The 496,239-nt window shown below is 38.1% G+C and overlaps 4 protein-coding genes across 7 annotated transcripts; 1 reads left to right on the forward strand and 3 right to left on the reverse strand.

The window, feature by feature from the left end:
* Positions 1-6,016: 6,016 nt before the first annotated feature.
* On the reverse strand, positions 6,017-175,976 carry FRMPD4 (FERM and PDZ domain containing 4). Its single transcript, XM_053455038.1, has 17 exons — positions 175,597-175,976; positions 86,666-86,782; positions 56,086-56,246; positions 47,062-47,164; positions 25,714-25,759; positions 23,398-23,502; positions 21,377-21,484; positions 18,722-18,853; positions 18,200-18,319; positions 16,759-16,895; positions 14,488-14,614; positions 13,834-13,923; positions 13,213-13,395; positions 12,480-12,618; positions 11,279-12,334; positions 9,754-11,001; positions 6,017-7,838 (listed from the first exon to the last, which is right to left on the reverse strand). The coding sequence occupies exons 1-17, from the start codon at positions 175,635-175,637 to the stop codon at positions 6,523-6,525; spliced, it is 5,229 nt and encodes a 1,742-aa protein (XP_053311013.1). The 5' UTR covers positions 175,638-175,976; the 3' UTR covers positions 6,017-6,522.
* A 59,062-nt stretch (positions 175,977-235,038) lies between these two features.
* MSL3 (MSL complex subunit 3) lies at positions 235,039-243,113 on the reverse strand. Of its 2 annotated transcripts, XM_053455053.1 has the most exons (13): positions 242,901-243,113; positions 241,789-241,871; positions 240,934-241,029; positions 240,106-240,194; positions 239,402-239,490; positions 238,743-238,865; positions 238,480-238,640; positions 238,165-238,323; positions 237,814-238,073; positions 237,248-237,357; positions 236,304-236,403; positions 235,618-235,702; positions 235,039-235,406 (listed from the first exon to the last, which is right to left on the reverse strand). In XM_053455053.1, the coding sequence occupies exons 1-13, from the start codon at positions 243,105-243,107 to the stop codon at positions 235,307-235,309; spliced, it is 1,662 nt and encodes a 553-aa protein (XP_053311028.1). In that variant the 5' UTR covers positions 243,108-243,113; the 3' UTR covers positions 235,039-235,306. The 2 variants fall into 2 exon arrangements, with proteins under 2 accessions (XP_053311028.1, XP_053311029.1); XM_053455054.1 differs by lacking the exons at positions 240,934-241,029; positions 242,901-243,113 and adding an exon at positions 241,091-241,223.
* A 5,278-nt stretch (positions 243,114-248,391) lies between these two features.
* On the forward strand, positions 248,392-478,492 carry ARHGAP6 (Rho GTPase activating protein 6). 3 transcript variants are annotated; one of them, XM_053455055.1, is made up of 13 exons: positions 248,392-248,931; positions 423,163-423,322; positions 437,940-438,011; positions 444,133-444,389; positions 450,617-450,812; positions 453,995-454,050; positions 454,597-454,747; positions 455,680-455,828; positions 456,977-457,156; positions 463,269-463,366; positions 474,377-474,636; positions 475,790-475,870; positions 477,072-478,492. In XM_053455055.1, exons 1-13 carry the CDS (start codon positions 248,392-248,394, stop codon positions 477,731-477,733), a joined length of 2,862 nt encoding a protein of 953 aa, XP_053311030.1. In that variant the 3' UTR covers positions 477,734-478,492. The 3 variants fall into 3 exon arrangements, with proteins under 3 accessions (XP_053311030.1, XP_053311031.1, XP_053311032.1); XM_053455056.1 differs by lacking the exon at positions 248,392-248,931 and adding an exon at positions 356,179-356,332; XM_053455057.1 differs by lacking the exon at positions 248,392-248,931 and adding an exon at positions 411,029-411,448.
* AMELX (amelogenin X-linked) lies at positions 397,852-402,757 on the reverse strand. Its single transcript, XM_053455058.1, has 5 exons — positions 402,704-402,757; positions 400,112-400,159; positions 399,952-399,996; positions 398,625-398,993; positions 397,852-398,083 (listed from the first exon to the last, which is right to left on the reverse strand). Exons 1-5 carry the CDS (start codon positions 402,755-402,757, stop codon positions 398,078-398,080), a joined length of 522 nt encoding a protein of 173 aa, XP_053311033.1. The 3' UTR covers positions 397,852-398,077.
* Positions 478,493-496,239: the final 17,747 nt, after the last annotated feature.

Below are 496,239 nucleotides of genomic sequence, written 5' to 3' on the forward strand. Positions count from 1 at the left end.
CATCTCTCCAGTTACCATCTTCTTGTCTTAGTCAACTCCTTGTTCCACTTCTTCTTTGCCCCTCTTTAAACTTAAGTACCAAAGTCTTTCCAACCCCAAAGACATGAAACAAAAATGCTTTATGAAGATGATAAATCAATGATATTTAATTCCATTAGAACCATGAAAACCATTTTATTACTGTTTAATGTTATTTTGGACTATTTATGACATCCATTAGAACATTATGATTGCAGTTATGTTTGCCAGATCAGTGAACATTGTGCAGGCTTGTAACTGTTAATTGTAGGTTAATTGGTATAGCTACTAATATTATTATCACTAGGTGCCACACACATTTTTCCTATGTGATATAATTAACAGCTGCATTCCCCTTTCTTTTACAGGTTTTTTACCTTAAGATCATTTATGTTTTCACCAGTGATTTCCCCTATTTATGTACTTGTTCGTTGATTTCCAAATGATATTCTCTTTTATTCCTATATTATCATATTTTGTAGATCCAAACATCAGTTGAACATCCCTGATAGAGAAAAGATGGCGTTACGTTATTTGCCTGCCCTCTTAGTCTATATCAGGCAATTTAAACGTGATAAGACACCAATCAACCATTGTAATTGTTGTTCAGTTTTCGATGAATACGCAAATCAAAACCAAGGATAAAATAACCCTCAAATAAAATAAGCTTGGCTACCAAATATAACAGGATTAGATTGCTTTCTATTTTGATGTGTGTAGATGGAAAGCAAAAAATAAGTACTCTTGGAAAACATTCATCATAATTTAGACAGTACCAATTGTGCTAGTTTATTCAGTTGTAACAAAGATAAATATAGTCTAATATGTCTATACGTGTGATTTTGACAGTGAGGTGCAGCACTGTGCACTCTAAGCTGATGGAAATAATGCATTCTACATGGAAACCAACATAAATGTTTCTTATATCCAGGTCAAGGCTGGCCATAAGGCAAATCCATAGCGTGAACATACATACATACATACATACACTAATCCTCCTCCCTCCCACTCTGAAGCTCCTCTGCCTGTCCTCTACTTAGGGACCCTGATGAGAGCCTTGCAGCACCGGCTTCTACATGGCCCTGCAGCAGAGGGGGGTGGAAACTCTGATTCCCGATGCCAGCCTTTGCCAGTGCTACCCCCTTGTCCAGCAAAACTGGGTGCCAGAAAGTGATTTCTAGTCGGCATGGCATCCTGGGTTTGTGTACATAACAGTTTTTATTGTCATAGTTTTCATTGTGACACAGAGACACATTTTGTGCAAAAGCCTGAATATAAGACTACCCTATAGGAAAATAGTCTTACTAGAAAACATTAATTCACATGTAAACTATTTTTCATTTTTAATAAATACTATGATTGGGAAAAATTTATTTTTGTTTTTATTCCCTTTTATTTGCCAATTTGCCTCTGTTATGCACATCTGCCCCTAGTTATGCACATCTGCCCCTGGATATGCCTTATACCACCTTATATGCCACTCTGCCTCCCTGATATGCCACTATGCCCTCTGAAATGCCTTATAACCCCTATATGCCACTCTGCCTCCCAGATATGCCTTATACCCCCCTATATGCCACTCTGCCCCCAGATATGCTTTATACCCCCTATATGCCACTCTGCCGCTTCTCCCCGGCTATTCCACCTGGGCTTCTATGACTGAGCACCGGAAGGTCATGTCACACTGGTGATCCATCATAGAAGTCCCAGCGGAAGTGCTGGGCACACAGACATTCACTGGCTGCCCCCACTAGAGGGAAGGAGAAAACAGGTCCCCTGCAGCACTGCGGGGGATCCTCCTATCTGGCAGCTAGAGACCATCTGCGCAGGCAACCTCCACTTTTGCCCGTCACTTCCACTGGGGCTTTTATGATGGAGCACTGGAAGGTCATGTCACGCCAGCGCTCCATCATAGAAGTCCCAGTGGAAGTGCCAGCAGCAGCGGAGGTTGACTTTAGTCTTATAGTCAGACATCTATTTGAGGTCCAATTATAAGATGACCTTGAATATAATATGTTTCAGAGTATATGCTCTGAAAAAACCTTGTCTTATACTCAAGCAAATACAGTATTTATTCTTGACCCATCAGAGTGTTCTTGCCTGAGTTACCAGCATAAGTTTTACATATGGTTGTATTACACATGCTCTAGACCATTACTATCAAGGAACTAGGGTTGCAGAGGACTGTCTACTCTGTTTACAGTTGGGTTTTTCCCTGTTTCCCCATTCCCACAAAAGTATAATCATACCCTTCTGTTTACAATCCATCGGATCACCATTTGCCTTGCCCTGCACCAAACCGAGACCTAGCTACAAACCCATGGAACTGTGCGGTAGCTATTAACCGCGGCAGTGCCCGCCGACATTTGGAACGGAGTCGCTACAGACACCTCTTGTCCCACCACGTCGCTCTATTGGGGTTATGCTGTGCTCGTGGTCGGCAACACTCTGAGGTGTTACAGAGAGGGAGCACATTTGGGTTTTATTACCCATTTTTGGGACCCACGTTTACCCAGCGCTGCTATGGAACTCTGGCCCGGTACCACGCGGACTATTCCCAGGGACGTTCCCGACGCTGTCGCTAAGGGTCCTTCTTCTCCTGTACCCCAACTTAGTTTCCATGTCCCAGCAGTCACTGTGTCTCCAATCTGGGGAAAAAGAAGCAGTTTTTTGGGGTTAAAAGCCAGGTCTTAGTTTGTAATGCTTTTGCCCACTAACTTTTGTATAAAAGAGATATTCTTGTTACTGCACCACAGTGTATTTAAGTAGATGTTGCTTGTATTTGCCAAGTGTCTAAATGATTTGAATAGTGGATGGCAGTACACAGGGCCATCCTAGATCAAGTGGCACCCCAGGCAAGAATTTTCTCCTGCACTCCCATTATTTTACATAGATGGCACTATTTTCAGTGAAGAAGCAGTACGAGTAGGGTGCAGAATAATTATTTCTTATGCAGAGGCAGCTGAGCCAGGTACACAGGGGGCATCACAACCAAAAAGTGCTCTGACCCCTACTCTGTATAGCTTCTTTACTGCTCAGAGAATTGCTCCCTGCATGTCATTCTGCGCACCATCTCCCTGACTTATACACACACTATATGCGAACACATACGCACAGCGAAATTAGGCAAATGAAATTGCCAACTAGCATAGTAATGCTAATTGGTATAAAATTGATTCACTGAAACCATTGCCATGATTCCCTTAAACTATTAGATACTTGTAGCTAATATAGGGTTGAGCAGATTGTAACGTTTCCTACTAGCTACTAACCTGTTCTTGGAAACTGCTGTACATGACCTTTGTCCTTTTCCCGTGTATTCTAGTTTTTCTTTTCTCTCTCTCTCTGTACTTCTAAGAAAATCATGGCTAAATCTATGGTTCTGAACCACTTTTCCATGGTAATGTAGGGGGCTGATCTTGCTCTACGTAGATTAGTAGAACAGCAAAAGAAGAATTTGAGAAGCAAAAAATATGAGTAAAGTTTGTAACCACCTTCTATGCTTTAGTTCTGCTGGCATAATGTTTGCTTCCATCTGGAGAATAGTCCTTTATGGTCCCAAATGGTCATCAGTCAGCATTGTAAGACAATTGAGTTTAAGGCAAGGAAGGTCCTGTCTTAAAGGATTCAGCTGTCTGTTTTGTAAGAGATTTATCAGCAAATGCCATTACAAGATACGTTGAAATGCCCCATAAAATATATATAAATGAGGTTTGATTGTAGTGAAGTACTTCATTACTATATTTAAATAATTATTATAGCTGAACCTTTACTTTATGCTAAGGACCTTTGTTCTTTATTTAGTCTAGAACATTATTGTAATATTTACATAGTTTTGTTAACTTTGCATTTGTTAGAATGACCTATGATCTCTCTAGCTGTGAAAATTCTTACAAATGTATCAATGGTTCTTATCATGCCAGCCTTCAATCTAATAGTTTGGTTAACTCTTCAAGTGTCAAGTCAAAATGAAAATAAATTATACAATTATTATTATTATTATTTTTACTCTTTTAACTAATAAAGCTGTAGGCAGATACATAAGCATGATGTACAATATATGTGAATGAAATAGCATTAGTACAATCAGGCTAGCCATAGGTTGACCTTGCTACAAAAAAGGTGAGTAATACCCAGCTGGAAAAAAAAAATAACACCATTAAATCCTGCTTGATTACCTAGAACATTTATTCCAAAATGAATAATTCTTTATTTTAATATGATAGCATAAAAGTTTTCAGGAAGGACCGGGGGGAGGGCCGTCACTTAAACAACCTTATATTTTAGAAATAAGTTTGTGATTAAATCCTTAATGGTTACAAATGATCTGCTTTTATTTTGGAATAAATGCTGTCCAGCATGATTTTTCTGATTCCTAAATCTATTCTATATATATTAATTTACCTATATATTTTTTATATAGAATTTGTAAATCCTGATTCTTTCACTTTGGAAGGTGGTCCCCAGTAATGTATAGTGGTAGGGTTGTAGTGGAAATGTAAAGTTACCACTCCTGTGAGTAGCATTGCATTCTTGATGGATGCAGCAAGGCTTTTTGCATTTGGTATATGTGCCACCTAGTGGCTACATTGCGGTTCTACAATAAAAAAGACTGAAGCAAAAATTGTCTGACTGCGCAAACAGCATGGTAAAAATATCATATAGTTTACGGGATACAGAATAAAATCTATTGTATAATTAAAGACGACGATAAGAACCATTCGGCCCATCTAGTCCCTCATTTTTTTGATTTAGTCCTTGCTCTCATCTAAGATTCAGGATAGCCATATGCCTATCCCATGCATGTTTAAATTCCCTCACTATATTAGCCTCTACCCTTTCTGTTGGGAGGCTGTTCCATTTATCTAACACCCTCTCAGTAAAGTAAAACTTTTTTACATTACATATAAGCATTTGACTCTCTAGTGTCTTTGGCTTCTAGTTAGAAACCAAACGTAAATCAAGGTACCTCTGTCCATGGAGGAAAACATATTATTAGAGCATAGAAAAACATGTTAGTTTAGCAGTTGTTAAGGTGTTTGTAATATTACATTTGCCCTTATATCTCTTCTGTTCACTCTCAGTATCTCCTTTTCCTGATTAGCTGTCGCATCTCCTGTCGGCATCTAGTTCTACCTTTATGTACTGTTTTGATTTGACTGACTTGGAGTATATGGTGGTTTTAGTGTCAAGGGCAGTATTACCAGAAATTATGGCATAGCAGCAGCTGGCAAGTAGTTAAGAAAAATGGCCAATTTAAGAACAAATTTTCTCCTTATATTTGAGAGAGTGATACTCCAGTTACAGAAAACAGATGCTGTGTTTATAGTAGTCACAAAAAAAAAAAAAAATTCAACATGAACATAAAAACCTTTTTTCAGCAAGCTGGTAATAAAAATGCATTATATTTCACTCACCGATCTTTACATATTAGCACAAAGCCAAAGAAGGTTATTGGCATAATTAAGGAAATTAACAGCGAGACCAGGGCTGTAGCTTCCATGGGGCAACAGGGGCAGTTGCCCCAGGCACCGCAAGGTGAATGGCAAACTTAAGCTACCTGGTGGCAACCCCCTTGCACCTCCATATGCTTTCACAAGTGAAAATGCTGGACGGGACCTCTGACCTTGCCCCAGGCACCAAAAGCCCCAGTTATGACCCCTGAACAAGACAACCAGTGAGCCACAAATGAGCCAGTCTGAACTACTGGAAAGTTCTTGTGCTTGTCTGTACAGACCAAAACACGAGCCAAGTGTTGTGTGCTTAATTAGTATGGATCACAATTAATGATAGGGTTAGCCAGAATGTAACTTCTGAGGGAACACCAACAAGAACTTCAATTTCTGCATTTTTCATTTAGTATTATTAAAAACATCACACACAGAAAATGCTATTCTCTTTATAATTTCCTGGATTTTGTTTTCTTGCATGTTTTCTCACCTTAATATAAGGGATTGATGTCAACAATTCTGAGTAAGTAAAGGACAACAATACGACATGAACAAAAAGTCAATTTATTATATATATATATATTCTCTAGTAAATCATAATACCTTCTTGGAATTTAAACATTTCTTTATTTTCAGTGCTTAAAAATTATAATTTAAAATATTAAATACTGTCTATATACATAATCTTAACTCTTACATGACTGGACAGGGAGGAAAGGAGGAAGATGCAGCTGGGTTGAAATGTTTACATTATGTGCCTGCGAGTATTATCTGAGAAGTAACCTGGGCAAAGTAGGCCTTAGGATGCTTCTCTCTTATAGAAGGATGTGCAAGTTTAACATTTACTAATGAACAAGATTCCTTAAACTCTTTAGCATTAGAACAATAGCCAATGTATTTTGTTAGCCAACCTCAGAACTCTTAAGGGCTAAACAATGCCTGTGTATAAGGGTAGGAAGTGGAAGGATGCAATTTACATTATATTATATACAGGTAAAATAAGAGTTAATGTATGGCTTTATAAAGGTAGTTTATGAAGTGACTTCCCATAAGTTTATTTGTTTAAAAGCATTTTAAGAGAACCGGTTAGTGTGCTTACAACTGCAGCCATAGAACTTGAATGTCGAGCCAAAAGTTTAACATTAGGATCATTGAACACCTTGATGGAGGTTGTTTCGGCTGCCCTCAGCAAACAGAGGTAGTTTAACACCACCTCATCTATTTTAGCTACAATTTCTTGTTGCTGTGCTTCAGATTTCATCGCATTTACTAATCGCATGCAAGCTTCTGTTAAACAGCAGAGAATCTGAAAGCTTGAAGTCATCGCTGAGAGCATTTCCTCTGGGCCTTTGTCAGCCGTGGCCATTTTCTTGCAGGCACTTCCTAGCTGTCTGGATTCCACGGAGAGACGTTGCTTGTACTGAGACAGCTCGTGATCATAGAGATCTACCCTGACACCTTCCTCCTTTCCTGTGACATTTGATCTTATTAGGCAGAGTAACTCGTTAGCATCCTTTTGAGCAGCATAAAATCCCTCAGGTATTGCATAAACATGTTCTTTAAGTGCATTTATTCTTGCAATCTTTTCATCAAGGTTCATGTTGTGGAAATGACATTCAGTTTGCCCAGCTGTGGGAGATTCTGTTTCTTTGTTCCCACAGTCTGTGGGTAGAACATCACTTTCCTTTTGTATTTCAGTTGGTGCCTGTGGTAAATACACACAAGAGAGTTCCTTTTTTTCATTGTTGTTTCCACTGTCAACCACATTACATTCGGCATCGCCATCATCATCATCTGCGTTATCTCCTCTGTTTTGGAAGCAGTAACTAAAGGGACCTCGACATCTCCAGTTGCTTGCATCTAGTTTTAACAAAGGCAATGATCGTGACTGTTTCTGTACCTTTTGCATAGGACCAATAGCAGATGACCTCTTATCATCTTTGCTTTCACAGACAGCATTCACAGAACTGTGGGAACGGCTTTTGGATATTTTTTTCCCCAACGGCAGTTCGACTCTTTTTTCTGTTTTGAAAGGTCCAGCCTCAGTTCTATCCAAACACAAGCTTATTGAAGATATTTTCTTGTCTGTTAGGTCCACAACAGAGGACCTTGATATAACACTACTGCTACGTCTTAACACTCTCTGGTTTTGTGGCATTTTTAAGCTGCCTCCTGTTATGTCGTAGGGATGTAATGCCACTTCTGCTACACATGCCTGTTGCCCTTGGTGAAAGTAAAGAGAGTCTTGATTTTCAATTGGCACATTTGACTCTGAGCAAATGTTGGGTGATGCTAAAGGGTCTCCTTTAGGGTGTTTAAAAGTTGCAGGAGTGCCACCTCCTCTTCTTCCTTTTGCAGGATCTGTGAAAGCTACACTAGGGGTAGTAGAAAAACAGAGATATTTGTTAAGCATTTCTATAATCAATATCTGATATTATATTAAAACAATATTTTAAAAATAATTTATCCTGAGTAAAGTAGTATGTGTAGATGATAAAATGGATATTTGTGGGGGTTAGGGTTGGTCCTGGGTGTCTTTATATTGGTAATGACAATGGGAAGTAACTTTGTACAGCCTCATGCTGTTATATTTTATTATACTGCAAAATAATAAAATGTGTTTTAAAAAATGGATATTTGTATTATATGCAGCACAATTGTCTAGGAGTACATACAGTTATGTGCACAATGAAATCTAACAGCCTAGTGCCTGCAACGCAACATTCTACTGACTTCCCCAAACAGGCTAAAATACTTGAATACATTAAGCATCATGAAATCAAAACTGGTGTAGGCATAAAACAGCAAATATTCTAAAAATGTTCTAAACCAAAATCTAAAAACAGTGAGTGTGAAATGTATATTCTTCATGTAGCCAAGAGACAGGGAATATTAGACTGAAACAATAAAACAGCACACTGTGCCATAAGTAGTTAATTTGTAATACAAAGAGGTATTTTAACTTCAACTTTACTGTGTATTATGAAGGACCAATTTCACTGAATTCATCCTTCTGGCCCTATATAATTATTCAAAAGTCATAGCAATGCTTTAACTGTACATTATGCAGTGTCCCCTCCAAATATCATTTAACAGCACATTTAAATGTATTTTTGGGGAACTTATTGGAACAGTTACTTAATGCCAAAGATTAGCTAGTTTGAAAGATCAGTGTATAAAGAACTTACATTTGCCTGTCAATATGTGATATGATCAAGATAAAAACTGTACTCCATAGCTATAGCATATAACATGTTATTTAAATATACTGTATTTGCTCGAATATAAGATTAGTTTTTTCACAGCAAATGCTCTGAAAAATACCTCTCATCTTATATTCAAGGCTGTCTTATAATCCCACCTCAAATAGAGGCCTGACTATAAGACTAAGATCCGGTTCCCCGCAGCGCTGCAGGGGACCTGGATCCTCCTCTCTGGCAGCCAGTGAACGTCTGCGTGATGCGTGCAGACAACCTCTGCTGCTGCCCGGCACTTCCGCTGGGGCTTCTATGAGTGCCGGCGAGACATGACCTTCCGGTGCTGCATCATGGAAGCCTCCACGAAAGTGCCGGGTAGCAGCAGAGGCTGCCCCGCTAGACACCAGGGAGTCTGGAGCATGGGGGTCAAATCTAGGGATGCATTGGTTAGTCTGGGGGGGGCAGAGTGGCATATCCAGGGGGCATACTTAAAAATAGTTTACATGTGAATTAATATTTACTAGTAAAACTTTTTTTTTCTATAGGGTAATCTTACATTCAGGCTTTTTCTTTTTTACTAAATTAATATTCAAATTTTGGGGGTCTTATAATCAGGGTCATCTTATAATCGAGCTTTCCTTTTGTGTTGGAATACATATGAATACATCCTCCAAAGTATCTGCAGTTTTACCCAGATTATACACTCTGATACACGTTTGAGAACATCAAAATGTAAGAAAAATCATTGATTTTCGGCTTGGCCTATAGAAAGACAGATTTCCATAAATCACACTAGTAATTTGCTTAGTGGGTTTGTCAAAATCTTATCCTACTTTAATCATTTTGCCAAGACCTGAATTTACTTTTGGTAGTGATACAGCAAAAAAGACAGGTGAGTGTTAACAAGTACATTTGTGGTTTAGAAGTAGGCTAATGAATTTGTTACATGTTATGTAGTTAAAATTGTAACTAATGCTCTAATTTTAGCAGTTATTGAAATAGATATTTGCTTAATATTTACAGCTTTGCCATATAGTTTCCTAAAAAGGAGGGTTAACATGTATAAACAAACAGAATTGGTGATGTACCTGTGGTTTCTTTAATCTTTGAAATCCTATGGCACCCATCTCTCAAAGTGCCAAACAGTGGTTCTGTATTTATTGGTGTACTCATGTTAGGAACACTCATCCTGTGACAAGCACTTTCTGTTTGTTGGTGTAGTTCTGTATAAGATGTCTCATGATTGGGAAGGATGGATTGTCTTTCATCTGGAGTAATGTGGCCAATACTCTTCACTGATGCATCAGAGAGAATAAGCTTCGTATCTGAGGTACAAAGAGGAGATTCGATTGGAGTAGCACATGAGCTGCTACCTGTACTGCAACCTGCATCCACTGATGAACACTGGGAACTCTGAAGTGAAAAATGGCCCTCGCTGTGAAATGGAGACATGTTCTTGGCCATGTGGAACTCACAAACTCTTGTCATACTCTGATCAGTATCTACAAGTTTAGATATGTTGTCTGCAGAAGCATCAACATCTTCAGAGTCCCCAAGTTCTTTGAAAGAAGAAATACATTTCACATTCGCGATGAACATATCATCTGGTTTATTTTCTGTATTTATGTCTTCTTTGGAACCTGCTTCTATTTTCCCAACACCAGAAAGTCTTGGAAGTGTCTTAACATACGCTGCGTCTGCTTGCAATTTATCAACTGATGCTTTGTCAGTCGTGTTGTACCACCTTTGATTGTCTTTCCGAAATGCAGTTCTTTCCAAGTTAAAATTGCTTAGATGCTGGCAGTCCTTAGAAGGAAGTGTTTCAAATTTAGTCTTGATCTCACCATTGTTCTCTGGACGTTTATTTCCCAGCTTTTTGACTGTCACATTGACATCAAAATGTGTTTTTATTTCCCCATCTAACAATTTATTTTTTCTCTTACATGAATACACCAATGAGCCCATCTGCATCTTATTGAAATAATCTGTAACAGATTTTGTTTCCATTGTCTCTGGTTCCATTTCAACATTATCCGAATGGAGGATCTGTTTTGAAGGCACTGCTTTTGATTGCAGCTCCCCAGTTTGTCGATTTACTAAGGAAGGTGTAGAGTTCATTGGTATATTTACATTTGGATTCTTGGCCACAGAAAGCTCAGTTTGTTCTTCCATCAGAGATTGATATCCTTCACTGCTAGGTAAAATTACACGAACTGGGTTTTCTGTATGTTTCTGTGCGGCTGCTAAATCAGAACTTTCAGTCATTTCTGAAGAGTTTGTTTCATTACCAGAATCAGAGGATGACTCAGGACTATATGCTCTTAGAATTGTTACACCTGTATGCCATAAAAAAAGAGGAGCGTATTAGTGTTGCATTTGAATACATTTAGGATTTTTTTTTTATTTACATCCCTTTCGCATGCTTTCTTGTAGTATGGTTAAAATAAAATGTTTTTGAAAAAACTAAAAACAAACATTAGGTCCCAAAAATAAAAAAAAATAGGGATTGTACGTGAAATATGGCAAAACACAACAAAAAATGTGATGGTTCAAATGGATGGAATGGTGGATTGTTTCTATGCTAATGAATAAAAGTTACAATAGTGAAAGAACCTGAAGGATCATCTGTATGGCTTTCCTCTGAAACAGCCAAAGTTTCCAAGGTCTGAAGGTTTGAAACAAGAGCACCTTCTAAGATTGTCTCATTTTTTTCATCTGCGTTTGTTGGAACAGCATCAATAAGGGACACAGGAATATCCTCATTAGATATACTGACTGCTGATCCAGTACTTTCTTTAAATGATGTAGACTGATTCTGACAGTCCTCTTCATCGGAACTGTCTCTGAATCCAGGAGGAGGAGCAGCGATAGCCATGTTCAAGGAATGCAGCAAGAAGTCATCTTCGGTATCATCCCCTTCAGGAGGTGGAAGTGAAGTTAGATCAATAATGTCATCACTGGATCCTGACATGCTGAGAATATCTGTTCTGTTATCCTCTGGAACCAAGACATCTTCTTCACAGCTGGCTTCATCTTCATCCTCGACATCATCAGTATTTTCAGAATAACATATATCATGTAACAAAGGTTCTTCTATTCCTTCAGCAGCTCCAAATATTTTACCATCACTAGAAATATTTGCATAAACTGCATCTGCAGCAAAATTGATACTTTCTGTATCTGAGGACAGATCCAAGACTTTAACATCATTGGCATTATTTAAGTAAATCACACTTTGCTTATCTATCATTTCAGGGCTTTCATCCAGCAATCTTTCATAGCCAAGTGTCTGTGGATTTATTGCATCCAAGTTATGATCCCCGAAAATAAAAGATACTTTTGCACTCCTGGGAGAGTCTTGTGCTGTATTTGTGTGATCCAGGCCTGAGATGGATAATATTGATGGTTGGTTTCCTCTGAGGCTGTTCTCTAGGTCAATATGGTCACACTGTTTGGTTAGTTGCTGATCAAGTTGTCCTGAATTAAATGTAGTCTCTATATACAAGTGTCTGTGGTCTTTGTGACACAGTGGACTATCTGTGTTTCTCTGTTTCAAGTCTGTAAATATGGTTGGAGCTTCTTGATTCTCCTCATAGGCAAATATTGTTGATTTTGGTAAATAATTCCAATCACATTCATGATAATTATGCTTGGTTCGGATTTCATTTGCTAGAAAAAAACCCAATAAATTATGTATTAATGACAAATACTCTAAATGCATTTATAATGAACGATATATTTAGATGTGATTTTAAACAAAAACTGCAAAGTTTAATAAATGTTTTGATGTAAAAATAAAATTTAAATAATGTACCTGGTTCACGATTTGTTGCATTTTTATTGTTAGCCACATTAAATATTGAACGCCTAGAATCAACCAGCAATCGGTAATAACCTGCTGTTAAACAAGCTAAATTCATGGCGTCGGACGATTCCATAAGCAAAATGATGGGCTGTAAAAATAAAAACAAAAACAATCACACATGTATAATAAAGATATGTTTTAAAAAGCATTTGACCACGTTCATCAACTTTTGCCTAGCGCTACCGGTAAGTACAAACAAACTAAGGCATTCTCACGCTATGTTTCCACACTAATTCCCATTTAAAGTAGGTGTAAAACAGTAATTTCTGCTTTATCCTCCCATGAAATATTGTCCTTACTACATTTGAAACAGTCAATAAAACCAGTCAATGGAAATCAGTTGTTTCTGCTGATTTTGCTTAGATATAGATATCTTGATACTGATCATGTTGGTACACGCAGACTGAATTCAGCGAAATAAGAGTTTAGAAGGTCCTAGCCCACCTAGCAGGTCATAACATGAAACATACTCTTCTAGTCTAACTAGTAAGGGGCCATACTGTACAGGTACTTGGATGCATCTGTTTAAAATAAACTTTGACTTACAGCTTTATTGGAAACTTGCGAAAAAGACGTTAGAGGACACCTCAAATTACTAGATTTAGACAACAATTAAAAAGCAATAAAATGGAAAACACAGTAAAATGGAGGCATATATTTTGCATATACACAGCGTACATACTTTGACATCCAATACATGAAGCTCAACTCTAACAGTAATGTCGTCTTCTGTAAACATCTCAATGCGATTTACATGGCTGAAGTCTGCAAGCAGGGCAACAAGATTGGTTTTTGTGTTGATCACGTGGCTGATGCCGTATCGTGGCCCAACTAGCAAGGTTACATCTGAATGTTTTTCTCCCTGCTATAAATGTTGAAAATTAAAGGGTTAATAGATATTTACAGTGTGTGTGTTTGTTTGTTTAATTAGCCTGCGGAATCCAGAGTTCAAGTACAGACTTTAATAGCAAACATAAAAAATGCAACTACTGATTAAATGAATATGGATAGGGAGATTTATTTAAATGTAAATCAAATCAGACTTGTGATTAGTATTCACATCTCTTCTGAATATCATTTGCTTTAGAATTTATATATAAGACACCAACAACTATTATGCAAAAAGCCAACGTCCAGTTAAGTGTGACATTGAAAAAATAGCCATGTTATTGCTGGCTATTGACAAATATAAATCAGTTGAATATTTTTTGATGTGCCAATTGCTATAAAGTTAAAGTTTCAAACATTTGGTGGGTAAAAGCTTAAAAAGCATGGGTGACCGTTAAATGAAAATAATACTTACAATTAATTTAGCTTTAAATACACGTCCTCCATATAAGCGCAAGTCACTGAGAAACTTCAGATAGTGCACCTTGGCTTGTAGAGCAGATAGCTAGAACATAAAAAAATTTAATGGAAGAGGTAAATGTGTTACACAACAAAATGAATGATTTATGCCAGCTTTCCTGGTGATAATTCCTCCCTAAACACCTCGCTCTCAATCTGGAAGGTAGGAAAGGGGTGGAATCAAGACTATTGGCCATACACATCTCCTGTCTCCTGTACGGAAATGAGATATACTCTATGCCAGCCAGCTCGAGCACCGGCTCAAGTTCCAGGAGAGCCACCAGACATGCTCAAGAAAGCTTTCCTACCAGTGATTAGTTAAATATGCCAAAACTGTTGCCAAAATACTTTAATATTCATACTTCCTACATCCTGCACTGGAGTATCCCTTTAAATACATATATAATATATTAATCAATACAAAAGCATCAACACATTGAAGGATATTTATGTTTCAGTCTATCATAACTGACATTGCAATGGTGATTTATCTTATAGCCTGGATTAATGTTGAAAATTAATGTTTTCAAATTTTTCTATGTTGTGTTCATAGTATAAATGATTGTTTCTTTTCTTGACATTCAACATTCAATAGCTGTAAATGTTTTACCTTTTTGCCTGGGGGAACCAGGTTTTGATTCGCTTTGACAAGGTGCGAAAGTGCTTTTTTAATGTTCTTTTCTTTCATGCTTTGCAACACGGCAGATGGCAGAAATGTCTGCAAACCCCATTCTTTTCTGTAAGAAAACGAACATTCACAACAGTCCAAAAATATCCAGGAAAACAACTTTGTTTTTGTTTAATCAATAAACTTAAATATATAAAAACACACCACAAAAACAGAAAATAGTTTTATAACATAATTAAATACAGTGTATGAGGAGACTAAATTGATATTGGATGGGGATGCTAACATGCTCAGATTTATTGTCCAGGCAACCCTGCTAACTGCACGCTATCCAGTCCTATTCAACACAAATTCGGTAAAAGGGGCTACATAGAAATGTATAAGTGCTGCCTGAAGTCCTTGTTAGGCTAGACAGGTATGAAATCACATGTGAAATAGCACGTAAAACACATAAACAAGAAGTGGATCAAAATGGTTATACTATGCAGAACTTTGACAAGTGTAGGTTGGAGTGATGACACTGGGAGATGCAAAGGGCTTAAAACTCCTGTTTGCCAGTGATTAAAGCTAACACATTATTTCTCCATAATGCCAGTTTCAAAACATTTTAATAATGGTATTGTGAATTCTGTATAGGAAGAAAAAAAATAGAGTCCGACACCTCCACCCCTTATACAGAACACCTAACAGGTTTCCCGCACAATGGCCAACCCTGCGCAGTACCTAACTCTCTTACATGCATTTGACAGAGAAGACAGGGAGAAGATGCACAAGAGGCAGTAAACACTGGCCTGTAACTAAATAAGCTTTTTTTCACTTAATGTGTGCTTTTATTTTAACACTTTACAACCACTCCAAGGGGTAAGGTAAAATTAAGTCACATATTTTTATCATTTTGATTACTACTACTACTATAATAATAATAATAATAATAATAAATAAATACATTTCTGGTTTCATTTAAAAAATCTTTTACTCAAATAAAAAAGCCAATGAAAAACCATGCTAAGTAGTTTTTCATATTTGTTCCAAGTGTAGAAAAACCCAATGTTATAGGGCAATAAGTACAAGTAGCATATTGAAATCCAAAATTTATTTTTTTTGTAGCGATAGTACCAATGGAACAATGATATATGCCATGAATCCTTGAATCACCTCCCACGTGTACATATTTTTCAAAAATAGACAACCTAAACTTTGCCAAAGAGGTTTTGGCAAACATTTTTGATAATTTTTTAACAAAGATTTTAATTCAGGTATACATGTACTAATAATTTAGGGGGTTACCAATACCCATAATGTAACAAATATATGTTCAGCAACATATTCTGAGTGATATACAGTGATACCACCCATGCATCGGGTGCTAAAGGCCACATTTGGGACATACGCATTTCAGTTTTTCAAGTTAGACTTTTGACATCTTGTCATCTTATGGCCATGTCCTATTTTGGGACATCTTTGAAGCCGGCCAATTCAATTTAGACCCTTAAAGCCATGTATTTTTGAAAACTAGACAACCCAGTGTATTTCAAATGCTGGTATTTTAATATTTTCACAATATAAATCACATAACAAAAAAACTCAAACTGCACATATTATAAAAAAACTGCTTCTGTGCAAGATTGCTGCTTATGCCAAAGAATATGCCAAGGAACATCATGGGATGTTCCTGATTGGATGTTGCCGATGGTGGCGCCTTGCCGCTGGAAAGAGTGTTTCAAAAGTGATCAAAAAAGTGATTAGGAAGCTGTTAAGGCATTTCAGAAACACCAGCTGAGAGCTTCCTAAGAGCACTGCCATATTTAAATACATAGTGTCTTTCAATAGAGCGAATGTGATTGCTCTACGGGGCCCACACATTTTTTGTGCTCCTGAATGCCTCAATGTCGAGGCATTGCAGCAACACTGTTTGAGCGAAGAAAGTGATTGTTGATTGCTTTCTAAGCTTGTTTAACTCCATGATGTGCCTGGCATGCCATTACTCTTTTGACTGTATATTTTCCCATGATGTGTCTGGCACATCATTGGTCATTAAAGGGTTAAGAGAAATACAGTTATTAGTAATTCATTTACAAATGGATGTTTTATGTTTGTTCTTGCAAAAATCTAAAGAATAAACCAGTTTATCACAGACTGTCAATGTCAACTATGTCTAGTCTAATACATGGTTCAGTGAAATACAGCACACTAATACCTTGAACCAAAAACCAAACTTAATTTAGTGAATGAATAACCCTCTCGGTAACATACTCTATGTACTTCAAAGAGATTTTCTGTGTTTGTTTTGTGGTAACTGTTGCAATGTACATCTGCAGTGCCGCCAGTCTCAGTGCAATGTCATATTTCAGCTCTGGTCCAAATCTCTCGTGAACAACATCATTGCAACTCTGCAAAATACCATTAGATGGAGCATTAGTTTCACATAATAGCTTCTCTTTTCATATTATTGCATCTAGATTTAGCAGCACATGCTACAGATGAAAACATAGATTAAAACCAAACACTTCCAAAAACACATAGACATTAAAAGAACAGATGTCCACTCTTAAAGTCCACAATCCTCTTTTTATTGCAGTACATCATATACTAAGGGAAGTTGTTCTGACATGCTGTTGATATCTAACTTTGAGGAATGAATGTGAAATAAAAATAATGCCCGGATGGTGCAGGAGTGAACTGTACCTTCTCACCAATGCTAACTCCAGGAGATGCTCATGTTATGACATTGGAAGGAGGGTGCCCTATGGAGCTCTAGTATGTTACATTTGAATTGATTTTCTATTCACATATAATGGTTTAGAGTGCATTTTAAAGATAAACCACTATGCAATGATGCACAGCTCAGTTAAGGACAGCATGTGTGACATCATTGGTCATTTATCAAACACTCCAATTAATTTAAAATTACCAATACTGTCAACTGTTGGAAGGCTAAGTAACCACATGGTGCACTATTATTTTATGTAATTTTTGGCAGAAATAATGCTGTTAAGATGACAGAAAAAAGGTGAGAAAAAAAAATCAGAAAAAGGAATTCTAATATCTGATATAAGCTATAGCCTTGTTACCTTCAAAATCGTTAGTCACACAGGGAGGGGCTTAAAGTAAGGACCAATTAAAGCACACATGCTGTAATCTGCCTCTTCCAGCCCCCTCTACTCCTCCCTGCTCTCGCTGCTCTGACCCACCACCTCCTGCTCCCCTCTGATCCTCTAAGCTCTGTTCTGTCCTCTCCACCCCCATCTGTTCCTTCCTTCCCCTTCTGGCAAGGGAAGGTGAAGTACAGAAGAAGGGAGGAGATGATAGTTGAGGGGAGTGTAGGAGAGGAGAAGGTAGGTTAGTACAGATGATTTGAGGTAGGGAAGGAGAGAAAAAAAGAATTGCCATTTCATTTCTATGATGGGCACATATGCTAATATGTACATATTGCAGCAAATCTCCACCATCGATCAATCACATTTTTTTTTTTTTTTATGATAAGAGACAATTTATAAGATAGTACAACTGCAAATAGTTTTATATGTTAGAAATACAGACATGTAGATAAGATTCTTTATTATAGCTGAAACTGTGAGCAGTCTTGGTAATTTTTGTTAATTCTGTAATTATGGGAAATTATTACCGCTATATAATATGCTTTCTGTGTCTTGTTTTGCATCTTTCAAATCTTGTATCATATGCATGCTCTTACCTGCACATACAAATATTCAAAGGCAACTGGGTCCCTCCGGAGTAAGTCAATTGGATCCTTTGGAACAAAGCTAATTCTGAACAAACACCTCATTGTGTGTGAGCTGGGTCTCTGAGTCACCTAGATACAATTGACAGAAACGTTTATAATGGTGGCAAGGCAGTCAAATGCTATTTGTTAGCAAGAGCACTTTCAAACTAGAAAAATGGTCTTTATCACAGTATGATAGAGCTAGCACTTTGTTATCTTTTGTACAATGATCATTGCTATTGTTAATATTACAGTTCAATAGCCAGTGAAGATATAGATAATGGTTGCCTTTAATGTGTAGGAGTGTCCAATTTATGAATCGATACAAATCGTAGAAATACTATCTTGGAATTCTACATGTGTTTCATATATAGAGAGGTATTTTATACGATTGCACGAAACAAAACTCACCATTTGGAAAAATGTATATTTAAAAAGAAAACAGACTGAGATTTGTATCCAAGAAAATAAGGATTTGTAGCAGAAACAAACCTGAGTTAGTGTCTCCTGTTCATGTAACAAAACAAGTTTGGTACCAGCTGCTTCTGTCCTTTGTTCCAGCATCAAAGAAAAGTGTTCGATGCACTTGATGGAAAGCTTCTCTTGGAGTGTTAATATAACATCCTGCAAAGCAGTATTCTTTTAATAAAACTATATTAAAACATTCTAATGAATCAACATTTCTGCATTATTACATAATTGTAGGCTTTTTATTGGACTATCTCAAATACATTTTTGAATATCTATAAATATATATCTATCTATCTATCTATATATATATATATATATATATATATATAATGCAAAATATGATTTTACGTTATAAAATAGCATTTTGTAAAAAAATAAATATTCCCATAGTCAAGTAGAAGATGTCTGACATATCCTGCCTTTAAAGGGGCACATCTGAGATAAAACCATTGTAAAGCACAACAATTCTATCACTTACATTATTATATCTATGATACGTAGTTTAGAAACCCAGTAACCTTTGACCAGATTTGGACATCGTCTCTTTTTCTGGGTATGAACGTAAGCCCTCCGAGGTAAATAATTGTCCAATATAAGGGACAACACAGTCTGAAGTTTATTTTGTTTTTGCTTTTAGAGTAATCTTTGTTGCTCGCTCTAAAAGTCCAATCAGATTGTGGCTATAGTTTTGACACATATCTATAATTGCCTGCAAGGTGACCTCTAATTCTCTGAGCATTCAGTGCAGTCATGAATTAATTCATTGTGTAAAGGCCCAAATGTTGGTCTTTGTTCTCTACTTCATGCTCAACTCCTTCAGGTGATTCTCAATCTACAGTCTCATCCACACTGGGAGTAACCATTGCATTTTCCTCATGTGTAGGGCATGGTCCTCCTCTTTCTCTAGTAGTCTGTTGTACTAAATCTGTATCTTTCATATATAATGTTGAATGCTGGTTTAAAGTGTGCTTCTAATGCATCTAGTGTTTCCCCAACATCCTGCTTATCTTCCCCAGACATAGAAAAGTGCTGACAAATGGCAATCTGTCCCCATTACAGAGTATAAGAACGCAACATTTGGATCGTTCCTATCTTGCTCAGTTGTTGTTTCATAATCCCCCCCCCCATTGGACCATGAAAAAGGTCCAGTTTTCAGCCAATTGGTAGTCATAAAACATCAACATTCACAATCTGCAATAGCCAAACTCTCCTTAGGTGGCAGTAGTACTTACATGTAGTGGTTTACATCTGTGCAATTCCTCTCATTGTATGAGGTGGGAGGGGACAGAGGGCAGTTTTAGGAGGAACCAGCCATGCGAGGAGGACAAATCATTGGGAAAGTAGCCAGCAGGATGGGTATAGAATGGGAAAAACTACTGACATGCTGTCCAATGCATGCAAGCTTCCACTATGCACATACATTTAATGACTATTGTGTGACCACTGGCCATCTGTCTAAGAAATAACACTGCACTGAACAGAATTAAAGGATAGCGTGCCCGACTAACCTTGAACTTATTCTAGTAAGCATGATTTTTCAACAGTTAGAAATAATTAAAATATGCAGAACGTGAGCAGAAAATAGGCAGGTGTGCACAGTGTTTGGATTAAAGGAGTGGAAGTTATTCGGAGGAGCCAATGAGCTATTATTATAATTAAAAATAGTTAGAATGATTGCAATTTCCAGAAAATATCAGCCATGCCTCAAAGAGTAAATACATTCCCTGTTTGTATTTACATCTCTCCCGCATAGTTTCTGTGGCAGAGACAGTTGGCTCGGATTGTTAGAAGGGATTTTTCAAATACAATGAAACAAGTACTGGAAAAGCAGATAGACACATTAGGTAGATTAGTATGTCAATTAAACTCTGCCGGTTGCAATACTGCAGCTTAGTCTTCTAGCTTTCATTAATGAAGGACAGGGAATCTGCCGAAGACCAAAATACTTTTCATGTCTTATTATGCATGTCCAAATCCAAGTGTTGAAAGTTGATCAGAAATGTGATTCCTCCTGATAGAAGGATATTAAGGCATAATCTTCTTATGCTGGCAATTATAATTATCGCCTTGCACAAAAGACAAAAAGAGAGTGACTGATTTCCAGATGCAAACATGTTATGCCTATTGACCCATATACTGTGCATCATAATAAATAAGACATTATTTCCTTAAACTATTTTTCCTGCTATGCAATTCTTCTCGCTCAATATTTTTCCATGAAGTATAGTAGCAAAAATAAATGCATTTTCATTTGGTTTTGTTCTTTGATTGCAATTTGTCTTTATGCTGACAGATTTTCTTTTGTACATTTTTAGTAACTCCGGTAATGTATTCTGGAACAAACCAAACTGTGTGAAAACAAATGAACATGACTGAGAGCCTCAGGCAGTGGTATGTGCATAAAACCTTTCTGTTCCTGAGCTACAAACAAATATACAAACATCTGTAGGTATATGTTAATATATTATATAAAAAAACTAAGAGTGAGCAAAAGTAAGTGTCCTAAGGGGACTCAGGAGCCCATCTCAAAAGAAAATTCTGGTCCCAGGTACCAGTGATCTGAAATTATGTATAACCCAAATATGAATTCCATGAATTATACCAGGTTGGACCCACAATGGGGAGCAATGCATACCTAGGGTTGTATTTGTGTTCATAGAAAAACATTGATCTTACCTTTATAGAAGTACCACTGTCGAAACGAAATGATTTGGTTTGCCCATTTTCTAAATATACCTTCAGGACATTTGGCATGAAAAGGAGGGAATTGTCTTTCATGGTTTCCTACGTAGACATGAAATATGTGTAGAGACATTTAACACAAATCACATAAAAATATCAATTAATAACAAAGATTTAATTAAACACAGGAGTCTTTTCCATCATTACTATTTTGCAGGGTTTCTGTATAACTGAGCAGGCTTGTACTGGCTGGGGTTAGACTCAGAATGGACATAGGAATGCGGCATTGGCCATGCTGCAACCCACTATAACATGATCTCCTACAGTCGGTCAACAAGGCTTCCTTATACTGTAGATGGGGCTCATTTAATGGCTCCACAAGATGGGTCTGGGTCTCGCTTGTCACTGGTGGAGCTCAAGCTATGTGTGCCCAACTCTAGTTTTGTGTGCAATTGTTAAAGAACTGTCAACAACACAGCTTTTGGCATAATTAAATAGCTGATGTCTTTGCCTTCCAAACAGTGTTCCAGAGATGTTTGGTTCTTTTAAAAACATTTAAAAAGCTTCTATGTTTCTATGGCAACAACCTGTTGGTTCCTGCTTTTGTGCCACGTGACAATTTAGCATTCCCTGGTAAAAAAACAAAAACATGTATTTTTATAATACCAGGATTAAGGGTGCATGACTATTTCTTTCTTGACTGCCAAAAACTGGACAAATTGAATAACTAAATAGTGGCTTACATGCCATTTGTAAAGAAATTAAAGGGGTTATTCCGAGTAATGGGGCAGAGGTTAAAATGTTGCTTACTATATATAAATGTGCTGGGCGTTTTGGGTATTTTAAGGTTGTTTAATTTCTTTTAGGCATTTCTATTAGGATGTCACTTTGCTTAATATGTTAACACCCTTTGACGTCGGTGATTCATTCATTAACAGAAGACCTACTTTTCACTATGACTCAGATAAGCAAAAGGAAAACCTTCAACAACCAAACTTCTGTTTCAGTCGCAATAATTTTTCTTTTCACTTGATAAGTCCTCTAAACAACAATTCTTTTGTTGTACTTTATCATCTTGTGACTGTTACGCACAAAGTTATAAAAATATTTGTATAAGATGATCCGAAGAGAAGTAGATATAATTTAATCGGATCAAGTGTGTGCTGTTCCATGGTTTCTTAAAAATGCTAAGCTTTTGTGATAGAATTTCAATAAGAGATGGCCTTACCATTTTTGCAGTAAAAATACCAAAAAAATAGAAACTACACCGAACCAGATAATGCTATTTACTTGCACATTGGCTGCAGCCAGTGAAATTATTTCACTGATTTTGTTCAGTTGATTGCAATTACACTCATCAAAAAGCCTGGTAGCAGAAAAAAGAAGGTATTTTATCTAGATCTAGCTTATTTTGGCTCCGAGTTTATAGTTAAATTAGCATCTGCTAGCTCTGCAACCTAGTGGTGATGACTTTTGAATTATAATTGTAAAGGAACTATTTTAACTACATAGCATAATCCATTGTTGGCTGTTCCTCTGTTTTCCTCATTGACATTATTATTTTTTGTTCTATATAGAGCCATGATATTCCGCAGCTCTGTACAATGGTTAAACAGGACATAACAAGTAGTATATAACATAACAATTTGACTTACAGAGACAACAGGTAAAGAGGGCCCTACTCAAGCGAGTTTACAATCTAGACATGCCACTGGAATATCAATTGGGGGTGGTCTAGATGGGGAAGATTATTAATTTAGATTGTTTTGTGACCAGTACAAAGTGACCAAAGTACATTGGTAATTGGTACTCTCCAAAAACCCTCAGTAACACTTTTATGAGATTCCATACCAGTAATTTGGAAGCTGAGACAAGAAATTAACTGTGTTGGTGTTATAGACCTGTACTTAATCTACCCCCCTTCTACAATGAATTCTGTACACGAGGATGGTGACAACCAAATCTGCATTTAAATTTGAAATATATCTAGTGCATATAATCCACATTGTACTTACAGTGACCTGACCATTGATTATCACTTCCTCTGAGAATCGAACTTTGACAGGATTGGACTTCAATCTTGCTTTTTTTGCAGCACTGATAAATGCTGACTTTGGAGACTTTAAAGAAAAAGAAAAAAAAAACACTACTATGATGAAAGAAGACGACAACATGCAAGTCAGCCATTTTATGTTTAATTGACTAATGCCCTAAATTGAGTCACTGACTACTTTGGAACAATTTACAGCTTGTTCATTTTATCCCTGCAATAATCTATAAACTAGATTGAATCAGGCCCGTGGATGCTGTTTACTGCTATTACTTATGATGCTTTCATATAAGCACCCATTCTGAAATGAAACATTTTGTAAAACTGGAACAAGAAGCTGCTGTTCTGCTAAATCCAATTTTGAGGCAATGGTTGACCATAGTGTTAAATCAGCTTAGTTAGCACATAAAGTTTAATTAAGTAACTAAAAATCACAGAAAAACTCTACTAATTGCAATCACATCTTCAGTTCGGCTGTTTACAGTGTCTGCTGTCAAAACCAATCTTTGTTAGGTTCATTGACCAAACCTTAACCTTTAAATGGGACACATACACAAATTCAACGTAATTAATGATGCTTTCATTTACAGAAAAAAGCCCTTAAGCACTCACACAAATGCTGTTAAAGTAAAATAATTGGCCGTTGAATCATCACAAGTGAACAGTTCTGTTTTTTTTAAACTTCTAAAATGCAAAAAAGTACACTTTAAACCAAATATAGTTTTTAGTATATTGCAAAATAAAAAGGACAGGACACTTTCCAAGTATAGTAAGATTACAAGCAGCTCCACAACTGCTATTTTACTTTTTAATATCAAAATTTAAATTACATGTTTTCACTTCTTTTCCATTGTATGAGTGCCCCTTTACAGGGTTAAGGTTGTGATTAAGACATTGGAGAGTGTCCTTCTTGGGTTGCAGCTGTACATTTTTGGAAACTATTCCCCTCTTACTTTATATTTTTGGGTTATCGCGTTTGCACTGATACCACTTTATTGCTTTTGAGTTAAACGTGCGTTCGTATAAATCTCTGAAACCGATGGAGACCCCAGAGAAAAAGAATTGCAAAACCACCAAAATTTTGTTAAATTATTTTCGTTTGCCTGCTATAAATAGAGTGATCTCACCCTCTCACACATTTTCTGTGACTGTTGCCAGTAATTACAAGATGTTGCTTTATCTGGGGTCATACAGGCTTAAACGAGCTATGATTAGCATTTTTGGCAGCATTCCCAGAAAACGTGGTTAGGGTTCAGAGTGGGTACATGTTGTGAGCATTCAGAGCCCAATAAACCTAACAGGCTGCTTATAAAGTATTAGCAAATGCAAACTCCACAGGAAACAATCAAGGAGAAGGTGTAAAAGGGAAAAAAACAGTGCAATGCCAAATATATCTTTACTGAAAAAACTATCTGAGATCACTCTAAAATTAAACTTTTAACAATATCTGTAAAAATCGTAACCAAAATGCCATGTAATATTATAAAGGTACAACGATTAGGAAAAATAAAGATCTCAGGGGTTCTTTTGACCTTAAGTTACTTCTACTGGGAGGCTGTTCAACATATCCAGCCCCCCACAGTAAAGTAAATCTTCTATACATTAAGTAAGACTTTGTTACATTAAATAAAACGTAAAAACATCAGGGGTCCTGTGGACCTCAAGGTTCTTCTGCTGGGAGGCTGTTCTACATATTCACCAGCCTCTCATTAAGTAAAGCGTTAGTAATATGGAAATTACAATTAACAATTTCAGTGTCTGTAAGGAAAGCTGTGCATTAATTCACTTCTACAGACAAGCAAGGATTATATTATAACTTAGAGCAGCTTGTATTGCAGGGAATGTGTGTGTTTACTACACACCCCTCCCCATTCGCCAGTGGACACTGTCTCACATACTGACACCCCCCACCCGCTTCCTGTCAGCATGGTCTCTGCATCTTCCAGGAAATCAGAGGAGATAAGAAAATGGTTGGAAAAGGTAAGTGCAGAGGTGGGACACAGACAGTACTGGGGGACAGAGAGAGGAGGGAGAGATTTTTGGGCACCAGTTTTTGTTTGCAAATGAAAAGATTCCCCAGATTTCCTCCAAAACAAAAGGACAGAAAAATAAATTTGTCTGAAAATGAATGAGCAAAAAAAACAAATATTTGTCCAGAATGACAAAGTCTAATATTCAACTTTATCATGACTATATGCAATGTGGATATATGTTTATGTAATCATGAAAAAACAATTAAACAAAATGTAAATGGTAATTACTGTTATAATATAGTACTTACCGGGTATGGTTGCACAACTGTAAGGAGGATGGATTCTTTGCAGCTTCTGTCAATAGAAAAAGACAATAACATATTTTGTAACTAATGCCACTTTTAATACGTTCGACAAATAGTCAGGGTTTACTTTTTTTTTTTTTTTTTTTTTTATATATATTTTTATTCTTTTATAACATCACAGAGAAATGCCTATATAACATAGCTATACATAAGCATTACTAAGACATACACAAAAATACAAGAAGAGAAGACATATATACCGGTCCAGAAATGTAATACATCTCTCTAGAGTATAGTAAATATTCGCCGAACAACATTAAACAATACAAAAAAAAAACAAGAGAAGAGAAAAAAAAAAAAAAAAAAAAACATTTTGAGATGCATCAAAGGAAGGAAAACCCAGAGCCAATTAGACTCCAATTTCCAATAGATTTAAATTTTTTTCCCATTTCCTAATTTTGATTACGTTAAATCCGTTTAATTTAATGATGCCCAGTTCCATTTTACAATGGTAGATTGTACTAGATTTTATCTCCTCCCAATTAGGCAGTTTTTTACTTTTCCAATTCTTTGCTATCAATAGCTTAGTAGAAGCAAAAATATGGGTTATCAAGCTTCTATGAAAGTTAGGCATTTTTGGCCAATCTAGATGTAATAAGAAACAATCTGGTGTATAAGGTAAGGAAACATTTGTAATTTGCTTTATCTGTTGGGATACCTTTCTCCAAAGGTTAGATAAATATTGGCAGGTCCACCAGATATGTAGGAAACTTCCAATTTCGTTTCCACATCTCCAACAATTTACCTCACTGTGTGCATACATTTTTACCAACCTTGTGGGAACAAGGTACCATCTATAACACATCTTGAAAAAATTCTCTCTCAAATTTAAGCAATGGATCTCATTATTGACTGCTTGTATTGTAGATATCCAAATATCCCAAGAGATAGATCGATTCAATTCCCTCTCCCACGTCTTGATTGCTTTTACAGGCATATGTTTACATCTCGATTTAATGAGAGTTAGGCATTTAGTAATCATTCCCTTAGTCTGTGTCATATTATGCAGAGAGTTAAGGAGGGACCATTTTTCTCCCGTATTTAATATATCATATTTCGAAAGGAATCCTTTAATTCTAAGATAGGAAAATACTTCCTTAGAAGGAAGTAGAAATTCCTCCTGAATCTGAGAAAAGGATTTAATTCCCTTTTCAGAGCAAATATCCTGAATAGTCAAAATTCCTACCCGTTTCCATGTTTGTAGTCGGATATCCTCTATACTGATCTCAAGTACTTCCAATGGGAGGAAATCTACCACACAATTTGACAGGGCTAATTTCTTCATAGTGTTTTTCCATGAATCTAAAATATCTTTCACAACCAAAGATCCCAATTTCCCCTGGCCAACTCTATCTAGGGCTATTGTCATCCACGGGAGAACAGATAAGCCTTCCAAACCTGTTGCTATTGCCTCAATTTGAAACCATACTTCCATTTTCGCTTCATTAATCTGAGTTAGCATCAGATGTGCAGCCATACAGGCCTCATAATAGTCTATGATGTTTGGTAATCCAAGGCCCCCATTGTTTACCTTCCTCGATAACAATGTCAGACCCAATCTAGGCTTTTTGCCCTGCCATATAAACTTATTAAACGCCATCTGTATCAATCCTAACCAAGCTTTAGGGGCCTTTAGCGGTAGCATTTGAAACAGATAGGTCCATTTAGGCAGTATATATGATCTTATAGTGTTGATCCTACCAGTCCAAGAAATTTCTTTTTTTTCCCAATCGTTTAATAATTTATTTGTAGCTTTCAAAAGGGGCAAAAAGTTTTTCTCCATTACTTTTTTCGGGTCCTTCGTAATCTTGATACCCAGATATTCCATACTATCCTCAGCCCAAATGAAATCAAAATTAGCCTTCAAAGAACTTATATCCTTCTGGTTCATATTACACGCAAGCAGAGTGGTTTTATTAACATTCAATTTATAATCTGAATATTTTGAATAAGCGTCAATTACTCTCATTAATTCCGGTAATGATTTTCTAGGTTCTTCTAAAATCACCAAGATGTCATCAGCATAAAGGCTAATTTTAGTTTCCAGTGTTTTTATTCTGAAGCCATGTATATCCTGATTTTCTCTGATGTCATACGCGAGAGGCTCAACCGTCAATATATAAAGCAATGGGGAAAGGGGACATCCCTGTCTCGTGCCATTCTTAATTTCGAACCATTCCGCATCTATTCCTGGGCCAATTGTCCTAGCTAAAGGGCAAGTATATAGGGCCATAATTGCTCGATATATATTGCCTGTAATTCCAAATGCCTGCAGTGTATGCCCTAGAAAATCCCATCTGACCCTGTCAAAAGCCTTCTCGGCGTCTAATGACAGGGTCAGAAGGGGGGTATTCAACCGCTGAGAAATATCTATAACATCAATAACTCTCCTAATATTATATTTAGATGATCTACCAGGGATAAAGCCTGTTTGATCTCTCTCAATTAGGTCTCCTATTACTGCTTTTAGCCTTCTTGCTATTATAGCCGCATATATTTTAATATCCCCGTTTAGTAACGAAATTGGCCTATAGTTGGATAGGATCTCCGGATCTTTATTAGGTTTAAGAATTGGAATTATATTAGTCCTCAACATATCCGAAGGAAAACTCCCCTTATCAATTGCTTCATTAAAAGTTTTAGCGAGTTTATCTGCCAAGAGATCTTTATAGATTTTATAAAATTTGTTGCTGAACCCATCTGGTCCGGGCGCCTTATTAGATTGTAATTCCGATATCACCTTTTTAACCTCTACTATATCAATAGATCTATTAATAATTTTTAATTGTTTTTCTGAGATTTTAGGAAATCTTTTATTGAGAAAATAGTCCTGAGGTTGATCTAGTTCTATGCTTGTTAAATTATATAAAGATTTGTAGTAATTATTAAAGGCAGCCCCTATCTTCTCGGGGGTGAGACATAGCTCCCCATTTTGTCTTATCCTATTTATTCTTTTAGATTGTTTTTTACCTTTTAATTTGTTTGTCAGCAACGTATCAGCTCTATTACTTTTATAATACCATTTCGTTCTTAAATAATATAAGTTTTTGTTCTTTTCTTCAATAAGAAGTTCATTTATATTATTCTGAATCTTACTCAGTTGTTTAGTTTTAGATTCGGATGGTAAAAACTTATTTTCTTGTGAGAGTCTATAATACTTCAGATAGAGGTCTGCTAACGATTCCCCTTTAGTTTTCTTTAATATAGTACCTAATTTAATTAAATGGCCTCTAATTAGTCAGGGTTTACTTTTAGATATGCAAGAGAGTATAGGGAACAATAATATTTTTTCCATTGCGGATGAAAATGCATCTGCGAAAATCTTGTGAAATAAAAACTCACAAATTGCTTTGTAAATGCTAACAATACGATACTTATTCCTCCCATTTGACTTGGGATAGTCAAGGAAAGTGTTCAGTAGTAAGAAGTTGTAGAAGTATGTCCAGTTAAAGGTTCTATTCCACTTTGACAAACAATAATTGAACTCTCTATTAACACTTTAACAAATCTGTTATTTTTTTTTCCATTTGATGTTTAACAGAGCTGTAATTTTTTTGTATTCTTTGTGACTGTTTTAACATTTTTGCAGTGTTACATTTTAGCTGTAGTCTTGTTTTCTTATTTAGTGTACCCACATAAACTATATATTGTTTTGTTCGGGGCAAGAAGGACTTTCTATTAGGACTATCATTATTTTGATCATATCTAATTTACTATAAAAATAATAATAAAATATGCACTTGATCTTAGCCAAAAGGCCGAGAAGCGAAAAAGCACCTTTTATTACTTTTATTTGAAAAATCTTTTACTCATCTACAACAGCTAATGAAAAAAACTGCGTAACAGATTGTAATATTTGTCCTGAGTTTATAAATACCCACTGTTTTTTTTTCTTCTTTTTTGCAAGTTATAGTGCAATAAGTAAAAATAGCATATTGCTGCACACATTGTATTTTTAGGTATGAATTTACAGCTCCTGGAGTGTGTCACTGCCAAGCAATACAGTATGTGTTAAGCAACATATCCTCAGTACAGTGATACCACCCATGCATAGGTTTGGCGGGTTGTTTGGAGGATAAAAAGCTACATTTAGAACATGCACATCTCATTTTTTCAACTTGGAATTTTGGCATCTGGTCATCCTGCCCCCATATCTTATCTGAAGTTGGCAAATACAGTTTACCCCATCAAAACATATATTTTTTAAAACAAGACACCCAGGGTATTTCAAATGCTAATATTTAAATTATTTCCATGCACTATTACTACCACCAGCCTTTGTCAAAGTTTGTGGTAGTGTTTTTTGTGTGTTTTTTCCACATACATTATACTTGTAAAGGGGTAGTAGAAGTATTATTAAACACTCATCTACAGACCCCAGACAAGCCAGAAGGCTTGTTTTTCCCTCAGAAATCTCATGATGCTGCAACAACCACAAGGAATTCTGGGTAGGTACATGCAAATAAGGTTACCAATTATCACCTTTGCCTCTATGTACATGGATCCCTGTAATTTAAGTGGAAGGGTTTTCCATCACCTTTACCCACCATAACTTATGTACTGAAATCCAGATACGCAATGTCTACTGCACCACCTTGATCAATTACTTTAGTCACCCAATCAAAAAAATCAATAAGATTCGTTTCGCAGATACCCTTGAGTATATTTGGTTCAAAACCAGCTTTCAAAATCTGATAAAAGATAAATAGTATTATAGTAAATGTTTGTTTAGATTGCATAAAACCTTTTACTGACATTGTCAATGAAATTTACAAACCTTTTATTCTTGTCTTTTGGACCAAATAATCAGTATTCATAAGTTACTCTAATATTGTTCAGAACATTATATTGGAATACTCTGCTGGTTTAAGTCAACTAAGCTAAGTAAATCTTCTTTCACACTTTAATGTATTTCATTAATATGAAAATTATAGAACATAGACCTTTAAGCAGGGATTTGTGTTTCAGATGTCTTTTTAAACACAAAGGCAAAACATTTTGGTTTGAAATGACTTCTGATGTCACATAATCTGCTAAAAACAGCCCATGCCAAATGGATATTTGGTACAAAAATGAGTTTGCTCATTTGAAATACATTCGGTAAAATGGTTTGCATTTAATGTTATATAACCTGCATGCTCACGCTTACATGAAAATAATGTTTGTCTTCCTTAGTTTTATAAGGTATAGGTATTTTGTAAAAAGACACAAAGGGATTTAACATAGTACATTACATACCCTACTGGCCTTCTGTAATAAAAAAGGCTGCTAGCCTATGGTCTATTAGTGTACAAACCATTTAGGTTTATTAATCCTTGGCTGGCTATCATATATCTCATGCTTTAGCCAAGAGAATATACCGTATTTGCTCGATTATAAGACGAGGTGTTTTTCAGAGCAAATGCTCTGAAAAATACCCCTCGTCTTCTAATCGGGGTCGTCTTCTAATCAGACCTCAAATAGAGGTCTGATTAGGAGACTAAGATCCAGATCCCCCGCACCGCTGCAGGGGACCTGGATCCTCCTGTCTCACCCCCGACCCCCCCCCATCATACACACACTTACCGGTGCTTCCTGCTGTGTTGCCGGGGCAGCGGGTTGACGTCTACGCGATCCTCGTAGACAACGTCCGCTGCAGCCGGAAGGAGGCGTGGCTAGCAGCGGGGGTTGTCTGCGTCCGTCGCGTAAACCTTCCCCGACTGTCCGAGATCAGAGAACTCTGATCTCGGACAGCCGGGGAAAGTATACGCGACGGACGCATACAAACCCCCGCTGCCAACTCCACCTCCTTTCGGCTGCAGCGGAAGGCGACGTCAACCCGCTGTCCCGGCTGGAAGCACCGGTAAGAGAGGGGAGAGAGGGGTGAGAGAGGGGGAAGGGGGGTGAGAGAAGGGGGGTGAGAGAGGGGGGGAGGGAGAGAGTGTGTGTGTTAGTTAAATGGGGGTATAGGGTGTGTGTGTGTGTGTGTTAAATGGGGGCATAGGGCATTTCTGGAGTGGCGTTAAGGGGGCATTTAAGAGAGCACTCTGCCTCCTGAAATGCCTTATACCTCCCTATATGCCACTCTGCCCCATAATATGCCTTTTAACCCCCTAAATGCCAGAGTGGCATATAGGGGTATAAGGCATTTCTGGAGGCAGAGTGCTCAATACAATGCCTTTTAACTCCCTTAATGCCACTCTGCCTCCTGAAATGCCTTATACCTCCCTATATGCCACTCTGCCCCATAATATGCATTTTAACCCCCTAAATGCCAGAATGGGATATAGGGGTATAAGGCATTTCTGGAGGCAGAGTGGCACATAGGGGGTCAAAAGGCATACCATGGGGCACAGTGGCATATAGAGGGTTAAAAGGCATATCATGGGCCACAGTGCCATATTGGAGTGGCAAGCTTGGGGGCAGATGTGCGTAACTGGGGGACAGGTTGGAAAATACAAGAAATAAAAACAAAATATTTTTCTCAATCATAGCTTTTATTAAAAAAAAATAGTTTACATGAATTAACATTTACTGGTAAAACTTTTTTCCTTTAGGGTCGTCTTATATTCAGGTTTTTTCTTTTTTTCCTAAGTTAATATTCAGATTTTGGGGGGTCGTCTTATAATCGAGCAAATACGGTATATATAGGGGATGTTGCTAGCAGTGAGGAGTAAAAGCAGAAATGCCATGTCTTGCCTAGATGGATACCAGTGGTGGTACCTCAACGAAGGTCATACAGAAGCCAAATACACATACTGGGTTGCTATCTGTTTTGTGCAGTGGACTTTTGCCTGCCATTTTGCATCTGGACTACCCTTATGGACATCACATATAATAGTCTGTCTTCATTTCATATATCTTTCTCCTGAAGAAGCCGATATCGTTTTGGCGAAACGCGTTAAGATACCGATACTGCATTGATGGACTTTCTTTTTATCGTTCCGGTCTCAGTTGAGATTTTTAACCACACACTTTTATGCATAACTCTGTTGTTATGCCAACGATCTTGTGAGTTGTTCTGCTCTACTTTATTAAATTATTTGCATCAGTGACTAGGTTTGTTTACCTACATTACAGACACCAAGAAGAGCAAAGGGTTTTGTTGATGAACTTCTTTTCAAGTCTTTTTTAGAGTGCATTCTACACATTTATATTTTATTTGTACTTTAATTTATTACACTATTATTTGTGTTTTGATTTTTTCCACATGTTCATGCTCCCCTTTTTCTGACATACTGATTCTCTTAACACGTATGAGGAGTGTTGTACGGGAGCAGCAGAACGTGTAGGGTATATATATATATATATATATATATATATATATATATATATATATACATTTATCACATTTCTCACGTGAAGGTGCTTTTGTTTGTTCTTTTTCAAAAGTTCCCAGGTATGATCGTTATGATTCCACTTTGTGATCAATGGCTCCTATACTAAATTGTCAGGATTTAGCTTATACCGGTAATTGAGTCATTGCCATTCAGGTACGAATTTTTGCAAGTGCATACTCGTAAACAGTTGAAAGAGTCAATTGCACATTGATGGTGAGAACCCATCTTTTTTCCTTAAAAAAGTGTAAAAAATAAGTCAGAATACAAATTCCATAGGTTGAACAGGGGTTTAAGATGATGAATGCCTTAAGTAGAGAAGAATTGAAACTAGGCATGAATTGGCTCCTTAGTAGATACGGATAAGTATGACAGACTGTATTTGAATCAAACTGAAATTATTTTACCCAATAAAAGAATATTTTTCTTTTGTATGAGTATTGCTATTAATTTAACAGCACAGCTGGCATCATTAACTCTACAAATGCCAGATTATTATGTTACATAGTTACAAATGCTGAAAAAATACATGCGTCCATCAAGTTCAGCCTTTCCTATATCTGTTTATTTCTTGCTGTTGATCCAAAAGAAGGAGTTGTGGCTCAATTTTGCACAAACTAGGGGGGGGGGAAATGGCAGTCAGATCTCTCCTTGGATCAATTCATAACCTTTTCCCCAGCAAACAATCTTATTTTTTGTATTAAATTAATACCTAAGTATAATCACAGGAAATATTTTGCGATTTTGTTGCTAAGAAACTACTATAATTATGACTATTTCTGAGATGCTAGACATAGTATGGGTTTACTTCTTCTATATACCAGTCGTAAGACCTTGTCATTTGGTCTATCAGAAGATCTTGTCTTATGATATGCCATAAAGACAGGAGTCTTAATATTTTAAGGGAGTTGAGAGCCTTTTGAAGGGAAGATGAAGTGGAATAGAAGAAAAAGAAGAAACTTGAAGTCAAGTGTATGGGAAGACAGCATGAGATGGTATATTATAAATACACACACATTTAGATTATAGATAGATACATACATTTATATACATTTCTAGCTGTCTAACATAATTGCATAACAATGTCTACACAGTATTTCTGATCCATATGATGTTATTTTAATGGACAAAATTTGCTTTTCTTATTAAATATAAAAAAGAAAATTTCCCCAAACCTATATGTATATGTGTGTGTGTGTGTGTATATATATATATATATATATATATATATATATATATATATATATATATATATATATATATATATGTTAAATATATGGGTTAACTGATATTTTTAAAAACCACGCCTTGAGACAGGTCTACAAGAACTAAGCAGCATCGAATATGTTTTAATTAAAGTGGCAGATAAAAAACTGCATGTCCTGAGCAGTAAAACATAAAACCACCAAATGATAATGAAATGCAGCAATTTGAGATTTCTTTCCTGGAATAGTAAGACACATTTGCGATACTGGCTTAGGACCATGCATTATGACTAATATATGCATGACAGGCCTGTGCTTTGCGCAGCTGAAAGAACACTTCACAGTACCCTGTGTATTGTGTGAACAGATGGTAAATATCTTCCCTCCTGCCTATCAACCTGCTGATTTTCTCATTGTTAATCTACGTAGAGTACATGAGTTGAACAGAGCACAGTGACAATACTAGACTGCCTACATGACACTTTATGAAACACATGTCTGTTGTCTTTGTTAGTGTTTTTTCATTACAATAAAGTTTATTTAATGTTTACATTACATATGTAAATGGAAACAGGTGGATTTGTGTTTGGTTAATGTATTTACATACCATTTTATGTGGCATTGAGACATGCCTATGGTTTTCTACTGTGTCAAACCTCTTTTAAGTGGTAGAAATTAAAGGTAGACTGGGGTTTTATATAAAGAGTAATTACGATACAACTTCTAATCACAATAGCAACCAGTGCAATATACTGTTGACTGAAGCCCACAAGGGCCAGAATGGACTAAACTGGGCCCTGACAGAGTGCTGAGCAGGGCTAGGCTAAGGCCGGAATTGTGGATTTTAGGGGAGGAGTTTTGGTAGGAGGCTACTTAAGGTTGGTGGTCACAAGGGTAAGGATCCATTTTGTTTAACCTTACCTGGTGTTGTTTGTCCCACCCTCCCTACCCTTATTTGGTTGAGTTTGTGGAGTGGTGTTGGTGCATTAGTCACAGTCCTGGGCGGTAGTTTGCCAGGTATCCAAGGGGTTAATGTGGTGGTATGATCATTGGTGGTCATAGCTGGTTGGAAGTTCTTTGCAGGGAGTGGTGCTCAGAACCTCAGGTCTGGGTTGGGGAATGCGGGTATATCCCTTCCCTAAATTGGTGTGTGGTATGGTACCTGGATAACTTGGCAAGCTAGGTTGGTTTTTAGTGAAGTCATTGTCTCTGTTAACGCATCTATGTTTATTATTTCAGGTTTTGCAGGACAATGACTGTTAAATAAAATGGCTGTGGCCTTTTCAAACCCATATTGGTGTCTTTATTTAATTGGATAACAGAGCTGAGCTTGGCCCATGGGGCGAAGCTACATCTATCATGGACTCTCACTGGTTGCTATGGTGATGGTTATGCAGTAAAACACACTTTATAAATAACTCTCAATGTCTTTCGTTTCCAATGGTTTGTCATTCCATATGTGCTCCCTATGATCTTTATCTCCAGACAGGAATACAGCAAGTGGAGCTGCGCAGATACATAACAGGAACATTTTGTTTATAACAGGAACATTGGCAAGAGTCGTGCTACTAAATAAACTCAACTGACATGACTTAAGTCTTATGCACTTGCATGCCACAACATGTAAAGCTAACCACCAGGGCTTGACTAGGGATAATGAGGAAGCCCTGGCACCTCTCCTGGTTGCTGGATTTTGCAGGCTGCATGATACATTTTTATGCTCATGTACTGTGTGGTCGGTGGCCGTACACTACTTCATCCAATCTGAAGCAGCAGATCAGGCATGTATGGGGAGATGTCAAGCAATAGAAAAGAAAGAGTTCCACTAACTTAGAGCTTTATATGATATAGAATCCACAAGATAAGATAAATTAAAAATACTTAAATTTCTGGGGAGATGTTGAGCAGTAGCCAACCAGGCATTTGCCCGGTCTGTCAATCAGTCAGTCTAGGTCTGGTAATCATATAATTATTAAAATGCAACAGTCTATAATTTCAACTGTCTGCAAAGCTGCCTGTGTCTTACAACTTGCATACACAGCTGAAGATCAATTTGCAAAATAAATGAAAAAAATAAAAAAAAAAAACAGACCCCTAAGACATATTAATCAAGTTGGGGTGTAAACAACTGTTTCCCTTCTCTACCAAATTCAGAAGGCAAGGATGCATCTCCAATTACAGAGCCAAGTGTCATGTATTATGAACTATATTAAAAAAGCATCCAATGTAGACATTGTAAATGACTATTGTAGCTGGGAACAGCTGATTTTTAATTGAATATCTTTATAGACGTACAGAGGCCCTTTATCAGCAACCGTCACTTCTTGGTTTCAATGGCACGTTGTGTTAACTAATCCAAGTTTAAGCTTAAATGGCTAGGTGATAATGCAAAAACCCTTTTGCATTATGTTAACACAGCTAGAATTTTTCTTTTTTGTTCATGAAAACAGCTAAGTGCACTGCATATAAGGAGGATAAGGTTCATTCAATGCATCCATTAAGTGCCAGGAGGGTGGACAGTAATTTTGCAACCTGTAAAACATTTAATTTTAAACCTGCCATTCAGTACCATGAAACGGTCAAAAAAGCCTTACACTGAAAAGGCTATTCCATGCCCCAGTCAGCTTTAAGTGGTTGGAAGATGCATTGAATTCTCCGTTGACTGTAATGATATTAGTGCAGAGTAAATCATGACATTCCTCAATGCCGAGTCTAATACTGGAGGAGAACTGCCGCAGATTTTACTACACGGAATTCATATTTCTGACTGTTTTGAGCAATCATATGACAATGCTAACAATATGTCAGAAAAATATAGAGGGATCAAAACTGTGATCAAACACACAAATATGCAGTTTTCATCCCATGTTTTGCTCCCTCATTAATGTTGTAAGACAATGAGCAGTTGATTGCTGTTTTTAAGAAACTTCATTCTTTGGCTTTCTTCGGAAATGATATGTGTTTTTGCAATCAGTGATAAAAAGCTGGAGAGTGCTTGCACTTATTTCACCAAGTAAAATGCAAATCAATGTATAACGTATTTGAAATGCGTTATTCTCGATTGTTTTGTTGTTATTCTGTCTCTCATTGTTCAAATTTAAAATTATAGACTGATCATGTCTGTCAGTGGACAAACATACAAAATCAGCCTGGGATCAAATAATTTTTCCTTCACCGAATGCACTTTATTCATTTTTGCAGTTAAGTTTAAAGCTTAATGTTTTAATGTTAATTGTGATTTGCCAATGATGTTGGCCTGGTGTTTTATTATATAAGTATACAGATCTAATTAGTAGATATAAAATGGGCTAATGTTGTTGGCTAATGAATCTCTGGCACTAGAACCTTATATGATCTTAACCATCGCTGCTGCAGAGCCTTCCGGATGCAAGTCAAATTCCTCTTAAATCCTTTGTAGTTGTATTCAGCTTTTTTCTCATCTCCCACAAGTTCACACCAATACAGGTCAGCAGCTTACTTTACCGTAACTAAATTTGCCACGTTCAATGAACCTGTCCAGGAGAGTTTCCCCTAGCGATTACTAGATGAAACTATTACCAGTTAGGGAGTGAGGAAGACTATATTTAATTGTGAACAGAATAGATGAATTTGAGAATGATTGGAATGGTCTTTAAGAAAGGTAAATAAAAAAGGTAAAAAAAAAATAATATAAATGCAGCTATAGTATCAATCTAAGATGAAATATGATTTTGGAGTCAAGAATGACTTGTTTTTTTCATTTGAGGGATGTTACTATATACTAACTTGACTGTTTAACCCTTTCCTTACCATATGTTTTTTGAGATTTTTATAATATGTTGGTTTAATCAAGATTCCCCTTTTCCGTGTTAGATGTACCAGCATACATTATATATTTATTTGTTAAAGAGAAATAGGGCTTCCATTTGAAACCATAGAAACACGCAGAAAAGAATAATTGTGAGTGCTAGTCTGTAAAAAAAAAACCCTATACTAAAATATTTTTTTTTTGCAATTTTGCTTTGAATTTCTTGTACATAGTAGGTGCTACTGATGAACAATGATCCAGTTTATGTTCGGCATCATCCCCTGATTACAGACCTACCCCAAACAGATATTTCTTTAATGATCTGAAAGACCACATCAATCCTTTACATAGTACCCAATTCTTGCTTAAGGGATTTAGGGGTAGGGAATGGGGGGTTTATAATTTTTAGCTGTAGCTAGGGCAATGGGATATCAGGGTTTTTTTATGTTTTCTTAATTTTTTTTTCACATTTTTATTTATTTGTTTTGCACTGTTATCAGTGCAATATGAATCTTATGTATCCCAGTGACATCACTGAGCTCACTGTATTGTTTATTTTTATATATATATATTTCATTAATAAATAACACTTTTTTCATTTTTCTTTACTTTTTCCTATTGTGGGAAGAGGGAGAAATGTTGTTTCTTACCCTCTTCCATCAGATCTTCCCTGTACTGATCACACTGTGATCAGCAAGCAGGACTTCACTATGTGCGATCAGCCATCTGGGGGGGGGGCAATTGGAGATCTCTCCTGCCCTCTAAAGAGCTTCTGGTGGCCGTCAGCACCAGACTGGAATGCATAGTCCTTGTGTAACATTGTAGCAGCACTTACGCCGAGTGCCATTAAAAAACCTATTAGTAAAAACTTATGAAATTGCATTTGATAGTAAAGTTTTCTTTTTCTATGCTATACAAAGGCATTCAAGTCAAACAATGACACTGATTTGTGTGAATATGTGTGAACAAGCTGGAAACAAAGCTAATTGAAACGAACAAGAGCTCACACCATATAATTAAAGTGGCTGTTTCAAAGCTTTGCAAATGACAGAAACTTTATGTGATGTAAAAAGCAAGGAGAACATGATGATCTCTGTATATCAATGTGCCAATCTTGGCCATAATATATTTATTTAATCTATGATTAATAGTACAATGGTTAGGTATCTAAAACGAAAAAATATATCAGGATCATGTAAGAAGATTTTATTCTGCATCCAAATGTATTTCCAGATAAGATCAGGATTACTTATATTCCCTTAAATTGAAAACATAAACCACCAGCTGCGATTTTAACCCCTTTAAGGACAATGGGTGGTCCCAAAACCTTTGGGCTTTGTCATTAAGGGGTTAATAAAAGCCAATACTCATAGTACCGAACACAAACATATTGGGATTCGTTGGGCTAGGTGCCTATTACCCTTCAGTGGCACTGGATACTTGGTAGCAGATATTTATGTTATAGTAAAACCAAACACTGAAGTTGTTTAGGACTTCTGAGATTAAAAAAATGAAAACTGACACGTTTGTGATATTTTGTCCAATTCCTACACCTGGATGGTTGATATTTCACAACCCAATTCATTAGTTAGGTTAAATATTTATATACCTACATCACTGAAATTGTGTCTGTCACTAGGGTTGGGGGTATTCGGTTAGGGTTTATTTTACCACAGAGAAGCTGAGATCCCTGACAGATAATGCCAAAATTAACATGTCAATTAATTTCTCATGTGCTCTTTCATTCTCCTCATCCCACTATTACAAAGCTGTCAAAGCCAGTCAGGTATATTCAGATTGTATTTCAACAAAACATCAACTGAACTCTGGTATTCTAGGTAAATACATTCAGTAATTTTAGTAATTTTCATCTGAAGGTTCAAGCAAATAAAAAAGACAGAAACATTTTAAAAAGCTTTTTAGTATCTATGGCAACAACTCTTTCCACTTCTTTTCCCTCATGTTCGTGGCCTCTGCATTGCTGAAAGAAATGGAGGGCTGAGATACAATGTCATATCCCAGCGTTCTGCTCCTCTCAGAGATGCATGACCAAAAGTGTAGAAGTCCTACAACTAGAACACAAAAGTACAACAAAGAACTGGCATAGTATAGTATTTGTTAAAAATGCCTTAAATATGCAGAATAATACAAAACTTTTTAACAAAAATGAGGTTTGCAAGGGGTATAAGCGCAATTTTTGATGAACTGTGAGTAAAAGCCATCCATGGCCTAAACTATACACCCTATGAGAAGGCCTTACTGCTATAGGGATCTCACAGGCTAAAAGAATCCTACACGTTTCATAGGCCGCTGCCTACTTCATCAGGGAATAACAATTACCACAAAGCTGACTGCCTATATATCACAATAACAAATGTTTAAATAAATAGTTTGACTCAAAAACACCAACAATTATGGCACATAACACAGTAACGAAAAATATATAAAATAAATAATAATTCATCATAATCACAGATGCTTGACTCATTCTTACTATAACATAACTAATACAAATTACAAAAGAAAAAGAGAAAATAAATGTATATTAATTATATCAGGAATAATAAGAACCTAAAATTAAAAACCTTAAAGTTTCTGAGAATCTGCACAACATACAGTCATATAGCTCCCAATGACGAAATCTAGCTGAGAGACTACAATTCTTTTATACGGACCTACCCTTGAATTTTATGTGGCAGGACTTTGGCTTAAGAAAACCAGGAGGTCTCATTTGAATTGATTATTTGTAGCTCCACGTTCTATTTGGACCCTGCTTTGTGAGTGGAACCATTAGGCTAGGTTTCCACTTGGGTTTTTGTCCTGCGTTTTTTTCTTGATGAAAAACGCCAGGAAAAATGCCAAGAAAACTGCCACTGCATTTACCTGCGTTTTGGCGTTTTTTCTGGCGTTTTAGCCTTTCTGTGGAAATTGCTTTTTTTGACCATAGGCAGTTTTTCCAGCCTTTACAAGTTAGAAGTTTCACCCAGCTAAAAGGGATTAGGATAAATGGCAAGTATCTGCCCTCTCCTGATGTCATTTCCTTGGTAGCGTTCTACTTAAACACGCCCCGGCAGACCCTTTTGTCTCTTTTCTGTGGTTTGTAAGGCATGCTTTATTCCGAATGTCTGCTCCTCTAGGAAGATTGGCCCCAAATTAGAAAATGTTAACTAATAATCACCTGAGATGTACATATATAAGTAATCTAACCAGTAACAAGTAATTAACGTTCTATGGATATATAACTAGCTTTTTAAAAAAAATCTTTTAACAGCCTTGAAATCTCACAAACACTTTGAGATAAACAGAAATCAACTGCTTACTGTAAGCCATGTCCTACAGGAGAGGGAAAGCAATTTAGGTCAGGAAGCACTGGAATATGCCTGAATATCTCTAGTTCATTAGGAGGCATTTTCCATTCAAACCCTAGCACAATTAACCTTTAATGGAAGAAAGTCTCTAAGGAGAAATATATACCCCAGCATCTACTATAACTTCAATTACTTAACCAATATTTGAGCTGTGTTAGATGTCCCTGTGCACTAGTCAGTCCTCTGGAGGATAACCATCATTTTTTGTTCTTTTGTAAATTGCTAAAATGAGTTAAATTAAAAAAAAATGATACATAAGTATCTCCACTACATGCCCCCCTCATGTATATTTTTATTCTCTGACAGTTATTTTTCTCTTTTTTAATTTGCAGATTCCAGTGCAGCAAAGTGAGCTAAAATTGTCAAAATACAAAGTGAATTTTAGAGCACCTTTCTATTTTAATCCAGGTATCACAAGGGAACCTCATCCAGATGCATAGGTGGAGGCAAAAATGGTATTGCAATCTATCCACTTACCCATATTCTGTCTAGACATCACATATAACTTGTCTCCGGATTTTGCTCAACAAATAGAATCAGATTATTAAATCTTGATTAACATTTACATGTGAATAATACATGTTGTTGATGTATTGTATATTTATTCTTGGTTGCCCCTGAAACAGCCTGCCTGTGCCTCCTCTGCCCCTGAAACAGACTGTCTGTGCCAACCCTGCCCCTTTAGCAACCTGCCTGTGTCACATTTGCCTCCCCAAATCAGCCTGCCCGTGCCACCTCTGCCCCACTAATCAGCCTGCTTTTCACAAAATCTAAGGATGAAGGGGAGAGGAGTCAAGGCAGGGAAATGTGCTTTGGTAAAACAAAACTGAAAACTAAAATTGTGCTAAATAATTGTAACACCAGAAGGTTAACTAACCCCTTTTGTCCTCAGATATTTTGGAAATGATAGAAGGAAGTGTTACTGGAGTCTAACAGGTTAATTTTCATTTTTCACAAAAAGGCGAAACAGGTTAAAGGGTTAATTGAATAAAAGTGAAACAGTTACAAACAGGTTAAAGGGTTAATTGAATTTAATCTGTCCTTCCTTCTAATTGAAGCATTCATCAGTGCCATTACATTGATTGTAGCTCTTTGGCACTCCAGGGGTTACCTGTAAAGAATGACATCTTCACAGCCTGACAGGGAAAATGACTAGAGCCAGGGCCGTAATTAGAAACCACAGGGCCCAGATGTGAATTATCCCCTTCCACCCTTCCCCCAAACTTCTTGTGAGTACCTCCCTTGCCCCAAACAGCTTGTGAGTGCCATTTTTGCCTTCAGGCAGCTTATCAGTGCCCCCAAACAGCTTATCTGTGCCATCTTTGCCCCTAAACAGATTGTCTGTGCCATAATTGCCCCTTGCCCCCTCCACCATATACCGTATTGGCTTGGATATAGGCCGCACCCAAATATAGGCCGCACCCTAAAAGTTAGGTGCTTTTTTAAAGAAAAAAGTTTCTGCGCCCCCGAGATATGCTGCCACTCTGTCCCGTAGATGTACCCCCCCACCCCTGAGATATGCTGCCACTCTGTCCCCAAGATGTCCCCCCCCCCCACCAGACTTACCGGTGCAGACTCCACGGGGTCTTGCGGGGCCGGCGGGGGACATCCATGCATAACGCGTATTCAACTTCTGGTGGCGGCACTTCCGCCGTGGGAAGTACCGGCAAGGAAGACTGTTAGCGCAGACGTTCACCGGCAGCGGCGATGCGAGCATAAACAACCTCAGCTGCCGGCACGTCTGCAAGATGTGCTTTAAAAATATCCCTTGCCGGGACTCCCCCGTGGGAATTCCCGGTAAGGGAGATTGTTAAAGCACATCGTGCAGACGTGCCGGAAGCGGAGGCTGTTTACGCACGCATCGCCGCTGCCGGTGAACGTCCGCACGTTGCGCTTAGACAATCTCCCGTGCCGGCACTCCCCCCGTTGGAAGTGCTGGCAGGGGAGGCTGTCTGAGCGTATCCGAGAGTAGGATGCAGGACCCCTGCACCGCTGCGGGGGATCTGTACCCTAACCCCGCTGCCTGCCCGGCATGCAGTCCCGGGCGTCGGGCACTAGACCCCGAATATAGGCCGCACCTCCACTTTAAAGACTTAAAGTGGGGGAAAAAAGTGCGGCCTATATTCGAGCCAATACGGTACTTTGGCACACATATGTTAACACACAAATTTCCACATACTAACACACACACCATACTCACCAACCACACACCACTTCTAACACACACACTCCATCTCACACCCCTTACATATACATTCTCATACACACTTACACATCCACACACAGACATCCATGCTCACATACACTTTTACACAGACATTCATGCTTACATACATACAAACATATATCCCCCTTACCACTATGTATACCTGTAAGTGACAAAAATGTAGGTGCTTGAATAGAAGGCTCTCAACCAGAACAAAATGTATCTGTACAAAGTTTTCTACTGTGAGAATTAATGAGGAGTTGGATGATAACTTTCTGACCAATACTGCTAACCACTTGATCACCAGGTATGCTGGACCCCTAAGTTAGTTTAAAGATGCATTTAATGAGAAAACTTTAAAATATAGAAGCATTATATATTTTAAGTATTAGGTATAAGGTAATTGTAAAGTGAATTTCCAGCATTTCTCTGAGAAATGAGAGCCTTCCCAATTCCTATTTTAATACTATAGTGTATTAAATGAATTGCCATAACCCTAAATAACCTTTAACGCATAAACAAGTTTCTTAACTTTTCTAAACAATACACCTTCCTTGTTAAAGAGTTTTACATAACACCCCTTAAGTAAATTATTTGGTATGCTGAAGTTAAAATCTCTTTTCCTTTAGCTGTTACTTTGACTTTGTAGATAGGCATTTTAATGGTGTTAATTTACTATTTAACTACACAACCTCACTGACCACTGAGTCATGGCCATGCAAGATTTAAATGTTGTTATTTTTGAATTTTGTAATTGGACTGCTTAACAAACAAATCTATAATTGTGTGTGCATGTGTGTATGTATATACAGGTATATGTACATTTGCTTAATACATCTTTTTTCTTTTAATATTCCTCAGGATTTTATTATCATTCCTGGTCCTATTATTTATGAAAAAAACTGTCCATCCATTATGTTTTATTATACACCCACTGCTATTTGGCACTAGACATGTTGCACCAAAGACCTGGACATGTAGTCACAGATTTGTATACAAAAATGTCAACAAGGCACTGTGCTTTTCTTATGTTCTTATGGACTTATATGAGGTACCCAAGAGTAAATATAAGAGAAAAAATGGATCAAGTCCTCCTATAAAAATGTTTTTGTCCCTTCATTTACCCAATGAAGCCGGCTGGTGAAATGCACTTTGAATTGGATGGGTGTTAGAGGCGCATTAGGTGGGTTATGATACTGAATTCTATACACAAGCCTTGCCATATACACTGAAGAGGGATTTGCCCTTATGACTTAAGTGAAGTCTGAGCTATGTCATTTGTTTGCCCTAAGATAATTCTATTAAGTAGAGAGAGTAGAATTCCCTACCTTGTTATCTGTCACCTATCAAGGATGATAGTGTGGAGCAGTGGGAAAATAAGAACACCACATGTGGTGCCCTCCATCCCCTGGTAATTTCATTTATTTTGTTTGCGTGCATATCACTCAGCATAATAATTTTAATAGCTTAATTAAAAGATAAGTTGTAATTTGTTTACACAAAATATTTTTCACAGGAGGACTTCATACTTGACTTGATACAAAATAATGGAATCGTGGTATGTTTCCTATTTCATAAAATATGTCCTGTCCCTTATAATGTATTAATGATTATAGAAACTTTGGCCTTGAATACTCAACTCAAATCACATGACAGAGGCAAGTTAAACATTACCAGACACAAAGTCCCAGTATCATTTCCATCTAAAATCAGTTTACTGGTGCTTCACATTTACATTGTCCACAGTGTGGCTCTATCGTGTAATGTCAAACAAGTTGATAAAAACAGCCAGCATGTTGAAATGTGTACGTCACACTTTTTACACTATGCTCATTTTCTTTTTGCATTTTAACTAAATGTTTATTTAAAAATAGATTCAGAATTTGAAATGTGGCATTAAAAAAGATTATTTTTTCACCATGTGCAGTGGTGAGGCCAATTTAAAAATTTAATTCTGTTCTATCTTAAATAACAGCAAAAAATGCCATCATATCAATACAAAGAGGTATCCTCAAAATGTTGTCTTATTTCAGCAATTGGGAATTTTAATGTGTTTTTATAGGTCAAACAGATGAGTTTTTTTAGATTTTAAAAAAAAAGCAAGGCTATGATAGTCTGAGTGACTAATGGCAATCACAGTTGCTAGGAAGAAATAAAATTAACTTCACACAGTTACTGCCAAAGGGTGTTCTATATTAAAGATGGATACATTTGTGTAATTCAATATTCCAGGATAATTTGCATTTAATAACCAGGCTACATTTCAGAGTAATCATTTTTTTGAAGTCTGCAGGATCATTGAAATGATTATTTTGATTCCTAGAAGAATAATATTTGCATGAAGGCAGTGCCATATTCGCGAGGCTCTTATGATATAAATATTGCTCTGTTTTGGGATCTTATATGTTAGTTCATAATTTGACTTGATGGTGCTAATACCAGCTGAAAATATTGCAAAGAGGAGATAAAGAAGACAAAAGCTCCTAAAGCAATCCTGTGCTCTCTCTATCAAGATTCTGCTGCTCCATACATGGGGCCACATTTTGTTAGGTGGCACTGTCATCAGCCATAGATCTCTGTTGCAGCTGACCATGTGGTTTCAGTAGGCATCACACAGTGAAATCGCCTTAAAACTTACTTAAGATTCCTCACTTGTTTGTCTGCTATTCCATCTGAAGAAGGGACTTCTGAGACCCCAAAAGTTTTTTGTGTTTTACCCCAATACGAGGTATACACTTCTACTTAAGACTACATACTTTATACAGGAACTCCTTACAATGTGTTTGCCAACGTGTCTGAGCAGAGTTCAAGAAGCACTAGTGGTATCATCTCCAGGCAAATACGGTACTTCCAAAAGAGAACAATTTCTGACAGAAATAAAACAAAAGTTGAGGGAATTGTTTTCCCAGTCCTTTTAGGCATAAGTTCTATCCCAGATGCTGATCATTTTATTAAATGTTTAAAATGTAGTCTTTAGTTAATATGAATAACATGCTCTTGAAAAATAGCTTCAAATTGCTGCTAATTGAATTACATGCTTTATTGCCTTCAATTTTGCTCAGTCATGTGGTGAACAGGATGCGAGTTGAAATTAGCGACCACTGATAATTTAAAACTTAAACTATTTAAATTAGTAATGACAAGATATATATCATCACTTCCCATTAGTCTTCTATTAACTTGACTAAAATGTTAATTTTAACACTGTTATTTATTGAGTCTATAATGTTATGCTTATTTGATGGATGATCCTTTTTCCAGGTTTTATCTAAATTCTTATCAAGCCACATATGTTCAGAATGAATATTAAACAAACATAGATACTGCTCCTTCTTCATGTTTTATCGCTGACAGAGACTCAAGGCTTTTTAGTGCCTCAGTAAACTAAAGGGGAAAACATATCAAGTACCTGACAAGGTCGATCACTCTCTCCCTTGGAGCATTGCTCACTGGTTCATTATTTATCATAATGATTTGATCTCCAGGAACTAATTTTCCTTCAGATGGTCCTCCTGAAACCAGAGAAAGTTAAGCAAAGGTTACTTGGCTGACCATTATCTAAAAAAAAAACAATAACACAACTGTTTATATCATTTTAGTTACAAAAAACACTATTTGACTCACCATTGTTTAGTAGTAAATGGTTAGTAACATATAAAAAGCAGAGTGGAGAATATGAAAGTATAATCATGTAAAAAACACTATTCTCCCATCTGTTCGTAGACAATAAATCATACCGATCAATAAAATACTCTAAATAAATACTTTATTTGAGAATATATCTAAATTTAAATGGAGCACAGCAATGCAGGACTATTTACAATGTTGAACATAGGACTTAATTGTTCATTTTTAAACAAATAAACATTAGCTCTCTCCTTTCCATGGTGTGAAAGTGCTAATAGTGATTCAATTGATGTAAAAGTGGATGATTAAACCTTGCTGTCATACCGAGGTCCATTAAATTCCAAGGCACTTCAACGTAACAATATAAAATACACAAAATAACTAAATGCTATGTTTTAAATTAGTTTATATTAAAAATAGGTATTGTTTTTTTTTAATAGTTTATAAAAAGAGTTTTGTTTTATAAAGTGGTGAAAGACAGAGCAAATATTTAATGGTACACATTTGTGAAAGCAATATTTGTTTTAGAGTAACATTGAACAAAACTTTAGCCTGTTTCCACAGGGAATATTATGCGAGCATTTCTCAGAGTATTTTCTGTATTTCTTTTGCCTCTGGCTAAATCAGCCTTAGTTATAAAGCGCTTCTTGTAGTTGTCAAAACATAGATCAACAGTACAATTACCTAAGGACAGCATGCTAACTTTTTTGGACTTGGAAGTTATTTTTTTTGACACAATTCAATGCTTATGTAACAAACCAGAAGTGAATGGTGGTTGCAAATAAATGTTCCTAAATGCTGATCATTAAATTAATTTGTGCCACTTAAGCTTAAAGTAACTGATCCCTTTGTCATGAATCAATACCATAAAAGATTATGAATCCAAGCACCATATTTGCATCAGGTTGAGCTTTAATGTGAATATACACATATTTCCCCAATATGTACCGTATACTATATTTTACATATAGTATAGTGGATGTTATACGATTTAGAATGTTTTATTTTAAGAGAAGCTATATTAACATACTAACAGACAATCACTCAGGCATGTTGATCCAGTTGGGCTTGATGAATCACTTGGAGACATGCTGTTGTGTCATGAATAATTGAAAACTGACATGGTGCAAAATGTAGAGCAATAAACAGAATTTTGTTGATTCCTAAAACATTTGTGTTTGACAATTAAGGTGCAAATAGCTACAGTTTTAGCTTGATAGATGTAAGAAAGACACAACCATAGTTAGGTGTTACATTTATAGATTTTACATACATAGTTGCAATCAAGAGCACACAAAAATATATATGTAGTGCCTTGCTCAACATTGCTCAAACAAAAATAGTCAGTGTATGAAAATCACATCAGATTTTGACACGACAAACAAGTAATTTCCTTCTACATAGTTTGTGGGTTGAATTGGTCAGCTATCCGCTGACAAAGGTCTCCTTGCACATCTGGTGACTGAATTGCTATGTATATAATGAAGCTTAACATGACCTGGTTCAATCATTTATAATGTACACACCTCTATCTTAGCATGCACCATATTCCGTTCTTTCTAATATATGTTTCACCATTTGGGAAGCAACATTCAGCCTCCCCAAAATATTCTATTGTTCACAGTTCTCAACTGTTTCTATAACTGTTAATCCTTCTGTAATTAACATACAAAATGACACATTGGTGACACTTCAGAAACAAAAGCAGATAAATTATCATTAACTCAAACCAGAAATCCAGCATAGTCTAAGTGACTAATAGTCTTGAAGAATAATTAGAACAATTAGAATATCCTAACACCGATTCTTGATGATCTACCCCTTGAGATGACAACGTTCCCCTAAAGATAAACAACAGATTTCCATTCATTTAGTAAAGCAGAATACCTAATTGACTTGTTGTCTAACCTAAAACACTGGAGGGCACATTCCTGTTTTTTTTTATATATATTTTTTTCAATCGTTTTTCTCCTACTCCTTTCTTGGGCTTTTTTCACTGCAATGAACACAACTTCTAGCATTACAAACATCTTGTTCACCAAATACATATTTTAGAGCATAACAGCTGGAAAAGTTGCCGTACAAGAGATAGAATAATTCATCAAATGAAGTTTTAAGGAAGTTTGCTTTTTCGGAATTGAGACTGTACATATGTCACTTAGTTACATGGTTAAATAGGTTTAAAAAAGTCATGTAGTCCATCAATTTAACCATTCCATGAACCCTTATTAGTTGACCCAGACGAAGGCAAAAACCCCACTGAGACACTAATGTGAAAAAAAAATCTTCTTGTCTTCAAGGCAGACTCAACTTGAATCAACATTACCTTATCTACTTTTACTCATGATAACCCCATATTCATTTTATATTGGATTGGCCAAAATGACTTCATGTGATAGACTGTGTCCTAACAGTAAAGAAACCTTCTCTATGTTTAAGACAAAAGCTCCTTCCTTCCAATATTAAGAGATGCCCACTTGTCTGGAAGGTGGGATTTATAAAGAGATCTCCAAATAGATCTCTGTATTGACCTTGAACATACTTGTAAAGTTCTATCATATCCCCATAAGTATGTCTTACCTCCAGAGGAAACAATATCATTTTGGGCAGCCTTTCCTTATACCTGAAATGTTCCATTCCTTTAAAGCCCTAGCACAGAACCCCTACGGCATTTCCCGCTAGAAAACATCCCATCTGTAATCTGCCTTTCAACCACCTTCCTATCCAAGCACAAATATGTTTTTCCAATCTGATATGCCTTAGTTCACTCAGTAACCTAGTGTGTGGCACGGTATCAAAAGCCTTTGCAAAATCTAGGTATATTATGATAAATCTAGGAATATTATTTTGAATCAAGTTAAGACAATTGACCTTATAATGATGGTCCCTTATTCCCCTTATAAATATATATAAGTGAATTACAAATCACGCCTAGTTGCATCGCCTTTAGATTAACTCTGATAAACCCATTACCTATCTGGTTTCCCCATCTCTTCAAATCATACAGCCAACCTGAATTGTATAACTCTACGGCAAAAGGATATCAACCAGAAGATAGAATAGGAGGTTTGGACTTTGACTCATACACACATATTTCTCCTTTCTAGAACAAGTTACATTTTATAACATTAGTAAAACAAACCTTTCCCAAACAGTTTTATCAGCAAGGAACAACTAGACAACCTATTATTTACATCTCTCTTTTCCTTTCCTCTCTCATGTTCTTTTGCCTTCCTTCTCCCACAGAAAACTATAGAACACAATTGTTGTGTTCTGTTTTATTCTTTGTGATCAGTAAAATTGTAACTGTTAATTTGTTTTTGTTTTTAAATCATATAGCAGTTATACACACAGGACTTACACCATAATGGTTCACCAAGCATGTGAAATGTATATTAAGTTTTTGCTATGGACTGTATGGACATTGTATTCTACCGTGCTGTACAATGGCTGAATAAGACATGACAAGTAGTACATTACATAACAATTTGGACTTACAGAAATAAAAGGTAAGGAGGGCCCTGCTGAAATGAGCCTACAATATAAAAGGAGTTAGGGAAAGTGCAGTGGACCAGCCACAAAAGTTGATCTCATTGTAAACTGTGATTACATAATTAATATTGCTGTACAGAAGTACAGTCCGAGAGGAGATAAGGGACTAGGAAAGGTAAATTAGTAGTAGGAAGGCATCCCTAAAGTAATGAGCCTTGAGGGATTTTTTGTTAAGGGCTGAAGGCAAGGAGAGAGTTGGGAAAGCCAGGGAAGGGCTTTCCAGAGGAAGGGAGCCCTTGAGAAGTCTTGTAAGCATGCATACAAAGTAGAAATCAGAGCAGAGGACAGATGAAGATCATCAGATGAGCGTAGGGACCAGGTAGCTGTGTATTTGGAGATAAGTTAGGAGATGTAAATAGGGGAACTGCTATGAAGAGCTTTCAAAGTGAGTCAGGAATTGAATCATGAAACATACAGGCAACACAGAGATTCACGGAGGGCAGAGGTGTAAGCAGTTATGGGTAACGAATATAAGTCTGGCAGGAGAGTTCATGATGGATTGTAAGGAGGTAAGATGGCTAAGACAGGATATAATGAAAACAGGCTGGTCCTTAACCCCTTTGTGACAATGGCTGATTTTATTTTTTGTATCCTTTGTGACAATGGCTGTTTTAACATTTCTGCGGTACTCGTGCTGCAGGAGCATTTTCTTCTTTTTTTCAAGGACAAGAATGGATTTCTTTAGATGTCATTGTTGTGGTTGTATCATATCACTTACTGTAAAAAAGTATAAAATATGGTGAAAAATGTAGAAAAAATTACCTTTTCTGACTTTTACTTGAAAAATATTTTATTTATGAAAGGTAATGAAAAAACCTTCTTAATAGATTCTACTATTTGTCCTGAGTTTAGAAATACCCAATGTTTTTATTTGTGTTTTTTCCACGCACATTTTACTTCATGCATGAATTAAAAGGTCCTGGTATATGTCACTTTCACACAACACCCCAATATGTGTTCAATAACATCTCCTGAGTACATGCATGGGTTTGCCTGGCTATTTTGGGCAAAATGGCCACATTTGGGGCATGCGCATTTCTCAATGTTGAACTTTGACATTTGGTGATCCAAACATTACCAGACATTACACACAGTCACACAGACAAACACAGTGACAAACAAACACAGTGACAAATAGACAAACACAGTGACAAACAGACAAACACAGTCACACAAAGAAACACTGTGACAAACTGACAAACACAGTGACACACACAGAGTCAAACTCTGAGTTGCTGTGAAGGAGGGACTCAGCCTATCAGGAGAGGCTTCTGAACTCTCAGGCAATCAGGAGGGTTGAGGAGTCTCTCCTGATTGGCTGAGACCTCCTTCACTCAGTCTCCGCATTCCGGGACAAGTCATTGTCCTGGATTGAGGCTGCCTGGGACCCGGGACTTAAAGTCCAATTGCGGGCCTGTCCCGGGCAATCCGGGACATGTGGTCACCCTAGACGTGTAACTTTTTCAAATTGGAAATTGGACTTGTGGTCATCCTTTCCCGGTCCTGGCACGTCAATTGTCGCTAACTGGATGGCGTGCTTAGACTGTCAATTGTCATCAAGGGGTTAAGAGATAAATATTCATTAAACATAACAAACTGACAAAACTGCCATAATGGCAAACATGTTGATGTTTTATTGTATAGTAATTTATGGTTATTAATTTGTGGTTATGCATAAAAAAGTGATTCTGGCTGTGTATAAAAAGTGATCCACTGTTTGCTATGTTGATAAGATCACTTTTCAATCTTTGTACCAGAATCACTATACATAACCCTCAATGTTTCATTCAATGGGCAGTTATCATCTCTTAAGAATTGTTAAGAAATGCGAACAAGACTTCATACCTCTGAATTATTAAACCGATAAGCTGCCTGTTAATGAATTTTTTACTACCAACACTGACTTCTCTTTGTCTCAATGTCAAAACACTCTTGTACTACCAAGACTAAAACCATTAAAGCATTTTGAGTACTAAGTTAAAGATCTTTATGAATATGAATTCATGTATTATCTGAGCTACAGGAGAATAAATCTCAATAAATTCAGAAATGTTGTAAGTTTATTATACGTTAAGGGGAAAAATGCGAAATGGTAAACCTAGTAGTCAGCTTGATACAGCATAACAATTAACTCTTTGGAAGTTAATGTAAAATGAACACTGTGTTTTGACCTTCGTATCTGTTTTGTGTTGTGACCAACACAGCGACATGCTTCTTTTGTTTTCCTATTACTAATGGAGTTCCAAACCACATAATGCGTGTAGCATCTAGCCAAGGCATGATGGAATGTATGATTCTAAGCAAACAACATAAAGCTAGTTAGAAAAATAAGTGCATATGTTGCATTAACCCAAGGAAAATATCTCTTTATAGCAATACGAATGTATTTGATATCATCTGAAGTTACCAATTTGGAGGCCAATGCGTTGGATATGACACTCAAAGGTCTTTGTATAAGAGCATAGTAATCGATAGAATGGTCAATTCTGCAGGAGCATTAGGTTCTTTGACTTGGTGGCACTAGATTTACATTTTTTGTACCTAACCTAATATTTACCCCCAGTCACCCTCTCCTCATTGGTGTCTGCAAAAACAAGCCTTGCCTTTAAGACATTAGCAGTTATTCCATAGGAAAAGTGCTGTTAATATACTTAAATGCATTTCCTTACTGTCAATTGTCAAGTTTTTGACACTTGAGAGCAATGAAGCAAAATGGATCATAGTTCATGTACCTCCCTACACCCAACAACTTTCAAAAGTAATTTCAAAATTTCCCATTCTTAGATATAATAATTACATGGTACCTCATTGCTTTGCATGCTGTATTCCCACCAATACATGAAATCATATAACATGTATAATTAAGATCTTTAAGATATTTACGGTGAAAAGGGTATTTTAGATGTTTTTACATCTCCGAAATTGACTGAAATACAGCCATTGTAACCACAGGCTAACAACTTCTATGGAAGTAACTCTCAGCAAACTTCTGACAAGGCGACGCAAAAACGAACTAGGTTTTGGTTCCCTGTTCCTCTTAGCACATTGCATCTCTGAGAGTCTTGGACGGAAAAGGGCTGATGCAATAGTGACCGATGGCTTAGTCTGTAAACAAAATGAGAGCAATGGTGTGCCTCCTAGAGCCTCCTACCTGTTCTCGGCTACATTAATAGTGACTGGACATCAGACTTTAGACATCTTCTTGGTGGTCTGTTGATATGTCCTGAGCAGATGAAGAGGCTGTCTTCTCTATTTCAGTCTGCTGCTGGGTCCAAATATGATTCTCCTTGTATTGAATAGCTCTTAGAATTTGCCATTAGAACAGCTTTACAGTCATCGTACCACCCCTGAAGAGGTTTCAAAATGCTGCCTTCTTCCTAATGTAATGCAGAAGTCCACTTCCAGCATATGTTTGCGGTGATTTAGTTTGCCCTGAATGATGTCTGTGTAAACAGATCTTTAAGGTTCCTTATCCCCTAGTTCAAAGGGATGTGCACACTACACAGGTAGCTATAAGTGCGTGTTCATCCAATCTGAACCATGAATCATTTGTAATTCACAATACCAATGCTATCTACAACTTTTTATTTACCAAGCAAACTAAAACACATCTCATCTAAATATATAACTTCATATCACCTAATCTGCTGGTATCTGATTTCCCATTTGATAACAAACATCTTACGCATAGTAAAACATTCCCTTTCCTTACATAGTTTAGCGGTTTTTAATTTGATATCATAGAAATGCATATATAAAGCATGATTGACTTATTTCCCTTATTTTCTTTCTACCTTCTAATCAATCCCTGAAAATACATTGCTGCTCAGTGCCGCAAGGAGGCTGTTTTGTAACCATTACAAATATGCATTTAACTAGAACTAATTATGTTTGTATTCCAAACTCACTTGACTAAGTATTTGATTTGAAGCTAAATTGCAATCTCACTGAAACCCCTTGCATCTATTTTGAACTCTACATTTATAATGAGGCACTTAAAGATCTTTGATCAATAAAATTATATTTAATTAACCTAGAGGTATGCAGGCACGTAGGATGTCAGTTCTAAAGGTATTTAATTTGCTCCATTTCATGCAACGTTAGAGAGAAATATAATTTATTTACTGCAGTGAGAAGCGACTGTCAAGAGCCTAGCAGCTTATGTAATGCTACATCTTTTTTATGTTGATCCAACAAAAGGTATACTCTTAACTACAGGCTCCATGTTGTCTTGGACGAACGCGGATATATAGAAACATTGACCTCTAGTCTGTCTGGTTTTCTGGTGGAAAGCCCCAAACCTTAATTATTATTATTTATTGTTTTATATAGCGCCATCAAATTCCATAGCGCCGTGCAATGGGTAAGTTGTTGGTTTCATCTAAGATTGGAGACATATACCAATGCCATACATGCTTAGTCTGTTAACCAGTCCTCTACTGCTTTTGTGGAGGGTGGTCTACGTATTTGCTATCATCTTGGTAAAGTAAAACTTCCTTAAATTGCACCTAAACCTCTGACTAGTTTTAGATTATGACCTCTTGTTCTAACATTTTACACCCTTTATGTAAAACAGAGTCAAACATAGAATGAAAACTCTATGTAAAATATATAATAAAGGGCAATTGGGGATAACCCACTGTGTCTTTAGCTGTTTAGGACTGCCAACATTTTACTAAATGTAAGAAATTCTAAATTAAACCACATACTATTCACACTGATTCCATCTTTCTAATATGCATTCGTGTAGATCATCATTGGTATTTTGCTGATAATGAGCTATTACAGATTCTGTTCTAGTCAATGAGTATTCTCAACAATTCAGATGGTAATAGGTAGTAGAACTGGGTAAATAGTAGATTTTATTGGTTATTAAAATGATTTAAGTTATCAAGGTGGCCTCAGAATATGACAGAACTTTTAAATATTAGATTTTACATTTTGGGGGGCACGAGTACATAGAGTAGATAGCTCAGTTTTAAAGGGTTCTTCCATAAATAACCTGACTTTGCATTTTCTATGTACAGACAGAAGGTATAATTCAGGTTGCACACTGTGCTGGAGGTCAGGGCAACCCACATAGTGAGTAAATTGATCATTCCTTTATTTTCTGAAACTTACAACAAAAGCTTCTTTTTTTGGAAATAATTTACAATGGTTAATCACATAATCTTAATAACTTTAAAATGTAGCTCAATGCAACATTAAAGACATCTGATAAGACATCATTGTTTCCTAAACCTTTGAAGCTCACCTGGGGTTACAGAACGTACAACAACAGGTTTTTCACTTCCAGCTACAAAACCAAAACCAAGCACCGGATCTCTTCTCATTTCCACGTTCCGAGGAGCTGGAGGGTTGACTTGGCAGTTTTCAATTCTTGGGTCTTCAAATGTGGCCGCTTGTGTCAAGTGACTAAAAGAGAAGAAATTCCATCAAATACATGTTATGGTTCAGCTGTTTAGTATATGACTTTAGTATAGAGCTTAATAGCTTGGTGAGCGACTAAGTGGAAAAAGAAGCATTCAGCAAGTTGTTGTAATGTGCCATTGATGGTCGACCCATTTCCTGCTTGAGAATTCCAATCTTAATGTTACTGCTATTATCTGCATTATCTCTTATATACAGCAAAGATGTTAACATTCTCCATGAAACAAATAGCGAATGACTCAAATGTTTGCGGGTTTTTTGGCAAAAAGTATTATGAATCTAAGAAATGTGTTTAATATAAAAATGATGAACAGGAATATTAAAATGTATTAACTCAATTCTTAAACTTGCATATTCCTATGGATTCCCAAATACATGTATTATGTATTATTACTATTAGATAAAAAAAAACATAACATCAGATTTGTTGTTTTTCTAAACAGATTTGGAATTTAACATGTGTACTTGAACAGTATGGGACTGTTCTTATGCAAGCTATTTATTATACTTGATGGAAAAGTTCAACTGTTCAGCTTAAATGTTACCAAACTGAAGATTTTAAATAATGGATGTATGCAAACATTTTCCTTCTAGCTTATAGCGTTCCAAGCTTCTCTGAGAACTGCAGCTGCTTTAATGCATTGTCAAGAGGTTCATATGGCGCTACGAAAGGCACAATGACTATAAAATAGCATGTGTTTTAGTACCAAAACCTCACAATACACTACAGCATAATTATAGTCAATTAACTCACGATTTACATCCCTGTCTAGATGGAATGTGGACGTGGCATTACTAATATGTACTATAAAGACTTAAAGCTATTATCTTGTCATATGCAAGTGCAAGGTTTATCGTATGATTTGATTGAACAGGGTTTTTCTTGAATTTAATAGAGTAGAGAAACAATAGTTACTATTTCAATTACTTACATTTATGAGATGTTCCTTAAAATTCTGTTTACTTAAGAATATGGAGAAATGTAGGGAACCACAGCTAAGACAATATATTGTAGCGACGGTATATTACTTTAATGTAGTCTTTCTCAGCATGTGGTTTGTGTATACATTGGAGTTTTTTACATGACCCAGGTATCGGGTAAAATTCCACCTCCTCCTCACCATGTCTTACTCCCTTCATCTTATTTTAACCCCTTACAGCAATAAAGACAGTAGACTGTGATTGATTTTGGAATGTGTACAGCACAGCGCTTTATTAACAGAAATACGCACTGTAACACAACCTGTATATTTGCCCAACCATGAGCATTGTGTCCTGTAGCTGCCCCCACCATGCTCGTCACACCCCCACGGTGACCAACAAGAGGTGATTCCCAACATTAACCCTTAGGTTACCAATAACATAAAACTAAACTTAGACCCACTCAAAGGACGCAACCACAGTACCAGATTTTTTAACAAGGCGCAGGACTACACCAGCAGGTTGACCGGTAATTTCACCTTCCCTCGAGACCCAGCCTGCAGGAAGTAATCTAAACGCAGACTCAACTGTGCTGGTTACCAAATCTCCGGGACAACCAAGCCAACTAATTGCGCACAAAATTTGAAGACGATCGCCACGCTAAGACACTGTTATACCTGTCCACAGAAACAAAGAGAGGGTTCCACGTCATTAGAGTGAGAATCCAGTCAGGGCTCATGTAAAAATTATGCCTTCTTCCTATTCATTTAACCTTTTTGTAGTGAAATAGACACAAAAGCAGGCATTGATACGTCATAGAAGGTGAAAAAGGATTGTATTTCTTTTATGGAGCTAAAATGCTTAGCACGATAAGAGTTAAATTAATGTTTAGTCTTAGTGAAATATCACCTAAAATGCCCATATAATTTCAGATATTATTGATAATAGGTAGGAAACTGTTGCAATGTGGGGTATTTGATAAATAAAGTATTAATGTGGTAAAGATAAATAAAGGGTATGTGGATAGAGAGATCACTACTGGGTTTACGTGAATGGAAAATGTTGAGAAACACTACTGAAAGACTATGATAGAGCCATCTTTAATTCCAATAGGGCTGTGAGTAAGCCTGTATGCCATATATACTTTACATTTTTTGTATTTTGGCAGACAATACATACCCTTACCTGCAAGCTTCCCAGGTTATTCTACCCAGAGCTCTCCCTCTCCTGGGGGAGTGACTTTGTAAAGGGCATGACCAGCCATGCATAGGAGTGGCGCTAATTCCAGACAGCTTTTGGTTGGTGGGGGAGGCCAAACACTACTCCCCTACCCAGAGACAGAAGAAACTGCTTTGGAGACTTTGGGTCAACCCAAGAGAGTTTCCAGGTATGTAGATACCTTCATTCTTCCTAAACAGATACTATGGGCAAAATTTTAAGTTCATTTGCTAATTAACCCAAAGAAGCATTTCACTTCACGGTAACTATCCCCATGCAGCATAGGCATTAAAGGGGCAGTCTAATGTTGCTTTTAGCCCCACCAGCACAGCAATGGAAACCAACATGCATTAATAATAAAAAAACACTAGACTAGACTTTTGTGGACTAGACTGTTCCTTTAATGGAATAAAGTTTACTGCCCTCACACTCTTAAATACATTAGAACACCAAAGTCAGGAAATGTCTCATGCCTCTGACACACAAACCCTGCCGCAGGAAGCACAACCTGCTCACACTCCAGACAGAGACTTGTAGGCTACGTTTAATGCATTGTTAAATCAGTAAGACTTAAAAGCCTTGAAACGTGTTGACAGTCACAGATTCTACAGGGCAAACTTAGTCTGTAAAATGTTGAAAGAGTTCACCCTTCAGAATGCATAGTGAATTTCATAAGTTGAAACTATAACTCCTAAAACATCCTACTTTAGTTAAAAGGTTAATACACACCAGATTTTAATGATCACCGGACCATTGTTACTATATTTTTGATAACTCTTCTTTACGGTTGTGTCTCCATTGCACAAAAATTCTTTAATTTGTTTTTTGTTTTTTTTTAGATAATAATTGACACTGGTTTAACTTAACCTCAGCAGTGAATGGTTCACATGTTGGCAATATTCCGTCAGAGTAATAACATTTACACAGTGTAATAACAGTGCGGTTAACATTTAGAAATGTCTTAAATTCACTTTGTGTCACTATAATAATTGGTTGTTTAAATTTAAATATCACTTTACAAATCTAGCATTTTGCTTTTACTTGTACCATTAAGGTCAGAAGATCAAGCTTTCAAAAGATGTTGTAAAGTTGAACCAAAATGAAGAATAGAAATATTTGGTCTTTGCATAGTTCCTTATTAAACTTTGTTTTGTTGTAATTTTATGAACTTTTTAAGTGGGTAAATATTCACCTCATGGAAGCTGATTTCAGTGGCTCAAATTGGCGGAGCCAGCGTTATGTTTCAAAGACTACTTCAACCAACAAGCAACAGTTATACTCTGTTCCCCATAGTATACATATAAGGTAAGTTTTCAATATACAGTATATATATAAATCGATGAGCCATTACATGACCACCTGCCTAATATTGTGTAGGTCCCTCTTTTGCCACCAAAACAGCCCTGACCCATCAAGGCATGAACACCACTAGACCTCTGATGGTGTGCTGTGGTATCTGGCACCACGACGTTAGCAGCAAGTCCTTTAAGTCCTGTAAGTTGCGAGGTGGGGCCTCCATTGATACAATCTAGTGGCTCATATTCTCCAGGTAAGCAACACCTCCACACCCAGCCATCCATGTGATGTCAAAGAAAATGTAATTCATCAGACCAAGCCACCTTCTTCCACTGCCCCATGGTCCAGTTCTTATGCTCATGTGCCCATTGTAGGCACTTTTGGCATCGGACAGGGTTTAGCATGGGTATCCTGACTGGTCGGTGGCTACGCAGCCCCATAAATAAAAAACTGTGATACACTGTGTGTTCTGACACCATTCTATCAGACCTATATTAACTTTTTCAGCAATTTGAGCTACAGTAGGTTATCTGTTCGATTTGACCACACGGGCCACCATTCATCCCCCCATGTGCATCAGTGAGCCTTGGCCACCCATGACCCAGTCATCAGTTTCTTGGACCCATTCATTTCTTGGACCACTTTTGATAGGAACTGTCCACTGCAGACCGGGAACATCCCACAAGAGCTGCAGTTTTGGACATACTCTGACCCAGTCGTCTAGCATCACAATTTGGCCCTTGTCAAAGCTACTCAGATCGTTACGCTTGGCCATTTTTCCTGATAATAACACGTCCAGTTTGAGGACGAAATGTTAATTTGCTGCCTAATATATCCCACCCACTGACAGGTGCCATGATAACAAAATTACCAGTGTTATTCACTTCACCTTTCAGTGATCATGTCTAGATAGATAGATAGATAGATAGATAGATAGATAGATAGATAGATAGATAGATAGATAGATAGATAGATAGAAATATTTATATCATACTGTTTTCATGATCTTATCTAGTATATGAATTTATTAGTTTATGGTATTTGCATGTGTGTGCATGACCATATGGTATTAGCATGTGTGTGTTAAAATGAGGTGTTATTGTCTGTGAGCATATGAAGATGGCATGTTGTGCCTGTTACTGTATGGTGTTAGAGTATATAAGTGTATGTTAGTGTATGATGTTAATGTGAGTGTGTGCATCCTTTTATAGTGTTGGAGTGTCAGGGGTGAGCATAGGGTTAGTGGTGCCTGTAGATGGGGAGAAGGAGAAATAATTTGTGTAAGTTCATGGTGTTAGAGTGAGTAGAGTGTTATGGTGATTATGGCATTAGCTTTAGGAGTCAGAAAAGGTTATTGTTTATTAAAACATAATGGTAAAAACCTTTAGATTAGAATTTGACTGGTGGCAATTCTGTGCAATGTCAGGCTAAATGAACCTATATAACAAATACGAAGATGCAAAATCAACAGTACTTAAATCTTAGAATGAAAAGGCTAAACTATATGCCATGCCATTTTGAACCTGCTAAGTGGCATGCCATTATAATACATGTTAGAGAAATTGAATCCTTGTACTAATAAATAAGGCCCTCCATAATACTGCTCCTCCATACATTTCAAAACTTTCATACTTGATCTTTATGTTTTTCCCACAGACTAAGGCTTTCCTTCACAGTTATAATATAATCATTTTCCCATCTACAAGACTTCACTGATGCTGCCCATACCTCTACCTAAATTATTTCACAGAACCTCCAGCTTGCACTCTCCCTCCCAACGTTCAAGAAAAACCTCTTCTTGAAGGCATACCATCTCAGTAGATATAATTTACCTACCACTAATACAACCCCACACTACCTCTCCCAAATGTAGCACAAATGGAAAATAGATTAATACAATCTCTGGGGTTTTTTTGTTCTTAAAATGATATAATGCATTTGAGGAACACCTGCGGATGGTTTTAAATCATACATGGTAGTATGAAGGTCACATTAAACTCATGTTTAACTTGGTATTGCCAATTCAACTCACAGATTCTTATAAATTATTTCTGTGAGATTACCAGTCAATTTCTGCCTTCAGTGAACATATGCATGGGTCATGAATCCTGGTAACATCACAGTGCTGGTAGAACACCAAGCTTCAATTACACTACCTGCAAGAACGTGACTTTATACACTGCTATATATTTATGTACTTCTGTGGTGAGGTAAAAAAAAACAATATCAAAATGTATTCTGAAAATAAAATATTTATGAGCTTTTAGATTAAAAGCATTCCATTTGCAAGGAAATTTGAGCAATCAATGGCTTTCTTTTGTAAATGTATATTCTGGTTACATATTTTTATCATAATTATTTAGACTCTTACTTTTATGGCAATAAAACAATGCATATGAGTATGTAAATATAATATGAAATATATTTATCTTCACATTTTCACAAAGGGAATGAAATATTGGTTTATGATATATACTTGTCAGGTTGCTAGAACGTTTCTTACATCCTCTGGTGAGACTTCCATAGGTCACTGGGGATGGTCAGCAGCTACCTAACTTTCATGTACGCTTTACTTGTACAAGACTTTCTCTTACACACATTGATTGTTTGATGGTTTACTCATGTGTTTAATTGCTTCGAAAAAATACAGTAAGAGGTAAAGCGCACAATAGCTTCTGTGTGAAAAAAGTATCTAAACTTAGAATCCACCAAGAGAAAACTGTCAACAATGGTAGCACAATGCTAAGAATAGAAAGGAAGAAGAGTGCAGCTAAAGCTAGTTGTAATGTATATGGAACACAATTCTGTGACTTGTTTAAAACTTAATTGGTGTTAATGGTGGTGGAAACTGCCTGATTTTCAATTTAACTCCCTGACTAATCCATAAATAGTGATTATGAGGCTTAATATAATGCGCTACCTAAAAAACCACAGCATGTCCAATCAGATCAAATCATATACACTAAACACAACATCCATATTTTATTAAACACAGCAACCCATTCTATATTTTTTGGCACGAGAGATGTGTTACATTTTGTAAACTGTTTGGTATAGCACTTGTAAGTGATTGTTGATTTTTTTGTAGTACATTTGTAGCATAGTAATATTTTTAGGATTAAATCAGCCCTGTTATACTGTGCTTCAACCTGTCTTTCAATGGTGTGTCAAATTTCTTTAGATGCACCTTAATATTTCTGGAGACATTTTATTTTTCTTTTACTAAATTTGTATAAAAGCCTATCTATGTAAAGGCGCACGGACAAGATGGAAACACAAACGTTTCAGGGTACACACATCCCTTTATCAATGTCCACCTACAACCAATGGCACATAGATAAAGGGGTGGGTTGCCCGAAACATTCACGTTTCCATCTTGTCCTTCATCACACTTATTAAACATGTGGATTCACTTGCAACATCCCTGGAGCGCGCTGTGTTTTCTTTACTTGGATTAATGTATCACAATGCATTGAATAGGATTAGCTTCACCAAGCTTTAAAGAAATGGAAAAGCGAGGGAGACCAAGAACCGCAAACAGGAGCAGAGCACCTCCACGTGACATTGTGGGGAGAAGGCACATAAGGTACCCACAGACAGGGTAATATTCTGGACACTCTGTATTTTCTGCCAACCAGCAGGCTACTTCTCTGACCAAATCATGGCAGCTAGACATACCCAGCACAACTACAATACAATGACACTTGCACTACACTTATGACAGCTTTTCGGTAGGGATGGAGCATGGATAACCTACTGTACTTATATTGCCTTTCCTTAGGCAGCGTTGCCAAAGCCAGCACAACATTATTCCAGCATTTGAACTTGCTGAACAAAGTTGGTGAAAAGAGATGTGTGGCTGTGTTGGCATGTGGGGTCTTGATAATTGACACCTGAGAGAACTGTGCCAAATTTCAATCACTGTGGGCCCCTGCCATACTGAAACCTTGGGAGTAATTGCTCCATAGGTCCCACGATTAATAGAGCCCTGTTATCAAATTATTGATATAATTTAAATCAGTTAACTTTTATTCTCATTTTCGGGAGTTGTAGTTTGAGCTCACCAAATTCAAATACTCATTTTAACATTTTACAACCAACTGAGCTTGCCATGTAGAATCTGTGAGTGGCTGTGAAAGTATTTCAGTACTTCTAAATCTCATTGATTTAAGAATGTATTTTGATATCTGGAGTGTGAGCATGTTTTCCTTAATGCAAACTGGAGCTTTTGTGCTATAGTTATTTGAGTTAGAAAATGAAACCTTCCCCCCTGGCTGCCACTACTGAAACCAGGAAGCATGAATATGCAGACTTCTCGCACAGTGTTGGTAGCACTTCCATTAAACCCATTGGAATGACATCTATGCTAGCAAAACATCACTGCTCATATAGCATACACATAACTGGGTTCTGTTACTCCCATTGATTGAAAATCATCCTCTGAGCATATGCAAGAAGTGTACCAATGAACGCTCTCTGCTCTTTGTAAAGCCATTCAAATAAGGCGAAAGTTGTATTTATTTAACTCAATTAAAAAAAAGAATTCCTGCACCAATTTGCTTGTAGTAAAATGCATTGGAGCCCATGCGTTTAACAGCAAAATAGGATTGTAGAGTTCCTTTAAGACAAGCGAATATGCTGTTTATTGAACTGCTTGGTATGGGTTGTTACTTTGAATGTAACTTTTTACAGTACAGATTCCACGTATGCAAAATTGTTTTTATTTTAACTCAACATGTAGTTGAGTTGCAATCCATTCATTTGCAATCACCAGTGGCACCTATTAATAATTAGGTGACTCATAGAATCAAGCCCATGTATTGCCGCTACACAACCCTGACATGGTGGAGTGAGCGTACTACTCCTAAATTACTTCCACAGGAGTGCGTTCTAAATATAACATCACATGTAATCACATCACTAACAGTGAATATTCCTTAATAAGGCATTCACAAACCTAATAACATTAAGCCCATAATACTAAGTCCAAATCAAGTTCAGATTCACTTTCCACAGCATATCAATAATTAAATAGAAAGCAAAAGGAATTGTCACATAAAAAAGTCATAAATATTTATTACCATGAGCGATATGACTCGCATAAAAAAAAAAAAATCTTTCAGAAGTATTGCGGCTTCACATTGCAATATTTGACCAATGCATGTTGTACATAAACGTATCCATTGGATCTTATTATTTGTTGCAAACAGAAAAGTTAATTAAAAAAATAGTGGTAAAGAAACACCAAAAAACATCAGCAAACATAAAATTACTTGCTATATCACAACAGCTGTAATGAGCTTCCGCTGTGGCAACAAAACATCATCAAACATGTCCTATCTTCAATTATATGATACCTTTTGATCTTATTAAATGCATATTGTTTTAGAAATGGTATCAGCTTACACTGTGCTTTTTTATGAGGCATCCTTGCAAACGAATACAGGCATTTTTACTGATTTGGATTTGTGTCCTGAGAGTTGAATTGGCTACTTGTGACACATATTATTAGTAAATATACAACCTTAATTTTCAACACAGGTCTACGGATTTTAGTAGATATCTATAAAAATGGTATGCTAAGTTTGAGCTAACACAGTGTTTTAACAAGATCGCATGCTAAGTTACTTTTTGAAGACAATTTACTGTACTCCTGTTTCTTTTTAGGTACAATGCTACAATCTATTGATTAATTGTGCTATACTCTCAATTTGTTAATGAGGCTGCCAGCGTTGATGGTTTTGAGATGTGAGCAATTACCAAAACCCCTGAAGAAAATAAATCCACCGAGACCTGGAATATAGATTGAGTTCATTAATATATTTCAGCTAGTGAGCTTGCAGGCTGATGTACTTTTGTTATTGATGGTTTGTGCGCTAAAGTCTGCATGTAATACAAATGTGCTTGATTCAGAATAATAGCTTTTTTTGCACCTGGAACAAAACATTATTACATAATGTTTGGCAGACATAAAGTATTTTTCGGTGAAGGCAGAAAATATTGTAAGCTTGAAAGCAGTTTGTCAATTTGATTTTGTCATATCCTATACCACCAGCATATACTTTTAGCAATGTATCGGGGGACTGGCAATGTTCAGCATGGATCATCTGGTAATATTGCATTCCAAAACATATTTGATCAGGGGACTGGCAACTTCTGGCCCTGTGGCCGGAAAGTGTTTTCCACCCCAGACCCTTGAACCCCTCGCCCATTTAACATATGCACTAGCACACATATGTAAACCACCAGAAAAAAAAAAGGAACCACCAGAGAAAAAGCCAGACAACAGGCTGACCTTCAAAGCATTGTTCGCGCTCGCTGAATTGGAAGCAAAGTATGAAAAAATGAAGGAGCTAATTCTTTCTGGAGATACTTTGAATCCTCTGTCAATGCAATTTACAGAGATCAATAACCTGGCTGTCCCTTTGCATACTTTTCCTCAAGGAAGCAGTGGACTAGAATCTCCAAGTAGCCTCATGGACAGTCCACATCACATAAACCAAAAAGAGTCACGGGACATCCGTGTAGATCACATCAAGGATCCAACTTACTCCTGCCTTCACAGACCAAAGATGAGTCAGTAGAGAGAGAACCTGAACGGTCTGAGTTTCTTCCAGGAAAATCCACTGACTACTATGTCTGTGTGCGTAACATAGCCAACTCCATCACAGAGGCAGAATTCATTTTCCATTTCCAGAAATCCTAAAATTCGGTACCTTGGAACATGCCCAGGCTGCAGTGTTGGAAATTAATGGGAAGGAGTTATGTGGGTGAGCGTTAAAAGTCAATTACATCAAGGATTCAAAACAAAGCGCATATGAAAAGCTGGATCATCTTTCAGGATCTCAGCCTCACAACCTACCCAGTCTGCAAGCGTTGAGTGTATAGACACCGCTTTTCCACTATCTTAGAAAAAATGTGGCAGCGTACCAACAGAACGTGCTGCCTCTCTTCATGTATCTCGCTTTAACAAAACCGAGTTTCTTTCATCTAACACACAGATGATGGGAACTTTTGGAGCTCCCATGTATCCGGCGCACATGCCTCCGCCTGTACCTTCTTGGGGTTCCCCTAGTTATGTTCCTTTAATGCTACCATGGATGGTGTGTAACAGCATGCGTAACCAGGGAACCATACCATACCCTGGCCCTCCGTATTTATTGCCAACCACTTCACAGGCCCCGTGGTGTGCCCCATCCTTTCCGCAAAGTTCCAGTGTCATAGCAAAACCTGGAACGAATCGCTATAAGAGCTAGGGATGGAAGTGTGCCGTCTTGCACAACAAAACCAAATTTTGTTGGTGACACCAACAGCTTGGTCTTTCATCAGCTGGCTTATTTGGCTCTGAACAAGCCAATACTATGTTGCCATATACAAAAAGCAAGATGCACCATGAGACAAATGCGACAGCTGTCAGAGATACCAGTAAAGTGGCAATAGTGTCAATTGCAGCAACACCTGTGGCATCTTCCTCTGCTCCATCCAACATACAGATCTCACAAAGTGCAATGATTACAGCTGCTACAGACACACTCAAATCCTCCACTTCTCCTGTTATTCGGGCTACAACCGCTAAGATCCAAAATCCAAAAACTGGTGAAGTTGGTGAAGGTGAGCCTTGTACTGCTACTGTACCATCAAAACATTTGAGAGCTCCAACATCTTTCCCACCCACTGTAACCATTCCACAACAAACTGGAAACAAGTCTTCTGGTAATGTGACTTCTGTGTTCCCTGCCACCAATACAGCAGCATCTTCAGCTAAGACCTCTGTAGTGATTCCCAGTTCAAGCCCTTCTAGTAAGGCACAGCCAAAATGTCCTGCTTCCTATACTGGTGAGTCTGAAAGAGGGGGTTGGGGTATATGTCCTCAGTTGGATCCGTTCACAGAATGTCCCATGTTCATCATACCAAACAGATTCAATCTTTCAGTATGCAACAGAGTTATGAATGAACTGATAAGTCGGTATCCTGATCTTCCATGTGACCAGATTGCAAAAGCTCTTAAGGATATTCAAAAAGAGAGAGGTGGTTACCTCAGTGGTTTGTCCATCGAGGCGATTGTTTCAATAGCCTCTTCCATCCTAGCGGCTGAAACCCTTCCTTCAAAGAAGACTAAATGATGTTTAACAGAAGACCTGCATAGCGTCCTGTTTGAAGCCTGTAAATGATCTAGCAAGCTGTTCGTAGTTTGAAAGCATTTCTTTAGTTTAGTTCTGTAGATACTTGAGTTGGCACTGTTTATATTTTGGGATAGTTTTTGTTTATTAAAAGGGAGCTGACAGGCCTCTAATTTGTTTTCTACATTTACGTTAAATACGTATTGCATCTTTGCATATGGTGAATCTTATTCATGGCCAAAGATGAATATGTGCAACCAATAGCTAACTTCCAGCAAAGATTAGTGTTTTGTTAACGATCCTGCAATAAAGCTATCTTATTATTATTATTAGGATACACACTAACACACATTCATGATAAAATATATTTACACATACATACTAACACACACATATAGATAGACAGCCAAACATATTTAACAATAATTTAATAATAACATGTATATAATTGTATTTTTGAGCTCCCGAGCCCTGTTTGACATTAGTTGTGTAATGATATGACAAAATTATTTTAATGGGTAAAACTTCTGACTTACCTCACAGGAGTCAGTAAGGATATATATGATAATGGAACCTTGAGGACCTAAAAGTCGGGTTTAACCCAATGACGCCCTGAGAATGTAATGTCATTTATAAAAAAGGGAAACAAAGATACCTGCTTGATACCGTGTTAACATAAGCAGAAACAAAACAGTAAAAGAGATAGGATGCATTTCTCATAAAAAGTGTGAATCTGAAAGGAAACTTTTTTTATACAGATATCTATTAAATACACTGCTAATGTTTTATATGTTAATTTTGGAACTTTTAGCCTTTTATTTTACCATCATTTTAGATAAGCACTGTGACTGTTTACTTATCAGTTCAGCTGTAACTGATTGGGAGGGAGGAAAGTAGAGGAAAGGTGCTTGACTTCACTTGTGTGCCTCGCTGAATTTGCACAGGTAGTGCTCTCACTAACAGTATATTATAGTTGGCACCTTGCTAAATAGAATCTCCTCTATGGGATACTTAAGGGTTAAAATTTAATGAGTCCTATGGTCAGCTCATTAAGAAAGTTCTCAATTACGGTAAAGTGCAGTTCCCAGAGGAGTGAGTAACTCACATTACCAGCATAATTGTAGTTTTAAATTAATATTGGTAGACAGCCCCAAACAAACTTAAACTCTTCAGTGTACTTCTGTTACCGGAGCACCCAGTAAAGATACATCAAAGCATTTATCATCAAACATCATCAAAAATATTAGTATTCACACAATGGCTATTCCACATTGGCTGTAACGTGCATCAGCTGTGGCAATGAACTGTGCTAACACCAATTTCCCTTCATGTGGTTTAGATGTGGAATTAGCACATGCTGTGCTGTGGTTATGAAATAGTTCAATGTGTACGTTGCTTTGAACAGTAAGAGATTGTGTCAATTTAACAAGCATGGACATGATTCAATTGCACCCAAAATTGTAAAATGTGAAAATGTGAAACAGGATAGACAGTTAGAATAGAAGAGGAAAATGACTACATGGAGAAAGAGAAAAGGATCACAATGAAGAAAGTAGAAGGGCTAAAGTTAAAGAGGGTTAAAAGAACAGGGGACATTTGTAATGTTAAATAGTTTAGATTTAAAACAGGATGCTTACAAAGACAAGAGAGATAGGTGACTTTAAGTAGAGAGGAGGGCGAAGGTTAAAAGGTATAAAAGAGACATAATGGAGAGCTAAAAGAGAGGAGGAGATAAGAGGATGCGCATAAACAACCTCTGGAGACTCTGGAGACTCTACACTTTTTCCTGTGAACGAGCAACAAGCAACAGTCTTTGTGGCAGACATTTACGTATATGCCCTACAGGCACCAATGATTTTCGCATGATCTCCCATGGACACTTTGCCAATCCCTTTCTATAAATATGTTAGCACACTAAATAAGCATCATTAACATTGGCAGGCTTTATCTTGTTTTGTACTAATAAAGGATTCCATTATTGGGAATATATACCGTATTGGCTCAAATATAGGCCGCGCTTCCCCCCCCCACTTTAAGTCTTTAAAGTGGGGGTGTGGCCTATATTCGGGTCTAGCGCCCGACGCCCAGGACATGCAGTTCCGAGCGCCGGGCAGGCAGCAGGGTTAGGATACAGATCCCCCACAGCGGTGCAGGGGACCTGCATCCTACTCTCTGATGCGCTCAGACAGCCTCCCCTGCCTGCACTTTCCACGGGGGGAGGGTGCCGGCACGGGAGGTTGTCTAAGCGCATCGCGCAGACGTTCGCCAGCAGAGGCGATGAGCGTAAACAGCCTCCGCTGCCGGCACGTCTGCTCGATGTGCTTTAACAATCTCCCTTGCCCAGAATTCCCACGGGGGGAGTCCCGGCAAGGGAGATTGTTAAAGCACATCGTGTAGACGTGCCGGCAGCGAGAGGTTTTTAACACTCGCATCGCCGCAGCTGGTGAACGTCCACACGATGTACGCTAACAATCTTCCTTACCGGCACTTCCCACGGCGGAAGTGCCAGCACCGGAAGTTGAATACGCGTACTGCGTAGCTGTCCCCCGCCGGCCCTGCAAGACCCCGGGGAGTCTGCACCGGTAAGTCTAGGGGGGGCCTCTTGGGGGCAGAGTGGCAGCATATCTCAGGGGGGGATAGAGTGGCAGTATATCTCGGGGGGGCACATCTCGGGGGCAGAGTGCATATCTCAGGGGGGGGATAGAGTGGCAACATATCTCGGGGGGGCAGAGTGGCAGCATATCTGGGGGGGGGCAGAGTGGCAGCATATCTGGGGAGGGCAGAGTGGTCCTCCCCAGACATTAAATCGCTACATATATTCAAGTAATTAGGTATCGTCTTAACCAATTAATAATATTTATTGATGCCATCATTCTACACCACTGTACGATAGGATTTTCCGGATCTTCATTTCAGCAGTCTTATTTCAAAGCAGAATAGGACAATGGTAAACATTATATTGTACAATCTACGCTTATAAAAGATACCAGATGTAGGTGCAGATGTGTCAGCTGTCAGACGGAGAGGCTGGGTGAGTGTCTCTGCATTTGAAGGAAGGCTGAGCAGACTGACAGCCATCAAAAAGGCAGTGGATCAGCTGCAGGTCATGAACAGTCAGTTTTCAGTTATGTGAATTGGAGCCTGCTAGCATAAATGTGACTGTCACTTATAAAGCAGATTATAAGATCGCCTACAGGCAATGCAAAAAGAAAGTATTAACCCTGACACATTGCAAAATGCCTACTAGAATGGACTTGGTATGTGCTAATCAACTGTATGGCAGAACAGCTGGCACTTAAGGCAATATGTATATACTTGTATATATGTACTAACTGCAGCTCCCATAACACACAGTCACCCTTTACTAGCTGAACAACATGATAATTGTTCTCATATTGCGCAGGTTCATGATAGTATATTAGCTACTACTAACATGGTCATATCATTTTTCCTATTAATGGGTTACTAATATTTGCCTCCCACCAGGAAACTGCTCTCATGAGCCAACAAAGGTATGCAATGGTGATCAGGTAAGGGGGTATTGGGGAGGGAGAGGGGAAGACATGCCTGCTGCCTATAGATGATTTTCCACCAAGAATGAAGCTCAAATTTAAACTTCAACTCAATTAAAGGTACTTTTTAGAAATAGAGATTACTCATCTATTTGCTCATGCTTTGAATAAAATATATTCAGGCTATAAAGAGATGCATTTTTCAGATCAAAGGAAAATGTCAATTTTTCAAAAGCGAGTTTGATTTAACTTTGAGGTGCAACATTTTACCTGTGTCAGTGTCAGTGGAAGTAAAATTACAATGCTTACTCTACTAAACTTTGTTTACATTCTGTGACTATTAATGCATGCTATGCCCTGCAAATAAACTTAAGGGTAAACATTTTAAAATACATCAGATACCAAGGGCCAATCCCATACTACTTTCAACCTCTAACAATATATTAATATTAATAATTGTGAGAATTAGAATACATATTTAATAATCACTTTAAGCCTAAACCTATAGTAAAGACTGTAATGTAATGCATTTTTTTAGGATCCGTAGCTCTTTTTCAAGCTTCTTGAACTATAATATAGAACACTTTAATGTGTTCTAGGAAACACAGCTTTAAAACCATTGCTCTGAAACGTGTGGTTATTGCTTATCTGTTCACACTGATTGATATTATGAGTAGTAAATTGGCCTCCAACAGGAGCTGTAGCTTTTTTAATGAGTTTATTAATGTTGGAATAATAGGGATATTCGATGTTTGGACCCACAGTGAAAGATGAATGAAGGGGGCATGGAGATATTGTCTTGTAGAAAATAAAACAAAGAATCTGCTATAATTATCCACCCAACCCTGAACTATATTAAATCATTAATTTGTACACCCTATGTAGGGATGCCTTCTTTTTATTTCATGTATGTATTTATATATAGGATATAAATATCCTAAAAGCTAATCAGAAAAGGTTCTATGGGAAACATATGTACTAGGAAAATAAATTGCAAGTTCCAAGCATGAAAAAATGTATTATATGTGGCATTTCTATTCAAACACGTTTTAGTTAATCACGAGTTAAGTAATTAATACAAGCAAAATATTCCAGTCAAGCACCTCACAGCATGCTTGGGTCTTTCATCCATTTAATGTCTCGATAAAGCTGTGTTCTTCAAATCAACTGTGATAATTACCACTGAAATTACAACAATTAGCTTTTTTTCCCTAAAATGCAAAACACACAATATTTTAATGCACCTAAACAAAGAACTAAATAATGACTGCATTTAAAGCAAACTCAGGTAGAACAATTTCCGCTTACCTTGTTATTGTAAGAGAAAAAAGCACAGCTTCCCAAAAGCTGTTTGGCAATCTTTTCTGAGCATTCTACCACAATAGCAATTTATGTCACCATAAGGATATCCAGCATTAAGCTACAGCGCAGAATGAGTTCACACCCCCTTTCTACCAATGACAGGGAAATCATATGTTTTAACTATAGCTTTTTTTATCGTCCAAGCGACTAATTTTCCTTGAACTCCAATGCCACGTAACTAAGAGCCCTCGCTTTTGTCTACAGCAAATGAATATATATGGAAAGCTACAGTATTAACGATGATCATATGATGTGTCGATGAATGAGATCAGCATGCATTGCCCACCGTGGTGATACAATGCTGCCTCTCATGCCTTGTGCTGCAGTCTGTGAACTATGCACAGAGTTGTCATGTAAGTCTCCCTAAAATACAGATTAAACGTTTTTGTTTTTTCTGAAATATGTATAATTATTTACTCTTGAGAAACAGATGCAATAAAAATGTCAATAAAATATCACTATAATTCTGTTGTGTGTAAACTGAAGAATTCATTTTAAAAAGTTGGGTTTATGATTAGGTGTGTGTGTGTGGGGGGGGGGGGTAAACAGTGGAAATCCACTGGAAATCTGCCACCTAAATTAGAGTTTATTTGTGAAAGGAGGTTAGCCCCTGGCAAAGCCATTTTGGCGAAAAACACACGCCGGGTGAGTCCACAGAGGTTTCCTATTTGGTAGTTAATACTTAGGAACAATCGGGTCACAAAGCATTCCAGTTTACAATCCTGTTCACAACCAGGCACGAATGTGCAGGCTGACGTCCGGTATAGGGACAGACATTGCTATACTTGGGGCAAATATTATATATTGAGTGATTTCAATCCTCATTTCATTAATAATGACATTGGGATATTAATCTTAGGAGTACCATATTGGAAGTGAAATGTGTATTAACTATAGGAGTACTGTGTGGGATGTGAAGTGTGTTTTTTCTTATGTTTTATATGGTATAATAAGTTTTTTGATATTTGTTAGATTGGGGGATTTATTACTAATTATTTAAGCTTTTTAACTTAAATTAATAAAAGTACATTTTTAATAATAATTTTTATATATATAGTTTTTTCCTTCTTTTCACTGTGTTATTTGTGTTTATATAGATGGGGGTATTCACGATGTTCTTAAGACTCTGAGATCAGTCTTTTTGCATATACGGCACAGTCTTTCATATTATTTATTTGCACAATTGTACAATTTTAGTACAACTATATGTAAACCTCCCACCAGGGCGTCTAAGTGCAGTATTTCTTTGCCCTCTCCCCACCCCGTGTAACTAAATCACATACAAACACTCTCTAACACCATGCACATAAAATAAATTACTATTACCAACATACTTTGAAATATTGGTCTACTATATAGACTAGACATGTAGATTAGTTTGCAGAATGTTCTACTTGTACATTACAATGGTTGGTTCTGAATCAACAAGCTGATAATATATTCTTTATCTATAGTTTACTTCTATCTATAGAACACTACAAGCTGCTTTTGATGAATTTCACAAGTTGTTATAAAGCCACCATGATATGATGGTTGTTTCAGGGCTCCCTAGCGAGGAGTATGGCTTCGGTGTAGAGCATGTAGAATATCATATATTGGTGCTCAATATGAACAGCCATCGAGCACCAAGAGGACGCCCTGAATCAGAGGTCTGTAAGAACAGACCCTGTGCGCCCACCACGGGACTGCTAGGGTAGGGGAAAGGGGAGAGGGAGGGAAAAAAGGAAGAGATAATGAGAAAGGGGAAGGAGAGGGAGACAGGGAGAGAGGCTATGCTTGTGTTTTGAATCAAAGTATGTATGTCAGGGCAAGTGTAAGGGCAAGTAAGGTGTGATGGGACGCCCTGTACCCCAACTGGGTACTTCCGCCAAACGTTGGTGGCAGTGGCGGGATTGCTTTCCGTGTCCAAGGGACATTCTAAACGCACCACTGGGATCTATCTCCAGGAAAGAGAATGGGAGTAAGCTATGCAGAGCTGCTGGGCCCATTGGCAGCATATCGCTAGGCTCAACGGCGCTTGTCCTGGTACGGGACCAACCCTCTGGTGGATGTGATCCTTGCAGTGATTGCAGAGGTCGATCAGCTCTGTGATTACAGTATATGAATGGCGTGCACAGGGACTGTTTGATCTCAAAAAACAGCCTATTCCAGAGACTGTGGTAGTGGATGGGACTGCGGTCTCCACTGGTACCACCCCACCAGGGAGGGGATACAGGTGGCATCACTCCATGGCGGCTGTCAGAGGGCCCGGAAGATGGCACAGTCGGCCTATCTCCCCAGCGGCAGTGGGAGAACCAGGGAGGGGATGCAGGCAGCATCATTCCCCAGCAGTTGAATGAGTACCCAGGAGATGGTGCAGCCAGCCAGTCTCCCCAGCGGCAGCTCACAGTTCTGGAAGCGGAGGAACCTGTCCTCACTGCCCAGAGGCAGATCCCAATTCAGGGAGCTAAGGAAATTGTCCTCCCTCCCAGCAGTAGGCCGACTGAACAGATCCCTTAACCCCAGCTGAAGCACTGGCAACAGGACAGAGCATTTTGGGAGGGGGTTTATGTGTGGTGTTACGCTCCATCGGGTCAGGACTTGCAGGACAGTGACCTCTATGGCCAGTATTTGCACCTGGATCTGATATCCAGCAGGTTTCAGCCAGAAGTCAGGAAACACATCCTCCTCGCAGACTACAATAGCGCCCCCATACTGGGCTGAGTGCAAATACTGAGCGGTGTGCAAAGGAGGACCTGATGAAGAACTTTGTGTGGTTTGTTGTGTCTATTGTATGTACATTACCCCCTTGTACTGTTTAAATACCTCCTGTGTTTCCTGTTTTACCTCAATACGAGTTCTGTCTTGTTATTGGGGTAAGCCTGAGAGGCTGTATTTCCTGCTGTCGTCTGTGTTATCTCAGCATGATGATCCAAGTCTTGTATTCCTGGTGACTATGGGCAGAAGGGAGCAACATCTGGCTGGTGTGCCCAGTCGGGGTACAGGTCATTCCCTTCGCATTTAAGGGTTTCAGTGTGGGCAAGCGTTTCTAAGGGTGTTTCCTACGATGTCAGCAGGAACTCCTCCGACGTCACTGGTACCGCCCCTGACAGCGTGACCGTTCTTTGTGCGGTGAGTGGGCAGTCCTAGCCGCGTCCCGCGAGGCTAATATCTGGGTAGCTGGAGCCCAGAAGTTCCCAGGTATGTCAATTCCAACCCATTTTAACCTAGGTAAACATTTAGCAATGGTTTAACTAAAGAGAAAAATTATAGTGTCTTTCATTGTCTGCTAACTTAAAAAATGTTCACCATGAACTATGTATGTGCCTATCATTGGTCTTTAGAATGTTTAGTTTCTCTTTACACTATTATCACAAATATCTTAGTGCAAGGCAGAAATAGGATAACAGCTCTCATATACATCATAAAACAAACTATAGCTTTTTCAGATTGATAACATATTGTACAAAGGTATATGAAGACCGGGGATAATATGGAATGTGAAACTAAGGTTAAACTAAGGTTTTTTTTACCAAAAAATGTTGGCATTCTTATAGCAGGAACATATTGATGATCTGAATGATTTCCTGTCATATGTTTATAAATTATATTTATTCCAATTCTGAATTAAGGCAAAAATTCTGAATTAGTCAAAAATATACTGTTAATGAATCTAATCCATGTTCCCATTTAGATACATGCTTGTCTGGCAAATTTCACACATAATGTTTGTAGTACGATACTGTAGAATTACTGTAGAATACTGTAGAATACAGACATTTATAATAATCTTACTCAAAGCCAAGAAATAATCACTTGAAAAGCTCTCAATCTCTACTTAACTAGCCCACCCTTTTTCTAACACTTAAACACATCATCGGTCTTGTATAAACAATTATTATAAGATTAGCCATTATCCACTGAGAAATGTTTCAGATTTTGCTAAAAAGCAATACCCCTGAAATTATATGACTGCTGGCAGACAGACATGCATAAAAAATATACAAAAGGGAGTAACATTGAAAACAAAAACAGATTAAAGGCATACAAAGATTATCTCGCAAACATGTAATAAAAATGTATATTATTATTATTTGATTACAGTCTATTGATTAAACAAAACATCAGGTAGTCTACCTATATCTGACAGTTTTACTAGAAGGTTTTTCATAAGATTACATGGAAGGAGATAAATAAAAGTGAGATTAAACTTTATTTTTTACCCTTAAGAAAAAAACCTAACTTTTAGGGAAAAAAACAGTATTACTTAACTATTCACCTGCCTGCTTTCTCTTTCCGTCAGTACAGGCACAAGCAGTGTGCATATGCACTGTTGGGTCCTCGCTTCTCACAATGTGAACTCAACAGCACATATCTACATGACCTATCAGAATACAAGGATTGCTTCCTGGAAAGGCCCTCTTATGTAGGCAAACTAGGGGTCCGTCTAGAGATCCAATCCGGTAGAGGGTCTGTCATAAGATTTACTCTAGCAAAAAGGTGAATGCAGGGAGCACAGAAGACTTTCTCACAATCAACAGCCTATTTACACATAAGCTCACAACAGTACAGCACTCCACTATTCAGGATCACAGAAAAGCCAACATGTAAAGATGTATATATCTTTATTACAGTCTCTTTACAATGTAATATATGCTGCAAAATGCCCTTCCCTATCTTTTAGGGAATATTTTGGTTATAGTTTGAAAGGGGATAGACGTATGTCCCCAAAAATCGGAACTGTCACAAGTCAAATGTAACCTAACCCACTGAAATACCTAAAATTATATTAAACTTGTGAACTAATTTAATGTCGGTGAAGCGTTAATGACAAGAACTTTGAAAGACTGCACAGTAAACCAAACTGTGATTTGTATCATGGATTCCTATTCCTATTCCTTTAAAACAAGGCTTCTGTTTCCCCACCTGGGATTCAGCTCCCTATACACTTCCCTTTACCTTTACATATTGTACGCAGTCCCTAAAAAAAAAAAGCTTTTTTGCCGTCAGTCACTTTTTTTTCCTTATCTGACTGCGAATAAATTACCTACTTAATTGCATGAACTGGAAGGATAAAAACGACTTCAAGAATAGTTTTGCTCGTCTCCTAAATTTTTACATAGTGACAATGTTTTTTGTCTCCATTGTCAGAGCCACAAAGTATTTTACCCTCTCTGTGATGATATGAACTGCGATTTTTATTCAACTGAAAAAGGATTTTGAGCCACACATTATAATAAAAACCATATATCTACAGGAATATTAATTCATAACAATAAATTCATAAAGAGCTATTAAAATGTGCACATCCTGCATGATGAAGGGTATCAGAGATTTGTAAAAAGCCTTTAATGTGTGATGCGTGAGGGGGGGATGAAATCAGAGAGGAAATTCTCTTTCTTTATTTTTTCAACCAATCTATTATCAAGCGATCTTTTCTCAAGAATATCTAACAATAGTCTACGTCTTGAGAGCAGTATGTGAGTTGCAGTGACTGCAAGCATTTCATTTCTCCAAGGTACGCATTCTAAAGTATTTTCCTGCAGGAATGGCCATATTGGGATAATTCAGTAATAAATCTATGAAATTATCTCATGGCATAGGTGCTGCATCATTTGGTAATTTATTATTTTGTGACAAACCCTATAGCAGGAGTGCCATACATGTCACTTTTAGGGGTCTTAAGCACAGTCCTCTAGGGCAATCAGAGTCAGGAACACCAGTTTGTAACAAAACAGGGCTTTATTTTTAATCGCTCACACCCAAAAACCAAATCATAAAAACAAAACCTAGCTCCCCATTGGAGCCCTCTCTAACTGAACTATGCTGGTCCACACTGACCAGCCTAATCACCCACTATCTCAACCTCCCAACCAGACCCAGCCAGGCTCTGGAAAACCTCCCCCAGACAGCACACAAAATGTACAGGCAGGTATTGCCTCACTTGGCTCAGGGATGATCTTGTTCAGCGCCTCTCCTTGCCCTGGGAGCGCAGGGAACTTCCTCTTCCCCCAACAGTCTCTCTGAGTATCAGGCTCCAGGGGTTTTTAATGTCCAGCACCTGTGCCTGATGCCGGCCCCATAGGAATCCCGGACCGGATCCTGTGGACTTCTTGCCTCCTGGAAAACCCGGCATGGAATTTCCACAAAATGGGGAAATGGAGCATTGGCCCACCCTGCTCTCCAATTGCTCCACCCCAGGGACCCATATTTACGATCTGGATAGCACCTGTACCCAAATGCCACACTAAGCATCTCCCTGGGGTTTACACTGTCACAATTTATTAAATATTCTTAAAGGATGCCTCTTTAACACTCGTTGAAATTAGCAACACATGTTAATGTGGCACAGTAATTAGAAGGTAGAATTAGGCGCGTGCCTGTTTTGAAGCCCTGAAGTAATGAAAACAGAGTTACAAACGCTTGAGCAGGCTAATTAATCTCTTTACTGATGCTATTATGCAGAACAAAAAGTACCACAAGATTTGCATACCAATCAAACAAAATAATAAAAAAAAATGTTAAAAATAATGTATTAGTAAAGTGCACTTAGTCATCAAATTTAGTTAATATATATAATATATATATATATATAATATGTATATTATATATATATAATATGTATATTATATATAATATGTATATTATACATACACACATACTCTGTGGCTTTCTTTGTTGCTGAACATTATATATACATTTAACTGGAATACTGTTGAACACAAACATTTGAAGTTTGTAGGACAGTTTGATTTACCGGAAAATAGGTCTGATATTTGCATAATAGTTTTGTTCTTACGATTAAAAGAAAATATGTCATCTTACAGTGCATGTCAAGTAGTAAGTAAAATGTCAACCACGGTGATCAGATGGCTAATGCATTAAATCTGAGATAGAATTAATGGATGTCATCCACAGAATGTCAGCATAAGAAGAAATTAGCTGTGTCTTTATAAAATGTAGCTTTTAACTGTACTAATTTCATAATATTTTAGATCTAGTCTTATAATATACAAATCAACCACCTTTTTTCCCTATCATCTGTAAATAAGACAATATTATTGCCCTTCTCAACAGGTAAATCAACAGCAACAAATTAACCGATATAGGAAAGGCTGAACTTGATGGACGCATGTCTTTTTTCAGCCTATATAACTATGTAACTATGTAACAATAGAGCTAATTAATGTGCCACTATACATTTAAAGCATTCTGTTATAAGAGAGATGTCTCATAATGTGGACGTTGACAGCTTATCCTTGGTTCAGAAACTCTAGGCACAAAGAGTCCATGGAACGCTCAATGGAGAACCCTGAATAACCCAGACAAAAGTCTGATACAAAAAAGTCTGATACAAAGGTGTTCACGTTTTTACTTCTCCTCTTGCCTTTTTAGAGTTACAACTCCCATTATGATTTATAAAGACTAAGCATAGTGGAGGTTGAAGTGTGCTCAGCAATTGACTGTGATAAAGGTCGAGCCCCATTGTAGCTAAAATGCTTTGTTTTTTTGTTATAGAAATGCCACTAGGTTAGTTTCTACCATGCAAAGCCAGATAAAATACAAGCATTAGAAACATTTCCTGACTAATAACACATTTCACGAGACTAAACTTGAAAGGTGGATGTATACTGTATAGCAAGAATTAAAGCTGGACGCATAGAGATATCATATACTGGATGTGTGCCACACCTTAAAAAAGAGTCCATGATAATTTAGATTACTTAGTTGCTAGAAAGCAAAAACGTTTTAAAGACAGGCATGAGCCTTTTTAAGAAAATGTATTAATTATGTCCAAGGTATTTGTACTTTATATAATTATAATATTTTAGGTATTTTCTTCCCATTCGTATAAATTATGTCCAAATCTGAGTCTCCAGGTCACTTTCATCCTTCAACGGGCAATGGAGCGGTGTTTGGCCATGCCCACTCTTACTCACAACTCCTCTTACTCGCGCCCACTTAAGGCTGTCTGCCTGCCTCCATAGGATGCCACTCACCGAGGTAGTCTTACCTGGAGATTTCCCAGGTATGATTTTTGAAATTTGTTGGAATTTGTAGCATTAAAAGCATTATATTATTCAACAATTAAAGAGTTAAAAAAGAAGTAAAAATTAAATACGTACCATGATGTTTACTTTGGGTCGTATCTGGCGCTTACCAAAAATGTAAAGGAACTATTTCATATCTTCTTTAGTTACTTATTTGCTACTTCATTAAGCACACTTAGCCTGTACTTGCATGCAAATGCAATGGTGTGTTTTACAGTTGGAACATTTTCCACGCATTAAACTGAGGTGTTTAAGAAAACGTAAAGGAATAGTAGTCTATAGAAGACTTCCTCAAAAATGCATTTGTTTTGCTCGAATTATTGGGGCTTATTCATTGTAATGAATTTGCTAAAACCTATCATGTCCTTACGTTCCCAACTACACAAGAAGAGTTATGGTTGCCAAAACATAATGCATATATAATATGGTGAGATTCATCATCTGATGGGAGTTCACCTATGATCTCACAGGGAAAAAAAACCTTTATCTCTAAAACTCTTTTATTAATCATAAACTTCCACTGGCCACTAATACATTTAAAAAAGAGAAACTTATGCTACTTCTACTTCTCTATAGGAGAAACCATCCATAGAGTAGGAAAATTGGCACTGCCCTGCACAAAGGGGAGGCAGTTGGGAGACATATAGATGGTTCTAATAATTTAATTTCATGATAGTGTTAGCTGTGTGGTTGACTGCCAAAGCCATTAAAAATGGTAATTGTGAAAGGCAACTTTCATTATACTGGGTGCCATACCCGCACTGGCTGTAAACAATTTTAGAATTGGTTGTATTTACCATTCTACCCAGAAAACATGATTATTGAGTTAACTGTAAGTATAAAACACCATTTACAGCAATATTTCTCAGAGACTGCCCAAATACAAAACTGGTTATTCTCTGAACCTCTTATAAATAAAGAAATAATTTCCAGCATGGTCCTGTGGATTTAACGTGCTCATGTTTAAACTCCAGTCATTATTCTGTTCCATCATGAACAAATAATATTCATTTCCTGAAGCACGAAAGCAGTTGTTTCTGTCCAGTGATTATTATGAGTCACATAAATAAGCTGGCTAAGGATGGCATACACAGTGAACCCTATGATCTGAACTAATTTTGTCTGAAATATTATCAAGCATAGCAACAAAATAGACTATCCTTTTTCTTCATACAAACTACAGTACTTCATATAAATCAATCGATATAAAACACATAATCAAAATTCTAATAATTTAATGGATAATTGTTAATGGTTAATGGATAATTGTGGCAATACTGATACTTCAGACCACTCTTCCCAGTGGTGGTACTTAGGGGGAGAGTCTGCTACGGGTAACACTTATCAGGGGGATACCCCTTGGCTGGTCCAAAATGGTGTACCTTTCAGTACAGCCCTGCAGCTGTAAGCACAGAATCCCAGGAGCGAAGATTGAACAGGGCAAATTGTAATAGTAGACAAGCCAGGTCAGGAAATCAGAAATCAGGAGGATCAAACTGAATCAGGAACAAATAGCAGAGTAACATGGGAAGCCGAGTTGATACCTTCAAAGCATAATACAGTAAAGCATAAACGCATACACCAACCAAGGGCAATGATTTGTCAGAAGCCAAGCACTTTATAGACCTCTTCTGGTTTCATCCAAGGTCAACCAGGTGCTGGCGTCACATCATAGGCTTCAAATCTGTCATACAACCTCTTATGATCACATGCAATTAAGGCCTACCTTGTGGTTATGGAAGTAAGTCTTGACATGTAGCAAGCTCCTACATAGCTAGTACTCTAAGGGTTAAGGGGGCAAGGACTAGTCATAGCAGTGGTGGTTACTGATGGCACTCAGAGTCAAATGCCAATCCCCAAATTAAAGCTTAAAAACTGCCTTGGAGCCTAATAATCAGATGTGATTAATGGAGACTTGGGAGAGACCCAACGGTATGATTATCCTGGTTATGCTAATTCTGCTGGAACACAATAAATCTAATATCACACTGTGAAACCATTGCACATATTTAATTTGCACTTTCTCTTTCCCATCAGGTAAAATTTCATAGGTGCTAATGTTTGCAACAAATTTTATTATCATTTGTTGAACTATCTGTCTGATGAATATCTTCCTCTTGTTGAACAAACCTTAACAGTCATTGATGGATGGATTTAATGCATTACTTTACTTTACTGTGACATACGGGACTACCATATAATATAATGCATTAAAAAAAAACATTGTAACTCTTAATCGCACTATTAATAGAGGGTTGATATTGCTCTTTAATGCATTTCTGACTTTTCAGCTAGAAATAACTTTATAATTACCATAGTATTTACTATACCATGCATATATTTATCTAGCTACTAAAGATTCCATAGATCATGGTCTAGCACTTCACACATACTATTTTAAAACAAGTATTGCTCATGGTCTACTTGTAGTGTACTTGAGGTTTGTGTCTTAGTTGGATATCTCCGATTTCCCTAAATGGCACTGCCTCTTCCACTGTAGTGGTGCCTGGTCTCACCCCAGAGTGCCCACCCCAGAGTGCCCCCAGTGCTTGGGCCATATTTGCCTTAGTGTGAAACAGGATTGCTTGTGCTATTATAAGGTTGAAATTGATAAAGTGGCTGTGTCAATGAAAGATAGGAAAAACAATCTAGCAAAGTAGTAGCGCAGGCAGCAGGATGTAGCCTTGAGAGGAATTAGAAGCCGGAAGACAAAGATAATAATATAACCCAGAAAATTAAGTTTCATTCTGGAGACATTATTTCCAGACTACATAAATCAATCAATTAAAGATGTTAGAAAGAATAGACACTAAATGTTGCATGACCCACATAAGAACAAGTATTGACTGTGTGACTTACTTTCTTTCTATATGATCATTTTTTTTTCTCATGTTTCTGTGATTGTTTACTTTTTAGACATACACATGTGGTTACATATTTGTGGAGAAGTCTTCTAAAAAAAGAAGGCCTTACTTGTTATGAAAAAAACAATGTATAATTTGTGTTGGAATGCTAAATGGGAAAAATGACAATTATAGTTTAATAAAATTATAGTACAAATAGGGAAAAAAACACAAGGCTTTAGGGTAGTAAAGGAGTTAAAGCGATTATTAGGGTCAGGTGATAAAGATTTTGTTAATGAGTCCTGCCCAAATGAAATAAACAGCCCATGCCACACAACTACTTTCAAAAATGTGCTCCACAAATAGAGTTTTAGGAAGTAGTGAATCTCTCCAGGACTTTAACATTCTTTCAGGAAAGGACAAACTGTAATATCATCCAAGTCACAAATTGCCCCGGCTCTCTATCAAGTTCTTCATCTAGAGTTTGTCAAAAGGGCTAAGATACTACTCATGAGTCCTTGCACAAGTTCTGGGTGACACAGGCCTCGTTATGTCTGCCACCCTACTACCACAGTTACACGACCCTACTCGGCGCCTTGATCACCAGCCGCCTGGGTGCAGTGCTCTCATGGCACCCACCTTAATGCACCCCTTTCTTCCCCTATAACTCTCTCTCTCTATTAGACTTGTGCCAAAGGACCATGAACTACCTTCTCCGCCGCCGTTTTCCTCAGCTCCGCTTCTTTTCTTGCCTCTTCTTGTTCTTCTGTCTTCGTCTGATTCTACCCAGATGGATTCATGAAGAAAGAGAGGTGCAGATTTCTTTTTCTTAGGAAGCATGAGTTTAGCAAGTTATGTGTCTCAGAAAGCAAGTAAAGTAATTGCTATACAGGCGCACATAAATCTCCTGTATATTTATATATACATGCATGCATCTCTGTAACATAACTTTGTTAAGTATTGTCAGAAAGTCTGCTTAGGATCACTTAGAGGGAGCATCAAAATAACAGCATTTTTGTGTTGTCTGTCCAAATGTACAAGGCCCAACAACAGAAAATTACCCAGGGCCCCATTAAAATTGAAGATTACCCTACCTATATCCTGCATGAGTGAAAACCTCTGAATCACAAAGAGAAGGTCTGAAAAACGCTAGAATTGTATTGCATTATTGTGTGATAATGAGCAAAGTACACATATGAAGCACACTGTTACTTGTAGAAAAACATTACTTCAGGGGAAGACATGGTTGGATGAGTTTAGTGTGGAAGAACTTGACTGGCCCACATAGAGCCCTGATCTCAACCCCATCGAACACCTTTGGGGTGCACTGGAACCGAGATTGAAAGCCTGTCAAGTGACAGCCCCCAACCCCTCCCCAACATGCCCGGCATCCTACTAGGAGTGTGAGCACGGGATATGATAATTTCCCGACGCTCAGACCTAAGGCAGCATCTGAGGACCAAAGAGAACAGAGAGAGCTGTCATGGGCTGTTCGTCTGCCCCTTCCTGAGCCAACAAAGGTAGGGGTGTGTAATTGTGTTAGTTTGTGTAAGTTTGAAAGTGTGTGTTAGTGTGTGTAGAAGTTTGTGTGCGTGGGGGGTATTATAGTGTATGTGTGTATGGAATATGTTGGTGTGTAAAATAGGATAAGCAAGTATTAGAAAAAAATTGAAATCATGTACATAAATAGATTCAAATTTCCATATGAACTCGACTAAATATTTGTTTATATACATGTCTATAGATGTGTATGTAAATGTAGATTTCTGTGTGCATGTATACATTATCTTAGTGCATAAAATAATGTAAGCAAATGTAAGTGAAAATAGATCACAATACAGGGGCTGTAGGGGACAATACAGTGGCTGGTGGGCAGGGACGGACTGGCGATTTGAAGGCTGGTGGCTGGCTGATGACGTCAGTGCAGCCAACAGCTGGATATGTGCAGCAGCACTCTACTTTTTGTGGTCATTTAGCATAAGGCTGGGCATATGCTGGAGTGGCAGATCAGGTGAGTATGTGGTGATGTCGCCAGATGGCCAGTCCGGGGCCTGATGGTGGGATAATACAGAGGCCGTGGGTCAATATCACTATGGACTTGGGGTTATGACACAGGCCCAGGGAAAAAGCATATAGCTGAGGGTACGGGATTTGCCATTCGATTTCACAGGGGCAGGGGATCAGAGAGCTGGCCGACGACATTACATGGGGAATGTGTGTATTAAAGGGCCAGGGGATTTGACATGAGGCTGCGGCAAAGCATATGATAGGGGCCATTAAATCTAACAGAGTGGGAATATGACATGAGAAAATATAATCGCGAGGTGTAAAATATTTCCAAAATATACTTCTGTGTCTTTTAGTACCCTGATGCTAAAATAAGCCATTTGGGACAAAAACAAGTTATACAATGTAGACATCCCATGAATATGTAATATTGACATATTTGGGACCTTGCCAGGTTAGGCTACACAGATATCTCTCTCTTTTGGGGAATTGGCTTTTTAAGGCGATGGGCTAGTCACACACATGAGGGGTTTACTATCTGAGGGATGAGTTTAGCTGGATGATTGTCAGGGCTAGATAGCTTCAAATTGAGTGGAAGGACAATTGGGCAGGAAGTGGGCATAAACACCGCTCCACCTGCTCCGGAGAAAGTGAAGAGTGACCCAGAAATCCAGGAAAGGAGTCATTCACTTGAAGACTTTAGATGAAACCCATAGCATTCCCAGGTATGGATATCAACAAAAAGTAAAACCAAGGTATGCATTTGACCCATAAGGGGTTGATACATTGTCTGCTTCGATAGTACAATAACAGTATCTTAGAGACAGTTTGGCGTTACAGAGTATGTTTTATCAATAGACCAGCACTAGAATGTAAAGAAAAAATGATTTAATAAGCAACAATACCCTTTAACTAAAAATAGGTAATTTTCTTTTTTTTTCCATACTTAAATAAAGATTTGTTCTTGACCTGTTAAGGCAGATGTATGGATATCATGTACTATTTCTCACTATTAATCACTGAAAAATGTCATTTATTTGAGTAATGGGCATGGAGTACTCAATACAATGCACATTCATTCAATTAATTAGTTACCTGAGGAAGAAATCTCTCCCATCTCTGTTTGTCGCCATCTCCCATCCATAGGGTGGTCCCTGAGGCAAACTCCAGGTTCCTGTGGGTGGAGGCCACCCTGATGATTTTGCCCTGTGACTGTAAAAAATATATTAAGAGCATGCATTAGAGATGCACAGCACGTGAATGCTCATTAAGGAAAAGATAGCTTAAAGAGTTAGCACTATATGTTTTTAACACTAGGGTGCAGTCCACTAATTAACCGTTCCAGCATTTAAAATGCCCCAGGAGCAGGGCCGGCCGAAGACTTAACGCCGCCTGGGGCGAAGTTTAAAATGAAACCCCCCCCGCCGACGCCGGGGGGGGCGGCATTTTAAACTTCGCCGACGCCATTATCTATACCCCCCCCCCGGTCCTTACCTTTAAACAGTCCTGCGGCGAGTCTCCCTGCTCTGCCACGGTGCCGGCTTGTAATGCTGAGCGCCGGAAATTCACGTCACTTCCGGCGCTCTGCGTTACAAGCCGGCACTGAGACCGAACAGGGAGACTCGCCGCAGAGGAGAGAGAGAGAGGGGCGCCGAGCGGGTAAGCGAAAACCACTCGGCGCCCCTCTCTCTCTCTCCTCCGCTTCAAAAAAACCAAAAAAAAAATGCTTGGGGCTGCAAAGTGCCGCCCCTTCTAAAGTGCCGCCTGGGGCAATTGCCCCAGTCGGCTCCATTGTAGGGCCGGCCCTGCCCAGGAGTGATACTTTTGTTTAGGTATGGCTAGGGAGTGGGCCTGCACCAACTCTTTTTATGTGACATCATGACCTTTTCATAGATGTTTAGGTAGCTCGGGTACATCATGTAGAAATCTAAGCTTTGTATATGAAATGCATTTTCTAAACACATATTCTGCTATATTTCTATACATGCTATTGTGACTTTTGGGGCTTATAAAGCATTGATACCTAACATATGGAAACCATATGGTTGGTTGGATATATTTTAAACCTTTGTCCACAGAAGCCAAAATACTATTCGAAGAGTTCACTGGCATAGTCCTCTTATGAAAAACAACCAGGGACATAACAAATGAATACAACAAATTCAGGATTCATGCTCATATTTTAAAAATATATCATTATGTCTCATAAACTGCCAACTAAAGTAAACTGCTCCTACAATAATGGCTCAGCTGGCAATGCATAGTTCACGTGGAAAGGTTTTATGGTGGTCATCACACTGAACTACGCACAGTGTAGGGCCATCTCAGACCTTCTTGCTAGAGATCACTGGTATTGATTCTTCAAAATGCATAAAAGCAAACTCAAAGTGTGATGATATATCATTTTACTTATTGTGACTGCTCAGCAGGCCCTTCAAATTGACTGTTTTAGGTCTACTTTTGTAGGAATAAATCACACAGGAGTGAGAATTCATATAAAATGCATTTAGCGAGGGCATTCAAGAGCTGTAAGTTTCTGGAGGAAAAAGTCATAGCCATGACCTACAATAAAGTGGTTTCTCTTAGTTTACTGTGGTGATATTTTGTAGCATATATTTGAGGTAGCTTATAGTAAAGCTGTTGCTCATACTATAGTGCTGAAAAATGTACAAAACAGCAAATATAGACTAAATCAATTAAACATATAATACTGTTAAAGATTAAGAGACATTAATCATTCAACTCAATTTCAGTTTATAGAAAGTATCAAATCTTCAAATAATTGAAGTATTTAGTAAATGGAGACCAGCACTCTGTTAAATGGTATGGCTATTTTTTTTACATTCGGAACATGAAAGCATTCTTTATGAAATATTTTCCCTTGTATTTCTTTTGGAAAATTCAATGACCATTGTTTTTAATGAGCAAGTTGGATAAAGATGATTTTGAAGGTCTTTTCTATTATACCTGATGTTTATTTGGCAAGTAGCTTCAAAAACTTGCAATCCAATGTGAATAATTGAACCAATAATGGTATATCATCTTTACAAATTTCTTTCCACCACTAACACATTACAATTCTATACCTCTGTAATACCTCTGTTATTTATATTATGTTTTCAAGGATTACATTTTTTATTAACCATCCTAACAATTTGAAAAACTTTGTATGTGTGTAAGTGTATGACGTTGGAGTGGCGGTGTATAAGTATGTGTAAAGTGTTAGATTGTGGGCGTGTGTGGAATTGCTCCTGACCATCATCACACACCCACATCATAATTAATATGTCATGTCCCTCAACCACCATTCCATCCTCTATCATTATTGACCCCCCCCATCTCTATACCCAGCAATATTTCCCCTTCATACCCTCCACAAGCATGGCCCATATTTTTTGTGTTAATCACCTTACTTTCCTAACCCCAGTCAAGTCTCTGCTTGCCTGTAGGTTTGCGGTACAGCCTTGCTCTGCGTGTCTGCCCTTCAATGCTGTGCCGGATATGATGTCAGTAAATGAGAGATCTGTGCCTCAATTTGTATGGCTGGGCTCAAGACTGACCCCAGGTAAGGCAGCCTACCGGGAAATCATCAGATGTGGCCCATGTATTTGGAGATCCCTGGTCTGAATGCTGAATTATTCTCTTTTGGCATCTCCTCTCCTTTTTGAAACTGTTTTACACATTTTTGCACTTAAAATGTATGTAATAAACAGGTCTTAAATCCTCAATTTCTCATGGATCTTCCTGGAAAGGCAGCATGAGTGACCAATTTCACCAGCAGGGCTCAGTGTCCTTAAGTGGGTCACCTCATTCTTAAGAAGTCATTACATATTGATGCATTGCTGCAGCATATGGCAAGGTTTACTGCGAGTTGAAAATTCTGTCTTTTGGCTTATGTTCAGGAGGACGGAGTTGCTTTTGAAGCTTGTTGTTGTACTTTAAAGTCTTGGCTGAAATATTCACAGATTTTGTAAAATAGAACTAAGATAAATTGCAATGTGAACAATGATTTTAGAGTTTCTCTTACACCCTTCTTTATTAGTGGTATTATTAATTTACCAAGACAATTCATGGTTTGTAACATGTAACAAATGCCAAATATATTATGTTTTTAGCATGCTTTTCCCCTTTAATAATGATTATCAGCTCCAAATATTTTGCTGCACAAATGTTCCAGATTCTCCACTGATCAATCGGTATTTTTCTAAGCCTCCTGGAGCACTTCTGCATCAGGGCTCAACCTTGGAGTGTACCACCGGGACAACCTCTACTCATGCCACCGATTGGGGGAGAGGTTGTCCCTGTGGTGCGTGCCAAGGCTCCTCCCTGATGTGGAGGGGCTCCAGGTGCTCTAGGCAGACAAGACAGGGCCGAATGGTTCTCATCTGCTATCAAGCTTTCTTTCTACAAGGTCGGTGTCTGTCAGATCACTCATATATATATATTCACACTCACAGGTATTCTTAATAAAAGCTTTTTTTTAAAGATGTGCTGTTACTCCTGTAAACTTATCTTTTACCCAATAAGATGACTGATCAATGAGAAAGGATATGGCCTAAAATATCACTTGTCCAATTTTACTTAGAAGACGAGGCAGAGTAGTTTTTTTTAAGAAGTTCACTCTGCTATAACCAGAAAACTGCATTGTGTTTGAAAGCTTTGAAAAATGTAGCAATCTCTAACCTCCTAGCCTTTCTCTTCCATGTATTTGTTTGAAATACAGCATGCAGAGAACAGTGCAAGGTCAATCCTTTTTTTTTTTGCCCAAAAAAGTTTTACTTTTTTAATTCTAAATAACAAGGCACCAAAGCATACATCTGAATTATCACTGCTATTCAGAGGGTATCAAAGGGCATTGAACATATAATTAAAAAAAGCTTGAACATTATAAAAAAAAACAAAAAAAAAACGCAGACACTAATGCCAGCATAGTGAAGGAACTTAATCACACAGCATAGAAAGATAAAGAGATACAGTGAATTTCGGTTTAAAGAAGCCAGAGAGAATTTTTAATGGGAATGTTTGCCATTTAAATGTTCTGTTTTTAAGTGTCTACAAAATTTACAGAAAAAATAAAATAAAAACATGCTACTCTGGTTGCTAGTATCTATATTTATATAGATAGACAGATATACTTAATTCTATCTATCCGCAGGAAAAATGGGCAGAATAGATGGGCCAAATGGTTCTTACGCATCTTCAAATGTGGTGTTTCTATATATCCATCTATTCAGAATTCCTTTTTTTTCATCTTGTTTTCACATGCATGAATGTTGTAACGTTTTGGAACATAAGAATGTTCTAATGACAATGAGACAAGTTAACAAATTTACACAAATATATTCACTTTGTTCAGTGTGAAAAGACCATTTTCATACGATCAGATGAAAGTAGGGGATTAAAAATAATTAAGCTTTCAGAACTATGTAAATTCAAATATTAAGTATCAGAATGTGGGATACTGTTGGCTTTGCATTAACGTTTGCTTCCAGATGGGACTGCTGCCTTAATTAGCCATAACTTTAATATTACATTTCAAGAAATGCAATTTTATAATCTTATAATTTTATAATTTTTTTTCCAGGGCAGTTAACGCATGTACTCTTTGTTTCTAATTAGAGTAGGTTCTATTGTTAATTCTAAGCAAAAGCATAGATTGATTACAGCTCTACAGAGTATGATGGCGCTATATTAAACAATAAATAATATTAATTGATTCCTTGTAAAAGGAATTTACCATCGGAATACAATTTTACAAAAACATTTTACAACAGTGGTTTTCTACCTATCCAGATTTGCATCCAAAACCCCATTACTTTCACAATCACTTCCAACAAGCGTTACTATTATTTCATCATACAGCAAAGCTGAAGAAGGGCCCTTGTTAAGTCTTGGAAGCTTATGTGGCTATATCCTAATCTTCGATCATTGGTCCACTGAAAGTTTATCACCAAATTTTCTGTACAACACAGCTGCCAACAGTCTGGCATTTCCTGAACTTGAACTGCCCCATGTCACATATTGTGGGCCTTCCCATGCCTTCTAAGATGCTGCACCGGAATATGATACCATGCTTCAGACCTATGCACAAAATATGCAAAGCACGAAGATGAGGAGCTCCATGAGAAAGAGTTAGGTTGTGGGGTTGACTGGGCAAGTCACCCTGTGAACCCCGTATAAATATGTCTTTGTCAGTGCATGATATTCTGTGGCCTATGAGATCTGTGACAATGGACATCCAAAAGTTGATAAATATACAGTGGCAACAATTTTCACCCCAAAAAAAACTTGTATGTAACACTGAAGGATCATACAATCTAAACAAAATCTCTGCATATCTGAGACTAGCATGATCAGGGTATCGTCGTCAGTGCTGAAAACTGAATGTTGCTTAGAGCAAAGATGGGACTTTTGCTCATATTTAGTGTTTCTTGTCTGTCAAACCTCAGAATGAAATAGACATTATAAATATGATTAAAAAAAAAACAAAACAAAAACCTATAAACATATTCTTTTTATTACACTATGGGAAGGAAAGAGCACATTGTGGGTTTTGTGATAGACGCTTTTAACATAAATCTTTACGTGTCTCCTAATGCTTTTGATTTATGTGGTATTTAGCTAATATTGATTATATTTTATGTATTCACATAATATAGTAATTAGAGTAATATAATAATTTATTGTATTTTATGCCTCTGTATTTTATGTGTAATTTGTAGAACTGGCTCCCTTTGTCAGGAACACACTGTACTCCTCATTACAAACCAAGGTTTTAGATGAGTATTGGGAATAAAAATATCTCACAAGCAAATTATTTGCTGCAAGTCATACAATAAAACTTGGCTCCAATACACAAATATCTGGGACAGTAAGGAAATAATATTGTCTAACATAATTATAGATCAATAAGGAAGGGAAATGTGAGCTTTCAAATGATTAAAAAGAGAATCTATTTCTTCTATGTCTTAGTTTCGCAGAACAATTATACCTGCTTGTGTAACGGGAAAACTGAATAACGATGCTGTCCTGATTACACTTATTCTAACCATTAGGCTGGATCTTCATTAGTTGGTTCACTTTGGAACTTCCCGTGTATACTGGCCTAGAGAGGAGGTAGATTATGGAAGGAGTGACTGTTAGTGGAAGGGAAAATGGGCAGAATTAACTAGAAATAGGATGCCTTATGCTATCAGTTTATATTCCAATGTGTTTCATCCGTGCTTTGTGATATCACTCTGTACAAGCTCAATGTGTAGTATAATCAATTATTTACATAACAACATAGTCTGCTTTTTATATTTATTTTTTGTTGGTAGTAGTCAAAATATATGAGATGTTTCTTAGACTGTTTTAGACATTTTATCAATTTTTGTCATATTGCTTCAAATTCTGGCTTGGTGTATTTATTACATTTTCATTTATGTTTGTGCATGTATAAGAATGCATCTCAAGTTTATTTTACCCAGCAATCACCCATAGTGGTATGCATGCAGCTTCACTCAAGTCTTTAGGGCTCTAGATGTTCTGCATCCTTTACAGCCCCTACTCCTGGTGGTCTAGAAGGTTCTAGATGGATTGTGAAGGTCAGGTTGATCTGCTATCATTTAATACACAATATCAAGTCTATTTAGTATCTTTCATCTCTTGACATTTGCAAGCTCAATTGTACACATAATGGGGTGAACAAGTCTGTTCCATTGAATATGCTTTCACATAATGAGGCATAAACTTGTTGCATAGTTAAGCACATGAACCAATGGCTCAAACATTTAGACGCATCCATAATGCTCATGAGCACCAGCCTAAATAACGACACGACTAAGGTACCGTCAATGTCGGCGCCCTACCCGTCCCAAAAAATACACATGAACAAGATAATACTTTAAATATATTTCAGCTTCGCCTTCCACACTGTGACATGAACAGTAAGCAATTTTATTTATTCAAATAACATAACACTTAATAACACTTGATAAACACGTAGTACAAACATGTCAGAACACGTGACAATATTTTAAGCCAACCTCTTGTTGACCAACCCGATTGTTCATAAACATCACCAAAGCTTTACTTAACACCTTTTTAAATGTTCCAAACAACACCACCAGCTGGCACAGGCGTAAAACCGCCTTCATCACCACCGGATTCACAAGGGCACAAGTCCAAGGAGTGTCCTGCACCTAACCTTAGGGCTTGTGCATCACGAGTTCAACCACACCCCTAGGTGGTTAACCCTTGCACCAAGCCAGCCCACTAAACAACCGCAACCACCATGGGAGGATGGGTCACCTTTATATGACCCTACTCCTCTCCCAAATGTTGACCCTGACCATTTCCCACCAATCCAGAGAGGAGACCCCACAGTCAATCAAACTTCTGATTGACTGCCATCAAAAGGGACAGAAAGGGGGATGGCTGCCTGACGTCCCCAATCATGGTGCTCCTTGGTCCATACTGCCCCCCCCGGGGCTGTTCTGTTTAATGGTAAGGTTGTGATTTCACAAGAAACTAGCTTACAAACTATTACCCTGGTGTGATGAGTGCCTATTTACCCAAGCAGGAAGAGATGCTGATTTTTTAGATCATATCTAACAACATCAATTCTTAGTTTTATGAAACACTGATCATTGCATTATGCTTTTTTAACTTCTAATGGATGGAACTGTCAATAATTATGACTTTGCATGTTACATTAAGAAGCCTACAGCACTGAAAAACAATGTCCCAGCTGGGTACATTCTTCAGCCTTGTAATTTTATTACTTGTTTTTGTTGTGATGAAGCAACCATTTTTTAAAAATTTTATTATAATTTCTTTTTCTGATTGATAAACTATGTTAATTTCCTACAAAAATGTTTCTAAAAGCGGCAAAGCAAATATATTTAATTCTTGTGCATTTCCTTTGCTCTTTGCTTTTTTGTATGTGGTTGCGGTGAAAACAGCTTAGTTCAGAACATCTCAAGCTGGATCTCTTATCCTCATGGCTTCACACTAAAGACACAAGCCGTGATGGACAACAGCAGCCCGGGAAAAAATCTATTTTAGTAAAGTCCATATGTCAAATACTACTCAATTTGATTGGTAAAACGGCTCCTTTCTGCTTATTTTGTTTGGTTGTTTTTTTTATCTGTTCTAAATGTTTTTTGTCAGTATTTTAATACATTAAGATTTAAATCCATTTGTTCTGTTTAAAAACAGTTGGAAAGCTACTGAGTGACTCCATTTAGTTAATGCGTAAAATGAAGCAGGACTTGTTTTCATTAAAACACATTAATTCATATAAAGCATTCTATTATGGTTTTCATCCATTTTACTGTAATGAGATATAGTTAAAAAGGCTTTAAGAGGCATATAAAATAATAATGAACTGTAAAAGAATATTTTTTTTTCAATTAGATTTTTTTTTTGCTGAACAGGAAGCAACTAAGCAAACCATGTCTATATTGAATATTAGGATTTTTTTTAAAATAATATAGTTTATGTATATGTATATATATATATATATATATATATATATATATATATATATATATATATATATATATACCATATTTGCTCGATTATAAGACGACCCTGATTATAAGACGACCCCCAAAATCTGCCTTAACCCTCTTGGGCTTGGAGTTCACCAGAGCATCACAGGTTGCCACTGGAGTCCTCTTCTACTCCTCCATGACGACATCACGGAGCTGTTCGATGTTAGAGGATGTCCCACAGATGCTCAATAGGGTTTAGGTCTGGAGACATGTTGGCCAGTCCATCACCTTTACCCTCAGCTTCTTTAGCAAGGCAGCGGATGTCTTTGAGGTGTGTTTGGGGTTATCATGTTTGAATACTGCCCTGGGGCTCAGTCTCCGAAGGGAGGGGATCCTGCTGTGCTTTAGTATGTCAACGTACATGTTGCCATTCATGGTTCCCTCAATGAACTGTAGCTCCCCAGTGCCGGCCACACTTATGCAGGCCCAGACCATGACACTCCCACCACCACACTTGACAGTAGGCAAGACACACTTGTCTTTGTACTCCTCACCTGGTTGCCGCCACACACACTTGACACCATCTGAACCAGATAAGTTTATCTTGCTCTAGGACCACAGGACATGGTTCCAGTAATCCATGTCCTAAGTCTGCTTGTCTTCAGTGAACTGTTTGCCGGCTTTCTTGTGCATCATCTTTAGAAGAGGCGCCCTTCTGGGATGATAGCCATGCAGACCAATTTGATGCGGTGTGCGGCATATGGTCTGAGCACTGGCAGGCTGACCCCCTACCCCTTCAACCTTTGCAGCAATGCGGGCAGAACTCATACGTCTATTTCCCAAAGACAACCTCTGCACATGATGCTGAACACGTGCACTCAACTTCTTTGGTCGACCATGGCAAGGCCTGTTCTGAGTGGAACCTGTCCTGTGAAACCGCTGTATGGTCTTGCCCACCGTGCTGCAGCTCAGTTTCAGGGTCTTGGCAATCTTCTTATAGCCTAGGCCATCTTTATGTAGAGCAACAATTCTTTTTTCAGATCCTCAGAGAGTTCTTTGCCATGAGGTACCATGTTGAACGTCCAGTGACCAGTATGAGAGAGTGTGAGAGCGATAACACCAACTTTAACACACCTGCTCCCCATTCACACCTGAGACCTGGTAACACTAACGAGTCACATGACACCTGGGAGGGGAAATGGCTAATTGGGCCCAATTTGGACATTTCCACTTAGGGGTGTACTCACTTTTGTTGCCAAGGTTTAGGCATTAATGGCTGTGTGTTGAGTTATTTTGAGGGGACAGCAAATTTACACCGTTATACAGGCTGTACACTCACTACTTTACATAGCAGCAGAGTGTCATTTCAGTGTCAAAAGATATAATAAACTATTTATAAAAATGTGAGGGGTGTACTAACTTTTGTGAGATATTGTACTTGTGTCTGTCTTTGAGGCAGAACATTCACATTAGATTTTTAATACAGAGCTTTGTATGTTTTAACACGATTAAAAAAAACCTTGATAATATACCTTCCTTATCATTGCAGTTTTCCGGCTCTAATGATAATTACATTTTTGATTATTCCAAATATAATTTGAACAAAAGTGGATGTTTAAACTATTTTTCTTGGTGTGTAATTAGATCATTATAAGGCTAAAGTCCCATAGCTAAATCCTTATTTTAATTATAATCTGCAAAATGAAATAATTGAATATGAACTAATCATATCTATTTTTACCTTGAGTTAATCAGCATGTTATTTACTTATTATAGATATAGATTTCAATATAAATGTATACATTTATATATATATATATATATATATGTATATATATATATATGTGTGTGTATATATATATATATATAAATTTATATTGATTATATGTATATATGTATATATATATATATATATACACACACACCATACCCGGGAAGTTCTGGGCTCCGGCTACCCGGAGCCTCACCTTGTGGGATGTGGCCAGGACTGCCCACCGACATCAGTGGGCGTTCCAGCGGGCGTTCACGCTGATGTCAGTGGGAGTTTGTTCCCGCTGACAGCAGCGGGAAACACTCCCGTTTAAAGGGAAAATTGAAGGGGGCGGGGCATGTCAAGACCCCGCTCCCACGACCTGGAGGATTCGGGTCTTGACCCGGAGAACCAGAGAAGCGGTACTACACCCGGCAATCTCCGGGTCAAACCTGGAGAGTTCCCAGGTATGATACACACACTATATGGACAAAATATTGGGACACACCTCTTAATTATTGAATATAGGCATTTCAATCAGACCCATTGCCACAAGCACCTTGCCATGCAGTCTGCATTTACAAACATTTGTGAAAAAATAGGTCATAATGTTATAGCTGATCAGTGTATATAGTAGAAGATGCAAGATTGATAACTTAAATTTATGGCATATTAGAGATGATAACATATGATGTAGTAATTGATGTCCTTATTGCTTGCTTTTCCTGAATGTACTTATCATTATATTTATATATTCTTATCTATTTCCCACATATATCCAAAAATGGGAAAAATACAGTATATAATGACATACTCATCTGTTACTGCTAAACCTTGACAATAAATACCGTATTGGCTCGGATATAGGCCGCCCCCGTATATAGGCCGCACCCTAAAAGTTTGGTGCTTTTTTAAAGAAAAAGTTTTTTTTCTTTAAAAAAGCACCAAAAAACATGCTGCCACTCTGTCCTCCCTCCCCGAGATCCGCTGCCGCTGTCCTCCCTCCCCGAGATCCGCTGCCGCTGTCCTCCCTCCCCGAGATCCGCTGCCGCTGTCCTCCCTCCCCGCGATCCGCTGCCGCTGTCCTCCCTCCCCGCGATCCGCTGCCCTCCTCTGCCCCCCCCTCCTCGACTTACCGGAGCAGACTCCCGGGTGTCTTGCGGGGCCGGCGAGGGACATGTACGCAATACGCGTATGCAACTTCCGGTACCGGAAGTTGCATGCGCGTATTGCGTAAATGTCTCCCGCCGGCCCCGCAAGACACCCGGGAGTCTGCTCCGGTAAGTCGAGGAGGGGGGGGCAGAGGTAAAACGCTTAGATAACCTCCCGTGCCGGCACCCCCCCCCGTGGGAAGTGCTGGCAGGGGAGGCTGTCTGAGCGTATCGGGGAGAAGGATGCAGGTCCCCTGCACCGCTGCGGGGGATCTGTATCTTAACCCCGCTGCCTGCCCGGCGCCCGGGACTGCATGTCCCGGGCGTCGGGCGCTAGAGCCCGAATATAGGCCGCACCCCCACTTTAAAAACTTAAAGTGGGGGAAAAAAGTGCGGCCTATATTCGAGCCAATACGGTATATGTTAATACTTGCAGTAGAAATTACCCTTTCTTCAATAGAATTGTAAAATAATAAGTGGTTTCACGGAATATGAATATAAATGAGTCAAATGCTAAAGAAATGTAATATTTAAATACTGCAAATAAATTTCCCTAGGAAAATTTTGCTATAACATCTCACCCTTTTCAATGGAATAGTAGAAATCCATTTCTATGAGTTAAATATTTTATTGAGTTATTATGCCTTCTGCAAGATCAAGGTTTATTTTCAGTGTAAACATTTTCCTATGGGACTGATCTTGCTTATAATGGCAACCAAAAGTTGTCATGATCATCATTTCTTGTTAGGTAAGTAAAGGTAAGTAAATAGATTATGAATAAAGTTACCCTTATTAGAGAGGGGACCAGTTAACTACCAGTGAGAAAAGTGCCGACAAGGATGCTCAAATATAGTTAAATCAAAATACAAAAGATGCGGTTTACTAGTGTCACCAAACTTTTACTTATCAAACATATGCGCAAACATTTTATGGTAAAGGGGCATTGAAAAGGGCCTCTGCCCGAAACCTTTACTTGTCAACGGATATCTGATGATACCATCACACCTAATAGCAATTGGTTTACAGAGTATATGTGTTTTTTATTTGCATTGGATGTTATTAAATTAGGGTCGATGAAGGCGTTGTCTTGAGACTAAGAAAATGTTCACTAAGAACATGTTTAACACAGAAATCACTACTGAACTGAAGAATGATTGTGTACCTTTCTTATGATTTAAAATCAATTTATAAAATGTTTTTTTTTAAAAAAAAATGTTTTTAATCATGTATTGGTCTATTATAGATTAAGATATTAATCTATCAAATTCTCTTTATAACATAATCTATCAACATGTTGGACAATGTAGAAGAGGTTGGTCGACCAAAACCTCAATCGATAATGTTTGTGCTGTAGGGAACAAACTCGCAACACAGTTACTTTTTATTATGCTTATGTTCCCCATTTTCTACTGTATATAGCAATAGCTTATGAAAAGCAACCATTCTTGAAAGTCGTACAATAACCAAAAACTTTATACAATCAACAAAGGAGACTTATTTTTATTGCCTTATAAATAACAAAACACAAGCACTGCTTATTTAGTGGAACTAACTAGAGCCGGATCAGGGCTCTAGCTACTACCTGGCGTTATACACATACACATAGTATGAATTGTTTGCGTCTGGTTCACTAATGAGACCCTAACATTATATCAAACAAAATAACTCTTAGGAACCAGGTTGACACCTCCGATATAGAGTCACAATCAATACAGTATATTATACGGCCAATGTTCGATGGAGGGCTTTTTCGCCCCTGTTAAAACCCAACCTGATTTATATGTGAAAGGCAAGCTATATAATCCCACTGACATTTTTATTTCTAGATTTGACCTCTATTATCCATAGACAGAAGGCAGTTGATTAAGTGTAGCAAATTGAATCTTCCATCCCTTGGCACTAATACCATACGATTCTCATGTATGTATTCGAGGATTGTAGGGTCATTAGGTATATTAGGTTAAAGAGATATAGGCGTAGAGATGACCTGCACTTTGTTCGCAAATTCTGATATTGGCTTGTGGAATTAACTCTTGATCATTACAAGCAGTCATGGTGGAGCAGGTATTTGGTTGTATACTAAATGTCAGATTGATCACTTTTCACGATCATCTGCACATTGACCAAAAGTGTAGCACATGATTGCTGATAAGATGCCACCGCATAGTGCTTCATCTATCTTTTAAATGAGCAAAGATTTGGTATAACTGACAAAACAACAGTAACATTTAAAGTTTCTAGGCTTTCAAAGATCTTTTGTGTTGGATGGTCCACCTGGGCTTTAGCAACACATTAAATAGCATACTTTTAATAAAACAACATAGACAGAACTAAAAACTCTTAGAAATGTTTCCTATTTACTGTGCATGATTATATATATATATATATATATATATATATATATATATATATATAATATACACACTATATATATATATAATTTGTCAGACAGACAAAATCATGCAACAGATATTTTCTTACGATAGTTTCTGGCAATATTCAATATTCATATTGCCTGCATATTGCTGAGGACTATGAGTTTATGGATTGCAGTGGTACATTGATTTAAATTTAGAGCTTGCATATGAGTATAAACATCAATAAACCCCTTATTCTCTGCCAAAATCGGAATGCAGCTTGATTTAAAAATATATGCTTTGTTCAGGTTCACAAAACATCAGAGACTAAGCAATGTGTAGTCAAACATTACAAATCTTGAAACACTGGAAAATTCACAAGACATAAAATAGGAAATACATTTGCATATACAGATCCCTAGATTTTCTTATAAGCTGGCAAGTGCGGAAATAATAAAATCAGCCATATAAACCATTCTAGAGTAAATACAACTATGGCACATTTATCAAAGTCTCAAATGTAATCATTCTTGCAAAACATGAACAAAAATTTAAATATGCGCCTGTATTTCTCTACAAGAACGGGTATTTGTTTTACAATTTCCATTTCTAGAAACTGTATAATATATTAGTACATTCATTTGTAGTGAATTTTGTATTCTTTAGTGCTTACTACAAAGTAGGTAGCAAAAGATCAACCTTTTTGCTGATTGCAACAGATAACCCTTTGTGAAACCTGTCATTTGTTATGTGAATGTATTATATCTTCATACAATACAGTCCCCGTTTTAGGGCATTTTTTAAAGGAAAACATGCACCATTGGACCTTGGTTTTAATTCTTTTAATGAAATGTAATTTTGATGTACTGGCAGCTATATGTATACAAATTACAATTGGTGAGGAAAGGCTTACTCTTCCTCTCTTTTTTTATTTTTCTCTTTCTTAAGCTCAGAATTAAGATGCCATCTAGGGACTGTTTGGGGTAGCCTCACTGTTTAAAGTGATAATTATCCCTTTACGCCCCATATTTCCTTGAAAACGCTTTAACTACAGGAATATGCATCTCCTAGGCTTGTTCTCTTGTTATGCTGTATTGAGCCAATTCCATCTGGTGGTATGTAAGGTGAGGGATTTATTTTTTATATATTTATCGTGTGTTTCTTTGAGTTACAGCATAAGAGACACTTATTTTAGGGGCACGTGGTATATTTAATGGGTGGCTGCCATAGGCCAGCAGCCTCTCAGGTCCTATGCCATACATCCTCTATCCTGGGCTACAGGATATGCGCCACCTCTTATGGACGCGAGGTATAGGGAAAGAGTGCTAGAAAGAGAGCCATTTACATCTCCCCAGCCAGACCGTTCAGTAAGTGGCACTCCAGGGAGCCTGATCAACCCTCATAATGTCACCCACTCCAGTCTGCTACCCTAGGCATAATAAGCAACTACTAGGCACTGTGCTTAGAGATGTACTCATATCTAAAATACATGTTAAGTACAGGGAGCATGTTACAACTTCCTTTATGGACTGCTAGTACAATGCAATTACTTAACCAATGTCCTTGGTTTTCCATGGGCAGACCAGACATCAGTTGATCCATATGTATTGATGATGTGCCATGTGTCTCCAGCTTTAAAAGCTATCTGCTTAAAGATCTACTTGGTTGCAAAAAAAAAAAACGTTTGAGGAGAAGAAAAACTGGAGCCAGTCCAGAAATAAATGACAGAAAAAATTCAATTCTGCAAGAAGAATTCCCAAATTATAGTCTACTGTTCAGGATCAATTAATACCAGCAGTGTACAACACTAGGACCGTGCAGAAGCTAGGAATTCTGTGTATGCCTGCCTAGTGCGAGAATCTGTTTTTTACTAGACTTGGGCGCCAGCCAACTCTTCGTGTTCCTGTCTTCTGTTTTTTCTTTTTTCCGTTTTTTAGGGAGTTAATATGGGGTTAACGCGGTATGTACAGACTACACAGCCGCTTTGGCACCAGGAGTTTAAATGTCTGTACGAGCAACATGCACCTGTACTTCATTGGTTGATGCCAGACGAGCCCCTGCTGGCGACCAATAGGGACACTCGTACAGACTTTTTAAATCCTGGCCCAGCAACTTGGCCAGCAGAGACCCCTGGTCTCCCTGCTACAACAGTTAAAAGTCCGCACGAACGACCACTAAAGTCGCTTGTACAGACTGTTATAGCAAGGGGACCAGTGATCTCTGCCGGCCAAGTTAACCCCTGACGGCATTGCAGGGGTTAACGGGAGGAGAAATCCGTAGGTTTGCCATCAGAAGTTAAAAAAGCAGTGCGAGTGAGCCTATTGGTCGTCTGCAGGGTCCTCTTCTGGCATCAACCAATTGCAGTCTATGAAACACAACATGAAAATGTATGGGGGGTACATATGGTAAGAATGCAATACTGTATAAAAGCCTAATATGTATTATATAATTAGAGATCTGACATTAAAGGTACATGGAGTAGTATTTCAGTGCATGTTGTTATAGTTATCGTTTCCAGTTACCAGGAAGTAATTACACAATAGAAGGAAGAGTAAAATGTATTTTAAATAGGCACTATTAGTTTATAGGGATCTGGAATGGACATGCCAATAAGAAATTACACAATGGTTAGTCATAAAATTTGCAGGTAATAATACCTAGGATTGAATTCGAATACTGTGGTCTATAACAGGGCTACACACCTACCTCGAGGCCTTGAAGGCCACAAACAGGCCAGGAATTCTGTGTACCCTTTGAAAACAAGTAACTTAATAGATTTTTCATTAAGGTGCTTTTTTCAAGCTGGGATATCCACAAATTGTGGTTTGTTTGTGTTGCATTGTAGTTGTGTAGCCTTGATGTATGGAATTTCAGATCTACTTTTGGTGTAAAACTGTTGATTAAGGTTGTGTAAGGTATTTTTAAGGCCATTCTGGCAAGAGTTGCAGTTGCAGGACTTAGGTGTCTTCCAAGGCAGCCCATCTAGAGAGGGTGTGCTGGACTCACCAGGAGGCCATGTCCATGGAGAAGAGAAGCAAATGAAGAAAGAATACATGAGAAGAACTGGACAAAGAAGGAAGACAGAAGAACAAGAATTTGCAGGAGAAAAGCAGGGCTGTGAGGAGAGGAGACATGGACAAGAAAGCTGCCAGCAGAGAAAGTAGGGAGACATTCAGAGAGAGTGTGAGAGACAGTTAAAGAGAGTGGGTGAGCGTGTGAGAGAGCATAAGTAAGAGTGAAAAATTCGGAGCTCTTTTGAAGATTTGTAAAAATTGATACTCGTACAGATCTAAAGATTAACTGCTTGATTCGCATTGGAAAATATTTTATAGACACCACTCTAGCACAGGGAACGGAATTTTACAAGAACACAAATTCTGTTATATCCATAAAATCAAACATTATGTATATGAAATGGCATCTTATGTCATAAATGATTACGTTTTTCTCTAAATTATAATCAGTATAACCTGTTCTAAACAACCATCTATAACTGTTCTATAACAAATATATCAAGCTGTTTCAATTGAGTTTAAAATTGTTTTCAAACATTTGTTCCAAACAACCAAAGTCTAAAACTAACATACTGTACAGAGATCGAAAGAACCCGGTAATCAAAATGACATTGAAATCACAGCACTTAGTCGGTATTACGTTTTTTCCACTGAATGTAAATAACACAGCTGTGAAAAGGACAGATTTCTGCTTGTACGACATTCAAATGAGGACATACAATATATTGTTGGAATGTATTTTTAAAATATTAAGTAGTAGAATGCTAATATCCTATTTTAACCTGAAGCCACGAGCGCACATAGTGTTATAATAATGAATAGCTGGATTCTATAAATCAGATTAATTTGAATATGAATTCAATAGGTATTTAGACGATAAGGTTACACATTCATCAGGAACATTTACTTGCTGGTACAGTATTAACCCAATAAAAATAAAAAAAAACTGAAGCTTAACTGTGAATATTTTGGGTATAGCATAATGGCTTTGCACCTCCTGCCTCCTCCTATATCACAGCTGTATCTTTATCAACATGGCCTTTGTTATGGTAGTGTTAATACAATATTGAAACAGGATGCATCTCAATATGAAGAGGAAAATCAAATCTAGAGCGCATTACATGGAGTACTTGTTGGATGGGAATTGGGCAGGGAGTGGACAATGTCCTGCCCTCAAGAAAGAGACTCTGGTTCAGACTTGTAGAGTTCCCAGCTAAGCAGATTCTGGAGTTCAATAGCACACACGTGGCATCACTGCAACCACAACTGGAATGCTGTTTACATTTTTTTTATATATACCTGCCGTGCTCTCTCTTTGTCATGCTCTTTCACTCTCTAACACTCTCTCTCAATATGTCCCTAACTTCTCTGATGACCGCTTCCATGTCCCTGCCTCTTTTTCTGCTTCTTTTCTTGCCTCATCTTGATCTTCTGTCTTCTCTATTCATCCGCTTCCTCCCGGTATCAGCTCTATGGATTTGCGGAGAAAGAAAGATGCAGTACAGTACTCTTTCCATGTAAATCCGTCTGCAATATTCCCACTTCTTGGAGTACTCCGGCAAAAGAGCAGAGCCACGGCGCACGCCAGAGAGACAGCCTCTGCCCCGTTCCTCCAATCAGGGGAGAGGGTGTGTGCGGAGGCTTCATCCTTTTGCCGAAGTACGGGGATAGCGGAGCTGATACCTGGGAGAAGCGGACGAAGAAAAAGACGAACAAGGAAAGAAAAGAAGCAGAGCTGCGGAAAACAAGACAGTGACACACCAGCGGTTGCCGGAAAAGATAGGGAGACATTGAGTGAGAGAGTGTGAATGAGAGTGAGTGAGAGTGTGAGAGCAATGAAATGCAAATGAAAGTTCTGAGCTCTCTGCTTAATTTTTGTTTGTTTCTATAGTTTTGGACATTCGTACAAATTAACGAAATTGATAAAGTTCCTAAAAATAAAAATCAATCACAGTGATCCCATGCAATAAATGTATTCTGTGAACACTGAGTATTTCAATTCCTCTCTCTTACTGACACACTTTGATCTTGTGTGAGAGAGAGCGTGGAGAGAGAGACATTTTCACATCCTTTATTTCATCTTAAAGATTAAGTCTTAAGCATTGTCTCAAAAGAGAGCCCTAACTCCCCACTTTATTACCTTCACTCCTGCCCATTCTTTACTTACATAAATGTGTATATGAGTGTAAGTGTACATACAGTCTCAGTGCATGGAAGAGTGTAAGTGTTCACTCATATGAGTATGTGGAAGAGTGTAAGTATGAATATGGGTGAATGGCAAAGACAGTGGTTGTAATTTTATTTTCAATTGGATCTTTTCTTTTTTTCTTTCATTAAGATACACAGTTTAGGGGGTTGTCTTATAATGGAGCAAATACAGTAACCTAACAAGCTCTTTCCTCGCAGTCCCTATGAACTTTAGCTGGTAATGGAGCTAAAGTTAGGAGCTGCATGGTATTTACAGGAGAAAAGAAAATAATGTGGTGATTGTGTGTGTGTATGTATGCGTTTTCTCCCTTTCCCATGTGCCGCCCTAAATATGATTGCAGGAAGTGGAAGTGTCTAAACTAAATTTGGAATAACATTTTTTTAAGACCAAGCCTGTCTAGGTTGTATTAACTTACATATAACACATCGAGTAAACTACTCACATGGTTTAGGATTAGAGATTGCTTCATAGCACATGCTTGCTTGGGTTATATAATATTTTTATCCAGCACTAGAAGTATGCTTACTTTTTTGTCTGAATATGTCAATTTTAGAACACTGGAATAAGATACAATAAATGAATACGATTGAAATGCATTTAATAACACCCAGGGGTAGACAAGGTGTCATATACAAGCCCTATAGGCCTTTGGTAAAAAATTAACCTCTGCCAATACATAGTTCACAAGTTATCTCTGTCTTAAACCTTCTAATCTTCAATTGTGGCATAACCTTGTCTGATCTCTCTCTACATCATCTAAATACCCTCTATCCCACCTATCTGGAATCCATACCTTCATTATTTTTTTGTTAAGGGTGAACGTCCTGTCTAGAATGTTTACGGCTCCTTTTATTATTCCGTAAAGCTCTTGAAAACATCTGTTTCACAGCATTGTTTTAAACCTTGACATTCAATCACCTCTATCATAAAATCCACTAGTCTCTTGAAAAGGTGTTGCAGGCAACTTTCGCCACTACTCAACCAATGGAGCCAAGTATTTGAAAATTGACTAATAATATCTTTGAATAAGTCAACCCTCTCCGTATATCTTGGGTGGTCAGTAATTAAATTCAGAGAATGAATCAAGGAAAATGGCACATAATTCACTGTCTAAGTACGTTGTTTATATGCTCACTGCAGACATCGAATATCACTATGAAACAAAGGATTGCTCTCCATGGGCCACTTAATGTGTGAAATTAGATTTGTATTTTGCAAATATAGGACCGATAATAATGTATTATGTTTCATCTAAAAAACGTATAAAAATGTATAGAGCCTTCCTATTTACGTTTTACTTTTTTCATTCACTGTAACATAATATTTCAATATTGAAATATAAAAATATATTTTTTTTCAACAATTTCTTTAAATACTTGCACAACATTTGTTAGATTAACAGGTCCTAACGGGCGAATTGAATTATTATTTACCGAAAGGAATTACATTCGAAGTTATAACAAGAAACACAGCATTTTTCTTTCAGCGTACAGTAAAAATGATGGTGAAAGTCGAGAACTTGGCGAAAGATGACAACTCAAAATGTAGAGTCTAAAATCTATTTTCAACATTTTTGTTTCAAAGATAATGGTAGTAATTTTCAGCGCAGGGCTATCTTCGGTCATAAGTCTTGTGCAATTTATATTTGAGCAAAAAAGCATTTTTGTTTTTTTAACCTGAATAAACCAATAAATCACTACGTGTCTAAAATATCAGTACAAGTTTATCAACAGTTTTCATATATTATTTGAAAACTGTGTACAAACTTTTTCGCCTTTAGTAACCATTGCCTATATTATAGGAAATATAATCAAAGGTATGGCCTTCTTTGTCTGTTATTAATCCACAGAAAACTGAAATAGCTGATGGAATAATTAAATGAAACCGTAGAATAGGAGCTAACATTTATGATGCTCACAGATGGTAAATTGTGTAGCCGGTGCCTAATACACATGCCAGCCAATTTGCATTTGGAGTCATTTACAACATCCCTATCCAAAGTATTTTCTTAAAAATATACACTGATTCCATACAATGAAGGATATACAGTGTCATCTTCAATAATTGATTAAAATTGATTAAAATATAACCTATGGCTTCTAAGGGGCCTAGGTTTTTGACAACAATACAGTAATTCCTTTATTAAATAGTATTTTTTGCCAGGATATTTTTGCATATATTATATATGTGATACATCACTTTAACAGTATGACTGCCATAGGAACAGGGAATGCTTAGTTTAATGCATTGTGACCCAGTAATGAATAATCCAAAATATCTGGCAGATTACGCACACATTGTGCATAGTATATACCCCCCCCCCAAAGTCATCTGCAGAGAGGGATCAATGTCATACTAATAAAAGGAGCACCAACAGGATCCAGGCATCAAGTTAATGCCACCTAAAGTCCATAATATTCTAAGCATCCATATGGCTATATGTGGAATTACAGATAAAACAGAGGAAAAAACTTATAATACTGCCCCAACGTTAATAAATCAGAAAACTCTAGGCAGCAATTGCCCCCTTACCACCCCTTCCATGCATTGGAGGTTTTAACATTACAAAGAATACAAATCAAAGCATTCTCTGTGCACCTTTCGCAATACACAGTATCTTAAAATGATTTGGTCATATATTTGTTTATTGTCGAAACGGAGACAGACTTGTAGAGGCAGTTCATTTCTTTTATGCAAACTGGAGCAAAACATATAAAACACTAAAAGATTATTATATTGAAATTACTACTGTAATACAAATGACTGAAATGCAGCAGGGTAAGAAACTTGCCGTTGTCCCTGGGATGTAATTAAAGGTTAGTCTTGATGTAGCGCCAGGCCGTTCATTGCAGAAATCACATTTTGTACTGCAGCAGACATGGCTGCAGCCTCAGCTTCCTTACGTTCTGCTCTGAATGAACAACACCTACACAGCAGTCATCCACCTATATGGCACATTGGCTTTGCCCAAAAATAATGCCATATATATCTACATTTTGGGGTTCTTACAGTTTAGCTCTTAGGTTGCAGGGTTCTTATTCTCAAAATGAATGGGCAGATTATCAGAATTACACTCTTTGACATTGCTGTCTTAATATTCTACACCGGTTTGGAGGAGGCTACCCTTCGGCTGATTTCTTTCTATGTCTTGTTTAGAATACTCACTTTAATGCAGTCAACTACAGGCAAGTTAGGGTTTCCATGTTTACAGTGAGTATAGTTAATAGGTTATTAACCTTTTGAGTGCTGGGGATTGGACACAATGATCTATTCCTTGGATAGGTGTTAGCTATAAACATTTTACTCTTTATCCAGGGAAACCCGACAAGCTAAGCTGTTCATATATCCTTTGTTTAACCCCTTAATGACAAAGCCCGTACATGTACGGGCTCAAAATGCATTGTTTTCAATGGGTTTAGGGACTGCCCATTGTCCTTAAGTGGTGGAAATAAATAAAAACAAAACGTGCATCCGATCACGATATAATGGTAAAAATACGGAAAAAAACCCATAAATTTCAAAAAGAAAAGTAATGCAAACAAATTCTTAAAAGCTCTCACCCATATTAGTACATACATGTAAATTGCACACGCAACCAATGTAGGTGACAATACATAAAAAATTGTAGGGTAGGCACACACCTTTTGAACCTCTGGTGCACCAGCTTTTGATGGCAACATCACCTCATCATCATTCTTACTGAGTTTACTGCTAATTTTAATATGGTAGCAACCCACCATAAAATAACAAGTTTTATATAAGATCAATTTGCATGCCTATCTCCTTTCTCATTGCTTCGCCCTTTCAAACTATCCCAAACACATTAACAAAAATCAAAAAATGAATGAGGGGGATGTTATGTTATGGAAACCCCATAAGAGGGTTTCATGATACATAAATATTAATCTCTAAACCACTAAATGGGTTTATTTAATGAATAGAATTGTAAAAGTAGGATTCGGGGAAAGAGACATATCTGCTTTTAGTCTAATTAACAAATAATTAACCAATCAATTGGGGAACTGTGAGCAGTAAGTTTGATACTGCATCGAAATGTAATTTATTCTTAAATCCTGGATATGGTTAGCCCACGGTTAGTTGAAAATCTTCTGATATATCTGGCAGACCGTAATAACTGCTATAGGCTATATAGCAATTTTCTTTTTTGTTTCAGTTACACCAGTGTTCCTTTATTGCTATAGGGACAGAGGAATTAACATTTAAATTACCATTCTATCCCACCATATTGATCACGTATGAGTGTTTTAGACCAGTATCATTAGCACATCAAGTAAAATTCAATCTCTTACATCAAATGTTCAATTGATTTTTTTTTTACAATTTTCTTTTAATACTAACTTTTGGAAAAAAAATAGACATTCAATAAATAGATCACTTACTGTAACAGAACAGGTAAACATATGTTTTTCACTTCATACTAAGCAATAGTTTCTTCTAGTGCATGAATCATGTAGTATAGATAAAAAATTGTATCTATCGTGAACATATATACATTTTTTTTACTGCAAATAAGGTTAAAAAAGGAAAAGCCAATATTATCTTTTGAAGCCTGCAGTAAAAAAATATACTTACTGATCACACCAATGATTTACAGGGTTCCAGGAATTATAATGTGTGTTGCATATTGGCTATTACTGCACCAATTGGACGACTTCATCAAAAAATAATTAATTCTGCTTGTAGGCGGAAGAGAGATAAAATGAAAAGCCCAATCTGACACCTTACAGCTTTGAGCTACTATCTTCTGCTGACCGTGCAATCTAGCTGAATGCTATTTTTTTGATTATTTGCAATCACATCACTGCATACAGCCACAGTCTACCTGCCATAAAAATTCTCAGACGAAGACGGGAAAGCGCAGTCCGTGCCCAAAGGCAACTACCTTCTGAATTATTACCATACAACTTTATTTGATGCCAAATAGCACGTCACAGAACAAAATGTAAAATCTAATATAAATTCAGGAATAGAATGTGCAGCTAACATTACATATTTAATGAGAGGGGCTTAAATCGGATAAATGATGACTTCAAAGCGAGGGGGAAAAAATAATAGAACTGCAGTATAAAGAATCAGAAAAATGATTAACCAGTATACTGTGGCTATTGATTGAGATTGCGAATGCGGCCTTAAGTTGCATATTGCTTTTACGAGGCCATCCTAGTGATTGATTGCTCTAATGTGTGCCTCCCATGAGGTGTTCTTTCCTGTGCAATAAAGATGATGGGGCAGGAATAAGAAATGAGAGAAGACATCTAGTGTTAGAATGTCCTTGTGTCTCAAAACCATATGAGAAGCACAAAGGCAAGTTTGCTTAGCACCTTCTTCAAATTCAGCGGTGGAAACGCCAAAAAACGCACTTCACCTTCTTATAGGAAAAGTAAATCTAGACAGTGGGTGCGATTACTTGTTGCTGAGTAGGTTTATATTTATTAAGATTAACCCACTTGTGAGTCACTTGACATTGTTACATGCTGTGGCAGATGAGAGGGCATTAAATGGGTTAGTGGTGGGAGGGCTGTAAGGGTGGCTAAATGAAGCTTCCCTGTACCAGAGAAAGAGGGAAGCTGCTCTGAGTTTCCATGTATACTAGTACAACATGGGTTAAAATTTACACTACATGGGTTAAAATTTACACTGCAGCACAGGCAGCAGCTCCATTACACTGACAGTGTTTCACTATGTGGTCAGTCTTAGATTCTGCATAGACATATGCCTAGTCCAAGCATGTTTAAACTTCATTGCTGCGTTATCCTCTTCCACTTCTGCTAGAAGACTGGTCCACTTAACTACACAATGGGTTCTCCAGTCACGTTGCACTGCTTCCTGCTTAAGGGCTGTATAAAAAAAATGAAAAACTTAAAAGAAAGACCCCTTATAGTAGATACATTTTAATTATTTTGCAGTATTTTAATAAATAAAAATAGCATAGTGGGTACGGGAATGCTTTGACCCTCCAAAACCTAATACAACTAGTGGGATATTGCTGTTCATGGGCCACAAATTCGCAATACATATACTGTACTTAACTAAATATGTAAGGTAAATAAGATTTAGGTACCATTCCTGAATGGTAGAATGTGTATTATATAGCGAATAAACATTATTAACAAGTTCTGTGAGTGCTCATTATGTAGTGCTTTATATATAGTGCCATCATATTTTGCAGCACTGTATATATGAGCTCTGCACTGCTCTTTGTCATGTAATTCTGGATCTTTACAATACTTTGATTACCACACAAAAAAAGTCACCTACGAAACGGCATATGATTTATTTTTTACTGTCTGCTTATTAAAAGCTGAATTTTACATTAAATTCTGAAATCTCCTAAAATTTGAAATTTTAGAGGCCTTGTCACCATGCAAAATGTAAGCGTTCATATAAATAGCAATACAAATGGTGTTGTGAGATACAATGGCTACAAATTGCGTTTGTTACATGATTATATGTGTAAGTATACTTACCAGCATTTATACGTTCTTCTGCTTCAGACGGAGAGTTGATTTTCTCTCCGATTTTTGGATGCACTAACCCAACATGTATTTACAGCATAAATCAGTAGCTCCACGTCAGAAGGAACCTTGATTTTGCACCTTCTCATTCATACAACATGACTTCCTATTTCCTGACTTAACAGCAGTCATCAATTAGTCATCAATCTTATAAGCTGTTGCTGAAAGAGACGCACCAACCACCATCCGCACTTCAATGCATAGGATGGCTTAGTGTCACCTTTAACATATTTTGTCCCTAGTGCCAATGGATGAATGAATTCACCCCCCCCACGCTCTTTGACTTGCTCATTATCTTCTAACATTGTAAATTCCTTTTAACTTATTTCATTGTTTAAGATTAAACAATGGTTTAAGATTGTGCATTAAAGTACTTACAAAGTACTCTAATATGCATTCTCTGTTGACAGGGCTGTATGTGACATTAAACTGTCCCTAAAATAGAAACCTGTATCTTTTTCAATTGGTCTGGAGAATTCGACTGATTAAATTGTCAAAGTAACAAACACATAAAATTATACAATGAATACATGTCCGGTGATGTCCTAATACAGTAATGTAAATATCATAACTGATTGTAGATCTACTATTAGTAGGGTAACAGCATTTTATTTTGGCAAGTTAGCCACAGTCTTCCTGTGACCACCATTTCCCCTCATCATTTCTGTTTAGCCCTTAATTTAATCATTTAGCTAGTATACCTCTCTGTCTGTATGGCATATATATATATATATATATATATATATATATATATATATATATATATATATCTGAATCTGACATAAGAGATATATATATATACCTGAAGTCATTTGCTATTTTCTTGTGGCCTTATTCACAGGTGAAACACATGCACACATAACATCAGCTATCTTCAAACACTTGCAGGCTGTCCTAGAATAGTATTGTCTGGGACAAGGGACAGATCTTCCCATTCAAGGACCGTCTCCAACAATCTGGTACACATGGTTAACCTAGTAAGCAGGCTTCATACATAAGTTAAAAAAGTACTGAAGTCTATACCAGTCTTAAACTCTAGTTCTCAAGGCTCACAGACAATTGTCCCTGATGAACAATATTAAGTGATTCTGACTTAACTAGAGGACAAGGTTTGGCCTCAGCTGGTTTAAGCCTCCATTGACAGCATGAGGTTTGGTAGCTTAGACAGCAATATTTCTTGCCATGGAAACATTTTGATGAAATGTGTTTGGTTAACTAAACATCCTAGTATAGCACAAACACCAGTTTTCCTTGTCAAAATACTGTAAAGTCTTTTATTTAGCCGGGCTTTATTGGCAATCTGATATATTGTGTAAGGTATGTAAAAAGGTAGGTCTATATTTTGACATGTTCTATTTATTGTGATATTTTAAGGGCCCCATTCAATATTATTGAATATCTGAGGTCCATATATAACTGATCATTTGTATGCTTATCTTTGAATGCCAAAGACCTACCATAAAAATATAATCAGAATACAAGATTATGAAGACCCTGCTAGTGGGACCCTCCACAATGTATGCCTCTGCTGAAATGTATCAGAACCTAGTGGAGCTATATGAATACAAAATAGTAATTATAATATCACTTTACCTATGTTATAATCTTGCCAGTTCTTGGATACCTTAACCCACTGATTCCTAGAAGAAAGATCAGGAAATTGCTTCCCACAATGCTTTTTCATGCCTCGGAAAACTCATTTTCAAAAGTGGCAATACTCCAATGAACTGCAGATACTTAGGGTACTTGTATACCACGTATTAGATAATGATATTTAGATTATTAATGATAAGATTTTGTGTGCAAGATGCTTTCCTACATTTAACATAAAATTGATTCCATTATGCTGGTTGTACTTAAAATATAAACTACAACAAAAGGACAAAATAAAAAGTCTTAACATAATGGAGTTGGGGAAAAAAATCACTATCATTTAGTTGACGTCAATCTAATGTCTTGGGCCATCAATAATTGAATTCAAAACACACTGTAATTAATGGCTCCACTTAACTCTTAGCCCTTTCCCAGCAATGGTAGAAAATATAACCCTTAAAATGCCTTTTTCTTCTGTTAATAGAGATAAATGAAAACCATGTAGCCTGCCTGAGAATATTGAAGAAAAATGAGTCTACCATTTGGGATGTAGCTTGACAAGTGTGAAGATGATAAAAAAAATTCTGCTGGATTTTGCTTAGTAAGCAAATGTACCAATGTATGACTTTGTCTGTATTTACTAAGTAGAGACGCCTTCTCCAATCCAAATATTGAACCGTTAATATTTTGAAGGAAGGTTATGAGAAATTTTACTTGCAAATTCGCAATTTTTTTAAATTTTTATCCAAGTTCAGATGCCAAAACCCTAAACCAAATACCATTTCGTTCTGGAAATATGTTCAGAATAGGCATGCCTACAACCGTAATCAGTATCAATGCAATGCATAGACAAAAAGTGAGATGAATAATGAAAGAATTCCCAAAGCCTTGTAAACATGTTGTATCTACAAACAAATATTATTGGTTGTGAAATCCCATTGTGGTGTCAGAGTATTGCGCCACTTTTGATTCGAGTGGAAAGATGCTAGCACATTTGCTGTTATACACCATCCTCATCAATATGAAATGCAATACGTGCCAGAAACGCGAACACTGTAAGTGATCACACTGAAACAGAGCAATGACCTTAAAGACTTATGCCGCTACTACCATTCCTGTTAAGTCAAGCAAAATACATTCTCCTAAGAACAGTACACCATAATTCCTCAAATACAATGCCTTTCGATCATCTCTTCTCAAAAACTTTTGTCTCAGGAGGTGCGTATACCCGGTTCTCAAGAATGCAGAATAGCATCAGAATATTTGGTAAAAATAAATAAAAATTGGTAATCCAAGTGTTCCTGGATATATGGCCTCATGGCATTCTACCTTCTGTTTTTGTTTACGGTTGTATTAATTGATAATGCTATTATTTAATATACCTAGCAGATTTTAACCGTTAAAACAACAACTGAAACTGCTACAATATATGTGAGTTAACTAACAGAAACTTAAACAGTCGTGCATCATAAATTTACAGTTATGCATCATACGCAAAACGCAATTGTATATTTATAGTTTTTCTTACGTATTAATGCCATTTGCTTTAACCTATTCATTGCACAGACGCTTGTGCTGCTATGCCTTGGCCACTCGTCATACGGTATATTCTAGATACACAATCCTAGTAGAATGAAAGGAATATTAACCCTTTGCCTTACCTTTCCACTTACTATTTGCAGTTCTTGCGTCCAGAGTATGATGACAAAATGACGTTGTTGTCTTACCCTGAAAGAAGCAGCTGTATCGCTGTTCTTCAGTGGAATGTGCATAAACATGTCAGATTCAAGAATTTTCTCTCTCCCCCCATGACTCTGCTATTGTTTATCATATTTGGTGCAATTTCCACAGTGACAGCTTTCGCCTTTAAGAATCTTTATAAGGCAGGACAGTGCAAAATATTGAACCGCGCTGCATTCATTTTGCATTAGAGGAAAATAAAACAGACTTGAAACATCCTGGTGAAAATACGGCAGTGTGAACTCCTTGCAAGCCAGAGCAAAAAATACAACAGGTGCAGGGATCCGATGCTTTGATGTAAACTCCAGTTTGGCGACTTATCCTTGAATTATCATTCCTGTCTCCAGTAGGTACCGCACGCAGTACTGCAGTCCACAGCAAAACTATACCAAGTACTGTGTGAGCTCGCACCATCCAATGAAAAAAAGGAGCTACAAATCACATAACCTTTTTTGTCACGGCTTCATAATATCCCAGAACGCTGTGTGTTTGCTGAATATTCTTCTTTTGCTAACATTCACTTTGAATGAAGCAGAGCAAAAGAGCTGCCCATCCCCTCATGAGGGACAGGATGCATTTATGTGAAACATGAGAGGAATACCTAATGCTGTCACAAGCCTGGACTGCATTCCCAATGAGCTCTCATTACAAGCCTACCGGTCTATTACATTGACTGGTGTTTTCTGCCACAATTAATGTGCGTTCAGTGCTTTGCTACAAACAACCTTTCCTTTTTTTCCTTTAAAAAAATATAAATGAAAAGACTTATTACACGTGGACATCAAAATAAATAATCTATGAAATTCTAATTTGATAAGTTTCGGAAATATTCTCCCTATTCTATGTCTGTAGTTACTTATGTTATATATATTTATTTTTAAATGTATATACAAATAATCACTATTTTGAGCGTTTGTATTAATTGTGTAACTAAACTGGGCCTGAATTTCACACCTAGTTAGCCAGAGGCTAATTGGCCACAGTAAACATAAAATTAAATTATTTGTATATAGAATTCGGAATTGTATTACAATTATCTTTTATTTCTATAGCACCGCCGCCAATTTATGCAGCGCTTAGCCGCATTTTGGAAAGATTGTAGAGTAGAGAGTCGAGAAAGCTAAAAATAGAATGAAATTGGGTTTTTGTGGCGTCTTGGGTAAGGAAAGGACGAATGAAATTTTTTTTCACGTGTGAGAAGCAGGATCTGGTGTGAGATTAAATGTGAGGGATGAAGAGGAGGACTGAGTCAAAAATGGCACCAAAGCGTCAGGCCTGGTTAGTATGGGGGATAGTCTTGTTGACAGAGATTTAGAATTCAGGTACTGTGGTGGAGATGGAGAGAAGTAGCATAATGCGTTCAGCTTTCAAGAGATTCAATTCAGATAGCGTTGTGATTTACAATCAGAAATCACAGACAAGCAGTTGGTAATAAGGGACACAAGAGAAGGAGAGATATGAGTAGTAGGGGAAGACAGGTAGATTTAAGTATCATCTTCATATAGGTTAGATGCAGGTAAATCTTGATGGAATGTTAGTACTACAAGCTTACTGTGTAATACTTCTTTCTGGATTATCATTCTGGATGATCTCTCTCTTATCTGTTATGAGACATGTTAACCGGACAAAAGCTCCAACACAGGGCCACTCACTTATTTTAGTATACTGATTATTTATTACACTGATTATTTTAATAGTACACCAGATATCAAAGAACCTCTTAACTGATCCAATCAACTTTAGGCTACTATAACAGAAATAATTCAATAAAATGTTAATTATTGCAACTATTTTCAACATAACTGCAACTTGCCAACACCTTGCCAGCAGTTTATTGTTGTTTATTGTAACACTTGAGTCAAGTGGCTAAAGAATAGATTTGTAAATGTGCAAGGTGGACATATCGAAACAAATATAACCAACAACTTAGCCTTAAGTAAACAGCAGGCGTATCAACCTCAAAGGGACAGAGCAACAATTTACATTTACACACCATGAGAGCTTTGGATGTGTCATGAAAATGGAAATAAGGAAAGTATTAACGATACTGGACATCATTAGCATAAAGATCAGAGTAGATCCAAGACAAACAAAATATGGATAAAATATTAATAGTCCTCTTCATCCTTTTATTCTAAGGCCAATTTTCTTTTTCCACTTTTTTTCTCATTACTCCTAATATACACAGACACACACATAAACTCATCTTTAGATTCCTTTTACTGGTGCAAAACGTGAACCTTTATCAACATGAAGTGTACCATATTCTTACATAACTAAAATGGTATGGAAATCATCCTATTCTCAATGGGGTATATTTGCATGCTAATTTATGTATGCAAAATATTTTGATATATAACCTTCACATAATCTCATGACATGGCATCAGGGCTGGTACTAGACCAAATGGCCCCAGGCAGTAATACTATAAATACATTAGATGAAGTCATGTTTTACACAATTATTGTGTCTTTACACAATTTTATGTATTAACACATCTTCCACTTTGCCTTGTAAAGATCACTGCATTTTTGGGGGGAATAGAACAGCATACACATTTGGGTCCCATAAGCGCTATAGAAAAGAACTGCTACCACTCCAGTCTCCTAAGGAAGAATACACCACTGCTTGGTGCCCCTGATTCAGGCACTACAGGGAGCTGCCGGAGACCCCCGGTGCTGCATTGCAACTATTACCAAATGCTATGGAAGGTCTGTGATAATCCACAATTTATCAAGAGAAGAAGAAAATAGCAATATACAGTATATACTGTTATAACTAATGACACAAGAGGAGAAAAAACACCAGTTTTCACATTTCATAGTTCTAACTTTCGTATCCTTCTAAGAATTGGTGGGATATGTACATTGCTTCTTAAATGTTACAGAGCCGTCAGACCCTCAAATCGTTTAAAGAAGAAATACAAGGGTTTAATCTCAGCACGAAAGATCTTACTTAAAAGAAATTCTGCGAGTTGTCAGTTTAGAAAGTCTCTCGTTTGTCACATGTCAAAAAACTCTCCTAAAGTGCACACTCCACCAGTTTATGATGAACTGATGTATTATGTAAAACTGTTAAAATGCATTGCTTTTCTATTTCTCTTTAAAGCCACTTGCACGGTACTTCATCAATGTAAAACTATTTGTAAACTCTCTACATTGCTCAAGCAGATGACAAATTGGACATTTACATTTCCTCCCAGTTGGAAATGTAAATATGTAGCAAACATACCATGAAATTGAAAATGTGAAGATACCAGGTAGAATAGATTTGCAAAAAACAATGCAACAGTATCTATCTATCTATCTATCTATCTATCTATCTATCTATCTATCTATCTATCTATCTATGTTTCCCACCTTCCAACAATTTGACCCATTCTTTTCAATTCACCGTTTATTGTAAAAAGAGGAAACATCATAGCACAAAATCACAGTAACAGCATTATACAGTCAGAGTATACATGAAATAGGGTAAACGACAAGGCACAGAGCAACCCATGCCCGAACGTGCATGAGAGTGCGAGACTTCCGACATATGCATAATGTGGCGTAAGGAACCATCAAACATAAGTGCTACAAAGACGGTCGCAGTCGGTAAACAGTGAGTAAGAGCGGTCACCAAGAACAATAACATTAACCAGAATAACAGAAGTACCTGGTAAATTTACACAAATGGAGGGTAGGAATGAGCCCGGCCACAAAAACCAGGCAATTCTAAGATCCAGGTATAACAGGAGCAGATACAAAATGCGTGGTCACGCGTTTAGCTCGAATATGATGAACATAAAAAGGAAAACAAAACAAAAGAAGAAGAGGAAAGTCCGGGCTGGCAATGGAAACCTCACACTCGCGAGAGAGGCAGACGAAAGCTCAAGGCCCCACGGAATCAGGTCTGGCAGATAGGGAGGAGACATATGCACGCCAGGGATACCATATGAGCCCAACCGAGTGTTCTTGGCCCCTTGCAGCCCCGGTAAGGGCCTCCATTTGATATAGGAATTCAACCCGGCGAAACCAGGCAAACATAGAGGGAGGGCTGGCAGACTTCCAGAATCTGGGAAGGGTAGTGAGAGCCGCATTAATTAAGTGAAATTTAAGGGAACCCCTGTAAGATTTGTACGGGACAGTGGTATGGTGCAACAGCACCGAGGCCGGGGTGGCTACAAAGGACGGGTCCGACACATCGCGGATGACCGAGGATACCTTATCCCAGAAAGGCTGTAACACTGAGCATGACCACCAGATGTGGTAGAGGGAGCCTAGGGAGTTGTGGCATCGCCAGCACGTGGGGGGAATTTGGGGAAGAAACCTATGAAGGTCAACGGGAACTTTATACCATCGGGTCACAAGTTTAAAGAGAGTTTCCTGCACTCTGCTAGAGACGGTTCCCTTGTAAGCAATCAAAAGCATCCGCTCCCATTCCTCAAGGGAAAGGGAGATCCCGAGGTCCCCCTCCCAAAGACTGAAATAATAGGGCTTAGTGTGGATCGCCGGCGCAATCTGGATGGCATAGAGGGCAGAAAGAAGGTGCGGAGGTACCCTGTCCGCCAGACACAATTTCTCAAACGCAGTAAGGGCACGCGATCCACCAGCAAGCGCGCCGGAGGACATCAGGAAGTGCTTGATCTGGTGGTACAGGAAGACAACCTGAAAAGGGTTGGACGCAAGGCCCGTTAAGTCCTCCAACGGCCGAAAGGCGGAGCCCTGAGTCAGATGGCACACTCTAAGAACGGAGACAGAGGGGGGGTGGAGGGGCGACACTCTGCCAGCCTCCCCACCAGGCGGAAAGTCCGGATGGCCCGAAATGGGAAACAGAGGGGAGGGAGCCGGCGAGATGCCGCCAAGCCGCACAGCATTCTTGAATACTTTCAAGGTAGGCGTAATTAATGGATGAGGCACCAGAGAGACAGAGCGTTGTGGGTCTGCGATCCAGGGGAGAACCGCAAGGGGACACGAAAGCGCCGCAGCCTCAATCTGAAGCCAGGGCCGACTGGAGCCGACAGTCCACTCGACCACCCGACGGAGATGGACAGCCCTCCAATATAGTTCCAGGTCGGGAAGACCCAACCCCCCAGACGTCTTGGGCCGCGTCAAATAAGAGAAGGAAAGCCGTGCAGGCTTACCCCTCCATATATAGCGGATGAAGGCACTGTGGCATTTGCGAAAATAAGAGCGGGGAAGGAAAATGGGTAACGTTTGAAAAAGATAGAGGAAACGCGGAAGAACATTCATTTTCAGGACACTCACCCTGCCAAACCACGACACATGGGGGATTTAGTCAGGTCGGCATGGAGAGTCGCCAAAAGAGGATCAAAATTCAGGGCCTTAATTTTACGCAGATCCGAAGGAATAAGGACGCCAAGATATTTTATGAAGTCCTCCTTCCAACGAAAGGGCATCGTAGAGCGAATATGATGGGAGACATCTGGCGGAAGATGGAACCCCATTATCTCGGACTTGGACAGGTTGATTTTGTAATTGGAAAGGCGCTGGAACTGATCAAGCAAGGACAACAGCGCAGGGAGTGAACGATTCGGATCAGATAGCGTCACGAGGACGTCATCCGCAAACAACGAGATCACCTGGGAGTGACCCGCAATGTCAATGCCCGTAATCTCCGGATGGGAGCGCACCGCCTCAGCAAAAGGTTCAACTGCCAGGAGAAACAGGAGCGGAGAAAGCGGACAACCCTGACGCGTACCGTTGGACAGGGTAAATCCCTCGGACTGAATACCATTGACAGTAATGCGGGCCATGGGGGACGCGTACAGGGCTCTGATGCAGGTTAGAAAATGCATACCTAAACCGATCCCCTCCAGGACCCGAAAAAGGAAGGACCAAGAGACTCGGTCAAATGCCTTCTCGGCATCCATGGAATTTGACCCATTCTTGTAATTAGAGGAAAACTATGCACGATGCATTTTAACCCCCCCTCCGACTTACCAGAGCAGACTCCCGGGTGTCTTGCAGGGCCGGCGGAAGACATCTACGCAATACGCGTATACAACTTCCGGTTCCGGCACTTCCGCTGAGTGCCGGCACCGGGAGTTGTATACACGATGTGCATAGATGTCCCCCTCTGGCCCCGTAAGAGTCTACTCTGGTAAATCGGGGGGGGGGCAGAGTGGCAGCATATCGAGGGGGAGGACAGAGTGGCAGCATATCGAGGGGGGGGAGAGGACAGAGTGGCAGCATATCTCAGGGGGGGGAGAGGACAGAGTGGCAGCATATCTCGGGGGGGAGGACAGAGTGGCAGCATATCTCGGGGGGAGGACAGAGTGGCAGCATATCTCGAGGGGGGAGAGGACAGAGTGGCAGCATGTTTTTTGGTGCTTTTTTAAAGAAAAAAACTTTTTCTTTAAAAAAGCACCAAACTTTTAGGGTGCGGCCTATATACGGGGGCGGCCTATATCCGAGCCAATACGGTATATATATAGATGAAAGCAAGATACGCGTATACAACTTCCGGTTCCGGCACTTCCGCTGAGTGCCGGCACCGGGAGTTGTATACACGATGTGCATAGATGTCCCCCTCTGGCCCCGTAAGACACCCGGGAGTCTACTCTGGTAAATCGGGGGGGGGGCAGAGTGGCAGCATATCGAGGGGGAGGACAGAGTGGCAGCATATCGAGGGGGGGGGAGAGGACAGAGTGGCAGCATATCTCAGGGGGGGGAGAGGACAGAGTGGCAGCATATCTCGGGGGGGAGGACAGAGTGGCAGCATATCTCGGGGGAGGACAGAGTGGCAGCATATCTCGAGGGGGGAGAGGACAGAGTGGCAGCATGTTTCTTGGTGCTTTTTTAAAGAAAAAAACTTTTTCTTTAAAAAAGCACCAAACTTTTAGGGTGCGGCCTATATACGGGGGCGGCCTATATCCGAGCCAATACGGTATATATATAGATGAAAGCAAGATAGGTGGTAAATTACAGAGCTCTCCATGGTACCACAATAAAGTTCAAACAAAATTCAACAAACTTTTTACAAACTTCAATAAAACATAAGTTTAGCATTATGTATATATACTTCATTGAAATGGAATTCTGTTTCCCGTATGACAGAACTGTCCAAGGACACAGTGTATTTCCAATTATAATGAAAACCCCAATTAATTCATCTAATGCATATCAACCGCCTTCAACAGCTTGACCAAGGGTGAACAGGGAATACACAAGCTGACACTTTGAAGTAGTTTTCAAGTCTGTATAATGATCCAACCAGTTTCTGGAAAGTGCTTATTGTTTCGTCAATAATATCTACCTGTGGATTTCTCATTTCCTCTAAATGGAACATGACTGATAGAAATCTGAATTTAGTACATACTGTAAACCAAACTGATTTGTTTGATAGGCATGCTAAATGATTTTGTAAAGATGAGTAAGCATTTACAAAATGATTTTTTGAGTACGTTATAAATATGATTTTGTTGCATATAGTGTTTATTTTGTAGCATTTATTTTATTTAATTTTTTTATAATATTTTAGAGAGTTTTTTAATAGTTTTTTTTTTTAAATAAACACAAACAGATTAGAAGAAAAAAATATATGGACTATAAGATTTCTACTTATAATTTAGTAATTGTTATTTCTTTTATTTTGCATAGTCTAATTTGTAATGGTTAACAATATCAGCCATTTGTGATTTGGTTGTCATTTCATTTGCCAAGCAGAGCCTGAGTTAGTGGTTTTTAATAAAAATAGTTTCCCAAATACATTTATACATGTGGCTGGATAAAGACTATATATTAATGACATCATAAACTAAATCACTTATACGTATATATTTTATAGCTGACAATTAAAGTAAGCAAAGATAGCACACATATGTCAGCGTATGATATACTGTTTCTGTCTATTAATGCACTCATTTTCTTTCCTAAGCATTCTAACTTAATTTATTGCTATGGCATTAGTGACTAAATAGAGGAAGCCAGCACATCGTTTCCGAGCTGACATTGAGACGCAACTCCAATGTGTACCATATTTACAATTGAAGAGCGTTTAATATTGTTAACAGTTTGGCGAAAAAACACCACATATTGTTAAACCCTTTTGTGAATTACCAAAATGCAACAAAATATAGGTATATTTAATGTGCGTAATTTTCAGTTTACTAATGTGTAAGATGCGTCTAATTAAATGTCGTTATTTACTGATGTAACATCTTGTTGATACAGTATGTGTACTTCAAGTATTTCACTAGGCTGCCATTTTGTCCCTTTTAGGAAGTGCAGTCCCTATTTAGGATACAGGGAAAAGAAAAAATGTTGGTGCGCTAAGCTTGTCTCAGGCTCAAATAATACAAATGTGTAATACGAGGCCTACCAAACAGGTGTAAGCATGCTGCAAGAAACAGTGTATTGGCTGTACAATGTATATGACCCTCTTTCCTCCCCTGAAATACATCTTTGCTAGGGCATTAATACAGTCACAAGAAACATTAATAATAGATATGTTGTTTTGGTATACAACCAAGAGTATGATAATATTGTAATTTTGCTTCTGTGTCAACCATTATACATGTTACCTATGGAAAATATATGATTTATTTTTGACAATTTATTCCATTCATAGATTTCTAGTTTAAGGAAAGCCATACATCCGATCATACTATATAGAAAACCAAAAAAAAAAAACCCTAAAGACCCTGAAGATTTGCTGTCCTGAACTTTCTTTGCTGCTTTCTGCTGAGACTCCTATATCTTTATTGATTGTTGTATTTCTGTTTTGATATATACTATTTAATTCATTGTCATTAGTTGTTCAGTTTCTGTTTTGCATTTGTACATTGACTGGTATAATTGTTAATGATGCACGTTGAGGAGTTCCTCCGTTGTGGTTGGTACCATTAGATACTACTCCCTGCAAACAGGAATACGATATCTGATTCACAGGGGTGATTTGTTGAGTGGCCATCTTACTTGTGGCCTCCTAAGACCCACTGCATATGTGCAAACACCAATTATTGTCATCTGTAACTTTCCACAGCTGTTTTAGTAGGGAATTCTGCTGACTCAGATTTTCAGTATAGTGTAATTAATATATTTCAGTATAGTGTCATTTCTTTTATTGATTGTTTGAACTTTCCTTTATTAATGTGGACAACATTCCCAGGAATTCAAGGTATTTTTCTTCTGAATAAATAGAGATTTCATTATATCCCAATCTCATACTCAATCCGTTATGGAGGATATGTTAATAAATTGGGTTTAAAAGCCATCCAACAACCATGTGGGCAATCACTTCCTTACCCATTGCTTTAACTTATGCTCCCAGTAACAATGCCATAGATGGAAAAGCTGAATGACTGCCAGAGGGGGGCATCATGGGGAATAAAATGTGCAGAAATCACAAGAAAAAACAATTTTTTGATCATGATACCCTCTTAATTCCCAATTATGTGTAGTTGATTGTTTACAAAATTATAAGACTTTTTCCCCATTATCCCTTTCTACTTTAAGGAGATTTACTTGATTATGCAACTAGACAACAAGTTAGCCAACATTAGCGCTAAATGTATTAAAGCACATTTGGTTTGCAGGGCCATAGCTTCTTTCAGCCAACAAAAGGAAAGGTCTCCATAATAAATCCATATTTGTTCAATCATGGGGAGTTCACAGCAAACAACCTTCTTTTGAAAACGTTTCACACCCCTTGGCCAAAAGGTGCCAGCCCTCCCCTGGGAGAGTATGTATAAAGCAAACCTACATCTCGGTCAGGGCCGGACTGGCCCACTGGGATACCGGGAAATTTCCCGGTGGGCCGGAAGGTCCGGGGGCTGGGCGGCCATGAAGACAGCCGCTGAGCTGCCCCCCAGGCTGCCCGAAATCTAATCAAAGCAGCCGCTGGGTGCTGATGCGGCCGGCCGGCATCAGCACCCAGCAGCCGTGTGCGATGGCCGTCTAGTGATGGGAGCAGTGTGAGGGGTGAAAGCTCCGCCCCCTCGCACTGACCTTTCACCCCTCACGCTGCTCCCATCACTATGCGGCCATCAGATTGCTGGGAATGTAATCTGAACGGCCGGTGCGTGCTGATGCCGCCGGCCGCCTCTGCTTTAATACTTTTTTTTTTACTTTATATGGCAAGCCGATCCAGCTTACCATATAAATAATAAAAAAAAAGTGTTAAAGTAGCTCCGGCCGGCGGCATCAGCACGCACCGGCCGTTTAGATTACATTCCCAGCAGCCTGATGGCTGCATAGTGATGGGAGCAGCGTGAGGTGGAGGCTCCGCCCCCTCGCGCTCAGACTGCTGCAGCACCGGATGTCAGGTCAGTGGCATCCTGTCAGCATAGAGGAGAACAGTGTGCAGCTGCCAAGAAGTCAAGAGAAGTAGAAGGTGAGTAAAATAATGTATTTTTTTGTACTGTATGTTTTTTGTATTTGTTAAGAACAAAAAAAATCGGCATGTGTGTGTATGTAAGTGTGTCCCCCTATATGCCACTCTGCCTCAGAAATGCCTTATACCCCCCTATATGCCACTCTGTCCCATGATATGCCTTTTAACCCCCTATATGCCAGAGTTGCATATAGGGGTATAAGGCATTTCTGGATGCAGAGTGACATAGGGGGTCAAAAGGCATATCTGGAGGCAGAGTGGCATAAAGGGGGTTAAAAGGTATATCATGGGGCAGAGGAGCATATAGGAGAGTATAAAGCATATCGGGGAGGCAGAGTGGCATATAGGGGGCATAAGGCTTTTCTGGAGGCGGAGTGCCCCATGATATGCCTTTTAACCCCCTTCATGCCACTCTGCCTCCAGAAATGCCTTATACCCCCTATATGCCACTCTGTCCCATGATATGCCTTTTAACCCCCTATATGGCAGAGTGGCATATAGGGGGTTAGAAGGCATATCATGGGACAGAGTGGCATATATTATTTTTTATTTAATATGGCAAGCTGGATCGGCTTGCCATATAAAGTAAACAAAAATGTCCCATGATATGCCTTTTAACCTCCTATATGGCAGAGTGGCATATAGGGGGTTAGAAGGCATATCATGGGACAGAGTGGCATATAGGAGGGTTGAGGCATATCAGGGAGGCAGAGTGGCATATAGGGGGGGGTATAAGGCTTTTCTGGAGGCAGAGTGCCCCATGATGTGCCTTTTCACCCCCTTTATGCCACTCTGCCTCCAGAAATGCCTTATACCCCCCTATATGCCACTCTGTCCCATGATATGCCTTTTAACCCCCTATATGCCAGAGTGGCATATAGGGGTATAAGGCATTTCTGGATGCAGAGTGACATATAGGGGGTCAACGGCATATCTGGAGGCAGAGTGGCATAAAGGGAGTTAAAAGGGATGTCATGGGGCAGAGGGGCATATAGGAGGGTATAAAGCATATTGGGGAGGCAGAGGGGCATATAGGGGGCATAAGGCTTTTCTGTAGGCAGAGTGCCCCATGATATACCTTTTAACCCCCTTTATGCCACTCTGCCTCCAAAATGCCTTATACCCCCCTATATGCCACTCTGTCCCATGATATGCCTTTTAACCCCCTATATGGCAGAGTGGCATATAGGAGGTTAGAAGGCATATCATGGGACAGAGTGGCATATAGGGTATAAGGCATTTCTGGATGCAGAGTGACATATAGGGGGTCAAAAGGCATATCTGGAGGTGGAGTGGCAAAAAGGGGGTTAAAAGGCATATCACGGGGTAGAGGGGCATATAGGAGGGTTGAGGCATATCAGGGAGGCAGAGTGGCATTTAGTGGTATAAGGCATTTCTGGAGGCAGAGTGACATATCGGGGATTAAAAGGCATATTATGGGGCAGAGTGGCATATAGGAGGGTATAAAGCATATCAGGGAGGCAGAGTGGCATATAGGGGGCATAAGGCTTTTCTGGAGGCAGAGTGCCCCATGATATGCCTTTTAACCCCCTTCATGCCACTCTGCCTCCATGAATGCCTTATACCCACTATATGCCACTCTGTCCCATGATATGCCTTTTAACCCCCTACATGTCTCAATCATAGCTTTTATTAAATATGGAAAAAAATAGTCTACATGAATTAATAAAGAAATAAAAGTTTCTTACCAGAATATCGTGAAGAATAATGTGATCAGTGTTTTGTTCCACTGAATAAAATGGAACTCTTTCATCTAAAAATGTTCGCAGTAGTAAATGTTTTGATCCCATTCTGTGTAATGTATTTCATTTATTAGGGCCTTTTAACACTTTTGCTTTCTGGCATTTTAATACAAATAATGAGATAAAAAGAATGGCACATAGTGTGACTCGGGTGTGTATAAGGGGTGCGTGTCGGTATAAGAGCTTCACCGTGAGATAAACTATATGGGGCTGGTCTCCAAATTTTTCCAGGGCTGCTTTTCAGTCCCAGTCCGGCCCTGATCTCGGTGTTCTACTATTCACCCACTGCATTCATTTGTTTGAAATAGAATGCATACAATATACATTTTATGATGCTATGTGTGCTATGTGGTAGGTAATGGATGGAATTTTAAGTACTTTATTGTAGAGTAGCAAACGTATATACATCACAATTAGCATAAATGTAGGGATCCAAGATAATGCAGAGTGGTGTACAACTGAGATTCTGATTGTGCTGCGGATCCAGTATGTGTGCTTGTGAAAAATGTTAATAACAGGCACACTCCATAAGTCAGTGTGCACTGAATTTTAGAATTTTCATGAAAGGAGAATACATTACACTTTCTGGTTTTCACTTCAGAAGCCCAGTGAAGAATAAGATTGACATTGGAGTAATGTTGACATTTCACCTCAAGAGAGTTCACAGCCCAGTGTAGGAATAGAAATTGAAGCATCTGCCAGTTAATTAAATATAGCTATTTTGTGGAGTGTACTGTGGAACACTGCACAAGGAACACAATCTTACACTCTCTATAGACCTGGGGCAAAATGGCGTTAACCATTACCTGGCTGACAAAAGATGAATTGCCAATGTCTCCACTGACCTGGAGGGGTTTCAGAACAGGTGAAAATCATGTTTACCATCAGTGCTCATTACTCACAAATATGGCTATTGGCTCGGATATAGGCCGCCCCCGTATATAGGCCGCACCCTAAAAGTTTGGTGCTTTTTTAAAGAAAAAGTTTTTTTCTTTAAAAAAGCACCAAAAAAAAAAAAAAAAAACATGCTGCCACTCTGTCTCCCCCCCCGAGCTATGCTGCCACTGTCCTCTCCCCCCGAGATAAGCTCCCACTGTCCTCCCCCCCGAGATATGCTCCCACTGTCCCCCCCCCGAGATATGCTGCCACTGTCCCCCCCCCCAAGATATGCTGCCACTCTGCCCACCCCGATTTACCGGAGCAGACTCCCGGGTGTCTTGCGGGACCAGCGGGGGGCATCTACGCAATACGCGTATACAACCGGAAGTTGTATACGCGTATTGCGTAGATGTCCCCCGCCGGCCCCGCAAGACACCCGAGAGTCTGCTCCGGTAAGTCTTGGGGGCAGAGGTAAAACGCATCGCGCGGACGGTCATCGGCTGCGGCGATGCGGGTAAACAACCCGGAGGCTGTTTACCCGCATCGCCGCAGCCGGTGACCGTCCGGACGATGCGCTTAGACAACCTCCCGTGCTGGCACCCCCCCCCGTGGAAAGTGCTGGCAGGGGAGGCTGTCTGAGTGTATCGGATAGTAGGATACGGGTCCCCTGCACCGCTGCGGGGGATCTGTATCCTAACCCCACTGCCTGTCCCGGGCGTCGGGGGCTAGACCCCGAATATAGGCCGCACCCCCACTTTAAAGACTTAAAGTGGGGGAAAAAAGTGCGGCCTATATTCGAGCCAATACGGTAATACCTTTGGGAATATACAGCCTACCTATTAGACTTGTGCATTCTGATTTGTACGAATCGCAAATCTACCAAATTTTGATAAATCCGGCTAAGAAATCAAGGCCATACCCCCACAAATTGGATGAAACGGAAACAAAACCTCTGAATTTTTATCTGAAATATGTCCATGTTCACTCATTCACTCTCTCACACTCTCATTCTCCTTTACTCTGTCTTTCACGTTCTTGAAATGTTTCCCTACCTTCCCTGCCGAGCACTTTTTCGCATCTTTTTCTTCAGGGTCTAGCTTCTATCTTTATTCTTCTCCCTCCTTTTATCTCTTCTCTTTAATCTTTAATCTGCTATCTTCTATCTTCATGCACATCTCCACAGACAACCCAGCTGGAACTTTCGCCAACATGGTGGCCACCTGTTTGGCAGAAATTCCTCCTAGGTTATGTCTGAGATGTGGATGAAGGTAGAAGATTGAAGACATTCAGAGAATGTGGAATGGGCATTGTGGAATGGGCATTGTGGAATGGGCATTGTGTGGGCATTGTGAGTGGATGAATTAAAAATGCAGAATGGGCAAGGAACAAAATATGTTGCTTTACTCCTCTCACAACCCATCCTATTCTGGATGAGGGGTTGAAAGAGCATAGAATGCGTCAATGCCCTTCTGCCCATTGGTATTGGAGAAACCCATAAACCATGCCAGTACCGCCCCCTTTTTCTGTGGAATGGAGGAGTTAAGTTCCGTAAGAAAAAAAAAAAAAAAAAAACCCTCCTACGTACCGCTCCCTTTCAACACCCGAATTCTCTGGGTCGCAGGAGCGAGGTCTTGACACGCCCGCTCCCCGCCCATTTGCCCTTTAATGGGGATGTTCCCGCTGATGTCAGCGGGAACACCCACTGACAACAGCGGGAACACCCCCAACATCAGTGTTTTTGTGGGAATTTGTGCCCCTTCTTCCAGTAAAAACATATTCTGTACAAAGGTGCTGTATGGCAATTTCCTTTCCTCTAAAGCATTTTGTCAGGGTTCACTTTTTCATACCTGTGGTATATAAATCTGCTACCACTAGTGGCCACCCTTGTTACCTGGATTACCCTGCCTTTATGAACCTGCCCTTCAGTCAGGGCCTTTGTATTGAAGTCTGTGGACCTTTCTGCTGTGGCTCTGCACCTGCACCTGCACCTGCACCAGTCCTGGTTACTTGCTTTGTGTCCTTCCAAGTGGGCTCTCTGCCTTTTGTAACCTTCCAAGTAGACTCTCTGCCTTTCGTGCCCTTCCAAGTGGGCTCTCTGCCTTTCGTGCCCTTCCAAGCGGGCTCTCTGCCTTTCGTGCCCTTCCAAGCGGGCTCTCTGCCTTTCGTGCCCTTCCAAGCGGGCTCTCTGCCTTTCGTGCCCTTCCAAGCAGGCTCTCTGCCTTTTGTGCCCTTCCAAGTGGGCTCCCTGCCTTTCGTGCCCTTCCAAGCGGGATCCCTGCCAAAAGACTTATTACTGGTATTTATTTATCCTGCCATACATCCGGTTTCTTGCTTACAGACTGTATTACCCTTATTTGCTTGTCCTGTCATATACATACAATACATTGCATTACCTAGATTTCTGCTTGTGGTGTCTTTGTTTGTATAATAATGCATCGTGGGTTACAGACCGAACCCCAAGTATCCCCTGCACATGGGCTCCTACCCGAGTCCTGACACATTTTCTCTAATATTTCTTTATTCCAGCTGCTACAATGGAAATAATCTACACTGCATCGTAGCCAATTGTGATGGCATTTTTAACCAAAAAAATTGATTGTTTGCCCGTTAATTTTGTAATTGTTCTGAAATAGATAAGAGCTCATAAATGCAACATAATCCTGGCTAAATAAGGTCTGGTTATTGGTATATTATACAAAAACGCATCTCAAGCAAAATTATAAATGATCTCTGCTTGAGAGTTGGTTAAGTATAGCCCTCCAGTTTTTTTTAGTTTTTTTGTTAATGAAACAAAATGTAACAAAAAACTAATACAATGTGTGATGTACAAACCGCTGAGTAAATTCTATTACGTATATGTAAGACACATTTCTGAAATAGGTCAGCAGAAGTTATAAATATAATTAATAATGCTGTTGTTGGGTAACAACCTTTAGAAAGGTTACTGAAAGAACGTGCATACAAGAACATGTTTCTGGTATTACATTTACTCAAGAAACCTTTGCTTATAAGTTAATACTATGCCCATTGTTGCCGTGAACTTCTTGCCTTGCGTACTGTGATGGCCTGTGTTGGAACTAGGAGGACATTGCTTTCATTCTTGGTGTGGAGAAGAACCCCAGCTTCTGTGAAACAGCCTAGTTACTGTATTTGCAGAGATTTTTAATCAAACCCTTAAACTTGATGCTTGTGGTCTAACTTTAACCTTGACAGCTTTATTGATTCGTATGCAAAGCAATACACACAAGCTTAACATTGCTAAAATATAAAAAGCATTTCCCTCTCTAGAGGTAGAACATATCCTTCAAAGTTAGTATGTGAACCGCTTATTTTGGTTATAATGTCTGACTTCTCAGAACTCCAGTTTATGAAAAATATTTTAGTTAGGCAAACACTGAGCATTCTGAGAGTTGTAGTTGCCTTCCGTTGCAGCAACATAGGTTACTTACAACTGCTGACAAGGCTGGTATATCAATACCACATGAGTGATCTCTTTATTTTTGCTAGTGGACTTTCATGTAAAAGCAAAAGCCATCTTGGTAGATAGTGAAATATATCAGATTACCATCCTGTAGCTTCCATTAGTAAAATGATACAAATGCCTACAGGGACAATTCTGAAAGAAGCTTTAGTACTCCTCGCCACCAGAATAATGTAAGACGTGTATTTCCCTCTCCAGAAGTAAAATGTTAGCATTGGTATATGTAGGTCACCGGGGAGGCATTTACTGTAGTTAGAATAGGAAAGGGCAGAAATAATTAACAGAAGGGTTTTAATCAGTGATAAAATGAGTATGTGTACTTTTAATCATTATTACAAGATATATATGGTAATTACATGTCCTGACGTATGATAACATGGTTTTGTTGTCTGTCAAACTGGACAATTCTCCATATTGCTTGCTTTGAGAAATAAAAATCAAGATAGTAATTTTGTATGCAAATCAAACTAAATAGCAACAATAATAATATAATGTAGCCATTGGTTATTTTACTGGGTTAAAGGATTGGCTAGCTGAAAATATGGATAAATGTTTCTGTATCAACACATAGCCTTCTGTGACGTTGTAAATCAATTCTGTAGACAGAATGCATATGCTCACTTGACGCTTTGCAAAGTAAATTGTGTGCTTCAATGACATTGTGTCAAATCTGTTCTCTCCTTAAGATGGATGCATGCCACACGACATTCAGGCTTCATTTTAGTATCGTGTTTGCTATAACAAGCCACCACCGAAAATAACTTTTCTACAGAGCTAGAAAACAGTTATGTTGTTTGTTTTTTTTATTTAAAAGAATGCAAAATAATAGTGATTGGTAAAGAAAAATCTAAATCAGTAATCCTGAAGGTCTGCAGCCACCAAAAAACCTAGCCTTCATCGTCCAAAATGAAAAATACAATAAAAAAAAAAAGGATGCATAATTCTTAAATTATCAACACTCGCTATTATAGCTATGGAAACGTAGAATCTTCAGATCCAATCTTAGCCTTAGGATGGTGAATAAGAACTTATATTTTCTTATTTTTGGTGGTTTATTTGATGTAATACACTATATACTGGGTCTTTCTGATAATATTGACAAACTGAGATTTCAACATTGCTTGTAAGTTCATTTATGTAGTTATTAAGGTTTCATTTTTGAAATACTGCCTTATTATAGTTATGTTGTTGCCTTTCCCCCTGTTGTTTTGTGCATCTTTTTATATTATATTCTACATTATTTAAAATTTAAATTTCAGATTTTTTCCATAGCGAACATCTATTGACTGTAAATGATAAATACTATAAAGAGAGGTTAATTTCTTGAAATTGAAGTAGCATTACTTACATATAGGTTCAACAGGAAACTAAGAGCTGTGTGTATCCATGCATGAAACATGTGGACAGTGATATCGGGGAGATGATATCTGAAATGGGTGTCAAAAGGGCATGTAGAGGAGCTAAGACAGCATTCATTGTCATTTCTCCTCCATGCAAATATTTTTTTAAATATAGCATTATCTTGATGGGAGGCTGCCCAGAAACTGCATTTCAGTAACTACTGGTGTGCGTGCCATCAATAAACTAGATCATACTCCGGTGCCAGACCTCAGTGAACGATTGCACATTCTGTTCGTTTTACAATAATTCAATATGGAAATGATTGTGGAAAATGTGTTTGCCAAATTTATCATGAAGCTTATTTATATTTGGCAAACAGTGGGGAAAAATGTGAGCGTTATCAACAATATGTGCCTGTAATTTGTAATTCGGTGTTCTAGTGTACTGTCCTTTTCTTTTCAGTCAAGTGGTTGCTTTATTTGAATATTATGCATGTTAAAAATGTTCAGATAAAAAATGATTTCACCTTGTATAATTTCAGTTCTCTGCAAAATATTGTTCAAGACAGCGAGGCAACCATGTAGAGAATTCTGCCTAAGAAGAGGAAGGACTCTAGTCTTTTATATTATTTTTTTTCAACGGACGTCAGAATCCCGAAGCATTTTAGGTATACGTAACATATACAACTGAAACATTATCAAAATTTGAAAAAGCTAATCAACTTTATTTCCACCATTTCAATAAACATATTATTTTGGGGCCATCATTATATGATCAAAAGTATGTGGACACTGGAGCATCACACATATATGAGCTTGTTGGAAATCCCATTCCAAAGCAATACACATCAATATGTAGATGGCCCTTACCAAAGCCTCCACTCTCCTGGGAAGACTTTGGAGAGTGTCTGTGGGAATGTGTGCCCATTCAGCCAAAAAAGCATTTGTGAGGTCAGACACTGATGTTGGATGAGATGGCTCCCTCACTATCAGAGTACCACTAGATCTGGACAGAGGCAAAAGGGTACTGGTCAAAATATTTATTTAAGAATAAAATAAAAAATAACAACAAGAAGCCAAAGAGAAGCGGGTGGTCGTGGATCAAGCCAAGGTCGGGAGCTGGAATGGGTAGTCACACAAGCCGAGGCCAGGAGTCGAGAAATCCGTGTAGTCAAAAATCAAGGCAGGAGTTTAGAACCAGAATGGGAGTCAGGCAGGCCAGGTCAATGACAGGAATCAAACACAGGAAGAACTCACTCACAGGTCTGGAACCACAAAAGGGCAACCAGAAACTGAACTAGCTAGTTAATTATAGTCACAGGAAGAGGAGGAGTTAGCTAGGATTAAGAAGTTACAAGAGGAACTGGGTGCAGCCTAACAAACAGAAAGCCATGATGGTTAAAAAAAACAGTATAGGTAGGCCAAAACCCTGACATCCACATAGAGCATTATTGCCAAGACAAGACTCTCTAGAGGACCAGGTTGATGTTCTGGTCGTTGATTCTTCAGGTTCTTAATGGCCCTATTGTCAATTTTTGCTTACACCGTCTGGGAATGTGGGCATATGTACAGATTGTGGGACAAAAGAATAATAAGACTTGGAACGGTATCAATTTCCCTTAAAGAATAACAATAGTAATATTGTTACCATGCATGCAACACTAACTGGTGATTTTCCCTTGCTTGATTATTCACATGTATAATGAGCTTTTGCTTTATATCTTTCATGTATTTTTAGTAAAACTCACAAAATCAATAAAGGACATGGTTTTCTTTGAAACAGAGAAATCAAACCCTTTTTCAACCCTTACAAACAGTGAGAGGGTAATATAGTATCTGATAAGTCTAGTTCTGAAAAAGATTAAAAAAAGCTTTGAGTCATGCTATTTCAATATAGCAGAAGAACAAAGCTCAGACAATTAAAAGAGCACTCTTATTCATGAATGTAAAACCCAAACGGTGTCTGCTCAGATATCATACTGATTTGTGCATGTAACATTCACTTTGTTGTAGTCATTGAAACAGAGAATGCATTATCCCACCTATGTACAGATCACCCATTTAAAAGATGAAAAACAAAACACTTACCATACACAAACACGCATTATAGAAAGTGTACAGCAACATATTCACAATAATATCCAAAAGGGAAATGATACAGGACAATATACCAATGGCACTATAGCAGCTATAGTGCCATTGTGCGATAACTCCAGCACCTGGTTAGGGCAGTACATCTAAACTGTCTACGATGATATCAACATGCATTGCTGTAATAAAAGCCTTTTTGGACCACAAGTCAACCTTTATACATTACACTTTTAGATGGGAACTTGTTCCCACAACCTCTGAACACATCTTTACACTGGCGAAACTACAGGGGTTGCAGCGGTCCACTGAGACCTCTTCTTCTTGTCTCCTCGTACCGGTTCAAAATTGTTTAGAAACGGCCCTTAGAAAGACCCCACAGATCCAGGTCAGAAGGGCCCTTTTTAAACTATTTTGAACCAGCATGGGGAAACAGGAGCATATTGGGAGGGTCACATGATCAGGGAAAGATAAGCACAATAACTAACTAAAATATAGGTATGAGACTTATAAATTGTGTAATGGGCCCCTGGGGTGGAGGGTAGGCTGGTGCTCCAACTATTTTTAAAATCCAGACCAGGATTTACAGGTGACTAACTACAGCTCACCTGGTCTAATTAGGAGGGGTTAAAAGGACCAGCTTGGTGCAATTCACTCTCCTTCTTATCCAGCCAAGAAAGCTTCTGGACAAAAACCTTGCTGGATCTATTTTGTTTGGTTGAAAAGTTTTGTTGGGGCGTGGGGAACCCACCCCAACCAAGAGAGGAAACAAAACCCTGTGTTTAGTTAGTGCTCAGAGGAGCAGGGATTCATTTTGTTTATATTGTATTTTGGTTTTGCTGCTGATTTGAAGAAAGTAAATATTTGAATTTTATCTAGATCTGGAATTGGCTTTTATATTGCCCTAGATGACAAGTGGTTCTGAAAGATCTCTGACTAACTCCTTGTGCTTTAAAGCATGTTCAGTCACAACATGAATGTGTACTTGTGTGTGTGGGTGAACATGGATGTGTACTTTGTATGTGTGTGTGAGGATGCGTGTGCACTTTTGTGTGTGTGAGCATGGATGTGCACTTTTGTGTGTGTGAGCATGGATGTGTACTTTTGTGTGTGAACATGGATGTGTAATTGTGTGTGCGTGTGAGCATGGATATGTAATTGTGTGCATGTGAGCATGGATATGTAATTGTGTGTGTGTGAGCATGGATGCGTACTTTTGTGTATGTGAGCATGGATGTGTACTTTTGTGTGTGAGCGTGGATTTATGTGTGCGCATGGATGGGTACTTGTATTTGTGGGCATGGATTTGTGTGTGTGTGTGTGTGTGTATGTGAACATGGATGTGTAAGTGGGGTGAGATGAAGTGTGTTAGTGATTGTGAGTAAGTGTGTGTAATTTGTGCGTTTACATATTTTTTATGTTGGAAGGAGGGGGCATAAGGTGCTGTTGAAGTTGGTGGGCCCCGGGGGAATTTTCCACTTTAAATTGGTTTCAGACCTTTTTATACCTTTTTGTGTACTTGAAAAAACGATATAAAGATATAGCCTCAAAACAAAATGTAAATTAACAATGTTCTAATTTACATTAAAGGGAACCAGCTAGGTGCATCCAAAAGGAAGAGAAAAAAAAGAATGATACAAAAAATGAAAATACATAGCTAAAAGGCAAATAAAGTACTGTTCACAAATTCTAAGCTGCAAAATAAAGCTAAGCATAGAACAACTACTTATTAATCTTGCACACTGGTACGTCTAAACTTTTTATTTCCATTCCCACAGCTGAAACTACCTGTCATACTGCTCAACAGGTGCTTTACCCTAAGGATAGCCTTATGCTTCATGGTAAAAATTCTGCATTGCATTAAGCTCTGACACATTGTAAGCAAACATGTACAACATCAATTTAAATGGATAGAAAATGACATTATAAAAAGTATTTTTGGTGTGGTTAATGTAATGTGTTTTTTACAGTTATGAATCATCCTTGTGCATAAAATCAAGAATGGTTTAAAATTCCGTATTTGCTCCATTATAAGATGACCCTGATTATAAGACGTGAATGTGTGTGTCTGGGTATGTACCTGTGTGTTATACATGTCACTTCATAATGGGTTTAATTCTAGTTATATTAATCATGCTATGACATAATAGATGTGGGTTTGGTTTTGGTGTGAGGAGGCACAATTTCATCCCTGGACCCAGGCAGGACATTTTTCTTGGCCTCCATTCACCCATTCATTACAGGGGCATCCACTGCATCCCTGGTAAGCACCAGACTTATTCTAACCATCAGTGATGTATTTTGGGGTGATTGGCTCCCCCATCCACGTACCCGAGGTAGCTTCCTATGTTGACCAGTATCATGATACCTGGATGTAGATTATAAGTAATTTGTGGCTCCCAAATATCACATGACCACAAATAATGGTGACATCCACATATGATGAAATAAGAAGATTTATCTCTTTACAGAACCAATTACAGAAGTCTTGACCTTTCTATAACAGAAAATATGTATAAATCTAATTAACCAAAACAATTCATACATTTCCTTCTCTGAGCAACTTTTCAATAATTCACTCACTGAATTATGGATTTAAACAATCTTGAAATAAATATCTGAAAACTACAGCTTTTCTTTACAATATCTTGAGCAACGACTAGTGCTAAGAAGCTGAATTATTTAAAGCTTGGTTTGTCTAATGAAAAAGCATATTGTTTTTGTTTTTTTTACACACAATATTTCATTTATTATGGCCATGTCCTCATAGTTAGAGCTTACACGGATAAATGGAAGCAAAGGCAAGAAATAGATGAACTCATGCAATATGAATGAGTGTTATCTAAAGCTCACGGTGTTCATTTTGAAATGTGTATAGTGTTTAACTAAAACATATATTTTAAGTGCAGTTAAATGAACATATAGGACTGACTGGGGAATAATCAAGAGATCCAACATTTACAGTGTTTTAAATTATACTGTAAAACAAATATTGGAGGCTATCTGAGGGACAGTCATGCTTGTTTGATGTCAGGCTGCTTGAGTTATATCAGTCAGTATACCTTCCAACATCTCAAATAGTGTGGTAAGAGACATGGCTCAGGGCAGGTATTTTATGACTTCAAATCCCAATACCTTTATGTAACTAAAATAGGGACAGTGGCATTAGAGTCTTCAAGACAAGCAGTCTTGGATTAGTGGTCAGTCTGGACCACCAACCATCCTATATCACCCAAGTGTCATTTGATATGGATCTAGAACAATGACTGTTGGTGGTTTAGTGTTTCTATTATGGTTTTGTATGGCTTTACAATGGAATGAACAAAAAAATAGTTTATGATTCATGTGAAAAATATTCTGCTCTTTAACATTTTTTATTCCCTCAACAATATTTTGTGGTGTTAGTAAACAAAATAAATAAGAAATATAAATAATTCCATGTAAAATCTACCATTATCAAGTGAAAATTAATATATATATATATTTAGGTCTCAAATATGCAACAATGAGTGTAACTGTTGTTGTGGATCCATTTATAAAGCAGAGTAAAAACTACTTGTGTTGTATATGCCCTTATATTTGAAGTCTTGATTGTGGGAACCTTTCCATTAATTTACAAATCACAGCCAAATCTGTGAATTTTTCCACCTGCACCCAATTACTGGTAATTAACAGCAATGATATGCCAAGAGCAATAATTATGTGTAGTGATAATGTTACATTTTCCATGGAAGTAATCTGGGAGAAAATTAGACTCTTAAACGGGATAGTTAAGCTTCGGAACAACTAAGCCTTTCAGCTACTAGAAATTAACTAATCTCTTGTGGGTGCCAGAACTCGCTAGAGAAAGGGGGAAATCTAAAATGACATCAGTACAACAGGTTGTAGTCTATTACTGTTTGTCCATATTATATTTATCTCACATCTAAAGAATCAGCCAAGCAAAAAGTGATACAATATAAATTATAGTAGCAACTCTAGAACATTTGTGTAGGGATTATTCTGCTTACATCAAATACCTGCAAAATCACTTTGAGAATTCATAGCCTTCAGGCTATCGGACAGAAAGTATTTCAATAAAAAAAAGTCTTAAAATAAAATATAGTCTCTAGTTGCATCAGTCTGCATTCGGAATTTGTACATATTGCAAATTTAGCGAAATTGGCGCATTTCAGACCCCCCATGAAAGGAAAGAACATGAAGCAAAAAGCTTAACATTTTCTTTCCAATTGTGTGTGCTTATTCATTGGAGGATCAGGTGAGAGAGTTTTTTAAGGAAGTTCTATAATTTTTCCCACATTAGAGATGTTTTCCAGGAGATATATAAATTTGCGCCAAAACCACTTTTTTATACTTAACCCTCATTATATTTTAACTTGTGGCCCTGGAAGAGATTAATGTTTGCACATTTAAGGTCTAGGATCTTATACAGAAGGGAAATTACATTATATTCAATGACAGGGAGTAAAACAGTTATTTGAATTGTTAAATTCAGTAGAAATGTGAGGAAATTGTACAGTATTGTATTTTGGTTTCTGAAAACACCAGCTTGCTTGAGATTTACTTTAACGTCCTTAGAGAAACATACTCAAATAAATATTAGGTAGCTTTCCTCAGCAATTTATTTTTAGCAACCAACAACAGATGTTTTATTTGCAAAACTCACAGCCCTGATAATTGGTTTGCATCTGGGCAATGAATCAACCAACAGACCAATAATAATAATAACAACAACCTACAAGTACCAGGGTATATTCACTAAACAAGTTACAATAAGATAACAATGTTAACTAGTTAAAATGAGCACAGTGAAAAACGATGTTAGCTCTCAGAGCTTCGACGTGGCTTGCCATGTAATTTACCCATGCGTTGATACTTAAAGCTTAAAAAAAGTAATACAGATGTATCAGAAACCCACCTTTATGTGTTTTATGTGCGTAGCTATTTGGGTTTGACCTGGAGTGTTTGTGCGAAACACTGCTTCCCTGGGTCTCTGGATCACTTTCCTCTAACTATATAGTAAACAGGCCCAGACTGGCCATCGGGCACACCGGGCATTTGCCCGGTGGGCCGGGCCACGGCAGGGCCGCATTGACTTAGGGGCTGATGGAGCTCCAGCTCCAGGCCCCTACCCTACCTACCGGGTCCGCCACTCTAAGGGGCCGGGAAGTCCCCACCAAGGCCGGCCTTACGGGTCTGCGGCCGCACAGGGTATAAATTAAAACATCGGGGTTTTTTTTACTTTATTTAACATCCTCCATGTTAAATAAAGTTTTTTTTAACTTTCTTTAACATGGAGGATGTTAAATAAAGTTGAAAAAAAACCCCGATGTTTTAATTTAAACCCTGTGCGGCCGCAGACCCCTAAGGCCGGCCCTGGTGGGGGCTTCCCGGCCCCTTAGAGCAGGACCGGCCTTTGGGGTGTGCGACCGCACAGGGCGTCACACTCTAGGGGGCGTCACACTCTAGGGGGCGGGGGGCGGTCCGCACCGGGTGCCGCTCATCCGGGGGTGCCAACTTGCGGCACCCGGCACCCCTCCAGAGACGGACAGTAATGTCCGCCGCTGGAGGAGCAGGTTCGCAAGGGAGCGGTATCGGAGGTCTTTAACAGACCTCCGGTTCCCTTGAGTGATTTTAAGCCGGGTTCAACCCGGCTTAAAATCACTCAAGGGAGCCGGAGGTCTGTTAAAGACCTCCGATACCGCTCCCTTGTGATCTGCACGGCAACAGCTGCTGTGCGCCGTGATCTGACAACAAACCCCGGCGCACAGCAGCTGTTGCCCTCTGAACCGGAAGAAGACAGAGAAGACAGAAGAACTGAAGAAGAGGAGCGAAGAGGAGGAAAAGGAGCTGTAAGGAGAAAAGAGGAAAGGTAGGAAAATATTCAGTGAGAGTGGATTAGTATATATGTGTGGATTGGTATATATGTGTGGATTGGTATATATGTGTGGATTGGTATATATGTGTGGATTGGTATATATGTGTGGATTGGTATACGTGTGGATTGGTATACGTGTGGATTGGCATACGTGTGGATTGGCATACGTGTGGATTGGTATGTGTGTGGATTGGTATGTGTGTGGATTGGTGTATGTGTGTGGATTGGTGTATGTGTGTGGATTGGTGTATATGTGTGGATTGGTGTATATGTGTGGATTGGTATACGTGTGGATTGGCATACGTGTGGATTGGCATACGTGTGGATTGGTATACGTGTGGATTGGCATACGTGTGGATTGGTATAGGTGTGGATTGGTATAGGTGTGGATTGGTATAGGTGTGGATTGGTATAGGTGTGGATTGGTATACGTGTGGATTGGTATGTGTGTGGATTGGTATGTGTGTGGATTGGTATATATGTGTGGATTGGTATAGGTGTGGATTGGTATACGTGTGGATTGGTATATATGTGTGGATTGGTATATATGTGTGGATTGGTAAGTGTGTGAGAGTGATGGGTGTTATGCTGTACCATTTCCAATGTCTTTTTCATGATCTAATTATGCTCTAAATGTACATCATAACTCCCATCACACTATACTGTTCCATACAGTGGCAGAGCTGGGAGGCAGAGGCCTTGCACCCCCACCGCAGGACTCCTGAAAGGTAAGTGAACTTCAAAGAGGGAGAGGGTAGATAGTTAGGAGGGGGTAGATAGGGAAAAGGGCGTGAGATGGGGGAAAGAGGGTAGATAGGGGAGAAGGGAGTGAGAAGGGGTAGATAGGGGAGAAGGGAGTGAGAAGGGGTAGATGGGGCAGAAGGGAGTGAGAAGGGGTAGATAGGGCAATCATACTCCTATCATGCCAAGTCTGCGAGTACATCCTGGAATCTGGGTATGCCTGGGCATGATAGGAATGTGATTGCTGTTAACAATCATATATATATACATATAATATTGTTTTTAATTGTTTTGTCCTAGGTAAGTAGGGTGAGGGAGGGGGCTGCAGTGATAAGGGGCAGAGGGGGGTTAGGTAGTGAGAAAGGGGGAGAGGGGATAGATAGAGGCGGTACATATTGATAAGTGGGAAAGGGGGTTACATAGTGAAAAGGGGGAACATAGTGAGAAGGGGCAGATAAGCTGATGAGAGGGGGTAGTGTGAATGCGTATGAGAATGAATGAATAAATGTGTGGATGAATTGTGTGAATGCGTATGACAATGAATGAATTCATGTGTGGATGAATTGCTTGAATGATTTGTGAGACTGGATTAATGAATGTGTTAATGATTTGTGTGAATGATTAAATGCAAAGATGGTACATGAAGGGTGGGCTTTAACAATAAATAAATAAATAAATAAATAAATAAATATGGGCTGCTCAGGCTTAAATGCCCGGGCCTATTTTTTGTCCCAGTCCGGGCCTGATAGTAAAGCTTTCTGTCTAACTATAACAAAGCTATACAAATTGGCCCAGTCTCCCAAAAGGAAAAATGTCCCCTGACCGCCAACACGCAAAGGGTTAAACGTTATTAAACAGATGATGTGGCATATGTCATGGATACAATTATATTTGAACAAAGTTTTTTTTTTCTCTACAAATTCTTACCCAGACCATAATACACATTTCAAGATAACAAACTATTTTACTTGGGAAAACGTATTCTACTTAATGTATCACTGAAAAACCTGTTTATCTTTCATAAAAAATATATATATATCACTTTATATTGTATTTTTTAAAGCAACCACTGTTCTTTAAAAGTTGTTCTCTTGCACAAAGGCAATCTCAAAACACTCAGGAGCACACACCATGGAAGTTCTTTCCCCTGAAACACCTAACAAGGGGTAATTATTACTTATTGTTTTATATAGCGCCATCATATTCCACAGCCCCAAGATAAGAGAACAGGGACTTTGATGATCCCAACAGTGGGGAGGCTCAGGTATAGACAGGCACCTTGTATAATAGGCAAAGCACCTAGAAAAAGCCAGATACCTGTATAGGTAATACTGTATGTAGAATTCCTGGGCAGGTGACACAGAGTGCCAGAGGGTAACGCAGAACAGATAGTAAGCCAAAGCCAATTTCAAAACACTAACAGGGGGTCAACCAAGCCAAGGTCGGTACACAAAGGTTCCTGACCTGTTCTGGCTTTTATCTGAGCTTGAATCCGGATTGGGCTTAAACACAGACATTAGAAAAATCAACTTGTAGTTTAACAGTTCTCTAAATTAAAACTCCTTGCATGCACAATGAAATAAACTCAGAAATGTATATATTCCCATTGTATGCCTCTAGTAAATGATAATACAAAATACTGATGCATTGAACCATAAAGAAGAGTGATGTAATTGACTTGTTTTGCATTATTTTGTCTTCCTTGTACCTTAAAGGCTTATGAGGTTGGAATTACAAGTGCAGTATCAGCTGAAAGTGATACATTTTTATCCAGTGTATATTTACTTACACAAACACTTTTTCCAGTGTATTTTAAAGTTATAGAAATCTGCTAAAATGTTATATTACCCAAGGATTAATATTCTCCCAAGGAGGCGTTTAATGGGGTTAGTGTTTTCATCTTTATATATCCCATTGAAAAGAATATGTTTTTTTATCATTGAAGAAGATTATGTTCCAGTAAGTGAACTTGTTGGGTTGGGGAAAGCTGTACACAACTCGGAACAGGAATGAAAAACGATTTATCTGACTAAAGGCAAACTCAAGGAAATATGAAAATGCAATTACAAGAATTTCTTCTCGTAAAGTACAAAATGTTGGAACTTTAACTGCAAATAGCTTTTTGTTATATGCTTTTTCATCACATATATCTTAAAGAAGGTCGGCTGACATTACTGTCTCATTTTCTCACCAATATTTTATCTTTTCCATCTGCAGTGCCATAAGAATTTCAGAATAAACAGGCACCTTTACATCATGACTTCTCTCCGACGGACTGAGATACAAGAACAGCTGAAATATCTATTTTGTTACAATAAATCTAAATGGGCTTTATGATGTTATATAACCTTTACAGGTCATGTAAGTACAGATATAGTTCTCCTATTATTTTACCTTAATTACCCAAAATACCGCCAACTGATGATCATGTTTACTGACTTGTACAGGTTTTTCTTTACATAATAAGGAAATCTACATCACTGAGAATAACAACATAAAAAAGGAAAATGTAACCAACTTGTTTACTTGACTTTCCAAATAGATTTTATTTTAACATATGATAGACTGGTTTAAAATTCAATGAGAAACCCGTAAGGATTCAATGCCAATGACATATCTATTGGAAGAAATCCTTGCATAGATTAAAAAAGATAGATATATTACTCAAGATTCATAAACTTAAATACACGACTTTGAATCACCCCTCAACTCAAGCTATGTTCAAACATAAATGTCTGCTTATCAAAATGTATCAAAGCAACCCTCTAGGCAGCCAATTAAGATCCAAATTAAGCAACTGAACAATAAGGTTCAATTAAGCTAAACTAGCTGTAAAATGCGTCCAGATTCCCATAGTACAAAACCAAATCCCATACAAGACAAATGCAATATAATTAAAAACCCTACATATTAACTTGGTATTCACTTTATAATTGCATTCATATGTGGGTAGTTATAATATGTGTAATATATACAGTATATAATACCATTCACAAGTTTGGGGTCACTATATATTGTGTGTGCGTGTATATATATTAGTATATAGTTACTAATAATGGCAATAATGGCAATAACTTCAATACATTAATAACTGAAAGAAAGGACCTCTGAACCAGCATACTGTTTGTTCAGAGTCTGTCTTTATTGATGAAAAACCTCAATTTTCATAGATTCATTTTTATCAAATTATGCTATTAAATTGCACAGGATGCTTTTGTGTCTTTGCTGGCTCATGTTCAAAGAAACTGGGCAAAAGAATATAGGAAAGTTTAAAAAAAACTAAAAAAAAACCCTTGCAATGCTGACATGCTTTTTAATTGTCTAGAAAATCTAGCTAAAATAAGTCAATTTAACATGCGCTAATGCACAAGTGTTTTCTTAAGCTTTAATTTTTAGTAGCCAGTGTCAGGATTCTACCCCTGCAAATTTGATTTTTTGGCAGGTCATTGAATTGTAAACCATGTATTTTTTATATCTGTTAAAACCAATTAGGGTTGAATTAACCTATTTTTTGTCTATGCTAACTCCCGATAAACTGGGTAGTATCATTAACATAAAATGTAGCCATATATAATAAAAAGAAGATGCAAAACAAAATATCAGCATATATGATTTGTTCTTCTTTATTAACTCAGGTAAAATGGATCAATGGTTTAATGGAGTCTTTAGTCAAAAGTTATAGCTTTCTTTGGACCAGCATAGAAAAAGATTAAGATAAAGTTAGATGAGCTTTTGTGACCTCAGAGGTTTCTTCTTAAGATGGAACGGAAGAAAAGACTTAGGTCAATAAAAGCTTACATGAGTTTACCATTTTATAAATGTTGGCCCAGTAAGAGACATCTTTTTTTTTTTTAAATTAATTTTCCATGCATTGAATGTGATGGAAAGACTGCTATTCATTTATGAGTAATACATGTATTTGTAGGGTGGAATGCAAGCTCAAGTCAAGCAAGCAAGGTAAGGCAACAAAATACATCTTTTCAGCTACCATTATCCCACAACTACTTTTGCAATTGTATACCTTTTGGATATGATGAAATAGACTACTTGGTTATTACATTTATACCAATATGTTACAGGAGAAAAACAAAAACAAAAGCAACAATAGATACCGTCAATCCATTGTGTAACAAACATTATAACGCAACCTAAAAGTAGATAGATAAAAATAAGATCAAGTATGCTTTCACTTGTTCAAAAATTAGATTTTTTTTACATCATTTTTTTAGTCATCCTCTAGCTTATTTCTTGACAATAGAGTGTATGCACTAACAATAAATGTAACAAAATATGTGAATGTCACTGGTCACAGGCAACAATGACAGATGGAAATTAAGATCGTTATGTTTAAAACCAGCCCAGTGTTAGAACAGATTACATATAAGGCAGACAGGCATCCTGTATATGTAATATATATGAGTTATCACTCAGAATTGTGCTACAATATTCACCTCTTCACTCAAAATCATTCACGCATAACAGGGGGAATATAAGTGGCACTCACTCCTCATCTATGTTAAAAGAAAAAAGATATTTAGGTAGTTAAAATGCAAAAAAAATCATTACCAATCCATCATCAGTGTTCAACACAGGGAGCTACAGGGGACAAGAAAGTATGCCTAATATGTTATGCGCCAAGGTACACAATGTACTTATGAGAATAAAAAGAGCAGCTTACAATGTAATAATACAGAGTGGTTTTAGCTAGAACAAAAGGATACATCATTTTAAAATAGCTGTTTAAATCGTAGCTGACCATACTCACAACAATTATATTATGCATACTGTTGATGCATTAACAAAAAAAAATGTTATATGCTCTATATCATAAAAATATTGCTAAAATCTATATTATGGATGCTTCAACTGTTGAGCCTACAGGAATACATTGTAAAGTAATCACATATTACTAGGCTGCACAGCCAACAGTGTAAGTGGAACAGACTGTAAGAACTATTATGTGAATATATTTTGACATGTTTGACCTGTAAGCCCCTGGGAAACTTGTCGCTTTGGAAAGCCCAATTCTGATCCACAGCAAATGCTCAGTCTGAAATCTTGGCAAGAAAAGGGAAAAAAAAAGCTATGCGCTAGTAACCTGCATACCTGATAGATGGGTGGATGAATGACAGAATCCTTATCTGAATCTATGTGCCTGTTAGCCATAATGGCCCATTATTTTAAGCACATACTTCTATTGAAAGTGAACTATAGTGCATGCAACAAAATACAGTATATCTATTATTAATATAGATAGAAATGATTTAAAAAAATGAACATAGTAGCAATAGTGCATTTTTTTGTTTTAAATTATGGTTTACCGGAAAATAGGGAGGTAAATATTTTTGTTTTACAAAAAAAATGAAATAAATAATTCTGAATATTCAATGCAGTGCTATGGGTACTTGAAAATCAATAATTATAGCTGTCAGTATATGTTTCTGTACACTAATAGATTTTGTTTCTGGGTTTAAGACCCAGTGGTATACCTTTTTATGTCAAAACAATCCTCTGTTAAGTCACTGCAGAGCTATAAAACCAGATAGACCCACAGACATTGTTTTAATGGTTTTTAAATATTATTGATTATTTTTTAAGGGCATGCCGCAACATGGTAAGTGAAAAGAAACACAATGAAATAAAAATAAATTACAAACTATACATTGGTTAAGGAAAGTTTAGAAAAATGGCATTAATTCACTGATATACAATAAATATGCTCTATTACCTTGTTAGTCATTGATCATGCCTTGTGATTGACCAATGGCACATAACCACAGGTCTATAAAATGAATTTGGGGATGTTAAGATAATAAAAATAAATGTTCCACCTAACACCAGCCATTTAGCTATATTACTTTTCCTTATTTACATAAAGAATTGTAACTTTTTAATTCATTTTATGTTTTTCACATTTGCATAATTCTACTTATCATCTTAACTCTTTATCTTCAAATAAGCATCTTTTCTATATTATATATATATTCAACTTTTTGATAGAAATACAAACAGAAATAGAAATACAAACTGACAAGAAACTTTAACGATACTGGTAAAAATTGTATTGTAACTTCCTATAAATTTCAGAAACAAATTTAGATATATTATTATTAGAATTATTATTATTTGTTATATTTTTATTTTGTAGTATAAATATACACTAACTATAATGTTTAATTATGTTTAAACAATATAAAATAAAAATACCATTAACAATTAACATAACAACATGATATATATATATATATATATATATATATATATATATATATATATATTTATATACACTAAACTAAGCAGCAAGGAGAATTAGTTTATTCACACAGTCATGCTTCATATTCAATTAAATATGCATTAACTGATAACACAACCTTGTTGCATTAAAAGAATAACATGTTCAAACTTCCAAAACAATACTTGCACAACTGCATTACATAACTTAATTTTATACCCCAAATGACATGAAATGGGCAAATCCACCCTAGTGAATGTCATTATAATAATTATTATTTTTTTAAATCATTATGTTACCTAAATAAGAACGTCTCCATAATGTTCACTACATAGTTCTACTAAAGTATCTGTGGTATCTGCAAATTTTCAAAGGATATGATGGCCCTTTAAACAAATAACTATCACTGAAAAATAAAGCTGAAACTAACATATGCATTTTTCTGTTACAGGCTTCTTTGATTTACCTATCCCTTCCTGGTTGAATTCTTATGTAAATTCCTAACATATCATACCTTTGTATATTATGACCTCCTAAAGCATGTCAGAATTTTTTATTTCAGACTCAAGGATACATCTTCTTATGTATAATGCCAAACGCTGAAAATATTTCACTAATAATTACATTTGCCGTTTCCTTTTAACATACTTCATAACTCTCTAAAATCTTCTAAATTCCTCAGGGTGTTTCACTTTATTATTTTGTTTTTCTTTATTGCATTAGTGGTTAAACATAAATCATGTTTACAGCGCCTGTGCTTTATGCGGTGGATAAGAGCAGCCTTGCTTGGAATGGTGCTGCTTTGTTCTTGAGCTAGCAATAAACCATCAACTATCATAATTTGTCTCTCAGGCACTTTAATCTATTCGGTGGCATGAATGCTGCGAGAGAAACACTATTTGTTGACAAATTTAGTCTTTAGCTCTACTTTTTTGTATTTCATTTTTTTTTGTTTCTCCAGTCCTCTTTCTCTAAAATCAATTAATAAATGCATAAAAAACATTCAAGTCAAAAACGTCAATATTCCATTTTGACAAAAATTAGAGTGGTACAATTCAAGAAAGAATAATCTCTGTGTTCATTACAAACAAATAACTTTTCAAGTATTGCAACAATATCAGTTTGTGATGTATTACATACATAACTAACTGTAATAATACACCACTGTATATGCTATGAAACATCACAGTTTGTCTTCATCAACGAGCAAAAGTATTACTTGATGCTAGAAAGTTATATTTTAGACGGTACAAAATAAAAGGCATGAATAGCACATTAAAATGAAAAAAACTTTGGGAATATGGATCTTATTACAGGTCTAAATAATAGTATTGAAATATTTTTCCACTCATAACTACAAAGAATAAATAACTTATCTTTACTTAAAGTGGCAGAAAACCCAATACATTTACATCTGTACTATCCATGATCATGTCTGGAATCTTTCTGGGTTTCTTCTTTCTTCAGACTGAGAAGTGGGGTTTGGCCGTGCCCCCTCCCTGCCTACTCCCCATCCACTAAAGTTTATCTGGGGCTAAGTTCACATGAATCCATGAGCAGTCCCACCATTTACAAAACTACCCTCTCAAAAGATGGAGAGCTCTTGGTAGTCTAACCTGGGAAGTATGCCCATGTTTTTTTAAAGGTATCAGCACAGACATTCCTAAAGCGATACTGAGTCCACATGCCTTTTGGGGGCCCAGCACACTCAGCTTCATCCATCTGGTAAAATGATAAAATCACTATTTCCCAGCAACCACAAGTCAGTTGCTCAGTCTCTGTTACTGCATGAGAACTCTGAAAGGCAGTTTTCATTTCCGTGAGATAACAAACAATGTGGTAATTTGTTAGCAGTGAGTGAGAAAATCATAAAGAGATAACATTGAGGTAAAGGTGGTTCCATAATAACAATTTCTGCAGAAGAGGCTGTTGTGTCCTGAAAGTTTTTTGGTCTTGTACAGTTTGACTTGGCTAGAACAGGTCAAGAACGCAAAAATTCACCTTCCACCAGAACTATAGTTTATTTCCCACTATCCTGGATGTGCATGATGGATCCGTTTCAAACAGAGCATCTAAGTACACAAGAGTACTTCGTAGGTGAAGAACGGCCACCAGCTGACAGTGGGCAGATGCAACCTTCCCTTACTACTAAAATGTGGATTTCAAGCTTTCATATTCATTTTAGGTTGGTTAACAATACTTACCAATTCACACACTTGAAACCTTCTTTTGATTCCCTGGGATGATAATGGAAAAATTGCGTAATGGTTTTTGAACGCACAGTATACAGTAAAATTGTACTACAGACTCCAATTGCAACGCAATCGGTGCAATCATTTTCCGTCCTTGAAGCTTTCAATAAACTGCTTTTTACTTCACCATAAATAATTCTGTTTTGGGGAAATTTGGCATGATGCTGTCTTAGGTCTAATCTTTTTGTTCCAAACACAGAAGTAATGATCTCTCAACCTCCAGTATAAGAAAGAATGCAATGTAGTTCACTGTATTAAAAGGCCACATGAAATCAGAAAAAAATAAAGATAAACAGATGGTGACCCTGCACACTTGGTGATCATAACCCTGTCTTCCCAGGATGATCAGGATCCAATGGTGACAAGCCATCATTCCGAAAATAATTTAAAGAATAGTTGCTGTTGTAAGAGCAATGGTTAACTTAATTTGCATAAAGTTATGTGTACTGAGTGTTAATAAACTTTACACACTTTGAGATTCTGTTGGGTTTATTAGCAATTCATCCTTTTCATGCACGGACCCATTAATCAATTTCTGTAGAAATATGTCTAGAAGATGCATTAACAAGGGAGGTATTCATGCTGTAGTACACATCAATTTTGTTTTTATTGTACAAAGGAGAAAAGCTTGGAGCTTGACTACAGGATTTGTTTGGCTCCAAAAGCATGTAAACATAGGTATACTTATATCCAGTATACTGGCAATTTTGGAAACCTTTTAATTATGCAGCACATGGACCTACAGGTTGCATTACGATAGAGAACTAACAGTGCTAAAATAATAGCAAAACATGCACTTTAATATTTAACACAAGTTCAAACTTGTCATTATAATATACAATTTTATACATTTTATAAAGTATTGTAGCAAATTTAACAGTAAGCTCGGATTGTGATCTGTCACCTTTCCAAGACCTCTCCTTCGGGGGCAAAAATCTAGATCCATATTTCATGGTTATCCCTCTACATTCATTTATCCCCTACACCTACAGATGCGGATACATCCTGACAATTTCTGAAAGTTGAGTAAATAATGGAGGTAAAACCAGGGTGCTAGTGAATTCTGATGCAAATTGTGCATTAAGAAGCAGAAGGTGGAGATTTGTCTATCAAAAATACTATATAGTAGTTCTAATAGTGTTAAAGAACAATACAATATAGAAAATATATATTTTATCTCAAAGGTAAATTAAATTTGATTAATTATTGAAACAAAAACCTAGAACTTGCTTTGTAATCCATGCTTGTCTTCTTTGTACTCTACTGCACTCAACCATATTATTAAAATGCAAACCACATATATAATCAATCGTTGCTTTCACGTCATTAGTTAATGTTTATTCTTCCTTGTGTTATCAATTAGATCAAATGCAATAAAGGCTTAACCTTTAATCTAAAAGCCTTTTTTTATTCTTGTATTATTTGTTTTTATCAGAATGTATTAACTTTCCCACATGTGGAAGAAATTATTAAACACAGTACAACAGCTACAGGGGAAACACTCTGCGATGTCATGTAATGTAATGAATATGCCTGATGCCCCAGAAAAAAAGCCCAAACATGTTCCACTTTGTAACTGTGGGATGATTTACATTTTAGATTGTTTTGAAGCACAGTTGAATATGTTTCATAACCATTTCAATTCCTTTGACCTGATTTGGTCAATACCGCTGCCCATATTTCCCCTCACTTGCAGTAAGGAACAACTTCAATAATTGTATTTGTTATTATATCATTTACACAGGTCTGAAAAGGTTGTTATTTTTAATTCTGAAATAAATAATGTCTCTACAAGCCAAGTATTATACAGTGACTCACTTGTTATTCCTCCCACAAAAAGCATGAGTCACAGTACCATTGTTCCAGAAATAACGCTAATTTGGGACTATTTGAAAGTGTTTTTAAAGCAGATGTTTGCACAGGATTGGGTGGCAGGAGAGCGGGCATAGTTTAGCCAATGAGTTGACTTCTTCTGACAAGAAATATTATTTAAATATACTTTTTACAGGTCAACTAAGCTATTGGTTGAATAGAAAACACATGATGAAGAGAACATAGAAGCGATCAAAAGTCATTATGCAGATGCTGCCTAAAGATCTCAGCTTCTATACCTCACAGGAGATCTAGCATGATCTAGTCAACCATCTAGCCTTGTCCTGAAGTTCTGTTACTAACTCCTGGACTTCCCTTCCTGCTTCCTGTAGTAACAACAATCTTAAACTTAATTTAAAAAATATTGTGCTATATTAAAACAAAAAAATCTAGTTTTTCTATATGTCATATTAGTCATTTGTATGTCCTATCTGTGTTATCCTAGCTCAGTCTACTATACACCGTGACTCCTCGTGATACTGCCTTGTGGTAATCAAAACAATTGCTCAATTTAATCACCTAGACACTGACACTCTAATAAAATGGAGTCTGTTGAGGAAAATAGTTTATTGTACAAGCAGGCCTTCACCACCATAAAGAATCACCCGACTGCTTTATTAGAAAAAATATTTAACTACTTGCCATACACAGAACTATATTTAATAAAAAAACATCCTATTAACAAATAGCGCATCTATGGTACAGATATTAAGTGGGTTTCAAATGTGTGTGTATGTATATATATATATATATTATGTATAGTGTGGTTTAATCTGTAAGTACCACTATATAGGTTTATTCTCTGAACTAAAATTTAAAAAATAGGACTTAGGGAAACATGACACATCTAACTTTATTTCTTAAAAATAATAATGTAACCCTTTTAGTCCCCTACGGTACGTCCAAAAAAACGCATCCCAAGAATCCCCTAAGGACGTACCGGTACGTCCTGCCCTTCTTGATCAGCCTGGACTCCCCCCAGACAGCAGAAGCCAGCATCGCCAGCTTTCTTCTACTCGATCTGATGTAACAGCTTCTGGCACGAAAGCCGGAAAACTGTTACATTTTTTAACGCCGGTTGCGCGATCGGGCATTCCCCTGCAGGGATATCCGGTCACTCCGATGAGGCACAGTCACTGTGATCTCTAAATTTTTTTACAAATTTATACATATATATAAAAAAAATATAATAATAATAAAAAAAATACCTTACATCCCATTGCCCTAACACAACATACCCATTATAACCCTCCTGCCCCTGTTCACAAACCCCAAACCAGTTAAGCCATAAGCATAAAAATAATGTACACCTTATAGTAAGTTCCCTATAAGTGCTGGGAAAGCATGGAAAATCTATATAAATTAGGTATTTCTGAAATCAGGACACCTGAATTAATAAACTTGGAGGGGATTTTCCATCACTTTACCTAATTTTGTGAGGATTCAGAGGGAAAAGTTATAAAAAAAAATAGGTGTTTTTTTCTAATTTTCGCTAGTTTTTACTAAATTTCTCATTCAAAATTTTCAGCTAATCATCTAACTATGGTATCAAAAGAAAGCTCTATCTCTCCTATATATAGTTTATATGGGTACACTATTCACAGGAAAAGAGAATAATCACTGAACCGACAAAGCGCAAAAAAATGGCAAAATTGCTCCGTGACATCAGGTACCAAAAAACCCTGGGATTGAAGGAGTTAATGTTTTGCAGAAACAGTAATGGCCGTATGAATCATGCTATTGTCATGTGACGGTACATATACTTGTAGTTTAAAGTGACTATTTTACTGCTGTGTAATTCTCAACATTAGCTGTATCCGTGCTTCTGGCACATGTTAAACGTTGCATTCAAAGGAATCTTTTCCATAGAAACAGTAGCACAGCAAACTTCTCATATGTTTGTGATTGGAGATGTAGTGCAGTAGAGAGGGTTTTTATTGATCGCCTCACTAAAAGGTCTTATTGGTGGTAACGCTCAATAGATGAGCATATCATTTTCTAAATCAGCACACTGTAGAATGACCTCTATTTGACAGTGCTGTTGAACTGGTACTTAAATGAATGGCATTAAATTGAAGCAATTCTTGCATCTCAGATTTACAAAATGCCAAAATGAGTTTTAGAGTTTTGGCACAACATATATATATATATATATATATATATATATATATATATATATATATATATATATCCCTATAGATATATATATATATATAGATACATCTATATATCTTAAGTTTTTCAAGATTCTTGTAGTAATAGTAGTTTTGGAACGTGCTCATAAAAAATGCACAATGACCTCAGCTATAATCATTATAATTATTTGTGTACAAGAATAATTTGAATTAAGTTTGTGCCTCAGACCTACCCCTCTTCTTCTAACTTCCTTTTTTCTACCTGTCTTCTCTATATGTTTTCCTCTTTAAACTATTTTATTATTTCTTTAATCGTATGTACTCTACCTATAGAATCTCCTTCACTCTCAGCATTGCTAGCTAAAACAACCATTTAATGACCCTTTTCTGTATAGATTTATGTTAATGTACCGTATCATTTAATTATGGTAAATTGACTGTTGTGCACATTGGACTCCTTAACCAATAAAGCGTACGCGTGATATATCACTTGTATAATGTTTGCAAATGCCAGGTGATTTGAAGACATAACCGCAGCATTTTAAAAGAGGTTTTACATGAGTCTTGAACAGTTTCTATGTTGAGTATCTAAGTTGCAAAGTGTTAAACAACCCGATGATGGTGGTATAGCGCTCACAGAGAAGATTATAGCGGCCAAATATTCTGTCAGGCGTTAGCTTTGGATAATCAGTCAAAGCCATCAAAGTTTGAAATTATTCTAGGCACTGGAAAGTGCTTTGTGACCTGGCTGTCTTGTTGAAAACCATAACCTTTTACTACGTCAAGTACAAAGCAGGCAACATATCAACAATTAATGAAATGTCAAGAGCATTGCCTGGTTTGGTTCAACATGCTAGCAGTAGTCCAGAACTAGATATTGAAAAGCCCTGTTCTAGAACAAAACGTTTAGATTTCAAAGGAGGACAAAAGTTCATAGCGTCAAACTAGAGGGTTAGAGTGCCGTAAAACCCGGGACTAGAGACTGAGGTCACACGCAGTATGCAACACCTGACATCTTCAGAGTGCTGACACTGTGATCTCCAGAATGATAGGAAACATGGCAGGAGACGGTTAAACATGGCCTGAGAAAAAAAGAATAAGTGTCCTAGCTGACAGGTAGTTAGGGAGTGTTTGATATCTATACGTTTGTAATAACATGGGGGATGTGATCACCCCACAGTTATTAACATACAAGATACCGTAACAACAAACTTTGACATATTAAAATATTAGGCGGAAGATTCCTCACCTTGACCAGTAGATGCAGTGATGCAGTGCCCTTATGGACTTGGGGAGGCAGGCCCAACAAGACTATTGGCTCCCCAGGGGCCAGAACTATTGGTATCAAAGGATTGTAACCGCCTGCCTAGATTGAGCTATGCTTAGGCCTGGCAGCTGGCGGGTTGTTGTTGGTTAGTGTGTCATGTTATTATTATTATAAGGTTGTACTTGAATGGGGAGTTAATAAAGCTGTGGCCTTCCTTAGGTATTTCAAAAACCTTGGTGCCGGCAGCGAATAAAGTTTTTGCTTCGTGGGGTGAACAGGTTTGGGGTTAAGGTGTTGCTCAGAGTGAGCCTGTGTGGTGGTTTTTACCATTAACCTTTTCACGCCCATGTTCCTTCTTAACGTCACAGTACGAGCTAGCTGTCAGGTAGTGGATAGGGTAGAGAGTAGTAGATAAATGGAACATCTTCTTAGAGGGCATTAAAACATGTATGGGATAGGCATAAATCTAACTTCCAGGTCTGTTACCCATTTCTTGCACCTAGCTAGAGATTTCATTAATTATTGGCTGACTTCGCTAATACGCTGCCATAAATAAGAAGCATTGCTGAAATGATGAAGTTACTGCAAATTGCAGCCATCTTTCTTAATCTTTTCATTCCTAGATAACCAACACAATGTCACTTTAAAGATAGCTACTGTATATACTGTATACACATGATCTAATTGATAACTAAACTTGACTTTTTAGGGTATTGTTGTCTTAGGTTCACGAGCGGATTTGAATAAGTATTTATTCAAATACTTATTTTGGGTGAAAGTTGTGGAATCAAACTAATTACCAATTGTGAAAATTCCCTACCGAGAACAGGTAAGGGCTGGGGGCAACTCAACCTGGGCATTTTTACTTTATTGACATGTGGTGGATAAATGAAACCGCCTCCTATCAGAAGTGGTAGAGGCTGATACAGTGAGGGAATTTATACATGCATGCTATCCTGAATCTAAGACGATACCAATGGAAGATTAAGGTCTAAGTCTCTAGATGAGAAAAATGTGCACGCTAGATGGGCCAAATGATTTTATCTGTAATTTAAACACTTTGGGCCACTACCAGAAATACATTTATTTTTTTGTGCTTTGCCTATATAGCTAACAGGGGGTTGGGGCAGGGTGTAAATTAGTACCAAAAACCTTAAAACAGTATCCAATGTAAAAAAATGTTAGCATGCCAGCTAGCTGTCCCAATCTGTTTTTGCGAATGAGGTGTTGCTGACAGGTGCTGGATGTTGGTCTAGGTTCATATAATACAATAACAATATAAAACCATATAATATAATTGGGTGATTCTGAAGAATGAATTTTTGTGATCATAACTCCACTTAAATGTATGACCATATATATGTACATTTAATTAACGTCACAAACAGATACTTGGATATATATCTGGTGATGGATGCACCTCACTTATAGCAGCAAAATATAGTGTATATAATTTCAGAAGTGTGTTATTCTGTTCCTGCTTTTCCTTACTAAAATCTGCATCTAACTGTGAGGTTAAACAACCGCATATCTCCAGGGAAGTGGATTTAGATTTGGGGCTCTGTTTGCCTAAATAAATGTAGTAAACATGTTGTATGTATAGAACAGAAACTCAGTTTGCATTCATTCCACGGCAGGAGTGCTGAGCGGATTAAAGTTGAAAAAAAACAAACAACTCTTGGATTAAGAAATCTGCGAGATGCTGGAGAGCAGGGTCATCCCTAGTGGGGTGCCAGCCCCCTCTATTTGTGACAACATATAGTATGATTCTGAAGTTTTAAAATGTAAAGAAAATATAAAAATCCTCAAGCGCAAAACCAGAATTTCCCAAGCAGCGGCAGTTCCAATAATGCGGTATATTATTTTTAAAAGGATGTAAAGAGTAAAAAAAAGAAATTAATTTAATAACTAAAGATATATGTTTAAAAATGTCAGATGTATCATTCACAGAATATAAAGGAATTATGTTTATTACAGGTGTCGCAACTCTAGCCTTTGGCTTTTTGTAGTGTATGTGATTATTATTATTTATTGTTTTATATAGCGCCATCAAATTCCGTAGCGCTGTACAATGGGTAGACAAGACATAACACGTGGTATGTAACATAACAAATTGACTTACAGAGACAACAGGTGATGTTACTATCAAGAATAATAACAAGCAAATTAAATTGACACACTTACTAAAGCAAAATATTTACTTTTAAAATCAGCTTCTTCAGTTTTAAACAGAACCAAGCAAGCCAGCTTATATAGTAAGGATCATTATTAATCTGGTGGTATTTAATGAATTGATTTGTCTAGAGGCTATTCATTAAAAGCCCACTGTACTATATGATGCTCTGAATACCATCTGCTGTTTCCCTGGCAATGTCTCCAATGCCTTGCCTTGTACTTTCATTACTTATTTTACACAGCAACCAATGCACGCAGAATTAAGAATACGTTCTTATATAACCCATTGGCAAATTAAAATCTTCTCTTTAATGCACTGGGCGTGCGGTGAATCATAGCCAACGCTATACAGATTTATAGTTAGGATGATGCATGGTTGTTAAGCAAATAAAATTAGGGATTCTTACTCGTAAAAATATAGCCCAGAAGTGATATTCATATGTGGTTCCGTTATTTATCTTTTTTCAATTTGTTTCGATAAAATTACAAATTGACACAGATTTTTTATTTTTTTTGCACTATTCAAACACTAATGGAATGGGCCAGGGTACAGCACTTTACTGTAGAGAAGCAACCACTCAGGGCATCCATATCTTGATGTAATTGAAAGCATATATACTATGCTTTAGGGAAAAACAAACGATGTAAAATGTAATTCTGCAAACCAAATAATGATAGAAAATAATGAAGTTATTTTTGTAAATAAGCCATTAGCTAAACATATTTTGTTTCCTACTGGTAATCCGTTTAGCTAATAATTTTGTGAAGGCATTGTTTCCATAAAAGTGATCTATTTATACACAGAATTCAGCCTTTTCTTAAAAGTGTAGAGTGTATTTAATCTAATATCCGTCTCCAGTTGTAGAGGTAATGTATTTTAAACGATAAATCTAATATAATGTGTCTCTACTGCATACTTTGTATTTCTTCTATATATTTCTTTGATTTGTAGAACGCATGAAGTAAATATTAAAAAAATAAATTGTGTGTTTTTTTTAACACATTGTCAGCAAACAGTTATTTCTATTTTAATTTATTGAGAAAAAAAAAACTGTAAATCAATAACCAGTTTAGTTTGACCACAAACATCAATAGAAATGGACGTTAGTGTATAATTTATTTATAATGTAAAGCTAACAGATAGGTTCCTGATTCTAAGTTTACGAAACCACTTAAACCATTAGACATTTATTAATTTTTACGGCATGCTTCTCCGTAGAACAATTAAGGCAGTTATGAAAAGAGAGTCTGCCGCAACCATGAACAATGTCTGAACATCATAGCCATGTGACCTCATCCTTCCACTCAATGTTTGTTATTCGCTTTTTTAATATGCTCTTAGTTGACAGCTAGCTGTTAATCTGGAAAGAGCTGAGCTCTTAAATAGGGATACAAAAACTATATGAATTGTGTTAGATCTGATAGTATAGCTGTATATTTAACCCTTAAAATGGATATAGCCGTATTAGCCCAAGACAAAATAATGGACCTCAAATGTTCCTTTGGATCTGAGGATGTTGGCCAGTAAAATGTCAACTAAAGAAACAATTAAACAAAAGATAAATCATCATGGTTAACCTTAGACATAAATACTACAGATACACTACAACACTAATAAATACGTTAAACTAAAGGCTATGCAGTACTATACATTAACATACAGCACAAAATCATAACAATAAGTATAAAACAAGTATAATAGGGGTGGGTAGACAGAAGCTGAATCTAGTGTGTATTAATCCCTAATTGTAAATCTAATTGCACAATAGTATTAAAAAATACTACATTTGGTATAGTCCAAAATTGGTGTACAAACTGGGGGGAAAAAATCATGCACCACCTGTGCTATGCGATTTACTAAACATACAAGGCCAATAAAGATCTGTACAAAAAGACATATTGCCTTTACATGGGTGGTAAAATACATATGATTGATGGGGTGTTTGGTTACCATGTTATTATCATTATTATTAACCTTTATTTACATAGTGCCAACAATTTAAGTAGCACTTCTTACAATATACAGTATATATTCAAGGGGTATGAAAAACTAGAATTGACAGACAATAAACCGATACAGTAGGTAAATAGAGTCCGGTTCACAAGCTTACAATCTGTCAGTTCTATTAAAAACACACATTATTTCAAAACAGAGAAACAAAATATATATATTTTTATAGATATTCTGGGACGACTCAGTACTTGTCTCATAGGTAATATACCTTTGGTGGTTTATTTACACAAACTGTTCATTATGATTTCAAAATAGCATTGACAGGATATATAGATATAAATATTGTTAAAAATAATTAGAATTATAATATGCAACAATGGGAAATTGATGTGAGATCATGTCTAAAACTATATCCACCAAGGTCAATTAAAACAACCATTATATTTTAGAACTAGTTTGTTTAATTCTGTTCTCTATTAAATTGATCTACTTCCTATAGTCCAAAATTTTTATGATTATAAAAAGAATCTGGATTCTGATTGGTGGTTTGAAAATGAATGGGATTAATCCTCAAGAATCGCTTAGGTCCCTGTCTTGAGTATATTTAAGCATTCTGATTGAGTCTAAATTGACAGATTTACGTAGCATTCTGTTTGTTAGATTAAGAGTTCATTATCTGGGCTTTTTTCAGCTGATTGATAGGATAAGCTCAACAGACATTGCCATTGCTGAACTGACATTCTACATTGCCTATCAGTACAACTTTCTTAATGCTTAAAAAATAGAACTAAGCATCTAAGAATTATAGAAGTGATTTTGGCAGCAATATCATCAATAAACTGTATATCATAATTGCTGTCAAAAAACAATTTAAACTTGAATTCACATCTGTGCAATAATAACACATTGAACATTCTTTTCTGTAACCGGAGAAAAGAGTCTTTCAAACAAAACTTTGCTGACCTATCCAAAAAGTAGCAAAACAGATCAAATAATTATAACCTTTCATTTCAAACAATTCCCCAGCAGATGGTATGACTTGAAAATCCAGCTCACAATAAGGACTCGTATACAAACAAGTTGGCAAAAGAGCTTTACAAATCCTAAGGGCTTGAATTAATATTTTCTTGTAATGGTTGTTTCTTTTATGCCTTAAAGACAAATAAAATCACTTAAATTTAAGTAAAAATCGATTAACATTTACTTATTAAGATGCTAAACCATAATATAGCGATTTAGAAACTTTTTCCCAAAGGAAACTGCTTTTCCAGCTTATCTGCAGCTGTTATAATATTTTTAAACCTTAGACAGTATGCATTAAATGTGCTATATTCAGGGATATATTAACCACGGTTGGGACAATGACTGAAGTGAAAGTTATGGTTGATTTCTATGTCGGATTAATTGTTGGAAATGTATATAATTACTAGGTGGAAATTGAAATTGTTCAGGCTTGCTTAATTGTTAAAATGTTAAGTTTGCTAGTGATTTGGATATCTTTATATATATATATATATATATATATATATATATATATATATATATATATTAGCACCAGCAACTTATTCTGTCCTAGGCCAAGAGGTACAGGCAGGTATGGAGGGAGGCAGAAGTCCCCTTGGGGGCCAGATGGCCTTCTTGGTGAAAAGGCTCCCCGTAGTTCCTCTGGTCAGTAGTATTGGTTACAAATGAGATGTTTAATCTCCCCAATGCCCCGCTAACAATGTAGAACCCTGTGGCAAGTTCATACATCCTCTATGGGATACATTAAAAGGAGCTATGTGCCTTTAAGACATGTGGTGTGGGCAGTAAGGGGTGCTGCCCTAGGTCTGGCCTAAGGAATTACGGGAGGTAAATATACCACAGATTCATCCAAAGGATTACTGTTAATTCAAGTGGATTATAGTGGATTGGAAGGACATTTAGAAAACAAAACATTTTGCTCACACAAATTCAAAATCTAAACACATTCTCTTTCTAGACACATTATTGTGACTGTTAAGGCTGTAGAACACTGTGATACACTTATACCCAGAAGCATTCAGAGCTCCTGCAAAATCAGAGTATGAAAGAGAAACAGAGGGATTTAGGCCCAAAAGATTGTCCCTCCCAAACGGTAACACTCACGAGGTATCGCTTGTCCTCAAACATTCATAACCTTCTCAACATACTTGGATGCTTAGACAATTTTATTGTGTCTTTTGATGATAGCAATTCCAATCTATAGAGCTAAAAGATATAAAATGATCTATAAACACTTTCATTTTTGTAAAACATATTCTAAAGTTTTTGGCCATGACATACAATAGGGAGTAACTATATAAATGAAAATGAGTTCCTGAAATCCAATTTACTAGAGCTATTTTAATTTACAAGGGACCATATCTTCAAGTCCTTTCTATACTAAAATAGGGCATTCACAGATTAAAACCAGAGCTGAACATAAATCCATATGCGTAAATATGCAGATGAAGTAACATGATTCAAGTAGATTTCCCAGCCCACTTAGTCAAAGATCAATGGAACTATGTATGGCACAAATTCATTGATTTGAAATACAAAAGGGGTTTTCAATAGACAGATTCTACTCAAGAAATGTTTAATGGATAAACATAAAAGTCTCAATATCTTCACATACATATAGCTAAATATAGAACGCTACCATTTACTGTTCTAGAGAGGATTAAGCATAATATTATGAAATATTTACACATATGTATATTTACATAGTGGATGTGTCTTTATTTTGGTTTAAACGCATAGCAACCATGCATGGGTATTTCTAAAGAATGCTGCCCGAGGTGGTATACCTCTATTGCTACATATCGAAAGTGGAAAGTGGCAGAAGAAGCTCCCTCAATGCTACTCCCATGACAAGGAGATTTTTCACAGTGACCAAGAGACCCAGCGCATCACCTGCAGTCTCCGGGCGAAGCTCAGAGAGTTTCCAGGTATGGCTACATGTTATTATGAGGATTCAAGAATAAAAAGTCTTAGCCAGGGCCGGCCCAAGACTTAATGCCGCCTGGGGCGAAGTTTAAAAGGCCGCCCCCCCTCCTGCCGACGCTCGGGGGGGGGGCGGCATTTTAAACTTTGCCGACGCCATTATCTACCCTCCCCCCTTTGTACTTACCGTTAAACAGTCCTGCGGCGAGTCTCCCTGCTCTGCCACGGTGCCGGCTTGTAATGCTGAGCGCCGGAAATTGATGTCACTTCCGGTGCTCAGCATTACAAGCCGGCACCGAGACGCCGGTGGCGCCCCTCTCTCTCCTCCGCTTCAAAAAAAAACAAAACGCGCGGGGCAGCCTGGGGCAATTGCCCCACTGGGCTCCATTGTAGGGCCGGCCCTGGTCTTAGCCCTTTCTTACAAATTATTTTATCTACACCATAGAAACAGTAATATCATCTCCAAGTATTACCCATGAAATGTTGATACAGCAGAAATTAATTGCACAAATAAATGCATGGTACAAGCCAAGCGTTCCACCTTTTTTAATTAGATATTCAAAAATGAAAATTAGGTTTAATGAAACTATATATCAGCAGTTGTTTTTAAGAGAGGTCGTTAGTTAATACAACGATAAAATATACATATTCTCTAAAAGGTTCCATGCACGGTAATACAAGATTTATGCCAGTGTCATCATCTTTTTATTTCCCCTGGCTCCAATCAAGTAATCTCTGAAGCAGAGCTCAATTAATGGGTGCTGTTATGACAACACCGATCAACAAAGACAGGAAGAAAGCCAGTAGTATCCTCTTTCGTGTAAAATAATCCAATTACATTGCAAAAGTAGTTTAGAGTTTATTATACACTTCTTTATTACTAATTTGCACAAAAAATCTACTTTTGTATTAGAAATTATAGTTGTTATAAAATGAAACTTTAGTTACTAAAATCAATTTATTTTTGGTAGTATGGGCTAGATACCTAGGCCAATATAACAGTTAACCACTTAATGACTTTAGGATGTGCTATTAGAGCCGAAGGATTGTGTTCTAGACAACCTATAGGACATAACAGTACATTCTAAGGTCTTAACTGTCAGCAGGGGCCAGCATTGGTCCTGTAGATTACTTTCCATTTCTTAGCTATGACATGTTACTTAGTTACTACACTTGTGCATCTAGATTTGTACAGATTTTTATTTTAACAAAATTGACAAATGTTGTTAATTTGTATGAATGTCTGAATGCGACGAGGGACCCCAATGATACAAATGAAAATGAAGCAGAGATCTTTAATTTTTATTTGCATTTTGTTTTCTCACTCACTCTGACTCAAGCTCCCTCACTGTCTCTCAATGTCTCCCTACCTTCTTAGCCAACCACCTTCATGTCCTTGTGTCCTTTTTCTGCAGCTCTGCTTCTTGTCTGGCCCCTTTTTTTCTTCTGTCTTCTGCCTTCTTTCTTGGACTGCTTCTATCCACTCCGTTAACCTGGCCTCCTGAAACATTTCTGCAACAGGGTGAAGCCACGGCACACATCATGGGGATACCCTCTCCCCTATTTTTCCAATTGGGGAGACGGTGTGTGCGGACACTCCACCCTGTTGTAGAACCGATCCTGTGGGCCTTCATAACATACTGTATAGCGACCAACAAAGAAGACACAAGAAGAGGCAAGACGAGTGTGAGAGAGAGTGTGAGTGACATCGAACCTAGTTTCTGAATCGAAAAAGCTCTCCAAATTTGTTTGAACCGAAAGAGCAGGAACATTTTTGGCAAATTCTATGTTTATGTGATAGTACCAGATCTTTTTACCATTTACATGAATCACATTCAAATCAGTCACTAGACAATGGACCTGGATGAATTTCAGGTCCATAACAAGGCTAACCATTGTTTCATCTATATTCTGTTTATAATATAGATTATTTTTTTAATCATCAACATTTTGCGCTCACTGTGCATATGCACTTCACATTGAACTTTCAAAACCATACCCAGGAATTTTCAAACATTCTGTATTCTGCTTTTATTTTTTTTTTATTAATTTTTTTAAAGAGATTGTATTGAGTTTTCAGAGGTAAGTATAAACATGATAAAGTACATCAACATCCAATAACATACTTTGACCTTAAGCCTCCCTGGATTTGTATTCTGCTTTTATTAAAGGGAAATTATCAGGGAAAAAACATTTTATTGGAATTATGTTTAATGTTAGATGCTTATTTTAATAAAATATGTTATTCTATCTTAGCTTAAAAAGTATTATTACACACCTTTAATAATTTAAAAATATATTAGCACAGGTGTGTCTTAGAAATCCAGCTGAGAACTCATCTTTACAATACTCATAACCAAGAAGTATGCCATCAGTTTCAAGACCTATAGGCAAGTTTTTTTTCTTTCATGACATTTTCACTTTTAAACCAATATCTTGCTATCTGTGTGCCAAAATATTGAATCTGACTTACCAGGCAAAGAACATAATATATAAGATCTATACTACATTATCCTGAATACCTACATATACATCTTCTGGAATTATCATGAATAGCGTTTTCCAAGTATGCGTAAAATATACATTATATGCTGTAATGCTAGGCATAGCAATTATATAACACCTAAAGTACCATTTGCTTGCTTTTAGCAAAGATTTCAGAAATTCCTTGAGATAAACTTTGCAGGAGAAACTGATCATAATATATTTTAGCTACATTTGACAAGTGCAGTTTATTAGTTTAGCAGGAGTAACATGTGCTTTAATGTATTGGAAAGATATTTTAATTTTCCTCGTGCATATGTTGAGTAACAAGGACAAATCCTTAGAGTGGCAACTGCAGAAAGGGTTAAACATCCTTTGCTAAACCATATCTGTTATAGATTACAATCCCTATTGTCTCAGTCCATAGCTGGTTAAGCATAATGGGAGTTTTGATTTACAACAGCTGTTGTCTTTGACGCAAAGATGGTAATAGCTGCTTGGTCGACAAGTGTATCCAACGACCTTCTAATATGCGATCATTCCTAACATATCAGGAAATAATGCTACTGTACATCTCTTAAGAGTAACATTTTGTTTCATTCAACAAAACTTAATAGTAATGCGTGTTAAAGATGAACTGTTTAAAGGAGAACCTCAACAATTTTATCATAACTAAACTAATTTGCCAAAACTACTTTCAGTAGTAGTAATAGTATATTTTTTGTGTTTTTTTTTTTTTAATTTTTCAATTTGTATGATTATTAAAGAGGCATTTGATTTAAAACTAAGGGGCTATTGTATATTCAGGGATATATGTGCCTGAAGGTGACTGAACAAGCACCTCTACGTTCCAGTTATTGAATTACCTCTCTACTCTATTCTCATCCCTTACAAAAGCTGTCTGAACCCGTCAATAAGAACCAACAACCTAACGATAGGTGAGAGATAGGTGAGGGTACAACAAGCCAAAATCAGCAGGCAAAAAACAAGGTCAGGCAAGCCGGGTAAAAAGCAGAGAATCAGATGTCCGTGAAGCGGAATCAGGAACAAAACACAAGGTCAAACAAGCCGGGTCAAACGCCCATCAAAATCACACTGGAGCAAGAGCAATACAAATGTATACACCAACCAAGGGTAACTGGCTAGAAACGGATGGGGTTTAAATAGTGGACTTCTGGGTTCAGCTGAGGTCAAAACCGGCAAGTATGGGCAGCCTCCTGGGTTCAGTGACGTCACCGATGCGACTACACGCTCCTGCTATCACGTGACTGCGATCTGCGTGCTGCCGCGATCACGTGACCGCGTCCCGCAATCAGTTTGGCTCTCCTGCCGGGTAGAAGGCTGCTTGACGGCGTGGGATGTGGCTGATGGACAGGTAACTCCTTACACGTATTAATTTAGTTTGAAAAAAAAGACCTTAGTCCACAACTCTACCTATCCTTCCTGCTTTTGATTACAAAAAGGCAGAAAATACTACATTAAGATATTTTTCGAGTTTTGCCATTTAGGGGGAAAGACTCTTTCTTGACCCCAAAAGGCAATTAGATTTCTCCTTGAATCAAGAAGCTCTTAAATATTAATGTTTATTCTATCATTTATATATGTTTATAGCTGTGCATTTCTAAAAAAAAAAAAAATCCAGACCCTTTTAAAAGAATCTATTGTTTTTGATAGCTCTACCTTACTTGACATTGAATTCCATACTTTTATTTTCCTGTAAAGAATCCCTTCCTTGTTGTGTATGAAATCTTCACTTTTTCAGTCTCAGAGAATGTACATTTCTGTTAATAAATAGGCCAGTGACAAGCTCTTTATATTGCCCATGCACATATTTATACACCTATAATATTCCCTCTAAAATGCCATTTTTCTGGCATATATAAATGCAACTTCTTTAGTCTCTCTTCATAATTACGATCTTTAAATCTATTAGTTTTGTAGCCCTCTTTTGCACATTTTCTAGTTCCTTTATTACAATAACTTATTGGCCTTTGAAGCTGCTGACTGGCATTGCACACTGTTGCTAAATCTGTTGTCTACAATTATTCCTTAATCCTTCTCCTTTGTACTTTTTTCCCCATTTATAAGTATATGTTGCATTGTTATTATTTTTTCCACAATGCATAACTTTACATTTGTCTGTATTAAACTTAATTTGCCACTTGTCTGGCTTGTCCCCCACTCTGTCTAAATCCTCCTGCAGATAAGAAACATCATGGTTAAATACCCTACCTAATTTTGTGTTAGCAGCAAATACTGAGAAGTGGCTCTCAATGCAACATGGGAGATCATTTATAAAGAGGGCCAGGACAGACCCCTCAGCTACTCCACTCGATACCTTGGTCTAGTTTGAGAATTTTTCCATTTACAGCCACTCTTTGTGTTCTATCTTTTATCCAATTTCAATCCAAGTACATAGATTTGCCCCTAAGCCTATGTCTGTCCATTTGTACAGTAACCTTTTGTGTGGAACCATATCAAATGCCTTAGCAAAATCCAAACAAGTCACATCTACTGCCACACTTAGATCTATGTAAATATTGCTTATTTAAATCTGTAAAAATCATTGAGTTTAGTGTACTAAAATGCCATGAAATGTTAGAATTTTGAAAGTGAATAGTTAAAAAGGGGCTTGGCATGTGTAGGCTAAAACACTTATTAAAGAGATTTTTTTTAAAAAAAAAGATATGTGTACATTACAGTTTGTTTTAACAGGATCCATACTACCTGTACCCTGAAAGAAAGCGTTAATACCTTTTAGGTATTAATCAAATACTGTAACACAATAAATAATATACTGCAACTGAGAAATGTAAATGGTAACATAAAGTGTACTAGATATTATTCAATCACGTGTCCTTCAAGGCATGCAATAGAACTGCTTGCTTTGCAGTGAAAGAATTATAGAAGTAAAAACTATTCTTGGTGTTTAATTATGATGTAATAAAAATGAAAGAATAACTATCCCCTAGTGTTTTGCTAGATTTCACAGTACCACAGAAAACAAGCACTATCTGTTTGTTTTGCCTTGAGGTAAAAGTGTTATTTTGAAGGCAGGTGGGATATCGTCTAATAAAATCATAACAAGTTCATGAATTTCAAAAAAGCTCTACTGTTTTTTATAGAATTTAAATGCGTAATTATATATGTAACATTATCAGTTCAGGCACGAGCAGAGATATTATTAGATTTTCTTTTTTAAAATGAACTAGAACAGAAAACGACAGTAAGCATTTCTAGCTCTCCAAAGACTAGATGTTTAGAGGCTAAATGTTTAAGGGAAAGAACCTCTCAGATGTCTTTAACGGTTATTACGTCCATGGAAAGGATCAGTGTCTATCTAGATTTTGATTGAAGAATGTTGTGCCTTCTTCCCCATCGTATCACAAATGTGAACCCTTTGAGTGGGCACCGAAAACCAACCATTTAATTTGGTCTCAAACGTAGAAAATACACTTACTGGACACTTTATTAGTTACACCTGTTCAATTGCTTGTAAACACAAATAGCTAATCAGCCAATCACATGGCAGCAACCCAATGCATTTAGGCATGTAGAGGTAGTCAGGACAACTTGATGAAGTTCAAACCGAGCATCAGAATGGGGAAGAAAGGGGATTTAAGTGACTTTAAACGTGGCATGGTTGCTGGTGCCAGATGGGCTGGTCTGAGTATTTTAGAAATTGCACAACCATCTCTAGGGTTTACAGAAAATGGCTCACAAAAGAGAAAATATCCAGTGAGCGGCAGTTATGCGGACAAAAATGCCTTGTTGATGTCAGAGGAGAATGGGCAGACTGGTTCAAGATGACAAAAAGGCAACAGTAACTCAAATAACCACTCGTTGCAACCAAGGTATGCAAAATACCATCTCTGAACGTACAACACGTCGAACCTTGAAGCAGATGCGCTACAGAAGCAGAAGACCACACCGGGTGCCAGTCTTGTCAGCTAAGAACAGGAAACTGAGGCTACAATTTGCACAGCCTTACCAAAATTGGACAATGGAAGACTGGAAAAAGGTTGCCTGGTCTGATGAGTCTCAATTCCAGCTGCAACATTCAGATGGCAGACTTTGGTGTAAACAACATGAAAGCATGGATCCATCCTACCTTGTATCAAAGGTTCAGGCTGGTGGTGTAATGGTGTGGGGGACATTGGTAAATGAAGCAGATGTATGTACAGCCACATACATTGGATAAGTTTACTAAGAGGGGCCCAGGCATTTCAGAAAAAAAAATATTTAGCACAGGCTGCAAGGGGAAACTTAGATGTATATATACAATGGTAAGATAGGCTGCAAATAATCAGATAAATCTTGTATAATGTCATGATAAGACATTGTATGGAAAGGAACACCATGGTATGTTACACTGCTAAACATTAAATACTTTTAAAGTCTCTAAGCTGTTGAGTTTTTGGCCCTTTCTATTCTAATCTAAATTTAACCTCATATTTATATTGCTAGAAGAAGAAATCTTAAAGTCAAGAAGACGAATCTTAAGTTATTTTAAATTCTCCAATACACTCTACCATCAGGTGACTCCAGATGCCCTTTGGATAAATTGGTCCGCTCTAAATATATAAACCTAGTCTGTCTATTACTGCCAGGAACGGAAAGAGACTACAACAAATTTTAACCTTGGGTGTACCGAGCTAAATGATGGGAGCACTGCCATTGGTTGCTATTCTCTAATTATGTTGCATTGAAACACACATGTGTTTTGTCTTTGTGCCTTAATAATGCCATCACAACTGTCCGGGCTATGACCTATTTACAAATAACGGTTGTTATTGATTCAGGCCTATGTAAAGCACTGCAAATGGAATGAAGAATTCCCTTTTATACATTTTTTTTCCTGGGGCTTTATTGTTAGCTGACATAATACTTAGTACACTATTTGTCTTTATTATTATTATCACTGTATCATTCCTTGCATGGGATTTATGCTACTGACATACTAATGGTATTTGAAAAAAAACATTTTAATATAGGATTTATTTGTGAGGCTTAAAATATTTCTATTTTATGTTATAAAAACTACATGTTACCATAATTACACCCATTTGACTAAAATTATATATTTAATCAACCCTACCGAAAATGTGACTTCATAATTTTCATAGCTAAACATTCAAAATCTTCCTTTAATTAATTAATTAGCATTAGTCTTAATATTTTATAACCCGCAAAGTAAAAACAAATATAATATGTCCGTTAAAGAAAAAAGAAATGAAAAAGCGGAGCCTGCCATACTATTTGCATTTTGTCATAAATCTGATACTCCAGTAAGCACACAATATTTAATGAATGTCAAGTATGTCTGTTTGGTTAATTAATCTTACTTTACTTTAGGTTTGGTAAAAAAATATGTCAGGCTCCCAGAGGAACAGTGTATAAATAATTAGATGCTTCTGTTGTTATCTGATGGGATAAAGCACTAGTGTGTATATAAATGACATGTAAATAAAAATGCATGTTCTTATATTGTGTGGAGTTAATTGGGGTTTATGCGGCATGAGACCAAAGCATCCATGTAACTTTTAATGCCAATTTTCATGGTATTATTAAATTAATACTAATTGTAAAGACTCTGATTATTTTTTTGGTGAAAATTCAAAGTTTTTGCTTTGTTAGCCATATTTGCCAATAATGCATGAAACAATGACACTACAGGCTGGTAGCATGCTTTGAACAATACCAACATACTGTGACAGCAATACCTTCTGTTGCATAAACAGTTTACCATATGGAAGTGGGTGTACAAAAATGTTAACCTCACTCTATCTGCCAAGTTATCACCTCTGCACATGGCATGTGCCAAAAATGAGTGCAGATTCACATTACAACCCCCATAATTTTCTTAAGAGCTTTAAAAATGGTACTGTACTATACAGTAGTAGTGGCCTACTAAGGCCTAGGATAGCACTGTGAGAGGCTATATGCTGCATGGACTTTTGTATTTACATCGGGTCCTGTCCTACATCCGACCTAGGACAGTGCCCCAGCCCCTTACTCTATAGCCTCTATCCTCATTGCTGGACATCAATGAATAGCATCAAATACTACTTTGCCAGCACCAGCCAAAGCACCCAAAGGTAGCATTTGCTTGGCATGGTCCTCTATAGTGTAAATAGGCTGGTTGGGGAGATTGGTAACTTGTAACAGACCCCCTGAATACAGACCTACTGCCCTAGGCCTAGACTCAGGACATAATATGTTAATGACTGCATGCACTTTGCTGTCCAGTAAGAAGCAGCGAGCCATACCCCTCTGACAGATTTCAAACTGGTTTTAGAATGCACTGCTTTGTACAGAATGTTAGAATATCATACCATATCAGCACCCGCCCAACAAAAAAAATGAACCTCACAGTTTAAGTAAATAGCTAACACCAGACCACAACATAAGTTGCCCAGATTTGTAGTATTATCAGAACGTTTCATAAATAACACTGGAACATAATCGTGGAATGTAGCAAGACATTATTCCCTGCATACATGATAGGTTTTCTATCCAAAGATGCCATAAAAATATGGTGGCAAAAAATAGTGGACATTAAGCTGTTGCTTCACTAGAAGAACTACTCAAGGCCTTCTCTTAGAATGAGCTTGGTATTATGCAAATTTAAGACAATAAATGTTTTTATCTCCTCATCTTCTCAATATGATCTTCCAGCATGCAGGCCAAGTCAATCATAACAGCTAATACATGTTAAGTATAAGATGTGACTAGTTAATTGGGCCACGAGGAAAGCCAGTGACATGCTTTAAGGAACTAGGTTGTCAACTTAGCATGACCATTATATACATTCCTTTCCACCAAAAATGTCTATGTTCTGTAAACAAAGTAAAAAACTAAAATAATGTGCTTTTAAGCCCTACCCTTATAGTCTGCAAAAAGTCATGAGCTCCAAGAGACATAGAAATTAATTGTATAAACTATAGATACCAAAGCATAACAATACCTCACATCAAACGAACTCACTCCTTTTAGCAAGTATTACTTTGACACAGGTTTTATTTTCTTCCCTAGGCCAACAACCCTGAAATAAAAAAAGAATGCCATTGTGTGCAGCTGTTGTGTGGGACTAGTTGGAAAAGTTTCCTTTGACTAAAAACACTGCACTGTTTTTAGATGTATTAAGTCGTGTATTTGTTCCCAGTGATCATATAAATAACTTGTGTTTCTGCAGGTTTAGAATGCATTGATCCAGCCCTGAGTTCACAGCATGTTCCATATGTCATGATCGACCTGCCTCTCCGACCATTCAGTTTTCTAAAGCAAGTGCCATACCGATTATAACCTATCATAAATATAGGCTGTATTTATCCATAAGGGGTAAAATCAAGAGAAACAGGCAAATTCTTCCCCTATACATCAACAGCTACATGCTCCAATGATGTAAATTGTGCCGACCACAGAAGTAGATAGACAACATGAGTGTTCCTCCAAGGCATGAAAAACTCTCCATGCAGTGCTCATCTAAAGTATTAGATTCTGATATAAGGCACACTCACCAATCAGTGGCATAAAACCAGTGATTACAACTGCGACGTGGCCACCTTTCTAAGGTGCCTGGGTGACCCCTGTGACTACTTGTTTTTGCACTCCCTACATACCATGGGCCCACAGCGAGGTAGGAATGCAACAGGGTCATCTCACATGGCCCCACGATAAAAATGAGGATGGGCCGAATAGTTCTTATGTGCCATCCAATTCTATGTTTCTAAGCTGCAGGCGAGGTAAGGGGATGCAAGAGGGAATGAATATGAATGAATGTTAGAATGAGAATGTATGAATGTGTGTAGGTGTTTATGTGAGCATGAGTGTGTAAGTGTTTGGAGGGGCAAAGATTGAACGGGCAGGCTGTTTGGTGGCAGAAACGGCATTGACAAGTTGTTTGGAAGAAAAGATGACACAGATAAGCTGCTTCAGTAATTGACAAGCTATTTGTGGGCAAAGATGGCACAGGCAGGCTATTTGGGGGAATAATATGGCACATGAAGGCTGGGGTAAAGATTGCATGCTGTTTGAGGACAAAGTTAGCACAGACAGGTTGTTTGTGGACAAAGATAGCACTGAGAACCTGTTAGATGGCAAAGATGGCACTGAAGGACATGTTGCCTGTGAAGTCGGGGGCCACAGGTCAATTTTCGCACCAGGGCCCATTGGTTTCTCAATATGAAAATGTGTTATGTTGTTGGTATTGCATGTTAAGTGGGCATTTAACTGAATCAGAGCTTTATCTGCAATTCATAGAACAAAAGGTCTAAGTTATCCATTAGTTTATGGCTAACAATAGCATACCAGTTGCCCCAGAGATATATGTAAGATACATAAAGATCATACAGAATGCCTAATTTGTGTTATTTTCTTTGTGTTCTTCGTGCTGTAAAATATAATTAATTTAGCATAATTTTTCCACTTTGGTAAAGAATCTTTTAGCGTTGGGAGTGGTTTCTCTACAAATGTATTTTCTGTTATTATATGTTGATATGAGGATAGAATAGCACTAACTATAATATCGTAAATGGGAGCACTACTTCTTAGATGGTTTGATCAAAGCTAAATCCTTTAGGAAGATTATACACATAGAAATCAGGAAAATCCTGCAACTGAAGCACTTTTGTTCTCCACAATTCAGCAAAGCTGCTATTTTCTTGGCAGCAAATCACATGGGTTTAGTGTTAAAAAATACTGTTTGTTGTATCCTTAACAATAACATCTTCTGTATAAATTCAACTGAATGTAATTTTAATGCAAGATAGTAATATAATATATTTATCCCCTCTGCAATGTGAAAACTCAAAAGAAAGTTTTAGCTCATAATCTAATCCTATTTAGCTGCAACTACACTGGTTTGCAAGGATCCAAATTGTGTACTTATCCTCCCCAGAAAAGACACTATCCATATGCTGTTCGCAACATAATAAATAGAAATGAAGACTAATAATAATACAAATTGCTTGTTCTGTACAAAATTATGATGTGTGCTAATAACAGATTTTGTTTAATTAACCAAGGGTTGTTCCTAAAACTCAAATTATTTTAATTAAAAAGAAGGTCCCTCTGTTTCTGTAATAAAAATGATGATAATAAAAAAAAAAAAAAAAAAAAAAACTGCCAAATGTTTCCTTGTGCAATTTGATGTATGTACTTGCGCTTGATTTTTGATAGCTACAGGGTTCTATTTCATCTTCCTGTTTCCCACCAAGTTCCCTATGTGACTAGTAATAAGCTGAGCCTTCCCTTTCCTATCAATATCCACAGCAAGAAGCTAAATGCTGACACCAGAAGAAATGTGAATTTTCACTGGTGGCAAAATCAACTCCCGCAGCTATAGCATTCTGCACACATATAGTATAACAATCAACAAGTACACACCTCAGCCTGCTCATAGCATCCTGACAGTGAAGTTAATATGTTCAGCAATATATAGTTGCTATCCTTTATAACTATTGCAAGTCACATAGATTCCACAGGCCGTTAAGTGTATCTACTGTTATTTTCTTCAAATGAATTGCCAAAATAAGAATTAAGTTTGGTTCAAGTAAATATAGAGAGTGAGGCAACATATTATAAACTGATGTTTGATGTTTATGCAATATATATATATATATATATATATATATATATATATATATATTTATAAACAAGTATTGTACGAGAAAAAAGCAGGATTGCTCAGAAGAAAACATTATAGTAATAGCTGATATTTATTTACAGGTGAATAAGTCTTACCATATGTTAAATATTTATAAAATTTAATTCTCCCGCCAAGCTAATCACATTGTGCTGCAGGATTAAATAATGTGTTATAATGATCAGCAACCAGTGTGTTAATGCATTTTGAACTGTGTGCATTTTCATGTGATATGTAAGAAACTAGAGATCAACACATTCTTGAGCACATAATGATCCCTGACAACAGCGTACATTTATATATATACAATGTACAATGTGTGTCTGTATATATTTATGTGTGTGTGTATATTATATATATATATATATATATATATATATATATATATAATATAATATAATATACACACACACAGTCTGTCTAGCTTCCAGCTTCTAATTCATTTTAGCAAATCACTAAATATTAAGCCTTCCAGTACTACCAAACGAGTCATCTCATCACAGCAGGCAGGTCCATCAAACATTTAATGGGTTAACATTAATGGGTATAATGAAATCAACTTTATTGTACAGTCATGTGAGGACCCTAGCTGTTGCATTACCAGCATCTGTGCTGCAAATTGCATGTCTTAGTCTCTTCCCCTCCCCCACTTGTAATCAAAAGAAGGTGCAGTAAGGATGGCCACACATGCTCCCCATTCACAGGATCTGAAAGTACCAAACTTACCTGGATATCTTAGCGATCTTTGCAAAGCTAAAGACGTCCATACATGCAGCTCGGCTCACCTTATATCTTCATTCACTTCAGCCACATCCTGATGCTATCACACGTTCGAAGAAATATAGGGATTGTACATCAGAATGCAGCACGGTATCATCCCAGTTCTGCAGTTTGGGAATGAATCACTCGTAAGGACCATTGATCTATTTCTGTATCCAGTTCTAAAAATAAAATGTCCATTTATCAAGAGCCTGGTTCTCAGCCGTCTTGCAGCACCTTTACATCAAGCATGATAGCTTATGATGCTTGGATTGTCTGCATGTGGCTCCTCCAAGCATCTTTCTGAGATTTCTTCATTGAAGAAGGCTGATCTCAGGCAGTGAAAGAGAAACAAGAGGCGGGGGAGGTAGGAGCATTCAGTGTGCAAGCAGTGAAGCAGGCACAGACAAGCAATGCTTTGCAGTAAATCACTAGCTTATGTACAATACTGTTTGCCTTCTGCTCCTCAAACCACTGACTCCATCTAGCATATACTGACTAGGTGTTCAACACCATGGGCACCTATAGTTATTGTGTATTCTGTTTGGTCCTGTACAAACTATGTAAGCTATCAATGGGGAAAAACACATGAAACTACTAAGCCACATTGTTCTACTGCACATATATTCTAAATAAAGTGTTGCCATTTATTTAACCATTTCCACACCAGGAATTAGTTATCTTTCCCTAGCTCGCCATTGTTTAAGCATTAATGGCTTATATCACTTTTAGGCAAATAATTATTTAACATTATAAAATCTAGACAAGGAAGATGCCTGCGGTCATAGTTAAAAAAAAAAAAAAAAGCTTAAGATTCGCTGAGAATAAACACTTCCAGTAATTCCATACATTCAAATACTGAGCACACTGCGTGTACATTTATTTTATCGGGTTTGTTATTGCATCTGTCATATCTTGTTGTAAAACAAAACTACAAAATACAAAAATAATAATTGTAGAAACGTAGACACAAAAGATAAATAGGTAAATACATTATTGCATGTCACCTCGTATACACAATGTGAATATCTCTCTGCCTTTACAAAGTTACCATCAAAGTAAAACATATATTTTAGTTTTCTTTCTAACGGCATTTGACAAAACAGTAAATTAAGGGGATACTCCACCTGATAAGAGCTTTTGAATTTCCATAGTGTTCCCTTTGAAGAAATGCACTCTGCCAATCCCCCATATGCATTTGCCTCTTTACCTGCACCCAGCTGGACATATAATTCTCCCGCAAGTGATATACATACTTCCAGTCAGCTCCAGCACTAACATGATGGGGGAGTTCTAATAAGACGCTCCACATGCAATATGCGCTTCAATTGATTTCAGTAGGAGCACTTTCCTGTCACTGATTGGCTGCTTCAAGCTGCTACAGTTCTGGTGACCCCATCTTCAGCAGGATATGGACATATTGAAGAGAGTTCATAGGAGGGTTACAAAAAAATACAAATGGTTTCCAGGATAAAAAATATCAGGAAAGGATCTCAATAAGTATAGCTTAGAAGAAAGGAGAACGAGAGGGGATATTTGATAGAAACATTTAAATATTTAAAGGGATTTAAATAAGTAGAGGAGGAAAGTTTATTTCCGAGGAGAACTGTTAGAATAAGAGGCAATAGTCTAAAACTGGAGGGTCAGATGTTAAGATGTAATGTAAGGACGTTTTACTTTACTGAGAGTAGTAAAGTAAAAGAGTAGTAGATAAATGAAACAGCCTCTAAATGAAATTTAAATATGTATAAAGCTGTCCTACATCTAAGACAAGACCAAGGACTACATCAGAGACTAGATGGGTTGAATGGTTCTTACGTGCCGTCAAATTCTATGTTCCTATGTTAAGAGTATACTGTATTCAAGAGTTAATGGTAGTATGAAAGGTGGATATAAATATAATATCAACCTGTCTGGGCATAGTTAATTTGAAGTTTTCTTCTAAACCAGTGAGAGTTAATCTGAGCTAAATACAAGTGAAACAAAACCAAGCTTCAAGTAACATGCAGCTACACTGCCTTATTAATAGGAAACAAAACTGTTGCTGTTCCTACATAATGTTCTTCCATGCAAACCTACGGTGTTTCCTAGTAAGCTATACTCCTCATCAGATGAAGTTGTCCATGAAAAACATTGGTATTTGGGTGTTTAACACATCTGTTGGCCAATAGAGGATTATTAATGAAGCAGCAAGTGATGTCCCCAAGTGAAAGTCACTACCCACCGGGGTTACTCTGTCAAGCTGATGGTCGACGTCATTAAAATGTGCACAAACCTAAGGATATAAGAGAATGTGCTGGTAATAACATACAATTACAAGATAGCTTAGCCCCTGCAGAACTATGTACTAGCCTGTGTTTTATAAATATTTCTTTTTAATTTACCCTCTCCTTCATGATGTAAATCCTATTTCTAATCTGTTATCTTTCTTTACATGCACCGTGAAACATGATAAGTTTGAGTTACAAAGGAACAATTGAAGCTACACTGTTTCTTATTCACTTGATCCTAAAAGACACCTTAATTACATAAAACACAGCCTCAAACCTGCAAGACAACATGAAACAGATCTTCTTGCTACCAGTTACAGTACTGTAATATGATAACAATAGCAATGTTAGTTGGCTTCCCTGACGTTTTGTGTCAAACAAAGTGAACAGAGCCCATGTCATCAGCACATGAAATCTTTGCTATGGACATAAGATAAATGTTTTATGTAAAGTAAATGTAAACCATCTCCATTTTCATGAAACAGTCGTATACAAGAAGCATCATCATCTACATCATTAGCTGCACCTTCTGCTTCTTCTATGCCTTCTGTTTGTGCTTCCCTCAACACTCTCTAGACTGTACGTCTACAGGTTTAAACCAATTAAACCTAAATACATAAATAAAACAAACAATATATAAATTATTTTTAATGATTCTATTTTTCATGATTCATGGAACTATGAAGGTAATTATATAATCACTCAAATTATGTATGCAGCTCCTACATTGTATTATCCAACTTTGGTAAACTAAAACTTTGAACTTAATAATTCCAGCTGAGCACTATTTTGCATTTCCTAGATAATACAAACCAGGTGTGTCCTAACCTATTTAACTATGCACTTATCTGGGGCCATTTGTTACTTGTAGTAACATATAACTGCAAGTATATCGCATTCTACAACAATCTGGCCTTTTGGAACACAATGATACACAATGATGTCATTTAATTAATATACCGTAGTTGGTTTTCTTTTTTAGTGTCAACGTCAAATGTCTGTAGTTCTCTAGTGATATAATTTATATATATTTTTCTGCAGTCAATTAAGGATTATTATCTTTTTATGGAGCTGCTATATTGCAAAGCAGTTTCCTTTCTACTTTCCACTTGGGAACTGTGTAAACATTTTGTATGTAACAGTAAAGTTAATTCATGTATACCCAGTGTGAATAATTCATTTTCCTCATAAGGTCTCAGTACAAAGTAAGGTAACTCACAAAAACTAACAACTTGCCCTATAGTATTTAAAGCTCTTCCTAAAGGTGAAGCTGAATGGAGTTTGCCCATTTCAGTGTATAGGGAAAATGTGCAAGACTTAGCAGCAACCACCTCTTTAAGTCTTTTAAACCTATGTATGGTAGCAGATGTGGATATGAAGTGCAGATATGGTATATGGTTTCAGGTGATTGCAGTGTAACCTACGGGTTGTGGATATGAAGTTCAAATATGGCAAATGGTTTCAGGTTATTGCACTGTAGCCCACTGGTTATGGACTGTGTGTAGGCGATTCCCATAGTGAAACAAGAGGACTCTTCTTTTAGAGAATTAAAGGTGGATACATATGGAGCTTTCCTAACTTTGAAAGTTGCAAGAACCTCCAAGGTCAGCTCCAAATTATACCAGCACAAAGTTTACAACCCCAAGGACTTTCTCAAATGAGAGTCATGATAGTGGGACTGTTTCCCCTACTACTCCTACAAGGTCACCACTGTAATAAAATAGGGGGCATGTAACTATTATGCCATTCAACAAGTAGCAAAAGTATTTAAAAGTATTTAAGCAAATATTACTTATCAGGATAAGAAGTACCACCGTTATTTCCCTTGACATAAGATCCCTGATACTTGTGCTGAAGAACGTGAAATCTAATTTTAAAACATTGAGTTCTAGCATATGCAAAGCCGTCTCTAGATAAACTGTCAATAAGTAAACCATCCTGACTGCGTCGGCTGAATATATTCCAACACCAGGGTCTGACTGACAGACCAATTTTCAAGCAGAAATATCCTTTCTTTATGTGCTTTTTGTGGCACATGGGAACTTCAAATCCCTGTGTTATCATCTCAAACAAACATAAACAAAAGGGAAATAAGCTACATGTTGCTATTTCCCAAAACGCTACAAGCCAGATGCCATGTATCAAGACAGTTACATAGAGCTAAATATAAGAAAGTGTTAATTAATTCACTGGATACAAAAAAATGTCACTCTTGTCTGTAACATCTGAGTGAGAGCTGAGCTTTTGAATTATATATAAGGCTATATTTAGCACAGCAGTAGACATTACCCCTGCACATTATTGTACACCTTATTATTAGTACAATATATATCCCTAGCACATGGAGGTTTTACTGCAAGGTTATATTTATGAACTACACCCACATAACAAAAATATACAGACATGGTTTACTTGGAATAAATGATGTGGTATTTTTTAAGGTGATGATCTGGGTGACAATTTTAAAGTAGATCAGTTGTTTATCACTAGAGTAAGCTATAGGATAGTGTTTATTGTCTCATAAAAATGTTATATAGCTGTACACAAGATTCAGACTGAGCAGCTAGTTCATCTGCTTCATCACTCAATATATTTGTGGTATCTGAAGGTGGTAATGGAAAACTATGAAAACATATACCCCAGAATTAAAATTATATTTGCTGTTCAAAATAACTTATAGAATTAATGGCATTGCAAAGCCCACCAGACACCTTTTCCCTATGCAGTGTAGAATGGAATTCTTGATTTGAAGCATCTAGCAACCAAAAATGGCCTTTAGTAGCCAATCACCCCCCCCCCCATTATCAGTACACTTCCTATTAACTTATGACCCTGTGCCTCAGGCTTTTCAGACTGAAAGGTAGGAGACAATGAAGTACTGCAGGCTCTGTTTAAGACCAATAGAGTATAGTGTCTTAGGTTTAGCCTTGTGCAGTTGTTGTCACTTTAGCACCAGAGACCAGCTGTATACCAAACCTTAGACAAGACAATATGGCCACCCTCAGTGACAAGTACTCAGCAGAGATATGTGTGTGATGATATAGTTACTTTTATAGGTGCTGTGCAGATGCAGACAGGTTTATGTAGAGGAACTGATCCTGGTGCAATATTTCAAAGTGAGCTTCTTGCTATAGAATCCAATGGTGTCATCCTGCTGATTGAACTGTTTTGTACATGAACACAGCAGTGGTCTTATGCAAACAGAATACATACTGGGTACCAGAAGATATTGGAAAAACACTTGTTATTTGCATAAGAACAAAAGGACACACTAAATGTGTTCTTATCTGATGTCAAATTCTATGTACCTATGTTTGTTACTTCAAATAGTAACATCTGAACTAAAGCTCACAAATGATGACTGGAGTCCATGTCCTTAAAGCATGTCATCCCTAAAATCTCATCGGCTGTGAGTCATGTTATGAAGAAAAACAAAGCTATGTCTAGGGGTCAACAAGGCGTCCATACACAGACACCGGTGGCCTTCATCACAATTTGTAGTGCCCATCACCATGCTGGCTCCCTTCAGAGGTGGACTGAAAGGCAGAAGCGAGAGAGAGAAGTAAGAGGTGGGGAGAAGGGGAAGAGATAGGGAGAAGGAAAAAAGGAGATAGAGAAAAGAGAGAAAGGGAAGAGAAAGAAATTTGAAGGCAGATATGAATTATTTGGGGCCATCTAGTGTGCCCGTTTTTCCTGATGTAAGATCAAGTCATAATCGGTGCTTGATCTTGCCTTAGATTCAGGATAGCTCTATGCCTCTTCCATGCATATTTAAATTCCCTTACTGTATTAGCCTCTACTACTTCTGATGGCAGGCTGTTCCATTTATGACACACGTAAAAACTTCCTTACATGACATCTAAACCTTTGACCCTCTGGTTTTAGACTATGACATCTTGTTCTAACATATCCCCCTTTTAAAATAAACTTCCCCCTTGTAAAGTAAGGAGATAATGAAAAAAAGGTGAAGAGACAAGGAAGACAGAGAGATAAAGAGGAGAAAAAGAGAAAGAGAAGAGAGAGGGACAGAAAAAAGGCAAGATGGGAGAGAGAGAGTGATAGAGAGAGTGAGAGAGAGAGCGAGAGCACGAGAGAGAGAGTGAGAGCACGAGAGAGAGAGTGTTTTACTGGTTTGAAAGTGTTGGTGTAAAGGAAAGTTTGTATGTTATGGCAAGTTTGTCTGTGCAATATTCAGAGAAAGGACTTATTACTAGTGGGGTACCTCATGTACTTTTTAATATTTGTATTAATACTATTCCAGAAGATCCTAATTGAATGGTATGTGTTTTTGACTTGATACAAAGGTCTGCAACAAGGTAGACATTCTGGGTGGAGCAACTCAAATGGCAAATTGTGTAAGTAAATTAGAAAAATGGTCAAGAGCGTGGCAGCTGCAGTTTAATGTTGATAAATGTAAAATATTGCACTTGGTATGTAAAAATCCCAAGGCAGAAGATACAGTACAGATACAAGATTATGACTTACATGAGAAACTAAAAGAAGATTTAAGAAAATGTACACATCACATATGCATTGCTTAGGTGGCTGCCTTTGGAGCTAATCTGGTAGAGGAGGGGTTGCTGCTGCCTGGTTATTTGCTGCTGTTTCTCTGTTAGAAAGTTCATACAATAGAGGGGTGCAGGAGTCATAGTTCAGCTAAGGTACCAGATTCATGATATAAAGTTCATTATGGGGTTAACTTTGATAACCCTTGAGAGCTAGATATATTAATAGCACATCTTGCCAACTGCATCGCTTCTACAAAAGCTTTGTATAGAACGCTTCAACAGTTTGATTATAACGGGCATTAAAGAAGACTAAACCAGCAAATTCTTATCTCAAGTCTTTATCCATCTGTTCTATTTTTAATGTAACACTTAAAGAACAGAGTCTCCTTGAGAATACGTAAATGTAAGCAAGTGTTTGGATGCTGTGTCAAACAAAAAATACTCCAACTGCACAGCGGAGAGATTTTAACTCAGATTTATTAACCCCCAACATGCTTGCAAGTTGCAAATGCATGCTAGAATTGTGTTCCATTCCACAAAAAGTCCCTAGAGCCCCCAGTAAATAATAGCAAAATAAGTAAATAAATAAATATGTATATATATATATATATATATACATATATATATATATATACACACACATCAACGGAGGTGATACCGTGGAGAAGTAGGTAAAGAAAGAAGGCAGAAGAACTAGAAAAGAAGAAGCGGAGCTGTGGGAAAGGAGAAAGAGAAGGTAGGGAGACATTGAGAGAGTGAGTGACAGTGTGAGAGAGAATGTGAGAGAGCCTGTGAGAGAGTGAGTATGCAAGAGCATGAGTTAAAGAGTTCTTTGCCATGAGGTGCCATGTTGAACTTCCAGTGAGCAGTATGAGAGAGTGTGAGAGCGATAACACCAAATTTAACACACCTGCTCCCCATTCACACCTGACACCTTGTAACACTAACGAGTCACATGACACCAGGGAGGGAAAAATTGGGCCCAATGTGGACTTTTCCACTTAGGGGTGTACTCACTTTTGTTGGCAAGGTTTAGACATTAATGGCTGAGTGTTGAGTTATTTTGAGGGGACAGCTAATTTACACTGTTATACAGGATGTACACTCACTACTTTACATTGTAGCAGAGTGTAATTTCTTCAGTGTTGTCACATGAAAAGATATAATAAAATATTTACAAAAATGTGAGGGGTGTACTCACTTATGTGAGATACTGTGTGTGTATATATATATATATATATTCTATGTTGGTGTGAGAACTTAAGACTAAATGAGTTCTCAAACTACATTTGTCTCTTAACACTAGTGTATGTGGTTGATATCTCTGAAAAAAAAATGTATAAGTACAATATGGTGAACATATAATGAAAAAGCATCATAATGCAACACACAATACAAATGCCAGTGCACTGTTACTGCATTTCTACATATATATATTTATGTATGTTACATACAAAATTGTTCTAGGTTGTCAAGTGTTTTTCCAAAGTTGTGTATTTTTTTTCTCCTCCCTAAATGAAATTATAATGAGTAATACATTACAGAATGTATCTACGTGTGACTGCTATGATGTATATATTCCCAAATAACTGAATTTAATGAAGTAATACCCAAAATAGCAGCAGCATTGTTTTTTTTTACAAATGACTTTTGTCTGATTCTGCTTGCAATATGTACATTTTCAATTTAACGAGTTAAAGTGTGCTCTGAGTAATAGCTACTTATAATAATAATGCTACATTCCCCCCTGCTGCTACACAGAGACAGCTGCTGCAAATTGTGCATAGGTTTCTAAAGCACAATCTCCCAGCATGCACTATTTCCCAAAGCAGGGAGTATGAAAAGTAACAGATAGCAATCAAGGTAAACAATTCCTTCAATAAACTGGCTGGTAGAATGTCTAAGAAGCTTGCTGTAGGAAACAATAGAAATGGTTTGACAGGGGGATACTTATAGGGTTTTCTATATCGGTCATTTTTTTGAAAGACATACATACATTTTTTGTTGACCAGCATGTGTGACATATGGTCCTGCAGTATGTGAGATGTATAAAAGGATGGGATTTAGTTTCTTAGTTATACACATACCTGCCAGGGATTGTCCAGGAGACCCTGACAATCTGTCAATGTTCACTCCCCAACCACTTCCCCTGTAATACCATGGTTGCAGGGGTAACAGTTGTGACCACTTGTCCACCCCTTTAGTGCCGGGTAATACCCACAGCTAGTGGCAAAGAGTGCAGGGACGGGCTCGATTCAATTCTCTAAAAAAAAAAGTCCAACTTAGGGGCACTGACAAACTGTTTGGTGGCAAAAATTACACAGGCAGGCTGTTTTGGGGTAAAGATGGCACAGACAGACTGGAGGCACTGGCAAGCTGTTTGGTGGCAAAGATGGGCCAGACAACTGTTCGGGGATACTGACAAGCTGTTTGAGGAAAAAGATGACACAGGCAGGCTGTTTGAGGGCACTGATATGCTGTTTGGGAACAAAGATGGCACAGAAAATCTGTTTGGGGCACTGACAAGCTGGTTGGGGACAATAATGGTACAGACAAACTGTTTGGGTTCACTGACAAGCTGGTTGGTGGTAAAGATGGCATAGACAAGCAGTTTGGGAGCAAAGATGGCATACACAAGCTACAATGGCACTGATAAGCTGTTTAGGGGCAAATGTGGAATTCACAAGCTGTCTAGGGGGAAAGCAGGCACCAGAAGATGATACTTGGTGACCTCGGGGGCCCCAGGGCATTTTTTGCACCAGAGCCCTGGTGGTTCCTAGTTACTCCCCTGGGCTAGCCATTGTTATATGCGCACCTAGCACTGACCACACACAGCTAGCCCTTCCTCTAAAAAGAAGCCACTCCCCCAGAAGAGCAAGAGCTCCAGGTAGTTAAGCCTGCAAAGTTCCCAGGTATGGTTTTACATCCTTCCTACTAGAGGGGAGCACTTAAGATATAACAAGAGCCATTAAAGAACTGCAACGCCATAGGCAGTGGCCCCCTGTCCATGACATTGACATGTTACCAGCTAAAGGGGTGTTGTGAGTAAAGGGGAAGCAGGGTTCTGGCAAAATAAATAATCTATCTTATTTTAAAGCCATCACAACATTTATCTACTGAAACTGAAATCAGTACCATTATTGTTACTTCGGTGTTTTAGAACTATGAGAAAACCATGTTTTCTTTAAATTAATGACAATTCTTAAATTATATACATCCACAGAACAGTGAGCTGTAGGTAACATGCATATTAGCTATATATTATGTATAGCTTATTCTGCCCTTGTTGCTGGGTTAACCTGATATGGCTGAACTTTTGTAATATATTCATAAGGAGATGTAAATTCTTATTAATCTATGTTTTAGGACATGTCTCATTTGTTTGTTTAGTTTTTTAAACTAAAACAGCAAATTTTTCATCATTCATTGAATGCCATGCTTGTACGCCTGCATTTACATGTTACAATTGTTTTTTTTTAAGTGAATATGCTCCTATCCTTTTTACTCATTGTCATTGTTCTAGAAATTGTATAGAGATATCCCTCCACTGTTCTAAAATTTAGGCAAAGATTTGTGTGCATGGTCCCTGCCATACATTTCTTGGCAGAGGAGGATAAACATCATCATAATGAACCTATTACCACAGCTCCTTTATTTATTTTAGACAGCTCCTTTTCAGACTTTTAGACTGAAGTCAATTGCTATGTCTAGGGAGGTAAGAGCCCTACTGAAATGGAGGGTCTTATGCTGCCCAAGACTGCATGGGTGACTTGTTATTCCTGACCCTCATAAATATTACCAGGCTACTCATCTTCTTCTGTGGATTTCGTCTATAAAATCTTCAACTATCTCCCTATTTTAATCCATTTTTGAAAGGCAAATTCACCAAAGCATGGTAATTTAGTACATGGAAATAAAAGGAGGTAAGCATTCTGGTCTGGATGAGACAAACCATGAAATCTCAGCAGATCTAAACTATGTTACATTTCTTTTGCACACACGATGTCCAATTTAATTGTTGGATAATAAAAATGTTCCTTTCAGAATAATCAAGAGAGGGAGAGATGTTTGTGGCTCCCACACAACAACCCATTAATCATTATATTCTTACATCAGAACCAACCTATGTGTGGGTTATCTCTGTATTTAAGATGTTTCCATTGTAATGTGATAGCAAGAATTGTTCTCTTTATCTGATTTGTTTCTCTTCAATTGTACATGCAGAGTAATTTTATAGAAACTATATATCTATTATTTAAGCTGTTAAGCTACACCAAATAAATAGCTATATTATATGTACACAATTATTGGGACACCTGACCATTACACCAACAGGGACTTTTATGACATTGCATTCTAAATACATTGACATATAGACATATAATATATTGCCTGCGTCCGCCCCCTCCTAACACAGGATGCCACTCAGGCCCTCATTATGTCCCGCCTTGATTATTGTAACTCTGTCTTAGCTGGTCTCCCTCTTTACCCGTCTCACCCCTCTACAATCCACCATGAACGCTGCTGCCAGACTCTTCCTCTCCCATTGCCTTACTAACACCTCTCCCCTCGGTCAGTCTCTTCACTGATTGCCTGTGTGATTTAGGATTCATTTTAAAATCCTGACTCTTACTTTCAAAGCCCTTCACGGCGGTTCCCCTACCTACATCTCATCACTCATCTCTAAATATACTCCTAACCGGTCTCTCCTCTCATCCAATGATCTGCTTCTATCCTCTCTTCTGATTTCTAGCTCTTATGCGCACTTACAAGATCTCATATTCTCTGGAATGCCCTCCCCCATCCATCTTTCCCCCTGCCTTTAATCCTTCAAAACACTTCAAGACCCACGTGTTTAAGGACGCTTACAGCATTGCTCCCCCCTTCCTCCCATATTCCTTTAGCTCACCTTTCCTAGTCCCTCTGCCGCAATAACTATAGTAGTGTGGCTGCTCCATACCTAACAAAGGCATGTTTACCTTTAATTTACTGTGTAATACACCATAACTCCCTCTAGTCTAGTGTAAGCTCGTTTGAGCAGGGCCCTCTTCCCCGGTTGTTTCCGTAAGTCAAATTGCTATGTTATATACTACTTGTTATGTCTACCCATTGTACAGCGCTCCAGAATTTGTTGGCACTATATCAAGTAATAAATAATATAGTTGCCCCCCCCCCTTTTGCAGCTAGAACAGCCATGCTGACGGAAGGGCCATCCCTCAAACTTTGTCCATAAAGTTGGAATCATATCATTGTCCAAAATGTCTTGGTATGCTGATGGGGACCAACTACGTATTAATGTCTATGTATTTAGAATGGAATGCCATAAAAGTCCCTGTTGGTGTAATGGTCCGGTGTCCCAATACTTTTGTTCATATAGTATATTTTACTTTGATAGAACATGTATTGCTGCAATTTTTATACACACTTTAACAGATAGAAATAGCTGCACTTTTTATACACACTTTAACAGATAGAAATAGAAAGCTATTTCTATCTGTTAAAGTGTATCAAAAGTGCAGCTATTTCTACTGCTGCACTTTTTATACATACTTTAACAGATAGAAATAGCTTTCTTCTAATATCTCTTTTCACATATCTAACTTATTAACTATATGATGTACTTTTTTTAAATTCAGTTTAAAAGTATACCTCATGAAAACAGAGATTGGTGACAGCGTGTGACACAGCATGCTATGTAGTTGCGTAAATACGCAAGCCAAGCCCTGTCACAAAATAGAAAAATGCATCTTTATTTGCAACAACACTCTTCGTGTACGGCCAGTCTGACGTCAGCTGAGGCTAGTACTGCTTAGCATTTGAAGTCCAACTAGGAAAGGCGACATTCAACTGTACTGAACAATGGATTTGCTGCATGTAAATCACACTGGTAGTCTTGCTTTTCAAGTAACTTAGCACACATTGCTAACGTAAATATGTCACATACTGGGGTAAGAAAAGATGGGGGTTTCCCCTTAAGGTAACATTTCCAAGTAGTGTTGATAACCTAATGGATGTCAATGGATTGGCAATTGCTATGTGTTGAAGATTGATTTTTTGGGATTTGTTTCACTAATTATGTTGTGTAGCTTTTCAATGGGGATAATACTTTGTCATTCAGAATCCCAAGCTGAAAAGCTAGGTCACATCTAATCAATTATGTTAATACAATGAGATAATAAAGGTGTCCATGTATGCTGAGGCTTGTTATAAGAGCTATATGAGAATTGATGTGAGACCCTTGCCCACCAGTTCCACAATGTGGCATGTCTTCTTTTCTTTTTTGTATCCTCTGGAAGGATTTGTACACTGAGTGGACCCTTTCATTTCAAGTACACAATCAGAAATAGCATGTTATCTAATATTATTTTTAAAAGTCTTGTTAAGGGATGTTTCCCTAAAACACTAGTACTATAATACCTACCTATAAACCTAGAGTACCATTTTCAGGGGTGTTGTGGGAGACTGTGTATGTGGTTTCAGGGATGGACTGACACCCTCTGCCCCAGGGGCCATGTAAAGCCATACATGCACTCTTCTTCACTCTAACACACAGACACACGCTCACTGTAACACAAAGACGCACATATACTCACTGTTACACGCACAGATGCATACACTTAATCACTAAAGTGGGTATTACTACAACAGGGTCACATAACATCCTGTGACGTGGCCCCACTCAGTTCCATCTTCCGGAATGGGCCAGCCCAAATTTGGCCTTGTTTAGCTTATTAGGACCAGTCCCCCTTAAATACATACTGGAAGAATGGAGATTTAGTCTAAGGCAGAGGAAAGGGTTTTTTACAGTAAGGACAATAAGGATGTGGAATTCTCTGCCTGCAGAGGTAGTTTTATCAGAGTCTGTACAGACGTTTAAACTGCAACTGGATGGATACCTGGAAAAACATAATATTCAGGGATATAATCTTTAATTATGGGAAAACAGCTTATTGATCCAAGGAGAAATCTGACTGCCATTTTGGGGTCAAGGAGGAATTTTTTTTCCCTGGTTAGTGCAAAATTGGAAAAAGCGAAACTGAGTTTTTTTGCCTTCTTTTGGATCAACAAACAAATTAACAGATATAGGAAAGGCTGAACTTGATGCATGCATGTCTTTTTTCAGCCTATGTAACTATGTAACATATTTACCTTTGGTGCATCATATCCTGGTAATCCGTGTCTTAATGGTGTGAACAGCCTTTGAATAAAGTCTATGGTGGCTGTGCCAGTTTAACACAGTCTTCCATACTGCAAATCGACTGCTTGGGAAAATCAAGAGGACTTCCATGCAACTGGCCAATTGAGGACCAGCAGACAGGGAGCCTGATTGCCCAAGAGAGTGATCTGACCCTGGGGACTTCACCACCCCCCTGGATCTGCTGCCTAGACCCAAATACGTTGCTGTTCCCCTGCCCCAAGAGACAGCCTGCCCCTGCATGGGGTTATTTTAGCCGAATTACAACTACTGACTATGCCCTACATGCTATTCCCATTTTGATCTGATAGCAAGGTAATGTAGATAGCGTGAAGTTTGCGTAAACAAAAAAAACAACCATGGAAGGAAAATATAAGTTTTTTTTAAAGAAGTAGGGAAAAGGGAAATATGGTCTTTGAAAAAATGCTTGGCATAGAAAACAATCATTGTGTGTGTGTGTTTGATATGAACACGACTCATTTTAAACAAGGTAATGAAATCCTTTAATACCTAGTGACGCTTTCCAGCAATTTATAGTCCCCTGTCAACACCACTAATGAGAATACCCGGGAACTCTTTGGGTTTACCCTGGAGTCTCCAGGTCACTTTGTTCTTTCTCCTGGCAAGGGAGAAGTGTTTGGGCATGCCCACCCACTGTCTACTCAAAGACTGTTCTGCCCCTGTGTGCGGCTAGCCCTGCCCTTTCAAAGCCATTTCCCACAAAAGAAGTAGAGCTCCTTGTAACCTACCATAAGCACCTGGGTGCTAACCCAGAAGTCAGGTCAGGAACTCAAAATATGAATACATTTAAAGCCTGCATATTCCAACATTTACAATTTACAAGGGACTGTTGGGTTGCTCCATGTAGCAATATGACACCAGCCACTGTAGCTTCTCCTCTATGCAACTTTAAGGGAAGCAATAAAAAGATGAATTTAATTTAAAATATATTTACCCTTTATCTTCATCTAGCCAGTTATTTATTATTCTTTCTGTGACAGAGTTACGTTAAATCTGTGTTATTTATTTCTTCCAGAGAAATGATCTAATATGTGGTGATGGATTATTCTTGTGAGATGATTCTTCTGCATGTCTAAAATACCTTAATGCTTAATTAAGGTGTCGCATAGATTAACATAGCATTAAAACATATTTCCCACTATTATTTCTGGTAAGGAAAAAAGATAAATTGTTGTAATATTTCTCATGCTCTTGCCATTGGAATGTTTTTTTCCTCATTTTATCTGATTGCTAAAAGCCAATTATGTGATTTTCTTGCGCTACCTTATTTAGCCAAAGGGATAACTATGACAATGGCTTTAGCCATAATATACACATCAACTGCGTTCAGTGTTTTATGGCTGATATGTGTGGATTGAAGATATTATTTTAAAAAAATACTTTGGGATACCATATCTCTGGAAGAATTCCACTAAACTAAACTCACACTATAAATATATTAAACCTCTTGCCATCACCCACCAATCATGTCCGACCATGAAGACTCGCAGCTAGCAAACCACACAAAGTAAAAACCAATATACCGTAAGTATCTCCACATGAAGGGAGAAACCAAATCCAGTAACGAACAAATTTTTGTTGAACATTTAAAAAAAAAAAACATTCATCAACAATATACACATAAATCGTTGACAGCCCATATGAACATCACAGAAGCACTGCTGTCTGGTTAGTCGTGCACACCAAGTGTGTCAAATGGTGATAAGGTTTCCTTTTTTCCCCTTAGTTTTCCTTTTTACAGTTAAAAAACACATGGTAATTAAACCATTCTGGTCATGGAGTTTTATTGTCTTAACCAACATGGCGTCCAAGGCACATGCCTATTTTACCTAATGTGTGTCAGGTGAGCGTCCTAAAATGTATGCAGAACACATGAATATTTACAATCTTGTGTAACATGCATATCTAATACTGATAGCTAGAGGATCAGAGCTAAAGGTCATCCAGAATAAATATACTTTCATTCAAATTAATTAAAAGCAAGTCCATCATTCTTTATATGTAGCACAATACTGTATCTCATTCAACATCCAGAAGATATTTGATGAACAATATGGTTTGATTCCCATGAATATTTGGTAGGAGAGAAGTTAGTAACAATGACAAATAAAAGAAATTATAATATGGAAATGACCTTTCCAGAAATATTGAATATACTCACAAAAATTAATGATGTTGACCTACATGTGATGTACTAAATACTACTAGTTTTATTTTGTCATTTTGCATGTATTTCCGCTCCGCTGCCTCTGAAGTTGTTATCTCTCGGTGACGCATTAGCCTTTTAAAATGAAAGAAGCAGTACAGATCAAAGTTTGAACCATGCTACTCAAAACTGCCCTGAAACTATATATGGATTGTCAATATGTCACCCATGGCAGTTTGCAGAGCGGCTTCCATGACAAAAGCAATTATACTCAGACACTGTATGTCTCAATAAACATGATGACTGTACATGGAAATCCAATGACTTTTTTCCTTGTAATACGTATGTATTCAAATAAGAAAATCAAACTGATTATAATTATATATATATATATATATATATATATATATCAAGGGCATTTGTGTAAGTAAAATAAATTGTTCTGTTTTTCTGTCTTTAATTTAAGTATATGATTTAATTAAAACTGTATTCTATAATCTGACCATTGTTTTTACATCTATAGTCTAATTCTGATTAGATGTTGGCCAAGCTTTTTTGGTCTTGTCTTGGTGTTTAATAACTAAAGTTTAACTTAATTATGTCCCTTATTATAAATGCCATCAGACAAAAAAAAGAATAGTACCGGTAATATGTATAATACACCTCAATGAAAGTTAAGTGTTCCAAAACATTTACACCTTTAATATATATATAGATATATATACATATATATATATTATAAGTTTTATTTTTAAAGTCATTATTTAACTAAGGGAATTCCTACATATTCTATTTTATTCTATCCCGTTGTACATCACTGCAGAATATAATGGCACTATATAAATCAATAAATAGTAATAACTGTAACAAATGCTCTCAATAGAGAGGCAAATGACGCTGGGATGCAATTCTTTGTAAGTTGCATCAATATCCTTTCCCAAGTGGAAAGTCAACACACATCTTTATAAAATATATATATATATATATATATATATATATATATATATATATATATGCGTGAAAGTGTAAAATTGGAATTTCAATACATCCCAAAATCTTTGTGTTTCAGACCTTGTGGACACAAACAGGAGACATAAGAAATTACGTTTCTGTGTAATTCAAGATGGAAGGTTGTAATTATAAATAGTGTGACTGAAAAATAAATAGCAAGAGAGATTAAACTGGAAGTTATGGAGAGTTACTGCACAAGTAAAAAATGGAAAAGATGAAATTATTAGGGATTGAAAAGAAAATGGGTTTAAACATTTTACAGTAGAGTTCATATTTATGACTCAGTTGTATAATGTCTGCAAAGCCTTGATAGTCTGATTTTTTAAATTGACCAAAATAAGTCTAAAATTGGCTATATGTAATATTTCAGTTTGTGTTGTGTGAATAATAGTGTCTTGCGTAGTAGAATATGCATTTCAACACATACAAGAAGAAAGCAACATAAACGATTTGCCTACTTAAGTTTAAAGCATTTAATGGAATCAATGTTCCCACGGTAAATAAAGCGACATTAATTATATAGCTTAAAACTGAACACACATACAAAGGCAGGAAAGAGCTAGAATGTAGAATAACATAACACTATTGTTGCCTTTCTACGTAAGTATAATAGGAGTGAATTTGTGATATATATATATCAACATTAAAAAAAATCCTATAGCTTTGCAGTTACTTACTGAATAACTGTAAACATTCCCAAAGGATTATCAAACTCCATGATGCCTGATTCTGAGCAAAGATGACTTTTTATGTAGGGACAACGCAGAATAGATGCCTCTTCATCAGCTATGGGCTTCCACTGTGTATCTGACAAACTCACTGCACACACGATATTTAGTTTGGCTTGAGGGGGCATAATTAGCTGTTACAATGCGACATTTATATTAACTCTAAAACAAAATGACAAAATACAATTGCACAACTTTTCACACTTATGACTGTAGTGACAGTACAATTATAAATGTGCTTTGGCTTGTAACACAAAATAAGCTGTTTTAATAGAATTATAATGTTGCCTGGCTTCCATTGTAAAAGAAATGTAAAATCGTAATTAAAACGAGAAAATGATATAGCTAAAGAATGTGTGCTTTGCATCAAGAACAGACTTTATGCATACATTTATTTCAGGCCAGCATAATTTTGTTAGATCTGTCTTTGTTGTGAGGAAATATACTTGTTTGATTAAGAGGTTGAAATAAAGTGTTTAGAAATTATTAGACTCCATTTTGCGTTGTTTTCTAAGGTACACTGACACAGGGGTGTAACTAGAAACCACCGGGCCCTGATGCGAAAATTCACCACGGGCACCCCAACTTCAACAGCTAATCTGTGTCTTCTTTGCCCCTTGCCCCCAACATAAAACATATGTAAACACACAAATTACGCATACTTACTAACACACACTTCATCTCAACCCACTTACACACCTGTACACATCCATGCTTACATACATACATATATATATATATGCGAGCAGCCTCAGTTTCACCGCGGGTCACATGACCCAGATACACTCCTGTCTCCCTGTGCCAGCTCAAAATAGTCTAGATCCAGGTCGGAACAGCCCTTTCTTAACAATTTTAAACGGTACGAGGAGACAGGAAGAAGGGGTCGCACTAGGCCTCCTAGAGGCCGGGCCCGGACACAACCAGTGGACTGACAGCAAAACTGAAAAAATGAAATGCAAGCTGTCTGCTTGTGCACATAAATGTGTTTCCCGTCATGATACTAAAAACACTGAAAGACCATTTATTTTCTTGGGAGAACCTATTGGCACAATAAGACTCTCTAGAACAGCTACAAGAAATTATAATTATTAATTAATGTTTTTGTTTTTAATATTCTTTTTATTTTTTATAAGATCAGATACAGTGATAATAGAAATCCCCATGACTTGTTGCATCTGCTAACAAAATATATAATTCTAGGAAAAAACAGAAACAAAGAAGCATAGAAAAATAACTATATAGTTCAGGTCCACCCAGTCTCCCATTCCAACTGGACAGTGTCACATACCATGCTGCCGGTGCCTCCGGGTCCTCGGACCAGCAGCCGCCACGGAGAAGAGGGAGACCCCCCGCCTTGCCGCAGCAGCCGCAACCGCCGCGGAGAAGAGGGAGACCCCCCGGCTCGGCACAGCAGCCTCAGCCGCCACGGAGAAGGGGGAGACCTCCCGCCTTGCCACAGCAGCCGCAACCGCCGCGGAGGAGAGGGAGACCTCCTGCCTCCGCGAGACAGCTTCCGCCGCCGCGAGGACGGGGAAGACCCCGCAACTCCACACGGCAGCCGCCACCTACTGGAGCCAGGTCGGGACCTGCCGCGTGCACACGTTCCTCTGCACGCCACCTAGTGGCGCCAGCCGGTACTACCGCTTCTTTTAGAAATTTACGTTCTTGCCAATCCCAAAACGGCACTTTGCATTTTTGGCGGGAAAACGTTAATTGGTGCCTAAACTTCCTCTGCCTATTTAAGAGCCTCAGAAAACTTCCAGCCTTGCCTTCTGATGGTCGTACCTATCTTGTATAGTGTCTACTCCTCAGTAAGCGTTCCCGTGTGATTTCCCGTTACCGACTCGGGTTGTTCCTGTTCCTGTTTTCCTGGCTTTTGACTCTGGCTTCCCTCACGACGATTCTGACTTCTGGCTTACTGACCTTGGCTTGCTCATCGGCTATTCTGTACTGGACTCTTGTGATCTGTCTATTGGACTTGCACACGCTGTTCTACCTGATTACAGATCCTATTATATGCTGTGTGTGACAGACAGGCTCAGAAACATGTACTGAAGTTACATGAGAACAGGGGGCATATGAGAACATTATTTTTAATTTACTTTACTGAGAGGTTGGTAAGTAAGTGCAACAGCCTGCAGAGAGTAAGACACTAAAGGAATTGCATGTCATGTAAAAGAGAAACATAATAATAAGCCATCATCTTTATCATTTCAAGATATTGAAATGATAAAGTGGGTGCCAGGGGAGGGAGTTGTCATAGAAAACTATTGCAAAGCTTTGGATTTATACGCTACATACCCTTTAACCTTTGGGTCTGAATTAAGAATTTAATTATACATCATTCTTAATTTAATGGATTTATAAATATTATTTTAAATTGTACATAGATTGATCAATTGGTGACTTTGTAGCAGTTAACAATAGAGAAGTAATGGTTGTACTGTATATCACAATTAACTAGATTGATATTTACAGTACTTTTAATTTTAGATTTTGGTTTTTTTAAATAAATATACAAAATTCACCCAAATTCCAATCATTTTTGACGATATGGAGGATCTACACACTTGACTGTGAGTCTCAATTCCTTTGGTTTTCTACATAACTATTACCGACAGTTTATGTCTATGCAGTCTCTTGTGTAACTTTCGAACGTACATCGAAGAGCTAACTTGCTCATACTTTCAGTTAGGTATCTGCGTAATTTGGAATGAATAAGTCATTATTTAGAGTGAATGGATAGTGTTAATGGATTTTTGAAACAAAAAAATACGTTGTTCCAAAAAGTCTTCCACCATCTTTTCTAAAATAGATATTTAAATGACTAAAATTATAAAAACAATTAACAATTAAAAAAAAAAAAACACTTCCACTTGAAGTGTAGAAATACAACAACTTGTTCTTGGAATTTATATACCTAACCAGCGACGTTAGGACAATGTAATTGTAGCATCTTAATAATATAGTTATCCTCTGTATGGCCAAAATTGGTCTATTATGTATATTAGTGCACACTTTGAAGACTGCAATTTATGTAATGACAGGGCTATTTTATCTTTATGATGCCAAGACATTTCTGATGCGATTGAACCAAGACTAACATGACAGGAGTTATTTATAAACTGCATCTGGCATCATTGGCAAGTTCTTCAAGTGATATGTGTCATTTGTTCATTAAAGAGTGTATTTAATATAAGTTACAATAAACTTGGAAGACAAATTCAATTTATAATTGAATTAAAGCAAAATAGCAACCATCTTGACACAAGATCTAATTTATTTTGTTCTGTTTTGAACAATTAACGTCTACCAATCAGCCATTTCAGATGGCTGTAGGTTTATGGACAATAGTCATACATGTTAATGTCCATATTATTTTATAATACATATTTCTTTGTATTTTTTCCAAGAGGGAGCAATTACTCCCTCTACATTTCTTTTTCTCCTTTTACTATAAAAAGTACTGATCTCACAGATGTGATGAGAATGCTTGGACAGTACTCATGGATCAGTGGCTTCTAATGCGAAATTATATAAATGTAGATCGAAAGACATACAGATTAAGACCAGCGATTCTACTGTAACAAAATTTTATTTTAAAAGAATTGATTATGTTCCTATGCCGATTGTTAATTTATTTTTATTACTACTTGCATAGCTTTAAACATGCATAATGAGACTTGTAATTAAACTTTGACATTTTATTAGCATAGTGACTGTACATTATGATACAGGAGGCAAATATTATCCAACCAATTTATGTGGATCCTCCTTTATGTTATTTTCTATTGTTTTCTTCTTTTAAGTGTAAGAATTCTGCATGGAAGTTGATGTTTTTAGGGGTTTTCAATTATCCTCCTACATGGTATTGAATTCCTGTCCTTGTTGAATTTCATTTGAAATTTGGCCACGGATCTGCTAGCATGATAGTGATACATTTGAATTTAAATTTGTTTGCTGCTGCAGGATTTAAGTAAAGAAGTGATACAAGCCTCAAGTATTTAATAAAATCATGACTTTCTCTTACTGTGTTCTGTATAATCTCATAATTATAATGCCAAAACCAATGGTTTTTTTTCAAGTTTCTGGCTGTAGATAATAGTAACTTGTTGGTATGAAAACACAGTAAATGGTTACTGAACGACCATAAGCTTTTACATCCAAAGGATGGTGTTTACACAAAATATTATATGTGTTGTGTGGGGGTAAAGATTACGGATAATACATTCAAACACTATTTTTTTTAATTTACATGTTTATTTGTGTATATCCAGTGGCATATTGTGGCTAGGCTTAGTCAACTATGGGACTGGAAGGGGCAACAGCCCTTCTCCTGCATAACGAGGGCCACTCACCCTAAAGGGCGATCAGGCTCACCAGTGCACTAGTTACTTAATGGGTCCGTTTCAGAGATATCAGAGATCAGATATCTCCCTTGCAACAGCTCTAGTAGTTCCAGTATGAATTCGAATACACAAGTATAATATTTGTGATATATGATGCTCTCTGTAAGCTTTCTTTCTGGACTCACTCTATGGTATTGAAAAAAAAGAAATATTTTATTGTGACAAAACTACTTCATGTTACTCATTTCATCTAGTCCTTGTTGGTTTATTTGGCCATTAACCCCTTCGCGACCTTTGCCGGTTCAGGACCGTCATGACAAGAAGGTCACTAAATGACCTTTGACGGTCCTGAACCGTCAAAAAGTTAAATAAGCTTAGAAAGTGATCAAGGATCACTTTCTTCGCTTAAACGGCCTTGCTGCAATGCCTCGATGTCGAGGCATTCAGCAAGGCCGAGATCGGCATCGGGGGCCATGTCTGGCCCCTCCCCGGGGCGTCAACAGCCGCCATACATTGTATGGCGGCGGACGCCCGTTTTAAAAGCGTTTAGGAGGCGATCAACGATCGCCTCCTAAACTTAAATGGTGTCGCTGGAATGCCTCGATCAGGAGGCATCCAGCGACACCAAACACTTACCTTTAGGTGGGCTGTGACCGCTCCGGAGAGCGGTCACAGCCGCAGCTGCCGGTGATCTTCGCCATCAAGTAAGATGGCGGCGGCCCGGGAAATAAAACAAGAGAGACGAAAAAGTTCGCTAGAGGGTCTCCAGACCCTCTAGAGAACTGGCTCCACTTGCTGGTTGAATACAGGTACTGCATTCAACCATGCAAGTCAATGGAGCCCAGCTTTCTAATCACTATGTGATTAGTAAAATATTCAAAAAAAAAAAAAAAATGGAAAAAAAAAAATAAAAAAAATGTGCTAACATTTAAAAATAATTATGCAGTGATGTCACTAGATGAACCATCCAGTACCAGCAAAATGTGTAAAAAAAATATAAAAAAAGTATTAAAAAAATAAAAAAAATAAAAAAATAAAGTTTATTATTTTGAGCAAGTGCTAAAATTTCTCAAAAATCTCAAAGAGTTAAAATAAAAACACTTCAAATACCCAAGGGGTGTCTAATATATATAAAAAATGGCTGATGGGGTAAATTGGAGTGGCCAAGCTCACAGATAGGGCATAGGTACAGACTGACCAAAATGGAGAAAAAAAGCGCACTTCCCAAATGTGGCATTTTAAATCTGAAACAACCCGACAAACCCATGCATGTCGGGTATCACTGCACTCAGGAGATGTTCCTGAACACATATTGGGGGGTTGTTTGACAGTGACATATACCAGAACCTGTATATCTATAACTAAAGTACAATTTGTGTGAAAAAAATTACTATTACAAAGTTTGACAAAGTGTAGTTCTATAATTGGTGCATGGAAAGGGTTAAAATAACAGCATTCGGAATACCCTGGGGTGTCTAGTTTTCCAAAATATATGGTTTGAATGGGTTAAATTTAGTTAACCGGCTTCAAAGATATTCCAAAGAGGAGATGGAGGCAGAATGACCAAATGACCACCTGAATTACGCATGCCCCAAAAGTAGCCTTTTACCAGCCAAACAATCTGACAAACCCATGCATGTGGGGTATCGCTGTACTCAGGAGATGTTCCTGAACACACATTGGGGTGTTGTTAGACAGTGGCATATACCAGAACCTGTATATCTATAACTAAAGTACAATTTGTGTGGAAAAAAAAAATAAAAAAAATTACTATTACAAAGTTTGACAAAGTGTAGTTGTATAATTGGTGCGTGGAAAGGGTTAAAATTACAGCATTTGGAATACCCTGGGGTGTCTAGTTTTCAAAAATATATGGTTTGAATGGGTTAAATTGAGTTAACCAGCTTCAAAGATGTTCCAAAGAGGAGATGGAGGCAGACTGACCAGATTTGTTAAAAAAGATTTGGAAATCATAAAACGCTGCTTGTACTTATTGCCCTATAACGTACAAAAAACAGCAAAAAAACATAAAAACATTGGGTATCTCTAAACTCAGGACAAGTAGTAGAATCTATTTAGCTAGTTTTTTTACTTGCTTTTTTAGGTGAGTAAAATATTTTTCAAATAAAAGTCATAAAATGTCTTTTTTTTCAATTTTTCACAATGTTTTTTTTATTTTTTTATAGTAAATAAGATGATACGATCAAAATAATGGTATCTGAAGAAAGCCCATCTTGTCCTGAAAAAAACAATATATAACTTATGTGGGTACACTAAATGGGTGAGGAGAAAATTACACCTGAACACAAGCACCACAAAAGTGTCAAAACAGCCTCGGTCCCACAGGGTAGAAAACGAAAAATGAGCCCGGTCCTTAAGGGGTTAACATTACCCCAGTTAGAGGTGTACAGTACATTAATTAGAGAAGCGGGCTTGTTTTTGTTGATTTATTAAGTGATAAACCAATCATAAATTACAAAATTGATGAACCAAAAAAGGATGCAAAATTCAGTGACTAGCTAGGCTAATTTAAATAAAAAGCTCCTTAACCCTTTGCTTGTCAGAGAGGTGTGTACTTTCCTCTGTTACTGACACTTGTGGCAATAATAAGGATCCTCTATTATGTATCTATTGTTTGGAGGCCGCAAATAATGACATTGCATTTATCCATGGAGTGCCAGTAGGTTCCATAGCACTATTACATAAGGGGGCAGTAAAAATTAAGAATCACATAAAAAATTACAATATACAAAACTGACATGTATACAAATCATCGACTTGTTGAGAACTACTGGTACAGGAGGAGAAGTGGGCCTTGTTCTCTCAATCTTACAATCTACAGAAGCCAAAATAAATTCTGTCTGTGTTAAAGAAGGCTATTGGATGCTTGGAACAGATTGTGAATATGGAAACTGTGCCCCATGGGGACAGCCTCTCCCCCATTCCTCCAATCGGGGGGGAGTGTGTGCAGAGGCTCTGAGGCTCTTGAGAAACTAGTTAACGGAGCTGATATTGGTGAGAACTGGACAAAGAAAGAAAAGAGAATAAAGAAGATACAAAAACTAGAAGAGGCAGAGCTGCGGAAAAGGAGACAGGTACGCATAACAGGTGGGCAGAGAAGGTAGGAAAATATTAAAAGAAAGTGTGAGAGCGCGTGAGAGAGTAAAATCAAGGATATTCTTGCGTGCATTAGAGGGGCGGGAGAAACAACCACATTTTCCGGAGACTTGGGACCTCTCCCTTTATCTGTGACATGTATCTATTTATAAATATTCATAAAACTACTGTTGCCCTTAGCTGTGTATCCGTCTTGTTATTCTAATTAATGTCCGACTGGACAGTTAAAGTCTGATATAATAACAATTGCATTAATTTGTGTAGTGTCTTCTATTTATAATGACAACTGGGCAATAAAGTATTTTTCTTAATTATCATCAATTTGTGTTTTTTGTGTTATTTTAAATTGCCGCTAGTCAATTAATATAAATATCATACTTTTATTGTCACCATAAGTATTCCAAAAGTATATTTTGCGAGGGAATGACTACTATTTAGCAACTGCTAAAAAGGAAAAAACATGCCTGACGCGTGCTTCCTCAACCAAGATATTCGCTTCGTCAGGGGCAAAAAAAATTGTAGGCACACTATATGTTTAAGATAGCAATACCTCTTTAATGCAGAGGTATAATACTATGTGAAGAACTTAGCTGTGAATCTAGCAGATTGAAGGTAAATGTAGTAAACTTATTAGCAGATACTGAAAGCTTGAAGCTTGCTGGAACCAATCAGATTCCAAACTCTCCACCATGGCCAAGACCAAAGAGCTGTCCAAGGATGTCAGGGTAAAGATTGTAGACCTACACAAGGCTGGAATGGGCTACAAGACCATCGCCAAGCAGCTTGGTGAGAAGGTGACAACAGTTGGTGCGATTATTTGCAAATGGAAGAAACACAAAATATCAATCTCCCTCAGTCTGGGGCTCCATGCAAGATCTCACCTCATGGAGTTTCAATGATCATGAGAACAGTGAGAAATCAGCCCAGAACTACACGTGAGGACCTTGTCAATTATCTCAAAGTAGCTGGGACCATAGTCACCAAGAAAACAATTGGTAACACACTATGCTGTGAAGGACTGAAATCCTGCAGCACCTGCAAGTTCCCCCTGCTCAAGAAAGCACATGTACAGGCCAGTCTGAAGTTTGCCAATGAACATCTGAATGATTCCCAGCAGAACTGAGTAAAAATGTTGTGGTCAGATGAGACCAAAATGGAGCTATTTGGCATCAAGTCAACTCGCCGTGTTTGGAGGAGGAGGAATGCTGCCTATGACCCCAAGAACTCTATCCCCACCATCAAACATGGAGGAGGAAGCATTATGCTTTGGGGGTTCTGCTAAGAGGACATCATCAAAGGGACAATGGATGTGGCTATGTACCATCAAATCATCGGTGAGAACCTCCTTCCCTCAGCCAGGGAACTGAAAATGGGTCGTGGATGGGTATTCCAGCATGACAATGACCCAAAACACACAGCCAAGGCAACAAACGAGTGGCTCAAGAAGAAGCACATTAAGGTCCTGGAGTGGCCTAGCCAGTCTCCAGACCTTAATCCCATAGAAAATCTGTGAAGGGAGCTGAAGGTTCGAGTTGCCAAACGTCAGCCTCGAAACCTTAATGACTTGGATAGGATCTGGAAAGAGGAGTGGGACAAAATCCCTCTTGAGATGTGGCCAACTACAAGAGACGTCTGACCTGATTGCCAACAAGGGTTTTGCCATCAAGTACTATGTCATGTTTTGCAAAGGGGTCAAATACTTATTTCACTGAGTAAAATGCAAATCAATTTATAACTTATTTGAAACGTGTTATTCTGGATTTTTTTGTTATTCTGTCTCTCAAATAAAATTATAGACTGATCATGTCTTTGTCAGTGGGCAAACGTAGAAAATCAGCAGGGGATCAAATAATGATTTCCTTCACACAGGCCATTCAATATTTCGACAATACATGTTAATGACTTAAAATGTCATGAATATAGCAAACTAGAAGAACCTTAGTTTTAGATGTGTATTTATGTGTAATATTAACTGCTTACTGCGGTATTATCTCTGATTTCCTGGTTTTGTTTGACCAGAAAGTATCCTTGTGGCGTACCCTTGCTCTGTTGACATGAAGCAGCTACTTAGACCACAGATGATGACATAGAAGTCATCCGGAGGGCAGATGTTCAATCAATGAACTAACGAATGCTACTATACTTGCAATATTAAGAATGAGACAGTGTAATACATACAATTTTCAGCAATACTACCGACTTTGGAATCAAAATATAATTAAATATTTTATATTAGCCTTCAAACATATTCTTTATTTTCAGTAATGTTTAAATTGCTACATCCAACACAATTTTAGAAGCAATTCAAATAATGAATGCAGATCATTTAATCCTCAACATGAAAGCTAACCTAAATATTGGATATCCCCAAAATCGATAGCACATAACTAATTAAGATAGTTTTTCCTCTTACAGTTGCTAAGGTGACTGGTTGCAAATAATGATGTGTCTTACAAAGTGCTGTATGTTGTGAAATGTTGTTGTTAAAAATAGAAATGGTATTTTTTTCTGGAAAAAATCTGTACGGGGTTATAGTTTGCTACATCATTGCAATCATTTATTTTTTCACGTATAAACCAGAATTTGTTTTTATTTTTTCATTATTCTCAAAATAACTGCTTTCAAAAATTATCAATTTTTATTTTTGTATGAGTTTTAATAACTAATAAAGCAGTCTACAGTGATAGTCGGGAAAATGTAAATGTGTGTTATGCTACTTATGATTGTATATGCTTGGTTCTCTTATGCAATCACATATTGAAAAATACATTTAAAATCAGAGGGTGTACAAAGAGGCCTGGTTCACCTAGGTAACTTGCCACAGTAGAATACAGCAAATTAACAGATCACCTCATGCTCCGTACATGCAAGTTACACAAGAGAATGCATAAAAAGTTAATTTCTCAAGGGCAGGACTGGCGGCAAATCAATGCAGCCATACCTAGCAATGCTCTAGATTTGCCCCAGAGGATATTATAACTAATTACCTCTGTCAGCCTTTGTCCTCCACATAGGGGGAGGGGGCATATAGCATTGTCAACGAACTGTCTATCTCCCTTATGGAGCAGGAGATGAGGTTCTCCCCAAGACCTTACCGCTGAAAGTTCCCAGGTATGAGTGTTTCTTAACATGTTTGTTCTTGCAGGAGTATAAGAGAAAACTGGTAATTTCACCTACGTTCAAATAAACTCCAACGTGAATGCTTTGTAATAGTGGAAGTTCCGGAACACACATTGTTTGTTAATTTCTAAATAAAAACAGCACATTGGTGAAACTCGTAAAAAGGAGCAGATGCTCAACCTTTTCTCATACTTAAAAGTAATATTAAAAAAGTAAAAGATTCAAGGCAATGTAAAGCATAGCTAAGAAGATGCCTAAGGGCTACAAGCCAAGTCACACAGACTGTTACCTAGTATGTTAAAAAAAAGTAAACATGTGAGGAGATCTTTCTCATACCCTGGAATACCAGCATGCCGGTTAGTTAAGAAGTAAGTGGGCTGCCCTGGTTCACTACTTGCCAAGGCACTATATGACATAAAACCTATTACAATTAGAATGCTTACAAACTGTAGCTGTTACTGAAGCAATAAATACATATATATGATTGTGTCAGTAAATATGGTATATTGCACGCACAGGCTGTATTGATTTTTTGGGAATGCCAACTTACAGATGGTTACAGCCAACAACTTTGTTTGTCTTCCTGATTGTCTATATTGTATGTATTTTACTGTTGCTACTAGACTTGTGCATTCGTCTTCGGGCGAACATGAAAACGAGCACGAAGAGGCCGTTTTTTTGTTCGTTCCGAAGGAACGTAGAACAGAATACAGTGCCGGCAAACCGTAGGCGAAGACGAAGACTCACAATCACGAAGAATCGAAGATTCTTCGTGATCGTCTTCGTTTTTGCCGCGCAACCGCCAAAATTTCAAACAGGAGTGAGCTGATCCTTGTCTGTCCAATCAGCTCACTCTTGTGACGTAACGCTAAGGGTCTCGTCCAATGCCTGTGCTGCTGTTTTTTGAATTCTGAAGGCGCCTTTATAAGACCAGAGCTTGCCTGAGAGATCCATTCATTTTTCGCTGTGACTGCTTTGGCAACACTGCTGTGCTGCATCCGAGCGTTACAGAGAGAGATTGTTCTGTTCTGTGTGAGACTGGTAAGCCTTAGCCTGCCATTTCTCACTGTGTACTTCATCCTCACTTCAGTGCTACTTAATTAATATATTTAATAATAATAATTTGATTAATTTAATTTTTTTTAAATTAATTTGTCATCAACTTTAGTGTAAGTGCTGTTGAGTTGACAGTGCACCCAGTGCCTCAGTGGCACTGGGGTGCCCTTGCCCTGGGCTGGCACTAGTGCCTATTGCCTGTCCTGCTTAAATAAATTAAATAGAATTTATAAATTACAATTTAATAGAATCTATAATTTAATAGTTCATTATAATATTATATATATATATATTTGTCAGTCATATATATATATATACTATAGTATACTAGTGTAGAGTGTACTGTAGACATTCATCTACTAGTGTCTAATTTAAAATCAGTAATATTAATTAATATAATTAATAATTGAATTCATTATAAAATTATATATATATTTGTCAGTTATAGTTAGTAATAGTATACTAGTGTAGAGTGTACTGTAGACATTCAGAACATCTACTAGTGTCTAATCTAAAATCAGTAATATCAATAATTCTCTAATTCTTTCTTATCTTAATAGTTAATTAAATTAGCTATAAATAAAAGTAATAATATTAATTAATTACTACTAGCGTATAGTTCAGCTAATCTTATTAGTACTGGTGCTGCAGCTCTATAGTTTGTGCTTTGTTTTAGCAACAGTAAGAGACCAAGTCAATTTTTCTTAATTAATCTTTCATTTTATTTCATTTGTTTTGCTCACCTCAGTCCATCAGTGAAGTGAACTTGTTGGGCTAGTGAGTGCAGCCGAATAAGTGCTGTGTTTTTTTTTGATCAGCAAGCAGTGACGTTAACTGTTTTGCAAAGATTTTCTCATTTATTTTACATTTTATTTCAATTTTATTAAAAGTACCCTTAGTGTTTTGCTCACCTCAGTCCATCAGTGAAGTGAACTTGTTGGGCTAGTGAGTGCAGCAAGCAGTGAAGATAACTGTTTTGCTGTGACATTTTATTTTATTTCTAATTCTTTTCAAGAAAAATTGACTGTGACGAGCTGTACTAAGCAAAGCTTCAAGCTACTAGCTGTAGTACTAAAATAATTCTAATCTTCTTTAATCTTAATCTATAATATATTATAAATAATAATATTCTAATTCATAATCTATAATATAAGTAATTCTAATTCTAAATTCTAATTCATAATCTATATTCTTCTATCTATAATACATAATATATAAGTAAATTAGTTCTAATCTATTAATATTATATAACTTAATATTAATTAATAAATCATATACTGAATCTGATTTAACCTCACTTTAGCTTAGTGGGTTTGAGAGCGTCTGTCTAGAGGTAGACTTATAGTAAGGAAATATAGCTTTAGGCTAGCATAGTAGTAGGCTAAGCTCTTAGGCCCGTGTAAATTCAAATTAAAAATAAAATACTGCTAGTTATTAAATAGTTAATCTTGAGTTAATAATTTAAATAACTTTAGGATTTTGGCAGATTGCACACAGCACAGTGCAGTAGTGCATAGTTTTACTTTTTAAGCAGTAGCACTGAAGAGAACTTCCTCTAATTTTTTTGTCTTTAATTCATTTTTCCTTTTTTTTATTTTTATTTTTTTATTTTTTTTATAGTTTTTTAAACACTACACTACACTACACTACACTACACTACACACACAACACAAAATTTGAAATGGATCCTCCTTTTGGGACTAAGGAGGGACAAGCTCCATCTACCACCACCACCACCACCACCACCAGCAGCACCACCACCAGTTCTAAGATGCAGCCTTTGCGTCAGTCTAGTCGGCCAAGTAGGCCAAGCTCTCGCTTATCATTTGGGGAAGCATTGCTTGAAGGATCATCAAGTAAAGGAAAGGCACCAAAAGCAGGCAGTAGTAGTGCGGCTAGGCCCACAAGCTCTATGGTTTTTTACGGAAAGCCTAAAGCACCAGAAGCACGTTCAAAGTTAAAGGGTAGCACAAGTAGTACCAGCCCAGTGACTAAAAAGAAGTGCCTTTTGCCCCAAGCAGCATCTTCCCCATCCACCAGCAGCATGCAAGGTACCAAGCAGAGCCAAATTAGCAGCAAGACTCAGAGGGGTCCCAAACCAAAGCGATCTCATTCCTTTGTAGGGAAAACCACCACCACCACCACCCCCACCTCTACCGCCTCTACCACCACTAGTGCTGCGCCTACTGTTCCCACTGGTACCGCCACGCCATGTCCTCCTAGTACCTCTAGCAAGCCACCAAGTCCTTACAAAATTTTTGTAAAGACAGTTAGAGAGAGGGCTACACATAGTGGAACTCCACCTAGCGAGGTAGCAGAGGAGCCTGAGACTGAGAGGCCAAGTGCAGAGTCTATTCTTCCTGCTCGCACTACTACTAGTCACGAGTCTCACGACGATATCAGTCTTAGCTCCAGCCTAGCAGGAATTCCATTCGATCTGGCTAATGAAGAGCTAGACTATGAGCCAGAGGAAGTAGAGGAGATGAGTGGTCAGGAATCAGATTCCTCAGGGAGCAGTGTCCAAATGACTAGTGCACAATTTTCCCCTGAGCCTCCACCTTCTCCGCTACGATCATCACCATCACCACCACCAGCAGCAGCAGCAAAACCTAGCAAATCTAAAGCAATTAGCAGTCCCACTATGGCCAGTACTGTTACCACCAGTCCCACCACCACTAGTTCTGCCTCTGTTCATCCACCCCGAGCAGTAAGAGCAGCACCCAAGGCACACTCCAAGGCTATGCGCGCCCCAATTTGGGAGCACTTTGAAAATGTTGAAGAAGGGCGCTATGGAAAGTGCAAACATTGTGGGAAGCTAATAAGCAGAGGGAAAGTGTCTGGCCATTTTACCAGTGCTAGCATGAAGCATCACCTCAGCACTCAACACAACGCTGTGCTATTGGGGAAAGATGCAGAGGTAAAACTTAGTGCAGGCAGCATAGCTGGTGGCCGTGGAAAAACCCCAACAGCTTCTTCTTCTGAGCCAATAGCAGCAGCAGCAGCAACTAGTGCTGGCAGCCAGAGACCAAGGCAGGTTGGAGCACTGCATGCCCAGCCCACCCTGGAAGAATTTGGGGCATTCCACTCCAAGAGAACGATGCCCAAACAGCAGGCCAATAAAGTAACGCGACTTATTGGTCAGTTCATTGCTGTTGGAGGGGCATCCTTCTCCATGATTGAAGGGGAGCCTTTCAAACAATTGATGGCGGCTGTGGCTCCACAATACACAGTTCCGTCACGTTCCACTTTCAGCAGGAACATTGTCCCCTCGCTGTATCGGTCCTGTGTTGCAGCAGTGAAAGAGGAGCTTTCCAAGGCTGCTGGTCAGTGTGTTCATTTCACTACAGATTTGTAGAGTGCACCTAGCGCCCAGCATGCCTTTCTTTCTTTGACAGCACACTGGTGGCAGCCCGGTGTGTCTAAGGAAGTTGCTGCAGCAGGCTACCGATCATTCCTTCTCCATGCAGAAGTGATGGATGAAAAGCACACTTCCCAAAATATTCTGCATGCGATTAGGAAAATGTTTAGCCTTTGGGTGGGAGCAGAGGCGGGCACCAATGTTGAAGTTGGTTTTGTGGTAACTGACGGAGGTGCCAATATGGTGAAAGCGCTGCGAGATGGTCATATTGTTGGTGTGCGCTGTGCAGCCCACATCATCCATCTTGTAGTGAAGGCAGCAATGTCAGAAGGAACTAATGTGGCAGCAGTAGTTCTGTCCCGCTGCAGAAAGATCGCTGGGCACTTTCACCATAGTGTTAAGGCTAGCCAACTTTTGAGGGAAGAGCAAGAGAGGTCAGGTCTTCCCGTACACTGCCTACGTCAGGATGTCAGTACACGGTGGAACTCCACGTTAGACATGCTAGAGAGGATTTTGGAGCAGCAGAGGGCAATCCATAATCTTGCCTCAGAGCACAATATTGGGATTACCTCTCCATTGAATAGGGAGGATTGGACAGTGATCGCCCAGCTAGTGGCAGTCCTTAAACCATTCAGGGATGCCACAGAAAATTTAAGCTCAAACGCTGCCAGTCTGGCCCAGGTAATCCCAGTGTTCTCCCATCTAGGCAGCAAGATGGATGTGTTCCTTGGAAACCGTGAGGCTGTTCAAGGTGGCACTCTACATCCTGACGTAGCAGCCATAGTCAGGAAGCTGAAGGATCTGCTAAAAGTACACCTTCGCAAGCGAATGGAAGAGAGTCCCGAAATGATGCTAGCGTGCCTTTGTGATCCAAGAATTAAGGGAAAGCTAGCTTTGAAATTCAATGTTCTCAGTAGCTACCGGGAGCAATTGGTCAACAAGGTGCGTGACTGGCAGCGTAAAATGGGAATGCTGTCCGAGGAGGGTGAGGTGCAGGAGGAGGAAGAGATGATGTGGTCTGCTACCCCTAGCAGCAGCATCAGCAGCAGTGCCACAAGCAGCACAACACAGCTGAGTGGAGCAGCTGCGTTTTGGGAAGAGGCACTTGGCAGTATAGTTGGACCATCTGACAGAGCTAGCAGCAGAAAGGAGAGTAGTGCTGCTGAAATGGTCAAACTTTACCTCTGTGAAGTTCCTTCTGCTCCTAATGTTGATCCTCTTAGCTACTGGGATGAAAAGAAGAGTGTGTGGCCTGCACTCTCATGGGTTGCGCAGCAGCTTCTATCATGTCCGCCAACCACTGTTCAAAGTGAGCGCGTGTTTTCTATGACTGGAAACATACTGAGTCCACAGCGCTCACGCATGGCACCTCATCTGATGGAGCAGATTGCCTTTCTTAAATTCAATCTGCCCAAATTGGGTTACCCAGCTCTTAGCTTGGAAAGTTAAATTTTTTCTCTCTAATGTTTAAGGTAGTTTCTCCCCCTGGTTGCACTTGCTGCGGTGTGGCAATGCCTGCTACCTCCGCTGGTGTAGCCAATTTACGCTAGGGCCTAGTGTCTGAGTTCTGTAAGTCCGCTCCCAAACGCCTAGGACTGACAGTCTTTGGATGCTTTGCCCTGGGGTGAAACAGGTGAGTGGGTCGTCAATTGCCCACTCATTCACCTTTTTCCGTTTCCAACGCTGCTGCTGGTGGTGGTGCCAGTATCTTTTGCCAGTTCGCTTCCTGGCTGAAATCATGCCTCAGATGTCCCTAATGGAAAGGGTAGTTTCTCCCCCCTGGTTGCACTTGCTGCGGTGTGGCAACGCCTGCTACCTCCGCCGGTGTAGCTAGCTTACGCTAGGGCCTAGTGTCTGAGTTCTGTAGGTCTGCTCCCAAACGCCAAGGACTGACAGTGTTTGGATGCTTTGCCCTGGGGTGAAACAGGTGAGCGGGTCGTCAATTGCCCACTCATTCGCCTTTCCCAATGCTGCTGCTGCTGGTGGTGGTGCCAGTGTCTCTCTTCAATGCCAGTTCGCTTCCTGGCTAGTGTCATGCCTCGAATGTCCCTGATGGTAAGGGTAGTTTCTCCCCCCTGGTTGCACTTGCTGCGGTGTGGCAACGCCTGCTACCTCCGCCGGTGTAGCCAGCTTACGCTAGGGCCTTGTGTCTGAGTTCTGTAGGTCTGCTCCCAAACGCCAAGGACTGACAGTGCTTGGATGCTTTGCCCTGGGGTGAAACAGGTGAGCGGGTCGTCAATTGCCCACTCATTTGCCTTTTCCAATGCTGCTGCTGCTGCTGCTGCTGCTGGTGGTGCCAGCATCTCTTCTCTGCCAGTTCGCTTCCTGGCTAGTGTCATGCCTTAAATGTCCCTGATGGTAAGGGCAGTTTCTCCCCCCTGGTTGCACTTGCTGCGGTGTGGCAACGCCTGCTACCTCCGCCAATGTAGCCAGCTTACGCTAGGGCCTTGTGTCTGAGTTCTGGAAGTCCGCTCCCAAACGCCAAGGACTGACAGTGTTTGGATGCTTTGCCCTGGGGTGAAACAGGTGAGCGGGTCGTCAATTGCCCACTCATTTGCCTTTTCCAATGCTGCTGCTGCTGCTGCTGCTGGTGGTGCCAGCATCTCTTCTCTGCCAGTTCGCTTCCTGGCTAGTGTCATGCCTTAAATGTCCCTGATGGTAAGGGCAGTTTCTCCCCCCTGGTTGCACTTGCTGCGGTGTGGCAACGCCTGCTACCTCCGCCAATGTAGCCAGCTTACGCTAGGGCCTTGTGTCTGAGTTCTGGAAGTCCGCTCCCAAACGCCAAGGACTGACAGTGTTTGGATGCTTTGCCCTGGGGTGAAACAGGTGAGCGGGTCGTCAATTGCCCACTCATTTGCCTTTTCCAATGCTGCTGCTGCTGCTGGTGGTGCCAGCATCTCTTCTCTGCCAGTTCGCTTCCTGGCTAGTGTCATGCCTTAAATGTCCCTGATGGTAAGGGCAGTTTCTCCCCCCTGGTTGCACTTGCTGCGGTGTGGCAACGCCTGCTACCTCCGCCAATGTAGCCAGCTTACGCTAGGGCCTTGTGTCTGAGTTCTGGAAGTCCGCTCCCAAACGCCAAGGACTGACAGTGTTTGGATGCTTTGCCCTGGGGTGAAACAGGTGAGCGGGTCGTCAATTGCCCACTCATTTGCCTTTTCCAATGCTGCTGCTGCTGCTGCTGCTGCTGGTGGTGCCAGCATCTCTTCTCTGCCAGTTCGCTTCCTGGCTAGTGTCATGCCTAAAATGTCCCTGATGGTAAGGGCAGTTTCTCCCCCCTGGTTGCACTTGCTGCGGTGTAGCAACGCCTGCTACCTCCGCCAATGTAGCCAGCTTACGCTAGGGCCTTGTGTCTGAGTTCTGGAAGTCCGCTCCCAAACGCCAAGGACTGACAGTGTTTGGATGCTTTGCCCTGGGGTGAAACAGGTGAGCGGGTCGTCAATTGCCCACTCATTTGCCTTTTCCAATGCTGCTGCTGCTGCTGCTGCTGGTGGTGCCAGCATCTCTTCTCTGCCAGTTCGCTTCCTGGCTAGTGTCATGCCTTAAATGTCCCTGATGGTAAGGGCAGTTTCTCCCCCCTGGTTGCACTTGCTGCGGTGTGGCAACGCCTGCTACCTCCGCCAATGTAGCCAGCTTACGCTAGGGCCTTGTGTCTGAGCTCTGGAAGTCCGCTCCCAAACGCCAAGGACTGACAGTCTTTGGATGCTTTGCCCTGGGGTGAAACAGGTGAGCGGGTCGTCAATTGCCCACTCATTTGCCTTTTCCAATGCTGCTGCTGCTGCTGCTGCTGCTGGTGGTGCCAGCATCTCTTCTCTGCCAGTTCGCTTCCTGGCTAGTGTCATGCCTTAAATGTCCCTGATGGTAAGGGTAGTTTCTCCCCCCTGGTTGCACTTGCTGCGGTGTGGCAACGCCTGCTACCTCCGCCAATGTAGCCAGCTTACGCTAGGGCCTTGTGTCTGAGCTCTGGAAGTCCGCTCCCAAACGCCAAGGACTGACAGTGTTTGGATGCTTTGCTCTGGGGTGAAACAGGTGAGTGGGTCGCCAATTGCCCACTCATTCGCCTTTCCCAATTCTGCTGCTGCTGCTGCTGGTGGTGGTGCCAGTGTCTCTTCGATGCCAGTTCGCTTCCTGGCTAGTGTCATGAATCAAATGTCCCTAATGGTAAGGGCAGTTTCTCCCCTCTGGCTGCGTCTGTTTGCGGTGTGGCAACGCCTGCTACCTCTGCCGGAGTGGCCAGCTTACGCTAGGGCCTTGTGTCTGAGCTCTGGAAGTCTGCTGCCAAACGTCTAAGACTGACAGTGTTTGGGTGCTTTGCCCTGGGGTGAAACAGGTGAGTGGGTCGCCAATTGCCCACTCATTCGCCTTTCCCATTTTTCAATGCTGCTGCTGGTGGTGGTGGTGGTGCCAGCATCTCTTCTCTGCCAGTTCGCTTCCTGGCTAGAGTCATGCCCAAAATGTCCCTAGTGGTAAGGGCAGTTTCTGCCCTCTGGCTGCGTCTGTTTGCGGTGTGGCAACGCCTGCTACCTCCGCCGGAGTGGCCAGCTTACGCTAGGGCCTTGTGTCTGAGCTCTGGAAGTCTGCTGCCAAACGTCTAAGACTGACAGTGTTTGGGTGCTTTGCCCTGGGGTGAAACAGGTGAGTGGGTCGCCAATTGCCCACTCATTCGCCTTTTCAATGCTGCTGCTGGTGGTGGTGCCAGCATCTCTTCTCTGCCAGTTCGCTTCCTGGCTAGAGTCATGCCCAAAATGTCCCTAATGGTAAGGGCAGTTTCTCCCCCCTGGCTGCCTCTGTTTGCGGTGTGGCAACGCCTGCTACCTCCGCCGGAGTGGCCAGCTTACGCTAGGGCCTTGTGTCTGAGCTCTGGAAGTCTGCTGCCAAACGTCTAAGACTGACAGTGTTTGGGTGCTTTGCCCTGGGGTGAAACAGGTGAGTGGGTCGCCAATTGCCCACTCATTCGCCTTTTCAATGCTGCTGCTGGTGGTGGTGCCAGCATCTCTTCTCTGCCAGTTCGCTTCCTGGCTAGTGTCATGCCTCAAATGTCCCTAATTGTAAGGGCAGTTTCTCCCCCCTGGCTGCCTCTGTCTGCGGTGTGGCAACGCCTGCTACCTCCGCCGGAGTGGCCAGCTTACGCTAGGGCCTTGTGTCTGAGCTCTGGAAGTCTGCTGCCAAACGTCTAAGACTGACAGTGTTTGGGTGCTTTGCCCTGGGGTGAAACAGGTGAGTGGGTCGCCAATTGCCCACTCATTCGCCTTTTCAATGCTGCTGCTGGTGGTGCCAGCATCTCTTCTCTGCCAGTTCGCTTCCTGGCTAGAGTCATGCCCAAAATGTCCCTAATGGTAAGGGCAGTTTCTCCCCCCTGGCTGCCTCTGTTTGCGGTGTGGCAACGCCTGCTACCTCCGCCGGAGTGGCCAGCTTACGCTAGGGCCTTGTGTCTGAGCTCTGGAAGTCTGCTGCCAAACGTCTAAGACTGACAGTGTTTGGGTGCTTTGCCCTGGGGTGAAACAGGTGAGTGGGTCGCCAATTGCCCACTCATTCGCCTTTTCAATGCTGCTGCTGGTGGTGGTGCCAGCATCTCTTCTCTGCCAGTTCGCTTCCTGGCTAGTGTCATGCCTCAAATGTCCCTAATTGTAAGGGCAGTTTCTCCCCCCTGGCTGCCTCTGTCTGCGGTGTGGCAACGCCTGCTACCTCCGCCGGAGAGGCCAGCTTACGCTAGGGCCTTGTGTCTGAGCTCTGGAAGTCTGCTGCCAAACGTCTAAGACTGACAGTGTTTGGGTGCTTTGCCCTGGGGTGAAACAGGTGAGCGGGTCGCCAATTGCCCTCTCATTCGCCTTTCCAATTTTTCAATGCTGCTGGTGGTGGTGGTGGTGGTGGTGGTGCCAGCATCTCTTCTCTGCCAGTTCGCTTCCTGGCTAGAGTCATGCCCAAAATGTCCCTAATTGTAAGGGCAGTTTCTCCCCCCTGGCTGCCTCTGTCTGCGGTGTGGCAACGCCTGCTACCTCCGCCGGAGTGGCCAGCTTACGCTAGGGCCTTGTGTCTGAGCTCTGGAAGTCTGCTGCCAAACGTCTAAGACTGACAGTGTTTGGGTGCTTTGCCCTGGGGTGAAACAGGTGAGTGGGTCGCCAATTGCCCACTCATTCGCCTTTTCAATGCTGCTGCTGGTGGTGGTGCCAGCATCTCTTCTCTGCCAGTTCGCTTCCTGGCTAGAGTCATGCCCAAAATGTCCCTAATGGTAAGGGCAGTTTCTCCCCCCTGGCTGCCTCTGTTTGCGGTGTGGCAACGCCTGCTACCTCCGCCGGAGTGGCCAGCTTACGCTAGGGCCTTGTGTCTGAGCTCTGGAAGTCTGCTGCCAAACGTCTAAGACTGACAGTGTTTGGGTGCTTTGCCCTGGGGTGAAACAGGTGAGCGGGTCGCCAATTGCCCACTCATTTGCCTTTCCCATTTCCTTTTCCATTTCATTATTTTCCTTCTGATACACAACCAACCAAACATAACACACACAATAACACATATAACACATATAACACACAGTGACATCACACATAACACACATACACACACACTTACAATGCACAAAACACAAGGACCTTTTCCTTGTTATTTGCCCTGGCCTTCACTCACTAATAGCATTACATTAACACTATAACTCACACTTCACCCTATAACATTTTTCCATCCACATACCTGCCAACAGACCCAACTTTTTCAGGGACAGTCCTGCTTTTTTCCAGTCCTGTCCCATCTAATTTAGCTAAACTAGGTATGCAAAATGCAAATACACATAGGTAGTTATAGCTCGGTAGGTAACGCTACTATAAACATTTAATAAATATAATCAAGTACTAAATAATAAATCTAACTTTAAAATACATTTAAATAAACCCCTATTTTTTTTAAAAAAAAAACATTAAAATTAAATTATTATTATTTAGACATAATCCATCTTTAACCAAACCAGTGCACTGCTACTAATCTTAAACATAACCGTACATTAACCCTAAGCTATTTTTTAGTTCTTGTCCAACATTTTTCCATCAGCATACCTGCCAACACACCCAAGATTTTGGTGGACAGTCCTGCTATTTTCCAGTCCTGTCCAATAAGTAAGTTGGGTTGTTGCAAAGTATGCCATTGTAAATAGGTAGCAAATGTTAGGCATGTAAAGTGGTCCAAAATCAATTTAAAAATGTAAAATATTCCCTATTCTTTTATTAAACATCTATGGACAGTACACCTCGGTATGTGTGTGCAACTCTATTGGTCGTTTCGGCAGGGGGCTCGCCTGCCATCAACGAATGAAGTGCATTCTGCAGTTCTGCAATTCACTCGTTGATGCCAGACCAGCCCCCTGCCGAAACGACCAATAGAGCTGCACACACGTACCTTCACGGCAGCTGCTGCTGCTGTGATGTGTTATTAACCCCGTATTAACCCCTGCTAGGCAACCAGGAGGAAAACGAAGATTAAACGAGCACGAAGAATGTCCGCGAATATTCGCCCGAAGAGAAGACAGGAACGGGCGAATATTCGCGGAATACGAAGATTTTTTTTTTCCCGAAGACGAGCACGAAGACGAACACGAAGAGCCCCCTGGTGCCCAAGTCTAGTTGCTACCTATATTATGATACTGCACCAATATCAGAAAAAATCAAGTATTTTATATACAGCAAAGCTTTAATATAAATAAATACTGATTTTTAGAAAAAGCATCAGTGAGAATGGACAGCTAAACAGGCCAGTCAAGCAATATGCCAAAAGGTCAGGATGTGCAGCAAAGCAGCAAAGGCAAAGGAGAAGCCAAAGTAATCAATGAACAGACAACAAACCAATAAGCGTACCCAAAGATCCCCTACAAGGCTCACTATATGAAAGGATTTGTTGTTGGTATCTGTGTTAAAAAGACTCCAAAGTGCAAAATGCCATTTGATGCCATAATAGACACCAGATAGTGAAAGTACTGGACAACGTCATCTCATAGCAAGAGACCCAACAGTATCCCGAGGTAGAATCCTGGTACACTGATCACAAATAATACCCCAACTTGAGCCATGGCTGCTCGTGTCTGGCTTGCCCTGTGACCCTGGCTACTCTGTCATCCACTCTACTTGCTGCATGCCTGGCTTGAGTGTGTGTGTGTGTGTGGAGGAACATCTATACCACACTATTCAATTGAGCCATGTCTTTAAACACGGGCTCCATAGTACACAGAATTGGAAATTGATTCAATGTGAGGTTTATGTCTTCTTCTAGATCATTAGTGGATTGAACTTTTTTTACTATCTATCTAGATAATATTAGTGGGAGCACATATGTTACAAGATTTCTTATGGCGAGGAAGGTCATACTGCCTTCCTATAATCTTAATTAACATGCTAGACACTCTAGTCCGGATAATGCTTTCTTTATTAGAGAGAGACCACCTTTCATAAAATGTAACAGAAAGCATAGCTTAGGGAAACATTACAAGATAATAGCTTATAATAGTTGTGCCAGATCATAGTTTGAACTATTCCTAATCCTATTGTTCTTTAGATGAAGTTTTCTTATTTAATATATGCTTGTGCCTTTAAAGCACCTACTATTCACCTATTTATCTCAGGTTGCACAGCAATCTCTTCAGAGTGACCATACATAAACTCTTCCAAATACCTAGACACAAGCAGAACAATATTAATATTATTTATGTTTTGGGACTCTGCCCAGCTGTATAACTTAAGTCTGTTTCTCCACATAAAGCTAAAATGTCCATAAATCAAGATAAATTGTTTACTTCAAATGTATAATGCACAATTTTCCTTACTCACAGCCTATGTTCCCCGAGGCATTAATATACTTTGACAGTGCAAAGCCAGCAGTCTTTTGTTGAATTAAAAACTATGCACACTCCAGCCAAATATGTTCCTTTGGCTGAAATTATGTCTGACAAACAATAACCATTAGGCTTTCCTGAATTTGATATATCGGAACAGAACCAAAGTTTTCATAGAAAAACAGTATGTTGCACAAGTATCGTACTCCATATTTATAGTTCAGTGCTTGGATCGTGTCATCTGCTGTATTTTTTTACTCTTTTGTGGGAAAGATCCATCGGAGGACATTTGTCACAGTTAAGTGTTTCAGAGAATCTTTTGCTTCTTCTAATATTTTTTGTGATGTAAAAATAAAATGCATTGGATGGGGATTAATTTGTGATCAATGTACCAATGAAGTGTTCTCCCTTTAATAAAACACAGTTTCCATGTCAAATAACCTATGAGGTTGGTCACATGACTTTGGCACAAAATGTGTCACTAAGTAATGCAAAATACATTTTGTAAATGTGATGTGTCATATGGCTACAGGGCTGGTCTTAGATATTCAGGGGCCCTGTGTGGACCCCCATCGTGGCACCCCCTCCCCCGATCATCTTTCCCAGAGTCCTTTTGTCCACCTCCTTTACTTTGACACACTTTTTTCCTCCCCTGTGTAGTTCTGGTATATATCAAATAAACACCACAAGGAAACACAGCATTGAACATATAGATAAACTGAATATGACATACAAACCCTGTATTTGCACGTATAGAGTTAATATATAATACATGGAAACACAGCATTACAGGTATAGAGCAACTGAATAGCACATAAACTCAGCCTTGAATGTATAGATCAACTGAAAAATCCTAAGCAAACTCAGCATTGAAGGTATAGATCAAATAAAGATTGCATCCACATGACTTGCCCAGAACCCAGGTTGCACACATAGGACTCGCAAAACAATATATACAAAACACAAGTGTTGAGCACGGTAAAAAAAAGCGAATATGATATATAAGTATTACTTTCTTTGTTTTGAAGGAAGTGGATAAATATATTCCATGCGAGTCCATTGGTGTAAGCCTCAGGGGCAAAAACAGAGCAGAAAATAACATCTAGTTTAGATGGTTTTCAATAAATAGATGTAGATGAAAAAAGGATTTAATGATATGGAAGAGTAAATAATGAAGTTGGACCCTTGCCTGATATAGGAGCGATACGTTTGATATATTGCAGCCTCTTGTTGATATTATAGAGGTGTAGGGTCAGGCATGCAAAGGAGAGAAGAGGGGGGAGAAGAAATTATTTAAAAGAATGTTTAATAAAGCCTCTTAAAAACAATAGTATTGTGCCTTTCTATAATTCCCAAGGGAACTGCAATAACATGATTAATATGTATGATACAACACTTTGGCATATTAAAAAAAATCAATGCGGAAAGAATTAAACTTCATGTGTTCTAAATCAATTTCACATATATAAATAAAAACATTTCAGGGGTAATATGGCCTAGTTTTTTGGCTCAGACATGAGTGAAGCAAACTGGCCTTCCCTTACTATCCCTGTCAATCTACATAAGATGGACCAGATCTCCTATTTTCAGGGGGCAGGTCACATTCTGTACCAGTCCCCATTATTGTCCCATGAAAGTAATAAACAGTTGTTTAGTGTTTTGTAACTACCATTAGATATATTTACAATAGCCAATGACATTCCAAAACTCCCCTGTAGCCAATAAAACACTTAAAATAGTACCATCCAATAGCACCCCAAAAAAAAATCATCTGTGATACGGATATTCATAAACGTTATTATAGAAATAGTGTATGCCTCAAACAAAACATATATAGTTTTGTTTAAATTAATTATGGATACTTATATTTTTCAGTTTTCAGAACAGCATATGTTGCTGAATCATAAATAAAGCATTACAATGACCCCAGCTATCATTTGAAAAATATGGTCACATCTACCACCAGTGTCAAATTTTCCAGCACATTCCCGGACAACCAAGCGTCATCTGTCCCAATTACTGGGATTGCAGACAGCTCCACAGGCTCACTGCCAAAGTAACGCAATCTGATTTGTGTTTCGGTGAGAACTGCGCCTCGTTTAATTATTTCAGTAAGCAGCGACGGGCCTCTGCACAGTCATTTGGAGAGCATGTTCACAAAGTCCCATTGGATTCCCGCCTTATGGTGTGATTCCGGATTAAAATCACTGGCAAGCCAAGTTTGCTTCACTCTCACTGTCTCCATTTGGTTAACTTACCCAGTGGCTGCCTACTGACTTTAGCCAAACATCTGTGCCAAGTATGTGTCCATGTGTGCCAACTGCTACATGTTCATATGCATTAGAAGCTTGCATTCTATCTATTGTGATTTCCCCTTTGTGTGTGTGAGAGAGAAGTGTGCTAGACAATCTGAGTTATGCTGAAGTAATTACAAAGAATAGTGTATAAATAGTGTGTGGATTCTGCTTAAAAGGGCACCTTTCAGTAGGAAGGGACCTTTTTGGTAAACCTGAGCGCTTACTGAGTGAAGATAAATATCTTTATGTCTTTGCTTATAAATTGCTCTGTAATCGGTAACAGATGTTGCGAACAGGAATCCTAACGACCCACCAGATGGACATTTTAAAATGTAAAGGATGCATTAAAGACCCATCACGCAGGGCAGCAGTGATTGCAATGTAGGGCTTCCCTATACATTTCCTTATGATTTCTTTGGTTATTTGAGACACCTTCTCACCTTATGTTACGCAAGCTCCAGTGGGACAGTTTTTGCAGTAATCTGTTTAATTTCAGGATTCAAATTATCTGATATTCTCCACATTCTATTCACAGCTGATTCTCAAAACCTCACTGCCAAACTGAATCAGAGATACAAATCTCACCTTAGGATAGGGCAAGTGGGTAGACCAGTGCTGCATTATTCCTTAGGAAAACTAGGCAGGTGTCTAGAGGTGGTGGTTTTCTGAGTAATCTGGCACTGCAAACATTGGAAGAACCATTCAGAGCAGCAGGGTAAAGAAAGGAGCCAGACTGAATTAGGAGTATAAAATGTGTACGTGATAATACTTCCCAACCATCCTATTTTTCCAGCGTTTACAAGCATAAGGGATTATGGGACATTTGGGAAAGGTCAATCTGAAGCTGATTGCCAAAAGGGGTTTTTGGGTAAGGCTGGTGGGCAGTCACATCCACTAATCCCTCCTATCATATTGGAATATAGGGTGCTTTCCAAATCAAGACAAGTCAACTAATATATTTAGGGTCTTTTTTGCCATTTAAACTAGCTGTGTGTTCTTTTTGTAATTCCAGCATTAATGGTTTAAAAAAAAAAACAAAAAACAATGTGTTACAAATATGAATATGGTTTCAAAATTGTCTCAAAAAACAATAAATATTATTTGTGTGGGTACACTAAATGAGAAAGAGAAAAACATTGTTCTGGACCTGTGTTGTAAAATAGCCTTGGTCCTTAAGAGTTTAATATGTATTCTTCCAAAAAAAACAAGGAATTCTGCAGAGTCCCCCAGTACACTTGAAAAATAGACAACACAGAAACTTAAAGGGACCACACAGCTCTCAGATACATTGAAATGCATAAGCCTCACTCCTACTAGCTCAGCTCAATCAATATTCCATAATTTAAATTAAAAACAAATAGAAAAAAACAATTTTATAAAACTTGTTTTACAAGAATGTATATATATATGATAATGAATGCAACTATTTACACTTTATTAGAGAAAATGTACTTTAACTACATGTAACAAATGTTACCTGCAACAATGAAGAAAATTCTCGGTTCATCTGTTAATCTGCGTCCAGAGTGACTCATATCGGGTTAACGGTGTTTCTGGCATTAAATGATGTCAAGTAGGAAATAAACAATACAGATGGTTTCACAGTACTGCATTTTTCCAAATTATCAATTTATCTCAAATGCATTCTAAATGAGAGCTATTTCAACCGAAATGAATTCAGTGGACATCTTCAGAAAACGGCTCCATCGACAGTATAATAAGCTAATAAAGAAATACAATGAATTTTCCGGCCTAAGTATCCATTGAGATTTTTTTTTCCCTGCTGCTGGCCATTAGGGCAAATGTTTCTGGTCTGTGTTTAGCATATCAGATATTCAGTACCTGCAGTAGCTCATCAGATATATCATGTTGGTTTTCTGCACTCAATCACTGTGAGAGTACTTCGCGGAGTGGTAACATCTCAACCTACAAGCCTATGCAGAGTACTACTCTGCTGCTTGAACAGTGTATGTGAATACAATTGCCATTTGCACTCATAACTGAATGATGTAGGATGTAACACACTCTCTAATAAAGAAGATTAACAGATATGAACATGTCCAGTTACCTCCAGTTGTAGGAGGTTGCCTTTGTCATCTATGTGTTAGGGCTGGTCCTCTACCGGATTTGAAAGCATAACATGTCCACATGCGCATTAATGTTTAAAGGATTCTAGAAAATTAAACTTTAGTCTAATTGTTCTCCTCTGCTGCCTGTGCCGAGCTTCATGAGCATCTTGCACATGTGGCATTTTCAGCTCCACCAACATCCTTGCCAAAGCTTTGCATTTGGTTCCCATTGACTTCAATGAAACCTGCACTCACAAGCTGCGATGAGTTGCTATGTGAGTGTGCGTGTGTGTGTGATTCATACTGCGGCTGAATGTGAGTAAACTGAGACTAATTGGTAATATGACAAAATTATACTTTGCATAAACCCTGTGAAAAATGCACAAATATATCATAAAGAATTAACATCTTTAGACGTTATTGGAAATGATCAGCATACATGGGCAAATTGGTTCTTTTCTTCCATCACTATCTATGTATCTATTAATACACGTGGAATCTTATGTACTAGAATGTCATTTTAAGTTAACATTAATTCATTCTACTTCATAAAACAGAATAAATAAATCTTAATAATAAAGTATTAATAATAAAGCTAATAAAAGGTTCATGGCTGAGATTAGTTTACTATTCTTCCCAGTGGACAGATACTGGATTCTAAATCTTAGACGCCCCAAACTGTTCACCTCTTGTGCTCTGGGAGGATTATATTTAACTCAGTGCACAATTATCTGTAACGTAGGAGAAAAATCTTTACTCTAAAAGTAGACTGGACGTGAGTGGTAGCGGTAATGGTACTGCACAATGGAACAGTAAAATAAGTATAGCAAAGGAAAATCTTACCATATTGTTCCAAAAAAATTATTTTTGGAACTAATAAAGGGCATATTTTATGAAGGTGAAAATAAATATGCATGTGTTTGTATTCTACAGTCAGGTAGATTAGTAACAAAGCTAATTTCTCATGATCCTGTCTGTGTATGTCACAGACAACAATCATTATTAAAACACAGAAACAGGGTTTAGTTGTGCTATAATCTTAATATAACTTCACTGTCCTCCCAAAGTACCCATCAAACGCAAAAGTGACTGTTAATAACACATTCCATTTGAATCAATATAAAAAGTAATGAAATTTAATTTCTTAAGCGCCACACACATAACAGCTTAATAATACACGGTGTCATTTTGATTACAAAAATCCTAAAATTCTGTGATGTTTGTGGTCAACAAGGGTCAAGCAGGGCAACCCTATAATAGGTGTATGACATACTATATTTGGTACATTATATGGGCACGTTAGGGAGATTTTTTTTGTTTTTTTTGCATATATAGTAAAATTTTAATGTTTACATGGTAGATCTACTAAGGTTTATTTGCTTGGAATGAATATGTAAGAACAGATCCAACAAAAAATGAGTGATGGTAGATTGTAAATGCAATTTAGCTTATACAATATACTTAAGAGCAAATCTAAGCAAGCATCGAAATATATCTATATAGGTTTTACTCACTGGCAGAGATGCAATTCCGTTTCTTCTTCTTCAATACTCGAGTCCCAAGTACAAGAATCAATATATTGGCATCCATCTTCAATCAAGTCTTTTTCCATAAATGCTCTAAAAATAGAAGTTCACTTTCATATAACGTTCGTTCGTGCAGAATAAATTCAAACCTCGTTTTTTTTGAATATGGAAAAGCACGCCAACACTTCGCGCAAAGGTTTCGGTAAACTGTATGCTAGAATCAAAGATGTATCTGAAGGGCAGCTAGTTTTAACATTAAGAAAGCCAGAAATATGATATGCTTTTAGGATCATGTGATTTTTAGTGAATTACTGCAGCTGTAAGATGATCTTTTGCCACTGCACAAATAGGCTTCAGAATAACGATTATTCAGCCGGTTATGCCTACAAATGTTCATGATTTTATATTTGGGATTGCTTTAGAATAATTTTAATATAGTGATTGCTTAATAATAATCATTAAGCTGTGTTACAGCTACAAATATTCAATAATGTACAACATTTTCTTTTGCAAAATTATACTAGCTAAAAAAAAACCTTTTCTGCATCGTGAATAGAAACAATCCGTTCTTCCAACCTTCAAGAGCTCGACACCACAGACTTCTCCGCATGAAACATAGAATTTAATGGCATATGAGAATCGTTGAAACCATCTAGTCTGCCTATTTTTCCTGATGTAAAGACTCAAACCTTAATGAGTCCTTACATTACATCTATTATTTTATCATCCTCAAGCAAGCAGATTCTCGCCTTCTGGCTCGTTCCCCCACAACCTCCTAATAGACTATAAGTGTGTAAGTTCAGGGCCCTCATCTCCTTCTGTACCATGTTTTATGTCTAAACGTGTGTAAAGCGCTGGTGCAAAGATTTTTGCCACCTTAGGCCACCTTTTTGCCACCCTTTTTATCTTGCCCCCTTTGTGCCGTATACATATACCCCACCACTTTTATTGTTTTATTGTTACCTTAGCGGCCTTTATGTGCTAATTAAAAGATGTTCGCTGTGGCAAATTAAGAAGATAGCTTGTTATTGTCACAATAATCAATATTGAATACAACACTTTTCTAAACTAGCTAATTCTGGATATTTTATAGTTTTATATTTTATAGTAATTAAGCTTTTGGAACAAATCATTCAAAAAAGGAAAAATAGTAGATTTTAATTGTTAACATTTTTAACAATTTTTAATCATATGCAAAATATAACAGCATTATAGCAGCATTGCACATGTATCAACTGGCAACAATCAAATAAAATTAAATTAAAATATAAATGAAATGATATAAATCATTGTATCAAATGGTAAAATAAATAACAAAAACACAAAGTGACAAATACTTTGAGATAGCAGAGACACCAATGAGTAACATTCCAATATTTCTAACATCTCTTCTAAGATACAGTACAAGAAAAAAATGAATAAATATGTGTCAATAAATGAAAGTACAAAAGAACAAATCATAAAACAATAAAATAATTATAGCGCAAAACAACATATAACAGTGCAAACCTAAATACAATTAACAATGAAGTGCCAATCTTGATCTATGGGCTGTTCATGCATCATTTCACAAATACTTCCGTTGCTTTAGCATTAGCAGATTCCTTCAGCAATGTTTCAAAGTCAATATCGTGAGTAATGGCATTCTCATTAGAGAGCATGGCAATACCAACCTGTCTTTTTTTATTTTGAGGTTAGGGGTACAGCATAAGCATTGTTTTGAGGTTAGGGGACTGCGTAAACTTTATTCGGAGGTTAGGGAGACCGAATCTATTTTATTCTGAGGCTAGGGGACAGCATCAATTTTATTTTAAGGTTAGGAGACCACTATAAACTTTATTTTAAGTATAGGAGGACAGCATAACTTTTATTGAGGTTATGGGACAGCATAAATTAAATTCCGAGGTTAGGGAACAACATCACTTTTTTGAGGGGGGGGGCGCAGCATAAACCTTATTAAAACAACATTCACCTGGCCTGGCAACCTTTGAAAAGACAGACTAGGAAACCTATGTATAAAAAAAAAAAACTAGGTAACTTGTTGTAAATCCAGCCCAGCAGTTTACAGTCAACCAAACTGATGTGTCTCCTACTAGGATTGTGCAGGATCAAATTTGGGGCCAAATATGGCACAGACAATCTGTTTGAGTGTACTGACCAGTTGTTTGGGCCACAAATCGCACAGACCAGGTGTGTGGGGACTAAGATGGCACAGATAAACTGTTTGGGGAACAGGCAAACTGTGTGGGAGCAGTGGTAAGCTCTTTGGGGCAAAAATGGAACTGTTGCTAGCAGGGAGCTCCTCTGGCATCAACCGATGAAGGGCAGCTACTCTTCATTAGGTAATGCTAGAGGAGGCTCCTGCCGGCGACTAATAGATTTGCTCTTAAGGACCTTTAACTCCTGGAAGCCAATGGTGTCCTCTGTCCAAGTTTCGGTGTCAGGAGTTAAAGAGTGACTCTACTGGTCGCTGGCAGGGAGCTCCTCTGGCATCAACCAATGAAGAGCAGCTGCCCTTCATTGGTTGATACCAGAGGAGACCCCTGCCAGCGACCAGTAGAGTCACTCGTACAGACCTTTAACTCCTGAAGCTGGAAGGCCAATTGTCTATATTTATAGGGTGTTTCGAGGAAATAAATAATAAAAACAATGCATTTTAAAATCGGCAAACAGAGTCTTTGAAATTTGCTTATTTGGGTATGCTTAACCCGGGGTTGCACAGGAAACATTTTTCACTGATTGCTTTTATTATAAATCATACAACTTTACCAACTTTATGACCTAGAACCAGGGGTAGGCACCATCACTACTCATGGTGGACATTTACTGGGGTCTATGATGAACAATTTATTGGTGTTCTATGGACCTTCACAACTCTTGCCACAGACAATGGTGTCCTCGTATGGACACTTTGCCTGTTTGCAGATGTCAAGCCACCATCTACCCTTTGATGTCGTAAGGATGTTTTTCTCTACTTTTCCTTTGAACTACATTACCATGATTTATATGCACTTAAAAAGCATCATACTGACATCCAGTGGATTTTTGTAAAATGTCAATATGACAAAATAAAAAAACATTGAAAAATCCTTAACAACTATCTGCATGGCCAGACTAAGCAAGAATAGCAGTCCTGGCACACTCGTGCGTCAGATGGAATGCTTTCAGGTGCGGCCCCAGGTTGGATACACAGGGCTCCAGCAGGTAGCTTCACAGCTATATCAATAGTACAAGGGTATGATTGTAAGAACCGATTAAGGTATAATGATTGTAAACTTGCGAGCAGGGCTCTCTCCACCTAATCTATTGGTTTGTCTTAGTCGGTCAATTCTCACCTTGTCATACCCCTTGAATAGATGCATTGTATTAAGTTCTACGTAGATTGTTGGAGCTATATAAATAAAAGATAATAATAATAATAATAATGGAATTACAGTTCCAAGGGCACATTCTAATAATATTAAAAAAATATATAACATTATTATTATATAATGATTAGTAATATATAACATGAGAACACACTACAATATATAATTGGGTAAAGTTGTATTTTTTTTAAGTGCACTAAATAATTTAAGCACTCTATATGGTTATGTTAACCATAACATTTTAATTATATTAATTGTATAACTATGTTGATGTATTTTTGTTCAAATTACCAGCAACTATATTAAGCTATTTGAAAGATATATTGCATCTACCTTTAAAGTGTTAATTTTTGGGGGGAGAAAGGTAATTACATGTATTCTTTCCACTGTCAGAGTCAAGCATCTTTTAGTGGGAGGTGGTCTAACTTTTACATATACGTGCTCTCATTATTGTGAATTTTCAGAATGCCTCCAATAATAAATTACTTTCAGACACAAAATTAAAGGATAACAAACACATTTTATCATCAGTGCCCACTATGTAGGAGGTGAGAGTAGGTTCTCACCCTATTGAGAGTGTGCCTTGACGTGGCGGGTGAGCTTAATTATGCTTTGGCCAATTCATATAACCAAAACCTCTCATTTACATTATGTTTATATATTTGTTGCCAACTTTATTAGGGTAAGAAGCGCAGACAGTTTTTGTTTTTTGTATACATTGTACAGCCAATACACTGTTTTTTGCAGCATGCTTACACCTGTTTGGTAGGCCTCGTATTACACATTTGTATTATTTGAGCCTGTGACTAGCTTAGCGCACCGACATTTTTTCCTTTCCACATTTTATCATCAGCCTAGACATTACACATAGAAACCATGAAGGACACACACCTGCATTCCACTTATTAGTTTCACCAATGTTTGGTATTAGGTATGGTTAGTTCATTATGCAACTCTTAACATGTATGGAAAATCAATAAGTTGGGTGTAATGGTCCATACACCAATGCTATCCACTTACTGCAGTGATGCAGGAATTAAATGATTGAACCTTCTCAAGTTATAACATTTGATGATCATCCCCATTTTCCTGTACTGTACATAATTATGTATCAAAAAAGAATTCTGAAAATGGTGGAGCAATTAATACCTAACATCCCATGTTCCTTATTAAACCTCGTTTGTGTATTCAATAGCTAGCATGGCTTTGGACACTATTTGGCCTTCTCCTGAGTATAACCATTAAAGACACACGCCAGCCGTCACAGGCACTTTAATGCATATGATGGCTGTGCCCCCTTTAAATTAAGACATTGTCCTTTTTGCAGATGCATGGAGGCATTCAGCAGCTTTTTTATTTTGGTTTTTTTTTACAGCTTAATAATGCATATTTTGTACTTTAGTAATGTATGTTGCATAAAGTCATTTAGAATAGTAAACCATCCACTTGGCTCAAACTGAGATGCTATTCTATCAGAACCTCAAGTTCCATGGAATTCTAAAAATCATTTGTTATGTTGAATAAAATTGGAAAGAAGAAAGAAAAATAAACAGCAGTGTCAAGCAGTGCCTAACAATATGTTTTAGGTGGGAAGAGGTTCCAAGAATTTGAATGATAGCCTGAAATGTTTTCTAATTTAGGAAAGAGTACTTGATGCTTGATTTAAGGAGTACCTTTTTGATATTTTTAAAAAAATCGAAAAACATTCTATAACCACTTGCACGTTAAGTTGTGACAGAACTAAGATGTAAATATGTTACTTTTAAAAGCTATGTCTACTTTCAGATACGGTAAATAGAGCAAGTACAGTAATTCTAATTAACCATGTGACTGTGAGCCAAATAAATCAAATCATTAAACAGAATTCAAAGCGAATGAGAAGAATATGTATATTCTAATTTCTAAAGGAAAATAAAAGTGTTTTGTATAAAGAGGAATTCTGGTGCAAAATCGCTTTCTGCTTTTTAACAGAACAGGACTATGCGGAGAATGGAAAAGAGATCTAAAATTGTAGCCAAATAGCAGGCAGAATACTTTTTTTTACATTTTCTTTAAATCCACATCATATATGTCATTGTAGGCAGCCCAAATATAAGACTATTTGTTGGAACTGTCCTAGCATATTCAGGACTATTGGTAGCTGTTCATCCAAGTATAAATAAACTAGTATGTGAAACCCACTCAGCAAAACTACTGATACTACCGCAAAGGTACGTATTGGCAAATACACACAGACATCTACAACAATGTAGGAATACAATATTACACGCAGGCAATATCATGGATATATTAATTTGTTCTTTCTGCCCATTTGGCAGGCTAGTTAATAGTAAAATCCACTTATGTCCTCGTGACTTTAATTGTATTGCTGCTAAAACATATTGCTTCTATTAAATTAGATTGCATGGCATGTAAAGGTAATTCCAGTTTTACTATGTCAGCCTTTCATTTGACTGTCCAATAAACTGCATTAGCTGCACGTTAAGATAGATGTTGGCTGAAATTACATGCTTTATAAACACAAGAAAAATGTAGGAGCATGCAATCATTTTGCATTAATGAAATCAAAGTCCATTAGTTACAAACATGTAAAATTGCAAATGCTTAGACGCAAAAGGTTCACGCCAGTCAGCAGCAATTATGTTACTTCGAAAGTCTTTAGTCACTTGAAAAAAGTGTAATATATTGTATATTAACTTATGATAGTTTACAAAAATGTATTGCTATGTGCCTTCAACAAATCGCGCCCCAGTAAGGCTAGGTTTCCACTTGGGTTTTTGTCCGGCGTTTTTTTCTTGATGAAAAACGCCAGGAAAACTGCCAAGAAAACTGCCACTGCATTTACCTGCGTTTTGGCGTTTTTTCTGCAGTTTTTTCTGGCGTTTTAGCCTTTCTGTGGAAATTGCTTTTTTTGACCTTAGGCAGTTTTTCCAGCCTTTACAAGTTAGAAGTTTCACCCTGCTAAAAGGGATTAGAGTAAATGGCAAGTATCTGCCCTCTCCTGATGTCATTTACTTGGTAGACCCTTTTGTCTCTTTTCTGTGGTTTGTAAGGCATGCTTTATTCCGAATGTCTGCTCCTCTGGGAAGATTGGCCCCAAATGATGGTGCAAATTGTTTGCTGTTGCTTTTGGCACGCAGGATCCAGTTGATGTGTTGGGTATGTTTGTTTGTAATGGCATGTTTGTTCCAAATGGTGTAAAATTCAATATGAACCAGTCCAGGACTTTGTTTTGTGTGAAACTGTTTGTTTCCAGCCTATTTCTCGTAGGACACACAGATACTGGGTCCATCCTCTGCATTGTAACTGTGGAAAAAACGCCATAAAAAACGCCAAGGCAATAAACCCACATGGCTTTTTCATGGCGTTTTTTCTCTCCCATAGACTTCTATTGGAGAAAAACGCCAAGATTTCTTGCAAAAAACGCCAGAGTGTCAACATGCTGCGATTTTGAAAAACTGCCACAGAGCCCAAAAAAGCAGAAAAACGCCAAAGAGGACTGAAAAAACGCCAAACAGAAAAACGCCAAGTGGATATGGCATTTTGCGATTTCCTATTGAAGAACAGCTAACATCTGGCTGCAGCCGTTTTTCATAAAAAAAAAACGCCAGGTGGCGCTATTGGCGTTTTTATGGGCGTTTTTAGCAAAAAAAAAAAAAACAAGTGGAAATCTAGCCTAAACGTGTTATTATAGATGTTATAGTTACTCATTCCGTGACAAAGCTCTCCGTAAAATTAGCCATATAGACCTATACTATGCGGAGAAAAGTATTGGGACACTTGACTATTAGCCCCCACTAATACCTCCTAAAAACAGGTTTAGGTTTATTACATTTGTAAAGGCAAAGAAAAAAAAATCGGGCTAGTTTTTCAGAGAGATTTTTGATTTTCTACAGAAAATCATATATGTGGAAAAATGCAACAGAGTTACATTTTCATACAAAAAAATGCAGAATTGTAAAGAACGAAAATAATAAATATAGTGTGATCCATTCATAATGGATCATTAATCCACAGTGGGAAGGAAGCCATCTTTATGTGAGAATATGAATCTGTATTTACATAAAATCCAAACCAAGCATACATAATATTATATTTAAAAAACAGCTTGGTAATACCATTCTATGGCTAAAATTCAAAAATAACATACATTTATTATCCACACTAAATCAAGAAATATCATATGAAATGGTATCACTTGAAAGTCCTGTCTAAAAATTGAGAGAATGTATTATGTATATAGATGTGTCAGTGTGTGATGTTAGAGTGCATGTATATATATATACACTCACTGGCCACTATATTAGGTACACCTGTTCAATTGCTTGGTAACACAAATAGCTAATCAGCCAATCGCATGGCAGCAACTCAATGCATTTATACATGTGGATGTGGTCAAGACAACTTGCTGAAATTCAAACCAAGCATCAGAAAAATAGGAAGAAAAGGGATTTCAGTGACTTTGAACGTTGCACGGCTGTTGGTGCCAGACGGGCTGGTCTGAGTATTTCAGAAACTGCTGATCTACTGGGATTTTCACGCACAGCCATCTCTAGGGTTTTTCAGAGAATGGTCAGAAAAAGAGAAAATATCCAGTGAGCGGCAGTGGTGTGAACGAAAATGCCTTGTTGATGTCAGAGGAGAATGGGCAGACTGGCTTCAAAGGACAGAAGGGTAACAGCAACTCAAATAACCACTCGTTACAACCAAGCTATGCAGAATACCATCTCTGGACGCACAACTCCTCAAACTTTGAACCAGATGCGCTACAGCAGCAGAAGGCCACACCTCAGGAAACTGAGGCTACAATTCGCACAGACTCACCAAAATTAGAAGAAAATCTGGAAGAACGTTGCCTGGTCTAATGAGTCTCAATTCCAGCTACAACATTCAGATGTCAGGGTCAGACTTTGGCGTGAACAACATGAAAGCATGAATCCATCCTGCCTTATATCAACGATTCAGACTGGTGGTGGTGGTGTAATGGTGTGGGGGACATTCTCATGGCACAGTTTGGGTCCCTTAGTACCAATTGAGCATTGTTGAAATGTGACAGGCTACCTGAGTATTGTTGCTGACCATGTCCATCCCTTTATGACCACAAGGTACCCATCTTCTGATGGCCCCTTCCAGCAGGATAATGCATCATGTCACAAAGCTCACATCATCTCAAACTGGTTTCTTGAACATGACAATGAGTTCACTGTACTGCAATGGTCTCAATCCAATAGAGCACCTTTGAGATGTGGTGGAACGGGAGATTTGCATCATGGATGTGCAGTTGACAAATCTGCAGCAACTGTGTGATGCCATCATGTCCATATGGACCAAAACTTCTGAGGAATGTTTCCAGCACTTTGTAGAAAGTATGCTACGAAGAATGAAGGCAGCTCTGAAGGCAAAAGGGGGTCCAACCTGGTACTAGCAAGAGCAAAGTGTACCTAATAAAGTGGCCAGTGAGTGTATGTTTGTAAGGGTATAGTGTTAGAGTATGTGTATGAGCCATTTGGAATTATTTGGTTTTCTGCATTGTTTATAAAATGTGATTTGATCTACATCCAAGTCAAATGTATAGACAGACACAATGTCCTTAATCTAATAAAACACAAACTATAATCCTTTATGTCTTTATTGAACATACCCATTAAGCATTCAAGGTGCTGGTGGTCAAAGTAACTGAACCTTTGGATTTAATTACTGGAGAAAGCTCCTTTGGCAGCAATAACCTCAAACAAGCACTTCAGGAAGCTGCAGAGAAGATGAATTTTGGTAAATTATTCCTTACAGAACTGCTTAACCTCAGCCAGATTCCTAGGATGTCTGGTGTGAAGGGCTCTTTTGAGGTCATTCCACAGCATCTCTAATGGGTTGAAGTCCGGGCTCTGACTGGGTCACTCGAAAAGGTGGATTTTTTTAAGCAGCTCCAAAAGCCAGCTTTACTTCAATGTTGTGGGTCACTGTCCTACTGCGTCACCCAACTTTCGTTGAGCTTCAGCCGACGAATAGCCACCCTGACATTATCCTGTATGATACCTTGATTAACTTAGGAACTTCATTGTTCCCTCAATGGCAAGCTGTCCAGGCACCTGAGGCAGTGAAGCAGCCCCAAATCATGATGCTCCCTCCACCATATGATGTTTTCATAGGGGTATGCGGAGCCCTTTTTACACCATATGTAGTACGGTGTGTTCTCCCCGAACAATTCAACCTTAGTTTCATCAGTCCATAAAACGTTTTTCCAGTTGCATTGTGTAGTGTCAAGGTGCCCTTTGGTAAACATCAGACAACAGCAATGTTATTTTTGGAGGGCAGCAGCTTCTTTCCAGAGTCTGCGTATGTGGTGTCCTGCCATGGACTCCATGCCTGTTCAAAGTTTTGCATATAGTAGACTCATGAACAGAGATGTAAACTAGTTTTAATGATTCCTTCAAGCCTTTAGTTGTTACTCAAGTGGTTTTTTTTTATCTCATTGAGCATTCTGCGTAGAGCCTTTGGAGTCATCTTGGCTGTGTGCCCACATCTAGGGGGAGTAGCCAAAGTACGAAATTGTCTCCATTTATAAACAATGTATCTGGCTGCGCACTGATGAATGTGTAAACTACTTTATAACCCTTTCCAGCTTTATGCAAATCAACAATTTTTGATGTTAGGACTTCTGAGATTTATTTTTTGGTGAGGTGTGGTTCACATCAGCAGATGAGAATAGCGAACTCAAAATGTTTGAGTGTTTTTTGTTTTTAATGTCAAAGCAGCTCTAAAACACTCACCTCCAATCCTGTTTCATTGATTGGACTTGCTAACGCCTGACTCCAATTAGCTTTTGGTGAAAGGATTATCCTAGGGGTTTACAACCCACACTGTAAAATGTTTAAATGATGGGTTTAAGATGAACAATTTGTCTATTAACATTTATTATTGTAACTTAGATGAAGATCATATTTTAAGACACGTTTATCCATCAAGCTGGTAATCCCAAAGGGTTGCTTATTTTTTCTTGCCACTGTATATGTAACTGCATGACGTTAGAGTGGGTGTGTGTTTAAGTATGTATATATGTGCAAGTAAATTGTGTTAGTGTGTGTATATGTATGTATGCAGAAGTGTAGAGCTGCCCCTTACCATCACCATACCCATCCACATCATAATTCACTCCCATCCCCACCATAATCATTCCCCCAACCACCATATTGCACCAAAATCATTCCATTCCTTTTCATAACATCTTATCCTCTCCACACCCACCCAGTGTTATTTCTCCCATCATATTCACACCCTCCTCTAGCATGCCCCCCTTTACATTTGTGCAAAGCTTTCTTCTCCCCTAACTTACCCAACCTCGGCCTCTGGATTTGGCAGTCTGCCTCTAAATCAGTGTGGTCTTGCTCTGCGCGTCTCTTTCCAGCTGCTTGATAGTTCTTGCCATCAAGGAAGTCGATTCATTTAGATAACATAGATCTAAAAACTGGTAGTTGCAGGATTCATTACTTTCTTTTAGACACTTTCTGCTCTATAACCCATGCTATCCAAAAAAAGGAGAGGCATCTTCTATGGACATCATGGTCTTCCTGGTTGCCTTGGCTACAGTTGACACCTTACAGGCTGTATCTTTTTCATTAAAAGGGATAGGTTTTTACTCCTTTTCAATATATTCAGCATCCATTCAGGAGGTTTCTAGTTGTATTCCTATTCTTCCAAAATCATTGATGAGGAAGCCTTGTGCACAGTAAAACCCTGTATTCCCTTAAAGGAAGGTAAAATAAATGCAGACTTCTTGCTGTGGAAGAACCTAAGATGATCACAGAAAAAATAGCAGAAACCAGCTTAACTACTTCCTCTACTAGAAGGAAAAAAAGGGAGGTTGTTCAAAAAATCTTTAGGAGATGGAAAAGCAGACTGAAGTGCTCAAAGCAGACTCCTAAATGGTTCAACCATAGCCTAGAGTTCAGATATCCCCCAGGAAATGAAATGGAGACTCTGATCTGCCAACACATCAGGTCTAGAACATGAAAGAGCAGAGATCTTATTGGGGGGTTGTAAGAGATGTTTAGTGCCTTGTTAGGGGCACTATCTGAGGATTGAGGCAGGTGTCTTTTAAAAGGGTTTGTTCTTCCAGCCCTTCCTGGGTGAAGTCTCCATGTAATATTGTTATTGAGGATCATAGAGTTGGTAAGTATTAAAATGCAGCACTAGGGTTGTTCTGTTGGATTAATAGAAAAACATTGGTTTTACAAAAAAAATTTGTGGATTCCCAAATACCTTATAGCGAGACACATTTTGAAAGGTTCATAATCCCCCGGGAATGATGAGTTTAAGGTGAAAGGGGATTGGATTTGATGTTCACTCAAGTTTTTAAGCTTTGCCTGACAAAATATTACAACTTAATGGAAAAAAATACCCCAAAAGGAATAGACCAATGTCTAATGTCTGTTTTTTTTTTCACTTAAGAAAACAAAATACACCAGAAATAATTAAATTAGCACACATTTAATAGTGCAACCAAGCTCCATTTAACAAAATACACATTTAAACAAACAAAAAAAAAATACAAATCAATGGGGAATGTAGCTTTGTGCAGTTGATCTATTTTACTTTCTCGTCTTGTTTTAACATCCGTTTCTTTATCCTGTTCTTAGAAATTCATTTGGGGGAGCAACATATTTCTGAAGATGTGCGCAGAACAGGTAGCACGCAATAAGTACACAAATTAATTTTTATAAAATTGATAGTGAATAAGTTCAGTAAATTGCACGTGGGTTTTTGGTGCTGTAGTAGGCCTCACATGCAGCAACATACGCAGACTCTGGAAAGAAATCCTCATGGTACTCTGCAAGGAATCTGTAATGAAAACAAACATATTTACATTATTGCACTACTAACTGATTTTTGTTAAACATTATTTTATCCAGCGACTTCCATATGTAGCCACCGACACAGGTCTTTTTAGTCTTCTACAGATTACTGGTAAATGTCCAAATTAGATTACATATGTCTTGTACCATCTTTATAATATGAAGAAGCCTACATCAACATAAGATAATCACATCACCTTAGAAACAGCTCAAAGTGCTTCAACAAAGCTTTCAGGTTTTTCTCCGTAAAGAACATCTTCCCCATAATTTCTGGAAGCTTCACTGTAAATCAAGCAGATCAATAAAACAGTTATGAGATCATGTTTAGGTCTCATCATACATTTCCTTTCAGAAATACTACTTCATTCCTCCTTGACTACACATCCAAATTGATTTCTCTTTACCATACATCACTCATTGTTATAACCATATCTCACCCCTCTAATTATATTAAGTCTGCCCTATACTCTTGATCTGACTAGAATGAGGATATTAAATGTGATCACTTTTGATAAATATTTGTATTTTATACAGCGTTAAATATTTAGATAACATATTTGAGAAAAAAATGAAAAAATAAAAGGCAGTCTAATAATAAGCAGTAATCTTCAGCTGCGTAAGAACAGATTGGGGAACAAAACCTACAAAATAACAATAAAAGCAAGGTCTACTTTGTTACATTTAAAAGTATCAAATTTCATTGTATAATAAGTTTATTAGTTCTAAGGAGGTACGCTCTCTACCAGCACACACTTGTATACATATGAATGTATGACGATATGTGTTTCCAAATGAAATACTTTAGTGTTCTGTAATCTTATTAAAACTACTTAACATTAAAAAAAAAGACTAATTCTTTCAACTGGAATAAAATATTTCTAACCAAACAATCGAAGCAGATGTTGTGATCCGTAAATATAAGACGGAGGAGGTGGCTGATCACTTGAAGGATAATTTTCTGGCATTAGTTTCCAAGACAACACCTACAGAAGGAAAAAGGAATCCATTAGATTGCACACAATGCAACTCTGAGAACATGATCAGTCGTTTTAATATAACTAGAGTTTTTAATATTAGTTTAATCAAAACAGTGCTTTTTCAATATAAAGCCATATTAGTTTTGCTCATTTTGGCTTTATGTTTGTGCACGTAGAATGTTAATTCAACTTAAATGACCTCAGAAGTTATGTGAGATAATATATATATATATATATTAGTTTTTCAAGATGCAAAAATCAACTTTGTCCTTGAACATATTTGTGGTGTGCAATGTTGCAATTGTACGTCATTCTAGTGAGAGAAAAAAAAAACTCCTATAGACATGTTCGTACATAAAACGCACATGCAGAGGCAAAATAAATAAAATAAGTGTGGCGTAGCTATGACCCTAATTCACAAAAATGTAATGAAGCTTAAGTAGGAAAAATACATTAAATCTCACCATTACCCAGAAATCCCCAACACATTCCACAATGTGACAATGAACACAGGTATTTCAAAAATACAACTGGGCATTTATCAGAAACATGGAAAGATATATAAACCTACCTCAACAACCAACCACTAAAACAGACCTAAATTGAATATTATGTTAAAAGTAAACATGGTAAATGCACAGCAATGTCTGCGTGTGGCGTACCATGTACAACACAAGGGGGCAGCAATGTTGAACAAACTGCCCTTATTTCCTTTGGACCTTCTCTACAAGGGTGCAGATTTGGAATGATGTACTTACTTGCTTATATAGAATTAATGAAATAAATAAATAAAAACAAACACTAACCCCTGTACTGATGCCCAGAACTAAAAAAAATAAAATTCACGTACCTCATTCAGCTCATTATTTCGACGACCTTCAAATGCAGAAAACACAGAGCTTCCTTCTTTACTAGGCGTTAAAGTAATGGGTGATGAGGATCCACTATGAACAGGAGTTTCTGAAACACAAGAAATGCAGTCAATACATTTGGATGAAACATAGAAAAACAAGTGTGAGTTTCAAGAATATTAAGACACAAGTCTAATTTAAATTGTCCCATCCCCACACACAATCTTTTAAAATGTTAAAGATAAGTAAATGAAGAGAACGGGGGATAAAAACAATAGAGGGAAAAAGTGCTTTTTGAAGCCCAGCGCTTTAATCTTGCCACCATCCCTGAGTTCCCATGATGATAGAGCCAGCAACACGGCTGTGTCTGAGGTCTACCACAGATATAAATTACTTTACTTACTTAAATGCCCCACACAAATTGTGATTTTGTTATTCTTTTTTTTATTTTGTACAGTCATGTTTTGTGGAATTGCAAGTTGCCAACTGCTCTATTCATAACACATAACCCCCCCCCCAGCTGTTGAGCTGGTGTGCCTCTGGAAATGTTCAAAAGACAACCTACTCTTCTCCAAGTGTAAAAATAATTTTGGCATTGAGGTCGGTGTCTCTGGATGTCTTCGCTTGGGTTGTGGAGAAGAACTGCTTTCAGATAGCCGATCACAGCTGGTGCTGTGACGTGTGGAGCGCCTCAAGGACTGCAGGAGATCCGACTCTGTTCTTCGTCTTTTAGGTGTAGCTGGCTCTCCTGTTTGCTGACTGTCTGTTGATTGTGGAGTTGGCGGATTTAAAAGCGGTGGGCTTGGAGATACCTCTTCTTGATTTCTAGAGAAAAGCAAAAAAATTTAAAAATTAAACACAAAACACAAGTGATTTATAGCAAAGGGGAACTGATTTAAACACAAACAATACACACCTGTTGCTAAAAGATGCAGTTTCTTTGATAGGAAGAAAGAATTTTGTTGATGTCACTTTCTTAAACTGAGCTTGCTCGTATGGATAGAGAAGTATAAGAGGCAAGGTATAGTCAAACATTATCCTTAAGCCATCCACCATCTCTTTACAAAGTTCAACACTAAAATGAAGAATTCAGAGAAACAATATGACCTATCATGCAAATCTAGTTTACTGATTAAAAACAAACCAATGAAATGCCCTTGTTCACAAAAATAACCTTATGTGGCATACCCCGCACCTATAAATATTTAAAATAAATAAAGATGTATCATACTTTTTCTCAGGCGGCACATAGTGAAGATTCATGTTGACATTTGCAGATGTCTGGTGATGTCGGAATCTTTCATTTGCGGAAAATGCTGCATTGATGGCAAAGTGTTTGACGTAAGATTCGAGAATGGTAATTATGTTGGTCTGACATGGCAGTTTTACCAGCTGAAAAAAAACAAAAACGTATTTCTGATTTAGTAGTATGAACAATTTAGTAAAACAAGGACCAGACGTGCGTTGTAAAAATAAGCCGAAGAAATAACGTACCCGTTTTCTCTTGTTAATGTAGTAGCAATCTTCTTCAAGTTTCTTCTTCAAAACATCAGGAATCTCGATGACAATAGATTTTTCATCCATATCACGTTTTGAGTGGTTATCTTGTTCTTCTTTCTAAAAACACAACACTTAATTTGCCGACATATCCACTATTTAGCAGAATTATTTTCATAAAATGTAGCACCAGCTACCGATGCAAATCCTAAAGGCAAACCATAGGTCATGGTATGTACATACAGCATTTCGTGGAAGTGCATGGTGGCAAACTCCAGGAAAGTACAATTTTTACATGTGACATTTATGGTGTGTGACATACATTGAAATGAAAATGTATAATACGTAACAAGAAGAGGCAAAATAACAGATATCTGCAATTAAAAAGCGTAGAAACGGTATGACAAATATTGTTAAAACCGTGAACTACAGGACTTAATTATCCCCTTGACGCGTTCATCTGGTGCCCTCATGAGTGGGTTTCCATTGCGATACATTATTTTAAGTAGTAACACCGCTGTGTCAGAAATTGACAGTTACATATTACATTTCCCTGCAAACTTCTGGCATATATTTGATAAAACAATAATTCTACTAAAAAATAGCAATTAAAACACGTAGTCACATTATACCCAAAGGATTTTAAAATGAAATACCATTTCTGTTTTGTCTTCAAAGTCACTTTCTTCACTTTTTATTTCTTCATCGGTTCCTTCCTCACTGTCCTCTGATGAACTACTTAATGCTACAAGATAAACATAGTAACGTGTTACCTTAAATATTTGTATAACACATTTGAGCTTTTTTTAGATTTTCAACAAATATTTTGGCCGTGGTCCATGCAAGTTTAAAACAACTATTGTTACGATAGACATTTCAAGTAGTTCTTTCCACGTTCTTCTTTTTCGAAATACAGTAGAAGGTTGCTTGGTTATCCCCGGGGGCTTACAATAATATTTAAAACAATTAAAGGGGAAACAAAACCGTCACAGATAACTCATGAGTGTTTGGTAACACCTATGTTACATTATAATTTAGTACCCACAAGAAGCCATGTCACAGTACCACACAATGTTCCTCTAGAGGAGTGATGGTGAATTTATTTAGCCGATGTAGCGCCACAAAAGAGGCCCCATTGTGGCACGCATGCCATAGGTTTGCAATCATTGCTCTTGATTGCAAGCAAGTCCCTCTTTAGCTAATGTATCAGTCCATCTGTCAGTCCCTGTTTTAAATGAACTGCGAGCCGTGTAAATTGTTGGTGCTGCATAAAAGGCGATAACGCTCAGATATACCCTACACTCAGAATAAACATCAGTGTGTGTCAGCTGGACAGAAATACAGATAAGCCGTGACTCACAGCTTTCATCGTTGTCCTCCTTTTCATTTTTTAAAACAGAATCCACTCCCGGCAACCGACACCGCCGCTTCTTCCGTCCCTTTCTTCTCCTACAAACACAAATACCGGTAACGTTTATTTGCATGCCAAGGATAACAAAAAAAAAATAGAAGCCATTGTAATCCTGAAGGTCTTCAACAGATGGAAAATTGAAAACACAAGAAATATCACAAATGTTTCACTATATCACTCCCAATATTTACAGTGAGAGTTTAGAGCCGCCAAAGAGCAAATGCATACAGAGTATACTGATGAACCCCCCCCCTCTATGCATTTGCACGCATGAATGCTTGCAAGAAAAAGAAAAGTTAAAGCCAACTCTTTAAAGTTCTGTGAACAGGCAAAAATAAGTATTTGAAGGGAAAAAGGGTCGTGAAGCTTCAATTTTAGATTCTAATATAAATCTTCAATAAAGATGAATTTTTCTATTTGGGCTTGCCAATTCACGGATTTTGAAATAGAAGGAAGGAGGACTGAGGACAGCCATCAGCCCCGATTGTAGAGGTAAAAGATCTACTCATTAAAAATCACAGCTACACATTCATTCATAGAAGATCAAGAAGCAGGTATCGTGTCCATTTAAAATGAAATGTTTTTCATCTGCACACTAGCTGGTTAACACGATCATATAATAATAAGACCTATGTAAAAGGACAAACAAAAAGAGATGGCAACAGGTTGCAAGGCAAAGCAGTAACGCAAAGAGCGACAATCACAGTCTAAAGCAGCAGCACAAGCATTTGCCTTTTCTTCTCAAGCGAGCATCTATTTAGCAGACGGGTTTCTTACATGCGAGCCACTGCTTTTCTTGCCAACTTGCGCTGTAATCTCCGATTCTCATCAGTATCACGAAGAACATGGTCTTCTGCTGCCCATCTATCCCAGCTAAGGTTGCAAAGGGAAACAAAGGAATAAACGTAAACCAAAGCATCACTCAGACAGCTACCTTATCTGTAAGGAATGATACGCTCTTCCAATGTAGTTTCTTGATAACTACAAAGACACTCGCAGCTTGAAAGGGCCTCCGTAAGTCACGTGAAGTCTTGCGGGAGTTGTCACACTGAAGAAATTACCTATGACTACCACATTAAAATATACAGATATATATTTAGGCAGTGACATATTTTTAAGGTGTGCTGCCCTAAGCCTGACCAAGGGTCGCACACCTACCGTCCCTCCCCAAAAATACCCCCCCTCAAAAAAAAAAATTGCATTGAGATTGAACACTACAAGGTAGAGATGTGCACTTCCCCAACACAATTCTCTTTAACTACCCCCTAGGCTTTTAAGCCTTTTTTGTTAACCAAAGCATCCAAGAACCAACTACAAATTTTGGAAACGTGCCACGGCCCTGCAGAGCCAAAGAGAATCACTATTGGTCCTCATGACATCAAGTAAAGGTATAGGTATAGTAAAGGTACGAACAAGCTGTAAGTAATTTCAACCACCCAGGAAGCAATGTTCACCATGACGGTAGGTAGTTCGGACAGATACGTTGTGAACACTCCTAGTGTGGGGGTAAGGGAAGAAGCATAGGAACCGTGCAGCCAATTCTTATGGTCCATCTATGTCATCCAGGTGTTATAAGCTACTTTTCATAAAACAATCAAATGCATTTACGGACAAAAGAACAAAATATTTTACCTTCTGTTCCAACCATTAAAATGGATCAGATATTCTGGGGTCTTCCTGCCTTTGTCATCTTTGTTAACAACTACATCGACAACCTGTAAAGAAATACAATGAATATATATATATATATATATATATATATATATATATATATATATATATATATATATATATATATATATCACATGCACGCATGTTAGCTCCTACTGTAGCACATTAACATTGTTTTGCTAGATAGTAAAAGTAATTGCATCTGAAGCCAAACGTTTAAACAGGAAAAAAAAGAAAGATGCGGATTGATTCTCTTTCTTTAAACAAATGATCTAAAATCCTTTATACAATGAGAAAGTCACATACATTAATTTCTTCTGCTTAAACGTGTAATGGGTGATTCACGATGTATAGGTTAGAGCAGAAAGGTACCTGTGCACCACCTATGCAATACAGATGAGGGATGTTAGGGAAACTTTCAGGCTCAAATAAGAAAATTTATTTTTTTAAATTGTTTTAGAACCAGATATTGCTGTATTTTAGTCTAGGATAGTCCTCTCTTGAATCCATTCTTCTTTATTGACAAATCCATTGCATCAATGTATTATTGATTTTGATACCACCATCATATTCCACAGCACTGTACAATGGGTAAACAGGATATAAGAAGCTGTGGATAACATAATAATTTGGACGTACAGCACAAGAAGAGCCCTGTTTAAACAAGTTAATAAATGAGAATGCCCCTAAACAACACACATACACTGTACACATCCATACACACACACACACACACACACACACACAGCACACATCCATACATCTATAGACACACACACACAGCACACATCCATACACATCTATAAACACACAGCACACATCCATACACACAGCACACATCCATACACACAGCACACATCCATACACACAGCACACATCCATACACACAGCACACACACCGGTATACAATAACTGACTAAAATAGTCTACGTGCAGAAGCGAAGCCGTAAACGCAGGTCTCCTGACCATTTAATTCAGTTGTCCATCCATCTCCAGAGGCTACTTAAGGATGGAGCCCAAAATCAACATTTCAAGCACCCCTTCCCTTCCCCTCTCCTCACTAATACACACACCTTGGCATCGTACAGCACTTTGGCCTTGGTGGGATCTGGTTCAAAGCAGAGTACTTTCTCTCCTTTATGAAATTTAAGTTTCATTCCCCGCGAGTTCATTTGTTCATCATGGCGAGGTGCAGGAAGCGAAACTCCTGCAGCAGCCACAGCACCGCACTGACCGTAGGGGAAGAGGAAGACACTGTTAGTCAGAGACGGGGCCGCCATGTCTACTATGGGAAAACTAGCCAATCATAGTGGACTGTGTAAAGGGGCTCGCTAATATAAACCAATAGCGTACGACATAAGAAAGTAAACTAGCAACATTAGCCAATCAGTGTCGGCACTGCGGAAGCGACGCCCCACTAGTTCTAAGAGTAAAGTGGTTTTGTTTTCCTGACGTTATAACCAGAGTATCGTCGATCTTCAAACACTAGAGGAAACCAGGGTTTGTCGCTATCCAGGAGATGGGCGGCCATTTTGCCGGTGGTAAAAGTGTTGTGCTACACCAGGATGTGGGCGCTATAGTAACATCTGGTTATGCTACTGATAGCTATATTAATATGCACACTGCAGTAGGCTAATGTATTTAGACGTGTTGTCTATGTATAATTGTATTTTTAAACATATCCATTGTTTATATTCACATTATTACTTTTTCTACCCAGCAAACATTATGAACTCCTAGAAAAAGGGACCTCGGGAGGAAATAGGACTGAGGGATTTAGGTCCCAAAGACCGAACATTTGGAACCTATGGCATACTGGGATGTAAGACTTTTCTGGAGGCTTTTTGACATTTAGATAAATCATGCGTCCCAAACCTTCCTGATTTTACAGAATTGTGCCTGCTGTCCCATCCTGTGTAGTGGGAACTTATGAGCAGTGTTTCCTCTTCTTTTGCATAGAATACAACCACAAAACAAAAGTGTCTTTCTGGCCACCAGACAAAACGATATTATGTCCTGATATGGCGAGGGCATTTCCAACCGTAGGTTTTGTGTCTTATTGGATAAGTGAATTGGAGCCTGTTGTTTGCGGTCGAACTGAATGTAGAGAATAAGTGTGTTGGACTCACTCAACAAACTCAACCGCTACTCTACTTCAGGACCAGCTCAGCCTTTCTGCTGGAGAAACCGGCCAGTGTTAGGCTTTCATAATGCAACGCCAAATCTACCTTTAGTGAATAATCCAACCCTAAGGGGAATTTTAGATGTCTAGAGTTAAGAGCAATGGTTTTGTATTTACTAATACTTTACTGCAGCCTTACCACAAGCAATGGTCTGTTCTCCATGCACATACTAATCAATTCAAGAATGGTTGGATCACAAAGCAGGAGCTTAGCTGCAGCTGCAGCGCTGTAGCTTCTACCTCAAGTAAGTACACACAGAATTCATTTGTTCCATTGATTGTGCTTTCCAGATTTACAATTTTCATTTGTGCCAGGGAGCGTATTGTAGATAGCATGCATTCATAATACACTGAGCTCAACAGATAATAAGACCTTGAATAGTGCATTATGGTTATACACTCATGTCAAACATAACAGCAGACGTATAAATGACTCCCCTATTATATATGCAAACTTAATATGCGTCTAGGGCACTGTGACAAATGCATTAAACAAATGCATGCAGGATAGAGCACTGGAATCATTGCATAGGATGCTACACATACCGGTACTTGTCTGCTTATGAAGGTGTAGAGCTGTGAGCAACCAAAAAAGACCCATAGATTTGAAAATAGTTAACCCTGCTTAACATACACAGCTAATTATCTCTTTCAAGTTCTTTTTAAAGGACTAATGGAGGACTAAGTCCGTCTTTCTTGCCTGCTTCTGTCGACTCTCCTGCATCTATTCCCGCTCCTACCTCTATTTGAATAACCTGCCTACGTTGCTGGGCATCTGACCAGTACTAACCCTTGGCTTGGCTTACTCTGACATTTGGCATGTACTACCATAAACTAGAGCATACTTTACACTGCCAACATGACCCACTAGGAAAGGACATCAGGGGACTTTAAATGCCAGTAATACCAAGAGTATGGTATTGAGGAATAATAAACAGTGTATATTTTTTTCCCCAAATACTTTCTTCAAATTAATACAACTTGAGGTTTGTTTTCAGTTTGATGGTGAACCAACTACTTTATCAGTACTTTGATTGTTGCTTTGAGTCCAGACAAATTGATATTACTGCAAATCTTTTTTGTGAGGTATAGTAATTATTAACCTTTTTTTTACATGACTGCTTGTAGCCATGTCACCTATAATCCCTGGAGCTTTAGGAGTATGCTAGTACTATCTAACCAGATATTGCCCCATTCTTGGATATATCTAACCCCTACAAGAACAGCCAAAGAAAACATGTGATAGAATACAAAGACCTGCACCCATTAAACTAGATGTATTAGCTGTTACCTTTCATGCAAGATGTAGTCACATTTTGCACGATTCAGCTTTGGATCTTCATAACTGGAAACAGATGGTGACCTAAAATGCCACTGGTGAGTTACACTGGCACTTCAAAGGTTAACACAGTTTTTTATGTATGTTGAAGACTGGAATAATGCGTTTACATTTTTGTGGCTAGATTATGTCTTCTGGGATAGATTTATGACACAGTGGGATTCTCTAATGTTTAAAAATGCTTGTGTATGTGGTAGTTTGCTAGTTGCCATTTGCATAACATTGAAAGAACAGCACCAATAAAATATTTGTACTTAAATGGAACTTCCAATGCCCTGTCCAATAATTGTTATAAAGCATTGAGTATTTAACACATGCATACTAAATGCTTTCGCTGAAACCCCGATAGTTAATCAATTAATAATGCCATTAATGTTTCACTGGAGTATACACCTACCCGTGATCTTCTGGTGAACCTTGTACTCACAACCTGGAAGCCTCCTGGAGATTACTGCACCATAATCAGCAGTAGTAGCAGTCCATCACATGCATCTCCATTGGGACACTATTACCCTGAAAAAGTAGTCACAAAGACCTCTAGATCACAAAAGTACTCTCTGCATTTTTCTGCAATAGAAAGCCATGTAGCCCCTCTTTCGGCAAGAGCCAGCATTTCTGGCTCTGTGCTGGCTGATTCAGTTTAACAGTGCTCGCATCAAGCACTTTTACACTGACTGCATGTCCATGCCTGAACAAAATGTCAGGCTTTCTCTAACTGCAGTATCATCACTGACACAACAGGAAAGTTAAAATAGAAGAAACCCTGCAGTGTCTATACAGGCCCCGCTGTGTTCCTGATGCTCCCCTGCCACTGATCACTTATGACTGTTTTTGTACAGTTGTGATATTATCAACACTTGGATACTTTTTTCTAGTCTGAATAAATCCAGTTTAGTCAATGCCAATTACATCCTTAATGAAATGTTGCCCAAAAATGGCATTTTATGAGAAATGTCTGTGCAATTTAAAAAGCAGGGAGCTAGAATTAACATATAACATATACAACTGTGAATCCTGTCATTTACTATTTGTTTTCTTCCATGGATATAGTTTATGCTCTTAATCTAAGGGCCAGACTCCATTGAGACAAAAGCATGTAGTACAGTTGTGCAAAATGTACTCCAACATGCATAACAAAAATACAATTAAGGGGGTTAACTGTTTCCTTAACAAAAACAATAACTAGGAAAGCAAGGCTCAATGGAAATGAAGAGGGGTCACCAATATGATGGGGGTAGATTGCACTAATGTAAGGTTTGTTATTCCCCAACAGGAAAAAATATATGTTTATCAATAGGAAAACCTCAAGGGAGGTTGACTCCCTTGATACCTGCCAACTCTTCACAGTAAGGTAGACCATTAGATACTTTAATAGTGAAAACTAAGCATAGATTTTAAAAATAAACCACAAACACAAAATCAGATGCAAATCAAATCAAATTGTTGAAAAACATGACTACATTTGAATGACTATTTAATGCTATGTGCTTTAACTCTTTATTTTGTTCGTTTGCCCCTCTAGGACATACCATGTGAGACAAGGGCTTGTATAGATTTCTCAGTTATTATCAGCACAGAGCCCTTAAGCAGCTGCTCCATAATACTGGAACACCACTGGTATCAAAACGTATAAAACCCTTATATTTATCATTATAAAGGGCCAGCTCAGACTTTCTTGCTAGAAAAACCTGCTAGTGTTGGCCATTCGTAATAAATGGTGGCGTTGGAACCACAACTCTCCAGCAAACTCTCCTTTTAGTAAATAAAACATGTTTTGGCAATTGCATAAGGCTGCCACCAGAGGGCAGTAATACTTGTTAGTTCCTCGCACTCTTTAACACTGGATACAAAGCAGAACATCCATGTAAGTTATATAGAATTTGACAGATGGGTTTCTAGTGTTGCATTCTTTCATATTGTGAGAGTGAGATTGTAATTTAAATTAAGTATGTTACTTCACTTGCCAACATCTAAGTGGATTGCATTTTTTGCCTGTTTGGGAAAAAAGTAAACAGTTTGTCAAACATATTATCCCGCTTTGATATATTGTTTTATTCATAATTTATTTAACTCCATAAAAGGTAAATGCAAAACTTTTATAACTTTGCAGAGGTTTAAATGTATCCTGCATTATGTCTTACATTATATACAACATGTAAGCCGAGCTACTATGTTTTCTTGAAAGAAACAATAACACAAGCAACGCTTTCTTGTTTGGAAATATTAAAAATATATAACTTTAATGGTTCATAAGGTGCTCAAAAAAGATCTAAACAACAATTATCCCTAACTGATATAACCCTCTACAGCATCATGCATTTTCCTTTGAGGTTGTGCCTCTCCTTGTTGTGATATTTTAGAAGACTTTTTTCTTTTTACAAAAATAAATGACAACATTGACTGTGTAGTTTAACCGGTGTACCGTGGAGGAACGTTCAGTATGATGTCGAAAGTCATCCCTCCAGCATGCAAATGGTTAACATTTCCAGAGGCAAGGTTATGGGGAAATGAGTGCGTTTAGTAACAGGTAAATGACAGGAGGTCAGATGTAAGTGCTTGGGGGGAGCTAGGAGGAGTGACTGTGTGAGCTGTTTTAGTAGAATAGACTCTCAGCTCCCTTCTGCCTATCCCTCCCCTTTTTATCCTGTGTGCATGAGCTCTTGTCAAGGATTGTTATACTAGAGCTTTAAAAAATAAAGAATGTGATTTTAAAAGATATACAAACTGGAGGTAAAAAAAAAAAAAAGAATACGGCATCTTCCTTATCTTGTATTCGTGTTTATCCTTTGGGAAGAAAGTGGATTTTTTTTCTTCGTGACTTGTGGAAAGCATGCTGTACTGGAGAGACGTGACAGAATAAGGATCCCGTCTTGAAGTTTGCTGGCATTGCTCTGATCTGACTGTAAGATTGAACATCTGTGAGGCTCTCAGAGACAGCAGCTCTCCAGAACGAAGTACAAACAACTAAGTCACGGACGAACTAAAACACAGAACGTTAAAAAAAAAGAAGAAAAGCGAAGGCAGAGATCTACTAACAGAAACAATGTCAGCACAAAACTTGCTGAACAGTGTATTCTCTTGCTCATCCCCGACTGCACCCAAAGTGCTCTCTAAAAATCGTCTCCGGCAGACACGAAGCCTGGATCCTGCGATCATTCGCAACTACAGCAGCGATGCAGAAGAACAGTTATCTTTGAATTATGAAGAGCTAACCATCGGGGCTTCCATTCAGGGTAACAGGTGGCAAGAGCTAGACTACTATGCAATCTCTGAAAACATGTCTATGTCATCGACAGAATCTACGACTAAATCAATCCGTCTTAAGCAAAAACCAGTGCCTCTTGGTTCGTTCTCTACCCCTACAACTCCCCTGGAAAAATCCTCCTCCACCAGCTTTCACTTCGACTATGATATTAGAGGAATCAAGAGAAATACTGCCTGGGACCTGCCTTTCCTGGCTCGTAGCCCTCTGGCTCTCACCCCCAGCGGCAGCACCAACAGCATCTTCTCCCCCAGAAAGTGGCTACAACAGAAAAAAGTTCAGCCGCAAACTAGCCAGTCCTATATTGTTTGGAAGTCAGAGGTAAGAGTGCTGATTTCAAAGATTTTATGTCATAGTACTCTATATAATACAGTTCTCACTACCTGTATGTTGTTTGTCTGTGTATTCATGCACTACGGTGACAAAACCCCCCCTTAACCATAGTCATGTATACAAAAATGTTGGTCTCTTGAAACCATTCCGACAATAGATACAGATTTTTTTAATGAGATAACTCTGGTAATCGAAATATATTAGCTATGGTATTTTTTTTTACGTCATTATAACCTCATAATTTTAGTACGGGTTTTGTATTCTGTTGATTTTTTTTTACTTGTCCCTCAAGTTTCCACTGAAAGTATGATACCTTCAGACTGTAATGTCTCCACATTGCCTTCTGTTATAAACCTTAGTCTGCCTCTGTTGTGAAATATTTAGTTGAATGCAGAAATGAAATGCACTATGTCATATTGGAGTAAAGCTATGCAGAAAATCAGGTGGCCATGCGCCAAACATGAAGCTCATTATTTTTCATTCCAGCTCATAACACACAAGCTAGAAAGATATTCCTGTGTAGTACGCGTAAAACAAACTAAATTTGATTGCTATCTTATTTTTTGAAAAATCGCAGTTGTTTGGTACCTGTGGAACACGTCTTGGTGGTTCCGGTTGTAATTCAACTGTCGCCCAAATAAGTAAAAGTCTATTAGTAAAGAAAACGCATGAAAGCAGCACAGAAGTGATCCAGTCAAGGCTCAATCATTGCCTTTAGCCCTTGTTTCTCTAGACACCCTGGTGGTTATATGAGAATTGCAATCAATGTCCTTAAAATAGCTTCAGGTGGTGGGCCAAAGTCTTTAAACAGAAGTAATCGAGAGAGAATTGTCCCCATCCCCCCCCCCCCGAAGGTCCTCAACTTCTTATACTGGTGATAATCAGTGAATTTGCCGGACGAGGACATTATTACATTACAGTGAAAAAATAATAGTTTAGGATGTTTGGACGGGAGAAAATGGTGTTTGGGAGACCAAGCAGGACTTCATTGGAGAACAATGAGAGCCTTGTTGGAACACAAGGAATGGGTTAATACAAATAATAAAAGCTAACATCAATAAATAGATCCTGATGGAATACAATACATAAGGAATTTGCTGGAATTCAGAGGGATTGAATTTTTGTTTGTTCGTTTGTTTTTTTTTACAATACTTGCTAGAATTTGGAAGGTTGTGTTGCATCACAATTCTAATTTGAAAAAAACAAAGTGAAAAGAATTGATTTCTGCCTTGCCTCTGACAAGAACATATCCACGAGGCATCGCTGTACTTGTTTACGCTATGCTCACTTCTTGAACATTTACTGAACAGTTCTTATCAGCCTTAAAGCATTTGCATTTAAAGTGTTTCTGTGACATTTCAAATGCTTGTCAGAGTCTTAGATCTGGGTGGATGTCCTTACATAGTCCTGTCAATTTTTGTCTCAACTATCTGGACCAAAAGAAGAACCTAGTCAGTCTTAAGTGTTAAAATGATACAAAGAATATCACAGCAATAACTGTGTTCTACAAAAATAATGTTTATTTTATTCTGTTCTATTTTATTCTGACCTAATGTATTGTAAATTGTTATTGCTTTTTCCCCATCTGTAATCTACACTAATCTGGTAGAATGTGAGGGACGGACATTTATGACTTCATCTAGTGGGGATCGCTCAATGTTTACCACCATGTTCTATCACTCTTGTCATCTCCTCACTTATGCCTTGGCCTAAGAAGCATTATAGGTGTGCAGCTTTTTGTAGGAGGGAGGGTGCCAGTAGCATTGCTACCTGCCGTCATTCTACTCCTGCATCATGCATCCCGCAAGTGGCCATGCAGAAGGAATATTTCGTCACACCTCTGGCATCAGCATGTTTGAGTTCATGACATATATCTGCCATACCTCTTGAACTGTTAACTCTGAGTAAATATGTTTAATTAGCTTAATTGGAAAAGCACGCCTTCATTACTCATTTTCATGGAATTATCTATTTCTCCATGATTAAGTCTTTAACAATTTCACTTAATCTTGACTTAAAATTGTTGTATCTTCTTGTGTTTAAAAGGCAAATCAGTTCTACAATTTGGGCATACTGAAGCCTTTTATTATTCATTTAACTGCTTTCATCCATGTCGAGAATATCACAGTATTCCATAGATTTGTACTTGTATTAGAACAGGCAATAATGTGTAAAATAATTGTTCCAGTCTCCTAATAAAATACTGTACTCCATTACCTAAAGAGCTACCTATAGGTAACAAAGTCACATGGAACTTCACTGTAGCCTCTAACCGCATCCCCAAAACTGTCTCTTTGTGTCATAAAAAAATCCTAGGAGATACGTAAATGAAACAATGCAAAAATAATAATCACTGTATTGTTAAGGATTTCCTTAGAACCAACCACGAATAGAATGCAGATACTGATAATCTAAAGAAATGAAGAATATATATTCTTACTAAATCCTAAAGCTGGTCTTTTTAGACTAGATGTAGCTTAATTAATAAACAGTCAAAAGAAGAAATTGTATTAATTAATGTTGAGATTGACAGTAAATTTAAATGTATGAATTCTCTAACCCCTTTGAGTCACTTTGAAAAGTTATGTTATGTATACCTCAAAGTGAGATTTATTCAAATACTTAGCGTATGCATTATTCATTGCTAACCTGTACGTTCTTGCTGGAGGAACCTGCCAAACTTTGCCCTTCATAATGCATAGTTAGGTTTTCAGGATCAAATGATTTGACTGATTAGTGAATAAACCCGGCATTATATGTGTACATCACAATGTACACATGTGTAACCTATGAGATTGCCCTTCACGTGTGTGCTTGATTTGCTAAACTTCTACAGTCAAAGCCATCTTGTAATTATATGGATGCCTTTATTGAAGGGCTACATGAATGCATTATGTGTTTTTATCTCTCTTCATGGCCAGAAAAATAGTTTATAATGAACAATTTGAGCCATATTTAGAGCATGGAACGTTTTGAAAACATTTTACAGCACTATCCAATTTTTTACAGCTTGTTTTCTTATTTTGGCACCGTGTGAGGTCAACCAGAGAGAAAATGTTCTACAATCTGTTCCATTTAAATATTTAATTTTCATGTGATCTATAAATACAGTATTTTCCATGTTGTAATGTCCTTTATTTTCCTTTCACAACAAAATGTATTGTCTATTGACTAAAAGAATATTCAAAGTAATGGGGTTTTTGGCTGTGCTTAGGTACTATATTTATAAATCTACAGGGAACGAATGCTATTCAAGTCATAATGAAGCTCCACTTTATCCTTTATTTTAATATGGGTTGTTTTTTTACATTTAGAATTAGTATTATTAAAAAAAATATATATATATTTCATACATTACCCTACCTTTTGTGTATTTGGTACAAAATGTTTTGTGTGTTAAATATTGCTAATAATGTTAGGATGTTAATATTTTGGTTATAGATGTGTCACGACACAGCGTACAGAGGAGACTCCGTAGTCAGGTAGGACTGCAGGGATGGTCCAGAGAGCCGAGGTCAGGATACCGGAGAGCAGGATAAACGAGGAGCAAGCCGAGGTCAGGATACCAGAGATCAGAATAGTCAAAAACAAGCCGAGGTCAAATACAGGAATCAAGCAAGGAAACGCTATCTGGGTGCTAGCACAGGGCATAGACGACCATCAGAAGGCAAGGTCTTAGTGTTCTGAAGTCTCTTAAGTAGGCACAGGAAGTTTAGGCACTAATTGGAGATCTCCCGCCAAAATTTCAAAGTGCCGTTACGTCACTTCCTGCGCGGCCATCTTGTGGTTGGCGATTGCGTAATCGTCCTATATAAGTAGATGCAGTTTCCTCGGGCGCCACTAGGTGGCGTGAAGAAGAACGCGTCCGGACACCAGAGCTGGACCTGTGAAGCTGCTGGGAACGCGACGTGGAAGAGGTAAGTTCCCCTTCCATCTGCAGCGGCTGTCTCCGCTGTGCAGAAGCGGGGGGTCTCCCCCTTCTCCGCGGCGGCTGCGCCTGCCCTGCAGAAGCGGGGGGTCTCCCCCTTCTCCGCGGCGGCTGCGCCTGCCCTGCAGAAGCGGGGGGTCTCCCCCTTCTGCGCGGGGACCGAGGTTGCCGTGCAGCAGCAGGGGGTCTTCCCCTACCTCGCGGCGGCTGCTGCTGCCGTTCAGAAGCGGGGGGTCTCCCTCTTCTTCGCGGCAGCTGCGGCTGCCGGACCGAAGCGGGAGGTCTCCCCCTGCCTCGCGGCGGTTGCTGTTGCCGGCCGGGGGACCCAGCGGATCTCCCTGCCGGTAGCGTGACAAGATGTCTATAATAACAGTGCCATATACTGCGGTCCAAGTTAAGTATGCTGTTTTCTAAACATAAGAAATTATGTTTAGGTTTTGTGTATAGTTTGTGTGTTTTTATAGGTTACAGAATTTTACTGGCTTTCAACATAGACGACTCATGCTTGTCCAAGCGTTCTAACCAATTTCACCAGTAATACGTTAAATACATTTCGCAACATCTGTTTCTTGTACCCCGGGGAATATTTCTGTCATTATTAATTTCAGAATACCCTGATATTGGGTAGGGCACTGTTACCTTAACAGTTGAAATAAGGACGGGAGGGGGTTGTCACATGGACAATTATAGACACAAGAGCTATGGAACACCTGGTAGAAGCAGACATCAGGTGATATACATGGATGCAAACAATAGTAGTAGCTTGGATCAGTGTTTAGCACCAGGGTATGTTTGATGGACTTTCCTTAGGGTTATTGCTCATAGTGACGGGCTTTGGAATAAACCTACGATGCTGTTATGTCTAACTGTAACTCTAAAACTAAATAGGGAATAATGGCATGTGGGTTCCAACTGAACATGAGGGAACAGATGCAAAGCTAAGAAGTCTTGGACATGGAAATCTGAAGAAAATAAATAAAGGCTCCAGGCACTCAAGGGTTCCAGCTCAGGCAGATTTATTGAAGGACAACACCAACAACGTTTCGACCTCACAATGAGGTCTTTATCTGGAAATCTGAAGAAAGTTAAAAGGGCTAAAGTATGGAGCTACACAGAACACACGCTCCATATCTTGGTTAAGTCATCGTCTTTGTGCAGTCTGGTCATAGCTACATGGTCCAGAATACAGACAGGTTTCAGGGAAAGACATACGACGAACAACAAATAAGAAACAGAATGGAATGGTTGACGTTTTGAAAAGTCAGACTAGGTCAACAGTTCTACACATGTAGGTGTCTCATAAAGTCTGCTAATAATCAAGTATAAAGTAAGTTGTTAAAACACTTAAGAAGAAACACCAGTCGCATATCCATAATTTGAACAATGATTTCTTTAATAAATGTTTATTAAAAAACAAAACACACGAAGATCTGTTATTTTTCTTTGTTTTGTATTAAAATAATAGGCTTGGCTGTTATGTGCATTGGAAGCTAGTTCTCTGCTGGTAGATGATATATACAAAGTTTTTGTACTAGAAGAAGGACGCTTGGAAGCGGTTCTAATTTGTAAACAATTTGAAATGGAGCAATAAATTACATTAGTTTCCATTGTGAGTAAAGTGTTCATTGTGTCTATACTTGTAAGTAGCCACTGGAAAGACATATGCTGATTAATGCCATGCATTGTTCAATGCCATGCAATTTACATTGTCAGCATATTAACAAATTGTAAACTGTTTTTGTTCTCGCTTGCTTGTTTTTATTCAGAGGGCATGAGCAACTCCCGAAATATGCACATCTGTGTTAAAACAAAAAAGAAAACATTAAAACAGAAATGAGACTCTAAACTAATAAAGTGGCTATAGGTGGGTTTTAGTGGGATGAAACATTTCATCTCACCATGCTAAACAGAAAAAAATAGAAAGGACCTGCCCTGGCAACTCTCTTTGTTCCCTGTGAGATGGGTAAAGTTGACAGGTTTGTTTACATGTTTATGGAGGCTTTGAGTGGTTTTAAAAATATGTGATCACCAATCAGAGTGGTGGAGCTACAATGACCAGTTATGATAGGCGTCTACAGATGTCACTTCTTTTGTGCTTTATTGCTTTACTCAAAGGGTGATAGGTAAGTGGAAAAGCTTAACAGCAGAAGTGGTAGAGGTTATAGGCTTACGGCTAAGACGAGACCATGGACTGATTAAAGTCAGAGTCTTTAGATCAGTCCTTACATCTCCTGTCTAACTCCGTGCTTCTATTTTTCTAGTGGCAAATGAATTGCGCCTAAAATCTCTTCTCTGTTGCTTACCAGCTAATCACAATGTTGGTGCCGACATCCTACCCCCCAAGCAGCATAACTTTCTCATGCTTCTTACCATTTTGGGACATATGGATGTCAAGTGGGGGTAGACTTTATGCATTAGCATAAATGTGCCATTAATACTAATAATCATTTTATTCATTTGTGGTAACTGTTGTTAGCACAGATTTTTTCAGCCATTTCTATTGGGTACATTAGGAGAAGTACGGTAATTTACTTTAGTACATTAGGATTATTATGAACAGGTGAATCCACAGTACACAGTGACACTTATTCATTTTCAGATTACTGTCTTTTTATATGCTGATAAATAGGGCTTCTTTTTTCAAAATACAATTATTTCTTTTACAATTCATATGGCTTCATGCCTGCGCACAGGCAATTGTTCTTATAATACTGTACTTTTCTCCTGTTAATATGCAAATATATGTTAAAATTGGAAACAGATACAGTGAAATATTCATTTTATTCCATTGAATGGGATACAAAATAACGTTACGAAAAAAAAAATCTGCTTTTGAATATTTTTTTTTTATATTGTAAAACTACAGCGCACAGATGTTTTTAGTTCCCAAAAATATTTGAAACTAGCATTTAAAAGTAAAAATAGAATGCCTTTCAATGATAATGGAGTGTGAAAGGCAGTGGAAATGTCTTCATAAAAAATGTATTTAACAGTCTCTTTATATTCTTTCTGAAGCTGATCACAGCTGAACCTTACTGTGCACAAAATTATTATTTTTTTGTCCAAAATATAAAGCAAGGAATGAATAAAATTAATGTTGTGAAATTTTACTGAAAACAAAAGAATCACTTAAATGGCAAATATTGGCACTGGGGCTAAATGAAAGGGTTTGCTATACAGTGGGAATATTTTACCAATTTTAGACATATCTATTTTTAAGTCAATGCACCACTAAGCACAGCTTAACCTTCTAGTGACCTTCAAAGTTTGATGTTCTGTAAAGTGGAAGATCTTAAAAAGAAAGAAGGAAACAGAATTTACAGTTGTTTACATAAGATCTAAATGTAAAGTCCATAGTCACATTTTTCTGTGGGCTCTGGGATTTTTCTTTACAAGGTTTAACTAATAGGCATCGTTGCATTTAAGCATGTATATGTAGAAAAATAATTAAGTGAAATGTCTTGATCAAGGGATGTGGTTTACTGCGGTGCAAGACATGTTGCCTTTTGCGCCTTTTCTTGCAGGCAAATTATTCTGTAACTCTTTTTGGAATTGTTCTAAGAAAAAAACACTCCATGTTAATCATTATTCAGTAAACTGGAATGCGTATGTGTGTGTGTGGATATGCATATTCATTTACCAAGGCACACCTATCTGTCCTGATGGAGCTATGATGGCAATGTTCGAGTTGTTGATCTATAATATGTCCACATAACCAACGCTGCTTGGAACCATATATTTGAACAAATATGTTTTTATATACCGTATAACTGACATTTTAATATATACCTCCACTACTCTACCCACCGTTATCTTCCCCTAATCCGTTGGTTAGTTGCTAAAAAAAAATTGATATTAAATGTCCAGTCCTTAGATACATGACTTTTTAATTAATGCCAACTGTATTTCCTATTTACTATGTAGAAATGTATGTGTCCCTCATAGAACCAGTGTTTCCACTTGGATGTTAAAATAGTTAAATGGCGAAGGCTGTATTCAGAGGAAAGTTTTGGTAAGACTAAACTGAAAAAATAGTTTTAGGAAAACTAGACTTTTACAGTATATCTCTAGATCACTTACTCTGCTTCATCCTTTTGGCTGTACAACATTTCACACCTCTTAAGTATACCTTTCCTGATCTTTTTTGACAGTAGACAAGAACCACTTATATCCAATCCAAATTTCCATTTCACATTAAAAGTGTAATTACAAATGGCACCATTAAAGAAACAACATCGTTACATTTAATGTTTCCTACTTCCTTTGATCGTAATATTTATTATAGTTTATGGGCATTCTCATAGTGCCCCGTTCTCACAGTGCTCTGTGCTTTAATGATTGCTTATTTCATCTTATCATCACCAGAAAAAAAGAATACATTTTAAATTAGTCTCCATCAATCTTCCAAACAGAATGCTTTATTTAGATCGTTCTTGTATTTCTGCCAGAATACCTAAACTCCTAATTGAACATGTATACAATACTAACAGTAATCAGCATCTCTATCTATCTTTAAAATGTTCAGATTTCAGCAGATTCGATATATTATAGTGAGGCCTTAAAAAGGCAAACTTTCATAAATTTTTACTTTTATAAATTTTAATCTTTTATATACTTAGAATGAGTAGGCAAATGGCCAGTGAAATCACTGTAGGTTATTAGCGTTCTATGGAGAATAAATCATGTTACTGGTTTTAGCCAGTGGGACATTTAAAAGTATTTTTTGACTTGGAGTCTGCAGGAAAAGCTGAGTCAAAAATATTGAGACATGGCTGGGTTACCGGTCATGCTAGGAAACTACCTAGAGGTCTCCTATAAACCGATCAAGGAGAAAAGAGGTTTCAGTCAGTGTACCACATAAATACACAAGGATTCTCTCTGTGATCACTGCTTTTCCATTGGGTCTATTCACGAAAGGGAGACTTTGTAAAGCAGTTGTGGTTTTTTAACCTCTTATTTATCTTTTTCTCTCACACCTATGCCCACAGCCATGCCACAGCCACACCCCAAGATGCAACCTGTCTGGGAAACAGCTTGGCAATAAGTGGCAACCCTAAGCGGGAGCTTGAATGTGTGTTGTAGACTAATGGAAATGCTTTAGCCTGTGTTCATATAAATATGTATTGTATACACGTCTGTCAAAATGTGGAAACTACCTCTTCCTAGTAACATATAGAGACAAACAATTACGTATGTTATTATTAGCAATAAAAAAACATATATAGAATTTTAGAAAATTATAGAAAATGCTGAAAAACCCACAGAAAAATTAGGCCCTAGAAAAAAAATTACTTTGAATGGAAAATAGAGTGGTTGTAGCACTTTAGCCCTTTCAGTCCCCTTTAGACATACTGGTACGTCCATAAAAGACATCTAAATAAACCCCTATGGACGAACCGGTACCCCCTGACCTTCTTGTAGCGGCAGGGACACATCCCTGTCGTTTGACAGCCTGGACTCCCCCCTGTCAGCAGAAGCCAGCATTGCTAGCTTTCTGCTGTCCGATCTCATGTAACAGCTTCCGGCGTTACATTTTTAAATGCCCAATCACGTGATCGGGCATTCCCTTCCGGGTGGCGTCACCCAGAAGCTCATCGAAGGGCAGGATTTCCCCAGATCCTGCTGGGATGTCCGATCGCTCTGATGAGGCTTGCATAGAGATCACAGTATGATCGATGCAGGGGGACTGCATGGAGGAGAGTGAGAAACCACGTGTCACTCTTCTCCCGTGCTGAAAAACGAATCAGCAAAAAAAAAAAAGATAATTTGAAAAAAAAATAAGGTGAGCTAAGTGATGTCACTGGCATTAATAACATGTTCAAGACGGCCTTAAGAGGACCTCTAACCATACTGCACTGATAACTGTTAAAAAAAAATACAATAAAATATAAAAAAGATAATAATAATAAAGAAAAAGAAAAAATCCTTACATCCCGTTGCCCTAACACAACATCTGAAAAGTATAACCCTCCATTCACAACCCCAAACCCGTTAAGACATAAGTATAAAAAATACTACCCTATAGGGTACTATATGTAAGGGATGGATATGGCCCTGTAGAAAGAAAAAAACTAAGGATGTGGGGTATTTCCGTAATCAGGAGATGCAGCTAAACAATTTTGGCTGGGGATCTCTGTCGTAACACATACCCTGTGCAAAAAAATCTAAGCAACACAGAAGTAAAATAATTTCTGAGGCTACCTTTGAAAGAGATTGGTGGCCGAATAGCTACGTGAAGAGTGCCCAAATACCCCTGATATGATAGTCTGGGTAGTCTGCTTTACAGAAATATATACTTTTGTGCTACGTGAAGAGTGCCCAAATACCCCTGATATGATAGTCTGGGTAGTCTGCTTTACAGAAATATATACTTTTGTGTCTTTTTTGTTTAAAATTAGAGTTGCAATCCCATCATACCGAATGTAAAAATTCTAAGAATAATGTACACCTTATAGTATGTTCCCTATAAGTGCTGGGAAATTTTATATAAATTAGGTATTTCTGAAATCAGGACACCTGAATTGATACAATTGCAGGGCATTTTCCATCACTTTACCTAATTTTTTGAGGATTCAGAGGGAAAATATATAAAAAATGTGTGTTTTTTTTCCTAATTTTCGCTAATTTTTACTAAATTTCTCATCCTAAATTTTCATCTAATCATCAAACTAAGGTATCAAAAGAAAGCTCTATCTCTCCTTGCAAAAACAATATATAGTTTACATGGGTACACTATTCGCAGGAAAGGGGAATAATCGCTGAACCGACATACTGCAAAAATGGCAAAATTGCTCCGGGCTTTGAGGTACCAAAAACCCCTGGGACGGAAGGGGTTAAGTAAGTTGTGAAGTACGTTCAGCAGGCACATTTGTTTATATAACTCATATTCGATTTAAAACAGGTCTCACATTCCAACTCTTATTATAAAAACCATATATCTTGTGATGTAAGTAGCCTTCACATTATCTCCACATTATTGTTACTTGAAAGAAAAGCAAAAGTCTATTTTTGGAACAGCAGGCAAGAGAGCTAAATTTAATTGTCTAAGGCTACTTTATATTTGTAAAGTAATACTATATTTAATATGAAAATGAGACATAATATAATTTTTTATTTGTCTACTATAAAAAAGTGTATTTTATTAAAACAACCATGTGTGAGGAACATAAAATTATGAAGAAAGATTCTGCATACCCTAATAAGGCATGTGATCTGCTAAAAATACAACTCAAGTTTTCTTTGTGTTATTTGCATGGCTTATTTCTATTTTAAGATGATTTTCTTCCTTTTGCTATATTTTTGTCTTAACCACACTAATTATGTTTTGGCTCATCATGTTACCTTATTTTAGCTTTCTCTTTTTTTCTTGTTTGTTTTGGCACCTATAAATAACTCCAATTTTTTTTCTTAATGTCTACTTCAGAAATTATCTTGATAAAAATTCCATGTATATTACGCCTTGTATTTATGATACATAACACATGTTGAACATGCATCCACAAGCTATGATGGCTGGATGACAGATGACAGAGGGTTCACACTAATGGAGATGGATCTGCTAGCAGGGTGTCATGTCCTTACCTGGACAAATCCTGGACCCTGGCCTGCAGATGTTTTGTTTCTCATCCCCTCACCAAAAGGCATGCTTACCCCAAGTCAATCTTGCTCGTATTCTATTATGCATTTTGTCACAATTGCAATGTTGCTTTCGTGTATTTATGTTCAGTCAAGCTAGTATATCATTCCCATTTAAAAAGTTACCTTGCTGTACTCTGGGTGCGTTCTTTATCTATAGATATTGACTTGTACTCTGCCTGCCCTGTCCCTCCAAGCTAATTTAACATCCATTGCACAGGGTAACTTCAGGACCACATTATCATCCAAGGTCTGATTTTTAGGTGCTTTTTTCTTTTACACGGTCCTTCAGGATTGTGGTCTCTGCATATCTAAATGAGGCAGACATGCAGAGGCCACAAACATGACGGAGAGCACTAAGAAATGGCACTTCTAAATGTGGGGTTTTGGGGCATTAGGCCCTCACCTAAGGGCACCCCCACTCATCATTTGTATTACACCATAAACTACCCTTTGAGTGCTGTGGGTCAGGACGTATTTTTCTCTTGGAGGCCAGGCCATTTTTCATAATTTTTCTATAGTTATATTTAGTTAGCAAAATTATAACAATTTTATATATATATATATTTGTTTTTATTATTATTATTTTTATTTTTTAAAGACAGGTTAAACTAGTCATAGATGCCCATTTTGATGTATAGATAGATAGATAGATAGATAGATAGATAGATAGATAGATAGATAGATAGACAGATAGATATTGGTACAAATAAAAAAAAGTATTTCCCAATAAGTATCAAACTAAATAATAATTCATAAAAATAAATAATTTTCCTAAAAGCCTTTAGGGAAGAAGCTATTGGTCAGCTCAGATAAGGGAAGGCTTGCTTGTTTAACTCATTACAGAAAGATTTTAAAAACATCTTTCCTCTGGAAAATGTCAGCTTGTTTTGGTAAATTACAAAAATTGGCAATTGTGTAAAATGTATGTATAAGAAAGCAACCAACCAATTTGCAGCACCTATAAAACCATAAAGGGGTTAAACAAAGTTTAGGAAGAAAGCATGCTTCAAAAGTGGAGGATTATCGAAAGATTTACCATAGCCTAAAACATAAGGATGGAATATATAAATGTAAACGTATTACTTACGGAGAAGGTAGTACATACATGGGTTGGAGGGGCTTTTAGGCACAAATACAACAGGTTCCATATAAGCCAGGCATTGGGCTCAAGCCGATATTTCCTTGCCCGTGTCTGCTTACATGTTTTATAGGGCATAACTTTCCAAATATGTGGGTACAGCCTGGTGAGCCGGCACGAGGCTATGTCTCTCAACACTCGCAATACCCTTTAAAAGGGTAATCCATCAGTGCCCCCTGCCAAACTCAAACCTATCCTCACGTGTCCTCAGCCTCAAGGGATTCCCGTGACAGAAGTGCCTCCCGCTCAGCTTTAGCGTGCATCCGCATGCTGTAACACTGGATTCATGCCTATGATTTATCGGCCACTGGCCTGAAAATGCCAGGGCTGACATCCAGTCTAATACTGCTTGGTGGTCTTTTTTCATTGTTGTAATTTTCTGAATGCAAAATCAAATATTTACTATGGAAACTACTGTCATTACCGAGGCCTTATCAAAAACAACAAATAAATGAAACTGATGTCGAAACAGCCCTTTATGATTAATAACCATGTATACGTTTATTTTGCTTTTCACTGTACGTTTATCTATTATCAATCATTGCTTTCATGCTTTATTGACCATGTTATTTTGCTTATGCAAAAATGAAAGAGCAGAACATTTTGGAGTTTTCTCTTTGTTGGCTTTATATTACTTTGCAAGTTCAATAGGTCGAATTTTCATCATTTTTTGTCAGTTCATAATATGATTATGGAAACTTTGCAATACAAAGACGCCATCTGGTTATAAAATGACATTTTATACTTGGTTTAGGACAAAAGGTACAGAGACCATGTCTAAAAAAATATGTTGTTTTGCCATTATAGTAAATGTGGTAGGTGCATCTGTTTTCTTATGGCAGAATATTTCCTTAATTGAAGAATTATGGTTTAGTTTACTTTCAACAACCAAATGCTAACAGTCACTGTACACCACAATTATCAGTACTGTCAACTGAAAGTGTGCAGAGTATTTATATATAGTGTTCTTTATACAGTGCTATTAAAGAACAGGTCATTAGAAGATAGCTGGTATTGTCCTATGTATTTGTATAACGCCATTAAATCCCTTCTAAGACACTTTGTCACACCTTCACCACGCCTTCCCATCAGTGTGGTTTGCTATACCACATGGTGAGCCCCCGTGTCCAACAACCACGTGTGCTCAACACGCAGGCATGTTTTCAATGAATAGGACACTTGTCTGAAGCCGGGAATGCACGCCAATACAACCGAATGTACCAAGATACAATGCTGAAGAACACACAAATCCGTTACCACGCTAATGGTGATGGATGACGCTATAAAAGACCACCAAGCACAATCATTAGTGGTTGATTATTCCATTGCCACAGTGGAAGTACCTCATGGCCACTGTATCCTCTTTGCCTTATTAAGTCTGCCTGGGATTTTGACCTTTGGCCTTCCCTTTGACTATGATTCTTGCCACCTACTGTTTACTGTGAAGCAACCTGCCCTGACCTCTAGACCATCTGACCATTCTTTGAACTGCATATTAGATTACTGACCTCCAGACCTTTGCTACTGCCGGAGTGGTTCAACCATCTTACAGACCATCCTAGTCAGCATTTGTGACGTGGAACAAACATGTCAATTCACTGAGTGCTGAGTTATATTGTTTTGTTTTAATTTTGTTGTTTTGGATCAGATGGAATTAGCCATGAGCACCAATTATTTGGGGGCTGCTTAACATGAGGATTGTTTCATCCTGGTCAGTGGTGACCACATGGGGAGTCCACTCCTGCACTGTTGATCCAGACCTCAAACTGAATGAGCTGACACACCTTGTCATGTAACATAAACCAATTCAGCGATGTATAGCCTTTCTTCATTCCTATTTTTAACTTTGTAGCCCACCTCTTCAAGCTCCATAATGTCCTTTTTAAGAGCAGGTGCCCTGACTTGCGCTGCATATTCAATGTGTGGTCTTACCACAAAGGCAAAATTATATTTTCCTCTTTTGAGTCAACAATTTTTTTTATACATGCCAATACATACTAGCTCTTGCAGCAGCTGCCTGACATTGAACACTGTTGCTAAGTTTATTGTTGACAATTATTTTCAAGTCCTTTTCATCTAATGATTTTTCCATTTAAGGTATACTTCACACACTTATTTCTTCCTCAAAGTGCAAAACTTTGCATTTGACAACATTAAAAATCACCTGGAACTGTCAACCCGTGTTCTGATTTGACCAAATCTCCTTGCAGGGAAGTAACTTCTAGTTTAGACTGTATTACCTTACCTAATTTTATCTGCATACAAAGACACGTGGCTTTCAAAACCCACTGCAAGACCATTGATAAAGACATTAAATAACAGTGGACTTGGGACAAAACCCTAAGTAACCCAGATTACAATTTTTGTCGATTTGGAGTTTCATTTGCCTTTAGGATAAGGGAGAAATGATCGTGTTATTTCTTGTTTTGATGGAAAGGCTATTTATATGGGAAATGTCACATTACAGTATGTGATCAATCTCTTTGCTATCTTTACTTTACTATCTCTTCCTGCACCAATGCATCATCCCATTGCATTCTGTCCAGGCAACTCATCACTTAGGTTGCGGTTGACATAATGAGTGATCCCAAGAATCATTACTAATATATTGGCGCAGAACATAAAGCTGGTTAAAGTGAAGTAGATGTCTACTGCATTTAATATTCTAAAGATACAATGTTTGTTAGAGTTTCTAGAAAGCATTTCCTATGGTAGAGTTGTGGTAGAGCTAGATCTATAGCTTCATATTATCAATAATGTCAAAGAAACAATAATTATCATATTTAACATATTTTTTTTAAGACACTATTGATTTTTATCAGTATACATCTTTGTGTGTGGATAAGAAAGTCGTACTTAAAGTGTTTATAATAATAACTCTTAAAGATGCTTTTTTAATTTGACCATTAAACCCAACTGATCTGTAACAGGCGGATGATGTCCACATGTTAAGTAGAGGTATATTGTAAAAATACATGGATAGCAGAGTGCAAGACAAGGCATTCTACAAGTGTTGTATGAAAACAAGCTGATGTCAGTGGCTAAGATGTCACCATTAAAGATTCCCCTATCTTTGGCTCTTTTGGTTGCTATTAGCAGCAGCTATAGCCTTAAATGGATTGTCAGCGGGAGATGCCTGTTTTAACAGTAACCGGTATCTGTTCTGCAACATGTCTCTCACAGCACGTGTTGATTGAGAGCTCAGGTAACAATGCATTTTAAAGGGTGCTTTATCTCTACTCAGAACAAAAAAAGAAGATAACCAAAGCACACTTTATTAAGGGCAGAAAAATTATGATTTTTTTTCTGGTAATGTGCACTCATTTTACTAAGACTGTGATCTGTTAACAGTAATCCCTCTGTCTGTTTACAATTATGTCTAAACATTATGCGGGCTATATAAAGAGCTGTATAAAGAGCCATTCTGGATCAAAGTTGTAAAGGTGGAGCTGTAAGCATTGGCGTGTATATATATATATATATATATATATATATATATATCACACAAAAATGTACTTCATGTATCATCCTCACTCTGTTTTAGGACACCTAGCCAGTATTATACATGGGTACAAAGTAACTTGACTTATATGTAAAGTTTCCTTCCAACTTTATTAACATAGTAGTTTAGGTTGAAAAAAGACACAAGTCCATCACTTTCACTCTCACTGTTGATCCAGAAGAAGGCAAAAAAACCTAATTGTGCTTCAAAAAGGGGAAAATTCCTTCTTGATACCCTGTCCCCATAGCCAATTATATCAGTCATCCAGCCTATATTATTATTATCTTTTATTTATATAGCGCCAACAATTTACTTAGCACTTAATACAATACATGTATTCAAGGGGTATGACAAGATGAGAATTGACAGACTAAGACAAACCGACACATTAGGTGGAGAGAGCCCTGCTCGCAAGCTTACAATCTTGAGATATATTTAAATGCAACTATCATATTTGACAGCACAACATCGGTAGGCAGTGACTTCCACATTTTTATTGTTCTTTTTTGTAAAGAACCTTCTTCAATGCTTTAAGTGACAATTCCTTTCTTCAAGGAATCTTTAGAAATATAGCTGAGATTTGTTTGGTGCCTTACACAACTTTCCTGTATAGGATGAGAGCCATTTATGTGCCTTTTGGCATTAGATTTTAAAATTATATCTATTTAATCTTGCATGTAGCATAATTTACGACTGCTGAAACATTTTTTGGACTGAACAATGATTCAGTTATTCTTGTAACTTTAGTCCACCGCTACTTATCCTCTCAGTTTTGCATGTAAACACAGTTGTGCTTGGTATCGATAAACCTGGAATTTGCTATAGACACAGGAGTACCTCAATTTACCTTCAAGCAAAATCATCCCATTGTAGAATACAATGACATCCTCCATGACATCACAATTCTGCAGTTTTAAACTATTGCAGTCATTAATAGTCATAAGTTTACATGTGAAAACTTTTAGAGTACCACTCATCTATGTAATACATAGATGGCAAAAATGGTCCAGAGTGCCAATTAAGTATCAGTATAGCATATGATATGGCTAAATGTTAAAATGTTCAGTCCATAGCAGTCTAGTTTTGCAGATAGTCTAAGAAATTAACTCTGCAGAAATATTTCCAAGTGTGACGTTCCTTCCACATTACCACAACTTCCTCCCTAAGGATACATTGTTATTAAATTTAGCTAAGATAGAAGAACCCACAAATATGTGCTTAAGGGGTCTAGAGAGATAAAGTCATCCTTGGGAAATTGTGTGCTATCCCCTTAGGTCACATTATATACTCCAGATACTGTTCAGATAATAATTTGGCGAATAAGTCAAAAAAATTCATAAAAATTATATAGTGGAAATATAAATTGCTATAATCAGATACGAATTATGTTGTCATGTTATAAGGTTGTTTCCACTATTTACCATTTGTTCTAGTTAGTTAAATATTAAATTAAAAACAAGTATGGTAACTGGTTGTAATCCATTTATTGGGTATAACCCTTTTTCAGCAACAGGCCCATAGTTCATCATGTAGGCTTACACATTTTATTGGTTATATGGTATGAGGTGTTATTGAAATATTTGTTTTACAGTTAGTGTAACCATTTTAACAAGACATATAGATTTATCTTGTTCTATTTTGACCATTGTTTTCTTTTGAATTCCACATTGGTCCTACATGATTCTTGAGATAGATGAACAAGACATTCTACATACCATAAAACAAAATCTAATCTTTTCTATTCCACCAAGGTCTAAAAAAACATGGTGGGATGGGTTTGGTGTGAAAGAACTTGACTGCCCCACACAGAACCTTGACCTCAATCCTATGGAACACCTTTGTGATGAACTAGAACAGAGATTGCGAGCCAGGCCTTCTCGCCCAACAGGTCTGACCTTACAAATGCGCTACTGGATCAATAGGCAAAACTTCCTACAGAAACACTCCAAAATCTTGTAAGAAGCTTTCCCAGAAGAGTGGAAGCTGGTATATCTGCAAAGGGAAACCAACTAAATACCACAATGGCCCGATTATAGGCTGCACTTTATTCCACTAATGTAAGTCTTTATAGTGGGGGTGCGGCCTATTATCGGGGTTTAGGACATGCAGTTCTGGGGCACCATGTAGGTGTTTTTCTTTCATTTAGCCCTGCCGGATCCAGGTCCCCCTCCTCTCTGGCAGCCTGTTGACGTCTGCGTGATGCGCATAGACAACCTCTGCTGCTGCCCGGCACTTTTGCCGGGACTTCTATGACGGATGGCCGGCGTGACTTTCCGGTGCTCCGTCCTAGTAGCCCCAGCAGAAGTGGCGGGTAGCAGCGGAGGTTGTCTACACGCATCACGTAGACATCAACAGGCTGCCAGAGAGGAGAAAAACACCTACACGGTGTCCCAGAACTGTATGTCCTAAACCCCGATAATAGGCCGCACCCCCACTATAAAGACTTACATTAGTGGAACAAAGTGCGGCCTATAATCGGACCATTGCTACTGCCCCCACTAGACACCAGGGAGTCTGGAGCACGGGCAGCTAGTCTGGAGATGCATTGGTATGCATAGGGGCAAATTAATTATGGAATTGATGTCCACTGGCTGCCCCCACTAGATACCAGGGAGTCTGGAGCCATTTTCAGAAAGAATTAGTAATAGCCTTAAAAAAGAGAATAATATTCTGAGAGTGGGAGGCTGAGACATAGGGGCAAATTAATTATGGAATCATATATGATTAATTTTGGAATCATATATAATTATTGACACATGGCGTTAAAATACTATCTGTCCCATATTACATCTCTTCCCACTAATACAGACATTTGGCTTGTAGGGAATGAGGACTTAAGAAAAAATATTAATACATACGTGCCCTTGAAACTTATTTTAAGTTTTCCCATTAATGGGGGAAAGATTATTTTTTTCTTTCAGAATGTTTACAGAAGGTTTAAGGAATTAAAGAGCTAGTTCACAGATGGTAATCATTTAACGGATGTAACATCGTAAAGACTTGATTTGACGAGATTCTATGTTAACAAGAAGCTTTTTTTGGAAAATAAATAAAAGTTCTTCGTGGAGCAATGCCGATAAGACGCCGTCAACTCTTATAGTAGGATTAATAAGAATCTGTTTGACAGAACATTGTTACATAAATATTTATTAAAAAGAGTTCTTCTATTAAGATCAAACATTTAAAACAGTATTACATGTAACAGAACCTAAAAACATTTGAGTGAATGGTTTATGACTTCATGCCGGTTATTGTAGAAGGGAAGTTACAAATGTTTTTTTAAGGAATATTCCTGTAATAAAATATTAAATTTCATTTATTTTTGCATGTATTTTTGTTGTGGGTTATTACACAACAGATACACAACAGATACTGTGCTTGATACAGAGGGGCATGAATGACCTCATTAAGTCGAGGCAATCGGCATGAACAACATTGTTCATCAACTCTGCAAACTAAAGAAGTTGTGATGTATGCTAAGAGCTAAGGGAAGTGAAATATAGTGGATGATTACAGGTATTTTGGAGTAAGATGTTTTCAGCTTTTTAGAACCTCTATGACATCATTATTAAGTAGGGATTAATGTGTGTGAGATGTTTCATGAAGAACAGTTTGAGATTTTCAGATAATTGTATACACTGTATTTTTGTAGGCGGGGAAGAATATCTATCTGGCATGTTCTCAAGTTCCATACCAAAAATATTTTCTCTTTGGCCATAATTATATACTGATGCTGAGTAGCCTTTGTTTAAATGGCATCATAGGAAGACTAAAATGCTAACAATCTATGAAGCTCCTCAGAAATTAATTAATACATTAAGAGGGACATTTTGTTTTATGCCACTGAAGATAAATGCTTTAACTGCGATGGAAGATTTTAAATTTACTACAAAAAAAAATTAAATTTACTACATTTAAAATACAACTTTATTATGAATTTAGTATGCAGGCCAGTCCAGATGTATTTTTCATATTCATTTTTATGCTGTGAGTCTTGAGGTTAGAAATGTTATTGTTCCATAAATCCTTGGTATTTGCAGCATGAACGGTCTATACACAGTAAGATATTTTTTGCTCTATACAAACACTGCTGGTAGTATAAATCTTGCTGGTCTAAATAAGCCATACTTATTTTTTTATTAAATGTGGCCATACATTAGTCATGCTATGCACATATTAACAATTCTCATATATCATGTGCAAGAAGCCCTTTGCATCTACTGTTAATTTCTGGGGGGTTTTGGCAGCACAGACGCATGTTCATATATTACTAAGCTTATAATGGTACAGTAATATTCAACTTTGGTATTGCATATAAGCACTGACACAGCAGAACACCTTCTGAGGGGTCTCTGCGTTTTGTGTAGGCTAATGAGAAGCAATGGCTTGATAACTAAATCTGAAATATGTATTTAATTTATTTAAAGGGCAATGCATGGGACCTCATATTGTGCAATTGGGAAGAGACCAAATCTATCCTCACTAATAAGTAGCTAGTGGTCAGTGGTAATATAACAACGCCATGGACCAGACACACACACATACTTTAGGTGAAAAGGGGTTCCTCTGATATAGGTGCATACCATTTTACAGCATTGTTTCAAATATCAATATAATAACTTGCTAATATCCATATGGTCAGATTTTAGGCCTTTGTCTTTTACCACTAAAAAGTGGAAGTTTGTACTTTTAAATAGTATTTATTTTTAAGTGTCCCTCTACCATTCTTCTGAGCTAGTCATTAATGTTATTAATTTACATGTTTTACTTGGTTTACATATTTTACTAAAAAACTGGATTCTGGAAAAAAACTACACAATAGATAAAGTGTTTGTTTTAGTGTAGGTATTACTATACAGTGTAAGGAGGAAGTTGTTCCATGACTGGTCTCAAGGAGAATAGAAAGAGAAACTGAGGAGCTCTGGAAACCCGCCAAGCTATATTACTCTAAAATGCAGTGTGACATATCTTGATGTCAACTATTTATTTTAGAACACTGAATCATTTTACTTGCATGCATTTTAAAATTCGATTTATTCAGTATTTTTCATAGGGCCATACCTGCCAAATAAGAATTCTGGCACTTAGGTCTTTTGGATTTTGCTCTGGGGTGAGGGCAGTTGAGAAACATATATTAATTAAGTCCATCCTAGTAATCTGCTAGCCCCCAAAGCACATTATCCATGCATAAGCATCTGCAACTGGTAGTGTATACTGCAAATACTATTGCTGCTGCTGAGTGTGTACAATCACAATGGAGCCATTTGTGTTTATTCATTTCTATGCATCATTCTGTAGCCCATCTTATACACGGTAGAACTGATGAGCATGGTTTGGAAGTTTTTGTGCCAACACATTTTAAACAGTCCAGTCCATAAAAGGTAATCTTTTAATGATGTTGGTTTTTAACACACATTTTGGAGAAAGTTAATACACTCTATAAAGGAACTTCTCTTGTCTACTTAAAAATGCTTTTAGCGCCGAGCTTTGTTTTAAGTTTTTTTAGCAAAATTACTAAATACGATCAAAGTATAATAATCTCAAAGACTACTGATAAAATAAATATTTAGCAAAATATACAAATATCTAAGCCTTGTTATTATAGAAAACATTTTAGTACTGAGAAGCATATACTTCCAGAGACTTTGTATTGAAATCCATAAAGATAAAACAGAATCCCGTTATTTATGAATGTCAGTCAATGCTGTATATAAAAAATATTAAAAACTTAGGATAAAATATTGAATATTATTCTTCTTCTTTATGCTGTTGCATTGAATATAGCAAGAGTGGCACCCCTGCTGCCCAGTGGATCCTGGTGTTTGAGGGCATATGCAGCTTTTTGGATTTTTTCCAGATTATTGAGCCTGCTGCTGAGTTTATTTTTGATTAATTAAATAAATATGACACATTTTTACAGAAAATGTTAATCAGAAAAAGAATGATGTTGGTTTTTGCTGCCTTTTTTTTACTACATACCTGAAGTGGATCAACTATTAAAACTGTCCTATTTATGCAAAGAGGAAGGGTGACTTAATTTCCCATTTTCAGAACCTGAATGCTTATTCCTCCCCATTAACTTATCTCTGTCCTACTGTTAAATTGCCAAATGCTGATTTGTTCAAACAGCCTTTTGTAAAAGTGGGTAAGGAAAATGCAAATAACGTGAGATTCATTTTAGACAGAACTTAGACAGTTACCAATAGTTTTGCTTTGAACTAAGTATCTCCGAAACAATGGCGCTGATTGTCAAACAAAAAGCACCAGCTATAGAAAGTGTCAATAAATGTAATCAGGGCTGGACTGGCGATGACGAGGCCAGTGACTGCCTGGTGACATAAGTGTGGTCGATGGCTGGATTTATGTTTTTTTATGGCAGAGGGGTGAGTGTGTGCCACTATCCGCCAGTCCAGGCCTGATGGTGTGCAAGATAGACAGTGCAGGCCTGAATTTGATTAATGTTATGTCTTGGTACACAAGTCAAATTCTTTGTCTAGAGTTTTATGTTTTCAATGATTAAATATTGAAATATAGGCATCTCAGCTCTGTATGGGCTACTTATTCAGGTGGACGATGACCCTCTGCCTTCTTTTGTGGGAAAATGGGAAAACGCTCTTGATGTATCCTTCTCCAAGGCGGAGTGGGTTAAGACTTTTCACCTGACACATGCGTGCTCTATCAACACGCGAACCCAGGAGCCTTCTTATAAGCGTCTAGTGCAATGGTACTGCACGCCGTCCCGTCTCCATGCCAGGTTTCCCGACCATCCTGACGTATGTTGGCGGTGTGGGTCTCCAGGAGGTTTGGGTTTTGCATATTTGGTGGGAGTGCCCCCTTATAGTACCATTTTGGAGAACAATTCATGGGGTCCTCCATCACTTAACTGACTCGCCACCTCCTTTCCATCCAGTCAATTGTTTGTTGCATCACACCTCTACCTCGATAACAGCTTACAAAAAAATATATTGTGCAACATCTGCTGAATGAAGCCAAAGCCCTGATCCCAATGTGTTGGGGGAGGTGCAATATATATTTATTTTTATTTTTTTACTGTATTTTCTGTATCATCTATTTTTTTTTGTCCTGCTGTGTCAGGGCTTGCTGTGTGTTGTTTACTCTCGTTCCTTCCTTTTTGATCCAATCCTCTTCCCGCCTTCCGTGTGTATTCCTTGTTTTTCATTTGTAAAACAATAAAAATCTTGATTTAAAATATAAATATATATATAATATAGGAATATTTGTATCTGTCCAATAAATGTAGTAAATATATGTCTACTTGTATCCTTAACAGTTCTTCCTATTTTTGTGTATACTGAGTCCATCAACTATCTAGCAGACATTTGGTCGAGCTTATTTATTTAACCGGTCCTTTGCAAGCTGTAAAAATAAATCTAGCAGTGTTTAATGTAATTTAACTGCATATGGCTGTTTTTAAAGCCCTTTTTATAACATGTAAGAGCTCCAAATGCCTTTAGCAAAAGCCTTAGAATTTGTGTTTTAGAGAACATTAGCATAATTAAGGCAGGGATATAATTTTTTTTGCTGAAATCATTCTCCAAAGACAATTGTAATTTAGGAAAGAATGTTAAAAAGGATACTACAGTATTTCAAGTTACTTTATAAAGTAAAAGTGTGTTTTCATATCACATAATTCTAAATATATATTTTGGACTGTTACAGAATTTGCCAGCATATAATGCAAATGCTTGGTAACTTGAATTAATTATACTGGAACACAAATATATTACACTGAACTATAATAACAAAGTGTAAATAGGATTTGCAATTGCATAGTTCCAGACAAACATTGAAATTGGATAGAAATGGTTCACTAGATGGTTCCCTCCATTCCTCTTGTATCTGTATGTCAATTGCTGTATCGTACTTGTCGTTATCTGTAAAATTGTTATCTTGTACAGCGCTGCGGAATCTGTTGGCGCTTTGTACTTAAAGTATAATAATAATAATAATTAGATGCTTCTTACGGAAGATGGAAGCTAAAAATAATTTAATTGAAGAACTGGGGAATGGCAAAGAAGTTTTTTGAGTTGAGTTAAATGGAAAGATAGAAACCTAGAAACCTAGATGTAAAGCAGGTTAATAGGAAAACATTTGTAGAAAAAATATAGCGTGGTAAAGACTTCTTTGAGATGTTATTTATAAAAACACATGATTGGTATAGACTGCTGTTACCAAGCAGTTAGGTTTTCACAGTGTCTTTGAAGATAAAAAAAACTACCACTTCCACTGATTTAGAAAGTGTACAGTACCTGTAAATAGGTGGGTAGTAGAAACAGCCTTACTTGATTTGAACACAAAGCACTTTCGAGAAATAATGCAGATCTAAACTAAGGTAGAAATCTTAACCTCTTCACAACAAAGTGCGTACATGTACGGGCTCACCCAATTGGTTGATGCCAGAGGAGGACCCTGCACGCGAGCAATAGAGTCGTTCGCACGGCCCCTTAACCCCGAACCTACGGATTTACACTACTGTCAACCCCTGCGATGCTGCGTAGATAAGTTAGGCTCGATGGGGAAGGGACCAGAGAGGTTAGAAGACGAAGATGAACACAAAGATTCTTCGTGTTGTGTGTCTTCGTCTTCGTTTACGTTTTGCGGCCATCACCGTCATTTCTTCGTTTTTCGGTTAGAACGACGAAAAAGCACTATTCATATTCGTTTTCCTGTTCGCCCGAAAACGAATGCACAGGTCTACTGATGATCGCTAAACCCAGATCATTCAGACCACCCTTCGCTTTCTGTATATTATACCAAATGGACATTGTGTTTTACATTGTTGTAGACAATTAAGGTAACTTTTTAAATTGGTTTATTTCAAATCTAATGTAAAGTTGGATAGGGGTCTACTGTCTTTCATAAAAACGAATTGAAAATGTATAACCATTCATATGCATGTGTCTTCTTCACATTAAATATCTAATCACTGGTTTTTCTACATTTATTTTAATAAAGTTGAGTCTCACATTTTTTACTCCATTCTTGGAGACAAAAGAGCAGATTTCCAAAGGTGACACAATCTGGAACTGACTACTTCACATTCTTTAATGATACCTACACACCCTATTACTATTTGACATTTAAAATCATTGCTGACTACAAGTGACTTATTTCAGAATATCTTTAAAGCCTACAAGTAATTTGATTTCTGAGAGTCACTACAATAGAATCTTTTAATGGCCTGTTGAAGGGCTAAGATCTGGAAGAGCTTCAGCGGGAGCTAAATCATAGGTCAATAATGATTTTGTGCAATGTACCTGTTCAGAATTTCAGTCACTCCTAAGGCTTTCACTATGGTTTCCACTATTTAAATGGTTCCAGCATTTAGAAAATTATTTTTGTGAGCTTTTTTATATGTTTGCTCATTGAAGTTCCTCTTTCAGAAGTCTAAAAGCTGAAACAATGGCGGACAGGAGGGGACTGTGGGATTTTGATATGTGTTTAACTTGCATTTTTTTTTACAATTGCTTTTTATTTCAAGGTGAAGATTCAGACTTAAAAGTCCCACAGTTCTTAACCACCTGCTCCAAAAGTTGTGTTTCTACAATTGTAATCCTAGTGACAATGTAATTCATCTTTACTTGTTTGACTCACTGCTTCCTTCTGACTGTTATGTTACAAGAAGAAGCTTTCTTAAACAATATACCTAACCTGCTCTGAACCATGATATACACGTTACGGTCAGTACAGTTAGCCTTACATGCCCTTGCTGTTTTGCAAGTATCACTGTATTCTGGCACTAAATTAATTACCATTCTAATATGACTGCTAAATATTATAATTTAGTACATAGCAATTTATGTGTCCACTAGCAATAAATTAAGCAAAAACATTTGGAAATAGTTGTTAACTTGAACAAAGTGGCAAATGTGCGTGTAAGAATTTTTACTTGTGATCAATAAGACAAACTGAAGAAACAAACATTGTGTTACTGCAAGCAGGACTAATTTCAATTATAAAACAATTACTAGTAAATGGCAAATATTAATGTGACTAATTCATTAACTGAACCAAAAAAAAACTCTCACTGCAGCCAGTGACAGGCCTTACGCTATATAAAAATGGATTATGGTGTTTCTGCCTGTCATCTTCTACAGAAAGTGATAATTTTACCAGAAGAATCCTGGCAAGTCTGGTTTTCTCCTCTGTAGTATGCGTTAGTGAAAGTGGATTAGTGACATCATTTCACAGCTATTCAGCATTAGCTTAGAAACATGAGAAGGCTACAGTGTGTTTCATTAAATGGTTTAAGTAATAAATTCAATAATTCATCCGACAATAATTCAAACTGTTTAAATGTTGGAATGTGTGGTGAATTGACAATACCCAGGGCAGTAACAGTATGCTTATTTTAACCATAGTGTGGTAACAATCGACATAACAAATAGTCCTGCTTAATGTAAAATAATACACAGTAGCGGTGATTAACAAAACAAGGCCGAAGAAGTGCTAGTCACATCAGCAAGATCCAATATGAATCACAATACACGGGACTGTGCTAAATTAAAATAAATTGCCAAATTATAATTTTCTATTATTAAAGATTATGTGCTTAATGACTTTATAAAGCAGTGTAATTTCAGCAATTTGTGTCTTGTATTTAGGTTGCCGAATCAGTATAGTGTTTTAACATCCAGGCTTCAAGAAGTAGCGTCAACTGTACCTGTGGGTGAAGTATATATATTTACTGCAGACTACTCACATGAGAATAGCTGGAACTAAGAAAACTTTATGTAACTTTCCTTGCTGTTCCACTCCAAGTAATAACCAACTGGACGGAGGACAAAAATGGGCAGCGTGGCTAAAATGATTTATGGCAGTCTTTATTTGAAATGCATACTTGACATTGGGTCACATAACATTGGGTCAGATGTAAAGCAAAGTCAACTTTACATCATATTCTATGTAGGTCCACTAAAAGGAGTCAATTTCCTCTAAAGATTAAATTTTCTCTAGGGCTAATATGGCAATATCTATACTGTCTCCTGCTAACTGAATATTACATCACAAGCTTATCATATTATATTTGATGTCCCAGAGCTCTAAGACTACATAAGAAGATCTAAAAATGTGGTAATGCCTTTGCCGTGATGTTCAAAAGCTTATTGTAGCATTCAGAAAGCCCTTATCCAATGGTGTCATAGTCTTCATTCTACTCAAAGAATTCTTTTCATCTAAGGATTTACTCAAGAAAGCTTGCACGTTGGTATTAAGATGACTTCATTACTAGACTAATGATAAAAATATTTCCTGTGATTAAATCATCATAATTGGATTGAGATAAAATTGAATTGACAGGTAAGGGTTGCTGCTCAACCCCAGCACAATAGTTTGAACTGTCATAACTGCATTTATTATGTTTACATGAATACAACTAAACAGCTAAAGCTACATTTTTTGTGTCTGTTTTAGTGTATAAGACCTTAAAGAAAGGAAACATTGTTCCTGTTTAGAAAGTTCTGGGCCCATAGCAATTTGGAAGCTTTAAATTGATATGAGAGTGATGGAATAGTCTGTTTAAAACAGCAGATCTACTATTCTTTCACTGCTTTCCAAAAGTCAGTTGTACCTTGGATCCCTTAGCCACCACCATAGCCTGGAGGAGACCACCAGAGTAACGGAACCCCCTGCAGCCCCTGTATTACGAGAGTCCCCTGTCCAATGGTTGCCTCCAACACTAGCTCTTTTAATTTACCCCTGTCCCAGGCATACCGCTAGGCAGAGGGTCTGTGCTCCCTCAGTCTCAGCACACTCAGTATGAAAGCCTGGATATGAGATAATTTACTGACACTCAGACAAAGCAACATGTGAGGAGCACGAAGGAGCACAAAGGTGTCACTGGCCTACCCACCCCCCGTACCATCACAGGTGTGTGTTTAATGTACGATGATAGTGATGTGTGATGGGTGTGAGGGGGTAATGCGTTTTCTAGTATGTATAATAGTTACTAAGGAGGCAGGGGGGCGTTGTTCCACTCGACAGGCTAGTGTGTTAGTATGTGTGTGTGAGTATGATAGTGTGTGTGTAAGTATGTTAGTGTATATCAGTATCTTTTCTGTGTGTATTAGTATGTGCGTGTTAGTATGTTAGTGCGTAAGTATGTTAATATGGTAGTGTGGATTCTAGGTCAATAGAATTAGAGGTAATTTGCAAGTTGAATGTGTCTTTTTTCCAGCCTTTGTGGCTCTTTACCTATTGTACTAGCACTATCTGGGTTAACCACAATACCGATAAGCAGCCAGTGGCAGGAAAGAGATCCAATTAAAATAGATGGAATGATTAGATCTCCCTGAAATTCTTGTGTGAGTCAGTGCTTGAGCTTGATGATTGGCAGTTTGGACGAATGTGTATAAATTGGTACGAGGAAAGAGAGCAAATGCATAGAGGGGTTTCTGACGAACTCCTCCATACATATAATGGTAGGAGTATCCCTTTACATGTTTTTGATTAACCAAAGTAAGCTGTAAATCACAGTAAAAGACTGGTCAATCAGTAAAGCAATTCCATCATGTGAACAGATTTAACAGATGACGTTTTTGGCAGTACAAAATATTGCTAAGAAAATTGTACTAACACTTTGCTTGATTTCATTATTGTTTAATGCTTATAGACACTTACTCATCATCCCATGTGCAATGTTGAATTTACCCTGGCAGGTAATCACATCTGGCAAAAAGGGATATAAAAAATGGTGTGAGTAATACCTCACAATGTGAGGAGATTATCATACCTTCTAAAATTAAAGCAGGTCATGTATTCCAAATTACATTGTACGCTGTAATCAGAACATGAATGTTGAAGAACGTGGACTTGTTCAAAATAAGGGTTCCCAATTCATAAAATGAACTGTAGGTTCAACACTTGTAATTTTATTTACAAAATCGTATGGTAGTCTAAATAATTGTAACAAAAATAAAGCCCTGTCAATTTTCATCCAGAAAAAATTATTTCAATTTAGAATCATAATTGCACCATACTGTAAGTAATTGTACTATGTTACTGTCCTGTCACCCTTCATTTAGAATTTTTTCCCTCTTTTAGAACTTTTTAGTTCTTTCATGAGTGGGAAGCTTAAAAATCCTCATGGAGTCACCAAATTAGGTTATAAGCAGAGTTATATTTCATGCACCCCTAAATGCGTTTTCTGCAACACCTCTTTTTAATGTTAGATTTTTATGCCTATAGTCGAGGGTTTGTATACACATATTAACTCCTTTGTGGCAAAGGACGTTCTAGGACTTCCTTAAAAAAGGTGGTCTTTCATGACAAGGAATGTGCTATGCCATCCTGCCAAGGCCAGATTAATGTAGGGGCTCATGGAGCTGCAACTCCAGGCCCCTACCTGAAAATAGGGCCGGTCAGATTTCCCAGTGGGCCGGCTGGCCCAAGGGGCCAGTGGAGCCATCGACGTCAATCTACCCTAAAACAGGCTTGTGGACGCCGTGCCGCCTAATGCCTCAGTGAGGCTCTTCTTCCTGCCCCCTTGAAGACGTGACTTGACGCACGAGGGAAGGGGCTCACATAGGATTAGAGTCAGTCCCGTGGAGGAGTGATAAGAGGAGCGCACACAGCAAGCAGGCAGGCAGGTGATCGGGGAAAAGGTACACAAATTATATTAAAAAAGAGTTGGTGGGAGTGGGGTGATAGATGTGGACCCATTATGGGTCACCCATATTTAAAGGGGTATCAATAGCTCTAAGCTCTCACATGATACTAAAGGGGGGGGGCTGGGTGGCATAACTACAAAATGTGGGGCTGGCTGGGGGTGATACACAAGGGGACAAAAAGACAGAAGGAGGCAAGAAAAGCAGTGTAGAAAATATTTTTTTTATTGCAGCCCTGTCAGGATATGTCCTGGTGTGTGTCTGGGTGTCGGTGTGGCAGAGCCTGTCCTGGAGTGTTTGTTTGAGTGTCAGTGTGGCAGAGCCTGTCCTGGTGTGTGTGTCTGGGTGTCGGTCTGGCAGAGCCTGTCCTGGTGTTTGTGTTTGGGTGTCGGTGTGGCAGAGCCTGTCCTGGTGTGTTTGTTTGAGTGTCAGTGTGGCAGAGCCTGTCCTGGTGTGTGTCTGGGTGTCGGTGTGGCAGAGCCTGTCCTGGTGTGTGTGTTTGGGTGTCGGTGTGGCAGAGCCTGTCCTGGTGTGTGTGTTTGGTCATCTGTTTCCTGGCACTTTACTTACTGTAGGAATAAATTGAACTATGTAATTACTTATCCAGTGATAAAACTCCCTATTGAAACTGTAATCACTTCAGTGGACAAAACTTTCTAGGCCCAGAAATCAGTGAGAGGAAAAGTACAGGTTTTGTGTTATTTGTTCTATTTCAACCTGCATATTTTATTAAAAAGGATTAGTGGCACTAAATTGGAGTCCCGTGTTCGATGATTTTTTTTTTAATGTACTCATGTACTCCCAATCCCATCACATTTTATACTAGCACTGATGTCATCTTTATCCAGTAAACATGGATGCCGAACAGTTAAGATTCTGTCTATTCTGTCTATTTTTTTATTTCCATAAAAAGGCCCACCAAAATCCAAAGCACCAGGCCCATGATGCTCTTAATCCAGACATGCATCCTGCCCTCATCTCTGTCAGCAGTAGCCAGCATTTACACTGATAATATTTAAATCAAATGTACAGAAATCCAAATTATATCAATGCAATAATCTAGATTGTATGACTAACAGTCCCAGGTACAAAGATAGCAAATGATCATTCAGAAAAACACTAATTAAATATACTTCTCTATATTTAACCAACTGTTTCTCACTTTTTTCACTTTGATTACCACTGCTCTTGATCACAGAGTGGTTAGCAAGCAGGGCTCCAGTAGCACATTTGAACCACAGAACTGGAGGTGCTTCCAGACACTGGTAGCATACTCTGATGTTGCTTCTTGTCTGCTTCCTTGTAATAGAAAGGTTAAATATAGAGAAGTATATTTAATTAGTGTTTTTCTGAATGATCATTTGCTATCTTTGTACCTGGGACTGTTAGATCAACTGGGTACACGGAAAGGGTCATACTATCTAGATTATTGCATTGATATTATTAAAATTAGCAGAATGTAGAGAGCACCCATCTAAGAACATACACCTAACTCAACATCTACTTCCTGCTTTTTTGTGTTAAGAGACAATTATGTAGTAGACAATTATGTATGTGATATTAAAATATAACATACATTCAGGATTTTGAAGGGTATTTCCTATAAGCAGGAGTTCACTTGAATACTTAAATCAATGTCATTATATTAGTGAAGAATGAACAATCTGTAGGGGTTCTAGTTTTGGATTAACTTTAGGTGGATTGCTTCAGATCAGTTGCCGTCTGATAAATATATTTTTATATATTGGCTGTTTGAGTCTTATGTAAACAAATATAACAAATAACGTGATACATTTGTAATGAGTTTGTTTCATTGGAACCAGTTTGTTTCAGTAATTTTCAGTGAGACACTAATCACACCTTTGCCTTCTAAACAATCATTAGCATGTGACATGTACCTACTTATAGAGGTTAACCAGTTTTAACAACATGTTAATATATGAGAACAGGCACCAGGGTGTGACTGGCAGATGCTGATGTGCTTCATTGACCCCACATTAGAATGTTAAACATGACCACATGCATGTCTCTTAGAGGATTTCAAAGAATGCTTTGTTAAAGGTCATTTTTTGTTGTTAACAGAAACTAGAAAGGTAATATGTAAAACAAAATACTGCTCGAGGAAAGCATACCATGCACTCAGAACAAAGCAAGAGAACAGTACACACCAATTAAATGCTATCTAAAAGTACCTATCTGAGGCATAAATATTCAACTTCCAATATTTTTTTCTAAAGCCTAATGTTGTTATTTCCCCTTGATCACATCCAAAATAAGTGGTATCCTTGAATTTGCTCAGTATTTACCCACCTATCTCTGCCCTGCCCCATGTCCCTTTGACATTTGGGTGATGCGGTTTAAGTTGTATGGGGATTCCTTGACCACCTTCTCACCAGCAAGAGAGTCCAGTGAATGCCAGTTGGTGCAAGTTTAAAAAGCAGACTTTATTAACTAAGGGGGGGTTTCATACTTTTTAGCCAACCTTACACCAGTGAGAACTGGGCATGGCCCTTAATTAACCCCCATTCCACTAGGATCAGGATGAGGTGGTAAGGGTTGAGGTCAGTGCCTCCTGTAGGAGGTACCATCCATTTGGGATGAGGGTGAGTAAGGTATATTTATACTCTGAAGCCCCTTGGATTTGGGGGTTTGGACAGGACAGATGATAGAAATCGGATATTTTTTACTTGAATTTCTGATTTGCAATGTACAAGCGAAATTATAGTGAGAACCAAACATAGACCACATCCTTGTTTATCTTGATATACTAGTGCATGGTTTTTTTTAAAAAAACTTTTGAAACTTAAAACTATAGAAAAACAAAGAAAACTTGTGCTGCATGTGATTTAGCAAAAAAGTAAAAAAAAAAAAAAAAAAAGGGCTTGTATTTTTTAATAAACAAAGTTTTTAGTTTTATCAGTATCATGCTGTTAACATATCACTATGTATTCCCCAAACATCTGTGCTCCGTTTTATTAAAATAATATCAAAATGATCCAAGTTCTTAAAACATGCAAAATTATGGAAACATAAATCTGCTAATCCTTGAACTAGATGCTATAATTAGTTTTTAATCTAAACAGCTCACATAAATAAGAAAACCAGAGGAATATTTTAGTGAAACATTTTAGTGAAAAGACCCTACAGTATATTAACATCAACAAAATATTTTTTTTTTTACTTTTAACATTAAAAAAAAACTTTTTTTACTACAAATAAAAAAAATGGTTTCCCCTGTTTGCGTTATTATTATATTTTTTTATTGAAATACTAATGTTTCTTGAAGATTGTTTTTTGATTCATTTAATAGAAGCCAATTTGAAATTCTCTAATCAGGTACGCCGATTGAGCCTGGTGATGATGACATTTTTTGTGGTTGCCTTAATTATGCGCAACTGGGACCACATTTATAAATGCAGTGCTGCAGGGGCTTCTTCTCCTTGCTTGCACAAGAAACCGTTGTGAGGTAGCAGAGCCAAAGAGCTGCTGGGGCCCTGCAGAGATGCTGAAGCCCCACAGAAATGCTGAAACACTCGAGAGCTGGACCACCAACACTATGGCTGCTGTGCTTAGGCTTGCATAGTGTTGCACACAGTTAACAAAATATGCTAGAGGGGCTGGGAACCCTACTTAATAAGCCTTATTTTTTTCCGGAACGAACCATTGACTCCCCCAGTTTGGGTGCATGGTGTATTTTATTTGGGGACAATTTTAGTATTGAGGATGTACCCTTGGGGAAGGGTATGCCTCTTGTAGTTTATTTTATAAAAATAGTCCTTTTTTGGTACTGTTGGAATCTCCAGGGGTATTATATGGCATTTTGCATTTGTTGTGACCCTTTCTTGTCAAACATTGTTTTGCTACAACATTTTTACTATATTTCTCTTTTTTTGTGACATTTATTTTTTTCTGATTGACTGATTTGATTTGGCAATATACTGTATGCGCTGATGTAATACAAGATTCAGTTTAGTACAAACATTTGAGTTTCACACGGCCATAGATGAAAGGGTTAACTATTCTCTTATAAAAAGTAATTAAGATAGTTTTTTCCAGGAAGTCATTCCTGTTTTCTAAAGTAGATATCATTAGGTTTATCAGAAAACTGTTTAATTCTGCCAGACCTCAAAGTCTGGGCTGCAGAGTTCCAGATCTTCAATCTATTGTAATTTCCGTTCCAACCATACTCCCTACTACAAAAACAACTGCTCTGTGGTTACAAATCTTTGTTTATAGTGACTCCTGGATTTGTGGAAACAGATACCTTTTTGTTTTTCTGTAACATTTAGCATATTTTCTACAATTAACAAAATTTTCAAATAAATACAATAAAATTGTAAAATATTGTAAGACCGCATAATACTGATAATAAAACCATGCCTTTCCTGTACCCCTATGGATACTCATATTTGTAACTGAGGAAGTCCAGCAAGTGATCATATCGCTAATTAAATTTGGACTGTTGGCAGATACATGAATTTGGGTGAGTACTTTTTCAACCAGAGACAATTATTCCTTGCAAGCTTTGTTTCCTGTTCAGTAACACAACAATCACCTGATCACAAAATGCACAAGAAGTTTGTAAAACGCTATTGTGGCATGTAATATTTTGCGTTAACGTTTTTACGTTAGTAAATAAACCCCATAGAGTTCATCTGTTGTTGGTTACTTCAAGTCAACAAATTGTGGGCTCACAATATGTTAAGGCAGGCCTTGGCACAATACTAACAATATCAACTGCTGCTTATTTCATGTTGAAGAACAGGGATTCTTTCAAGCCTCTATGGCCATTCTGTGTTATCATTGAACCTAATAAGGTTAAAAAATGTGTTTTATATTAAATGCCCAGCTTATTTAATATATTCATAGTACACATTTACACTTTTCATTTCTTTAAAGAATGCATATGATATATTCCACAAATGTTAATAAATATAAAGACAATTTGTATGCTGGCATAAATCAAGATTTTATTTATTTTTCTCCTGCTAAGACCTTTTTCCATCCATAAATACTTGTGTTCCTGAGTTATAGCAAAACCACTTAATCATAATAAAAAGATGATGGAATAATATTGGCCAACCTAAAAATCATATTGTATTAATTATAAGAGGGAGGAGTACATGGGGATTATGGCAGATCTTAGGCACATAGTCCATAATCGAATATCTATGCAGGGTGTCATTGGCCTGGGAGGATGGTTGCCTGAAAGGGAAAACAAACAAATATGATTTTTTTTTAATTATCATATCACTACAGAAATTAAATCATAAATAAGCTATAGTACACATGTATAAATCCATAAAATACCTAGGAAATAAAATAGATATTTGGCAACTGCATATATGTGAAGTATCAGGGACATTTTTAACAGTAATGAGGGAAGCCTTACCCGGTAGGCTCCACTTCAGGAGATCCCTAAAGCCCAGTCGTATTTAGCCGGTTTACAAAAATGTCTCTCTCCTCCACATAACCATACCTGGGAACCTTTGGGCAGGACGCAGCCAGGACTGCCCATTGACGTCAGTGGGCACTCCTGCTGATGTCAGTAGGTGGTCCCGGTGACTTCGGTGGGCAGACGTTGTGGAAAACACCCCCATTGAATGGGAAAATGGGTGGGGAGTGGGGCATGTCAAGACCGTGCTCCCGTGACCCGGAGGAGTCAGGTGTTGACCTGGAGAACAGGAGAAGTGGTATGACATCAAGAAGGAATGAAGAGGAATCTGCCATAAACTGTTTTTTTTAACTTATGTTTGATTTGGAAAAATAGTTAAGTGCAAGAAAAGAGAGGCCCTTTATGTATAAGTGCTGCAGGGTCCCATGATCCTAAATTTGACCTTGAGTCCCACAACCTTTCCTTTTGCCTTGTTAAATGCCCTGTGCAGAATTTCAGTTGTAATGATGCTATCATCACATCTAAAATTATTTTTGACTCCATAGTCAGTGGCGGAACTACCGGGGTCTAGACTGCGACCGGGCCCTGGAGTTCTGCCAGTCAGGGCGGGCCCAAGGTGTGCCGAGTGGTCGTTTTCAGCAACCGCTCTGCGCCCTTCTGTCTCCTCTGCCGCAGCCACCGCCGCCGCCTGCCTCAGCGCTGCCCCGACTGCAGTGTTGGGAGTGTGAGGCGTCTTTCTCGGGTGCCGGCACTTCCCGCTGAGTCCCGGCATATGACATCATATGCCGGCGCTCAGGAGTGAAGCCATGCGCACCGCAGCAGAGCAGCAAGACAGAGGCCTTGCGCCCCCACCACAGGACTGCACGGTAAGTGACCTACAAAGGGGGGTAGGGAGAGGGTAGATAGTGAGAAGGGGGTAGGGAGAGGGTATATAGTGAGAAGGGGGGTAGGGAGAGGGTAGATAGTGAGAGGGGGGAGAGGGTAGATAGTGAGAAGGGGAAGAGGGTAGATAGTGAGAAGGGGGGTAGGGAGAGGGTAGTGAGAAGGGGGAGGGTAGATAGTGAGAAGGGGGTAGGGAGAGAATAGATAGCGAGAATGGGGGGGTAGGGAGAGGGTAGATAGTGAGATGGGAGGGAGAGGGGGTAGATAGCCTGGGAAGGGGAGTAGATAGTGTGAGAAGGGGGTAGATGGTGTGAGAAGGGGGTAGATGGGGTGGGGGGGCCTAAACAGATTCTCGCACCGGGGCCCTGAGGCTTCTAGTTACGCCCCTGCCCATAGTACTGAATCAATAATTGCTTCCACAGCAGGAGGAATTTTGTAGGTCCATTATCACAAAAAATATATACTAAAAAATAATGGAAGGAAAATTTATATATGATTGTAACACATTTTTGTTTAGAATAATTGTCTGCTGTACACCTAATTGAGCCAGGGATTTGCTTTTCTATACTAGCGATATGACATGCACTTGGGTATATTGTTGCTGTAGTATGCATAACCAGCTTGGCTGTCATTCCCACAAAGGTAACTGCCATACTATGTCTTTCAAATGAAATATGTCATCCGTCAGCTAGCACACAGGTCCCAGGGAGGAAAGGCTACTAACTTATGAGTTGAGACAATATGCATTAAACAGATTGTATCAGGTTTACATCACTGTTCAGAAGGAAAATTACATCTAAACCAAAGATATGTACCTGTGGTTTTGCCTGAAACCGTTCCTTTGGTTGTACTATCACTACTAAGTATGTTGTTATTTTATATATATATATATATATTTTATTTTTTTTTAAACTCTGACCAGGGGTATTTTAGATGGTAAAACCCTAGCATCTTTATCTATAATTCCCTTTTTGTGGTTAGTATACTTTAGTATTATATATTATTTTTAAAGACAAGTAGAGCCTTCATATTAAACTCAATTTATAACTATATTCTAATATTTATTAGCACCAGACTGAGATACATTTTTCTAAGGATTTCTTCCACAGGATATGTGTGATTGCTGGAGTCATTGCTCATGTGTGTTGATACCACAAACAAATAAGATTTTCATGTTTTTGAGTGTCAAAACACTACCCTTTGTATTTTTACACTTTTTTAAACTTTATTTAATGGATTATTATATTAATTATTTTATTTAAACATTTTTCCTGAACTAGAGAGATCTTTGTAATTCAACATAAGGATAGAAGTTCAGCTTCATAGTGGGATATTAGTACTATATATACATTTGGCTTAAAATATCTGTGGATCTGTAAATAATCTTAAATCATTATATTGCACAAACCGACAATCAAAAATTGGTAAGTACATTTGTCTTCTACATAACATGGAAATGATGCTTTGTTCCGAATGATGAACAAATCAGGACTTACATGATCTTAATTTGGGCAAAGACAGGATATTTAAGAGGGTCATATTAGAGGATAACCTGGGTCCACTAAGACCAATTTGCAACTGTACAAGATAAGGGATATTGCTGTCTTAAAGTACATGATCTTGTATAGGTACTTTACACACATTTTGTATTTTATAGCAAAATAGCAAAACATATAATTTTAGTCTCCTTTTCAAAGAAAACCATCAAAGTAGGAGTCTCAGGCAGATGAAGACTGTGCAAAAAACAGTAAACTTGTGTGATTACCTCCATTTCTGGTGCACATTCTAAATTCTGTAATGTTTCCAATGTAGTTTATATATTCTGCGCTGAAAGTGCCAATAAGGACACTAGTTATATCATATTTTGATTCTGTGCCCAGTTTTGCATGGGTTTCCTTATTTGCCGTTTGAAACACAGCTCTTCATCTCCATACAGGGTGGAAGCATGATCCAGAAAATTAGACATACCAACAACATTTTCAATCTTTTTGAGCTCTCTAATGCAATTTTAAAAGGATTTTAAGGGTTCACTGTGGTAATTGTGTTGGACAATCGAGTTTAGAATATCCCAAGGCACCGATTAAATTCAGAATAAATGGATGGTTTGATAAAGATTATGTTGTTAGGAAATAGTGATTGGCAATTTGCTTAAATTTACTAGTTAATTCTGCCAGAACAGCCAATGCTTCCATACACCCATACAAAATATTATTCTATAAATCTGTGTTTGTTGTCTACATTGTCACTTTTGTAGATTTTTATTACTTTGTCCCTTTTGCAATCTAATATCTTAGGAAGCATTATAACAAAAAATAATAAAACAAATCCACTGTCCTCCTCCTCCCGCCCGAGATATGCTGCCACTCTTCCCCCCCTGACTTACCAGAGCAGACTCCCGGGTGTCTTGCGGGAGATGTGCCGGCACCGGAAGTTGTATACGCATATTGCGTAGATGTCCCCTGCCGGCCCCACAAGACACCCGGGACTCTGCTCTGGTAAGTCTTGGGGGCAGAGGTAAAACGCATCGTGCGGACGTTCACCGGCTGTGGCGATGCGCGTAAACAACCTCCTCTGCCGGCATGTCTGCACGATGTGCTTTAACAATCTCCCTTGCCGGGACTCCCCCCGTGGGAATTCCCAGCAAGGGAGATTGCTAAAGCACATCGTGCAGACGTGCCGGCAGCGGAGGCTGTGTATGCGAATTGCCGGTTAACGTCTGCATGATGCGCTTAGACAACCTTCCGTGCCGGCACCCCCCCCCCGTGGGAAGTGCTGGCAGGGGAGGCTGTTTGAGAGTATCAGAGAGTAGGATGCAGGTCCCCTGCACCGCTGCGAGGGATCTGTATCCTAACCCTGCTGCCTGCCCGGCGCCCGGAACTGCATGTCCCGGGCGTTGGGCGCTAGACCCCGAATATAGGCCGCACCCCCACTTTAAAGACTTAAAGTGGGGGAAAAAAGTGCGGCCTATATTCGAGCCAATACGGTATATATGTTACAGAGTAGTGTGTATTTTTAGTGGTTTTATAGAAGACAGAGTGCTGCTGTTATTTTGTATTGATATGTGAATTCTAGTGGCCTACGGATTTGTGTGCAGAAATTGGTTATCTGAAATCCAGGACTTCTTGAAGCAACATAGGCATCCTCAGAAGAACACAAGAAGGGGCACTTTTACCCCATGCAGAATTTGCCTGACAATACCATTGGCTTAATCCAGATAATGATCGGCATCGTGGATACAAAGAGATAAGTAAATACTTAAAAGAGATATCCATGAAGTCTCTAAAAAGAAACATTATGTACATCTTCGTAGACCATCACTTAGGATCTACTAATGCATCTTCTGCAGGGTGATCTTCCAGACAATGCATAGGTGATCAGAGTGTTTAATTATAGCCTAATCTCCCGTCATTAGCAGGAGCCAATATTGCTGCATCTGAGCTGACGAAGTCAGTAAAGTGACGCATTAATGTTACACTGAGAGGATTAAAAATGCCCCAGCAGAAGTTCCCTTCCTGCAGTGCTGGGCCTACAAAGAACCTGTTAAGGTCCTGAGGTCCTATACTATTTGATCAGAAAAGCTAGGCTGCAGAGGAAGGGAGACCAGAGAATGAATAGGTACAATCAAAACTATTATCGTTACTAAAACCCTGTATGTAATACCCACAATTTAATGAAAACACATCTAATATATATTTATCAAAATTCTTCCTCCCTGGAAGACTTTTTTTTTTTAAATTATATTTAAAAAAAAAAACATGATTACTGTATATTCTAATTTGGTAGACTCCATACTCCATGAAACTAAGTGCATTAGTACACATACACATTATCATTTGGTTATACATAGACTCATATCTGTTTACTGTCTAATAACATTATTGAGAGAAATATTATCACGGTGTGCTGTATGGATGTTTCATATTTGTAGTTAAATATAATGATTATTGAACATAAATGTGCTTCTATCTATATATCTATCTATAATAGCTATCACCATTTATTCCAGAATATACACAATTTAGGCTGAACTCTGCCCTCTTGTGCTCATTCATTAAATTACAGAGTCCTTTATTTGTCTTGTGGATGGTTTAAGATGTAGCTAAATTGCAAAAGTGGAAAAAAGTCAGTATGAATTTTATATAACCAATTTTTCAAAATAAATATAATTTAAAAAAAAACCATTAAATTCTAGTGCCTTGGCCAGCTAAACCTAATGGCAAATGTTCTACATTAACTTGCTGATGTATGCATTCCAAAGACATACTGTCTATCCCGATCATACTGCAGTTTAGTCAGGACATAACATTTCCTAGGGGTAAATTACACATTAGTTCTGGCCCATAATTCCAGGTTCCTGTAACATAGTTTGGGGTTCATTTCTAATCTTGTAATATACTCTTATGCTATGTAACATTCTGCATATAAATAACAAATAAAAATGTGTAGTATGATTAGACATATTGGATAATCATTGACAGACACATTGTGTATTCATTTACACGGAATATCATGGTGAACACATTATAATATAAAGTAATATTTACTTGTAGAAATAAACCCCTGTCACTATATGGATTCTGTCTTTTCTAAAACAAACTCAGCGTTTGCAGAGTTACATAGAGATTTAAAAGGGATGCATATGTATTTTTACCATGAAACTTTTTGGCAGCTCACACCTTTCTTTTAATGCTAAAAGATGGTGCCTGTCATCGAACAAATTATACAGTTACACGTGGCAGTTGTATTTTTTATATTTACTTGTCACTGAACCTTATTTTATTATTGTGGTCAGGATGGTGTCACTGTAATTAATTTTGGGTCTTCTTTAAATCTGTTTATCTTGGCCACCCAAAAAGCTAAGGGTTTGTATATATACCTGGGAATCCCCTGGGTGAAGGGCTGCTTCCCATGGTCTCTGCTTCTCGGCCTTTTGGCTAAGATCAAGTGAGTACCTGTGAGGGAGGGAACGCTTGGTCCTCTGGGGCACTCAGCACTGTGATCAGTGTGTGGGGGGCACCCTTTTTTTCCACTTTCCACGGGTTAATAAGCACATTGTATTCACCTTGGATCCCCTCATGATGCACTTTTGTTTATACCCACTCTTAAATTGCCCCAGCCAGTGGCTGGTGGTGGAGGGGGAATTTTTTATTTTACCAGCCATTGACTGGGGCCTGTGATACCTTCACTGGCACTTATTTTGGCACTGACACTTTTCAGTTTTTTTCGGATTCAGAGCATGTTTGATTCAGGTTTCGGAAGTGAGTTAAGCACCATTGGGTCGCCTGAAGCTACAGTGAAGCTGAGCCCCCAAAGACTCAGTCCATTATCGGTGGGGGGAGTGGTGTGTGCCTTCTGGCCCCCACTCCTCTTTAGAAAGTTTCTCGTACGGGAGGACAAGAAGACTTCTCCTTTCGGGGGGAGATCCTAGAAGATCCGGCCCACTCAAGGCTTCTGCTTGGATGGGAAGGAAGGGAATGCACATCCTTTCGGGGAGTGCATGCCCCAGAAGATAAAGATTGGGGACTCGGTTCCCATGGTCTTGTTCTTGGGTTGAACATTGGCTTAGTGATAGAGTACAAAGAGTTGTCATTAATGGTACATTTTCAAGCTGGACAAAAGTGGAAAGTGGTGCTCCTCAGGGTTCTGTCCTGGGACCAATTTTATTCAACATATTTAAAAAAGACCTTGCAATGTCGAAAGTCATGTTTCCGTGTTTGCAGATGACACTAAACTCTGTAAAGTAATACAATGTGAGCATTGCTTCAGAGGGATTTAGATAGACTGGGGGAATGGGCACACAAATGGCAGATGAAATGTAATGTAAATAAATGCAGTTATGCACTTCGGGGTAAGGAATGCACAAGCAATTTACACCCTAAATGGAAGTTGTCACGGAAGACTCCGTGTCATGGTCTCCTGGAGGGGACAGAGTGCCAGCCTCCTTCCTACAGACTATGGGCCCTGGTAAGGAGTGCCACGTTATCCAAATCATAAGAGACTCTAAAGACTGTGGCGCTCGGAAACAGATTTGGGTTCCTGCATTTTGGGACTGTGATGATTCCTAGAGTCACCCTACCCCTCAGTTAATGTTATCCAGTGACATGAAGCCCTTTTGTGTGTTATTAATAAAAAAGTATTTTTTTATTGCCTTATTTCCTAACCATTTACACACAGCACACTAAGGTCTGGGAGATAATCTAATCAAGACAATGCGTATTCCTTATTTTAGTGGTGTCTGTGTCCTTTTGTATTGTTAATCTCTTTACTGCCCCTGTTGTCTCTGGGATGCAGATTAAGGGGGCGATTTGTATCCCAGTATCTTGTTTTATGTTAATGTGTGTTTTGCTGGCTATATCCAGCCGTCTGTGTCTAAAATTAATCAATCAGTTCTCCTCTTGTTGTACCTAAAGACTAGTCTTGCCTGGTTATTTGGGTACTGGATAGCGATATCCCTTTACTTTGCTTGGGGATATTGCCGATGGATTGCGGTGGTTGGTCGTCCTAGCAGTAGAAGTCGTCTCTTGGCGGAGAGGGACAACCTGAGGTCCCTGGTCAGTCTGTCACATAAGTGAATTAGGGATAACAACAAATGAGGACGATTTGGGAATTGTTATAGACAACAAACTAGGAAACAATGTGCAGTGTCAGTCAGCAGTTGCTAAGGCCAGTAAGGTATTGTCATGTATAAAAAGGAGGGGATAAAAATATAATTTTGCCCCTTTATAAATCAATGGAAAGACCACTCCTTGAATATGCTGTGCAATTTTGGGCACCTATTCTAAAGAAGGATATTATAGCACTGGAAAAAGTGCAGAGGCAGGCTACAAAATTAATAAAAGGAATGGAATACTTTAGTTATGAAGAAAGGTTAATTAATTTAAACCTGTTTAGTTTAGAAAAATGGTGCCTCAGAGGGGATATGATAGCATTATATAAATATATTCGGGGCCAATACAAACCATTGTGTGGAAATCTGTTCATAAACAGGCCTATGCATAGGACACGTGGTCACGCATTTAGACTGGAAGAAAGGAGATTTAGTCTAAGGCAAAGGAAAGGGTTTTTTACAGTTACGACAATAAGGATTTGGAATTATCTGCCTGCAGAGGTAGTTTTATCGGAGTCTTTACAGACATTCAAACAACAATCGGATGTATACTTTCAAAAACATACCGTATTTGCTCGATTATAAGACGAGGTTTTTTCCAGAGCAAATGCTCTGAAAAATACCCCTCGTCTTATAATCGGGGTCGTCTTCTCAGACCCCCCCAAAAATGTCTGCTGGGGCCATGCTGCTTACCGGTCGCGTGCAGCGTCTCTTCTGTTAGAAGCAGGAGGACAGGAAGCTTGCAGCGTCCTCACAGAGCTCTATCTCCCCCTCCCTCCTCTGGGGGCGGGGCCAGAGAAGTTGCTCTACAGCCGGTCCCCTGCAGAAGTCTTCGAGTGAGAGATCTGCAGTTCAGGTAAGGGGGTGGGGGAGGGTTTTTGGGTAAGTATGTGTGATTAATGTGTGTTTAATGTGTGAAGTATGTGTGATTAATGGAATGAATGAGTATTTAAATGTGTTTGTGTGTGATAGCATGGATGTGTAAGGGGGGTGGGGGTTGTAGCATGGCATAGGGAGGCTGTAATCCCACTACTATCATCCCCAGGTTCCAGCATGTACTGGCTGCCTTGGCTTGATAGGAGTGTGATTGCTGTTAGCAGTTTGATATAGATATATATATATATATATATATATATATATATATATATCAAACTGCTAACAGCAATCACACTCCTATCAAGCCAAGGCAGCCAGTACATGCTGGGTTAAAAGGCATATCATGGGGCTGAGTGGCATATAGGGGGTTAAAATGCATTTCTGGACCTCCAGAAATGCATTTTAACCCCCTATATGCCACTCAGCCCCATGATATGCCTATATACCTCCAGAAATGCATTTTAACCCCCTATATGCCACTCAGCCCCATGATATGCCTTTTAACCCCCTATATGCCAGAGTGGCATATAGGGGTATAAGGCATATCATGGGGCAGAGTGGCAAATAGGGGGGTATAAAGCATTTCTGGGGGCAGAGTGGCATAACTGGGGGGGGGCAGGTTGGCAAATAAAAGGAAATTTAAAAAATATATTTTTCTCAATCATAGCTTTTATTAAACATGAAAAAATAATTTACATGAATTAATATTTACTGGTAAAACTTTTTTCCTATAGGGTCGTCTTATATTCAGGCTTTTTGTTTTTTTCCTAAATTAATATTTTGATTTTGGGGGGTCGTCTTATAATCGGGGTCGTCTTATAATCGAGCAAATACGGTAATATTCAGGGATATAATATTTAAATTATGGGGAAACAGCTTCTTGATCCAAGGAGAGATCTGACTGCCATTCTGGGGTCAAGAAGGATTTTTTTCCCTAGTTTGTGCAAAATTGGAAAGAGCCACAACTGTTTTTTTTTGCCTTCTTCTGGATCAACAGTAAGAACTTAACAGATATGGGAAAGGCTGAACTTGATGGACGCATTTCTTTTTTCAGCCTATCTAACTATGCAACTATGTTTCCAGGTCACTGTGCTCTTTCTCTGGTGTATGGGAGCGGCATATAGACATGGCCAATCTTCAACCTATTCCCATCCTACTGCCATACACTTAAAAGATATCTTGGGCTAGCGCTGACCCTCATGCAGGTAGTCTGACCTGGGAAGTTCTTTTGTATGGTTGTGTATGATTATGGTGAGGCAATTATGCTCTGCTTTGCAAAGATTCTACCCCAGTTTCTCCTACAAGGAAAACAGAGTTGGCAAAGCATTAAACATTGTTAATTGTATAGGAACCACCACCTTCACCAATTTATTTATTTTCACAAAACGGGATCATCTTGGACAGTCTTGCAGGAGATTCTCCCCATGGTTGGTCCTCACTAGTATTTGTTGAAGTTGGTGAACTTAAATGTTTAACCCATGTGTATAATGCCATTTGGGCTTATCCTAGTCACCATAAAAATATTTCTGTACTATAGCTGCAAAGCAACTTTCCTATTTCAATGTGTTTCTTGTCTAAAGTACAGCTGCCCAAATAATGTATTTTGTATTAAATAGTAGACTGGCATGTGTTTTATGAATTTATTACCAGGGTAGAAAACCTATAACAAAAGGGACCTACACTCTGTCACAAATTTGGACTGTGACAAACATGTATTAAAAATCAGAATTTAAGCTATTACCTTTCAAATTTAGGGTTTTATGTAGTATATTACATTATTGGCAGCAATTCCCTCCCACCATTCTGGAGTTGTGAGTTAGCTGTTATGCCATAACCATAAGAGTTATCTACACATGAACACTCAAGGGCCTTGAACAGTTACATACTGTACATGGGGCATCCTTCAACACTTGTCTACATATATTTCTCAAGCAATACACAATCATAACAAATCCTTTACACCCAAACGATGGTATAAACAAAAAGAGGAAATGCTGACATACCATATGTACAGATCATATATTTATATGTATTCTAACCCTTAAACACAGAGACATTATCGGTAAGTACTGATACATCTAGCCTTGACATATGAAATATGGAAACTTACAAATGCTTTCTGTACCTCAGAGGTATTCTCTTCACATGGCCTCTTATATATATTTACATCTTTTCTATGTTGGGACAAAAAAAGGGATCAAACAAAGTCTACAAATAGAATGTAAATGTAATATCATTACTGTGCATGTGGTAGTGTTACAGAGCGAATAAAGGCACATATGTCTTACTACTGGGTCATAATAGGTTGGAGAAAATTAGAAGGAATTCTGGAGTGAGAGCAGATGCACATGCTACAAAGCATGAGAAAATAAAGGGGAGCTGGGAAACCATCTAGAAATATATGATGACATAAGATCCTGGGGTCGTAAGGAGTAAAATGTCTGGGGGAGATGGGAAAATTGACTGTGGGCTCCAGGTATAGTACACCCTGTACCTGTAATTTCTTGTTACAACTGTTAAATTTTGCTCATAAATTAATTAGAGCATTAACCTCATAATACCTAGAGGGAAGGTAGTCCTTCATGCTATGGTTCCCCAGAGGTTTCTTCCATGGAGGTTCTTCCTCTCTCGAGTGCTGAAGGACCACTCTTTGTGAATTCAAAGGTATTTGTGGTCAAATTTGACACTAGTTGAAATATTAAAATAAAACGTCGAATAAAATTCCAATATGTTTCTTTTTTTGTGTTTTTTTTTTCCAAAAGTGTCTATGTAAACTGTACATAAATATAAATAAAGCATCGAAGTAACCATTATTAAATACTGTATATAACCTGACAAGCAGGGCCGGCCCAAGTCATTATGCCGCCTCGGACGAAGTTTAAAATGCCACCCCCCCATTATCTACCCTTCCTCTCCCTCCCTATTATCTACCCTATCCCCCCCACACTTTGTACTTACCGTTCAGCAGTCCTGCTTCTAATCTCCCTGCTCGGTCTCGGTGCCGGCTTGTAATGGCGAGCACCGGAAATGACGTCATCTTCCGGTGCTCAGCATTACAAGCCGGCACCGAGACCGAGCTAGAGGGCTCGCAGAGAAGAGAGTGGCGCAGAGCGGGTACTGACAACTTGGTTAGCGAAAACTACTCGGCGCCCCTCTCTCTCTTCCTCTTTAAAAAAAAAAGGGCTTGGGATGGCAAAGTGCCGCCTGTAGGGCCGGCCCTGCTGACAAGCATTCATAGTCTCGACTACTTAATAAGTCCAAATGAAAAGCTGCAAGAACACATTTTTTTTTGGATTAACTATTTTCAAATAACTAAGATCAAATTCACCACAAACATGTTTTAACCCTTTAGTGCCAAGGTTCTGGATGTTCTGTCAATGATCTCTATATCTGAGTGATAAGTATAGGTACAAAGCACAGTGGCCACTGCTCAAGTGAAAGACAGCCCTGATAACATAAGTCTATAATGTACCATTGTACAGAGCTACACAATTCTCTCTCTATCCCCCAGTCCTATCTGTGCCACCTGCTTTCTTCCCTTGTCTTGTATCTGTCCCCCTATTTGCTCACTTTCCTTCTCTGGCTGTTATCTGGTCTACTTTAATCCCTCCCTGAAGATGCAGAGACCATACTGACATGGAGGGAGGAACAAGAACAGGGATAAAGGAGATCAGATGTGAAAAAAGTGTCCTGCTGCAGGGGAAAAAAACAACAGTAGAAAGGGGAGGGGCATGTAGTGTACACAATCAGTGCTTGCAATTAAGCTGGACATAATTATAATATAATTCAAAAACTGAAGTGGTTAATTGTCATACTAATTATGCCCCCCTGAAATTTTTAGTTTTATTTAACGTAATAAAATGTTAAGGGCGAATTAGCGTATTTGCTCGATTATAAGACGAGGTTTTTTTCAGAGCAAATGCTCTGAAAAATACCCCTCGTTTTATAATCTGGGTCGTTTTATAATCAGACCTCAAATAGGTCTGACTATGAGACGACTAAGATCCAGATCCCCCGCAGCTGCAGGGGACCTGGATCCTCCTGTCTCCCCCGCCATGAGATGCATGGCCACATGTTACATTTTTATACTCAGATGAATTGCAACTGGGCATATCATGATTACCCCATATGCCCTTGGATTATTTATCCGGTGTGCCAGTCCAGGCCTGGGTGTGTAACGGTATTCTACACATTAATGTTTACATAAAATGCATGTTCCTTCTTCTAAAATATATATATAAATTCTATATATAATTTATTGACCACAAGGTCAATTGGCCATTTGAAACGTTAGGAGTTATGTAAATTATCCCTCCAAGTGTGTCTTCACAGTCATTCTTCACATACCCACAAAAGAAGGTTTTAGACTGAGAACACATAGCTGTGATATGTTGCATAATCAAACTTCATATGAGGTTAGATGCGCGTGTTGTATAAAGAATTTCTTGTCACTTCCTTCATCACGTAGCACAGTCTAGATAATGGTAGTTTGGAAAGCAGCAGGCAGTCGAAGCAACATATGTCTGATGAGTAAGGTACTGATTAGAAGACTGTGTTTATCTTCTCTCTCTCTGCTAGTCTTTGCTCTTTCTATGATCAAAGACAACTGGGGGAAATAGTTGGTGATCTGTATATTAGGTGATGAGAGATAAGAAATCAGGAAAAGAACAATGTCAGTCAAATAGCTCCAAGCTCCTCTAAAAAGAAATATGAACTTTGCTTGCTCCGTATTCTTCAACATAAAGAGGCATTTTCTACAGGACTTTTATTCACATGCATTTCCATATGTTGACTATGAAAATTAAGCAAGAGAAGACAAGAAAGCAGTCTTATGGTCTAGAAAAACAGAAGAGTATGGAAGTTTTTAGAAACACAAGTATCCTATAGCTGCTTCTACTGGAACCTTATTGCCAAAATGAGAGATTTTTATTTCCATAATATTCTGTATAGTGACAATTTTTCCTCTTTGGTTTCTAGTTACATCCCAGCTAACAGATGCTTATTTGGCTGAATGGGCACAAATTCCCTCAGACTCACTCCAAAATCTTGTGGAAAGCTTTCCCTGGGGAGTAAGGGGGGCACAACTCCATATTAATGAGAGAGAGATAGATACATACATATATACTGTATTTGCTCGATTATAAGACGAGGTTTTTCCAGAGCAAATGCTCTGAAAAATACCCTTGTCTTATAATTGGGGTCGTCTTATCAGACCTCAACTAGGTCTGACTATGAGACTAAGATCCAGATCCCCCGCAATGCTGCAGGGGACCTGGATCCTACTGCCCCCCCCTCCCAACTTACCGGTACTTCTGAGTCCCCGGTGCTTAGTCCGGGCAGCGTGTAGAGCTCTACGCGATTCGCATACACAACTTCCGCTGCAGCCGGGAAGAGTTGCGGTTAGCGGCAGGGGGTCTGCATCCATCGCGCAGACAACCCCCGCCCCTAACCTCACCTCCTCCCGGCTGCAGCGGAAGTTGTCTACGCGAATCGCGTATAGCTCTACACGCCGCCCGGACTACGCACCAGGGACTCAGAAGTACCGGTAAGTTTGGAGGGGGAGGGAGTGTTAAATGGGGGGCATAAGGCATTTCTGGAGGCAGAGTGCTCTGTGAAATGCCTTTTAACCCCCTTAATGCCACTCTGCCTCCAGAAATGTCTTTTAACCCTCTATACGCCACTCGATCTCCTGAAATGCCTTATACATCCCTATATGCCACTCTGCCCCATAATATGCCTTTTAACCCCCTAAATGCCAGAGTGGCATATAGAGGTATAAGGCAATTCTGGAGGCAGAGTGGCACATATGGGGTCAAAAGGCATATCATGGGGCACAGTGGCATTTAGAGGGATAAAAGGCATATCATGGGGCACAGTGGCATATAGGGGGTATAAGGCATTTCTGGGGCAGAGTGGCAAGCCAGGGGGCAGATGTGCATAACTGGGGGGGGGTAGGTTGAAAAAAAGGAAATAAAAACAAAATATTTTTCTCAATCATAGCTTTTATTAAAAAAACAATTGTTCACATAGTTCACATGAATTAACATTTACTGGTAAAACATTTTTCCTATAGGGTCGTCTTACATTCAGGCTTTTTCTTTTTTTCATAAATTAATATTCAGATTTTGGGGGGTCGTCTTATAATCAGGGTCGTCTTATAATCAGGGTCGTCTTATAATACACGTAATACGGTAATACACACATTGTATTTGCTGTTTTTGAAGGTAAGTCATAGGAATTTACACAAAAAGGGTAAAAATGTAAATACTTTTTTATGGTCACTTATGTTAGGAACTGAACCTCACACATGCATATAAACATGTCTTCACTGTAGAGAACAGCTAATCTGAAATCTTCTGTCCTGTGGTTCTAGTAAGGTAAGCAACATCTGTGTTATGCGGCTCACAACTTTGTCTCTGAATGGGATAACGCCTCAAGACATTGTGGTAACATATTCTAAAATACTTGTTCCTGCCGATTCAAAATTGTTCAGAGGGAGCGGTATATATGTTTGTATGTACGTATGTGAGCATTAATGTGTGGTGAGGAGGGCCCTGCTGAAACAAGTTTACAATCTAGAGGATATCTAGTGTATGTGAGTAAGAATGTCCATGTATACAGGTATGTGAGAATGAATGTCTATGTATAAGAGTAAATGGGCATTCATTTGTACATATAAGTGTACGTGAGCATGAATGTTCATGCATAAGTGTATGTGAGCATGTATGTCTATGTATAAGTGTATGTGAGCATAAATGTGTATGCATAAGTGTATGTGAGCATGAATCAGTATGTATTCGTGTGAGTTAACTGAATCTATATGTGAAAGTGTTTGTATGTACAAGCATGAATGTGTAATTGTGTGTGAGCATAGATGTGTGTGAGCATAGATGTGTATGTGTAAGTGTTTGTGTGTGAGCCTGTATGTGTAAGTGCTGTGTGATGGAGTGTTTGTTACCATGGATGTGTATAAGTGATGTGAGAGGGTGTGGGTGTGTTAGAATGAGTCTGTATATGTGTGTGTGTGTTTGTGAGTATGAGTAAGTGTATGTGGGGGGATAAACTCCTTGGGAGATACGTACATATATAATGCACAAATTGTATTTCCTGTTTTTGAAGGTTGTAGGAATTTACACAAAAGGGGTAAAAAAAACATGAAAATTGAATTACTTCTTTTATGGACACTTATGTTAGGAACTAAACCTCACACTTGCATATAAACATGTCTTCACTGTAGAGAACAGCTAATCTGAAATCTTCTGTCCTGTGGTACTCATAAGGTAAACAACATCTGTGTTATGCAACTCACCATTTCATGTCTGAATAGGATAACGCCTCAATGCATTGTGGTAGCATATTCTTAAGAAAAATACTTTATGGATTGCAAAATTCAAAAGAATTTGTATGAATAAAGAATTTTTAATGACATTTTGATAAATTAAAGTCAGAGAAAAGGCAACATTGAGTGCCCAGAGCTATTTACTACTTGAAATGGTTCCATTGGTTAGCATCCAAAGAACGGATTGCTGGGATCCTTACAAAGAGCCTTAGAAGGAAATAGTCAATTCCCACATTCCTTTACGTTGTGATTATTTACTTTTGTTTGAACCATGGGGTAATGTTTACTTTGGAATACACTTTCATTCAGCACCATCTTTTGCTTGGAAGATTTCTGTTGCTGCAATTTTGTTTTGACCTTCTAATTCAAAGTGATATAACTGATATGATTCAGCTCCTGTGTTTTTATGTCTATGTAATTCATTCTTTGATGCAATTTCCTACTGCAATTAGATATACAGTCTACAGACAGGATAATTTTTTCAGTAAATTCATGTAGACATTTCTCGACATTTCTCTACAAGAACAGCCTCACAGCAGAAGTGGTAGCATTAACACAGTAAAGGGTTTTAAACATACTGTATATGGGATACGACTATCTTGAATCTAAGATGAGACTGATAAAGGTCTTTATATCAGTAAAATGGGCTGAATGGTTGTTGTCTGTCATCAGAGTCTGTGTTTCTAGAGAGCTTAACAAGTTTAGAAGAAATCAAGCATTTGATGCTGTTTTAATATCTCTTGGTACTGATTCTGTTAAACGTTATGTAATTTGTTGAATTGTCTTTCTAATTCATCTGTCTTCTAAGTGTGTAGGGAATATTTTATTGCCTTCTGTATGCCCATATCTCATCAGTTCACCTTATCAATTCTGCTGAAAGATAAGCAGACAATAATGGTGAAGCCACTTAGTCCTTATTACTGCTGCAAGAGAACTACTACTCCCTCTTTGTTTCAATTACCCATACTACTCCCTTAAATTGGCACCTGCTGTGTCTGTATGTATTAATGTATGTTAACTGCACCACTTAAATTGTACAGCACTGCTTCATTTGTTGGTGCTTAATAAATAAAAGGTAATAATAATAATAATTATAAGAATAATTGTATACTAAAGTGTGTGTTATGGACTAAAAGGGATTCATTTGCTCATGCAGTTCAAAGGACAGGCCACAAGGTGTCCCACGTGCAAAGTATATTGGAATGTTGTTAGCCATAGGAGAATTCCTCAAAGTAGAGTTCACATATGAAAACTGTGTCTTATCTGGAAAGGTAAATATTTAAAGGTATGTTCCTGTCATCATGTGCACTTTAACACATATGATGTGTGTCACTTTATAGTTTGCCATATTTTTGGATGCAAAAACACATAGATATTCATCAAGAATACACTCTAAACAGTGTTTGCCTGATTTACAATCCTTAAAAGTGCTCCTGATTACGTGTATTTTTTCCTGGAAAGCCAGGTCTCAAATAACTAATATGCTGTGCAGGTATGTGTATTTCTGTCTCATATGGAAAATAATTTATCTTACAATACATAATAACCCAGCTGCTTTTATAATGACAAATAAATGTTCCCCATCAAATGTTGAAATCCAGGAGATCCCTTCATGGAGCAAATATCATCAATAAACCACTTAATGAAACAATACATTGTGAACACCATGTTACAGATCTAGTGGCCATTATACACAATCATATCTAGTATAGTATATATTACCACTGAAAGAGAAAGATCTTTGCAGGAACAATCCATATCAGTTCATATACATATAATTCACAATTTCATAATTTACTGTGATTACCTAATTTTCATGAAAGATAGGATCTATTGTTCTTTCAACATCACTTAGCTTACAGAACAGAATTAAACCAGTAGTCCAGAAAACTGGTATTGCAATGGTTAATTTAAAGTGCACTTTAAATTAACCATTGCAATACCAGTTTTCTGCTATAATTAACCTTTTGCACGTTTTGCAGCACTTTATGAACATATGTAATTATTTGCGTCAAAAGATCTATATGATATATTTGTGGCTATTTCATATGTGATTACCTCATTTAGAACACTGGTATTTTTTATGTGTTTTTATGTGTTTTATCTATTAACTATATTTTTATGGTAATTGAGTGATTTTGTAAAGAAGGGGTTAATGGACTCAATTAATCAAGTGATTGGTAGAGAAGAGGTTAATGGCTCTATAAATGGGAAGACTGGAGGTGGAGAGACTATGCACCTGAGGAAGCCGATTGGTGAAACGCGTTGTGCTGAATACGCCCATTGAGGAAGTGGACACAGAGGAATCCTGAGAGAACTAAACTGTTCCTGCTATAACACAGCATTATTCCGGTCCTTCCCACGGGAGCGTTAAAGTGTTCTTATATAAGAAACTCCATTCCCCAGAAGGGGCTCTATGGGCTTCTCAACAGAGGAACCTATTGAAGAATCCATTTTAATGAATTTAAGTATTATTTAATTTCCGCACATATTGTGGTGTCGTTTGTAAATTTTGCGCAGCACTTTATTTCTTTGTTTTGTGTATTATCCTTTACACACTTGTGGTCAGTGTGTTGGTTCTGCAGCACCAAGGTACTATACTTGTTTAAGTTGTGTCATTACACCAGATATCTGGCATTTTCATTTTAAGCGCTGACTATCACTCTGTCTTTTTCACTGTATATTATTTTACCGTACAAGTACAACTGAATTTTATAATTCTGGGGGAAAGAGTGTTTTGTCTTTTCACTCCCTATCAACTTTCATCCTCCATTATACGCCTTCTCCCGATTCTTCTTTATTGATGCCCATCTCTGCTTTGCCTCATCCTCCTTATTATTTTGTTATTTTCATTGTCTGAATATCCAACATGTGCATTCTGACCAAATGGACTGTTAATTGTTTGGGCTGGAAGAAAATGTGCATGAGACCGATTATGATGGAATATGAGATAACATTTGAGAAACTCAACTTTCGTTTGTATATGGAAAAGTGCAGCCCAAATGTTTAATGAACCACAATTTATAATTGGTCTCAGTTCATAGAGTTCCCAACCTCTTTTATTTTTTAAATCTAATAATAAAATAATTGTTTTGTAATCGGAATAATTGAAAAAAATCAAGACGCCTGTATTTCAACTCTCATCTCATTATATTGTCAGATTGTGTAGTCAAATCTCAGGCTAAAAAAACCTCTTGTTGAACATTCTCATTAATGGCATAGATTAAAATAGGTAATCGGGTGGAAATAACTTTAAGTGGCTCAATCTTAATGCCCACTAACTTCAGACACTGTATATAGTAAGGATATTTGGTGGAATATTACTCCAACTCGAAGGAATTTTTGCCAGTCCTTAACATAAAGAGGAAGTCAAAAGCTACTTACATTATTCTTTTTCTTTGCTACCACACTGCTAATAAAAATAATATTGTTATTGATATTCTTTGCTTTATTAGCATAATAAAAAATAAATACATTTATTTACAAAAAAGGAGTAATTGTTAAAACTTACATGTTATGGTTTGTGCATGTTCTTACTTACTCATGAAACAATATGTAATGTATGTAATCAACACCTTATAAAGACCTTATTCTGTGGATGCTTTTTTATCTAGGCATTATATTATTATTTGGGGTCAGCTGACCTTTTTCTAAAAAGTTTAGATAATGAAGGGTTAACATATTCATTTTTTCTGATGTCTCAGGTGCTTACTCAGCTATCCCTCTTATGTCTCTAAGCAGTACTCAGTTAAGACCTTTTGGGTCCTCTAGGCACATGGCTTTTAACCCCTTAAGGACAATGGGCGGTCCCTAAACCCATTGAAAACAATGCATTTTGAGCCCGTACATGTACAGGCTTTGTCATTAAGGGGTTAAACATGCACACTAACATGCACACTCATACACACCTACACACCCAGATAAGTATAGCCACTGCATCCAGCTCTGCCTCTAATTCATGTCTAAAGTATACTTCAAGGTGAAATCATATTTGTTTCTGCTGTATCTGTTTTTCCATCTGCCTGTCTATATTTTTACTTTCTTTAATTAATTTGTTTTTGGAATTTTCATTTGAAATGCACTTTTAAAGCATATGTCTTTAACAATATTCAACGCGCAAGGCAGAATATCCCCATGTTGATTACATTTTTGTCTTCTTGCCTAAAAACAATGTTTTGCTGCTCCAGTCCGATTATAGTAAGAATAACATGAGTAAAAATGATTGACACAATTATAATTCTTTATAGCCTCTGGTGAAGATAAATTGGAAGGAAGCTTCAACTTTTATTAGCTACATGTTTTACCTAAGGCAATACAGCTAAATAAAGTCATGTTGTACACATGAAATGCAGACACAAATATAACGATTCAAATATCTATTAAAATATCAAATGCCCCTTATAGGAAATAACTGGATTGTAAATAAGATGAGATCAGGATTTTATTATAAATAAGAACCGCTATGTAACAAGTGAGAAAAACAGCTACTGGGAAACTGGGGGGAAATATTAAGGGGGCATTTGTAATATCTGAGATTATATTAGCTTTAAGCAAAGCCATTGGGAACTTTTCATATGAGCTGACCTTGAAATTCTTAAAGTATTAACCCTACAGCAGCCAAACAAAAAACACATTTCTTCATTAGAAAGCTTTTCAGCAAGGATTAATTTGTTAAAAGAACAGCATGAGGGAGTAATTGATTTATTCAAGGCTCTTTAAAATAAGTTTTTGAAAATGTTTATTTGGTGTACAGCCCATTTTTTCTGCAACTCTGATGTCATTGGGAAATGGGGATCTTTAAAATGAACAATATTATTACAATATAAACAATAGAAATAATGGAAAGACAGAATGTATTTTCTGTTATACCAATGATTTTATAACAGCAGCACTGTCTGATTCTTTTAAAGTGGAAAGATGTAAAGCTTGTATGTGTCAGATACCATTAAATAAATTGAGCAATGATACTGATGCATTGCAATCTATAAATAATTCAAATGATAATAGCTATAAAAAAAGACTGCATCCTCAATAACAATAGAGCATACCATTGCATCTTTCCTAAAAGGTACATGGTTTTACTGTAAGAGGGAAGGGGAGCTGTGTGAGCTGCACTGTAGATGGGAGAAGGGGAAGAGAGAGTGGGAAGAGAAATGAGAATGGAAGAGTGGGAGAGAGGAAGAGAAGGACAGAAGTAGGGTTGAGGGAAAGAAGGAGATGGGGAGAGAGGGACAGGAAGATGATGGGAAAGGAAGAGGAGGATAGAGTAAGTGTATGTATATATGTCTGTATGGTGTGTTAGTGTATTGTGTGTGTGAACATATGGTGATAATGGTGAGGGTATGTGTCTGGTCTGAGCCTAGGGTTAGTGATCCCCTGGTATCAGAAAGCGAGTTAGAGTATGTATGCAAAAGTGTATGGCATTAAAGTGAGTATGTGTGTTATTGCATGATGTTAGAGTGAATTTGCATGTTAGTATGTGTGTGTGTGTGTAAGTGTGTGATACAAGGGAAGAGGAGTAATGCAATATTGCCCCAGGCACCACTAACCATATGCACACCCCATAACTGTCATCAAGATTTCAGTTTCTACTAGAGGTGTCTTTGGAAACCTCTTTTTTGATTCTCAATATCAACACAAGTCCTGCAGATGGCAGCAGCTGCTTTTAAACACTCAATTCAAATCTCTGTGGTAAGGTATTGGGTTGTAATACAAGATTGGTTAACTCCTTGATGTGTGCTGTACCTTTTTGCATAATTATTTAACTGTGGCAACTTTTGTGGAATTCTGTCTGGATTCTTCTAACAAAGCTTCTCTTCTTCTTACGTAAATCCAGTAATTATTTATTATTTTATAAATAGTTAAACACAATATATCTTGCTTTAAAAAAAAATGAAGGGAAATAAGATCGGTGGTGTTGAATTACAAGTTTGAGGACTATAAACAGGCCAGGATTTTTGGATTTACCAGCTTTAGTGAACGCAACTCTTAATGAAAATGGTTGAAAATGATATAGAATTCCTGGTCTTCGAGCTAAACTGTGCTGATTTTATGTTCTTTCGCATAGGATCCTGAAATCTTTGGGTTTGTTTAAAAATCACAACATGTGAAAATATAAAAATTATATTTATAAAACCCTCAATTTCGACAATGGTTGGCCTGCAAACCAAAATCCCTGTGTCTGTGCCCGAAATTGTAATTTTATTTTCTGTCATACATGTTAATGGAACACATTCTGTCAAAAACGCACTTGAGACAGTTTTTTTCCGGTTAAGGGGTTAATACGGGGTTAACGCGTACCGCAGCAGCTCTGGCGCCAGGAGTTTAAATGTCCGTATGAGCAACTCTATTGGTCGTCAACAGGGGGCTCGTCTGCCAATGGTTGATGGCAGACGAGCCCCCTGCTGGCGACCAATAGGGTTGCTCGTACAGACTGTTAAACTCCTGGTGCCGTAACCAATTGGTTGATGCCAGAGGAGGTCCCTGTAGGCGACCAATAGGCTCATTCGCACTGCCCTGTAACCTGTGACGGCGAACCTGCGGATTTCCACTTCCGTGAACCGCCGCAATGCCAAGGTAAGTTAGAAGGGGGGGGAAACTGGTAGACGAAGACGATCACGAAGATCTTCGTGGTTCGTGTCTTCGTCTTCGCCTACATTTTACCGCTGCTGTCTTCTCTTCGGCGTGTCTTCGGAACGAACACGAAAACGCACTCTTCGTGTTCGTTTTCATGTTCGCCCGAAGACGAATGCACAAGTCTAATTATAACTACACCTATGGAAATATGCTTGTATTTATGTTTAAGTTAGTGTATGGTTTAAAATAGTCCCCATTGAGAAAATTATACTTTCCTACTACATTGTTTACTGAGTGTTGGTTTTCCGCAGAGTTTCTTGGCATGATGACCAGGATAGTAGTTGAATGACCGTGGAGTGACAGAATTCACAAATTTCTGGGATAAGACTAATATATACACATACACGAGTTACATTGGAAACATCTTCAGCTGTCAGCCATGGCATTGTCAGGAATATTCACTACATCTAGTCTGCCTATTTTCACTGATGTAAGACTCAGATCCCTATCAGTCCTTGATCTTATCGTAGAGTCAGGATAGCTTTATGCATATCCCATGCATGTTTACATTCCTTACTGTATTAGCCTCTACCACTTCTGATGAGAGGCTGTTCCATTTATCTACCCCCATCTCAGCCTCGTCAAATTTTCTTACATTACCTGTATGACATACACTTATTTAAAGGATATATGCGTTCTTATATGTTCAAGGAATGTATATTCTCCATGTAAAAACAGATGATTAAACTCTGTATACATTATACAGGTCAGATGAGAAAAACCTACAGAAAAATCATATGGGTGGTAGTAAGGGAAAAGTAGCAGCATTGATCCACCATGAATAGCAGCTTTTTTATGGCTTGGGATATTGTTTAACTTTCTTAAACTTCAAATAAATCTGAATTCCTCAAGATTAAAAGTAGTCACTTGAAACCTACAAGGAAGAGAAAGGTTGATCTGTTTATTACCTTTTAACCTATGAGAATAAGACACCTGCTCACTTACTTCTATGTACTCTTGTTTAACTGCAATATTATTCCTATAAATAAACGTCTGAATGGAAGTCTTGTATCTGTTTAAAGAAAGTCTGTTGGGTATATTACAAAATAACAAAACACATGTTTACTTTGGTTTATTGTCAACAGTAGTCATTGCTGTTTATTGTATAGACTGTAGATGAGGCTCCTGAACACTACTACATCCCGGGGGAGTGTTAAACATGGTGCAAGGGAGGATGGCAGATAAGTGGACTGCTCTTTCTGCAAAACTAAAAACATAGAATTAGACGGCAGATAATAACCATTCAGGCCATCTAGTCCATAATATTTTTCCAGATGTAAAGACCTTAAACAATCATTGTTCTTGTCTTAGAATTAGAAAAGCTGTATGCATATCCCATGCATTTTTAACAACGTATTAGCCTCTAATCACTTCTGCTATGGGTAAAGTAAGATTGGCTCACGTTATATCGAAACCTCTGAGCCTCTTGTTTTAGATTATGACCTTTTGTTCTAATGTCTCCTACTATGAATTAAACTACCCTTGTTTTGTAGAAAGGGGTAAGTAAGGAAGCTGAGATCTTTAATAAAGGCTGCAAAATTAGCATACCTTGTCTATCTCTACAAAGACTGCCTGAACCAATCTACCATCAGTAACTTAAGAAATGAGGGTGGGATAATTAAGTAGATCTTAAGAACAGTTGGTTAAGATTATTGTGATCTGTAAACACAACCGCATGTTCATTTAGTATAACTGTAAAATATAGGATTTTATGAAAAGTGGATATTCTGTTTTAAACAGCCTTCCCCTTATACAGTATGTCCCTAAGATTCAAGTAAGGAGCGAGAACCACTTTCAGTCAGAATTACCAAAATCGGAGAAAGAATGTGTTCCTGAGGATTTCACATGAGAAGATGGCAACCATACCAATGTATGTGTCAAGATTATTCTGGACCCAACTCGAATTTTATTGTACTGTTTCTCAACATCATAGCACTTCTGCAACCTCCTTCCATACCATTGTCACAAAACATCCCACTATGTGCACACGTTTGCGTTGTTGGTATAGCCATGTGTGCTATACAGAGCACATTGTAGGGATACAAATTTCAATACCAATTCTTTTTATCCAGTCATTACTCGGAGTCATGAGCAAATTTATGTGCCTTGACTAGTTTTCTTAACTTTTTTATTTCTTGAACACGGCTTAACCCTTAAGCGAAAACATTGGTTTTGTTAAATCAACAAGGCTGATCACACCCAGGTACTTGCAAAAGCAAAATAACTATTAGGAAATGCTGAGAATATAAGGATTCACTGTGAACCTGCCAGGTTCCATGTACATAATGTTTTCTTTTCACAAAGTTCTCGAGTGAGATTTAAAAAAAAAAAAAAAAAGCTTTACCACTAAATACTTTGACAAGTAAGTCCTTACTCCACCCAACCCTCTTTTTTGGCAGATGAATGGCTCAGCAACATAAAACCATTAAAATCCTTTCCAAAAACAATTACAACACAGCATGCCCCCATTTTGACCTAAGATTATGCTCCCTCTGTGAGGCTGAGATCAATTGCTCAAATTTGTTAAAAACTAAATTTGCCCGCAGGTGGAAAAAGTTCCCAATTATTCAAATATAATTATCTAAAATTCAAATGTCTGAAGAATACACTAAAACTACAAGTCCAATAACTACGAGTTCAAACAAATTGCAATGGTTTATATTATTTTTAGCTTTTTCCTTTTTTTATGTAAAAATATTTTGTGAAGTAGGGACACTGTAGCTTGTAAAGTTCTCCTGGATGTTCAGTGTTTAGAATGCATAGACGAGGAGAAGACATACTTGATCACACAGTACTATAAAAGGGTCATTGCAGGTTGTACATTAACAAATAAAACCATATTAACGTTTCACCAAATTGGTAGCCTGAATTGGCTAACTGAATTTATTCCCTAAAAATTTAATTATTATTTATTGTTTTATATAGCGCCATCAAACTCTGTAGCACTGTATAATGGGTGGACAGGACATAGCAAGTAGTATATAACATAACAAATTGACTTACAGAGACGACAGGTGAAGAGGGCCCTGCTCAAACGATCTTGCATGCTCCTACCTCTCATGTGCCACTCAAGACTTAAGCCCCAATTATAAGAAAACCTGTATTCTGATAAAGCCTTTTCTATACTATGTAAAGCAATATTTTTATCAATGCTTACTGCCAGGGCTGTTATTGAAAATGCAACTATCCCCATGATAATAAGGATTCTTACGCAGTCTTAAATAACCTAAACCCTTTGTTCTGTATATCATTACTGTTATATACTCCATAAAGCAGCTATTTTATGACTGCTTACTACCAGGGCAATATGTAACTACCACTCATATCACTTGTAAATCCGGTATTGTTTATTTCCTTTTCCATGCCCATTCATGTAGCCCCTTTATCACTGCTTAATTCCAGGACTTTTCTTGTCTTTTTCAATTTATGTCCAAGTAAGATAGGAAAGTCAATGCCACTGCTTTTATGCCACATATTATGTAAGTGTTATTTATGAATTAATATTTAAATGATCAAGTGTATCTTTATGTATCTATCTGTATTATTTAGGACCCTTCCTTATCACAATAAGAGTTTCCAATCTTTGCTGCAGCATTTTATATTGGTTTTCTTTACTATGCATTATAAAGGACCCATTTTTGCCTTACTTTTTGAGATGATACAGAGAACCCATTTGAACCTACGCTTCAACTCCCCAAAGCTGTTTAATTTTGGGCAACCCTGTCATAATCTTATTGAATTTGTATAGCATGGGAGCAGACACTTCTTCTCGGGATCTAAAATCTCCCAATTATGCTATATCTTCATTAGGTTTCTGAATGTTGTTGATTGGCTCATGCAGCATTTGTAAGCATCAGGGAGGAGAAGGGACAGAACTTCAGGACAGGAAATTAATTACATGATGCTGGCTTGTCGCCTTGAGACAGATATCTCAGCTTTGATGAGGTGGATGTCCTAAAGAGTCATTAATCATTGATCAGATAACAAATTATGAGAGTAAAAGTTGTTCAAAAAATCCGTTTTGTAAAATAAAAAATCATTAACCACAATCAGATCACTTGTAAGTGACAAGTTTAGACCACTGACATTGATCGGTGAATCCAATCAATAATGAGCCTAAATGTCACTAATCAGTGATCAGATAGTAGTCGTTGTGTAATAAAAATTATAAAATATTAATAAGGTGTGTGTATTGTTTTTTTTTTTTACCTTATGGCCGTATTTAAGGTATGAGAGTGTGAATTAATACCCCATATTTTAGGGGTAGAGAGTGTGAATTAATGTGTGGATGCATTGAGTGAATGAGGGAGAGCATGAGTTAATGTGTGGATAAGTTGTCTGAATGAGGGAGATAATGAGTTAATATGTCTGAATGAGGGTTGTCTGAGAGAGCATGAGTTAATATGTGGATGAATTGTCTGAATGAGGGAGAGCATGGGTTAATATGTGGATGAGTTGTCTGAATGAGGGAGAGCATGGGTTAATATGTGGATTAATTGTCTGAATGAGGGAGAGCATGAGTTAATATGTGGATGAATTGTCTGACTGGGGAGAGCATGAGTCAATATGTGGATGAATTGTCTGAATGAAGGAGAGCATGAGTTAATATGTGGATGAGTTGTCTGAATGAGGGAGAGCATGAGTTAATATGTGGATGAATTGTCTGAATGAGGGAGAGCATGAGTTAATATGTGGATGAATTGTCTGAATGAGGGAGAGCATGACTTAATGTGTGGATGAATTGTCTGAATGAAAGTGTGAATTAGTGACTGACTGTAAAAGGGTTTGTGTGTATCATAGATGTATAATTGTGGAAGGGCAAAGATGGCACTAGCAGGATGTTTGAGCCTTGGGGACCAAGATGGCACAGGCAGGGTGTATATGGGACAAAGATGTCACAGGCCAGCCTGTTTGGGGACAAAGTTGACTTGTGCTGGGCTATTTGGGGACAAATATGGCAAATCTTATGTGTGTAATCTGGGTGCTGGCCAGGTTCCATGTGGGCAGTGTGGACACCAGGGCTGGCTTTGGGGTGTGCAACCTGTGATATATGCCTGTAATTTAGGGGGTTTTAAATATACCTTTAATGCCGTGTTTTTATGTGAATTCCAGTTGATCTATACCTGCAAAGCTGGGTTTGTGTGTTATTCTGTAGATCCATATCTGCTATGCTATGTTTCCATACATTATTTATGTATACCTGCAAATACAGGGTTTGTATGTCTTATTCAGTTGATTAATACCTGCAATGCTGTTTCCATGTATTTATTTGATCTATACCTGCGATGCTACGTTTCATATATTATTATTGTGTACCTGCAAATACAGGATTTGTATGTCGGATTCTGTTTATTTGATATATACCTTCAGTACTGAGATCACAAGTGAATTTCAATTGATCTATACATGCAAAGCTGGGTTTGTGTGTTAATGTGTTGATCTATAGCTGCTATCGGCATCAGGGTCTAATATTTATATATATATTGTGAGCTGGGATCATGTAACCACACAGTCTTAAGGTTTGAAATACCACATAAGGCTGACTTCTTTTTTTTTTTTTTTTTTAGAAATTATAGTCCTTTTATTAAAAGGTCTGTAAACAAACATAAATAAAACAAACAAAAAGAAAAGCCTTGCTCTCTGAGCACTTACTGACAAACAGCAACTAACTATCGTTGGACGGCTTACCCGCTACCAACAAAAACATTTAGCACAGACCTTTTTCGTTTAGGAACCGTTCAGCAGATTTGTTAGGAGAAAATGCAGTCTCACTCACTGCTTGTGTGTTTCTCACCTGAATAACTCACAGGGCTCCTTTTTGTAGCAGCTCCCTGCTGCTCATTGGTAACAGGTGAGTAATTATCTGGGATAACCAGAACTCCTGGACTGACTGCATCACCTGCTGCAAGTAAACTGTGGAGTGGAGCACTGGCCCTCCCTTCTCTCCAAATGCTCCACCCCAGGGACCCAAACATAACTACAGTATTACCATTATTTTTGTCGGAAATAAAACATTCTCCCTGGGGTTATCGAATACATTGCACTGCAGTATTTTCTGAGAAATATATATGTTATCCACCACCAAGCCCGGTTCCCTGTCACAAGATATATATGGGCAGCAGGGGCTAATATATGGGTTTTTAGATATTTGGACAGGGGCGCAATTTCAGTGCTTGCCATAGGCACCATCTTTAGTAGATACGCCTCTGCTGACCTGGAAGCACCTTTGAGTTTTATTTTATGTTTTTTTTTTTAAGATGCACATCAGGCTACACAAGCCTATTGTAGCATTGAAGGGGTTAACGTTGCACAATTGCTCTCATGGAGCGATCATGCAGCATAAACAAAATTGTACTTGGGTATAATATGCACCCCCTTTTCTGGAGGGGTATATTGTGAGTATTATAACTGGGATTTTACAGTACACAGATTATCAAACAAAAAGCACACATAAATGAATGTGCTAAAGGTGATGGTAGCATTTCCCCTTTAATGTCCCACAGTTTTGGATTAAAATAAAATAATCTGGCTGTCATCCAAATGTTGTTGTAGATGTTTATCTCCCTGGATTTATAAATGTTAATTTTATTAACTCCGGATCTACAGAAATATTGAATTGTGTCCTGCTGTGCAATTTGTCTATGTAGCTAAAATAGCAGCTAACACACCCTTCTACAGCACAATGTATAAAAAACATGCAATATATATTTAAACGTCGCTCCAACAAATTCACAAGCTCAACATGGTGCTCTTATGTATACAATATAAGTGGGGTATTCAGGGTGGGCTTTCAACCCCAGCACGTGGCTTGCTAAAGTATGTCAAATCAAGAGTTGGAATTGGCTGTTTTCACATTGGCATGCAGAGTTACAAGGGTGGGAGTGAAAATCTGCATTTCTGGGAGTGATAGGTGACAATATCAATGTTCTAGACCTCAAAATGCCTTATTATTGTAACAGCAGTGATCTGCATTTGTCACCTTGAGCTGGCAAAGTAATACTTTTTCTTCTTAGAAACTCAAACTAAGATTAACTGTTAAAGTTGTTTTTGTATTACAGTCCTGGAAATGTATTATTTTTTCTCCCAATATAGCCCAACATCACAATGAATCCATATATTCCATTAATTCCTTTTTCAATCAATATTTCATCTTATTATTCATTAAAAATATGAAACTTTTTGAAAAATAAGCTTAGAACCAGATCCCATTTTTCATATAGATTTTTCTCAGAAAAATCCCTAAATTTGATATGCTTCTTATGTTTATACCTGATTATTTTATATAAAACTTTTAAAAAAAAATAATATTAGGACCACCTTTGTTCCTAGAAAACGTATTTTCATTCATTTGTCTCAGAAAGTTTTAGTGTCTGAGGAAGGTCTTGAATAATATATTATTTGGTACTTTTTGATCTTCTCATCTATCCAAGTATGGATCTGATCACTCATGAGAGAAGTTTTGAGTTTGTCATCTGAGCCACCATCATCAGCTCTATTTTTAGAAAACCCTTATCTGACTACAAGACTAAGATCCAGATCCCCCGCAAGCTGCAGAGGACCTGGATCCTCCTGTTTGGCAGCCAGTAGACATCTACACGATGGGCTCAGACAACCTTTGCTGCTGCCGGCACTTCCTTTGGGGCTTCTATGACAGAGTGCCGGCGTGACCTTCCAGTGCTCCACCATAGCCCTGGCGGAAGTAATCGTTAGGAGCGGAGGTTGTCTGCGGGAATCGCGCAGAGATTCACTGGCTGCCAGAGAGGAGGATACTCCGCAGAGCTGCATGTAGACAACCTCCGCTGCTCCCTGACACTTCTGCCGGTGCTTTTATGAAGGAGCACCCGTGTGACCTTCCAGTGCTCAGTCATGGAAGCCCTGGTCGAAGTGTCTTGTAGCAGTGGAGGTTGCGCGCAGAAGTCCACCGGCTCCCCCCACACCAGGGAGTCTGGAGCACGGGGGGACAAGTCTAGGGATGCATCAGTAAGTCGGGGGGCACATAGGGGGGGTATAAAGCATATCAGGGGCAGATTGACAAATAGGGGAAATAAGGCATATCTGGAGCAGAGTGGCATATAGGGGGGTATAAGGCATATCTTGCGGGGCAGAGTGGTATAAAGGGTGCATAAGGCATATCAGGGAGGCATAGTGGCATATCAGGGAGGCAGAGTGGTAAATAGGGTGGTATAAGGCATATCTGAGGGCAGAGTGGCAAATAGGGGGGTATAAGGCATATCTGAGGGTAGAGTAGCAAGCTGTGGGGCAGATATGCATAACTGGGGGGGCATGTTGGCAAATAAAAGGAAATAAAAACAAAAAATGCATTTTTCTCAACCAAAGTTTTTCTTAAATCTGAAAAAATAGTTTATATGTGAGTTAATATTTACTAATAAGACTTACTCGGCCTAACTCGCAATCTTGGTTGCAGTTCATCCCAAAAGTGTTCGATGGGGATAAGGGCTCTATACGGGACATTTAAGTTCTTCCACACGAAACTCCCAATATTCTCTGATCCCACTTTAAATACATATTTCTTTTCTCCTCCAGCTGTGAGCTTTCTTGTGTTTCTGGGAAATTATTCTATAAAGGAATAAGACAGAAGGAAGGATACGACGTGGTCATTGCAATGCACATTTTCCATTCAGTATACAAAAAGGGTTCACAGGGACATCTGTTCGATCTGCACTGGGTATGTTTGTATGCAGATTTAATCAATGGATCTGTCATTGCATTAATATTGTATAGTCACTTCCTGTGAAAACAAATGCAGTTTATTTCACAAATTCCTTTTTGAAAAAAAAAAATTCTATTTCAGTATGATTTAAAATGCCCTCCTTTATCGGGGAATTTAGGGTAGCAGTTACTAGCTCCTAGCAATTACCCACACACCCCATGAACTAGACTTAACCCCTGAACCGGATCGTTTCTGGGAGGAGGCGGGTGACATAGTAATTATAGTAAATATGAACTCATACAGACATATTTTTGTAGTGAGGTTTCCATTGGTTTGCCTTACAGTTAGACACATGTGTATATTACTAAAACGTAAATGTTTCATTCTAAATCCAGGATTGCAAAGATAAAAACACTGGTGTCACATTTGTAGCTCATTAAGTTAACAGTAGCCTTTTATCTATCCCTGCACAACTGGATTAGTTAGTTTACCAATGACACCCATCAAAAGCTGTGATTACTTTATTACTGCAGGCAGTAAATTATATGCCCTGGGCATGATATGGGAGGTAACTTTGAGACATAGCAGAAAGATTTTTAGGAAACAGTCTTACAACCTTTTATGGCCCCCTGACAGGTACATCAATTTTCACACAAAATTTATGGTTGTTAAGGTTACCAATGTCAAAAGTACCTCAACTACAAAAAAAAATCTCTTGGGTACTATAAATAATGCCCATAAGTTTGTTTGTGCAAGCATTATCTCAAGTTTAAAAGGAACTTTAGCATTAACAACTCATTTTAAAACACAGATACTTTTGTGTCTAATACATGTAAAAATGCATGTACAGTTTTTATCCTTGGATCAACCCCTAACATTTGACTCATACTTCGAGACCAATGACATAGCAGATACGTCATGAAAAAAGATGACGTAATGAGTATATCATCAGTTAAAAAACAGTCCCACATTGATGTCCCATGTCATGTTTTCTTAACCTTTTTTATATTTTTTTAGTTACTTCTTAAGCTTGTATTCTGTAGTCAGTGTGGTGGAGGTTAGTTAGTGGGGAATTAGACAGTGTTAGGGTTAGGTATAAGGTTAGGCAGGGGATAAACTAAACCCCTAAAAAACTTTAGAATGAATGAAAAGTATATATGAATAAAGAGTGGCTTCTGAATCAGGGCAAATTAACAAATATATTGTAGAAAAATACAATATACAAAACAGTCTCTTTCCATAATCCCCTTTCCATAACTTTACTTATCCATATTAGGTTTTCAACTTTAAGCTGATCTTTTTTTGAGTTTTTTTTTCATGAAGATACCCCTATAGAATGTTTAACATGTCACAATTTTAAGGATACTCTTACTGAAACACAGGTGTGTCAATGTCTTGATTTGAGTTGCCCTAGCCAAGCTTAAAAAAGGGTATGCTTTTAAGTCAGCGCCTCATTGCGTGACCCTGAGATTTTGCCCCTTTAACCTACATTTAGTGGGGGGCTAAGATTGAATACTCTTCTTTAAATAAGTAATACGCCCTTTCACTGTACCTACTGATAAATATAGGCCTAGGCATTTCAATGAAGTATTATGATGCCAGTTTGCCAGTATCACATGGAAATAGCGTGAATCAGATTTTCCTTGACGTAATGTTGGATTAGTGCTATTATGTTTTATTGAACAGCCTCCACAGTCCGCGCATAATGAAAAGCACAGTGGGAAAATATCTGTAATAAATCCAATTTCCTCTTGTATTTGTTAAGAACTGATCTACAGCTTTTAATGTCTTGGTCTTTTTGTTTTCTTCATTTGTGACTCACTTGTATGAAGAGAAGGGTTACATTTCACAATTAAAGAATGGAACACATGAGTGAAGCTAAAGGCGTATACTAAAACAGTTCTTAACCATCTTAACTTAAGGTCCCATAAATTAAAAAGAATATTTTATTTTTCCAGTGACATGTACTCTACTGTAGGACCAGAAGAATAGGTGCAATACAGTAAAAAACAGTAAAAAATGATTCCTCAAAGAAGCTTTTTTGATGGGTTATTTTTGGTATTTCACATTAGTCGTAGTCTGTGTATTGTATAAATGCATACAGCATTTCTAATGTAGTTATATCTATAACAGTACAGACATTTTTATGTTAAATCCACAGCCAAATAACCAATAACCTTTGTTATTTTTACAAATTCCTTCAGGGTTAGAATAACTTTATTTAACATATGTAATGTTGACACAGGGAAAATATGAAGCCAATGCAGATATTTTCTTCTCCCTCGGTCATTTTTTTTTTCTGAATGAGCTGTAAGGAAACTTTGAAAAGGTTGATCTAATATAATTTAATATAAATTAACAAAATATATAAACTAATGACAATGTATACATACCCCCTCTTAAATCTAGAAGAGGACGCCATAATGATATGTGCTAGAGCCAAGTGGGGTCAAAATACAGCATCTTGGAACCTGAAACCAGGTTCCAGGATGCTGTGAATTAAAAAAGTTAGTTAATATATAGCGTATAGGTATAGCTTATTTCGCTACATTTAAAAAAGTGGCACTTGACATCCTCAAGTCGGAATTTTGTATGAAACAGCAGCTTCTTTTTTAGCAAGACATATATATATATGTTTAGAATATAAAAGGAGACTTATGTTTATTTCACCTCAAGTTAGACTATATGGTGCCTCTGAATGACTACTACTGACAATATGCTGCAAAAATAAAAAGTCAGTGAAGGGTTGTAGTTTCAGATCTAAATCTGAGTATAGCTTCTTTAGCAGTAAATTCCTAACATAAAGTTTCCATTAAATGACCTCAGCCTGAAAGGAATGCTGGAAGAATTTAACCAGTAGAGTGCTGTTTAGTGGGGCAATGCTATATGTTGTTATAAACTGACACTAAACTTAATCGTAGCATGTATATTTTTGTTTAAATGATTGCTAATACATAATATTGTTTTTTCTGTATTATAAATAAAATCCTTAACAATTTATCTATTATTTAACATGCACATAGGGGTACATTAACACAGCATGCTTAATATATTTATGGGTTTATATGTGGAGGTTACAGATTAAAAATTCTGGTGCAAAAATGGAGCAATTGCCATAGCAACCAATAGAAAGTGACACATTTAAGGATTCTCCTTTGCAAAGGCAAGGCTTTTGTCATCTGACTGCCCCTGCACCTCAGTGCCTAGAGCAAATTACGGTAGCTTTAGTAGGTGTATACTTTATATTTAGATTTAGATACATGAATTATTACATTATTAAGTTTCATCTGGGACACGTTCATATGTATGGTGTCATTCATATCATCATGACAATTGATTTATCTAGATGCTTAACATTTTATAATAAAGTGTTTCATAATGTGCTTCATTGCGTAAGTAGTATGCATTGTATAAATGCAATTTATATATATATATATATATATATATATATATATATATATATACATATATTTATAAGATATATATATATTAACTTATATTAACTTAAAACAGTAGTTCCATAAGACAAGCCAGACTCCTGCTTGGGCCACCTCTTGACTAGTTACAAGACTAATATATAGAGCCCCTAGGCATTATAGACACTATTATGTGCATTTCTGAGTAACACCTGGTTATGGTACAAAAAAGATGGAAGGACCTTGAATAGGCTGGACTGTAGCCTCTATCATTTGCATTCTTGTTGCACTGTTCCATTCAGCAAAGAAAATAACATAGAATAAGAATCTGACAGCAGATAAGAACCAACTTCCATCTTGTCTATGTATTTTGTTCCAGTGTAAAGATTCAGACTTTAATCAGTTCCTGCTCTTGTCTTGATTTCAGGATAATCATACATATATATCCCTTGCACATTTCCAAACTGTACCAGCCTTTACACATTTTACTGGGAAGCTGTTCCACCTATCTACCAACCTCTCAGAAACTTCACAGACCAAAAAATGGTACCCTAAAATATAAAGCATTAAAGCAAGAAACAGGCTGCTTTCCAGGTCTCCAGCTATCACTTCTGTAGCAAAGGGTGATGACTCACAGAGATTTTCCATTTGGATTCTGCCCATAATTTCCATCTACAATATTCAACGACTGGCGATCATTTCACTGTAACTTGTCATTTAACTCATTAGCCAAAGCTGAAAAAAACAAAATGAACAATCATTTTCACACAATCTTATCAGAGACTAATATATTTTAACCTGACATATAAATATTAACCTTTTAAGTTGCATATCGGCATTCTTACAAACGTTCTCACTAACATATAATTACAAGATTGTATTGATATGATGGATACAACTTTCTTTACCCAACAGCGGTCTTTTACAGAAGACATTTGAGTCTTATCTTGCAGTTGGTGTCCCATCTCTCCCGGTTAAGAGATCTATAATCGCATTGTGATAGAAACATTTAAATGTTTTAAACAAACTATGGGAGGGAAGTTTATTTAAAGGGGCAGAAATGTTAGGACAAAAGGTCATAATCTAAAAATAGAGGGTCAGAGGCTTATATGTAATGTGAGGAAGTTTTATTTTACCGAGTGGGTTGTTGATAAGTGGAACAGCCTGCCAGCAGAATTAGTTGGAGCTCATACAGTGAGAAAATAAAAAAATGCAATGGATTGGTGTATGAGTATTCTGAATCTAAAATAACGCCAAGGACTGATTAAGATTGAGTCTTTTGAGTTAATGGGCAGACTCGTTCGTATTTGCCATCAAATTCTATCTTTCTATTTAATTGGATATAGTAAAGCAGTGAGGTAGCATACCCTACATTTGGGTCAATCTATAGAAACATACCTATAGTTAACCCAACAGGCAGGGTTATTACAAGTTAGACTTTAATGGAGGTTGGGAGCAGGCAGAGAGTAGTCATGAATGGATAGATCTTGAGTTGGGAATGGGTATAACCCAAGACTGCTCCACCAAGAGATTGATGATGCTAACCCAGAGGCTTAAGGAAGCAATACTTCACCCCTAGAATCCAGGTGAGATTGAGTTCATTCCATAGCTGTTGGTCTCCATATAGAGAGACACACATGTCTAAGTATCTAAGTGAATAGAAAATGTTTTATAGGATATAGGCTTTGTTAAATTTCTGCCATAATCTTCATTTCATCAGTTACATTACTTTATAATTCTGTATTTACTATTGCTTCTACTTCGGTCAAATGTGATTATTATTGGCATTGCTCATAGCTGCATGACACTTATTATGTGTTTTTGCTCCATAAGTTTGTTATCTTTCTCTACAGTTCCGGGTTGCTTTTGGACTATATAAAAATACACTTAATACATATTTCCTAGCTGTACAAACAAAATAAATCATTAACACATCATTTGAAAGGCATACACCCTGACATCATTACCATTGGTAGGCAAAGCAGAATAAATGATAGAAATAAACAAACTCCTCATTTTGACTCTATTCCAGTGAAATATTTTTTTGTAAAAAAAAAAAAAAAACTGAAACAGTATGCAGGAATGGTATCTAATTTATTCCAGACAGCAAGTCCTCAGACACGATTTGGTAAATGGGCCGTGTTCTTGCCTGTAAAACTCACCATTAGCGTAAATGTAAGTGGGAAAAATATATAGAATCCTTGCATTTTTAAAGACTCTATGAAACATTACAATGATCCAAAGAAACATTTCTCTCTTGCTCAATGAAACGCAGTATTGAGTAATAATATAATTCAGATTTATGATAACCTTCCTTTGAAGGTTATCATAAATCTAAATTATATTATTACTAAATGAATATATATATATATGTATATATATATATATATATATATATATATATATATATATATATTCATTTAGTAATAATATAGTTTCCTGCCCCTATAATACGTGTAAGATGCACATGAAGTATTCCCTATCTACCAAAGCACATAAGGAATGTAAATATACTCTGTGCAATAGTAGACGCCACTAGGAAGTGAGACAGGAAACCTTATCGCCCATTGTATGTCTAAATATGCAATAGCCTTGCAATAATGATGTGCCTCCAAAATGCTGTTGGTTTGGGATTAAAACAAGATTTAAGTCATTATAACTGATCGGCTTGATAGAGAATTTGATGGATTTTCAGTAACATCCTCTTAAATGTTTTAAACTTTCTTAAGAATACTCTTTTTTTTGACTCTGTATGGGTAAAAATGGCTATGTTTTCTCTCACTTATTCCTCTGAGGCTACTAAAACCTTCTGGTGTTACGTGTCAGGAAATTCTTTTTTTTTATGGCCCTTGCACAGTTTTCATCTTGACGCAACCTCGAGTGGGTTTATCCATGCCTTGTTAAGGTGTTTTTTTTTTTACCAGTTTACCATGTTTTTGCCTAGGTAGGTGCTCTGAATAGAAGATTTGACGATAAACATTATTTTGCATCCTATAATACAAAGCTCAGAAACATCTGCTCTTCAGAATGGAACTAATTGTCACTGTAACAGAGGAAGACACTTTGTTTATTCTTATGTATGTCACTGCAGCAGGAGTTGTCTACACGAATCGGGTAGAGCTCTACACGCTGCCCAGACTAAGCACCAGGGACTCAGATGCACCGGTAAATTGGGAGGGGGGGTAGACAGGAGGATCCAGGTCACATGCATCGCTGCAGGGGATCTGGATCTTAGTCTCATAGTCAGACCTATTTGAGGTCTGATTATAAGACGACCCCGATTATAAGACAAGGGGTATTTTTCAGAGCATTTGCTCTGGAAAAAACCTCGTCTTATAATCGAGCAAATACGGTATGTTCTGTTGACCCATTGTACAGTGCTGTGGAATATGATGGCACCATATTAATCAATTAATAATATGATCAAGAAGGCTAGACATGCCTTGTTGCCCTTTCACCAAAACAACCAACCAGTCCTCAAGAAGAAGACAATTAATGGGCTGCTCAAAGAATTACTGGTGATCTGCTTCTTAATAATAGGGGCCTCATAATGGCAATTATAGAGGAATAAGTAAATAACAACAATACATTATTATTATTTCAATAATAATGGGCCACACAAACTAAAGCTATATATAAACCTTTTTTGAATGATTCAGGTATCACATTAACAGCTGATGTGATGAATTTATTTCAATGAATTACAATTAATTACCAGGGTTCTCAATATAACCTCATGAACATGTGCATGAAATGAACCCAATAGAGTGTTTGCAATGCCTCCTTTGAGATCGTGACTGTATAATTGTATAAAACGATCCTACATCGTTATTCAAATTTATGTAAGGATTTTGAATCCCGCTGTGCTAAGCTGAAACATAAAGAGAATTTACGTCATTTCAATTTGAGATCTTTATTTGCTTCTGTATCCTGCCATAGCCATTTGGAAAGCTAAAATTATGCTCTATGGTAACTAAACTTAAAAATGTCTTAAACCTCTGAGCGGTTATGAATTAGAGTTACATGGTAAATAGAAGCCTAGCTTATTAACATGTTTGGTCTCTTTGTGCTTCTGTAATATAGGGTGTCACGGGGAATACAAGGTAACAATACGTCCTTGCTGATTCCATTGACTTGTGTACCGATTGCACATTGCATTTTACAATGTAGTATGAATCAGATCAAAATCAAATATTTTAACCCTGTATTATTTACAAAATAATACCAATATACTGATAGATTGATGATTGATTTAAATTTAATTTATAGTTATATCATTGCATAACTACAAATGAAACACATTGTGACGTGTTTGGTCATAGCAGTATTGGCACAGTGACATTGGTTATGCTTACAAATGCCCCTATCACTATACCTGGGAACAATTTTTATTTCCAAGTAGTATAGTAGTATAGTCTCAAAGCTAAGCCCTGCTTCCTCAAGTCACTTTCTTCTTTCTCATGTGCCCATGCCCATCACATCTACATTTCTGTCTACTTTCTACCAACTTACCCTGCTCTCCACCCAGTGACTTCTACTAAAAGATCTCGGGGCTAGCCCCACCGGTACATGAAGCAAGCTCCCCAGAAGAGGGAAAGCTCTGGCTTTGTGGCCGCCATCTGGATATGTGGGTCTTAAACTGTGATCTTATACACTCACCACGTGAGGCCATGTGAATCAAGCTCCTGCAGACTGAAGGAATCGCAACCGTGCACATAAATTATATTACCGTAGCATATTTGTTAATGCAGTAAACAATTCACCTGCTGAGAACGTTTATGTCCCTTGTTTATCAGAGGCCTCTTATAACGGATTATAGTTAAATGAGAACAAAAACAGAAAATCACTGCATTGTGTTTCTAAGTGACACTACAATGTAACTAGAAGGACGCTACACATTAATAGAGCTGCTTATAAAAAGGCACATTTACAGAAATGTAAGAGAGTACCCAGCTCAGGGGTTTTGAGAATGCTTTGAACATCCATGTTACTTTCCTTTTTTTATTTGGTTTGGTTCACGAGACACTGACTCACCCTGCTCCCATCCATCCATTGAAATGAATATCTTTAGTCTATAGTCCTATCTGTAATCCTTTGAGTGCTGCCTCTAACATCTAACAGATGTTGGCATGGGGTCCACATATCTACGGTTTACCTAGAATTATGCTTTATATCTATAAAATACTATACTTGTGGTACTGTATAAAATGCTTATGTCATCATCTACCTGATGACATGTGTTTTTCTGAATCAGTTAACGCCGCTGTAGTATGTACTAAACCTAAAGAACACATAAATACTTGGCACCTTCCACCTATAACGGTGATGATTAGGCATATTCAAAAATTGGTGCTGTGTTGCCAAAAATTTACAAAATGTGGACAGGTAAAGTTGGTATACTTAAGTCAATCTTCTAGATTGTAAGCTTGTTTGAGCAGGGCCCTCCTTACCATTTTCTGTAGGTGAAATTGTTATATTTGCTAAGTCCTGTTTACCCATTATACAGTGTTGTGGAATATAATGGCACTGTATAAATCAATTAATATTAGTAACGATGTATTCACCTACCATGACATCCCTAAAAAGTGTCACTCTAGGTATGTGCTCATGTGGCTGTGTATCAATCCTTTCGAAGTCCACACATAACCCTGTAACCCCCCAAGTGCCGAATAACCACACTAGACACAAACATTGGGGTAGAACAAGGCTACACCTCTTCGCATGATTCCTGTTATGAACACCGTTTTATTGGTAATTTGAAATCACATAATTATTGTGTTAAAGTATATTGCGTGTTATTTCAATGTGTCTTGTGCTAAGTATCGTATGCCAAATGTATGTAACACATACCCCATCTCTGCAAAATCCTTTGGCTGGCAATCATTTTTAATTTGAGCATAAATACAGTGGGGAAAAAAGTATTTAGTCAGCCACCAATTGTGCAAGTTCTCCCACTTACAAAGATGAGAGAGGCCTGTAATTTTCACCATAGGTACACTTCAACTATGAGAGACAGAATGAGACAACAAAGTCCATAAATCACATTGTCTGATTTTTAAAGAATTTATTTGCAGATTATGGTGGAAAATAAGTATTTGGTCAATAACAAAAGTTCATATCAATACTTTGTTATATACCCTTTGTTGGCAATGACAGAGGTCAAACGTTTTCTGTAGGTCTTCACAAGGTTTTTACACACTGTTGCTGGTATTTTGGACCATTCCTCCATGCAGATCTCCTCTAGAGCAGTGATGTTTTGGGGCTGTCTCTGGGCAACACAGACTTTCAACTCCCTCCAAAGGTTTTCTATGGGGTTGAGATCTGGAGACTGGCTAGGCCACTCCAGGACCTTGAAATGCTTCTTACGAAGCCACTCCTTCGTTGCCCGGGCGGTGTGTTTGGGATCATTGTCATGCTGAAAGACCCAGCCACGTTTCATCTTCAATGCCCTTGCTGATGGAAGGAGCCCCATTCATTCTTTCCTTTACACGGATCAGTTGTCCTGGTTCCTTTGCAGAAAAACAGCCCCAAAGCATGTTTCCACCCCCATGCTTTACCGTAGGTATGGTGTTCTTTGGATGCAACTCAGCATTCTTTTTCCTCCAAACACGACGAGTTGAGTTTCTACCAAAAAGTTCTACCTTGGTTTCATCTGACCATATGACATTCGCCCAATCCTCTTCTGGATCAACCAAATGCTCTCTAGCAAACTTCAGACGGGCTCGGACATGTACTGGCTTAAGCAGGGGGACACGTCTGGCACTGCATGATTTGAGTCCCTGGCGGCGTGGTGTGTTACTGATGGTAGCCTTTGTTACTTTGGTCCCAGCCCTCTGCAGGTCATTCACTAGGTCCCCCCGTGTGGTTCTGGGATTTTTGCTCACCGTTCTTGTGATCATTTTGACACCACGGGGTGAGATCTTGCGTGGAGCCCCAAATCGAGGGAGATTATCAGTGGTCCTGGATGTCATTTTCAAATAATTGCTCCCACAGTTGATTTCTTCACACCAAGCTGCTTGCCTATTGCAGATTTAGTCTTCCCAGCCTGGTGCAGGTCTACAATTTTGTTTCTGGTGTCCTTCGACAGCTCTTTGGTCTTGGCCATAGTGGGTTTTGGAGTGTGACTGTTTGAGGTTGTGGACAGGTGTCTTTTATACTGATAATAAGTTCAAATAGGTGCCATTAATACAGGTAACGAGTGGAGGACAGAGGAGACTCTTAAAGAAGATGTTACAGGTCTGTGAGATCTAGATATCTTGCTTGTTTGTAGGTGACCAAATACTTATTTTACTGAGGAATTTACCAATGAATTCATTAGAAATCCTACGATGTGATTTCCTGTATTCTTTCCCCCCATTCTGTCTCTCATAGTTGAAGTGTACCTATGGTGAAAATTACAGGCCTCTCTCATCTTTTTAAATGGGAGAACTTGCACAATTCGTGGCTGACTAAATACTTTTTTGCCCCACTGTAAGTAATTGCCCTTAAGTGAAACATATTGTCATTTGTCATGTTAAAAAGTCATTGTGTACCACAGGGAATTCTTGCCTAGGGTTCCATGTGTGTTCTAGGACTGGCTTTTTGTGTGGGTAATCTAAATACATAGGTTCCAAAGAAAAAGGTCACCTGGAATATTCACTCGACTGGTTACTACCAAAAAGCAATATGACTGTTCCTTCAGAGACTTAGAACCGTAAGATAATTGACTTGGCAATACAGTTTGTTTTTAATTAATGTGCACTTAAAGAGTTCTGATGTTCCTCACACTTGTTGTTCCAGAGAAGTCACTTACTGCCTTAGGTTTAATGTTGAAGTATAAAACAGATATCTGGAATCTTTCCCTTAACCTTGTGAGTCCTCAATTTACAGAGTGCTTCAGATATCGCTATAATGAATTACAGGACCTAACAAGTTCAGACCCTGGTGCTGTTTAGGGTTACTTTGGGTATTACTTTAGATTGTTTAACATCACAATCATCTCACTGTTTGTTCTGCTTCTATTAGGCCAATTTTGACGGGCAAATATAAAGTCATTTGATTTGACAAAGCAATAGAAATAATGGCTGGATATTAATTCCACACACAGTATGTTAGATTTTGGCATCTGGACAAAATGTTGCAGATTTGTTTAATTGGAAATTCTTTTGTTCTTCGTCCAGTAATTACTTTTCACTATGCAGCGTATATTTAAGTGTTCAGACTTCAGCAGATATTTTATACAACATGTTTAACCAATTGAGTTACAGGAAATGCATTGATAAAATCCTAATGTAAACACAGATGCAATGTTTTTAGCATCTAGATCTACAGCAATGAAATCCAGTTTCATAGGAATGAACAAAATTCTATGCAAAATATCCACAGTACATGCCAATAAGCATAACAATAATTTCATAAATGTAATAAGAAAGGTAAATACATAACATCCATAAGCAGAGAAAGTTTGGACTACTTCTCCATCAGAGGTTTTGGGCTCCTATTCATCCCATCAAACCAGGTCCACCTGGCACACTGGGCGAAGCATGCAGCTATGCGTATCCAGTAAGTGCACTTCCATCATTTGGTGACTGTTGGTCTTAAAGGACCAAGGCCACTTAGTCACCCCCCATCTGTCCCTGTCTATAAACAATGGGGAGGTTGTCTCTGCTCTGACGTAGTGTAGAATCCCATATAAATGCATTGTGTGATACATATGAGATGAAAACTGATGTGTTATAATATTATTGGCCTACCTAGGAGCTTCCCTTCTATGCTCCCCTAGAGACTACCCCTTCTGCTCCATACAGTGGTTGGTAATGGTAGACCTGTGCAGGAGGAGGTATCATCTGGACATGAATTGGTGTGTGTGACTACCCAAATGTGGGAGGGGAATGTGCAGAACTGGGTAAAGTCTGGGTAAAGTTAGGCAGAGCTAGACACCAAATGTGATCCGAGGGTCTGTTTATCATTGCTGAACAGTGACGTATTCATGATGGGGGTTGACCTACTCCTCACTCAGAGTAGCGCCCACAGCTGAAACCTCTGCTGCAGCAGTTGTGATTGCTGAGTGCTGGGAGATGACTGTAAATGGTGCACAGCACCACAAAAAGCTAGGCAGACAAGGCCATGATATGTTACCTGTGCTGAGGATGTCCTGTGGAAGCATTTTTCAATATTTAGTCTTTTTTTTTAATTAGCGTACCCTAATTAGGGCTCTGCTCTACATTTTGCTTCTGTCCAAATTGTTATATGGTGCACTACTTGTTATGTCCTGATTACCACTGTTAGATGTATGCTAACACTCTCTCTCTCTTTCTCACTCATTTCTTTCTTTTCCAACAAAATACTACACTACATTTAAATATATAAGAAGCAACATGATACAGTAAGTTGAGCTCCTGGTTGTAGCAAATGTGGCAAATGGGCAACCTCCCACAACTATCTACAGGCTTACAGTGAAGACTTTTCTTGCTTTCATCTAATCAAATAAAATACTGATGAGGTAAAAGACTTTTATTTACCTGGCATAGTGTATGAGTTTCCATTTCGTAAAAACTGTTTCACAAAAGCTATTTTGGCACATATTCCTGAACATGAAGCTCTCTTGTAGATGTTGGTGTCTGTGTGTGTTTACTAGACAGGAAGGTGACATTCAATGACGACCGCGGAGTTTCAGAGACCGAGAAGTGTTTAAAAAGAAAAGAGCTTGCAATCTCGTAAAAGCCAATTCTCCAACGTCATGTAGGAATTAGTATTTTGAAAGGAATTCCAGTTCTAAACAGTTTACAGACAAATGGTATTTTACAAGTTTTATCCACAGAGGGACTTAGAGCAAACCCAATATTATTTATTTATATAACAATATCCAATAATCTTCTATTGTGAGAAAAGGGGGTTCTGGTTTAATGCTGCCAATTATCTATACCATTACAATGGAATAGTGTATATATACAAAAGAAGGATTTGTGTATGTTTTTCATTGAAATAGTGTCTATTTATAGAAGGGACTGGGTCCAACCAAAGTATGTTGAGTTGGAAATGCATGCACCCGAAAATATGTGAGGCCAGGCCAGAAGAAACTTATATGAAACAAAGTAATAAAAGGTATAAATGTTGAATTTTCATTGCACCATACATATATAAACAATATTTCGGAAAATCTGGTGTGATTTTTAAAACATAGGGGAAAATGGTTTCTTCCCCTTTAGTGTTGATATTTCTAAACTTATGTTGTTCTTTGTAAAATAAATATGCTGTCCGAAAATCGTATTCTAAACATGCATTAATTCCAATGTTTACATACAGAATGATGAGTCTAGCTTGGCAAATTTTAAACCAAGACAGACGCTGCCATGGCTCTCAGAGCCCGTGCCTGAGCCAAGCCGGACCAGCTTGATCAGACTCAGATATCAGGGTACTCACAAAGACACATACATGGAAAGGGATGAAATATCCTCAGCCGAGTTAGCTCATGCTGCTACCCCCCAGAGGTACCAATATGAACTTAATATTGAGCTGAACTCCACGCTTGTCTGGTTGTAAGATTTTACCTTGCTCGAAATGCAAACTGTTGCCATCACAGTGATTATTCTCCATTATTATCCTGTTACAATAAATGTCTTTACTGACATTCCTTTTATTGATACTTGTATCCACACTTTCATTGTCCTATGTTCTTTCTCTACACTACATACATACCTTTTTTATCCAGACACGTCTACCTTACTTTAAATTTGTAATTTTCCATAGCAGCGACATGTATTTGGTTTGGTCATCAGTTTCTTTCTCAGTATTACAAGCAATTTTATGAAACTTTGCACTGATTTAGCTCTTGTTGTTGTAGTATCTTTATAAACTAAAAAAAATGTTTATATCTCTTTAAGTTCACTTTATAGAGGGGATGCACAATGTGCTGTAACATCTCTGGACACCTTGAATTTTGTCCGTAAGTGCATTACAATTATGAAAGTAAACTGGTATAGTTTTGGATTGTCCATAATCCAGTGATCGTTCTGGAATCAGACAGTATATCATCCATTTACTGACATCCTGAATGTTGACCTGTCAGTTCTATTAACCTGTTGTCCAGTATGGTTCATGAAAGTCCTTTTCATCATCTTGCCTGAGCAGTAATTTTCAAATGTCAGCAAGAATAATATCTGCGTTGACCCTTCGCCTTAGTACCTGAAGATTTTTTTTCTTTAGAACATTGTTCATACATGATCTCATCGCAAGGCTTTTCTTTTTCGTTGTTTTTTTTTTTTTTTTAGAATAGCACGGCTATTAATCTTCTGGCAAAAAAGAAAGACTTTAGTTCTGTTTTTTATCAAACTTGGAATCCCACTGCTTCAGGGTAACACAAGGGAATTATATTTTGTTATTCTTGTATGATAGTCAAGCTAATATGATTAAACGAAATAATAATTATAAACCAGTTCCCAAAACTCTATGTAAAATAGCCATGTTTAAAGATTTTAAGTTCACTCGTTTCATTTCCTTTCACTTTTTGTAAATAAATTTTTAAATACATTTGTAAATACATCTTTATATGCAAAGTTCTACTGCTAACAGTAACACGAATAAGGTTCTATTGAGGACCTCTGAGTTGAGCAATTTGTTAGTAACACTTTTGTAACAATATATCGACAGTGATATTTAGAGCACCATCAAATTCCACAGTGCTGTACAATGGAACCGTTGCCACATAAAATAAAATCATTTTTTAAAGGTTTCTATGTTGTTTTGTTATGAAACTTTCAGATTTATTGGCTTATAATCAGTGCTTTGTCAAAGCCTCTTATGACTTTGAATTGTATATCACTACAAAATCTTGGATAATGTCACCTATTACATAAACATTAAACATAGCCATCAGAAGCTTTCCTTGGGGTCCACTAATTGCCAATGTAGAAACCCTTGCTATCCATGGCCAAGTCCAGCTTTACCTAGAGGTAAGGTAGGTGCCGGCCTAAAGCGCAGATTTACATTGAGGCGCCTTCATCTGAGGCAGACTAAACCAACCGCTGCTGGAAGACGGGAGTCACCGGCTGGCAGTAAAGTCCTCCCGCAGATAAGGACTGCAGTGATGGGAGTGCAAGGTCTCAGTCCTACTGCTTCCTCGCTGTGCCTGTGGTTGATGCTGAGCATTAGAATATTACATATTCCCGGGAAACAGCAGTGAAGCTACACACACTACAGTGAGAAGGATTCCTTGTACTCACACCATAGGACTTCAGCAACGTAAGTAATGGGGAGAAAGGGGGAGTAGATAGTGAGACAGGATAGAGATAGATAAAGAGGAAGGGGAGATATGTATTTATCATTTATACCTTCAGTGCTGCGTTTGCTTGTGATTGTTCAGTTGATTTATACCTTCAATGCTGCGATGTGTTGTTTATTTGATCTATACCTAAACTACATGGAGGAGGATAAGAGAGGTGTGGCACAGTGAAGGAGAGGGACTCTAGGGAAATTATGGGAGCCGCAACCAGGGTGGCCTGCACCTAAGGCTGGCCCTGCCAGAGGTTGTTGTGTCCTGACACACAAGAGAGAGGTGCAGCTCCAAATGAACTAGTGCACAGAAAGCGCCCGCCCCCAAACATGCAATGCAGCACTCGGCTAGTGTGCTAGGTAGCTATTTTTTCACATATATAAGTGTTCCAGGCTTCAGCTTCTCCATTTTGTAATGGAGGAGCATTGGAGACTTAAATGCCATTAACGAGAGGGGCATAATTACTAGGGGTGGCAAAATGAGGTTTTGCCTAAGGTGGCAAAAATCCTTGCACCACCCCTGTCCATGCCCTCTTGCCACATGTCAGATGAGTTTTGAGGACAAGAAATAATTGGAGTACACCCAACATATAAACCGCTGTTTGCTTCTCACCTTTAAATAAAGGAAACCTTGATCACCATATTACCTCAGATAGATGTGTGTAGTACTTAACTAAAAAAACTGTATACAAATGACTACAAAGAAGATTCAGGCTAATTGCAATTAGTGCGATTTATATCAGTCTGTCATAAATGCTAGTTTTTATGTTTGTCTGTAGGGGTGTTATAGGTCCCAGTATTTGTGAGTGGAAGACAACCAACTTGTTATTTATCAAACCAGCAAGATAAACCTCATAATACTGTGGATGCCATTAATATTCAAAAGCATGTACAAAATCTCATTTTTGATGTACAGACTATTCATGAGTTTTCTGGAAGAAATTGCAAAGAAAATAGCAACCAACTACATACAAAAAATGAAGAACGTCATCTCAAAGGTTAATCACCAAGTGCACAAACAAAGAGCTGTCTGACGGAGAAAACTAATATTAATTATAAAACTGACTTAAGAACAGTAAGATGATTGCAATGTCTAACAGTGATCGATTTATTTATTTAACTCTATCTGTCTCCTTTGAGCAACTTGATCCCTTTTGCTGTTCGCAAACTTCGGGAATTGTTATTTAAAGAGTCTCTACCGGGATATGACATAGCACACATTTGAGGTCTTAATGTTGGTAACAAAGTTAACAGTATCCCAAAAGGATTTTTACTCCTATGAAAAGTGGAAAATTCTAAGCCAATTACAGTATTTAGAAAAATGAAGATACATTACCAGCTTGCCTTCTGGAAACAATTCTCAGATAGTGTAACATGACAAAATATACACCTGAATGTCATACAATGTTAATTCTTAAGAAGGAAGTTTTTATGCTATAAAAATACTTGTTATATTTGTTTATGGCTACTGGTGCCTAGGAATCCACATGCCATTCATTGCTAAGTTAATATCAGTATGTATTAAAAATGGTAATAACAGGGTTAATTATACATGTACCCATTAACAAAATATTTAATATGTTCCATTAAATTATCACAATTAACAGATTATGTAAACCAGTTAATAGACCACATTTCTAAGCATGTGTTACCATGTATAAATTTGCTTAAGTGTGCTTACATATATGTGTCAGGGTGTATGTTGGAAAAAGGACAATGATGGCACAGACAAGCTATTTGGGAACAAACAAGCTGTTTGTAGTCAATGATGGCACATACAAGCTGGTTAAAGGAATGATGGCACAGACCAGCTGTTTGAAGGCAAAGATGGCACACGCAGAGTGTTTGGGGTTTAGATGGCACTGATAAGCTCTGGGGGGGCAAAGGTGGCAAAGGTGACACTGTGCAAAATGGGGGTTTGGTGAAGTTGGGGGGCCCCAGGGCAACTTCTGCACCAGGGCCCTGTGTTTTCTAGTTAGGCCCCTGATCACAAGATAGGCATTTTCAGTACAATGAAAACTTGATAGCAAGATATTGGTATGTACATGGTAATACAAATGGCTACATTGGTTGTGCCCAGTGTATACGTGTAAATATTGAATACTGATGACTATGCTGAATAGCTTCCATAACACCTTTTTTATGTAACTACATGACACTGTTGCTTATATATAATTTTTACTGTGTATATGTGTCTGGATTGACTTTTAGGATTTCACAATTTTTAGCACAAAGACACAAAGCAGATGGAAGCATTTAGCATTTATTTGCACGCATGATCATGATTCTCTGCATGCGCAGGATACATTTCCAGCATTAGAAATGGATGATTATACTAAGATTAAAGCACAATCACAGGCATCCATGGAAATATTCCTAGACCAACCCATGATCAGATTTTCATGTCACCTCCCCACTTTATTTTTTTTAGTAAATTGAACCTTTAGTCACGTATTACAATTAGCATCACCTAAATCTTAAATCTTATCAATGGGAGGTAGCCAAATGAATGATTAAAAACAATATCAGCCACTCTGGAAAAGTGTATTCATGTAGAGGTGAACGATCACTGAACAGATGCCTCTTATTATACAAGCCTATTACTAAATAATTAGTATTCAGTAATATGCTATTTTAATGAATGGCCATTAGCTAAACAGTAATGACCAGCAATTGGGAAGCTTACTATTCTTCAGAAAGCGACTAGAGATCACCTGGCCAGCATGAAGAAACAAGATGTGTGACCCCCTGCAAACATGCGATTATTTGTTACGAGGGTGTGATAGGTGCCCGCCATTGTATTCCTTCATAAAAATTACTGAAACAGAAATTGAATTAACCACCTTTTACCCTGTGGTATAGTGTGTATTGTAAACTACGTATGTCCAACTACATCTATTGGATCAACTTGCTAGAAAATTACTTCATTTTAATTACTTTTACAATTTTCTTGGAAAATGCTGACAAGAAAATATGTTTTTATTTAAAACATTATATTATGTGATAGAATTCATGGTTTGCCTTAAACTTAACCATCTCATGCAAAAAAATAAAAATAATATATATAGACAGTTCTAATAAATAACTGGGACATTGTGCTTTACAGCCTAAATGTCTCTGTCCAACTATCCACAGACTATAGAAAATAATAACGTGTTTACTGTTGTCTAGCCACACATGGATAAATAAACCAGGATTATTGTGACAGATTAGGGAGAGGATCAAATGGCGGCGCAGTGTTCTGTATTGTAAACTCTTATTCTATGAAAATAATTCAAAAGTTCTAAAGGAAACAATCAGTTTAAGAAGCAGCAGCGTTAGGGAAAGTTTTCTGAGCCAGAGAGCAAATTTGTGTTCGGGTCTGTACATTCTGTGACATTTAGTGTGTGTCTTATTTAGTTCTAGCACTTGCAAGGGTTAATGAATAAGCAAATTGCTTGCTTTGGTTCAACAAGTGCAGACAAGTGCATGCGAGTTGAGGGTGAGTGCTGGCTATAGTGAAGTGTGAGTTTGCTCATGCACATTTCATCCAACTCACAAGCACTCACTGTTTAGTGAATAGACCCCAATGTCTCCCAATTGCTGTAGGAGTTTGTTGCAAATTCCAATAATGCACAATTTGTACAGATGTGCAGTATACAGTATCACAAGGTAGTAAATGCTTTCAAGGTGGACTTGTTTACCAGAAGCTAGCAGCCTCTAAGTCTGTGCGCCATTCAATAACCAACTAGGCAACCAACCATACTTGGGCAATACAGTCCAGTACAGTGAAACGGCCAAAAGCCGATGATATAGGAGGTCAGATCGGAATAGTTGCACCTGTAGGCAGAAATAGTGACAGACCATATAAAGTGACTGAAATACGAGCGCATACATTATATTGCAACAATCGTTCTTTGGTCATAACACAAAAAAAGTGCAAAAACATGCATTGATGGCAGGTGTGAGTTTATCCAACCACGTTCTGCATAATAAGTGTGATTATCATCAGTGTGGTAGTTATCTTCTCCGCTCCCCTAGGCCTAACTCAAGGCAGCTCCACCAGCCACTTCCATGGCACTCCTGACTTTACTGCTTAGAGCCAGGATATGATGTCATATCTCAGCACTCCATTTTTTAAGGACATGCAGCATTTGAAGGGAGTAAATTATCATCAATTTCCTCCATAGTGTTAATGAGCCTGTTGTAGAGATCAGTACTCTACCTTTTACTGGCCTGCTGAGCAGTGGCACTACAGGAAACCTGGGTTTTTGGCCCTGTTACGTTGCAGTTATGCTGCCGCTACTACTCGGTGAGAATAAGCTACGATAAGATAAGAGTACATTGTTCTGTACAAATACTGAAATTCACAGAGCACAACACGACTGCTAAAACATCTATATCCGTTCCATATAATATTAATTATCAGCACAAACCTCCCCTAAATATAATCATTAATATCACACACTGTATGTTGTATGCCCTTGAATGTAAATTAATCCTAGCACTTTGCACACACTTTCACATGGTTTCTTATTTAGTTGCATTAAGCACATAGGTACGCAGATATGATTAATAATCACACACATGGTAATGTTATAATCCTTATACAAACTAAAAACATGGACTCTATGAATGGCTGTTAACACCAGAGGAACACAATCCATGCCCTTTAAATCCATCTAATGATTCATTTTATTTCCTATCACACACAAATTACTAAAGGCTCATGTGACACTAAAAACCTTTAGCAGTATGTTTGCCAAGTTTCCATCAAAGACCTTACCTCGTAATCTTGTTTGCACTGCTGTTGAAACAATTAAAGCGCATGATATCGACAGACTGCACTTTAATTACAGTCTGTCCTGTCAAAAAAAGGGGACTTTGTCCTTACATAGGACTGCATCACTGCATTGATCATTCATACGATAGGATGGAATGTATGGCGTATATAATTTTTTTTTTATTTTAATGCTCCTGGGGAGGATTACGATGATAAGTGTGATGATGTCATATATCATCACTGTGTACGGCATGTTAATTACCTTCAAAGCAGTTAAGATGATGTAATCTATTATGGACATCAGAATGTATGTCATTCAAGGTCAGTTTTCTCGTTTCACTTCCTTAGCTTCTTTTATTATTATTTTTTTTATTTTGTTACTGATGACTAACTCCAGAATAAGGTAAAATGTATTTTAGTGAGAAAGGTTTTGGGATATTACAGCAAAAAAATATCATTAATATATTGTTCACTGACATATTTTTGCAAATACAAAAATTATACATGCAATTCAAAGATTAACCCAGACAGTATACTTATCTTAAGTATTTGTGTTGCACTCAGAGGGGAAGTCCTGTGTCCTATAGAGGAGTTTCTCTATAGGTTCAGAGCTAGAACACATACAAATGGCTTTAAAAGTTTTTAAAAAAGGATTGCACAATATTTACGAACACTTATTTTTAATCTGATATTAATGCAAGACAAAAATGTCCTTATTTTTACAATCTGAGTTATACCCCCCTGAAATGCTTAGTCAGAGGAAATAAATTTATTGCTGATTATTGAAAAATTAACAGATATGCCAAATGGCCTGCCATTGGATTTTATCTATATTTATATGTTTTTTTCTTAATAAACAACCTTAAGAGCGAAACGATTCTCACCCTCCACCCCCTCATACCTGTTAATTAATGATGTGTTCTCTAAATCTAATATTACATAAATGGGTTTCGAAGTAAATGTTTTTTCCAGATATGGTACAGTTCCAGTTTTTGGCATCATTAGACAAGCATGTTATAAATGTCAATGTAAGTTAAAAGCATTCAACACTTTGTAAACAATTTTATCTAAATAGAAGTAATTTAATTTAATAAAATAAAGAATTTCAATAACACACGGTACCAATCAAAATGATGACACCGTGACATTTCCTGTTGTTCTGAGCAAACACAACCCTGTGGTCCTGCCAATGAAATGGGAGATTATTTGTTAATTATTTTAAAGGGGTGCAATCATGATAGGAGTGTTCTAGTAGCCTTATGCACAATTTACATTTAGTAGTTTGTTTGCGCTATTTATAAAATTATTTTATCACATTACTTTTATTTATCCATTCTGTGTAAAAGGTTTGTTGAAGTAGAGCGGTAGTTGCAAACAAATATGGAGCAAGTCATACAAGCAAAATAAATAAAAATAAAAATATAAAAATATATATTTATATATATATACACTCAATGGCCACTTTATTAGTTACACCTGTTCAATTGCTTGTTAACACAAATAGCTAATCAGCCAATTGCATGGCAGCAACTCAGCATACTCAACTTGCTGAAGTTCAAACCGAGCATCAGAATGGGAAAGAAAGGGGATTTAAGTGACTTTGAACGTGGCATGGTTATTGGTGCCAGACGGGCTGATCTGAGTATTTCAGAAACTGCTGATCTACTGGGATTTTCACGCACAACCATCTCTAGGATTTACAGAGAATGGTCCGAAAAAGAGAAAATATCCGTTGAACGGCAGTTGTGTGGACAAAAATTCCTTGTTCATGTCAGAGGTCAGAGGAGAATGGGCAGACTGGTTCGAGATGACAGAAAAGCAACAGTAACTCAAATAACCACTCATTAAAACCAGTATGCAGAATACAATCACCGAACCCACAACACATCAAATCTTGAAGCAGATGGGCTACAGCAGCAGAAGACCACACAGGTTGCGACTCCCATCAGCTAAGAACAGGAAACTGAGGCTACGATTCTCACCAAAATTGGGCAATGGAAGACTGGAAGAACGTTGACTGGTCTGATGAGTCTCGATTCCAGCTGCGACATTCAGATGTCGGGGTCAGACTTTGGCATAAACAACATGAAAGCATGCACCCATCCTGCCTTGTATCAATGATTCAGGCTGGTGGTGTAATGGTGTGGGGGACATTTTCTTGACACACTTTGGGCCCCTTAGTACCAATTGAGCATCATTGAAACGTGACAGCCTACCTGAGTATTGTTGCTGACCATGTCCATCCTTTTATGACCACAGTGTACCCATCTTCTGATGGCTACTTCCAGCAGGATAATGCACCATGTCACAGCTCACATCATCTCAAACTGGTTTCTACATTTTGGCTTAATGTTTGTTGAATAAACTTTGTAATATGTCATGTGTTGTTGTTCATCTGAGGTTGTATTTACCTAATGTTTAGACCTGCTAAGGAACAGATGATTGTTATAATGTCCTGATATATAAAACCATAGAATTCAAAGAGGATGACTTTTTCTCACACACACACACACACACATATATATATATATATATATACATATACAACAAATATTATTTATTGTTTTATATAGCGCCATCAAATTCCATAGCACTACACAATGGGTGGACAGGACACAACAAGTAGTATGTGTCACGTACAAGTAGATAGGAGACACCGTGGTCAGGTAGGACTCCAGGACAGAACAGGTATAACAAGCCGAGGTCAGGATTCCGGAGAGCAGGATAGTCGTATAACAGAGCCGAGGTCAGGATTCTGGAGAGCAGGATAGTCGTATAACAGAGCCGAGGTCAGGATTCAGGAAATCAACGAAGTCAGACAAGCCAGGATCATACACAGGAATACAGAATCAGGAAACGCTATCTGGGCACTAGCACAAGGCATAGACAACCAACAGAAGGCAAGGTCAGATAGAACTGAAGAGGTTTAAATAGAAACCACAGAGGAAGTTCAAATCTCCTGCCAAACCTCATGACGTCACTTCCAATGACCGGGAATCACCACCATGATGAGTGTGGCGCAATCTCCCTTCATATATGCCTGCAGTTCGGGAGTTCACCACCAGAGGGCGCGCGAGTGCCGAAACCGGACGCCGTGTTCCAGGAGGTCTGCCTCTCCTGCGCGGCAGTCCAGTAGATGACGGCGGAGGCGGCACTGTGTTGGAGGGAGGTCTCCCTCTCCTCCGTGGAGGATCCGGTGCCCGTGCGTTGGAGGGGGGTCTCCCTCTCCTCCGTGGCGGCTCCGGAGGTCGTGCGTTGGAGGGGGGTCTCCCTCTCCTCCGTGCCGGCTCCGGTGGTCGTGTATTGGAGGGGGGTCTCCCTCTCCTCCGTGCCGGCTCCGGTGGCCGCGTATTGGAGGGGGGTCTCCCTCTCCTCCGTGCCAACTCTGGTGGCCGCGTATTGGAGGGGGGTCTCCCTCTCCTGCGTGCCGGCTCCGGTGGCCGCGTATTGGAGAGGGGTCTCCCTCTCCTCCGTGGCGGCAACGTGGGAGCCGGGGGCAGGTAAGTAACAGTATGTAACATAACAATTTGACTTACAGAGACAACACGTGAGGAGGTCCCTGCTCAAACAAGCTTACAATCTATATCTATATATAGTGTTCTTTTTTAAACATATGTGTTTTTTATTATCTTTTTGGGATGGTCCCTTCAATGGGCTGATGTTGGGGACTAATCATTGCTATATGGCATTAAAGGAGGTACCCAAGGCCGCTTTATTTCACGGGCAAAGTAGGCATTTGCACAGGGCCCACTAACCTTCGGGCGCCCACTGGCGCGTCTTATACAAGGGAGCGTCTTATACTTGGGGAAATACGGTATGTCAAGGGATAGATGAAACGCTCAATATGTCTTCTCTGAATGTTGTTCTCTGTAATTGCTATGTATGAAATAACCCTCAAATAACTATGCTACAAATCTATAAAAAAAAATCACAAGCTAAAAGCCATGTAAATGCACTTAATGATGCGAAGAACACTGCAGGCAACATGTCCACTTTAATGCTAAAATGATGGTTCTTCATCTGTTTCCTTTTTTGACCTGAGACTCGGGTATACTTGCAGAAATACATACAATACAATATACTTGCAAGTAGAACTAAATATTTGGGTGAACGTTTTTTTTGTGTCCCTGATGCATATGTTATTTTAAGATGACAATATTCAGCTAATGGTTTGCACATAATTCTGTCTGACAAAAATAACAGCACTGAGTGTTTAATCCCACTGCATTAATGCTAGTACAGACAAGAACAACCTATGCTTGAACCTTTGGTGATCACATAATTTTTTGACACTTAGAGCTAACAACATTCTCTCAAATATCGGGCTGTTATTTGTAGCAAATTTGACCAAAACATGATTTTTTTTATTAACAACTTTGACAACCAAGTGCTACAAAGAAATGATCAGATAGAGCAAATGCAGATGGTCTTTTGATGAAGCCTTTTGTGCATTCTGTTGCATGCAACAAAAATGTTAATTTCAACATTTCACTCAGCTATCATATGCATTAAAGTGCATATGATGGATGGCGCGTCCCTTTAACCACCAGTAAATGGGTTGCCCATGTCACATCGATATTGGTTAATAACCATGACCTTCCTTATACACGTACTAGCAGAATTGTAGAGGGAAATTTCAACATTAGTGGGGTAACTATAAGAATATCCTGAATATAAAATGAGACCAAAAATCTTTGAGGTCTTTACAGCGGAAAAAAAATGATGGACTTGATGGACAGAATCTGTCAAAATCTGTGTTGCAATATCTATTGTATTGCTTGTGCTTTCTAAATTTTTTTTAAAATGAGAAACATGCAAACTAGCTACATAGCAAGTACTTACAGTATATCAGGCACATTAACTAGCTGCATGACATTGTCTACCTGTTAGGCAGAACAAAACATGTCAGATTATTACTTCTTTGGTTATTGAATTTTATAAAAATGCATTGCTAGTAATCCAAAGTAATCCAATAATCTTCTTAAAACAAAAGTAAAACTAATTAGGAGCAGAGTATTGTTGACGTGATGAGATGCAAGAAAGGCTACATGCTGCCACTACAACAATTACAAGTCATAAATAGACATTTGAGGATGCTTCATATCTATCCACCTAACCTTTTGGACCACGCCTGATGAGTAGATGGAGGATTGAATCCTGCAGACTGTGGCAATATGAGTTCTTCATCAGCTATATGCAGTATGCAGATTTCAAAACCTTTCTTGACTTGAAGTCCATCCTAAGATTTTCTTGGACAAGTTGTGCTATTTAATTAACATCATACGATTAGCAGCACCATCAACCATTACCATGACTGACTCCCTAGTCTCAACTATGCTTGCGTCATGTTCTAATGGCACACCTGGAGTGTGTCTCCCCAATGGCCCATTCATCCTTATCAACATTTCTAAATAATTACAGGTTAGCAGCATTTCAAACAACAATGTAGATATGGTGACTACTTGTCTAGGATTACTCAGTCAGCCCTATATAAGGAACTGTCCCAGGGAGCTTCATTCCAAGACTGTGCCATGCCCTGAAAATAAATAAATGCAAGGCAGGCTTCACTTGAGTAAGCATGTCTTTCTGAGAGTCTTCACTTTGAATATTTAAATAATGATCTATAACGATCATAAGAAAGATGCCTTTAGCTGCAATGACGGGTCAACAAGAGAGGAGCACTAAGTATGACTGTGTGGGCCACCAGGAACACTATACAGTTTTGACTAATGGTACATTAATTCATATAAGTATGCCTGCAGAGCCACTGTAGCGTACAAGAGATTTTTTAGGGTATTGTAATCGATACCACAAGGAGTTTTATGCAAACAAATGTAAAGCTCTAAGGGAAAAATTTATATATTGTGCATTCAAAGAGAAACTAGAAGCGAGGAGGAATTAGGTCAAGAATGTATGTGGTTAATTTTAAAGGAGACAGAGGCAAAGTGACTTCTTCTTCGGGACAACATAGGAATCAAAGGTATAAAATAAAAACAAAAAGTAATGCATGGAGCAGACAAGAGGGATTTCTACTTCACTCCAGAAATATTCTGCTAAGCTTTGAGAGTTAATGGAATATGGAGGACATTACAGAAGGAATGTGAGGGTCATGAATCAAACATAGTAACCTGACATGACTTAATTCTATATTTTTTGTCTAGATATAAGAAATATCTCTGCTCAGCAAGTAGCTTTAAGGCAGGCAGCATACAAATATGGCAGAAGAAAACATTAAAATGATTACTTTTTAATAAGACATTTAAGAGCATGTATATAAAGAAACTAGTTGGCTTGTCATACAAGTTTCTGACTAGCATGACTAAGGCTGAGAGGGAGGACATTATGGTGAGAAGACTGAGCTAATTGGTAAAATAAAGATTTTTGTGTCAGATGATCAATAATGCAGGACTGCACTCATGTAGAGTTTCGAGTGTAACTCCAGCACCACAGTGGGTCTTCTGTAAATGTGTTTTGTTTTCCAGGTCAAGCAGTCGAACATTCAATTTCAGTGTAAAATAATTATTGTAATACGTATTATAAAGGTGGGAACTATACCAGTACTCATGCAACATATTACGTAGTTATACTAAGAGCTGACATAGGCAAATGTGCTGGTAGGGGACACTGTCATGAGACTTTTTCCTTATGCTAGCAGACAAATGCATGCCAAAAATCGGCACAGGAAAGTTAGCGCACCTAGAACTTTAGAAACTCTAGGGCCAATCCTAAAGTGCGTATATAAGCTTCAGATGGGTAATCTAACATTGTATTTAGATTCTGAAACAACTGTATCATTACATGTGAAATAACCCATGATACACAGAACAGATGCTATAATGTACAGTCACACAGTGAGTTTTTTTATTCTTTGGAACTTACCATTCCTGCCAAAAACCTCTTCATGACCTCTCATAGATTCAAAGAGACAATTCCCAATAAATGAGAGATGGCACTTGCCCAAAGGGTGGCAAGCTGGGGCTAAACGTAAGAAAACACTTCTCAGCATAATAGATGATAGGGTTCATAATTTGTACATCACACATCATAACCACAAGGCCTAAAATGTTTCAGTCTTATATAATGAGTGATGTAGAAACTGGATAGAGAAAATACTTAAATTAACTCAAAATACTGTACAATGTACAATGTATGCAATTATACAACTTCTGCTGTATCTACATGCCTACGGCTGACCCTTGATCCTGGACTATATTTGACCTTTTATCTAGAACCTCAGTCAAGATATGCAGTCAAGATATGATCTGAAAAAGCTTTATTCGCTAAACAGTGAATGTATAGTTGAGTATTAAGAACGACCATTCCCAGAAAGCTTTTCTTAACAATAAGAAGCAAATTACTATACTATTTTTGTATATATCTACTGTATGTATATTTGTAGGTGCTTTTATCAGACAAAAAGTGTTTTTTTTATACTGTACGGAACACCTTCAGCTCTTGACTTTATGGGAACCTTGTACTTCTTATACATGTTCCGAGAATTCTGAAACATAGAGATGTTTTGATTAACATTAGCATGTAGCCATTTAATGAAAAGGAAATATTGTGATAAAACATATCATCTTATGTATATTTATGTGATAGTTCCCTAACACACATGATTTATCTTGTGAACAGTACCCTGTATCAGATTTGTATATTTTCATTCTAGAGTCTTTCTTCTAGAGCTCTTAGAGGGTTTAGGAATTCTCCAAATAATTTACAAATGTGATATACATTTTGGAGTTTTGAAAAGTTGTTTCTATTTCAGTAACTCATACATTGTTCTTTTTGACACCCTCTATTTAGCTGTTATATTTTTAGCAAGACCCTCTTAGTTGCCTAATGTACCAAAAGGTTCCATTGTGTATTATTTTGACAACTTCAAGCTAAAATATTTCCCCAAGCACCAAGCTGCAATCCATCAGTCATTCGTCCTGATCTTTTTACTAAAACCAACAGTTCTGCCTCATTGGGATTTTATTTAAAGGAACAAGCACCTAAAATAACACATTTTAGAGCAGGTGGGGGTGATTGATATATAGTTGATATATAAATATGCACTGCATGCTGGTAGAACACTTCATTATATTCAGTATATACTTGAGTTCTCCTGAGAACTCTTTTAAAATCCAGTTCTGGTCAAAATAACCAAATAACTATAAATGGCCAAAACTTAGCTGGTTTTCAAAACAATGGCATATTAATTTTCAGCGCTGCCCTAGGCCTAAGCAATCCTTGTTCTGCGCGCTGAGATATGATGGTATATTCTGGTCCTTTGTTTTTTTTTAAAAACGTGGCATGCTGGGCGAAAGTAACTATGAAAGTTGAGCCGACCAGGCACAGTCCTCCATAGAGTAAACTGGGCCAGTTGGGGAGATAGGAGATATCCCTTTTTTACTAGCCCTTTAGGCAGTGGAGCTACAGGCAGCCTAATCGCTCAACAGGGACATACTTGAAAACTTTCCAGGTTTGCCTTGGAGTCACCAGGAATTAGAGGCATCTAGGGCAGCTTTTGATCACTGGGCATGGAGAGTAGTGCATTCAACACCCAGTTTCTGCCCGCTCCCATCTACTTTTATATCCATTGTAAGGTCGCTCCACCTTTTACACATGGCTGACCACACTTCCTCGCCTCTGCTCCCCTTCCATTCCCCTTCTTTCCATGTGTGACACATGTTCAACAGCTTGTATCACTGCAACTACCCGTGCTTTTTAAATCAATTGTGATTTTAAAAACTATGTTCTTTAGTTTATGCATATTTATTCTTTCTAATATATGTGTTGATGGTCAGGGTCCCAAAAAATCTAGACATTGGGCTACCAAACGGGGACGTCAGTAAGAGTTAAACGCCATACATATGCTATACGTAGGAAAAATCAGCAATTACAAGTGCTGTGTGGGAGAATAACAAATAAAGTTGGGACTTACGACAAGCCAAACCTGCGCGTAAGACTTGTGAATAATGCAAAACGCAAACAATGCATTTATAGCATCAGCTGTTTTTGCAGTTCCTGTTTTCTTCTGCCTTGATAAACATGGTACATGTTGCTTTTTTGTAGTCTTCTAATTTCAATTCACAAAGGCTTTCATATGATAAAATAATTTTTTAAAAAAAAGGTTTTGTTTTGTTGTATGTTATTTAATTTAAAGGTGAAAAATACTTTTTTTTAAGCAGTTTAATAGATTGCAGCTGTTGTGGAGGAGTGTAGAAAAGCACTTTAAAAATGTGGCCAGATATTACATTCCATATAATAAAGACCTATAACGTTCTCGCATCAACCTGTCAGTTTGCTTGCTCCTGACTCTGTGCACATGTATAGTGCTTTTTTACTTATTTAAAGAAATAACAGGCTATAAACACGTAATATAACCCAACCTAAATGGGGGATGTCGTGTTTTTTAGTGATGCACAGAATGATGCAATAGAAATAGATGGCTACGAAAAATTACTGCAGTTTTTTGGACATGAAAAAACTCATTATAAAAAAGTCATTATATTGCAAACCTACAGTTGTACTTCAATATACTGCAGCTTTATCGCATTGGTACTTCCTTACTACAGTAAAAATGCAGTACAGTGAAGTACAAATGCAGTAAAACTGCAGTAAATGTGCAGTAATACTGCAGTAAAAGTGCGATATTGCAGTTTTTTCATGTCCAAAAAAACACAGTATTACTTCAGAAAAAACTGCAGTAATTTTTCATAAGGACTGAGTCCTGTCCAAATCACTCTGCGGCTCTGTAGTTTGAACTAGTCAGAGTTTTACCCTTTATCCACTGGCACCCTAGGCTGTTTTTTTAACTTCGCCACCCAACACTGGGTCTTGAGATGCCTTAGTTTATCCAGGGGCAAGTTCCAAATATCATTAAGTATTAGGCCCGAAGTAGGTATAACATGCTTGGGCAGTGGGCATGAATAGACACCATGAAGACAAAAGAATTCCACGACTACACACAGATTGGAGGCTGCAAAGATGCCCCCAACCTAGTGGCTTCCCATGAATTAATTATATAAATTAAGCGGTCTCTTTATTCATATACCCCAACATTTCAGTGGTCCAAATCAGTACACCTTCATTGGAGAGTGTGGCTGTAGGCAGTCAGCGGTGGGACCACATGGGGCCTTACTAAGAGCAGGGCACCTAATTTGTTTACTTATATCTATATATATACACTTTAAAAGAAAAACTGCTTGAAAAAAGCATCATGTGACTACTGTTTTCCAGATTCTAAATGTGTCAGAGCACTAATGTAAGCCAACCTACTATTATATATAAGCTAAAAATATCCCAGGTATTATTGTACTGCCTAGGAACATATTTTTTGCAGTATTTTGTAGTTTACTTGTCTTATTTTAACACTCAATGCTATACCTGTCAAGCATGATTCATAGCACATGCCCACGCTGTAAGATCTTAAGCCAAGGCTATTTTTTCAGACAGAGAACATAATATAAAATTACAATCACATTTATTCTGATAAGGTTTCATCAAAAGCTTGAATAACAGCAGATTTTAAAACCTGATCAACTGCATTTCTCATAACGTTTTAGAGCCTTAAATTATGTAGTTTAGCTTTTAAGCATATGGTGAACAAACTAGACTAAATACCGATTTAGTACTGATTTCAAACTAGATAAAATACTGATTTTATCAACATCATCCCTAATTGTTTAGCCCAATGACATGTAAGAAACTCCACACCAAAAGCACTAACAATAGGTTGGAGTGATTTTTAGACTGTAAGGAAACAATATACTTTGTTGCATCTCGATGTATGGTTGTCACCTTACCAGGTTCCTCCCTGCAAACCTATATTTTTATTATTTTAAGCACCACCTCCTAACTACAATAGCTCTTCTCTTTAGCTCCACACTCTTGACTTAGCATCCCCTTACATTTATCCACCCATGAACCACGTTCAGCATCAATCTCCCAGTTTTCTTTTCTACCAGCTACACAAGCTCTTCCCCTCAGGACCACCCTCTTGACAAGCTAGCTCAACACCTTCCCCTTCAGCCACACCTCTAATACTTCTTCTTGATTAGCTCCCTTTTCAACAAACGCTTTAGAAGCTAGCTCCACCCCTGCTTATACTTTCCTCATCCTTTAAGCCCCACCCCCTTGACCAGTTCTTTCTAGCTCCCTCTTCAACCACTGTTTGAGAAGCTAGCTTTACCAAACCCAAAATGTAACAGTTATTTTCCACATGTCCAGCCATCAGCCTCACCCCTTCAGTTCCACCCTCTTCCTAGTCTCTTGCTCCTACCCATCACCCTCCAATCATCTTCCTTTTAGCTCCAATCCAATCCAATTGAACACCACCAGGTATTTATGAGCAGGCGACAGATTTAGTGTATCGTGGGCATGCCTGAATAGTCGAACACAAGGCCAGGGGGAATCAAGCTCAGGTCATCACAATCTGATCAGCTGCGTCTTAACTATTACGCTACACAGTCAAATGCTATAGCTGCTCAAAAAAAAAAATCCATTCTTTCTTCCCCATGCAGCCATGTTGTTATCCTATCTCCGAAACAAACACGCTAAATAAATAGGGATCATAGGCATTTTTTTTTGACAAAGACAGGATGAAAAAAAACTTAACAGTGTTTAGAACCCGGGCAATGAAACCCCAACAGAGGAATCAAAGCCAAGCATTTATGGTCCGAAGAGCTCCCCAACCAACTGCTACACAGCAATATGCTGTTTTGTGCTGCTCGATTAGTTGGCAGAGACCCAACCACCTAAGGTTGAAAAGAGTGAAAAGTGGAACAACATAGCTTGGTAAAGCATTGTTAAAGTGCGGCCTTTGTCCTTGGTAGGGCCTGGTCTGTGTGAAGTGAAGGTATCGGGATCTGTATTCCCTCAAGATTGTAAGCTTGTGAGCAGGGCTCTCGCCACCTAATGTATCCGTTTGTCTTAGTCTGTCAATTCTAGTCTTGTCATAGCCCTTGAATATCTGTATTGTAAGAAGCACTGCGTACAATTTTGGCACTATATAAATAGATAATAAACAGATAATAATATCTAGATGGGGCTAGATGATCTGCAAGGACTTAACACCTTTTTTGTTACGAATTCCTTTTTTAAAATGTGCACCCCAAATCAGCCTCATTGAGAACCATCTAGCTGCACCCTCTCTGCCATAACCCCTATGTGTTTTCCTTTAGCTCCACCCTCTTGACCAGCTCCTCCTAGCTTTACACCTCCCCCTTCAGTCATGCCTCCTACATTTCTCCACCCTCCCACCTCATTATTTTACTATCTAGCTTCACCCACCCCACAGAGTGTTTTATTCACTTAAACAAAGGGCCCAACACCTCCTAGCTGTCTTTGACCAGCTCCACACCTCCCCCTCCAACCCAACCTCTTTTACCCACCCATCAATCTCATCCCTTTCGCTCCATCCTCTTGACTAACTCTTCCTAGCTCCCCACCTCTGCATTTAGCTGAACCTCTTACATTTCCCCACCCATCATCTCCACAGCTCTACATTCTTGACCAGCTCCTCCCCACTTCTTACGATTCTCCACCTCTTGATAGTTCTTATTAGCCCCTCCCCTCTTATGCATTTCCATCAATCAACCTCATCCCTTTAGCTCCACCCTTAGCTATCTTAGCTATCTAATCGTGACCAGCTCCTCCCTTCACCTCTTACACTTCCCCACCAAACATCTTCATCGCTTAAACACGACACTGCCACAGCCACATCTCTTGACTCTACTCATCATCCTGAGCCCCAGCCATCAGCCACTCAATAGTTCTGCCCCACATCTACAACCTCTTCCTTCCAGCACAACCCAACTGAGTTAATTGAATGATATTTATCGAGGCATATTTCCTGTATATTTGCTGGTACTTTATGGAAAACATATGGTACAGAAAAAAAACTCTTACTTCAACTCAATTCATTATTAAAAAAGAATGTTATAGCGTGTGACTCTTATAAAAAATTCATTGCGTTGGTTAAACTTTTATCTGGCCTTTTATGTAATATCCAGCAAGTGCTAAAACACTCTAGGGAAGATTTTGCATTTTTATGGTGTTGACCTCTGATATATCAGGAAAATTGATTCATGCTGAGTAGTGAAGTTCAGTATATCTATAAGAATTTATAAGCCTATTACTTCTGTATATCAGGCTTTAGAAGATCTGGAGGTCCATTCATGGAGCACTACATAGAAAAACATATTACAGTTACATAGGAAGAAATTAGGGCAGCTGACTTGGTGGGGAGGGTGGCAACTAGCTATTAGTGCCTTATAATTTTATACCACGTGAATGATGAGGCAACATTTTACACTGTTTTCCTGCTAGGAAAGGTGTTTCGGCCCAGCAAGCCAAGTGGTCCACCAGTACATACACACACCTGGCGCCTGTCTTCTGTTGCTACTGTGGGATCAGGTAAAGCGATGTTACTTGACCCCACTGCACTCCCACCTTTGTTAGCCGGCTGTCCTCGTTGTCTTCATCCTACGTTATATAGACCCTCACCTCTTTTAGTTGTAGAATTGTCATATATTTTGCTGAACAAATTGTTATTTTGGTAGTTACTGATTGAATAGCTTTATCTAAAGGAGAAACCTCTGAGGTTTTGTGACATAATGTTCATAAACTACTAAGGACACTACAAGTAGCACTCGGATATCCAATTGGTTCCCACCATGGGATCAAGTTCAGCTCCATGCAAAAAAAAGGTACTTTGAAGCCAAATATATATATAAAACATTGCTATATTGATATTTTGCTAGAAAAAGGCATAAAATACAGTGGACAAATGTGTAAGGACTTGTGACTCTCTGTATTAGTTAAGACCCTTCATAAGCATAACTAGAGTTTCCAACGTTAACTAGTTACGAGTGAGGCTCTCATAAACCCACTATTTGTGCTAGGAAGTACCATAAGGCTAGATGACAATCTCACAGGCAGGGTCCCCAACTCCTGCTGTATCTGTATTAGGGTGATCTCATGCGCTTCATAGTGTGTCCACGAATGGCAGAAATAACATGTGGTCACCCTATAGATATGTTTATATATATTTGTTATGTAATTGTTAATCACTCCCCTTTAAATTGTATAGCACTACAGAATATGTTAAAGCTTAATAAATAAACTATAAAAAGAATACTATAAGTCATATCTGGTAAGGAAGGTCGCGTTCTGCTTGAATACCTGGCAATTATTGGGTGGAAATTTCTGCTATTTTTTTCTTGCTTAATCACAAAGGCTGCTCCCAGTGTACAGCATATATATATTTTAGCAATGCACATCAGTTAAAAGCTACATAGTCGTACAGGTTACGACGAAGATTACTAAATACATAAATAAATCCAGAACATAATTCACAATGTCATCTGGTTTTGGGATAGGTTTAATTTCGTAACAACTCATCCCTTCGGGAAAAGCGAGGTATATGTTAAGGTCAAAATCTGCCTGTTTAACATGCAATATATCTGTAATACAGATTCATAGTTTGCTTCAAAATCAAACTGCAATGCTAAAGTTAAGATTTTTTTAATGCAAAAATCTATGCGTTTTATAGAAAGCAGTCAACAAGAGTAGCAGGAAAACACATTTGAGACGAAAGTTGGCTGTAATGTGTTTTAAGAAAATCTGACATTCAGAGTACAGAATACAGATCATGGTCACTGAACTGAAAATGCACAGATGATAAGAACTAATGTTACACACACTGGAGGAGAAGGGCAAATAAGAAGAGAAGCTTTCCAGATTTCAGACCTAGTGCAAGCTTACCTATATAGTTTCAAAAAGATCTTAAAAGACATTTGCTGCAATGTTCATTCAGCACAGAATATCCACTCTTGCCCAGCCACAAAAGAGACTACCCAGAGACTCTATAAAAGGAGCAAAGAACGGGTACAGTGAGAGTCTAAATACTGCCCAAAGTCTAGCGTCTGTACCGGCCCATACTGACCATTGGGCATTCTGACCATACTGGCAAGTGATGGATGGTCCAGGTCTGACACCACTTCCTGCTTGCATTTCCCTGAACCCATGCTTATCCAGGAGGTGACTGCATACTCCAAAATACATTTAATGTATGGGGTCACTCAAGTGACTTGGCTGCTGGCCTTAAAGTGTCAGGGTTTTGTTGTTCCAGTCCTGTACTGTTCCTGTGTGTGTCTAATTGCAAGCAAAACACCTGCGAAAAGAAAAAAAATCCTCTGGTAGTGGCGAAAAATCTTCAATCAGACCAAGAGTGGATGTTCTTCTTGCTAGACCTTCAGAGACCTGGGTACTCAGGCTTTTCTTGCATTACCTGACTAAGCCGATTCTAAGAGGTACAAAAAAACATATTTTCAAGTACTTCTGAATAAGCAGATGTTCAAGAGGAACATGGACTCAGAAGCACTTGAATACTTTACTTGACTTCAATGAGGTTAATGACTTAGTCAAGCTTAACTAGAGTTAAATAGAAGAAGAAAGTTGTTTTAATGTGTGTCTCTATAAAGTGTACTAAATGTTAAAATGTGCATTTGTAATTACTCATGGAATACATGACCTACCAGTAAATGCTTGCTAACCCTTTTCAACGTTAAGGAGTAACGTCTCTCATGGTATAAAGCCTATGAATAGAAGCAGTATGGCTCATTTACAATAAACAAAACAGGAATGCTGGCTGAACAGGGTTTTTGAGTGAAATGTTTCAAATGTCTGTGAAATGGCTTATATTTTGCAGAATATTTGGAATACTTTTTTAAAAAAGCTTTTTTTTATTCCTAATAGCATCGTTCTGCCATATTCTCAGAACTAGCAATCAGTTACCAGTGCCCTTGGTGTATATTTACTTGTAACATAGGATGATGGACAGCCTTTAGCAACCACACGGTTACTGACAACTTTTCATTACTTTAATGTATATAATAGCCGAGATGTCCGTTTAAAATGCACGGGGGGATTTTCCACACAGATGAAAAAAACAGCCAAGCAGTGACAAGGATCATTGAGGAGGAGACCTGCAGTACTGTAACTTCAGCTTCTGTTGACACCCCTCCTAATCAATAAGTTTAGGTGTTTCAACCACACTCTTTGCTAACAAGTATATAAAATCAAATACAAAATAATGCCATCTCTATAAAAAAAACATTGGCAGAAAAATCCGTTAGGGACTTTAAACATGGTCGTAGGATGCCACCATTGCTACAAGTCAGTTCATGAAATTTCTGCCCTGCTGGGTCTGCCCTGGCCCATTGTAAGTACTATTAGTGTGAAGCAGTAGAACATGCACACTCAAAGATGGAGGCACACATCACGTACAAAATTGGCTGCCCTCTGTAGTATTTCTCACTACAGATTTTCAAACTGCTTCTGCAGGGGAGGGCTGGCAGCCTATGGCCTGGGGGGCAAGTCTAGTCAAGTGGCCCGTTGCGCCACCGAATCAGCCCACCATCCATGCCAATCTTCTAATGCATATTGATGTAATGTGATAGGACTGGGAGTAATCAGTACACTAAAAAAAGTCATACACGGGATGTCTGAACCCACAATTTAATGCAACAATTTAAAATATGCAGATTTAAATAGAGTAAATAACACAAATACCTTTACTTTTCCTCTCACTGATTTCCGGGCCTTGAAAGTTTTGTTCAATTTATTCCTACAGAAATTAAAGTGCCAGGAAACAGGTGACCAAATACACACACCAGGACAGGCTCTGCCACACTGACACCCAAACACACACACCAGGACAGTCTCTGCCACACCAACACCAAAACACACACACCAGGACAGGCTCTGCCACACTGACACCCAAACACACACGCCAGCACAGGCTCTGCCACACCAACACCCAAAAATACGCACCAGTACAGGCTCTGCAACCCGGACACCCAAACAGACACACACCAGGACAGGCTCTGCCACACTGACACCCAAACACACACACCAGGACAGGCTCTGCCACACTGGCACCCTAACACACACACCAGAGCAGGCTCTGCCACACAGACACCCGCATCAGTATGGGTTAATCTACACAAAGCATAAAAAATGCTTTCCATACTGGTTTGTTTTTTGTTAGTTTCCCACCACACCCTTGTGTATTGCCCCATGTGCATTTGTGACCCCAGCCAGCCCCCTTTGTGCATTTATGCCCCAACACCCTTGTGTATTGATTTATGTGATGTCCCCAGCCAGCCCCCATCCCTTGTGTATTGATGCCACCTTTTGTACTGGTTAATGTACTCTTGTGTATTGCCCAAGCCACCCACCACCCTTTGTGTATTGATTTATGTGATGCCTCAACCACTCTGTTGTGTACTTATACCTCCAGCCACCCCCTTTTTGTATTTAATTGTTGTCCCAAGGCAGCCCCCCTTTGAATATTGAATATCCACCTATCACCCCAGCTATTTTTTTAATACTTACTTTTTGCTGCCTTCCCTGCTGAGCGCTCTCCTCCTACGTGCTCTTCTCCCTGTCACGAGCAGCTGTTCCGTGTGAGCCCGCCCTCTTGAGCGTCTTCAAAGGGGTGGGACGAGGAGCCTCACTGAGGCACTGAGCGACATGGTGCAGGCACGCTGAATGATTTTAAAGCGGCCGGCGTGTCTTACGGCTGCTTTAAAACTCGCAGCCGCATCGTCTGCAATGGCATCTCGGTATTAATGGTGCAGGGCACAAATGGCATTTTAGCCAGTTGGTGGCACTGGTTTGGGGAAGGTCTTTTGTTATTCCAGCATGACTGCGTCCCTGTGCATAAAGCAAGGCCATAAAGACATGGGTTGAAGCGTTTGTTGCGGATTAACTTGAGCGGCCTGCACGGAGTCCTAAACTAAACACCATTGCACACCTTTGGGATGCCATTTGTGAGCCAGATGCTTGAAATTCCCACAGGCTCCAAAATCTTCTGGAAAGCCTTCCCAGATGCAAAGCACTCCATATTAATGCCCAAACAACAAATATTAGCATTTTTTTCAATTTCAAATAAAAATATAAGCATTTCATTTTTGTATCTGTCGATAGTGATATGTGCTAAATGTATACTAGATGTTTACTAGAATAAACAGCTACAATTTAGCATTATCCCAGAATAGTATACTGTAAAAATGCTAGTTGTGTTTATGTGAAGAAAAAAATCCTCAACAAGAACACTGTTTACTTTACAAAGAAATCCAGCAATATTTCTTTTTTCATTCAACAGAGAAAGAGTGACCCTATTTCCTGTCTGCTATTCAGGGATGATTTTGTTCACAGTGTCACAGAAAAATGTAGCTGAGTGGTGCTGGAGCAATCTGAGCATTTGTTTTAAAAGGGACACTCCAGTCAGCATGTGCACTTTAATGCATATGAGAGCTACATGGCCCCTTTAAATTTTCATGGTGTTGCTTTTGCAAAAGCATGGGGGGATTCTGCTAAATCTCTATTAGCATATGTCCTTTCCCAGGCGCAAGCTCTCCCGTTAATTTAAAAGGGGAGCTCTTTCTTGCCACTGATTGGCTGCTTAAGTGTGAATTCTGCCTAAAGCTCCTGTTGTGCTGGGAATCCCAGTGGCCATCTGTGGAATTGCAAGTCAAACACAGGCTAAAAGCAGTGGCCCAAAATCTTCACATCAGACTTGACCCTTGTGCCCAATTTGCCAGCCTTCCATGCAAACATTAGATCAGCCCTGGCACATAGGAACTCCAATCATGGTGTCTCTTAGTGACAGTATGTCAAGGTATCTAATACAAAGTATTTACAATTCTTGGGGCTACCAAGCACACAGGGCACTTATTTTAACCACAGCACTCTTCTGACCAGTCCAGGCTGTATTGTCCTCGTGTTTGGCTAAAGGTTTAGCACATTCCCCAAACAGTCCGTAACCTAGTGAATCTAGTGAATAATGCTGAACAAATGAGGAATCACAGGAAAAAAACAGCTGTGGCCACAATTCTATTTTATATAAATGAGGGAAAACCCCAATAATTTCCAACTGAGGTACTCTGACCACTCATGGCTCCCAGCACCTTAGAAGGTTCTCTTCAAGCTATGCATGGAACGTGAAAACATTTTCTTCTCTATTTCTTCAGTAACTGTTTCAATGTCGAAGTGATGTGTCTTTAGTATTCAAAATAACTAAATAAGATAGAGCACTAGTTTAGATTGCTTCAACCCAACACGGAAGGTCTTCCCCTTTAATTCAAAATAGAGATTATAATAAAATGTGAATAAAGTAGGTGAGCAGAATATCACTCGATAGTGACGGTAAATGCGAGCCAATACTATACACACTGTAAAAAAATACATTTAAACAATATACTTCCAGTAATATACATATATGAAACAAAGAAAAACAGGAAAAAACAAACACATGTCTATACCATTTATATATACCACATAATACCCCGATAATGCAGTCCCACTTACTAAAATGTAAACACCATAAGGTGGTAAAAAAAAAAACCAGGTTAGAGCCTCGGTCGGTACTCCACACAGTAGAAATATAGTTTGTATGGTTAATGTGTTCATTAGACCCTTAAAACAACTTGTTCTATTGTTCTGAGATAATAGGCCCATTTCATTTTCTCTATGAATTAGATTGTCACCCTTTGTCTTTTCAATGCCAATATAAAAAATAATGGAAAAAAATCTTAATTTTTATTTATTCATTCAGATTATATTGTCAAATAAAATGTATCTCTGGTAATAGAATAACATTTCTCTAATACACTGCAATATCACAAACTGAGACAAAAAAAACAGCAATTCGTTAAAGTCAGGTACTAGAATCCAGCCTTTACAAGGTTTTAAGAGTCCAAAGTGTGACATAATTAGCCCAAAGACCACATGATGGCATTCAGCAGCACAGATGATGGAGACATTTCAGAATCATAGTATCATAGAATTTGATGACAGATAAGAAGCATTCGCTTCATCTAATCTGCCTGGGATAGCTTTATACCTATCCATACATGTTTAATTTCCCTCACTGTATTAGCCTCTACCACTTCGGCTGTGCGGCTGTTCCACTTATCTACCACGCTCACAGTAGAAAAAAACTTCCTTTCTTTACATCTAAACCTCCGATCATCTAGCTTTACATTATGGGCTCTTCTAGTTCAACAAACTTCCCTGCCGCACTTTGTTAAAGTTTTGAAAAGTTTCTATCACACGCTCTCCTCCTTCTTCCAAGCTACACATATTGAGATCCCTCAGTCTTGTCTGATCGATTTTTAACCCTTCACCATCATACCGTCTTGTGATGACAATTGGTACTGTGTCTTAACTCTTGCATTGCCACATAAGCACAGGGGAAAGCAGGGCACTTCCCACGGTAAGGAGTTGTGTCCGTGTATAATAGGTATGGGCAGCCCAGCCCCGCTGCTCCTCCTCCTCCTCTCCTCCCGCAGCCCTCTCCTCCCTCCCTCCCGGGCAGGCTCAGGCTCATGGCAAGCCAGGGATCGTTCAATCTGAAGAAGTGCTGCTTCTTCAGCCACCGCTCCGATAGCCCCAAGCGCTGAAACCAGGACCCGGAGAGCCCGTGGGCTACTTCCCTACTGCAGCTTACTTCATTTACAGTCAGATCATCAAAAGGAACAGAGGGTGGAAAAGAAAGAAGCTGTGGGATCGGAATAATGTGGATGCAGTTTGCGAAGCAGCAAGACCTTTACTAGGGTTTTACTAGGGTGGCTTTAAAGTGCAATAACACTCGTGGCTCCCGTGGATTGTCTCCGGTGGTGCAATGTTGGGGGACACCGTATTTTGCGATCGGAGGCTCTTCTATGCAGTAAGTACATAAGATATCAGCCCGATCTCAGTTTGTGGCCGCTAAAAAAGGCATGTGGAGTGTCAGTAATTTGCGGCAACCTTCCGTTGCCCCTCTGTCACTTGCGATCAGCTGCAGGGCTGATCCTGTTTCTTGATTGCTGATGGGGGAGTTGCAGTGCATATTCTAAGGATAAGTGGACGTTCCTCGATCTGTCTATAAAGTGCTCATCTTTTGATATTAAGGAACAAATGTCCTTTTTTGGCCATGTAACTCAACTGGGGAGCTCTGAAGTTTACTTTGTGCTTAGATGATGTGTGTGTGTGCACAGCGCCGGTTACACTGTAGGATGCATGCATGCAACATCTGTTTCCCAGTGACGAGTCCTCATTCTGCATATAGGCGTCTGGGAGGTGGGATTGATTTATAGTTAAGAATTTTTAGGGAGGGGGGGTATGAGGTCAACTATTTCTCTTTTTGGTTCCTCTCCTACTGTATAAACTAGAGATGAAGGGCTGATCACTGAGCATACTGTCCATCAGCTGAAGAGGGAAGTGGAATCACAATTGTGAAACACTTTTCTTTTTAAGTTGTCAGTGAGGAGCTTTTTATGTTGAAGAAATTCTAAATATTATTTTGTGATGTCATATGTGTATAATAATAATAATAATAATAGTCTTAAGGTTTTTACTGTTTGATAATAATTGGCCCATCTTACACACTGGACAGAGCTCAAATATAGATTGAATTACTTGTGATACATATATTTTCCAGATTAAGGGGAAAAAACCATATTAAAACTTTTTTTTTAAAAAAAACATTTTTTTAACGTTTAGAAATATACATCTGATCTTGAGGTTTGATGCTGTGCAATGTATAATATATATATATATATATATATATATATACATTTTTACTGTCGTAATTGGTTTAGGTATATACTGTCTACATGTGCAAGTGCGTTCTAATTAAAAGTGCCAAAATATATCAGAAAACCCCTCATAGAAATGCTCTGGCATGAGGGTATGTTCATATCCAGAGAACCTTGACGTTGAATCGTCCATGTAGAGTGGTTTTTATATTTGCTGCACAAAACCACATCCTTTACTTGTTTATCATAAACGTCCTTCTTTCAGATGTGCTTGGGCAAGTGAAATGTCAACAGTCACATTTTCTATATCTGACTTATATCACTGGGTAGAATAGACTGGAAAGCATTCAATTAATTATTATTATTTAAAAGATCCTATGCATCAATGGGTGCCATATATAGCCCTAGATCACCTGTTGAGCCAGACCACAATATTACAGCAGCTATTTCCATCTCTTTGAAGGCGATGCATACGGTATAAACAGTTGCCATTATCATACCCATTCATAATTTTTTTATCCTTTAGAAAAACTTAAGTCTTCCAAGTTTAGAGGGGGTAGATAAGTGTAACCGCCTCCCGTCAGAAGTGGTAGAGACTAATACAGTGAGGGAATTTAAACATCACCGGATAGGCATGAAGATATCCTGAATATAAGACAAGACCAAAGGACTGATTATGGTCTCTACATGAGAAAAAAATGCACAAATTTGATCAATGGGCTGATTGGTTCTTACCCGTCCCATGTTTGTTTTAGAATATCAGTCTGTCTGTTCTAGTTTTGTCTTAACCTTTGAATTTGTCTATTGTAAATTGTTGGCGCTAAAAAAAAAATAATAACAATGTGAAAAAAGCGAGTAAAGGTCCACATATTAAACGCACTTCAATAAAAATCACCTTAAAATTCTCAAATTGAATGTAGAATGCTCTATGCAAAAACATGTTCATATTCCTTGTAGGCATCAGAAAGCTGGCATGTATATGAACTGCACCAAACATGATAAATGTTGTGATGTGACTATGCTTGCTTTTTTGTTTTGTTCATTAATTATATGTCTGGGGTTGGTTAACCATCTCCAAGTGTTTAGGCTAGCTACTCTTACCACAATCGGTGAGCAAATTCTTACAAGCGTAGTAATTGCTCTGCGCATTTTTTACACTTGCCTAGAAAGAAAATTCTTTCTTCCAGGAAAAGGTTTTTGGACAATGCATGTTACCCATGGCCCTAGGCACATTGTGTCGCGTATTAAGAAAGGAGATCACCCGGTGACTTGTCAGTATTTTATCGCATTTCATTAGATAGCGTACGTTATAGACAGATACCTTCGAGATACTTGGTTATTGTTTGGTAAGGCTACGACTTGACAGCCAAAGGTTGTTTAAACATCTTCTGTGTGGCTCTTGGACAAGTAGTTATGTCATTCACATTACAAACAGCCGATCATCCAAACATAACAACATGCAGGATCTGCTCTATGTATATGTGTGTGTATATTACATATATTTATATATATATATATATATACATATATATACAGTATATATGTACCGGTATTAATACTTTTATTCCCCAAAGTACTTCTTCGCCAGTTATTTTAGATATTTTATACTGCTGTATTATTATATCATGACTTATTGCTACCTGCTCTAATGCAATATCATTAATGTGATATTGATCAATAGGAAAAGGATATAATAATAACACTAACAGTAATAATATATCTTGAGAGACCATTAGCCTTGTCTATGAATTGTCTCATCTATGTGTGCAGTCGATAATTGCATGGCTTGGCATCTTTCATTCGTACGCATTGTGCAGTCCTTAGTGTACATGAATGTATACACGTCCTGTACCAAACCTCTTGTGATATAACACAACCGGCAGAACCTGAGATTCCAAATTACTTTATTTCACGGTGTCTTTTATTAAGTGTGTGTGTTTTTTTTTTGTAACATTTCCGATGATTGCACATACCATGTTAAACAATGTACACACCGCCTAATCTCTTTTACCTGTGAAATAACTTGTTCTTTCGTAGACCAGTATCCATAGAGAAAGATAAGAACTTAATCCTGAACTTCCAGGTAAAACGGTGCTGCGTAATTCCAAGACATTGTTGACTCTACTTTTGTTTAATAGGAGGAATTCGACAAATAAACTTTTGTAATTTGATGAGCTTTATCCTTTCTGAATTAGAACTGGCGTTACTGTTGTATGTTCCAGATCCAGTATTCAGATGCATTGGTGGTAAGGCTGGCTGATTCTTCCAAATGCTGTTTACTGGGGCTGCTTGGTCTGAAGCACCCATTATTGAAATAGAAAAGGACAGTTACCTAGACCAACATTTCAGATGGCCAGAGGGACGCTTGTTTCCAAGAGTGTTGTTAAATGCATTGTTGGAGAAAGGGGCTTTCCATACACATCGTTATGGCATGGAGAAAAAAGGGACACAGGGATTTGGGTTCCGAAGTAGGGCTGTATGACCTAAAGAGCTTTAATTCCAATATTAAAGGGATAGTTTAGAGTCCCTGACAGTCCCATTAAAGAAGCATTATTAAAGTACTCTATGAGGGCCAAATGCATATGGGGATTCTAAAAGGGACACAAAGGAAATTTAAAGGAACCTCTCAGCCATTATATGCATTAAAGTGCCTATGATGGTTGGAGTGGCCCCTTAACCCCATTTTGATTTGCAGCTGTGTATATTCTAGCTTTCCTCTAGACTAGTACCGTGTTTCCCCGAAAGTAAGACAGTGTCTTACTTTCTTTTTATCCCTAAAAGCCCCACTATGTCTTACTTTCGGGGTATGTCTTATATTGGGAAAAAATTGAGAGTGATGGGAGTTATGATGTACTTTTAGAGCATAATTAGATCATGAAAAAGACATTGGAAATGGTACAGCATAACACCCATCACTCTCACACACTTACCAATCAACACACCTACCAATCCACACGTATACCAATCCACACACATATACACCAATCCACACGTATACACAAATCCACACACATATACACTAATCCACACACATATACCAATCCACACACATATACACCAATCCACACACACATACACCAATCCACTCTCACTTAATGCTTTCCTACCTTTCCTTTCTTCTTTCAGCTTCTTTTCCTCCTCTTCGCTCCTCTTCTTCAGTTCTTGTCTCCTTCCGGGTCAGAGGGCACGGACAGCGGTGGGCGCGGCTTCAGTGTTGTGCGCCGGGATCTGACAAGAAACCCCGGCGCACAACAGCTGTTGCCGCGGGGATCACAAGGGAGCGGTATCGGAGGTCATTAACAGACCTCCGGCTCCCTTGAGTGATTTTAAGCCGGGTTGAACCCGGCTTAAAATCACTCAAGGGAGCCGGAGGTCTGTTAAAGACCTCCGATACCGCTCCCTTGCGAGCCTGCTCCTCCAGCGGCGGACATTACTGTCCGTCTCTGGAGGGGTGCCGGGTGCCGCAGGTTGGCACCCCCTGGAGTGTGGCGCCCTGTGCGGTCGCACACCCCAAAGGTCGGCCCTGCTCTAAGGGGCCGGCCTTAGGGGTCTGCGGCCGCACAGGGTTTAAATAAAAACATCGGGGTTTTTTTTCAACTTTATTTAACATCCTCCATGTTAAATAAAGTTAAAAAACTTTATTTAACATGGAGGATGTTAAATAAAGTTAAAAAAAAACCCCGATGTTTTAATTTAAATCCTGTGCGGCCGCAGACACGTAAGGCCGGCCTTGGTGGGGACTTCCCGGCCCCTTAGAGTGGCGGACCCGGCAAATCCCCCGTGTTTCCCCGAAAGTAAGACATATGTCTTACTTTCGGGGTACGGCTTATATTAGCCGACCCCTCTGAAACCCCCGATACGTCTTACAATCGGGGGTGTCTTACTATCGGGGAAACACGGTATGAGTAGGAGGCACAGTAGGATGTTGCACTCTTATAAGAGCTTGCATACCTCCCAGCATTTAACCATGTCAAGCTGGAACTTTTTTTCTTAAAGGAACAGTGTGTTCTTTTTAAGAGGAAAAACTGCTAATGAGAAAGCAGTTTCACTCTTTTTCCTGATTTTGGCAGCCGACTTCTCACCTTCTACAAATAAATGAATGTTGACATGGTTATATTTTCCATAAGAATACTACTGTCTACTTTTTCCTGGTCTAGAACAATAGCTATGACCCAAGCCTTTAATGCAGGTTCCATGTTGACATATTATAGAAGTGTCCCTGGTTTTGGTACTTTGACGTACCCCTTACCGTGTAGGTGACAGCTTAAGCCAATGCCCGTAGAACAATCACATCCATGTTCACTTGATGCACATGCAGATGATTCTCAAGATAATTGGTGAAGGCTTTGTGCACATCACCGGTGATGACGTTTGTTACTCATTTGCACGTATAGCCTTTTTATACTCCCTGGCTTGCTGTTCGTCTCTACTGCTAGGCAACATCAGGAAATGAATGTACCTGTTAATAAAATGGCACTAAACCAGTGCGGTATTCAATCTTAGAAGAAATATTATTTGAACAAACAGAATGAAGTTCTTTAGATCACTTGCTGAATCACACCATACACCACATGCAAAACAATCTTTTGTTCTATGTTTACCTTAACTGTGTATGCCAGGGTGAGAAAGAATCATCTGTGCTAGTTTGTGTATCTGTGTTCTCATAAACTCAAGGTGGAGAAGTTACAAAATGATTTATCTATGTGTGTTGTAGGATTTATAAAGAACATTCTTAAATGGACAATCCAGCCACCATATGCACTATAATACATATGATAGCTGAGAAGACACCTTAAATTTCGTCGTGTGCCCCTTGTAAGTTTATGGGAGGATTCTGTAGAATCCCCAATATACATTTGCCCCTCTAACAACCCTTTTTCATGCATCCCATGGATTTCAATAGGACCAATCTCCTGCTACTAATTGACTGCTCCAAGCAGCCAATCAGTGGCAAGACTAATGGGACCACACGCAGCTGTAGAGGAGAGCAGCTGTAGAGCTTCAGCTTCTCCCTAAGGTGCTTTATTTTTCATTTTTAAAGAATGCATATTAAAGTACTTAGAGGCAGTAAATTGTCCCTTTAAGTTATAATTTCTCCTCTTTTTATTGTTGGGACTGCTAGCAGTGAATTCCCTGGTGCGAACTGATTTCCAGAAAACAAAGTCAATACAAGCTGACTTTTATAGTACAGATGGAAGTAAACATTGAAGTGCATAGTGTTTGTTTAACTTAAATTATAGCTATTATTATCACCTTAAAAATACATAAATAAAAATGTTTGAAAAATCCTTTCTTTATGTTCTCTTTATATTCTCTATGTAATTTATATATTATATGTGTCACTTCCCCTAGGGCAGCTAATCTTTCTCCAGTACATGTAAAAATGTATTAAAGATCTCTCTTACAACTATCCCATTTATATAATGGAGGTCTGCAGAGTTCTATGCATCTCATACTTGTAATTTAATGCAGAGCGCTGGAATATGGACTCATCGGTAGCATTGCATCACACAGAACGTGTCATTATAATGTTATTATTTGTTAGCTCTAGCTAAATAGAGTTCTTGAAACTTTCTGCCTCAGTTTGAATATACTGTATGTTCATTATACATAAACCACAGTGATAAGTACTGCAGAATCTGTTGGTACCATAGAATTAAAAATAAATGAAGAATAATAATAATAATATAACTTAATTGGAAATAGTGGAGTATAATGTTCATGGAAACATACAAAGCATACAACTGTACCATTGTATGTGCTCCACAACTGCTAATCACATAATTCTTTTCCTAATATACAAATCCACTGCTAGAATTCTAATGCAAAGTGGAAATGAGAATGGGGCCAAGAAGTAAAGCAGGTAGACCTTTTTACCTTTCACTGCATTTTTTAACTTGTCTGTTGAAAAAGATAACATAAACGATAACTGCAGGCATTTCAACTACTTTGGATTGGTGATAAGAGAATGAGGAAGTGGCAGATAGTTCACATACCAGGCTATTAGGTTGTTGCTTAAATGTGTATGTGGTTTAAGGAGAGTTTTATTTTTAATTATGCAACTGCTGTATTCCGTTATTGATCTCTTTGGCTTACATCTAAGCAAAATTTTTACACATTCTAGCGTTCATTTACATCAGGATTCCTTATGTCAGTATTTACATCACACATTTTATTAGTTATTTTTGGCACATTTAAATATTAATGTTAATTACTAGAATGCACAAATCAGCACTGACAATGGAAGGGTTAAAGTGCTTTGCACTGGAGGGCTTAAAGTGAACATTCTCTCACACCTTTCAAAGTGTGACGGCTGAATTTATTGAAAGAAAAATAAATAGGCATCGAAATGTGTCCGTATTAGCCTTAAATATTGAGTTTCAATCAAAATTAGCTTTTTTTTTTAAAAAAAAATATATAAACCCCTGTAATCCAAACTAAAATAGAAAAAAAATATATGTTAAATGAAACACACATGATAATCAAATCATATAATTTTTGATTTGATTATTTATTTAATCCAGTAATTTTTTGAACAAAAGCTTGTATATTGCCATATAATACCTAAACCTAGACAGCCACCCAGTTTCATGTGCAGAATGTGAACTGTTAATAGCTTCCTGTGCCACTAAGCTTTGACTTTCTGAGTAATGTTCTTATAATTTGATAAATGTTGTGCTGTGTTTTGACCTAGATTTACAACCACAAGGTTGTTATAAAGAGATAATATATAAAACGACAGAAACAGAGAACGGTAATTACATTTATTTGAATAAACTCCAAATAATGAACTCATTTGAAAACAGTAGGTATCTTTATAATATGAATAATATGAAATTCTAGCAAATAATTAAAACAAAAATCTATTAAACCAGAAGTCTGATCAGAACGTATGAATATGCAGATGTAATAAAAGGGGTATCTCTGCTTAACCCTTTCTTTTGTGGCATAGTTACTCGCATATGCATTGAGAAAAGCAGTTTTCAAGTGTATTTGTGGTTAGACTCGATGTGTGGTAAGATGGCAACGAAACAAATTCTACATATTCTGTATATATTAACATCAATAAATAAGAAAGTAGCTATTAAGTGAAACAAATAATTATGTCTCAATGCATACATGAAGAATATGGTATTGCGTAAAATCCTTTGTAAAAAAAATTATATTTTATCTTACCTTTACAGTGTTTATGACTCATGTTTAATGTACAAACAAGGGTCTTGGCTGTGCTTGTGAGATCATATCTGTGGTTTTTAATACCTGAAACCTGAAACTGCCCTCCCTCAACTACTCTGCTTAATCCCAGTTTAAACAAAATAAGCAAAACAAAGTTTTCAGGCCAGATATTCTGCTTTAGGCATTGGTAACCCATGTAATCTTTTAAAGTCCTGACAGATAAATAGCTCTTACGTTGTCTTCATGGGTCTTATCTTGTGCATGCTGCATAACGTTACATATGTTGGACATTCAGTACCATGCATAGGTGGAAGACAATGTGTGTTTCTGTAATCTTTTAATTAGGGAGAGATTGTGGAAGCTGGTGATAAAGGCAGGAGATGAAGCCGGCTTGGTGACACGTGAAGGGAATTTAGGGACTGAGTGGAGTAGATGTTAGGGTTCCTTGCATGGGAAATACATCATTGTGGCTGGTGTGGAAATGTAGGCTTACAACATTACACATTAACCCCCATATTCCTTTAGCTCACCTTTCCTAGTCACTTTCCTGCGATGCTTATACTAGTGTGACTGGTCCGTCCCTAACAACTGCACTTTTACTTTTTACCAAGTTTTTAATACAGCCTAACTCCCTCTAGATTGTAAGCTCATTTACGCAGGGTCCTCCTCACCTGTTGTTTCTGTAAGTCAAATCCTTAAGTTATATACTACTTGTTATGTCCTGTCTACCCAATGGTACAGAATATGATGGCACTATATAAAACAATAAATAATAATAATGAGGGGGTTGATTAAAGTAGAATAGACATAGATTGAGTATATAAGGTACTGTGCATTGAAAACATACTCATTTCCTTGGGGATACTGTAGTAATACGTGGCTGTCAAACAACCAGATTACGTGTTTTTATATTATACACCAGGACAAGAGAGACTTGCCAAAAAGTGTAGGAGATGTATTCAGATTTTTAATTTATCAATTTAATAAATCATTGTTAAATACACTAATTGGTAAATATTTTATTATTTATCATTTAGTTAATTTTAGTTGATACAATATGCTGTATGTATCTGGAATGGAAATGACTCGGTTTTCTGTTGAGTGTTAATCGGCTATAGCTGCAGCGGCTGTGTAGGAATGATAATATGAGGTTTATCCCTTAACTCTGATCTCCCTCTTGCTTGATTTTCATTGTGCAAGGTCATACGGCTCTGTGATCCCATGCAGAGTGCATATGTCATCTCCAAGCTTTAAGGACTTCTTCATGCTCTATTATAAAGAGTGTGGTGTATGCTACATGTGAAACCCTAGGCACCAGGAAGCAATTCCCAGTTACTATGGCGACCTGATGCCTTTGTTGAACTCTTATAGCTAGAATGGTTGCCAAGATGGATTGAAAGGTAGATGTGTAGAAAAAGCAGAGTGATCGGGATGGAAGGAGAGGTAAAGGGAAAATGTGGGCTACCAATTGTTGCATTAGCAAGAAGATTTAACAATACATTGTGTAAATGCATTCATCATGCCTCAGTACCCCATCTCTCGAAATGTTTTGTCATCCCAGTGTATTTTTTTGTTTGTTTCAACAGTTTTCCATGGCCTTGTTACCTCAGTCAGCTGCTTTGGTTTCTACAATCGCTATGGTTGCTCATTATTGTTTTGGGCCTTCCAGTCTTTCTTCTTTAACTTGGAGTTAGGCAGTCTAATTCTCGGCCAGTACGCGGAAGAACTAAGAGGTCTATATATCTTCCAGTATTCTGCATAATCAATCTATGCACCAGAAGGCAGAAGTAATACAGTGGCACAAACATCCATCTCCTTGAACACCTTGGATCCTTTGATCACCTCAAACGAGCCTAGTCCACATAGGACAATAGTTCCCTCCTACCACAGATCACATAAACAAAGGGAGCATGACCTGTGGCTTGAACACTACTTGTCTAACTTGTTGTATTTTGACAGTGTAATTGTGTAATTACAGAACAATGTATCTTTTCAGTTCAATAATATATGTATGTAAATATACATACAGAACCATGTTGCATCATATCATTTATGTGTTTCAGTGTTTTAATGTGGCTAACTGTTGTGGGAATAATTGGTGCAATTACCAAAGTGTTTTCTTTGAAACGTGTAGGATTGTGATAAATGGTAGTTATAATATTAGCTTCCTGTCTAGTTAAAAACTTGAAAACGATGAACTACGTTATGTGATTGAAAGAAAACAGCTAGGGATACTGTAAAACATGATAGCCCAACTGGAGATCAACGGCTCTCATTTGACATGCTGACATTAAATTACCGGTATGTAGATTGTGACCTATTATGTAGGAAATTGAAAATGTTTTGTTGCATTAATGTGCGCAACATTGTATATTATAATAATCTGTTTAATTCACTTTTCATATTACTCATATAACTGTTGTGTTTGTGAATTAAATATAGGTTGTTGTTCAATGCATCAAGTGCCATCATGAAGTTTATTAAGTATGGAATTCTAGCAAACCTCTGATTGTTGTATATTAATTATAACTCCATCCCGTGTGTCTCATTTTGCAAGATTTTTTTTTAAATTCCAGAGTTCCGCTAGAATACGGTGTTCAGGTTAATCTAGAAAATCTAGAGCCCTTACTATTTTGTGTATCAGTAAGTTAAAAGGGGATCCTCCCAATGGTTCTATGAAATGTGTATATAATATTTGTCAGACCATACAGCAAGTGTGCTTGCACACTCTCATTGAATGGAGAGTGCACCCAGCGTAGGCCATGTGCATCCATTCAAGTAAATGGACAATGTGAATAAGCCTTAAGATGTGCAAAAATGCCATCTAATGGATGATGCCATAAAATGACACCACGCACAATCAATGCTTAGTTATTCCAGTGACCCACTGATAGTATAGCACAACCACTGCTTTCCTGGTCCCTTTCTTTGTACTTTGCCTTATTAAAACTAGCACGGTTTTGACGTTTGGACTGCCCCTGGACGTTTGGCCTGTCTCAACCGTGCCTGCCTACAGTATAGAATCAGAAGGTCCAAGCCCTCCTCACCTGTTGTTTATGTAAGTCTATTTTTTATGTTATATACTACGTGGCATTGTTTACCCATTGCACAGCTCTGTAGAATATTACTGTGCAATATAAAACAATAAATAATAATAATAATTTATTTGTATGTTTCATGTGAGGATGACCTGGAAAGCTCTTTGGATATTGAAACACTGATCAGACATGATGTAGAGTACGATATAAAAAACAATGCAAACCTGATTAGCATAGTTTGCTACGTATTCTACTTACAATAGAAATCTGACTCTGACAGTTCCCCTTTAAGCCTGTTGAAGAATTCTCCTCAGTAGGTGAGAGATAACAAAGAAAATTTGTCTTTAGTAACACTTCCCCTCCCCTCCCTCTCTCAGTTGGGACCCCTTCTGTTCTCTCTTTACACTTCCTCGCTTGGCAAATTGATCTCATCCTTTGGCTTTGAATACCACCTGTATGCTGATGACACCCAGGTCTATCTATGGTCCCCTGATCTCTCTCCCTCTGTCTTAGATTGTGTAACTAACTGCCTTGCATCTTTCTCTACCTGGATGTCTGCACGTTTCTTGAAACTCAACCTCTCCAAAACAGAACTTCTCATCTTCCCTCCAATGCTGATTCCCCCTTCAATTTACTTCATTGTTAATGGTGCCATCATCTCCCCGTCTACTCATGCACTCATGCACACCCCCCCCTCCATATTCCCTTAGCTCACCTCTCCTAGTCCCTCTAATGCAATACTCACAATAGCTGGTCCATCCCTTACAACGGCACTTTTACCTATTGTGTAATACACCCTATATCCCTCTAGTTTGTAAGCTCGTTTGAACAGGGCCCTCCTCACCTGTTGTCTCTGTAAGTCAATTTGTTATGTTACATACTACTTGTTATGTCCTGTCTACCCATTGTACAGCGCTACGGAATTTGATGCTTCACGGAAAAGATAATACAACCCAATGCATAAAATCACTGTAAAAGTACCAGACTGGCAGAAATTGTATTTGTGGCACATGGAGAAGATGGAATACTTTCCAATTTCCCAAAATAGATGGTTGAGATTAACATAGCTAACTGACTGGGATATTTTACAGTTACATTTCCTGACATTGTTTGTACTGTGTTGCTTCTAATTTCAACCTAAAGAGGATTAGAGCTAACTATTTCTGGTAGACTGTCCTAGTTTCTTGTGGCCATACCTCATAGGGATGCATTATGGAGCTGCTTTTCTATGGTATTATCTATCAGTGACCATGATGTAGTATACGCCTAAATTATAAAGAATCCCCATAACACTCATTTTAAAAAAAAGTGCTATGAAAAGAAATGTGATGTGTATGGTTTTTTTTTTAATTTAGGAGGCATCTCTGTTTCCCATATTCTTCTTCCAATAGAGCAGTTAAAAATGACTATTTGTATTTGCTGTTGGGTAACATCATTTATTAATACCTTGGTGATATCAGAATAATGAAGTGAAATTCAGGAACAAACTTAAATCTGATATTTCTCTAGACAACCCCTTCCCTATGATTGCAATACAAAAATCCAAAAACCATTTAATTGCTATGGGTATAATAATTATAAAAACATAAGACTTGGAAATTTCAATAATAGATGTGTAGTGAAATTTGAATAGTCTCTTGTATGAGGAAATTATAAATTGAAGAGATATTTTGCAGGTGAATATGCATTTGGTGAGTGACGGGACATGAGGGATGAAGGAGAGAGCGGAGTCAAGATGGGCTCTTGGGTAAATTGAGGATTTTGCAACTTGTAGCAGTAGTCAGAAATCTCCTAATTCTTAGGATCATTAACCACATGTTGCATAAAGAAAATTCCACAAAACTGATTCCTGTTACCATGGTTGAGAATCACATGTGTTGATTAGCATCCATCAGTCTGTGATGTGCATATGGGACTTTATTGAGCCAATGGAGAACCCAACCCTACCCAGTCCTGGATGAAGACCAATTTGGGTCATCTGGTACCTTTTGTTTGACAGTTACTGATTTATGTAAAAATCTTGTAGCCAAAAGTCACACATGGTTACCAATGACATGCTGAGGCTCAAATGTGCCTTTAATATCTTATTCCCATGTAGAAATAACAAAATGTATGACTGCGACTGTGTTATTCTAAGATGACTTTGGCCATGTCCATGTCTGTAATATTTTTAATCTCTGTATCACTATCCAGTTAATCTTAGCTAGTTGTTTTTATAAGGACACTTGTTTCCTCTAAAAGTTGTGCCTCTAAAATGTTTCACTTTTTCTTCTGCCAAATTCAACAAAAAAACAAAATCAAATGAAGATCAAAGACTCGAGGAACCAATTTGACAGGCTGAAGATAAATTAAACATTGTTCCTTACATGGATTTAATCATTTATCTGAACCCTTTAGCTAGCTGTCTGTGAGAAGGGCTATGGAGATTTCCACGACTTCCTTTGAAACACCAGAATATGTCACGTCTGGGCCATGTGTTTTCAGTTTGTTGTGTCTTCAACTTTTAAGTGTAAATTCTTAGCAAAGTAGTGTTGCTTGGGTTCCCTTGGCACTGGGAGCAAAGCTTCAATGTGTTTTTTTATCATTATTATTATTATTATTATTCCCATGGAGAAAAATCTTTCTTACAGCTTTTTTATGTATTCAAATAGTTTGGGTGTGAAAAGATTGTATTTCTATCCTACTTAACATAAATTTACATTTAATAACAACATATAACATTTATTTATATAGGGCTAGAAGAGTCTGTAGCGCTTTACAATCAGTCGGTAGGATGAATTTAAAATCACAAACAATGACAAACTGGCACAGAAGGAGATGGTCTCCAGGTATCTGCTTGGATTTACTGGAAAATAAGAATATTTTGCAGTATTCAGTTTGCTATTTTTATATATATATACATATATATATATATATATATATATATATTTATTTAATTTTTTTTGCGGTGTAATGTTTGAAGTGAAACTCTAGGGCTTTTGCATGCTAGGAAACTCAGCAGAAATATTTTTGGTTAATAAAGGTGTTATTATTCACTGTTTGCCTTGGTGAAGATACAATGATGTTGGCAATGTCTGTTTAGCTGTCCTGTTGGAGAGCCTTAACTAATTGTGTATTATGTTTCAGTGAGTATATGTTCCAAGTTGTTACTTTCTTACCATAATATGCAACTTGTCCTCCTTAGGAACTTTGTGCTTATCACATAGTGGATTATACCTTCCACACTGAAGGTTATAACAAAGAATTGGTGTTTGAAGGGAAGATTGGTTTACTGGTGAGCTCAAATGGGTTTATAAATATCTTTGGACACCCACCATGAAAGTAGTAGCATAAAAAATGGTCAACTCGGCTGCTAGGTAAGATCACGGTTACAGCAGACTTATGGCTCCTACAAGACATTTTATGAGAGCTGTCTGGTACTATGGTGATAAAACATATGCGGCCCTCTTTAACGGTTACTTTCCTTTTATATTCTTTTTGTTTCCATTTTCTTTTCTGTTTTGCTATATATGGTAACCTTTTTACAGACTTTAAAAAGTTCGAGAGAAAACGTGTACCTGTGGCTTTACTATTTGACTATTTCAAACAACATGTCAAATCTATACAAACGTTGTCATGGAAACAAGAAGGTCGTGTTCCTAATAGTCCAGTTACATACCACTAAAAAGCTTTTACCAAGATTACTGTGATTATAAATCATTATACTGTTGTTTATAAAGTCTACAGATTTTACCAATTATTTCTAGAAAAGTATGATACAGCTTTAAATGTTTTATGTAAACGAACAGATTTTTAATTTAGTTTGTCAAGATCGTAAACAGTTCTAGTCTGACATAAGAGATCAAGCGTCAGACATGTAAAAGTATTTTCTTTTTGAATTTGTTACGGGGAAACGTGACATTCACTCTGAGTAGATCTAGTGGGAATGGGATGATGTTTTTTTGTTTTATTATTTTTTTTTAACGTGGAGTCACTAGAGAGGAATGCAAAGATGGACACAGAAGATCAAATCTGTCACCTGACAATCCTGTTTTGCAGGAAACTGAAATGAATAGCCATTAATATATCTAAAATAGAACTATCTTTTTTTCGCACTAGGAAGCATGAATCATGTAATCCTATGGGATTTGTTTTCATTAATACTTATAGCCGCAACACTTATTTTTGTACTTAAGTAATTTTGTAAATACACAAGTTAAAGCTCAAAGCTACGAGTTTGTAGTCAGGACATCATATCTTATTACATCATCGACCATCCCTTTTTTGGTTATTTGGTGATGCAACTCATGCCTTAAAGGGGAACTGTCACCTTTACAACTTTTACTATTAAATTCAATTTAGTTATTTAAACCAAATTAGCTTGTCAGAACTACCTGTAGGTTGTACATTTTATTGTGTCATTGTAATGGCATTGAGGATGTTTAGCTACGGATAGCTGCGCTCATTTGTTGGGTTGGATCGAACAATCTATTTATTTATAATTGGAAAAATATTTTAGCTACTGCTTAAAATAAAATTGAAAATAGAAAGTACTACTTTGATATCAAAGTAGTAATAGTCTTTATTTATATAACAAGAATATTTCTAGCTGTGCTAACATAATTGCAGAAGGGTTTTCTAATGATCCATTAGCCTTTTAAACTTAAACTTGGACTAGCGAACACAACGTGCCTCTGTAGGCGTAAAAGGCCTCTGTACGCCTATGAAGATATTCTATTAAAAATCTGGCCTTTCCAGCTACAATAGTCATTTACAACATCAACAATGTCTACGCTATATTTCTGATCCATTGAAGGATAAACTTTGCTTTTCTTTCAAAAACTATTTTCACAAATTTCTAAGTGATCCCAAACCATTGGGTATCAATATACAGTGTATATATTGATTGACCATGCTAGTGTGAACTCAGTGACTTGTATAACATCTATAATTTTATAGAAAGTGAAGATAGCATGCTATAAATATGCTCACTTAAGTTAATTAAACTCTTAAGGCACAAATAAAAAAAAACTTACCGTTCAAATGCATGTAAATGTTTAGAGAGCATGTCTCATAATCAATCACAGTGTGCCCTGTTTCCACATCCTAACACTCTGTGTCTTATAAGATAAAAGGGAATCATCTTATTGATATTATAAGAGGTAGCTGCCACAGGAGAAGCTCATTACAACCAAAGTGGTACAGCTAGCAGTATGAGTATAGTAGCGTAATTGCCTATTTTTATGCAACAGTCCACATGTTAAAGGGGTTTAGTTGTCACTTAAATTCTGTGTTGGGTCCCTGCTCTTGCACATTGTTTATTTCAACTTTCTACAGTACAAAAAAGTTCTTCATACATGTCTCGTGGTTTCTAATCAAAGTATATCATAGTCTTAGGTTTAGTTAGGAAGTTGATTTGCAAATCATGCATTATCAACCACCAGTCATGCCAAATAAAGTTAAGACTGGCCATTGAATCAGACCCCCAATATCCAACATAGCTTGAAGTAGTTGGAAAATAGGATCATGATATTGTCTATATTTTCCAGAATTTTTGATGATGATTTCTCAATATTGATTTAAAAAAACTATACTAAAAATATTGAAACATTCATCAATGTATTATTATAGAATTACATGTTATAAAATGTTGGAATGTTTGAATTTCCTAATTAGCTTGTGAGAGAATAAATGTAGATTTTTATTGTTTTGGTTTACATTATTTTGTAGTTAATACAGGCTTTGTAACTTTACTCGGATATCCATAGAAATAATCATCACCATAAACAGAAAAAAAGGAATTCTGTGAAGAATTCACTATTGTTCGTTCCTCTGTTTTCCTGTCCTGTGTTGACATATTAGGAAAGGTTTGGCATCTACTTTTGTATGGATATTTGAAAAGTCAGTTGTAGTACTTGTTATTAGACATGTTACGTATTTGTGGAAGCCGTCCAATAAATCTTGTTCTTAAGTATTAATTAAATGCAATCATGTGTGCAACTTGTTGGATTTAAAGGTTTAATTTAATGTGCTTTCCATTAAATATTTCCCTTTAGCCGTTTATAGATTGCTGTCGTATATATATATATACTAGACACCCAGGGATGGTTTCAGGATTTTGAAATGACAGTGGGTGTGTTTAATTTAATTTGAATTGTTTTACATTATTTTTCTTGACTATCGGGAGAAGCAGGGGACTCAGACATGCCCCACAACTAGGGAAACTGGTAACCTTGCATGTCTGCCTTGTACCTAGGGATACTTTGATACCCAGTTGGTTCAGCTGCTTATCAAGAACATTGAAACCCTTTGTTCTGCAGGACAAAAAACTTCACCTTTTTCATTTTTGCTAGGAGTGAAAAATAAGTAGAATTGGGATTTTGCAGTAAACTGCTGAGGGTCACAGTATAACCAGATTTGGAAGGGCGAAGACTGTTGAGATGGGGTAAGTTCTTCAGTGAAGGGAGGCCAGTGGAGGTTGTTCATTGTTTTCAGAAAGGAAGACTGTACTTCTACTTTTTTTCCTAAAAAGGTCCATTCTTTTTTGGGTGTATATCAGCAAAGTTACTGCCAGTTGGGAGCCATGACTGTGATGGAAATAACTTTGCAGCAGAAGGCACAGATGTCTTCATCTTTCTGTTTATACCAGTGGAGGACATTAGTATTTGTCCCTCTCTAAACCCAGCTCAAGGGTTTTAAACTTGTCTGCAGGAGCAACTTCCCAGGAATCTGCGGTTGTAAAATGTGTTCCTTACAATCTCTCTCTATATCAAACAAATGGATCATGTATCTCAACTCGTACTGAGCAAAAGACTTAGTTATCACATCCTGGAATTGTTCTAATGATCTAACTTTAACCGTGGAAATTGAATGCAACATTACTATGGTATGCCTGTACATACAATACTTAATTATGTTTTTGATTATAATAAGATACACAAAAACCAGTGTGTTACTGAACAGGTTGGATTTGTTGTAAGCATTGTTTCTGCCAGACATTGATAAACCAGAAGAAAAGGCCTAAAACATCTAATGTGTTCCTTGGCCTCTTACCAGGAACATCGGAAGCGTCTATTAATTTAATTTATTACAACAGGAAAAATTTAGTTTCACTGTGCTATATTGCTCCTTTATCACAATCTCGCTGCTTATTCCAGCACAAATGTATCTGTTTCTTTTTTTTTATGTTCCATGTTTCTTGTGAAAATACATCAGAGATATTTAACATTGTGCCCCTAAAAAATCTAAAATCTTCTGTTATTCTGTAATTTTTTTTGCCATGAAGAGTTCATCGTTTTGGGAAAAATTGTAATGTATAATACATAAAAAAAAATAGAGCATAAAAGAACACTGGAAAATATGCTAAGCTGTATACAAAAATACAAATTATTTATGTTCTTTGTCTTTCTTTAAGCATTATTTTCTTTTCAACTTGTGAAGGCAAAACAGAAAAAATCATTGCAGCTAACTGTCTAGCATGTTAAGAATTAACATTTGCTGAATTTAAATTCCCTAAATAACCCTTAAAAGGCTTGCTGTGTCTGAGAGGAAATTCTGGTTTGTAATCCAACCTGTTGATGCATTAGTGAACATTAAGAGCCCTCAAGTTGTCAAGTAAGTCAGGAATGCTGTGTGTATAATAGAAAGCATTTAGTGACAAGAAATTATTTCTCTTATTAACTTTTTAAAATAATTTGATAGCAACGCATAATGGACTTTCAAGTCACCATATGCACGGTAAATTTCATGATGTCCCCCACTGCTGAATCCCCTGTATGCATTTGCCTGCCTTAAAGCTATTTCCATCTTTTTTAATATTACCATTATTGTTTTCATTTTGTAACAATGCATATTGCAGTACTCACAAAGTATACATTGTTTTAGCGATACAACTGTGCCTCTTAAGTCCACAGGATAGCAGTAACTATAGAGGTAGGTTAGCTGGCCTTGATGTTATAGGAGCTAACATTTACTCTCTTACCACAGTTCACAAACTATCAAAGGGAAAGAAGTCAGCTTGGCTGCCATGCAGGCTTCCTCAGCTATTATACCCTGCATTTTTACTTTACTGAGAGAATACCCGCAACATTTTAGGTGCCTAAATCAAGATATTTATGTTGGGGCACCCAACCTCCTTACCTGAATAGCCACCTTGCAATGCTAGTGTCAAGAGGCCTTTGCTCCAGTAGCATATAACACCATTGATTTTCACCTCCCTGGGCCGGTCATCAGAGAATCTCCCCGACTGGCTCATGCTCCCAAGCGGGACAGTGAGGCAGCTACCTGGGACAGCCGGACAGTTCCCACATGGACCATACCAATGTGTGTGTATGTGAAGGAATGTGCAATTCCATCAACATTCTCTCAGGAGCACTGGTGATGGCCCAAACTCAGGACATGCATAGTTATATCACAATATATACATAAGGTGCAGAAGAGACATTGAAATCTATTTTGGATTCATGAAGTCAGAATAATGTGAGATTTGCATTTAACAGTTCTGTATTCCCAGTTTCATGTGTGATTACACATTTCTTGAAAAAGGGTGGGAGGATTTTTGGAAAAACAATAAGCTGAATGAACCAACAGAGTAATGGGTCCATTCCCATCTGAAAAGGAATAGTTGTGACCAATCAAACATATTCAAAGAGTTATGTTGCAAAAAGCATTAGCAGAAATTACTTGTTTTAGAAACATCTGTATGAATGGGCCAAATATTATTTCTCTGTTGTTTTTTTTAAATATTCCAAAATTTAAAGGTGAAAAAAATGTGTGACCTACTGTAAAAAAAATATTCATTTTAAATTACCAACCTATGTGTCGAATTAATTATCACATTATTATGTTAAGTATTATGCATAGTTTGACAATATATATTTTTATATGTTTATCCGCTTAGTTTTTTTGGTTTTTTTGTTCATGTCAATGACGGAGTCAGGTTGCCCAGTAAAAAAAACAAACCTAAAGTATGTATTGAATACCTTCACAATTTACCGAAAGCCATAAAAAACGTGTGCGTTATGTGTAATGTATTACAGACGCTTCGCTAAAATGTTAAAAACTGTTATTTTCACAGTAGGTGGTGTTTGGTAGAAACTGCTTTAAGCCATAGTAGGTTTTAACCGAGCCAGAATTCTTTTCATATGGTAAAATATTGTGACTCTAAGGTTAGCTTCACTATCTCTTAATTAGAGTAGAAACAATGACATCTTCCTTTCCATTGAAAGTCTTCAAAGCTAGGCCTGCACTCTATAAAGGTTTAGGTAAACAGTCCTGCACAGTGGTTACCCTCCCTTTCCTGTCTGTCTCAGGCGGCTTATACAGTATGAGGAAACTTAACATTATCAGTGCCCAGGGCTATTCTGGAGTCCCCTGCTCCTTTCCCAGCAGGACATCAATAATAGATACTGACAGCAAAAAAAAAGGACAAAAAAAACCGAAACAAGCATAGGCTACACCAATGCTGTCCAACAATCTGCAAGGGTCGGAAACCCTTTGGACTTCTATGTTAAAACTGTAATTCCAAAGGGACTGACGGGAATTTAGCTCTGTTTGAGCAAATTAAACTGAGGAATGCAGGCAGCTCTGCAGAAGGAGAGATGTCCTCATTCGTATTACAGCCTGGCGGATCAGAATCCACATTAAGGGCAGAACAATATAAACACGGTCGTTGTAGTATACTCTTGAAGTCTTTAAAAATAATTTCTTATTCTGTATACTTGTAAAGTCATGGAATAAACCTGCCGATTTAGTAAATATAGTGCTGCTTTCATCAAAGTGCAAGCCCTCAAGACTCTGGGTCTCTTTTGCTTCAAAATCAAGCCAGTCACAGTTTGTTCTATACCAAACCTACTGCAGGTTTGGTATAGGACAAACTTCGACTGTCTCGCATGTTGCTTTTTTTTTATCTGTATGTAAAAATCTGTATTTGGATGAAGGTGTACTTCCAATCACATGTAACACAGGGTTTTCTAGATAATTATGTGACTTTCGGCTCAGCCGCTGCTAGGAAGCTTATTATTGTAGAGCCTGTCTGGTGAGAGTTAGTAGACGTGAGAAACATCAAATTTGACGGCAGATAAGAACCATTCGGCCCATCTAGTCTGCCTGTTTTTTTCCCCTGCTTTAAAGACCTTAATCAGTCATTGGTCTCATATTAGATTCAGCCAAATGCATATCCCGTGCATGTTTAAGTTCCTTCATTGTGTTAACCTCTACCGCTTATGATGGGAGGCAGTTATCTAATACGATCTCTATAAAGTAAAATTTCCTCTCATTACATCAAAGCCACTGACCCTCTAGTTTTCGATTATGACCATCTAACATACCTCCTCCCGTGAAATCAACTTCCCTCTTGTACTTTGTAAAATACAAGTATTTAAGTGTTTCTATCACATCGCATATCACTATCACATATTTACATTGTATAGACAGTACAGGGAAGGGCTACTAAAATGGTGACTTCTTTGAAAGATAAGGTCCATCTACATACAGTATGTTCTGATATTTTGTTTGCTTTAGGTAAAATTAGCATGATGCTAACCATGTTAAAGGTGAAGAAAAAATATACTGGGGTGTTGTCCAGTACTCTGTCCAGTGAGGTTTTTACTGGAATGTAGGCCTAAAGCATGTGTCTCGTGGGCTACAGGTAGCTCACCGGCTGCCACTAAGCATCTTGCCCTGTAGTCTACTTTCCTGTCGCTGGTGCCCTCCATGTCTGCATCTATTCTGTACAATTAAGAAGGTTCAAAACATGAACTAGCTGAAGAAAATGCTAAAAATAAACCTGTAAAGTTAATTAAAGACAAACTTTGTGAAAATGCTTCAGCTCCTTTGCTTTTACTGCTTACTACCATACATATGATGGCTGGAGTGTACCTCTAAATATATATATTCAACTTAGTTATGTTTGATGTCTCTTTTATGGTTTAGCGAAATTAGCAAGTTTTTGTTGTAGAGGTTTGTTCACATCTGCACAACGCTTAGCAACCATGAAAATATTCTGTGTTTGTGCAGTCGTGTTTTTAACTCCGCTGCTGGATAGCCTTTTCCTGTGACACTGCTGTTTCAGTCCTCACATGATATAACGGGTCGAGGACTGATGTTGACACATATTAGATCTCCCATATTTCGTATTAGTAGTTTCAAATTCTCTTACTGCTATGCATGTGGTTGTAACATTAAAAAGTTGTAGATCCATTGATAGGAGCTAAAACAGTGAGGTAATTTAACATCATTAGGGTGGGCATATGTTTGAATCCACAGGACACATTACGGTCTGAATCTTTACATTAGAAATCATAGACAGATTAGATGGGTGACATGGTTCTTTTGAGCTACCAAATCCTAAATATCTAATTTTGGGAGAGAGAAATGTCTTCTCTTCACATCTGCCCACCGACTAGAACACAGCGTACAATTCTAGATGCCTTTACATGTGAAAGGAGGCCGAAGAGTATCTGCAGTCACATTCCAATTGAAAATTATAGTGATACAACAAGATCTCCACGGTACATATACTGAAATCCTGATTATAGTAATCGTGTGTGCATTCGTTTTGTGCAAGTATGAATGGCTATGGGGTTTATTCAGTAAAGTTGGCAGAAGAGTTGCTCTTTGATCTCACTGATTTCTCTTTACATCATAAAGGGGCGAACCCTGATGAGTATGTTTGGATAGACCCATATAAAGCATAGCTAAATCAGTGAGAATTCTTGAAATACAGCTCATTGCACTATACATTGTGCAGGGCCGGCACTGGACTTCTTGCAGAGCAATTAGTCGGGCATGACACTTTACAATAAATATTGAATTCATGGAGTTTATGCTACATCTCTCTTGGCAACTGAATAAATAAACTGAATGTGTTTGTTCAGATGTGCATATGCAGAAAAAAATGTTTAAATAGCCAAATGCATAAAAAGATGAAATCTACAATGTGATATTATTAGATTAGTGTACATTAAGAAGGAATGTACTATGAACTATTGGTCTACTCAGTGTGTATTTATATATATATATATATATATATATATATATATACATATATATATATATATATATATATATATATAGTATTGTTCCATCATAATGCATTATCTTAGCTATTAGCATTTATTGTGTGCTCCAACCTTATATGCGATAATATAATTTACATATACATTCAAGTTTTTTTTTCTCAAAGTCCTTTTTATTAATTAATACTACAGGTAGAGAAATTGATGCTTTTATAGCATAAAAAGCATAGAACACAATTCTATATATGCTTCTATAATCAATTAAAGCCTTCCTTCCTAATCAACTTTGACAACACACAGCATTTCTTCCTGCGTATGGTATACTTCACTGGAAAGGCATTTCCTTTGCATTGTGGGTGTACATGGGTGATAACCTCTCCTGAGTATTGTGTTCATTTTATACAGACGGTAACATACAGCATCATGTACGTTTTAACTCACACACATACAAACATAGTATATGTATATATATATATATATATATATATATATACAGCATATTATAAAATTATATATATATATATATGTGTGTGTGTGCAATAAATCAGCAGACACTCAGAAAATACCATTTAAAAGCACCTCTCTAAGGCATAAATACTGGCTTACGTGTGTGTGGGTGAAAAACAGAAGCACCATATGAAGGCTGATCTCATGCATTGCAAGATTAAATCGATTTAATGCATATATCCATGTAAGGCAGATGTATGGTCCAGATTTATGTGTCATATTGCCAATAACATGGATGTGGAACCCTACTTCTCATTGGTGCCAGTATGTGCAATATAAGAAGGGAAACACATGGCAAGTTGTCTCGAATTTATCTAAGTCACATGAGGTGTTCAAACTTCCTGCTGTTCCCAAAGCAGAAGGACATAGGAGATATGAGAATGCAGACCGTGGAGAAAAAAATAAATTTTTTGGTCATGATTTACATTTAAACTACTAATGCCAGCTAGAGCTGCTTCTTAACGTCTGTCTCTCTGCAAAAGCAGTGGTCCATCTGGCCATGTCCCAGTAGGCCAGTACTTCAAGGGACAATTGTCACCAAAACTGTTAGGGCCCACTTTAGGTTGGGATGTCCAACCGCAGTATCTTATATTTTTTTAAAACTGTTACACATAAGTCATCTTTTGCATTTATTGCCGTAATGCATGTATTTAACCATTTCATATCCTTTTAAAGTTGAAAGGTTGAAGCATTTTCATCTGGTGGCGTGTGCCACCATTTCACAAGTAATAAAATTCATACTATGGGTTTGATTTTAAGAATTATTGTTGCCTAACAGTTTCTTGGTACTCATGCGTTACTCAGAGAGAACAGTGAGAAACATTTTCATTGATTCTATTGAGATTAATTTTCATGGATTCAGATTATATTCCCATTTAAGGACAAATTTTGTGGACACTTAAATGGATTTTTTACCACTGTTTTACATGGCTACTATTCATTAACCCTGAACTGTAAAATCATATTGCACCATTATTTAAATCGATAACACCCTTCCATACGGCACAATAACTGGAGTTTGGCCAACAAACATGGATTTATGGCATTCAGCAATTTATGAAGATAGGTTGTTTAGGAATGGAAATCCATTGTTATTTGTTTGTCTGGAGAACCATAAATATTATTACCGGTCATCATCGTGTAGAAGTCAATACGGAGGTGCATTATTCAGGGCTCATCTTGGCATGTGGAGTTGGCCCTGTATAATGCCATAGTTACAATGATCATGCCATTATCAGCATTATGCAGGACTCGTGGGCCATTCTTTTTTCAGAAAATTCTCACCAAAACATGGTAAAGTTGGTACATTTTCGATTCACCAGAATTTATGAGTTTTCAGCATAGTTTAATATTTTAGTAAATCCAAAAATGGCCACTTTACAAAATTGATTGTTAAAAATTGAAGTGTTTTATACATACTACCAGGGGCAAAGATAGAGGGCATATTTAATGCCTATATACTGTAGATAGACCATGGCCTCCATGAACTCAATTTATATACAGTGGTCATACAGTATGGATAAGTCATTTCTCAGTCTCTCTTGCAATAAACATTAGAAGACTTGGACAGCTTCATTAGAGCGTCACTGAAAGCCAATAAAACATAGAACTTGATGGCAGATAAGAACCACTCGGCCCATCTAGTCTGCCCATTTTTTCATGATGCAGAAACTCAAACCTTAATCGGTCCTTTTTTCTTAGATTCAGGATAACGTTATGCATATCTCATGCTTGTGTTAATTCCTTCACTGTATTAGCCTCTACCACTTCTACTGGGGGGATGTTCCATTTATCAACCACTCTCTCTGTTAATAGTTCCTGGTAATGAATATTGCAAACAGGACTTAATTAATTAGCACACCGCTGTGATCCCCTGCAGTGCTAACCCCTGTGGAATGATAACTTATGGAGCCAGAACTATCTAGGTAAACACAGTTTATTTATTGTAGAAGTGTCTTTCGTTGTAATTAGCTATTCTGTACTGCTTGTGTCTGATTCACCTAGAATGAATCAGATAAGCCCATAGGATATGTCTGTCTTTGCATGGCACAAACATCTTGCTAATTGGATTATACGATCTGCCTTGTGGGATATTGGTTTCAGACATGTCTGATCTTAGAGCACGCTTCTTTAATAGCCCATGAGCATAGTAAAGTTGAGGCTAGTCTGTTTTTAGACAAATGAGCAGTCTGCACTAATCCGATTGCTTGTTTTAATTTTTTCTGGTTTTTGTATGTATTTATTTCTATTTATAAATAGCCGTAACAATGGCAAAAATATATATTTTTTAACTTCAAAAAACATGTTTTCATGTTTGCTGTATAATAATTCTGTTTGTGTTTGGTATTCAAACTCACAGAGCCTCTTAAACAAACTTAACAATGCTTTATATTCCTGTATCATGCTCTATCTAAAGAATGATTGGATCTTAGTCCATAGAGACTTGTTTAGGGCTATGATGTTAATTTTGTGTCAAAATGACCATGTACTACAGCAAATAAAGCAATATATTACAATTAGTACACAACACATTTTTGAACTTACTTTGCAATAGACATTGTTGCTGAGCTTCTTCATTTAAAGCAGATTGATACAGTTTTTTGGGGTTTTTTTTCTCCCGGAACCTGTTTAAACTATAACATCACATCACTAAGGCAGCTGCCTAAAGGCAGTGTAGGCAGTATACCCCACAGACGTCCAGTCAGGGGCGTAACTAGAAACCACAGGGCCCTGGTGTGAAAAATTGTCCCGGGCCCCCCCAATTTCAACAATCTTGCCCCTTCCAACATACACTCTGGCACGCATATATAAACACACTTACACAAATTGGTATGTTGTGATTATGATAGCTTTGTCTTTGTGGAAGCCAAGGCTATGATCAGCTTTATATCAGCATAAACATGTTATCATGTGTGTGGCAGCTGCTTTTATGAGACAGTTGATTTTGTGGCAGTAATTAAAAAAACAGTGCTCTCTGTGAACGTTGATGATTTAAGAGCCCTGCTTCTATGGCAGTTGATTCTGTTTTAAGTGATGATATATTTACAATGCTGATACCAGCACATGGGTTTGATGACAATATAACCAAACAAATGGATGTGAAAGGACTCTACTGTAGACTTCAACAGGACAAATCGACAGTGAACTTGTTGCCATTTACCTAAGCCAAATCAATGTTGTAACTTCAGCCAGTTACTGGAAAAGGCTAGAAAAAAAATGAAGACAGTCTTTTCTTGTAAGGAGGATTATTGTAAAGTAGGCTTTTCCAAGTGACTTTATGAAGGAATTTGAGTTGACTTTCAACCTTTCATAAGTAAGTAAGTTATTTTCATGACCACCCCATACCCATTACTTTTATGATCCTAATACTGAGACAATCACTTGGCAAACCCAAGTATAATGTCCTGCTCTGTATATGAGAGATGAGAGCTGAGTGTCTCCTTTAAATGATCATTATGTCTCCCTTGGAAATCCCCCCCCCATGCATTTGCTTGTTTCACTGTTCCTCAGCTTCTAGGCTTGCAGGAGATGTGTTTGGCCAAACACATTTCCAACCCACCAAAGCGTGTGCGCTGCACTCACTGCCATGCAGCTCTGACCCAGGGGAGAGTTCCTTGAGATCTAACAAGACTCGCCGTACATGCTCACTGATAATATGTTGGAAGCAAATGCAAGAGATCATGCTTCACTAGCATGACGTATATCCTTTTCATTGCTTACATGAAAATGAATGGTCCATTTAATAATTACCATTAATCATGAGTTAATTCAAATACAAACACATCACTGTGTTCCTCCAAATGATCTGGGGCGTATTTAACAAGATCACATCGCATATCATAATTATTTGGGATTCTTTCCAATTAATTAATGTGTGGAGATCATGTTCTTGTGCCCATGTATTCCAAGCAGGAACACACAGTAACCCAGCATCTCTGTGGTGGAACAAAAGTCACTGAACAATGGAAATGCATGTGTGTTTTCAGGATGACGTTGACATTGAATGCTTAATATGAGGGGTAGCTCTCTATTTGTGTAGGTACACATACACAAAACTCCCATAATTCCCAGACATTGGAAAAGGAAAGAAATGGGTCTCTCCAATGATATCATTGGTACTGTACTTTAACAACCAGGCAACTACATATGGACTCCCCCGGCAGTAAACTGTATCCATGTTTGTCTTGGTCTGCTGAGTTGATTTGTGTCCTATATAATTATAGGTGCTATGTATAAATACAGTATAGCAGCTGACCTATATATGGGGACCTGTATATGGGGAATAGCAAGCATAAAATAATATAACCGATACGGATTAGATCGTGTCAGGATTGGGTTTGGAGTGTAAGAGCAGAGGATAGTCTGATAACGAAGTCAGGAACAGTCCAATAGATCACACCAGGCAGCAATCAGAGAAACAGGGTAGTCCAACAGGAAAGCCAAAGGTCATCTAATGTATAATCCAATATAGGGTCTGTAGCAAAGCGAGCATAGAAGAACTGGAATTTTGGAGTCCTAGAACACACAGGAACCAAAGCTCTGGAACACTGGAGTAAAGTGGTAACAGTCTGAGAGGTTTTTATAGTGCTGCAGGTATCTACTCCTCCCCTGTGCTGCACAAACTCCTCACTGGATTGGTTACCAGTTTCTCTGTGTGAACATCATTGGTGAATAGCTGATGGTGGAGACAGGCTTTACTTCCCCTCCGATAGTGTACAACATTATGCAGAGGTTTGGGCAACACTTGGAAGTCTTCCCTGGGGTCTCTTATAACTTAAGACCGTGGCCTACCATGCTACCACAGCTTCGGCCTACTCCGCAAGCTTTTAGGAGGCTTGCAGAAACAGAGGACAGCTGGGGAGAACAGAGAAGAGTTAGAGGGGCATGACAGATCGCTATGTGGTACACATGTGGTGTACAGACTACAACATATATTTGTTTGATACCAGATATAGGTGACAATAAATGACTAATAGATTGGCAGAGAGACCTTAAACAGAGCTGCGCTTGATGGGTGTTCTACTGCTGGAGTACCAGTGCTTCCTATCCAGGTATACAGAAACATATGAAAGTTTAGATTGCGGCAGTAGTAGTAGGAAATCAGTAATAGTAAGTGTACTGGATAAATCGTGGTAGAGAGATCTGTAGGAGGAGAAAGCCTGGAGAGTATGTGTAAAGGAATTTGGAACAGAAATATGCCAAGACCGGGGGAACACACAAGAAATAGGATAAATAAATATCTCTCTAATTGCTTGCATTCATTTGGCTAGGGAAAAGAGGGCTCTAATTATAGTAGTGCTATTTTTTATTAATAGGAGAAACATGGTCTAACCTCTGAAAGTCTTTGGATTCACACAGCCTGCTAAATAGCTTTTTGGAGAGGGCTTTTTACCAAAAAAAAACACTTGAAAATATGATTCTTTTAGGATACTTACTAATGTTTATCGCTGGTGAAACAAGCACTAGTGCATAGCTGGGAACTCCCTGGATCTGCCCGCAAGTTTTATTTGTTTCAAAATATTTTACGAGGAATATACCGTACTTGCTAAAGAATACATTGGGATATCTCTCTCTTTCAAGATTGCCTTGGAGGGAATCTAAAGTTGTAGCGGTACGAATGCAAGCCTTCATACATGATACGATACCCTGCAATGCAATAAAGTAAAATTTAATGCTAACATTTTTTGCAATTAAATTAAATAATTTAAATGATTAAAATTATTATATTCTGGTAATTGAAGCTGGTTGATGGGCCTCTGGCGGGGAGGAGGTCCATCTCCTCTGCATCTGCTTAAGCCAACTTCATGACCAGTTCCATTTGGAATTGCAATAGAAGCCCTCTCTACCGTCACACCCTCGAGGCTCCTTATATATTGTGTGAATGAGACTTCTGGAAAGGCATACCCAGGAAGGTGTCACATGTGCATTAGTGTTATCAACCTTTTTTTAAAATGTAGAGGGCCACATGCAGACATTGGGAAACATAGCCTTGGTGGCCCTGAACATTGAATTCATTTTGGATACAATTAAACCGTTGCCTTTTTAAGATAAGGTAAAGAAATAACCAAATAAGAAATATTGAAGAAATAACTAACAAATAAGAATAGATGGTTTAGAGCAGGCATGTCCAAACTTTTTTCGAAGCGTGCCAGATTTGATGAAGTGAACATGTGCAAGGGCCGACCATTTTGCCTGACATTCTTTGAACCATTAAAATTAAAAGCAAATTAACTATTTTATGCAAAGTTTATTGAAAACGGCATACTTTTCATTTTGTGACTTGGATGACAAATCTAAACAAGATGTTAAATCACTCTGCCTTTAATATAAAAAAAACAGATCTATATTTGGGCAACTTATCTGGGGGGCCTTATCAGTCTGGAACGTGGGCCGCAATTGGCCCTCGGGCCGGACTTTGGACATGCCTGGTTTAGAGTATAATGAGTTTAAGGGTTTAGAGTATAATGAGGGTTAAGAATAATGAGTGTGTGCATATGTAACATTGATTGCCATTGTAATTAGACTTAAGGTCTTGCTGTGAGTCAAAGCTCCATGGTGCCACATTTGACAGTTGTAGGACATGAAAGAGTTACATTTGGTTGAAGCATATGAATCGCATGCATTTATATCAAAACCATCATTTTCTTTCTGACATTTTGTAGATGTCAGCATGGTTGTGCCTGATTGTACTTTAACACATCAGTGGTGAATTTGAATGGTAAGGGAATAATGGACCTGTTATCTAGTTATGTACATTTATCACACAGATATACCAACATAGACTATATATAGCATGTGGGTGTGTATAAATGTATTTTAGATTATACATGTGCCTAACCCTGTACGTGTGTTAACTAAATGTTATCACCATGAGTGTTCTAGCATTATATTGTATTTTTCTAACAGTATGTGCTTGGTCAAAGGCCTCTTGGTCACTAGTTATTGTTGATCATATATGACCAAACTAGTTTCTAATATGAACGATCAATGTGTTATGTCCCAGCACACCTCTATTCTAAATTAAAATAATGAAGGCATTTCTGTTTCGTGCATCAATATTAATGTTGGTGATTCTCAACAAGCTTATTCTACTATTAAATAATAATAATTTTGCATAGACCAGACCATTCTAGAGATAACATAACCTTTCAAGAGTGCTGCCATCACAAAGGCAGTAAAGTAGGTAGTTGTCCCACTTGAATTCTTGGGGCTAATTGAATATATAGACATTTTATCTGGGTAATTTTGTATTCTGTTCTTCCAGCACTATATAGTAGGCTGCACAAGACATCAGTGGTCTTCCCACTAGTGATTGCTTGTAACGTCATTGGGAGACATGACATGGTATAATGAGATGGCAAATAATGGCCCCACCTGTCTGCTTAGGTTTCAAAACTATTTTAGTAGATATCTGGAATGGACTTTCAACCAAAGTAGTGCAGGTGAACAAAGTAAAAGAATTTAAGAAAACCTGGGATATGCACAAAGCTTCCCTAAAGCATTAATAAGTAAAATGTGATTTAGAAGGACAGACTTGATGGGCCAATTACGTTGTATCTACTTGCCCCTGCTTTAGCTAACTAACTGGTCCTGTACAGTAGAAGGTTCCATCGCCTTCTTCACAACCAATGCTTGAAAGTAAGGAGAGTATTTGCGATTTCAAACACTTACATAGTTTTTTTTTTGTTTTGTTTTTTAACATTTTATACATGCATTCTCAAATTGAGGAGAAAACAATATTTTTCTTTCTGGAACATTTTGTTTATCTTCTAAAGTTGATTACTGATGTTGATATATAAACCTCGGTGTTGCAAGCAATTGCAACATTGTCCAACATTGATTTTCATTTTTCATAGGAAATCTACTTTTGTAATACTTAAGAGAATTGGAATTGGCTTATTTTCTGGTCTGGATTTTTTTTTATATAGTTCCTTCAAAACCACGAATGATGATAGATCAAAATACTTGTATACATTGCTGAGTTATTTTTGGGATGTTGTATAGGGTGTGGAGAGGAGGGGAAGCAATGAAAAAAGTAAAGATCTTTGTAAAAAAAGAGCTAAAACCATGTATGTGTTGCAAAAAAAAAAATGGAATCTACATTTGACAAGTATTTTTGTTTCACGGAAAGACATTCACAGCTGTAACCTATCAAAGGGGTCCCCTCACTGCTTATGTTAAATTCAGCAATCTTCTTATTCATTACTACTTCTGACCGCCTCACAAATGCCGAAAATCTATTCTGTGAATTACTAGGCGTTACCATTATATGTAGATTATAGGCGCTGTTCCACCTGGACAAAAATATTGCACTTTTTAGAATGCTAAGTAAAGACAATGTAGAAGCTCTTTCATTTTATTCTACCATTGGGTGTAGATGATCTTCTATACCCTCCAGCAGTTGGTAATGCCCTCTAGGGCCAGTTCACCTCAGTACTATCCACAACATATGAAGAATACAGAAGACCTGTATGGCCCCGTCCTTGGAAAGCAACTTGGTATCATGATGGTATATATGTTGGTATTCTTTATGAGAACATAGGGAAAAAATGACATATACTTACCAAAAAAAAAACAGACATGGTACCCAGATATATTTTATTGATTATTTTATTAATCTTTTTGTTAGTGGTATCAAAGACATACTTGAATTGTAGCTCCTTCCTGTGTAACTATTATGTTGTTTACTTTACCATTGTGCTTTGCTGCATGTCCAGTTTACATGTGTTTCTGTATTTTTGCAAACCATGTGTTGTTTTTCTAGTTCCCAGAGTAGTCTTTGAGCTGGAGCCACGAGCAACAATGGCATATCCAAGTTTCCTACCTTAACACAACAGACCTTGAGATAAACATGCAGGTGTTGCACAAAAAGCAGGCTGAGCCGCTGCGGCTGAGGAGCTCGTTGGGCAAATGGCTGCTGGGCAAACTTGAGCCGAGTGTCATGCCCCACTCTGATGCCCGTTCACAGCACATAAAAAAAGAGTATTGTGTGTCCGTGTGTATTCATCAGGGGGCCACATGCCTGTGATTTATCCACTTCTGGTCTGAAAGTACCAGGGCTGATTTTCACTCGCATCCAGTCCTGACCATATGGTATATGTATCCATGAAGACATAAAGAGGAATATTTATAAACAACAGTATGACTGTGATTTGTGAGATGCATAGCGATGAACATATACTGATAATGAAAAAGTAAATTAAATCACTTGATTTGTTGGCTTGTTTGAAAAGGAAGAGCCTGAATGCTCTCAAGTGGTTGAGATATATTAGATTAGTAGTCACTTACAGTAGCAGTATTTAGAACACCTTTGGGCAATTTCTTGTAGACCCATGGGGTGAGACATATGGAAGCATGATATGGGTTATTTATAAAGTCACCACTATACTAAAAACTCCTGAATTTGGCTCATCTGGATTCTAAATTTCAGGTCAGAGACAGGTAGCGTGAAATTACTAGCCCCTTGGGCTGACGGAGAATGATTGGAATCTGGGGGTTTGGAATTTCATGTGTCTGGTATTAGTGATGCAGAGGTCACAAAAGCATTCTTTTGTACCTAAGGCATAGGCATCCTGCACCTAACTCCTTAATATTTAGTTATATATATATATATATATATATATATATATATATATATATATATATATATTACTACATATAGTGTAGTAATATATATATTACTACATATAGTGTACTTGAACAATAAGCATTATTTATCATATGAATGTTAAATGTTACTGTAAAATCTTAAACTCAGGTTGTTATTTTTTCCATTATTGAATCCAGCCCTATGGGTAAAAGAGAAAAAAAAAAGCTATCAGTGACAGAATAATATATATATATATATAAAAAAAAGAAGCAAAATAGCTTTTTGGCAGAAAAAAAATGTTATTGGCAAAAAAAAACAAAGCAGGCATGTTTCATAATAATAACAATAAAAAAACATGCCTTAATCAAATTAGAAACCCCCAAAATATTGCGTTTTTCCTTATAAGGGGATTGGATTTTGGATTGCGCTGTGTACAGTGTGTTCAAGCACTTGTTCAGACGTAGAATGAAAAGTTCTCTGCAAAAAAATAAATATATCTCGGTTATAAAAATTATAGGCATGCTTAAGAAATGTGGAAGACGTTAATCATTTATACAGTACTCTTATCAGGGTTCTGAATGCATTAGAAGAAGAAAAGATAATGGAATGTGAAATAACTTTGGTGTTTACACAAAAGCACCATGAAAATGTTCTACAGCTGAATGCAAAGTACCGTATTTGCTCGATTATAAGACGACCCTGATTATAAGACGACCCCCCAAAATCTGAATATTAACTTAGGAAAAAAAGAAAAAGCCTGAATATAAGACGACCCTAAAGGAAAAAAGTTTTACCAGTAAATGTTAATTCATGTAAACTATTTTTTTTAATAAAAGCTATGATTGAGAAAAATATTTTTTTTTTGTTTTTATTTCTTGTATTTTCCAACCTGTCCCCCAGTTACGCACATCTGCCCCCAGGCTTGCCACACCAATATGGCACTGTGGCCCATGATATGCCTTTTAACCCTCTATATGCCACTGTGCCCCATGGTATGCCTTTTGACCCCCTATGTGCCACTCTGCCTCCAGAAATGCCTTATACCCCTATATCCCATTCTGGCATTTAGGGGGTTAAAATGCATATTATGGGGCAGAGTGGCATATAGGGAGGTATAAGGCATTCCAGGAGGCAGAGTGGCATTAAGGGAGTTAAAAGGCATTATATAGAGCACTCTGCCTCCAGAAATGCCTTATACCCCTATATGCCACTCTGGCATTTAGGGGGTTAAAAGGCATATTATGGGGCAGAGTGGCATATAGGGAGGTATAAGGCATTTCAGGAGGCAGAGTGCACTATTAAATGCCCCCTTAACGCCACTCTGCCTCCTGAAATGCCTTATACCTCCCTATATGCCACTCTGCCCCATAATATGCCTTTTAACCCCCTAAGTGCCAGAGTGGCATATAGGGGTGTAAGGCATTCCAGAAATGACACACACACACACACACACTTACTTACTTACTTACCGGTGCTTCCAATTTCCTGCTGTATTGCCGGGGCAGCGGGTTGACGTCTCATTCCGCGGCAGCCGGAAGGAGGTGGAGTTGGCAGCGGGGGTTTGTATGCGTCCGTCGCAAATACCTTCCCCGGCTGTCAGAGATCAGGAACTCTTGAACTCTGATCTCTGACAGTCGGGGAAGGTATTTGCGACGGACGCAAACAAACCCCCGCTGCCAACTTCACCTCCGGAAGCACCGGTAAGTGTGTGTGTGTGTGTGTGTGGGGGGTGACGACAGGAGGATCCAGGTCCCCTGCAGCGGTGCGGGGGATCTGGATCTTAGTCTCCTAATCAGACCTCTATTTGAGGTCTGATTAGAAGACGACCCCGATTATAAGACGAGGGGTATTTTTCAGAGCATTTGCTCTGAAAAAAACCTCGTCTTATAATCGAGCAAATACGGTATTCTCAGTACAAATATAGAAGAGATGTTTGTTGAGTGCCTTTAGCTGCATATCCACTTGAGAGGGGATTCTTCCTTCTGTGGATCAGACATTGTACACATAATGCAGTGATGGCAGAATAAAAGGGATTGCATTACTATCTGTGGCTTAACACAGCACAATAAAATAAATAATGAGAATTCTTCCCGACGACTGCCCTAAAAAATGATATTTGACGTATTGGTTACAGAGAAGACGGGCCAACAAAGGTCATATTGTAAAGACCTTAGAAGTCCTTTCTTCAGATGATTTTACTATAGACTATCTACGTTTGTAGTCACTAAAGAGAGATGGCCGGAAAGTTTGTAAGTTGCAGTTTGATCTCACTGACTTCACTTAACATTGTGAAGGACAAATCAGTGAGCTGCAGCTCCAAAGATGCCCCTGTAAAGGGTATTTAGTTCAATGATATTTCTTGAAAGTTACCTAACTGATTAAACTATGCATCCTTGCCCAGCATTTTGCAAAACTAAGCCAATGCCAAATCCCACTCTATTGCACCCCTATTTGAAATTGCTTAATGATATGTCTAGTATGAAGAATAGGCATACCTGGGAACTTCTTAGCTCCGGCCACACGAAGCCTTCGCATGCGGGAGTTCCTGCTGACATCATGAGAAACACCCCGATTTAAAGGGGAGATGGGCGGGGCTTGTCAAGACCCCACTCCCGCAACCTGGAGGATTCAGGTGTTGACCCGGAGAACCAGTGCTTCACCCAGAGATCTCCAGGTCAAACCCGGAGAGCTCCCAGGTATTATTATTATTATCTTTTATTTATATAGTGTCAACAATTTACACCGCGCTTAATACAATACATATATATCAAGGGGTATGACAAAACGAGAATTGACAGACTAAGACAAACCGATACATTAGGTGGAGAGAGAGCCCTGCTTGCAAGCTTAGGTTTGAGGATAAGGCCATCTATAGCTGTAAAAAAAAAGTACAGTAAAAACACTAAATCCTTTCATTTTGGGGAGAAAAGGGCAATGAACTGATTTCCCCACATAAACACTTATATAATCACAGTTTTATGATTCAACATGTAATATATCTGGTCGCGAGAGTGAAAGTTTGCAGTGTTATTATTGCAAATGTTTATTGTGTAAGCAGATACCATACTCTGTCATGTAGAAAAATTCCTCCCAAACGCAGGTTAATATTTTCCTAGCGCAACCAAACAAACAAACTAGTGCTCTAAATGCAACAAACGCACACATAGAGTACTTCCTAAGAGCCCAAGTTTAAGAAGGAGAGTCTCTCTTTGGGAGCCAAAATCTCCTGTCCTGCATTTCTTCTGGGAATGAGTGTATCAAATTGTTCTACAGGCCTAAAACTTACAGTGATATGTAAAAAAAAACAGCAGCAAATAAATTGTATAAATAAAATTAATTATTCGCCATAAATAGTTAATTAGTTAGCCCCTACATAAATTAAAGTTCATGCAATTTTTTCAGCGTCAGGGTTTGTAGCGAGGGTTTCATCTTCTGGTTGAGTATAATTTCACGCATTTAGTTGCCCCAGGTGTGCTCCTTGTTGAAGATTTATGACAGATGGCTGGTATTATAAAGTTGAGGCTTTCCTTCCCCGTTTTAAGAGCACAGCATTCCTTACCTTGTAGTTTTGAGACGCAGGTGTGGAATGTTTTAGGTCATTTTTTCATTGTCACAATAAGTGGACATTTAGATTCTTGAAGACCTATTAACAGACCAATAAATACTTCTAAAAAACTAAAAAGTTCTTTTAGTATTTATGCCACAAGCTGCAATGCATTAAACAAAGAGGAAGATTATTATTATTTTCCCACAAACTATCTGATCTGAAATATATTACTACACGTGAGAGTAGCATCGATAAGATGACCACACGTTCACTTTAACCAGTAACGGAGGCATTAGGATCATTGCTTTCCTGGATAATGCATATTTTAGACGCGTGGACAATTTAAGTACGTGTCTGAGTGAGCTAAATTTCACAAATTTGCAAGCATTTATACCTTAGGTGCCATAGTAATAAATTACTGTGCAATGCATGTTCACCTTCCTTGCACTCAACAACAGATTAAGAGCACAGACACCACAATGTCACAGTGTTTATACCACGGCATTGATGTATCACAGTGCTGATCTAATGCCAGCTGTGTTTTGGAAAAACAAACTGGTGTGTTTGCATCTCGATTTTTTTTCCTTGAAATTCAAATGTATTACGGCGAGCATCAAGTGTTCCTTACACGTCTGAACGCTCTGAAGGCTTCACTGTTATTTATTAAAGTTAAATTGGGACATAACCAGTTCAATAAGCACAGTGTTTCTAATGGAAAACAAATTAAACTCATTAAGATTCCTACCTGAGCACCTTATGTGAATAGGATATTCAGCAAACCTCAAATGGTGTGTTTCACTCCTCTAGCCCACGCATGGTTAAATCTCCCATAATACATTTACAGATAGTGTTCTCCAGGCTTTCAGAAATATTTTCTTTCATGACCTTTCATGCCTCCTTTACGTTTCCCTACTTCAGATATTAAAATATTTTTCGCACTTCAGTGAGCAATGGGAAAGCGAATCAGGCTATAAAATCTGTCATTGATTAATTGGCTTTGAATGCGAGAATCCTAAACCAATTATCAAGCACTTGTGAAATCAAATCAGCATTTTCTCTTACGGTCTTACCAAGTATCATGTGCGCACATCAATTTTTATCAATGTTAATTAGCAATGGTTTCAATCAATAAATATAGTCAATTAAAATAAACTATAACTTTCTTGTTTTATAAAAGTCAGTGTTATTTTTAGGGGAAAGATATAATTTTTTCATTATGGATGTGCATCAACTGATAATGCAGAAATAGGCATTAAGAATAGGATTAATGTCATTCATTAATAGAATAATGTCACACAATGTTAATGACCGAGAATTATACAAATATTATTCTGATATATTTGTTAGGCATCTGCATATTAGCCATTTGTATGCGTTCAAGCCTAGCCTATTAGACTACGTTTATTGCTTAAGTGGTTGGCTAGTGTAACACAATTCCCTTTTAGAACAGCTATCCTTTACATAAATCACCAAATGAGATATGTTTTAGTTGCTGCTTTGTGTTGTTTTAAAACCAAAAGGAATGCATTCCACATTCCCAGCCCCAGCCATGTATTGCTGAATTTTGACTGTTATATATAGAGTTGTGTTCTCCAAACTTGAAAATTTTCAGGAGAGTTTAACATCCGCATTATGCGTTGTGAAGAGACAACCCCAGTAAACCTCTCCTGTAATTCATAGTGAAATGGCCCAAATCAACTGCTTTTGACAGGACCACACCTCAGCCCTTCTTGCAGGAGAAGGCCTTTCTTTGGTGTTGGCAACTTCACAATGCATAGTTAAGTTGATGAGTAGTAGTGTTCAACACAGCTGCAAACTACTGGGTTAGTGAATTCATACCAAAGAGTTTCCAAGGAGTGTATTCTTCCTTTAATTTCCCTGCTTGCAAAGAACTGTATAATAAGCTCGTGACAGGGTTGGCATGAAGAAAAGAATTCAATGAGTGGTTGAGTTTGGTAGGAACAGAAACTTCTTTGCTTAGTAACATAAAACGCTTTGGGGTTTTTCCCTTTTTACTGACTGATGTTTAAAAAGATAAAGCTTTAGAATAGTTTTGGTAAATTAAATTATTGCGTTATACATTTTCCAGCTACAACGCTGATGGATTATAGTAACTTTTTGGCTCTCAATCTCTTTACCAGTGATAATCATGACATAAATAAACTTTTGACTCCTTATCTTCAGTGATGAGATTTATCTGTTTTCCTAACCAGCAAGGTTCTCAACAACAAGGCCTGTTGCCTAATGCCTTTAAATTATATATTTAATTAAAATAGTTGAAATCAGGCCTGAACTAGCCGTTGGACTCACCGGGCAAATGCCTGGCAAGCTGGTGACTGACGACTCTTCAAACAGAAGCTCTCCAGCACTTCTCCAGGTGGTGGACGCATGCTGCAAAAGTGTAGCATGTGACTCCTTGCACTTGGTATATCAACCATTTGTCTTAAAATGGCAGGGCCAACTTTATTTGCCAGTCCAGCACTAATTGAAATATTTTATCGAATTAACATTGTTGTTTATAGGAAAACCAACTTGTATTGAAAATGTAAACCTGCCCATAATCTGTCAGATGTAATTCCAGGTGCCTGTAGGAAAAAGAGATTTCCCAAGAGACACAGGTATGTCACCTCACATACCTATCTAAGGTGCTTGCATCGTCTGGTGTTGTAAGGATAGCAAAAGGTTTTGCTAATGTAATGTCTTCTCCATGGTCAACCCAACCTGGACCAATGGCCCTTTATAGTACATAGGACATTAGCTGGATCAAATTATTTTAAAATGAGGGATATGAAAAGAAGGTGATATTAGGGTGACCTGGTGGCTCCATTATGTAGGGATGCTTATAAAAAATGTAAACTGTATGGATGTGTTAAAACCATAACCATTTGGTAGCCAACCACAAGCCATGTAAAGGTCTCTCTTATTTTTGAATTCAGACAATCCGAATGGCATCAGTTATCTGATGCAGATATATTTATTGCTACATCTTCATTTATCCTTCATATCCTCTGGGATAGTAGCAGAGGAAACACAGTAAAGCTTGTAATGCACTGTTTTGGTTTGGGGGTCCCTGGATGATAATGGCATTTAATACAGGAAGTCTGTTGAAGCCGTCCACCCTCTCATCTTCGCAGGCAGTAGTTGGCCAGTAAGCAAAATGTCCTTTTTTCAGTAAACAAGCAGTGGACTTCACTGTGCTTGCATTCCGCAACCAGATGTGAATCACAAGATGATCTCTTTCAGCAACATCAGATCCATACACAGCTGTTCCCAATATACTGCAGGAAACCATAGCCTTTTCCAAGGCTGGCAATAGGGCATCCGACTTGGGGTATGCAAACCAATGTAATTGGAATCTAACAAAACCCACAAACAATATATTTTTATTTATTCTTACACAAACAGTGCGTCAGAAATACATTTGCAAAATAAGGGCTTTATGTTTTGTCACAAATGTTTTATTGATCTTTATCTCTGAATTCTCTCATAGACCGGAAAACCGATAACATTTTGCCAGGGAAACGGAACACTGCCTAGAGTGTTAAATATTTATAAATAGTTGCATTTTCCAGTGTTTCTCTAAGTATCAAAAATGGCTTGTGTCCGGCAGTCCTTGTGTAGAACTGAGTGTGTGCGATGGTTCATAGGAAAGAATCGTCTGCTTGAAATTAAAAAAAACACAGCTAAAAATTGAGAAGTTGGTTGGAATCACATGGTTAAATAGCCAATGTGCTTCCTGTTGGTCCCGCTAACATCTGGATTGCACATTGTTACTTTTACTGACACAGGCTGTCTTTATGTTCACTTAAAGAAAAACCCACTCAGAAATATTTTTGAGATGAGACATAGGATCTATACATATGAAACAAAAAAAAACAAAAAGAAGTTTAGAACATTCTTATGAATTCAATGCAAAGTCTTACAAAATCAATATCTTGAACCTATTGTTCCTAAAGTCTTTCCCTGCCCATGCATCTGCATGCACATGCTCACATGCACACTTCAGATAAAAAATTCTCCCCTTTGTTTCAGAATGGTACTGGTAAGTAAATTATTTTGTGCTTGTAGACATTTTACGCGCATGGTTTTCAGATCTCTCTCATGTAGGACCATAATCCTGAAAGAGTTTTAGCACTAGCCTGATTCTTGTTCTTCAATCTTCTTTCATTGTCCGCCTCTCCCCAGTATCAGCTCCATAAACTAGGCCTCTTGGAGAACTTTGGCAAAAGGGCGGAACCTCCAGACACACCCTCCTGTTCGGCAAATCTAGAGGACAGGGTGTGCATGGAGGCTCCACCCTTTTGCCGAAGCGCTCCAGGAGGCCTGGGTGAAGTGGACAAAGAAAGAAGACAGAAGAAAAGAAGAGGCAAGAGAAAAAGCACAGCAGCAGGAAAATTCTTGTTTTCAAACATTCGTGTGAATAAAGGAAATTGGCAAATTTCGTTAAAATTTTAATTTGTACGAATCCGAATGCAGTATTGTAAAAAGTGTTTGTCCATACATTAGTAGGCTCTAGTAAACATCGAATAAGAAATAAGTCTCAGAAGACTTATCTTACATTTTATTGAAAGTAGTAAACTATTAAGAAATCACAGAACATTTTCTGTGATAAATGTGCTAAATGTCTACTACAAATAATGTGGATTTAGGAAGAATAGGAGAAGCAACTCCAAGGTTGTTCACTTAGATCATATGTAGTTTTTTGGAATACATCTTTAAATATCTTTAAACATACTTAAAAGCATAGATGATCTGCAATGTACGATTATTTGTAGCCAGTGTTCAAGAAATTGCAAGGCGTGTTTTGAGTGAAGCAGTTTATTTTTTACAGGTTTTATTAACCAAATCTTTCTGTGGGTAACACATAAAATGTTTCTGAAACAAATACCAGACACACGTATTAATATTAAATTATTTTTGTTCTGTGTGTTGGGTTTCTACTTTTTTTTTTTCTTTTGCAGTTACATTACTGTCTAAAAAAAGCAAGTCTTCTTACAGCCGATGCAGTGATCTCTTTTGCTCTTCTGCTTTCCAAAAGGAATTTAATCCTAAAATGCAAAAAGAGACAAATAATTTCACAAGAACATCATCTAAATATGCGTTCAGACTATGATCATGCAAACTATATACTCACAAAATATATATACAATAGTAGCAAAGATTATACAGTATAGTAATCATTAGCATTATATATATATATATATATATATATAACGTGCTTTATACCAACTACATTTTCCAGTGGTGTTATTTAGTTATCCACCCAAAAAAGCGTTTATGAAATATCTGTTTAATACAAATAGAGCATTGTAAGAAATGCATTTGTTTTTGTGTAGTTTTGTTCTAGTTATGTTTAGTTGGTGTCTTGGTGTATTAGCGGCTTAAGGATCTTTCCGTAGTAAGCTTGAAAAATTCCATAACCATATTAGTCAGGTTGCATTATATAACCCTCTGTGATTAATACATTAAACAAGTAATCTATTGTGATGGGTCCTACTGTTTACATACCGATCACAAGAATATGGCTCCGCAGTTTGAGAACAACTGTCTTTAGACAATGCATGTTTCTTACAACTTATTGATTCTTACCAGCTCCTCCTGGTTGTTTTTGCTTGTCGGTAGCCATGGATCTTGTGGTCGCTCTTCTATTAGAGGAGGCTGTGGTTGAACTGGGTAACGGGGTTGCCCTGGTTGGTCAAGTTTTGGTGGCTCAATTGGTTGATTGTTTGCTGGAATATTAGCTGCTGGATTTGTCAGATAAGTGGGATTTTGATGTGTTTGTTGAGGTTGCCCTGGTATCATTGGGTGATGAGGAGGCACAGGGACAAGAGGCTGCTGATGTATCAGGATAGGGTGATGCTGTGGCAATTTCGGCATTGCATGCTGATGTGGAAGTTGTTGAGGCACCATTGAGTTCTGCAGCCATCCAGACATGGGCTCGTAGCCATAGGAAGGATACTAAGGAAAAAAGATATCTGTTTTTAAAGCTGCAATTTTCTGTAAAATCTTCAGTATACTTTACAATGTACACATATTTTGAAACGATGACAAAATAATTTTACAATTTTCCATTAACAAAACAAGCAGAAGATCATCAATTTCTAAACTTTGCTTCTTATTAGGCAATAGTATTGTGTACAGAGTACTGTGTACAGTTCTGGAGATACCATCTACCGAAGGATATTAACATATTGGAGAGAATTCAGAAGAGGGCTACTAAAACAGTAAATGTATTTCCAGGATAAAAATCATCAGCAAACACTAAAGGATCTCAATATGTGTAGCCTAGAGAAAAAAAGAGATAGGGGAGATAAAAACATCATTTTACAGAAAAACAAGGGGAAGGTTATTTCAGAGAAGAGGCCGTAGTCTGGAGTAGCAGAGGTTTAGCTGTAATGGTATGGCAGGATTAGTAAAAGAGAATTATAATTATTTTTATTTACAGGCTTTTCAGTGAAATTATGCATACAAATTATTTTTAAACAAAGATTCTGTATAGGGTGACCATACATACCATAGCAATCAGTGGTATGTTAAGCGCTTTGGCGCTATATAAATAAAAGATAATAATAATAATAATGCCATTGGTTGGATATAATAATACCTGGGGACATCCCAGGGTAGATGACTTTCCCTCCTCTAAGTGTGGTGGCTTCCTGATGAAGCAAAAATAGCCTGTATATGGGTAGGGTTAACTGTGCATATAGGCAAGGATAGTCCCTCACAGCTTTTAGAAGCTAGGGTATGGGAGGGAAGTGGGTACAGCCAAATGTTGCTTCCTAGCCCTGTAAAATAAGAAACTGACTCAAACAAAGACCTTCCAAGAGTTCCAAGGCATGGCAAGTCTACTCTTCAAACTTTTTGCAAAAATTAATTTCATTTGCATGAAAGTAGTTGTCTCAACTTTTTGTCTTACCTGGTGTTTCATCATTGACTGGTACCATTTCATAGGTGATAATATCTTAAAAATAAAAAAATCAGCCAGATGTTCATATACTGCCAAACATGTTGAAGAATTAAAGACAGTGATAAAATAATTCTGGGTTATATATAGGTAAATGAAGAGCATTAAATACCTCATAGCTGAAGTTGACATATCCCGGATGCTGTGAATGAGGAGGAAGCTGCAAAGTTAAATAAGACATGTTTATTTGTTCATGTAACTCATACATACATACATAGCAATTTTATTGTATTCAGTGTGTTATGGAAACATGATAAAATATCACATTATTTACAACTGTATTCTCACTTGAAAAGAACCATCAAAAAGGTAATGGTAATAATATTATGGGCATGAAATGGGGGCAATGATGTAATCTCTTGCACCCATCCCCCCATAATTTTGGAACCAAGCACACATGAAACAGGCAATTGAATACTGTCAAAAAGGAAACAGATTAGTATAATGTTGCTCTTTGGAAAAAGAAATGTGAACCATTCTGTCTTTATTTATTTATGTAGATTTAAGCTACTGTGTGTAACAAATTAACCAGAAATGTAAAAAAAAAAAAAAAAGATTGACCCACACCATGAGATTACCTTGTGACTGCTTGATATGAAGTAACTGTTTTGTGCTATATTGTTTCAACAATTCCACAGAGGTTTATTAATGGTTTATTTATTTCAAAAATAGCATGAGATTTAGTAGATTTAAACCGATAGTCTGGTGTCCCAAGCAGCCTCACGAATGAAGAATGCACTCTAAAGTATTTTGACCGTCAGGAGAAGCTGCAGTTCAGCAGCAACACTGCACTTTTGACTGCTTCTCAGTTGTAATCAATGAGAGCGCACATGAATACAGGGTCTCATTAGACCCCATGCAACTAGGGTTGCCACTGTGGATATCCTTAAACACTGTAGTAGCACAAACAGTGGTTTAAACCATACTTATTCATTACTTGTAAAGGACTAGAAAAACAAACACACTCATAGATGGATAACCCTCCAAAAACTGTTTGGCTTAGTTTGTTGGTAAAAATAAATGTTTTAATAGAGGGTTGCCATATCCCTTTTTTTCACTCCATAAAAAGCTTTAACACTATACATATATTTTAAGTTGTAAAAGTACAAAAGATATGTTCTTATCTCAGTCTGTCTAACATACCTAACAAGGCTTAATCTTAAGAGATCTTACACTCTCTCACATTCTCACTCATTTAAGCTCTCTCGCTCTTACTCATGATCTCTCTCACTCCATGTCTCTCACACTCTATGTCTCTCACACTCTTACGTTTGCCCTCTCACACTATTACTCACGCTTACTCACACTCTATTATGTTCTCTCACTCTTACTTACCCTCTCACAATGTCTCCTTACCTTCTCTGCCGACTCTCTTCTGTGTCCCTATCTCCTTTCTAGCAGCTCCACATCTTCTCTTGTCTCTTCTTCTTTTTTCTTCATCCTCTTCTCCCCAGTATCAGCTCCATTGACCAGGCCTTCCAGAGCAGTTTTGCGTAAGGGTGGAACCTCCGTGCACCATGTGGACATCCTCTCCCCTGACTCATTCAAGGGAGATGGTGTGCATGGATGCCCTGCCTTTTTGAGGAACCAATCCAGGCTGCCTGGTCAGGGGAGCTGATACCAGGGAGAAGTGGACGAAGAAAGAAGAAGAAGAAGCAGAGCTGCATGGTTTGCAATTCAATGACCTGTCTGAAATCAAATTCTCAGGCTTGGAATCTAGACAGCAGCTGCTAAAAATGCTACAATGGAAGCTCATGGAAACATCTGTACTTAAACAATTCAATGGGGTCTGTAGAAAAACAACACATTCATGGTTAAAAGGTTAAAGTAACATTCAACGCATGAACAAAGGTGCAAATACAGTTTCATATGTAACCCGTTCATTGCCAGATGAAATTTAGCAGGACTCGTAAATCGTAGCTGAGGGATCCCTTTTAAATGTATGTGGTATCCACCTTGCAAATGCCCCTTTTGCCTGCCCCCTAACTATTTTCTGTGCATGAGATGTGTTTGGCTGACCAACCCTGCCTTGTACTGTTTTCAAACTTCAAGTCTAATGAACCAAGACCAGCTACGCATTCAGTTTGCCAGCTTATGATTAAACACGTAAAACTATTTTGAAGTGTGTTTTATACAAAGGGCATAATGGCATAGTCACAGAATGATCTTGGACACTTATAATTTAGTCCCGATTCTATAAGATGTGTGTGGATCTTGAGTAGATCTATATGATGGAGTAAGTTAGACAGAGTCACTGTCAGTTGAAAAGGATAAAATGGAAAATGCCATCAACATCAACTTCAGTTTCTATACAGCTTTCTGCTCTCTGTACTTCCTCTTGTTTTTGGCATACATACACTCCATTAAGGTCCTCATCATCACATCACCGGCTATGCCACTTCTTATGCCATCTGGATATTATCATCACCGCAGCATGACCATAAACCAGTTACTATTTAGTGGCATAAACAATATACCGTTTTACAGAAGAGTATACTATATAGTTCTGATGGTAAACAAAAGTAACTTAAGTTAAATATCAAACCAAAACTATGTTTTGTGTGAGAAGGAAAAATTGTTTGTATGAGAAACAAAGCATTACAGTAATAACACCTGTCTTACAATGAGGGCCATCATATTGATATGTGATAATTTACTAAATAATATTTCAACCTGACAATAATCATAGAAAGAAGGCACTTACGGGTAAAGAGAAAGCAGCCCCAAGGAGTGAAGTGAGCATGATCAGAGACTTCATAGCTCTTCTGCTGTATTCTGCAAGCAAAATACATCTACACATGTTGATCAAGACCATGTTATACATATGTATATTTTTCACTTATGTCCAACTCATAAATTGTGACACCTTTTTCTTACGTTGTCTGTACTGTTTGAACCTAGGAGTTCTAGGAGCAGATTAGATGGGTTAATTCTTATCAGTGGTCAAATTCCATGTTTATATACATTTTACCAGTGGTCTAAGCTATTTAAGAATGACCACTTGCTTAGCTCCTTTTTTCATTTTTAATTGAAATGTTTTCAGTAACTAAAAAAAACGTTATGATGTAGCCATCTGCTTAAAAGTTTAGAAGACAAATACAGAAATAGTTTAGATATGCCCATCATTTGTTGTATTAACTGACAGATGAACGTTCTTTCTGAAAGTATCATTGTGTATCAGAAATACTGGGCAATGGAAAGTTTGATAGGATTTAGGATAGTGGGTCAAAAGAACGCACACATTAGTTATGCTTATTCTCCTTAGTTGCATTTTTTCACATGGAATATAAAAAACATATAATTAATGGTCCCACATGTTGGCAACCCGCCCAAATACTTATTAATGTACATTTCCCTCACATACCATAAACCCCCTTAGGTTTAAATGATTTTCCAAGTAAATAGATTTAGTGCGTTATATTACCAGTGCTATTGTTTTCATTGCAGCTTTCTTTACTGTTAGTGAATATAGGTAGTTTTACACAATATATGGTGCAGCTCTTTCACTAAAATTCAGACAACTGGGTCTATGACGCAGAGTTTGGAAGAGAGTTTGGTTTCAACTCCCTGCCTTTATTGCCTTGCCATTATCCATTTGAACAGTCAAAGCTGGCAGGTTTCTCCAGCAAGTAGAGCTATGCTGGTGCCCTATAATGTATAATTCAGTGGGTCAGAAGACAACAAATTTCATTGTTTTACCTATACACTATACAGGACCACCGAACATCTACCTGCAGCAGAAGCTCCCTGTGGTTGGCTCTTCATAATGTTTTATTAATTTACAACTCTGAAGACTCTTCTAATGCGACATGTATGTATAGCAAGAGGGTGACCAGTCCTTCCTTTGGTAGAAAATTGTGAAATGTCTCAGCTGGGCAAATGTTATCATTGTTCTTCATCTCAGCTTGCAATTATTTTAATGTAAAGATCTAGTCCTAACTACAAAACATGAGACATTCAATGTGCAGCAATGGATAGTTGTTTACTGCTTCTATTTTAGTGCACTTGCACTATTATAAAGTGCAAAACTCTATTAAAAAAACAGAATTAAAAATAACAATAAATAAATAGAAACTAGCCATGGGAGTTAACTGCTAACATTGGGTTCTTAAATGCACATGGGCTAGTTAGATTGTGCTATGGTCTTACTGCAATGTACATAGCAATAGTCATTGTCTTACCTGTTATGTAAGTGTAGTTCTTGTAGCGTGTTTAGATGATGTCTAAACCAGCTCATTGTCATCTATTTAAATCAAACTGGGCTTTCACAGCAGCCAATCACCACTCAGGAAATGAGCACCTTATACCAAAAAGTGTCAGCGTCTGTGTTATCTGGAGAAGGAAAGATGCTTCAACATGTTCATTGCAAACCAAATCATTTAATTGCATGCCCCTGCCATGTTATATTGTCAGCCATTTAAGCCTAGTTATTATCTAACCAGTTATTGTACTGTGAGTTTTGATGACCTCTGCATATTCTATCCAACTTCAAAAGTATTATTTATAATAAACACATGGAACCGTTGGCTGGAACTACATAGCAGCAACAATGAATGTCTGGAGCAGTGGGTTGTGTTTGCATAGATTACTTTGGGAGGCCCTATCTGTAGGATTATTCTATTGATTTCTATAGTAACTGCTACACATTTGCCCCAGAGTTTGATCGGGAATATCTGTATCAATTGTCACTTTTTCACCCGTCTTGATTTCATTTACACAGTTTGTAAAGCCTAGTTTGCTCTAAATGTACATTCTAGTTTGGAACTAGTGTTGACTTCAGTTTGCGTTGAGGTGGACCTTTCTAAAATACTCAAGATTTCGGTAACCTTCAGGTTTCACAGGGAGCTAAATCAAAAATATTTTTAATTTAAATGTAGTATAAAAAAACCAGGATCTTTACTTCCTAGTATGACTTAGAAGGTGGTTGGTGTCATATTGATTTTTTTAAACCCTGTAAAAGAGATTTAGACAAAATTAGGTCAAAGAACAAGTGTCATTCAGGGCCATGTACTCATTACTAATCATGTATGATAAGATCACACACAGTGTAAATTAACACGTTCTAGGCCTTTATGAAATATATTAGGTTTATTACGTATTTATGTAATACCATAAATCACAATAACCATATACTACAGATATGATTGCAAAAACTTTTTGAACTTACCAATGTAGTATGTATAAAAGTAAATGACTGAGTTAAAATAGATTTGCTACCCTAATAAATCTAGATACAATTAGAATTTTTACTAGTGAAGAAAGGATGGTTTTCTAAGGAATAGTATAATAGTATAATAATAAAGACTTTTCTTTAGTTATAACAAAAGTGTGGGTAAATCCATTGATTTCAATGGATCAAGTAGGGCCATTCTTTTGCAGCTCTGGAGCTGCAGCTTGTTCATAAAGTAAGGGAGTTTTTCCATTTGTTTTGCAGGTTCAGTGACTGCATATGAAAGGAATTTCGTATGCATTCACTGTTCAAAGGACGCCTGGGACACTGGAGTGTCCCCTCAAGTTTTTTTGAGGTTGATGAACAAACAAGACAAATAACATACATATTGATTGAAATTTTAATAAAAACACTGCTTTTATTTTGGTTCATTTTTGTAATGGGTTCCAATATTAGCACAGAAGTAAAAAAGAACAATATTGTCTTTAGTTCTCTATGGATCAAATTATATTTACAAAAAATTATAATGTAGGGATGGAATTCCAAAATGAATTCATATGAGAGTCTGTCATCCTTTCACATGTTTTCAAAATATGTTTAAGATACCTAGAGTGTTCTGTGGTTCAGTTATTGGCATTCGGTATGACGACTGTTTGTTTTATCTTACATCTTGTTCTAATGAGTGTAAATAGGGCTGCTTTACGGGAACAAAGGGAACCAGGTCATCATGTTAATCAACCTCTGGGATTTTGGTCCCCCTGGGCATCTATACGGACACTGATGAACTTCATCAGGTTGAAGGTGAATCGTGGTTCCAGCTCCAGTGTTAGTGGGAACAATATTTAAATCATATTACTCACAGTAAAATGGCAGAATAAAACTGGCTAGTTAAGGTTTACAGTAGTGTGTATGTGGATGCTAAGCAAACACTGCAATAAACCAGACATTGTTCTAGACACACACCTTTGCTAGAGCTGATTTATGGCCAGGGTAACAGTTTTACACCTGCACATAATAATACGCATTCATGTTGCAGCATGAACCACCACTTGTCGATCAAGCCAACTACAAACCACTAACAACTAGTTTTCTTCACCTACGTTCAACATTTTAAATACATGTTAAAGGGAAGTTAGTAGCTGTGGTTGCCTAACTCCTGAATCGGTATAAATGTCGTACAAACCAAGTGCCCCATACACATACAATAAAAATGTGTCGTTGCCTTCTTCTGCTACTGAGCCCTAGTCTAGACTGAAACTGCATATGATACTACCTATTGTATCTGTGTATTTGTGTGTAGTGCATCCTTAAAATTGATAGCAGGTATATTTTGTTACCAGTAAGTGTAATTAATAATTAAAAAAAGGATCTTTTGGATCCATTCAGGACATATTTTTAAAGAACAGTTTTGGTGCAAAGTGGTAAATGTGGAACAAAGAGCAGGAATAATGGTGGGGTTTCTACATACCTGGAAGTAGTTAGGGGTCTTGTAATACTCTATAGCACTATGATTTCCCACACTGTAAGGGGACCGGAGGCTGTGTTTTTGAGGGTCAGTTATCTGATTAACACAGATGAACCTTGGTTACGGTTTGTTCTCCAAAGTGTCTTCTCATCCTCTCTTAAAGGGGAACTCTAATGGTCTTAGCATTTACCATAAGTAATCTATTACAAACTATCAGTGTAGTTGTTCAAAAATGTGTGTAAGAGTAAGGCACTTTTTTACTTTACGGAAGCTAAAATTCATGTCCAAAGCATGGACACAACCAACCAAAAAATTTCTACACCCTGAGGAAGAGTGTCTTTTTTTGGGCTGCTGCGGTCCTATTTGGGAAGTATTATTTGTATTTACCCTCTTTTGAGCACATAGCAGGTGATTTTAGGTTTATTCACCTTTCTTTATCCAAATCTTGGACAACCAGCATATTAGTTGATTTCCTATATATATATATATATATGCCAACAGACAGACAGGGTTAGGTCCTAGGTGGTGGCGGTCCCAGCAGATAGCCTTCACATTGGAACTGACCCTCAGCTTTGTATCAGTTCCTTGACAGTACATACAGTTCCCTCTCAGCCGCCTGACCTTAGAAATAATGACAGTTGATGTTTTTGCTTCTTCTGAAATATTCTTTCCACTGACAATCGGGATCATTGTGCAGATAATTTGATGTGCGGCTTAGGTACTAAAGACTATCATTCACATTTTACTAAAAAGTACATTATTGTTTGCAAAGGCACATTTTAATATTGTACTGTGTGTACATGGTATTTTACTTTATTGAAAGCAAGGGGAATTTTCTGGTGCCCATCAAGGTCTCAGAAAAATCGGTTCATAGCACGGTTTATTTTTAACACAGTCTTCTTTGATCTGCAGTTTATATAGATTCTAATGCATTTTAACAATTGTCATTAACTTCCCCTTTCTAAGTATCCATAACAACTCCCCCACTTATACCGTTGTAGAAAGATCACAAACAACATTAATAGTGGAATCCCTGTTTTAATTAGGTCATTAATGGCAGGAAAAAAACACAGATGGAAAAAGAGCTTAACATATTTGATGAACAAGGATCTACTCTGTTATTAGAAATTACAATTAGGGTGAATAGATAAAAGCCCCCTCAATACAAATCTATTTTTAGTTTTATGCGATATCAAAATCCTTATTTTATTAGTTTCCTACTACATTTAAATATGTTTATTAAGCTTCTAGCTAAAAATTATGGGTTTTCCATTCTGTGTCTCGTAGGCTGTTTGTGGTTATGTTTATTGTGTCCCCTGGCTAAAAATGCACAATATATGCCATAAGATTTGCCCATACCTTGGATCTCCCATAGTTTTACCTTGAATCTCATAGTTTTTACATTAGTCTTGGGGTTAATAGGCAGATATGATAAATCTGGCTTTATGTATGAAAAGTTTCAAGGTCAGATAATTTAATAGGTCTGCTTCATTTACAAAGTCTCAAGGTATGGACCTGCCCTTACACCAGGGCAAATGGTCAGACTAAATGGCCCGAACGGTTCTTACCTGACTTCAAATTCTATGTTTCCATCAACACTTTGAATTGCGTTACCTCTCCCTTTAAATAAGGTGTTATGTCGTGTTGCATCAGCCTTTGAACAGTAGACAAGTTAAACCAGGAGCTACATTGTTGAAGTAGGTTATGTCCCTTTAGAATACTGCTTCCGCATGAAAGCAGTCAGTGACTTGATGCCGAAAATGAATTTACTTTCTATTTATTTAAAACCGCATCTAAAGGAAGTACAGCGGAAGCTCCACAGGAACAGATACGAATGGTATATTATTATTTTGGCAGTTGAATTGTACCTTTGTTATTTGGACAGTAATATTATAAAGCTTTTCTTTCACTGAAAGTAAATGTACAGATGCCGCATTGTGTGGCAACCCGAAATTAATTTTTCTTCTGACACATTGTTATTTAAGGAATACGGAACTTAAAGTTTTAATTTTTTTTTCCGTTCAAAAAAGATTCACATAAACCACTAAATGAAAGTCTAGAGTAAAAAAAAAAACCAAAATATTAAGGGTAAGTGTAATTCTGTAAGATGCCTGACCTAAAGAGCGAGTACTCAGTGATCAATATAATTGTGTTTTAAAGAAGATTTTTAACCCCTTAAGGACAATGCGCGGTCCCTAAACCCATTGAAAACAATTTATTTTGAGCCCGTACATGTACAGGCTTTGTCATTAGGGGTTAACAGCATTTACACATGGAATCAGCCATGTACATGTATTAGAAGTCCACATTCTGTATACACCATGGGAGCAGCCACCGTAACCACCTGTTTTAAGGAAGTGCATAATGAATCATCCACATTAACTTATATTTGCCGTATAGTTTATGCATTTCTAAGTGTGAGATAAGGAGAAGGCCTGGACGTTTTCTGATTTAATAGTGACGGTATGAGCCATCATAATACTATTGTGCCATCAGTCACTGGGTAGGAAAGCCTTAGCATCTACTGTACATAGAGAAGAGGCACCAAAGCTACACTTCACAATTCCATCATTAAGAAATATTGAATATGCAGACATATTATTTACTTTTCATGTAATAACATAAAATGGACTCCTTTGGATGGAAATGCAAACGAATCCCTCCTTACAGATGACTTAATAATACCTAATAATAATAATGAAAATGAAATGACAACTACAATTCTGTGCAAGAAAAATGACCGCATGAGGGAAAACATATTTTATAAATTAATTCACCTTTAGTTGCTTTGGCAATCTATGAAACAAACCTAATTTAAATATGAATTCAGCTTTCTTTGGTAAAAGTTATAATTATTCATCAAATTAGAAAGCTAACATTGGTTATTTGGTTCATAAAGTTGCAGGTTAAGCGCATCATTGAGAAAATGTTAACTATGCAATTCCAGGTTTCTATACTGCATAAACAGTGAGTCACCCTAGTACCAGGTTTTCAGTACTGTGGTGCATAACTAGATTTTGGAAACCGCTGTATAAATTATGCCCAAACTGCGTATTTTTATGTAGTGCCGAAAACACATTGGGACATCTAGATGACTCATCTCACTGCCGTACAAGAAGTTAATCATAAAAGAACAATAAAACTAGCTGGCTAGGCTTATTATATGGAATTTGTAACAAACAAAATACATTTTTTGTAAGATGCTACACATTTGTGATTATTTAATTGTTTTTTAACAAGTGTATTTTGCTCAATATGAACAGAATATGGGTCTGAGATGTTGTTTGTGTTTTTGACAGGAGAGGCAGTTCTAGATTTTTATAAGTCGTAATACAATAAAAAAAAATTATGCATAAACTAAGAATTTAGATTTGCGACTGCTGCATTGGTCTTTCACCTTCATCCTTGGTTGGGCACCATTGACCGATGGAGGCCTTAAGCAGCTGCTTCATTTTCTTATGTAGTAGCGGCATTCCTATGTGGACTGGCTGCAGGTTGTCCAGATCCATAGTAGATCAATGCAGGTTAACTACACTGCAGGGGATTCAGCAAAGACTTACATCTAGGAACTATAAAGTGGAACTGTCCCAATCACAGCTTTTGGGATAACTAAATTTATCAGAACAAGCTTGTGTTTTTTGTCATTACTTTTTCATAGTGATATAGTATATGTTTTTGGAGACATGCACCTTAAAAGTAAGGGTTTTTGTTACCTTACGAAAGCTGAGATCAATGTCAAAAGTTGGAAGAAGAAGCATATCAATTAACTCCCTTTATTCCTACTCCGTCCATGCAAAGGCAGCTGGAACGAATCAGCCTTTACTAACTAGTGACAGCCTTTACTAACAGTAACGAAGGGGGAGCAATGCTCATCCAAATCCTGTGAACAGGCTGACTCCGGTGGCATACACTATATGTATATTGTGTATTAATTGGAAAAAGTGACATAATCACTTTAATTACACCCTATCCACCACAGTCACCACACATTCTGATGTCCCTTTGGCAGCGGAAGTAGTGGTGGGTTTGTCGGTTTCTTTGTATTCTTCTTGTTACCTGAGGCACTGTAATATCCTAACAAAATGATTCGTAATTTACAGTATCTTTAAAAGCTCTATGTAAGTCATATTTTTCATTTATCGTGCTTTAACCTCCATGGTATCATAGTAGCTGAGTAGAGTATATTCAACGCAACTGAAAACAGTGTGAAAGCATACAATCTGCGATGCTACACTGTTGCAGCAGAGTTCATCGAGCGAAAGCAACTGAGTTAAATGCAAAAGAAACATCAAATGTTCTTTACAAAACTAAAAAGGATGTTACCCGACCCTTCCAACATTCTTTAGTTGATTCCTAATAAGGAAAGTTTGCACAGCTCCAGCCCAGCCAAGAGGCACAGAAGTCCCGTGTATACTTTTCGCCCTTATTTCTACTGGTTTGATTAAGAAAAACACTATTTTTTTATATATATATTCAGTTGTTTGATAAAGAAACCTTCTGAGATGTTTGAGAAGGACTCCATTTGTAACATAACCGCATCAACCCTCTGTCTTCAGCTACAGAATAGGCTTTTTTCAACCTAGGCTCAAGTCAGCAGTACATTTTTAACTTTTGTACCAGCGAATGCTTCTTTGCAAAAACAAGACAGTATCCTGGGATTCGCAGCAAACTCCAGCTGGATATTTCATATGTGCAGGATGACGGCAGCTGTGCTTCTCACTCTTGTTTTTTTGCTTTTACTTTGAATTTATTTTCCATGTTTAAAGTACACTTTTGGACAAACTGGAAAGCTAAAGGACTTATTTAGTTGATGGGTAAGAGACAATATATATCTATGGATTTTTTTTTTTAAATTCAGTTGATTTATTGTGTTTGTGTTTAATGGCAAATCTGGTATTGTTTGTTTGCTGACTTGAGTTTGTAATGTTTAGCTTTCAATTCGAAAAAGTGAAACTCCGTAGGATAAGAACTATTTCAGTATCCCCAACCTCAATGGAGCCAACATATAGGCTGTTTAATCTTTCGCGATAAATGGGTGAGCAGAGGGTTAAATCTGACTTCTTAAGTGTTGTTATTCTTGACAGTGCGCACCACTGAAAGCTGCGAGTGTATGATCTGATATACGGTAGCCTGGTATAATTAAACTGAAAGGCATAATTAAAACATGTGTTCAAAGTAGTATAATTAAATGGAGAGGAGACTTGAGGTCTGGGAAATGGAAAGTAATTTAGTGTAAAGGGGAAAATATATACTGTTATATACTTTATACCATGACATACTGACCCAGCAAACAGCAACCAAAAATGCATTATACTAAAGAAAATTTCTTACGTATCATAAAAAAATGTCTGTCTCTCTCGCGCTTTCTCGTTAGACTGTTACAGCTATTTTGATTGTAGCTGTGATTCTATAAAACTACTTATTAGAATCTTAACATTCATCATCTCTCATGTTTACTGTCCCACCCTTTGGATATTATGAGAACGAGGTGTGGTTTCATCCAGAATCCCCTAAGTATCCCAGTTGTATCAATTTGAATGCCGCTCCAACCAAGGTCCCTATGTACCAACGCATAGGAAAAAGTAACTGGTACACAGTCCTTGGCAAAAACGACAGTTTCATCTTAGTTTAATTGCAGTGTGTCTTCTTCGGTTTTTGCTTTATATATGAAATATGATTTTCAAGTAATAATAATAATAATTTATTTTTTAAAAAAAGACGTGCCTCTGCGTAAGTTTTTATAAGCGGTCTATTAACTGGTCATTGGTATAAAAAAAATCACTAAGCCAAAAAATAAAAGCCTACAGCCACAAATTACTGTATCTCAAATACTCATTATTTATGTTACATTCCCTAAAATCTGGTTACAGGTTTTGTCAATAGAAAGATGTTGAAACCATAACCTTGTACTTGTATTGGATCAGAAGAAAATGTACTGTAAATGTGTATATGTGTGCTACCAGTCTTTAGGCCCAGGGATGATTTACAAAAAGAAAGTGAGGCAAGTTTCAATAATGCCCTAAAAATTGTTCTGATGTTGCCCCTTTAAGCTTTGCTCATTTTCCCAAATATGATAAACAAACAATAAAAAATATACTAAATTATTTCCAGTTATGTATGTACAAAAATAAAGTTCCAGACCCATTATAGTTATAGAAAGTCAGACATATACTCTTAAAACGTAGGGATTAATTATGAAAGATGTTGCAGTCACAAAACAGGGACAGGGCATGGAAAACTACCATTGTGCCAAAATACAAGAGATATTGCAAAATGCACAAAAAAGACGCTCTGTGACTGAAAAGATGCAGTTTAAACAAAATAAAGGCTTTTACACAAAAAATAACTTCCACATCTGAAGTGGAGATACAAAATCTGCAACTGAATATGTCAAAAGTGCTGGTAATTCCTTTCATACATATAATTGGGGTCTGTTCACCAAGATGTCACTTGGTCACTTGCGATACACGTTAACTCAACTGTCCAGACATGGGGCAGGGATGGAGTGAGAGGCATTTGACAACTTCTAGCACCTCTCAAGCCAGTGAGGTTAGGATGTCCCCAAACAGCAATTATTTTATAACCCTCATGAGCCCATCTCACTGGCAATAATCAGCTGCCCCTTGGTTAATATGTCAAGGGGACCCTGTTCCTTTCTTTTTTTTTTAATAATAATATATAATCGCTTGTATTTATATAGCTCCTTTCTCCCAGTGGGACTCAAAGCGGTTTTAGCACACACTCTCGGAATTAACCAAACCAGCAGCTAAATAAAAGATGTTATTATTACCCTATTAATGGCATTCATTTTATTGACTTCAAAAGGATGAAAGGCTGAGTTGATCCAGATGGGTTTTTTGAACCTGTGACCCTGTGGTTCCAACATGCTTTGTAGCCAGGGTCTTTACACAGTGAGCTATCTCATCTTTAATTTTGATTGTTTTTGTGGGTTTATCCCTGCAGAATACTTGCGGGGTTGCAAGTTGGAACTTTTTCAAATCACATGCATTCATCTATCCTACAGGCGAGTGTATGATAGTTTAGATTTTTTTCTCTGCATATTCAAATTGACGTTAATGAATTTGTGAGTTGGACTTAGGTGAACAGAGGCCAATAGGTGACAAGTGCAGTTTTAGGCATTGTCCATCTCATGCTCTTGCAGCACTGTACACATCACCCTTATAATCTTAAATGCCATGATGCCGTTAAGTAAAATGCTGGCATGTGTTGTAGAATGGGGATTTCATATAGTCTGGCTACAGTAAAAGGGAGTATTTCTTTTCAAGGAACATTCTTAACCCATTGAGTGTCAAAGCATTGAGTAATACCATCAATCTGCCAAATCTAAGAAATTGTTTTACTGCTTAGCACATCGTGTACTCTTATTGAACTCATTACTTTACAATATCAATTTAATAGTCATCAGATACTTTCACGTACACATAGGCTTGATCTCCTTACCTTAGGAATTTCCTTTTTTGTTAGTGTAGAAAGTGAAAATATTGCCTTATTGTATACAATGCCTTTTTTACAAGCATGTTCCAATGATCTCATGTAAATATCAGTGTGAACCCTAAAGACCGCACACGTTGCACAACCGCCGGGTTTAATAACACCTAGAACTTGCTGGGGGGAAAAAAATTGTGACAGTTATAACAAATCTAAACATCTTTGATTGGGTAGTTTCTTTTTTATATTGCTTGGTGTTTATAATATGTATTGCCAAGCAGTATAGTAAAACAGCAAATTAATTTCCATAGCATCATGCATCTAAATTATGAGGAGAGACGCATAATGCAGTAATACACCACTAGAAGAAGCAGGAAGTCTCGGAACTGGGTCTGAGGAACAGGCAGATGGCCAACGGGATGTAGAGAAGCAGAGGTACATGCCGGTCAGGATGGTTAAGGGTTTTCAATGTCTGTGCAACTTAGGAGCGGATAAATACAAGTGTCTCTAGACAGCAAAGTGGAATACTGAGAGGGTAAATCTAGATCCCAAGAGTCCACACGCGGGGTCAAAACCAGAGAATCAGCAATGCTATGAAAATTAACAAACACGGACAGAAACAGCAATGCTCTAGCAAAGAGGCTAGAAGCATGCCTAGTTTATATAGGCCATTGATTGCAAGAATGAGGGACAGGAGCAGGTAGACATCATATGTCAAGAGACAGAGAGTCCAGTGACCCAAAACCTACCTGTTAGTATAAAGGTTAGGTATAATACCATGTGCATGGTCAAGACGTTTAAAGTGTAGTTATGGCCATTTACTATTAAAAATAGGCCTCCACATCCTTATTGTGAAGGTAATAAAAAGTAGGAGTTCTTTCTTAGTGTGAAAAGCATATATTCCTTTTCTTGTTAGTGATCTCCAAAATAATAGAATAAGTCAGAGCTGAAAGCATGTGTTTATTAGCTATTTTAGTGTTAGGGAACATAATCACGTAGTTTACAGTAGGTAGCACAGCAGAAATATATGGTAATGAACCAAACATCAGTGTTGTGTCAAGGGTAAACTTGTTACAACTTATACTCAAAAAGATCTCGTAGTATTCCACAGAGCTATGGGATATAGCTATAGTTCGATATAGTGGTCTGAGGTTTCTCCTTGAATAAGCCAATAATCACGGCAAGTTTATTTCAAAGCAATAAAAATCATTATTTATATAAATTATTGCAAGAAATGCTATAGAAAAATATACCGTATGTTATTAGGCTGATTTTAAAAATAATGTATTACTTATTTTCAATGGTTTTGGATGTACATGACCAAATTATTAAATACCGTATATGTATTTGTTAAGAAGTAAATCCAGACATTAATATTTCTCAGAAAGCATACTGTGTATTTTGGCTATTGTAGTAATACAAAAAAGATGGACATAGCCACACTGGCTGTACAAAAGTTGACATCTTTAATCGATGGTGATTTTGTTGGGCCAACATTATGCAGCGTTACATAAGCTTTCGGGATCCCGGAGGATTCTTTTACGGACGATATAGTAATGCAAGGAAACTCAGGGTATTCTAACAATGCTTTATAATGTAATTGTTAATTGCTTACCTCATGCAAACTTCAGAAATAATGGAAAATGAAGCACCGCTGTACTTCCGTTGTACATTATGAAAAGTGGGTTGGCTGTTTCTTTAATGCTAAAAAAAGAATGCAATATGGGGAAATTAGTTGATGCACACAACCTCAGACTTTATTTATGTTAGGGGCAATAACATACCATGCCCTGCCCATATCCGATGCAAGCTAGATATTAGAGCACTCATATATACCTGGGAACATCCTAGGGTAGCTCTCGTTCTTCTGGGAAGGAGCTATTTTCGTGTAAGGGTGGGGCTACCAAAATATAGGGAGTAAAACTAGACTTAGTGGGTGGAAAGTAGTTGGGGTCAAACACAGCTGCCCAGAGAAAGGAAAAACTGACCCGGAGACTCCTGGTCAATACTTTTAACCCCTTAACTCCTTAAGGACAATGGGTGGTCCCTAAACCCATTGAAAACAATGCATTTTGAGCTTTGTCATTAAGGGGTTAATTATCGTAAAGTTAAGCGTCAGGGTTAAGTGCAAAGTTTCTATTGTAGAACCTATTGTAGAACCTATTATTAATTTGTAATCATTGCATGAAGTTGTCATTAAACTACCATACTTCTTGGCTTTCTGATGGTGTAGATGGCTTAAGTTGTACCGATGGGTATTTTTGTATGAGCAAATCACAGTGTCTATTTTTTAATAGTGGCTAAAGATGTTTGGAAAGCAGTAGTGGAATTCAGAATTGGGAACCTCAAAAGGAACTGACATTTTTTGAGGCTAATCAGAGCTGCTCCACAGCCATTGTAGGAGTGATAACCCAAATTGGTTTGTATGATGTTTTGAAAATCTGTGGTGGAAGAATCTGGCTCCACAAAAATCGATTCAGATATCAATACGTTAAGGTGGTAGTTCTTCTAAAAAGCAAAAGTGGTGTTTATCATCATTGCACAAAAGTTGCTGAGTTTAGCCTTGGATGCAGGACATTAATGCATTTATTACATCACAAAGCTTATATAACCAGGAAGCAACTTTCTTTTTTTATACTATTTCCAGACCTCAGTTTATCAAAGAATGGATAACTTGCCAGTTCTACAGAGCTAGTTCATCAAGAATAACAGAGTTAGATGTGACTTTGGAGAGTTTTTTGGCAAAATCATTAAATTAGTATGCTTGCTGCTTCATAAATCTAAATGTTAATGCTTGGTGGCATGTCCCCTGTCAGTAACGTAAAAAAAGACCGGTGTTTCATCTTTCTTCTTGTGCATCCTGCTTCGATGTATGAAAATCAGGCTAACATTATACAGGCCAAAGATGTCACAGGAGTAAATAATCTCTTTAGAATATTAACATTAAAATGGGCCATATGGACATTTAAAGCAAGAAGGTATATATTATGTGTATAACAAACTTTGCTTGTAGCGTACTGAGTAGAGCAAATACTACTTATCAAATTTAGAGTTATTTCATACAAAACAACATGTACTAAAGAAAACATATAGTAGAGGGAGACTTTGTTGGAAACATTTCGAGAAACATTGCTCTAGGGGGTAACATTGGTTTCCACGTGACTTTTTGTATACGTATACATTATAAAAATACTTCTATAGAAATTATCTCATGAACACATACATTATGAAAATACTTCTATGGAAATTAAGTTACGTGAAACTTCATTTGGTTTTTTTCCCAGAATGCTGTGGGAAGCTATTATCCTGTACACTTCTCACTTCCTGTTTATGCAAGTATTGCATTCCCATAGCAAAATGCTCTCCCTTCCCCACTGAAAAATAAAATACAATGTTTCAATAGTATTTGGTTTAAAATTTGGTGTTTCACTTGTTTAATGTTTATTATTTCTGCACACATGCTCTTGACTATTAAACTCTTTGGTTTGGAACATATGGCATATTAACGGCAGGGTTGTCTAGGTTTCTCATAGTATGGTCCGTAGATCTGTTATAGTAATATATTGGTGGAACATACCTTATTAAAACAATGATGTCATAATATAAATAATGTAGAGTTCCCAGGGAGGCTCAAAAGGAATAAAATAAAATCATACCAAGACCACAGTGTTTCTCGTGCCTTGGTGCTAGTATTGTATAACATACATCAGTAATAAATACATTGGCATTGATTGAATCCTAAAGCCTTTCTTTCCTTTACTGCATGCTAAACAATGAATTTTCTGCCATAGGTCTGCATTCAATCTCCCCTCAGGGTAATGTCAGCATTTTGGTATTTCATACTCCTCACATCACTAAGACGGTGAATCCAGTACTCATGTGCTTCCAACTGGCAATAAATACAGAAAGATAAGACATAAGTTATCCGTGTTATCAAAAGGAGCTACTTTAACTATTATAATGTAAAACCAAAACCAGTGTCCTGTAATTGGCACCCAGCTTGTATGATTAGACCAGAGTTATTTGAAATATAAAGAAACACTCCATAATTATTTACTGTTCTGATTGTTAGATTGTTTTAATATAGCATATTTACAACTGAATTTATGAAAGCTATGTTCTGGCAGGTTTGAATGTCACAGTTTATATAGAAAATGGCTATATTGCCAAACATTTCACAGCTGTAAACACCTGTTTCTCCTTGTAATAAGACTTTTGGAAAAAAAACTGCATACCTAGAGTCTCCAGATAAAGCACTCCAGATAAAGCTCTAATGTGGGCCGTGCCCACATTAGAGCTCTGCGAGGGACTGTTTTTTTAATCCCACTCCCCCTGAATGTCTGACCATTACTGCCCGCCCCCGCAATGTGTGTGTTCCACTCCCGCATGCTCCCACAACATATGTGTCCAATCCCGCCTGCTCCCGCAATGTGTGTGTTCCGCTCCCGCAACATATGTGGTCAATCTTGCCCACCCCCTTACCTGATCTGCAGATTTCCCGCGCACTCCCGCAAGGCTGCCTTCGCGTTGCTCCCACACAGCGTCTCTTCTTTTGTTCCGCCCTGGAACCCAACTAAGTCACGTGAATTTACGTCACTTCACGTGACTCGACGGAAGAGAAGAGAAGCTATGTGGGAGCAAAGCGAAGGCAGCCTTGCGGGAGTGCGCAGGATTACTAGGACCCGCAGGTATATCGTCTGACCGCCCGCAACACCCGAAAAACCGCCCGCAAGTTTTTTGACAGGTCCCGCAGGACCTACAGGACCCACATCCCAATGCAGTCCTCTAGTCCACATTCCACCTCCTTAAACCCCAACATCCACCCAAATGATAGGTACTCTGGATCTAGACATGCCCAATGTGATAGCCCCACCCCCACATGAAGCCACTCCCCCAATAAGAGGGAGCGCTCTGGGTAGTCTGCTTTGGAAGTTCCCATTTATAGGAACTTTTACCTTAGTGACAGAAGTACATATTGTTCGTTTGTTTTTGTAAATGTAATGTTAGTGCCATAGAATGTAGACCCTAAGGTTTTTTGGCAGAATAAAACAGTGATCTCACCAGCACAGCAAAATTACAGCTAAACATTCAAGGCCATGAGAGTTGCATAGCAGTGATCGTGAAGTATCTAAAGGTTCTTAATTACTTTAGTGAAGCTGAATAATGTGTTATTAATTTATCATGGGATGTGCTGCATTTAATTTAGCTTTAAACTCTGTTTTCTCAGATTGTTTTAATTTTCAGTTCTAGGAATTTACTTTTTGACCTATGTTAAAAGTTGTGCTCGGGAAGTTAGTGTTTAGTCCTCTGATATTAATTTAGGCCGTAGATATATGTTAAAATTGATCTATATATCATTGATGTGTTTTTTTTAAATTGTTAAATGATGTCATAATTTTTTCCATAGATTATTTATTGTTGCAATACCTAACAATGCAAGATTAAGAATTATATTGAAGACTATAATATTAAAAAATTACTTTTAAAATGAGGATTATACAATTAACATAAATAAAGATTGCGTTCCTGTCCTCAACAATAGAACAGTCTATAAGTAGGCTAATAGCTACCCTCAGTGATGGTTGTTCTCAATTTTACAGGTTAAATACTAGACATGTGTATGGCATTCCGTTTTGGCAGCTTTTGTTTTCGGACAACAAATTTCGTTTCCTGGCCATTTGTTTCTGATGAAAATCTGAGCCATTATCACAGATAATGATTATTAATAATAATATTTAGAATCTATCAGATAAAGTAGAAAAAAATGTCAATATACAGCCCAGACTTACCTACCTGTCAAGCCGTTTCCAAGCCGTGTACCCTGCCTGAGTGCTTCCAAGCCATGTGCCCTGACTGAGGGCTTCCTAGCCGTGTGCCCTGACTGAGGGCTTCCTAGCCGTGTGCCCTGACTGAGGGCTTCCTAGCCGTGTGCCCTGCCTGAGGGCTTCCTGCTATGTGCCCTGCCAGTGGGCTTCCTGCCGTGTGCCCTGCCAGTGGGCTTCCTGCCGTGTGCCCTGCCAGTGGGATTTCTGCCGTGTGCCCTGCCAGTCGGTCTCCAGTTCCAGGCCTTTACGGCAAGACTTCCCAGTCTTTGGTTTCCCCAGTCCTCACTACAGTTCCCCTTTATTCTTTGATTACAGTCCTGCTTTTCTGTCTGTTGTGTGCCTGTCTGTACCTACCTACCTACCCATCATGATGCATCAAGGGATACAGGCAGAGCCCCTAGTATCCCTTGCAACTTGGCTCCTACCCGACCTGCTTGCCCGGGTCCTGACAAAATAAACTAAACATTTACTTGTAGTATTGTATATGAGTAATGAACATTAATCTCAGCCTCTGCTAAGCTAATTGTCACTGTCTCACACTCCAACTCTCATCAGTCTGTAACTGCTGCTACTGACAAGTTAAAATGACATCAGCACAAATATATCTAATGCTTGTTCCTTCCCCTTGTAAATGCTGATTGGCCAGAGTGTTGGACCCATCAATTACAGTCATAACTATTCCCCTTTTTCTTGCTACTTCTACCCATCAGTCATTGAAATGTACTCTGCTACAAACAGTCCCTCCCACTTTACCTCATCAACGAGTGCCAAAACTTTTGCAGTCCGTTAGACCGGCCTTGTTTTCGTTGATATGTACGAATGCACGAAACAGGCAATTTTCAAAGACCTCAAGATCATTTCGGGAGGTTCCTTGGACCCTATGGAAAGCCAAATAAAACATCGCATATTACATACTATAAAATGCAAAGGAATAGTGATGTCAGTGTGAATGCAGTTGTTGGGTGATCTAATTGAAAACCCTGCATTTTTCAAAATCGTCCTGCTCCTCAAATTCAGATGCACTCCCTCTATAGTGTAACAGAATGTAAGGACTGTTTAAGTTTGTCATCAACAATTGTTAAGGACTGTTTTTTTTTAAATATACGTGCATAAGGAAACATCTTGGGCCAATACTAAGCTTTTCTCACGAGTACTTTCTTTAAAAAAAAAAAAATACAAAAGTTTCATTCTTGCATGTAGTAGCAAGTACTAACCATAGCTGCAAGTAGGGTTCTTGGCAACTGGGGCAGGGTCAACCCCATACTCATCATACACCAATGGAAGAGGAAAGGAGTACAGGGGCATTGCTGATAGGCAGCTCCCCAAGTGCGCCCCAATCTTGTGGGGCTTGAGACAGCTGCCCCTATTGCCCCATGGAAATTACTGCCCTGGTACTAACATTTTTCAGTGCTTAACAGGATGCCTATGCAGTGTTTCCTTTACGTAGCTGATAACGCTCTATCCACTTTCCCCACAAAATGATGAGAATAACTATACAGATGGAAGCGTCCTCCAAGGGCTTTAAAAATAATATCTGCCATTTACAGAAGGAAGATATGAATCTAGCAGATAATAGCAGTGCAAACTGGAGAATATAAAAGCTGGAAAACTTTTATGGCCAATAATATTAAAACATGCAAAAAGCTGAAGAATGTTATTTTTACATTAACTACAGGAAATGTATTTCCCAGGGTAGACAGTGTGTGTACTATCCATCCTTAAAACCAAGAGGCCTCTGTTTTGTAGAAAGTGTTGTGCTGGGTGTGTGCTAATGTTATATATATTGTAAATCTTTAAATCTCAATCCTGTTTTTGGCAAGACATTATACTTTATCAAAACACTTTAACAAAATGTCCTGTTTGACTGCTTACATAAAAGTTTCAAGTGTATTTTTAAAACAAACATCGTCTATGTATACGATGTGAAGAAAAACAAACGTGTTTAAGGTTAAATTACAATTATAACCAAATAATTTCTGCATGAATCAAGTTTTCTCCTAAGTAAAGATGTACCGTATGTTATTTTTATTTCATTTTAAATGGAATATATATATATATTTTAAATCACTTAGTTCCAAATGTTGTGGTTGTTGCAAAATATTTTTATGCAGCCTTGTTGCTTTAAGAGAGTTTTGCTTTACTGAGAGGGTGGTAGATAAATGGAACAGCTTCCTGGTGGGGGGCTAATACATTGAGGGGATTTAAGCATGCATGAGATAGACACATAGGTAGAAGACTAAATGGCGGAATCGATTCTTACCATCCATCAAATTCTCGGTTTCTATGCTATGGAAAATATGAGATTATATAATTAAACCCCCTTAATTTAGCACAAAACATGCAGAATGTCAAATTAAAACAAACATTGTAGAAAACGAATTTTTACAACAATAAAATGGTGTGCCCAGTGCTACCTGGATTCCACAGAAGGCAATATTCATGGATTAGATGGTTCCAGTGACTCCTGGTCTATGCCATGTTTATAGTAAATTTATACCTGCCCTCCTCTGTTGTTTATATTAATTTTTGCTTGTTTGAACAATAACAAAAAAAATGTTGTAAAGCCATCCATGCATCCACTACATTACTACATATTTTTTAACAGAAAGCTAGACAAAAAAGAAAAAAAAGTCCCTTTAACACCATCCAACAAATGTGAGGGTTCTGCTTATTGAATTATAATATGCACACAAAAAAATGTTTTCTATATTCCATAAAATCTTCATGGAATATTTTTTCTTGGAACGCTTCCTTGTTTTGTAGTTAGCAATTTATGATCTGTCTCAAGCTCATGGTAGTATTAATTTAGTATAAAACATTTTCCTTTACCCAGTGAGTCCCCTGGTGACCCCATAAGGAGATACTGCATTGAAGCTCACCATTGTTTACAGGGGGACATTAGATTTATTGGATAGGATTGCCGAGGTAAGGACAGAAAGATCCAGTAGGCAGAGAAATTGACTAAGATAGTAAGCTTAGTAAACCAAGACACTATAGTGCTTAAAAGAACCTCCATGTATTATCTTATTTCATTTTATATTCTGCATTGTGTTTTATAAAACAGAAGAGGTTAGAGAGGTAGTGGTATCTCTCTAACTTCTGTGTTTCTATCTTAGGACATCTATTTTTGTGTTCAACAATGATTAGTTCCCTGGTTTTGTATTTGGACAAGGAATTGGTCCTGCATCATGATTAAAAAAAAATGGTGCAAAACGATATTGTAGTAATTTTTCTTCTGATTTATTTTCCTTTAGGGTGATTTTACATGGAACAGTATGTCTGGTCGCAGCGTTCGTCTGAAATCGGTTCCCATACAAAGTCTTTCTGAGCTAGAGAGATCAAGACTGCAGGAAGTTGCGTTCTACCGTCTGCAACAAGACTATGACTTAAGCTGTCAGATCACTATTCCCAAAGGTAAGCGGTTGATTTCCTGCCTTTTTTCCCTGAATTTTTTAAAAATTAATTCTTGGAAACAGTAACTGTTCTCAAGAAAATCTTCCTTGCAATGTTTCTTTGCAAATGTATTTAATGTCTGTTAATTGGTAGAAAATGTGTAATGTTGACTCATTTTAGCTCACCGGCACGGATTCTTGGTAGTTTTAGTACAATCATTATTGTGGTTGTAATTAATTGATTTATATGGTGCCATCAAATGTTGAAGTGCTGTACAATGTTACTCTCTTTTGGTTCTGCATCATATTGTTTCCCCTAAAAATACTGCTGGAATTTCATTTGAGTATTTTTATTAGTATAATGACTCTTCAGGTCGAGGACCCAAGGCCCATGTGTCCCATGGCTGTGATTCACAAGCTCTGTTTCGGGCCTAGCACAAGTATGTAGCTGAAATTGTTGCTGTTATTTCAGGAAAGGTCTGACACACACTATTACTGTTTAATCACACAAAAGAGGCTTTAGTCCCAGACATACCAATTGTATTTTACAGGGGAAGATATTTGGTAATTAAATAAAGCATGTTGCTTAACTAACAATTTCTTACACTACTATACAACAATTAGGGACTTATAACCTTTAAAATTTGTTTTTTTTTTCCTCTAATTAAATTTACTGATGTACAGAAATGCACGGTAAAAGAAAGAAAGCTGCGAACGCGGTAAGGGAATGAGAAAGTGAGAGGTTGAGGGAGTGGGTAACTATGTAAAAGTTTATCTTTAAGTGTGTGTATCAGCATGAATGTGTGTGTGGAAGTGTGTGAGAGCATGAATGTGCGTGTCTGTATGTGTGTGAGCATGACTGTGTGTATGAGAGCATGAATGTTGAAGTGTGTGTTAGCATGAAGGTGTATCTGTGTTAGTATCAGTATGTTTGTGTAAGTGTGAGTGTTTATGTGTGTTAATGTGAGTGTGTAAGTTTGAGAATGTACGTATAAGTGTGAGTGTGTGTCAGTGTGCATGTTAGTTTCAGCCCTGATTAATAGTTGTGTAATTTCATGATGCTCTGCAAAGAGTGAGCACTATACAAAGTAAATATATATATATATATATATATATATATATATATATATATATATGTATATATATATACACACATATCTAAGGCACTATGTGCAAGCATGGCAGGCTGAAGGCCAAGGATGCCACCCTCGGCAGCCTAAAGTTTCAAAGATTAGGAGGTACAATTCTAAATGTCCACTTCCCCGAGAGGATGTATTGTTTTTCTAGCAGACATCAATAAAGGCATATGGGTTGAGCTGTAGTTTGCAAAGAAATAAGTGCAGATTTAATTCATATGAATCAGAAGATTTTGCACCAGGAAATCAGGAAATATGCTAATGTGTTGGGATGAAATCTAAATAATATAACAACAAAAAGATGTTCTAGAATTACTCACACAGGGTCAAATGAAACACTCCCTGACTTCCCACGATATGCCACGGTCCCAGGGGCTTTGTACAAAAACATTAGGATTTGTAAGTAAAACATGAAAATGCTGTGTTAGTTGAACTCCCTTTAGTGATAACTGATTTAATGAAAACGGCCATCATTTGTTTTGATACATGCTCAGAACCAGTGACACTCTTTGTACCCTTAGTAACAAAGGTCAGTAAGACATCCCATTATTAAAAGGCCTGTCACTAACCCAACACATTAAGTGGACTGTACGTTTAAAGTGAAATTATGGTGCAAAGTAGAAAAAGTGTGTTTGTTTCCATGGCGACTGTGATTCATGTAGCCATGTAAAGGTTGACTACTGAGTATGTGTTACTTATGGGAGTACATGTAAATATTGTATAAGATACTGTATCTTGCTGATGTTACATTATTCTACTTATTAATATATTTGTGGATACTCTACCATTCCGACACATTTAAGTGTTTTATATGATGATTTCACAGTTCGTTATGGAGTAAAATTGTAGCCAGCGGCCCAAGCCTAGTGGGGCAGGTCCAGGAGTACCACAGCTCTCCTATATAACAGTAGGGTGATCAGGTTTCCTGTAATGCCACTACTTAAGGGGCCGGTCAAAAGGGACATTACTGATCTCCCCAACCGGCCCATAAACACAACGGAGGGCTGTAGGGGGCGGCAGGTGGTACTGCCCTGGTTAGGGCGACACGGAAGGTAAACACCCCACTGCGTGTGGCTATGTGCATATGCATTTTGATAAATCCAACAGAACTGAACAAAGGCGGAAATGCTTATTACTCTAGGAAAATGACAATGCCCTTGGGTTGTTTTGACAGGCCCTTATATTATTCAGTGACCCTAGCACGTTTGTGCTCTGTAATCTCACTTGGCCGCAAACCCTATAAGATTACATGCGTTATTTAAATTGTCACATATGAGCTTTTGGCAGTATAAAATATTTATAATTTAATATTATTTTAAGTTTCCTAACTGAATATTATCATAACTTTTTAAACTCTCCCCCGATGTCATCTAATATAGATATTTCGGTATAATCTCAGTCTAGTTTGACCTTTTAACTGGGGTTTTTGTAATCATACCCTGAGTAGTGTAAAGCACTGTCTTTAATATCATTTATTTATAAAGCTCTGTATAATAGGATTGTGTATTTTGAAATACTTAGTAGCATGGAGAGAATTAAAAGAAAAACTGATTTGTATAAAATCTGGATATTAAACTTTAACTAGGAACAGGCTTTTTAATTTGTCCTGGAAGACAAATGCCTAGAACACTGAAACAAATGTTAGTATTAATATGGGGTTCTAAAGAAAGGCATACACATATAGAAGGAGTTGTATAAACAATTGTAAAATTGCAGAACCACCTCCCTTGTCCTGCTACTATTGACTTTTGCTATACAACCTAGCACCCTGCTTGCCTTTTTCAACACTTTATTGCATTGTTTTCTTACCTATATTGAGCTGCCTTAGTCTTTACTGATAATTTTTGTCCTGCAAACTATTTACCATATTGATAGACCTTCTCTGAATTCTCTCAATATCCTGCTGGAGGTGAGGTCTCCAGAACTGTACGCAATACTCTAGGTGAGGTCTGATCTAAGATCTGTAAAGTTCTCTCTGCTACTAATGTCTCTAGCTATACAACCCAACAACCCTTGTTCTTTCTTTGACCCTATACTGCATTGCCTGCTTATCTTTAAGTCATAAAATGTAATTACTTTTAAGTCGCTCTCTTCCATTGTCACTGTCAGAACATTGCTCCCAATGCTATATTCTGCCTTTTTGTATATCGAAATAAAACTGTAGCTGCCACACTCACGACCATTCTTTTAATTTACTTAATTAATTTGCCATTTGACTTGATCCACCTGGAAGATCTACCCTGTTGCAGATCTTTGTATCAACTGCAAAGAGACACACCTTACTATTAAGCCTGTAATATCACTAACAAAAATATTAAATATTAAAAGTATGGGTCCCAAAACTGATCCCTGAGGTACCCCACTAATAACAAGCCCTTCCTCAACGCACACCATTAACTTCAACTTTCTGTCTCTTGTTACTCAACCATTGCCCTATACATCCAAATGTATTTATATTTCTATGGGGGACTGTGTGAAATTTACATAGGCTAAATCTACAGCTCCTTTCTGGTCTGTCAGTTAGTTGGACAGGTTCTCCATGTAGTAAACTTGTGTTGTTTCTAATTGTGCAAGCCATTTACTTCCAGATATTTAACAATCCTAAACATTAGCATTGTTCCCATTAATTTGCCAACTACTGATGTAAGACGTACTGGTCTGTAGTTGGCTGAGTCTTGTTTGCTACCTTGTTTTGTGAAGTTGCCAACTTCTAGTCTTGACAATATTGACTGGTTAAAAAAGTCTGCCAACAGTTTTGCCAGGACACTTCAAAGCTCTAAAAACTTTGAGTGCATCTCATCAAGTCCCATGGACTTGTCTGTTTTTACTTTGGAGGAATCAGGTAGAACTTCTTCCTTTTTAAACACTTTTCCTGGAGGAACAAACCCTAGCAGATAAAAGAGCTGGTACCGGGGAGAAAGTGGTCAAGAAAGAAGACAGAAGAAAGAAGGAAAATAAGAGGCAAGAAAAGAATAAGAGCTGGCATAAGGAGACAGCGACATGGAAGTGGCCAGCAGAGAAGGAAGGGAGAAATTGAAAAGGAGCCTGAGAGAGCATGAGTGTGCTTGAGAGAGCATGACAGATAAGCCTATAGGCTTAGTTGGCTGTGCGGCAGTGCCGCAGATCTTAGGTTTGAATAAAAGACAACCTCGATGTTCAGATGTGTTTTTCTGAAAAAATGAACTGTCTCATAATCAAGCAAATATTGTAATTAAAAAATACTTATTCATATATGAAAACCCTATTTTCGATAACAATATATGAATACATCTAATTGTTTTATTTTGCTTGAGCCTCACACTGTGGCATGAAATTGCACCATGTAAATTCATTTGTTACATTAATATGAATGAGACCAAGGCAAACAGTTACATTTCTAAAATGGTTTACGCATATAATTTAATTTTAATGATAAATGAATGGAATGTTGGACTGTGAAAAATAGCTAAAACTAATTAACTAAATGTCTGTATTGCTAATGTTTTAGTGAGATAAAATTAACATTGATATGGTAAAGAAATAAAAAATAAAAATGTAAAATTGAAAATAATTCTGTTTTTAATCCAAATATCTGATGTCTCTTCTGTGACCCAATGCATGGCAGAATTTGGCCTAGCTGTGCAAACATGACCTAGTTGGTATGCACAGCATGCAGGGTTTGAACCTAGAAGGTTCCAAATCGGAACTTAGTGTCCAAATCGGGACACCCGAATTGGGGGTGTGGCTAGAGGTGTGATGGACTGCAGGTTGGTGAGGCCAGAGTCTCGCCCCCCACCTTATCTGAATAGCTATTTGCTATGCTCAGCTTCAGACCGTCACAAGGTGGGTACGTGGGATCTGCAATGGAGGTCAGCGCTCCTTTTATTTAACAGCTTCTTGGTCTGGTTAGAGGAGGTCAGAGAAACTCTCCAACAGGCCCATGATTTCTACTGCCTGCAAAAGTAGGACAATGGGACAGCTACCTGGGACAAAGTGACAGTGACCGAAAATCAGGACTGTATCACGAAAACCAGGACACTTTAGAAGTATACTGAGGGGATGGGGCCAAGTGAGGGCCCTACAATTTACTTTTGCCTAGGGACACTAGATGGTGTCCGTCCACAGTCATAGATCTACCCAAAATCCGAATTCCTAGCCCTCTAAACACCAGATTGTATGTGCCTGTGAATGAATTGCTCACCTTGCCGACAATGGGTTTATTGGCCGTCCAGACTTCTCCAGTGGATTAAAATAAACTTGGCATTTAGATGTTTATAAATTCGCTGAGTACATTCGCCTAATTGATGCCACAGGCTTTTAACATTTTCAAGTGTAAATAATAGCTTATATAGAGTTCTAAACATTAGATTTTGTGTAATATTTTAGAACACCAGCAGTGTTCATTTTTAAACATTTAAAAAGCTGATCTCCAAGATGCTGAACCTTTGCTTTATCACGGGGTAACAGACTAACTGTATTATAAATACAAAGTATTTCAAGGCATTACAATATGGACGGCTGCCTTGTGTTTCTATGGTGTTTAAAGGAACAGTGAACTAACGTATACATACGTATTAATTACTGTAATATCTTCCCTTTACAATTCATGCCAGTTTATGGTGCTAGATGCAGCCAAAATCAGCGGTAGCTGTAAATGAGCATGCACAGGGAGGTGCTGCATGGGAAAGGAGGTGTGTGGCAAGGAAACATACCAAACGTGTGGAGGGGATTCCCTGATAAATCCCACCATGCTTCTGTATGCAAAACACAATTATAAGATAACATCAAAATGCATGTGCTGGATGGAGTGAAAATGTGGAAAGGGTTAATGTTTTGAATCCATATGTTCCCTGCTTAATAGCACACACAGTACAGTCTGCATGTCGAAGGAAAAAAGGCAGTGATGTTCTTCAAGTACAACCCCAGTCGGACTACCCTGGGAAGTCATCGGGTTGCCACCCCAGCATAACTCTGCTGAAAATCTACATTGCTATGTTACATACAGTAAATTATCCTTATTCTTGGTAGTTATGTTCAGTTGTTGCTCCTATGGGAAGTACAGGGTTAGGTTTCTGCAATCCTCTGATCTCAACATTTTCATCAACCGATTAATACATAACCTTGTTTATGTGTTTCTGAACAATGTCTGAACAATGAAAAGATGTAAAACACAAATCACCTCGGAGGAACCTTGAGTTAGTGCTTGGCGTTTCTTCACAAATCCAGGGCAAATGAGTCCAAGCTTTACTTAGACAGATTAGACAACTAATGTTTCCATATTGCAGTCTGGTACAGGAGTTAGCATGTTTGTCCGTTTAAAACAGACGCACATTATTTACCTCAGGGGCAAACGCATTGATGGATGAGTGTCTTAAAGTCCAGCAATGACAGCAGCATAAATAATTTGTGTGCAAAAAACTAAAATTTCTTCTACAGAGCTGGAAAAAGATGGTCAAACCACTCTGCAGTTTAGCTAAATTTAGGTGCAGCAAGCTTTCTGCAAACAAAGAGAAAAATAATGTAAAACACAGCTATATAATGTGTTTTTAAAATGACAGTAAGAAAGTCTACGCTGTCCAGACTAAGGAGGTGGGAAGAAGACAACTACAGACTTTATGGTGGAGACATTCTACTCCCACTTGATCATCTCTATTTCCTTCTTTTAGTTATTAGTATTATACTATATCACCTATTAATATAATTTATCTTTTCTGCCTTTTAAATAAAGAAAATCCAGTTAAGTATTATATTTTTAGTATTATATACACCTCGATCGTCTGAATAGCACTAGCTACACTGTGCAGTTTATCACATCGTGGAGGCTTGAAGAGAGTTGTGTGCGTGCATGTATGGTATGTGTCTTAATCTGTCACTGGTTTGACCTCCAGGTTCCATCAGGTAGTCGCCTTCCTGGGATCAAACACAGCCTCAAGGTCAGGGCAGGCTGAATGCTGGGAATGGTTAGTGGCTAGTAAAATGTGAGCACATTCACTGAGACAACGCTGGAGCAGACTGGCTGTAAGTATATCACATGCAAGGAGATGTGTTCGGTCAAACATCTCCTGCACGGAAAATCGCTGGGAGCAAGCAAAAAGGCAAATGTGTATGTGGGGATTCTGTAGATCCCCCCATGCATTTGCGATAGAAGACACGACACTTGAAAAGGAACCTCTCGGATAGCATATACATTAAAGTACGTATGATGGCTGCTGTGTGCATTTAATTGATCAGAATTAACAATAATTACAATAGGCAGAAACACTTACAGGCCAATGGGGTCTATATTTGTAAGAAATTACTTGTGAACAGTGTGTTCCATTGAGCAAGAACTGATAATTATCTTTCTGTAAATTGTTTTGTCCAGCACAGTAGCAGGAACAGCGTGTGTTTCAAACTCATTTTGTGTCTGTTTTATTAAACATTCCCTCAACTATCATGGATTATTGATGAATTAGTATATTTTGCAAGTCCCTGCGCTTGTTGCCTATGGGAACAGACATGATCTAGACTGCTGCCAAAAAACAATGCTGGGTAAACATTATGTTTTCTGATTAAATTGTTCTAAAACCATACAATATCGATAGGACTAAAAACATTTTTATGTAGGTAGGAAAATGGGCAGATGGATTGTGCTAATTGGTTGTTATTGTTTATTGTGTTGAGTTTATTCTCATTAGAATGAGGTGAGTTCATGTAAGATGAAACATCTCAACATACTGAGTTCACAGTGCATTATGATGGGTCAACCTTTGAAAGTGCCTCTTGCAAACACCGAGTCCACCCTATGCGCTGCGTAATTCAGTAAATGAACATTATCTCACAAATTTGTAGGAGAACGATCAGCTGAAGCTTGCAGCGTAACCAAGTTATTTTAATAAAATATATGTTTGGTGCATTTGTCACTTGATTATATTTGGCTGAAACACAAGGGCCTATTACACTTTTTAAAATATCAGATCTGTGGCTGAATTTGCTGTCCTGATGTTACCTCCAGTTCTCCTCAGCCTTTGCTTACAAGAACCACTGAGCTGCCAACAAAGAGTAACTTAAGAAAATTATATAACGTAATGGGAAGTAATAGTCAACCAAGTACTATGAACGGGAAGTTAAAGGAATATTTCAGCCATATAATAAAGTAAAATGCATGTTAAAGTCCATTTTGCTTGGACTCCAGAGCATTTTAACACATGCAAATTGGTACATACATTCTCCTTTAATCAGAGTAAGAAAATTAGACTTTGGTTCATTCTTCCTTTGCAATCATGTTTAAAGGGATACTTCAGCCATCATAAGCACTAAGTCCCTTTAGTCGCTCCCCAGCAATTTGCCGTGCACATCTCTTAACATGTGATATACTTACTGTCAATCACTCCACTGCTGGCTTGGCAAGCACCCCCCTTGCGCAGAAAGCAATCTCATTGATTTCTATGGGAACTCCTTAAAAATCAGTGCAGGGACTTGATCTCTTCCCCAGCACAGTTTTATGGTGTGTATATCTAAATACTAGAGGTGCTATTTTACCAGCTAGATTTAATCCTTTTGTAAATAAATGCAGGAATACAAACATACAGTATCTCACAAAAGTGAGTACACCCCTCACATTTTTGTAAATATTTTATTATACCTTTTCACGCGACAACACTGAAGAAATGACACTCAGCTACAATGTAAAGTAGTGAGTGTACAGGCCGTATAACAGTGTAAATGTGTTGTCCCCTCAAAAATAACTCAACACACAGCCATTAATGTCTAAACCCTGGCTACAAAAGTGAGTACACCCCTAAGTGGAAATGTCCAAATTGGGCCCAAAGTGTCAATATTTTGTGTGGCCACCATTATTTTCCAGCACTGTCTTAACCCTCTTGGGCATGGAGTTCACCAGAGCTTCACAGGTTGCCACTGGAGTCCTCTTCCACTCCTCCATGACGACATCACGGAGCTGGTGGATGTTGGAGACCTTGCACTCCCCCACCTTCCGTTTGAGGATGCCCCACAGATGCTCAATAAGGTTTAGGTCTGGAGACATGCTTGGCCAGTCCATCACCTTTACCCTCAGCTTCTTTAGCAAGGCAGTGGTCGTCTTTGAGGTGTGTTTGGGGTTATCATGTTTAAATACTGCCCTGTGGCCCAGTATCCGAAGGGGGTCATGCTCTGCTTCAGTATGTCACAGTACATGTTGGCATTCATGGTTCCCTCAATGAACTGTAGCTCCCCAGTGCTGGCAGCACTCATGCAGGCCCAGACCATGACACTCCCACCACCTTGTTTGACTGTAGTCAAGACAAACTTGTCTTTCTACTCCTCACCTGGTTGCCGCCACACATGCTTGACACCATCTGAACCAAATAAGTTTAGCTTGGTCTCATCGGACCACAGCACATGGTTCCAGTAATCCATGTCCTTAGTCTGCTTGTCTTCAGCAAACTGTTTGCAGGCTTTCTTGTGCATCATCTTTAGAAGTAGCTTTCTTCTGAGACGAAAGCCATGCAGACCAATTTGATGCAGTGTGCGGCGTATGGTCTGAGCACTGACAGGCTGACCCCCCCACCCCCACCCCTTCAACCTCTGCAGCAAAGCTGGCAGCACTCATACGTCTATTTCCACAAAGACAACCTATGGATATGACGCTGAGCATGCGCACTCAACTTCTTTGGTCGACCATGGTGAGACCTGTTCCGAGTGGAACCTGTCCTGTTAAACCACTGTACGGTCTTGCCCACCGTGCTGCAGCTCAGTTTCAGGGTCTTGGCAATCTTCTTATAGCCTAGGCCATCTTTATGTAGCGCAACAATTCTTTTTGTCAGATGCTCAGAGAGTTCTTTGCCATGAGGTGCCATGTTGAACTTCCAGTGACCAGTATGAGAGAGAGTGAGAGCGATAACACCAACTTTAACACACCTGCTCCCCATTCACACCTGAGACCTGGTAACACTAACGAGTCACATGACACTGGGGAGGGGAAATGGCTAATTGGGCCCAATTTGGACATTTCCACTTAGGGGTGTACTCACTTTTGTTGCCAAGGTTTAGACATTGATAGTTATTTTGAGGGGGCAGCAAATGTACACTGTTATATAGGCTGTACACTCACTACTTTACTTTGTCGCAGAGTGTCATATCTTCAGTGTTGTTGATGTAAAAAGATATAATAAAATATTTACAAAAATGTGAGGGGTGTACTCACTTTTATGAGATACTGTATTTCCTGGTACTATTGAATCAGGCACTGATAAGTTGTTCCTATATAAACTGAAAAGTGATGTTTTGGGAAACAATTCTGAGATTAAAAAAGAATACAAGTTAATGTTTGTATAAAAAGAAGCAGCTGCATCTTTACTGAACATTGAATTAGGGACTAATTCATGAAAATCTGGTGATGGAGTGTACAGACTCCACATGTGCAAGTGATAGGTATGGCTTTGCAAGGTTGGCCAGTATTTCCTTCCAGTAGAGCTAGCTACATGTGGAATTCATTAAGAATGTCTGTCTTTCCATCCTTAGGGAGTTCCTGTTGTGGTCTCTAGAGACTGTCTGAGAGCTCTGCCTAGGAAGCCTATTCAGTAAAGATGGTTGTATCGACAAGAAATGTCTATACACTAGCTAGTTAGTATTCTGTACTCAACCTGCTCTATCATGAGCAGCGCAGTGTTGCTCACCACCCTAGTTGTATCAGGAATACACGTATATTTAGCGTTTTTGGTTCTAAATAAAAAATTGGAACCCAGTATTACAGGTGTTAAAACAACATGCATGAGGGATGGACACAGATCCCTGTGTGTGTGTGTGGGGGGGGGGGGGGGGTTAGAGGCTGAGTTAGTCGGGAAAGGGGAGCCTGGTTTTCTTATAAAATAACATGTAATATCTATGCGAGTGAACTGTAGAAAATTGATAATTCCGACTCTGCCACAGTCTGTCTCTGATCTCAGCCTCTGTGATGTGAACTTTCAAAAATAAATCTAAAACGTTTACACTGATTGGCAAACAAAAACCACAGGGTATACACAGCTTCAGTAAGTGAATTTAGCTCTGCTAAATGCAGTGGTCATTCCCCTCATACTCATTAACAGACCACTTGAAGTAAAACCACATAAATAGAATCTTGCTTGCTTTGACATCTCTCACTTTATGTAATAGCCTTATCATTGCAGGGATTGTTGGTCATGCAGGGCTTAAAGTGAAGGTCCAATCAGAGCACAGTTGCTGACTTGTGGGAGGGGGCAGGTTGAGACTGATGCCCACCTATACTGGCCACACTACATACCATACTTGCCAGCATTTGCTCCAGGTGTCCCGGAACATAAATGGAGTGGGGCCTGAAGTAGGCGCAGTTATGTTGTGCTTTGTGAATCCGCCTACTTTAGGCTGTACATCCTGCTGTCCCGGGATGTCTGGAGCTCATTCACCCGCACCCGCACCCGCTTTGTATGTCTCTCACACATATACAGCTTAAACGCAATGCTGCCTGTGCAGTGTAATGCATTGTGCATAGGCAGTATTTTTATGCAGGGACAGACCTGAATTTGATGGGACAGAACCCAAAAAAGTCACTGTCCCAGCAAATTTGGGACTGTTCGCATGTATGCCACACTAGCACAAACATAAACAGAATGACCACTCTTAGCCACCCTGCTGCTGCACTACTAAAACTCTCTTGAATGCATTACTTGCATGGCATTTAGCTGGGAGTGGGAAAAGTGGCAAATGTATTTGGGGGGATTCTGCAGAATTGCGTTTGCAAAAGGGACCACACAAAAATGTAAGTGCATATGATGGCTGGAGTGTCCCTTTAATAACTTCTTTTATGCCATCTGGTAAAGAGGCAAACTGCCTGAAAAACATCATTTTTTCCCCCAAACAGGCTTGAAAAGATTTTAGATATTTCAGTAAAAAATTAGAATAGGGTTTTACAGGATATGACTGGTGTACTTTTGCGTTCCATCATAATGGTAATATTTCCACTAATGCAAATTAAGTTCGTCAGTGTTTTCCCATGACACTAAAAGATAATTGGCTGCTGAGAAATGACAGTTATTGCTTTTCTTTTGGGGTACAAATGTAATAAAACGAAAGGCCAATAAACTCATAACTGGCTTTGTCTCTCGTCATTCCTTCTCTGTTGCGTCTGAACCTTGTTTGGAAAACAAATACATTAATTCATCTTGCTGACAAAAAGTTCTTTTGACATTTGGTTTTGAAGATGACTCAAAGTCTTTTGGGGGTTGCATATGATAGATCTGTAATCATTAAAAATTTACACATGGAAATAAAGATAGGAAGAACTCCTTTCCTGGGATTTATGAGGTTAACATGTTAAAACAGTACTTTATCCATTATTCAATGATGCGTAAAACTGCACAGAAAGTATGCTCTACACAATGTGCTTTTTGGACTAGAGGAAGTTTAAATGTCAAATTTTAGAATACTTCAAGATGTGAATAGAAAAGAAAAATATCATGGAAAGCCTGTTGCTTTTTGATGCCAAACTAAATAACGTGGATTATTAAAGATTTGTACCTGTCTTATTACATAAGTGAAAATCCCACATCTTCAGTTTGGTTGTGGAACACCGCATAAAGGCTACATATCTCTCAATGTCTACCAGCACCAGAAGGGGACATCAAGGATTGTGACTTAAGTCAATGGGGAAAGGCCATCGTTATACTTGGTTGAGACTGGGGTAGGCTTTCCCCATGCACCTGGGTATGAATGAAAGTGTAGGTTTGTGCTTCCTTCTTTGTGGCTTATGTTCCACCAGCAGCTGGTATATGATGGTGGTCTGGTTACACCCACAACTTACTCCAGACTACGGTGCCTGTTGAAGGGTCCAATGAACAAGTGCCATTAGTGAGTAATCCTGGGCTTAGGGAACCTGCATCTTTTCCCCTGCAATAAATATGACCTTGGTGGAGCAATGAATGCTGAGTTAACATGTGTCATGCCATCCAGCAGGTATGGGGTGGAGAATGGCTAAATCACTGCCATGCAGTAAGGTTATGATCATGTGAAATCATTGCAACAAATAAGCAGAACACCCAGGAGTCTTTGGAATGTAGATAGAAAACATGACAACCTCCAAACAAAGTCTCCATTCAATTCAGAAGTTCATAGTTTCAAGATAAAGTTGATTGGTACCTGGTTATGGTAACCACCTGTATGTCATTCATATGACCAGGAAGGTGGGTTAAGGATGTTGGGAGACAGAAGACAGAGATTAGATTATCCAGACTGTCATAACACAGAGTAGAAAGGAGTGTATGGAATTTGATTAGTAGGTGAGTTCTTGCTGACATTATTGGAATTCAAATTATTTCGTTATGAAACTGCCATTAAATAATAGAGATAGATGTGCAAATACTCCTACATTGGGATATATGGACAAATGGGTACTTGGACAGAAGTTCCTTCATACATTTTTTTAACCATAACCCCTTTTTTGAACTAATGAACAGTGTGCCTAGTCATGTTTGTGAAATGGAAGGAATGCTCTGATAAGTAGGTGTTATTTGAAACTGAAATGAAGTTTGTCTTAGAAATATTTGAGTCTTGATATGAATAAATAAAGTGTGGTTTGACTCTTCAACATCAGTGGAGATGGTTTTATATGTAATAAAATAATTTGCATATTTTAAAAAGTATGACAATCGTATGGAATACCTTCAGTAGCATCAGAAAGATACATTTAAACAGCCCTGTCCTAGAGAAGGGCACTCCTTACCTCTTGTTTCTGTAAGTCAAGTTGTTATGTTATACACTACTTTTTATTGTACAGCGCTGTGAAATATGATGATGCTAAATAAAACAATATAAAAAAATAATATATATTGAATTGAAATAAATACCTAATTTGTACTTAGAATATTGTATAAGAATTCATCAAGTTCTTTTCCAGGTATTTTTTACATGCTGCTGACCATCCTAAAGGGTAAAGCTTTATATGTAATGGTCAATAGCATGTATGACTCTCAACATTACAAGACAGTGACACTTGTTTTAGGAGGTAGATTAGAGCTGGTGTGGGCATCAAAGAGATGTAACAGAATACATAATTTAAAAGTAGAATAATGTATGATTATTTGGGGGCTCTAAAACCCTGAGATAAATTTATAGCCACCAAACATTCTGCGCTCCTAGAATGAAGGGACACTGAAGAAGAAAAAGGGACAATGGATTTGATTGCAAAAAAGGGACTGTTCCTCAAAAAAAAAAAGATACTTGGGAGGTATAAGCATGTAAAATGTGTATGTGTCCTAGAAATACTAGTTTGTGACAACCCAATGGTAAAGGTGGGTATATTTTGGTTTCCAAGCATTAACTCTTTATAGATATCAAATGTTCTTGCTCTTGTAATTATCGTTTGCTGATATTGCACGGCAGGTTCCATACAATGGGAAGTTTGCATGCCATTTGGTAAAATAACAACAGGTATTGACAGGTCAAATGTTTGTGACAGTACGATGATGGATTGCTTCACTACGATGTTATGCATTGCATGTCTTTAACAAATCTTTACAATGTGTTTTGCAGATGGACAGAAGAGGAAAAAATCTTTGAGGAAGAAACTGGATTCTTTAGGAAAGGAGAAAAACAAAGACAAAGGTAAAAAGAAGAAACACATAATATATATTGCTACTCCAAACGAAAGGTAGCAAGTGTTAGTGTTAATATTTGACTGCTTATGTTTAGTAGCCAGAAATTATTTTTAAAACTAAATTCTGAAAAGTTACATTAAGTACAGTAGGATGAGCAGAACAATGATCACCCTCCTGTCATATTAGATAAAGCTCACATTTTTCATCCACATGGAAAGCAAAAAGTAAAGTTATTTTTGCTGATGTACAAATATAAGAGCTCTCTGAGTTTTCCTAGTATGCACTTGGATATTAGAGTTAATAACTAGCATACCCCTCCAAAATTTCAGGTTTCCAAACCTAGACATGTGTTGGTGGTTGTGGCAAGAAGTGGGAAGGGGCACAGTTGGCCCAAGAAGTGGCGTGCCCACCCACTTTACTGCAAACAGCCAACTCGCAATGCTGAGCTGTAAAACATCACAGTGATGTGGCCACGTGGGAGCTGCAGTGGAGATATGTGCTGCAACACCACAAACCTCCATGGATTATCAAGCTCCCTGGGTCAGTCAGGAGGTATCAGAATATCTCCCCGACTGGCACATGATCCCCACTGCTAGCAAAAGTGTCCCAAGACCTCTGGACAGTGTCTGAAAATGTGGACGGCCCAATAAAACCAGGGACTCTTGGGAGGTATGAACCTGCCTTCTTATGAGAGCTTGGTATTCTCTAGATGAGAGAGGTGTTTGACCCTTCACACTTGCCAGAGTTATTTTTAATGTAAATGAAATCACCCCCCTCATGTGTGCCCAATTCAGCCTACATTGCCCCGGCTCCCATATAGAGCAGGAGATGTTTCCAGGGTTGTCCTACTTTTCAACTGGCCTTTGTAACTACAGGCCATGTGTCCTAGAGAGTGGAGAAATTGCACAAGATAGCTTGTGTAATATTTTGAGAATGTTAACCTGTATGGAGAATTCACAATTAATATGGATAGAATTATATTTATTGGATATTTTACTGTATGAATATGAATCAGTAACTAACGTCATAGTGATCTTTGATCCATTATCTAAAACAATGGTGATGGGTAAAAATTAGTTGGGGTTTGAACAAAAACAGAATAGATTAGGATGAACATCTGCTATTGGCTACTTGCCTCCTACAATTATGTTAAGCCTTATCTTTTTTAGTTGACTTTTTTGTTGAGTTTTTCGAGAAATCCATAGATCTGTTCCATATTGCCCAACATTTCAGGTGTTCAAATCAGAACATCTGCTTTGAGTGTGCAGTTAGAGAGGGGGTTTAGGAGTAGCACCATGCACTTACCTTGTGTCCTTGAAATGTATTGAAGCAGAGCACTGGGATATGATGCCACACCCTGGCGCGCAACTCCAGTGTATCAGGAGGAGGCCATTTGGGAGGTGTTGCCTGCCAAAGCACATTTCATATATTGCTGTGTGGTCAGCAAAGATCCTCTGATATCCCTAACCGACACATAATCCCCAGTGTATGCAAAAAGAGGACAAAAATCGGGACTGTCTAGCTTTAATCAGAACACTTGATAGGTATGCAAGCCAACAAAACTGTCATGTAACGATCATATGTAAATTTACCATATTACCCCTAGCACAGTTACCGTATTTGCTCGATTATAAGACGACCCCGATTATAAGACGACCCCCCAAAATCAAAATATTAATTTAGGAAAAAAACAAAAAGCCTGAATATAAGACGACCCTATAGGAAAAAAAGTTTTACCAGTAAATATTAATTCATGTAAATATATTTTTTAAATTTCCTTTTATTTGCCAACCTGCCCCCCCCCCAGTTATGCCACTCTGCCCCCAGAAATGCTTTATACCCCCCCTATTTGCCACTCTGCCCCATGATATGCCTTATACCCCTATATGCCACTCTGGCATATAGGGGGTTAAAAGGCATATCATGGGGCTGAGTGGCATATAGGGGGTTAAAATGCATTTCTGGAGGTATATATGCATATCATGGGGCTGAGTAGCATATAGGGGGTTAAAATGCATTTCTGGAGGTCCTATAACCCCCTATATGCCACTCAGCCCCATGATATGCCTTTTAACAAACATGCTAACAGCAATCACACTCCTATCAAGCCAAGGCAGCCAGTACATGCTGGAACCTGGGGATGATAGTAGTGGGATTACAGCCTCCCTATGCCATGCTACAACCCCCACCCCCCTTACACATCCATGCTATCAGACACAAACACACATTCACAAACATTTAAATACTCATTAATTCCATTAATCACACATACTTCACACATTAATCACACATACTTACCCAAAAACCCTCCCCCACCCCCTTACCTGAACTGCAGATCTCTCACTCGAAGACTTCTGCAGGGGACCGGCTGTACCAGCAACTTCTCTGGCCCCGCCCCCAGAGGAGGGAGGGGGAGATAGAGTTCTGTGAGGAAGCTACAAGCTTCCTGTCCTCCTGCTTCTAAAGGAAGAGACGCTGCTCGCGACCGGTAAGCAGCATGGCCCCAGCCATTTTTTTGGGGTCTGATTAGAAGACGACCCCGATTATAAGACGAGGGGTATTTTTCAGAGCATTTGCTCTGGAAAAAACCTCGTCTTATAATCGAGCAAATACGGTAATTACAAATTACATCACATAGCTAATGTTTCTCTCTTTCAAACTGTGAAATGCAATTTTGCTACTTTGCCTGAGCCATGAATGCTACCTGCCACTTCGGTACTTACCAGTTTCAGACATCATCTAAGCAATGCAGTGGTATGTCCCTTGGTCAAAGCATCACCCTTTAATGTAATAGCAAATATTTATATAGTTATGTAGAGGCCATATATATGGTAGGGATTATTTTCCAATCCTCCTACACAAAGGTACTATTAGCTTATATTGTTCTTTCGTTTGGAACGTTAACCAAACTTGTATAAACCAAGGTTAATATTTGTGATTTAATAATGATAATATAAAGGCACAGATGTTCCAATGTTCTTGGAAAATATCTCTAATTTATACTGCTATGCTGGCCTTTCATTAGAGAGTTGATCATTGTTTATCTGTTCATTCTTCTGAAACTTTGTTCAAAGACTTTCCAGTGAATGATCTTGTAAACAGTATTTCAGACATGACATGAATCTTGAATTGACTCAAATTAAAAATGCTATTTGCAATTGCAATGAAATGTCTTTCTTTACATTGCACTTACCCAAACTTTGCAATTATTTTATTGTTCACAGTTTTTTGTGACCACTTATATAATTACCGCACCTATACCAGGGACTACATAGGATGGATTACCCAAAGCTCTTCCTCTTCTTGGGGAGTGGCTCCATGAACGGGTGGTGGTTAGCCATGCGTTGTTTTAGGGGAAGCCCCAGGTTGTGTTTATTGGAAGGGAAGTGGAAGACTCCATGTGAAACCTGGAGAGTTCCCAGGTATGACCATACCTGGACAAAACTCAATTTTCAGACAGGGGAACAACATTTACTAAGTCTCCACTTCCACTTATCCCGTTGCATATTTCTGCCCTCTTCCCACCCCTGCATTACTACCCCTGCCCTATATACACCACTTCAGGCTTAATATAAGGAGCACGTGAGAGAGCTTTGGGCGTCCAACCATTGTTTTCCCAAGCATTGTTATTAGATCTGAGACATCAATAGTATATATATATATATATATATATATATATGTATATATATATATATATATATATATATATATATATATATATATATATATATATATATATATATACACAATCACTCAACAACTACAGGAAATGAGAAAAAGTCTTAAACTATGCATGATTACAGCCTACCAATAAAGCAAAGACACATCATGTCTTAAAATGAAGAATTATTCCTCTGTATTGTATATTTTTCCCAGTATTATAGTTGCACTGTCCCAGAAAAGGGAGAGAATTACCTTTGTGCTCTATTAAAATGTATGCAAACCTAATGAAAGAAACCAGGAAGGTTTAATTCACTTTAACCAATGCTTTCTGCATAGCCCTTTCTATCTGAGCAAGTTGAGATTTGGTAATTTGACTGTTTAAAATCCCTCATGTCTGAGGCCTAAGAACTATTTTGTAACCATGGCAGCTGCATTTTTACATCATGCAAGAATAATGTCTTGGAAAGTAACTATTGTACTTTGGTACGTGTCACAGTGAGTTTCAAGGCATTGAAAAAATGGCAGAATTGACCACTTCATGTTTTATTGCTGACACTTAATTTGACTCTTGGCATACACAGATAAAGGGTTGGTGCTTTATGTAAAAAAACATTACTGTTTAACTTTGCAGTAAACGATCCTTAAAATTATATTGTGATTATTTACATACTAAATACCGTATCAAATTTTATTAATTGACTAGATAGTGCCCTGGCTGAAAATTAGCATAAAGCACCCCTCTAAGTAAGAAATGATCCATCATATTCCTGTACTGGTTTTAGACTCCATTGCAGGTTAATTTGCTTTAAGAGACCAATGTTACAATACACTCCCATACCAGCCAACAGTCTTGGTTTTCATAGAACATTTATGATTGTCAGGGACTGTCCCGCTGTCCAACTTTTCAAGGCATTGGGGATCCCCTATCTCCACTGACTGGCCCAGGGAGCTGTAAAATCAGCAGAGATTCATGTTGTTGCAGCATAGACTTCCATTGTAGTTCCCAAGTATCTACCTTGCAACACGCTGCAGTGGAGTGCTGCAAGGTACAGTAGCTAAGGTAGGCAGGTGTCCACACCACTTGTTCTCCCAACTTCTGCCTACCCCCCGCCATTAACTTGCCCCTGATCAGATTGACAGTCAGCCACATACTAATTAAATATCCAGCTTACTTGGCTTTCTTTCCCAATTTAAAATGTAACACTTTAAGAAACTTGCCCAGCCTTGAATGAAGTATTTAGTCTGCCTGCTAGTGTATTGTGGGGCAGTTGCCCCTTCCCCATTCTCCAGCCTGCTCCTGCCTTCAGCTCTTCATGGTGCAGGAAGTGATGGATGGGATGGGAGAAGTGAATATAAGGTAATGAATACATTAAAATACTAAAATTTACCTGAATAGTCAAGAACACATGACTTTTAATATCAGCTGTATGCCGATGATGTCCAGGTCTACCTTTCCTCTCCTGATCTCTTTCCCTCATGTAACCAACTGCGTTGCCTCTGTCTCTAGCTAGATGTCTGCACGTTTCGTAAAACTCAATCTCTCCAAAACCAAACTTCTCATTTTCCCTCCCGCGGATACTAACATTTCATCAACAGTTTCCCTCAATGTCAATGGCGCAATCATCTTCCCATCCTCTCACTCTCGCTGCTTACATCTGTCCCTTCCTAATTTACCCCCGCCCCCGGCCTATCTGTCTTTATCCCTTCCTGCGGTCTTTCAAAAAACCTCTCCAAACCCACTTTTTTAAGGATACTTACAAACGTATGCGTTAACGTCCTTCCTCCCATATTCCTTAAGCTCACCTTTCATAGTCCCTTTCCTGCATATACTAGTGGTCCATCCTTAACAGCGGCACTTTTACCTGTTATGTAATACACTCTTGTATGCTCGTTTGAGCAGAGCCCTCCTCGCCGGGTTGTTTCGGTGAGTCAAATTGTTATATACTACTTGCTATGTCCTGTCTACCCATTGCACAGCGCTATGGAATATGATGACGCTATATGAAACAATAAATAATAACACTAATAATTCATTTAAGAAGGGTGAACACTCTTTTAAAACAAACCGGGGGTTGTGGAGCGTTGGAAGAGTGGACTTTTCACCATAGCAACCAATGAAACACTCAACAGGACCAGTCCATTGTTTGCTATGGTGATAAAACAACTTTTTAAACTTTGCACTAGAATCACTTTCTTTAATACATAATCCTCAATGTCTCTAATACTGGAGTCAGCACTGGAGCAAAAAGGATTATGTGGATTTGATTGAACCAGTAAATCTGTCTTCAAGTATGTTTTTTGAATCTATAATTCATACGCATACATATGCCACATGACATCTTAAGAGCTTTTAAAATGCTATAGCTGTAATGACAGAATGTGCAATACCTCCTGGCTATGATCTCCGTACAGTTAAATGGCTGTAAATGATACATAGTACAGTTATTTTTCTCTATCTGTTTCAGAATTCTTACCGCAGGCATTTGGAATGCCATTATCACAAGTAATTGCCAATGACAGGGCACACAAGTTAAAGCAAGATTCTCAAAAGGAAGAACAGAAGGAGGTCTCCGACTTTGTAGCATCTATTCTGCCATTTGGAACAAAGAGACAGAACAAAGAACTCTCTAGTAGTAATTCATCTCTAAGCTCAACTTCTGAGACGCCAAATGAATCCACATCTCCCAATACACCAGAAGCAGCACCCCGGGCAAGGAGGAGGGTGAGTTATTCACAAATAAATATAAAATTCATCTGATATGTCATTTCATAAAATTATCCATGGGATTATTGGGACAACTTCAGCGCTGGAACTAACAAGGTATAGCTTGAAAATGCACTAAGAATAGATTTTGACAGAAAGGGTAGTAGATATATTGAATCATTCTTGAGCTGATGTGTTTGGAAGGGTTGGCTACATATCTGGGAAGTCTCCACATTTTACCTAAAGTTTCTGCAAATCAAAGCTAATTACCACACCTCTGGGTTAGTGTGATTGGCCCCGTCCAGTTTCGGCCCACTCCCTGCCCTTTTCGAATTTATATAACTGTATATAACATATAACAGTATAGAATGTGATGAAACAGCTGAACAGTAATCTTTTATATCATGGCAACTGATGGAATAGTTCAATTAGAAGGAACATTCTATTGGTTGCTGTGGTGATAAGCACACCATAGAATTTAAAAATGATTAGAATGTACACAAAGCATATGTTCAACCAGCATACCTGCCCGCTACGCCAATCTATTTCAATGTGAGCGCTACTGCACATGTGCAGGAAGTATGCTTCTGGTTACTAGAGATAGCCTAGAGATGAGTTAAATGGGACATAAATCTATTATTCTAACTCTAATAACTAAAGAATCCCTGCAACATTCATTGGACTCCAAAATACATTTACAAAATTGGAACTAGAAGGCTTCTTTAATGACTGTCCTGCTCGCGAAAGCTGACTCTGATCCTGAATCCCTCATGTGCTAATTGTTTGTTGTTTTTTTACTTACTACGGAAATGGCAATAGTGAAATCATCCATGATTCTCTTTGGTAAAGCTTTACATCTTTACTGCATAACATATTGAAACACTAGAATAATAGAACATGATGAGGTAGTGCAGTTGTCAGATTTTAATTACTCCACAGTGTGATGGAAACCAGAACATAACCTCAATTGTTTAGTTTGTGGTCAACTGTTTTTGTTAATAGCAAGGTCCATAAAAAGTATGTTGTTTAAATATGTAACTGAAATCCTGGGCTTTTCAAGCAGTTCCACTGCAGTATAAAGCGAGCTATCCATCATGTTGAATATGTGCTATAGTTGAAATGGAAATATTAAAATACAACAGTCTTCCACTGACATGTAGTGTAAACTTACAAAAATACTAAAATGCAAGAATATTCAATATAAGTGGGTAATTCTCAATATATTAATGACCTAGAAATGCCGCAATCCTCTATAAGCTGAATGCACACGTACATGATGGTACATTAATGTACAGAGGATTTCATGGTTTAACCAAGTTTCATGGTTTTTACACAGATGTCAGGATGAATGGACAGAATACAGAGTCACATAGTCTAGAGCTGAATTGTTCTAACTGTACTCTCACTTCTGTGCCCAAGGTAGCCTCCTTAACAAAGAATGCATATAAAAGTACTTTATTATACATTTTCCAACCTATAAAAATAAAGTACTCACCATTAGGAGAAGCTGAAGCATCAGAGCTGCAGCAAGCTTCCCCCTTCTGTGGTCTAATTTCCATCCCACGGATTGGCTATGAAAGTATAAAATGTAAATGTACCAATCAGCTATCATATGCCAGCGATGGTGAACCTATGGCACTCATGATACAAGGGGGCAAGCTAAGGCCTCTTTTGTGGCATACGGTCACGTTGCCAGCTGACTGGTTAACTTTTTAAATGGTAATAAAACAAAGGGAGGGTGAGGTGTGTTAATACAGACCTCTGTTTCACTGCTTCCTCGTAAAGCATGCCGGCTGTTGCTGTTATATCCTGTCGCTAAGCACTGGAGCAGAAGTCTGTAGGAACAGACCTTGTGCTCCCACCACATGCATTCATATTGGTAGCACCAACATATGTGTTCCATCTGAGAATGCACCAGCTTCCACCCACCCTCCTTAATCTAAATTTTATATATATATATATATATATATATATATATATATATATATATACACACACATATATATTAAAAGGGATTGCTGCAAGTTGCTTGCATATATATGTATATATATTTAGATTAAACAGGATGAGTGGAAGGTCTTTGGTGGCTTCTCAGATTGAACCCATGTGCTGCTGTCACTGCCCTTTTCTTCCTTAGGATATGAGAAAAGAAGGGTTACACGCAATGCAGATCACTCATCAAACTGCTGCATTTATCCCTTAACAGAATCATATACAGTATATATGTCTTGCCAAAATAACTGTATCTGCCAAGCTTGTGATGCTACTAAGTGTGTGTATCCTTACATGTATGTGTGTGAGTGTGAGCATGTATGTGTATATGTGTTTATATGAATGCAAGAGAGTGTGGGTATACGAATGCGTATGTGTTCCTTTGTTTCTGAAAGGTAAAAACAGCACTGCACTACACAAGGGGTAGGCACCAACATGCAGTGTTGGCACATTGAGGTCTGCAACTTGGTTTCATGCAGAAAACATTTGCCATCACTGTCATTTTACTTTGAAATCCTTATGATGACTAGAGTGTTGCGTTAATGGTATTTAAGCATCCTAGGTAGGTCTTTCTGATATATTTTAATTGAGATCCCTGATCAGAGTATGTAATGTTCTTGACTGTTAATAGAGTGCCTTCGTATGCCGCCATCACCTTTTTGATGGACTGTTAAAGGGTTCATTTTTGAGGACCTCATTTAGCAAGTTCCCAGGTGTGACTAGAGCGGGACAGCCTATTTCTTCTATTACAGTGTGAGTGTTTAGCATACAGGAGGTTTGTAGGTTTCATCGACCTCTAAATTTGCATAGCACATTGTTTTCTGGATATCATCTGCTTCCTAAATTTCTTAGATTTTTAATTTCCTCACAAACAAACCACAAAGTTATTCTGAGTTCCAGATCAAATAAATACAAAACTTGGCCAAGGAAATGTTACTTGTGATTAGCCTGTCTTACTGTGGGAACCAGTGAATAGTTTGGAAATTCGGTTCAAGAATTATCTTGCTTCATCAAGGCAGATGACTTGCATCAAGTCCTACGCCCTCAGTTTTGCCACAGAACCACATTTGTAAACGGTCACAAAGAAATCTATTTGTACATTTATTTACTGAACTCCATATTGTCTTTATTGCCAGAGCAGCCTAAAGCAAATTACTGATAAGTGCATCAAAGGCTTAGAATAACTCATCAAAGGTACAGAATAACTAATTTATAATTAAGTACTATTCAGTCAGTCAGTCAGAGGGTCTATTGAGTAATAAAGAGACAGTTAAAGTGCGATAAAGAGTACCTTAAACCCTTTACTCTTAATATACTCTTAAGTTAATATCTACGTTTACGTGATAAATAACAAATGTGTGCTATGGCCACCACAATGACCTCTGTTTAGTTTCACAATTAATTGTGACGGAACACAAAGGACGATAGGGGTGTGTGTAGCTCGCCTGGCAGTGATATTTGTAGAATCTATATTATGAATGCGTAAAAACCAGCCAATGGTTAGATGTAATGTAAGGAAGTTTTACATTATGGAGGGGGTGGTAGATAAGTGGAGAAGTGGTAGAAGCTAATACAGCAATAGAATTGACACATTCATGGGATAGGCATGAAGCAATCCCGAATCTAATCAGAATGACCAATTGCTGATAGAGGTCTGAGTCATTAAATCTGGAAAAATGGGCAGCCTAGATGGACCAAATAGTTCTTACTTGGTGTCAAATTCTGTGTTTCTATGAAAGGCACATGTTTTATATTTAAATCCTAATGATCAGGATAACCTTTCATTTGTATGTTAATTTACCAGGTGGATATATATGTCTAAACATTGCCAGCATTATTTTTGGTTGGACCACTCCTGTCCTATGTTTCATGCTAAATGCACATTGGAATCCATTTTTCCCCCAAAATATTTTACTGCATCCAAGGAAGTATTGGTACTCTTTAGTTGGTCTTGTTTATTTTTGTGCTCCGGTTCCTGTACTGAAAACAGGAAGCGTTCATCAGCTTTTCGCACATGCTCAGTAGCTCTCCTATAGAAATAAATGGGAGTAGGAGCAACCTATCATATATATACTATGTGAACACGTATCTTTCTCTGGCATACATGCAATTGGCTACTGCTACACATATACCGATTCAAATGAAAGCTCAGCTCCCAATGGCTTCAAAGGGATTGCCACTGACCATGCTTCTTGATCTTTTGTATAAACATTGACAAAGGTAGACAGTAGTGATTTCTTGTCTTTTATATATACATATATTTCAACAGCTAACTTTCACATGCTCTGGTAAAAATAAATTATAACATTAAACGTGATTGCTCTTAGAGCTATCATTTGATTCATTTTGCCAATATATCTTAAATACTATTTCAATAGGATTTAAAACTAGTAGTGCCCCACTTGGGTTTCAATAATATGTTCCTTTGGGAAAGTGACACGTTTTCTTTAATGGTGTGAAAATATATATATATATATATATATATATATATCTATATATATATATATAAGTTATGGTGGGTAAAGGTGATGGAAACCCTTCCACTTAAATTTAAGGGGTTGTAGTAGAAGTATTATTAAACACTCATCTACAGACACCAGACAAACCAGAAGGCTTGTTTTTCCCTTCAGAAATCTCATGGTGCTGCCACAACCACAAGGGATTCTGGGTAGGCGCATGCAAATAAGGTTAACAATTAGGTGAGTATTGCAGAGTATGCGGTGATTTTTATTGGACTAACATAATATTTAAGACAAGCTTTCAAGAGTTACCCTCTCTTCATCAGGTCTGAAGCAATACTAATCAACATGACAGGTTATACTTACTACTTAAAACAAGTGATGGTATTAGGGAAGGGGATGGGGGGGGTTGAGTGGGGCGTCATAAATAATGGGCCTGGAGGTAAGTAAAGGACAGAACAATTAAACCTAGGGAAACCAATAAACCCATTAACACATTAGAGACAATAACAACAATTAGACACACATTGGACATTAAGATGAATTTCATATGAAGTTCTGGTAGTGTGTCAGGAAACCAGAATCCACATCTTTTATGGTGTTGAAATGCGAATTTTCATCACAAATGTTTTCGTTTCCTGAGAGCCTTTTAAGAATTCCCTTTGAGTACTTTAATTTTCAGGTTTTGGATGGAGCGATTATTCTATGTGAAATGATGTCCTACCGGGGTGCAGTATTTGTCTTCCTCATGGTTTTTGATAGAGCTTCTGTGTAGGTTCATCTGAGGTGTAGCTTAAGTCCCGTTTCCCCAATGTAGCACCCTTGGTCACATGCTGAACATTGTATCATGTATACCATGTTTGCAGATGTACATGAGTATGAATCCTTGATGATGTATGTTTTGTTTTGTTGTTGTGACTGGCTGTGTTACTGTCACATGTATGTTGACAAAGTTTGCAGCGGGATTTGTTACATTGTACAGTGCCATTCTGTGTATGCTCCTTTTCTGAGCCAAGTTTGCTGTGGTTGTTTAAATGCCAGTATCGGGGGCTGAGGGAATATTTTTATGGGGTCCTCTGAGAGTACTGGCCGTAGATCTTTCACAATCTTGCGTGTTTCCTCAAGAGTTGGGTTGTAGGTATCCACCAGAGGGATCCTGCTAGTGTTATCCTTTTTTTGTACTCTAGAAGCCTTTCCCATGGTGTTTTTAGTGTGATTGTGATATATATATCTATAGAAAGGTTTATACAGGTAACAAGCTTAGATTAGGCGAGAGTGCTCCTAATATCAGCTCGTAACCTGTAAAAAAGACACTTGGGAACAAGACATCTTGCTGATTGATAGGCGATCAAATATCAAATCAATTTATAACTCATTTGAAATGCGTTTTTCTGAATTTTTTGTTATTCTGTCTCTCAATGTTCAAATAAACCTACCATTAAAATTAGTGGGCAAACATACAAAATCAGCAGGAGATCATATATATATATATATATATATATATATATATATATATATATATATATATATATATATATATATATATATACCCCCAACACCTATTTGCTTTATTATGAGTTTCAAGAAGATTCGGTTGACAAAACGAGATAAGAGATTATGTATAAAAAGGTGCTCCTGGGGAAAAAGTGTTAAAATTGGAGCAATCTGCATGAACATTTCCTCCGTGTCCGTGGCGACTGCACCACTTTTACTACATTGTACCAGAACTTTCTTTATCTATAGAAACAGAGCTTGAGCATTTCTGGAATTGAAAAGTATATTTTTGTGTTGCAGGGTGCAATGTCTGTGGACTCCATTACAGATCTTGATGATAATCAGTCCCGACTCTTAGAAGCTCTACAGCTGTCGTTGCCAGCAGAGACTCAGAAGAAAAAAGAAAAGGAAAGGGACAAAAAACTAAGCCTGAACCCAATATATAGACAAGTTCCCAGGCTTGTGGACAGCTGCTGTCTGCATTTAGAAAAAAATGGTAAGTGTGAGTCTGATGGCTTTATGGGGTTACGTAGAGGGTACCAGTGCAGTACTAAATGAATCCCACACATAGGGGCTGGATGTGGATGATTTATCTGTATTCCACTGAACTAGACATAACTCGAAACTATATTTAACAATTCTTTTGTAAACATAAGAAATTAGGAATTCTTTTAGTGTTTCCCTTTTAGTTTTATGTCACTGAGGGTAAATCCCATGTTTCTGAAGAAGTTACCACGTCAGTACTTTGAGATGTACTGCAGACATATTGGTATCAGAATGTATTCAATGTTTTCTGCATAGTTTATGAAAACCATGAGTTTAGTAAATGTACTGTATAGTTTTGGGGTCTGTTTGGTAGCAAAGTCTCAACATTTAGGGATGATTTTTGTAAACGTTCAATATTAAAAGGTGCCAAGAGAGATACCTGGGATGGAAATTTTGGGGAAACTATTAAAGGGGGATAAGAGAGGTAAGCAGAAGACTTTTGTATTTGTTTTTGTACTAACTTTTTTTTTTTTAAGAAAAATTGCTTGCTTTGTGTGTTTGTACGAATCAATGAAAACAAGGACTATCCCGGTCGTAACTGATGGAAACAAAATTCATCATAATTCGTCCATTCATTGCCACATGTAGCCACCATTACAAGTGCTTATTGTTGAGATAAAGTGGGAGGGACAAATGTATAGGATGGTACATGTGAATTATATGATAGTTGAAGTAGCCAAAAAAAACAAAACAAGAGACATTGATGGCAATGGATGTGATTGATGGATCCAGCAACCTGTGAGAATTTTTCCTTACTTTTTCTTGTTAATCAGCATTAGATATATATGTGTGCTTACGTCCTTTTACCTTGTCAGTAGCAACAGTTACAGACTGATGTCAGTTGGAGTTTGAGACATAGAAACCTAGAAACATAGAAAGTAACGGCAGATAAGAACCATTTCGGCCCATCCAGTCTGCCCAACCTCTGAATACTTTCCTTAGTACCAAGCCTTATTCTATATCTAGCTAAGCCTTATACCTATCCCATGCTTGCTTAAATGTCTTCACTGTATTAACATCTACCACATCTGCCCCTCTAGCTTAAAACTATGTCCTCTTGTTGTGGTAGTATTTCTTCTTTTAAATAAACCCTCTTCCTTTATCGTGTTGATTCCCTTCCCTGTCAAGTCTTTCTCCCAGGCTATATGTATATTGAGATCCTTTAAGGTTTATCCAGTAATCCGTTAACCATTTTAGTAGCCCTTTTCTGAACTCTCTCCAACATATCTATATCCTTCTGGAGATACGGTCTCCAGTACTGTGCACAATACTCCAAGTGTGGTCTCACCAGTGATCTGTACAACGCCATGAGCACTTCCCTCGTTCTACTGCTAATACCTCTCGCTATACAACCAAGCATTCTGCTAGCATTACCTGCTGCTCTACTGCATTGTCTACCTACCTTTAACTCCTCAGAAATAATTACCCCTTTTTCACACGTTGAGGTTAGAACAGTATCAAATTGTCTATACTCTGTCCTTGGGTTTTTATGCCCTAGATGCATCACTTTGCATTTATCCACATTAAATGCCAGTTGCCACAACTCTGACCGTTTTTCCAATTTACCTAAATCATTTGCCATTTGGCTTATCCCTCCAGGAACATCAACCCTGCTGCAGATTTTTGTCTCATCACCTTTCCATCAAGACCTTATGCAAAATCACTATTAAAAATATTAATGAGAATGGGTCCAAGTACAGATCCCTGAGGTATCCCACTAGTAACAAGACCTTGCTCTGAATATACACCATTGACTACAACCCTCTATATTCTGTCACTCAGCCACTGCCTAATCCATTAAACAATATCTAAACTCAGATATTACATTTTATTGAGAAGTCTTCTGTGTTGCAGTGTCAACAATCCTGTCCTTTAACATAGTTTCCATTAATTTCTCTACTACTGATGTAAAACTTACTGGCCTGTAGTTGCCAGACTCCACCCTGACAGTTAGCTTAGAAGAGGCTGAGATGAATGCTCATTGCTCACATACCATACATAGTTACTTCTATACTTACAATAGTTTACTTTAGTACAGAAAATTTACTGTTGTGGGGTGGATTGGAGAAGCTATCTTGACTAATATAGTGTATTACAGGGACTGGAGAAAACATTTTTCCCCAATTCCAGAGTTTAGTTGATTAACACAGTAGGCCATTTACGCCACTATCCAAACCTCTAATTTGTGGACAAGGTAATTTTTTTTTCTTTCTATCATACCATCTCTTATTCTTCATTGATAAATAAATATTGGTGACAATACATATTGGTGACAATATAATATGTAACATTTATAATATTGGGAAAATTTCAACCTGCTCCACGGGGCTGCATGTGCCTATCATCTGCCAGTGTCTGCCTGTCCAGGCCCAGTGCTCAACTACTACTACTGTTGCTGCACCTCTTTTAAATCTCTATAATGAAAGGTGGGTCCAGAAGGTGTCAGGGACCTCCTCCTTTAACTTCCATCCTTAATCTTCTTTCCTCGCCCCCATCTCCGCAGACATAACCCGGCAACTTCTGCCAAAACGGCAACTCTGTGGTGATGTCATCTCCCCAATCCTCCAATCGGACAGAGGATGTCACCGCAAGCACCTTCATTTTGCCCTCCCGTAAACTGAGGCTCTTGCAGTGTGCTGATTGGAGGATCAGGGGAGGGGCTCACCGCAAGCGCCACCATATTCCCCTCAGGGAGTAAGCAGGAAGCGGGCATTTGCACAATACCTGTCCAGTGCACGGCAAAAAGACAAACTTACTCAGAGACCTAGGTCATCAGGGATTCACCTCGGAACTTCAAATATAAGGATATTCTGACCCGCATTGTCTTTTAATGGAGAAAAGTATTTTGTAAAACATAGTATGTTATAAATGGTGACCATTGAGTTTTTACTTATTTCCATTTTTAAACATTTTTGTTCAACATTTGGACCACCAGTACAGTACAGTCTGTTGCTTAAATTCTTACAATTAGCCATGGTGGAGCACATGCTTCTGGTTAAGATTGAAGTTCAGCTGATGTTTGTCAAGGTGGAAAGTAATAATATTTATGTATTGTTTATTTTAATTGAGAGCACTAAAGATGTAATACTTTAACAGTACTCTAATATTTTTTCTGTAATCTTCTGTACATAGGCCTGCAGACCGTGGGAATCTTCAGGGTTGGAAGTTCTAAGAAACGAGTACGACAGGTATTGTCATCACTGTATTACACTGTAATAACAATAATGTGTTAGAGGAGTTGTACAGAATGTACTGCAATATCTGCATGCTGAGATTTGTGGTTTTAGAAATGAAAGTAATAGTACATAATGTTTCACTGTTCACTTTTTAGATTTGTTTTTTTTTGAGAATATGGAAAATGTGATAGTTGTCCTCAAACATTAGGTTTGAAGTGTAGTAGTGCTCTTCTCCTTGGTGGTTTAGTTTAAAGGGGCTGTTAGATGTGTATTTCAATGGCATTTTACCTTCACAATGTACCCACCAGTGATGTGGGGGAGGGGGGGTGAAGGATAAAGCTTGTGTTCATGCACAGAACACTTTGCTGTTTTGTTAAGGAGTAAATTCCTGCTCACCAAGGTCACTTCCTATTACGTCATGTGTATGGTAGTGTGAAGATATCATTTTTAATTAATACCCTATACACAAACATCTTTATTCCATTATTGTAGGAGCTCTGGATAAAGCATTGCTTTGGTTCTGTGTGGTTATTTTGTGATTATTCTTATCTTTTTTAGCTTCGAGAAGAGTTTGATCGGGGTGTTGATGTTGTTTTAGAGGAAGAACATAGTGTCCATGATGTTGCGGCCTTACTAAAAGAATTTCTTAGAGATATGCCCGACCCGCTCCTCACCAGAGAACTCTACACAGCTTTTATAAACACTATTAGTATGTTTATACTACACAATTTCTTTTTTAATTCTCATATTGTTGAGTTTTAGATCTATACAGAAAAAAGACAGATGGCAATATTTGTACGTGTATATTATATCTTATTTCACTTTCCTTTCCATCCTAATGTGAAAATGTAATGCATGCTGGGGAGAATTATTAGTTATTAGTTATTATATTTGATCCAGTTTATAAATTCAGCTAAAATTAGAACCTATCCTTGCACCTGACCATTACAACAGGGACCTTTAAGACATCTCATTCTAAATACAGAGACATCAATATGTAGTCGGTTCCCCCTTTGCTGCTAAAACAACTTCAACTCATCTGGGAAGGCTTTCCACAAGATTTTGGGGTGTTTCTGTGAGGAATTTTACCCCATTTCCTCCAGAATAGGAATTTGTGAGGTCAGTCTATTGTGGAAAGCCTTCCCTAGAGTGGAAGCTGTCGTAGCTGCAACGGGAGGACTGACTACATTTTAATGTCTTTGTATTTAGAATGCAATGCCATAAAAGTCTGTTGGTGTTATGGTCTGTTTTCCAAATACTTTCGTCCAAATAGTATACATGTTAATTGGTATACGTACCATTGTTGACTTTAAAGAGGAACCACCACATATTGTGTTGTTATTCAGGTGTATATTACATGGAAACCCACTGTTAACTCACATAGAAAGTAACATACTTTGTGCACTGTGTTTGCAGGCTGTACATGATACTCTAGAGCTACCAATTATTTTTATTCATGAGAATGATCTTAAAAGCTATTATCACATGTATCTTAGGGAACAGCAAAGGTTTAAAACATGATGTGGCAGGAAAACTATGCTCTATATATATGTGTACGAATTACAATAACATACTTTTGGGAAGGTGGCACTTCTATTAAAACAATGTGTTTTTTTACAATATTTTTTATATTCTTTTTAGTGTTAGATGCAGATGAACAACTGTCTACATTGCAGCTTCTCATTTACCTGCTACCTCCTTGCAATTGTGACACTCTACACCGGCTGTTACAGTTTGTGTCTACTGTTGCCAGCCATGCAGAAGATACATTTGACAAAGATGGACAAGAGGTGAAATTTCCACTTCTACTTTATTTTTGTGGCAGAATATTTTCTATTTTGTTTTATAAGACTCTTAGAACGTATTTCTTTGAGTTCATATATAACAATTCATAATGCTCTTGAGTAGATAAACAGATCCCATATGTACTAGAAAATTATAAACCTATTACATTAAATATTGTTTCTAGAGCACCAGCAAAAGGGAAGAATGCAAAATGACCAATAATATTGATGGTATACAAAGTGAACATTATTATGAATCCACATTAAGACATACTGGTACAGGAGGAGAAGAGGGTCCTGCTCTTGTGAGCTTACAGTCTATTAGGAGGTTGAGGTGGAATGAGATAAAAGAGAGAGACTGCTGGGGCAAGGATGCTTTGATTGCAGAGAGGGGGGTGTGATGATGTCAGTGGAGTGGAGATCCTAAAGATGGGAGAGGGTGGATGGTTTCCTCAGTATGCAGGTTGAAGGCATTAGGTGGGGTAATATATGGGGTTTTAATTAACACTTAAAGTAAGATTAAGCAGGAAAGGGTCTGTTTGCTAGAGTCTGGTGGATCAAAACCAGAATGTGATGGGCTGAGCAGAGAGTCAGAAGAAAGACATTGGGTTAGGTAAAACATGCCAGTAGTTTGGAGGTATGGGGGAGAGGAGAGGCAAGATGTTGATGTAAATTAAGAACATTTCACGCTGCTAAAAGGATGGTAGATAGGTGGAATACCCTTCCACCATAAACAGAAAGGATCAATACAGTGCAATAATTAAGACGTGGGATAGGCATAAGGCTTTACTAAAATAGGATAGCAAAATAGGCATACCAGATGGGCCAAATAATATTGGGGCACAATTTTAAAAGAGGTCTTATAACCATATCAATCAATAAAATGTCAACTATTCATTGCTATGATGGTATCTTGTAAAACTTTTTGCCAAATTAAATAACCCACTACATAAATAAGGTATCCATCCACGAGTACAGCCATATATAGGACATTGTAGAGTGTACTTGAGCACGAGATTATGTTTGATTTGTTTTACAATGTGGGCTTAGGTAGACAAAACAGCAAGTTGATCAGGATAGTGTTAGCTCATAAAAATGCTCTTATGGACATTCTTTTTTTATATTTTGTACTGTCTAATGTGTTTTTTTATTAGATTACTGGGAACAAAATGACATCATTAAATCTGGCTACAATATTTGGGCCTAACTTGTTGCACAAGCAGAAGTCGTCAGACAAAGAGTTTACAGTTCAAAGTACTGCCAGGGCTGAAGAAAGTACGATTATCATTAGTGTTGTACAGAAAATGATTGAAAACTATGAAAGCCTTTTTATGGTAAGTATAGTGCAGACGTTGAATGATTGCTCAATGTCCTGCAAAACAAGAAATTGCAAGAAAGTATGACTTGTAAGGCTTTATTTCTCTTTCTGTACAACTGATCCTTTTCAATTTCGTAAAAACAGCTCATAATACCTAATATTTAAATGGATTTATAGTAAAATCTGCCCTTTAGCAGCAAAATCCTGCTTTTAAAAGTGCTCTGCCTGTCAAGGGTATTCACGGTTAAAGCTGTGTTTATGTCTTTCTTGATGGGTTCTGGCTCCTATGTATTGTGTGCACTAGCCAAATCCATCTTCCTAGTGACATGCTGTCCATTCCCATCTACAGGTACCTTTGACAGTTCTGCTTCTATGCATAATTAATTCAGAAGCCCAAAATGTTGTCTTCTGACATGGACCAGGCAAGTGTTAAGGATAAGAGAATAAAGGGGTGTGTTTCTCTCTAAATAGGGAATTGGCGCAGGGGAGTTTGCAGGAGAAATGGAGTTTCACCTCACCAATTTGTTTTGCATGATTGAGGTTTAAGGTGGTCCTATATAATGTATTGTTAAATCAGTGAAATTTCATGAAAGTCACTTTGATGACTGAACTGTATTTAACACAGGACCAACCAAGCATTTCTTGCAACTGAAACTCACCAGGGATGTTTATGTATAAGTGAATGTGAGCATGGATGTCTATGTTTAAGTGTATGTGAACATGGATGTCTTATATATAAGTGTATGGCAGCATGGATGTCTTATGTATACGTGCATGTGAGCATGAATGCATATGTATATGTATCTGTGAGCATGGATGTGTATGTGTAAGTTTTTGTGTGTGAGCATGGATGTGTAAGTTATGTTAAATGGAGTGTGTTTAAGCATGAGTGGTGTGAGCATGTGTATTAGAATGAGTGTGTACGTGTGTGTTAGTGAGTATGAGTAAGTGTGTGTGTTATCATCTGTGTGTTTACAAATGTGTGCCAGAGTGTATGTTGGAGGGGGCAAGGGGCAATGATGGCACAGGCAAGTTGTTTGGGGGCACTGACAAGCTAGGGGAAAGGCGGCACAGGCAGGCTTTTTGGGGTTAGGATGGCACTGATAAGCTACTTGGGGTAAGGGTGGTACTCACAAGCTATTTGGGGGCAAAGGTGGGACATGTTGGGGGGGCAGTGCAATTTTCGCACTGGGACCCTATGGTTTCTACTTAGGCCCCTGAAAAGAACCACGTTCATTTGTGACTTTTCCCAAAAATTACATATCCACATACTGAAATTTACAAATTAATATAAGGAAAATATATGTATAAAAAATTATATATGTACGCTATGGGGAAAAGGGTATTTTAACTTCCTGTTCTCAGGAACTGTGTAGTTATTCCATCCACTATTATCTCTGTCATATTTTTACATAGCTGTCTGTTGGTTAGTCCAGGCAGCCTTTGTAAGGGTGAGTTAGGAGATGAGAAAGAACTTCGTCTGGCCCTGCCAACGATCCCAGCTTCCACAAGGTGATCCTTTAAACTAGATTTCCCCTTACAAAATTTACAAACAAAAATCAAAAGCTATAGGTAGTGTATAATAAAAATCAGAAAAATAAAGCCTAGCTCCCAACTGGAGCCCTCTCTGCCTACACTTTGATAACCCTGACTGGTCCACTGGTCCAGCCCAACTATCCACTAACTTATACCTCCCTGCTAGGCTCTGGAAAAACTCACCTAAGCAACACACACAGATCCAGCCAGATAAAGCCACTTGGCTTGGAGATCTTTTTCAGGGCTTCTCTCTGCCCTGGGAGCACATAGGAACTTTCTTTCCCCTCAACAGTCTCATTGATTCTGTGGTTTGAAGGAGTTTAAATATTTCCTGCACCTCTTGCAGGCTTCATAAGAACCCCAGAGTGGATCATTCAAACCTAGATTGGGCATCTTGTCTATTTAAAAATTGGAGTTGGAGCATTCTCCCGTACTGCTCTCCAAATACTCCACCCCATGGTGGTGCTTCCTTTTAAGCTGTACAGTGTCACAGTAGTTTCAATAAGTTTTGAGTTTTTTTTCTATCCAATTATGGATATACCTGAAAAGACCTAAAATAAATGTACTGGCTTACTGACAGTTTAGTTAAATGTTTATCTGACTGTTTTTATCTGATGTTTATAGCAGGGAAATAGTAACAGTGGAAAAATGTTGCTCAATGTGTTTGATGTACAGCCAGATATATTTACGGTTTCACAAATACTGAGGATTTCGATCATCCCAAATACTCTGCATTACACATTGTGGTAAATGTAGTCTTCCACTATTTGATAATATTTAACTTGTTAATATACAGTTGTGCTCAAAAGTTTGCATACCCTGGTAAAAATGATAAAATGTTGGCATTGATTTTGAAAATATGACTGATCATGCAAAACTGTCCTTTATTTAAGGCTAGTGATCATATGAGGCCATTTATTATCACATAGTTGTTTGGCTAGTTTTTTAATCACGACAGAAATCACCCAAGTGGCCCTGATCCAGAGTTTACATACCCTTAAATGGTTGGCCTTGTTACAGACACACGAGGTGACACACACACAGGTTAAAATGGCAACCTGTGGCATTTTAAATTGCAATTAGTGTCTGTGTATAAATAGTCAATGAATTTGTTGACCTGCAAGAATTTGGAGTCTCGTAGATAACAATTACAGAAGACTGCACACTGTCATTAAAGGGGCAATACAAAGTATAAAGAAGTAAAGGTTTGCAGACTTTTGAACATACATTTTCATCTTTATTGCCATGTTGTGTTGTGTCATTCTGTTATAACCTACAGCTGAATATGAATCCCATAAGAAATAATAGAAATGTGTTTTGCCTGCTCACTAATGTTTTCTTTAAAAATGGTACATATATTACTAATTATACAAGGCTATGCAAACGTTTGATTACAACTGTATGTAAATAGTGATAAGAGTAGCGTCTGTGTAGATCTATCTACCTACCTATGTGTTGGATTTAGCACAGGAGATCTTCCCATAGCATGCAGTGGAAAAATTTGATGAAATCTGTTTTAGATTTTATCTTAGTTAAATTAAAGCATCCTTTGCAATATATTTATTTTGTTTTTCCATTTTTTTCTGTTGCAGTCTATGGAGGATTGCTATTCAATCCAATATACTGCAATCGTGCAGAACCAGGTTTACCAAAAAAAAATAATAAAAAAAAATATATATATATATATACCGTATTTGCTCGATTATAAGACGAGGTTTTTTTCAGAGCAAATGCTCTGAAAAATACCCCTCGTCTTATAATCGGGGTCGTCTTCTAATCAGACCTCAAATAGAGGTCTGATTAGGAGACTAAGATCCAGATCCCCCGCACCGCTGCAGGGGACCTGGATCCTCCTGTCGTCGCCCCCCCCCCACACACACACTTACCGGTGCTTCCGGAGGTGAAGTTGGCAGCGGGGGTTTGTATGCGTCCGTCGCAAATACCTTCCCCGGCTGTCAGAGATCAGAGTTCCAGAGTTCCTGATCTCTGACAGCCGGGGAAGGTATTTGCGACGGACGCATACAAACCCCCGCTGCCAACTCCACCTCCTTCCGGCTGCCGCGGAATGAGACGTCAACCCGCTGCCCCGGCAATACAGCAGGAAATTGGAAGCACCGGTAAGTAAGTAAGTGTGTGTGTGTGTGTGTGTGTGTGTGTGTGTGTGTGTGTGTGTGTAGGGCATTTCTGGAATGCCTTACACCCCTATATGCCACTCTGGCACTTAGGGGGTTAAAAGGCATATTATGGGGCAGAGTGGCATATAGGGAGGTATAAGGCATTTCAGGAGGCAGAGTGGCGTTAAGGGGGCATTTAATAGTGCACTCTGCCTCCTGAAATGCCTTATACCTCCCTATATGCCACTCTGCCCCATAATATGCCTTTTAACCCCCTAAATGCCAGAGTGGCATATAGGGGTATAAGGCATTTCTGGAGGCAGAGTGCTCTATATAATGCCTTTTAACTCCCTTAATGCCACTCTGCCTCCTGGAATGCCTTATACCTCCCTATATGCCACTCTGCCCCATAATATGCATTTTAACCCCCTAAATGCCAGAATGGGATATAGGGGTATAAGGCATTTCTGGAGGCAGAGTGGCACATAGGGGGTCAAAAGGCATACCATGGGGCACAGTGGCATATAGAGGGTTAAAAGGCATATCATGGGCCACAGTGCCATATTGGTGTGGCAAGCCTGGGGGCAGATGTGCGTAACTGGGGGACAGGTTGGAAAATACAAGAAATAAAAACAAAAAAAATATATTTTTCTCAATCATAGCTTTTATTAAAAAAAATAGTTTACATGAATTAACATTTACTGGTAAAACTTTTTTCCTTTAGGGTCGTCTTATATTCAGGCTTTTTCTTTTTTTCCTAAGTTAATATTCAGATTTTGGGGGGTCGTCTTATAATCAGGGTCGTCTTATAATCGAGCAAATACGGTATATATATATATATATATATATATATATATATATATATAGTTTATGATGGTGGAATCAGTCCCCATCACTATCCATACTCTAACCTGTACTATTGAGTTAATTTCCTTGCCAAACATTCTCAGAAAATGAATGTATTATGTACATTTAATCATAATTCCGTGCATTAAACAAAACAGATGTCGCAACTGACACAAATCATGCATTTTTTCTGAATAAATTAGCATCCCCCTGTCTTGCCATTTACACAGACTACATGATTGTGAACTTTATGCATGTTATAAGCCTCAGTTAAATGCAGAGATGATCTCTGCCCCATCTCACTAACCTAGGGGGTACAAGCTTGACAGATCTGTGACGCACAATGTACTGCAACTCAACAGTAAAAACAGATATTGAAAATTTCCTAGACTGCAAATGAAAAACATTAAGTGACTCAAGGGATTCCTCGTGAACCTCAGTTATACCCCCACACTTCAAACAATTCACGGGGAAATTAGAGGATTCTCAGATCACCTCTGTGTTTCTTTGAATATGCGCTCTTAAAATGACTGCACTGTCAACACTCCTACACGTAATGCAAAAAGTACAAATCGCTCTACATTATAGGTAATCACACTAAACAATATAAGAGATGAGAAGCTCCTCTGAGACTAGAAAGTGATCAGTTTGTACCAACATCCAATCTAAGCAATACAGATTATTTCTTTTGTTTTTTTGCAATATGTATAAATTAGGTACAGTGTTATTTTTTTAACCATTTAATAGCACTGATGGTGTAATAAACCGTTAGATTGCTATTTGATATGAGCCAGCAAATAAGGACACTTTTTCAAAATCGCAGGTAGTATTTTGGTGTCGATTTATCCAGCATTGCCGAGAGCAGTCCATATGCCAATCTGGTTTTAATGGATAAATCAACAGAAGAATAAAACTTGACAGCATGGTTACTGATTGTGATCATCCTGTGTAGAACAGTACCCATCACTTCAATTTAGAATACTGGACTAGAAAACAATGTTTAATATAAAAAAACCCCAAACAATCCAAACATGGAGAGTTTCCAACATTTTTTTTAGTTTGGTTTGCTATGTGGGTTTCTCTACCTATCCACCATATGCAGTACCCATACAGCAAGACCATATCTTCTCTTGCTGTATGGATACTGCATAGAAGGCTCAAGAAGTCTGTGAGACTCTAAACTACAGTATGGGTTCATGATCAGAACAAAGAATGTCAAGTCAATTCTTATACGTGTTATCTTTTATTTATATAGTGCCAACAATTGAAGCAACACTTCTTACAATACATACATACAAAGGTTGTGACAAGACTAGAATTGAAACAATCCGATACATTTGATAAGTACCTTCTTCGCAAGCTTACACTCATTCTTTTATATTAGTTTTAAGATTACTCCAACGCTGACTTTCTAAAACATAAGCCCCCAGGTTATGTGTCCACATGAACATATGAACAACATCCTACCATTACTACCTTTGCCAAGTTAATTCTAAAAAGAACCTGGTTGTCAAGATGGTATGACCCTGCTGAAAGCCAGACCTATTTCTTCCCTGGTGAATTTCTATAGTGTGGGTAAGATTTTTCATAAGAAACTGAGTATTTGACTGGAGTTTACGTTTTGATTTTAAGGTCCCACCAGATTTGCAGAACGAAGTACTGATTAGCCTTTTAGAGACAGACCCAGATGTCGTGGACTATTTACTAAGGAGAAAAGCTTCCCAATCGTCGTAAGTAAATCTGTTTTTATTTATATTTTCTGGGAATGTTTTAAATTTTTATGAAAAATGTTTATACAGCTCCAGTTGTTGGTCCTCAGGGGTTTTCTTTATTGAAGGATATATTTGTCTTTTTTTTTTAAATGGCATTTACTTGGTTAGTTTTTAAATAATGAAATAATTCATAATGGGAAAGATTAATGAAGACAATCAGACCATTATATAAATATACACTATGTACTTTACGTTCTGATTACTGGACTATTTCCTGTTTTTACATCATACATAAAGTATTTACATTAGCCTTTCCAGTGTGTATACAATGTTATATTTAAACATCTTAATTGGGGATGAGACTTATGAGTTTTGTGGATTGCTTTGATTTTAAGAGCAAACTAAAACACTTTGAGGAAGGGAAAGAAATCTCTCTACCAGTCCAAACACGATACAGATGTTAAGCATGAATTTTATTGTAAGGGCAAAACAAGTAAAGCAAAAATAAATTGCAGAATTTCATGTTTTCAAGGTTAATTCTACCCCTTGTACAGTGCTGTGGAATATGTATGTTATAAACATACATAATATAATAATAAATAATATAACATACTATACCAATATTTTTTAATATATAGCCTTAACCATGTTTTTTTTATATGTTCAGGATAGCTGTTCTGAGTGTTGAGAGAGTGAGTTCTAATAGATATTTTTATATTTACATTTTAGAACATAATAAAGTGGTAAAATAAGTGCAGTCATTTATATGAGAGAGAAGCATGTCTCTTCCCCATAGAGCTTACAGTCTAATGTTGTCACTTAAATCTGACTATAGCAAAACTGCAAGCATTGCCTCTGCCTCCTAGGGGTGGAATTGGTTCTCAACCCCAAGCATGGGTTAATGGAACCCTTTACCCCAAGGGATCCTATTGTTTTTAAGAATATTAAAAATCAGTGGGATGACACAGTAATTTAACATTCAGTAGACATGTTTTAAGTAGAACCTATGTTGCAAAATACCAGTAAAAATGTTAGTAATAAATTGACATTTTACCACTTTACACTAGGCTTATTATAAATAAACCTTAAAAGCATATGTTGAAAAAGTAACATTTAAGCCGTTAAAAGGCATCCCCATTAAATTAACGAGTAACAGAAAATCAGGCATTATGTCATTGTGTGGCATATCTCTACATGCTTTCCACGGGTTTCAAATAACCACTTGACATCCGTTAGCACATATCTGGCGTCTGACATCATTATGCACACAAAGTACTTAGAGATGGCCCAAGGGGATGTATAGCCTGAACCCGACTTTTAATTATTGGTTATAACATATGGCTGATATTCCAATTCAGCTGATCTTTGGTCAGTGTTGTGTTGTGTACTAAAAGAAAACTAAATGAACGGTCATGTCAAAATTAATATCTGACATGACTGTTCCTTTAAACAGACGCCTCTCAGTCCTCCCCCAATGCAGAACCCTCTGCAAGGCTATTTGGCCCCATCTATGAGACAAGATGTAACTTTGTAACTAAATTCCAAGCCTTCACACCAGCACAATGCCCGTAAACCCTTGCAGCCTCATTTGTTCCTTTCAGGGATATAGGCATCAACTACCAATAAAGGAAAATGGCTGGGTATCTGGCTTTACCAATGGCTGGTTTATTGTCCCTTTAAATAACAAAGACTTTTTGTTAAAGTCCTGAAGGGGCCAATTTTGACTTTGGGCTCTTTACTGCGTTTTACTTTAACCTCCTACACAAAAATACTTAAGATGGTGTTAGGAGAGTACAAGTGCTACAGAAAATTGCCTCCCCCAGATTGCTTAAAATATCACATTCAGCATGACATATTTTGGGGGCTGGCAAAGCGTAATAACTTTCACCTGTGTCTATAGATTAATGGGTTGTAGAAGTTGGATTTTGCATTAGGTAAATTCAACAAATTTGTCACCTTAAATGAAATTATTTATTTTGTTATATTTACCAATCTGATTATATAGTCCCCTTATTATAAGCTAGTATGTACCAGCTCTTACAGTCAAAAATTTTCCTTCCTGTCTTTTTTTTTTTTACCAACTATACCTATTAACCATTTATTGTTTTGCTTACTCATAGTATAGCATTACTAACAGCATTACTTTTACGTTAATCAAATAAAGAGTATGCAAAAGATATTAGGCTAGTTGCTATAGCAGGAGGAAAACCTGGTAAAATGCTGTTGAGTTTTAAATTGTTAAAAATATAATATAGTTGAAATCCCTACTTGAATACAAGTGATCTCATTCGACCATCTTGTGGCAATGAGCGAATTTGGTAAAGATGAGACCTCTGTTGGCCGAAATCCATTTGATTGCAACCTTTGGCGACAATTAATTTAGACAAGGTTACTTATTTTCATTGCATGTCTAGCACAGTATAATTCTATACTGCTACCTACTGACATAGTCATAGTTTTATAGGGAATGATTACCATAGAATCCTTGTGAGGTACTATGACAGGGTGATTTTTTGGAGAGTCTTAGAGTTATCTCATTTAGAAAGGTCCAAGGTACATTTGTAAATATTTTAATTTTCTTTGATCCCCGTGTTTGAGTACTGAGATAATGTTTTGGCTTTGAGGAACGGGGACTTTAATGAATCACTGGATGTATAGTGATTATGACACTGCTTGGTAACGATCAATCATGGTTACTTATAAAAAGATTAAACACGTAAAATGTAAAATTCCCCTTCCAGACTCACGTGATGATATTTACTAACACAATTTGGTGCTCACTAATTGTCTCATCAAACATTGTTGTGGCAGACACAGATTTTTTGGTGCCGACATTGGGGCCGACCTTGTCTAGTAAAGGAAGCCTGCAATACATCATGATTGTTTTTTTGCAACTTATGTGCAGTCTACCCATGAGCTCAAACATATAAATAATTTTGAACAGTACTTTGCTGATACTAACAATTTATGAATACATGATAATATCATTTTCTTGACACATCTAAATGGGTTAATTTGAATATATCATATGTACAAATTAAGTTCATTTTCAGATTGAAATATGGTTTTACAATCATATATTAATAATAAACACAGGGATTTGAACTCACCTTCAATGACTGGGGTACCAGGTCAGAAAGATTTGCCAGGGGACCAAACTGAGCCACAATGGTTGCTCCTGATTGGTCAATTATCTTGCTTAGCCATTCAAGAAGTGGTTTCCCGCTCTTTATGTATATTCACTCTCACAGAACCTCTGTGATACCCCTCAAATAGTTTATCAGTTGCACAAGTAAGGGTACACTTCATCATGGTCTCTGGGTGCCCTAGATGTCTGATGTATTATTATTATGTATTTAACCTTAGCTAAAATGTCTTCTTGTCCTCACTGTTTTTAAACTCCAATTGTTGCTGCACCTTTTGGCTAGGATGCCAGTGCTTGTAGGTGACTGTGGATGGTTTGTCTAGAGAGTATGCAGCAATATTATCAAAACATAATTATTTAGTTAACGTGGAAGTGTCACTTTTCCAAAATCCTACATTCTATAATTCTATATAAAACATTAACGTATATAACAGTGTTAAAAATCTTATGTGTATACCATGTGAGTAGCCTTTAAAACATCCTGTTCTTATTACCTCTGTTATATCTTCAATATTTTTAAGTTGCATGTTTCCCTTAAAGGAAAACAAGGGTCTAATGGATATTCTTTCTGTTTTAAATACATCAATAATTACATTATAAGAATCTAGCGTTAGTAGGACAAGTAGAATGGACCACCACTTGTACCTCAGGGGCCTCTTAGTGAATAATATAATGTAACTGGAATGATTGACTTTATAAAAGTAGAGGGAACTGTCGTGTTGGAAATCTATACAAAAATAAAACAGCTGGATATTAGGGATTGGAATGGCTCTGAGTATATGGCTGATGTAACAAAAAGGAGGGCGTTTCACATAAATCTGGGCATTAAGCCAGAGTCCAAGGTCAAGAGCTGAGTTCTGCACGGAAGAATCTTACAAACCTGGACATGGCATTTTTGGTGAAATTATGAAAAGAAAAATAGCTTTGCTGTTAGGATTTTATTATTTCATTTTCATTATTCCCTTCTATCTTACAGGTCCAGAAATCAAATGTCAATTAAACAAACTACCTTGGCCTGACCTGAGGTTCAGGTTAAGTTTAGCGAATACTTAAGTGTAGTGTTAATTAACCCTAAAGACCCCATCAACCATAACTGCCTCTAAATGAACCCTAAAGGCCCCATCAACCATAACCGCCCCTAAATTAACCCTAAAGGCCCCATCAACCATAAATGCCCCTAAATTAACCCTAAACAACCCATTAACCGTAACCTCCCCTCTATGAAGAAAGGGGAGTGACCAATCGGCAGTGAGTCATAAAGGGGCGGGGTCAATCGGCAGTGTGACTGCAGGGAGGTACTGGGAAGTACCGCAGTAACTGCAATCTACAACCAGACGCACCCAGTTTTTAGACCACACATTTTTCGAAAAAAGGTGCGTCTTATACATGGGGAAATACGGTACCCTAGTTGATGGATAGAACTTACTTGAATGTAACAAAGGTTAAACTTGACCATGGGTAAAATTACTTCCAAGCTAACCTGTACTAAATTCCCTAAAACTTAAATGATGACTTAGCTCCACAGATAAACCCAGGTGGAAATGTTCCTCTTACTCTGCTGAATTTAACCCTCTTTAAGTGCAGCATTAGAAATGTAATTCCTGATACTGCTGACTGTCCAAAACCGTCACAGAAATTATTATGCAATCGAGTCAATGAGATTGTTCAGTGTTGTTTTATGCAAGTATAAGTGTCATAAACACAAAATAAAGTTATATATATATATATATATATATATATACATACATACATACATAATATTATTAATATATTACTTTTTATATTACATACATTATACATAAAGGGATAATAATAATTAGGATAATCTGGAAAGAGACAATTCTCAATGGGATACATAAAAAAAACAGTAATAACTAAAATGAAATGTTTTCTAACTTTGCTCATACCAGCTTATACAAAGTTCATATAGAAATCCGGCTGTCTGGACTATTATTGGAAAAATATGCTTAATGAAAATAAGCTTTGTAGTCTGAGTACTTCATTTTTGCAGAGGTTTTGAGTTTTCCCTTCCTTCCTGTCATCTATCTGTCCAAGAAGCTCATTCATGTGTCACGATTTTCCTGAGAAGCATAAAATTAAGTCATGGAGTTCACACTTCGAGGTGCTGTTTTGGCTTCCTCTCTATTGTTACTTAATGAAACTCTGTCCTGTTATTCAGCACATTGCTTAGTCAAGTCTGAATATTGTCAGGTCTGTGAGCAATGCAGGAAAACAACTAAAATAACAGTTGGTTATTTTAATCACTTAGATAAATCACAAAATGCGGCATCTGTCCTGAGTGTATTTCTAAGGTTCAGTAAAGGTTGAAAAGTTGCTCTATATTAATTGTATTTTAAGGTCGTTCTCCTGTAGTGACAATGTTTGGACTGTACACCTTTGTCTGCCCTTTCTTTATAGATTCTACTAAAGGAACCTCTCCTAAACTTGTTGGGAAGTGGACACTTGTGGCATCAGAAACATATTATTATCCAAGTGACATTATTAATATACAAATTAATAATAAGCGTAAAGGTTTGAGCAGGGCTTTGATTGAAAGCCGTTGTACCCACTGCCATGCAGGAGACATTGCCAAGCAAGGGAGGCCCAACCCAACAGTTGACAGAGCCCTGTTGGCTCATGGAGCTAGTGCAAGTCAAACCCCCCACAACATTTTCTGCATGTGACACCATAAGGACCAATCACTACAGGAAAGGCCCTGGCATAGCAAGTTTGGCTTGTGCCTCTTCAACTTCAGCCAGTTCCACACTGGCCAACCTAGTCATACCGTGCATGCCAGACTTAGTTTTCGGGTGGGGGGGTGCAGGTTGAAGAAAGGGGAAGAATTAGGATTTTTATCTTGGCAGTTCTGTAAATTAGGTGCAATATCACTGGAACATAACCAAGAGCCTGTAGAATAGAACATACATAGCAATAGAACAGCGACCTGTTTGAGCTGAGGCCCAAGGGTACAAAAACAGGTAGCAGAGCGCCCTTTCGGGTGATCCTCCCCCAGTATCCCACCGAACAACCTGATCTTCCCAATCAACCAATTTATGCTACGGTGGCTCTTCCAACCCAGCACATATCATCCATTAAAAGAAAGATGCTGCATCCCTTTAAGATGCGGCACGCTGGGGTTTTACATCCTATCCCAGCACTCAGTTTCCTAAAGGCCCACATCATCTTTCAGTGTAGCGGACATCCGACCCAAAGGTAAATATACCACTGATTAGTCATCAGCCTTGGCCTTTACCATATTGACACCTACACTTTTAATATAGTTTACTTTTTTGTGCATATTATTGAGTTTTTTTGTAACTTAAAGTAGTATTTTGACTTAGTAATGTTAATATGTATCCTCGGGTGCACTGCAAGATGTTATCTAGATTTTGTTACACAGTACTATTTAAACTTTATGGACAAACCTATGTAGAACTAATGAGAGGAAAAGAGAACGCTAAAACTTGAATAGTTGCCTGGAACGTCACCCTCGCTAAAGCAATCGGGTTTTAACTACATGCATGTTTACGTGGCATTGTTCTTCACCATACTGTTGTTCTCATACATCATTGATATGTGATTTATTATTGTTTTTAAAATCATCACATCTTAATATAAACACTCACAAAACATGAATATGCCGTCAGTACCGTACATTAGGTGTGAAGATTTGCGCCACGTAGAATATTGTAACATAGCAACAGGTTGGTTAAATGCAATTTCATAAAATGAGTCACAACACCCACGTACTGTGAATGTCACAAACACCACAGAACTGAATAACCTGCTTGCGGGATCACAATGAATCATTATCGACAGTGGAGTTGCATAGAGTGTACAAAGATCGCTTTGTTCCATTGGTACTGGATCTTTGATATATATTTTCAAACAATTTAACTAAGTTTTCTGACATTCATTTCAATAGTGCTACGTCTTTTCCTTTATATCTAAGTCACCTACATCTTCTTGGTGTTTTCAGTGCATTCTGCTGATGACCTGCCATTCCTGTATCCTCCTGTTTGTACATTATAAATGAAAGTCGATAGTATCTTATTGTACTAACTGAAGACTGACTACATCTAGCTAATAACAAGAATATATTTTGCGAAGTAGTTAAACATCAAATGTTGGCTTTAAAAAAAACACTTATCATAAAAGCATTAATAGAACTTTATTTCTTCTGTAAATGTTTATTTAGCGATTTACCCAATTTCAAGGTATCAGTGTTTTAACATATTTCAAGCTACCTGCTCTACGGATCAATGGCGCAGTTGGCGCGTACACTAGTTAAAAAAGACTCGGATTGAAAAGACATAAATCAAAAACAACACATCGAAGAGCATTTTCTGTGACATCCCATGAGCGTGCCCTTCTACTTGGCCTGCCTTAAGGATTCTGTTTTGGGATAGTATTATATGGCACTGCTAAATATGATAGCACTATATAAATCAATGCGTAATAATACAAATTTAGAGAATCCCGAGGCTAGGAAAAAAGTGGAGTTTCTAGGACCCCAGAATTATATGAAGTATAGAAACACATGATCTCCCAAATTACCAACCACATGGCGCTTCACAAAAAAATTCTGTGCATGTGGTACTTGACACCAGCGAGGTTGTCAAACATTTATCCAGGCTTTTCCCTGGGGTGCTGGAGTGTGTGTGGGGTAGATACTGCTGCATGTTTGTTAGAGTTGCCCTTCGCTATTTATTCGCTGTTCGGAGCAGAGCTATCTTTTCTTCCAGAGGTGGCCATATTACATATGTTTCCTGATGATTTTCCCAAACCATTTGTAACGCTCTCTATCCACATCTTTCTTGCCACTAAACTCATATTAGCTAGAAAGTGGAAGTTCCCACACATGCCATCTATAGCTGATGTTAAATTATTTGTAGAACAACATAGGGGCACAGACTTAACCCCTTAAGGACAATGGGCGGTCCCTAAACCCATTGAAAACAATGCATTTTGAGCCTGTACATGTACCGGCTTTGTCATTAAGGGGTTAATGACACTATTAAGTTCTGTCACAGGGTATGGTTGATATGGTCACTGTGCAGCTCAACGATAAAGCATTAACTGTAATATTTGCGAACCCCTGATAATGTCACCATTGAGAATTTTGTTTTCTAATGGACTGTGGTTATGTGAAAGCGTAGCAAATGTTTTTTTCTTTTGTTGTTTATGCACTATTTATCATCTCAAAAATGCAGTGATGCTCTTTTTTTTACTCGAATTTGTCAAAATGTGTGCATGTTTATTGCAATAAAAACTTTGCTGGCTAAAAAAAAGAAAAACAGAATCTGATGGTAGATAAGAACCATTCAACATTCCTAGGCCGCCTTTTTGTCTCCTTCGCACAGCATCAAACGTTCCTGGGACCTTGTCCTTTTCTTCACAAAAACCTTTATGCCTTTCTTAGGTATGCTTAAATTCCCCAACGCCATTTAATATGTCTGCTTTCAACAGCATTAAATTAACTGATATATTTTATTGACACAACACTATGATAAACTGCTACGTTTAAGCAGTTTCATTTCCATCCTTTCATTTGCTTGGTCCAGACTCTATTTCCCACATTGAAGTGTATTGTCCCACTCCCTTCTTTTGATCTTTCCCTTCATACGCTTTGATACCAACATGTTTCTTTCCCCATAGGAATAATATTTATGGCATGCAGCCCTCATCTTCACCTCTGTTTTTATCTTCTCTGTTGCGATTTACTGCATTCCAGTTATTTTTCTGCAAGCAATTACCTCTGATGAGGGATGTTGATTGGCTTTCCATTGCGTTCCGATTCTGTCATTGTGTAACATACCTCTGTGTAACACTGTTTGTCCTTGTTGTTTAATTACAAAAATTAGGGCTGGACTGGGAATGAAAAGCAGCCCAGGAAATATTTGGACACCAGTCCCATATATTTTATCGCGTGGTCGAGCTCATATGCCCACACACCACACCGGGGGTGTAACTAGAAACTAGAGAGCGCCGTGTGAAAATTGCCCCGGGGGAAACCCAAACTTTACAAGCAACATGTCCCACATTGCCATCTGTGCCCCCAAACACCTTGTCTGTGCAATCTGTTCCCTCAAACATGTCTGTGATATCTTTGTCCCCAAACAGCTAGTCTGTGTCACCCCTGCCCCCTAAACAGCCTGCCTTTGCCACCTCTGATCCATAAAGAGCCTGCCTCCTTAATGCGATTTTCCCATTTCTGCCCCTAAACACTTCTATTCATTAACTAATTTACTCACTCATTCATTCATTCATTCATTCACCCACCCGCACTTTTTTTGTGTTGACTTATATAGTGTTTTCCCCCCCACACTATATTCTACAACTTATTTTATCTTTGTGTATTTGCATCATTGTGAACATCATGTCATGTTGATTGAGCAATCAGTTGCATGTATACAGTTTAATTATAGCTGATGTCAACAGTACCATATGGTGGAGAATAGCCCTAAATAGCCCACAGGAAATATTTAACTTCATAAAGCATAACCATCTAGCTATAGCTTAATTCAAATCTGAAGCTGAATGCCGAACAGTAGTGCTATTGGCTTTGTAAAATGTAATCAGTTGTCTTTTCATGTTTTATAAAATTCACAGTATGGAGGTTGAGCACAGTCTCCATAAAGTACGAGGGACGTACGAAACGTTTCCATAAATGAAGGCGCTGCGTGCCTTTAAGACATGTGTCTTACAGCCAAGGCATGCCTCTTAGTACAGGGAAGATGCTAAGGGGGGGGGGCTGGGTTAGCACATAAGGTAAATAAACAAGTATGTTAGTATGTTATTATGTAACATAACAAGTTGACTTAGAGACAACAGGTGAGGAGGGCCCTGCTCAAACGAGCTTACAATTTGGCATACAAACAATGTTTCATTTGCAAACACCCCATCAATTGCTAACGCCACTTCTGATTACGGATGATTTTTGGAATAGGGGAATTATGGTATTCCATCCTCTACACTGAAAACTGCATAAAGGTGGCACGTTTACCCGATTCTTTTGCCATGCTTGTGGGAGTTTTGAGAAATTGTACTCTACTGCCTCCTAGTGGTTATTTCTCTAACTACCCCATTAAGGTTAAAAATATTCTTGCGGAGAGTAATATTGTTTTGTTTTTGTTTTTTGTAATAACTATGTCTACCACCATTTTTTTTTACCATACAACAAAAGAGCTATAAAATACAATTTTTTTGTCATTTTATATGCTAGACACAGGGCTGTTTGTTTCACATACTTATTGGTTGCACTTTTTTCAATTCATTAACTTTTTTACACCAGCATGCATTGGTGCACTTGGGCAAGCATCAGAACTCCATGTTTAAGTTTTCTTAAAAAACATTCTGCTCTAATGACCTGGTTAAAGACTGAACCCATGGTTAACTTGTCCATGCCACTGGCGCTGTAGTCTTCATAGAAACTTGACTGGCCAAGCAGTTTTCTAAAGAAGCAGAGGTTCCTAGTTCAGTACTCAAGGAACACCAGCAGTCCAGGTGTTATGAATCAGAATAAAATGTGGAAATTACTAATTCCCAATGGAAACCATCATTCTAGAGACATTCCATAGAAACATATATATATATATATACACACACACACATATATATATATATATATATATATATACGTACACATACATGTATGTGTATATATACACTACACTATGATTGGACCAACACATTGAGCAGCATACGTATAATTTAACAGAAGCAGTCTTATTCATGAACAATCCTTTAATTACCCTTGTAATAAACTATAGTTTGAATCATATGTTTGTTTGAATAATCTCATCATAAAATAGCTTTGGTAACACAAATATTCTGCAAAACACTTGTTGATTGACAACAATATTTCCTCTTTTTCCCGCTAGGAGTCCTGAACTGTTACGATCAGAACGCTCTTTCTCCATTGAAGGAAGACTCTCATCAACAGACTCAAACAAAGCTTCAAGTGGCGATGTTTCACCTTATGACAATAACTCCCCTGTTTTATCAGAACGGTCTGCCATGGCAAGACAAGAAGATTTGGCTAACTCAGAGAAACTCTTAAAAGCGTCTGAACATCACACACTGGTCGATCACTTACTGTCTAAAACAAGAGAAAGCAATGTTCCACAGTGGTGTACAAAAGGTATTTTTAATATTAAATAGCGCTTTATATATATATATATATATATATATATATATATATATATATATATATATATATATATATATATAAATAAATTGATTGATAAGAGACAGTTTCCTAAATATCTCACATATAAATTTGTCTCATCATATTAATTCTGTAAAACATTGGAGTGCACTCAGGCTTCTACTATTATAGGCACCATACAGAGCAGCCACTTTCACATGTTTTATGAAAAAGAATGCATTGCATTCTAATTGTTCTAGTCGATCGACGTAGGCCTGTAGACTGAAACGTTGACAGCTCCAGAAGTAAATGGCCTGAAGCAGCCTGTTTTGTTTAGGAGTCAAAACACTCCATTGTAATGATGTAATGATTGACATTCAACAAATTCAAACATCTGTGTCCTTTAGCTGTATTACCTGGTTGCCTATACAAGCTAAAATAACAATGTCAGGAAATTAGATGTGAAAATATGTCTTTGTGATTTCACTAGGGCACTGTTATATATATTTGCCCCATGGTCTTTTGCTCTGATGTCTGTAGAGGGTCCTTCTGGAATTCGTTATCCAGCTCAGTTTGTTGACAGCCCTGACCTGAGTTTAGGGAGGTATAAACCCCGAATTGCAAACTGGCTTTAAGAAAAATAGTTTACAGACCTTATAAAGAACAATGATTTGGAGTTACTTTCTGGGTCTTTTCTTTTAGATTTCATTGTTGTACTCATTATTTTTGAGGTCAGGGTTATCTATGAATTTGAGATGGATCTGTTATTAGTGCATATTTATTCCCTCAAGATGCCTTTAGAGTTTAATTTCCTAAGAGGGTATTAATATGAGGGACTATCCGTAATTTTTACGCTTCCCATTAATTATCTGGATACCTATGAGCTTCGGAGCAGTTCAGGTATTACAATCTACATGTTGTAATTGTCAGGATAACTAAACAGTTAAATTGATCAGCATTTACGCTGACTCAACTACAAGATGATAGGTCAGTCTCAGTTACTTACTTTGCTTTCCATTTTATTAACCCCTTGCTGTCTATTTCAAAATTAATCTGCATAGTATAGCTTTATGTGCATTGCAGTGTCTATTTATATGGAAATTGCTTTGCTGTATTTAAATAGTAAAAATAAATGTTATTTTATTAGATATTCCAGAAGAAACCACCCACATATGGGGCACTTGGCATTCAACACTGAAGTCAACAGCCAAAGAACAAGGAATGACAGGTACAGGTGTACATCTTAATTTCTATTAAACACTTTGATTATTTGCTTAATAGACACCAGTGTAAAGAACAATGCATATTAAAATACTCTGTGGCAAGAAAGCAATTACCTGTTAATAGATCAGAGTCCTTTCCACGCATTCGCATGGGACTCATCTAGAGGTGAGTATATCACATGCAGGGTGATGTTTTTTGGCTGAAAAAAAGAACAGGGGCAGAAAAAGGGACAAATGCATATGGTGGGAAATCTGCAGTGCTAAATTTGGAGTCACATGTTTCATTGGTCATTATAGTGATTTCTCCAAAATTAATAACTGGCCAGTAGCTGCTCCAGATTGTCCTTAATACATATGTACAAAAAAGGTAATGAGGCATCAATATGTTAATACTCTTAATTTAAGCAGTACAAAGAATGTGATCTAACTCAACAAGTTGGGTTGCATTTTTAATACAAGAAACAAGTAATGTTTATAGTTCTGCATTCGTAAACAAAAATATTCTTACATTCTGGAAAATACAGTAGTAACTTTTGTATGTAAAATAAAACCTGGATATTATGACAATGAGGTACAGAATACTCAAATCCGGTTAGCAGGATATGCTCTTTAATATAATTTCTTTACACAGCCCTCGCAATTTATAATAAGAGATGGTTCTACCAGTTAGATATCTTTAAACTGTCCAGCTTCTCATAGCTTTTAAAAAGAAATATATCCCTTTACGTAGTGGTAGCAATGGAGTTTACCAACCAAATGGAAAATAACCTCTAGCGGCCTCTAGTGGTTAATGTGAAAAAGTGCAAATTCCGCATGCATAACACACAGCTCAGACATGCACAGTGTTAATAATTTTCTTAATCAGTTCTTAAATGAAAGCTAAACACCTAGCATGATTTTGGTGCTCAAGGACTAACTTCAAAAACATTTTAAAAGGAAATACAAGCAAATATTTTTTAAGTACTCAAGTTAAGTTTATTCATTTAGTCTTTATGTGACAAGACTTTGAGTTTTGGAAGCGGTAAGTCACTGACTTTGTGTAGAGTATAGGTGAATAATGAAATCATTATCTTGTCAGATCATTGTTAAATATGCATGTGTCACAGCTCCAATATGTAATAGCTTTTACGCAAAAAAAGCATGTCAGTATACAGTAATGTATAAACAAATCAGTGTGTGTTGAATATTGTTTTTATGTTCTCAAAGGTTCTTATGGCAACATATACGAAAGCACCTCCTTACAACAAGGACAGAACTGTCTTGCTCATGGCAACCTGCCACAGAACTGGCCATTGTACAAAAACTCGTCAACAGATGTAGACAATGGAAAACCAAATATACGAAGAATACATACTTCTTCAGCGATTCCTGACTACCGTCCTCATGCTCCGGTGTCACGTTTTTACAGCACTCCTCAGTCAGAAACAGCCAAGAGAAGCTTGGACTATTTGACTACATGTAGTGCAGAAGATATCACCAAGGAAGAGGCACCATTGCCCGCTATTCAGAACAAACCTGCACCTTTAAATTTAAGATATTCTGACAATAATAAGAACGAAGCAAGGCTTCCACCCCCATATCCTGGCTCAGTAAAACAAGGTACCACCCAACCTCACAGATCATCAACATTTCCAGCTGAGCAGACCTTCTGGAAATTATCAAGGCCTGAGACAGTTGTTGGGCCATCACTGGACATGACTTCATCATCTGAACAATCTATTCCACACAGACAGACTTCATTGAAAAATTCATCTAACAACAGTAATTTAGCTGAGCATGACTGGCAAGAATGGCAAAGGGAAAGATGTCAGATTTGGAAGCTCTTGTCCACGGATAACCCTGATACTCTACCAGAAACATTAGTATGATACAAGAAAAATCAGTAAGGCAACAAGATGGACGTAAACCCTGTAGAATATATAGGGACAAAAATGATGCTGACAATTATTTTTATACACTTATAATCTTAATGTTAATCAACCGTTTTTGGGAAAATCTTTTTTTTTGTTTGCATTATAAATACATATCACTGCCAACAATTAATTTGTTTATATAGCTTACACCAGGAAACATTGCCGTTAAATAATGAGTTGTGTATGATAAAAAATATACTTCAGTGGCTGCTTTATGGCATATATATATGCATAACATTCCTTGATCGCATGTCTGTGGGTTAAATGTATTAGTAAATACCTATTTTTGGCACATGCAGAAAAGAAATACCTATCAGAATTAGCTTTTTTCCTCACTGCACTTTCTCGTGAACATTTGTTTAAATGTAAATATTGCACAAGCTGGTTTATGTGCCTTGAAAAAAAATATTTCTGGAAAAGGGAAAAAAAAAAAAAAAAAAATAACATCCCACAATGCTCGGCAAAGTACGTGGAAAAGCCATATTGTAGAGTTTCAAACAATATAAGTGTTTCATCCTATCTTGTAAATATTTATTTAGGTGTAAAGATGAATATATATAATGTGCTTTTAATTGCCTGGGCTACAAAGTAATTCAATGAATGGATCAGATCTGAGGCTCAAAAATGATTTGAGCAAATATGCTTTGTAAAATCTTTTAACCCCTCCTGTGATGCATTGTCTTGTACAGAATATATTGATGTATCTAGCACTGTTGTGGCGTAGTATGGCCTTTGTATACTATTATATATATATATATATATATATATATATATATATATATATACTAAAACTATGGACGCATATTTATCTTATGTAGTTTCCTATATTGTTTTCTAAACAATGAACTGGAATTACACTTCATAGTTACATTACATCTTATTTTGGCTTGTCGAGGCATAAAGAAGAAAAAAAAATGTATTCAAATACATACAATTAAAAGTGACTGATACAATTCCAAAGATTGATACATATATTCACTCTCAAAATTACCCAAAGAAAGTTTAAAATGAAATACTTTGTAGATTGTGCCAAAGAATTTAAGACGTTATTGCAGCACGTGAGGGGGTCAACTTTGAGTTGATATGTGCTTGTTTCCTATGAATGTAATTGTATGTCAAAGAGATTATAGGCCGTTTATAAAATATAATAGTGTTACCAACCAAGAATACCAGTATTTCAGCTGTTTTGTAGCCCAAATGTATATTTTTCTCTGGGTATTTCAATACAGTGAAAAAAAACACTGACATTACTTAAATGTAATAGGTACAAAACGAAAATAAAAAGAGCTTCACGCATCATACATGTTGTGTCTTTCCAGGTAAAGTATTGTATAAGGTGTTCATGCGCAGATCTGTACTTAATGGTGAAAAATGTAATATATTAGATATGCTTATTTTATGTTAATGTGTATTATACATATATGTTTCATTGAACATACAGCACAGTGTTATGCAGGTACTTCATGACAGATTATACTAATTATTCAGAAACTGGTTAAAAGGGATGCTGGTTTTGAGCATCTACTTTATATAAATTGTGATTGTACACACTATTGTAACCCTAGTCTAGTACTTTTTAAAATCAATGATTTGAAGTTTTCTTCACTAGAAACACTGAGTTACATCCATGAAAATGATCTCACTAAACTATTATGTATTGAATGCAGTCACAGATTCATTTCAAAATACCCTATCAAGACTGTCTGTACTAAAGCGGTGGACTAATGACCTACTATACCAACCGCAGATGCATCAAGCATTGTCTTATCCCTTATATTGCTTTTATTCTGTATATTGTTGAAATTTGAGGAACGATGCACTAAGGTCTGACAAAACTTTCTTGTGAGAGTACTGTTTACTAGAGTGTTAGGAGATTTCTTATTTTCCTTTGTACAACATTAAGGCTGTATTCATCTATGGTGCTCTCGTAGGCTCTTAGTAACAGAATGATGTAATACTTGTCATACATGGAAAACAGAATTGCTCAATTCACAGGGCAGTGTGTTGAAAGAAAACATTTATCACTTGTAATTGAACATACCCTACGACAGCGCCATTTAGTAGGATAGCTATATCAAAATAATATCTACATGAGAGTGTAACTCGGAGAGTAACTTTTTTATCCGTCTTTTTTTCATATGCCCTGACTTCTATATGGTCAACACAAAACCTCATGGAAACTCACAGCACTTTGGAGATACTCTCAAAACCTTCCCCTAGAAATATTAATAGATTAAGTACGGGAAATGCAGACCATTAGTTGAACATGATGACCCTCTATTAGGTCTTGTGATAAACATATTTATTATATTGATAATTGTACTGATTACTAGAAAACACTAAATGCTATATCTAGTGAAAGCTGTCAAGAGAGAAAGTATAGCACATAATTTTAGACTCTCTGTGTACTTTTCTTACTAACACTATCTACTCGGTTCCATTAGAAAACCTAAACATTTTTGTACGCAATAGGCAATGAACTGTAGCACTGATGTATGCACGGAAGCTCTAACATGGGAAGTGGCAGCCATTCTCTTACAAGGAGGGAAGTTCTGCACATGATAGACAGAGAGATAGGTAGACAGATAGATAGATGGATAGATAGATAGATAGATAGATAGATAGCTATACCATATGTGAAATTTTGATGAATGAAAGTGAAACTGCAGTGAACATAACAACAATGATAGTTGAGTCCTGTTGTTAAGTGCTGGTAAGTGCTTAGAGGTGCCTGCCAGCTGCTCCATGTGTTTTTGCCTGTCTCACTCTCTGCTTTATGTGTGAGCCTTCCTGCCTCTTCTTTTACACGTTATTTTCTATAACCTCTATGCATAGTCCCCCCACATGTCAGCATCATTAGGAAGCTATGGAAGAGGTCAGGTTTACAGCTCATATGCCCAGGGAAGAGCAGATCTATCCAACTGCCCACAAACGTCACAGTAGGGCAGCAACCTGTAACAGTGTCCAAAAATTAGGACTCCCTAGGTAAAACCAGGACTGTTGGAAGGTACGTCATTGTGTATGGCACAAGAGCTCAGTGTATTTCCTCTTTGCAGCTGTCTGTATAATCAAGCAGTTTCATACCATCAAATTATGGAACTTGAACTGCCCAAAATATTTTACAGATAATTTAATTTTTTTTTTAAAAAAAATCACTAACCATAACCCCTTTTGTTAGGACCTCAAGCATTCGTTAAAAATTCAGTTGCTGGTATATTATTTATATTGCTTATGTTGTTTACTGGTTGGTGTCACTGCTGGTAAATTATAGGTTAGGTAGAAACCCCTGCATGATGTACCTGTTTTTTAAAAAGAAAAAAAAAACTGTTTTGTAGTCTCCCCATAAATTGATAAATGGCATCCTATTCACAACTGACTAGAATTGTTTTAAAGACTTCAATGCATTGTTTTCCCAAATGTTTCATTTTCTGTTTGTGCTATTAACTATCATTGGATTTGTTCTGTTCAGAGAAATGATCTACTTAGATAAAAGCATCCAACAGTACCTCCAATAAATGGAAAAGTCATGATGGACACTACAACCAGAATTATGCTTTACAAAATAGTGATAGCCTCCCTTTAAATGCATTCTGTTGGGCTTTTACTCAGCTATTGGAAAAGGCTCTGCATTTATCATTGCCAAACAGTTGCATGGCTTTTGTCTCTAATATTATAGAATTAGAAGCTGCTTTAATTATTACTATATTTTAAACTGATTGGTCCAGTGGTGTAAGAAAGCTTTGTTTTGACGGTTTTGACTGTTGACTGTGTTGAAAGTTATATAGTTTGGTTACTCATTTTTTGTGTGATACATTATCTCACAGTGATGTGCGCTGTGTACCCATTGCAGCTGCGGGACCTTGTAACACATTGCTGGGCAGTTTGTTTCAGGCCTTTGAATAGTGAAGTACATCGGCATGTTTGGGTAGTAAGGGAATGTGTTATGTACATATAGATTTCAGTAATTCTACGTCTATTTAAAATATGTATCTGTCATTCTGCAATTGTACATAACTGTTGTATCTGTCATTCTGCAACTGTACATATCTGTTAATGTTGAGCACATGTTAGTGAGCTATGCATTATACCTTTTAAAGAAAAATCAAAATGCTTAATAAAGATGAGTATTTGTCAAATATTTGCTGTGTCTTGTTGGTATTACAGATTTAATATGCTTTTATAGAGCCAATCACTAAAAAATTATAGTGCAAACGTGTGCAATAGATTGCATTAAAGGAACTTGCTCACCACCAAAGTTACATCCAAAGGGTCTTACCGCAGAACCCAGATTGCATCCACATGACTTGCTCAATACCCAGATTGCATCCATGGGAATCACCCAAATTATATTCAAACCTCTTGCCCAGCACCCACATCGAACTCACAGGACTTGCCTAGCACCCAGATTGCAAACAGAGGACTTGCCCAGCACTCAGATTGACGCACATATGACTTGACACAGCACCCAGATCTCACTCCTAGGACTTGCTGCAGCACCCAGATTGCACAAATAGGACATTACACAGCACCCAAGTTGCATTCACAGGACTTGACACAGCATCCAGGTTGCACTCATAGGACTTGCCGCAGCACTCAGATTGCATCCACAGGACTTGCTTAGCACCCATGTTACATCCAAGTGACTTGTCCAGCACCCAGTTTGCATACACAAGACGTGATGCAGTGCACAAATTGCACACATAGGACTTGCCCGGTGCTATCATCTCCCCGTCTCCTCATACCCGCAGTCTTGGTGTCACCCTTGACTCTGACCTTTCGTTCACCCCCCCACATTCAGTCAGTCTCTAAAAACTGGTGTCTCCATCTTAAAACATTGCTTGCATCCGTCCCTTCCTAACACAGGATGCCACTAAGGCTCTCGTCCATGCCCAGATTATCTCCCGCCTTGATTATTGTAATTCTGTCTTAGCTGGTCTCCCTCTTAACCATCTCACCCCTCTACAATCCTCCATGAATGCTGCTGCCAGACTTATCTTCCTCTCCCATCGCTTCACTAACACCCTTTCCCCTCTGTCAGTCTCTTCACTGGCTGCCTGTGCGCTTCAGGATACATTTCAAAATTCTTACTCTTACTTTCAAAGTGGTTTCCCTACCTACATCTCATCACTCATTTCTAAATACACTCCACACCGGTCTCTCCGCTCATCCAACAATTTCCTTCTATCCTCTCATCGGATTTCTGATAGGGTGCCCCTATCCTCTGGAATGCTATCAGTCTTCCTCCCTGCCTTTATTCCTTGAAAAAAATCCCTCAAGACCCGCGTCTTTAAGGATGCTTACCACATAGCACATTATGCCCTCCCATATTCATTTAGTTCACCTTTTCTAGTACCTCTCCTGCAATACTTTTACTAGTGTGTGTCACAACTTACCTTTCTAGGGAAGCTTTGTTCGGACGCCATCCCTCGCGGCAAAGCAGCAGACCATGAGTCTCTGCTCCACACGGTACGTCTCCTGGCAGCAGGGGGTGCGTCTATTCTGAGAACCGACAGTCCTGATCGAGCGGTGTGGCTTCATGTGGTGCCGGATTTAAGAGTCCTGCAGCCCTGCTTGCTATTACCCTTGTGTGGTCTTCGTATCCAGATGTGCTGCTATTTCCTTGATTTTTATACTGGGTACCGACTCCTGGCTTGTCTTACTACCCTCTCCGTGCACCGAATCCTGGCTTGCTTTCTACGATCCATTTAGCAGATCCTGCTCTACCTCTACCATGTACGCTACTGCCTCAGAGACTATATATAGATATACTCTGCTAAGAGTCTCTCCTGCCTTGGGTGTCCCTTTGGGGTCCTCCCCATTCCGTATCTCTCAGGGTGAAGTTTCGGCTGATCAGGTTTTTGGGTACAGGTGAGTGACAGTGTGGCTGTTCCATCCTTAACAACGGCACTTTTTACCTATTGTGTAATACACCCTATATCCCTCTAGATTGCAAGCTCGTTTGAGCAGAGCCCTCCTCACCTGTTGTCTCTGTAAGTCAAATTGCCATGAATAAAGTAAGGTGCCTCTTTGATATTCATTTCCTTCACATTTACAGCTTCATCGATAATTGGGTAAATGTAACTGTTGATAGGACTAAACACTTTTCAAGGCAGTACATGTCGAAAACATACATGTGACCCAGAGAATTGGGCCATTCCCCATGGGAGTTATGTAAAAGTCCTTAATACAGCAGATCAAAAAACATAAATGAGTGTGTTCAAAAATAATACTAGGGAAATCACGAAAATGCTCAATAATGTCCTAAAAATAACAATCAAATGTGCAAACATGTTGTGGAACATTTACTATAAATCCACAAATGTGTATACATCCTAGTAATCCATCAGAATCTCATGTGAAAACCAAAAACAATACACCATTATTTTCTACTTATCATCTTTACAATTTTACAAAACACACACATATATATATGTGTAATATAAATGAATATAAACATATATATATATATATTTATTTATGAATTTGTAGTTGACTACCTGACCACTAGGTGGTAGCATATGAATATTTTGTTTGAATGTAAACCACAAAGTGAAGCATAAATCACCTGAACAGAATAAATACCCACTTATGTGAACCTGATGTTGATAGTGATGCATGCACAGTTTTGGGTTACCACAGTTTTTACATGATTAGTGAAACCTTATAAATTATGACAGATTTAAGAAATTGTGGTGAGTTAGTTATTTGGGAAGATAATATAATTACTCCTGATTCCCACCCACAGGAACATAAAATATGAAGTATAATTATGCAACACAAACCATTAAATCAGTTGAATATATAACACGTAAAGATTCAATAGTAAGGCCTGCAACAAATGACACCATAGCTACATGATTAGCCAAATGTTTTGTATGAATCGCTAGAAGAAAAATAGAACCCCCCCCCACACCTTTTATTTATTTTCTTCTCTATATCCTTATAAAATGAGTAGGATTAAAAGAAAATGCCATAAAATGTAACACTTCAGGTGTCCTTATTTTGGAAATACCTCAGTTATATATAATTTCTATACTTTTCCAGCAGTTATAGGTACATATGTTGGGTTTGCAATTTGGAATCAAAGTATCAAACAAACAAAAAAATACCCACAAAATTGGGGATTACTCTAGCCTTGGTGTAGAGATAATCTAAATTTTATTAAAGACAGGAGGCGAATATTTGCATAACTTCTTTACTACAAACCTCCAGCAGCAAAGAAACAGTTAACATGTAATAAAAAGTGACCAATAGGAAAACAGGAAAAAGTTCATAAATATCACTCCAAAACCATCCCACTTCCTCTTCTTTGATGGTGTGCCGAAACGTGGAGCACAGGAATGTCATAGAACTCAAAGGAGAAGAAACCTGGACAACGTGAAAACCGACCATCCAACGAAAAGGTATGTATCAAGAGGAGAATCAAACTGCAAGAAACAGAGAGACATCATGAAAGTACACAGTTCATGAAAATAGTTTTAGTAAATAAAACGAAACATCAGTCAGAACATAATAATGTAAATAAATAATATTCATACAATATAATAATAAAATATGACAAGATATAAATAATACCAGACAAATAAACCCAGGGAGGGAGAAAAGCATAATGGGTGGGAAATATTCGCCTCCTGTCTTTAATAAAATTTAGATTATCTCTACACCAAGGCTATAGTAATCCCCAATTTTATAGCAAGACAGGAGGCTTCATATTTGCAATTTTAAAGCGACACCAATAATCTAGAGGAAACGTGAGGACGAGGGCGATAATAAAAACAGCGAAAAGTAGTTTCCCTAGACCAATCCGCCGCAGACAGAATATCAGAAAGGGAACCTCCCAAATCAAACGCAGCGGAGGCAGCAGCGCCTCGAACGGAGTGTGCGCCAAAACAACTATCGACACCCGCCAAACGGAGAATCCATTTAATCCATCTGGCTAGTGTAGGAGAAGAGACCGGCTTAAAAGGAGATACATAACTAATAAACAAAGGCCCCGAAACTGAGGATCGAAGAGATAATGTAGAAGCAAGATAAACACGAACACAATCCGCCACACACAGTTTAGGGTGGTCAGAAAAATAGGGGTAAACGACCGAAGAAGAAGAAGACTTCGTTCTACGAGAGATAGACACCAAAACACCCTCCGGAGAAAACGAGAAGGAGGTAGTGTCAAAAGCTCTAATGTCTGAGACCCTACGAAAAGAGATCAAACAAAAAAGGAGGGCCAACTTAGCTGAAAGTTGACGCAAAGACAGAGCGTTGTTAACCGGCCACGATTCCAGGAAGTCAAGGACAAGCGAAACGTCCCAAAAAGTGGAATACCTGGACGAAGGGGGTCTCGCGAGGCGAATCCCTCTAAGTAGATGGCAAACAGTAGGATTCTTACCTACGCTCGTCCCATCCACAGGAACATGGGCAGCGGAGATGGCCGACCGAACCACGTTGAGGTAACGATACGACTTACCCAAAGAAAAAAGATGAGCCAGAAAATTCAAGATCATCACCACAGGGGCCGTAAAGGGATCCACCTGTTGTTCCACACACCAGCGTTGCCAGGATTGCCACGCTTGTAGATAGGATCGTCTAGTACCCGGAGCCCATGAATCCCAGAGAAGATTTCTAGCTTCTTGTGATAAGCCTGAGAAACTCCAGGAACCCCGGAAACCATCCAGGCCACTAAGGACAACTGGCCTTGGAGAATCAGTGGATGAGGGTTGCCGTCCTGATTCAGGAGAAGGTCTCGCAACTGAGGAAGCAAGAGAGGGTCTGCACATGACATCTCCAGCAACAGGGGAAACCACGGTTGCATTTTCCAGAAGGGCGTGATCAGCAATAACGTGATCTGTTGTCTGCTCACCTGATGGAGGGTCCGGAGAATCATGGAGAAGGGCGGGAAAGTGTACGCTCCCGCAGGAGGCCAGACTTGAAGAAAAGCATCCACTGCCTGCGAAAGAGGATCCGGAAGCCAGCTGAAGAAAACTGGCAGCTGATGGTTGGTCCTGGACGCGAAAAGATCCAGAGATAGTGGACCCCGAAGTCGATCTAGAGATTCGAAAACCTCTGGAAGAAGACGCCAGTCGCTGACATCCCTCCAATGCCTGGAAAACCAATCCGCTACCATATTTTCTTTCCCTGGGATATACTCCGCCCTGATGGCAAGGTGATTGTCCAGGCAATACTGATACAGATCCCTGGTGAGATCCGACAGAAGCTTGGACTTGGAGCCCCCTAAATGATTGATGTAGCGGACGGCCGAAACATTGTCCATCCTGAGGACCAAAGAACAATGTGTTATGTTCTTGGTGAAACTTCGAATGGCAAATGAGCCGGCGATCAGTTCCAGGCAGTTTATATGGAACCCTCGTTCTTCTTCCGTCCAGAGGCCGCCGGTGGCCGAGTTTTCGCAGGCCGCCCCCCAACCAAGGAGGCTGGCATCCGACTCCAGATAAAAATCTGGAGCGTGACCGAAGATAGCCCGACCGTTCCAGGCATCCATGTGACGTAGCCACCAATGCAGTTCTACCCGAACCTCGTCCGTCAGCTGAATCGGTTGGTCGTAGGAATCTGACCGACGTAGATAAGCCGTCTTGAGACGTTGCATAGCGCGATAGTGTAAAGGGCCAGGGAAAATAGCCTGAATGGAGGCCGAACGTAACCCCAGGGTGCGCGCAAGGTCCCGTAGGGAAACACACTGGGAGCGAAGAATACGGCGTATATTCTTCCGTATATAGCAATCAGTTTTCCCGATGGAAGTTTCAAAACAGCCTCCACGGAATCCACAAGAAATCCGAGGAACAGGACCGACTGGGAAGGAGAAAGGTCCGACTTCTTGTCGTTGATAATGAAACCCAGGGACTGGAACAGTTGGACAGCCATCTGAGTATCCTTGAGAAGAGTATCCCGGTCCTGTGCCATCAGGAGAACGTCGTCGAGGTAGATGATGGATCTGAGGCCGCGTTCCCGCAAAAACTCCATGACTGGTTTCAGCAGTTTCGTGAAGCACCATGGAGCGGAACTGAGGCCAAAGGGAAGGCAAGTGAATTGCCAGAGAACGTCCTCCCACCAAAACTGAAGGAACCGTCTGTCTTCTGCGTGGACCGGCACGGTAAGGTAAGCGTCCTTTAGATCCAAGCGAGTGAACCAGTCCCCTTGGCGTAGTAGATCGCGCAGCAGATGGATCCCTTCCATCTTGAAATGTTGATAGGTCACGTGGACGTTCAATGCTCGCAAATTGATGACAGGACGGAATTCCCCAGTCTTCTTTTTCACCAGAAAAATGTTGCTCACAAACACTGGACGTCCACGAGCGCGTTCGATTGCGCCCTTCTCTCGAAGGGAAGAGAGTTCTGCATGAACCAACCTTAGAGAATCCCGTGACATATGAATAGGGAGAGGGGCCCGAGACTGACAAGGAGGGGAAAGGAAATCTATGCGAAAACCCCTGACACATTGAAGTACCCAAGGATCCCGTGTAAGACCTTCCCAACAGTGGGTGAAATGTACGAGTCTCCCCGCCACAGGAATATGCGGAAGAAAAATAGAAGTCCTTACCTGATGGAAATCTCCCTCTGAAGGATGAAGATGTGCCTCTTCCTCTAGTATAACCTCTGGTGAGCGGGTTCCGGTATTGAAAGCGACGTGTCGCATCATATTGGAATCTGGGCCTGTTGCCTTGATAGGCAGCTCTGCTGGTGACCCGGCCCCTCTGTCGACCAGCTCTGGACAAAAAACGGTTCTCGCTTCTGAAAACCCTGCGTAGAGACGTCTGCGCCTTATTCAGCGTGTTGGTTAAGTTCTTTTAAACTTATCGCCGAAAAGAAGGCCCTTGGCCTCAGGGCCCAGTTCCTTGGGCGCCAGCTCAGATAACTTAGTGTCCAGCTTAAACAATGCCGCCTTCCTGCACTCGGCTGAAATAGCAGCGTTGGCATTCCCCAGAAGGCAAACTGCACGTTGGGCCCATTCTCTAACTAAATAGGGATCCAATTGAGAGCCATCATTCAAGGCGTCGTCAGCGATAGACAGCACCTGGGTCAGAGGGCCCGAAACATCCAGCAACTTGTCTTGTGCCGTCCGAAGGCCTTGTTCAATGCCTTTGCGTGGATCACGACCACTACGCGTCATGAAGGACACAAATGTACTGTCGAATTCGGGCGTCTGAGCCACCTTGTCGGGGATCGTAGGTCTCGGGCATTCAGCACGAAGTTTTTGACGTGCTTCTTTCTCCAGTGGGCGCCGCAGCCAAAATCGTATGAACTCGGCCACATGCGCAGAAGGAGTCAATTCTGAAGATCTTGGGTGACGTAAAACCCGAGGGTTGAACATGGGAAGTCCGGCCGCATCCAGAATCTCGGTCGTCAGCGCGGCAGCCGAGGTAGAAGGCTGCAGGTCAGCCGTCACATCTTTAGACTGTGATAGAATCGGAGGTGAAGTTGATCTGGAGACTACAGGTAAACATTCATCCACCACATCATAGTCGTCTTCCAACACAGAAGGATCCAGAGTGGTCGCAGATGGACCGGAGGGATCCGATCGTGGACCTTTTTGACGCTTAAGGGGAGCCTTGCCCTTGAGGGAGACTTCACCTTCGGTCCAAAGACGTTTGCGTGGACGATCTATCTCTTCAACAGGTAAATGGGAGTCATCAGATTCCGAAACCTCAGCATGAGGAGATCCGCCCGTAGGCGGTAGTGACTGGGGCACAGGGGCCCTATCAATAGAGGCCAATGCAGATGGCAAGGAATCCATTAAGGCGGCCTTAAGCCATGCTTTGAGAGCAGCGGGCATTTGAGGAAGCTCTGAGTCAGACATAGCGACCAATTATCTGAAGAGAAAAAAACAAAAGGAACATATGTTGGACACAAGCACATAAAAGCGGGGGTCATCCGCTAAGCCCAGAGAAATTCAGTCAAGGGGCTTGGTAAAAAAATTTTTTTTTTTTTTTTTTTAATAAATAGTGTGATATCTTTTTAGGGTAAAAACCCAAATACAGAGCTGTGACCAAAGTACTGCAATCAGATGGAGCAACAGCCCCTATAAACAGTCTATGATAGACATAAAATCACATCAGGCATAAAGGCTAACCCTTGCCAGGGATGACAGCCATATAAATGTATAACTGGGACATAAAACCTAAACAAACTCAGTAAAGTCCCTGTATACGCACATTGATGACATATACAAATAATAATTATATGATTGGTTTTGAATTTTCAATTTAATTTCTTCTTTTTTTTTTTTTTTTTATATTGAAACAAATGTGCTTGTCACTTAATTTTAATAAATTGTAAGCCTGTGTGTGGTCCAGAAACAACGGCAACGCGGTGCCGAACACATACAGAGGGGAATACCCTCACAACAGGAGGTGGTCAACCTCCCACCGCACGGAACAGCCTGTCAGAGGCTGCAACGCGGGTACCAGGATTAAAAGAACAGTATTAAACAAGGTAAGAGAGCGAAATAAAAACGAAGAACGGAGAGAGAGAGAGCGGGGTTTTACCGTTGTGAAACGATAAAAAACCCCGCACTCGTACGAAATAAACAAACCGACGGCAGAGGTATAAATATACCTCGCCGCCGGAACGAACAAAACGGCCGCGCGAAGTAAGTTAGAAAAACAACGCGCGCTCAAACAACGTGCCGGAAAAGGCGCGAAAGGGAGAAAGAAACTGCGTCACATAAAAACAATGGCAGTTAGAGAGCAACTGTCACCGTAAGGAACTGCCAGAGACCAAATAAATTGGAAAAAAGGGTAGGAGGACAGTAGGAACACAGAAAAAAAACGGAAAATAAGGTTAAAATAACCCATAAGAGAAAGAAAAAAATAAGTTAAAACAGGACATAAATATTAAATCGATAGGCAATAAAAAGAGGAGATGGATAAACAACCAAGGGAAAACCCAAAGTACAGTAATAGAGACAAAAACACATATATTGAAAATAAATAGTACAGATGAAATAAACATCAAATATATAAATATATATATATATAAATGTCAAAAACCAGCCGTACAGAGTAGCACGTCTAGCATGGAGAGTGCTCACCTGGAGGCCAGCAGCAAAGTTCATATTTATGAACTTTTTCCTGTTTTCCTATTGGTCACTTTTTATTACATGTTAACTGTTTCTTTGCTGCTGGAGGTTTGTAGTAAAGAAGTTATGCAAATATGAAGCCTCCTGTCTTGCTATAAAATTATATATTTATAAAGCATGCAACCCTGATGTCATCATGAGCACTAGGATTCTTTTTATGCAGCCATTTGGCCAACAATCCCTGCCAAAGTTAGCAGAAGAATTAATATCCTTTTTAGGGCTGCAACTAACGATTATTTAAATAATCGATTAGTTGGCCGATTATTTTTTCGATTAATCGGATAAAAAAAACAATATGCAAATTTTTCGTTTATTTAAAATAATTTAATGAACTGGATGTTAAAAAACAACTTAAAATTTACATTAACATTCATATTTTGTTATGATGTAATAAAAAACAATATTTTCAAAGTACAAGAACCCAAACACAATATTTATGAAACAAAATAACCCCAAACATTCTGAAAAGAGGTGGACTATTACTGTTCAAGAAACTTTGCCCCAGCCCTGGCACTTTGCACCCAGCACTTTGCACCCAGCACTTTGCACCTTGCACCCAGCACTTTGCACCCAGCACTTTGCACCCAGCACTCAGCCCCAGCCCTGGCACTTTGCACCCAGCACTTTGCACCCAGCACTTTGCACCCTGCCCTGGCACTTTGCACCCAGCACTTTGCCCCAGCCCTGGCACTTTGCACCCAGCACTTTGCACTGTGCCCCTGCACCCAGTCTCCAACTCTGCCCTGCACCCAGCCCTGCCCCCACACTCTGCCCTGCACCCACACTCACACCCTGCCCTGCATCCCCACCCCCACTCTGCCCTGCACCCAGTCTCCCACTCTGCCCTGCACCCACACTCACACCCTGCATCCCCACTCTGCCCTGCACCCAGTCTCCTGCCCTGCCCCCCCACTCTGCCCTGCACCCCCCACCCCCACTCTGCCCTGCACCCACACTCACACCCTGCCCTGCATCCCCACCCCCACTCTGCCCTGCACTCAGTCACCTACCCTGGCCTGCCCCCCCACCCCCACTCTGCCCTGCACCCAGTCACCTACCCTGGCCTGCCCCCCCACTCTGCCCTGCACCCACACTCACACCCTGCCCTGCATCCCCTGAAACCCCACCCCCACCCCGCCGTGGACCCCCACCCCGCCGTGGACCCCCACCCCCGCGAATCGCTGTGCGAATGGAGCCACTCGCACAGAGCGAATCGCACAGAGCCACTCGCACAGAGCGAATCGCTCTGTGCGAATGGAGCCACTCGCACAGAGCGATTCGCACATAGACATGAAGAATACCTACCTCCGGAACGCGTCACATCCGTCACGTAGCTGAAAGAAGGCGGAGACTGCAGAGCGTGTAGCAGAAGCGGGGAACGCTCGCGGAGGTAAGTAAAAGGAGCTGAGTGCTCCAACAACGAATTGATCACTCGATTAATCGATAACGGAAATCGTCGACAACGATTTCCGTTATCGATTATTATCGATTTTATCGATTCGTTGTTTCAGCCCTAATCCTTTTCACTGACACTTCTGTGTTGATTATGATTGTTTGGACATGTTATATGTTCAGATACATTTCCAGGTTATGGAGACATGCCACATGCCTTCCAGCCCTCTTGCGCTGGCTGCCCGAGGACTCTGTGGCACATGGTCATCAAGTAGCTTGAAGCAGGATCAGGTGTCAGGCCAAATTAAATTGCCGCGGTGAGGAAAAGAGGCCCCCACCGCACAGCGTCCTAGCCTTAAGTTCCCCTTTCCATTACCATCCACACCCTCCTTCAACTGCTATTGTTAAGTCCACCTCCACCTGCCAGCCTTAAGCTTGCCTCCAACCAAACCTCCTTTCCACCTGACAACTTAAGCCCCCTCCAACTGCACCTACTCCCTCCCAGCCTTGGTGTACCATTCCACACCAGTTGCCTGGCACAGATCCTGACCCAGAATCAGACCATTCTGAATGATTTGGCAACAGGTTCCCTCACAAATGTGCCTTGTGCTACGGGAGAGAGGCTGCCCCCTTCTGTCAGCGTTTCAGTCCGGAGGCGAGCTGTTGATGGCCAAGGGATTCTCAGCCAAGCACATACACCAAATGTCTGAGCCTGTGGTTACTATTGTACTAAGCAGGATTACTATTGCGACAACACATCATCAGTAGGTTAAAATTGCGCATGTCTCCTATTAGTGCTTGAACAATCTAACGGTTGGTGAATTCAGTTTCACAATGATAGGAAGATCTGAGATCCAAGGATCAAAAAGTGATGCCACTATGAACGGTTGGTTGCCACAAGCCAATTATTTCTGTGTTAAGTTTAAACACCTCGTGCTTAAAACCCCAAAAAGTAAAAGAATCGCGAGGCCCCCCTTCACGGTCTTTATACATATTGAACATCAAGATCAAGCAACCTTTTGCTCTTCTGCTCCAAGGGAGGTTTCTGTCCTCCCTGAGCTTGATCCCACTGAGCTCACCCCCTGCCTCACCGGGTAAGTGAAAAAAGTTTAAGAGTAGTGGTATTTCACTGGCCGTACCCCTCAAGTGGGGCCTCCCACTTATCCTTCACCACTCATGTCTTTTCACAGTTGCAAACTAGAGTCCGGTTTACAAAAGGTCTAATTTCCCCGGTAATTCCGCCAAGCGCATTCCCTGTGGTTTCACTAGATAGTAGAAGGGGCAGTGGGAATCTTGTTTTCTATTCATGAACATCAATTGTTAGATTGCGAAGCAGTTGATTACTTTAAGAGAGTCATAGTTACTTCTGACATTTACCCGCACTTTATTTAATTTCTTCACTTACATTTAAAGCACTGGCCAGAAATCAGATAGTGTTATTAAACAGTTGGATTCCCCTAGTCTGCACTAAGTCAGCTGCTAGGCGCAGGCTGAAGCGAAGTGTCGGCCCCCAGCACCCTTGGACACCTCTTTGGCAGCATGGTGGGCAGAAAAAGTGAGTAACAGCTGGAAAAATCCACAGGAAGCTACGGGTAGGCGGTGCAGTGCCTCCTCCAACTGCCCCTAGCCCCATGAAGGTGACAGTCTCCACCTCACGGTGTGGGGAGCTGAGGGCAACAGAGGCCATCGCCTGTCCCTTCCGAATGGTGCTCCCCTAGCTCTTAGGACCGACTGACCCATGTTCAACTGTTTACATGAAACCCTTCTCCACTTTGGCCTTTAAAATTCTCAGTAGAATATTTGCTACTGTCACCAAGATCTTCACCTATGGAGGCTTCGCCCAGGCTCTTGTCGTGCCTGCTGCAGCGGACCTCCCATACATCGTGCCTTGGCTCTGGGGCTCTCAGTACCAGCCACCCATTGGGTCACTGACATCGTTGCTCACCCTTGGCCCCCTTGTGGTGGCATGGGCCCTCCTTGCCCCGCAGCCCTCTTGGCCTAGGGACTCTGTCAGACGCTCCACTGCCTGGGCCTTCCCCTTCCAGGCAGGTGGCATTCCCATTAATAATCCTTCCACAAAAAACTTGCTACTACTTCCTCTAGGAAAATCCTAGAACCTTATTAAACCATCCACTAGTTAGTAAGGAAGAGTAGGTTTTATAACCAGCACCTAATGGCGAAGGGCACACACACGCTGATCCATTCAGTCTAGTGCATATGCAGCCACAGGCATATAAGAGCATTATAAGACCTGTTACTGCTCGACCTCACGTGGCAGAACACCACTTGTCCCACCAAGGGTAGCGTATCTAGTTACCATGGAAGAGTCTTGTTCATTGGAAATAACTAATGGCTTCATCAACTAAGAACGCCAATGCACCAATACTCACAGAATCAAGAAAGAGCTATCAATCTGTCAATCCTTTCCGTGTCCAGGCGAGTTTTCCCATGTCGAGTCAACTCCGGGTGGTGCCCTTTCATCAATTCCTTTTAGCTTTGCAACCATCTACATCCACCAGAACCCAAAGACTTTGGTTACCTGGAAGCTGCTTGGTGGTCTTAAGACCATCAATGGATCTCTAGTTTGCATCGTTTATGGTCGAAACTACCAAGGTATCTGACCATCTTCGAACCTATGACTTTCAATCTTGATTGATGAAAACATTATTGGCAAATGCTTTTGCTTTGGTTCATCTTGCGCCTGTCCAAGAATGTCACCTCTAGCAGCACGATACGAATGCCCTCAACCGTCTAAATCATGGCCCCAATTCCGGACACCAACAAATCAGAAACTAGAGTCCTATTCCATTATTCCTAGCTGAAGTATTCATGCAACCAGCCTGCTTTGAATACTCTACTTTTTTTTCAAAGTAAATGCTTTGGACCCCCAGGACACTCATCATGGAGTGCCTCTTGGCCTCCCTGCGGACCGCCAGCTCGATCGCAAGCTCCAACTACTAGCTTTTTAACTGCACCAACTTTAGCATACGCTATTGGACCTGGATATATTTATTGATATATAAATCAGCAGCCTTCAAACAATACAAACAAGTAAAACAAAGAATACAAATAATACCCAAACCATACAAAAATACAAGAACTGAAACATCCATCTTCTCAAACACCCACCTCTTGGATAAGCCCACCTTTAAATAAGCACCCCTTAAAATACCCCCCCAAAAAAACCCTCCCAAAGATCAGATACCCCCGAAAAAAACCTCACCCCCAATGAGACCCTCCAAAAGGCGTCTTAATATCTCCCAAAATAAGTCCACTTGGATCCATCTGTCACATGCATAAAAGTCACCAATGCTCTGCTGATTTCATAGCTGAAGTGTTCCAAACTTCCACTGACATTAATATCAGCACAAAAACTATGCGGCAGGAGATTCATGGAATGGGTTTCCATGCTGAGCAGCTGCATGCAAAATGCGATCGCCAAGCACTGGATTGAGAGGTGTAAAGCACGCTGCCACTGGACTCTGGACCAGTGGAAAAATGTTCCGTAGAGTGCCAGGTGTATGTTACCTGCCTGACTGCATTGTGCCAACTGTAAATTTTGGTGGAGGAGGGATAAGGGTAGGGGACTGTTTTTCAGGGGTTAGGCCCCTTACTTCCAGTAAAGGAAAATCATAATGCTTTGGCATACCAAGACATCTTGGACAATACTATGCTTCCAACTTTGTTGGGAGAGTTTGGGGAAGGCCTTTTCTATTCCAGCATGACTGTGCCCCAGCGCACAAAGCAAGGTCCATAAATACATAGTTGGATGAGTTTGGTTTGGAAGAACTTGACTGTTCTGTCTGCACAGAGCCCTGACCTCAACTTCATCGAAGATCTTTGGGATGAACTAGAACAGAGATTGTGAGCCAGGCCTTCTCATCCAACATCAGTGCCTGACCTCGCAAGTGGGTGAATGGGCAAAAATTCCCACAGAAATCCCCTCACCAAAATCTTGTGGAAAACCTTCCGAGAAGCGT

The sequence above is a fragment of the Spea bombifrons genome, chromosome 2 (genome assembly GCF_027358695.1).
Source record: "Spea bombifrons isolate aSpeBom1 chromosome 2, aSpeBom1.2.pri, whole genome shotgun sequence".
In the NCBI taxonomy this organism is placed as follows: Eukaryota; Metazoa; Chordata; class Amphibia; order Anura; family Pelobatidae; genus Spea; species Spea bombifrons.

Bases quoted from the DNA above. Each gene is read 5' to 3' on its own strand.
- ARHGAP6 (XM_053455055.1), top strand. From the start codon at position 248,392: ATGTCAGCACAAAACTTGCTGAACAGTGTATTCTCTTGCTCATCCCCG. The intron at 450,813-453,994 runs GTAAGTGTGAGT...TTCTGTACATAG, and splicing joins TCTGCATTTAGAAAAAAATG to GCCTGCAGACCGTGGGAATC. The intron at 457,157-463,268 runs GTAAGTATAGTG...TTTGATTTTAAG, and splicing joins ACTATGAAAGCCTTTTTATG to GTCCCACCAGATTTGCAGAA.
- AMELX (XM_053455058.1), bottom strand. From the start codon at position 402,757: ATGAAGTCTCTGATCATGCTCACTTCACTCCTTGGGGCTGCTTTCTCT. The intron at 400,160-402,703 runs GTAAGTGCCTTC...TTAACTTTGCAG, and splicing joins GGGCTGCTTTCTCTTTACCC to CTTCCTCCTCATTCACAGCA. The intron at 399,997-400,111 runs GTATTTAATGCT...TTTATTTTTAAG, and splicing joins ATGTCAACTTCAGCTATGAG to ATATTATCACCTATGAAATG.
- FRMPD4 (XM_053455038.1), bottom strand. From the start codon at position 175,637: ATGGACGTCTTTAGCTTTGCAAAGATCGCTAAGATATCCAG. The intron at 21,485-23,397 runs GTAAGTACAATG...ATGTCTACGTAG, and splicing joins TAATCAATGGTCAGGTCACT to GAAACCATGAAAGACAATTC. The intron at 12,619-13,212 runs GTATGTACGCTG...TTATTTTTACAG, and splicing joins TTCATGTATTGGATGTCAAA to CCCATCATTTTGCTTATGGA.
- MSL3 (XM_053455053.1), bottom strand. From the start codon at position 243,107: ATGGCGGCCCCGTCTCTGACTAACAGTGTCTTCCTCTTCCCCTACGGT. The intron at 241,872-242,900 runs GTGTGTGTATTA...ATTTCTTTACAG, and splicing joins AAGTGCTGTACGATGCCAAG to GTTGTCGATGTAGTTGTTAA. The intron at 235,407-235,617 runs GTGATGTGATTA...TTTTCATTACAG, and splicing joins CACTTTGAGCTGTTTCTAAG to ATTCCTTGCAGAGTACCATG.